The sequence below is a fragment of the Mastigoproctus giganteus genome, chromosome 11 (genome assembly GCF_048544385.1).
Source record: "Mastigoproctus giganteus isolate SK-2022 chromosome 11, ASM4854438v1, whole genome shotgun sequence".
In the NCBI taxonomy this organism is placed as follows: domain Eukaryota; kingdom Metazoa; phylum Arthropoda; class Arachnida; order Uropygi; family Thelyphonidae; genus Mastigoproctus; species Mastigoproctus giganteus.
The window spans coordinates 103220538-103699022 of record NC_143585.1 but is presented as its reverse complement, the minus strand read 5'-3'; the positions used below and the strand labels follow the sequence as shown (position 1 = coordinate 103699022).

General features: G+C 38.2%; 2 protein-coding genes across 2 annotated transcripts; one reads left to right on the top strand and one right to left on the bottom strand.

The window, feature by feature from the left end:
- The first annotated feature begins 38052 nt into the window (after window positions 1–38052).
- On the top strand, window positions 38053–333732 carry LOC150078317 (protein SERAC1-like). The gene is made up of 13 exons (XM_090384527.1): window positions 38053–38472; window positions 63611–63720; window positions 82861–83022; window positions 104730–104860; window positions 125609–125743; window positions 174083–174365; window positions 204661–204814; window positions 213043–213292; window positions 223933–224033; window positions 248264–248361; window positions 274979–275167; window positions 324060–324203; window positions 333530–333732. Exons 1-13 carry the CDS (start codon window positions 38372–38374, stop codon window positions 333730–333732), a joined length of 2061 nt encoding a protein of 686 aa, XP_090240653.1. The 5' UTR covers window positions 38053–38371.
- A 9584-nt stretch (window positions 333733–343316) lies between these two features.
- Window positions 343317–440669, bottom strand: Dhpr (dihydropteridine reductase). Its single transcript, XM_090385367.1, has 5 exons — window positions 440370–440669; window positions 422513–422702; window positions 386484–386624; window positions 360745–360937; window positions 343317–343591 (listed from the first exon to the last, which is right to left on the bottom strand). Exons 1-5 carry the CDS (start codon window positions 440457–440459, stop codon window positions 343492–343494), a joined length of 714 nt encoding a protein of 237 aa, XP_090241493.1. The 5' UTR covers window positions 440460–440669; the 3' UTR covers window positions 343317–343491.
- Window positions 440670–478485: the final 37816 nt, after the last annotated feature.

The following is a 478485-nucleotide window of genomic DNA, read 5'->3' as shown; positions in this document are numbered from 1 at the left end:
AGTCTCTCCTCTTAACAAGTACAGTCCAGACTGAAAAAAATTCTACCCCTTGAGCCTTGCACATTCTTTCCAGGGCCGAATTGATCGACAAGGCTCTCATCATATGTACTCCCTTCTATCGTGTCTGGGCAGAATTGCAGACACTTTCAAATTCAACCCTAATTCTCGGCTTTTGTTCAACAGTGACCTGTACTTGTTAGGTATGTGATTAGAAGAGATGTAATTAAAAGCAAACCCTCCTTCTCCCGTTCTTCAGTGATATCTGTCCCTCCTGTACACCCTTTGATCCTCCTTTGTCAATTGGAGTCACATTTGCACATCTCCAGTCCATGGGTACCTCCCTGAGTCCAAGGTAGCTCTCATAATTATGGCTAAGGGTTTGCTTACTTCATTTGCTGCCTCCTTTAATATAATTGGATGGATCCCATCCACTCCAGGTGCCCGTTTTATGTTTATTTTCAACAATTTCTCCTCCACTTTCCTCTCAGTTATTACAAAATCATCTAGCTCACTGCCAAAGTTTAATTCAACTCTGGTATTCCCCCTCCCAGGATAACTCCTTATGTGTGAATATAGATGCAAAATACTCATTTAGTTTGTTAGCCACCTGAGCAGGATCATCAACAGTTGAACCATCAATATACAATGGACCAATTTGATTCATCCCTTTTCTTATAGAGTTTACATAAGTAAAGAACTCTTTGCTGTTTTTCTTTGCATCCTTTACGAAAAGATTTCTCATAATCTGCCTTTGCCTGCCTAATCTTCTTTGTGAATGAGAAATCCAGTTACAGACCAGCTTATATCTATCATAGGCTTCCATGTCACTCATTAATTTATATGTATCCCATGCATTTTTCTTCTCTTCCACATGTCTCATTAGTTCATCTGACATCAATTTAGGCCTAAACCTTGAACAGTATTTCTTAGTTGGTATGTAAAACCTAGTAGTTTCCAAGATTAATTCTTTGAATGCCTCCTATTTTGAATTTGCTGTTGGTAACATCATCAGTTGGTCCCACCATATGGAATTTAAATACTGTCTCAGACCACCGTAGTCATCTTTACGAAAGCAAAAACCCTTCCCTTTACCCCTGATGGTAGTTACCACTTTGAGTAAATCCCACTTCAGCACACTGTGATCACTGCCACCTAATGGTTCCTTTATCTGCAGATTCATCTTTCAGACTTTAAATCAAAACAGTCTGAATTCAAGAGAAATGTAGATAATTGCCTACCTTGTGACATGGGATTATTTTGTGTATGACTATTTTGTCTAATCCTGAATAACTTATTATCCATTGTAATATTTCTTCTGTTAGTTGTTATTCGTACATATTTATGTGTATCCCATTATCTCTAATGTTGCTTGTTTAAATTACTTAGTTAACCTGAAAATAGTGCTTTAGTAGTTTACTTTTTCTCCACTGTATTTGAAACACAACATATGAAGTGACTTCAGTTATTAGGGTTAGGATGTAAAATGAGAGATATGAAAGGAATGATAGAGATAGAGTTTTTGAAACAAAAGGAAGAGAGAGAGAGAGAGAGAGAGAGCTTTACAAAAGGACTTATAAAACACACACACACACACACACACACATGCAATATACTTCGAATGCTGACAGCGGGCATCACTTTGTGGATCATGTTTGCAACAATAGTGGATTAAAAGAAAACTACTAAAACTGTTAAAATAACTAGTCATTTTCATCTTTGAAGTTAACTAGTTATTTTATGTGAGCAAAGTTAGTGGAGCTAACAGAATTGCATAAGCTACTATTTGCTACTACTATTATAAGCTACTACTACTATAAGCTACTACTAACAGTATTGCATAAGCTACTATTTACAAACTTGTACAAATAGCTTATGCAAGAATTATTAAAATAGATAGTGACAGTTATTTGTGATAGGTAAGTTATTTTCACAATTCTCTTGAATTTTTGAAAGGTCTGAATTCATGATGTTTCAAAATAATATATTTCCTTTAACTCACAAGTTGAGTCCAAAAATTATTAAATTAATGGTAAAACAGTACATTCAAAAAATACAAGCTTTAAGAGTTTTGTATTTAAAATTTCACTTAACGTAATTTCACTTTGTCAAAAAAAAAAATAATGGTCCTGCTTTTTTCCCCACAATACAAAGTATGTGAATATCAGTGGAAACTAATTCCAAAGCTTTTTTTTTTTTTTAAATAGATTTGTATGAACTCTGTGAGTAGTTGTGACAATATCTAAACATTCAAATTTTTCACATACTTCCCATCAGTTGTCTAAATCAGTGGATGCCATAATTTACAAATCCAGTTTTTCTAATTAGCTGGCAGAAGAGTGGAGTATACATGATCTTTAACACTTTCAGGAGTCAGTTTGTCAAATATGAGGACATGGAAAATGATCTCATATTTAACAGCCTGTGCACTTGGAACTGATGCCATCAACCTTATTTCTGGTAGTCATGGCATCATTGGCCAAGCAGTACTATAAAGTATAGCTATTGTTTCTTTCTCTGTAACAGAGCTGTTATTGTTTACTCACTTAGTGTTTTAATTTAATATAGAAAAAATCAGTTTGAAATTTAGGGAATAAAGCTAATCTGCACTTAGAATAGCAGCAATTAGGGAAAATTATACTGTATTACTATTGTCTAATACAATAAAACTTCATTACAAAGAATGAGAAATCCAATTTACAGACATTATTTAACATATGAGGTGTGACAATAAACTTCCCAGACTGTTGCAATAAAAAAGCACAAAGTGAGAAAAGCTCAACATTGGTTTTATTTTAATTCAAAGTAATCACCACCTGATTGAATGCACAATTAAAGTTTCTGAAAAGAGTCAGCAAGGTATCCAAAGAGATGATGTTCAGTTCAGCAGTTACGTTTTTCTTTTATAGCCTCAACATCCTAAAATCTCTTTCATTTGAGTTCAATTTCTTTGGGAAAGAGCATGAAGCCCGCTGATGCTAGATCAGGAGATTAGAGTCCATGGTTGATCTATACAATGCAAGTTTCATCAGAAATGAACTCACAACAAGTGCAAAGTGTGCAGGACATTGTCATGCAACAAGGATCAGCTGCCTTTCTCTCAAAATTTCAGCCTCAATTGAAGCATCTGTACATAGAATACAGCATTGACTCTCTCTACCCTTCATATACAAATTCCTTGTGAATCACATGTTTGTTGAAAAATGTGATCAGCTTATCTTGATCCTGGACTTCTGTAAACAAAACCTTTTGGACTTGATATTTAAGTCCACTGAATGCTATGATGCTTCATCTGTGGAGTGTACTGAAACACCCAACACTCATCTCCAGTAGTAGTAGAGGCATGCAATGCTAGAAAGTGTATGAACTTTTGTAGCATCAGCAAAAAAAAAAAAAAAATTCCCATTTCATTCATCCATTCCCTCTAAGCATTGGTCCATTTCCTCCTTGAATTTATTTAAGTTATCAACTTCCAAACAACAGATGGAAGTTTGTTCCACAAATCAACTACCTGCTAGCGAAAGCAAATTTCCATGCATCTATTTCACAACTGTCAAATTTCACGTCATAATTTCTATATACACAGGTTTTCATGTTTATCCATAGTGTTTATAACCAATTACAATTTAGAGAAGTAGATATGACACTGATCTGTTATATTACCTTCAAATAATGTTTGCATGAGCTCATAGATAGTAATAATGTTGGATAGAATTAACAAGTTCAACCATGTCTGTTTGCCTCCTACCTCTCTCTTTCAATAATTGAAAGACACTTGTAGTGGGAGCATGTGTACAAATTATCTGCATATCTATTGCATATCGTTTCTTACTTCTGTGTTCTCTAAGCTTTGTATTGTTAAAATCTTCAGCAGAAGTAAAGGAAGTATCTGAATTACCCTGATGATTTCTGTTACATGAGTGGATCATTTAAACAAAATCAGAAGAAGAAAATCTATAGTATTACTAAACATGCACATTCTTTGTACTTTGGTTTCAAGATTGATAATCAGGAAAAAACTTGGGTTTAATGCATATGTGCTGTATTTTCTACCCCACAAACTGGGAAAATTAAAAATATGTATATGTTTTAATTTTCCCATTTAAGTAAGAATTTTTATTTTTTTAAATATGCCAAGCATAGCATCATATATCCTAACATATCTGCAATCAGGCTTTCCACATAAATGAAGAACTGGTGATATTTAATCCTCCAAATTCATGAGATAAAGGAAGCCCAGGGGTCCTGACCTGGATATCATCATTTCATCATTCTTCTCTTTCTTGTTGATTCCCTTCTACTTCTGGCTCTTCTTTTCTCTCTCTCTCTCTCTCTCTCTCTCTCAGAATAATTTGCTATTTTTTTTTTTTTTTGGCTGTTGTGGCATAAGCCTCAGGTTTCCTTGCACCATATGTGTAATAATAATAGTGATGAATATGGTGAGGGTTCTTGTGATGCAGCCTTTTCTCGACTCCACATTAACAGATTTGGATTACCAAATAGAAAATTGACATTCTGCCCTTAATTAAGCAAGGGGTGATGAATAAACTTACATAAATTTATCTGAAGAGAAAGCAGAACTTACTCTTCAGATAAATTTTCAGATAGGGGATTAAAGGGTGACATGAGTAATTAAAGACCTGTTAGTTTAACTTCTGTTCCAGGGAAATTAATGGAGGCACTGGTTAAGGAAGCAATGCAGGATCATCTAGACAAGACTGCAGTTATAGTTCAGACACAGCATGGGTTTGTTAAGGGGAAGTCTTGTCTGACTAATTTGATTGGATACTATGATGTGGTCACAAAGGAACTGGATGCAAAAAATAATTTTGATATTATATATTTGGATCTTAGAAAAGCTTTCGATACTGTTGCAAATGGAAGACTGCTGCACAAATTGGAGCAGGTTGGCATTAAGAGCAAGTTGCTACAATGGATAAAAGGATGGTGGAGTGGAAGAAGATAGAGTGGTAATCAGTGGACACTGCTCTTTGTGAACTAATGTTATTAGTGGAGTCCCCCAAGTTTCAGTGTTGGGCCCATTGTTGTTTTCTGTATTTATGAATGATATTAATAAAGGTATATAAGGGTTAATGTCTAAGTTTGCAGATGATACAAGGTTGGCAGGATTGTTAATGGCATTAAAGATAGTATACTACTGCAACAGGATCTAAAAAATTTTAGCAGATGGGCTGAGAGGTGGCAACTGAGGTTTAACATTGACAAATGTAAAGTACTGCATATGGGTAGCAGTAACCCCAGAATAATGTATCAACTGTGTGATATTACACTCAGGGTAGTGGAGAATGAAAGGGACCTGGGGTAATTGTGCAGTCAGATATGAAGTGTTCTGAGCTGTGCAGATAGGCTGCAAGAGTAGCTTGTGGTGTCTTGTCAATGATATACAGGAATTTTTCTAGCAGGGATATGGATGTGATTGTCCCCTTGTATAAGGCAATGGTCAGGCACAACTTGAGTACTCTGTCCTGGTCTGGAGGCCGCATTTTAGGAAAGATGAAGAGCTGATGGAATGAGTACAGAGAAGGGCAATGAGATTGATGAGTGGAACAAAGGTTTGGTGTTACCAAGAAAGGCTTAAATGCTGCAAATTGCAGCTTCCGGACACTAGGCACTTGCGTGGTGATCTAATTGATGTGTATAAAACCTTGAATGGTTTGAGCAAGCTCTTGCTCAGATTACTCACCTGAGGGGACATAAATTCAAATTAAAGAAAGACAATTGAAAGAATAGATGTGCTGAAATTTGCCTTTAGCGAGCGGGTGGTTGATAGTTGGAACAAACTTCCATCTGTTGTAGTGGAGGTCTTAAATAAGTTTAAGGCAGAACTAGACAAAAATTTGGATTGAATGGATGGGCGAAATGGGAAGGGTTTTTTTGGCTGATGCTTTCTTGTTTACAACAGTAGTGGAAGTTACTTAAAGTAGAAACAAAAATTGCAGTTAATCGAAAAGTCACAAAGTATTTTCAAAATAATTTGTTATGGAAGACAGTATACTTTTGCTCTGCTTTAGTGGAATAGTATGACAACTGGTATGCACCGTCTTCCATACTATAAAGTTGGTGGACAAAACCTTATAACCACATAGGTAATAGCGAATATGTTCTCCTCTTTCAGCCAGTACCACCACTACTCACCGAGATATGGACACTACAAGGCCTCTGAACGTTGCAGGAGGTATATTATGTCATGTGGCTAAATTGCATCCTGTAGAGCCACTGTAATCCGTGGCAGAGGATCTAAACACTGAACCTGTCAATCCATGTAATGCTAGGGGTGTTATATTCGATTGATATCCTGAGAAATTGGTTGGCAATGTAGACTTTGAAAATGTAGACTTGTGTTCAGTGAACCATTTTCGAGAAATACTGGGCAAGTAGTAGTAGTAGAGGCATGTGATGCAAGAAAGCAAGCGTATGAGCTTATGTAGCATCAGCCAAAAAAAAAAAAACAATCACATATCCATTCCCTCTAAAAGTTTGTCCAGTTACTCCTTGAATTTTATTTAAGCTATCAACTTCCACAACGACAGATAGAAGTTTGTTCCAGCAATTAACCACCCGATGGCTAAAGGCAAATTTCCGCACATCTATTCTACAACTGTCTTTCCTCAATTTGAATTTATGCCCACTAAGGCTCGTAATGTGAGCAAGCATAACAATCCCATCAGAATTCAGCGTGCTTAACCCATTCAGCTTTATACATCTCAGTCAGATCACCTCGCAGGCGCCTAGTCTCCAGCTGCTGCAATTTGCAGAACATAAGCCTTTCTTGATAAGAGAACCCATTCATTCCCCTCACCAATCATGTTGCCCTTCTCTGTACACGATTAAGCAACTCTGTCCTTCCTAAAATGAGGCCTCCAGACCTGTGCACAGTACTCAAGGCATGGCCTGATCATTGCCTTATACAAAGGGGTAATCACCTCCTTTTCCCTATTAGCAAAATTCCTGTATACCATTGACAATACCCCATGATCTGCTTTGGCAGCTGGTCTGCATTGCTCAGAAAACTTCATATCTGACTGCACAATTACTCGTTTTCATTTTCTACCGACCTAAGTGTAGTACCACACAGTTGGTATGTTTCTCTGGGGTTACTTCTGCCCATATGCAGCACTTTGCATTTGTAAATGTTAAAATTAATTTGCTTCTCAGCCCATCGGCCCAACTTTTCTAGATCCTGTTGCAGTAGCACACTGCCATTTCTGTCATTAACAGCCCTGCAAACCTTTGTATCATCTGCGTACTTGTACATTAAGCCTGATATACCTTCAGCAATATCATTGATAAATATACAAAACAACAGCTGGCCCAACAATGAACCCTGGGGGACTCCACTGATAACATAAGTCCACGAAGAGCAGCGTCCATTGATTACCACTCTCTGTTGTCTCCCACTGAATCACCCTTTTATCCATTGTAGCAACTTGCCCTTAATACCATACTGCTCCAATTTGTACAGTAGTCTTCCATGCACAACAGTATCAAATGCTTTCCTGAAATCCAAGTATATGGTATGAAAATTATTTTTTGCATCCAATTCCTTTGTAACCACATTACTGTATCCACTCACATTTGTCAGGCAAGACTTTCCCTTAACATATCTTTGCTGTATCTGAATTATTTCTGCAGTCTTATCTAGATGATCCTGCTCTTTAACCAGTGACTCCATTATTATTTTCCCCAGAACAGAAGTTATAAACTAACAGGTCTGTAATTATTCCTATCTCCTTTTAATCACCTTTGTGGCGATACATTTGCACATCTCCAGTTCGTGGAGTACTTCTGAGTCCAAGGATGCTCTCATAATTATGGCTAAGGGTTTACTTACTTCCTTTGCCACCTCCTTTAATATAACTGGATAGATCCCATCCATCCCAGGTGCCTTTGCTCTGTTTAACTTCAGCAATTTTTCCTCCACTTTGCTCTCAGTTATTACAAAACCAGTATGCCCATTGTTAGAGTTTAATAATCTTCTGTACTTCACTTCCCTAAAGAATTCCTCATGTGTGAATGTAGATGTAAAATACTCATTCAGTTTGTCAGCTATCTGAGCTGAATCATCAACAGTCAAACCGTCTATATCAAGTGGACAAATCTGATTCATCCTCTTGCTTCTAGAGTCTATATAATTAAAGAAGTCCTTGCTGTTTTTCTTAGCATGCTTTGCTAAAGATTTCTCATAATTTGCCTTCGCTTGCCTAATCTCCTTTTTGACTTGATTATGGACTAGTTTATATCTGCCATAGGCTTCTGTGTCACCTGATAAAGTTTATGCATCCCATGCATTTCTCTTCTCTGCCACGAGCTCATTAATTCACCTGACATCCATTTAGGCCTAAACCTTGAACAGTATTTCTTTGTTGGTATGAAAAGCCTAGTACCCTCCAAGATTAAGTCCCTTAAGGCTTCCCATTTAGAATTCACTTTTGGTATCGTCATCAGTTGATCCCACTGTATAGAACAAAACTCCCTGAGATCACTGTAGTCACCTTTACGAATGCAAAAACTCTTCCCTTTACTCCTGATGGTAATTATATCTTTAAGTAAATCCCACATCAGTACACTGTGATCAATGCCAACGTGGTTCCTTTATGTAAAAATTCTCTAGTAACAGTACAGTTGAGGTAATTAGGGTTATCTTTACAAGTATGGATGAAGTCTTTGCATGATGACATTCTTTGTGCTTCTCATCCATGAGGTTGTGCAGCACAAATTTTGCACAACCTTCCTTTTCTGTAAATCTGCTTGCAGAATTTGACTAATGATGGCTGTATATGAATAAGGATGAGTTGGTTTCATGTCCAACTCATCCTTATTCACATCTAGCCATCATTCTTAGAGTCAAACAATGACCTCTTCCTCAATTTCCTGAACTTTTGTAACTTCTTCCTCATATTAAGAGCTTGATGAACACTCACTTCTTGGTCCATCGTGAATATCCTCAATTCTATCTTTGAACTGCTTATGCCATTCAGACGCACTGGTATGACTTCAAGATTTCTTCACCATAAATAGTTTTTAATATTTAATGTTTCTGTTGCAGATTTTCCCAGTTTAAAGCAAAATTTTATATTCATTCATTAACCCTTTGCAAAATCATGGTACTGAACATTAATGCTACTAACAAAGCTGGTTATTACTTGCAACCTGTCAGCCAATTGGGCAATGTCTGTATCATCACCTGTTGGAGGAACTTTGAACTACAACATACCACTCCATTTATTTTTAAACTCATTAAACATGACTGCACCAGTCTGTGAACTTTATTGGCATACAGCATATTGTCCGTAAAGGCATGTTATTTCGAATGTATGTTATATACATATTCAAAACAAGCAAACTATTCTTGCTAAAAGTCGACAAATGCTCTCGTAAAATGTGTGTATTAGATATGTTTTCAATCTCCAAGTTGCCAGTTGATATTTTTTATTTAATATCCTCCTCAGTTCTGACATGGATGTTAACTAATTCTCTTGTTTTCAGCTTGCCTTCCCAAGCACTTATCTCTATCATGCCACTTGATGCAAAATTACTTGATTATTATATATTTTCCTGAGCTTCCAAGTGTGTTTTCTTGTGGCCAGGGTTCTGTTTTGAGCTTCAAATAAAACCACATTCATTCGTTGCAAAAAGCACTTTGTTACTGATGATGCAAAACATTTTTTTTTTCTTAATGAAAACCCAAAAAATAGGTTCTGACATAAAAAATATATGTCCTAAAAAGAGAGAAAAAAAAAAAGAGGTTCTAATACAAAATGTATATAACCTATAGTATCTTGCATGGGTTTTGAAGGATGAGAAAACAAAAGATACTTGTGGACATTAGACTTGAATTTCTGTAGATTTTAATTTTTTTGGGATATATATGTGAAGAGAAGTAGGAGGGTTAAATTAGTAGATGTTGGTTCTGTTAATTTGGAGTTGGATAGTGAATGGCTGCTCACTGGTTGAGGCATCTACAGATTGCAATTCAGAAGAACGTTGCCCATGGAAGTATCTATTAAAAAGGCATTTAGCAAACAGAAACTGAAAATCTATGAGACAGTGGAGAGACTTTGAAAGATACATGTCTGATTAACTTGACTGCCCTCTTTGGAATAGAGGCTAGAAGCTTAAGAGAAGTTTAGGGGAAGTCATCCTAGATGTGGAAACAATATTCTATAGTTGGGAAAATTTGTGCAGAGTGAGTATCAATTTAGAACACTGAGACCAAAAGTAACACTCAGACCAAAAAACAAAACCTCATTTTTTTTATATATAAAGTAAGAAATATTTGTGATGTGCTTATGCAAAGAGAGATTGGAAGTCGGGGTAATTCCTAATAGACATGTGATCTTGTCAATAAATCTGAGTATCGTTGAAGATGAGCACTAGACTTTTTTTTGCAGGAAATAAGGACTGAGTTTTAGAATGATTGAATCTAAGTTTTTTTCAGTCGATTGGAGAATTACCAAGAGTTGGCAATTTAAGGAATTTGTGACAGATATTTGACTAGTTGAAGCTGTTTGTGCTTTTCAAGCAAAGGCAAAATGTAGTGTATTATCATCAGCAAAACTGTGGATAATATTTCCAGTCAGTGGATGGTCTCTAATATACAAGAGGAAAAGAGTAGGGGAAAGAACTGAACCCCTTGTGGAATACTTTCTCCACTACCACCAGTAGTGGAGAAGTTACAAGACGGAAAGTCATCTACCATCATTCACAGTGAATAAATTTTGTTTATACTCAGAGACGACCACATGGTCAGAGGAGTTAACAAGGTACATAAAATATGAAAAACAGCACTGTATTTAGCAATCACAGACTTGAACCCTGGTCAATCAAAGCACGTGTACTTATGCTCCATCGCACCTGACCACCTTGCTAAGGTGCCAAGTAGTCAGAGAGTAAACTGGATACCCAATTGCAAAAAAAGTTGCAATCTGTAAGGTGAGAACTTGTTTAGGAGACCTTTATGCCATAGATAAACAAGTCTTAACATCAAGAGCAACTGCCTAAGTTTCACCAGACTTTTCCATTCAATTGCCCACAAACAACATTTGTGAATAACATGAGCTAGTATATCATCAATAGAGTGACACTGTCAGAATCCATATTGATAATTAATAATCAAATGGAAGATTTCGAGGTAGTTTAAGAGTTGGTGGATTTCTCTACAGGAGGCATTGGATGTGGTAGGTGGTAATTTACCAAGATTATCAATACAAGGGTTAGAAAAAAAGTAGGATTCTAGCAAGTCTGCTCTTTATTGTTATCTGAATATGCAGTAGAACCATCAGGTTGTAATAGAGGTGAAAGTATAATTGGATAAAAGTTGTAGCAAATAGTATTGGTAAGAAACCAAAATGTGCAACTGTCATTTTGACAAGAAGCAAGTTTTCTGCTTTTGACTTATTTAGATTGATTAAAATCTCTTACAATTGTTGAACGCTTTAGAGCTGGAGATTTGTATAAAAGCCAATTTTGATGTGCTGCATTATTTTCTTGAACAGCATTAGTACACTTTATTTAAAAACCAATGATTTTAAATAATGGGTGAGATTTTCAGAATGCAGAATAAAGGATTTCAACCCTACAAGAATAATTTCACTGACGAGATGCTGAGAAAAACATTGGGATCAGGATTGAAACAGTAATCCAAGAAAAAGAATAGAAATCATGTGAATCACTCCATTTCACATTCTTACTATGCCAAATGACAGAAGGCCGACAATGACAGGTGTCTTTGGAGAAGTGTGACCACCATGAAACTAATCTGAAATGCTAAGAGGATCGTGTACCTTGAATGCTTGTTGATGATCCAGAGTGCTACGTTTATGGGCACTCTGGATCATCAACAAAAGCCTCAGCACCTTGATCAAGAAAACAAATCAGCTGGAATTATTAATGTTAAAGTCACTGAGGAAAATTACCCAACTCTTAGGAAAGTTAAAGTGGAGAAAGAGTTTCAAAGAAGAGAAGCCGAAGAGTCCTGAGCAGTTAGTAGAGTTGGGAGTATAATAAAGACAGCAGATGAATTTGAAATATGGGGAGAGATTTTAATCCACAGGCAATCAATTCTCTAATAAAGGAATATCACTGTGGGCATACCGCCTTTCAAGCAGAAGGAATTAGAGCAAATAATTAGGGCAGTTGGGATGAGTAGTGGTGGAGGCAACCAATAATTGAGATTCTGTCAGAAATTTTGTCTGGGACTTGGCAGATCAAAGATAGAATTGTATATTAAGTTCAGAACTGAGACCACATGTTTGCAAAACAAATGATGAGAATCATGTATGTTTCAAAAATGAATGAGGAACCACATGTTTGTGAATTGAATGAAGAAGTTTTTGGGAGGATTTGCTCTTTACAGATAAGTTTGTTCTGTTAGTTTGACTATTCATGATGCATTCAGCAGGTCGAAGTAGAGGGAAGAACATGTAAGAATTAATGAAATAAAGGAATGTAGCCTACGTACAGCAAGGATATACTCACTCCTCGACCTAATGTAGCATCAACACTGCTTCCTGCATGCTTGCTACTTAGACTTCCTCCAATCACATCACATCACATCACTATCTGACAGAACAGAGGCAGCAAGGTTATACACTAAATCCAGGTGCCTCCTGGAGCAGGGGGGTAGCAAAACCTTTTTAAGGACGTGTGCCAAAATTTTCTAAATCTTTTTAAAAAAAACTACTCTTGTGTGCCCGGAACACAAAATTGGCTAAATCGCTTGTCCAGAACACAAAATTGGCTTGGCTAAATCGCTTGTCCAGGATGCAAAATTGGCTCAATTGTGTACCAGAATTGTCTAAATATTTTAAAAAACTAACATCTCTTTTCAGAACACAATGCTTTATTATCCTTCTTAATCAAACCAAATCTTTTGCTCCAATATCCTTGAAATTCTCTTCTATTCCCCTCTTCATTTAAACATTTTTATTTCTTTGCTGGTTGAACTGACATTCTGAACAATCTGTAAAGTAAATAGCAATTAAAATATGAGAATTTATTGGAATTGATGAAGAATAATCTCCAATCTCCATGTCACATACAAACTGCCATTGACAATGAAGTAGGCTACGCTACTGAATGTGGATGACATATCTCACATAACTTCAATAACCTATGTGCTGAATAAATGTGTGAAATTTTTTCTTAATTTCATTTCACAATTTCATCAGTACATCTCACCACTCCGACTTCAAACAAATCACTGCAGGAAGTTTGAAATTTTTTTGGGATGCTCTGAAAAAATAGGGCTTGGTCTAGGCTGTCTTGCAGCCTGCTAGGGAAAACCATTTTAGAGTTGTAGCTTTATAATATTGAATCTTGCCATAATGACCTTAAAGGAAATCATTCGTTGATGGAAGAGATGAATGCTGCCAGAGCTTTTCTCTAGAGACTAAACGTGACTTTTGCCACTTCAAGCCTCCAAGAAAAAAACAAATAGGACGGACGAGAAATGAGAATCATCTGCCATTTAGTATTGCCTGGTGACATGGAATGGCATTGCTCTCAGTGATGTGGATGCCATACTCCAATCCCTGCTACCTCTGGTATACCAGGTGCAGTGATTCCGACCTTGTATATGGAGAATATATCCAGGGTTACCTAAGAGTCCCATAATTGTGAAGATGCAAGCAGCAAATTTTGTTACTGCAAATTTACTGGATGTTAAATTTCAGTCCAATTAATTCATAAGTGAGATATCAGTCCCTTGATGTTTAGGTACCCAGATAGCAAGCATTAGCTGTCATACCAAGAAGGATGGCTGCATAAAGCCTCATCTATATACAAATATGCAAGTTATTGAAAAAAAAAACTGCATATTCAAGTAGATATCAGCGTTACCATTAGTAGTGGCAAATGATGCAAGAAAGCAAGCTTATACAGCATCAGGCAAAAAAAAAAAAAAAAAAAAAATACACCTCCCTTATCCACTATTTTGTTTAGTTCTTCCTTGAATCCCTCACACTAGTATGTTTAGTTCTTCCTTGAATTTATTTAAGCTATCAACCTCTACAGCAGCAGCAGCAACAACAGACAGAAGCTTGTTCCAGCAATCAACCTCCCACTAGCTAAAGTCAATCTTTTGCATATCTATTCTGCATCCGTCCTTCCTCAATTTGAATTTGTGCCCCCGTATGTGTGTGTGTGTAGTCTGAGCAAGATGAAGAAATCTATCAGCATTGAGCTTGCTCCATCCATTCAAAGCCTTAAAATGCCTCGCAAGTGATCTGTTGGGATGTATTCATCTCACATTGCATCCACAGGTCTCTTCCTCTTCCCAATGTTATGAATACATAGTGCCCTTGCACATTCCTTGCATGATGCAGTGAGGTGTTCACGAATCTGGGTTTGAAATATTGCCACATCCTGCTTATTCCCTTGACTTGCCTTCGTGGGTAGCACGGTAGAATTTCTGTCCTCCACTGACCAGGTGGAAAATACCCGAGTTCCAGTGGTGTCAATGGTGTGAGGAATTTTTATGGGCATTTTTCACAACTTGGCTGAGTTAGTCAGTCTCGTGTGAGAGCAGCACGTTTTTCTCAAAGATACTCATCCAGAAAACAGAAATATCAACATTAGGACATGCTCAATTTACAGACAATGTACATTGAGCAATATGGTCTTAGTTGCTGATGCTCCTAAAACCCCAGGCTACTGCAACTGCTACCTGGTGAACTGAAAATACTGTATTACCAAGAGTAAGTTCTTCCAATAACACCGACCAACATGATTTTTATCTGCATTAATATATCAACTTCGCAGTCAATTTTCATACATAGATTTCGAAAATTAATGCTTAAAATTTCACATCACAATTTCTCTATACACAGGTTATCATGTTTATCTATAGTGCATATATCCAACTACAATTTAGAGATGTAGATATGACACTGATATGTTATATTGCCTTCAAATAATAATGTTTACATGAGATCATAGATGGTAATAATGTTGGATAGGATTAACAAGTTCAACCATGTCTGTTTGCCTCCTACCTCTCTTTCAATAATTGCAGGACACTTGTAGTATGAGCATGTGTACAAATTATCTGCATATCTATTGCATATCGTTGCTTTCTTCTGTGTTTTCTAAGCTTTGTATTGTTAAAATGTTCAGCAGAAGCAAAGGAAGTATCTGAATTACCCCGATGATTTCTGTTACATGAGTTGATGGTTTAAACGAAATCAGAAGAAAATCTATAGTATTAAAAGTGCACATTCTTTGTACTTTGGTTGCAAGATTGATAATTAAGAGAAAACTTGGATTTTGTGCATATGTGCTGTATTTCCTGCACCACAAACTGGGAAAATTAAAAATATGTATGCATTTTAATTTATCAAGTTTTTTTTTTTTTTTGTTTTTTTTTTTAATATGCCAAGTGCAGCATCATATAACCTAACATATCATATCCAATCAGGCTGTACCACATAACAAAGAACTGGCGATATTTTATCCTCCAAATTCATGAGATAAAAGGAAACCCAGGGTCATGAGCTGGATATTATCTTGTTGATTCTTTCTTGTTGATTCTTCTCTCTCAGGGTAATTCAGATTTTTTTTTGGTTAGTGCTCACATCTGGTGAGTATGGGCTTAGGACACCCAGGGTCTTGAGCTCAATATCATCATTCTTCTCCTCAGTGATTTTCTTCTACTTCTCTGTCTCTCAGGGTAACTCAGAAACTTTTTTTTTTTTTTTTTTTTTGGCTGGTGCAGCATAAGCCTCAGGCTTCCTTGCATCACATGTCTAATAATATTAATGACAGTGATGAATATGGTGACGATTCTTGTGATGCAGCTTTAGAGCGCCACCAAAAAGTCAAAGACCACCGAGAAAAACTCAAGAGACCCCATTGGATCCTACAAAACACACAAATGTACTGTCCTTGACCAGTCTCTTCCCCTCGGGACTGCCCTAGAGAGCAGGTTCAAGGAACTGAACAACAGAATTACATCTCTACGAGCAGAGATTGTCTCAATCTGGAATAAGATGGAGACTGTCCTACTCCAAACAAACATGGAAAAATAAATTGCAAGTGGAAAATTGGTGGTCTTGCAAACCAGTGGGACAAACCCAAATGCCACAACGCATTCTCACTTACAGGCACTGGGGACCAATGAGAAACAACCAAACAAAACATCTACTACAACCCAGACAGAGCCAACCCAAAAGAAAACCTTACTACTCAGGCCACATCTAGTGGTACTGTACTTAAACCCGCATCACCCAAGGGACTCAAAAGCAGCGAAGAGGTGAAGCAGACAGTAACGGACCAACTCAAAGAAGACTTAAAACACACAAGAATCATGTCAGTAAGGAAAACACTGAACGCAGGGATAATTATACAAACTGAAACCGAGAAAGACAGCGTATCATGAAAAATCCCAACCCTAGGACTAAGAGCAGAACCACTCAGAAGAAAAGGACCAAGCATAGTTATCTATGATGTAGGGAAAGAAACCACTGCAGAAGTCTTCAGAAGAAACCTATAAAGACAACTTTCAAATGAAAAACCAGGAAGCCATATCCTTTCCAAGTTCAAAACTAAACCCAGAACAGGCAATGCAACTAACTGGGCCATTGAACTATCTACAGCTGCATGCAAAACCCTCAACAATCAGATCAGAATATATATTAACTGGGGCAGCCACTGGTTCAATTAGCATGTGGCTGTTCCCAAGTGCTTCAGGTGCTGTCGTTTTGGCCATACACCACATACCTGCAAGTTGAGAGAACCTGTCTGCGGCCACTGTGCCGGCACAGGGCATGAATTTAACTCCTGCCCAAACAAGGAAAAGCCTCCAACCTGCGCAAACTGCAAGGTGATGAAGATGCCATCTGACCACTCTGTCCAGGACAAAAAATGTCCAATATATGTAAAAGCTAGGAGCACACGACAAATGAGGACCGATTATGGAGAATAGACAAAACAGATACAATTTAATTAGAGTCAAAATTTCACAGCATAATGTGCAAAGATCAATAGCAGTTGCTGTGCAAATGGTAAAGAAAATACAAGAAGAAAACCTGGACATACTGATAATTCAAGAGCCCTACACCCACAGCAAAAAGTTAAGAGGATACCCCTTCCAGTTCAAGATATTCCAGACCGAGTACGATACTCCCTAGGCTTAATCATCGTTCGGAATCCGTATCTCACTGTAACAAAGATAACTGACCTATGCACCAACTGGGCAGTCTGTGCCCACATAGCATCCTCCCTTGGAGCCCTTTACATAGTTTACATCTATGCACGGCTGGGGGAAGACATCATGAACGCAATCAGATATATGCATAACCTGCAACTACACCTCCAGAATGCTAAGTTGATCATTAGCATGGATACCAACTGCAGATCACCTGCCTAGCACAGTGATACAGCTGATTGCCGGGGTACCAGGAATGGACAGTGCCTAGAGGTCTTTATTTCCACCAGCAACTTAACTATCTTAAATAGACCAAAGCAGCCCTGCCAGTCGCTCCATAGCTGGCCATCTCACACCCTGGGTGGTACAGGAAAACTGGACCACCTCAGACCACTGAGTACTAACCTTCAACCTGTATCGATCACTCCCTGGTCCACGGTAACCAGGCAACAACTCCAACCCAAAGATACATTAAATCTAAAGCAACCTGTTCCAAAGGGTGCTGTTGGACTCTACAAGCAACTTCAATCCACATGGGCTCAACCCAGACCAACATCAACAGAAGATAGTGCAACTCATTACAGATGCAGCTAATATAGCTATACAAAGAAAACCAGTACCCAGAGCTGTGCCTTGGTGGTCAAACGAACTGCAAGATATAAGACAAAGAGAAAACAGCTAGGAAGAGAGTCCAACCCGCCCGACGATCCTGGCCCCAAGAAGAGGTGGACGTTCACCGACAACGCTACCACGAGGTCAGGAACGAGTACAGTGACAAAATTAAGCTCAGAAAGAAATGCTCCTGGGAGGCATTGGTCTCCACTGTGGGGAACACTGACCCCTAGTGCGTAGTATACAGAGTAACACAAACAAAGTTCCCAGGGGATAGGTGGTAGCAGCGAATAGAACACCACAAGGCACCTACACCAGGACTTGGGAATCCTCGACTGAGAACATCCTGGACCACATACTCCTGCCATACAAGGAGTCGCCGACAACGGAACAAGAAATGCTATGTTTAAACAACGACATATACTGGACAGCAACGGAAGAACCTCCGTTTACTTTAACAGATCTCAATTTAGCTGCTGCAAGAATGAAAAACAGAAAAACTCTGGGAGAAGACTATATTCAATCTGAAATAGCCAAGAAAACAGTGGAATACATACCTCACAGAATACTGGACCTGTACAATCACTGCTTCTCTGAGGGCGTCTTCCCCGACGTTTGGAAATCTTCCAGGGTTCGGCTCGGTCTTAAGAGTCCTACCAAACCACAAGACCAACCGGTTCATATAGACCTATTGCCCTGCTGTCAGTGCTAAGTAAGCTCTTCGAAAAATTACTACATGACAGGATAGAAGCACGTTACCACCAAGCAGGACAAATGTCACAGAACCAATTCGGGTTCAGAAAAATCCGATCAACCGTAGACGCAATAGAAAGAATTGCGGAGGCCGCCAAACACTGTAATAGAAAATATTTTCTCCTTATCTCAGTGGATTTTGCTGGTGCCTTCGATTCTTTATGGCGGCCCAGCGTGCTGGAAACACTCCGACAGGCAAAAATCCCGAACAACCTGTATCGATGCTTACAATCTTACCTCCAAAATAGAAGAGTATCCATCATCATCATCAGCTATTTTCAATCCACTGCAGGATGAATGCCTCTCAGGCAACTTTCCAATTCCTTCTGTTTTGCGCACTGGCCATCTATTTACTACCAACAAACTCATGAATTTCATCTATCCATCTCCGCCTTTGTCTTCCAGGTTTTCTTCTAGCTCCTCTTGTATACCATTCTGTCATTTTCTTAGTCCATCTGTCATCATGTCTTCGAGCTATGTGTCCTGCCCAAGACCATTTTAGTTCTTTAGTTTTGATAAGAATGTCCTTTACTTGCGTTTGCTGCCTAATCCATGTGTTTCTCTTCTTATCTAATAGTCTGATTCCCAATATAATTCGTTCCATTCTTCGCTATGTAATTCTCAGCTTCTCTTCCATTCTTTTGGTTAGTGCCCAAGTTTCACTTCCATAAGTCATGGTGAGGAGTATCCACTGGTTCATTATTTTACGTTTCAGACAAACTCGGATATTGCTCTTCAGTATGTGACTATTTCCTGAATGCTATCCATCCAAAATTTATTATTCTCTTGACTTCCAGCCATTTATCATTATTAATAACTTGTCCCAGATAAGTATATGACTCCACCTTTTCAATTACTGCTCCTTCAATCATTATTTCCCTTTCCGTGGCTTACTTGTTCATCATTACTTTTGTTTTAGCCATATTCATCTTTAGTCCAAAATCCTTACTAACTGTGCATAACTGATTAAAATTTTCCTCTAATTTTTTTGGGATCGTGGCTTATGACCACAATGTCATCTGCAAATCGTAAATGGTTTAGGTACTCTCCGTTCACACTGACTCCTTTCTGCAACCAGTCTAGTCTTCTGAAAGCTTCTTCAAGGGCAGCAGTAAACAGCTTCGGAGATATTGTGTCTCCTTGTCGAACTCTTTTCTCAATTTTAAATTTCCTACTGTCTTTGTCTAGTCTAATAAAGGAGGTAGCACTCTCATATATTTTCTTCAAAATCATAATATATGGGGTATCTATGCCTTGTCTTTCCAGTGACCGAAACATTTCCTTATGCTGTATGGAGTCAAATGTCTTTTCATGATCCACAAATGCCAGGCATAATGGTGTTTTATATTCATTTGCTTTCTCCATTAGCTGTGACATTACGTGAATGTAATCCATAGTTGAGAATCCTGTCCTAAAACCAGCTTGCTCTTTCGGTTAATTCTCATCAAGTATTCTTTATAATCTGTTAGTAATGACCCTTGTGAACAACTTGTAGATGTGGTATAACAAGCTAATTGCTCTATAATTTCCAATTTCTGATTTATCTCCTTTCTTATGCAGCAAAACTGTGATTGAATTATTCCACTGCTTAGGCGTCACACCTTTTCTAATGCACTTTGTGAAGAGCCTTGCCAGTTTTTGTGTTATGTCTCTTCCTCCCAATTTTAACAACTCTACAGTAACTTCATCTTCCCCCGGGGCCTTCTGATTCTTCATTTTTTTCAATGCATGTTCTACCTCATCAGGAAGAATATCGGGTATGTCGTATGTGTTGCTACTTTGCAATCCATCTTCCCCACTTCTGGCATCATTCACCTGTTCTTTGTATAATTCTCTATAGTAGTCTTCTGCTATTTGAATTATGCCTTCTCTGCTGTTTATAAGTACACCATCGCTATTCTTCAGTTTCAGTATCATTTGTAATTCTGTATTACTGCTAATGGGTGCTGATTTAAATCCTTTGTTTTCCCGTAATGCTTGTTCTACTTTTCTTGTGTTAAATCTTCTTATGTCCTCTCTGAGTCTCTTTCTAATGGCTTTGCATAACTCAGTATACTCAATTTTCTCCCTGTCAGTGTTTTTCTTGCTTTTCATTTTTCGCCTTCGGTTCATCTTAACAAGTGTTTCTTGGCTAATTTTTTTCTTCTTTGGATTACTTTTTCCCTATAGGTTTCTTGTTCTTTATTACTCTCAGAAAGTTGTAATATTCCTCGTCGATATCTTGGTATTCAGCAATCTGCAGAAGCTCAAACTTGTTCTTAAGTTCCAGTACATACTGCTTTTTCTCCTCTTCTGTCATCTCAAAGACCTTTGTATTATTTACTCGAGTCAGTTTTTCCTTTCCTTTCCTACATCTATATCAAGTGTACATCTTACCATTCTGTGATCACTTCCAACATTTACCTTATTCAGGACTGTAACATCATTCACAATATATCTTCTGTTAGTGAGGATGAAGTCGATTTCATTAGTAGTTAATCCATTTGGACTCTTCCATGTCCACTTTCTGTTCACCCTTTTTTTGAAAAAAGTGTTCATTACCGACAGTACTTGAGATTCTGCAAATTCCACAAGTCTTTCACCTCTTTCATTTCTTTCACCAATTCCAAAATTTCCTATAGTTCCCCTTTCTGCGCTGTTTTGTCTTTTTCCAACCTTAGCATTGTATCCATTACCACTCCTTACTGTCATGTTACCAGACCAGTTCACAGGGGTTGCCCCCAAGGTTCTATCCTGGGGCCGCTCCTGTGGAACATGGTTCTGGATGGATTCCTCAATCTGGATCTTCCCCTTGTTTCCTCCCAGTCTTACGCCGATGATTTGGTGCTGCTGATTGAGGCTGAGAGCAGGGCACAGCTGGAACTAAATGCAAATCTCACAATTAATATAATCCAGGAATGGACCAAACTGCACCATCTAACTATCTCAACAGCCAAGACAAGTTCAGTCCTACTAAAAGGAACCCTTGATACTCGACGGCGACCTAAAATCAAAGTCAATGGAGCGACTATCGAATTGCACACACAACTGAAGTACTTGGGGATTGTACTAGATAAAAACCTATGCTACACCCCACACCTGGAGCAGCTTAGAACAAAAATTAGAAAACTAGCAGCACTTATAGCCAGAATAACTCGCAGAGACTAGGGCCTAAAAAAGAGGTCCCTCACCTTCTTATATAAGTCAGTCTTCATCCCAGCCGTGACTTATGCTGCGGAGGTGTGGTACACCAAGGCAAATACGGCAGCGAACAAAAGAAAGCTTGAATCCATTCAACACTCCATATTACTTACAACTACCAGAGCTTGCTGCATTGTCAGCACCCACGCGCTACAGGTCCTGGCTGGATCCCTTCCCCTGGACCTGGAGGTTTTGCGCTGTGGGCGGCTGTACCAACACTCGAAAGGAAGAGCGGTAACCCACATGGATTTCACTGTTGATCCAGTAATCAGCAAAACCTTACAACACAAAAGGCTTAAGACCTGCAGAACCGATGGAATTTATCCACCAAAGGAATCATTACCAAGATGTTCCTCCCAGATATCAGCAGGTTGTATCCACTCTCCCCAGCATGGCTATCTCCCGGACTATACACCACATTTTTACTGACTGGGCACGACTCCTTTAGAAGAAAGCTACACGAATTTGGTCTCACAGACACCCCGTTTTGTGTAGACAACAAGAATCCGGGGAGCACCTCCTTCGAAGACCCGCGTGGACAACTATACACGACTATCCACGACAACTTAGGGATGAAGAGTACGTCATTTTACAGGAGCAGGACAACTACAGGGCCTTGACCCACTTTACCCAGCTGCTGTTTACAAGATGAAGAACCATTTTACCTCCCTAAAGAAAATGACACAACATAATAGGAGTAGGGCCCATCGTTTGAACCCAAATGCTGGAATGACACTATCAAGCTAACACCATCTTGCGACGTATAGAAGACCAATAGGCGCTCTCTACCCCACACTAGCGAGGTATCTTTTAACTTTTTTCCCCCCGCGGGGGGAGAGGAACTTGTTCCCCATCCCTCTGCCTCTCCCATTTTCCTTCTAGTGAGGTATGGGCATGGGCATGCTCCACTGCTAGCAGGGACCATCTACTCTATTGATCCCTTACTTCCTTTTCCTCCCCCCAGGGTTCAGTCCCCTACCCTTCTTTCACTTCACATCGCGTCTGTCCCACACGTCCAAATTTAATTAACATCAAAATTCTTGCCCGACCTATTAGGCCTCAAATCTTGATATTTCCAGCGCATAATCCCATCTAGAGAAATTTCTAAAGTTATTGGCAGAATAGACTCCGTTCATCTTTTACTTCTTAGGACCTAGCCACTGAAATCTCAGGAAAGTAGGTGGCAGAACTTGCCAGAGTAGATTTCTCCTAATGGTACACCTGGTCGGCCTCCCTGTGGCTGGGTATGGTAACGTCGGGTCCCATCCGAAGTTAGATGGTGTTAGCCCGGCGGCTAACTGACCGGATGAACAATGGGCACAACATACTACATATCACATGATCCATACACTTTTAAAATCTCTGGCATTGAGCGGGTACTGTCACTCGTTACATAGAACATACGCGTAGATGGGAGATATCCCAGGAGCTGTTAGACCGTCAACATTCCTATACATATAGCTATGTTCTCCTCCTCTTTCAACCAGTACCAGGCCACTCGCTATGACATGATCGCTACAACGCCTCTGAATGTTGCAGGAGGTAGTAGTGTCGTGTAATGCAAGAAAGCAAGTGTATGAGCTTATGCAGCATCAGCCAAAAAAAATTACACCATTCCCTCCAAATGCCTGTCCAGTTCCTCCTTAAATTTATTCAAACTATCAACTTCCACAACGACAGGTATATTGTGTCAAGTGGCTAGAGCTGCGGTAGTCCTTCGTGAAGGATCCATACGCTGGACCTGACTATCCACATAATGTCAGGGGTGTAATGTTAAATTGATAACCCGAGAATTCGGTCGGCTTTGAAAATCACTTTTGTCTTGAGCGAACCATTTTCGAATGATATCGGGATTGTTGTAGTAGTTGTAGTAGAGGCATGTGATGCAAAATAGCAAGCATATGATCTTATGTAGCATTAGCACAAAAATTCACACATCCATTTCCTCTATATGTTTGTCCAGTTTTGCCTTCAATTTATTTAAGCTATCAACTTCCACAATGATAGATGGAAGTTTGTTCCAGCAATTAACCATCCTCTGACTAAAGGAAACTTTCTGCATATCTATTCTACAACTGTCTTTCCTCAATTTGAATTTATGTTCACTGAGGGTCCATTCTATTTCTCTGTTGAATTGCTTATCATAGTTAAGCAGAAGAATCCCATCAGAATTCAGCGTGCTCAACCCATTCACGGCCTTAAACACCTCAATCAGATCATCTCGCAGGTGCCTAGTTTCCAGAGCTCCAGTTTGCAGAACATAAGCCTTTCTTGGTAAGAGGACCCCTTCGTTCCCCTCACCAATAATGTTGTTCTTTTCTGAACATGCTCAAGCAACCCTACTTCCTTCCTAAAATGAGGCCTCCAGACTTATACGCAGTACTCAAGGCGTGGCCTGATCATTGTCTTATAAAAATGGATAATCACATCCTTACCCCCTACTATCAAAATTCCTGTATATCATTCACAATATCCCGTGACCAGCTCTGGCAGCCTGTCTGCATTGCACAGAAAATCTCATATCTGACTGCATAATTACTTCCACGTCGTTTTCATTTTCTACAAACCGAAGCGTAGTACCACGCAGTTGGTACGTTTCTCTGGGGTTACTTCTACCCATATGCAGTACTTTGCATTTGTAAATGTTAAAATTAATTTGTCACTTCTCAGCCCATCGGCCCGACTTTTCTAGATCCTGTTGCAGTAGCACTGCCCTTTCTGTCATTAACGACCCTACAAACCTTTTTATCATGTGCATATTTGGACATTAAGCCTGATATACCTTCATCAATATCATTGATAAATAAAGAAAACAACAATGGATCCAACACTGAACCCTGGGGGACTCAACTAATAACATTAGTCCACGAAGACCGTTGTCTCTTGATTACCACTCTGTCTTTCCCACTCAACCATCCCTTTATCCTTAGTAGCATTTTGTGCTTAATGCCATACTGCTCCAATTTGTACAGTAGTCTTCCATGCACAACCGTGAAAAAAGCTTTCCTGAAATCCGAGTATATGATATGAAAATTATTTTTTGCATCCAGTTCCTTTGTAACCATATAATAGTGATCAATGAAATTTGTCAGACAAGTCTTTCCTTTAATAAAGCTTTGCTGTGTCTGAATTATTACTGCAGTATTGTCTAGATGATCCTGTATTGCATCTTTAACCAGTGACTCATTATTTTCCCCAGAACATAAGTAAAATCAACAGGTCTGTAAATACTGCTGCCACCTTTTAATCGCCTTTGTGAATTGGGGATACATTTGCACATCTCCAGTCCGTGGGGACTTTTCCTAAGTCCAAATATGCTCTCATAATTATGGCTAATTGTTTTCTTTGTTTCTTTGTACCTTCTTTAATGTAACTGGATATCCCATCCAGCCCAGGTGCCTTTCCTCTTTTTAGCTTCAACGGTTCCGCTTCCATTTTGCGCTCAGTTATTATAAAATCAGTAAGCCCCCTGTTAGAATGTAATACTCTTCTGTACTTCACTTCCCTAAACAATTCCTCGTGTGTGAATGTAGATACATAATACTCATTCAGTTTGTCAGCTCTCTGAGCTGGATAATCAACAATCGAACCATATATATATAACCAGTGGAACAATCTGATTCATCCCTTTCCTTTTGGAGTCTATATAACTAAAGAAGTCCTTGCTTTTTTTCATAGCATCCTTTCCCAAAGAATACTCATAATCTGCCTTCGGTTGCCTGACCTCCTCTGTGACTTGATTACAGATTAGCTTATATCTGCCATAGGCTTCTGTTCGTGACAATTTATATGCATCACATGCATTTTTCTTCTCTACCACGAGTCTCATTAGTTCATTTGACATCCATTTAGGCCTAAAGCTCGTACGCTACAATCGGTACGAAAAGCCTAGTAGCTTAGACGATTAATTCCATGATTGCATCCCATTTAGAATTTGCTGTTGGTAACATCATTAGTTGGTCCCACCGTATGGAATTTAAATACTGTCTCAGACCACCGTAGTCACCTTTACGAAAGCAAAAACCCTTCCCTTAACCCCTGATGGTAGTTGCCTCTTTGAGTAAATCCCACTTCAGCACACTGTGATCATTGCCACCAAGTGGTTCTTTCTTCTGCAAATTCTTAATGCATGAACAATCATTGCTGATAACCAGATCAAGACTATTACCCTCTCCCGTTGCCTCTCGAGGATACTGCTGCAGAAAACAATCATCCAATAAATCCACAAAACCTTAGTGTGCGAGAGGCCATCCCACAGTTCTAGTCAATATCTGGGAATTTAAATTCCCCCATTATCATACAATCTGATTTACTCGTCCATTCTATTTCTCTGTTGAATTGCTTATCATACTCATTAGAGTCATTATGCCTATAACACACTCCTACTCTCATTTTTTTGCTTTCCCAGTGCTTGTCACAGAAAATAGACTCAACATTGCAGTGTTCATCTATGTTAACTGGATGGAGTTCCTTAGATTTTATTTATTTTGTTAACTAACAGCATAAACCCTCTTTCCTTCTTATCCCCTCTATCCTTTCTGTACACATTGCACTTCCCTAATTCCGATTCTGCATTCCTTATATCTCTCTGACACCTGGTCTCAGTGGTCAGAACAATATCCGCCTTTTATATCTTGACCAGCACTTTAGATTCGTCAAATTTATTTACTATACTTGTAGCACTGGTGTAAACGCAAGTTGAAGCTCATTTATTTATTTTTTATGATTACACCCATGAGTCCCTGAAACCTTAGCATCCCAATGTCCGCCGACCGGGCAGCCGGGTGGGTAAAGTGCCTGCCTGGCAACCCAAAGGTCGCGGGTTGGATTCCCGCCTCGGGCTTGGATCAAAGTACTGCAAAAACCTTGGGAGGTGCATTATGGCCACAGAAGCCTGTGCGCCAACAACTACCAAAAAAAAAAAAAAAAAAAATCCCACCCTCCAGGCGGCTGCTCATTCTAATAGAAGCAGTGAAGAAAACTACTTTCACCTCTGCCTATAGCTACGTTGAAACTTTTAGTCTGTGAACCCCCCCCACCCAAGCTAGCAGTTTTTCGACCCATCTAACGCTGCCTCGATAGCATCAGCAAACACTCTTCCACCCCTTCTATTTAAGTGTGCCCCGTCCTTTGTAGAAGCAGTCGCTCCTATTTACAAACACAAATGTCAAGGCGCATTAACCTGCTGGAACACACCTGTGACATTTTTGAAGATAGTTACCATGAAGGCAGTGTACCTATTCAGCCACAACGAATAGGTAGTTTTTAACATTCAGAGTGCTGTCCAATGTTATGAGGATTTGAAGAGATTCCCAGGAAAACATTCACCTTCCCAAAACACTGTCTCCACCTTCCTGTTTCTGTTGGACCATCACTTTGGAGTGATTGCTCTTCGCAGTTTTTTGCCATAACCTCTAATTTTATCACTCCTGCGACAAAGCATGATACTAGATTCATCGAAAAGACAACTTTTCTCCAGTCGTCAATTACCCAATGATGCTGTTCAGATGCATATTTTAGGCAGTGTTGACGATTGGGGACGAGGGCCATATTCATTGGTTCTTTGACGGGACGGCTACTGCCATAACCCACACAGGGATTTCGTTTGCTCCTGGTCTTGGAAACACCGTTCGTGGTTCGCTGGTTAACGTCAATTATAGAAAAAATCTGTCGTAGTAGGGCCATTCAAGAATTTACTTATGTCCATGTGTATTTTATCCAAAAATATTATACGCGCTACTCGATTTGTCTGTTTTGAATTATTAAAACTGAGTATAGTGGCATGTGATGCAAGAAAGCAAGGGTATGAGCTTATGCAGCATCAGCAAAAAAAAACCCAATTCCCTGCAAATATTTATCCAACTCCTCCTTAAATTTTTTTAGCCTATCAACTTCCACTGCGACAGATGGAAGTTTGTTCCAGCAATTAACCACCCGCTAGCTAAAGGCGAATTTCCACACATCTATTCTACATCTCTCTTTCCTCAATTTGAATTCATGCCCCCTTAGGTTCTTAGTCTGAACAAGTGAAAGAATCCAATCAGAATTCAGCGTGCTCAACCCATTGAAGGCCTTATACACCTCAATCATATCACCTGGCAGCTGTTTACTCTCCAGCCGCTGCAATTTGCAGAAAATAAGCCTCTCTTGGAAAGAGGATCAATTCATTCCCCTCAGCAATCTTGTTGCCCTTCTCTGTACACGCTCAAGCAAATCTACATCATTCCTAAAATGAGCCCTCCACACCTGTACGCAGTACTCGACGCGTGGCCTCATCATTGCCCTATACAATCACCTGTATAAGACAATCATCTCGTTTTCCCTGCTAGCAAAATTCCTGTATATCATTGACAAAACCACATTACCTGCCATGGCAGCCTGTCTGCATTCCTCAGATACTTCATACCTGACTGCAGAATTACTCCCAGTTCTTTTTCATTTTCTACCACCTTAAGTGTAGTACAACACAGTTGGTACGTTTCTCTGGGGCTACTTCTACCCATATGCAGTACTTTGCATTTGTTAATGTTAAACTTCAGTTGCCGCTTCTCAGCCCATCTGCCCAAATTTTCTAGATACTATTGCAGTAGCATACTGCCATTAGTGCCACTAACAACCCTGCCAACCTTTGTATCAACTGCAAACTTTCACACTTAGCCTGATATACCTTAATCAATATCATTGATAAATATACAAAACAACAGTGGACACAACACCGAACCCAGTGGGACTCCACTAATAATATTAGTCCACGAAGAGCAGCACCCATTAATTACCACCCTCTGTCTTCTCCCACCCAACCATCCTTTTGTCCATTGTAGCAACTTACCCTTAATACCGTTCTGCTCCAATTTGTACCATAGTCTTCCTTGCGCAACAGTGTCAAAAGTTTTCCTAAAATCCAAGTATATGATATCAAAATTATTTTTTGCATCCAGTTCCTTTGTAACCACATCATAATGTCCTATCAAATTTATCAGACAAGACTTTCCCTTAACAAACCCATGCTGTGTCTGAATTTTTGCTGCAGTGTTGTCTAGATGATCCTACAATGCATTTTAACCAGTGACTCCATTATTTTACCCGGAACAGAGGTTAAACTAACTGGTCTGTAATTACTCGTGTCACCTCTCGATCCGCCTTTGTGAATTGGGGATACATTTGCACATCTCCAGTCCGTGAGGACCTCTCTTGAGTAGAAGGATGCTCTCATAATTATGGCTAAGGGTTTTCTTATTTCCTTTGTCGCCTCCTTTAATATAACTGGATAGATCCCATCCACCGCAGGTGCCTTTCTTATGTTTAACTTCAACAATTTTTTCTCCACTTTGCTCTCAGTTATTACAAAATCATTAAGCACCCTGCTACAATTTGATAATCTTCTAGCATTTTCAAACCTTAATAACTCCTCATGTGTGAATGTAAATGCAAAATGCTTATTCAGTTTGTTTTCTATCTGAGCAGGATCATCAAAAGTCGAACCATTGATATAAATTGTACCAATCAGATTCACTCCCTTCATTTTAGAGTTTATATAAGTAAAGAAATCCTTGCTGTTTTTCTTAGTAACCTTTGCCAAAGATTTCTCGTAATCTGCCTTCGCCTGCCTAACTTCCTTTGTGACTTGATTACAGACTATCTTATATCTGACATAGGCTTCTGTGTCGCCTGAAAATTTATATGCATCCCATGCATTTTTCTTCTCTGCCACGAGTCTCATTAGTTCATTTGCCAACCATTTAGGCCCAAACCTTGAAAAATATTTCTTAATCAGTATGAAAAGCATAGTAGCTTCCACAATTAATTCCTTGAATGTTTCCCCCTTAGAATTTGTTGTTAGTAACATCATCAGTTGATCCCACTGTCAGAATTTAAAAACTGTCTGAGACCACTGTAGTCACGTTTAGAGAAGCAAAAACGCTTTCCTTTACGCTTGATGGTAATTATATCTTTAAATAAATCCCACATCAATACGCTCTGATCACTGCCACCTAGTGGTTCCTTTATCTACAAATTCTTAATACACGAATGTTCACTGCTGATAGCTAGATCAAGACTATTACCCTCTGTAGTTGCCTCTCGAACATGCTGCTGCAGAAAACAATCATTCAATAAATCCACAAAAGTCTTAGCATTAGCATTAGCATTAGAAGAGGCATTTGATGCAAGAAAGCAAGCTTATGCAGCATCAGCCAAAAAAAAAAAAAAAATCCACTTCCACTTCACCCCTCTGTTCGTTCAAAATACCTGTCCAGCTGAGCCTTAAACTTATTTAGGCTATCGACCTCCACCACAAGGGATGGAAGTCCGTTCCACCAACCAACCACCCGCTGGCTAAAGGCAAATTTCCGCACGTCTATCCTACGTCAGTCTTTCCTGAATTTGAATGTATGCCCTCTCAAGTGATTCCTCTGAGCTAGAGGAAGAATCCCATCAGCATTGAGCATGCTTAAACCATTCAAGTCTTTATACACCTCTATCAGATCACGTCGCTGGTGCCTAGTCTCCAGACACTGTAATTTGCAAAACTTAAGCCTCTCTTCGTAAGAGCACCCCTTTGGTCCATTCACTAATCTTGTTGCCCTTCTCTGTACTCGTTCCAGCAGTTCTACATCCTTCTTGAAATGAGGCCTCCAGACCTGTAAACAGTACTCTAGGTGTGGCCTGACCATTGCCTTATACAATGGAATAATCACCGCCTTATCCCTGCTGGAAAAATTCCTGTATATCATTGACAATACTCCATGAGCTACTCTTGCAGCCCGTTTGCACTGCGCAGAGAACTTCATATCTGCCTGCACAACCACCCCCAAGTCCCTTTCATTCTCTACCACTGTCAGTGTAGTACCACAGAGTTGATACGTTGCTCTGGGGTTGCTGTTTCCCATATGTAGTACTTTACATTTGTCAATGTTAAACTTAATTTGCCACCTCTCAGCCCATCTGTTCAACCTTTCCAGATCCTGTTGCAGCAGCATAGTGCCAGTAGTGTCCTTGACAACCCTGCCAACCTTTGTACCGTCTGCAAACTTAGACATTAAGCTTGATATACCCTCATCAATATCATTTATAAATACAGAAAACAATAATGGACACTGAGCCCTGAGGGACTGCACTAATAACATTAGTCCACGATGAGCAGTGTCCATTGATTACCACTCTCTGTTTTCTCCCCTTCAACCACCCCTTTATCCATAGCAGCAATTTGCCTCCAATGTCACACTGCTCCAATTTGTGTAGCAGTCTTCCATGTGTAACAGTATCAAAAGCCTTTCTGAGATCCAAGTATATAATATCAAAGTTATTCTCTGCATCCAGTTCTTTTGTGACTGCATCATAGTATCCAATCAAGTTGGTCAGGCAAGACTTCCCCTTAACAAAACCACGCTGTGTCTGAGCTATAACTGAAGTCTTGTCTAAATGATCCTGCAGTGCTTCTTTAACCAGTGCCTCCATTAATTTTCCTGGAACAGAAGTTAAGCTCACAGGTCTATAATTACTTGTGTCAGCCTTTGATCCTCCTTTGTGAATTGGGGTCACATTTGCACATTTCCAGTCTATGGTTACCTCCCCTGAGTCCAAGGAAGCTCTCATAATTATGGCTAAGGGTTTGCTTACTTCCTTTGCTGCCTGCTTTAATATAACTGGATAGATCCCATCCACCCCGGGTGCCTTTCTTGTGTTTATCTTCAACAGTTTCTCCTCCACTTTACTCGCAGTTATTTCAAGATTCTGTAGTTACTGCTAGAATTGAATACACCTCTGGCATTCCTCTTGCTGAATAACTCCTCATGTGTGAACGTCGATGCAAAATATTCATTTAGTTCGTTATCTACCTGAGCAGGATCATCAACAGTTGACCCATCAATATCAAGTGGACCAATCTGATTCATCCCCTTCGTTCTAGAGTTTACTTAAATAAAGAACTCTTTGCTGTTTTTCTTTGCATCCCTTGCCCAGGATTTCTCGTAATCTGCCTTCGCCTGCCTAACCTGCCTAACCTCCTTTGTAACTTGGTTGCATATCAACTTGTATCTATCATAGGCTTCTGTGTCATGTGTTAATTTGTAAGTATCCCATGCATTTTTCTTCTCTGCCATATGCCTCATTAGTTCATCTGACATCCATTTTGGCCTAAACCTTGAACAATATTTCTTAGTTGGTATGTGAAGCCTAGTAACTTCCAAGATAAGTTCTTTGAATGCTACCCATTTTGAATTTGCTGTTGGTAACATCACCAGTTGGTCCCACTGTATAGAATTTAAATACTGTCTCAGTCCATCGTAGTCGCCTTTACGGAAGCAATAACCCTTCCCTTTACCCCTAATGGTAGTTACCTCTTTGAGTAAATCCCACTTCAGCACACTGTGATCACTACCACCTAGTGGTTCATTTATCTGCAGATTCTTAATGCATGAAGAATCACTGCTGATAATCAAATCAAGAGTATTACTCCCTCTAGTTGCCTCCCGAACATGCTGATGTAGAAAACAATCATCCAATAAATCCACAAAAGCCCTGCTAGTGTGTGAGTAACCAGCCCACAAATTCCAGTCAATATCTGGGAAATTAAAATCTCCCATTATAAGACTCTCTGATTTACTGGCCCACTCTATTTCCCTGTACAGTTCCTTATCATACTCATCAGAGTCATTAGGCCTATAGCACACTCCTACTCTCAATTTTGATCTCCCAATGCTTATGTCACACCAAACTGACTCAACACTGCACAGTCCAGCGATGTCGACTGGCTTCACTTCCTTGGTTTTTATGTGTTTCTTAACTAATAGCATAACCCTCCCCCCTTCCTATCCTGTCTATCCTTTCTGTAGACGTTGTACTCCCCAAATTGCAGTTCTGCATCCCTTATATGTGTTTGACACCACGCCTCTGATATCCCAACAATATCTGCCTTTGATGTTTTGAGTAATACCTCAAATTCATCAAATTTATTTACTAAACTCCTAGCATTGGTGTACACGCAAGTATACCTGCACCTGTTTCTATTCTTAGCTACCCTAACACAACCCATGTGTTTATTTGTACCGCAATGGCTCACAGCAGTCTCTGAAATACCATGCATCTTGTTTTTCAGGCTTCTGCTCATTCTAATAGAAGCAGTGCAAGAATCTCTTTCACCTCTGCCAGTGGCTACTGTCAATCTATTGGTCTTTGTCTCCCCCAAAGCTAGCAGTTTTCCGACCCACCTAACACTGCCTCGATAGCATCAGCAAATATTCTTGCACCCTTTCTATTTAAGTGTATCCCATCCCTGTAGAAGCAATCTCTCCTGTTAACAAGTACAGTCCAGGCTGAAAAAAATTCTACCCTTTAGCCTTGCACAATCTTTCCAGGGCCGAATTGATCGACAAGGCTCTCATCATATACTCCCTCCTATCGTGTCTGTGCAGAATTGCAGACACTTTCAAATTCAACCCTAAATCTCGGCTTTTGTTCAACTGTGACCTGTACTTGTTAAGTAATTCTGCCGGTCTCCTACTCTTAATATTATTAGTGCCAACGTGTACAACTATATCACCTTTTGTGTCCTTAAAAGATGATATTCGCTCTACAACGTCATCAACCTTTGCCCCTGGCAGACATACCCTGGTCCTGTTCCACCTATCTATTCCCCGTTTCCCTGGCAATAGAGTCACCAACAACTACTTGTTCCTTCGGGACCAGCGCATTCTGCCTTGGGGGTTGTCTCTGTGTCACGCGATGCCCAAGTGCAAGCTCTGGCGTTGATGTGGGCAGCTGAGAGCTTGATGGGCCCCTCAATTTAGTTTCTTCGAGGGTATCCACCCTGACCTTCAAGCTCTCATTTAGGCGCACAAGAACGCCGAGTTGTTGCCTGATATCGATACACTCCTTGCATCGCGCACACACAAAGGCATCCCCCTTGGCAGTGTCATGTCCCATACCCGATTGCTCTGCAAACATCAAGGAAACAGTGCATTTTATAAGGCTGTGAGTCAGAGGACAACTGCCCCCCTCAGTTCTGCTCTGAGCCACAGCACTTCCATTAGCTTGAGCCTTTTGCTTTGCTGCTCTGGTCTGAGTCATGATTCTATTAATTTATTAATGAATTATAATTCATTATGTTATGTTATTAATTATGTTAAATATAATTTAACATAATTAATAACAGTCTTACTAGTGTGCGTGTGACCAACCCACAAGTTTCAATTAAAATCCCCCCATTATACGACATTCTGATTTACTAGCCCGCTCTGTTTCTCTGTACAGTTGTTCATTGTATTCTTTCGAGTCATTAAGCCTATAACACACTTCTACTCTTATTGTCTATTCCTCAGACCGACTAAACGTAGGCGTGTGGTCAGGATCGAGTATGCATAGCACGCGTTCCTTGAATGGACCGGGGTTCAAGCCAGTCAATACTAAATACGATAAAAATTAGTATGGACGATTTATTGTAAACTTTACTTACTTTGTTGTCGTGCCGGAGTATAAAAAGAAAAAATTATTTATATTAAATCAGCCACGAAATGAAAGAAGCTATAATTTTCAAGTTTGATTGACGGGATTTGAACTCGGGCCTTTTCCACTCCATGTTAAGAGAACAGTAATTGAAACTACTCTGCTCCCAGCGAGTACATCCATGGTATATTATAGATTTTGCCAACTTTTTTTGGCTGCTGATGCTATCATTATTGCTGGCAACTGTCTTGTGGACAGCACATTTGATGTAACGCAATCCGCTCCACACTGGCTGGAAAAGACCTGAGTTCGAATCCGGTCGATGAAGGTAGGAATTGTTATGGGCCCTTTTCGCAAGTTAGCTGGGGTAGGATGATTTTTCCCCACGTAAAATCGGGATTTTATTCAAGCAAACAACACATCGACCTCAGAATACACGCAATTTATAGATATATTTTCCATGGCGGAATATGATTTAAGTCGCTGATGCGCTTATAACACTGCAGTAAACGATGAACCACTAAACTGCAAGCAGCCAAAATAACACAATCTAGCCACCAGTATGGCATAACTGATATAGGAATATAAAATTATTCCAACCCCGGGACTCTTTACGGATAGCAGTGACTAGATTTCCCGTTTTTCATTACGGTGTCTAGTTTCAGGACAAAAATGAAATAGTAAGCCAAACAGTCGTGTACTTTCCAAGAGCCTATTATTTCCTTTAACTTCTAAATAAAATGGCTGAGTGGTTAAAATCACCACCCTCCCATGGAAAGTGTCTTAGACTGAAGCCTGTGAACGATGGGCATCTTTTTTTCCCCACAGCGTGTAGAGCCCACTAAATTTTGCGCGAGAATGGCTTGTTAATAATTTTTGCCGTTTATCCGAGTCCCTTGTAAAAAAAAAAAAAAAATCGTTTGAATGATAAAAAGTTTAATACAATAATTTTAACCGGGGATGAACCTGGCTTACCGGAAATTCTTCTCGAACGAGTTCATTAATAAATTGCCAGAGCATTCCTGAGTTAGCATTAGCATTAGTAGAGGCATTTGATACAAGAAAGCAAGCTTAGGCAGCACCAGCCAAAAAAAAAAAAAAAAAACACTTCCACTTCACCCCTCTGTTCGCTCCAAATACCTGTCCAGCTGAGCCTTAAACTTATTTAGGCTATCAACTTCCACGACAAGGGATGGAAGTCTGTTCCACCAACCAACTACCTGCTGGCTAAAGGCAAATTTCGGCACGTCTATCCTGCATCTGTCTTTCCTCAATTTGAATTTATGCCCTCTCAGATGATTATTCTGAGCAAGAGGAAGAATTCCATCAGCATTGAGCTTGCTCAAATCATTCAAGGCTTTATACACCTCTATCAGATCACCTCACCGGTGCCTAGTCTCCAGACACTGTAATTTGCAAAACTTAAGCCTTTCTTCGTAAGAGCACCCCTTTGTTCCCAACTAATCTTGTTGCCCTTCTCTATACTCGTTCCAGCAGCTCTATATCCTTCTTGAAATGAGGCCTCCAGATCTGTATACAGTACTCTAGGTGTGGCCTGACTATTGCCTTATACAAGGGAATAATCACCTCCTTATCCCTGCTAGAAAAATTCCTATATATCATTGACAATACATAATGAGCTACTCTTGCCGCCCGTCTGCACTGCTCAGAGAACTTCCTATCTGCCTGCACAACCACCCCCAGGTCACTTTCATTCTCTACCACTGTCAGTGTAGTACCACAGTGGTGTCCTTGACAACCCTGCCAACCTTCGTATCGTCTGCAAACTTGGACAAGCTTGATATACCAACATCAATATCATTTATAAATACAGAAAACAATAATGGACCCAACACTGAACCCTGAGGGACTCCACTGATAACATTAATCCACTATGAGCAGTGTCTATTGATTACCACTCTCTGTCTTCTCTCCCTCAACCACCCCTTTATCCATAGCAGCAATTTGCCTCCACTGCTGCTATGAAGACTGCTGCCCAAATTGCCTCCAATTTGTGCAGCAGTCTTCCATGTGCAACAGTATTAAAAGTCGTTCTAAGATCCAAGTATATAATATCAAAGTTATTCCCTGCATCATAGTATCCAATAAAATTGGTCAGGCAAGACTTCCCCTTAACAAAACCATGCTGTTTTCGAGCTATAACTGAAGTCTTGTCTAGATGAATCTGCAGTGCTTCTTTAACCAGTGCCTCCATTAATTTTCCTGGAACAGAAGTTAAGCTCACAGGTCTATAATTACTTGTGTCAGCCTTTGATCCTCCTTTGTGAGTTGAGGTCACATTTGCCCATCTCCAGTCTGTGAGTGCCTCCCCTGAGTCCAAGGAACAGTGGCGGATTTAACGGCTGGCGCACCGTGCGTGCGCCCTGGGCCCCGACTTCTGAAGGGCCCACGCAAAACCCCAACAAATTAGTTGAGCTAATATGTTCAATTATTAATTCAAAACTTTGTGATTATTATTATGCTATTATTAATTTATATTATACATATATTATATTCAAATTTTATTGGAAATAAAACATTAATAGTACGTAATATTTTTTATTTAAAAAAAAAATGGTTGACATGTATTTTTATTTTCCCTGTCTCTCTCTTTTTTTTAAGGGACCCAATATTTTCTTCAGCACTCGGGGCCTCAACCGATCTTAATCCGCTACTGCCAAGGAAGCTCTCATAATTATGGCTAAAGGTTTGCTTACTTCCTTTGCTGCCTCCTTTAATATAACTGGATTGATCCCATCCACCCTTGGTGCCTTTCTTGTGTTTATCTTCAACAATTTCTCCTCCACTTTACTCTCAGTTATTACAAGATTCTCTAGCTTACTGCCAGCCAGAGTTAAATTACCTCTGGCATTCCCCTCGCTGAATAACTCTTGATGTGTGAATGTCGATGCAAAATATTAATTTAGTTTGTTAGCTACCTGAGCAGGATCATCAACAGTTGACCCATCGATATCAAGTGGAGCAATCTGATTCATCCCCTTCCTTCTAGAGTTTACATAAGGAAAGAACTCTTTGCTGTTTTTCTTTGCATCCCTTGCCAAAGATTTCTGGTAATCTGCCTTCGCCTGCCTAACCTCCTTTTTTAACTTGGTTACAGATCAACTTGTATCTATCATAGGCTTCTGTGTCACGTGTTAATTTGCAAGTATCCCATGCATTTTCTGCTCTGCCATATGTTTCATTAGTTCTTCTGACATTCATTTAGGCCTAAACCTTACGCAACATTTTTTAGTTGGTATGTAAAGCCTAACTAATAGAGAGTTAAACACTCTGTTTTTAAAATTCGATAAATAGCAGTTGTTAAAGCGAGACTTCACTATATTCTTTTCTGTGGTATTTTTGATTGATTAATTTATTTATTATTAGTTTTCTTAATTACCAAACAAACCTTATGTAAGGCATAGTTAAAACTTTAGCTACCCCCGAAAATTAATTAACTTCGCACGGATCGTCATGTCTGCCATGTGGTGTGGTGTGGTAGTACAAATCACACTTGACGTTACTTTTCTTGATGTTTCACGCGGTTTCTTAGTGTTTCGCTTTACAAGAATTGAAAACATCATAACTGTCTTGGGACTGGTGGACGATGTTGATTTTGGTTAATGTTTATAAGCGTTAATGGTTACAAGGGAAGAAGAAGAAAAGAGGGCAAACCGATTCATTGAGATGGGGAGATCAGAAATTAGTAAAAAGAAAAAAGGTTAACGTTTACTAATTATTATTATAATAATAATACTGATCTGCCCATTTCTTTATTGCCCTCCCAAATGCCATAATGGATAGAAAATTAGGGTAAAGATTACCCATGGCGCACCCTCCAAAATGGCGGTGAGTATAAGGGGAGGAGAAGTAATTAACGGATGGTACATACTGCTTTCCTCTTCTCTCCGACTGCACAGGCGGATGTCACGTGACATAACTATATGTCAGAGCTGAGATGAAGGAAAAAACGCAAATCTTTAAAAAGGATACAAAAATGCACATTTTTTTGGATCGCACTTTGTCACGTGACATTACAATTTAGATTAGATTTTCATTCCATTGGCATATAATTTTCAATAAGTTCTTGCCATCCAACTTTATTTTGCTTTTGTAGTGAGTAAAATATCAAGAACCATATTTTAAGTTTTATAATGTAATAAATTGTATGATTAACATTATTCATACTTTATTCTTTTAGAGCTTGTAGAAGTCAGATAAATCATGACATTGTTTTCCAAACAAGTAAAGTTTCTGAGACCAGTTGCCTGGCAAGGCATTAGCCGGAAAGGAGTTTTAGCAGGCATTCTTTCTGTCTTTATTGGGTTAGTTTAAATTATCATTAAATTTTAATTAAAAGTAAACCAAATTACTAAAGAGCTATTGTTTCTTGTATTCAGTTTTCTTGATATTTAACAGAGCCTCTTAGCATATCATTGGTTTACCACAGTTCTCATTATATTCTCATTTTCAAAAAAAATGCCTTTCAGAAATCTCTGTTCTCTTACCAACATAACAGTTTCTTACAGTATCATAAAATCACATCTCCTAATGGAAGATGAAATTAATCCCATTTCTTTCTTGTCTTCCTTTATGTTTGTGCCTCTGTGGGTTTGTTTCTCACTCTTCCACCTCCTATTTTGAATTCTGTGAATGACAAGACAAACCTGCTGAAGCCTTTTCAAGTGAGACTGAGTTGGTCATAGATACAGTTATTGGGTAAGAGGTCCCAAGTTTTTATCACTTGAATTCTGTTGTTCAACATGTAAGACTGCTGTGCAGATTGAAGCAGTATTAAGAGCAAGTTACTTTTATGGATAAAGGGGTGTTTATTAATGGGCACTACTCTTGATTTAATGTTATTAATGGCATTCTCAAGGTTCTCTGCTGGCTCCCTTACTGTTTTTGATATTTATTTATCAATGTTGTTGATGGCATATTAAATTTATTTTCTATGTTTGCAAGTGAGAATGTTATCAGGAAACGAGGTGTACTTTCTGAAATAAGGCCTAGAAAAATTAGGCGGATGGGTTGAGAAATAACATTGATAAGTCATATGGGCAATCCCAGAAAAATCCAATTGGGTGGTACCATACTGGAGGTAATGTAGAACAAATGAAATCTGGGCATAATTATTCACTCCAACATGAAGTTCTCTGAGCAGTGCACACAGGCAGCTAAAAGAGCTCATGGGATTCTGTCAATGATATACAGAAATTTTGTCAGCAGAGATGTGGTGATTATCCAATTGAAAAGCAATGGTCAAGCTGCATCTTGAGTATTGGATACAGTCTGGAAGCATTGTTTTAAGAAGGATTTCGAACTGTTCCAAACAAGTGCAGAGAAGAGTATCAAAATTAGTCAAGGACACAGAGTGTATTCCTACAAGACTAGTTCTTCAAGTTGCAGCACTAGAAAACCAGGTAATTCTGCATCCTGCTTGGAATGTTTAAGGTTTTAAATGAGTAAGATTAAGTAAACTAAATGTTTGTCTCTTTATGTGTTGTCTTTGAAAGAGCAAGGCCCTTTCAAAGACAACACACATAAGGAGACACAAACTTAAAAAAATGAGGTTGCATGATAGATGTGTGAAAATTTACTTTTGTACAGAGAGAGTAATTGATTGTTGGATCCAGAAAAAAAAAATGACTGTAGAGACAACATTATGTGCCTTGTTTGTGCACAAACAAGGCACAAAATAATGCACAGAACAAAACAGACACAACACTCAAACATAATGTAACTGGTGGACACAGGCACTCAAATAAATTTTGAATTACATTGAAGTAAACATTATGCATGACCAAACTGCATGACACCTCGAACTAGAATGGCGTCATTAGCATCAGTGTTGCCAATTGTAGTCATTTGAAAATAGCTGAGCCACAATGCTAAATAGATAAAATCTGTGTTAACAATGAAAAAATAATTTTTTTTTTGTAGCTGAAGGTAATTTAAACAATTGGTGTATATGCTACGAAAAACGTCAGGTGGGGGGGTGCACATACCCTTACCCTGAATCTGCCAATGATTGTTGGGACAAATTTCCATCTAGTGTTGTAGAAGTGAGCTGCTTCTTCACCTGACACTCCAGGAGAGACCGCTTCTACAGGGATGGGATACACTTAAATAGAAAGTGTTCAAGAATATTTGCTGATGCTATCGAGGCAGTGTTAGGTGTGTCGGAAAACTGCTAGCTTGGAGGGATACTCGGACTAATAGATTAACAGTAGCTGCTGGCAGAGGTGAAAGTGATTCTTGCACTGCTTCTATTGGAATGAGCAGCAGCCTGGAAAGCAAGATGCAGAGTATTTCAGAGACTGCTGGGAGTCAATCCGGTACAAGTAAACACATGGGATGTGTTAGGGTAGCTAAAAATAGGAACAGGTACATGTATGCTTATGTATACACCAATGCTAGGAGTTTGGTAAATACATTTGATGAATTTGAGGTGTTGGCAAAAACATCAAAGGCAGATAATGTTGGGATATCAGAGACGTGGTGTCACACAGATATGAGGAATGCAGAACTGGAATTTGGGGAGTACAATGTGTACAGAAACAATAGACAGGATAGGAAGGGAAGAGGGGTTATGCTATTAGTTACGAAACACAAAATCCAAGGAAGTGCAGCTAGTCAACATCGCTAGACAGTGCAGTGTTGAGTCAGTTTGGTGTGACGTAAGCACTGGGAAATCAAAATTGAGAGTAGGAGTGTGTTGAGTTTATTATACTCTCATGAGTATAATAAAAACCTGTACAGGGAAATAGAGTGGACCAGCAAATCAGAGAGTCTTATAATGGGGGTTTTAATTTACCGGTTATTGACTAGAATTTGTGGGATGGTCATTCACACGCTAGCAAGACTTTTGTGGATTTATTTGATGATTGTTTTCTACATCAGCATGTTCGGGAGGCAACCATAGGGAGTAATACTCTTGATCTGATTATCAGTAGTTATTCTTCATGCATAAAGAAACTGCAGATAAAGAAACCACTAGGTGGCAGTGATCACAGTGTGCTGAAGTGATATTTACTCAAAGAGGTGACTAACATCACAGGTAAAGGGAAGGGTTTTTGCTTTCGTAAAGGCGACTATGATGGTCTGAGACAGTATTTAAATTCTATATGGTGGGACCAACTGTTGATGTTACCAACAACAAATTCAAAATGGGAAGCATTCAAAGAATTTATCTTGGAAGCTACTAGATTTTACATACCAACTAAAAAATATTATTCAAGGTTTAGGCCTAAATGGATGTCAGATGAACTAATGAGACTTATGGCAGAGAATAAAATTTCATGGGATACATATAAATTGATGGGTGACATGGAAGCCTACGGTAGATATAAGCTGGTCTGCAACCAAGTCACAAAGGAGATTAGGCAAAGAAATCCTTGGCAAAGAATGCAAAGAAAATAACAAAGAGTTCTTTACCTATGTGAACTCTACAAGGAAAGGAATGAATCAGATTGGTCCACTGGATATTAATGGTTCAACTGTTGATGATCCTGCTCAGGTGGCTAACAAGCTAAATGAGTAGTAGTAGTAGTGGCATGTGATGCAAGAAAGCAAGTGTATGAGTTTATGCAGCATCAGCCGAAAAAAAAAAAAAAAAAATCACACCATTCCCTCCAAATGCCTGTCCAGTTCCTCCTTAAATTTATTTAACCTGTCAACTTCCACAACGACAGATGGAAGTTTGTTCCAGCAATTAACCACCCGCTGGCTAAAGGCAAATTTCCGCACATGTATTCTACATCTGTCTTTTCTTAATTTGAATTTGTACCCCCGTAGGTTCGTAATCTGAACAAGTGGAAGGATCCCATCAGAATTCAGCGTGCTCAACCCATTCAAGGCCTTATACACCTCAATCAGATCACCATGCAGGTGCCTAATCTCCAGCCACTGCAATTTCAGAACTTAAGCCTCTCTTGGTAAGAGGATCCCTTCATTCCCCTCACCAGTCTTGTTGCCCTTCTCTGTACACGCTCAAGTAAATCTACATCCTTCCTAAAATGAGGCCTCCAGACCTGTACGCAGTACTCAAGGTGTGGCCTGACCATTGCCTTATACAGAGGGACAATCACCACCTCCTCCCTGCTAGCAAAATTCCTATATATCATTGACAAAACCCCATGACCTGCCCTGGCAGCCTGTCTGCATTGCTCAGAAAACTTCATATCTGACTGCACAATTACTCCCAGGTCTTTTTCATTTTCTACCACCCATTGATTACCACCCTGTGTCTTCTCCCACTTAACCATCCTTTTATCCATTGCAGCAACTTACCCTTAATACCATTCTGCTCCAATTTGTACAATAGTCTTCCATGCGCAACAGTGTCAAAAGCTTTCCTGAAATCCAAGTATAAGAGATCAAAATTATTTTTTGCATCCAGTTCCTTTGTAACCACATCATAATGTCCTATCAAATTTATCAGACAAGACTTTCCCTTAACAAACCGATGCTGTGTCTTAATTATTGCTGCAGTCTTGTCTAGATGATCCTGAAATGTATCTTTAACCAGTGACTCCATTATTTTACCCGGAACAGAAGTTAAACTAACTGGTTTGTAATTACTCGTGTCACCCTTCGATCCCCATTTGTGAATTGGGGATACATTTGCACATATCCAGACCGTGGGAAACTCCCCTGAGTCCAAGGATGCTCTCATAATTATTGCTAAGGGTTTGCTTAGTTGCTTTGCCGCCTCCTTTAATATAACTGAATAGATCCCATCCACCCCAGGTGCTTTTCTTATGTTTAACTTCAACAATTTCTCCTCCACTTTGCTTTCAGTTATTACAAAATCATTAAGTATCCTGCTACAATTTGATAACCTTCTGCCATTTTCAAACCTTAATAATTCCTCATGTGTGAATGTAGATGCAAAATACTCATTCAGTTTATTTGCTATCTGAGCACGATCATCAACAGTCGATCCATCAATATCAAGTGGACCAATCAGATTCATCCCCTTCCTTTTAGAGTTTATATAAGTAAAGAAATCCTTGCAGTTTTTCTTAGCATCTTTTGCAACGATTTCTCGTAATCTGCCTTCGCCTGCCTAGCCTCCTTTGTGACCTGATTACAGACTAGCTTATATCTGCCATAGGCTTCTGAGACGCTTTATAATTTATATGCATCCCATGCATTTTTCTTCTCGGTTACGAGTCTCATTAGTTCATTTGATAACCATTTAGGCCTATACTTTGAAAAATATTTCTTAATAGGTATGAAACTTTTAGTAAAATCCACGATTAATTCCTTGAATGCTTCCCACTTAGAATTTACTGTTGGTAACATCGTCAGTTGATCCCACTGTACAGAATTTAAAAACTGTCGGAGACCACTGTACTCACCTTTACGGAAGCAAAAACCCTTTCCTTTACCCCTGATGGTAATTAAATCTTTAAGTAAATCCCACATCAGTACACTGTGATCACTGCCATGTAGTGGTTCCTTTATCTGCAAATTCTTAATACAAGAATGATCACTGCTGATAACCAGATCAAGAGTATTACTTTCTCTGGTTGCCTCTCGAACATGCTGCTGCAGAAAACAATCGTCCAATAAATCCACAAAAGTCTGACTAGTGTGTGAGTGACCAACCCACAAGTTCCAGTCAATATCTGGGAAGTTAAAATCCCCCATTATAAGACATTCCGATTTACTAGCCCACTCTATTTCTCTGTACAATTGTTCACTGTACTCATTCGAGTTATTAGGCCTATAACACACTCCTACTCTTATTTTTGCTTTCACAGTGCTTAAGTCACACCAAACTGACTCAACAGTGCACTGTTCATCTATATCAACTGGATGCACTTCTTTTGATTTTATGTTTTTCTTAATTAACAGCATAACACCTCCTCCCTTTCTATCCTGTCTGTCCTTTCTGTACACATTGTACTCCCCAAATTCCAGTTCAGCATTCCTTATATCTGTGTGACACCACGTCTCTGGTATCCCAACAATATCCGCCTTTGATGTCTTGACCAACACTTCAAATTCATCAAATTTATTTTCTATACTTCTAGCATTGGTATACATGCAAGCATACATACTCCTATTCCTAGTTACCCTAACACATCCCATATACCCACCTATTTCAGGATGACTGCCATCCGTCCCTGAAACCCCCAACACCCCATGCTCCAGGTTGCTACTTATTCTAATAGAAGTTGTGGAAGAATCACCTTCACCTCTGCTTGTGGCTACTGTTAAACTATTAGGCCTTGTATCCACCCAAGCTATCAGTTTTCTGACCCACATAACACTGCCTCAATAGCATCAAATATTCTTGCACCCTTTCTATTTAAGTGTATCCCATTCCTGTAGAAGCAGTCTCTCCTGTTAAAAAGTACAGACCAGGCTGAAAAAAATTCTATCCCTTAAGCCTTGCACAATCTTTCCAGGGCCAAATTGCTCAAAAAGGCTCTCATCATATACGCCCTCCTATCGTGTCTGGGCAGAATTGCAGACACTTTCAAATTCAACCCTAATTCTCGGCTTTTGTTCAACAATGACCTGTACTTGTTAAGTAATTCTGCCGATCTCCTACTCTTAATATCATTAGTTTACAACTATAATACCTTTTGTGCCCTTAAAAGATGATATCCGCTCTGCAACGTCATCAACCTTTGCCCCTGGCAGACATACGCTGGTCCTGTTCCACCTATCCTTTTTACAAAGCATGTTCCCTGTTTCCCTGACAATAGAGTTACTAACAACTACTAGTTCCTGTGGGACCAGCGCATTCTGCCTTGGGTGTTGCCTCTGTGTTTCATGATGACCAAGTGCAAGCTCTGGCGTTGATGTGGGCAGCTGAGAGCTTGATGGGCCCTCAGTTTATATCCTTCGAGGGCATCCACCCTGTCCTTCACGCTCTCATATAGGCCCATAACAACACTGAGTTGTCGCCCGATTTTCTTAGACTCCTTACATTGCGCACACACACACAAAGACATCCCCCATGGCAATATCATATTCCATTCCAGAGAGTTCGGCAAACATTTCACAAGTTGCACATTTTTTTAGGCTGTGATGCATTGGAGAAATGCCCCCCTCAGTTCTCCCACGAGTTACAGCACTCCTGCCACTTTGTGCCCGTTGCTTTGCTGCTCTAGTTTGGGGCATGCTATTTTAAATTAATATGATCAATAAATTAAATTAATTAAATGTCAATACTACGCTATCTAATAGAAACAGTGAAGCGTATTACTCTATGTAATTATATGTTAGGGCTACTTAGTTACCTCAATTAAAAATTTGAATTCCCTCCCACTATATACAAAAACAATGGCTGCAAGTTTCGAACGAAATAACGGTTTTACATATATTAAGTAGTACAGTAATCCACAAAAACTCTTTATCTAAATGATAATAAAAATAATCAGCGTAACTATAACTATAAGACTACATATTAAGTACAATATAAAATAACAATTAAGTAAATAAAAAGGCAAACACTTAACACTTTTTTGGAGCCTATAACTCACAGCTATAATTTTTAAAGAGTCAGCGCATTCTGTCAATAGGACCCTGAGGGACTCTACTAATAACATTAGTAGAGTCCCTCAGGATTCAGTGTTGGGTCCATTGTTTTCTGTATTTATAAATGATATTGATGATGGTATATCAGGTTTAATGTCCGATTTTGCAGACAATACGAAGGTTGGCAGGGTTGTTAAGGACACTAATGTCAGTACGCTGCTGCACCATTTTCTGTGATCTAGAAAAGTTGAGCAGAGGGGGCTGAGAAGTGGAAAATGAAGTTTAGCATTGACAAATGGAAAGTACTACATATGGGAAGCATGGAGCAATATGGCCTTAGTTGCTAATGCTCCTATAAACCAAACAACAACAAACATATGGGAAGCAGTAACTCCAGAATAACGTATCAACTCTGTGGTACTACACTGACAGTGGTAGAGAATGAAAAGCACCTTGCGATAATTGTGCAGGTAGATATGATGTTTTCTGAGCAGTGCAGACGGTCTGCAAGAGTAGCTCGTAGCAATGATATATACAGGAATTTTTCTAGCAGGGATAAGGAGGTGATTATCCCCTTGTATAAGGCAATGGTCAGGCCACACCTTGAGTACTGTATACAGGTCTCGAGGCTTCATTTTTAGAAGGATGTAGAGCTGCTGGAACGAGTATAGAGAAGGGCAACAAGATTAGTCAATGGAACAAAGGGTTGCTTTTATGAAGAAAGGCTTAAGTTTTGCAAATTACAGTGTCTGGAGACTAGACACCTGCGAGGTGATCTGATTGAGGTGTATAAAGCCTTGAATGGTTTGAGCTTACTCAATGTTGATGGGATTTTTCCTCTTGCTCAGAATAATCACCTGACAGGGCATAAATTCAAATTGAGGAAAGACTGATGTAGGATAGATGTGTGGAAGTTTGCCTTTAGCCACGGAAGTTTATAGCCTAAATAAATTTAAGGCTGAGCTTGGACAGGTATTTGGAAAGAACAGAGGGGTGAAATGGGAGTGTTTTTTTTTTTTTTTGGCTGATGCTGCATAAGCTTGCTTTCTTGCATCATATGCCTCTATTAATGCTAATGCGAATTAAGAAGATGCTTTATCAAATGCAGAAATGTTTGGGTGATTTTTCAAGGTTCAAAGGCAATTCATATCTTACTATCTGTTTATAAGTTGCTGCCTAAGAATCAGATACTTAAGGTTTCACGTACTGTGCAGAGTTTGCTCCTTGTGACTTCTTGTTTCCAAAGATAAGTTTGTTTCCAATTAGCAGAAAAGAATGAACAGTATACTTGATAGTGCAGTAAACTCCTGATTTTCCTCTGTGGTGTGGAAAGAAATGTTTCTGGATAAGCTAAATCCTGATTAGTCTGAAAAATGCAAGGGAAAACTTATAAATATGACAGAAACATATGTTTTTTTGGCAAGGAAAACAAGGTGGTTTGCTTTTTTGCTTACTTTGCCTGCAAATGGCACTGTTTCAAGTTTCAAACACCTTGTCAGCAAGAGTGCAATCTCGTTGTTCCATGCTGTTAGAGACTCATTCATGTTGAAACTTTAGCATCTTTTTTATATTTATTAATGAGCTTAAGTTTTTTTCAGACACCCCTCTTTTGTTTTAACATGATGGACATGGATGCAAATAAAAAAAAAAAAAATTTAAAACTAATGTTAAGATTGACCATACAATATAGTAAAACTAAAAGATTATTGAAATATGACTAAGGTGAACTATTAGACAGAAAGTAAATGTGTGGGATGAGTAGTAGATGCATGTGATGAAAAAAGCAAGCATATGTAGCATCAGCCAAAAAAAAATACAATATCACACATCCATTCCCTCTAAACGTTTGTCCAGTTCCTCGGGCGCCTCCGTAGCCAGGTGGGAAGGAGCAGCAGTGCATAACACATGCTTCTTGATTAGACCGGGGTTTGAGCCTGTCACCACCAAATATGGAGGATGCGGAAAGGTGAGGGAATGACCACCGCATATTCCCAGAGCAATATGGCCTTAGTTGCTAATGCTCCTAAAAACCAAATAACAAACAATCCAGTTCCTCCTTGAATTTATTTAAGCTATCAACTTCCAAAACGACAGATGGAGGTTTGTTCCAGCATCAACTACCTGCTGGTTAAAGGCAAATTGCCTTTCCTCAATTTGAATTTATGCCCCCTCAGGTTTGTAATCTGAGTAAGTGGAAGAATTCCATCAGAATTGAATATGCTCAACCCATTCAAGGCCTTATACATCTCAATCAGATCACCACGCAGGTGCCTAGTCTCCAGCTGCTGCAATTTGCAGAACTTAAGCCTTCCTTGGTAAGAGGATCCCTTCATTCCCCTCACCAATCTGTTACTCTACTTGCTCAAGCATCTCTACATCCAGACTAAAATGAGGTCTCCGGACCTGTATGGAGTACTCAAGGTGTTGGCGTGACGATCGCTTTATACAAAGGGATAATCATCTCCTTTTCCCTACTACCAAAATTTCTGTATATCTCACCAGTGCCTAGTCTCCAGACACTGTAATTTGCAAAACTTAAGCTCTTCTTCGTAAGGGCAACCCTTTGTTCCATTGACTAATCTTGTTGCCCTTCTCTGTAGTTGTTCCAACAGCTCTACATCCTTCTAAAAATGAGGCCTCCAGACCTATATACAGTACTCAAGATGTGGCCTGACCATTGCCTTATACAAGGGAATAAGGTCTTTTTCATTTTCTACCACCCTAAGTGTAGTACCACACAACTGGTACGTTTCTCTGGGGTTACTTCTACCGATATGCAGTATGGGTAGAAGGTTTTGCATTTGTAAATGTTAAACTTCATTTGCCACTTCTCAGCTCATCTGCCCAACTTTTCTAGAACCTTTTGCAGTAGCACACTGCTATTACTGTCATTAACAACCATGCCAACCTTTGTATCATCTGCATACTTGAACATTAAGTCTGATATAACTTCATCAATATCATTTTATAGATATAGAAAACAACAAAGATCCCAACACTGTACCCTGGGTAACTCCGATAATAATGTTAGTCCACAAGAGCGGTGTCCATTGATTAGCACTCCTCTGTCTTCTCCCACTCAACCATCCTTTTATCTGTAACAGCAGCTTTCCCTTAATGCCATACTGCTCCAATTTACGTAGCAATCTTTTATGTGCAACAGTATTAAATTTTTTGCATCCAGTTCCTTTGTGACCACATCGTACTATCCAGTCAGATTGGTCAGGCAAGGTTTCCCCTTAATAAATACATGCTCTGTTTGAATTATTATTATTAGGCATATGGTGCAAGGAAGCCTGAGGCTTATGAAATTGATTTACCCTAGAACCCAGAGCGAGAGAGAGAGAGAGAGAGAGAAGTAGCATTAGCATTAATAGAGGCATATGATGCAAGAAAGCAAGCTTATGCAGCATCAGCCAAAATAAAAATAAAAAAAAAAAAAACCTTCCACTTCACCCCTCCGTTCGTTCAAAATACCTGACCAGTTGAGCCTTAAATTTATTTAGGCTATCAACTTCAACAACAAGGGATGGAAGTCTGTTCCACCAACCAACTACCTGCTGGCTAAAGGCAAATTTCCGCACATCTATCCTACATCTGTCTTTCCTCAATTTGAATTTCTGTCCTCTCTGTTGATTATTCTGAGCAAGAGGCAGAATCCCATCAGCATTGAGCATGCTCAAACCATTCAAGGCTTTATACACCTCTATCAGATCACCTCGCCGGTGCCTAGTCTCTAGACACTGCAATTTGCAAAACTTAAGCCCTTCTTCGTAAGGGCAACCCTTTGTTCCATTCACTAATCTTGTTGCCCTTCTCTGTAGTTGTTTCAACAGCTCTACATCCTTCTGAAAATGAGGCCTCCAGACCTAAATACAGTACTCAAGGTGTGGTACTTTGCCTGACCATTGCCTTATACAAGGGAATAATCACCACCTTATCTCTGCTAGAAAAATTCCTGTATATCATTGATAAGACACCATGAGCTACTCTTGCAGCCCTTATGCACTGCTCAGAGAACTTCATATCTGCCTGCACAATTACCTCCAGGTCCTTTTCATTCTCTACCACTGTCAGTGTAGTACCACAGAGTTGAGACATTGCTCTGGGGTTGCTGTTTCCCATAAGTAGTACTTTACATTTATCAATGTTAAACTTCATTTGCCACCTCTCAGCCCATCTGCTCAACCTTTCCAGATCCTGTTGCAGCAGCGTAGCATCAGTAGTGTCCTTAACAACCCTGCCAACCTTTGTATCGTCTGCAAACTTGGACATTAAGCTAGATATAACATCATCAATATCATTTATAAATACAGAAAACAATAATGGACCCAACACTGAACCCTGAGGGACTCCACTAACAACATTAGTCCACGATGAGCAGTGTCCATTGATTACCACTCTGTCTTCTCCCCCTCAACCATCCCTTTATCCATAGCAGCAATTTGCCCCCAATGCCACACTGCTCCAATTTGTGCAGCAGTCTTCCATGTGTATCAAAAGCCTTTCTAAGATCCAAGTATATAATTTCAAAGTTATTCCCTGCATCCAGTTCTTTTGTGACTGCATAATAGTATCCAATCAAATTGGTCAGGCAAGACTTCCCCTTAAGAAAACCATTCTGTGTCCGAGCTATAACTGAAGTCGTGTCTAGATGATCTTGCAGTGCTTCTTTAACCAGTGCCTCCATTAATTTTCCTGGAACAGAAGTTAAACTCACAGGTCTATAATTACTTGTGTCAGCCTTTAGCATTAGCATTAGCAGAGGCATATGATGCAAGAAAGCAAGCTTATTCAGCATCAGCCAAAAAAAAAAAAAAAACACACCACTCCCATTTCACCCCTCCGTTCGTTCGAAATACCTGTCCAGTTGAGCCATAAATTTGTTTAGGCCATCAACTTCAACAACAAATGGTGGAAGTTGGTTCCACCAACCAACAACCCGCTGGCCAAAGGGAAATTTCCGCACATCTATCCGACATCCGTCCTTCCTCAATTGAAATTTATGCCCTCTGAGGTGATTATTCTGAGCAAGAGGAAGAATCCCATTGGCATTGAGCATGCTCAAACCATTCAAAGCCTTATACACCTCTATCAGATCACCTTGCCGGTGCCTAGTCTCCAGACTCTGTAATTTGCACAACTTAAGCCTTTCTTCGTAAGAGCAACCCTTTGTTCCATTCACTAATCTTGTTGCCCTTCTCTATACCCGTTCCAGCAGCTCTACATCCTTCTTGAAATGAGGTCTCCAGGCCTGTATACAGTACTCTATGTGTGGCCTGACCATTGCCTGATACAAGGGAATAATCACCTCCTTATCCCTGCTAGAAAAATTCCTGTATATCATTGACAAGACACCATGAGCTACTCTTGCAGCTTGTCTGCACTGCTCAGAGAACTTCATATCTGCCTGCACAATAACCCCCAGGTCCTTTTCATTCTCCAGTACTGTCAGTGTAGTACCGCAGAGTTGATACGTTGCTCTGGGGTTGCTGTTTCCCATGTGTAGTACTTTACATTTGTCAATGTTAAACTTCATTTGCCACCTCTCAGCCCATCTGTTCAACCTTTCCAGATCCTGTTGCAGCAGCATAGCGTCAGTAGTGTCCTTAACAACCCTGCCAACCTTTGTATCATCTGCAAACTTGGACATTAAACTTGATATACCATCATCAATATCATTCATAAACACCAAAAACAACAACGGACCCAACACTGAACCCTGAGGAACTCCACTAATAACATTAGTCCACATTGAGCAGTGTCCATTGATTACCACTCTCTGTCTTCTGCCACTCAACCATCCCCTTATCCATAGCAGCAATTTGCCTCAAATGCCACACTGCTCCAATTTGTGCAGCAGTCTTCCATGTGCAACAGTATCAAAAGCCTTTCTAAGATCCAAATATATAATATCAAAGTTATTCCCTGCATCCAGTTCTTTTGTGACTACATCATAGTATCCAATCAAATTTGTCAGGCAAGACCTGCCCTTAACAAAACCATGCTGCATCTGAGCTATAACTGAATTCTTGTCTAAATGATCCTGCAGTGCTTCTTTAACCTTTGATCCTCCTTTGTGAATTGGGATCACATTTGCACATCTCCAGTCTATGGGTTCCTCCCCTGAGTCCAAGGATGCTCTCATAATTATGGCTAAGGGTTTGCTTTCTTCCTTTTCTGCCTCCTTTAATATAATTGGATAGATTCCATCCACCCAAGGTGTCTTTCTTGTGTTTATCTTCACCAATTTCTCCTCTACTTTACTCTCAGTTATTACAAGATTATCTAGCTTACTGCCAGAGTTGAATACACCTTTGGCATTCCCCTCACTGAATAACTCCTCATGTGTGAATGTCGATGCAAAATATTCATTTAGTTTGTTAGCTACCTGAGCAGGATTATCAACAGTTGAACCATCGATATCAAGTGGACCAATCTGATTCATCCCCTTCCTTCTAGAGTTTACATAAGTAAAGAACTCTTTGCTGTTTTTCTTTGCATCCCTTGCCAAGGATTTCTCGTAATCTGCCATCAGTTGATCCCACTGTATACAATTTAAATACTGTCTCAGACCACCGTAGTCGTCTTTTACGAAAGCAATAACCCTTCCCTTTACCCTTGATGGTAGTTACCTCTTTGAGTAAATCCCACTGCAGCACACTTTGATCACTGTCACCTTGTGGTTCCTCTATCTGCAGATTCTTAATGCATGAAGAATAACTACTGATAATCAAATCAAGAGTATTATTCCCTCTAGTTGCCTCCCGAACATTCTGATGTAGAAAACAATCATCCAATAAATCCACAAAAGCCTTGCTAGTGTGATAGTGACCAAACCACAAATTCCAGTCAATATCTGAGAAATTAAAATCCCCCATTATAAGACTCTCTGATTTACTGGCCCACTCTCTTTCTCTGTACCGTTTCTTATTATACTCATCAGAGTCATTAGGCCTATAGCACACTCCTACTGTCAATTTTGATCTCCCAATGCTTATGTCACACCAAACTGACTCGACACTGCACTGTCCAGTGATGTCAATTGGCTTCACTTCCTTGGATTTTATGTGTTTCTTAACTAATAGCATAACCCTTCCTATCCTGTCTATCCTTTCTGTAGACGTTGTGCTCCCCAAATTCCAGTTCCGCATTCCTTATATCTGTGTGACACCACGTCTCTGATATCCCAACATTATCCACCTTTGATTCTTTGAGCAATACCTCAAATTTATTTACCAAACTCCTAGCATTGGTGTACATGCAAGTATACATGCACCTTTTCCTATTCTTAGCTACCATAATAGAACCCATGTGTTTACTTGTACCGCAGTGACTCCCAGCAATCTCTGAAATATTCTTCATCTTGTTTTCCAGGCTTCTGCTCATTCCAATAGAAGCAGTGCAAGAATTACTTTCACTTCTGCCAGTGGCTACTGTTAATCTATTAGTCCTTGTATTCCCCCAAGCGGCGCCTCCGTAGCCAGTTGGGAACGAGCAGCAGTGCGTAGCACACGCTTCTTGATTAGGCCGGGGTTCGAGCCTGTTCCCACCAAATACGGCGGGTGCGGAAAGGTCAGGGAATGACCACCATATGTTCCCGGAGCAATATTGCCTTAGTTGCTAATGCTCCAAATAACAAACAGTCAGTTCCCCCAAGCTAGCAGTTTTCTGACCCACCTAACACTGCCTCGATAGCATCAGCAAATATTCTTGCACCCTTTCTATTTAAGTGTATCCCATCCCTGTAGAAGCAGTCCCTTCAAATTCTACCCCTTGAGCCTTGCACAATTTTTCCAGGGCTGAATTGATCGACAAGGCTCTCATCATATACTCCCTCCTATCGTGTCTGGACAGAATTGCAGATACTTTCTAATTCAACCCTAATTCACAGCTTTTTTTCAACAGTGACCTGTACTTGTTAAGTAAATCTGCGGTTCTCCTACTCTTAATATCATTAGTGCCAACATGTACAATTATATCATCTTTTGTGCCCTTAAAAGATGATATGCGCTCTACAACGTCATCAACCTTTGCCCCTGGCAGACATACCCTGGTCCTGTTCCACCTATCCTTTTTAGAAAGCATGTTCCCCGTTTCCCCTGACAATAGAGTCACCAACAACTACTAGTTCCTTTGGGACCAGTGCATTTTTCCTTGGGAGGTTGCCTTTGTGTTGCGTGATGACCAAGTGCAAGCTCTGGCATTGGTGTGGGCAGCTGAGAGCTTGATGGGCCCCTCACTTTAGATCCTTAAAGGGCATCCACCCTGTCCTTCAAGCTCTCATATAGGCCCACAACAATGCTGAGTTGTTCGCCTGATTTCGTTACACTTCTTGCATCATGTACACACACAAAGACATCCCTCATGGCAATATCATGTCCTGTACCTGATTGCTCCACAAACATCATGCAACCCTTTATTTAAGTGTACCCATCCCTGTAGAAGTAGTCCCTTCAAATTCTTCCCCTTGAGCCTTGCACAATTTTTCCAGGGCTGAATTGATCGACAAGGCTCTCATCATATACTCCCTCCTATCGTGTCTGGGCAGAATTACAGATACTTTCAAATTCAACCCTAATTCACGGCTTTTTTTCAACAGTGACCTGTACTTGTTAAGTAAATCTGCCGTTCTCCTACTCTTAATATTATTATTGCCAACATGTACAATTATATCATCTTTTGTGCCCTTAAAAGATGATATCCGCTCTACAACGTCATCAACCTTTGCCCCTGGCAGACATACCCTGGTCCTGTTCCACCTATCCTTTTTATAAAGCATGTTCCCCGTTTCCCCTGACAATAGAGTCACCAACAACTACTAGTTCCTTTGGGACCAGTGCATTTTTCCTTGGGGGGTTGCCTTTGTGTTGCTTGATGACCAAGTGCAAGCTCTGGCATTGATGTGGGCAGCTGAGAGCTTGATGGGCCCCTCACTTTAGATCCTTAAAGGGCATCCACCCTGTTCTTCAAGCTCTCATATAGGCCCTTAACAATGCTGAGTTGTCGCCTGATTTCGTTACACTTCTTGCATCGTGCACACACAAAGACATCCCTCATGGCAATATCATGTCCTGTACCCGATTGCTCCACAAACATCATGCAAGCAGTGCATTTTAAAAGGCTGTGATTCAGAGGGCAACTGCCCCCCTCAGTTCTCATCCGAACCACAGCACTCCCATTAGCTTGAGCCTTTTGCTTTGCTGCTCTGGTCTGAGTCATGATTTCGATTTAATTTCAATAAAATTTCAATTTCAGTATAAAATTATAACCCTAAACTTGTATCCCAACACAGTTATAATGCTCTATATATTTTTCAGTATCAGATATTATCTATGAGTTCCGTTTATATAACTTCCGTATCAAGTTATGTATTAATTAATTATGTTACGTTTGTAATCTAAGTCGTTATATGTATTTAGTTAAAAGTACAATTTAATTGACAACGAAGTTTAACAAAATTAATAGATTTTGCTGATTAATTGACAATATTATATTATATACTATACTACGTACACTATACTATACTAAAGTAGAAGGAAATCACCAAGAAATAGAAGAATGATGATATTCAGCTCGGGACCCTGGGTGTGCCAAGCCCATACTCACCAGATGTGAGCCCCTAGGGTATAACTGCAGTCTTGTCTAGATGATTCCGCATTGCTTCTTTAACCTGTGACTCTATTATTTTCCCTGGAACAGAAGTTAAACTAATAGGTCTGTAATTACTCGTGTCACCCTTTGTGAATTTGGGATATATTTGCAATTTTCCAGTCTGTGAGGATCTCCCTCGAATCCAAGGATGTGCTCATAAGTATGACTAAGGGTTTGCTTACTTCCTTTGCTGCCTCCTTTAATATAACAGGATAGATTCCATCCACCCCAGGTGCCTTTATGTGTAACTTCAACAATTTCTTCTCCACTCTCCTCTCGATTATTACAAGGTCATTTAGCTCCCTATTAGAGTTTGACAAACTTGTGACATTCCCCTCCCTGAATAACTTTCTTTCATTGACCAGAAATTCTAACCATAGTTTTGCTGATGCTGGCACATTACATTCCACCTTCCAGTTTGAGAAACCTTGCCCTACACAAACTGCTTCAGCTTCTCGAATATCCACTAGCAATTCCTTAAATTCTGATCTTCAGGTAATTCTGCAGTGTGGTAAAGATAACTTAGTTGATTACAATCCTTCTAAAACTCAGTTATATCTGATATCTTGCAAAAAGAATTCTGCTGCTATGCTTATCTTTGGTGACACTCAATTACTCTTGGCACAAGCACATTACAAATATTGCTTTCTGTGCATCTTAAAAACTAGGTTTTCTCTTTCACTTTCACCGTTACTTTTCTTCCAAACAGCTGTTCATGCTGTACAAATTGCAAATCTGCCCTACCATGGAATATTGTTCCCACATTTGGGGCAGTGCCCCTAAAACCTCTCTCACGCTTGTAGATTCCATTCAAAAGAGAGCAGTTAGGTTAATTAATGACTCATCTCTAACAGAGTCTCTCCACTCTCTATCTCATAGATATTCTGTTTTTGCTCCTTGCCTTTTCTATACACACTTCAATGGGCAATGTTCATCTGAATTGGCTTCCAAAGCCAATTCAGAGGAACAAAGCAATATGGCCTTAGTTGCTAATGCTCCTAAAAAACCAAATAACAACATAACAACAACCTCAACTGATTGATATTATTTTTCAGGGATACCTAACGAGATTGACGGATCACCCTTCCAAATATCCTGTAATCATGTGGCGTGCGTTGCTGGACATTGGTGGCAAGTTCAGAAAGGTTGTTGTAATATGATTTTAGGAGCATCAGCAAAAGCCCAATATGGTGCCTCAGTAGCCAGGTGGGCGGGAGCAGCAGTGCGTAGCACATGCTTCTTGATTAGACTGGGTTTCGAGCCCGTGACTACCAAATACAGAGGATGTGGAAAGGTCAGGGAATGACCACTGCATATTCCCGGAGCAATATGGCCTTAATTGCTAATGCTCCTAAAAACCAAATAACAAAAAAATAACAAGCCCAATATTATGGTCACTAATGTGGAACAGCATTTGGAATGGTAGTGTTGTTTGTGACTTTCTACCACAGTTCTAGAACTGTGGCAGAAAGCATCTATCATTACCATGAAGTTTGGTGGAGATGGGTTGATGTTATGAAACTATTTCAGGTTTTGGACTTGGTACATTGGTGGTAGTGCCTGAAACTATAAAATTCATGACCTACTAGGATGTTTGGATAATTATTCACTACCTACATTGTTGCAGTATTACACTCTGTAATTACAACAATCCATGTCATTCTGATACTGACATATCATAATTAGTTTGCGGACAGTGATGTCAAAAATTTGTGCCAGCTGTCTCAAGACCCCAGACTTCTGTCCCATTGTACACTTGTATGACAAACTGGTTGGGCTGCAGCCAAAAAGATTCTTCTTCCAAACTGGTTCAACAGCTTCTTTGCAGAAGGAATTGAGTTGAATTCCAGCTGACACATACCAGAAGTAGAAACTATACCCAGGAGAGCTGAGGCTGGCTATAGGCTAAAGTTGGCTTGTTCTCCTACTGTGTACTGCAGTAGTGGCAAGAAGTCCTTTTTGCAGCTACCTTGTGTGACCTTTGATCATGTATTGTATTTCAAAAAAATAAAAGCCTTTCAGTGATATTATATTTGCTTAAAAGTAGTGCATTTTGAAGAAACCTGTGGAAAAGTTGTTCATGACTATTTCCAAGTTGTTCATGACTATTTCCAAGTTGTTCATATATTTCCAAGATCATATAGCTTAATGATGTAGCTTTATAGAGTATAGCTTTTTCTCTATTGAATAGTGTAGATCAGCAGTTTCCAACTTTTTTTGTCTCGCGAACCCCATTCAACGTATTTTTTATTACGAACCCTTTTCAACATAAATTTTTTAGTGAATCCCTTTTAACATAATATTTTTTTAATTGTGAAATCCTTTTCAACGTAAAATTTTTTTTTAGCGAACCCCTTTCATAACAATATTTTTAAAGCGAACCACTAAGCCTATATTCTCTGAAATCGTATAATATTTCTGAATTTTTATTATAAAATATTTCCAGTACTACACTAGTGTACAAAACTTAAGGACCAACACTATTTCTAAAGGTTACAAGCACAAAATCTTTACTTAAGGTACTCTTTACTGATGAGAGTAGATTCAGTCTCAACAGCGATTCTGGACATCAGCTAATCTGGCAAGAGGTTGGCACACAGTATCACCTCTCAAACATCACTGAAAGGGATCGATATGGCGGTCGAGATGTTCTTGTCTCGGGAGGTTGTTACCTTGGATGGACGTACACAACTCCAGATACTGGAAGGCGGTACTGTAACCGGGGCCTGATACTGTACTGAGGTAATCCTTCCCCATGTGCATCTGTTCCAAGGTGCCATTGGCCCTGAGTTCATGTTTATGGATGATAATGTCACACCCCATTGCACTGCAGCTGTTGATATGCTTTTGGAAAGTGAGGACACTGTTCGTATGGATTGGCCTGCCCATTCCATCAATCCGGGGGCTCACATCTGGTGAGTATGGGCTTGGCACACCCAGGGTCCTGAGCTGGATATCATCATTCTTCTCTTTCTTGGTGATTCCCTTCTAATTTTGACACACACACCTCTCTCTCTCTCTCTCTCTCTCTCTCTCTCTCTCTCTCTCTCTCTCTCTCTCTCTCTCTCTCTCTCTCAGGGTTACTCGGGAACTGTTTTTTTTTTTTTTTTTTTCCCCCTGGTGCAGCATAAGCCTCAGGCTTCCTTGCATCATATGGATATTAATAATAATAATAATAATAATCTAAATCCCATCGAACACATATTGGACGTTCTGAGGAGATGCCTAGCAGCACGTCCACACCCACCAGAAAATGTTCACCGGCTGAAGATGGCACTGACAGAGGAATGGACGATGTTGCCGCAAGAACTTATCAACAACATTGTTCTAAGTATGGACAGGCGGTGCAAAGCCTGCATCGACATTAGGGGGTGGCCATATCTCCTACTGAGGACCACCTCTTCCCTTTATTCCATCTTTAGCAGTGATGCATCTGTATCATTGCAGCCAGTGTTATGTTGCCTTTTTTGAATAAAGTCCCTTTGTACTGTTTTGTTTCCGTTATTGTGTCAGTGTTGTTTCCTTCAACATTTCTGCTCGTGAGGTTCCTTTGGTATGCTTTTCCCATATCCAGGCCACTCCTATGAGAAGTTACAGGCGAAAACCTGACTGGCCTTTAAATTTTGCACACCAGTGTATGTTTTTATAAGCGACATAACATAATAATAATTTTTATTATTAAGCATCATTTATACTTTGTAAAGCAGTTATTAATCAGTCCAAACTAGATTTCGAACAGGCTAAGAGCAGAAAACTTGCTTCTTGTCCAGTGGTAGCCAACCATTTTGGTCTCTTGCCAAAACTATTGGCTACAAGTTTTGCCCATCTCTGTTCCCACTTCTGTCAAAAACCAGATGGTTCTGTTGCCACATCAGCCAAAAATAAAGCTGACCTGCTGGCATCCTATTTTTCTTCCAACTCATGTATTGATGATCTTGGTAATCACCTCAAACCATTCCCAGCACACTCCATTCATTGCCTCTTGTGGTCTTCCGTCAAAAGGATGTCAGAAGGGTTTTTATGAATCTGATGCTGAGAAAGCTCCATGTCCTGATGGTATTTCTCCACTTGTTCTCAAAACCTGAACTCCTGAACTTATTTCTCTTCTTTGCCGCTTATTTCACTTCCTTATTCCAAAGGTGTTTTTCCTTCTGCTTGGAAATTTGCTCATATCCAGACAGTTCCTAAAAAGGCTGACAAATCCCTCCCATCCAATTATCGTCCCATTGCAATTACTTCTACTTTTTCTAAAGTAATGGAGAAATAAATTAACTACCAACTCTTAAACTATCTAGAAACATTTCATCTGATCAACGATCGCCAGTATGTGTTCCGTCATTGTTGATCCACTGGTGATATTCTGGCTTATGTTACCCATCTATGGACAAATTCAATGGAAAGATTGGGTGAAACATAAACAGTTGCTCTTGACATCTCAAAGGCTTTCGTTCGTGTTTGGCATAAAGATCTTCTAAATAAGCTTCCATCTTATGGTTTGCCAACTGTTTTTTTGTAATTGGTTATCCAGTTTTCTCTCTGACTGCTCACTGGTTAATGGTAGACGGCTCTCTGTTTTCTAACTTCTCCACTAATGCTGGTGTTCCCCAAGATTCAGTTCTTTCTCCTACTATTTTCCTCTTGTATATTAATGACCTTCTTCCTTTGACTGGAAATCCTATCCATTGTTTTGCTCACAATAGCACATTGCATTTCACCTTCCAGTTTGGGAAACCTTTCCCTGCTCAAACAGCTAAAACTTCTCGAATATCCACTAACATTTCTTTAAATGCTGATCTCCAGTGGGGCAAAGATAACTTAATTTCAATCCTTCTAAAACTCAGTTCTGTCTTATATCTTGAAAAAAGGATTCTTCTGCTCCTATGTTTATCTTCAATGACGCTGTGAATTCTAGGCAAAATCTTGGGGATTAACGTGACTTCTAATCTCTCTTGGAATCAAGCACATTAAAAATATTGCTTCCTCTGCATCTAAAAAAATTGGTTTTCTCTTGACATTACTTTTCTTCCAAACTGTTGTTGACTCAGTAGAAATCACAAATCTGGCCTACCACGGAATATTGTTCCCACATCTGGGGCAGTGCCCCCAAAATCTCTCTTAGACTTCTAGATTCCGTTCAAAAGAGAGCAGTTAGGTTAATTTATGTCTCATCTCTAACAAAAAAAAAAAAAAAAAAAAAAAAATTATGATATTATGGTCACCCTTAAATGATTACATCTACCCATATATTTATTGTGTCCGAGACTGACTAACTCAGCCACAGAGTGAAAAAAACCAATTAAAATTCCTCGCAACATCGACGGGATTCGAACCCGGGCCTTTTCCATCAGGTGTGGGAAAGATGGCGATGATACCACTGTGCTACCCGTGCAACATTTTCATCTCTAACAGTCTCCCCACTCTCTGTTTCATAGACCTTTCTATAGATACTTCCACGGGCACTGTTCTTCTGAATTGGCTTCTATAATTCCCGTTCTCTCTTTCAAAGCAATCCGAACACATGCTGCAACCAGTCAACATCCTTTTACTGTCCAAGTTCAAACTCACAGAACCAACTTTTCTTCTTCCTCATTTATTCATTCAATTTCTGTTTTCTGGAACAACTCCCCTTCTTATGTATTTCCTGAAAATTATAATTAACAGAAGTTCAAGTCTAATGTCAACAAGTATCTTCTTTCATCTTTTCAACCTTCAACCCATGCAAGATACTAAATACTATAGGTTCTAAAAAAAAGTGTCCTGTACATAACAATGGTCCTTGAGAATCAAAAAAAAAATTTAGTATGTAAAACATATTTATTTAACATGATATACTTGTAAGATAGTAAACTAATTATATGGAATTGAGGGAGATGTGATTTCTTTCTTTGATAATTCTTTACTTTTTATTTAATTTAATTTTACTTTACTGTTTATTATTAGTTATATTTTGTAGTTTACAATAATAAACCTATGTAAATCTAAGCAGACGCCATTATAGAATTTTTTAGTGCGAACCCCCTGGAGCACTTTCGCAAACCACCGGTTGGGAACCACTGGTATAGATAATACTATATACAGGGTGTTTCAGTTAAACGTTTCAGAACTTCTAAGAGGGGTAGGGTACATCCTGACAACTCGAAATCATATAGCAATGTGGGGTCGGAAATGCTTTCCTGAAGCGGTGTTGTACACAGAAGCACCATAAAGAAAAGAGACCGTAAGTGAGAAATCGTTTTAATAATACATGAAAAGAAGCAAAAGGTACATGGATTAAAGTAAGTGTTCGAAGTTTCTTCCACGGGCTACAATGCACGCCTCACATCTCCGACGCATGGACATCCGAACATTCTGGAATACTCCAGGCGAATTTCGAATTTCTTCGTCAGCTACTGCGATTCTTGCAACCAGCTCCTCAGCATTGTCAACAGGGGTGTCATAAACTAGCGATTTCATATGACCTCAGAAATAAAAATCAAGACATGATAGGTCGGGTGACCGAGCAGGCCAACGCACGGGACCACCACGTCCGATCCACTGTTGACCAAATGTGACATCCAGGTAGTTACGAACATCTCCGCTATAATGGGCAGGGGCTCCATCGTGTTGGAACCACATTGTCTGTTGTGTCGATGCAGAAATCTGTTCATCTCTCAAAAGTTGTGGCAATACTTGCTGCAGAAAGATCAAGTAGATAGGTCCGGTTAGACGACACGGTAACAGGTAAGGGCCGATGAGGTGATCTCCCATAATACCGGCCCATACATTGACCGAAAATCGAATCTGTGCTGCACGACGTCGTATTGCACGCGGGTTCTCGACCGCCCAGATATGGTTGTTATGCGTGTTGAAAATTCCTTCCCTTGTGAAGGATGCCTCATCGGAAAACAACACTTCAGCAGGAAAAAGGGGATTTGTAGCACATTTTCCAAGGTACCACTGTGCGAAAGCAATACGAGGTGCATAATCCTCCGGTTGCTGTGTCTGGACACGCTGCACGTGAAACGGATGCATGTCTTGTCCTCGGAGAATCCTCCAGACGCTGCAATGGGAAACCCCGACTGCGTTTGCTAGCCTTCGTGTACTCGTTCTTGGATTCCCCTGTACATGCTGCAGCACATTCTGTTCGATGGCTGGAGTCCGTGCTGTTCTTACCCTGTCCCTGTCAGCTCTTTCAAATGAACCTCTCTCAGCTAACCTCTGGCGCAGTCTTGCAAAGAAATTATGACTGGGAATACGCCTCGTCGGATATCGTTCCGCGTACAAACACTGTGCGGCTGGCCCACTACAATTTGCAGCCCCGTACGCCAAATGCATATCGGCTAACTCTGCGTTCGTGTAATCATCCATCCTACTAACTTGGCATTCTTGTTCAAGAAATTCGAAATTCGCCTGGAGTATTCCAGAATGTTCGGATGCCCATGCGTCGGAGATGTGAGGCATGCATTATAGCCCGTGGAAGAGACTTCGAACACTTACTTTAATCCACGTACCTTTTGCTTCTTTTCATGTATTATTAAAACGATTTCTCACTTACGGTCTCTTTTCTTTATGGTGCTTCTGTGTACAACACCGCTTCAGGAAAGCATTTCCGACCCCACATTGGTATATGATTTCGAGTTGTCAGGATGTACCCTACCCCTCTTAGAAGTTCTGAAACGTTTAACTGAAACACCCTGTATATATATACTGCTGAACTACAGTTTTGTGTTAGCTGTGACATCCTGTTTAATTATGAAAGGAATATCGCATGTTAACCATTTAAAGTTTCACTTCTGTGCTTCATTGCTTTATTTGTTTAAAACAGTGATTAAGAATTCATTTTACCACCAAATTTTTGGAATACGTGTGAAGGTACTTGTAACATTTTTCATTTGCAGTCTCTGTAGAAGACATATATACATTTTTTAGCAGCTGTTTTAATGGGTATCTTACTAAAAAATATTTTTTCCTATGTTTTTTGTTTTCTGAAATGTAATTATTAAATTTATAATTATCCTATTAATTTATATCTGATTTATATGCTTCTGTATTTCTTTATTATTTTGATAACTTTTCATTTTGCCAACCTGTTTCAACCTTAACATTTTGTCAGCATTGTCGATTTTGCTACTCTGATCAGCCTTATTTATTTTGTACACTAATAACTATTTAGTTGTACACTAACATTATGCTATGCTATAGGCTCTGATTGACAAATAAATATTTATAATGTAATATAATAACTTTTATCATCAGATTGAACAGTACCCCTACAAAAACCTATTGTATTTTAAAGAAATTAAGTTTATTTTGTTTGTTTTTTTTTAACAGGAGCAGTTATTTTATTTATTACTATGATGGAGTAGCATGTCCTTTCCACTTTGATCAGAAGCTTTCCATTCAAGAAGACTCATATATATATTTACCTCATAGTCACCATGGTAATTGTACTCATATTTTTTAAATATTATTATTTTTGCTGTCTTTTTCATGCCAGTCATATATAAGAGACAACAACACACGATGTGTTGGCACTTTTCGTTTGGTGAAAACAGAAGTGTGAATTTCAGCCATACAGTGAACACTGATTAATTTTAAGTTTCTCAGGATCAATGCATGTTTCTGTTTTTGTTTACATTTTTGTTTTCAGACTTATAACTCAACTTATCATGGACAGTGGTGAACAGATATACTTTAGGTATACTACAGTGGTGAACAGATATACTTTAGAACCAGAAGCTGTTTAATGTGAAAAAGAGACCCCAACTTTGAATTTTTCGAACTCCAGCACATCAAATTCAACCAATAAGAATCCAGTTCTGTTCATGATGAAAAATGCACTTTAGAGCATTTTTCATCAGGCTATTGCTGAAGTTCAGGGTGCTTTGCTACAGAGTCCTTAAAAGTTATTGTGAGAAACAGAAATGTTGCAATAAATCTGGAACACCTCTGATCTTTTTCAAAATTTCAGCACTTATTTACTGTTTATGTAACAGTAATAGCAGCATGCTCTAGACCTCTGTATGAGATATTATAGTTCATCATCATCAGCCATTTTCAGTCCACTGCAGGATAAAGGCCTCTCCAGCAACTTTCCAGTTCGTTCTGTTTTGTGCAATGACCATCCATTTACTACCCACAAACTCATGAATTTCATCTGTCCATCTCCATTGTTGTCTTCCAGGTTTTCTTCTAGCTCCTCTTGGGTACCATTCTGTTATTTTCTTAGTCCATCTGTCATCATGTCTTCGAGCTATGTGTCCTGACCAAGACCATTTTAGTTCTTTAGTTTTGATAAGAATGTCCTTTACTTGAGTTTGCTGCCTAATCCATGTGTTTCTCTTCTTATCTAACAGTCTGATTCCCAATATAATTCGTTCCATTCTTCGCTGTGTAGTTCTCAGCTTCTCTTCCATTCTTTTGGTGAGTGCCCAAGTTTCACTTCCATAAGTCATGGTGGGGAGTATACATTGGTTCATTGTTTTACATTTCAGACAAATTGGGATATGCTCCTCAGTATGGACTATATTTCCTGAATGCTATCCATCCAAAATCTATTCTTCTCTTGACTTCCAGCCATTTATCATAATTACAGCTAATGACTTGTCCCAGATAAGAATATGACTCCACCTTTTCAATTACTGCTCCTTCAATGATTATATCCCTTTCTGTGGCATACTTGTTCATCATTACTTTTGTTTTAGCCATATTCATCTTTAGCCCAAAATCTTACTAACTCTGCATAACTGATTTAGATTTTCCTCTAATTCTTTGGGATCTTGGCTTATGACCACAATGTCATCTGCAAATCGTAAATGGTTTAGGTACTCTCCATTCACACCGACTCCTTTCTGCAACCAGTGTAATCTTTTGAAAGCTTCCTCAAGGGCAGCAGTAAGCAACTTTGGAGATATTGTCTCCCCTTGTAAAACTCCTTTCTCAATTTTAAATTTACTACTGTCTTTGTCTAGTCTAATAAAGGAGGTACATTCTCATATATTTTGTTCAAAATCATAATATATGGGGTTTCTATGCCTTGTCTTTCCAGTGATCGAAACATTGCCTTATGCTGTATGGAGTCAAATGCCTTTTCATGATCCACAAATGCCAGGCATAATGGTGTTTTATATTCATTTGCTTTCTCCATTAGCTGTGACATTACGTGAATGTAATCCATAGTTGAGAATCCTGTTCTAAAGCCAGCTTGCTCTTTCGGTTAATTCTCATCAAGTATTCTTTATAATCTGTTAGTAATGACCCTTGTGAACAACTTGTAGATGTGGGATAACAAGCTAATTGGTCTATAATTTCTAATTTCTGATTTATATCCTTTCTTATGCAGCAAAACTATGATTGCATTATTCCACTTCTGTCTCCTTGCAATATTCCACTCCACTGATATTATGGTTAATCTATGTCAGCTGTGCACTCCTCTCCCACTCAAAAAAAAAAAAAAAAAAAAAAAAAATGCTACTTCAATCTCAACTCTTAGCTCCTTATCATGTAAAAGTCATGAGGGTTTTGGTTTTGTAATTCAATAACTCCAGTCTGCATTTTAAGAAAAGTTTACCTTAAATGGAGACTGGTTACCAAAAAAAAAAAAAAAAAAATGGTGGTGACGGTGCTTCTGCTTCTTTATTTTGTATTTTTACAGATCTTAGAAATAGGTTACTTTTATATAAAAATATGTAAAAACAGAGATATTAAAAAGTACATCCTCCTGTCAAGCATAGATAGCCACAAACTTTGTTTCTTAGATAATAGACTGGGTTAAACTTGCACCTTTTTGACTTCCTTAGGCAGCTAGTTTTTATGGCTGTTTCCTTTTTGTAGCATACAGCAGTAGTTGGTCATCATAGTCATCATATTGACATTCCACCCCCCCCCCCTTTGTATCCTTTTTTTTTTTTTTTTCTATTGCATTTATATTTTGATAGAATATTTCCTCTGCTCTTCACTTAAACTACCTAAATATTCTAGAAAATATTTCAGCTGAGAATGAAAGAAGTGTACCATAGCACTCATATTGCAGCCTAGTTTTTTAAAATTTTTTTTTATTAATCACATAAAACAGCAAAAAGCCTTACATTTGTGAAAAACAGTTTGAAATATAATAAATATAATAATAACATATAAATATAAAGGTAATATAAATAAACTTCAGTAAAGTAAAATATAAAGAATTAATACAAAACATGAATGGACTAAAACAGCAGTTTGTAATATTCATTTTTAACACTAATTTTATTAATAAAAATATCAATTTTATTTTCTTTTATCAATGCAGCTATTCTGTTGAAAAATTCAAATTAAAGATGATTTGTCCTAAATTTGGAGATGTGAAATAATTATGTTCCTTCAAAGTTAATACATTGAAGTTAATACATGACGTAGCAATGGAGCATCTATTTTGCCTTGAATAATCGAATGTAGAAGGAAGCAGTCAAACATATTCCTTCTATCCTTTAATGTGGGAAGGTTAAAAATTTTACACCGTTCTTTATATTTATACATTAAATAGTCTAAATCTGATTTATAAACGAAGAATCTGATGAGAGATTTTTGAACCTTTTCAAGTGTATTAATATTATTTATACCAAGAGGGGTCCACACTTGTGTTGCGTACTCCAGAATTGGACGAACATATGATGAATAAGCAAGTTTTGGATATCAGGGCCAACAAAGTCAAAGCCAAATAATTTAGAGGCTCTGGCAGTTACTTTATTAATATGAGTTGTGTAAGAGCCATTACTAGTTCTTAAAATTCCTAAATCTTTTATTTCATGAGTTCTATTAATATGCAAAGATTCTAACGTGTAACTGTAACAGATGACAATTTGTTTATGAGGATCTGAAATGGTAATGACATGACATTTATCAATATTAACATCTAGTCCATGACTTTTAATCCATTGGTATATTAAATGAATACCTTTTTGCAGCTCCTCACAATCCAAAAGCTAATTAATTTCTCTGTACAATTTCATGTCATCAGCATAGGTAAGAATAATAAATTTGGCTTTCTGTAGCCAAGCAGATATATCATTAAGAAAAATACCAAAAAAGTAAAGGACCAAGAGAGGAATCCTGTGGAACACCCCTCTGAATATGAGCTTTACACCGTTCTTTATATTTATACATTAAATAGTCTAAATCTGATTTATAAACGAAGAATCTGATGAGAGATTTTTGAACCTTTTCAAGTGTATTAATATTATTTATACCAAAAGGGGTCCACACTTGTGTTGCGTACTCCAGAATTGGACGAACATATGATGAATAAGCAAGTTTTGGATATCAGGGCCAACAAAGTCAAAGCCAAATAATTTAGAGGCTCTGGCAGTTACTTTATTAATATGAGTTGTGTAAGAGCCATTACTAGTTCTTAAAATTCCTAAATCTTTTATTTCATGAGTTCTATTAATATGCAAAGATTCTAACGTGTAACTGTAACAGATGACAATTTGTTTATGAGGATCTGAAATGGTAATGACATGACATTTATCAATATTAACATCTAGTCCATGACTTTTAATCCATTGGTATATTAAATGAATACCTTTTTGCAGCTCCTCACAATCCAAAAGCTAATTAATTTCTCTGTACAATTTCATGTCATCAGCATAGGTATGAATATTAAATTTGGCTTTCTGTAGACAAGCAGATATATCATTAAGAAAAATACCAAAAAAGTAAAGGACCAAGAGAGGAATCCTGTGGAACACCCCTCTGAATATGAGCTCCGAGTGAATGTCATTATAACAAATAACACTTTTCCGATTATGAAAATAGTCCTGAAACCAAGTAAGAGCAAGTCCTATTACACCCAGATCAGCAAGTTTATTACATAAACTTCTTCTAAACTTTTCTGGAAGTTTTCTAAACTTCTTCAACATGTCACTCACAATCAACTCATAATCTGGGTGTTTATTGTTTCCCAATTACATGCCACATTTTTAAAGCCAGCCCAAGCATTTCTTTTGGGTCATGGATTCTTCTAATATGGAGTCTAGCAGCAGCTTGCAGATTTGCAGTTGGACAAAAATTCCTGCTTTGATTTTTTTTTTTCATATGTAAATGATGAGAATTTAGTGCAGACAGACTAGAAATAATTATCTTTATTTAGGGCTTGGACAAACTGTATCATTAAACTTGGCTTTATATGCAGAGGAGGTAATAACAGTACTTTGTTTCAAGCTACCAGTGACTTGTCTTAAATGGAAAACTCCTTTGAACCTAGTGTCAAATCATCTTGGTGACCACAACTTCCTTTCCCAATGTTCACATCTTGCTCAACTATCCCACTCATGCAAGGCATTTTCATAACCAAGTTGTTGGCTGAGTAACAGACCATTAACTTTAAAATCTCCGTACACTAGCCAACTATAATGTAATAATTTTTTTTCTAAAATAAACTTAATATTTTCATAGTTTTCTTTTAAATGTGCTGAATGCACCACAGGAATGGATGCATACTTGTTTCTATTTCAAAGGAGAAAAGTCTCTTATTGACTACTTATTGGAAGAGGCTACTTATTGATTCATCGAAGCAAATCCTCAAAGGGGTTTTGCTTTGATGAGTCAATAAGTAGAGTAGCCTCCATTCTGATGGTTGCAAGCTGTTTATTGACAATTAAAAATTCTAAAAAAGTGCATAACTGCATGAATGTTGTTGCAATATATCACTGAGCCTTCTTTGGTAATACAGGGAACCAATTCTCTTTCATATAATCTATATCTGTATCATGAAAAGACTCTTCCTGGGGCCTGCAAGTTCTTGGATCTTAATCTTGACCCAGAAAGCTCTTTAGACCCTTTGAGTAGATTTAAGTCTCTCAAGAGATTGTTGAGTTAACTTTTTTGTAAACATTTGTGGTGTAGAGTTGTGAATCTCTTCATCATGATCCTTTGGATCACGAATGTGGGATTTGGGATCTGATATAGCATACGTTCGAGAAAAACTGATGGAGGTGGTACCAGTAGTTCAGGTTTGGGGTTGCTGGCCTTACAGCTGTAGTAATGTTGGGGGTATGCAATGCTCTCTTTGTTCTTTGTGTTTATAACCTGCTACATTTACAGAACAAAAGTAGCAGTCATTAATATGATCCCAAGGTTCCCTCCACACCACCGGATTGACAAATGTTATGACTTTCTTTTTACCACATTTCCACAATCATAATCCCTCTACCCATGTATGGCACACTTTATGGGAGTGGCCCAACTTTTATCTTGGTCACCTAATTCAATTCAGAAATATGTGGCACATACATTTTTCCCAAATAACGTTATATCCTGCCTTTGTTTTTCCACAATATGATTACTACAAATGTAACAAAATATATTTGGATTGTCCATGCAACCATGACAAGTTGCTATTGTCAAAGACACAGAATATGAAAATAATGTTAGAAGCAGATACTAATTAGCATGACTGCACCAGAAAACAACTGAATGCAGAAGAAACATTTTGCAAATTTATAGCTATCTGACTTGCATGTCTTGACATGTCTAAACATATATAGTATGCATTTTGCCTATATGTGGAATGCATATCTAAGTTTTTACTGTTTATAAAAAGCTGTATGTGATAGGTAAAAATGTTTTGGATTTTGAGAATTAGCAAAAAAAAAATTGTGCTGGTATTAAAGTCAATACGTTTTTCTTACTGAGCAGAAGCAAACTTTAAGATCCATTCTGTTTTGTACAAAATATTATAAATATTGACTAATTCTAAATTATACCCAGAAACACCACAAATTTTGGAAACTTCAAAATTTGTGCCGACCTGTGTAACCAAATATAACTGAAATGTAATATAATGTGTATGTTACCTAACTTTTTGAAACCTATTTTGGATTATTAATAATTTTCCATAACTTGTGTGGGTAAAAAGGGTTACCACAAATTTTGGTATACCAACTGATTCTGATACTTTACCCTAATTGCTGACATCATTAACACATCTGTTATATAATTGCATTTTTAAATAAAAGATCTGAGTTAAAAGTGCCATGAAAAAGTTTCCATTTTTTTAGAGAATGACTTTAGCAGTGCAGTTACAGAAACTGGTAGAATCAAGAAATTTAAAGCTTAGGCAAAATCAAGAAAAGAGGAATGGAAGTTGCAGAGATAATTCCACTTACATTCTTGTAATATGAAATGAGAACAAACTGAGAATGGTTGGAGGAAATAGCTATTTGGAAAACACCTTTTTCATATTTTCTAAATGAATAACATACTGTTTAAGGTACGATAAGCCAACAATGAGCAGTATACTTTGAATCGTTATTGATTAGGAAAATAGTGAAAGTTTTTAGAATTATGTTTTAAATAAATAAATTAGTTTTAATTTTTATTCTATATAGGTGGTTTCAAAGAGACAGCAATTTAATTTCTGCAAAAATGAAGCTGCCAACTCTTTGGCACTACCAATTTTTATTGCAACAAAACATAACATTGGATTGTGCATCTTTTGTGATAGTATATGTTGACACATGTATTGATGATCATTGATGTTTTGTATTAGCTCATCATCCATTATCAATACCTCACTGACTCAATTATCTCAATTAAGCAGAACTGAATTATCTCAATCAACAAATTAAATGTTGAATTTGACAACATTTAATTTGTCATTGAGGTGGACATTAAAAGATTTTAATAGCAAACCAATCAAAGACAGGGAATTTCAAGTTAGACACATTCTGATATGGAACAATAGAGCAAATTTATGTGTGGATACTCCCTTCAAAATAATTGAACTAAAGTATGAGTAATAAGTGCAGATATCTTTGTGAGAAACTTTACAAACTTTAAAATTTTATATGCATTCATTTTAAATTTATTCAATCAAATTAAATAGCATTCTATGCTAAAAGGTTTACAAACTACAAAATTTACAATTTTCTCCCATAATGTCCGCAATGCTGCTTTTATTTCAAATATTAAAAATTACTGTAACTTATGTTCAGGTACATGGGGTAACTCTACATTGCAGAGTTTAGTATAATCTCTAAAAAGATTTCATATATATACATTTTCACATAAAGTTGAAACTTTGTTAAGTTTGTTTATTTCCTAATGTAATTAGGTATGCACATTAGAGAAGAGGCTTTGGCTGTCGGGATTAAACATATTAATAATATACTGTTTCCACTGACTTGACAGTTTATTAAAACAGCAGACTAATTACATGGATCTTAAAATGGTAAACTATTTACAATTAAAGCTGAAAATATCTACAATTAAAGACTATAAACATAAAATAGTAGACTACGATTAAAATGCACAATGAAACATACCTTAAAAACAGAAAAAAAGAAAATATATACAATTAAAAGTGAAGTTAAGATATACACTTAAAAGTGAAGTTAAAATATATGCAATTTAAAGCTTTTAATTGCATATATTTTCAGTTTTTAAAGTATATTTTACTGTGCATTTAATAATTAGTCTACTATTTTATGTTTATTGTCTTTAATTTTACATATTTTTAGTTTTAATTATAGATAATTTACCATTTTAACATCCGTGTAATTAGTCTATCTACTGTTTTAATAAACTGTCAGTTCAGTGGAAACAGTATATTATTAATATAAGTACACACAGTTTATATGTCTAACCAAAATAAGAAGCACAAATTTATTATTATTATTTTTAAGCATTAATTATACTTTCCTGTGTGTATGTTTGCAGACCATAAGATCCACCTTTCTTCCCCCAGAAAATGTTGCCTAAAATCCCCTGCATCTGACGGTATGCTAGATGCACATGATGATGTCTTGGACCATTTTGGCTAAAGACAGTATGTCAAAACATCCAGGTGCCTTCTAAAAAAAAAAGCTGAATCTTTTATTGTGTAACCAGTTCAGATCACATGTAACAGAAACAAAAAAATATTAAAAATAAAAGCTGCATTAAACATGGAATTAGTTATAATTCCAGGAGGCCTTAGCCAAGTGCAGCTGTTGAACAATGCAGTTAACAAACTCTTTATATTACATAAATCAATAAGTATTTAAGAGAATATATAAGAGAAGAACGTCAGTGTCTCGCTACTGAAAAAGGAACAAAGTTTTGGTGATATTCTTTACAGTAAATAGTCTGCTCTGTTATTGCCATGATTTTAGTATATATTTTTATTATATATATTTTATTGTTTTTATTTCCACAAGGTATTTTATTTTTATTTATATATTTTTATTGTCCTGATTGGTGTCTTTAAGAACTCTTTGTGCATCTCATTCCCATTCTACATGTGTGGTTCTTGCTTCTGATTTTTTCTCTGCTTAACACAAATTAACATTGGGGATTGATTAGTTATAGATGTACCTTCAGAATTTGGTCATATTAACTCTGATACTCTGCTCTCTGAAAACTTATATTGCATTTATGGTGATATAGTAGTATTCCTTAGTAACTTATTCTGTAATAAAACAATTTGCCTTACCCATAAAAAAAAAACCAACTTATCGCTAGGAATCATGGTGCAGAAGCAATAAAAAACTTCTATCCTATAACTTCTAAGATGGAACATTTTCTATTTTTCTGTTGCTTTATTTCTTAAGACTATCTTCAAAAAAATACAAAAAAAAAAAAACAAAAACTGTAAATATAACAATATATATATATATATGTGGTGTTTTAGTGCTTTTCCAGTTCTCTAAAACAAGTTGAAAAAGGGGAGGGGGAAAAAAAAATCCGGAAAAACAGTCTGAGGCTAGAGAATTTTGATGCATATTCTGAAATTCTGCAAAAACGCTATACATCATTATGGTTAAGGATTTGCTTACTTCCCACGCTGCCTCCTTCAATATAATTGGATAGATTCCGTCTGCCCCAGGTTCCTTTTTATGTTTAACTTCAATAATAAAATGAGTAGTTTTTTATCTCTGTAATAGAAGAATTAATTCCTTCATTCAGCAAATTCTTTACTTTAAATTAATTTGCAATTGCTTGTAATGTTTCTAAACTCACTTGGGATTCTGTTTTCAGGTCTACAAAATACATAATGAAAAAAAAAAACAGTTTTTAAAATTTTGCAGTTCTTAAATGAAATTAAATTCATTTGCAGTCTGTGTAAAGAACATGATGTACTGGTCAATTCAAATAAAATGTTGCATGAAAGAATTTATATATTTAACGTAAATTAATTGTATTGAAGATATCTTGCTAAAGATATTTAGCAAGATTAATGCTAAATTACTGTTAATGATAGTAAAGACAGTATTTATCAATATCATTAATAAACACACAAAACAACAATGAGCCCAGCAATGAACCCTGAGAAACTCTACTAATAACATTAGTCCACATAGAGAAGTGTCCATTTATTACCACTCTCTGCTGTCTCCCATTCAACCATCCCTTTTATCCATTGCAAAAACTTGCCCTTAATGCCATACCACTCCAATTTATACAGTAGTCTTCCATGTGCACCAGTATCCAAAGCTTTCCTGAAATCCAAGTATATGACATCAAAATTATTTTTTGCATCCAGTTACTTTGTGACCACATCGTAGTATCCAATCAAATTGGTTAGACAAGACTTCCCCTTAACAAACCCATGCTCTGTCTGAATTATTACTGCAGTCTTGTCTAGGTGATCCTGCATCACTTCTTTAACCAGGGACTCCATCATTTTCCCCAGAACACAAGTTAAACTAACAGGTCTATAATTATTTGTGTCACCCTTTGAACCCCTTTCGAGAATTAGGGATACATTTGCACATCTCCAGTCCATGGGGACATCACCTGAATCTAAGGATGCTCTCATAATTATGGCTAAGGGTTTGCTTACTTCCCACTCTGCCTCCTTCAATATAATTGGATAAATTCCATCTGCCCCAGGTTCCTTTTTATGTTTAACTTCAATAATTTCTCGTCCACTTTACTCTCCGTTATTACAGAATCATTTCTGTAATAACGGAGAGTAAAAACTCCCTGTTAGGGTTTAGTAAACTTCTGTCCTCCCCTTTCTTAGAGAATTCCTGATGTGTGAATGTAGATGAAAAATACTCGTTCAGTTTGTCAGCTGTCTGAGCAGGATCGTCAACTGTCGAACCACCAACATCAAGTGGACCAATCTGATTCACCCCTTCCTTCTAGAGTTTATATAAGTAAAAGAAGTCTTTGTTGTTTTTCTTTGCATCCTTTGCCAAAGATTTCTCATAATCAGCCTTCACTTGCATAACCTCCTTTTGGACTTGATTACAGACTAGCTTATATCTGCCATAGGCTTCTGTGTCACCTGATAATTTATATGCATCCCAAGCATTTTTCTTCTCTGCCCTGAGTTCTGACATCCATTTAGGCCTAAATCTTGAACAGTATTCTTATTTGGTATGAAAAGCCTAGTAGTTTCCAAGATTAATTCCTTGATTAATTCATTTAGAATTCACTGTTTTTAACATCATCAGTTGATCCCATGTATAGAATTTAAAAACTGCCTGAGACCACTGTAGTCACCTTCACGAAAACAAAAACCTTCCCTTTACCCATGATGTTAGTTACATCTTTAAGTAAATCTCACATCAGTACACTGTGATCACTGTCACCTAGTGGTTCATTTATCTGCAAATTCTTAATACATGAATAATCACTGCTAATAATCAGATCAAGAGTATTGTCCCCATTGGTTGCCCTTCAAACATGTTGCCATAGAAAACAATCCTCCAATAAATCCATAAAAGTCTTGCTAGTGTGCGAGTGCTAACAATCCAAAAGTTCCAGTCAATATCTGGAAAGTTAAAATCCCCCATTACAAAACATTCTGATTTACTGGCCCACTCTATATCTCGGCGCAATTGTTTATTGTACTCATCAGAGTCATTAGGCCTATGACACACTCCTACTCTCATTTTCCCTTTCCCAGTGTTTATGTCACACCAAACAGACTCAACATTGCACTGTCCACTGGATGCACTTACTTAAATTTTATATGTCTCTTAACTAACAGGATAACTCCTCCTCCTCTGTCTATCCGTTCTCTACACATTGTACTCCAAAAATTCCAATTCTGCTCTGCTTATATCTGTGTGACACCATGTCTGTTATATCCGAACAATATCTGCCTTTGATGTCTTGATCAGCACTTAAAATTCATCAAATTTATTTACTATACTTCTAGCATTGGTGTACATGCATGCACCTGTTCTTACTCTTGGTTACCCTAACACACCTGGGGTGGATGGGATCTACCCCAGGGTAGTTGCTACAATGGATAAAAGGATGGTTAAGTGCGAGAAGACAGAGGGTGGTAATCAATGGGTGCTGCTCTTCTTGGACTAATGTTATTAGTGGAGTCCCACAGGGTTCGTTGTTGGGTCCACTGTTGTTTTGTATATTTATCAATGATATTGATGAAGGTATATCAGGCTTAGTGTCGAAGTTTGCAGATGATACAAAGGTTGGCAGGGTTGTTAATGACAGTAATGGCAGTGTGCTACTGCAACAGGATCTAGATAATTTGGGCAGATGGGCTAAGAAGTGGCAACTGAAGTTTAACCTTGACAAATGCAAAGTACTGCATATGGGTAGAAGTAACCCCAGAGAAACGTACCAACTGTGTGGTACTACACTTAAGGTGGTAGAAAATGAAAAAGACCTGGGAGTAATTGTGCAGTCAGATATGAAGTTTTCTGAGCAATGCAGACAGGCTGCCAGGGCAGGTCATGGGGTTTTGTCAATGATATATAGGAATTTTGCTAGCAGGGAAAAGGAGGTGATTATCCCTCTGTATAAGGCAATGGTCAGGCCACGCCTTGAGTACTGTGTACAGGTCTGGAGGCCTCATTTTGGGAAGGATGTAGATTTACTTGAGCGTGTACAGAGAAGGGCAACAAGATTGGTGAGGGGAATGAAGGGATCCTCTTATCAAAAGAGGCTTAAGTTCTGCAAATTGCAGTGGCTGGAGACTAGGCACCTGCACGGTGATCTGATTGAGGTGTATAAGGCCTCGAATGGGTTCAGCACGCTGAATTCTGATGGGATCCTTCCACTTGTTCAGATTATGAACCTAAGGGGGCATAAATTCAAATTAAGAAAGGACAGATGTAGAATAGATGTGCGGAAATTTGCCTTTAGCCAGTGGGTGGTTAATTGCTGGAACAAACTTCCATCTGTCGTTGTGGAAGTTGATAGGTTGAATAAATTTAAGGAGGAACTGGACAGGCATTTGGATGGAATGGTGTGTTTTTTTTTTTTTTTTTGGCTGATGCTACATAAGCTCATACATTTGCTTTCTTGCATCACATGCCACTTCTACTACTACTACTACTCCCCATGTATTTACTTGTTCCATGATGGCTCCTAGCAGCTCTTGGAATCCCCAGCAACTTACTCTCTAGGCTGCTGCTCATTACAATAGAAGTAGTACAAAAATCGCTTTCGCCTCTGCCTGTGGCTACTGTTAATCTTTTAGTCTGTGAATCCCCCCAGGCTAGCAGTTTTTTGACCCACTTAACACTGCCTCGATAGCACTGCAAATATTCTTGCACCATTTCTATTTAAGTTTATCCCATCCCTGCAGTAGCAGTCTCTCCTGTTAGCAAGCACAGACCATGCTGAAAAAATTATACTCCATGAGCCTTGCACAATCTCTCCAGGGCTGAATTGATTGAGAAGGCTCTCATCATATACTTCCTCCTATCGTGTGTGGGCAGACACTTACAAATTTTTAGGTTCCTCTGTAGCCAGGTGGGAAGGAGCAGCAGTGTGTATCACATGCTTCTTGATTAGACCGGGGTTCGAGCCCATCACCACCAAATATGGAGGATGCGGAAAGGTCAAGGAATGACCACCGTATATTCCCAGAGCAATATGGCCTTAGTTGCTAATGCTCCTAAAAACCAAATAACCAAATAACAAACAAACAAACTTACAAATTTAACCTGAACTTGCGACTTTTCTTTAACATTTACTTGTACTTGTTAAGTAAATCTGCAGATCTCTTACTTTTGTCATTAGTGCCAATGCGTACAATAATATCACTTTTATGCCTTTAAAAGATGATATCTGCTCTACAACATCATCACCTTTTGCCCCTTGCAGACATACCCTGGTCCTCTTCCACCTATCTTTTTTCCTAAATATATTCCTCATCTTCCTGACAGTAGAGTCACCAACAATAACTAGTTCCTGTGGGACCAGCACATTTTGCTTTGGAGATTACCACTGTGTTGCCTGATGCACAGGAGTGAGCTCTGTCATTAAGTTGAACAGCTAAAAGCTTCATGGGCCCCTCTTATTCTTCATAAGACCTCATAAAACCACATCTGGTGAGTATGGGCTTGGCACACCCAGGGTCCTAAGCTGGATATTATCATTCTTCTCTTCCTTGGTGATTCCCTTCTACTTCTGACACACTCTCTCTCTCTCACTCAGGGTAACTCAGAAAGAATTTTTTTTTGGCTGGAGCACCATTAGCCTCAGGCTTCGTTGCATCATATGGCTAATAATAATAATAATAAGGTCAAGACCATCCATCGCCACCAATTGGAAGTGCTTCCTGCGCTAGTGATCACCCAGGAAGGGAGAAAATGCCAACACATGAAGTGGAGCATTGAAATGAATACATTCTTCATGCAAGCATACGACAAAATAACGAAGCTGGAGACTGATATGACAACTTACAGGGCGCAACTACATACCAAGTGGCTGGAATGATTCCCAGATATTCAGGTCACCGAACAGCAAATAGCGGACCAGAGAAGGACCATCGTCACGAAGAACTTGATAGCTCCTGCAATCTTGGAAAAAATCAAGCAGGACGTGAGCGATCAACTACAAAGGTTAAAGAATGCGAAACGACAGGAGGAACATACCATCACCGAACCAGAGGAGGGACAGCAAGAAGAAATACTACCCACAGCAGCTGAAGTTGAAAGAGATGAAGTCATGATATCCAGAATAGAGGACGGCTGGAAGAAGACCCTAACAGAATTTGAAGGAATGGACTCCACAAAGACTCACGTGATACCAAAGCAGAGGCCAAATAGAACCTTATGGAGAGTCACAGACCACCTGAATCGGCACATAATACCGCATTACCTTGACAGCAATGGTGCAACACTGGAGGCCATCCACACAGACGTGTATTGTGCTGTGGTATCAGCCACAAGGATTAATGGGAGAAGCAAGAGACCAGCAGCAGAAGAACAGAAAACAGAAGGAACCACCAGCTTGGGAAAGAAGACTTCAGCTGAAGATAGAAGAACTAAGAGTCAAGATAGGCCAATTTACCCATACCAACAGGGCAATAAGAGTAAGAATTTAATTGGAAAAGTGAAGAGCATCCTCAAGAGAGAGAGAGACAGCGTCCACAGCACATAAAAGAGACAAAAAATCAGAGAATAGGAGAGTACTTGGACACATTGAAGCAGAACCTCCTTGCACTCAGCAAGAGACTATGCCAATACAAAGAGAGCTCCCTGAGGAAAATAAACAACCGAATCTTTGATGAGGACAAAAGAGGCTTCTACAGGAATTTCGGAGAAGGCGGGAAAGAAGGGAATGGATCACCCGAGAAGAAGATAATTGAGTAGTTCTGGGGAAACATATGGAGCAGGGAAGTAAGACAACAACCGGGCCACCTGGATAGAACAAGAACACAAGAAAGCCAAGGACGTTCAAGAAATCAGAGAGGGGAGATTCGGGAAGAAGTAAAACAGACGATTAAGAACACTCACAACTGGCGAACTCCAGGAATAGATAACGTCCACAACTACTAGTACAAGAAGCTCACTTGCACACACAAGCACCTGGCAGAGCATTTCCCCTGAATGATAAGGCACCCAGAGACAATCCCAAAGTTTCTCATTTAAGGAATCACATATCTGAAGCCTAAAGACAAAGATACAAGAAATCCGGCAAAATATAAGCCAATACCTGCCTCCCAACAATGTACAAGATCGTGACCAGTGTATAACCAGGAAGATATCAGACCACTTGGAGAGCCAGAACATAATGGCCGAACAGCAGAAAGGATGCAAGGAGCAATTAACCATAGATGCCGCGGTTATGGATCAAGCCTACAAGAAGTGCCGCAACATGTACATAGCCTACATCGATTACCGCAAGGCCATCGACTCCGTGCCTCATAGCTGGATAATAGAGGCGCCAAGCATCTAAAAGTCAATCCGATAGTGACAAACTTCCTAGGAGAAATGATGGCGAAATAGAGTACCACCATTAAGGTCGAAAACATCACAACCAGGCCAATCCCCATCACGGAGATGCCCTGAGTCCATTGTGGTTCTGTCTAGCACTTAACTTGCTATCATCCATGCTCAACAGTAGCAAGTACGGATATAATCTCAAAGAAGGAAGTACATCCTCACCCACCTGATGTACATGGATGACATCAAGCTCTATGCAGGAACCGAGAAGCACCTCCAGCAACTACTCCAGATCACCGAAGAATTCAGCAATGATATTAGGATGGAATTTGGTCTAAACAAATGCAAGACCCATGGATTGCACCAGAGAAAATTAGTCAACCGAAACTACCAGCTACAGACTGGTAAAGAGATCGAAGCCATGGCAGAGGGAGAGGCCTACAAATAATTGGGGATGATGCAGGCCCAGCAGTTACAGCACAAGGAAATTAAGGTCTGCCTGACCAAAAAATACCATTAGGGACTCAGATGCCTGCTGAATGGAGGGAACACAGTTAAAGCCATAAACACCTATTTAGTCCCAGTGCTAACATACTCCTTCGGGGTCATAGATTGGACTAACACTGAGCTGGAGGATATCATGAGAAAGACAAGGACAATGATGATCAAGAGCCGAAAACCACACGAAATCTGCTGTGGAGAGACTGACAATTGCCCGAGAGGAAGGGGCTTGATAGACCTCATTCAGCAACACAAGACAGCGATAGTTAACCTGAAGGATTACTTCCAGAAACACACAGCAGCACCCCACCAGGCCATAAGGAAGATAGACAAGTGGTATACCACACTCAACCTCAGCGAAGAGCCCCCCCAACCAGGAGGTACAAATGAAGCTAGAAAGATGGGCAGAGAGACGCTACAATGATCTCTATCAAGATCACATAGATAAAATTGCTTCCAATATATGGCTCACAAGCAGGACGCTCTTCCCCGAGACTGAAGGATTCATGCTCGCTATCCAAGACCAGGTAATCAACACCAGGAACTACAGAAAATACATCACCAAGGAGCCTGGAGTGTTCGATGACACATTTCAATGATGCCACCTGGGCTCAGAAACGATCCAGCACATCACTGCGGGATGCAAGGTGATTACCCAGACTGAGTAAACTCATAGACATGACCAGATAACCAGGATAATACATCAGAAGCTAGCAAGGAAATGCCAGTTGATCGAAGAAAGTGTACTGTACTACAAGTATGAACTCCAGGCAGTACTAGAGACCCCAACCCACAAGTTGTACTGAGACCGTGCCATAATAATCGATAGGACAATCCCGCACAACAGACCACACATAACCCTTGTGGACAAGAAGGAAAAGGCTACCTATCTGATTGACATAGCAGTACCGAACACTGGCAACCTGCAGAAAACCCATGGGGAAAAAATCAGGAAGTACACGGACCTAAGACAGGAGATCAAAGAGATGTGGTATATGCAACAAGTAACGACCATCCCGATCATCGTGTCAACCACAGGTATGGTGCCAAAGATCCTACATAACAGCCTAGCAGCAATAGGTCTCCCAGCGAACACCTACAAGGAACTCCAGAAAGTCGCAATCCTGAACATCTGTAGGATAGTCAGTTCCTCGACCAACAGTAACAGCAGACATAACAACAGCCACCCTGTGTACTTGATAGCAATACCCGTCACGAGGTGGAACCCCCAATCAAGGAGAAATAATATAAGAGTAATAATAATAATAAGTGTCTTCACATAAGACTTCAATAAACCTCTGAATGTTGCAGGAGATATATTATATCATGTGGCCAGGATTGTAACCTGTAGATCTGTTGATCCATGTTATGCCAAAAATGTTCTATGGGATTGATATCCTGAGAATTCTGCTGGCAATTTAGCCCTTGTAAATCACTTTCATGTTCAGCAAACCACTTTGAATGAAATCGGCAAAGTAATAAGCTGCATTATCCTGCTTGTACACACCACAAAGGGGGTGTACATATTCAGCCACATATTGTTTGGGGAGGGTCCCACCAATGGTTTCCCACAACTGCACCATACTATTTTCTTACTATGTAGTGTGAAGTGTACATTACTCTGTAATAGCCAGAGAAAAGTATTGTGTGTGTGTGGTATGTGCAAAGTATTTTGTTGGGTTCTGTTGTGGTCTGGCTCTTGGCTGCAGGACCCCTAATGGGACCCCAAAAATGTAGATAATATTGCTCACTTGTAATCTGTTAAATGACAAATAAAACATTGATTAATTGTAATGCATTGTATATTAAAATGCAGACAGAAAATGCTGTATAATTTAGAGAATATTGGTAGGGAATGGTACACAGAAGAATGTGAGTATTTCCAGATTTCAAAAATAACAGAAAATTTTTTAAAAATGGCATCTGTCATAAACCGTGAAAATTTATGTAATAAACCAAAGTATGCTATGGAATAGATAAATTCTCTCATAAATGACATTATAAATAGTTTAAATAGCATGATATATGTTTTTGGAGGAGTGCCGTTTATATTTATCACAGCACAGACTATATTTAGCAATCACTTTGCAGAAGTGAGAGATTAGTGTCAAATAAGGCTAATCTTTCATTAAATACTTTGGTTTGCTAATCTATTTTTTTTTTTTCATAAAAAGTGCACAATGAGGTAGTAGTAGTAGTAGTGGCACATGATGCAAGAAAGCAAGTGTAGCAGCTTATGCAGCATCAGCCAAAAAAAAAAAAAAAAAAAAAAATCACACCATTCCCTCCAAATGCCTGTCCAGTTCCTCCTTAAATTTATTTAACCTATCAACTTCCACAACGACAGATGGAAGTTTGTTCCAGCAATTAACCACCCGCTGGCTAAAGGCAAATTTCCGCACATCTATTCTACATCTGTCCTTTCTTAATTTGAACTTATGTCCCCGTAGGTTCGTAATCTGAACAAGTGGAAGGATCCCATCAGAATTCAGCGTGCTCAACCCATTCAAGGCCTTATAGACTACAATCAGATCACTGTGCAGGTGCCTAGTCTCCAGCCACTGCAGTTTGCAGAATTTAAGCCTCTCTTGGTAAGAGTATCCCTTCATTCCCCTCACCAATCGTGTTGCTCTTCTCTGTACACGCTCAAGCAAATCTACATCCTTCCTAAAATGAGGCCTCCAGACCTGTACGCAGTACTTAAGGCGTGGCCTGACCATTGCCTTATACAGAGGGACAATCACCTCCTTTTCCCTGCTAGCAAAATTCCTATATATCATTGACAAAACCCCATGACCTGCCCTAGCAGCCTGTCTGCTAGGGCAGGTCATGGGGTTTATAACTAGATTGTGTTCTAAAGTTTATAACTAGATTGTGTCAGGTTTATAACTAGATTGTGTTCTAAAGTTTTTTGAGCTCAAATGTGAAATTTTATTTCTAATAATGTTATTTTGAACTTTTTAGCCGACATCACCATTGATGGTAATCATAATCACATGATTAGGTTTCCATGGAAAAGACCAGATAGGTGCCTTCATTGGAGACTTTTAAAGCTCGCACAGTCAAAAGATAGAATAATACGGCATTTAGCTATTAAGACTCTTTCTGAATTGCCTAATTTGAATGGTAAGTCCTTTACACAGTATCAATAGTACATATTTCGATTGGAATATTCAACCTAGTTTGGTATAATATTGAATAGAAAGAGACAGTACTTTTCTACTAAATATATTAAATTGAGTGACAGGGATAGAATGCAGAGCTGCTTTATTATGTATGAAGTTGTTTGATTTGAATATTAGTTCCATAAGGACAACAATTTCTTGATTCAGTTTGATATTAATATTTTTATAAGTGCATGTGACATCATATATTGGATAAGTACATGTGATATCAAAATTTAAATTACAAATGTGGGTCATAACCTAAAAACAAAATGGGAATTGATGCTCTAGGTGAAAAAGGGTGAATGAGTACCATAGCCATAGGTTTTTTCTTACTATGTAGTTTCAAGTTTTTCATACAGTGCAGAAGTGACAGATAAAGGTTGACTGGTTGGCATCATTCTAAGCAGTATTTGAGATGGTAAAATTAGCATTAGTCAAGGCATACAATGCAAGAAAGCAAGAGCTTATACAGCATCAGCCAAAAAAAAAAAACCCTTAACATTTCATCATCCCATCCATTCACTCCAAAGGTTTGTCCAGTTCTTCCTTGAATTTATTTAAGCTATCAACTTCCACAACAACAGATTTAAGTTTGCTCCAGCAATCAACCACCCGCTGCTAAAGGTAAATTTCTGTGCATCTGTTCTACAACTGTCTTTTTTCAATTTGAATTTATGCCCCCTCAAGTGTGTAATCTGAGCAAGAGGAAGAATTCCATCAGCAGTGAGCTTGCTCAAACCATTCAAGGCCTTATAAACCTCACTCAGATCACCTTGCAGGTGCCTAGTCTCCAGACACTGCAATTTGCAGAACTTAAGCATTTCTTGGTAAGAGCAACCCTTTGTTCTGCTCACCAATCTCATTGCCCTTCTCTGTACTCATTTCAGCAGCTCTACATACTTCCTAAAATGATGCCTCCAGAATTATATGCCATACTCAAGGTGAGGTTTGACCATTGCCACCTCCTTATCCCTGCTAGCAAAATTCCTGTATATCAAAATTCCAGTAACCTGCATATTCAAAAGACCCAATGAGCTGCTCTGGCAGCCTGTCAGCAATGCTCAGAAAATTTCATATCTGACTGCACAATTGCCCCAATGTCTTCTTCATTCTCCACTATCCTGAGTGTAGTACAGCACAGTTGTTCTGTTACTCTGGAGTTTCTAATGCCCATATGCAGTACTTCGCATTTGTCAATGTTAAACTTCAATGCCACCTGTCAGCCCATCTGCCAAACTTTTTTAAATCCTGTAGCAGTAGTGTTTAGATCCTGAGCAGTAGTGTTGGTAGGGTTGTTATTAACAACCCTACCAGCCTTTGCATTATCTTTGGACACTAAGCCTGATATACCTTCATCAATATCGTTGATAAATATAAAAAACAACAATGGGCCCAACACCCTGAGGGACTCCACTAATAACATTAGCCCACAATGAGCAGTGTCCCTTGATTACCACTCTGTCTTCTCACACTCAACCATCCCTTTATCCATAATAGTAGTTTCCCTTTAATGCCATACTGCTCCAATTTCAGTCTTTCAACAGTATCAAAAGCTTACCTGAAATCCATGTATATGATATCAAAAATTATTTTTTGCATTCAGTTCCTTTGTGACCACATCATTGTATCCAATCAAATTGCTCAGACAGTATATAATTACAGTCTTGTCTAGATAATCCTGTAAATTACAGACCTGTAAGTTTAACAGAAGTTAAACTTACAGGTCTGTAATTACCCGCATGACCCTTTGATCTCCCTTTGTGAATTGGAGATACATTTGCACATCTTCGGTCCACGGGGAGCTCCACTGAGTCCAAGGATGCTCTCATAATTATGACTAAGGGTTTGCTTACTTCCTTTGCCACCTCCTTTAATATGACTGGATAGATCTCATCCACCCCAGGTGCTTTTCTTATATTTAACTTCAACAATTTCTCCTCCACTTTGTTCTCAGTTATTACAAAGCCACTTAGCTCCCTGTCAGAGTTTAATAAACTTCTGGCCTCTACTTCTCCACAAAATTCCTTATGTATGAATATAGATGCAAAATACTCATCGAGTTTGTCAGCTACTTGAGCAGGATCAACAACAGTCGAAACTTCGATAACAAGTGGACCAATCTGATTCATCCCTGTCCTTTTAGAGTTTACATAAGTAAAGAAGTCTTTGCTGTTTTTCTTTGCATCCTTTGCCAAGGATTTCTTGTAATCTCCAGTCGCTTGACTAACCTCCTTTATTTCTTTATTGCGGACTAGTTATTTCTGCCTGCCATAAGCTTCTGTGTTGGCTGATAATTTATATGAATCCATGCATTTTTCTTCTATGCAACAAGTCTCATTAGCTCATCTGATGTCCATTTAGGCATAAACCTTGAACAGTATTTCTTAGTTTAGCATTAGCATTAGTAGAGGCATTTGATGCAAGAAAGCAAGCTTATGCAGCATCAGCCAAAAAAATTAAAGTAAAATAAATAAATAAAAAATAACCACTTCCACTTCACCCCTCTGTTCGTTCGAAATACCTGTCCAGCCGAGCTTTAAACTTATTTAGGCTATCAATTTCCACGACAAGTGATGGAAGTCTGTTCCACCTACCAACCACCCGCTGGCTAAAGGCAAATTTCCGCACATCTATCCTACATCTGTCTTTCCTCAATTTGAATTTATGCCCTCTCAGGTGATTATTCTGAGCAAGAGGAAGAATCCCATCAGCATTGAGCATGCTCAAACCATTCAAGGCTTTGTACACCTCTATCAGATCACCTCGCTGCTGCCTAGTCTCCAGACACTGTAATTCGCAAAACTTAAGCCTTTCTTCGTAAGAGCACCCCTTTGTTCCATTCACTAATCTTGTTGCCCTTCTCTGTACTCGTTCCAGCAGCTCTACATCCTTCTTGAAATGAGGTCTCCAGGCCTGTATACAGTACTCTAGGTGTGGCCTGACCATTGCCTTATACAAGGGAATAATCACCTCCTTATCCCTGCTAGAAAAATTCCTATATATCATTGACAATACACCATGAGCTACTCTTGCAGCCCGTCTGCACTGCGCAGAGAACTTCATATCTGCCTGCACAACCACCCCCAGGTCCCTTTCATTCTCTACCACTGCCAGTGTAGTACCACAGAGTTGATACGTTGCTCTGGGGTTGCTGTTTCCCATATGTAGTACTTTACATTTCTCAATGTTAAACTTCATTTGCCACCTCTCAGCCCATCTGCTCAACCTTTCCAGATCCTGTTGCAGCAGCATAGTGTCAGTAGTGTCCTTGACAACCCTGCCAACCTTCGTATCGTCTGCAAACTTGGACATTATGCTTGATATACCATCATCAATATCATTTATAAATACAGAAAACAATAAAGGACCCAATACTGAACCCTGAGGGACTTCACTGATAACATTAATCCACTATGAGCAGTGTCTATTGATTACCACTCTCTGTCTTCTCTCCCTCAACCACCCCTTTATCCATAGCAGCAATTTGCCTCCACTGCAGCACAAATTGCCTCCAATTTGTGCAGCAGTCTTCCATGTGCAACAGTATTAAAAGTCTTTCTAAGATCCAAGTATATATATCAAAGTTATTCCCTGCATCATAGTATCCAATCAAATTGGTCAGGCAAGACTTCCCCTTAACAAAACCATGCTGTGTCTGAGCTATAACTGAAGTCTTGTCTTGATGATCCTGCAGTGCTTCTTTAACCAGTGCCTCCATTAATTTTCCGGGAACAGAAGTTAAACTCGCAGGTCTATAATTACTTGTGTCAGCCTTTGATCCTCCTTTGTGAATTGGGGTCACATTTGCACATCTCCAGTCCATGGGTACCTCCCCTGAGTCCAAGGAAGCTCTCATAATTATGGCTAAGGGTTTGCTTACTTCCATTGCTGCCTCCTTTAATATAACTGGATAGATTCCATCCACCCCAGGTGCCGTTCTTGTGTTTATCTTCAACAATTTCTCCTCCACTTTACTCTCAGTTATTACAAGATTCTCTAGCTTACTGCCAGAGTTGAATAGACCTCTGTCATTCCCCTCACTGAATAACTCCTTATGTGTGAATGTCGATGCAAAATATTTATTTAGTTTGTTAGCTACCTGAGCAGGATCATCAACAGTTGACCCATCGATATCAAGTGGACCAATCTGATTCATCCCCTTCCTTCTAGAGTTTACATAAGTAAAGAACTCTTTGCTGTTTTTCTTCGCATCCTTTGCCAAGGATTTCTCGTAATCTGCCTTCGCCTGCCTAACCTCCTATGTAACTTGGTTACAGATCAACTTGTATCTATCATAGGCTTCTGTGTCACGTGTTAATTTGTATGTATCCCATGCATTTTTCTTCTCTGCCATATGCCTCATTAGTTCATCTGACATCCATTTTGGCCTAAACCTTAACAATATTTCTTAGTTGGTATGTGAAACCTAGTGGCTTCCAAGATAAGTTCTTTGAATGCTTCCAATTTTGAATTTGCTGTTGGTAACATCATCAGTTGATCCCACTGTATAGAATTTAAATACTGTCTCAGTCCACTGTAGTCGCCTTTACGAAAGCAATACCCCTTCCCTTTATCCCTAATGGTAGTTACCTCTTTGAGTAAATCCCACTTCAGAACACTGTGATCACTGCCACCTAGTGGTTCATTTATCTGCAGATTCTTAATGCATGAAGAATCACTACTGATAATCAAATCAAGAGTATTACTCCCTCTAGTTGCCTCCCGAACATGCTGATGTAGAAAACAATCATCCAATAAATCCACAAAAGCCTTGCTAGTGTGTGAGTGACCAGCCCCCAAATTCCAGTCAATATCTGGGAAATTAAAATCCCCCATAATAAGACTCTCTGATTTACTGGCCCACTCTATTTCTCTGTACAGTTTCTTATTATACTCATCAGAGTCATTAGGCCTATAACACACTCCTACTCTCAATTTTGATCTCCCAATGCTTATGTCACACCAAACTGACTCGACAGTGCACTGTCCAGCGATGTCGACTGGCTTCACTTCCTTGGATTTTATGTGTTTCTTAACTAATAGCATAACCCCTCCTCCCTTCCTCTCCTGTCTATCCTTTCTGTAGACATTGTACTCCCCAAATTCCAGTTCTGCATTCCTTATATCTGTGTGACACCACGTCTCTGAAATCCCAACAATATCTGCCTTTGATGTTTTGAGCAATACCTCAAATTCATCAAATTTATTTACTAGACTCCTAGCATTGGTGTACACGCAAGTATACATGCACCTGCTCTTCCTCTTAGCCACCCTAACACAACCCATGTGTTTACTTGTACCCCAATGATTCCCAGCAGTCTCTGAAATATCCTGCATTTTATTTTCCAGGCTGCTGCTCATTCCAATAGAAGCAGTGCAAGAATCACTTTCTCCTGTGCCAGTGGCTACTGTTAATCTATTAGTCCTTGTATCCCCCCAATCTAGCAGTTTTCCAACCCTCCTAACACTGCCTCGATAGCATCAGCAAACATTCTTGCACTCTTTCTATTTAAGTGTATCCCATTCCTGTAGAAGCAGTCTCTCCTGTTAACAAGTACAGACCAGGCTGAAAAAAATTCTACCCCTTGAGCCCTGCACAATCTTTCCAGGGCCGAATTGATCGACAGGGCTCTCATCATATACTCCCTCCTATCGTGTCTGGGCAGAATTGCAGACACTTTCAAATTCAACTCTAATTCACGACTTTTTTTCATCAGTGACCTGTACTTGTTAAGTAATTCCGCCGGACTCCTACTCTAAATATCATTTGTGCCAACGTGTACAACTATATCACCTTTTGTGCCCTTAAAAGATGATATCCACTCTACAACGTCATCAACCTTTGCCCCTGGCAGACATACCCTGGTCCTGTTCCACCTATCCTTTTTACAAAGCATGTTTCCCATTTCCCTGACAATAGTCACCAACAACTATTAGTTCCTTTGGGACCAGCGTATTCTGCCTTGGGGGCTGCCGCTGTGTTGCGCGATGACCAGTGCAAGCTCTGGCATTGGTGTGGGCAGCTGAGAGCTTGATGTGCCCCTCACTTGTAATCCTTCGAGGGCATCCACCGTCCTTCAAGCTCTCATATAGGCCCATAACAATGCTGAGTTGACACCTGATTTCCTTACACTCCTTGCATCGCGCACATACAAAGACATCCCCCATGGCAGTATCATGTCCCATACCTGACTGCTCCGCAAACATCAAGCAAATAGTGCATCTTAAAAGGCTGTGATTCAGAGGGCAACTGCCCCCCCTCAGTTCTCCTCTGAGCCCCAGCATTCCCATTAGCTTGAGCCTTTTGCTTTGCTGCTCTGGTTTGAGTTATGATTTCGATTTACTTTCAATAAAAATTTCAATTTCAGTACAAAATTAAATCCTAAACTTGTATCCCAACACAGTTATAACGCTATATTTATGTTTCAGTAACGAGTGTTATCTACGAAATCTACAAGTGTTATCTACGAAATATTTATGTTTCAGTAACGAGTGTTATCTACGAAATCTACGAGTGTTATCTACGAAATATTTGTTTCAGTAACGAGTGTTATCTACGAAATCCCCTTATATAACTTCCGTATCAAGTTATGTATTAATTATTTATTTTTACTAATTATTTATATTACGTAACCTAAGTGGTTATATGTATAGTTAAAAGTACAATTTAATTGCCAATGAAGTTCGACAAGATGGACTGAGACAGTATTTAAATTCTATACAGTGGGACCAACTGATGATGTTACCAACAGCAAATTCAAAATGGGAAGCATTCAAAGAACATATCTTGGAAGCTACTAGGCTTTACATACCAACTAAGAAATATTGTTCAAGGTTTAGGCCAAAATGGATGTCAGATGAACTAATGAGGCATATGGCAGAGAAGAAAAATGCATGGGATACTTACAAATTAACACATGACACAGAAGCCTATGATAGATACAAGTTGATATGCAACCAAGTTACAAAGGAGGTTAGGCAGGCGAAGGCGGATTACGAGAAATCCTTGGCAAGGGATGCAAAGAAAAACAGCAAAGAGTTCTTTACTTATGTAAACTCTAGAAGGAAGGGGATGAATCAGATTGGTCCACTTGATATTGATGGGTCAACTGTTGATGATCCTGCTCAGGTAGCTAACAAACTAAATGAATATTTTGCATCGACATTCACACATGAGGAGTTATTCAGCAAGGGGAATGCCAGAGGTGTATTCAACTCTAGCAGTAAGCTAGAGAATCTTGAAATAACTGGGAGTAAAGTGGAGGAGAAACTGTTGAAGATAAACACAAGAAAGGCACCCGGGGTGGATGGGATCTATCCAGTTATATTAAAGGAGGCAGCAAAGGAAGTCAGCAAACCCTTAGCCATAATTATGAGAGCTTCCTTGGACTCAGGGGAGGTACCCATAGACTGGAAATGTGCAAATGTGACCCCAATTCACAAAGGAGGATCAAAGGCTGACACAAGTAACTATAGACCTGTGAGCTTAACTTCTGTTCCAGGAAAATTAATGGAGGCACTGGTTAAAGAAGCACTGCAGGATCATTTAGACAAGACTTCAGTTATAGCTCAGACACAGCATGGTTTTGTTAAGGGGAAGTCTTGCCTGACCAACTTGATTGGATACTATGATGCAGTCACAAAAGAACTGGATGCAGGGAATAACTTTGATATTATATACTTGGATCTTAGAAAGGCTTTTGATACTGTTGCACATGGAAGACTGCTACACAAATTGGAGCAGTGTGACATTGGAGGCAAATTGCTGCTATGGATAAAGGGGTGGTTGAGTGAGAGAAGACAGAGAGTGGTAATCAATGGACACTGCTCATCATGGACTAATGTTATTAGTGGAGTCCCTCAGGGCTCAGTGTTGGGTCCATTATTGTTTTCTGTATTTATAAATGATATTGATGATGGTATATCAAGCTTAATGTCCAAGTTTGCAGATGATACAAAGGTTGGCAGGGTTGTCAAGGACACTACTGACACTACACTGCTGCAACAGGATCTGGAAAGGTTGAGCAGATGGGCTGAGAGGTGGCAAATGAAGTTTAACATTGACAAATGTAAAGTACTACACATGGGAAACAGCAACCCCAGGGCAACGTATCAACTCTGTGGTACTACACTGACAGTGGTAGAGAATGAAAGGGACTTGGGGGTGATTGTGCAGGCAGATATGAAGTTCTCTGAGCAGTGCAGACGGGCTGCAAGAGTAGCTCATGGAGTATTGTCAATGATATACAGGAATTTTTCCAGCAGGGATAAGGAGGTGATTATTCCATTGTATAAGGCAATGGTCAGGCCACACCTAGAGTACTGTATACAGGTCTGGAGGCCTCATTTCAAGAAGGATGTAGAGCTGCTGGAACGAGTACAGAGAAGGGCAACAAGATTAGTGAATGGAACAAAGGGGTGCTCTTACGAGGAAAGGCTTAAGTTTTGCAAATTACAGTGTCTGGAGACTAGGCACCAGCGAGGTGATCTGATAGAGGTGTATAAAGCCTTGAATGGTTTAAGCATGCTCAATGCTGATGGGATTCTTCCTATAGCTCAGAAAAATCACCTGAGAGGGCATAAATTCAAATTGAGGAAAGACAGATGTAGGATAGACGTGCGGAAATTTGCCTTTAGCCAGCGGGTGGTTGGTTGGTGGAACAGACTGCCATCCCTTGTGGTGGAGGTTGATAGCCTAAATAAGTTTAAGGCTCAGCTGGACAGGTATTTTGAATGAACAGAGGGGTGAAGTGGAAGTGGGGTTTTTTTTTTTTTTTTTTGGCTGATGCTGCATAAGCTTGCTTTCTTGCATCAAATGCCTCTACTAATGCTAATGCTAATGCTAAGATTAATAGATTTTACTGATTAATTTTCGTGTAGCAATGGTGGCTATTTACGATCGGTAAACTCGTGGATTTGATACCCTTTCCGATACTAAGTAATACCTACAAAATCTCTATCTAAGTTACTTTAAACTTAAGTACCGTAAATAGGAATATAAAGCTATTCTAGAAAATAAGTTAATGTCAATTTAAACTAATAATGCAGAAAATAAATCAGAAAAAACTTCTCTGTTCCAAGAGCGGCAGAAAGGCACGTCCGCACAGGCAACCCTCATCCTCAGACTCCCTCAGTTGGTATGAAAAGCCAAGATTAATTCCTTGAATGCTCCCATTTAGAATTTCTTTTAGAGTTGGTCCCACTATATAGAATTTAAAATCTCTCTGAGACCACTGTAGTCACCTTTAGGAAAGTAAAAACCCTTTCCTTTATCCCTGATGATAGTTACATCTTTAAGTAAAACCCACATCAGTACACTGCGATGACTGCCATCTGGTGATTTCTTCACCTGATTCTTAATGCATGAATTATCATGGCTGATAATCATATCAAGAGTATTACTCCCTCTGGTTGCCTCTTGAACATGCTGCTATAGAAAACAATCATTCAGAAAATCCACAAAAGTTTTGTTAGTGTGTGAGTGACCAACTACAAGTTCCGTTCAATATCTGGGAAGTTAAAATCCCCCATTATAAGACATTCTGATTTCCTGGCCCACTCTATTTCTCTGTACAGTTGTTCATTGTATTCATCATAGCCATTAGGTCTATAACACACTCCTACTCTCATTTATTTCTTTCCTTGTGCTTATGCCACACCAAACTGATTCAGCATTGCACTGTCCACCCATGTCAAACTGGATGCACTGCCTTAGATTTTATGTGTTCCTTAACTAAGAGCATAGCCCCTCTTCCCTTGCTATCCTGTCTATCCTTTCTGTGCACATTGTAGTACCCAAATTCCAATTCTGCATTCCTGTTATCTGTGTGAGACCATGTCTCTGATATCCTAACAGTATCTACCTCTAATGTCTTGACCAGCACTTCAAATTCATCAAATTTATTTACTATACTCCTGGAATTGGTGTTTTTGAAAGTATATATGCACGTGTTCTTATTATTAGTTACCCTAACACAGCCCATGTATTTACTTGTTCCATAATGACTCCCAGCAGTTCTTGAAATCTCCAGCATCTTGCTTTCCAGGCTGCTGTTCATTCAATAGAAGCAGTGCAAGAATCACTTTCACCTCTGCCTGTGACTACTGTTAATCTATTAGTCTGCTAATCCCTCACCAAGCTAGCAGTTTTCTGACCCAAACCAAAGATCACAAACCACTTGCCTTTATTATGAATATGAATAATAAAAATCACAGAATACTGAAATGGTTTCTGAAGATTCAGGAATTTAATGTGTAATTTAGCTACATCCAGAGAAAGGAAATAAATTTGCTGATCATCTGTTGAGGGATTGTATTGTTAGTTATTCAGAAAATGATTCTGAAGATGATGAGTTATGCAACAATCTTAACCACTTTGAATTTGCTTCCAGCAGTTAATTGAATAATGCATATTATTCAATTAACTATTTAATAGTTAATAAGATAGTTAATAAGAATTGTTCTGAGCATCATCCTCAGCCATTAACAGAGCCTACTTCTAAGTATAACTTAGAAGTTTCTAAATCTACAGAGAAATTGCAGACTGAAGAACTTTCTACTTCTGTTCCTGTAAAGAGCTCATCTTCGTATGCTCAAGAAGGAAAACATTCTTTTCTTTTCTTAAGTTATGATAGCTTCATCCCAAAGAAGTTAGAGCGTTATAAAGGAAGTCCTGCAGTTGAGACAGTCCATGTAGATTATTTTCAAGAGAGTTATCTCTGATCATAATGAGAAAAGGATAAATGTATCCATTTCTCATTATTAGCTTTAGCATTAGTAGTGGCATATGAAGCAGGAAAGCAAGCTTATACAATATCAGCCAAAAAAAAAATCCACTTCTCATTCACCTCTCCATCTGCTCCAGAAGTTTGTCTAGTTCTTCCTTGAATTTATTTAAGCCATCAACTTCCAGAATGACAGATGGAAGTTTCTTCCAGCAATCAACTACTCACTGGCTAAATTCAAATTTCCTCACATCTATTCTGCAACTGTCTTTCCTTAGTTTAAATTTATGCCTGCTCAAGTGCATAATCTGAGCAAGAGGAAGAATCCCATCAGCATTGAGCTTGCTGAAACCATTTAAAGCATTAAACACCTCAATCACACCACCTCACAAGTGCCTAGTCTCCAGATGTTGCAGTTTGCAGAACTTAAGCCTTTCTTGGTAAGAGTAACCCTTCGTTCCCCTCACCAATCATGTTGCCCTTCTCTATACATGCTCAAGCAACGTTTCCTAAAATGAGGCCTCCACACCTGTATGCAGTATTCAAGGAGTGTCCTGACCATTGCTTTATACAAAGGGATAATCATTTCCTTATCCCTGCTAGCAAAGCTCCTGTATGTCATTGACAAGACCCCATGAGCTGCTCTGGCAGCCTGTCTCCACCGGTCAGAAAACTTCATATCTGACAGCACCATTACCCCCAAGTCTTTTTCATTCTCCACTACCCTGAGTGTAGTACCACAAATTTGGCACATTACTCTGGGATTACTGTTACCCATATGCAGTGCTTTGCATTTGTCAATGTTAAACTTCAGTTGCTACCTCTGAACCCATCTGCCCAACATGTTTTAATCCTCTTGCAGCCGCATACCGTCATTGCTGTCATTAGCAACCCTGCCAACTGTTGTATCATCTTCAAACTTGGACAATAAGCACCTGTTATACCATCATCAGTATTACACTGTAGTGATAAATATAGAAAACAACAATTGTCCCAACACCAAACTCTGGGGGGCTCCACTAATAACATTAGTCCATGATGAGCAGCATCCATTGATTATCACTCTCTGTCTTCTTCCACTCAACTATCCTTTTATCCATAGAAGCAGTATTCTCTTAATGCCATACTGCTCCAATTTGTACAGCAGCCATAATTGTGCAACAGTATCAAAAGCTTTCCTGAAATCCAAGTATATAATATCAAAATTATTTTTTTCATCCAGTTCCTTTGTGACCACATCGTACTATCCAATCAGATTCGTCAGGCAAGATTTCCCTTAAACCCATGCTGTGTCTGAACTATAGCTGCAGTCTTGTCTAGATGATCCTGCATTGCTTCTTTAAAGTGACTCCGTTGCTTTCCCCAGAACAGAAGTTAAACTAACATGTCTATAATTATTTGTGTCACCCTTTGAACCCCCTTTGAGAATTAGGTATACATTTGCACATCTCCAGTCCATGGGGACCACCCCTGAATCTAAGGATGCTCTCATAATTATGTCTAAGTGTTTGCTTACTTCCCTTGCTGCCTCCTTCAATATAACTGGATAGATTCCATTTGCCCCAGGTTCCTTTTTTATGTTTAACTTCAATAATTTCTCCTCTACTTTGCTCTCCATTATTTCAGAATCATTTAGCTCCCTGTTAGGGTCTGGTAAACTTCTGTCCTCCCCTTTCTTAGAGAATTCCTGATGTGTGAATTTAGATGAAATATTCATTCAGTTTGTCAACTATCTGAGCAGGATCATCAACTGTCAAACCACCAGCATAAGTGGACTAATCTGATTCATCCCCTTCCTTCTAGCGTTTACATAAATAAAGAAGTCTTTGTTGTTTTTCTTTGAATCCTTTGCCAAGGATTTCTCATAATCAGCCTTCACTTGCCTTAACCCCCTTTGTGACTTGATTACAGACCAGCTTATATCTGCCATAGGCTTCTGTGTCACCTGCTAATTTATATGCATCCCACGCATTTTTCTTCTCTGCGACGAGCCTCATTAATTCATCTGACATTTATTTATTATCTTGAACAGTATTTCTTAGTTGATATGAAAAGCCTAGGCTTCCAAGGTTGTCTTTTGTGATCCAGTACAGAAAAAGCAGAATTGCTGTGGTCTGAAGTAAAATGGCCTTTTTCTGGTCATTAACCACCCTTCCTATCGTTTATGTTATTAGCAAACTTTGACAACTTCACTTGTACTCCCCCATCAACTTCATTAAAGAAGGTGGCAGTTGTAGACTCAGTGAGGTCCACTGTTTTAGGCAGTGATGTTTCCTTGGTTATTGTTGTTTCTAAAGATGATTACCTGGACCTACAGCTAATGTAACATGCTATTGCATTGCTTACTGCCATCAACTTGAATGCTCTGTTGGGATTTGTTTTGTGGATCCATTTTCTTGAGGATAAAAACTTTACTGCAGGCATCTTTTGTGGGTGTTCTTGACTTGCTGTTGTCTCTTTCCTCCTTCTTGTGCTGTTTCAAGTCCTCATTGGGTTATTCTGTCAGATCGGAACAACTCGCCCAGTTTCCAGTTCAGCCTCACTGGCTACCATCAATCTCTTGAATGGCCACAAGCATATCATTAACGTTGACCTGAAAAAACAAGCATCTTGGACACATTCTGTCCATACCTTGCGGCCTGCCAAACCTGGTGCAACTGTTTTTCAGGGTCGCCTACCTGCCTTTACCTTACTCTAATTAATGCTACTCATTCATTTATTAATACTATTTAGAATTTAATATTCGAAGTCTGGGTAGTAGTGCCCACCGAGAATGAGTAACAATAGTCTTCTCTATTAGTGAAGTGTTATTTATTCGAGGTAGTGCAATACATGGTAACTCATTGTGAAGGATGAGCACAATATGAGATACAGATGAAATTATGCCCTTTACGCTACTGTTGTAGCTTTTTCTTTAAGAGTTGTCTATGGTGTGTTGGTCATGCCAATCATTTAAAATTATTTATATTATTTCCTATGGATAAATCCCTCACTTAATACAAATTCAGATACTCCCAGTTAAGAGCACTTAGTTAGGGACACCTATTCAGCCACGACATGACCATGAGATGGATTGATCAATATGAACAGTGATAAACCCTGAAGGAAATTCAGAGTTAGTATGAATATCACAGCCCATCATGATGAGGTTTTTTTTTTATCTGCCCAGTAGCACAGTTTTACTCAATATATAATGCCTGTAGCCCTTTGAAAGGCAGTAGTCCTCTAGGCTACTTAACTTTCTTTCAGGTGACATTTGGACAATTAAAAATGGATAAAAATTGATGTTTCCATGTTGTCTGCAACATTCACTAAAGAGTAAACATGTTTAGTAAATCATTACCTCAGTCAAATTCTTCATATATGAATCGGGAAATTTAGAAACTAGATAATCTGTCATTTATTGTCACTTGCCAAGCTTGTTCACAAATAATAATTAGACAATTCCATCCATAGTCCTTAAAAATTTTTGATGTTTGGCATCATGCATTGCCTGTGCTAGGTTTTCAAAGTCAAACTTCTTCTCTTGGTGTGGTTCTTCCTCAACCTTGTCCTCATCCTCAGAATTCTTCTGCCAGGATCATTGCATCTAGTGGTATGGCACCAAAAACAGCGATTGTGATTTTTAATAATTATTTAGCGATTACCTCTGTCACAGGTTTATGTTTTGCCTGCATAACATGTGTGTTGGTTTCATCTAGATACTTTTTGTTCAATTTAGTTGTACTTTATTGTCCTCCTGCTGAGGAAACTCAACTTATTTTGCATCAGTTGGAGGAAGTTTGAGATTTGCCTTGCAAAGATTGTTACTGATCTGAATGCTAAATCGCATTGCTGGTATAATGCATTTACTGATGCAAGGGGAAGATGTATTGAGGAGTTAATTCTTTCTTATGGCCTTTGTGTACAGAATCTTCCTGATAGACCTGATACCCTTTCTATAGTGAATGGAGAGTCAAATATAGATGTAACATTGACATTGGCGGATAGAGTGCATGACTGGGATGTTAGCTTAGACATGATCCATAGTGGCCGTCGGGCAACTAATGATGCGAGGGAAGAGGTCTGTGTTCGGGATCTTACAAGATATTGTATGGACAGAGTTCATTGGTCTAGATTTAATGAGTATTGGCAATCTAGTTTTAGTGAGGAGCATATTGAGGGCCTTGCCTCAATGTCTGTGACTGAGTGTGTTGATTATATCAAGTACTTGATAACTCAAGCTACTGTAATGTCTACTCAGAAGAAACAATCTAGAAGACCATCGGTTCCTTGGTGGAGTTCCACGTTGGCTGATTTGAGGTCTGCAATGAATAGGGCTAAAAAAAAATTATTGGCGAAATAGACACCTCTCTGAGGACTCTGAGGACGATGTGCAGCTGTTGAGGGAAGGTTATTAAGAAGCTCATAGAAATTTTCATAGAGCTGTAACTGCAAATAAAATTGAATGCTGGTAGAATTTGGTTAAAGAAGCTGGAAATGCGGACCCTTGGGGACTGATTTACAAAATCTCTCGTAATAGGCTGCTTTGTGGGGATGTATATAATATGGTTATTAGCAATCAGGAAATTCTAGATTGGTTGACAGCTGTTGAGGCAGTAATTGCATATCTGTTTCCATGTGATATTCCTCATGATGATACTCAAGAGCAGGCAGAGATTCGTAGAGGAAATATAGAATATGTTGGATCAACTGATGCAGTATTATTCAACTTAGTGGAATTGATTGCAGTGATCTCAAAACTTAACGTTAAAAAATGCCCAGGAATGGACTTGATTGAAAATCAGGTCATTATAAAATTCTTTGACTTCTTCCCTCAAGTTTTGTTGAACTTATTTAATAAATGTTTTCTGGAAGGGGTTTTTCCTAGACCCTGGAAGCAGGCTTTGTTGAAGATTTTGCACAAACCAGGGAAATCCAAAACTGACCCTAGAGCTTATAGGCCAATTTCTCTTCTTGCTAATTTGGGGAAGTTGTATGAAAGGATGCTTGCACCCAGAATTTCTAATTTGTTGGAAAGTAGTCATCTTTGTTTGGAGTGCCAGCATGGATTTAAAAAGGGTCATTTGACTGAAGATGCAATAACTTCATTACTAAATTATGCTACAATTTCATACATTGATTAGGAATCATGAGGGATGCTAAAATAGGTTATGTGGATGATTTGGTTATTGGAATGCCTGGAAGTTCCAGGGCTGATTTGGAAAATAAAGTGCAGCTTATATTGGAGGACTTTTTGTTGTGGGCAAATATGAATAAATTAAAAATTTCACCTAGCAAAACTTGTTTCATGGTGTTTAGAAAGCATTTTGATTATCGTAAGCCACCTCATGTCCTTTTGAATGGGATCCAGGTTCTTTACGTTTCCCAAACAAAATACTTGGGACTGATAATTGATGATAGCTTTTCATTTTTGTCACATGTTACTAAAATGAATGAGAAGGTAAGAAAATTTGCAGCTTCAATTGCTTGAATTTCCTAGAAAAGAGTGGGGATTAAGTAAAAATATTTTATCCCTTTATTACAAGACAGTATTCCTGCTGATGGTATCTTATGCAGCTGAATGTTGGTTCTTTAAGGTGAATATAGTTAAGATTGCACCGAAGCTGTTAACATTACAGCGTACAATGCTAATGCTGTTGAAAATAACTTCTGTACCTTGAACAGTATTGAATAATGCCTTACAGGTCCTTGCAGTTTTTTTACCACTGGACATATATTGCTTACCGAGGCTTGCTGTATAAATTGAGAAAGGACATACATCTCTGTGAATATGTTAGATATTATCATGGATCTTGCTAATAATATCAAAGAAGAGAAATCACATATTTGGAACCACTAAACAGGAATTTTGCAGCATAGATGGGACACTAATAAACATGGTAACATTACCAAAAGATATATTAGAGCAATGAAATATGTGTCGCAGCAGTTTTGGTTTTCTCCTTTAATGCCTACGTCCTTTTTGTTAATGGGTCATCGATCTCTTTGGGCTAAATTATTTGAGAGGCGATTGGATTCAGACCCCTTCTGCTCCTGTGGGGCTCATGAAACATGGACTCGTAATATTCTCTTGTGTCAGAGGATCGTCGACTTCTCTTGACCGACATTCCAAATTTAAATGAAGATAATGTGTCTGTCCTTCTTGAGGACATTCATAAGTTCAGTATGTTCCAGGAGTTTTCAATTGCAGCCTTCAAAAGCTGAACTGTAGTGTGATTTACTATGCATTGAACCCAGCTCATTGTGCTGGGCTTGGTTTGGGTGTACTTTGAACTTTGATATTGATTGTGATCACTGAATTTTTATCTTGAACCTGGTTCTTGGTGATCTTCTGTCAACTGGATTCTGGCAGACTAAACTTGAATTTTGTTGTCATGTCTGGCCTCAGTTTATTTATCACTTTTTTTTGCTCTCAGGTTTGGGCGATCTGAGAGCGGGATTGCAGGTGCCTACTGGTATTGCACTACTTCCTGTAGGCGTGTTATTTGTGCTATATGCACATACAGCAGGGGCTGGCAACCTGCAGCTCGTGAGCCACATGCTGCTCTTTGAATGTGTAACTGCGGCTCTAAATTCTAGCCCACACAAAACACAATTTGAAATGGAGTTAGAGGATTTAAAAATCCAAGGACATGTGGAGTGCAAGATTAAAATGCCTTAAAACTGAAATTGAGGATTTGGAAAGGCCCTTGCAATTCTACACAAATGGATGGCAAGAAATGAGTTGAAAAAGCAAGACCAAATTGCCAAATTGTGTTCAATGCATGGAGAGTAGCTTACCAGACAAGTATATAAATTTGAAAATGTTTGCATTTGGACTTCCCTCAGTTTTTGGTTCCACATATTTCTGCGTGCAAATATTTTTGAACATGAACTATATTAAAAATAAACCAAGAAACTGTCTGAGCAATGCAAGTTTCCCAGCATGTTTAAAGATAAATTACTGCATACTCGTCTGATGTTGAGAGACTCGCTCAAGAAGTTTAACAGCAAAAGTCACATTAATTCGTATCTAATTGGACGTTTGTTATGCTTTTTCAGTATTAATAAATAATATTTCAAAAAATATATATTTTTAATAAAACACTTCCACTCTTTTTCATTTCTTTACCCCCCCCCTTGAGCTGAGCTGAGGTGCAGCTCTTTGGATTCTCTGTTTTTTTTTTAATTAGATCAAAAATGGCTTTTCACTTAAAAAAGGTTGCCGACCCTGACATACAGTGATAGTAAACCAGGGCCCAGCTCACACTTTTATTCTAAATAATCCTCAGGCTGGCTATGTAGTTTCTACAACGGCACAGGGGCTTATGCCTGGGAGCCACCCTGACACACACACACACACACACGCGCGCGCGCAAACTAAGATTCTGTACAGAGATCATATTAATATATGTATATAAACCTTGTATAATATCGATAAAAATAAGATATAATGAAATTACTGAAAGTGTTAGCAAACAAGAAAAGGTATTAAAATTTTTAATTAGTTTTTTTTTTTTAAATTAAAATTTAGCTTTTTAGCTTAGCTTTATTTATTTATTTTTATTTTTATATATTTTATACATTCTTTAATTTTAATTCTTCCTTTTGGTCTCTGTCGGGTCGGCTACGATGTATATGTACTCACTTTTTAACGTGTACATCATAACAGAAACAGAGACCCAGCTTGTTGCGGTGGCTCCTACGATTTTCGCTGCCGACCCTATTGACGAAGTAGTTAAAGTCCTAGGACCCACAGCTTTAGGTACAGCTTTAGCATATGGCCTGCTGCATTGCTGAAAACTAACAGTGTAACCCGATCTCGTGCGACCTTGAATCCTGCGGCCTTTTTCTCTTCAACAGCTATATAGGTGCGCTGAGGGATCTTCTTCCAGAATAATGCTGTCTCATCAGCATTGAAAACCTGTTCAGATTTATATCCCTTCCCTTCAATGAGGCGCCTCCGTAGCCAGGTGGGAAGGAGCAGCAGTGCGTAGCACACGCTTCTTGATTAGACCGGGGTTCGAGCCCGTCACCACCAAATACGGAGGATGCGGAAAGGTTAAGGAATGACCACCGCATATCCTGGAGCAATATGGCCTTAGTTGCTAATGCTCCTAAAAACCAAACAAACAACAAATCCCTTCAATGAGCTTTTTGAGTTGCGCAGGGTAGGCTTTAGCAGCCTCGTGATCAGCTTCAGCACACTTTCCTGTAATCTTTACATTATAGAGTGAATAACACCTCTTGAATTTCTGGAACCTGCCTTTGCTGGCAATGAAAGTGGTTTACATGGTGCTGCTGATACTGATTAGACCGGGGTTCGAGCCCATCACCACCAAATACGGAGGATGCGGAAAGGTCAGGGAATGACAACCGCATATCCCGGAGCAATATGGTTTTAGTTGCTAATGCTCCTAAAAACCAAATAACAAACAGCTGCTGATACAGGGGGTTTGCTGCTTAGATTTGTTTTAAAGAATGAGGGCCTTAGCAGAAATCATACCAATGTTCACAGGCAAGCTTTTCTTGTGCTGATCTTCGATCCAAATGAAAGTGCTTTCTCCATTTTTAACATCATGTTATCACGTACATAAGCTGCATATTTAGCAGTAAGAATTCCACCAGTTTACACTGCCTGTCTGATCTCAGTTTCTTATATCCTTATCGTATTACTTTTATTGACACCAAACATGCAGCCCACAGCCTTGTATATGAGCCCTTCTCGACATTTATCTAGAATCTGCACTTTCTCGTTCAAAGTCATCACTTTCTTGGTCCTTTTAGGCTTTTGTCTGTCACTAGATGCGCTTTGCTTAGAACCCATGGGTATTCACATAAGCACAGTAATATTTTAAGCACAAGTAACCTAATGCAGACACACTACACACAAAGGTCACAAGCCATCCTACTTGAATGGCACTCACTGCGAGACTGAAGACACATGTGCCCCACCACCACACAGGGTGAATGCAGCAAGCAGCAGCCAAATTTTTAGTATGTTCAGTTTCTTTGGACACTAATTGTACTATAATAACTTTAATTTCAGTAGTTATTATGGGTAAGAATGTCTGTTCATTTGGTCTTTCTGTTTTGCCTGTCTCTTTGCTGATCAGAATCTAATAAGTTTCAAAATTGCTGTATGAAGAGTGACAGTTGGTTTCTGTGTCTTAGCTCAGTAATCAACAATTCATAACCTTGTCAGTTTGTGTCCCTGATTTAGTGGGTCTTGATCTCTAGGTTTGCTCAACATATAGTTAATAATTATGGGCTAACAGAACTTACTTTCCATATATGCATTTCAGAATGTAAGCCATTTGCACTCTGTAATGCAGCAATCTTGGCAAAACTGCCATCTAGTTATATTATGTGAGATAGAATCCATAATTTTAAAAATGTATTAGCAACTGACTTATTAAATGCTCATATGACGTTATCTCAAGATGATATCTATCACAAATTATTGTTTCTGGTAGCTAACAGCATGTGACCTGTCCTATGTAAATTGGCATATGAATTCTTTTTATAGATTTATTTTTTATTCTTTTATGTCTGGACATAAAATTGATGGATATTGATGGGGACACCTCTTATACAATAGACTTTCAGAATAATGGCACTTAATTGTTTCCATTATCTAGAAAGTTTTATTTTTAATATTTAATGCAGAAATAATGAGGCTAAATAAGAAATAGAGATTAATAATGCAATTTTATTAACTGCACATAAAAAGCCAAACATATTGATGATACAATGTTATATTCTGCCATAATACACTTCTGATTACACCCCGTTCTATTTTCTTTATTATATCAAGTTTATTCTGTGCAGTTAGCAAGCCGACCGGGCTAGCCGAGTGGGTAAAGTACCTGCCCGGCAACCCAAAGGTCGCGGGTTCGATTCCCGCCTCGGGCTTGGATCGAAGTACTGCAAAAACCTTGGGAGGTGCAATATGGCCACAGAAGCCGATGCGCCAACAACTACCAAATCAAAGCAGTTAGCAAAGCGGTATCGTCACCGTCCTCCTCCTCACACTGGCTAGATAAGGCCCGGGTTCAAATCCTGTTGCCAATGCGAGGAACTTTTATGGACTTTTTTTTTCATTCCATGGCTGCATTAGTTTGTTTCAGGAATAGATAGCAAGGTTTTCCCCGCAGAAACTGGGGTTTTTCATTCAGCAAAACAGGCATGCAATTTACAGACAATACACATGGGTATATGAATTAACTTTTCGGGTGACCTTAATGTAATAGTTTGGATTATATCAAGTTTGTCACTAAGGTTTAATGTTGTTCTTCTTTTCTTCTCTGTATGAGATTTATTAACTTTAGGAGCCATAGCGAGGAATTTTTAATTTAAAATAAATGTAAAACAGTGGCGTAATCCGTGATATCAGTACAGAATTCACTTTCAAAATGGTGAATGTAAACAAATACAGTAATCACATGACTTGCTGTTTTCTTTTTTTTTTTTTTTTTTGGTACTGCAAGACATCTGCGCTGTATGTAAACATCCGATCTCAGTGTGCTATTAGCTCGAATGTTTCGTTATTTGGGGTGCCATTATTTCGACAGTCTATTGTATATAGATATTAATTTTACTTTCATCAAGTTTTCATTTTATTCCATTGTAGTAGTGAAGGTAAACTGTGTGTATGTGTAATTAATATTCAATTGCAAAACATCTATTATGTTTTACTATTGAATATTAATTGAATTATGTCAAACATGCTGATTGATTAATCATTGCTTTTGAAAGTTATATGATTTTATGTTTTTAGAAAATAGTAATTAAGATAATTTTTAGTGCTGCTCTGGAATTAAGATTAATTAGAATATATAAACGGTGACTAAACGTTTGACCTGCCTCAGATGCCTTCAGTTTTTTCTGAAAATTTAAGTAACAAATTCAATGTTTGTATTTTGCTATATTTAAGTAAAATGTCTGTATGGTTTTTCAGATGCAGAATATCTGGAAGTTGCTCAGGCTTGCGATTTAAGAACTGCTGTTGGTTTAGCAAGATCTCGTACTGCAGATTCCCGCTTCTTTCTTCCATCTCCTCTTTCTTCTCTCTGTGGCCAACAAACACAAGTTAGTTTTCATTAACTTGAAAATATGTGTTGTAAAAGTTAATGTTAATGAACAGATTAATTTGAGAATACTAAATTTTTTCTATTTGTTTTAATAGATTTATTTTCAAGTTTATTTATTTAATTCAAATTGATGATGAATAATAATTTATACTATTGAATATCATTAATTTAAAATTAAAGGTAAACCCTGTTATTTTAATTTTGGAATACTTGCTTTTAAGTTTAAAATATATCTATTTTTAAAATTTCAGAAATTATCATTTCATTTCAAATTGATTGTCAGATATCACTTATGAAAGATTTATAGCTGCTGTTTGCTGCTCTAAATCTTTCATAACCAACTGTAGTAAGTGTAGTGAGAATATAACAGTGTGTGACACAACATTCAAGAAATTATCTGGTAATCAAAAACACACAAAGATTTAGCAATTCCTGAAGAGGATGATTATATTTTTAGCTCATATTTCAATAGTCACTCTTACAAACTGATTTTAGTGATCTGGATAACAGCAGAACTAGTCATGTTTTAATTCTCCCAAGGGATTTGCAAAGCCTTGAATTCCATGGTAAAGCTGCAACTCACAAACCTGATATAATACGATGGACTGAGACAATATTTAAATTCTATACAGTGGGACCAACTGATGATGTTACCAACAGCAAATGCAAAATGTGAAGTATTCAAATAACTTATCTTGGAAGCTACTAGGCTATACATACCAACTAAGAAATATTGTTCAAGGTTTAGGCCTAAATGGATGTCAGATGAACTGATGAGGCATATGGCAGAGAAGAAACATGCATGGGATACATACAAATTAACACATGACACAGAAGCCTATGATAGATACAAGTTGATCTGTAACCAAGTTACAAAGGATGTTAGGCAGGCGAAGGCAGATTACGAGAAATCTTTGGCAAGGGATGCAAAGAAAAACAGCAAAGAGTTCTTTACTTATGTAAACTCTAGAAGGAAGGGGATGAATCAGATTGGTCCACTTGATATCGATGGGTCAACGGTTGATGATCCTGCTCAAGTAGCTAACAAACTAAATGAATATTTTGCATCGACATTCACACATGAGGAGTTATTTAGCGAGGGGAAAGCCAGAGGTGTATTCAACTCTAGCAGTAAGCTAGAGAATCTTGTAATAACTGAGAGTAAAGTGGAGGAGAAATTGTTGAAGATAAACACAAGAAAGGCACCCGGGGTGGATGGGATCTATCCAGTTATATTAAAGGAAGTAAGCAAACCCTTAGCCATAATTATGAGAGCTTCCTTGGACTCAGGGGAGGTACCCACAGACTGGAGATGTGCAAATGTCACCCCAATTCACAAAGGAGGATCAAAGGCTGACACAAGTAATTATAGACCTGTGAGTTTAACTTCTGTTCCAGGAAAATTAATGGAGGCACTAGTTAAAGAAGCACTGCAGGATCATCTAGACAAGACTTCAGCTATAGCTCGGACACAGCATGGTTTTGTTAAGGGGAAGTCTTGCCTGACCAATTTGATTGGATACTATGATGCAGTCACAAAGGAACTGGATGCAGGGAATAACTTTGATATTATATACTTGGACTTAGAAAGGCTTTTGATACTGTTGCACATGGAAGATTGCTGCACAAATTGGAGCAGTGTGGCATTGGAGGCAAATTGCTGCTGTGGATAAAGGGGTGGCTGAGGGGGAGAAGACAGAAAGTGGTAATCAATGGACACTGCTCATCGTGGACTAATGTTATTAGTGGAGTCCCTCAGGGCTCAGTGTTGGGTCCATTATTGTTTTCTGTATTCATAAATGATATTGATGAGGGTATATCAAGCTTAATGTCGAAGTTTGTAGACGATACAAAGGTAGGCAGGGTTGTCAAGGACACTACTGACACTATGCTGCTGCAACAGGATCTGGAAAGGTTGAGCAGATGGGCTGAGAGGTGGCAAATGAAGTTTAACATTGACAAATGTAAAGTACTACACATGGGAAACAGCAACCCCAGAGCAACGTATCAACTCTGTGGTACTACACTGACAGTGGTAGAGAATGAAAGGGACCTGGGGGTGGTTGTGCAGGCAAATATGAAGCTCTCTGAGCAGTGCAGATGGGCTGCAAGAGTAGCTCATGGTGTATTGTCAATGATATATAGGAATTTTTCTAGCAGAGATAAGGAGGTGATTATTCCAATGGTCAGGCCACACCTAGAGTACTGTATACAGGTTTGGAGGCCTCATTTCAAGAAGGATGTAGAGCTGCTGGAACGAGTACAGAGAAGGGCAACAAGATTAGTGAATGGAACAAAGGGGTGCTCTTATGAAGAAAGGCTTAAGTTTTGCAAATTACAGTGTCTGGAGACTAGGCACCAGCGAGGTGATCTGATAGAGGTGTATAAAGCCTTGAATGGTTTGAGCATGCTCAATGCTGATGGGATTCTTCCTCTAGCTCAGAATAATCAGCTGAGAGGGCATAAATTCAAATTGAGGAAAGACAGATGCAGGATAGACATGCGGAAATTTGCCTTTAGCCAGAGGGTGGTTGGTTGGTGGAACAGACTTCCATCCCTTGTCATGGAAGTTGATAGCCTAAATAAGTTTAAGGCTCGGCTGGACAGATATTTTGAACGAACAGAGGGGTGAAGTGAAAGTGGGTTTTTTTTGGCTGATGCTGCATAAGCTTGCTTTCTTGCATCAAATGCCTCTACTAATGCTAATGCTAATATAAACAAATGCCATAAGTCACTTTCCCAGGTTCATTTCCAATTTTCTTTGATATGGGATTTTTTTTTATTTATTTATTTATTTTTTTGGCTGATGCTTTATAAGCTTGCTTTGTTGCATTATTTGCCACTGCTAATACTAATAGCAGCATTGTGACAATTAGGATAATGGTATGACAATATGCAAGGGTGAAAAATAGTGTTCAGAAAATCCATATGTGGCATAGTAATGTTGTGCATAAATCACTGGGTGTCCTTGGTATGCTGAGTTGCCTTGAGCTTTAGTAGAAAGGCATTCTGAAGCATATGCAGGTATTGCTGCATGTTAACAATTTTTGAAGAAGGGCCAATTAAATCATGACTTGACAGACTGCCTGCACAATCACTTTCCCTCTATTGCTGTTTTTCTTGTGATACACTCACTCTCCCTCTCTTACCACTTTTCTGTTTCCAAATGGAACTAGTGGGAAAGTTTTGTTTCCAAAAACTGTATGTCCTGTTTGTTCACAATCTCATCCAGTGAAAACAAGCTTCATTTGAAAACCAAGTGTTGATTTGTATGGATGAATCTATGTAGTGTGTAAAACCATTCACCAAAATCCTATATAAAATTTAATTATACATGCAATCATAAAGACTCCTTAATGTCAGACAAAATCCTACTATGCCATGCCACTTTTGACTGACTTCTAAGAAAAGGTATTTGTTTAAAACATTGTCTTTGGCCAGTATGAGTATCCAACTTTTAATTAACACAGATTCTATCACCTGAATGAGCTGTTGTGAAACTAAGTAAGAATAAATAAGCAGTCTTGTTTAAAAAACAACAAAAGTTTTAAATATATTTGATTTTCATGTAATTTGTACAGAATTTTAAAATACAGCCATCTCCTGATTTGCTTGGGGATTACGTTCTGGGAAAACATTGCACAGTCCAAATGCACGCAATGCGAAAAGTAGTTTATATGACATAATGAGGATTCCATACCTGTACACACAAAAAAAATGTGCAAAAAAATTGTCTTTATTCGGTAAGAAAAAAAGAAAAAAAATTACAAACATGTTTATAAAATTAATCTTGCTAATACTCAGCTCCAAATTTTTAATCTAAATTCATTGCTTCTTCGTCGCTGCTTTACTGTAATAAACTTGCAACGGTATCTGGCACTTTTTAAAAAAAATTAGTTAAAATTGTTTGCTTAGAAGCATTCCAGTTCTTCAAATCCCTCTCCTCTAATCATTTTGCCAATTCTCACAATTTCAACTACTTCCAGAATTTAGACCGTGGCTTCTTTAGTGCAGCTTTGTGGCCACAGCTTTTTCCACAGTACATTCATTGTTGAGTTCTTAACTTAACCCTGCACGAATTCAATATTTTTTACAGCATCAAGAATGTTATAATTCTGCCAATAATCTCAAATTGAAAGATTGCCTATTCCATTAGTAGCTTCTACTAATTGTAAAAAAGATCTTCTTAGTTAATAAAGCTTAAAAGAAGCTATAACACCTTGGTCCATCGGCTGAATTAACGAACTTGTATTCGCTGGAAGAAAGGTAACTTTCACATTTGGGTGCAGATCAGATAAATTTGCAGGATGACTGGGCGCATTGTCGAGAATGAGCAAGATTTTGAATGCTATGTTCTTCTTTAGGCAATATTTTTTTGTTTTGACACAAAAGCAATTTAAAAACCAGTCCTTGATGATTTTAGCTTTTTTGATCCAGGCTTTTTTTCTCAATTTGCAATGAACTGGTAAGGAACTTTTTGATATTTCTTTAAAAGCACGAGGATTTTCTGATGTATAAATTAGAAGCAGTTTACACTTAAAGTCACCTTCTGCATTGCCACATGACAAAAGTGTTAACCTATCTTTTGCAGCTTTGAAACCTGGAGCAGTTTTCTCTTCTTTTGAAATGAATGATCGGCTTGGCATACACTTCCAAAATAAGTCTGTCTCATCAGCATTAAACACTTGACTTGCTAGATAGCCTTCAGTCGCAATAACATCCTTTAAAGTTTTCTGATACAAAGAAGCAGCTTCCATATCTGCACTGGCTGCTTCACCCATTAATTTTAAATTGTGAAGACTGACACTTTTTAAAAGTTTCAAACCAACCTTCACTAGCCTGAAAGATGTCTGCATTGGATGGACCGGCTTCTTCATGTAAGCAATTAAAAATTTGCAGAGCTTTGGTGCAAATAATATCTGAACTAAGAGGCATTCTCTTTTGATTAAGATCTATCCAGAAAGAAAGTAATTTTTCAGTTTTCTCTATTAACAGATTTCTCACTTTTGTAGTGCCTTTTGCAGCCGATAATGTGGAACAGATAACTGAACTTTTAATTTTCTCAGCATTTTCCTTGATTTGTCGAATGCTAGATTCATTTATGCTGTATTTCTTGGCCAATGTCACAACCTTTTCACTATTTTCTAACTCCTTAATGATTTTCAATTTTATCTCTAAATTTAAAAATTTTTTTTTTTTGTAGCTTTCTTCATTTTAGGCACTAATTAAACATACACTTTACACAGATAAAAAATATTAAATCAGCAAAAGCAATTCTTAGTGATTAAAACACTTTATGTTGTGCAAACCAGAAAAAGATTCTGTCTGAACAGCTAACATAGGATAACTGATGAAGGGGGTCCCAAATGAGGACCCCCTTTATTGCTTGGTTTGGTTATAAGAATCAGTTTTGAATGCCTTTATGATATTTTTATAAAAAACAATTTGCACTTTCTTGTTTATTGGGCTTTTCTGTTAGTGGAATCTAATTATAAACAGGTAGTAAACTCGATCTTATTGGATTTGCAATAATACTTAGAGCTGGAATTCTGTGGGATTTTATGTTATTATGGTGAAATGTGCTTCTCCTTCAATGAAATCTTCAATCATCTAAAAAAAACAAATTTTCAAATTCTGCTCTTCATTCGTATTTTTGAAGCTTCATAAACAAAAATTGTACAGATAGCGAAACTTGCCATGCAATCTAAAATTTTGGTAGTAAATATCTGCCTGCACAATAAAAAAACTGTGCAGATCGGGGGATGACTGTATTTTTTTTTTTTTAAATGTAAACCCCAAACACGAGAAGTATTAGAACCTATAGTACTTAGTACCGTGCTTGGGTTGAAGGTTGAAAAGACGAAAGAAGATATTTGTTGACATTCGACTTGAACTTCTGTAGACTGTAATTTTCAGGAAATACATACGAAGGAAGGTTGTTCCAGAAAACAGCAGTTGAATGAATAAACGAGTAAGATGAAAAGTTTCTGTGAGTTTGAAGTTTGTTTTGGACTGTTTTGAAAGAGAGCGTGGAAATTATAGAAGCCAATTCAGAAGAACAGTGCCCATGGAAGTATCTGTAGAAAAGGCATGCAGCAGAAACAGTACATCTATGAGACAGTGAGTTGAGAGACTCTGTTACAGATGAGTCATTAATTAACCTAACTGCCCTCTTCTGAATGGAATCTAGAAGCCTGAGAGAGGTTTTGGGGACACCGCCCCAGATGTGGGAACAATATTCCCTGATAGGGCAGATTTGCGATTTGTACAGAATGAACAGCTGTTTGGAAGAAAAGTAATGCCGACAGCGAAAGAGAAAACCAAGTTTTTTAAATTCAGAGGAAGCAATATTTGTAATGTGCTTGTGCCAAGAGAGATTAGAAGTCAGGGTAATCCTCAAAAGAGATATATCATTTTTCCTAGAACTTAGTGTCATCAAAGATAAGCATAGGAGCAGAAGAATCCTTTTTGTGAGATATAAGACAAGACTGAGTTTTAGGATTGAAATCAACTAAGTTCTTTTCCCCACTGGCGAATTACCTGGAGATCGGAATTTAAGGAATTGGTAGCGGATATTCGAGAAGTTGAAGTTGATTGAGCAGGGCAAGGTTTCTCAAACTGGAAAGTGGAATGCAAAGTGCTATCATCGGCAAAACTATGGATAAGATTTCGAGTCAATGGAAGAAGGTCATTAATATACAAGAGGAAAATAGTGGGGGAAAGAACTGAACCTTGGGGACACCAGCATTAGTGGAAAAGTTAGAAGACAGAGAGCCATCTACCATCACCCTCAGTGAGCGATCAGAGAGAAAACTGGATAACCAATTGCAAAAAACAGTTGGCAAACCATAAGATGGAAGCTTGTTTAGGAGACCTTTATGCCAAACACGATCAAAAGCCTTTGAGATGTCAGAGCAACTGCTTGTGTTTCCCCGAACTTTTTCATTGAATTTGTCAATAAATGGATAACATAGGCCAAACGATTACCAGTGGATCAACACTGCACTGATGGAATCCATACTGATGTTCATTGATCAGACGTAAGGTTTCTAATTAGTTTGAGTTGGCGGTTAATTGATTTTTCCATTACTTTAGAAGGAGTAGAAGTAATTGCAATGGGACGATAAGTTGATGGGAGGGATTTGTCACCCTTTTTAGGAACTAGCTGGATATGATCAAATTTCCAAACAGAAGGAAAAACACCTTTGGAATAAGAAAGTGAAAAAAGGAGGCAAAGAACAGGAGTAAGTTCAGGAGCACAGGTTTTGACAACAAGTGGAGAAATACCATCAGGACCTAGAGCTTTCTTAGCATCAAGATTCGTCAAACTCCTTCTGACATCCTTTTGACGGAAGACCACAGGCGGCATTGAATGGAGCATGTTGGGAATGGTGGGAGGTGTTTTATCAAGATCATTGATACAGGAGTTGTAAGAAAAATAGTATGCTAGCAGGTCAGCTTTATTCTTGGCTGAAATGACAACAGATCCTCCTAGTTTTGACAGAGGTGGGAGCAGAGAAGGGCAAAAGTTGCGGCCAATAGCTTTGGCAAGAGACCAGAATTCTTGGCTATCATTAGGGCAAGAAGCAAGTTTTCTACTCTTAGCCTGTTCAAAATCTAGTTTGGACTGATTAATAACTGCTTTAAAATTGTTGCGAGCTTTAGCATAGGCAGAAAATGAAAGTGAAGAATTGGACACAAGCCAATTATGATATGCAACGTTCTTCTCTTGAACAGCCTTAGCACATTTATTGGAAAACCAAGGTTTAGATAAAGGACGAGATTTTAAAGTGGAGTGTGGAATAAAAGATTCCATTCCTACAAGAATAATTTCACTGACACAATCCGAGCAAATGTTAACATCAGAAGTTTTGAAAAGTAATCCGACCAAGGAAAAGAAGAAAAGAAATCTCACAGGTCATCCCATTTTTCATTCTTGTATTGCCAAACAATACGAGGTTGGGAATAGCCATGAGGTAAAGGCTCCATTGGAGAAGAGACATTCACCAAGTTGTGATCTGAGGTGCCTAAAGGACCACTAACTTCAACCGTGTACTTAGAAGGATTGTTTGTGAGAAAAAGATCAAGCGTGTTGGCTGCGTGGTTCTTCATCTTCTTTGGTCCTTAGCTGGCAGCTGGGGGAGGCGGTTGGCCACGCAACCAGTATGCTGCTGTAGGTGCTGCAGGGTTTCGGACTTGCTCTGTAATGTTCTTCCATACCTTACGATCCATGGCGTCAGTCCTGGCCTGGTTAAGGTCGAGACGTCGGCTCTTCAAGTCATTTTCCACTTGCTTGGCCCACGTTTTCCTAGGCGCGGTCCGTTGGATGCTCCATTGGGTGGGTCGTTGTCTCCAAAGGAGTGTGGATGGTATTCTGTTCGTACCCATTCTACATACGTGGCCAAACCATCTAAGCCTTCGCTTCTGGATTTGGTCGGCAATGGTTGGTTGCTGTTGGCATCTGGCGTGGATGGTATCATTAGTGATGCGGTCGCGAAGAGAGATGCCCAAGATCTGCCAGGCATCGCATTTGGAATACCTCAAGTTTGTTCAAATCTAACTTGAGACAAATCCATGTTTCCGATCCGTAAAGAAGAATGGGCAGAATCAAAGTCCGGAAGAGTCGGATTTTAGACTTTGTGGAAATGTTGGTCCTCTTCCACAGACACCATTTGAGCGAGGCGAATGCAGTGGCCGCCTGTCCAATTCTGCTGTGGATTTCCATGGTGGATGCAACTTTCTTCTCCTGGACCAGCGACCCAAGGTATTTAAAGTCCTGCACTTGCTCGATCTTGGACGCCTTCGAGATAGATGGTGGCTTGCGACCCATCTGTTGTCAGGGCCTTTGTCTTACCAGCATTGATCTTCAAACCGTATGGCCGGGCAATGCGGGCAATGTCGTAGAGGATGTCTGTGGCTTCAGCGTCGTTACCGGCAAGGATAGCACTATCATCAGCAAACATCAGGTCAGTCACATAGTGATCCTTGTCATATTGTATGCCCTGTCTGTTTCTGAATGCTTGCCTCATAATGGCGTCGACCACGATGTTGAAAAGCAACGGGGAGGCTACATCCCCTTGGCAGACTCCAGTTTGGATGGTAAATTCCTCAGATAAATCGTTCTGGATGCGCACCTGGCGTTAAACCGTTGTATGCAGTTTGGAGGAGTGTGATGACTTTTCGAGGTACATGTTCAACCTCTAGTAGTTTCCATAAGGCAGGCCGGTGGACACAGTCGAAAGCAGACTTAAAGTCAATGAAAACAATGACGGTTCGCTGTTCACACCGGATCCTCTCCTCCATCAGCTGACGAATGGCAAAGATTTGATCACAGCATCCTCGACCGGGTCTAAATCCTGCCTGTTCTTCTCGACTGGTTTGCTCGCGATGTTTTTGCAGTCTTGACTGGATGATCTTCATAAAGACCTTTCCTATGATGGAAAGGAGGCTGATGCCACGGTAGTTCTTGCAGTCCTGGTTATCACCTTTCTTGTGGATCGGTACAATAATGGCTTTCCTCCATGTTAGCGGAATTTGTTCAGTGCACCAGATGGTTTTGAGGAGCGAGTGTAGTCAGCGAAGCAGTACATCTCCCCCGGCTTTGATCGCTTCTGTGGTGACTTGGTCCACTCCTGGTGCCCTGCCATTCTTCAGGGATTGTATGGCTGCTTTCACTTCTTCTACTGTAGGCTCAACATCGACCATGGAGACCTCAGGGGGGTCGATCGAGAGTGCTGTTGCTGGCGGTCCCTTAGGTGGGTCGCGATTATACAAAGCTTTGAAGAATTCACTCCACCGTTGCAGGCGTTCGGATGGTGATCGCACAAAGGTCCCATCAGCATTCTTGATGTTGTCACTAGTCAATTTGGTCTTTCCACTCAGACATCTGAGGGTGCGGTACTCGTTCTTGGATGCCGCCACTTCAAGATCGTCTGCCACTTGGTTCCAGTATGCTTCTCTTTCTGCTGTCATTCTTTGTTGGACTTCTCGGTTTAGCTGCTGGTACCGTTCAAAGTCGACCAACTTTGCCTGTTTCCGTTTGTCCACGAGGTCGAGGCACTCGTCTGATATCCATGGTTGCGTTCAACGTCGGGCAGGTGGACATAGGGACTTGGCACATTCCAGGATGGCATCAGAGATCTGCTTTTCTTCTTCATTTATATCCTCGGGCACGGCCAGCATCTCGAAGCGGTTGGATAGGGCGATCTGATATGCCTGTTTGTTGGCAGCATTCATTAGCTGCCTCCAGTCCAGCTTGGCTGACCGAGATGATCTTTTTGCATGCCGTAATTTGAGCTGCACCTTAGCCCGGATGAGGTAGTAATCAGATCCGCAATCAGGTCCCCCATGGCACGAACGCCCATGAGTAATGAGCGAAATTTGGCATTGATCAAAATGTAGTCCAGGATTGCTGAGTCCTTGCCAGATGGATTTCGCCATGTAAGTTGATGTTTTTGAGGGTGCTGGAAATGGCTGTTTCCAATGATCAGGTTGTTGGCTGCGTGGTTAGGATTGTTCGGTATTCTTGTAGGTAAATGAACAATCTGTGCAAGGTTATTAGTAATCCTTTGCAAAAGTCTCAGCATCTCGAGCAGCTGGGTTGGTGTGACTAGAATGCAGAAGCCAGGTGGAGTTGTGAACATTAAAATCACCAAGGAAAATTACCTCACTGTTAGGAACGTTGGACTGGAGAAAGTCAAGTTGGAAAGAGAGGAAGTTAAAGAGCTCCAAGTGATTAGTGGAGTTGGGAGAAGTAGAGACAGCAGATGAATTTGACACAATGAGGTAGAGAGATTTTAAGCCAGAGAAGATCGACACGAGGAGATTCCAAATTACCAATTCTCTGACAGGGAATATTGGAACGGTCGTATGCAAAAGTACCACCTTTGAGGTGAAAGGAATCATACAGCGAATAATGTGGGCAACTGAGATGAGAAGTGTTCGAATCAACCGATAACTGAGATTCTGTCAGAAAAAGTACATGGGTTTGGCAGACTGCAAGTGGAAATGGACATCGTTGAGATTAGAATTGAGACCACATATATTTGTGAAATGAACTAGAAAGTGTTTGGGAGGTTTAGATCTTTTCCCAGATAAGCTTACTCTAGTAGTTTGGCAATTTGTGGTGTATTCGATAGTAAGAAAAAAGTGTGTGTGGGGGGGGACATGCTGTATGAAGGAATGAAATTTTTGGATATGGCGTGTGCATGGTAAGAATATACCCAGATCCTTGACATAATGTGGCCTCGACAATGCCCCCCCCCCCTTCCCCGCATACACACTACTCGGACTCCCTCCAGTCACTATCTGGCAGAGTAGAGGTAGCAAGATTACACACTAGGTGATCCAGAAGACTCCTAGGGAGTTACCAATAGGTTCGGTCCGGTGTACTAACTAGTGGCCAACCTGCAAACACCGTTTTAGAGCTGTACCCTCAAAATGTAAGAAATATTGGATCTCGCCACAATGTTCATCATAACCTCAAAAGTCATCAATCATACTGCATGATGATGGAAGAGATGGGGAAGGGTTGACCGGAACTTAGCTCTAGAGACTAAACATGGGTTCCACCCCTTCAAGCCTCCAATAAGCAAAGTGGTGGTATTTCACCGGTTGATGAGAGTCATCTACCACCTAGTTGTGAACATTAAAATCACCAAGGAAAATTACCTCACTGTTAGGAAAGTACTGCCTGGTAACATAGAGGGGTGGCATTCCTCCATGTGGTCTGGGTGCCACACCTCGACCCCTGCTTACGTTGGTTCACACCTGGGTGGTCACCCACCATGTACTTATGCATGGAGGTTATTTCCAGGATTACTAACAGTCCACCATCGTGAAGGTGCAAGTAGAGAATTTGGCTGTCACAGACCGTCCGGACTTTGCCAAAATTTAGTCCACTTTACTTGAGTATCACCCGAATATCAGTTCTATCAGTGTTTTAGATTGCCAGATTGCAAGTACAGCTTGTCTGGCATATCTGAGAGAATGTCTGTGACAACCCTCAAGGACCAAAATTTTAGACAATATCATTTAAGAAATTTTTTAACTTTCATTGTTATGAACTTAAGCTTAATGATTGTTTGGCAGTCACCTCTTTATGTCTAAAGATTAAATAGGTTTTTAAATGCATTAGTTTTACCAAATAGGATATTTTTAAATGTGCAGTAGTATCTTTTGAATGTATAAACAAATATGCAAAGTTCGTATTAATACTTCAATAAGCATGCAGCAATCTCTTTTCATTTTGAACTGATGCTGATAGAAAGTTCTCTATTGGCTGCCTTTACTGATATCATGTCTTAATTGCCTCAGATTCTAGAGTTTAAAATTTTCAGTAAAGAACAAAAAGACAAAACTTTTCTTTCCTTGTTTCCTTTAAAGCTTGACCAAACCATTCCATTGTAAAATATGTATTTTCAGTAAAATACATATTTTATTGAAAGTGGGAACTCCAGAATATAATTGTTCCTTTTTTTGTAATGTGAACATAGCTTCATTTAAGCATTTTCTTTTCTCATGGAATTCTTGCTTACTCTTGGCCAATCTTTGGTAAATCTTTAAAACTTTTGTTTAATACAAAAGTTTAATATTTTAAAAGTTTAATACAAAAGTTTAGCTTTGAATAAAAATTTGTTTTTGACCTTTCCTGCTAATCTTGCTTAATCAGTTTTTAATGTTAATATTTAACGTTTGCTCTAAGTTCCTTTTTTAAACATATATTTTTTGTTCTCTATCTTTCTTTCTCTCCCATCCTCTCTCGACATGGGCATCTGTATGCGGTGAGGAGACCTCCCATAATGCTACTGGTCCTCCGGGTTATTGTCACTGGGATCCAACACCCATAGCCTAGGTTCCAGGCTGACATCATAGGAATCTGGCATGTTTGCTGTGTGATACATCCTGTGCAAACTTGGAAAGGAGGATCCTGGTGGTTGAGGGGCCCAGCTTCAACACACCACTTTGGCCCTTGCTTCAACAAGACTGATGGTCCTGGATGGCTCAGCTAGGCTCAATTGGCTAATGGGTTTGCCTGTAAGGGTCAACTATGTCAATGTCATTGTCCAAAGTACAGGGCTCAGACTGGTGGTGGTGGTGGTGCGGCTATGGTGTCTGGGTAGTTCTAGCCCAGGAACTGAATCAAACTAAAACACTCGTGAATCCTAATAGGGATCACATTGGAGTCCCAGTGCGATCCCTACCAGAAGCTAATGACACAAAAACAGAGACCACCACTTCAGCAAAGAGGCTCAGAATGGAAACGATATCAGGTCCAACACCTAGATACTTGCTACTCCATTCCACCAGAGAGAAACCTTTAGGGAAAATGTCACCCTTCTTTATTCAGAAGGGTTAGCAAGCTCCCCCAAATCTGTAAAACAGCTATGTTCTGGGGTTATCCTCATTGAAGATAATTGCACGTGGAGCAGCTCTTCTGAGCCACCTCTATTGGAAATGCCAATTATGGTACACCCTAGAAGACACTGAACTCATTCCGAGGCATGATCTCTGAATGGAATCTTCTTGAATCCTCTGATGAAGAAATATGTTCAGAACTAAAATCACAAGGAGTGACAGCTGCAAAGTGAATGTTCGTGTGTAAGGATGGAAATCTAGTCCCAGCTAGAAACCTAATCATTGCTTTTAATATGTCAGTATCTCTTAATGAGATTTAAGCTGGTTATCTGAACTGCATAGTATATCCATATGTTTAAAACCCATTAAGGTGTTGAATTGCCAGAAATATGGACATTCAAAAATGCCTGCAAATGACATCTTTGCCTGTGCTTGATGTGGTGCAAAGTACCATGAAATTACATCCACCTCCATTTATTGCCAATGGGAGCCATGCATACTCTCGAGCATGCCAGTGGCAAAAGGAATAAAAAAAATGTGACTTAAGGCACAGCTGAACATCTCATACCAGGAGGCCAGAAAAACAGTTAAGCCAGTAAGTAGCAATAAGGCAATATATGCTGAAAAAGGTTCTGTTGGGGCTCAAACCAAAATGACTGTACCACCAAAAGAGTCATTTACACCCATAGCCATTCAGCATTTACTGAACTCAGAGAAACCAGCACAGAAAATGCAGTCAGCTACCACTCCAATACTGATATACCACCCTGTGCTTCAGCATTACAAAAATTGAGCAGTAAAGTAACAGCAGAACACCCATCTGCCAATGGCAGTACAAGAATAAATGGATGTTGAAACAAAGGAGGTACCTGACAAAACAGTCTTGGAACTCTTTAGCGTCCTTACTTCCTCAAAAAAGATAAATTCAAGATTGAGAAAATAAGCCCTGAGCACTTCAGAAGCTAACCAACGAAACACCAATCCCAAATAAGGGCTAAATTTCTACAGTGGAATTGTCATGGATACTAGCAAAATACAGAAGACATAAAGGCACTCCATTCTGCAAAAGCATGAACCAGTCTGTTTTTGCATATAAAAGACGTATCTAAAGGCAAATAATGACCCCACCATGCATAATATCATGATTATTCATAAGGGTAGATTATTCATAAGGTTGCTATTCTTGTAATCAACCAGACCCCATTTCAGTCTTTTCTACTTACAACCAGCATAGAGGCTGTAACAAATTGCCTTACAGTGGGATTTTTATTAACAGTCTGCTCCATTTATTTACCAGATGGGACTGAAATCCCCCAAAAAGACCTTGATGATCTTATAATGCAGTCGCTTTCCCTTTATAAAATGGACATAATGGACATACTACCCTGTGGTATAGTGCTGATGTCAGTGGAAGGGGAAAGAGTCATTGAGCATATGCTAACTGACAATGACCTCTCCCTTCTAAATGTGGGAACAACTAGTAGTGCAATAGAATAGTAGGGTTCAGTTGTGATAAATAAGTAGCTCGAAGGTTTTGATCACTTGTTAGGCTTTTTTTTTTTTTTTGTTTTTAGCTAAGAAATTTTACTTTTTAGTAAGGATATAACTAATTTAAAACTGTGATTGTTAATGGTATACATTTGAATTTGATAGCACAAGGTATAATGTAAAACTTATTATATCCTATATTATAATATAGGATATAATAATCCTAATACTACCTTATAATATAGGATATAAGGTAGTATTAGGATATTATATCCTAATACTGCATTTAGAAATCTATTAGCTTAATATGGAATATCAATTAATCAACTAAATTGCTTTAATTGATCATTATTGATCAATTAAATTGTATTTAAATAGAAATAATGCCCCAGACTACAGCAGCAAAGCAACATGCACAAAGTGGCGGCAGTACTGTGGCTCAGGGTAGAACCGAAGGGGGGGGCTATCCTCCTATGATCGCTGCCTAGCAAAATATGCAACTTATGCAATGTTTGCTGATCATTCTGGAACAGGATGTGATACAGCCAAGGGGGATGTCTTTGTGTGTGGTTGGTGCAGACAATGTGAAGAAATTAGGTGCCAACTCAGAGTTCTGATGGGCATTTATAAGAGTTTGAAGAGTAGGGCAGATGCCCTCGAAGGAATTAAAATGGGGGCCCATCAAGCCCTCAGCTGCCCAGCTCAATGCCAGGGCTCTCACTTGTGCATCTGGCAACATAGCGGGAATCTCCAAGGCAGAATGTGCTGGTCCTACAGGAGATGGTTATTGACTCTATTGTGGGAAACAGGAAATATGTTGGACAAGAAGGATGGCTACCTATCCTTAGGACCAGGATATGTCTGCCAGTGGCAAAAGTAGATGATATTGTAGAACAGATATCATCTTTTGGGAGCACAAAAGGTGATATTGTTATACACCAGGGGTATCAAAGTCATTTGGGTTGCATGCCATTTCCTGTATTAGTGTACCTCACGCAGGCCGCACATGACCTACAAAACTTGCCATTGCTGAGCCTAAAGATGTTTTTTTAATTGCTCAGTTGTTGCTGATTGATACTCGCAGCTGAGAATGCACTAATAATTATTGAAAGGAAATAAAAGTCTGAATAAACAACAGAACGAATAATGAAAAGCAAGTTTTTTCTAGATAATACAATATTTCAATGAGGGAATGAATATACATGAAATTAGGCAATCTAGGCTTTTTTTGCCAGACACTTGACTTTGTTTGCTTGTAACTAGCTTTGCGAGATTTGGAGTCAAAGATTGAGAAGACACAACCTTCATTATGGAAGAAAGATTGGTGTCGGTTAGCCTTGATCTGTGGGCTGTTTTGTTAGCTTTCATATGTGAAAACGGCTGTTCACATAAATATATGCTCCCAAAGTAACATAGAATTTGTTCAGCAAACTTTCTTATCTCTGGGTATTTTTGCCCTAAATACGAGTAAATTTTTGGGATCTCAACTTCTCAGTATTTCTCTTTTAAAATTGAGTTATTCTGCAGATCAATTAGTTCCATTTGTATGGAAATGGGAACTCTCTCTCGAGATTAAAAGAAAAAGGACCCACGAATAGATAAAAATCTTCTTGGTGCTCCTTGAAATCTTTAAAATGCCTTTCAAATTCATCTTTAATCTTTTCTATTCTGTCACAATATTTTGAAAAGGTATAACTTTGACTCTGATTTTTCAACTGTTCACACATAGAAAAGTAAGTCAGAATACCCTCAGAGAACCATCACGTCAGAATCACATGTATATAAGAGTCACAACAGAAAATTGTTTGCTTACTGACTTTATTAAATAGAAATGGCAACACAAATATTAGCTCACTCGCATTACAATGTAACTGACTCAAACAGTGTGAAAGCCACAGTAAAACTAACTGTCAACACGCAAAACAATCGCTTGAATAGGCAATAGAAAATTCTGGAAATTACGCGATCACAGAAAGCAGTAGACAGCACTGGAAAGTGGTAGAAATGCATTTTAGAAATGTCATTATTTTCCATGAAGGTGGTGCAGACCACAAATAAAAACGTCACGGGTCGCCAGTTTGACACCCCTGTTATACACGTTGGCACTAATGATATTAAGAGTAGGAAATTTGACGACTTACTCAACAAGTACAGGGCAATGTTGCAAAAAAATTGCAAGTTAGGATTGATTTTGAAAGGGTCTGAAACTCTGCTCAGGCACAATAGGAGGAAATACATGTTGAGAGTCTTGTCAATCAATTTGACCCTGGAGAGAATGTGCAAGGCTCATGGGATAGAATTTTTGTCATCATGAGCTGTGCTTGTTAATGGGAGAGACTGTTTTTACAGTGATGGGATACACTTAAATTGAAAGGATGCAAGAATATATTTTCTGATGCTGTCAAGGCACTGGTGAGTGAGTCACAAAACTACTAGCTTAAGGGGAGACACAGGCTGATAGATTAACCAGAGCCACAGGCAGAGGTGAAGGTGATTCTTGCACTGCTTCTCTTAGAATATGTAGCAGCCTAGAAAGCAAGGTGTTGGAGATTTCAGGCCCTGTTGTGTTTCATCATGAAATAAGTGAATACATGGGCTGTGTAAAGGTAACTAAGAGTAAGATGTTGTGCATGTATGCTTACAGGTACACTAATGCCAGGAGCATTGTAAATAAACTTAATAAATTTAGAGTACTAACAAATGTGAATATTGTAGAGAGAGCAGAGACATGGTGTCAAAAAGACATAAGTGATGCTGAATTTGAATATGGGGAATGCAACGTATACAGGAAGGACAGACAGGATAGGAGGGGTGGAGGGGTTATGCTCTTAGTTAAGAAGCATATTAAATCTAAGGCAGTGCAATGCAGTCAACATGGGTGACCAGTGCAATGTTGACTCGGTGGGAAAACAAAATTGAGACTAGGAGTGTGTTATAGGCCTAATGACTGTGATGAGTATACCAAACCCCTATACAGAGAAACAGAGTGGGCCAGTAAAACAGATTGTGTTATAATGGGGGATTTTAATTTTCCAGATGCTGACTGAAATTTGTGGGTTGGTCACTTGCATGCTAGCAAGGCTTTTGTAGAGTTCTGGGATGACTATTTTCTACAGCAGAATGTTAGAGAGGCAACAAGAGGAAGCAATACTCTTGATCTGGTTATCAGCAGTGATTCTTCATGCATGAAGAATCTGCAGGTAAAACCCACTAGATGGGTGGCAACGATTACAGTGTACTGATGCAGAATTTAATTAAAGACATAACTACTGTCAAGGATAAAGTGAAAGGCTTTCGTAAGGGTGACTACAGTGATCCCAGGCAGTTTTTAACTGATAATATTACCAATGGCAAATTCTAAATGGGAAGCATTCAGGGAAGAAGTAATCATAGAAGCTACTAGGCTTTTCATACCAGTGAAGAAATATTGTTCCAGGCTTAGACCTTATTGCAAACCAAATGAACTATTAAGACATGTGGCAGAGAAGAAAGGTGCATGGAATGGATATAAATAATTATCAGGTGATACTGAAGCCTTTTTTATATATATAAATTAGTGTGTAATCAGGTCACAAAGAGGTTAGGCAAGCTGAGGCAGATTATGAGAGATCCCTGGCAGACAATGCAAAGAAAAGCAGCAAAGATTTCTATGCTTAAATTTACATTAGAAGAAAGGAGTCGAATCCCATTGGGCTACTTGATGTCATTGAGTTAATTGTTGATGACCCTGCTTGGGTTTCTGACAAATTGAATAGGTATTTTGCATCTACATTCACATATGAAGAATTCTTTAGAGGTGGGGATGCCAGAAGTGTTTTAAAACTCCTCTGGTGAGCTAAATGACTTTGTGATAACTGAGAGGAATGCGGAAGAGGAATTAAAGCTGAACAGAAAAAAAAAAGGCACCTCGGCTGCGGGATCTGTCCAATCATATTAAGAGAGGCAACAAAGGGGAAAGCTAGCCTTTAGCCGTAATTATGAAAGCATACTTGGATGCAAGGGAGGAGGATTCTATGGACTGTAGATGTCTAAATGTATCCCCAATTCATATAGTGGAATCAAAAGGTGACATGAGTAATTACTGACCTGTTAGCTTAACATCTGTTCATTGGAAAATAATTAATAGATAACAGAGTTGCAAAGGCTCAATACATTCTATGCTATATATCAATTAGTTAAGAAAAGGAGGGATTATCTCTATGATGTCTTGTAGAACACTTCAGTGCTGATACTCTCTGTTGTTGAGTCAACATGTAAAATACAGTTGGTTTACATGTATTCCACATCCTCGTAAGACAAAAATCAATGATCCAATGCGCCATGGAATCGGAGGTCCACAGACCCCAGACCCAACCCCAAAATACATTGAATCACCAACCCTAATGTTTGAGTGAGAGAATACAATATATCCATATGTTAAAAACAATTTAAATGCTTTGAAACCAAATAAATAATGAATCCGTACTGTCAACAATTTTATGTTTTGGAAATATTAAAACATAAAAAAACATTAAGAATCCTCTGAAACATTAAGAAACTAAAGAATTTTGTTACTTCCCTGGAGTGGACGGGACTTTTCAATCAGGGTCATGATTACAGGAAAGTGGTTTTGTCAATGATCTACAGAAACTTTGCTAGCAGGATTAGGAGGTGATTATACCTTTGTAAAAGGCCATGGTTAGGATGCATCTTAAGTATTGTATAGATGTCAGGAGGCCTCATTTTAGGAAGGACGTAGATCTGCTGGAATTGGTGGAGAAGAGCAGCCAATTTGTTGAAGGGAACAAAATGGTGCTCTTACCTCGAAAAACTTCAGTTCTGCAAATTGCAGCACCTGGAGACTAGGCACCTGTGGGGAGATTGAGGTGTTTATAGCCTTGAATGGATTGAGTAAGCTGAATGTTAATGGCATTCTTCCTCTTGCTGATACTACACACACACATGAGAGGGCGTAAATGCAAGTTGAGGAAGGATGGTTGCAGGATAAATATTCTGAAGTTTGCCTTCAGCCAGCATGTGGTTGATTGTTGGAACAGGCTTCCATCTGTTGTAGAAATGGATGGTTAGAATAAATTCAAGGAAGAACTAGAAAAATTCTTGGAGGGTATGGATGGGTGAAGTTTGTAGAGTTTTTTGCCAATGCTATAGCCGAGTGGGTAAAGTACCTGCCCGGCAACCCAAAGGTCGTGACTTCGATTCCCGCCTCGGGCTTGGATCAAAGTACTGCAAAAACCTTGGGAGGTGCAATATGGCCACAGAAGCCGATGTGCCAACAACTACCAAATCAAAAAAAAAAAAAAAAAAGCCAATGCTATATAAGCTTGCTTTCTTACGTCATTTGTCACTACTACTACTAGACAATTCATATTTATTAAGAAGTTATACTTATTGTATAAGCTGGTTTATGATATAATGGTCTTAAATTTTGGTGCAAGTTAACTGACATAATATAGTACAAAAACTTGTTAAAAAATGAAATGAGATAAATTTAGTTTTTAATTTTTTTTAACTTTGCTCCTCTTCTCAATCTGGACATAATTTCCTAACAGGGCTTTGTTTAGCACTATAGTGGAGCTCAGTAAGTTGACATCATAAGTGCAGGCAACGTATGTATATGAGACTTATATTAGTACTTCCTGCTTGTATTGTAAAATTCATTTTATATGAAAATGTCATGGAAGCCAAGAACGTAACTCTTGTTTTCCCATGGGTACTTAACCATAAGTCATTGAACATAATTAAAAATAACTCCTGTGATTGGCAAGGATCTGCTGTATATTTCTATGTAATTTTGGAATTTTTTATGCAAATTATTTTTAAATATCTTTTTTTCTTTTGATTAAAATTTTACTAATTTCATTACCTGAGATGGTTGATAAATTATAAAATTTGTTTTAAACAGAATTCTGTGGAGGCTGAATTTAGATGTCTTCTTTCTTCATTACCTCAGAGTGATATTAATCCTTGTGTTGAGTATTTTACACAGAATGCTATGAAGAGTGGGTTCTACTTTTTTAATGATGAAATTAATGAGAGTGTAAGTATTATTTATTTTCACTTTTTTAAGTTCTTACATCCAGAGTTAATTTATAATGTGAATTAGCTTTGGATACAAGATAAGTTATAAGTATAAGGAATGTATTTTTCCAGTGTTTCTGAAAATGTAAAAATTTCAAAGAGTGAGAAAATTCCTTTATGTATTCCTATCAGTATGCATATGTTAGTGATGTATATATACTTGGTAGCCACTTTAATAGGTACACTGACCTAATAGTGAGCAGGCTCCCCATTAGCCCTCAAAACAGCCTGAATTTGGCATGACATATTCAAGGTGTTGAAAAGAAAATATGCCAGAACAAAGCTGGTCCACGTTGGCTCAGTTGCTTCTCACAGTTACTGCAAATGGAATGGCTGCAGATGTACCGGGGTTCGAGCCCGTGACTACCAAATACGGAGGATGCGGAAAGGTCATTGAATGACCACCGCATATCCCGGAGCAATATGGCTTTAGTTGCTAATGCTCCTAAAAACCAAATAACAAACAAACAAACAAACAAGCTGTAGATGTGTAATACTAGGTGCTCATTTCATTTCATCCAACAAGAGCCCAGTTGGATTGAAATCTGGTGAATGGAGAAGCCACAGCAGCAGCAGGCTTAATTCAGAACCAGTTATATTCAATTCTGGCCATGTGATGGAAGAACCCATTTTCAAAAGGGGCATACTGCAGCCATGAATTAATGCCCTTGGTGAGAAACAATTTTATGATAACCTGAGGCATTCAAGTGTTGCTCTGTGGGTATCAAGGGGCCTAATGTGCCCCACAGCAACACCAATCTGGCAGGATGGGTCCATGGACTCATGCTGGTTTCTTCATATTCTGACCCTACAATAATCCTGAAATAGCAGGAAGTGAGATTTTTTGGACCAGGTGACATTTTTCTAGTCCTCCACTTGTTCCTGAGCTCATTGTAACTGTACCTTTTTTTTTTTTTTAACTGGAAGGATATCGGAACTTGGTTCGATCAACTGCCATATCAACTGTGGCAAGGTGTGACAAGTTGTGCATTCTGAAATGTCTCTTTGGTTACAAGTTGTACCTTGCACAAGTTTTGTCTGCCTCCACTGTCCTCTCTTATCAATAAGCTGTTTCTGACTGAAAGTTTGCTGTTGGCTGGATATTATTTGATTATTAGACCAATCTCGATGCACCCAAGACACAGTCATACGTGAAAACTCCAGCAGGTCTGCAGGTTCTCATCTAATACCAGCACGTTGAGCACCAACTATCATGCCACATTCCAAGTCACTTAAACCTTTTGTATTGTAGTAGTAGTAGTAGTGGCATGTGATGCAAGAAAGCAAGTGTATGAGCTTATGCAGCACCAGCCAAAAAAAAAAATCACACCATTGCCTCCAAATGCCTGTCCAGTTCCTCCTTAAATTTATTCAACCTATCAACTTCCACAACGACAGATGGAAGTTTGTTCCAGCAATTAACCACCTGCTGGCTAAAGGCAAATTTCCGCACATCTATTCTACATCTGTCTTTTCTTAATTTGAATTTATGCCCCATTCATGCACTAAATTGCCACCTGCTTTATATTTCATAGTATGAACATATGATGTTTTTCATATGCCATCACAAACGAGCACTCCATTTTGTGAAAAGGTAGGTTAAGTGGCCACTCAGTAGGTGCATTATAGCACACTGTTTGTTTGTTATTTGGTTTTTTGGAGCATTAGCAACTAAGACCATATTGCTCCGAGGATATGCGGTGGTCATTCCCTGACCTTTCCACATTCTCCGTATTTGGTGGTTACGGGCTCGAACTCCAGTCTAATCAAGCAGCGTGTGCTACGCACTGCTGTTCCTGCCCACCTGGCTGCGGAGGCACCATTATAGCATGCAAAGAGAGTTGAGGTTCATGTAAAAAACAGTACAGTAGACTGTGCATATAATGAACTTGTCCAAATCAGTGCGACACACATTATAATGCATTTTCTTACTAGAAAAGGAATACTTTCAGATGAAATTTTTCATTGTAGAAAAGTTATGAAAAACACTAAATAAAGCAATGATTTACAAATAGTGAAAACATGTAGTAACTTGCCCTTAATGCCATACTGGTCCAATTTGTACTGCAGTCTTTTATGTGCAACAGTATCAAAAGTCTTCCCGAAATCCAAGTATATGATATCAAAGTTATTTTTTGCATTCAGTTCCTTTGTTACTGCATCATAGTATCCAGTTAGATTGGTCAGGCAAAATTGTCCCTTAACAAATCCATGCTGTGACTGCATTCCTGCCTAGATTGTCCTGCATTACATCTTTATCCAGTAATTCCATTATTTTCCCTGAAATGTTATTTAAGCTAATAGGTCTGTAATTACTCATGTCACCTTTTTATCCCCTTTGTGAATTAAGGATACATTCACAGATCTCCAGTCCATAGGAACAATCTGTAAAACCAGAGGTGATCTCATAATTATAACCAAACATTTGCTGCCTCCCTTAATATAATTGAATATATTACCATCCTCCCTTAGCCGAGTGGTCATGAGCGGGAGTACAGTAGCACACGCTCCTGGTGTAGACTGGGGTTCAAGCCCCTGACTGCTGAGTACGGTTGATCTGCCAACCCACACTGGACCAGCATGGCAGATTATGGTCCATTTCCCTCAGCATGAATTGTTGAGGAGGCTTCCATCCTGCAGTGGGTTGATAATGGCTGCACTTTACCTTTACCTACCATCCTCCCCAAGTGCCTTTTTTATGTTGAGATTCAATTTCTCTTACACTTTCCTCTCAGTTATCACAAATTGTTGTTTTCTATATTTATCAATTATATTGATAAAGGTATATCAGGCTTAATGTCCAAGTTCATATGATACAAAAGTTGACATTGTTGTTAATGACAGTATACTACTGCTACAGGATCTAGAAAAGTTGGGTAGATGGGCTGAGAGGTGGCAACTGAAGTTTAACATTAACAAATGCAAAGTACTGAATATGGGTTGCAGTAACTCCAGAGTAAAGTACCAACTGTGCTGTACTACTACACTCAGGATAGTGGAGAATGCAAAAAGACCTGGGGTAATTGTGCAGTCATATATAAAGTTTTCTGAGCAGTGCAGCAGGCTGCAAGAGCAGCTCATAGTGTCTCGTCAGTGATATTAAGGAATTTTGCTATCAGGGATAAGGTGATTATCCCCTTGTATAAGGCAATGGTTAGGCCTCACCTTGAGTACTGCATACAGGTTTGGAGGCCTCATTTTAGGAATGATGTAGATTGAGTACCGAGAAGGGCAACATTATTGATGAATGGAACAAAGAGCTGCTCTTACAAAGAAAGGCTTAAGTTCTGCAAATTGTAGTGTCTGGAGACTAGGCACCCACCTGCGAGGTAATCTGATTGAGGAGTTTAAGGCCTCAAATGGCTTGAGCAAGCTCAATGCTAATGGAATTCTTTCACTTGCTCAGATTACACATCTGAGGGGACATAAATTCAAATTGAGAAAGACATTTGTAGAATAGATGTGTGGAAATTTGCCTTTAGCCAGCGGGTGGTTGATTGCTGGAACAAACTTCTATCTGTCGTGGAAGTTAATGGCTTAAATAATTTCAAGGCAGTACTAGACAGACTTTTGTTTCGAATGGATATGTGAAATGGGAGGTTTTTTTTTTTTGTTTTTTTTTTTTTTTTTTTTTTGTTAGTGATGAAATTCTGGCATACCCTACCTAAAGAACTCCTCATGGGTGAATGTAAATGAAAAATACCTATTTAGTTTAACAGCAAATTGAGAAGGATCAACAGTTAAATCATCAATATCAAGTGGACTAATGTGATTCAACCCCCTCCTTTTACTGTTAATATAAGTAAAGAAGTCTTTGCTGATTTTCTTGGGATTCTTTGCCAGAGACTTCTCATAATCTGCCTTAGCTTGCCTAAACTCCTTTGTGACTTGATTGCAAACTATTTTATATCTACCATTGACTTCTGCATCCCATGTATTTGGTGCCTCCGTAGCCAGGTGGGCAGGAGCAGCAGTGCATAGCACACGCTTCTTGATTAGACTGGGGTTCGAGCCCATGACCACCAAATACGGAGGATGCAGAAAGGTCAGGGAATGACCACCGCATATCCCTGGAGCAATATGGCCTTAGTTGTTAATGCTCCTAAAAACCAAATAAACAAACAAACCCATGTATTTTTTTCTCTGCCACAAGTCTCATCAGTTCATCTGACATCCATTTAGGTCTAAGCCTGGAATGGTGTTTTTAGTTGGTATGAAAAGCCTAGTGGCTTCTACAATTACTTCCCTGAATGTTTCCCATTTAGAATTTGTTGTTGGTAACATCATCAGATGGTCCTACTATATAGAATTTAAAAACTGCCTGAGACCACTGTAGTTGCCCTTATGAAAGCAAAAGCCCTCCCCAGTAGTTATATCTTTTAAGTAAATCTGCAACAGTACACTGCAAACTCTGCCAACCGGAGACCTACAGATTCTTACTGGGAAGAATGAAGAATTACTGCCAATAATCAGATCTAGTATTGCTTCCTCTTGCTGTCTCTCTAACATGTTGCTGTAGAAACCACTCATCCTTTAAATCCACAAAGCCTTATCTATAATCCTATTACCAGCATTAATTTTCTCTCACTATTTTTTGGTTTGTGTTTCCTAATTTCAATTTCAATAGCTTTAGTGTTATAATCATGTCTCCTCCCCCCCCCATCCATTTCATCCACAGTAAAAGTTACTGGGGTGTCCAAGCCTGTATGTAACATTCAGGTTGTGGCCTAACCATTGCTTGATATAATTGAATAATCAGCTCTTTATCTCTTAAAGTTCCTATGTTGGAAGGGCACTTGAAAAGTTCATGGCCTGAGTATGAATGTTTTATTTGAGGAGTCTGGTAACATTTGGAGTCTGGAACTCCTGGCTTTTAGCCGTGAAGGGTATTGTGTACAGCATGTGCGTTTTGTATGCAATAAAGAGTTCTTCTATTTTACTTTCAACATAGTCTCCTTTGGAGTCAATACACTTTTTGTCACCAATACTGCAATACGTTGATTTCAGCTGTGAAGAAAATTTTTCTCTTGGGCTTCCAGGAGTGCATCCAGTGCTGCGACAGCATCACTGTTGGCGATAAATTAATACCATCCAGGTATTTTTTCAAATTAGGAAGTAGATATGAAAGTCTGATGGTGCTAGATCTAATAAGTATGGGAATGGTCCAAGATCTCAAGGCTGTATCCATGTAGTATAGCCCCCCTGATAGTGACATTGTGAGCAGGCACATTGTCCTAGTGGAAAAAGACTTATTTTCTGAGTTCCGTGTTTTTCTTTGATGTTTTCATGCAAATACCCTACAAGATCTGCATAATATTCATAATATTCCTCTGGGACTGTCTGGCCTTTCTGAAGGTGATCACTAGCGACACTTCATCAGCATTCGAAAAAACTGATGCCATCACCTTTCCAGCAGAAGCAATCAACTTGGCTTTCTTTGGAGGGGGGAAGAAGAGCTATGTTTCTATTGTTTGGACTGCTCCTTGTCTCTGGCTGGATGTGGTCCACCACTTTCAGCTAGAGACAAAGATTTATTTTTTAAATAATAAGGTGTCAGCATGATCCTTCTCAAAGTTGTTGATAGCAGATCAAAAATGCAGAGTTGTTAAGCAATGTTTGACTATAGATAAGATATTGCTTGACAACTCTGCATTTTTGATCTGCTTTCAACAACTTTGTGAAGGATTATGCTGACACGTTATTAATAGTGAGAACCTCTGTTATTATGAGGTTCACATATTCAGGTGAGACGCCCAAGATGCTGGCATGATGCTACTGAACTGTCACTTGTTGATTACTCATCACAAGGTCATGCACACTGTCAAAAACTTCTGTAGTGATGGATGTTGCAGGTCTTCCACAGTGTGGGTCATCTTCCAGGCTCTCCCTCCCTCTCTTGTTTAAATCCTGCTGCCCACTTCTTAACCATTGAATAGGAAGGGTTATCCTCTTCTAATGTAGTAATCATATCCTCATGAATTGCCTTTGGCATTAGTCCCTTTTTTCCCAACTATTTAATGACTTTCCCATTGGCTGATTTTGTCCAATTTAACTCATTCATTCACTCAATTTTGTTGGCTTCAGGACCTGTAATTAAAAAAGACATTAAAACTGCTTGAAACTTGGTAGATTGCTATTTGATGTGGTATTCATTATGTATACAAATTTATAACACTATACCACTACCCTTTCACTCAGGCCATTAACTTTTCAAACACCCCTCATATAATTGACAGAACCCCCCATGATCTGTTCTAGCAGTTTGTCTTCTCTGTTGAGTAAACCTCATATCAGATTGCATACTTCTAGCTCCTTCCAAGTCCATTTCATTATCTACAATCTTGAATTTGGTGGTATCCAAGTGATACATTACTCTAGGACTACTGCTACCTGGATGTATGACCTTGCATTTTCCCATTTTAAATCTTAGCTACCATTTCTCAACCAAATTACCATTAGCTACCAAATAATTTATCTAAGTCCTGTTGAAGTAGCATATTCTGATTATTGTCATTACATATTCTCTCCCATCTTTGCATCATCAGCAAACTTAGACATTAAATTTGATATGCTTACATCAATATTGTTAAGAATATTAAAACAGTAATGAATATTAGAACCATGGGTTCTAATATTCATGGATTAATGTTATGGGTGGAACCACCCATAACATTAATACATGAAGTGCAGTAGCCATTTATAAAACTCACTGTCTCCTTCCACATAACCATCCTTTATCCATAGTAGTAATTTGCCCTTAATTTGACATTGTTTGTTTGTTTGTTTTGTTGGTTTTTAGGAGCATTAGCAACTAAGGCCATATTGCTCCGGGATATGCGGTGGTCATTCCTTGACCTTTCCGCATCCTCCGTATTTGGTGGTGACGGGCTCGAACCCCGGTCTAATCAAGAAGCGTGTGCTGCGCACTGCTGCTCCTTCCCACCTGGCTACGGAGGCGCCCCTAATTTGACATTGCTCCAGTTTATATAGCAATTGTTCATGTGGAACTGTATCAAAAGCTTTACTGATAAATTCACAGTAGTTGCTTAGTTAGTCAGACATATCTGTCCTTATCCGAACGATGCTGTGGTTCCCTTAGAATTCCATACTTGCCCAGATGATCTTGTATAGCATCTTTAACTATTTACTCCATACCTTTTCTTGGCACAGAAGTCAAACTGATAGGTCTATAGTTTCTCATTTCACTCTTTCAGTCACCTTTGTGACTAAGAGACATGTTTGCACCTGTAGTCTGTAGGGATTTTGCCTGAATTCAAGAATTCTCTCATCATAAGAGGTAAAGGTTTGCTAACGTCTTTTGCTGCTTCCTTAAGTGTTATTGGATAGATTCCATCATATCCTGGTGCATTGTCCAATTTTAATTGTAATACCTTCTTCAGTTATAACAAAATTATTGAACCTACCAATTAGTATTAGCTAGACCACTGATATCCCTTGTGTAATTTTGGACACAAAATATTTAATATTTATTTCTTTTTACTGCTAACATAAGCAAAGAATCCTTTACTGCTATTCTATTTGCTCTTAACTAAGGACTTCTTATAGACTATTTATAATCATCCCACATATTTTTCTTCTCTACATCTTCCTTAAACATTTACCATTTAGCATTTTCATTAGTAGTATAGTGTATTAGTAGTAACTCTCTTTAAATAAAAAGAAAATAACTACAAATTTGGTGTTTCAGGCTTCGTCATTTAAAAATATCCCTTCCTCCAGGTTCCCACTGTAGGAGTTTTTTGCATGTGAATATTTTGTGTAGGACCTCATCACAGGCAGAGTTCCTGATAGCTTTTATTTATTTATTTTTTTTACATTAATTTGTTTAGCTGACTACTTTCATTATATTTATATCCTATTTGAGTAAACTGATCCTAATTTACACCCACTCAACTTTACTAATTAATTTACTTTGCTAAATAGGAAATAAATGTAAAACAAAACAGCATGATTGATTTACACAGTAGTAATCCTTAAATTTATTGCTCCAAAATACAGGAAAGTAAACACGAGATGATGCAATTATTCACAGCTTTGTCAAAAGGTGTTACAGCATTGAGTTTCATTCTACAAACATGTTCACATGTTCTTGGTGCACAGGGGTCTTAAGTTGCCACTGCACTCTAAAAACCTCCAACAACATAGTGATAGTTCATTGAAATGCTCTTTATAGCTGATTAAAATAGCAAGTTGGTTCAATCATTTTTTTTATTATTATTATTGTTTTTTATTTTATTATTATTTTATTATATATTTTATTATTGTATTATTTTTTATTTTATTATTATTTTATTATATATTTTATTATTGTATTATTTTTTATTTTATTATTATTTTATTATATATTTTATTATGGTATTATTTTTTATTTTATTATTACTACCCTGGAGAGCAGTAAGCTGGGGGGGTTATTACATGTGGCTGGGGTTACACGGAGCCACATGTGTGCTTAACCTGAAAGGAACAGTATTTACAGAATTCTTTAATTACATACATGAAAATTGTGGAATGTCATAGTATCCCAAACTAAGCAATATTTGATCAAAAGTGCTGGATAAAATGTGAAGTATACATACAATCAGATATTTCCTTAGCTGAGACAGTCCATATTTTCCTTCTGTGAGTTATAATGGTAGATTTCTGTTGCTTCTTGCATTGTGGACTGTAAGTCTCTAGTCTTTTTAACTTGCTGAAACTTCATTCTGCTGAAAAAGTAGCAAATGTAATGTAAAACAGCCTTACAACTTCAGTTATTCTATTAATACTTCAGAATACTCATTCTCAATGAGCATGTTTTCAACATCACTCTTTTGTTGTAAATGCCAACAAACATCATCAGGTGTAACTTCAATCTTTGAATACTGACTGTACATACCCCAACAGTGTTTTCAAATCAAGACCCTAGATCATTTTGTCATATTGCTCATGCTAAACATTTAGCCACTTCTTTTCTGGTTTTCTTGGGCATTAAAATTGCCAGTGACACTTTTTACTGCTCTCAAGGTAGTAGTAGTAGCAGTAATAGAGGCATGTGATGCAAGAAAGCGAGCTTATGTAGCATCAGCCAAAAAAAAATCTCAATTTCACACATCCATTCTCTCTGAAATTTTGTCCAGTTCCTCCTTGAATTTATTTAAGGTATCAACTTCCACAATGCAGACAGAAGTTAGTTCCAGCAATTAATCACCTGCTGGCTAAATGCAAATTTCCACACATCTGCTACAATTGTCTTTCCTCAATTTGAATTTATGCCCCCTCAGGTTCATAATCTGAGCAAGCAGAAGAATCCCATCAAAATTCAGCATGCTCAACCCATTCAAGACCTTATATACAGATCACCTTGCAATTGTCTAGTCTCCAACCACTACAATTTGCAGAACTTAAGCCTTTCGTGGTAAGAGGACCCCTTCGTTCCCCTCACCAATCTTGTTGCCCTTCTCTGTAGACGCTCAAACAACTCTGCATCCTTCCTAAAATTGAGGTTTCCAGACCTGTATGCAGTACTCAAGGCGTGGCCTGACTGTTGCCTTATACAGGTACCAGACCATTTATCCGACTTCCAGAAACCTGGAATTACCAGAAAACCTGCTATTTTTGAAACTGGCTAGTTTTGAATCTGGCAGGCTTTTTTTTGACAATGTGAAGGTGTGGAATATAGCAAGCATGAATCATAGCAATCAATCACACGTCAGTTTCTGTATGACAGCTGCTGTGTACACTTACCCCTCTACATTTATGTGATTATTTGTCCCAATTTATTATAATTTTCATTTAATACCATGTGTAAAAGGAAACATTTTGCACTCAGTATATCAAAGAAAATAGTTACTTATGAGACTCGATAAAGTTGCTTCAGTGCGGCATTTGAGTGTTAATACCGGTATTCCAAAAAAAACATTTTTCGCAATAAATTTTGATGACAATTAGGTGCAATAAAGTAAGGAAAAACAAATAAGTACAGTCAATCCTCGTATAGCACAATAGTTGTGTTCCTAGAAACCCTCGTGCAATGCAAAATCGTGCAATATAAACAACAGGCCTATGGGAAAAATAGGGTTAGGTGCTGACCACCCAAGATTGAACACACATTTGTAACCAAAATATTACTAAACACAATAAATAATTGTAATAAAATACTTATGTATTTTATTATGACTATTACGTAATAAAATATTGCTACTGCTTTTGCTTCTATCGTAAGCAAACTTGTTTTTTGTTTGATTTTCTATCCAAACAGTTGACAGCCGTTGCATCTCTTCCAATTCTTTGTGTCTTAATCTAATGGATTTTAATTACACTTTGAATTGTTCCTGCTATGAAAGTTATTTTTATTTTCTCTGCATTCTTTGTAATTATACTAATGCAGGAAAAACATCTCTGATAAAGGCATTGACAAAAGATCCTCATCTTGAACCTAAAAATGAACTCTTTGCAACATTAGATGTTACTGTTCATGAGGGAATACTGCCATCATACCAAAAAGTACTTTTTGTAGATACAGTGGGTTTCATATCAGATATTCCTGTCACTTTAATACAGTCATTTGCTACTACTCTTGAAGATGCACTCCAGGCTGTATGTTAACATTTTTTTTTTGTTGTTATTGTTGTTTTGTTTTTTCTTTAATCAATTCAGTTTTGCATGATTGATAATTTTGTCTGAGTAATCCCCCAGGGGCTGAAATCTGGTGAGTATGGGCTTGGCACACCCAGGGTCTTGATCCGGAAATCATCATTCTTCTCTTTCTTGGTGATTACTTTCTACTTTTTTTCTCTCTCTCTCAGGGTAATAGGGAAATTTTTTTTTGGCCAGTGCAGCATAAGCCTCAGACTTCCTTGCACCATATGGCTATTAATAATAATAATAATAATTCTCGGCGTTGCCTCATTTAGGTCTGTAGCACATGCAATATCACATGGTCTTTCATTTCGCTCAAAGCGTTTCACAGTTTCATATTTTTTCGCTATCGACAGTGGCGGACTGGCCATAAGCCTTACCGGGGAAACCCCGGTGGGCCGGAGGCCGGTGTGATTTTGGCCATAAACCATGGTATGAGGCCACTATAAATTTTCCCCGGGTAAGAATTTTTGACCCAGTCCACCTCTGTTTATCGATATTGCTTTTTTTTTTTTTTTTCTCTCTGAATCTGCAGTGTCTTCACCAGGATGCTTCCTTTTCACACCTTTTAAGAATTTTACTCATTTTTAGGGAATAAAGCACAATTACATAACGAGGAGGCACGCTCGATACACATAAACAAAGCTGCGCGCGCGTGTAGCAACTGAATAAACAACACCGTAAAGGCAGAGATACACTATTAACACTCCACATTTTACTAAAGCACATGGGCGCCTCCGTAGCCAGGTGGGAAGGAGCAGCAGTGCGTAGCACACGCTTCTTGATTAGACCGGGGTTCGAGCCTGTCACCACCAAATACGGAGGATGCGGAAAGGTCAAGGGAATGACCACCGCATATTCCCGGAGCAATATGGCCTTAGTTGCTAATGCTCCTAAAAACCAAATAACAAAAATAACTAAAGCACATTTCTAGGGGTTACTACTACTATAAAACAATAAAAACAATTTCCAGTTGCGTTTCTGCTAGTGGAATCTGCTATAAACTGGTAGTAAACTTGATCTAATGGTGAAATGTGTTTCCCCTTCACTGATATAAAACACATAAATACATTTTCAGAATCTTCTCATCATCATTCCTATCGTGTTGCGTTCAGTTGGGGTGATTCCGCGTTCGACTGCCATTTCTTGTAAACACAAAGGCGAATCGTGCATAAACGAATTCGGTTCGTGTTATATAAGATATCGTTGCCCTGTTTATAAATCGTGTATGATCGAATTTGTGTAATGTAAACCTGTGTTATACGAGGACTGACTGTACTTGAATTCACATTTTAAATCAAACTTTTATTTCAATAATAAATATTCTAGCAAAAATTATTAAACATACAGTTATTCTAAAAACAAAAAAATAAACATCCACACTACCTGTCCAAATAAAGTGAGCTCTTAAGACACTCAATAGTTTTATCTTGTAAACTGCATCTTATTTTGGTACATATTTAATTAGCAGCAGAAAATGCCCTTTTGGATTCTGTGCTTGTTGGTGCTTTGTACTGAGATGGTCGTAGACGAGTTGCAGTTTATTCCCCCATCTTCAAAAAATCTTATTTCCTTTTTGACTTTTTATGGCAATATATCCATATTAATGAAAGAAAGGGACTGACGGTTAAGCTTAGGAAACCAAATCTAAACTGTGTGTGGGGGGGGGTTATTTATTTATTTATTAATTTTTATTTTCCTGTACCTTAGTATCACCGTCAGTGGCCATTGTTATGATATTCGTACAGCAGAGCTCCCCTCAAGCACTAAGCCCCACAAGCTATCTGACTGCGTTAAAAAATGAGAATTTCCTGGTGCTGAGGGATATCCTCCCCCCACACACATGCACAAGTATATATATTATATGTGAGCTGTCAGTTTCTCAAGAGCAATGACACACATATAAAACAAAAGTCATTTATCATAAAAATATTTCTCTTAATTAAAAATAATCTCAACTCTCTCTACAGCTTCAAACACTAAACTAATTCAATCTTAATGACTTCCTCATATTTCTCTTAATCACCAATATCAATTCTCTTCACAATAGCAATACATAAGTCGCTAACTTAATGTTAACAATTCCATGTAATCTCTCTTAATTTAGCAATATCAATTTTCTTTACAACTTCAACCAATAAACCAACTCAATACTAAACATTTCCTTATTTCTCATGTTTCTTCAACTTCAACCTTACTCTAAAATAATCTTCCACTTTATTTAAGTACCATTTCCAAAATAACAGTTCAGAGTACTTGCCATCATTCTCTTTCACGGTGGGATTCCTTTGTGCGGATTCCTTCTCTGGAGTGCAGTGATCTCTCTCTCTCTCTCTCTCTCTCTCTCTCTCTCTCTCTCTTCCCCCCCCCTTAGTTGAACTCTGCTTCTCTGCTGTATAGCTCTTCCAGTTATGTCATATTTTGAGACAGTTCTCTGTTAATACTGAAGGAGATTACCACAGTAGTAGTAGAAGTCAGGGCACTATCTGACTGGCTTGTTATTCAACTTCCAGATTAACTTCTAGCACAGAAACATGCCCAGCGGAGCCCTTCACTATATAGCTGACACTCCCAGAACTACCACTGGAAGTCTGCAATCCCTCCGAACAACAACCACAAACCCCTCTTTTGGTGTGTGCACCTTATTTATTTCTTTCTCATTTATTTATTTATTGAATTGATTGCAAGTTACAATCGCCCCATTGTACTACTTTTTTATATGCAAGCTTATGTGCAAACCTCTCTTGGGTTTGCACGCATTTATGTATTTCCTCCCTGTCTAATTTAAACATGACCCAATCATGGTGTTTTTCTTTAAAGTCACTTTTCTTCCTTTGGCGGGAAAAATAGAATATTTTTCCCACCAAAGGAAGAAAAGTTGTGTGGGAAAAATATTCTATTTTTCCCACACAATGAAACACTTTCATCTTTTACCTCAAGATCACCTGTTCACAATACCTTTGAACTGCTCTATACCGACACCCTTTCCCAAAATGCAGTAAGTGGTGACTAGGCACCTGCAAGGTGATCTGAATGGTTTGAGCATGCTCAATGCTGATGGGATTCTTCCTCTTGCTCAGAATAATCACCTGAGAGAGCATAAATTCAAATTGAGGAAAGACGGCTGTAGGATAGATGTGTGGAAGGTTGCCTTTAGCCAGCAGGTGGTTGATTGGTGGATCAAACTTTCATCTGTCGTTGTAGAAGTTGATAACTTAAATCGATTCAAGGCAGAACTTGACAAACATTTGGAGCGAGGGGATATGTGAAATAAGGGGTGTTTTTTTTTTTTTTTTTTTTGGCTGATGCTATATAAGCTTGCTTTCTTGCATCATGTGCCCTTGCTAATGCTAAGTGTCACATCCTCAAGTAGCAGTGTAATAGAGGGATTAAACTATTGTTCAGAAGCTTTTAATTTTAACCCTTCTGCACCTGCCATACCATTGTTTACCATATTCTTAATTGTACTACCAGGCCTACTGCCACTAATGGAAATATTTCCATGATGATGTTTTCATTATTCCTTAAGTGCTTGACTTCCACATGCACTATACTTATTAAGAAAAATATATTTGTAACACTTTGTCTTATGGTTTCATGATGTTTTCAGGTTTCTGTTACATTTGTATTGTGTATAACAATCCCTCAGTTACAAATTCAGTAATATGTATTAATGATTTGTTGTTGTCGTTTTTATAAACCTTATGTGAATAAATCATGGATATTATTTTTTAAATTAGTACCGAAAAACCGGTATTTTTGTATCAATACCAGGATTTGAATACTGGAAAAAAATTACCGGGATCTCGGAATCTCAGTATTGTAAGCCCTAGTATCTATGCCTTGTCTTTTCAGTGCCCGAAACATTGCCTTATGCTGTATGGAGTCAAATGCCTTTTCATTATCCACAAATGCCAGGCATAATGGTGTTTTATATTCATTTTCTTTCTCCATTTGCTGTGATATTACATGAAGGTGATCCATAGTTGAGAATCCTGTCCTAAAGCCAGCTTGCTCTTTCTGTTGATTCTCATCAAGTATTCTTTCTAATCTGTAAGTAATGACCCTTGTGAACAACTTGTAGATATGGGATAACAAGCTAATTGGTCTATAATTTCCAATTTTTGATTTATCTCCTTTTTATTATGCAGCAAAACTATGATTCCATTATTTCACTCCTTAGGCGTCTCACCTTTTCTAATGCATTTTGTGAAGGGTCTTGCCAGTTTTTGTATCATGTCTCTTCCTCCCAATTTTAACAACTCTGTAGTAACTTCATCTTTCCCCCCGGACTTTCTGATTCTTCATTTTCTTCAACACATGTTCAATATGTTCAAGTTAAGAAACACATAAAGTGTTGAGTCAGTTTGGTGTGACATAAGCATTGGGAGATCAAAATTGAGAGTAGGAGTGTGCTATAGGCCTAATGACTCTGATGAGTATAATAAGGAACTGTACAGGGAAATAGAGTGGGCCAGTAAATCAGAGAGTCTTATAATGGGAGATTTTAATTTCCCAGATATTGACTGGAATTTGGGGGCTGGTTACTCACACACTAGCAGGGGTTTTGTGGATTTATTGGATGATTGTTTTCTACATCAGCATGTTCGGGAGGCAACTAAAGGGAGTAATACTCTTGATTTGATTATCAGCAGTGATTCTTCATGCATTAAGAATCTGCAGATAAATGAACCACTAGGTGGCAGTGATCACAGTGTGCTGAAGTGGGATTTACTCAAAGATGTAACTACCATTAGGGGTAAAGGGAAGGGTTATTGCTTCCGTAAAGGCGACTACGATGGACTGAGACAGTATTTAAATTCTATACAGTGGGACCAACTGATGATGTTACCAACAGCAAATTCAAAATGGGAAGCATTCAAAGAACTTATCTTGGAAGCTACTAGGCTTTACATACCAACTAAGAAATATTGTTCAAGGTTTAGGCCAAAATGGATGTCAGATGAACTAATGAGGCATATGGCAGAGAAGAAAAATGCATGGGATACTTACAAATTAACACATGACACAGAAGCCTATGATAGATACAAGTTGATATGCAACCAAGTTACAAAGGAGGTTAGGCAGGCGAAGGCAGATTACGAGAAATCCTTGGCAAGGGATGCAAAGAAAAACAGCAAAGAGTTCTTTACTTATGTAAACTCTAGAAGGAAGGGGATGAATCAGATTGGTCCACTTGATATTGATGGGTCAACTGTTGATGATCCTGCTCAGGTAGCTAACAAACTAAATGAATATTTTGCATCGACATTCACACATGAGGAGTTATTCAGCAAGGGGAATGCCAGAGGTGTATTCAACTCTAGCAGTAAGCTAGAGAATCTTGAAATAACTGGGAGTAAAGTGGAGGAGAAACTGTTGAAGATAAACACAAGAAAGGCACCCGGGGTGGATGGGATCTATCCAGTTATATTAAAGGAGGCAGCAAAGGAAGTAAGCAAACCCTTAGCCATAATTATGAGGGCTTCCTTGGATTCATGGGTGGTACCCATAGACTGGAAACGTGCAAATGTGACCCCAATTCACAAAGGAGGATCAAAGGCTGACACAAGTAATTATAGACCTGTGAGCTTAACTTCTGTGCCAGGAAAATTAATGGAGGCACTGGTTAAAGAAGCACTGCAGGATCATTTAGACAAGACTTCAGTTATAGCTCAGACACAGCATGGTTTTGTTAAGGGCAAGTCTTGCCTGACCAACTTGATTGGATACTATGATGCAGTCACAAAAGAACTGGATGCAGGGAATAACTTTGATATTATATACTTGGATCTTAGAAAGGCTTTTGATACTGTTGCACATGGAAGACTGCTACACAAATTGGAGCAGTGTGACATTGGAGGCAAATTGCTGCTATGGATAAAAGGGTGGTTGAGGGGGAGAAGACAGAGAGTGGTAATCAATGGACACTGCTCATCGTGGACTAATGTTATTAGTGGAGTCCCTCAGGGCTCAGTGTTGGGTCCATTATTGTTTTCTGTATTTATAAATGATATTGATGTTGGTATATCAAGCTTAATGTCCAAGTTTGCAGACGATACAAAGGTTGGCAGGGTTGTTAAGGACATTACTGATGCTATGCTGCTGCAACAGGATCTGGAAAGGTTGAGCAGATGGGCTGAGAGGTGGGAAATGAAGTTTAACATTGACAAATGTAAAGTACTACACATGGGAAACAGCAACCCCAGAGCAACGTATCAACTCTGTGGTACTACACTGACAGTGGTAGAGAATGAAAGGGACTTGGGGGTGGTTGGTAGGCAGATATGAAGTTCTCTGAGCAGTGCAGACGGGCTGCAAGAGTAGCTCATGGAGTATTGTCAATGATATATACAGGAATGTTTCCAGCAGGGATAAGGAGGTGATTATTCCATTGTATAAGGCAATGGTCAGGCCACACCTAGAGTACTGTATACAGGTCTGGAGGCCTCATTTCAAGAAGGATGTAGAGCTGCTGGAACGAGTACAGAGAAGGGCAACAAGATTAGTGAATGGAACAAAGGGGTGCTCTTACGAAGAAAGGCTTAAGTTTTGCAAATTACAGTGTCTGGAGACTAGGCACCAGCGAGGTGATCTGATAGAGGTGTATAAAGCCTTGAATGGTTTAAGCATGCTCAATGCTGATGGGATTCTTCCTCTAGCTCAGAAAAATCACCTGAGAGGGCATAAATTCAAATTGAGGAAAGACAGATGTAGGATAGAAGTGCGGAAATTTGCCTTTAGCCAGCGGGTGGTCGGTTGGTGGAACAGACTTCCATCCCTAGTGGTGGAGGTTGATAGCCTAAATAAGTTTAAGGCTCAGCTGGACAGGTATTTTGAACTAACAGAGGGGTGAAGTGGAAGTGGGTTTTTTTTTTTTTTTTTTTTATTTGGCTGATGCTGCATAAGCTTGCTTTCTTGCCTCAAATGCCTCTACTAATGCTAATGCTAATATCATCATGAAGGATATAAAAAAATGATGTCATCTGCTGGCATCATTCTTTTGCCCCTTACATAATTCTCTATAGTAGTCTTCTGCTATTTGAATTATGCCTTCTCTGCTATTTATAAGTACACCATCACTATTCTTCAGTTTCAGTATCATTTGTTTTTCTGTATTACTGCTCATGGCTGCTGATTTAAGTCCTTTGTTTTTCCCTCAATGCTTGTTCTACTTTTCTTGTGTTAAATCTTCTTATGTCCTCTCTGAGTCTCTTTCTAATGACTTTGCATAACTCAGTATACTCAGTTTTCTCCTTGTCAGTGTTTATCTTGCTCTACATTTATCATCTTCAGTTCATCATGACAAGTGTTCCTTGACTAATATTTTCTTCTTTGGATTTCTTTTTACCTATAGGTTTCGTGGGCTTTATCATTTTCAGAAAGTTATAATATTCTTCATCGATATCTTGGTCCTGAGCAGTCTGCAGAAGCTCAAACTTGTTCTTAAGTTCCAGTACATACTGCTTTTTCTCCTCTTCTGTTATCTCAAACACCTTTGTATTATTTACTCGAGTCAGTTTTTTCCTTTCTTTTCTTACATCTACATCAAGTGTGCATCTTACATTCTGTGATCACTTCCAACATTTACCTTGTTCAGGATGGTAACATCATTCACGATATATTTTCTGTTAGTGAGGATGAAGTCAATTTCATTAGTTGTTAATCTAATGAAATTGAAGTTGTTAATCTAATGAATGGGTGAACAGAAAGTGGAACATGGAAGAGCCCAAATGGATTTGGGCTCTTCCATGTCCACTTTCTGTTCACCCTTTTCTTAAAAAAATTGTTCATTACTGACAATCCTCGAGATTCTGCAAATTCCACAAGTCCTTCACCTCTTTCACATCTTTCACCAATTCCAAAATTTCCTACAGTTCCCCTTTCTGCACTGTTTTGTCTCTTTACAACCTTAGCATTGAAGCCCCCCATAATGATAGTGTAGTGCATTTTCTGCTCATCTAGAAGACTCTGTTTCGATGTACATTTCTTCAACCTCTTCATCATCATGGCTTGATGTTGGTGCATAAATCATTATAACCTTTAGCTTGTACCTCTTAGAAATCCTGAGTAGTAGTCTTGACACCCTTGGCGATGTACTTTTGAATTCCAAAATGTTGTTTTTTATATCTTTATGGACCAGAAAGCAAACTCAACTCCCCCTTCGCTCCTTGCACTGTTTCCATTGGTGTACAGCAGATTTCCACTTTATAAACTTATAAATGATTCAATTCTTCTTCTTGTTTCAGTCAAACCGATGCTATTTCAATTCACATTTTCTAATTCCTTTTCCAGCTCTAATATCCTATCTTCACCGATGAGTGATCTTAAGTTGTAACAGGCCAAGTTCAGTTTCCGTGCATGGCAGCCTGGTTGTACCCAGAGATTCTTAGCACCCTCTGCTTCCACTCTGATCCTCTCGCTGCCGTAAGAGTGGGAGTGAAAGCTGCTGGGGACTGGGGTCCATTTGTTTTGTTGTGCTGTCATGTGCTGGAGAGTTTGGTCTTTTCCTCTTCACGCTGACCAGGTGTCTTGAAGAGAACCACTCTACGTGTTTGTTGCCACTTACGTGACGCAACAGGGCTTACCATTGGGAAGGTATGCTTGAGTGGATTTTAGGGAGGCAGGTCAACCAGACTTCTAAATCTTCTGAAATAGAAAGATGTTGAATCCATCAGCGTTTTATACTGAGTGTCTGATAACACACAGAATGCCTATTCCCCACTAAGTTCACCGACTTGTTTTGTTTGTGATCAAAGAAAAATATTTGTTCTGTTAACATTAACAACAACTTTTATTAACGTTTATCAACATTAACTCAATACCCTGTGTGCTATTAACTCTAATATTTTAGCTGATAACCTGAAATATGAAATTTTATAGTCAGTATTCTAACACTTTGTAATTTAGATAACCACTCAAAAACGTTTCAGTGAGTTTGACAGTGGCTGTGGTTCTCGGAAATGAGTCCCTTAGAATAGCAATGGCAATTGCACCAAAATCAACATTATCTACAAAATCATTTTGTAGTGAATGTTTTTGTAATTAACCAAGAGAAAGTCATTTAATATTTTCTTAGTTTACTGGAAATGTACTTACAGCCCAAGCTAACTTGTAAAGGACTGGAGGGATACAGTTCTGTGACATGATATGCATTTATTTTTTTAAAGTAAAACTTAACTAAGTTATCTAAAAAAAAATGCAATTTTTAGTTAATGTTGTTTGACCCTAAACCCTCGAAATGTTGACACTTGGCTCATGGCCTATTGCATCCTACTTCAGTGTAATGCAATAAATATAGGAAAGATTGAAAATAATAATAATTTTAGATAAAAATAAAGGTTTTACTTGCATGCCAAGATAACTTCTTTTTTTTTTGTTAGTTAGTTGTTGCCGCCTCGGCTCCTGTGGCCATAATGCAACCACCGTCCAAGATTTTTGCATTTTGTACTCTGATCCAAGCCCAAGGCGGGATTCGAACCCGCAACCTTTGGGTTGCCTGGCAGGCACTTTACCCACCCGGCTTGCCAAGATAACTGGTTGCACATGAGTGTAGAGATGTTGGAAAGGGTGATAGATTAGTAATCTGAGTATTAAGACCATTGCATTATCTGAGCAGTTTAAATCTTGCTCGCCACTAAAACAGATGAAAGGGCAAGATAGCCCGGAAAACTTTATATGATAAGTACACGGTACATTATCATACATCCTTCATTGCAAGAAATTATGTGACTCTGAAATATACAAATACACTGCCCCATAACAATAATCATGGGACACACTTCTGATAGCAGAAAATTGAGTGTGAGTGCAAAATATACTGAGTTATATCTTTTATAGCCAAATATTTTGACTATAAAGATATAAGCAGTTGGCCCAGAATTCATTTTAAATGTGTAACTGAAAAATGAGCACATGGAATGAGCTAACAAAATTTTTTATTAGTAGGAGGTGGAATGATGGTTTGGTGTCATGCAGGGAAAATGCCTATGTGCCGTTGCTCAGGAATTAAACATTTCTTACACAACAATTAGCAACATGCTGAAGAAATGAAATCCCAGAGGTGATGCTGAGTCCAAAAAACAACCGGATAGGCAGAAAATACTGACTGACAAAAGCCAACATACCTTGAGTGGCTGGTTATGCTATCTCACCATTGGACTCTTAGGTGCTGAGTTTGGAGCTGCTAGTGGCCACAGGCAAGCCTGTACGTGTTTCCACAACATGCAGAAGAGATCACTGCATGCTATAAATTTTGATGGCAGAGCTCCAGCCCCACTGCCTTTGACAGTAAAAATAAATGCTTACTGTTCAGTGGCATGTTGCAAAACACACTGAACTTGAACTGTGGATTGCTGGAAATCAGTCTCATGAAGCATTATCGCGTTATGTTCTTCCGGTCTGATGGATGTGTCTAGGTATATGTAATGCTTACCACTTGAGTGTATTGTCCAGACTGTGAGAGTGAGAAAAGGTGGTGTTGTAGTCTGGGGTATTGCTTGTTTAATGGACCAAGTCCACTGGTCATCCAACCTTCAATTCTGCAACCTATGTTGATGTGCTGGACAATTTTTTATGCCTTAAGTTGTGCCAGTTTTATAGATTTACCTCCTATATCATCAAATGCTAGTTTTATAGCTTTACCCCTTATATCTTCCAACACCACTGTACTCAATTTCACAAAGTAAGAACTGTAAATGGGTAATTTGAAGAGAATAATGTCCAAACATTGTAGTGGCCAGCACAGAATCCCAACCTCAATCCAATTGAACATCTTTGGGATGAACTGCAATACAGAATTAGAGCAATGCCAAGATGGCTCTCTGATTAGTGGAGCTCACAAATGCTTTAAAGGAGGAGTGGGACACAGTACTACCACTAGCTTTCTACCAGTAATTAGTAGAAAGTCTTCCACAACACATTGAAGCAGTCATTAATTTCTTTGAATAAATACATGTTTTGTCCATAACTACAAATGTCCCATAACTTTTGATAAGATAGTGTATGTAGTATGCAGTAAATGAATAAATTTGTAATAAATTTTTAAACATATTTGTTGGTATCTAGTTGTTATAAATTTACTTTTTAAAATTAAATGCAAAATTTTCTGTTCTAAAAATTTCATATATGTATGTTGATGTGCATTATCAGTTACAAGTTTGAACACATTAATGGTTAACAAGGCATCCAGATGTCAGAACCAGTAAGAGCTGGCATATAATTTTTGTGTGTGTGTGTGTGTGTGTGTGTGTGTGTGTGTGTGTGTGTGTGTGTGTGTGTGTGTGTGTGTGTGTGTGTTGAATAACTTTTGAAATACTTTTGAATACCTCTTGTAAAGGTTCAAAGGTAGGCTGCACACCTTGTGGGATTAGTAAAGGTTACCTATACAAGGAGAATTTAAATATGTGGATTACAGAGCTTTGAAAAAGGCTTCTTCATAAAAAATGTTTGGAACCTCAGCAATCAATAGAAAACAGGGAGTCGAATTCAACCGGCAATATTTCCATCTTTTTGATAAGAAAATGGAAGAAGAAATGAAAAACCAGGAAAAGAAAATAGGCCAGATTGTCTGGGGGAATAGCCCACATTCATCCCCCCCCCCTCCAGACCACCAGAATCAGCATGCACACCACCCTGATGTCAAGAGTATGAAATCAAAGGTCACTTAGACTTCCACTACACAAGAACCCCGGATCCAGGATAGAAAACTTGGCACAATTCTATTGGTTATTGGATTTAATCCGTCACCTATAAATTAACTGCTGGCAGCACCTCTTACCCATATGCACATCAGGTTTCTGGGAGCATCGGCAAGAGGAGTCTGTCAGCAGGTAAGAATTTAACCTCTTTGTATTAATTTAATATCTAACTTAATTTAATATCTGGTTTCTATGGTAACAGTAATTCAAACTTAATACTTTGTAATTGTAACATTAATTGTAATATATTCATATTTGTAACCCATTCTATTTTCTGTTCCCCCCAACAGCATGGTCTGTAGCCTTTGTTGCACATTGTTCCCCGCCCCCAGCGAAGTGGAGGATAACCCATACGCAAGCGATCACTTCCCTGTGATAACCTCGTTACACAGTGGGAGACCATGTCTTCCTTTCAGTTTACCACGGTGGAAGATTGATCAGGCTGACTGGACTGCCTTCCAACATCAGGCAAATTTTGACCTCAGTACCGTCAGTCAGGAGCCTATCAATGATGCAGTAATGTACATCACAGAAATTATCGTCTAAGCAGCTGTGAATGCTGTTCCAAAAACATCTGCCCGGTTTCCACCATTTCCCAAACCTTGGTGGAATTCAGAATGCACAGCAGCAAAAAAGGCTCAAAACAAAGCGTGGGGGATATTCCGCCGATATCCTACCACGACCAACCTTATAGCCTTTAAACGTGCACGAGCCAAAGCACGCTATATCCGCTGTTAGAGTCAAAAGGAATCGTGGATCTGTTTTACATCATCTGTTAACCAGTCTACCAACTCTAAGGTAGTCTGGGATAAAATCCGGAAAATGAAGGGAAAATATACATCCCACCCTTCTTCAATCCTAGATTATAATGGATGCACTATTGCAGATCCAACTGCAATAGCCAATTCTCTTGGGGAAACATTCTCTAACATCTCTGCAACATCTTCGTATTCCCCAGAGTTCCTGGTCCTGAAACATAAACTCGAAAAACAGGCACTTAGTTTTAAGTCTAAGAGCGTCTATCCCTACAATGGGGCATTCACTATGCAGGAACTGAAAACAGCCCTCACTCTTTCCAAAGCAAATGCCGTTGGACCAGATGGAATCTATTATGAAATGATTAAACATCTTTCACCAAAATCTATGGATTATCTGCTCTTTCTATATAACAGAATCTTTATTGAAGGGCAGTTTCCGGATTCCTGGCGCAAGGCAATCGTTCTTGCCTTTGCCAAGCCAGGAAAGGATCCAGAAGTTACTACCAATTATCGTCCTATTGCTCTGACTAGCTGTCTCTGCAAAATCCTGGAGAGAATGGGTAATTCTTGTTTAATATGGTACTTAGAATCAAATGACCTTCTCTCCAACATCCAGTGCGGCTTCCGAAGGAACTGGTCCACTTTGGACCATCTTATTAGACTGGAAACATCTATCCGGGATGCTTTCCTAAAACGTGAACACTTGGTGTCAGTGGCCGACCGGGCTAGCCGGGTGGCTAAAGTGCCTGCCTGGCAACCCAAAGGTCGCAGGTTCGATTCCCGCCTCGGGCTTGGATCAAAGTACTGCAAAAACCTTGGGAGGTGCATTATGGCCATAGAAGCCTATGTGCCAACAACTACCAAAAAAAAAAAAAAAAAACTTGTGTCAGTGTTCTTTGACATGGAGAAAGCGTATGGCACAACTTGGAGATTTGGCATCTTAAAAAAGATTTGCATAGCCTAGGCCTTAGAGGGCATCTCCCCTTTTTTATTCAAAACTTTTTAGCCAATCGATCTTTCCAAGTTCGTGTGGGATCCTCACTCTCTCGTTCCTTCAGCCAAGAGGAGGGAGTACCACAAGGATCAGTATTAAGTGTCACGCTTTTCGGCATCAAAATAAATTCCATCACAGAACAACTTCCTCCAACTGTAAACAGTGCCCTCTATGTTGATGACTTCAGCATATTTTGTCAGTCATGCAACATGAGGGTTATTGAAAGACAATTGCAGAAAGCCATTGTTCACCTTAATTCCTGGGCACTTGCTAATGGCTTCAGGTTCTCGCCGGAGAAGACCGTTTGCATATACTTTTGTCGTAAGTGTAATCTTCATCCTGAACCTGAACTAAGGCTCGGACAAAATACTATTCCAGTAGTGGCGAACACAAAATTTTTGGGACTCGTATTTGATAAAAAGTTGACCATTCTGGATCATATCCGTCAACTCCGCACAAAGTGCACAACTTAATATTCTCCGCTCGCTCTCCTCTACATCTTGGGGTGCAGACCGATGCACCCTTCTACGGCTTTACCGTGCACTTGTGCAATCCAAATTAGATTATGGGTCCCAGGTATATTCTTCAGCCAGAGACAGTGCCCTTCGATGGCTGGACCCTGTCCATCATCAGGCTCTCCGTATCGCTACTGGAGCATTTCGAACATCTCCTGTCCAGAGTTTATACGTCGAAGCAAACGAACCACTGTTATTGCTTCGACGTAAGCAGTTGTCTCTAAAGTACGCTCTAAAACTGAAATCCCTGCCAGACCATCCTACGTGGCCATTCGTTTTTGAGCCACGATGGGAAAATTTGTACAACGCCCGTAAGACTGCCAATCGTCCTTTTGGTATTCGTCTCCAAGAGCTACTCATAGAACTTAATATCAAGGTAGACAAGGTTGCCCAAACACCGAAGCAACCCCTTCCACCCTGGCATGTGACTTGTCCCTTAGAAATTGGAGAAAGTCGGACACTCCATCGTCTGTCTACCTGCAGCTTTATTCAGCACACCGAGCTGAACATTCTGACTTCGCGCCAGTTTACACAGACGGTTCGAAGTCTGAATCATATGTGGGATCTGCTGCTGTCTTTACAGACACCACTACATCGGAGCAGATTCCCTCTGAATGCAGCATATTTACTGCAGAGCTGCATGCTATAGAGTTAGCCTTGGATCAAATTAGTAAATGCCAATACAAACGGTTCATTTTATATTCCGACTCCCTCAGAGTGTTACAGGCTTTAATATCTGTGAGATATAATCCTCATCCGGTTCTGTCTTGTATTCAGCAGAAGATTCACTTTCTCCATGAACGTGAATATGATCCCGTGAATATTTCCCCTAATCCCAATGTGGCTTAGGGGAAATGGGATTAGGGGAAATGATTTGGCTGACACCGCAGCCAAATCAGCAATTCCCAGTAATAATCGCTGCCTGTCAGTCCCCCATACAGACTACAGGCAAGTAATACACATGAAGATACATTCCCAATGGCAGGATTCGTGGAATAGACAGACTGCGAATAAATTATATCGTATAAAGCCTGTAATTGAACCGTGGCAGTCTAGTCTGCGCAGGAATCGTAAGGAGGAAGTTGTTCTTGCCCGGACCCGCATAGGACATAGTCATTTGACTCATTCTCCTCAAATAGGCCTCTGAGGTTGGGTATATTCATATTACGTTCTTAGCGTTTTTTCACCAACCTTTCATGGAGTAAAATAAAATTAAAATAAAATAAAACAAAACAAATCTTGATAACTATATTTACAATAACCTGTATTTACAAAATTAATATGCGTATTACAATATTAAAAGTATTAAAACACAAGATTAAAATGCATTAAAATATACTAAGTTAAAAGCGATAAAATCCCGTAGCTTTCAAAGGCTCCAGCCTTCTTCTTCAGCAGTACTCTCTATTATTCAGTACACCTTTAAATATCAGCAGGGTAATGGTAGGCATCACATGTTTCCATTCTCACGTGTTCCGCTCTCTTGCATTGTGGAACCGGAAGTGGCTCGAACGGAAGTCGTACGAAACCGTTCATCCTTTTTTAGGATAATAGTCTCTAAAAGGGGGTGAATCTGTACACCCCTATCCCTATTAATGTTGGTTGTAGAGCTGATCCGTAAACTCTCGAGCCACTTACGGTCCCAGAACCTATGCGCCCGATCGGTGATAGTGGCATCGTCTGGGGAGATCTGGTGCTGCTTCTCCCAAAAACGTTCGGCCACGGCGGACTTGTCATATTCCGCATTTCTTATTGCTTTTTTGTGTTCCCCCAGACGATCTTTGAGACGACGTTTTGTCTCCCCTACATAACATTCCCCACAATCCGTGACACAATCCCTTAACTTGAGACACAGTTGGGTCTCAAGTTAAGGACCCCATTCAAAAAGAGGATGCTAGTGGGGTCGTATATAATATTAGATGCCCGGATTGTGGGGAATGTTATGTAGGGGAGACAAAGTCGTCTCAAAGATCGTCTGGGGGAACACAAAAAAGCAATAAGAAATGCGGAATATGACAAGTCCGCCGTGGCCGAACGTTTTTGGGAGAAGCAGCACCAGATCTCCCCAGACGATGCCACTATCACCGATCGGGCGCATAGGTTCTGGGACCGTAAGTGGCTCGAGAGTTTACGGATCAGCTCTACAACCAACATTAATAGGGATAGGGGTGTAAAGATTCACCCCCTTTTAGAGACTATTATCCTAAAAAAGGATGAACGGTTCCGTACGACTTCCGTTCGAGCCACTTCCGGTTCCACAATGCAAGAGAGCGGAACACGTGAGAATGGAAACATGTGATGCCTACCATTACCCTGCTGATATTTAAAGGTGTACTGAATAATAGAGAGTACTGCTGAAGAAGAAGGCTGGAGCCTTTGAAAGCTACGGGATTTTATCGCTTTTAACTTAGTATATTTTAATGCATTTTAATCTTGTGTTTTAATACTTTTAATATTGTAATACGTATATTAATTTTGTAAATACAGGTTATTGTAAATATAGTTATCAAGATTTGTTTTGTTTTATTTTATTTTAATTTTATTTTACTCCATGAAAGGTTGGTGAAAAAACGCTAAGAACGTAATATTTGACTCATTCATTTTTGCTGAGGGCTGATGACCCTCCTATGTGTGAGTTCTGTGGCACAATTTTATCAATTAGGCACATTTCAGTTGACTGTCCAGATTTTAGCAATATCCGTTTTACCACTTTTAATCATCTGACTGAGCCATATACACTCAGTCAGATTTTATCTGACAATGACCATGTGTCTGCTATTTTTAGCTTTTATAAATCAGTAAAAGTTTTTACTTGTATTTAATATTTACTTGTTATTGTTATTTCTTTATTGATTTATCCTTTTGCATTTTATACCTTTGTTATTTTGACATGGTGACCTAAGTAATTAGGTCAGTGAAACAAAAATTTTTATATATCACCTGGTTGTGGCACATTATAGCCTTAGTCGCTAATGCGCCAATAAAACCCAAGCAACAACAACATCCCCGCCCCCAGCAATATTTTTTTTTTTTTTTTTTGCTTCATCATATTCTTATTTCAGTATAAGAGATTTTATAGTGTGGAGTATAAAACAGAACTCCCATTTTCTGTTTTATATTCCAACACAACTAGTAGTTAGTTGATCATTTCAACAAAGGTTTTACTTTCAACCAGAATGCACTCAGATACTTTGCATTTTGATAAATTGCTCTTGCAGATTACTGATATATACAAAATCATCATGCAAATCATTCACATCAAAATTAAATGGGATTTTCTCCAATTGTTTTCGTGATATCTTTTTCTAGGAGGTAGCAGTTTAATTCCATTATCAGTTTTCTTAAATGCTCCACGATAATGTTCTATGTGTCAATGAGTAGATTCAGAATAGGAAACAAAACAAGTCTCCTTTCTTTCACTTTCTTTGTCCACAAATTTAGCTTTTCTTTGAACTCAGTTATTTTCTCACTTAATTCAATAATTATCGGTTCATAGTCTTCATGGAGATATTTAGGTTGTTGATTTCAGAAAATATATCTGAAAGATAGGCTACTTGTAGCATCCACTTTGAATTAAGGAATCTAGAAACCAGAGGGTGATATTTCTCTTTTAAAAACCTGTCTGCCTCATTGCGTAATGTTACAATTCAATATAAGAATTTTCCACTAAATCGTCACCTGACTTCAGAATAAAACAGTAAGTGGTCGTATTCAGAGCCAAAATCAAAGCACATCCAGCTAAAAATTCTACTATTGAGAGAGCTCTTTTTTTTTATAAAATTATCTGAATTATGTCATTCATTATTTCCAATTCTGGCAACAACCTCTTTGAAACTAGATTGTCTCTGTGCAGCAAGCAATGAAAAATTTTAATTTGTGGATAATTTCCTTTACTCTGTCACAAAATCCATTTTGAGCTCCAAACATTGCCAGTGCACCATCACAACCTACACTGAAACATTGGTCCTGCTTCAATTCCTCTTCATTAAAAAATGAATCTACTATTTTAAAAATATCTTCTCAAGTTGTGGTGGAAAATGGTCTACAAAATAGCCTTCTTCCATATCTTTTATACCAGGAATCATACATAAGCCATGGATTGGACATTGTTTCCTTCATCAGTCAATTCAGCCAGCTGCAAGATAAAAATCTCACTTGTTTTTAATAGCTGCAATTAGTTGTTGTTTAATGTCATATGAAATCTGTATCATTTGACAATGGAGTTTGTTGCAGTTTCTTACCAACTTCATCTCCATAGATTATATGCACCATGTCAATAGCTTTAACAAGGTTTTCCGTAGTGGAATGTGGTTTCTTCTGCTTTGCAGTCTGCCAAGGAACATAATATGAAACCAGTGTAGCTTATTGCACAGAAAAGACAAGACCGTTGTTTGGAGTATCCAGCAGCTGTTGTTTAATCTGTGTTCTTTCTTAAATAAAATTGTTTTTATTTTCCTATATAAGTATGGTGTTTCATTTCAGATTGTCATCTAAGTTTATTTTCTTTCAGTGACTTATTACTAAGCACCTCACAACGTATCACACACTATGATTTGACTACTATAGATTCAAATTGAGGAAAGACAGTTGTAGAATAGACGTGCGGAAGTTTGCATTTAGCCAGCCGGTAGTTGATTGCTGGAACAGACTTCCATCTGTTGTTGTGAAAGTTGATAGCTTAAATAAATTTAAGGCTGAACTAGACAAACATTTGAAGTAACCAGAAACGGAAAGGTTTTTTTTTTTTTTTTTTTTTGATTGATGCTGTATAAGCTTGCTTTCTTGCATCATATGCCTCAACTAATGCTAATGCTATTCTACATCTAGTATATGAAGAATATGTCAAAAAACTGTTCTTTGTATATGTTTTACCATTGAGGGGGGGGGGGGGGTCACTTTTAAGTTTTGTTATGAGATCACAGGCTAAAATGCTTTACAACACTCTATTAAATGTAAATTGAGCACCATTACAGTTCTAGACTACTTCACTAGTGCGACTTAGCACCAAGTCACAGTCCCACAATCACTGTTCTAGCACAATTGCTTATGTCGCCAAAACAACTGGCCACTTTTAGTCACCACCATCACCAATCCTTCTCACTGCTGTCTGCTCCCTTAAAGACTATATTACAGAAGTATAATGCTGTTATTCAAAACAAATATTACCGAAAATCCGAAACGTGCATACTAGACCTGCTGCAAAATCAAAGGACAGTGATACTGAAATTCTCTGAAGATTAAAGCCTAATAAATTCTTTTAAAATTTGTTATTTCACACCTCTTATTTTCATTACCATTGTTTGGAGGTGTTAATGGTTGTTTCCTTGTAGTTTATTTGGTAGTTGTTTCTTTATTATAAGAGGTTGACAGAGTTTCTTCTCGGCCAAATGCACATGCCTTAACAAATCTCATTAATAAAATGAACTACCATGATTTTCAGTTGAGTTAATTTGTAATTCTGTCAATTTTCAGTAGTCGAGTGAAAAATGTTTCATAACCCACTCAAAGACAGCTGATGACCGAAATTTGGGTCATGAGCCATAGGTTTGACGTATGTTTAAATGAATTTAAAGATTTGGAAAGATTCATTTTTTTTTTTTTTTTTTTTTTTTTTTTTTTTACCTGATGCTGTATTAGCTTTGCTCCCTTACATGATGTTATTGGTACTGGTCCTAATACTAAGATAATCCTATATGACTTCTTTAACAATAATCGACTCTTTCCCCAGCCGAAAAATCACTCTTACTTACAGGCCTGTAATTACTCATTTCATCCTTTGAACTTCCTTTGTATATAGGAAGTGGGGAGGAAAGAAATTTGAACATCTCTAGTCTCTAGAGAATGAATTCACGGATGCTCTCATAATTATGGCTAATTATTTACTTATCTCTTTTTCTGCTTAGCTTAATTAAACTAGATAGATTTGATCAGTCCCCAGGTGCCTTTTAGCTTCAACAATTTCTCTTTTAGTTCCTTTACTTTCTTTTCCATATAGGAAGGCAACTTTTCAAACATTTTTTTTTGTTATTCAAATGACATTTCACTTATGATCAAATGGTAATATAAAAATTATATAATGTGTTTATGAAAGTTAGTTTCAAGGCGAGTGTTTTTTAGTAAAACAGATCATCACTCATATGAGCTCATTCAATTTCACAAAATTATCACAGTTGTTGAAGTAATAATGACTTTTAATTATTACTGACAGATACCAAAATTGGAGAGCAATGGGAAGATGGATTCTGCAAAGATAAGAAGTCATTAGGTAAATTTATGTTAATATATTTTTGTATAACGAAATAGCATAATATCTTAATACTGGATTCACATTGGACCGATGTCATGGGCAATAGTTGATCTCAAGCAAAGTACCACTTGGCTGCAAGCTCTTAGTCCCCATGAGAAAGCTTAAATTACCTGGAGTGTTAGCAATTACTAGAAAATAGGTTATCAGCTCAGGTTTCAGTAGATATAACCTTTTGGGTGCATTTCTTGATTTTAAAGTCAGAAACTTAACTTCAAAAGCCTTAAATGGTTAATACAAAAAAGATGAATGAAGACACAATGGACATGGTTAACATGCAATGTTCAATCTGGGGTATAAAAAATGCTGTTATTGAAAAGTATAGCACCTATTTAAAGTATTTTTGTAGTTTGCACTCTGAGTTTGATTTAAAACACTTAGGAATTAAACTTAATAACACTAATATAAATTAATCCTGAAAGTGAAGAACAAAGAAAGTGGTTAAGAATTATAACTGAAAAAAGACTGTGACACAGAAGCAAAACAGAAATCAAAGCTGTGAAGTCCTAAAAACAGAATGCACTGTTGAGTGCAGTCATCAGAATCAAACCTATAAAGTGAGTTAGACCAGTTGGAAAATAAAGTAAGTAGAAGAAATGAACTAAATGTTGTATGTTCTGCATGATTTTTAGAAGACTAAATGCACAAGGCATAATATGTTATGGGTTGAAATTAACTATATAATATTGATGTAAACACACCATAGTATACCCATAAGTTTAACTACATAAGTAGTGTTAAGGCATCGTTTGATTTCATCTTATATTGTAGCTACCTTCACAATGAGATACCAGGTATTGCACTACTTCAAATAAACAATACTTCTCTAATAGAGGAAACTGCTGTTATTTATTCTCAGTGGGCACCACCCCCAGATGGCATCATTTCGGAGCTTGTTGGCTCACTCATCTTGGTGCCCACTGAGAATAAATAACAGTAGTTTCCTCTATTAGAGAAGCATTGTTTATTCGAAGTGGTGCAATACCTGGTATCTCATTGTTGAAGGTAGCCACAATATGAGATAAAATCAAACAATGCCTTAACACTAACTTATGGATATATTATGGTGTATTTACACCAATATTATATAGTTCTGCATGATTATAATGCAAACTTCTGAAGAATATTATAAAAAGACTTAGAAAAAAAGAAAACACTAAACCATGTAACAACTAAAGCAGATAACTGCTACAGTTAAGGTTGGACTTCAAAAAAGTATGATTCTTCTAATGTACTAAGCCTCCAAATACAGTGATATCTCGAGTCACGAACAAATCGGCCCACAAACACAATTTCCGAACAAATTTTGACTCGACCTGCGAACAATGCCTCGGCGCATAAACGCACAAACATGGCTTTGGCGCCATGTTTTCGGCTCACGAACAGCATCAGTTGTACTCAGGTTTGCACGCTGTGAACATTGTTTGTCGTTGCGTTGGTCTTGATACAATTTTTTTTTGCTTTTTGCATTAAATTAACTCTCATTATTATGGCTCCCAAGAAAGTGAAAAGTGTTAATGACAGTGGTGTAAAGAAGCCTAAGCATATTACAGTTGAAACGAAGAAGGAAATAATAACTAAACATGAGAATGGTGTTCATGTTTCTGATCTCGCCAAGCAGTACAACATGGCTAAATCTACGATCTGTACTATCTTAATATGCAAGAAGGCTTTACTTTTGCACAGTCATTTAGTGGCAAAAACACCGAATACAAATGATGCTAGCGTTGACGAATATAAAGCAAGTAGAGGCTGGTTCGAGAGGTTTCGTTGACGAACTGGAATTCATAGTGTTGTTAGGCTTGGAGAGGCAGCTAGTTCAGACAAAAAAGCAGTAGATGCCTATGTGGAGGAATTTGCAAACTTTATCAACTCTGAAGGTTACGTACCGCATCAAGTTTTTAATTGCGATGAAACGGGACTTTTTTGGGGAAAAAATGCCAAGAAGGAAAAGTCACTGCCTGGCCACAAATCAATGAAGGACAGGCTTACACTTATATTGTGCACTAATGCAAGTGGGGATTGTAAGATTAAGCCTCTTTTAGTTTACCACTCTGAAAATCCGCACACTTTTAAATGCAATAAAGTGCTAAAGGGTAAACTTCCGGTATTGTGGAGAGCGAATAGCAAGGCTTGGGTAATAAGATTACTTTTTATGGAGTGGTTGACTGAAGTTTTTCTGCCAACTGTCAAGAAATACCTTGAGGAAAATAATTTGCCCCTTAAGTGTCTGTTGGTTATGGACAACGCTCCTGCCCATCCTCCAAGTATGGAAGAAGACCTTGATGTTGAATATGACTTCATAAAAGTCAGATTTCTGCCTCCTAACACCACTCCTCTCATCCAGCCCATGGACAGCAAGTAATTTCCAACTTCAAGAAGTTATATACAAAGGCTCTTTTTTCCAGGTGTTTCCAGGTGACCAACGACACGGATTTGACCCTGCATGATTTTTGGAAGGATCACTTCCATATCCTCCACTGCATAAACCTCATTGACAAGGCATGGAACAATGTCTCTAACCACACATTTAAATCTGCCTGGAGGAGACTTTGGCCAGGTTGTGTGCCTGATAGAGACTTCGAGGAGACAGATGTAACTCTAGTAAACGAGATTGTGACCATTGGCAAGAGTTTGGGCTTGGAGGTCAACGATGAGGATGTGGTGGAGGACCACAGACAAGAACTCAACACAGAAGAACGTGTTGAGTTGCAACATGAACAGATGAAAGTTATGCAGGAGGTGCACTCAGGAGAGGAGGAGGAGGAAGTGGTGGTGCTGAGATCAAAGAAAAGATGTTTCAAGTGCTGAGATCAAAGAAACTTGTAGCAAGTGGAGTGAAGTGCAGGTTTTCATTGAGAAGCATCACCCTAACAAAACTGTGACCAGCAGAGCAGTGGACATTTTAAATGACAATGTGATGTTCCATTTTCGGAAAATTATCCAGCAAAGAAAAAGACAAATGTCTCTGGATTGTTATCTTGTGAAAACACCAGCAATTGAACCACTTCCTAGGATACAAACAAGAGAAAAAACACCAGAAATGCCCAAAGTTATTATGGAATGGGACTCTCCTTCAAAGGAGTAGTCTTCCTCCTCCTTTATCATCTACCTGTGCCAGCAACTATCAACCACAAAGGTAAAGTTATACTGTATATTTTATATTATATATTTTTGCCACACATAAATCCATAAAAAAGTCAAAAAAACAATATGTTTCTGGGGCGGGCAAACTGATTAATTGGATTTGCATTAATTTCAATGGAAAAAATTGTTTCAGTTCGTGACCTGAGGTACTACTGTATTCAAAATAAAATGCAAAAACATGAAAATATAAATTAGAAAAGATAAAGTGGTACTGGCCTTCAGCAGTCCACATGCATGGCCCTTGCCCAAGAAGACATGCTCATTGCCAACAAAAAATCAGTGTTGAACAAGGAACTCAAAAATACTACCCCTTCAAAGAGAAATCAGCACTTGAGAACTCCAAAAGTGCAAGCTTATATGGCATTAGCCAAAATAAAAAAATAAAAAAAAAACTATCCATTACTTCCAATAGTCTGTCTGGTTCTTCATAGAATTTATTCAAGCTATTCACTTCAACAATATCAGATGGAAATTTCTTCAGATGGAAGATAGATCAACCACCTGCTGACTAAAGGCAAACTTCTGTACATTCTATCCTTCGATTATGCTTCCTCAATTTGAATCATGTGTAGACTGAGCAAGAGGAAGAATCCCATCAGCATTGAGTTTGCTCAATCCATTCAAAGCCTTTAACACCTCAATCAGATCACCTTGCAGGCACCTATTCTCTAGATGCTTCAATTTGCAGAACTGAAGTGTTTCTTGATAAGAGCACCCTTTGTACCCTTTGTCAATCTCATTGCTCTTCTCTGTACCCACTTCAGCAGCTCTACATCCTTCTTAAAATGAGGACTCAAAAATGCTACCCCTTCAAAGAGAAATTAGTACTTGAGAACTCCAAAAGAGCAAGCTTGTATGGCATTAGCCAAAAAAAAAAAAAAAAAAAAACCCTATCCATTACCTTCAATAGTCTGTCTGGTTCTTCTTAGAATTTATTCAAGCTATTCACTTCAACAATATCAGATGGAAATTTCTTCAGGTGGAAGACAGAAATCAACCACCTGCTGACTAAAGGCAAACTTCTGTACATTCTATCCTGCAACTATCCTTCCTCAATTTGAATTATGCCCCCTCATGTGTAGACTGAGCAAGAGGAAGAATCCCATCAGCATTGAGTTTGCTTAATTCAAAGCCTTTAACACCTCAATCAGATCACCTTGCAGGTGCCTGTATACAGTACTCAAGATGCAGTCTGACCATTGCCCTGTACAATGGAATAATCACCTCCTTATCCCTGCTAGCAAATTCCTGTATATCATTAACAAAACCCCACGTGCTGTGGCAGCATGTCTACTAACTGCGTGATTGCCCCCAGGTCTTTTTCATTTTCTGCTACCTTCAGTATGGTACCACATGGGTGTTATGTTAATCTGGGATTACTGCTACCCATATGCAGCACTTTGCATTTATCAATGTTAAACGTCACTTGCCATTTCTCAGCCCAACTGCCTAACTAGAACTAGATTTTATTGCAGTAGCATACTGTCATTAACCACCCTGTCAACCTTTTGTATCATCTGAAAACTTAGAGATCAAGCCTGATATGCCTTCATCAATATCATTGATAAATATAGAAAATAACAATTGGGCCCAGTGCTAAACCCTGGGAAACTCCACTGATAATATTAGTCCACAAAGAGCAATGTAGATTGATAACAACTCTGTCTTCTCCCACTGAACCATCCCTTTATCCATAGCAGTAGCTTTCCCTTAAAGCCACACTGCCTCAATTTGTACAGCAATCTATTATGTACAATAGTATCAAAAGCTTTCCTGAAATCCAAGTATATGATATCTGAATTATTTTTTGTATCCAGTTCCTTTGTTACTGCATCACAGTATCCAGTCAAATTGATCAGACAAGGTCACCCCTTGATAAATGCATGCTGTGATTGAAGTATAACTGTACTCCTGTCTACGTGGTCCTTCAGTACTTCTTGAACTAGCGACTCCATTATTTTCCCGGGAATAGAAGTTAAGCTAACGGGTCTGTAATTACTCCTGTCACACTTTGATGATCCTTTGTGAATTGGGGATACATTTGCACATTTCCAGTCCATGGGGACTTCCCCAAATCCAAGGAGACTCTCATAATTATGCCTAAGGGTTTAATTACCTCCTTTGCTGCCTCACGTAATATAATTGGATAGATCCGATCCATCCCAGGTGCCTTCCTTAAGTGTAACTTCAACAATTTCACTTCCAATTTCCTCTCAGTTATTACAAAAATATTTAGCTCTCTGTTAGAGTTTGATAAACTTCTGGCATCCTTCTCCCTTCCTTAAAAAATTCCTTATGTGTGAATATAGATGCATTATACTTATTGAGCTTATCAGCAACCTGAGCAGGATCATCAACAGTTGAACCAGCAATTTTGAGTGGACCTATGTGATTCATCCCCTTCCTTCTGGTGTTTATATAAAGTAAAGAGGTCTTTGCTATTTTCTATTTTTCTTGCTATTTTTGGCAAAGGATTGCATCCTTTGACAAAGCTTTCTCATAATCTGGCTTAGCTTGTCTAACATCTTTAGTGACTTGATTGCAGTTGTTGTTGTTTTGGTTTTTATGAGCATTAGCAACTAAGGCCATATTGCTCCGGGGATATGCGATGGTCATTCCCTGACCTTTCCGCATCCTCCGTATTTGGTGGTCACGGGCTCGAACCCCGGTCTAATCAAGAAGCGTGTGCTATGCACTGCTGCTCCTGCCCACCTGGCTACGGAGGCACCACTTGATTGCAGACTAGTTTATAACTACTGTAGGCTTCTGTGCTGCCTGATAATTTATATGCATCCCATGCATTTTTCTTCTCACAGTTAGTCTCATTAGTTTATCTGACATCCATTTAGGTCTAAGTGTTGAAGACTATTTTTTAGTTTGTATAAAAAGCCTAGTAGCTTCTGTGATTAATTCCATGATTGCTTCCCATTAGGCACCTCTGTAGCCAGGTGGGAAGGAGCAGCAGTGCGTAGCACACGCCTCTTGATTAGACGGGGGTTCGAGCCCATCACCACCAAATATGGAGGATGCGGAAAGGTCAAGAGCATATTCCCGGAGCAATATGGCCTTAGTTGCTAATGCTCCTAAAAACCAAATAACAAACAAACAAGCTTCCCATTTAGAATTTGCTGATGGTAATATCATCAGTTGATCCCACTGTATAGAATTTAAAAACTGTTTGAGACCACTGTAGTCACCTTTACGAAAGCAAAACCTCTCTCTTTACTCTTGATGGTAGTTACATCTTTAAGTAAATCCCAAATAAATAAACTGTGATCATGTCACATAGCGGTTCTTTTATTTGCAGATTCTTAATGCATGAATAATCACTGCTGGTAATCAGATCGAGAGTATTTCTCCCTCTTGTTGCCTCTCTAGCTTGCTGCTGTAGAAAACAGTCATCCAATAAATCCAAAAAAGTCTAGCTAGTTTCTGAGTGACCAATCCACAAGTTCTAATCAGTATCTGGAAAGTTAAAATCCTCCATTATAAGACATTCCGATTTACTGGCCCACTGTCTTTCTCTGTACAGCTGTGTACCCATCAAAGTCATTAAGCCCATAAATTACTCCTATTCTCATTTTTGCTTTCCCAATGCTTATGTCACACCAAACTGACTCAACATTGTGCTGAGTGCACTGCATTGGATTTTATGTGCTTCTTAACTAAGAGAATAACCCCCTCCTATTCTGTCTGTCCTTTCTGTATACAAGGAGTTGGGGGAGGTGAACCGCCCTCCAGTGCTCTTTGGTAATCAACACTATGTCCTTTCTGTATTCATTATACTTCCCATATTCAAATTCTGCATTCCTTATATCTGAGTGACACTGCTTCTCTGAAATCTCAACAATGTCTGCATTTGATGTCTACCAGCACTTCAAATTCATCAAATTTATTTAATATACTCGATTAAGACCACTTCATTTTAGTTACCCTAACATAGTCCATGAGTTGATGAAAATCAACTGCCCTTTTGTGTTACCAGTGTTGCCTGGTAACACAGAAGGGCAGCATTCCTCTGTGTGGGATGGATGCTTCTTCACCTTGACTCCTGCTGACATTGGTTTACATCTGAGTGGTCACCTCCAGTATACTAGGTGCCATATTTCAGAACTTTCCCACTAGGGATTATACCTAGGGTTACTAACAGTTCCACTGTTATGAAGGTGCAAGCAGAGGATTTGGTTGTTGCAGAATGACTGGAGTTAATCAAAAGTTGGTCCAGTTGACTGAAATGTCACCTGAATATCAATTCCATCCTGGTAACCCAAAGGGGCAGTATTCCTCTGTGTGGTATGGATGCTTCTTCGCCTTGACCCCTGCTTACATTGGTTTACATCTGAATGGTCACCTCCAGTATACTATGTGCCATATTTCAGGACTTGCTCACTGGGGATTATACCCAGGGTTACTAACAGTCCCACCATCATGAAGGTGCAAGCAGATGACTTGGTTGTTGCACAGTGACCGGAGTTAACCAAAATTTGGTCCAGTTGACCAAAATGTCACCTGAATATCAGTTCTATCAGCATTTTAGACTGCCGCATAGCAAGGCCCAGCTTATCATACCTGAGAGAATGTCTACAACAGCCTCAAGGACAAAATTCTTAATTGGACTGGATCTGCACACAGTCACCTTAATGCACAACATTGGCAGAACTACACTAACACTACTTTCACTTATGCTACAGTGAAAGAAGGTTTATCTAACTTAAATTATTTATCTAATTTCCCGAATATTGATTGTTTTTGAAAATAATTTTCAAATCTATGGAAAATTCAGTATAGTCAATAAATCAATGCCTATTGACCATTCTTCTGATCATCACTATGGATGCAGACCTGATGGAGCACAAGGAGCATAGTCACAAGGACTGAAACCCTCAGATGTTGAAGTGCAGAGCAAATGGGCATAGGGGATAGTGTGAGTAGCTGTACTGTGCTCTACATAAATGCCTTTCAGAAAACAAAACATACTTTAAAGGTGGTTGTTGACTTTAGCAGAACCCCAAAGTGATGAGTCTCTGATGACAGGTGTGCTGTTTTTATTCTTTAGCTGACCATGTAATACTTTGTGGTAATTATGGGGTGCAGTCAGTGAAATTTTTCTGATGACAATTAAGTTACTGTTTTCAGTAGTCCAGGCTGTAGTTTACATTCTATTTATTTGTTTTTTGATAAATTACATATGAATATGTAATTGATTGCTAACTGAACTATATTATAACTATACTGTATGTATAAACACTTACAGTTAAGTTTGTTGTGAATCAGTTTTATAAACCTGTATGAGTTCATGATGTGTCTTTGTTTATGGATCTCATTGGTCTGTAATAATTGTGATTAATGGGAAAGATAGCCTTTACTAATTTTAATTATACATTTGTCACACAGCTGGCTTTGCATTAGCAACATCTCCTTGTATAGGAATGGGCTGGTCTGTGTTGGTGGTGAATACTCAAATTCAGAAACAGCTGATATAAGTTAGATTGAAGGAAGAATAGTCGAGATCTTGTTGATGATTGTTAGAGAAAGATGTTTAAGTGCTAGTACCACAACATGGTTAAGTGCTCCCGTTTTGTGGATGTAGGAATAGAAAGACCAATAGCCACATCCACTATGTGCTAGACATTGGCTCATATAAGCTATGGCTGTTGATGGCAGTCATGGATACCCATGCTCACTGCAAGACACAAGAAACTGGCCTTGCATGGAAACATCATTCACACCAACATTGGATCACCGACATGTAAAAATCTGTCACCTGGTCTGATGAATCCCATTTCCAACTCTGTCGTGCTGATAGAGTTGGAAATGCTGGGTGTATCTGCATTTGGAGATAGCAGTGAGGCTATGGCACCTGGATGCAATGGAGGTAGTGGTGCTATAGTTCGAGAACTTGGCTGTTTTCGTGGCATGGTCTGGGTCCTCTGAGAATTGTTAATCAGTGGCTTGATGGGAATGCCTACCTTTCTGTCATTACCAACCAAGTATGCCCCTTCATGATAACAGAGTATCCAGCTAACTCAAGTATCACTCAACAAGACAGGAACTCCTTTTGAATTTGAATTCTCCTTTCTCCCAAGGCTGCCCAACCTCATCCAATCTCAACCCAGTTGAGCAAGTTTGGGACCTAATGGAAAAGGATAGTCAATGCTACCGCCATCCATCTGACAATGTGCAAATGTTACTGGATGCCTTGTACAATGTATTTCTAGCACTACCACAGGACACCCTGCAACACATTGCAAAGTCCATGCCAAGACGTGAATGGGCTGTATTACGAGCAGAAGGCAGCCCACAAAATATTAAGTAGGTATTGATAATGCAAAGCCAACTCAGTATATATAAATATTATTATAATTTAATAATTAACAAGGGCAGGCAATGTTTTTGCTCTTATTTTCAGATTTCTGACTAGACAACACAGAAACTCTGAAATGGCCACAGAAGGTTAGAGAAGCTTCCATCCTATACGTTTATTTTTTTTGAAAATAAATTTTTATTGTTTTCTAAATTGAGGGAAGGTATCTAGACTAAAGCTTTCGATTTGCATAAATCTTAAAATTGTACTCAACACAAACTTGACAATCTTGGCTTGAGAGGGAAAATTAACCTTCTCCTTGAAGATTACCTTACTGATCAGCTATTTGCCATAAAAACAAATCAGTCTTATTCAGACACTTGTTTCTCCATGGGAGTACCTCAGGGCTCACTTCTCAGACCTATCCTATTTGTTCTTTACATCGTTGAATTTCTCTCTCTTCTTCCATCTTTCCACCTAGTAGTGTATGATGATATTTCCATTCTGATCACAGATAAATACCCTAACCAGCTTCAACTCAAAATCTCTGCCCTGCTCTCTGTAATGCATAGTTGGCTTCAAAAGAATTAGCTTACACCAAATCCAAGAAAATCCAAATATATGGTGTTTAGAACAAAAAATAAACCACTAAATATTGATTTCGAAATAACGTTTTGTTGTTGTTATTTGGTTTTTAGGAGCATTAGCAACTAAGGCCATATTGCTCTGGGGATATGCGATGGTCATTCCCCGACCTTTCCGCATCCTCTGTATTTGGTGGTCACGGGCTCGAACTCCGGTCTAATCAAGAAGCATGTGCTACGCACTGCCATTCCTGCCCACCTGGCTACAGATGCGCCTCGAAATAACGTACAAAGGAAAACAACTTGAAAGGATGAATGAAACCAAGTTTCTGGGAATCTGGCTTGGTGGTAAGCTGAGTTGGGATAAACACCTTATGAAATGATCACCTTCCGAAAGAAGACTTTGTCACTAGCGGGAATACTTGCCCAAGCCTCTTCCTGGGTGTCTCCTTCCCTTCTCAGATTAGTATTCCTTCCTTTAATTCAGCCTCACCTCACCTATGGAATCTTGTGGAGTACCTACCACCTGTCGAGAAAACCTTGCAAGCAAATTAACTCCATTCTCAATCAATGTATTTTTTCAATTATAGGCCTTCCCTGGAATGCATCAGTTAGTTCGAGATACGAGGAAGCGAGACTCCTAAGCATCTACCAACTGCTACAGAAAGTTGAGGTGGTCTTTGTTTACAATGCTTTGAAAACACCAAACTTTCCTCCCCTTTTCAGATCCTTTTTCATAACAATAGAAGAAGAAGAAATATCATACAATTTAAGAAGTGAAGTAAGCCTGAAGGTTCCACTTTTCAGAAAAGCCATAGGATAGAAGAATATAAAATACAAAGGCACTAAATCCTGGAATAATCTTCCTAAAAATATCAAAAATGCCATTTCACTAAACCGGTTCAAGAAACTACCAACTGAATACATCACCAGGGATGTCTGATTCAAATTACCTTCCACTCAATTCCTGAACTTTAAAAACATACAGGAAATGCATTAAAGTAAAAAAAAGTAAAGTGCAGCCATTATCAACCCACTGCAGGATGGAAGCCTCCTCAACAATTCATGCTGAGGGAAATGGACCATAATCTGCCACGCTGGTCCAGTGCGGGTTGGCAGATCGACCGGATTCAGCAGTCAGGGGGCTTGAACCCCGTCTCTACTCAAAGAGCGTGTGCTACTGCACTCCCGCTCCTGCCCACTCGGCTACGGGAGCCTTTCGCTTGTTGTCAAAAAAGTTGTAATACTCTATACAGACATTTCATCATTTTTTCTTTCATAATTCTAATTGTAAAAGTGTTCACAGTGTAATTATAAGTACTGTTGTAACCCACATAACACATATGGTTAGATTTCCCCTCCCCTCTTACTCCTCCAATCTGGGAGGAGGTGGTTTTTTTATGTCTCTATAATGAAATATACAAATATGTCCGATTTGTTTATGATTTATCTGTTGAACAATTTCAGAAATGTTTTTATTTATATCTTTTTTTCTAAGGGAGCACCCCCTGGCGTATGTGTTCTCCCTCCATTTTTTTCTGTTATCTCCCAACAAGTGTAATATAAAATAGGGATAAATAAATTATTATTATTATTATCATCTCTGTGCTGTGTCATTTATGTGGCACTTTTTGATGGTATGATTGTAATACTGTAATACTCTATTAATAATAAACAGATTCTAAACCCTACACAGGTTAAGTGCTTTTATGTCAAGTAATGTGATCAAGTTAACCTGTGAAACATGCTGCTTAAAATTTATATTAAAACAAAGTTTACCTGAGGGCTAACTGAACAATCATGGCAAAGTTTTTCCAGAGTCTATTTTTGCTAGCTTTTGGAATGTAACCCTCCTTTTTGTACTGGTTCTTAGTCCTGTATAACACCGTTTCGCATTACATGAGATTTTGTAGGAACCAAACTACTGTCTTATACGAAAGTTACCTGTACTGCATATGTTTAACCTATACTGTACTTGCAGTTAAATATAGCCCACTTATTTAAATCATATTTTTAATGAAGTGTACTATCAAGTGTAAACATATTATATTATATTATTATTATTATTATTAGCTATATGGTGCAAGGAAGCCTGAGGCTTGTGGTGCACCAGGCAAAAAAAAATTCCCAAGTAACCCTAAGAGAGAGAGAGAGAGAGAGAGAGAGAGAGAGAGAGAGAGAGAGAGAGAGATGTAAAAGGAATCATCAAGAAAGAGAAGAATGATGATATCCAGCTCAGGACCCTGGGTGTGCCAAGCACATACTCACCAGATGTGAGCCCCTAGGGAAGTTTGTGCTTGACAGTACACGTCGGTTTGTTCTTTCATCATATGTACTATGAAGTTATCTCTAGGTGGTAGATGACTCTTGTCAACCGGCGAAATACCACCACTTTGCTTATTGGAGGCTTGAAGTGGTGGAACCCATGTTTAGTCTCCAGAGCTAAGTTCCGGTTAACCCTTCCCCATCTCTTCCATCATGCAGTATGATTGATGTCTTTTGGGGTTATGATGGACATCAGAGCAAGATCCAATCTTCCTTTCATTTCAAGGGTACAGCTCAAAAACGGTATTCGCAGGCCGGCCGCTAGTTAGAACACTGGACCGAACCTACTGGTAACGCTTTATGAGGCTTCCGGATCAGCAAGTGTATAATCTTGCTACCTCTACCAGATAGTGACTGGTGGGAGCTTGAGTAGTGTATATGCGGGGACACATTGTTGAGGCCACGTTATGTCAAGGATCTGGGTATATTCTTACCATGTGTACGGCATATCCAAAAATTTCATTATTTCATACAGCATTCCCCCTCCCCCCCCCCACACACTTTTTCTTACTATTGAATACACCATGAATTGTCAAACTAATAGAGTAAGCTTATCTGTAAAATGAACTATACCTCCCAAACACTTCCTAGTTCATTTCACAAATATACGTGGTTACGTGGTTATACGTCACTGAGTTCTAATCTCAGTGATGTCCATTTCCACTTGCAGGCTGCCAAACCCCATGTACTTTTCTGACAGAATCTCAGTTATCGGTTGATTCAACTACTGCTCATTCAACTATTGTATCATTCTTTTTGCCTCAAAGGTGGTACTTGTGCATGTGTCCATTCTGATATTCCCTGTCAGAGACTTGGTAATTTGGAATCTCCTCTTTTCAATCTTCTCTGGATTAAAATCTCTCTACCTCATTCTGTCAAATTCATCTGTTGTCTCTACAGTTCTCCCAACTACACTAATCACTTGGAGCTCTTTGACTTCCTCTTTGCAACTTGACTTTCTCCAGTCAAACTTTCCTAATGAGGTCATTTTTCTTGGTGATTTTAATGTTCAAAACTCCAGCTGGCTTCTGTTTTCTAGTCACACAGACCCAGCCGGTCGAGATGCTGAGACTTTTGCAATTACTAATGACTTTGCAGAGATAGTTTCTGTTTTCATTTACCTACCAGAATACCGGACAATCCTAACCATACAGCCAACATGCTTGATCTTTTTCTCACAAACAACACTTCTAAGTACACGGTCAAAGTGAGTGGTTCTTTAGGCACCTCAGATCACAACTTGATGATTGTCTCTTCTCCAATGGGGCCTTTATCTCATGGTTATTCCCAACTTCGTGTTGTTCGGCATTAACAAGAATGCAAAATGGGATGTGCTGCGAGATTGCTTTTCTTCTTTTCCTTGGTCGGATTACCGTTTCAAAACTTCTGATGTCAACGTTTGCTCAGATCACGTCAGTGAAATTATCCTTGTAGGAATGGAATCCTTTATTCCACACTCTACTTTCAAATCTCATCCTTTATCTAAACCTTGGTTTTCCAATTAATTACAATATTTCCTGAAAATTGCAGTCTAGAGAAGTTCAAGTCTAATGTCAACATATATCTTCTTTCATCTTCTTAACCTCCAACCCAAGCATTGTACTAAGTACTATAGGTTCTAATACCTCTCGTGTTTGGAGTTTTCATAAAAAAAAAAAAAAAGCACACATGATGAAAGTACAAATTATCAGCAGTATTTTGTTAGGTAAAAGTGATTCCTGTTTAGAACAGTTGCTGTTTTTTATGAAGTCATTTCATGATCCCAGTGACAAAAGCACATTTTTTCATAATTTTATTGTAACTATATAATGTGCAGAGGGTTTCCAATAGGTTAGTCACATTGCAGTTTGACTCAGCTGGGGACTGGGAGGATTAGTCAGTTGTAAACATGAGCTAGAAGAGTGTCTTCTGCAAGTAATACTTCAGTTTATTTCCATTTAAATTATACAGTAATAACTGCTTTCCATACTTAACTCCATGCATTTGTGTCACTAGAGTACTGTAATTCAGTATTACAGTACTCTAGTGATTGCTCCTAAGCAAACATGTTCTTGTGCATTCTTGTATACTTAATCACAAGTGTGGCTCTTCAAATGCACCTTGCAATAAAGATATTACTATTTTAAAATCTTATTATTAAAAAGCTTTAGATATTATTGTAAGCACATATCATACATAAATCTTATGGCTATCCCAGTTTTCACGCATTTCTGTGTGTGTGAACATTTTATTTTTTCAAACATATCTATTGCCTTTTATACCATTATAAGGGTTGCAAGACCCCAAAATAATCATGCTCTAATGACAGTCCCCCTTTTGCTATTCGGCTGATCAGGTGGTGCTATGTGGTGATTCGATGTGGGGCACAGTCAACGAAATTGCACATGAATATGCCATAAGTGTGCTATATGTAGAGTTATGTTCATAAATCAGAAGTGGTTTTGCTTCCAATTTATGAACTTCATTTTACAAACTACTTTTCTGGACTGCATGCAATTTGTAAATCGTGGAATTAGTGTATTTATTTTATTTATTTTTTTAAATGGAATGTTATCAAATTATCTTGGGAATGGTGACTTCCTGTTTCACATTTGTCCAACTTTCACATTTCCAAGTGTGACCAGCACTCCAAGGGTATAAAGAATAAATTAGAATAAGTAATATAGGTAATAAAGTTTAAAAAAAATAATAAGTTAATCACATAGAGAAATTGAAAAAAAAACTATGTAGTTGACCTGAAAATGCATTCTTCATTTATCTTTGTGTGTGAATTTTGATACTTATTTTGACAATTAGATTTATCTTCCAAAACTAGTAATTTCTCTGTTTCAAGGATGCCAGTTTCAAATGTTGCACAGTATTATTTCATATCTGTGATCTGGATAAATTAAAATCTAACATTTCAAGGAATGTTCAGATTTAATTTATGTAGTCTAATTTTAAAAAAAAATTAAATCTGGAATAAGTAATTTAAAGTAACTAGCTTGTTTCATCAAAGTGCCATTTTGTAGTGAGCAATATTTTTCATTATGATTTGAGTTATTTGTGCACAATTTACAAGTAGAAAATGCAGTTTTGTACAGGTGTAAGTTATTGACATATATACTATAGTTACAACTACGATGCTTTTACCACATTAGTTCTACAGTTTTCTAAAAAATAGTACCATTAGCGTGTTTTAAGCATTTTCTGAATGAATATATTTGTAAAAAACATAGCGTATTTCCCCATGTATAAGACGCACCTTAATTTTGGGGCCCGAAATTTGAAAAAAAAATGTATTACATAAGGTTATTGAACTCTAGTTTTATTCATCATAAAATTCATATAACTCCTCATCACTGTCAAAACTCCCATCTATTAGCTTGTCCTCATCTGTGTCTGATGATGAATCACTGTCTTCATATATTGCCTCGTCCTCAGTTCCATCTATGGCATTTGAAATGCCACACTTCTTAAATGACTTGACAATGATCTCAATCTTGATGTTATCCCAGGATCTTTTCACCCAGGTACAAACTTCTCGTATAGTTGCTTTCTTCACTCTTCCATTGGTTCCATTCGTCTCTCATGGCAGCTTTGAAGGGTTTGTTAATGCTGACATCAAGTGGTTGGAGCTGGGTTGTTGTTGTTTTTTTGGTTTTTAGGAGCATTAGCAACTAAGGCCATATTGCTCTGGGGATATGCGGTGGTCATTCCCTGACCTTTCCGCATCCTCCATATTTGGTGGGCACGGGCTCGAACCCCGGTGTAATCAAGAAGTGTGTGCTATGCACTACTGCTCCTGCCCACCTGGCTACGGAGGCGCCCTTGGAGCTGGGATGTCAAGCCTCCAGGTATGACGGCAAGTTTTGTTTTTTGCTCTGCAGCAATCTTCTTTGTGTTTTTTGTTATGTGTGCCCTGAACTGATCAAGCACCAATAGGGCAGGTTTGCATAAAAGCCCACTTGGTCTCCTGCTCCAAACTTTCTCAAACCAGATCTTTATCCTATCCTGATCCATCCAACCCTTGTCATGAACATGGACAATCACTCCTCGAGGAATGTCTTCTTTTGGCATTGTTTTGCATTTGAAAATCAGCATAGGAGGCAGCTTGGTTCCGTCAGCACAACAAGCTAGAACAGCTGTATAATGGCTCTTTTCATGTCCACTTGTCTTCACAGTTACAGTTTTCACCCCCTTCTTATCAACAGTTCTGTTACTTGGGACATCAAATTGAAGGGGGACTTCATCCATATTTGCAATCTGTCCCAACTCAAACTGATGTCTTCCGACATTGAATGACAAAATGGTGAAATTCAAGGACCTTCTGCTCATAGCTTTCAGGCATCTTTTGGGCAAGTCTGGTGCGTGTACCCATGCTTAGTCCATTCCGTTTCATGAACCTGAAGTACCAATTGTGACCTCCTTTGAAATCAGTAACTTCTTTTTCATCAGCAATTCTTCTTCTTGCCTCATGCTGAACCATCTTTGTGGACACAGGAATTCCAATTGCCCTTTGCTCTTCAATCCATATCTTGAATTCCCTCTCTAAATCAGTCCATTTTGCTGACTTGCCTCTCATGGCCTTCTTCTGCCGTGGCGTTTTCAGTAGGGTTTCTTCTTCCCGTAGCCAGTCTCGGATTGTTTTCTCAGTTGGAGGAGGACCAAACTTAGGTTCAGCAGCATGATTTCCATTCACTTTTGCAAACTGGATCACTTTTAACTTGAATTCAGCACTGTACGAAAATCTTTTCTTAGCCATTTCTGGGAAGAATGTGGCAAAACTTAACCTGATATACCGGTAACAAGTCCGAAACAATGAGCACAAAGACAAACGTGAAAAAGTGGGAAATGCAAGTAAAAAAATCTACAACCACTGTATAAGACACACCCAGTTTTTAGACCCCAAATTTTTCGAAAAAGGGTGCGTCTTATACATGGGGAAATACGGTATATGACAGCATAAAACATATGTGAATAGCTGTTATGTAACATATCAATGTCACTCAGTTGTGATAACTATAACAGGAGTAAAAACTTATTTTCAGGGATTTTGGTATTTTGTTGGAGAAAGTTTAGAAGCTATGGAAAGCAATTATCATCCTAGAAGATTAAGCCCAGAAATGGTAGAACAGTTGTGCCTACAAGCACTCCTTAGTCATTCAGCTATCCGTAGTCATCGAACAATAATGGTTGAAAAAGGAGTCCTTCAGTTATTGCACAAAGTTCATAAGAAGAATAGAAATAATATGGAGCTTCAGACACTTATAGCACAAATAATTGGAAATATTGCCATTGAAGAAGCTCTTCACAAGTATTTATATATGTCAGGTATACTTATTATATATATATTTTTTTAAATTAATCAAGATAAAAAGGAAGAAATATCCTTTTTTTTTTTTTTTTTTTTTTCTTTTTTTTTAACACTTTCAAGTAGTGAAATTTTGAATATCACATTGCTGTAGGTTTTTTTCAGCTGTTTCAATATAATGAAATAGGGTTATTAAAATAGTCAACAAGTGAATAAAAACATTGGGTAGGGCTTGCTGTACAAACGTTTGGAATTTTATGCAGATGTTGAATGGAAGGAGTTTATTCCAATCAACTCTAACCTGAAAAGACTGTGCAAGGCTGTTCTACCCTGCAAGCTTGCCTTGCATTCATTGGCAGAAGAGATCACTTTTGTAGAGATGGGATTGAATACAAGTGATGCAAGAATATTTAAGAATTATTATGGTAAAAGCAATCCTAAACAGGCCAAGAGAGCTGGTAATTATGGGCATGTTATCCCGACTCATGCAGGATATCTTCTGTTCATGTTTCTTTATTCTGGCTTGAATAAAGCAATTTGCTGTGTTCTCTAAATGTTGTGCCAGTGTTTGAAAATCTTAGCATAAATCTTCAGTCCAACATAGTTCAAATTAGTTATGTATTGAGGTCATTACTCCTAGATATGTTGCAAATTTATTTTATCAACAGTTTTTATACCTTCCACTTCTGTTTTGGAAATTGATTACCATAGCAGACTAAACCAGAAGGGTGACTTGAAGCTTGAGAAGCTTTGACTTATTCATAGGTATTTGTACTGCCAAGTCCATGGAGAATATAAAACAAAAGGAGAAGGTTCTGTTCTTTTGTGCCCTGAGGAAATACTGTATGGCTACATGTAACTACATGCTGCTCAGTTCCCATTGAAAAATGTTCTTATAATTACTGATGCAACACATATTTAATCAATTAAAATCCATCACTTCCAATTTTGAAAATTTTCCAGTACTTTTTGGTGTCATTAAAGGTAAAAAAGATGTTTTGCAGCATCAGTTTGTCAGTTTCGTTATGAGAACTGAACTGATGATACTATAAAATAAGAAATTAATTGATGTACAGCGATCCTTGGTTGGGGAACTGAGAAGTGCACAAGGAAACCTGAAGTATAAAAAATTATCCCAAATCATGTATGGTAATTTTAACAGTTCCTCATAGCAATGTTCTGTTAGAAAAACAAGTTAGGTAATGTATGCAGTGCATTACATTTCAGGTGTGTTCAGTTTTTTGTTAAATTAATTGAATTTTTTTACATTTTCTGTGATTAATAGAAGTGAAAAGTAAATATAGTTAACTTCTTATCAGTTAAAATTAAGTTTAGACTAGAATTGTGCCTCAGACTAAAGCAGCAAAGCAAAAGGCTCAAAACACTAGTTAGTTATGAATTTATGAAGAACAATAGGTTTATGATGTCTTAGAAGTCTAGATGGACACCCTATATTGACCATTTATTGAGTAAAGCAGCCCCTAGCCAAAAAAAAATCTGGCAAATCCACTATATATATAGACGTGGTACAATATACAAATATTAACAATATTCTTATATATGTGAAACATTGTACAGATCAAAACATTGTCCATTAGCACAAGACGAACCAACTATACTGCGCAATGGTCATCCCCAATTCAACTACAGCACAATGAGCTGGACAAGCAGGCTACAACAGAAACTAATGAAAAGACACTGTCCACAGATGAGCATCACATCCTAGAGACCAATCATGTTGGTAATTTCCAAAAGATAAACAGTTCAAGGAACAGCAGTCAGAGAGATCAACAGAAGTTACTCAAATTAACCAGCAAAACCAAGTTGGAAGAAGGTATTATTGCAATATGAAACCCAAGAAAACCAACAACTAAGACTTCTTGTCAACTGCGTTGGCAGGAGTAGCAATGGACCAGAGATAACAGTTCAGGGGAATCCAATTTACAGGAGTTTAATAAATGCTGACACGTACAATCTTCAACAATTTTTCTTTGATATAGAGGAAATAAGCCAAAACATTTATGCCATTCATCATGGGATTTCATTTCAAATTTTAATTTAGATTTATATATAAGAAACCTGATCATGATCAGGTGTCCCAAACCTGTTTTTATTAGTTGGATATTGTTGAAATTAAAAAAAATTCCTGTATATCATTGACAAGACATGATGAGCTACTCTTGCAGACCGTCTGAACTGCTCATAAAACTTCATATCTGCCTGCACAATTACCCCCCAGATCCTTTTCACTCTCTACCATTGTCAGTGTAGTGTTTATCCCCCCTCACCCCCCCCCCCCTTTTATATAGGTCCTAGCCACTTAAATCTCAGGAAATTAGGTGGCAGGACCTGCCAGAGTACTTATCTAAAAATACTGGTGTACCTGGTCTGCCTCTACGGGGCTAAGTTTGGGCAACGTTGGGCCTCAGTAGGGGTCCAGCGGCTAAACGGCCAGTTGAACAACAGAACACAACACTACACATGTACAATATCCATACACTTTTAAATCTCTGGCCTTTGCGGAGATGGGGGAAACCCCTGGTGCCATTAGACACTAAATACACTTTACACTTTTGTCAGTGTGGTACCACAGAGTTGATACGTTACACTGGGGTTACTGGTTCCCATATGCCGTCAATGTTAAACTTCAGTTGCCACCTCTCAGCCCATCTGCTCAACTTTTCTAGATCCTGTTGCAGCAGCGTACTGTCATTAGTATCATTAACAACCCTGCCGACCTTCATATCATCTGCAAACTTGGACATTAAGCCTGGAATACCATCATCAATATCGTTAATGAATACAGAAAACAACAATGGATCCAACACTGAACCCTGGGGGACTCCACGAAGAGCAGTGTCCATTGATTACCACTCTCTGTCTTCTCCCACTCAACCATCCCTTTATTCATAGCAGCAATTTGTCTCCAATGTGACACTGCTCCAATTTGTGCAGCAGTCTTCCATGTGCAACAGTATCAAAAGTATTTCTAAGATCCAACTATATGATATCAAAATTATTCTTTGCATCCAGTTCCTTTGTGACCACATCATAGTATCCAATCAAATTGGTCAGACAAGACTTCCCCTTAACAAGCCCATGCAGTGGCCGAGCGCTATTACTGAAGGCTTGTCTAGATGATCCTGCAATACTTCTTTAACCAGTACCTCTATTATTTTCCCTGGAACAGAAGTTAAACTAACAGGTCTGTAATTACCTCTGTCTCCCTTTGATCCTCCTTTGTGGATTGGGGTCACATTTGCACATTTTCAGTCCATAGGTACCTCTCTTGAGTCCAAGAAGCTCTCATACAGTAACAAGGGAACTCGATGAAAACAATAATTTTGGCATCTTATACTTAAATTTTAGAAAAGATTTTAATGCTGTACCACATTTGATCCTTGAGAGAATGTCACAGATATTCTCTCAAGTATGCTAAGCCTGGCCTGCTATTTGGGAGTCTAAAACGCTGATGAAAATGATATTCGGGTGATACTCAAGTCAAGGAACAGCAATCCACCAGTAGTCTTATAGCCATATCCTCTGCTTGCACCTTCAATATGGTGGGACTATTAGTAACCCCCATGTGTAAGTCCTGAAATATGACACCTAGCATACTGGAGGTGACCTTCCAGGTGCAAACCAATGTAAGCAGGAGTCGAGGTATGGCATTCACACCACTTAGTGGAATGCCACCCCTTTTTCTTACCAGGCAATGCTAGGTGGCAGATGATTCTCATCAATTGGTGCAGTACTACCACTTTGCAAACTGGAGGCTTCAAGTGGTGGAGCCCATGTTTAGGCTCCAGAGCAAACTCTGGCAATCCCTCCCCCCATCTCTTTCATCATGCAGTACGATTGAAGTCCTTGGAGCTTATGATGAATGTCTTGGCGAGATTCAATCTTCCTTACATTTCAAGGGTACAGCTCTTAAACGGTATTTTCAGTTGGCCACTAGATCTCCACTGGACTGAACCTGTTGGTAACTCTCTAGGAGGCTCCAGATCAGCTAGTGTATGATCTTGCTGCTTCTACTCTGCCAGATAGTGAGAAGAGGGATTCTGATAGTGTGTATGCGGGGAGCATTGTCGATGCCACGTTATGTCCAGGAGCTGGGTATATTCTTACTGTGTGTAAGCCATATCCAAAAATTCCATTACTTCATACAGCATGTCCTTGCCACCTTTTCTGACTTTCGAATACAGCACAACTGTCAAACTAATAGAACAAACATCTGCGAAAAGATCTAAACCTCCGACAAACCTCATTCATATCACAAAATATACATGGTCGGTTCTAATCTCAGTAATGTCTGTTTCCACTTACAGTCTGCCACACTCCATGTACTTTTTCTAACAGAATCTCAGTTATTGGTTGATTCAACCACTGCTCGTGTCAATTATCCGAAATATTCGAAATACAGAATCTCAGTTATCGGTTGATTCAACCACTGCTCGTGTCAGTTATCCGAAATATTTGCTGCATGATTCCTTTCACTTCAAAGGTGGTTACTGGTGCATATCCATTCTGCTATTCTCTGTCAGAGACTTAGTAATTTGTAATCTCCTCTTTTTGATCTTCTCTGCCTTAAAATCTCTCTACCACATTCTGTCAAATTCATCTTCTGCTTCTATCATTCTTGAAACTTTGACTTCCTCTCTTTGAAACTTGAATTTCTCCAGTCCAACTTTCCTAACGGTGAGATAATTTTCCTTGGTGACTTTAATGTTCACAACTCCAGCTGGCTTCCATTTTCTAGTCACATGGACCCAGCTGGTCGATATGCTGGACCTTTTGCTGCTAGTGACTTTGCACAGATTGTTCATTTATCTACAAGAATACTAGGCAGTCCTAATTACTCAGCCAACATGCTCAATTTTTTTCTCACAAACAACCTTTCTAAGTTCATGGCCGAGGTGAGCAATCCTCTAGGAACCTCAGATCACAACTTGGTGATCTCCAATGCAGCCTTTCTCTTGTAATCATTCCCAACTTTGTGTTGTTTGGCCCTACAAGAATGCAAAACTGGATGATCTGCGAGATTTCTTTTCCTTGAATGGATTACTGTTTCAAATTTTTTGATGTCAACGTTTGCTTTTATTGTGTCAGTAAAATTGTTCTTGTAGGGATGAAATTCTTTATTTCACACCCCACCTTAAAATCTCGTCCTTTATTTAAATCTTGGTTTTCCAATAAATATACTAAGGCCGTTCAAAATAAGAATGTTGCACATCGCAATTGGCTAGTATCCAAATCTACAGGTTAATTTGCTGTTTATGCCAAAGCTCGGAACAATTGTAAAGCAGTTATTAATTACTCCAAACTAGATTTTAATGGTAGTTCAGTATCTTCACAAAGTAAAGCAGTTATTAATTACTCCAAACTAGATTTTAATGGTAGTTCAGTATCTTCACAAAGTAAAGCAGTTATTAATTACTCCAAACTAGATTTTAATGATAGTTCAGTCTCTTCACAAAGCTATTTGTCGCAACTTTTGCCCATTTCCATTCCCACCTCTGTCAAAACTAGATGGTTCTATTGCCACTTCAGCCAAAGATAAAGTTGACCTGCTAGCATCTCATTTTTCTTCCAACTCATGTATTGACGATCTTGGTAAACCACTATCTACCATTCCCTGTACACTCCATTCAATGCCTCTTATGGTCTTCTGTCAAAATGATATCAGAAGAATTTTGAACAACTTTGATGGTAAGAAAGCTCCAGGTCCTGATGGTATTTCCACACTCATTCTGAAAACCTATCCTTCTGAACTTACCCCTGTTTTGTGTCTCCTGTTTTCACTTTCTTATTCCAAAGGTGTTTTCCCTTCTGCTTGGAAATTTGCTCATATCCAGAAGTTCCTAAAAAGGATGACAAATCCCTCCCATCCAATTATCCTCCCATTTCACTTACTTCTAGTCTTTCTAAAGTAATGGAGAAATCAATTAACTGCCAACTCCTAAACTATCTAGAAATCTTCCATCTGATCAACAATCACCAGTATGGATTCCATCAGTGTTGATCCACAGGTGGTACTGTAGCTTATGTTACTCATCAATGGACAAATTCAACAGAAAGGTTTGGTGAAACTCAAGCAGTTGCTCTTGACATTTCAAAGGCTTTCGGCTGTATTTGGCATAAAGGTCTTCTAAATAAGCTTCCATCTTATGGTTTGCCAACTGTGTTTTGTAATTTGGTATACAGTTTTCTATCTGACTGCTCACTAAAGGTGATGGTAGATGGCTCTCTGTCTTCTGACTTCTCCACTAATGCTGGTATCCCCCAAGGTTTCAGTTCTTTCTCCCATTCTTTTCCTCTTGTATATTAATGACCTTCTTCCATTGTCTAGAAATTCTAACCATAGTTTTTCTGATGCTAGCACATTACATTCCACCTTCCAGTTTGAGAAACCTTGCTCTGCACAAACTGCTTCAACTCCTTGAATATCCATTAGCAATTCTTTAAATGCTGATTTCCAGATAATTCTGCAGTGGGGTAAAGATAACTTACTTGATTACAATCCTTCTAAAACTCAGGCATGTCTGATATCTCATGAAAAGGATTCTTCTTCTGCTTCTATGCTTATCTTCGATAACACGCTGGTCAACAGCCTGTATATTGAGGCAAATGAACCCATACTGCACCTCAGAAGAAAATCCTTACTGTGTAACTATGCAACAAAAATTAAAAGTATTGCATCTCATCTCAGCTGGGAATACCTGTTTAACCCTCAATATGCCATGCTATACTTCAATAAACCTATGAAAACTGCCCTGTGGGTCTTCAGTTGTAAGAGCTTATGCTCAGTTGGGACATTAACTTCCAGCATATCCTCAAAGGCATTACTACTCCTGAACTATCATGGACTCAATTCTCACTTCTTTGTGACGATATCCATTTGAGATGAAGAAAAAAGACTCCCTGCCAAATAACATTCAGCAGTTATATGAAGCACACACCTTGGGAAAACTCAGAGAAACCACGTATTTATACTGATGTTCCAAAACAGGTGAAGCTGTAGGTGCTGCAGCAATTTCTTCCACCTTCTCAATAGCTATATCTCTTCCTACTGAAGAATTGTATATAATAAAACTAATTGTATATAACATAAAAAAATCATTTTTTTCGAGCAAGCTCTGATATATACAGATTCCTTAAGTGTGGTCACTGCCATTCAGTCCAGTTTTTCTCTCTCTCATCCTATTCTGATGCAGTTCTGATAGTTCTTATCAAATATCTAACCAGATGGTCACCTTCTGCCAGATCCCTGGTCATGTTGGCATTCCAGGTAATGAATGTACTGATCGTGCTGCAAAACGTCCTGACAGTGGATCATTCCATCATCCAAAAGTGCCCTACACTGACTACAAATCCATTATTAAAACAGCATGTAAAAAACTCTGGTCTCAACTGTGGCAAACTCAAATTAATAACAAACTCCTGCAGATAAATAAAGAACCACAGCAACGGGTATCTAGTTTCACGAGAAGTAGGCAAGAAGAAGTGATTCTGGCAAGATTCTACATTGGCCGCTGCCATCTAACTCATCTGTGTTTGCTTATGGGAGAGAGAGCTCTCCTCAATGATATTTCCGCCAATCCCGGCTAACAATCAAGCGTATTCTCATTGAATGTCCACAACAATCAAGTATCCATAAATCCAGCTTCACCTCTTTATTCAGCTTGTATGAATAATACAAATTTTGAAGAATGGTTCAACTACTTGAAATGTAGAAATATATATAACTAGTTGTACCTGGCGTGATGTACACCATCTTTCTCATTATGGACTGAATAGTTTAATCTAGATCCTTCAGTCTTCACCATTCTTGTTTAGCTTAGATATAATATTACAGCAGTCACCTGTGAGATATATGCATGTCTCTATTTGCAGGGATTCCAAGTCTTCTCCAACAAATATTGCAGCAGCCTCCGTTTTGGATGTAGGTGCATTATATCATCTCTTATATAAATCTGGGTCTTCTATAAATGCCATGCCCACATTCACTGTTGAATTGGCTTGGCTTGGTTTGGTTTATTTGATGCATTTGTTTATATGACTCAGCAAATGGGTTGACTTGTTAACCCATTTGCTGGGTTGACAAGTTAACCCAGCATCTCATCCAGTTGTTGCATTAATTTGGCCATACAACCTTGGTTTGATTGTTTTTCAAGCCATTTTGTTGTTGCTTCAGCAGAATCGAAAATATTAAATTGTCCATATCCTCACTTATTTGTCTCATTTGGATATAGCAGTGAAACCAAATGGTAAATCTGGCTGTGTATTCTTAGACAGTATGGACCATTTACAGGTGGTGATTTAATCTGCACCCATCGATGCAAACGCCATTCCTGAGTTGTACTCTCAAATATATGTTCTCTGTAGTTATTTGCTTCATGTATCCCATGTAGTAGTAGTAGTAGTAGTAGTGGCACATGATGCAAGAAAGCAAGTGTAGGAGCTTATGCAGCATCAGCCAAAAAAAAAAAAAAAAAATCATCACACCATTCCCTCCAAATGCCTGTCCAGTTCCTCCTTAAATTTATTTAACCTATCAACTTCCACAACGACAGATGGAAGTTTGTTCCAGCAATTAACCACCCGCTGGCTAAAGGCAAATTTCCGCACATCTATTCTACATCTGTCCTTTCTTAATTTGAACTTATGTCCCCGTAGGTTCGTAATCTGAACAAGTGGAAGGATCCCATCAGAATTCAGCGTGCTCAACCCATTCAAGGCCTTATAGACCTCAATCAGATCACCGCGCAGGTGCCTAGTCTCCAGCCACTGCAATTTGCAGAACTTAAGCCTCTCTTGGTAAGAGAATCCCTTCATTCCCCTCACCAATCGTGTTGCTCTTCTCTGTACACGCTCAAGCAAATCTACATCCTTCCTAAAATGAGGCCTCCAGACCTGTACGCAGTACTCAAGGCGTGGCCTGACCATTGCCTTATACAGAGGGACAATCACCTCCTTTTCCCTGCTAGCAAAATTCCTATATATCATTGACAAAACCCCATGACCTGCCCTAGCAGCCTGTCTGCATTGCTCAGAAAACTTCATATCTGACTGCACAATTACTCCCAGGTCTTTTTCATTTTCTACCACCTTAAGTGTAGTACCACACAGTTGGTACGTTTCTCTGGGGTTACTTCTACCCATATGCAGTACTTTTCATTTGTCAAGGTTGAACTTCAGTTGCCACTTCTTAGCCCATCTGCCCAAATTATCTAGATCCTGTTGCAGTAGCACACTGCCATTACTGTCATTAACAACCCTGCCAACCTTTGTGTCATCTGCAAACTTCGACATTAAGCCTGATATACCTTCATCAATATCATTGATAAATACACAAAACAACAGTGGACCCAACACCGAACCCTGTGGGACTCCACTAATAACATTAGTCCATGAAGAGCAGCACCCATTGATTACCACCCTCTGTCTTCTCCCACTTAACCATCCTTTTATCCATTGTAGCAACTTACCCTTAATACCATTCTGCTCCAATTTGTACAGTAGTCTTCCATGCGCAACAGTGTCAAAAGCTTTCCTGAAATCCAAGTATATGATATCAAAATTATTTTTCGCATCCAGTTCCTTTGTGACCACATCATAATAACCAATCAAATTTGTCAGACAAGACTTTCCCTTAACAAACCCATGCTGTGTTTGAATTATTGCTGCAGTCTTGTCTAGATGATCCTGCAATGCATCTTTAACCAGTGACTCCATTATTTTACCCGGAACAGAAGTTAAACTAACTGGTCTGTAATTACTCGTGTCACCCTTCGATCCACCTTTGTGAATTGGGGACACATTCGCACATCTCCAGTCCGTGGGAACCTCCCCTGAGTCCAAGGATGCTCTCATAATTATGGCTAAGGGTTTGCTTAGTTGCTTTGCCGCCTCCTTTAAAATAACTGGATAGATCCCATCCACCCCAGGTGCCTTTCTTATGTTTAACTTCAACAATTTCTCCTCCACTTTGCTCTCAGTTATTACAAAATCATTAAGCATACTGCTACAATTTGATAACCTTCTTCCATTTTCAAACTGTAATAATTCCTCACGTGTGAATGTAGATGCAAAATACTCATTCAGTTTGTTTGCTATCTGAGCAGGATCATCAACAGTCGAACCATCGATGTCAAGTGGACCAATCATATTCATCCCCTTCCTTTTAGAGTTTATATAAGTAAAGAAATCCTTGCTGTTTTTCTTAGCATCTTTTGCCAAAGATTTCTCGTAATCCGCCTTCGCCTGCCGAACCTCCTTTGTGACCTGATTACAGACTAGCTTATATCTGCCACAGGCTTCTGCGTCACCTGATAATTTATATGCATCCCATGCATTTTTCTTCTCTGTCACGAGTCTCATTAGTTCATTTGATAACCATTTAGGCCTAAACCTTGAACGATATTTCTTAATCGGTATATAAAGTCTTGTAGCTTCCACGATTAATTCCTTGAATGCTTCCCACTTAGAATTTACTGTTGGTAACATCGTTAGTTGATCCCACTGTACAGAATTTAAAAACTGTCTGAGACCACTGTACTCCCCTTTACGGAAGCAAAAACCCTTTCCTTTACCCCTGACGGTAGTTACCTCTTTGAGTAAATCCCACTTCAGCACACTGTGATCACTGCCACCTAGTGGTTCCTTTATCTGCAAATTCTTAATACACGAATGATCACTGCTGATAACCAGATCAAGAGTATTACTTTCTCTGGTTGCCTCTCGAACATGCTGCTGCAGAAAACAATCATCCAATAAATCCACAAAAGTCTGACTGGTGTGTGAGTGACCAACCCACAAGTTCCAGTCAATATCTGGGAAGTTAAAATCCCCCATTATAAGACATTCAGATTTACTGGCCCACTCTATTTCTCTGTACAATTGTTCATTGTACTCATTCAAGTCATTAGGCCTATAACACACTCCTACCCTTATTTTTCCTTTCGCAGTGCTTATCTCGCACCAAATTGACTCAACAGAGCACTGTTCATCTATATTAACTGGGTGCACTTCCTTTGATTTTATGTTTTTCTTAATTAACAGCATAACACCCCCTCCCTTTCTGTCCTGTCTATCCTTTCTGTACACATTGTACTCCCCAAATTCCAGTTCTGCATTCCTTATATCTTTGTGACACCACGTCTCTGCTATCCCAACAATATCCGCCTTTGATGTCTTGACCAACACTTCAAATTCATCAAATTTATTTACTATACTTCTAGCATTGGTATACATGCAAGCATACATGCTCCTATGCCTATTCCTTGTTACCCTAACACATCCCATATACCCAACTATTCCATGATGACTGCCATCCGTCCCTGAAACCCCCAACACCCCTCGCTCCAGGTCGCTTCTTATTCTAATAGAAGTTGTGCAAGAATCACCTTCACCTCTGCCTGCGGTTACTGTTAAACTATTAGTCTTTGTATCCCCCCAAACTAGCAGTTTTCCGACCCACCTAACACTGCCTCGATAGCATCAGCAAATATTCTTGCACCCTTTCTATTTAAGTGTATCCCATCCCTGTAGAAGCAATCTCTCCTGTTAACAAGTACAGTCCAGGCTGAAAAAAATTCTACCCCTTGAGCCTTGCACAATCCTTCCAGGGCCGAATTGATCGACAAGGCTCTCATCATGTACTCCCTCCTATCGTGTCTGGGCAGAATTGCAGACACTTTCAAATTCAACCCTATTTCACGGCTTTTTTTCAACAGTGACCTGTACTTGTTGAGTAATTCTGCCGGTCTCCTACTCTTAATATCATTAGTGCCAACGTGTACAACTATATCACCTTTTGTGCCCTTGAAAGATGATATCCGCTCTACATCATCATCAACCTTTGCCCCTGGCAGACATACCCTGGTCCTGTTCCACCTATCCTTTTTACATAGCATGTTCCCCGTTTCCCTGACAATAGAGTCACCAACAACAACTAGTTCCTGTGGGACCAGCGCATTCTGCCTTAGGGGTTGCCGCTGTGTTGCGTGATGACCAAGTGCAAGCTCTGGCGTTGATGTGGGCAGCTGAGAGCTTGATGGGCCCCTCAATTTAGTTCCTTCCTGTCCTTCAAGCTCTCATATAGGCCCATAAGAACGCTGAGTTGTTGCCTGATTTCGATACACTCCTTGCATCGCGCACACACAAAGACATCCCCCATGGCAATATCATGTTCCGTTCCAGAGAGTTCGGCAAACATTTCACAAGTTGCACATTTCTTTAGGCTGTGATGCGTTGGAGAATTGCCCCCCTCAGTTCTCCCCCGAGTCACAGCACTCCTGCCACTTTGTGCCCGTTGCTTTGCTGCTCTAGTTTGGGGCATGATAGTTTAAATTAATAAAATCAATAAATTAAATGTCAGTAGTATTTGAATAGAAACTATTAAATAGAAACAGTGAAGCGTATTACTATATAATTATGCGTTAGAGCTACCTAGCTACCTCAATTAAAAAATTTGAATTCCCTACCACTATATCCAAAAACAATGGCTACAAAAATGGAACGAAATAACGGTTTTACCTATCGTAAGTAAAATCCACAAAAACTCTTTATCTAAATTAAAAATAAAAAATAACCAGCGTAACTATAACTATATGACTACGTATTAAGTACAATATAAAATAATAATCATGTAAATAACAGGTAAACACTTATCGTTTTTGCAGAGCCTGTAACTGATAGCTGTAACTTTTAAAGAGATTCAGCGCCCTCATGTAAGCAACTCTTGTAATAGAGTAGGTTTCTCAGATAGTGGGTCAAGTGAAACCTTCCCATCATGACAGAATTTAATGTATTTATTCAATGTGATTAACTCATGTCCCAGTATCTTGCATTGCAATACTCACAGTTGTAACACGTATTTCCTATGTCATGGACTTCCACATTAATTACAGCTTGTTGATTATTCGCATCCAGTACTTATATTTGATTAGTCCTACGGAATTTTGCCTGTTTTCTCATTTCCAATCTTGCTTCTCTTCTATCAATGTTTTCTGTCCATCTTCATTGTCATAGAGTCTCTTTCAGTCTATTAGATCTCTCCTCCAATGTTTCTTTAGCATTTCTTCTACATTTTCTCAAAGTTCTTAAACACTATTCAGCCATTTTTACACTTCTTAAAACTTAGAACGGTTTATTAGAGAGGGTAATACTCTTGATCTGGTTATCAGCACTCATTATTCGTGCATTAAGAATTTGCAGAAAAAGGAACTATTAGGTGGCAGTGATCACAGTTTACTCATATGGGATTTACTTAAAGATATACTATCTTGGGCAGATATTGTTGGGAAATCGGAGACATGGTGTCACACAGATATAAGCAGTGCAGAATTAGAATTTGGGGAGTACAAAGGATAGACAGGGTATGAAGGGAGTAGGGGTTATGCTATTAGTTAAGAAACACATAAAATCTAAGGAAGTGCACATCTAGTGGACAGTGCAATGTTGAGTCTGTTTGGTGTGACATAAACACTGAGAAAGGGAAAAAGAGAGTAGGGGTGTGTTATAGGCCTAATGACTCTGATGAGTACAACAAACAATTGTGCAAAGAAATAGAGTGAGCCAGTAAATCAAAATGTCTTGTAATGGGGGATTTTAACTTTCCAGATATTGACTGGAACTTGTGGATTGGTCACTCCCACACTAGCAAGAATTTTGTGGATTTATTGGAGGATTGTTTTCTACAGCAACATATTTGATAGGCAACCAGAGAGAGTAATAATCTTGATAAACTTGAATCACTGCTTCTATTAGAATGAGCAGAAGCCTGAAAAACAAGATGCATGGTATTTCAGAGACTGCTGGGAGCCATTGCGGTACAAGTAAACACATGGGTTGTGTTAGGGCAGCTAAGAATAGAAACAGGTGCAGGTATACTTGCGTGTACACCAATGCTAGGAGTTTAGTAAATAAATTTGATGAATTTGAGGTATTGCTCAAAACATCAAAGGCAGATATTGTTGGGATATCAGAGACGTGGTGTCACACAGATATAAGGGATGCAGAACTGCAATTTGGGGAGTACAACATCTACAGAAAGGATAGACAGGATAGGAAGTGGGGAGGGGTTATGCTATTAGTTAAGAAACACAAGGAAGTGAAGCCAGTTGACATCACCGGACAGTGCAGTGCAGTGTTGAGTCAGTTTGGTGTGACATAAGCATTGGGAGATCAAAATTGAGAGTAGGAGTGTGCTATAGGCCTAATGACTCTGATGAGTATAATAAGAAACTGTACAGGGAAATAGAGTGGGCCAGTAAATCAGAGAGTCTTATAATGGGAGATTTTATATTGTAGTTTTAAATGTTTTTCACCAACCTTATGTAGAAATAAAACACAAAGAAAATGAAAACTGGAATCTTGATAACTATGTATTTATAATAAGTTATATTTGTCTGTATTTACAATAAATTATATTTAACTTTACAACTAAAATATATGACATATACATATAAAATATACTGGGTTAAGAACAATAAAATACATTAAAATATACTAAATTAAAATCGATAAAACCAAAGCTTTCGAAGGCTCCTGCCTTCTTCTTCAGCGGTATTTTCTTTGTTCTGCGGTGCGTCTTTAAATACCAGCAGGTTCACGGTACTCATCACGTGTTTCATTCCCACGTGTACCGTTCTCTTGTGTTACGGAATCGGAAGCGGCTCGAGAGTGGGTCATGTGGAACCGTTCATCCCTTCTGAGGATAGTAGCCTCAAAGAGGGGATGGATCCGCATTCCTCTATCTCTATTAATGTTCACTGTGGAACAGATCCGCAAACTCTCAAGCCACTTCCGGTCCCAGAACTTATTCGCCCGATCGGTGATGATAGCCTCATCCGGGGAGATGTGGTGCTGCTTCTCTAATATCTTCTCTAATAATTTTGTCTGACAAATTTGATTGGATACTATGATGTGGTTATAAAGGAACTAGATGCAAAAAATAATATTGTATACTTGGATTTCAGGAAAGCTTTTGACACTCTCGCACATGGAAGAATACTGTACAAATTGGAGCACTATGATATTAAGGGTAAGTTGCTACAATGGATAAAAAGGTGGTTGAGTGTGAGAAGACAGAGAGTGGTAATCAATGGACACTGCTTTTCGTGGACTAATGTTATTAGTTGAGTTCCCTGATGTTCGGTGTTGGGCCCACTGTTGTTTTGTATATTTATCAGCAATATTGATTAAGGTATATCAGGCTTAGTGTTGAAGTTTGCAGATGATACAAATGTTGGCTGGGTTGACAGTAACGGCAGTGTGCTTTTGATCTAGAATATTTGGGCAGATGGTGATCAGGATCTTGAATATTTGGGCATATGGAGTGAGCAGTGGCAACTGAAGTTTAACATTGACAAATGCAAATTACTGCATATGGGTAAAAGTAACCCCAGAGGAACATACCAACCATGTGGTACTACAGTTAGGGTGGTAGAAAATGGAAAAGACCTGGAGTGATTGTGCAGTAAGATATGAAGTTTTCTGAGCAATGCAGACAGGCTGCCAGAGCAGGTCATGGGGTATCATCAATAATATACAAGAATATTGCTAGCTGGGAAAAGGAGGTGATTATCCCTTTTTATAAGGCAATGGTCAGGCCATGCCTTGAATACTGCATACAAGTCTGGAGGCCTCATTTGAGGAAGGATATAAAGTTGCTTGAACTAGTACAGAGAAGGGCAAGAAGATTGGTGAGGGGGGGGAACAAAGGGGTGGTCTTACTGAGAAAGGCAAAGTTCTGCAAAATCTAGTGGCTGGAGACTAGGCACCTGTGAGTTGATCTGATTGAGGTGTATAAGGCCTTGAATGGGTTGAACATTCTGAATTCTGATGGGCTGCTTCCGCTTGCCTACAGAGAGAGCATAAATTCAACAGAGAGAGCATAAATTCAAATTGCGGAAAGGCAATTGTAGAATAGATGTGCAGAAATTTGCCTTTAGCCAGCGTGTACTTGCGGGTTCCAGCGGGTTAATTGCTGGAACAAACTTCCATCTGTCGTTGTGGAAGTTGATAGCTTAAATAAATTCAAGGAGGAACTGGACATAATTTTAGAGGGATTGGATGTGTGAAATTGGGTTGCGTTTTTTTTTTTTTTTGGCTGATTGTACATAATCTCATATGCTTGCTTTTTTGCATCACAGGCTCTATTACTACTACAGTGGATTCCGGTTATTTGGGCTACCGATTAATCAGGGCACCATTTATTTGGGACAAATCTTAAAGAACAGAACCCAATTGAGAAAATAGCCAGGGTTTACTTTGTTTAATTGGGACAACATGCTGTTTAATCGGAGCAGGAGACCGCAGCACTGGAGATTACCCTATGATTGTTTCCGACTGTACCTCGTGGTTCGGTCAGATTTCTGGAGGTCACAACCATAAAACAATAAAAACAATTAGCAGTCATCTGTTTATTGGGCTTTTCTGTTAGTGCAATCTATCATAAATGGATAATAAACTCGATCTTATTGAATTTGCAATCATACCAACAGCTGGAATTCTGTAGTTATTATGGCGAAATGTGTTTACACTTCTATGGAATCTTCAATCATGGAAAAAAATTTATTTTCAGAATCTTCTCTTCATTCCTATTTTTAAAGCTTCATAACTTGTTACTCCATTCTCCCTTGTGCATATCGTGTTACTTTCAATTTGTTTGTGTCATGTTCTTTGTTATTGAATGCTTATCTTTTTACTGTTTTAAATTTTGACCCCACCCACAAATGTCAGTGAACAGAAATGTCAACTAGTTGGTATGTACATATTACAGTACGCATTAATTATTCCGATTATTATGTATATTCTTCCGATTTTCCTATATCATTTAATTTTTTAATTGATAAGCTAATAAAGGGTAAATTTGTGCTTAATATATCTTTACTTTTATAGCCTGTGGATAATATTCCTCCTGTTTTCGCTAACTAGAATCGCTGTTTAATAGAATTAAAATTCAATTCACCTATGTGATCACAATTGACCGGCACTTACTACACATTGTTTAGTTAATGGTACTTTACTATGGTGAGTCCATTGTAAACAAACTCAATTGTAAAGCAAGTGTCCACTGTATTTTTAACTATTTACATGCTGCTTAATTGGGCCAAAATGCACTAAATCAACTGTACTGCTACTGTTAAAATTGAAGATAGATCAAATAAACAGTTAAAATAAACATACATCGATAGCTTTCAGGCATAGGTTGCCTTTATTCAGTCGAAAAAGTTAATGCAAAAATTAATAAAGAATGCCCACTATGGTGGTCATACAAGGTTAACTGCATGAATGGGTGCTGACAACAATTAGTAGTTGGAAAAATTGGGCAGAATACCGAAGCGTTTTATTTATATATAGATAGTCTGTGATAATCATGATGTGGAAGATTTAGTCCTAACTAAATCGTGAACAGGCACAATAAGGCCTAGGAGGCCCTTGTGCCAAAAATCCCCACTTACAACAACAACAACCAGAATTTTGCTTGCAGGGGTACAAGGCAGTGGTTGGATTAGGCCACATCTTGAGTACTGCATATGGGTCTGGTGACCTCATTTTAGGAAGGATGTGGATCTGTTGGCTGGTTGCAGAGAAGAGCAGTGAGATTGGTGAGGGGGAAAAAAGTGCTCTTACCAGTTTTGCAGATTTGCAGCATCTGGAGACTAAGCACCTGTGGGTAGATTTGATTGAGGTGTTTAAGACTTTAAATAGATTGAGTAAGCTCTGTGCTGATGGCATCTTTCCTTTTGCTCAGACTACGCACTTGGGAGGGGGGCATATATTCGAATTGAGGAATAATTGTTGCTGCATGTGGAAATTTGCCTTGAGCCAGTGGGTAGTTGATTGTTAGAACATACTTCCATCTGTTGCTGCAGAAGTGGGTATTTTGAATGAATTCAGAAACTAGCCAGACTGTTATAAGGCATGGACAGGTGATGTGGGAAGCATTTGTTTTTGGCTGATACTGTATAAGTTTGCTTTTTTGCATCATTTGCCGATGTATACTTTTTTGTATCATTTGCTGATACTACCTTTAAGTACTCTTACCCGTATTTTGTTTTTCCAGTGCTGTCATACCATACTGACTCATTACATTGGCAACCTGTATTAACTGGGTGTGCTGCCTTAAATTCTGCTTCTTAACCAAGAGTATAACTCCCCCCCCCCATCCTGCTGCCCTGTTTTGTCTGTACATGTCGTGCTCACCATATTTGAATTCTGATCCCCTGTGTCTGATTGCCACCAGTTTTCTAATTTCCATATATATGTCCACATTTCATATCAATCAATACTTCAAATTAATTAGTTATTTACTCTGCTTCTGTCATTAGTGTGCAAGTATATGTGTGCTTGTTTTTACTCTTTGTTACCTAACACCGCCCATATATTTGCTTGTCGCATGAGTTACTCTGGAAAGCCTGTAATATCCTCTTTCCCACACTCTGCTTGCCATGTCCTAATAGAAGCACAACAGTGACTAGTTTTGTCTGCTTGTGACTGCTGCTAAATTATTTGTATGTTTATCTCCCCCCCCCAGACTATCAGTTTTCCAACCCTCCTAACGGTGCCATGCTGTCATCAGCAAACATTTTGACACTCCCCTTCTATTTAATTAGACCGGGGTTCGAGCCCATGGCCACCAAATACGGAGGATGCGGAAAGGTCAGGGAATGACCACCGCATATGCCCGGAGCAATATGGCCTTAGTTGCGAATGCTCCTAAAAACCAAATAACAACAACAACCTTCTATTTAACTTTATCTTAAGATTGTATAAACAGTCTCTCCTGATCAAAAGTGCTGACCATACTGAGAAAATTCTACTTGATGAGACTTGCACAATCTCTACATGGCCAGACCTCTGTTAAGGAAACCCTCAGATCTCCTATTCTTAATATCATTAGTGCTAGTTTGTATAGAAGAATAGCATCATCAGATTTGCCCTGCCCAATGATGCTGTTCTTCCGACCTATTCCATCTAGCCTTCTTGTACAGTATACAGGGAACCTCGATATAACACTGGTGTCATGACAAATTTAATACCTGCATTATAAGCGAAAACATTATAGCCAAAAAAATTTTTACCATTTTTCCCCCCATTTTTTTGACATAAATTATTTATTAATGTATTTATTTACTAATGTTTTTTTAATATACAGATTAAAAGACAGTATTAATTCATTCCCTTTACATTCTACTAATATTGTTACCTTTATATTTTACTAATACACAATGCTGTTATGGACTTAAATTTCACGCATCTATTCTGAAATTGTCATATAATTTAGTTTGTTACAACTAATAAATGTTTTGTCAGTACATAGTTCTTAATAGTGGGCAATTGCAATAAATGAAGAGGTACACTATCACTCTGACATTCTAACCACATGATCTCTCATTAATGTTTTCAACCACTTTATTGTTATGTGGGGATTTTTCCTTACATAAGTCATCCACATTATCTTCTGAGTCAATCCCTGCCCTGTGTCACTGGCCTTCTGTTTGTCGATTGCCTTCCCACTATTCACAGAGGCTGCAATTTCTTCCTCGCTCAGGTAATGTGCAACTTCCACATCCACCTCAATCCAAGTAGCCAGGTCATTTTTCCAAGAATGTGTCACTAAGTACATTACAAGCAGCCTTTGCTTCTTGTTCTGAAAATGCTGCTAATTCAAGGTTATTATTAGTGATCTCATCTTTACCAATACATTTTTTTCCATCAGTTTTCAATGGCTATTGAGCTTACTTTCTCCCACATTATCCAATATTGTATATGCAGAGTCTTACACTGTTAATGTTTTCAGAAATTCTAGAACTTGAATTTCTGAGTTCATAACACCAAGTAGCCCACCACGATAGTAGTCTTTGAAGGATCGTATAATGATGGTACAAACTCACTTTCAAACCATAAAGCAAAAATATCACTTGTATAAGCGTAGGAGCTATTTTTATAAATCACAGGTAGAGATTTCATATTGATGTGCTTAAAACACCAGGGACTTCAACTTTTACCATTGCACAATGGCTTTAGCTTGTAATTTGCAGTCTTGGTTTGTGCACAGTAATACAGTAATTCTCTTTGTTAGTTTTCATGCTGCTTTGTTTCATGCTGCTGGGTGTCTTTTTGATATCCACTGACTTGCTGGGGAGAAGTTTATAGTACAGCACTGTTTAATCGCAGTTGTGCAACTTCTCATCTGTGAGTTAGTTAAATCACATTAGCATTAGTAGAGGCATATGATGCAAGAAAGCAAGCTTATTCAGCATGAGCCAAAAAAAAAAAAAAACACACACCACTCCATTTCACCCCTCCGTTCGTTCGAAATACCTGTCCAGTTCAGCCTTAAATTTGTTTAGGCTATCAACTTCAACAACAAGTGATGGAAGTCGGTTCCACCAACCAACCACCCGCTGGCCAAAGGCAAATTTCCGCACATCTATCCGACGTCCATCCTTCCTCAATTTGAATTTATGCCCTCTGAGGTGATTATTCTGAGCAAGATGAAGAATCCCATTGGCATCGAGCATGCTCAAACCATTCAAAGCCTTATACACCTCTATCAGATCACCTCGCCGGTGCCTAGTCTCCAGACTCTGTAATTTGCAAAACTTAAGCCTTTCTTCGTAAGAGCAACCCTTTATTCCATTCACTAATCTTGTTGCCCTTCTCTGTACCCGTTCCAGCAGCTCTACATCCTTCTTGAAATGAGGCCTCCAGACCTGTATACAGTACTCAAGATGTGGCCTAAACATTGCCTTATACAAGGGAATAATCACCTCCTTATCCCTGCTAGAAAAATTCCTGTATATCATTGACAAGACACCATGAGCTACTCTTGCACTTGTCTGCACTGCTCAGAGAACTTCATATCTGTCTGCACAATTACCCCCAAGTCCTTTTCATTCTCCACCACTGTCAGTGTAGTACCGCAGAGTTGATACGTTGATCTGGGGTTACTGTTTCCCATATGTAGTACTTTACATTTCTCAATGTTAAACTTCATTTGCCACCTCTCAGCCCATCTGTTCAACCTTTCCAGATCCTGTTGCAGCAGCATAGCGTCAGTAGTGTCCTTAACAACCCTGCCAACCTTTGTATCATCTGCAAACTTGGACATTAAACTTGATATACCATCATCAATATCATTCATAAACACCGAAAACAACAACGGACCCAACACTGAACCCTGAGGAACTCCACTAATAACATTAGTCCACGTTGAGCAGTGTCCATTGATTACCACTCTCTGTCTTCTGCCACTCAACCATCCCCTTATCCATAGCAGCAATTTGCCTCCAATGCCACACTGCTCCAATTTGTGCAGCAGTCTTCCATGTGCAACAGTATCAAAAGCCTTTCTAAGATCCAAATATATAATATCAAAGTTATTCCCTGCATCCAGTTCTTTTGTTACTACATCATAGTATCCAATCAGATTTGTCAGGCAAGACCTGCCCTTAACAAAACCATGCTGCGTCTGAGCTATAACTGAATTCTTGTCTAGATGATCCTGCAGTGCTTCTTTAACCAGTGCCTCTTAATTTACCTGGAACAGAAGTTAAACTAACAGGTCTATAATTACTTGTGTCAGCCTTTGATCCTCCTTTGTGAATTGGGGTTACATTTGCACATCTCCAGTCTATGGGTACCTCCCCTGAGTCCAAAGAAGCTCTCATAATTATGGCTAGGGATTTGCTTACTTCCTTTGCTGCCTCCTTTAATATAACTGGATAGATCCCATCCACCCCAGGCGCCTTTTTTATGTTTATCCTCAACAATCTCTCCTCCACTTTCCTCTCAGTTATTACAAAATCATCTAGCTCACTGCCAATGTTTACTTTACCTACGTCATTCTCCTTCCTGAATAACTCCTCATGCGTGAATGTAGATGCAAAATACTCGTTTAGATTGTTAGCCACCTGAGCAGGATCCTCAACTGTTGAACCATCAATATCCAGTGGACCAATCTGATTCATCCCTTTCCTTCTTGAGTTTAAATAGGTAAAGAACTCTTTTCTGTTTTTCTTTGCATCCTCTGCCAAGGATTTTTCGTAGTCTGCCTTTGCCTGCCTAATCTCCTTTGTGACTTGGTTACAGACCAACTTATATCTATCATAGGCTTCCATGTCACCCATTAATTTGTATGTATTCCATGCATTTTCATATTCCATGCAATGTATTCCATACATTGTGCAGAAATTCAGGAAACACTTCTGCTATTGTAATGTCACCATATTTTTTTTATTTTTTTTAAATTATCCCCTGTATTAGGTCATCCTGGCCAACTTTTGGCAACCTCACTATGGATTTACGTCATAGAGATAAAAGCCATTAAAAAAAAGAAGGTAGTTTCTGTGATGTCTACATGCAGATCAGGAATCTAATACTCAAAGATGAGATATCACTGATTTGAATTCTAGAGTTTGTAAAGGTTAATAAATGACTGTAGTTAGTCCAATTATTAACCTCCAGTACTGAGTTTAAATTCTGAGAACCTTCTTGTTAACTATGTCTGCTTCAGGAGTGCAGTACTCAGAGATAAGATATCACATTCTAGACTTTGTTGTCAGAATAGGGGTGACTAGTTACTCCTTCAATTTTTGATTTAAATACCAAGAAGCTGTCAAATTCATATTGAACTGAACAGTTTACGAAGTCGTGAATATGCCAAGTTTCAACAATTCCAGATATCTTAATCTTATTAAACATGACGAACCACAGAAAGGCTGCCAAAGATTCATGTATGTGTTGTAATTATAATAGATGGAGCCATATAGCAGATCAGTGTGGTGCCAAGAACTGCATACCTCTTGTCATACTGTGTCCATCCTCAGTACAAGTTTGGTCCTTGAGGCTGTTTGGTCCTTGAGTTTGGTCCTTGAGGCTGTCACAGACATTCTCTCAGATATGCCAGACAAGCTGTTCTTGCTACCTGTGAGTCTAAAACGCTGATGGAACTGATATTCGGGTGACACTCAAGTCAAAGTGGACCCAATTTCGGCGAAGTCCGGACGGTCTATGACAGCCAAATCCTCTGCTTGCACCTTCACGATGGTGGGACTGTTAGTAATCCTGGGTATAACCTTCATGCACAAGTACATGGTGGGTGACCACCCAGGTGTGAACCAACGTAAGCAGGGGTCGAGGTGTGGCGCCCACACCACATGGAGGAACGCCGCCCCTCTATGTTACCAGGCAGTACTAGGTGGTAGATGACTCATCAACCGGTGAAATACCACCACTTTGCTTATTGGAGGCTTGAAGTGGTGGAACCCATGTTTAGTCTCTAGAGCTAAGTTCCGGCCAACCCCTCCCTATCTCTTCCATCATGCAGTATGATTGATGATTTTTGAGGTTATGATGAATGTCGTGGCGAGATCCAATATTCCTTACATTTCGAGGGTACAGCTCTAAAACGGTGTTCGCAGGCCGGCCGCTAGTTAGTACACCGGACTGAACCTATTGGTAACTCTCTAGGAAGCTTCCGGATCAGCTAGTGTATAATCTTGCTACCTCTACTCTGCCAGATAGTGACTGGAGGGAGTCCGAGTAGTGTGTATGCGGGGAGCATTGTCGAGGCCACGTTATGTCAAGGATCTGGGTATATTCTTACCACATGTACGCCATATCCAAAAATTTCATTACTTCATACAGCATGTCCCACCCACTTTTTCTTACTATTGAATACACCATGAATTGTCAAAATAATAGAGCAAGCTTATCTGCGAAAAGATCTAAACCTCCCAAGGACTTCCTAATTCATTTCACAAATATACGTGGTCTCAATTCTAATCTCAACGATGTCCATTTCCACTTGCAGTCTTCCAAACCCCATGTACTTTTTCTGACTGAATCTCAGTTATCAGTTGATTCAACTACTGCTCATCTCAGATGTCCAAATTATTTGCTGTATGATTCCTTTCGCCTCAAAGGTGGTACTTGTGCATATGTCCGTTCTGATATTCCCTGTCAGAGACTTGGCAATTTGGAATCTCCTCTCTTTGATCTTCTCTGGCTTAAAATCTCTCTACCTCATTGTGTAAAATTCATCTGTTGTCTCTACCGTTCTCCCAACTCCACTAATCACTTGGAGCTCTTTGACTTCCTCTCTTTGCAACTTGACTTTCTCCAGTCCAACTTTCCTAACAGTGAGGTAATTTTCCTTGGTGATTTTAACGTTCACAACTCCAGCTGGCTTCCGTTTTCTAGTCACACCGACCCAGCAGGTCGAGATGCTGAGGCTTTTGCAATTACTAATGACCTAGCACAGATTGTTCATTTACCTACAAGAATACCGGACAATCCTAATCATACAGCCAATACGCTTGATCTTTTTCTCACAAACAACCCTTCTAAGTACAAGGTTGAAGTGAGAGGTCCTTTAGGCACTTCAGATCACAACTTGGTGATTGCCTCTTCTCCAATGGAACCTTTATCTCATGGCTATTCCCAACCTCGTATTGTTTGGCATTACAAGAATGCAAAATGGGATGACCTGCGAGACTTCTTTTCTTCTTTTCCTTGGTCTGATTACTGTTTCAAAACTTCTGATGTCAACGTTTGCTCAGATCGTGTCAGTGAAATTATTCTTGCAGGAATGGAATCCTTTATCCCACACTCCACTTTAAAATCTCGTCCTTTATCTAAACCTTGGTTTTCCAATAAATGTGCTAAGGCTGTCCAAGAGAAGAACGTTGCATATCGTAATTGGCTTGTTTCTAATTCTTCAGTTTCATTTTCTGCCTACACCAAAGCTCGCAACAATTGTAAAGCAGTTATTAATCAGTCCAAACTAGAGTTTGAACAGGCTAAGAGTAGAAAACTTGCTTCTTGCCCTAATGGTAGCCGAGCATTCTGGTCTCTTGCCAAAGCTATTGGCCGCAACTTTTGCCCATCTCTGCTCCCACCTCTGTCCAAACCAGATGGTTCTGTTGTCACTTCAGCCAAGGATAAAGCTGACCTGCTAGCATCCCATTTTTCTTTGAGCTCATGTATTAATGATCTTGGTAAAACACCTCCCACCATTCCTAACACGCTCCATTCAATGCCTCCTGTGGTCTTCCGTCAAAAGGATATCAGAAGGATTTTGATGAATCTTGATGCTAAGAAAGCTCCAGGTCCTGATGGTATTTCTCCACTTGTTCTCAAAACCTGTGCTCCTGAACTTACTCCTATTCTTTGCCGCCTTTTTTCACTTTCTTATTCCAAAGGTGTTTTTCCTTCTGCTTGGAAATTTGCTCATATCCAGCCAGTTCCTAAAAAGGGTGACAAATCCCTCCCATCCAATTATCGTCCCATTGCAATTACTTCTACTCTTTCTAAAGTAATGGAGAAATCAATTAACCGCCAACTCTTAAACTACCTAGAAACTTTCCGTCTGATCAACGATCGCCAGTATGGATTCCGTCAGTGTCGATCCACTGGTGATATTCTGGCTTATGTTACCCATTTATGGACTAATTCAATGGAAAGGTTCGGTGAAACACAAGTAGTTGCTCTTGACATTTCAAAGGCTTTTGATCGTGTTTGGCATAAAGGTCTTCTAAACAAGCTTCCATCTTATGGTTTGCCAACTGTTTTTAGTAATTGGTTATCCAGTTTTCTCTCTGATCGCTCACTGAGGGTGATGGTAGATGGCTCTCTGTCTTCTAACTTCTCCACTAATGCCGGTGTCCCCCAAGGTTCAGTTCTTTCCCCCACTCTTTTCCTCTTGTATATCAATGACCTTCTTCCATTGACTGGAAATCCTATCCATAGTTTTGCCGATGATAGCACATTGCATTCAACTTTCCATTTTGAGAAACCTTGTCCAGCTCAATCAGCTTTAAGTTCTCGAAAATCTGCTGCCAATTCCTTAAATGCCGATCTTCAGGTAATTCTCCAGTGGGGCAAAGACAACTTAGTTGATTTCAACCCTTCTAAAACTCAATCTTGTCTTATATCTCGCAAAAAGGATTCTTCTGCTCCTATGCTTATCTTTAGTGACACTCCGATTTCTAGGCAAAATGATATATCTCTTTTGGGGATTACCCTGACTTCTAATCTCTCTTGGCACAAGCACATTACAAATATTGCTTCCTCTGCATCTAAAAAACTTGGTTTTCTCTTTCGCTCTCGGCGTTACTTTTCTCCCAAACAGCTGCTCACTCTGTATAAATCGCAAATCCGCCCTGCCATGGAATATTGTTCCCACATCTGGGGTGGTGCCCCCAAAACCTCTCTCAGGCTTCTTGATTCCATTCAGAAGAGGGCAGTTAGGTTAATTAATGATTCATCTCTAACAGAGTCTCTCCACTCGCTGTCTCATAGACGCACTGTTTCTGCTGCATGCCTCTTCTACAGATACTTCCATGGGCACTGTTCTTCTGAATTGGCTTCTATAATTCCCGCTCTCTCTTTCAAAACAGTCCGAACACGTGCCGCCACCAGCCAACATCCATTTACTGTCCAACTTCAAACCCACAGAACCAACTTTTCATCTTCCTCATTTATTCATTCAACTGCCGTTTTCTGGAACAACCTTCCTTCATATGTATTTCCTGAAAATTACAATCTACAGAAGTTCAAGTCCAATATCAACAAATATCTTCAACAAATATCTTCTTCTTCTCGTGTTTGGGGTTCTCATAAAAAAAAAAAAAAAAAAACAAGGCACTGCTCAGGGCCATATAATCCAAATTTGAACTTTGAACACATATCTCAGTCAGTGCTAGTGTACCCATACACTAATGCCGCCAGTAGAAGTAGACACCCTCTGAAAAGGGGAACAGTCCACCTCATTAGGCTTTTCTCAAGAAATATTTTTAAGTTATTATAATGCTACAAATGACTTTTAAGGTGGTTTCAGGTGATTGTAAGGTAATTTTATAATTTACCCTTGACAGTTTTTTAGTTACTTTAAAAGGTCCCCTTGCCAGGGAATGTGAATTTACTATTGGCTTTCTTCTGTGGTGGAGTACAAATATACCATGTTTCCAACCTTTATTAGTTTATGTATATATATATATTATATATATATACTTCCGATTTTTTCTTCAGCTTCCTTTCTATATTTTTTATCAGTTGTTATTAACCTTTAAAAATCTTCAGTGAGTGTTCCTCCAGTTTGCTATCAATGTCTTGAAATCCAGTACAGTCAGTCCTCATATAGCACGATAGTTGCGTTCCTAGAAATCCTCGTGCAATGCAAAATCGTGCAATATAAACAACAGGCCCTATGGGAAAAATGGGGTTAGGTGCCGACCACCCAAGATTGAACACACATTTGTAACCGAAACATTACCAAACACAATAAATAATCGTAATAAAATACGTAAGTATTTTATTACGACTATTACGTAATAAAATATTCCTAATGTTTTACTTGTATCGTAAGCAAACTTGTTTTTTGTTTGATTTTCTATCCAAACAGATGACAGCCGTTCCATCTCTTCCAATTATTTGTCTTAATTTAATGGATTTTAATTACACTTTGAGTTGTTCTGCTATGAAAGTTGTTTTTATTTTCTCTGCATTCTTTCTAATTCTCGGTGTTGCATTCATTCAGGTCTGGAGCAAGTGCAATATCACATGGTCTTTCATTTCACTCAAAGCGTTTCACAATTTCATATTTTTTCTCTATCGACTGAAGCGGACTGGCCATAAGCCTTACCGGTGAAACCCCGGTGGGCCGGAGGCCGGTGTGATTTTGGCCATAAACCATAGTATGAGGCCACTACAAATTTTCCGGGGTAAGAATTTTTGACTCAGTCTGCCTCTGTTTATCGATATCGCTTTTGTTTTTCTCTCTGAATCTGTAGTGTCTTCACCAGGATGCTTCCTTTTCACACCTTTTAAGTATTTTACTCATTTTTAGGGAATAAAGCAAAATTACAAAACGAGGAGGCACGCTTGATACACATAAACAAAGCTGCGCGCGTGTAGCATCTGAATAAACAACACCGTAAAGGCAGAGATACACTATTAACACCTCACATTTTACTAAAGCACATTTCTAGGGGTTACTACCATAAAACAATAAAAACAATTTCCAGTTGCATTTCTGCAAGTGGAATCTGTTGTAAACTGGTAGTAAACTCGATCTAATTGCATTTGCGATAATACCGATAGCTGGAATTTTACGTTATTATGGTGAAATGTGTTTCCCCTTCACTGATATAAGAAACATAAATACATTTTCAGAATCTTCTCTTCATTCCTATCGTGTTGCGTTGGGTTGGGGTGATTCTGCATTCGACTGCCATTTCTTGTAAACACAAAGGCGAATCGTGCATAAGCGAATTCTGTTCGTGTTATATAAGATATCGTTCCCCTATTTATAAATCGTGTATGATCGAATTCGTGTAGTGTAAACACGTGTTATACGAGGACTGACTGTATAATAGTTTATTATTAAAATAACTGTTGACACACTGGATCAAACCCATACAAAATATATAAAGTTTTTACATCACACTGGAGTGACAAGAATTTTACTCAATAAGTGCCAATGTGATATTCCTGATCTTAATATTTGATTTAACCAATTGGAGAGGATTTCTTTTGAGTGTTTTATTCACTCTTTCCACCATTCCATTGGGGGTGGAACAGAGTTGTGAAGAATTTTTTATATTCGGAACTTTGCATAATTGTAAAAGGAATTCTGAGGTCCAATTGTTGCTTCTGTCTGTTATAATAGTCTGGCAATATTGGCAGATAATTTCATCTAATAAGATTCTATCTATGATTTCAGCCTTCTGATGGTGGTTCTTTCTGAAATTGCTTTCAGAACTCAGGATCACAAAGCTGTGTAAAATTTAACCAACAGTTAGTTGCAATGTAAAGTTTTAACTTTAAATTAATTACGTACACTTTCTTGTGCCATTACAGAAAAAAAATTTTTCTCCTCTAACAGTGTAACAGTGTATTAATAGTGTAACCCGTAAGCTACACTATTAATGCATTCCTAGAAATTATCATGTAGGCAAAGGCCAACATTTCAGAAATCACTTTCCATAGAAAATACTATAATACAGCTGAGTTACATTCAGAATCAGACTATGGGACTTTTTTTTTTTTGTTTCAAGTGTGTGTGTGCTTGGGCTATAAACAGCAGAAGTGAATTTTACACTGCTGTAGTTGTTAATGAGGAGAACACTAACTGCAGCAGTAGAAAAACTATAAAATATGCAAATTGTTCACAATCTGCTTATCCTAAACAACACAATTGATGCTATTTGGCATCTTCCGTACAGTAATTTTATATTGTGTTTTGGAAATTTCACACTGATTTCATTCCTTCCAGTTTTGTATCTCATGTCAGTTTTTGCTATCCTAAATTTGCTTTTGTAGCCTTGAAAAAGATGTCACTTGCTGTTGTTTACAAAAATTTATAACTGAATTGCAACTGATAAATGTGGTAACTGGTTCACCTATTCCTTTTCAGAGAAAAGGGTTTACTTTTATGAGTTCCTCATGTGCAATTAATGTTTCAATTGTGTATTTTTTTTGTTGCATTCCTAATTGAGACATGATAAAGGAAAAACTGAACATAAACAGTGATTACTCTAGGATAAGTCTTGTTTATAAAAATTTAATTATTCTCTCAATTGTCTAATTGAGAGAATAAACCACAGAAGATAATACAGTAACTCATTGGTTCATGCTCTGGAAAGCACTGTAGTAGATGGTTCTCCTCTTTTGTATAAATTTTCTCTTTGAAATCCCTCTTGAGAGAACGTGATTACACTCAGGTATATCCAAACCATAGTATAATAAGCCATAGTATATCAAATAGCAGTGTATTTATACTTTTTATTGGCATAAAGGTTTTTGAAGCCTTTTTATTTTAAAATCTTTAAAATCACATCTATTGATTGTATCAGTATAGTGGCTGTACCTTGCCATATGGTTGAAAAGATCTGGGCTTAATTTACATTACCAAATTGGAATAGTTTATTCCTGTTTACAGAAACAATACATTGATGACTTTAGTTGCTTTTCTGTCTGTCCTGAACAACACAACTCATGCTATTTGGCATCTTCTATACAGTAATTTTATATCATTGATGTTTTGGAAAGTTCACACCAATTTGGTTCCTTCCACTTTGGTATCTCGTAAGACAGCAGTAATAAGAAGATGTATATTTGGCAATTATAAATGTAATTATGCATTTCTTAGTCACAAATCTTTAAAACAGCTTTATTTTAAAGTTTGTATAATGTAAGGTGGTTAGTAAATTATGTTTTACTAAATCACTTCCTTCATTGGGCTGTTTGGTAGAATCACATCTTATGGATTCTTATAGATGGCATAATTCAAAATTTCAGGTTGGATTGGTGTTTTGTCATGTTGGTTTCATTCTGATCATCCTCAGCTGTGTCTGTCAGCTGGTCGAGCTTTATCTAATCTAGACAAGGACCAAGAGACCTCTGCTGTCTTTGAGGATGGCATTTTTCTCTTCCATCCTCAGCACCGAACCAGGTACAATCTGTTTGTTATTTATTATTATGTTAGTTAATAACTTTAATAAAATGTTACTAGATTATTCTTATTGAATTGTATCAGGTGCTACTTAGTTATGTATTTTTTTTCAGTGAGTATATATACAGTGTGGCTAAATATTTTCAAGACTGGTCATGGACTGAACTTGTTGTTACAGTGGCCATAATTTATTATGTACCTCACAATATTAAATCAAATTGAAGTGATGTTTGCTTCAAAAATGTTTGAAAAATTTATGGAATAGCATATGATTCTGAAGTTTTTGATTAAATTGAGAAAAACTATAAAGTTCTGACTCTTCATCAAAAGTCATAAACTAATACAAGAATTTTATGGAGAGTCTTCAGTGTCAGAAGGAGAAGTTTCTAAGTTTTCCTCAAGGTAGATAAAACATCCATGCTCACTCAGTATGGCTCTCTGACAGTGGCAAAAACTATTGAAACATTAAAAAAGTGTGGGAACTTGTTTGCTTTCAGTGAAAGGTGGCTATCAGAATGATAGCAAAATAATTTTGGATGGATAAAGAGAGTGGCCATCACATTTTAACTGTGAACTGAAATGAAGGTCCGTTCAAAGATGATGCCAAAAAACTTGATTCCGACTGATGACTGGACTGGGGGGAGAGCAGGTTTGCATCAACCTCTAGGACAGAATTCATTTGAAACCAAACTTTTTGGATAGGGATGAAGCAGAGATTTCAGTATGATCCTGAAACATTTTGGATCAAATAATGAAAAGATAGAAAAAATAGTGAATGACCATTGCTTCTACTCTTTTCTCTCTACCTTTTAATCATGGATCATACTGTAATATCCATAGTGAAATAGTGAATTCTCAAAGATTGAAATTTGAGAATTCACTCAAAAAGGCACCGATTAACAAATCAAAATTCAAGACTATGCTCACTTTAGTCACATGATAAAAAAAAGATATTTCTACTCAGAATTTGTTTCTGAAAGACAAATTGTCAGAGTTTTACCATAAAGTTCTGAACCATTTGAGGAAAGGGTTGCAGAAAATATGTGAATTGTGGCTGGGAAAGTAGGCATTACATTGACAGGGCACCAGCTTATATTGTATTATTGGTGAAGAAATTTCTGATGTTAAGATGGATCTCTCAGATGGAACAGTCTCTCTACTATCTAGTTATATCTACTACCAAAAAGTAAATAGCCTATAAAAAAAATTGACCATACCTTTTCTTTGTTTGATAAAAACTGTAATAAAGATCCCTTTTTCAATAAATTTACATGTAGCAAGAGCAAGTGTAGACACATAGAGGCAGAGTCATATCATGTCAAAGAGCAAGTGTATCATAGGGGCAGAGTCATATCATATCAATCCTTTTTTTTCCCATAAAGTGAAAGAAATTAACACTTGAGATAAACGTTACAAGATTTTTTCATTGTAAAATCAACAAGGTCATCAGCAAAGGCGATCTTGTCCACTTGGCCTGTGTCAGTCCCCAGGAACTCATCCAGCACTAGTTCCAAAAAACAGGGGCCCAACACTGAACCCGAGGGCATCCATGGGTAACATTTTGCTGCAGGCACTGCTATTTTCCTGTTATGAAGATAGACCTTAATACAGTTATACAGATTCTGTGGAATACCAGCTTGGTGTATTCTCCTGAAAATGCTGGGCCACCATAAGGTATCAAAGGCACCGGCAAAATCAGTTGAAATAGCCAGCATGTAGTCAGCAGGTTTCCTGAGTGGACTGAGCTGCAGCAATTAGTATGTTTATTGCATCCTCAGTTGCCGACCGGGCTAGCCGAGTGGGTAAAGTACCTGCCCGGCAACCCAAAGGTCGCGGGTTCGATTCCCGCCTCGGGCTTGGATCAAAGCACTGCAAAAACCTTGGGAGGTGCAATATGGCCACAGAAGCCGATGCGCCAACAACTACCAAATCAATCAAATCAATCATCCTCAGTTTTGAAGCCAAACTGTTGTCCAGCTAAAGGTTTGAATTCAAGTGGGTTTCTAAGTGGAACAAGATAAGCCTTTCCAATAACTTTCCCGAAACCGGTAACAAGGCTATTGGTCTGTGTGATTTTGGGTCATACGAGGTTTCTCTGGATTCTTTAGGATTGATTTCAGGTTTATCAGTTTCCAGGTGGTTGTAAATATTCCTTTGCTTAGACAGTTATTTATACAGATTGAGCAGGTGCGAAGACTGTTTTTTAGCAAAAATTTTTATCATTTCTGCTTCAATTAAGTCACAATCAGGGCATTTCTTTACCTTGGCTCTGCTGAGTGCAGAGCCTAAAAATTAATCCAAGTGGATTAATGATTGAGGATAATGAAGATACTGCATGTATTATTAAAAATCTTAAGGAATTACACCATCAAATTTGTGTAAAGTTTTTACCCACGGTGTTGAAGTGGATAAAGGTATGTAGGGTTTTGGCATTTTTTTTCCATATAGCTTTAATAGTATACTCGCTATTATTAGTAGAGGTAAATTATGCAAGGGGGAAAAAAAAAAATCAGCTAAAAAAAACCCAACCTACCTCACCTCATCTTTTACTCTATGCTAATAATTTTTTTTTTTTTTAAAAACACCACACATCAGGGGTATTAGAACCTATAGAACTTAGAACTTAAACAATCCTTCTAAGTGCATGGTCGAAGTGAGTGGTCCTTTAGGCATCTCAGATCACTTGATTATCTCTTCTCCAATGGAGCCTTTATCTCATGGCTATTCCCAACCTCGTATTGTTTGGCATTACAAGAATGCAAAATGGGATGACCTGCAAGATTTCTTTTCTTCTTTTCCTTGGTCGGATTACTGTTTCAAAACTTCTGATGTTAACGTTTGCTCAGATCGTGCCAGTGAAATTATTCTTGTAGGAATGGAATTCTTTATTCCACACTCCACTTTAAAATCTCATCCTTTATATAAACTTTGGTTTTCTAATAAATGTGCTAAGGCTGTTCAAGAGAAGAACGTTGCATATCGTAATTGGCTTGTTTCCAAATCTTCAGTTTCATTTTCTGCTACACCAAAGCTTCCAACAATTGTAAAGCAGTTATTAATCAGTCCAAACTAGATTTTGAACAGGATAAGAGTAGAAAACTTGCTTCTTGCCCTAATGGTAGCCGAGCATTCTGGTCTCTTGCCAAAGGTATTGGCTGCAACTTTTGTCCATCTCTGCTCTCACCTCTGTCAAAACCAGATGGTTCTGTTTTCATTTCATCAAAGGATAAAGCTGACCCGCTGGCATCCCATTTTTCTTCCAACTCACGTATTAATGATCTTGGTAAAACACCTCCCACAATTCCTAGCACGCTCCATTCAATGCCTCCTGTGGTTTTCCATCAAAAGGATTTTGAAGAATCTTGTTGCTAAGAAAGCTCCAGGTCCTGATGGTATTTCTCCACTTGTTCTCAAAACCTGTGCTCCTGAACTTGCTCCTCTCGTTACTGCCTTTTTTCACTTTCTTATTCCAAAGGTGTTTTTCCTTCTGCTTGGAAATTTGCTAATATCCAGCCAATTCCTAAAAAGGGTGACAAATCCCTTCCATCCAATTATTGTCCCATTGCAATTACATCTACTCTTTCTAAAGTAATGGAGAAATCAATTAACTGCCAACTTTTAACCTACCTAGAAACTTTCTTTCTGATCAACGATCGCCAGTATGAATTCCGTCACTGTTGATCCACTGGTGATATTCTGGCTTATGTTACTCATTTATGGACCAATTCAATGGAAAAGTTTGGTGAAACACAAGTAGTTGTTCTTGACATCTTAAGGCTTTAGATCCTGTTTGGCCTAAAGGTCTTCTTAACAACCTTCCATCTTATGGTTTGCCAACTGTTTTTTGCAATTGGTTATCCAGTTTTCTCTCTGATCGCTCACTGAGGGTGATGGTAGATGGCTCTCTGTCTTTTAATTTCTCCACTAATGCTGGTGTCTCTGGCGTACTATGACCATAGATGCCCATGAGGGTAAAAAATTCTCAAACAAATAAACAAACAAGCTGGTGCCCTCCAAGCTGGTGCCCACTCTTTCCCTCTTGTATATTAATGACCTTCTTCCATTGACTGGAAATCCTATCCATAGTTTTGCCGATGATAGCACGTTGCATTCCAATTTCCATTTTGAGAAACCTTGCCTTGCTCAATCAGCTTGAACTTCTCGAATATCCGCTACCAATTCCTTAAATGCCGATCTCCAGGTAATTCTCTAGTGGGGCAAAGACAACTTAGTTGATTTCAATCCTTCTAAAACTCAGTCTTATCTTATATCTCGCAAAAAGGATTCTTCTGCTCCTATGCGTTGGCGACTCCTTAGCCAGGTGGGCAGGAGCAGCAGTGCATAGCACATGCTTCTTGATTAGACCGGGGATTTCGGGGTTCAAACCTCTGACCACCAAATACGGATGATGTAGAAAGGTCAGGGAATGACTACTGCATATCCCGGAGCAATATGGCCTTAGTTGCTAATGCTCCTAAAACCAAAAAACAACAACAACAACAGCTCCTATGCTTATCTTTGGTGACACTCCGATTTCTAGGCAAAATGATATATCTATTTTGGGGATTACCCTGACTTCTAATCTCTCTTTATTTGAAGAAGCAATATTTGTAACGAGCACAAGCTCGTTACAAATATTGCTTTTGCAACTAAAATACTTGGTTTCCTCTTTTGCTCTCGCCGTTACTTTTCTTCCAAACAGCTGTTCACTCTGTGCAAATCGCAAATCAGCCCTACCATAGAATATTGTTCCCACATCTGAGGCGCTGCTCCCAAAACCTCTCTCAGGCTTCTAGATTCCATTCAGAAGAGGGCAGTTAGGTTAATTAATGACTCCTCTCTAACAGAGTCTCTCCACTCGCTCTCCCATAGACGTATTGTTTCTGCTGCATGCCTATTTTACAGATACTTCCATGGGCACTGTTCTTCTGAATTGGCTTCTATAATTCCTGCTCTCTCTTTCAAAACCATCTAAACACGTGCCGCCACCAGCCAACATCCATTTACTGTCCAACTTCAAACTCACAGAACCAATTTTTAATCTTCCTCGTTTATTCATTCATCTGCCGGTTTCTGGAACAACCTTCCTTCATACGTATTTCCTGAAAATTACAGTCTACAGAAGTTCAAGTCCAGTGTCAACAAATATCTTCTTTCCTCTTCTGAACCTCCAACCCAAGCACGGTACTAAGTACTCTAGGTTCTAATACCTCTCGTGTTTGGGGTTTTCATAAAAAAAAAAACAGCACTGGTGATATGGGCACACACTATCACTGTGGAGATCAGAGGTGACCCACCTTTGTGACTGTAAGGTCAGTATTTTTAACTACTATTGCTATAGTAATTTTCTACTATTATTGTAGTAGAAAGGACACCTGAGTCGTATTCTATTATTTTATTGTCCCTTGGGTATCCTTGAACCCTACCCATATGTGTGTAGGATTTCTGGAGTACCAAGGTATCTATATTATTTTCTTCCAATTTAAGTTTGATCTGATATAACAGCTCTTGCTTTTTGAGCATTCAAGAGGACGAGATTTTAGGTTTTTTTTTTCTAGTCACAATTCTAGTCACATTTTAGGTTTTAAATCTGGCCTATAGTTGGTCCTAGATTGTATAAGTTTTTTACCATTTTTTTATAACAGGGGCATTTATCATTCCTGGTACTGTGTGCATAGTCAGTCAGCCATGCTGCTTTATATGTAGCACATTTTGGCTAGTCTTGTAATCGTGGCCAGTGACTGCGCAGGGGGAATTCTGACTGCAGTCCCGTCTCTGGCAGTGCGACCATATTTATGACAGTTAAAGCACTTCTGTACAGGAAAGAATTCCCTGAATTTATGGTTGGTCCAGTCAGCGTAGACTCTTTGCTGTTCTTGTAGGTTTTTCCAAATTTTGGGTGACACTTCCACAATGATATTGAATTGCCTATTTCTTTTGTTTTATATCCCTCTTTTTAGGAGAAATTCTTTGGTAAACTCGTCCAGTTCCATGATATTGATAAAGTTTTTGTTGTAGAAATCCAACATAAGATCTCTTTCCAGAATTGTCTCAGAGATGTCAAATATAATGATGTTGAGGTTCCTGCCCCTTGGCTTTTCTGTTTGCAATCCCAATTTTACTATCTCTGGGTTGGTTTCAATCTTTTTAACATCCTCTTTATTTGTTACTTCAGTTAAAACTCCACTATCTTTTATTTTTCTCATGTTGTTCACTTTTATTTCTTTCAAATGAGGTTTTAATTTTGTCATATCAGTGTCCCCGACTGCCTCACTGGTTTTGTATGTAGAGTCAGGCTTAGCCTTTATAATTATTATGTTTGTTTCTTCTGCTTTTTTGTATCTCCTTAGTCTTATTGATGGTTTGTTTAGTTTGTGATGAATCTGCTTTGGTGGCCCTTGCTACTTGGGCGTAAGTCAAGGTATTTATTTCTTTATAATTATTCTTCTCTTCAGTCATTGGTTCTACTTTTGATTTCAATACCTTGTTTTCAACCACTATGTTCCAAAACAAACCAGCAGTTCACTATCTGCAATCTTGTTGCAGATGTAATCCTATTTGTCTGTTTATAAAGAAACTCTTCTAGGAACAGTTTAATTTCTTTAATTTGTCTTATGGAATCCTCTATTTGATTTATAAGCTGAAATTTCCTGTCCTCCTCTGTTTTTTGTTACCTGTGGCTCCAAACTATCATTCTCCTCTTGATCTGTATTTTCTATCTGATTTTTCCTTTTCTAGCCCTTTTTACACTAAGGTGGCAAGATTCTACGTCTCCGTTTGTAATTTCTTCATTGTTTAGAACCTCTATTCCAGGGGCTCACATCTGGTGAGTATGGGCATGGCACACCCAGGGTCCTGAGCTGGATATCATCATTCTTCTCTTTCTTGCTGATTCCCTTTTGTCTCTCTCTCTCTCTCTCTCTCTCTCTCTCTCTCTCTCACACACACACACACACACTGGATGGCTCAGGATTTTTTTTTTTTTTTTGGCTGGTGCAGCATGAGCCTTTGGCTTCCTTGCGCCATATAGCTAATAATAATAATAACTCTTAGTAACTTTAGCATAGCTTATAAAATTTCTGTCATACAGTTGAAAAGAATGAACTAAATTTGATGAAATGAAATAGTCATTTATTTATTATCGGCCATTTTCAATTGTTTGAATACGAGAACACTTAGATAAACAGAACAGGGGTGTCTATTCCTAGTCAGAATCATGAAAATAAGGTGTGACATCTAAAAGTTTATATTTTGATTAATTGACTATCAGAGTAATATATCTTATTTAATTACAATTTTTAAATAATTTTCATAATTTCATGTGAAACTTAATTCTCCTTTTTTATATTAAATTGATTAATTCTGTTACAGTAGACTTTCGAAATAACAGCACCTTCTGGGATTCAAGGTGCCATTATTTAGATTTTTCCATTAGTAGAAAGTTTTATTTTTAATATATTTAATGCAGAAATAGTGAGATTAAGAATTCAATTTTATTAACTGCACATAAAAAAGTATAAACACGTTGATGATCCAGTGTTATATTCTGCCATTAATACACTTCTGCTTATGCCCTGTTCTATTTTCTTTATTATATCAAGTTTAGTCTGCGTGGGTAGCAAAGTGGTATCATTACCGTCCTCCCCACACTGGGTGGAAAAGGCACTGGGTTCGAATCCTGTCGATGATGGGTGGAACGTTTATAGAGTTAGTGGGTCTCGGGCATAGATAAAGGTTTTTCACCCAGAAACTGGGGGTTTTCATCTGGCAAAACAGGCAAATTCACAGACCCAATACACATGGGTATATGAATTAACATTCTGGATGACCCTAATGTAATAGTTTTGGATTATATCAAGTTTGTCACTAAGCTGTAATGTTCTTCTTTTCTTCTCCATATGAGGTTTATTAACTTTAGGAGCCATAGTGAGAGGGATTTTTTAATTTCAAATAAATGTAAAACAGTGGTATAATCTGCAATATCAGTACAGAATTCACTTTGAAAATGGCGAACATAAACAAATACAGTAATCACGTGACTTGCTTTCGTTTTTTTTTTTATTTTTTCAGTACTGCAAGACATCTGCACTGTATGTATACATCCAATCTCAATGTGCCATTATTTCAAATGTGCTGTTATTTTGGGTGCTGTTATTTCGACAGTCTACTGTATTTATTAATTGAATTAGTAAATAACAGTTATTTTCTATATATTTTCATTAAATCAGGGAGAAAAATATCCATGCCGATATTATATTTATTCATGGGCTACTTGGAGGTGCATTAAAAACATGGCGTCAAAATGATAAAAGAAGGAATGAAACTCAAATAAAATTAAATAAAGAACATTTTATTCCTAAAAAGCAGTCTTCACATAATGAACCCGAATGCAAACAAACTGAAAATCCACTTCAATCAGGATCAAAATATATGGATGAAACTTGTTCTACAGGAGATTATACACAATGCTGGCCTAAGGTTTGTCTTATTTTTTTATTATTTTTTAAATTCTTATTAAGGCATATTTTAACTTAAACAACCTTAATTTAAAATATCTTTATTTTAAAAAATTAATTATAAAATATTGTGTTAATTTAAAAATATTATGTTGTGTAGAAGAAGGAGCAAAGGCAATTAACAACCATTTTACATAAGGGAGAGGAAATGAAACAAAAATGTTTTGAAATACAGAAGAAAAAAAGACTGTAATTTTTTTTTTTAAGTTCTATTTGTAAAATGTCCTTTTCCCACCACTTTATTGAATGCTGATTTCATAGAAAAAATTTCCAAATAATTCCATAGAATTATTTGGCACTAGGAAGGTGACATGTGATAACAGAAACAGCAGACCTAATCTGTCATACACTGTATTGAATTAGGCAGTTTTTCAAAGAAAGTGCATAAACACACTGGAAAGTCTTGAAATGTGCGCTGTTGCACCATCTTGCTGAAACCTGTAATAATGCTCGTATGGCTGTAATAGTAAAATAAACTGTTCAGTATGCCATTCGGTATTCATTGTTTCCATAAAAAATTGTGGATCATATATTCTATGCTGTGAAGTATACATCATACACCAGTCTTCAGCAAGTGTATAGGTTTCTCTTTAAATTAGTTCGGATTCTCTCTGGTCAGAATTTTAGCACTCTGAATGTTTTCATAGCTAAGTAAATAAAATCAGGCTTCTTTCAAAAATTAAGTGTGATTTAATATCCCATATTTAGAGTGAACAAAATGTTGAGACCATTTATAAAAAGTTCAATCCTGTAGCTTTATTTAGTTCCTTCAGTTTGCACACAAAGCTTACTCTATATATTCTTTATTGTACTTTATTTATACAAGAAAATGTATAACCAGAGTTATATATATTTTACCACTCACCACCACAACATTTGAGACTTTTTAACCTTTATATGCACAGAAGTAAGATATGAGAGAAAAATACAAGTCTCTGCATTAGCTTAGTGGTGCACAGTCCCTGGTCCACAGACCATTCTGTCCATTTAAGTACTGCCTGCTCTATGACTTAAAAAAAAAGAAAAATTTAAAGAGTCTTCAATTGAACACAACTGGTGTAAATTTCATGATTATAATTTCTTTTAAGCAGTAATGCACATGGTGTTTTATTCAGCCACAAGGTGATGTTATATTTCCTTGAACATTTTTAAAACATTTTAAGTCTTAAATTTTTCTTGAAAATTTGTGTTATTTAAAATTTTTTATTTTGTGTTATATTTGTTTAAAATTAATAGTACACTTATTACTTGTTTGTCTGATAAATTTGTTATCAACTTGATTTTCAAAATTGCTTATAAAATGAAAGTTGTGTCTGCTGCCATTGTACTATATCAGTATAACAACAATGTAACTGCCATTATTATAGTATTAGTAATAGTAGTGGCAAATAATGGAAGAAAGCAAACTTAGAGTATCAGACAAAAAAATAATAAATAAATAAATTACCCACCTTACATTTCCACCCCTTTCAAGAATTTGTCTAGTTCTTCTTTGAATTTATTCAAACAACCCACTTTCACACAAAGGATGGAAGTATTAGTATTACTAACGGCCATATTGTGCAAGGAAACCTAAAGCTTATGCTGCTCCAGCCAAAAAAAAGAAAAAAAAGAGTAAAATAATAATAATAAAAAAATTAAATATAATTAATAAAAGAAAAGGAAATAGACAACCTATGCATTTCTTTCCTTTGGTAGGTACCTATCTAGCTGATCTTTGAATTTCTCCAAAACTGTCACTCTCTACCATATGTAGGTAACTTATTTGCTGGCTAAAATAAAACTTCCTGCAATCCAGTCTAAACATCTTCCCTGTAACTTGAATTTATGGCCCCTGGTTCTAGAATCATTTATAATCTTGAAAATTTCATCCTCATTCATTTTACTTTTGCCTCTCAGAGCCTTAAACACCTCAACCAAGTCTCCTTTGAGGTGCCTAGTTTCCAAGCTGAGCAACTCACATATTCAAAGTCTTTCCTCATATGGACGCCCTTTTGCCAATCTCACCAGGTGAGTTACCTGTCTTTGGACCTTTTCAAGAAGCTCAATGTCTTTTTTTTTTTTAGGTACAGTCTCCATACTTGAACACAGTATTCCAAGTGTGGCCTAACAATAGCCTTATGTAATGAAATTATGATGTCCTTGTCTCTACTAGCAAATGTTTGATAAATCATCGATAGGACACCATGGGCCTTCCTTGCAACCTATCTACAATACTCAGAGAACTTAGTGTCTGACCGTATCATAACTCCCAAGTCCCTTTATTCCACTACTGACTTTATTCCACTAGTTCAGCTTCACGAAGTGTAATAAGTTATTTTGGGGTTACTGCTCCCCAGGTGTAAGAACTTACACTTTGTTGAATTAAAACAAATCTGCCACTTTTCTGACCATCCCTGAAGTCTGTCTAGGTCACTCTGAAGAAGCTCTGCTTGGTAGTGATCATTAACTACTCTACCAATCTTAACATCATCTCCAAATTTAGACCTCATGCCTCTATCCCTTCATCAATATCAATTAAGAAAATCAAAAACAACAGTGGTCCCAATACTGATCCCGTGGAACCCTACTTCTTACATCCAATCTGAGGAATAACCATTTATCACAACCCTCTGCCTCCTGCCCTGAAGCCATCCTGCTATCCATCTAAGGATTTTCTCCTTGATTTCAACCTGTTCCAGCTTATAAAGTAACCACACAAAAGTGAGTCAATTCTTTGCAGAAATCGAAATAAACAATGTCGAAATTATTCCCTAAATCCAGCTCATGAGTGACCCAGTCAAAATAACCAACCAGATTTGTTAAAAATCATTTTCCCTTTACAAAACTATGCTGCATATCCTTCAGAATTCCATTTATATATAAATGATCCTGAATTCCACTCTTGATCATTGCCTCCATTATTTTGCCTCCTACTACTTGAATTTGAAAGTGTCTGCAATTCTGCCCAGACACGATAGGAGGGAGTATATGATGAGAGCCTTGTCGATCAATTCGACCCTGGAAAGATTGTGCAAGGCTCAAGGGGTAGAATTTTTTTCAGCCTGGACTGTACTTGTTAACAGGAGAGATTGCTTCTACAGGGATGGGATACACTTAAATAGAAAGGGTGCAAGAATATTTGCTGATGCTATCGAGGCAGTGTTAGGTGGGTCGGAAAACTGCTAGCTTGGGGGGAAGAGACAAAGACTAATAGATTAACAGTAGCCACTGGCAGAGGTGAAAGAGATTCTTGCACTGCTTCTATTGGAATGAGCAGAAGCCTGAAAAACAAGATGCACGATATTTCAGAGACTGCTGGAAGTCATTGCGGTACAAGAAAACACATGGGTTGTGTTAGGGTAGCTAAGAATAGAAACAGGTGCATGTATACTTGCGTGTACACAATTGCTAGGAGTTTAGTAAATAAATTTGATGAATTTGAGGTATTGCTCAAAACATCAAAGGCAGATATTGTTGGGATATCAGAGACGTGGTGTCACACAGATATAAGGAATGCAGAACTGGAATTTGGGGAGTACAAAGTCTACAGAAATGATAGACAGGATAGGAAGGGAGGAGGGGTTATGCTATTAGTTAAGAAACACATAAAATCCAAGGAAGTGAAGCCAGTCGATATCGATGGACAGGGCAGTGTCGAGTCAGTTTGGTGTGACATAAGCATAGGAAAATCAAAATTGAGAGTAGGAGTGTGCTTTAGGCCTAATGACTCTGATGAGTATAATAAGATACTGTACAGGGAAATAGAATGGGCCAGTAAATCAGAGAGTCTTATAATGGGGTATTTTAATTTCCCAGATATTGACTGGAATTTGTGGGTTGGTCACTCACACACTAGCAAGGCTTTTGTGGATTTATTGGATGATTGTTTTCTACACCAGCATGTTCGGGAGGCAACTAGAGAGAGTAATACTCTTGATCTGATTATCAGTAGTGATTCTTCATGCATTAAGAATCTGCAGATAAAGGAATCACTAGGTGGCAGTGATCACAGTGTGCTGATGTTGGATTTACTCAAGGAGGTAACTACCATCAGAGGTGAAGGGAAGGGTTTTTGCTTTCGTAAAGGCGACTATGATGGTCTGAGACAATATTTAAATTCTATACAGTGGGAAAAACTGATGATGTTACCAACAGCAAATTCAAAATGGGAAGCATTCAAGGAACTAATCTTGGAAGCTACCAGGCTTTACATACCAACCAAGAAATATTGTTCAAGGTTCAGGCCTAAATGGTTGTCAGGTGAACTAATGAGGCATATGGCAGAGAAGAAAAATGCCTGGGATACATACAAATTAATGGGTGACATGGAAGCCTATGATAGATATAAGTTGGTCTGTAACCAAGTCACAAAGGAGATTAGGCAGGCAAAGACAGATTATGAGAAATCCTTGGCAAAGGATACAAAGAAAAACAGAAAAAGAGTTCTTTACCTATTTAAACTCAAGATGGAAAGGGATAAATCAGATTGGTCCACCGGATGTTGATGGTTCAACAGTTGAGAATCCTGCTCAGGTGGCTAACAAACTAAATGAGTATTCTGCATCTACATTCACACATGAGGAGTTATTCAGGAAGGGGAATGTCGTAGGTGAAGTAAACATTGGCAGTGAGCTAGATGATTTTGTAATAACTGAGAGGAAAGTGGAGGAGAAATTGTTGAAGATAAACATAAAAAAGGCACCCGGGGTGGATGGGATCTATCCAGTTATATTAAAGGAGGCAGCAAAAGAAGTAAGGAAACCCCTAGCCATAATTATGAGAGCTTCTTTGGACTCAGGGGAGGTACCCATAGACTGGAGATGTGCAAATGTAACCCCAATTCACAAAGGAGGATCAAAGGCTGACACAAGTAATTATAGACCTGTTAGTTTAACTTCGGTTCCAGGAAAATTAATGGAGGCACTGGTTAAAGAAGCACTGCAGGATCATCTAGACAAGAATTCAGTTATAGCTCAGACACAGCATGGTTTTGTTAAGGGCAGGTCTTGTCTGACCAGTTTGATTGTATACTATGATGTAGTCACAAAAGAACTGGATGCAGGGAATAACTTTGATATTATATATTTGGATCTTAGAAAGGCTTTTGATACTGTTGCGCATGGCAGTCTGCTGCAAAATTGGAGCAGTGTAGCATTGGAGGCAAATTGCTGCTATGGATAAAGGGATGGTTGAGTGGCAGAAGACAGAGAGTGGTAATCAATGGACACTGCTCAACGTGGACTAATGTTATTAGTGGAGTTCCTCAGGGTTCAGTGTTGGGTCCATTGTTGTTTTCTGTATTTATAAATGATATTGATGATGGTATATCAAGCTTAATGTCCAAGTTTGCAGACGATACAGAGGTTGGCAGGGTTGTTAAGGACATTACTGATGCTATGCTGCTGCAACAGGATCTGGAAAGGTTGAGCAGATGGGCTGAGAGGTGGCAAGTGAAGTTTAACATCGACAAATGTAAAGTACTACATATGGGAAACAGTAACCGCAGATCAACGTATCAACTCTGTGGTACTACGCTGACAGTGGTAGAGAATGAAAAGGACCTGGGGGTAATTGTGCAGGCAGATATGAAGTTCTCTGAGCAGTGCAGACGAACTGCAAGAGTAGCTCATGTTGTCTTGTCAATGATATACAGGAATTTTTCTAGCAGGAATAGGGATGTGATTATTCTCTTGTATAAGGCATTGGTCAGGCCACACCTTGAGTACTGTATACAGGTCTGGAGGCCTCATTTCAAGAAGGATGTAGAGCTGCTGGAACGAGTACAGAGAAGGGCAACAAGATTAGTGAATGGAACAAAGGGTTGCTCTTATGAAGAAAGGCTTAAGTTTTGCAAATTACAGAGTCTGGAGACTAGGCATCGGCGAGGTGATCTGATAGAGGTGTATAAGACTTTGATTGGCTTGAGCATGCTCAATGCCGATGGGATTCTTCCTCTTGCCCAGAATAATCACCTGAGAGGGTATAAATTCAAATTGAGGAAGGACGGATGTCGGATAGATGTGCGGAAATTTGCCTTTAGCCAGCGGGCAGTTGGTTTGTGGAATAGACTTCCATCACTTGTTGTTGAAGTTGATAGCCTAAACAAATTTATGGCTCATCTGGACAGGTATTTCGTACGAACGGAGGGGTGAAATGGGAGTAGTGGTTGTGTTTTTTTTTTTTTTTTGGCTGATGCTGAATAAGCTTGCTTTCTTGCATCATATGCCTCTACTAATGCTAATGTTAGACTGACCAGTCAGTAATTTCCCACTACACTCTTATATAGGTGGATAGGACCAGGGTATGTCTGCCAGGCAAAAGTTAATGATGTAGGACAGCTGTCATATTTTAAGGGCACAGAAGGTATTATTGGTGCACACGTTAGTAATAATGCTATTTAGAATAGATCCGAAGAATCTTTTACTCAATAAAAGGTACAGAGTAATGCTGAGAAAAAGTTGAGTTAGGAATAAATTTGGAAGTACAGATGAGAGAATTGTCAGTAAATATAATGTGTCTTGGGACAACTTTAAAACCTGTGTTATAAGCAAAGCACATAATTGCCAAAACATTTTTACAATTTTTTTCCAGTTTTTTTAACATGAATGCACTTTATTTAGTAAATAAATATTTTATTTATTAATTTTTTATGAGTATAAAGAATAAAAGGCATAAAGTATTAAAGGTTATATCATTCCACTTACATTCTACTGATACACAATGCTGTTATGAACTTACATTTTACACATCCTTTCTGAAATAGTCATATAATCTATTTTGCTGGAACTGATGACAGCATTTTTTTTCAGTACATAATTCTTATTAGTGGCCAGATGCTATAAATAAAAATATTCACTATCACATTGAAATTCTAACCATGCCATCACCTCTTTAATGTTTAAGCACTTTGTTAATTTCTGGTGCTTTTTCCTTACACGAGTCATCCACATTGTCTTCTGAGTCACTCCCTCTATCACTGGCCTTCTGTTTGTTGGTTGTCTTCCCACTGTTCACAGAGGCAGCGGAGATGGGGGAAACCCCTGGTGCCGTTTGACCCCAAACACACTTTACACTGTTCACAGAGGCTGCGATTTCTTCCTCACTTAGATAATGCACCACTGGAACTTCCGCATACACCTCAATCCAAGCAGCCAGCTCATTTGCTCCAAGACTGCCACCAAGTACATTACAAGCAGCCTTTGCTTCTTGTTCTGAAAATGCTGCTAATTCAAGGTTATCATTAGTGAACTCATCTTTTCCAATACATTTTTTAGAGCAGTTTTCAGTTGCTGTTTAGCATACTTTCTCCCAAGCTAATCTGATATTGTATGCAATGTCTTTCGGTGTTTGTTTTCAGAAATTCTAGAACTTGACTCTCTGAGTTCACAACACCAGCAAGTAGCTTACCATGATAGTAGACTTTGAAGGCTCAAATAATGCCCTGATCCATTGGCCAAATTAGTGCAGTTGTGTTCCTTGGTAGAAACCTGACTCTAAACTTGCGATCTTTTGATTTCAGGACATCAGCCAAAGGATGAGCTGGGCAGTGATCCAACAGTAACAGAGCCTTTTCTTCAGTTTTTTTTTGGAAAGCAAGTGACATTTCACCAATGATACACACTCAGTCTCAAACCACAAAGTAAAATATCACTTGTTATCCAAGTGTTGGAGCTATTTTTATAAATCACATGTAGAGATTTCATGTTGATGTGCTTAAAACACCAGTGACTTTGACTTTTACCTATGCACAATGGCTTTAACTTCTGATTTCTAGTGTTGTTTGCATACAGTGACACAGTAATTCTCTCTGTTAGTTTTCATACTTACTTTGTTGGGTGCCTTTTTAATATCTAATGACTTGTCTGGGAGAAGTTTATAGTACAAAACTGTTTCATCACAGTTGTACAACTGTTCTCCTTAGAATTCACTACATTGAATCACATTATACAGACATTCAGGAGATGCTTCTGGTGCTGTTATGTCACCAAATGCGGATTCACCTACATGACTAACCTGGGATATCCTGTGAAAAACTTTCCATCTCCAGAGTCACCCTTCAGAAGCTTTAAATATATCATCATCTCCACCAAGTAGCTAATGAAATTTAAGTGTCCTGTACTTTTAAAGTTACCCCATTTGTTGCTACTCCAGTATACCTCTGTAGAAATCACTTGTATAAGCATTGGTCCACATAACTGTTTTCACAAAGTCTAGTTTTCTTTCTTTGAAAGTACCTACTTCATTTTCTATGGAGTCGAATAAATGCAATTTTTCTTCCTCTTTCATCCAACCATGGATCGTTCCTTCTGAAATTCCACACTCATGAAATATATTGCATTTTGTTTCGCCACTCTTAGTTCTTTCAATAATCTTCGACTTTTCTTCAGCTGTATAATTTTTACCTTTGGTGGCCATTACTTCAATCCTATGTTTTCACTAATTTTGCTGTATATTTATTTGTGATGCAGAAATAAATTCATGGCAAATACCCTAGAATACAAATGAATTTACAATGTTTTGAGGCACCTCTGTAGCCAGGTGGGAAGGAGCAGCAGTGTGTAGCACACGCTTCTTGATTAGACCAGGGTTCGAGCCCATCACCACCAAATACGGAGGATGCAGAAAGGTCAGGGATTGACCACCGCATATTCCCGGAGCAGTATGGCCTTAGTTGCTAATGCTCATAAAAAAACCAAAATAACAAACAATGTTTTGAGAAAACTAAATCAAAACCACACTGTCTGACATATCATAGTGCAGAAGTGAAGTCACATGATTTCTCCATAAATCACATCAATTCATTTATATTTTTGTCTGGTTTGGTTCTTAGCAATGTTTGCTATCCTAAAAGTAACTTCTAATCAAAGAATGGACATCATTTGTTGTTGCTTACACAAATTTACTTTGTAACTAATGTATCACTTGACAACTAGTAGCTGTATTCCTTTCCAGAGGTAGCTCTTTGCAATTATCATTCCACTGATATGCTCTTTTATTTCATGTCTAGCTGAGGGGAAAACCTGGGTGTCTATAGTTATTAGTCTCTGATGAGTCCTATTGTTTACACAAATTACTCTGCAATGAATATTGAATATATTGAAGTGAATATACAGCCAATTTTTAGCTAATTATCCCTCTTTGAAATACCATTGGAGGATGTGCAGTAGGTAAAGAGTATATACAGTATTTGATTCCAATATGAAATTTCTAGTTTTTTTGACACTTTTTTTTTTTTTTTTTTTTAATAATTAGTTTTGTGAATATGACATACCCATAGCACATCCGAAAAATTTGGCCAGAAGAGGCGCATTATATCGAAATTGCACTTTATTCTGCCCAGACACAATAGGAGGGAGTACATGATTAGAGCATTTATCAGTCAATTTGGCACTGGAGCAACTTTGCAAGGCTTGAGAAAAAAAATTTTCTCTGCATGGTCTGTGCTTGTTAACAGAGAGACTGCTTTTAGAGAACTGGGATAAATGGGAGGGTTGCAAATAATATTTACTGTTGCTATTGAGGCATTTTTTGTGGGTCAAAACTTCTAGCCTTGGGGGGGAGGTATACACAAACCGATAGATTAACAGCAGCCACAGGGAAAAGTAAAAGTAATTCTTACTGCTATTTTGTGGTAAAATTAATACTATATATATACTTATATTTAAGTATGTAAGAATTGATAAGTCTGATAAAGTTTGCACAGATGGAAGTGAAAAATACACAAAGCCAAGTACTAGAAGGGTCAGGATGTCAGAAAAAGGAAGTATTGTAGGTTTCTAAAAGGAGAAAGAATGTGAATATCTTATAAGTTATGATGAATTAAGAGAATTATAGGCTGAAATGCAAAGCCAATTAGAGGTGAAGAAACTGCAAAGTAAAATGATTAATACCAAATGATTAAACAAATAAAGTAAAATATAAAATATATCCCTGTATTCGACTTAACTTGCCCATCCATATCTGATGACTGCTATCCCACCTTTTATTTTATTTGTTTAATCATTTGGTATTAATTATTTTACTTTGCAGTTCTCTCACCTCTAATTGGCTTTGCAATGCAGCTTATAGGATATTTACATTCTTTCTGCTTTTACAAACCTACAATACTTCCATTTTCTGCTATCCTCACCCTCTAGTACTTGGCACTTTGTGTATTTTTCACTTCGATCTGTGCAAACTTTATCAGACTTATCAATTCTTATATACTTATATAAACTTTTGCATCCTTTACTGCTGCTTTGCACATTTTGGTGCATCTGTCATACCTTGCCTATTTACATTTTTATTTTATCCATCAATTGAAACTACATGTTTAATACTCATGATTTTATATTACATTTAATATATATATATATATATATATACATATATATAATAAATTTATACTGTATATATTAATATATATAGTATTGTACTATGTGAATAGAAACTATGTAACATCCTTACCCAATATGTAGTTTTTGAGAAGTGGAATTAAAGTTAATAAAATTTTATATAATTTTGATATAATACGAAAATATAGTGACACCAAGAGCTAGTTTTGACATAGGTAAATTTTTATTTTCCCCATGAAAATTATAACACATTCCAGTATTATTATGCTGTTGGTTTTGTCTATAGGACTGGCTGGCTAATGACTGTCCTCATCTTAGAATTCTAGCTTTTGACTATGATACTCATTTGAGTGACTGGAGGGCCAAATGCCCAGTAGGTAATGAAAAGTAAGTATTCTTTCTTAAATTCATGAAATTTTTCTCTGGAAAGTCTCAAGAATAGCTGAAATGTGGCTATCCAAAAACCAGAATTGTTCAAAATCTGGACATTTTTAAGATTCGATATATATATATATATATATATATATATATATATATATAATCAAATTAATCCAAAAATTAAATAGAAAAATAAAAATCACTGAAATATATATTAAAAAAAATAATAGAAAAGCTAACATCAGTGGCAGCAGAAAAGCACAATCCACTACATGTTGCATATAATAAGCTAAATAAAAACAGAATATTGCCAGTAGCATAGCAAACCAGTAGAGTGAAATTGAACTGAACCAAATAAAATAACAATAACAGAAAAATATAGGGGGGAGGGTAAAGAAGAAAAGGGTAGCATTCCTAAAATTTTAGGAACGTTGCTTCAACGTTCAAATAACAATAATATATGTTATTTGAGAGGTTTCTGCATAATTGCTTTCAAAATTTCCATGCAACTACTCACCCATCTTGTGCCTGACTGCATAGATAGAGCTGGTAAGTATATATATATATATATTTTTTTTTTAATATTTTGTATACACATTGAGTATTATAGTTATAAGTCACTGTCTGGCTGTTTAGCTAATGGGAGGCAAAATTAGGAAAGTACTTAGGATAGAAATAGACACTCCTGCCCTCATATTACATTAATAGCCCACAGTGTGGAAAATTTTAGTTGTAGGAAAGTAAACAGTATATGATTGAAGAATTAGTAAATTAATAAGAGGAGTTTACCTCAATATAGTACGTGGAACACTTCCGTATGATACCCTCCAGAAATTAAAACGAAAAAATCGACAACTTACCGGTACATTAAAGTAAAATATAAATAATTAAAGTAAATTATAAATAATTAAATAATCAATTTAACACAATTCAAAATCAATTCAAAACAATTAAAATTCAAATTAACGCAATTAAAAGAATCTAACGAAAATATTCAAAACGATTTTCCTTCCTGAAGCTGACAATGCTTTTCGACCGACTGTCGTGATCACAGGAATGAAAATTATCGAATCAGGCTAAACCTGCAACTTAAATAGTGATTATGTGTCTTCGCGCATGCACGTAAAGGTCCACGCATCGGAGATCAAATATGGCCGCCGAACATTAACAGAATTCTCGTGTAATTTAATTTCAACGGTTTCTGCAATTAATAGTCGCGTATAATTACGTTGAACGTTAAGTATTTTGGCCTCGTTAAATAAAAAAGTATGTTTTTCGTTAATGGCATGAAAGGCTAATTCTGACGCTGCTGAACGAGAAGCACGAACAGAGGCTTCATGTTGATTTACACGGATATTAAGAGAAAACCGCGTGGAACCCTGATAAGACGAGTCGCAATCACCGCAAGAAATGTTGTATACTAGATCATTAATTTGTGTTGCGAACGCCGAAAGAACCGAGCGATTGTTCAGTATAGTGTGTAACTTCCGTATAGGCCTAGCTATAATTTTAAATTCGGTATCTTTAAAGAATCTGTTAAGCTGTTTGTGCCACTGTTCAACATATGGGACAGAAATAAAGTATTTTTTGATATTACTATTGTTGATTGGTGCAGTATTTTGTATCCTATCCTTAGCTTGTACCCTAATTCGATTTATTGTGTTAATGGGATAACCCCTGTTCAAGAATCTGCTAGTTAATATTTGTATTTCTGAGTCTAAAGCAGAATCCGTCGTTGCATATTTATAGGCATTTAGAAATTGATTAAAGATAATCGATCTTTTGTAGGTGAACGGGTGGTAACACCTACAAAAACCCACAAACACCCACAAACCGGTGTTTGTGGGTTTTCGATAGATGCTAAATTGTATTTTGTTCGAGTCCCGGGTAAGCGTGAAATTTAGAAAGTTTAATGACTTAGTATCCGTATCTTCCCTTTCCAATGTAAATTTGAGTCTAGAATGAATATTGTTAAACGAATGTAAAATATCTTGGATAGTACTACTATCGGTAATAACTAGAACATCGTCTAAATACCTCCCATAGTATGTGATACGGGGACGAAAAGGTGTCAAATGTATCTGCTCAATCGTTGAGAGATAGATCTCTGACATTAAGCCACTCAGGCTCAAACCCATTGGTAATCCAAAAATTTGTTTGTACACCTTGTCTCGAAAGGTGATGTAGTTAGCCTCAACTAATAGTTTAATTAAGTGAAAAATCTCCTTTATAGGCAGCTTCGTATAATTAATCGGTGTCGAGTTTTTATTTAACATATCCCAAATAATATCTAATGTGTATTCAACGTTTACATTCGTATATAATGATGTAACATCTAATGAGAATAAATTGTCATTGTCGCCGAGTCTACAGTCTTTAAGATTATTAAATAATGTATCGTAATTCTTAATCCCAAATTGTATAACCTGTCTAAAAGGTTTTATAATGTTATATACATGTGTGGCTAAGGCTGAAAATGCCGAGTTCCTGTAGGAAACAATAGGTCGAATCGGAAATCCAGGCTTGTGTAATTTTACCTGACCAAAAAGTGCAGGAATATTGTATGTTCTGGACTTCAATTCCTTCAACTGAACCATAGTAATGTAGTCGTTTTTACGATATGTGGTTAACGTTTTATTGTATTGATTTACCAAATTGGTAAACAGTGTCGGGTCCACTTCGCAATAAGTGGAGCTATCAGATACAACTGAATCTAACTTATTAATATAATCATGTTTATCTAGTATTACCACTGTATCTCCTTTATCTGCCCTCTGTTGAAGACCTCCATAGTTATTACCGATAGTAGTACTATCCAAGATATTTTACATTCGTTTAACAATATTCATTCTAGACTCAAATTTACATTGGAAAGGGAAGATACGGATACTAAGTCATTAAACTTTCTAAATTTCACGCTTACCCGGGACTCGAACAAAATACAATTTAGCATCTATCGAAAACCCACAAACACCGGTTTGTGGGTGTTTGTGGGTTTTTGTAGGTGTTACCACCCGTTCACCTACAAAAGATCGATTATCTTTAATCAATTTCTAAATGCCTATAAATATGCAACGACGGATTCTGCTTTAGACTCAGAAATACAAATATTAACTAGCAGATTCTTGAACAGGGGTTATCCCATTAACACAATAAATCGAATTAGGGTACAAGCTAAGGATAGGATACAAAATACTGCACCAATCAACAATAGTAATATCAAAAAATACTTTATTTCTGTCCCATATGTTGAACAGTGGCACAAACAGCTTAACAGATTCTTTAAAGATACCGAATTTAAAATTATAGCTAGGCCTATACGGAAGTTACACACTATACTGAACAATCGCTCGGTTCTTTCGGCGTTCGCAACACAAATTAATGATCTAGTATACAACATTTCTTGCGGTGATTGCGACTCGTCTTATCAGGGTTCCACGCGGTTTTCTCTTAATATCCGTGTAAATCAACACGAAGCCTCTGTTCGTGCTTCTCGTTCAGCAGCGTCAGAATTAGCCTTTCATGCCATTAACGAAAAACATACTTTTTTATTTAACGAGGCCAAAATACTTAACGTTCAACGTAATTATACGCGACTATTAATTGCAGAAACCGTTGAAATTAAATTACACGAGAATTCTGTTAATGTTCGGCGGCCATATTTGATCTCCGATGCATGGACCTTTACGCGCATGCGCGAAGACACATAATCACTATTTAAGTTGCAGGTTTAGCCTGATTCGATAATTTTCATTCCTGTGATCACGACAGTCGGTCGAAAAGCATTGTCAGCTTCAGGAAGGAAAATCGTTTTGAATATTTTCGTTAGATTCTTTTAATTGCGTTAATTTGAATTTTAATTGTTTTGAATTGATTTTGAATTGTGTTAAATTGATTATTTAATTATTTATAATTTACTTTAATTATTTATATTTTACTTTAATGTACCGGTAAGTTGTCGATTTTTTCGTTTTTTCCGTTTTAATTTCTGGAGGGTATCATACGGAAGTGTTCCACGTACTATATTGAGGTAAACTCCTCTTATTAATTTACTAATATCATTATCAACGTAGAACATATTGAGTATTATTAAGTGAAAAATTAAGTGAATTAATTAGATAGTATTCATACTATCTAATTAATTTTCATACTCTTATTGACTATTTCATTCACTTCCTGTCTCTCCAGTAGTATACAATCGATACACACAATTATGGGAGATTTTTTGAATGGCTTGGTACAAAATTACATTAAATCTACACTAAGGTACTCGGCCCAAAGTTACCATATTTCTTTCCTAAAATATTGCCTTCAAAACAACATCGTTCCGAAGTTTGCCAGGGTGAATTTAAATCAAAAAATTTCAGGCATAAAACAACTATCACTGGCGACATCACGTAATATTGTTAAGCTTGCCTTAAAATCTCGATATTCGGATAAACAAAAATACCTTTCCCAGGTTAGGAAGCTTCGCGATAAATTAAAAAATTATCTACATCCGAACGATTGGTTTGTATTGAAGACCTCCATAGATTTGCGACGGGAAGCACAAGCCTCAGAAATAAAAAACAGACACGTTAATAAGTTGCAAACATTATCGAATAGTTCAAGACACGTTCATACGAATTCTAACACATTGTCGCGAGCTTGCGACCAAGTTCACACGAGTTGGGTGACATCCCCCCCACAGACACATAACGCACTACCACAGAATATGTCGGCTAGTTCACGAACAACCCCTCACCCAGTATCCAACGAACCGACACATCAACAGGTTACAAATCTTTCCTCGTGTACACTATCGCAGGACCAGATTTCACTTTTATCCAAAGGATTAAATTATAATTTACCACCTCGAAAGCTGCCAAAAAAACAATGCGTAATTGATTTTGAATTTGGACTTCGTAGTGTTCCACAAAAAGATGTATTTATTCAACAAGTTAACCAAGTAGTGAATAACATAAAAGAAACACGACTTCCTAAATTGAATACACATGACAGTTCAGCTTTACGAGAACTTCGAGAAAATAAGGACATTATTATACAGAGGGCAGATAAAGGAGATACAGTGGTAATACTAGATAAACATGATTATATTAATAAGTTAGATTCAGTTGTATCTGATAGCTCCACTTATTGTGAAGTGGACCCGACACTGTTTACCAATTTGGTAAATCAATACAATAAAACGTTAACCACATATTGTAAAAACGACTACATTACTATGGTTCAGTTGAAGGAATTGAAGTCCAGAACATACAATATTCCTGCACTTTTTGGTCAGGTAAAATTACACAAGCCTGGATTTCCGATTCGACCTATTGTTTCCTACAGGAACTCGGCATTTTCAGCCTTAGCCACACATGTATATAACATTATAAAACCTTTTAGACAGGTTATACAATTTGGGATTAAGAATTACGATACATTATTTAATAATCTTAAAGACTGTAGACTCGGCGACAATGACAATTTATTCTCATTAGATGTTACATCATTATATACGAATGTAAACGTTGAATACACATTAGATATTATTTGGGATATGTTAAATAAAAACTCGACACCGATTAATTATACGAAGCTGCCTATAAAGGAGATTTTTCACTTAATTAAACTATTAGTTGAGGCTAACTACATCACCTTTCGAGACAAGGTGTACAAACAAATTTTTGGATTACCAATGGGTTTGAGCCTGAGTGGCTTAATGTCAGAGATCTATCTCTCAACGATTGAGCAGATACATTTGACACCTTTTCGTCCCCGTATCACATACTATGGGAGGTATTTAGACGATGTTCTAGTTATTACCGATAGTAGTACTATCCAAGATATTTTACATTCGTTTAACAATATTCATTCTAGACTCAAATTTACATTGGAAAGGGAAGATACGGATACTAAGTCATTAAACTTTCTAAATTTCACGCTTACCCGGGACTCGAACAAAATACAATTTAGCATCTATCGAAAACCCACAAACACCGGTTTGTGGGTGTTTGTGGGTTTTTGTAGGTGTTACCACCCGTTCACCTACAAAAGATCGATTATCTTTAATCAATTTCTAAATGCCTATAAATATGCAACGACGGATTCTGCTTTAGACTCAGAAATACAAATATTAACTAGCAGATTCTTGAACAGGGGTTATCCCATTAACACAATAAATCGAATTAGGGTACAAGCTAAGGATAGGATACAAAATACTGCACCAATCAACAATAGTAATATCAAAAAATACTTTATTTCTGTCCCATATGTTGAACAGTGGCACAAACAGCTTAACAGATTCTTTAAAGATACCGAATTTAAAATTATAGCTAGGCCTATACGGAAGTTACACACTATACTGAACAATCGCTCGGTTCTTTCGGCGTTCGCAACACAAATTAATGATCTAGTATACAACATTTCTTGCGGTGATTGCGACTCGTCTTATCAGGGTTCCACGCGGTTTTCTCTTAATATCCGTGTAAATCAACACGAAGCCTCTGTTCGTGCTTCTCGTTCAGCAGCGTCAGAATTAGCCTTTCATGCCATTAACGAAAAACATACTTTTTTATTTAACGAGGCCAAAATACTTAACGTTCAACGTAATTATACGCGACTATTAATTGCAGAAACCGTTGAAATTAAATTACACGAGAATTCTGTTAATGTTCGGCGGCCATATTTGATCTCCGATGCGTGGACCTTTACGCGCATGCGCGAAGACACATAATCACTATTTAAGTTGCAGGTTTAGCCTGATTCGATAATTTTCATTCCTGTGATCACGACAGTCGGTCGAAAAGCATTGTCAGCTTCAGGAAGGAAAATCGTTTTGAATATTTTCGTTAGATTCTTTTAATTGCGTTAATTTGAATTTTAATTGTTTTGAATTGATTTTGAATTGTGTTAAATTGATTATTTAATTATTTATAATTTACTTTAATTATTTATATTTTACTTTAATGTACCGGTAAGTTGTCGATTTTTTCGTTTTTTCCGTTTTAATTTCTGGAGGGTATCATACGGAAGTGTTCCACGTACTATATTGAGGTAAACTCCTCTTATTAATTTACTAATATCATTATCAACGTAGAACATATTGAGTATTACAGCTCTGATTCATACTATCTAAATGATTGAAGAATATAAAGTTGGTGCTCGGGTTATCTGGGAGCACAATTTCTTGACCGTGTTAGTAACAGCCCTGGATATGTCCAAGGCTGTTATTGGTTTTAACTTACGATTGCCAGCAGCATATGATTCCAACAAAAGAGTGAATCAATCTTTAGACACTCTGAAACTGGAGCATATTTTCCTTCAATGGAAACAAATCTTCAGCTTTGCATGTGTTCCCAAAATAGACTAGTCTCATTTAAGTTAAACACTTTCCTGGGTTAATAGTTTTGGTCATCAATTACATTCTGTATGCTTGTGAAATTTTTTGACAGCTTCTTTGTTAGCAGGAGCAACTTCCCCTGTAAGTTTTAAATTATGGAAACCATGATGGTCTTTGAATTTCTGGAATCATCTAGCACTAGCCTAAATGACTTAACCTTCATTTCGTAACTTTTTAAAGACTCATTTGTGTAGAAAGAGGAAAAATTTCTTGATTTTTACATTCAGTCCATGAACCTGAATTCTGCTGTAGGCAGTCAAAGAGAGTAGATGTGTTTTAATTTCACTCCAGCGGCCTAATTGAAGGAGATTAACATCAGATGCCTGGTAGCCGAAATTTTTGCTTAAAATTTGTTTAAATTTAATTTCTATAATTTTGAAATCTTATTTCAGTAATTTTGTATATTTTATTGTATTAATTTTGTGAAATTAATTTCACAATGTTTTTTAAATTTAATCCTTAATTTTTCTAAAGTATTTCTGCTAAGTTAATTCTTTCTGGTAATTTCAGTAGCTTAATTTTAACTTCACTAGTGATAAAGTTTTGTTAACAGTTTAATTTCTGTAATACTTTGTTAATTTAACTTCTGTAATACACAGATATCCCTTGACTTACAACTATGAAGTACATGTTTAGAAAAAATATCAAGATTTTTGAACAATGCTTGGGAGCTGATGATGCAGCTAATCACGTGAGAAATATCCCATCATACAATCAATTGTTGGTATTGGTTAGTCACTGAGCAAACAGCAGCATTCTTGTGTGGTTGTCTCTCTTCATTTTTCATCAGTTTACATGGAGGCGCCTCCGTAGCCAGGTGGGCAGGAGCAGCAGGGCGTAGCCATGCTTCTTGATTAGACCGGGGTTCGAGCCCGTGACCACGAAATACAGAGGATGTGGAAAGGTCAGGGAATGACCACCGCATATCCCCGGAGCAATATGGCCTTAGTTGCTAATGCTCCTAAAAACCAAATAACAAACAAACAAGTTTACTTGCAGTTTGTATTTTGGTTTTTAATTTGTGTTTATATCAAATGCTTATGGCCAGTAAAGGAAAAGTGATAAAATAAAGAGAAATACAGTAGACTTAGAGATGAAAATAAAATTAATAAAACAACATGAGAGTGGTAAAACAGTCTCATACTTAGTACATGACTTAAAGTTAACCTATTCAACAATTTCTACCATTTTAAAGAACAAAGAGCAAATTTATGAGGTAGTCAGAGAATCAGCATCGATAAAATCTACAATAAGTATGAGTTTCCTGATTTTGAAATGGAAAAATTGTTAACAATTTGGATGGAAGATCTAATTCAAAAATATATTCCAATAAGTTTCATGACTATTCAAACTAAAGCATACAGTCTTTTCTAAGATTTAAAAAGAAGAGTAAGTGACTGGTATGACCAGAGTTTTAATGCAAGCCATGGCTGATTTGAAAGATTAAAAAATCATGGAAACTTTCATAATATAAAGATAAATGGGGAAGTAGCAATTGCAGATTGGAAAGCTGCTGATATCTTCAAGAATGATTCTGGTGTGTTGTTTAAAGAAGGAAATTATTTCAAAGAACAAATTTTTAATGTGGACAAAACTAGTCTCTACTGGAAAATGATGCCTGACTGTATATGCATGCAAAAAGAAGTGAAATGTATGCCAGGTTTAAAAGTGTATAAGGATCACATTACTCTTTTATTGGGTGGAAATGTTGCTAGCTATAAGTTATCATTTATCACTCACAAAACCTAGAGCATTCAAAGAAATTAGTAAAACCAAATTACCAGTACATTATTGTTCAAATAAGATGGTGTAGATGATGCAATTCCTCTTTGAAGCCTGGTTTACCAATTGTTTTATTTCAGAAGTAAAACAATATTGTCACGAAAAATATATATTCCTTTCAAACTCCTGTTGATTCTTGATAATGCTGCAGGCCACCCTCCACACTTAGGAGAGGTACACTCAAACGTAAAAGTAATTTTTTTTTACTATCTAACACCACAAGTTTAATACAGCCTATGGACCAGGGAGCTATTTGCTACCTTAGAGCTCATTATTTAAAAATTACTTATGTGCAGGCAGTTACAGCAACAGAGAAAGAACAGACATTAGGGTAGTATTACCAGATTTATAAAACAAAAAAATGGGATGCTCATGGGGAGTTGACATGATTTAACTGTCATACTAGTTAAAACAATCCTCTTGTACTCATTTCATGCCATCTAGCCATAACTGTTTCTTCCAAAAGGTTTGGCTGTTCTTTTATGAAATTGTAAAAGTCCATACAAGAAATGTCTTTAAAATGTGTTTTTGTTATTAATATTTCCTGTACAGTTTCAACAGACAACTGGTTCCTTTCACCAGTCTGAAATGCATTTATTAAAGCTTGTTTAAAATTAACATAGATTACTTACATATTTATCCATGTCTTAGTCTCACATTAACATTGTCAAATTACACAAATCTTTATTGAGCAGATAGTCCAAGACATACACTACTAATATCTTTGTCATATTTTTTAGATGACTGAATTTCTTCCAAAAGGTGTGGCTGTTCCTTTATGAAATTGTAAAAGTCCATACAAGAAATGTCTTTAAAATGTGTTTTTGTTATTAATATTTCCTGTACAGTTTCAACGGACAACTGGTTCCTTTCACCAGTCCAAAATGCATTCATTAAAGAAAACACCCTCTCTAATGATGCTTTTGAGCCCAGTATTCCTAACACAAAACTCACAATGTGTATTATGTTCCCAAAACTGATGTCTTCATTTTTCATTGTCTGAATTGTCTCAGTTCACCTCTTGCTAGTTGTCACACCACATTTCTTCCAATGATCAATCTTAGATTGGCACCTCCATAGCCAGGTGGGCAGGAGCAGCAGTGCATAGCACACGCTTCTTGATTAGACCGGGGTTCGAGCCCATGAGGCGCCTCCGCAGCCGTGGGAAGGAGCAGCAGTGTGTAGCACACGCTTCTTGATTGGACCAGGGTTCGAGCCCGTCACCACCAAATACGGAGGATGCGAAAAGGTCAGGGAATGACCACCGCATATCCCGGAGCAATATGGCCTTAGTTGCTAATGCTCCTAAAAACCAAATAACAAACAAACAACAATCAAACCCATGACCACCAAATACGGAGGATGCGAAAAGGTCAGGAAATGACCACCGCATATCCCTGGAGCAATATGGCCTTTAATGCTACTGAAAACCAAATAACAATAACAACAACAATCTTAGATTCACATATATCCTTCACATGATTAACTTCATTGAATAGTTCATCTTCATCTATTACTTTTAGTATATTGGTGTCAATTTTGAATATGTTTTGAACACCTAACCTTAACCTCAGGGGATCACATCTGGTTAGTATGGGCTTGGCACACCCAGGGTCCTGAGCTGGATATCATCGTTCTTCTTTTTCTTGGTGATTCCCTTCTACTTCTCTCGCTCCTTTCAATTGAGCATTTGTTCTGCCAGGGCAGTCAGTTCTTGTGCCACTTCACTGCCACAAATGTCCTCTCGTTCAATCTTTTTGATAGTGTTATTACACATTTTAAGTTTGCTGTGAATGAACTTAAATCAGAGAAGGGACTGTGGATTATTAAAAAAATTCTCTCAAGAGTTTGGGACTTTTATCTTGTGATAGAAAATATGGCTTGAGACCATCAAACATTTTGATCATTCTTTTAACTGCAGATAGCAAGGAAAGCCATCTCATCTTCACATTTCCTAAAAATTGCATGTATTCCATTTAAACAAAATTGCAGAAGGATTTCATTGCCTCAACTCTAATAGTGAAAACATGAAAGACTTTGTCAGTAATTGATTCCACATCAATTGGCAACATATCTGCACTTGTTTGCAAAGCATTATGCACAATATGTGCAACACAGCCTACTCCCAAAGCCGACCGGGCTAGCCGAGTAGTAAAGTACCTGCCCGGCAACCCAAAGGTCGCGGGTTCGATTCCTGCCTCAGGCTTGGTTCAAAGTACTGCAAAAACCTTGGGAGGTGCAATATGGCCGCAGAAGTCGATGCGCCAACAACTACCAAATCAAAAAAAAAAAAAAAAACCCTACTCCCAAGATGTTCATTTTCATGTTCTTGCTTAACTTATGAAATACGTAATTCTTGCCTCTTCTTGTAATGCCACCAAAGTTGGTGTTGCAGTTGTCACCACAAAATGCTGTTATCTTGTTGGTTAATTTATATTTCTCCACTATGGACAGAATGTGATCCACTAATATCTCAGATGCTTCTCCTGCAAAATTTTGGAATTCCAACAATTTCAATTGTATTCCTTTCATAGGTATAAAATGCCTCGCTAGAACTGGGACCTACTTTGCGCTTGAGTGATTTTGATGAATCTACCATAATAGATGCATATTTTGCCTCATGTAAGTCACTTATCACTTCACAAAATGCAAAAGGAGCCAGTACATTCACAACTATACTATCACATTTTCTTCTTGCACATGTGAATCTTTTTGAGAATAAGTTTCATATAATGGTAGATGTGCAATCTACTGATCTAAATGAATGGTTGTGCTTGATACTATAGAAAGCTAGCAATCTTTGTGCAGCAAGGTGTTTCCATTCACCATTTACATCTTATTGTTTTGTCATGAAAGAGGTAAGTTTACATCTTACACTTTTTGCTGCAACTGCTTCTTTCTGCTTATTTTTAGCAGTGTGTTGTGTAGTATCTGAATGACCATGTTCAATAGAAAATTCAGCTGTACAAACAGTGCATAAAACATTACCATTAACATTATGACTTTCAGTTAGAAAAGGGAATTCTTGTTTCAACATGTCTATGAAACTACACTTTCGCTTGGGCATCTCACAACCTGTTGTCGACAAATTGAATTTATAATTAATTTTTAGACCCTTCAAATAATGTTAGAGTTTACATCACCACCAACTACATCAATACTTTGAAAAACACCAAAGAAAATACTAGAATTCATTTGCACCTATCTATCGCGTCGGCCATTCAATGCACAAAAGTCAGCCCTTGTATTCTCAATTCTTGTGTGCAGAAGAAAGAAAAGAAAAATGGACACATTTTTTAAAAAAAACAGGACATTTGGCATCCCGTTTACATTTTCTCGGAAAAGTGGGATCATTGGCTGAAAAAGGGGACAAAACCCATTAAAAATGGGATATCTGGTCATGCTGCATTAAGAGAATTCTGGAAGAACTATAACATTCTTCACAGAATAAAGAACATTGCAGGAGTATTGGCTGAATTGACTACTAAATGCATGATTAGTATATGGAAAAATCTCTTTAAAAGTTATGATAACAATTTAATAACCTTCGATAAAACAAATGAAATTGGAAAGATTACTATTAATGTTGTAAAATTTGCTCAACAACTTGATCTTGACATTGAAAATGAATATATCAGCCAACTTATTGAAAATTATGTGAAGCTCACCAATGAGGACATGATGGAGCTTGGGGCACAGCAAGTTACACAAGGTGAGGGAGAGCTAGAAAAATGAAAAGAAGAACCTCCTAAAAAGTTTCTGCTCAAAGCAATGGCTGCAGCTTCTAGCCAAATAAATGATGGAATACAAAAATTTGAAAGTATGGACTCAAAAACTGAAAGATTCTCAAAGGTGAACTGTTTAATTCAAGAAGCTCTTGCATATTACAGAGAAATTTAAAATGAAAATAAAAAGCAAATTGTTCAGATAAAATTGGACGTGTTCTTAAAAAAAAAAAAACCTAGCTCCCTCGCTGATGAACCAATGTCTTTTTAAAGTGAAAACATGGAGAACAAACACGATTAAGAAGATGATTGCCTTTTTGCAGTCATTTTAATTTATTATGTGCGCATACATTTGTATATAAAACTTTAAAAGAAATAAAGTCCATTAACATTTTAGATAATTTATGTTTAATATTTTTCATTATGTATTTATATGCCCTTAATATTTTTGTATGAAATTCGACTTACAACCATAGTGGTGGAATGGAACCCTGTTGTAAGTTGTGGGATACCTGTATTGTAAATTTAAATTCTGTAATTTTTCTGAAGTTAAAATTTTACCTAAATAATGATTGTTACAAGATCCATTTTCAATACAAAGTTCAAAGATATCATGACCCAGATGGAAATGCCTGCAGAGGCATTTCCATTGTGAGTCATGAGTTCATCGCTTGTATAGCCTGTTGCATGTATTCAAAGGTCAATCTAGTAGACAAACCAAACTCAGCTGACAGTTCTTTTCTTTGCACCTGATGTAAGGAGTGTACCAATCTCAAAGTAAAACTTGGTACATTACTAGAAGAATTTGAATCACTGAAGAAACAGGGGATTGCACTGGAAAAAATGTAACTGAGAGCTTATCAGGGACTCAAGTATCTTGTGACCTGCCAAGTGATGTACCCCTGATTTGGGTCCCACAACAGTCAAGTGTATACTGCTCTGGTTGAAGGAAATTTAGTTTTATCGAGAGATTCTACTGTCAGAGAAATGGGTAACATTTTTTGTAAATAAAGATATGTGGATGAAAACCAGGGTGTTTGCCCAGAGCAAAAATTGATTTTACCAACAGATTGTCAGATTTTAAGTGGGTTAAAGAGAGCATTACTGTTCATGTGGAGTTTAAATAATATTAAACAAACACAACCTGACAATTTGATGGATAAATATAGGACCATGCTGAAAAAATTCCACAAGCTAGGTCAGAATGTGTATCTGCAGTTCTGCCCAGACACGATAGGAGGAATTATATGCTAAAAGCCGTGAGGATTAACTCTAGACATGAGGAAGTCTGCAAGGCTCTGGGGAGGGGAGAATTTTTATCAGCGTGGCCTGCCCTTGTAAGTAGATGGAATTTATTTTGAAGAAACAGTATTCATTTGAATAAAGTGGTGCAAGGGTTTTTGCCAGTAAGAATTCAGGAAAACTGCTAGTTAGGAGGGAGAATGGCAGTATAGACATGTATTTATCTGATGATATGGGTCAAAGGAATGCTTGTACACATTTCAAGAATTCTTGTTTGTTGCCACAACCAGCCAATGCTAGCAAGATTTTCTGAGAGTGGCAATGTTTCAAATGATTGGGAAGGTAAAGCTAGGGAAACAAGCCTAAATAACTTCAAGGGGTGTTTCAGGGTAGTAAACTATAGAAGAATACTTAGTCTTAACTGTATCTACTGTAATATCAGGAGTGTTGTCAACAAAATGGATGAATTCGAATTCCTTGTTAAGACAACTAATGCTGACATAGGGCTATCAGAAACATGGTGCCACCCTGAAATTGAGGATGATGACTTTCCATTATGTTATGTATAATGTGTTTAGGGAAGATAGAAGGGATGACAGGGTCATGCTTCTTATCAAAAGCAGCCCAAACATGAAAAGAGCTTTTGCTGAGTCAAAAGTTACTTATGAGCATAGAATCTGTGTGGAGTTAAGTAATTGGAAGCAAATGTATAATGAGAGTGAGAACGATCTGTAGACCAGACGATTGTGAAGTGATGCAGACGGAATGAGCAGGCAAGTGTGAATGTCTTATTATGGGTGAATTCAGTCTGCTCTTAATTGATTGCAATAAGTGGGAGGGAAACTTGCCATAGGGAACAAAAATTTTAAATAAACTAGATTATTATTTGCCCCAGCATGTTACAGAAAATACTAGGGGGTAAGAATATCCTTGACCTCATCATTACTCACAAATCAGATGATATCATGTGGCTTAAAGTACAGAAACCATTGGCAGGTAGTGATAATGCAGTCATTAGATGGAAGATGAAGAAAGATGTTGCAACAGTTAAAGGAAAAGGCTTCAGAAAAGAGGACCATGACAGTTTAAGGTACTGCACAGCATCTATTAATGGGGCAGATTGCAGAGGGAGGGAGGGAGAATACATTAGAATCAAGTTTTACCCTGAAAGCAATAATCACAGAAGCCATGAATGCATATGGGGAGGACGCTGGAATGGATGAATATGGAACTAGCCAGTCTAATAGAGCAGAAAAAAACAGCATATAGAAATATACAGAGTGATGTCCTGCAACAGCTGCAAGTTGATCTGTAATATTACCTCAGATAAGGTTAAGGAGACCAAGGCTGAATATGAGAAAACACTGGCTAAGAGAACAAAGAATGGGAAGAGGGAATTTGTTATGTATGTGAATGCAAAGAAGAAGAAGAAAAATCAGATTGTACCTTTGTATACTGAGCATGGGATGGTCTTAGATAACCCAGCTGACATTGCTGATGAACTGAATAGGTACTTTACATTGGTCTCTACTGATGAAAGACCCTTTATGCTGAGGAAAGGCTGTGCGAGTGAAGCTGAGCCATCTGAAATTAGTGATTTCAAAATTACAGATGACTGCTTATTAGATAAAATATCAAGCCTAAAGGAAAGTAAGTCTCCTGGAGTTGATGGCACATACCAAGTAATTTTGAGAAAGATGACCACGAATGCATTGTACCATTCAGGTTAATTATAAGGAGAATATGGATTGGAGACATGCCAACGTATCACCAATACATAAAGGCAGTTCCAAGAGCAAAGTCTGCAACTACAAACTGGTTAGTCAGACTTCAGTGGTAGGGAAAATCTTAAAAGGCAATGATTAAGACTACAATCCAGGGGCATTTTGATAGAAATGGCATTCTGAAGGACACACAACACAATTTTGTTAAGGGAAAATCATGTTTAACTAACTTGCTAAGCTATTTTTACACAGTTACTCATGAGCAGGATGTAGTAGTAGTAGTAGTAGTAGTGGCATGTGATGCAAGAAAGCATGTATATGAGCTTATGCAGCATCAGCCAAAAAAAAAAAAAAAAAAAAATCACACCATTCCCTCCAAATGCCTGTCCAGTTCCTACTTAAATTTATTCAACCTAGCAACTTCCACAACAGATGGAAGTTTGTTCCAGCAATTAACCACCCGCTGGCTAAAGGCAAATTTTCGCACATCTATTCCACATCTGTCTTTTCTTAATTTGAATTTATGCCCCCTTAGGTTCGTAATCTGAACAAGTGGAAGGATCCCATCAGAATTAAGCATGCTCAACCCATTCAAGGCCTTATACACCTCAATCAGATCACCACGCAGGTGCCTAGTCTCCAGCCACTGCAATTTGCAGAACTTAAGCCTCTCTTGGTAAGAGGATCCTTTCATTCCCCTCACCTCACCTTCTCTGTACACGCTCAAGTAAATCTACATCCTTCCTAAAATGAGGCCTCCAGACCTGTACGCAGTACTCAAGCTGTGGCCTGACCATTGCCTTATACAGAGGGATAATTACCTCCTTTTCCCTGCTAGCAAAATTCCTATATATATCATTGACAAAACCCCATGACCTGCCCTGGCAGTCTGCCTGCATTGCTCAGAAAACTTCATATCTGCCTGCACAATTACTCCCAGGTCTTTTTCATTTTCTACGACCTTAAGTGTAGTACCACACAGTTGGTACATTTCTCTGGGGTTACTTCTACAAATATGCAGTACTTTGCATTTGTCAAGGTTAAACTTCAGTTGCTACTTCTTAGCCCACCTGCCCAAATTATCTAGATCCTGTTGCAGTAGCACACTGCCATTACTGTCATTAACAACCCTCCCAACCTTTGTATCATCTACAAACTTCGACATTAAGCCTGATATACCTTCATCAATATCATTGATAAATATACAAAACAACAATGGACCCAACACCGAACCCTGTGGGATTCCACTAATAACATTAGTCCACGAAGAGCAGCACCCATGAATTACCACCCTCTGTCTTCTCCTACTTAACCATCCTTTTATCCATTGTAGCAACTTACCCTTAATACCATTCTGCTCCAATTTGTACAATAGTCTTTCATGTGCAACAGTGTCAAAAGCTTTCCTGAAATCCAAATATACAATATCAAAATTATTTTTTGCATCCAGTTCCTTTGTAACCACATCATAATATCCTATCAAATTTGTCAGACAAGACTTTCCCCTAACAAACCCATGCTGTGTCTGAATTATTGCTGCAGTCTTGTCTAGATGATCCTGCAATGCATCTTTAACCAGTGACTCCATTATTTTACCCGGAATAGAAGTTAAACTAACTGGTCTGTAATTACTCGTGTCACCCTTCGATCCCCCCCTTTGTGAATTGGGGATACATTTACACATCTGCAGTCTGTGGGAACCTCCCCTGAGTCCAAGGATGCTCTCATAATTATGGCTAAGGGTTTGCTTAGTTGCTTTCCCACCTCCTTTAATATAACTGGATAGATCCCATCCACCCCAGGTGCTTTCCTTATGTTTAACTTCAACAATTTCTCCTAAACTTTGCTCTCAGTTATTACAAAATCATTAAGTATCCTGCTACAATTTGATAACCTTCTGCCATTTTCAAACCTTAATAATTCCTCATGTGTGAATGTAGATGCAAAATACTCATTCAGTTTGTTTGCTATCTGAGCAGGATCATCAACAGTCGAACCATCGATGTCAAGTGGACCAATCAGATTCATCCCCTTCCTTTTAGAGTTTATATAAGTAAAGAAATCCTTGCTGTTTTTCTTAGCATCTTTTGCCAAGGATTTCTCGTAATCTGCCTTCGCCTGCCTAACCTCCTTTGTGACCTGATTACAGACTAGCCTATATCTGCCATAGGCTTCTGAATCGCTTGATAATTTATATGCATCCCATACATTTTTCTTCCCTGTTACGAGTCTCATTAGTTCATTAGATAACCATTTAGGCCTAAACCTTGAACAATATTTCTTAATAGGTATGAAACGTTTAGTAGCATCCACGATTAATTCCTTGAATGCTTCCCACTTAGAATTTACTGTTGGTAACATCATCAGTGTATTGCACTGTACAGAATTTAAAAACTTTCTGAGACCACTGTACTCTCCTTTACGGAAGCAAAAATCCTTTCCTTTACCCCTGATGGTAATTATACCTTTAAGTAAATCCCACATCAGTACACTGTGATCACTGCCACCTAGTGGTTCCTTTATCTGTAAATTTTTAATACACGAATGATCACTGCTGATAACCAGATTAAGAGTATTACTCTCTCTGGTTGCCTCTCGAACATGCTGCTGCAGAAAACAATCTTCCAATAAATCCGCAAAAATCTGACTAGTGTGTGACTGACCAACCCACAAGTTCCAGTCAATATCTGGGAAGTTAAAATCCCCCATTATAAGACATTCTGATTTACTGGCCCACTCTATTTCTCTGTATAATTGTTCATTGTACTCATTCCAGTCATTAGGCCTATAACACACTCCTACTCTTATTTTTGCTTTCGCTGTGCTTATGTCACACCAAACTGACTCAACAGTGCACTGTTCATCTATATCAACTGGATGCACTTCTTTTGATTTTTTTTTTTTTTTTTTTTTGGTAGTTGTTGGCGCATTGGCTTCAGTGGCCATAATGCACCTCCCAAGATTTTTGCAGTACTTTGATCCAAGCCCGAGGCAGGATTCGAACCTGCAACCTTTGGGATGCCAGGCAGGCACTTTACCCACCCAGCTAGTCCGGACGGCAATGTTTTTCTTAATTACCAGCATAACACCTCCCTTTCTATCCTGTCTATCCTTTCTGTACACATTGTACTCCCCAAATTCCAGTTCTGCATTTCTTATATCTGTGTGACACCACGTCTCTGCTCTCCCAACAATATCTGCCTTTGATGTCTTGACCAACACTTCAAATTCATCAAAGTTATTTACTATACTTCTAGCATTGGTATACACGCTCCTATTCCTATTCACCCTAACACATCCCATATACCCACCTATTTCAGGATGACTGCCATCCATCCCTGAAACCCCCAACACCCCCTCGCTCCAGGGAACAGTTTTGAAATTGTTTGTTTAGATTTTAGCAAGTCATTGGAATCAGTCCTCATGAGAGGGACTGAGTCAAATGTATAAGCTGGAACAGGTTTGAATTACTGGAAAGTAATTCAAAATTCAAAAAGGTGATATAGTTGTACACGTTGGCACTAACGATATTAAGAGTAGGAGACTGGCAGAATTACTTAACAAGTACAGGTCACTGTTGAAAAAAAGCCATGAATTAGGGTTGAATTTGAAAGTGTCTGCAATTCTGCCCAGACACGATAAAAGAGAGTATATGATAAGAGCCTGGTCGATCAGTTCAGCCCTGGAAAGATTGTGCAAGGCTCAAGGGGTAGACTTTTTTTCAGCCTGGTCTGTACTTGTTAACAGGAGAGACTGCTTCTACAGGGATGGGATACACTTAAATAGAAAGGATGCTAGAATATTTCCTGATGCTATCGAAGCAGTGTTAGGTGGGTCGGAAAACTGCTAGCTTGGGGGGATTCAAGGACTAATAGATTAACAGTAGCCACTGGCAGAGGTGAAAGTGATTCTTGCACTGCTTCTATTGGAATGAGCAGTAGTCTGGAAAACAAGATGCAGGATATTTCAGAGACTGCTGGGAGTCATTGCGGTACAAGTAAACACATGGGTTGTGTTAGGGTAGCTAAGAATAGGAACAGGTGCACGTATACTTGCGTGTACACCAATGCTAGGAGTTTGGTAAATAAATTTGATGAATTTGAGGTATTGCTCAAAACATCAAAGGCAGATATTGTTGGGATATCAGCGACATGGTGTCACACAAATATAAGGAATGCAGAACTGAAATTTGGGGAGTACAATGTGTACAGAAAGGATAGACAGGATGGGAAGAAGGGAAGAGGGGTTATGCTATTAGTTAAGAAACACATAAAATCCAAGGAAGTGAAGCCAGTCGACATCGCTGGACAGTGCAGTGTCGAGTCAGTTTGGTGTAACATAAGCATTGGGAGATCACAATTGAGAGTAGGAGTGTACTATAGGCCTAATGACTCTGATGAGTATAATAAGAAACTGTACAGGGAAATAGAATGGGCCAGTAAATCAGAGAGTCTTATAATGGGGGATTTTAATTTCCCGGATATTGACTGGAATTTGTGGTTGGTCACTCACACACTAGCAAGGCTTTTGTGGATTTATTGGATGCTTGTTTTCTACATCAGCATGTTCAGGAGGAAACTAGAGGGAGTAATACTCTTGATCTGATTATCAGTAGTGATTCTTCATGCATTAAGAATCTGCAGATAAAGGAACCACTAGGTGGCAGTGATCACAGTGTGCTGAAGTGGGATTTACTCAAAGAGGTAACTACCATCAGGGGTAAAGGCAAGGGTTTTTGCTTTTGTAAAGGCGACTACGGTGGTCTGAGACAGTATTTAAATTCTATACAGTGGGACGAACTGATGATGTTACCAACAGCAAATTCAAAATGGTAAGCATTCAAAGATTTAATTTTGGAAGCTACTAGGCTTTACATACCAACTAAGAAATATTGTTCAAGGTTTAGGCCAAAATGGATGTCAGATGAACTAATGAGGCATATGGCAGAGAAGAAAAATGCATGGGATACTTACAAATTAACACATGACACAGAAGCCTATGATAGATATGTTGGTCTGTAACCAAGTCACAAAGGAGATTAGGCAGGCAAAGGCAGACTACGAAAAATCCTTGGCAAAGGATGCAAAGAAAAACAGAAAAGAGTTCTTTACATATTTAAACTCAAGAAGGAAAGGGATGAATCAGATTGGTCCACTGGATATTGATGGTTCAACAGTTGAGGATCCTGCTCAGGTGGCTAACAATCTAAACGAGTATTTTGTATCTACATTCACGCATGAGGAGTTATTCAGGAAGGAGAATGATGTAGGTAAAGTAAACATTGGCAGTGAGCTGGATGATTTTAGTAATAACTGAGAAGAAAGTGGAGGAGAGATTGTTGAGGATAAACATAAAAAAGGCACCTGGGGTGGATGGGATCTATCCAGTTATATTAAAGGAGGCAGCAAAGGAAGTAAGCAAACCCCTAGCCATAATTATGAGAGCTTCTTTGGACTCAGGGGAGGTACCCATAGACTGGAGATGTGCAAATGTAACCCCAATTCACAAAGGAGGATCAAAGGCTGACACAAGTAATTATAGACCTGTTAGTTTAACTTCTGTTCCAGGTAAATTAATGGAGGCACTGGTTAAAGAAGCACTGCAGGATCATCTAGACAAGAATTCAGTTATAGCTCAGACGCAGCATGGTTTTGTTAAGGGCAGGTCTTGCCTGACCAATTTGATTGGATACTATGATGTAGTCACAAAAGAACTGGATGCAGGGAATAACTTTGATATTATATATTTGGATCTTAGAAAGGCTTTTGATACTGTTGCACATGGAAGACTGCTGCACAAATTGGAGCAGTGTGGCATTGGAGGCAAATTGCTGCTATGGATAAAGGGATGGTTGAGTGGCAGAAGACAGAGAGTGGTAATCAATGGACACTGTTCAACGTGGACTAATGTTATTAGTGGAGTTCCTCAGGTTTCAGTGTTGGGTCCGTTGTTGTTCTCAGTGTTTATGAATGATATTGATGATTGGATATCAAGTTTAATGTCCAAGTTTGCAGATGATACAAAGGTTGGCAGGGTTGTTAAGGACACTACTGACGCTATGCTGCTGCAACAGGATCTGGAAAGGTTGAACAGATGGGCTGAGAGGTGGCAAATGAAGTTTAACATTGACAAATGTAAAGTACTACATATGGGAAACAGTAACCCCAGAGCAACGTATCAACTCTGCGGTACTACACTGACAGTGGTGGAGAATGAAAAGGACCTGGGGGTAATTGTGCAGGCAGATATGAAGTTCTCTGAGCAGTGCAGACGAGCTGCAAGAGTAGCTCATGGAGTATTGTCAATGATATACAGGAATTTTTCTAGCAGGGATAAGGAGGTGATTATTCCCTTGTATAAGGCAATGGTTAGGCCACATCTTGAGTACTGTATACAGGTCTGGAGGCCTCATTTCAAGAAGGATGTAGAGCTGCTGGAACGGGTACAGAGAAGGGCAACAAGATTAGTGAATGGAACAAAGGGTTGCTCTTACGAAGGAAGGCTTAAGTTTTGCAAATTACAGAGTCTGGAGACTAGGCACCGGCGAGGTGATCTGATAGAGGTGTATAAGGCTTTGAATGGTTTGAGCATGCTCAATGACAATGGGATTCTTCCTCTTGCTCAGAATAATCACCTCAGAGGGCATAAATTCAAATTGAGGAAGGACGGATGTCGGATAGATGTGCGGAAATTTGCCTTTGGCCAGCGGGTGGTTGGTTGGTGGAACCGACTTCCATCACTTGTTGTTGAAGTTGAAAGCCTAAACAAATTTAAAGCTCTACTGGACAGGTATTTCGAACGAACGGAGGGGTGAAATGGGAGTGGTGTTTTTTTTTTTTTTTTTTTTGGCTGATGCTGAATAAGCTTGCTTTCTTGCATCATATGCCTCTACTAATGCTAATGCTAAAAGACAGGCAACTTATATGGTAAAATTGGCAAAAAAGCAACCGTTACAGGGAAAGCCTACGATTATGTGAGCTACAGAGCTTGGCAACTAGTCACCGTAGAGAGGACTTGATTGAGGTTTATAAGACTCTGAGAGGGGTTAGTAAAATGAATGAAGGCGAAATTTTCACTGTTATAAATTCCTGAACTAGGTGCCATAAATTCAAATTACAGGGGAAGAGGTTTAGATTAGATTGTAGGAAGTTTTCTTTTAGCCAGCAAGTTGTTGATTAATGGAACAAGTTGAACTGGATAGTTGCCTACATGAAGAGGGAAGTCCATAATTTGTATTTTCTTATCTTATACTAATATTAAACTAAAATCCTTTTAATTTTTTCAATAATCATTGGTTGAATGATAGAAACTTGTATTTGATATGAAAATAGCTTGTTTTCATATCAAATAAATAAGTGATTTGATGAGTTGATATTTATACATTACAGTTTTGGAATTTGGATAGTAATATTCACTAATAAAAAGAGCCGAACAATTTGATGATTGCTAACCATTGGGTTTTAACTGGTTTTACACTTCTTTTGCGGGCGCCTCCGTAGCCAGGTGGGAAGGAGCAGTAGTGCGTATCACATGCTTCTTGATTAGACCGTTGTTCGAGCCCGTCACCACCAAATATGGAAGATGCGGGAAGGTCAGGGAATGACCACCGCATATCCCGGAGCAATATGACCTTAGTTGCTAATGCCCCTAAAAACCAAAACAACAACAACAACAACACTTCTTTTGCAAAAGGCTTAAAAAAAAAAAAAATTCTTCAGTGAATTCCCTTCTATATTTGGAGCAGACCCTGAGTGTGTTCTTCTTGGTGATTGAATGAAATTCATTTGTCATTATTGCAGTTAGAACAGTGGCTCTTAATCAGTTATTTATGAATTTCTGTCAGTCCTCAAAAATTTAGAATAAATTTTAAGGAATTATTAAATTTCAAAATAGATTTCAACTTATGGGACAGTCCCCAAAATTTGGAAACCACTATTCTACACATCGAAGCTTACATAGCATGAGTGGTCAGGAGCAGGAGTGCAGTAACACATGCTCTTTGAGTAGACTGGGGTTCGAGCCCCTGACTGCTAATTACAGTCGATCTGCTAACCTGCACTGGACCAGTGTGGCAGATTATGGTTCTTTCTTTCAACATGAATCATTGAGGAGGCTTCCATCCTGCAGTAGATTGATAATGGCTGCATTTACCTTTTTTTTTTTTTTTTTTACATATTATGCATTAATATAATATAATATACTGCACTAATATTGCCAAAATAGGTGAGCATTAGAAAATTGAACTATATGCACTATAACAAGAATAGCAGAAATACATAAAATAGTCATGACTCCTGTATCACTGTCATCAATAAAAAGAATCAATTTTTGTATAATGGTTAAATTGCTCATATAATTAACATTCTGTTTTAATTTCAGGCATTCATTAAGTAAAAGAAGTGATGAACTTTTAAAAAAGCTGATGCTTGCAGGGGTTGGAAGTAAGCCAGTTATTTGGGTAACCCATTCTATGGGAGGTGAGCACAATAACTTTTAATCCAATTTTAATTTTAATAAATTTTAATTTTTATAATAATTTCCCATTATCTAAGTGGGAGAAATATAAGCATTTGTCACTTTCTGCTAAAATTTATTCATTGTTCCTGTATTAAAGACCCTCCTTTTCTGCAATTACCTAAGACTGCAGCAATAATTCAGACACAGCATGGGTTTGTTAAGGGAAAGTCTTGTCTGACAAATTTGATAGGATATTATGATGTGGTTACAAAGGAACTGGATGCAAAAAATAATTTTGATATCATATATTTGGATTTCAGGAAAACTTTTGACACTGTTGCGCATGGAAGACTATTGTACAAATTGGAGCAGAATGGTATTAAGGGTAAGTTGCTACAATGGATAAAAGGATGGTTAAGTAGGAGAAGACAGAGGGTGGTAATCAATGGGTACTGCTCTTCTTGGACTAATGTTATTAGTGGAGTCCCACAGGGTTCGGTGTTGGGTCCACTGTTGTTTTGTATATTTATCAATGATATTGATGAAGGTATATCAGGCTTAGTGTCGAAGTTTGCAGATGATACAAAGGTTGGCAGGGTTGTTAATGACAGTAATGGCAGTGTGCTACTGCAACAGGATCTAGATAATTTAGGCAGATGGGCTAAGAAGTGGCAACTGAAGTTTAACCTTGACAAATGCAAAGTACTGCATATGGGTAGAAGTAACCCCAGAGAAACGTACCAACTGTGTGGTACTACACTTAAGGTCGTAGAAAATGAAAAAGACCTTGGAGTAATTGTGCAGTCAGATATGAAGTTTTCTGAGCAATGCAGACAGGCTGCCAGGGCAGGTCATGGGGTTTTGTCAATGATATATAGGAATTTTGCTAGCAGGGAAAAGGAGGTAATTATCCCTCTGTATAAGGCAATAGTCAGGCCACGCCTTGAGTACTGCGTACAGGTCTGGAGGCCTCATTTTAGGAAGGATGTAGATTTACTTGAGCGTGTACAGAGAAGGGCAACAAGATTGGTGAGGGGAATGAAGGGATCCTCTTATCAAGAGAGGCTTAAGTTCTGCAAATTGCAGTGGCTGGAGACTAGGCACCTGCACGGTGATCTGATTGAGGTGTATAAGGCCTTGAATGGGTTCAGCACGCTGAATTCTGATGGGATCCTTCCACTTGTTCAGATTATGAACCTAAGGGGGCATAAATTCAAATTAAGAAAAAAACAGATGTAGAATAGATGTGCAGAAATTTGCCTTTAGCCAGCGGGTGGTTAATTGCTGGAACAAACTTCCATCTGTCGTTGTGGAAATTGATAGGTTGAATAAATTTAAGGAGGAACTGGACAGGCATTTGGAGGGAATGGTGTGATTTTTTTTTTTTTTTTTTTTTGGCTGATGCTGCATAAGCTCATACATTTGCTTTCTTGCATCACATGCCACTACTACTACTACTACATTTCTATAAGTGTTTTGTATGATTCTTGTTGATAACCTAGGAGTCTCTGAAGGGAACATGAAAGGTTTGGGTGATAGCCTATTTCTGGAGTCCCAGTTGAGTTGTTGAATTATGTATAATGATAATTACTATATATTCCTGCCTGGGTTTCTTAAGTGATTTACATAACTTCAACCCTCTTGAATCTCCTGGTAGGATAATGAGTGCATTCCTCGATTTACATATTCAGTTTGATGTCCTTTAAATTCTGCATCAAACCTAAGTGAAAGTCATGCCAAAGTTGAAACTAGGCTTGGATCATCTCCACTTCCACCCTATTGCTATCCTCTCAGGCCTGCACATTCTCTCCCCAGCGTTGCCACTTCAACCAGGAGTAGGATTACTAGATATCTGAGGAATTGAAGGAGTACATTGAAGGGGAAAATGCAAGACAAAGCCAGACAAATACCAGGGGTCATATATACATTTTTAAAAATTCTCTTTTATCTTGTGTTTAATATATAACATAGCGTTTTGCAATAATTTAAACAGGTTATTAAGAGTAATGACATTACTCTTATGTTAATAGCCTGTTTAAATAAGAGTAGTGCATTTGCATCATTACTACTGTTGAATTTTTTTAGACAAACTAAAATTAGCACATAATCTATCAAACTTATGATAGCATAACTTTCACTTTAATTTCTCTCTTTGTCATTTTATGTAATGGCTGCTTACATTAAAATGTTACATTTGAGATCATGGAAGATCATATTTAATCCCATTTGAAGGCTTCCAGGTTTCCCATATTGTATTATGATTATAATGTATTTTAAGATACTAATAATTTAGTGCAGAAAATCTCCAAGTATGTAAAATTCAAACTGATAGTAGTTAGTGCATTTGCATCATTACTACATAGTTGAATTTTTAGACAAACCGACGTTTGTACATTGGCATCATTATTGTAACATCTCATATTGCAAAATCCTTCACGAGTTGCCCTCCTTATACATCAAATAATAATGCTTCCCCATTAAAGAAGACTACTGTTACTTATTTTCAGTTGAGTACCACCACTCAGATAGCACTGTTTGTAAATGTGTAAGGATAAACACTCTTATCCACATATTTGTCCCTATTAGATTTGGAAAAGTGAAAACACAGAGGAAAGTGATAGTAGGAGAGGAAGAAGAAATGCCACTGAAAAAGGAAAGGGACAGTTAACTCCTCAAACTCACACTCACTCAAGTAGTTCACTCATAAATCCCTCGAATAGGCAACACATCCCCAGTAGGGAAGACTGCTGTTACCTATTCTCAGTAATGAAGGCTACTATCAATCTCCGAGGCAGCACCATTTTGAAGTTTGTTGGCCTCTCATCAGTGGGTGGGTAAGTACCCAGAGGTATAAGGGTTGACAACCCATTTGTGACTTATTTACACAACATGAAATATGCCAAAAGGTGTGCTTCTTAGACCAGTGGTGTGCAAACTATGGGGCACGACCCCCAGAGGGGGCGTGGAAATTTTTAAATAAAATTAGTTATTGTGTACACAAAAGCTAAGAAACCTGTTGTTAAAATTACTTTTTAAATACTATAGGTGTAGAGACCTTACTACTCGAACCCTATTGCCACTCTTTATTTTTTAGGGTGGTTTCACGTGTGATGAAGATGGCTTTCTTACTTATTGTCCTTGTGGGTAATACACCTTAATTTGCTCACTGGCTATGGACACACAGAAAGCAGCTGACTAGTGTGACTTCTCAGTACTATTCAATTGCTGAACTGTAATCCCTTTAGATCTTAATTCATGCTTCCTACAACAAAAATTTCTGAAATTGCCTAAAGGCCAGAGGTGCAAATATACGGTGACAATAAAAAGCAAGTCTGTTGCAAGCACACTTTATTCTGCTTCGTAATTTGATGCTTTCATGTCAACTTGGATGTGTTTTTCATTCTTCTACTACTTTTTACATTATCGTTGTTTTTAAGAAGAAAAAAAAATATATATATTTTACCATGGACAATTGGGTAATCAGAACAAAACAGTTGAGGAGTGATGACAAATAATGTTATTACAGATACTTCAGAAGTTGAAAGGGTAAGAAATGTATCATGTGAAAATTTGGACACTAACATTATTTCAAGTATAGTGAAACCACCAATTTCTGGTAGAGAGCCATCATATTCCAAATCAAAAAGAATGAAAAAGAATAGAAAATATTAAGAATTTATGTATTGTTGATGATGAACATCGTTCCTTGTGCATAATATGCACAAGGAACGTTGTGCATAATATGTTACAAAAAAACGGGCTAACGAAAGCATGAAACCTATTAAATGGAAAAGACACTTACATGCGAAGCATCCAGAGCTAATAGAAAATACTGAATCTTTTCAAAAGATGCGCTTATCCCATACAAGGTCTAAAATCTTTCATGAAAAAACGTAGGCAGTTCTTTACAAAGCTTTAAGAGCATTGTTGGAAGTTTCATATTTAATAGGAAAAAATTTCAATTTCATATACTATTGCTGAACCTCTTGTTCTCCCTACTGCTGTAAAAATTATTTCAACTATGCATGTAGAAAAGTATAGCAATGATTTAAATATCATTCCTTTTCTATCCAGAGACACCACAGTCTTGCAGCATATTACAGTTATCGCGGACAACATAAAATTCAGTTTATTAAATCGATTGAGAGAAAGTCCAAATTTTGCAATACAGTTAGATGAATTCATAGATATTTAAAACCTTGCTCAACTTATTGTACATATGAGATACTGCTATGAATGAGATATTTTAGAGAATTTTCTATTTTGCAAAGCTTTGGAAAGAAGAATGATGGGCGAGAAGATTTTTGATGTTATAAATATTTTCTTTCAAAGAAATAATCTAATGCGAAACAACTGCTTTGTGATTTGTACTGATGGTGTGGGTGCATTAACAGGATAAAATAAAGGTTTAAAAGGCGGAGGAAATTGTTCTAAATATAGTTTTGAATCATTGCATAAAAATAAAAGGAAATAGTTCCAAATATAGTTTTGAATCATTGCATTATACATAGGGAAGCATTAGGAACAAAGGAAATGCAAACTGATTTGCACAAAGTTTTGAAAGATGCAATAAGTGTGATCAACTTTATTAAAAAGTAGAAGCTTAAATAGCAAACTTTTCATAATTTTTTGTAATAAAATGGGATGAAATGCTTCTTTTATATACAAAAGTGAGGTTGTAGTAGTAGTAGTAGTGGCATGTGATGCAAGAAAGCAAGTGTATGAGCTTATGCAGCATCAGCCAAAAAAAAAAAAAATCACACCATTCCCTCCAAATGCCTGTCCAGTTCCTCCTTAAATTTATTCAACCTATCAACTTCCACAATGACAGATGGAAGTTTGTTCCAGCAATTAACCACCCGCTGGCTAAAGGCAAATTTCCGCACATCTATTCTACATCTGTCTTTTCTTAATTTGAATTTATGCCCCCTTAGGTTCGTAATCTGAACAAGTGGAAGGATCCCATCAGAATTCAGCATGCTCAACCCATTCAAGTCCAGTGAAGTTGTCCAGTGGTAAAGTGTTGTTTATCGGATAAAAATGAGAACTTTGCTCAATTGTTTACAAATCGAAAATTTGGAAACTTAGTTTGAAAACTTGATGATTTAAATGTAAGTCTTCAAGGACAGGGAATAGATAGTGATAAATTGAAACTTTCAAAGGGAAGCTTAGCATTAGTAGAGGCATATGATGCAAGAAAGCAAGCTTATACAGCATCAGCCAAAAAAAAATTCCCATTAAACCCATCCATTCATTCTAAAACTTTGTCTAGTTCTTCCTTGAATTTATTTAAGCTATCAACTTCCACAACGACAGATGAAAATTTGTTCCAGCAATCAACTACCCACTGGCTAAAAGCAAATTCCTGCACATCTATTCCATAACTGTCTTTCCTCAGTTTGAATTCATGCTCCCTCAGGTTCGTAATCTGAACAGGAGGAAGAATCCCATCAGCATTGAAGAAAGACAGTTGTAAAATAGATGTGCAGTTGCCTAGTCTCCAGATGCTGTTATTATCAAAACTTAAGCCATTTTTGGTAAGAGGACCCCTTCGTTCCTCTCACAAATCTTATTGCCCTTCTCTGTACTCATTCTAGCAACTCTACATCCTTCCTAAAATGAGGCCTCCAGACCTGTACGCAGTACTCAGTGTGGCATGACCAATGCCTTATACAAAGGGATAATCACCTCCTTTTCCCTACTACCAAAATTTCTATATATCATTGATAAAACCCCATGACCTGCTCTGGCACCTGTCTGCACTGCTCAGAAAACTTCATATCTGACTGCACAATTACCTCCAGGTCTTTTTCATTCTCCACTACCCTGAGTGTAGTACCGCACAGTTGGTATGTTACTCTGGGGTTACTGTTACCCATATGCAGTACTTTTCATTTGTCAATGTTAAACTTCAGTTGTCACTTTTCAACTCATTTGCCCAACCTTTCTAAATCCTGTTGCAGTAGCATAATGTCGTTATTATCATTAACAACCCCACCAACCTTTGTATCATCTGGAAACTTGGACATTAAGCCTGATATACCTTTTAATATCATTGATAAATATACAAACAACAATGGGCCCAACTCTGAACCCTGGGGTACTCCACCAATAACATTAGTCCACGAAGAGCAGTGTCCATTGATTACCACTCTGTCTTCTGCTACTGAACCATCCTTTTATCCATTGTAGCAACTTGCCCTTAATGCCATACTGCTCCAGTTTGTACAGTAGTCTTCCATGTGCAACAGTAACAAAAGCTTTCCTGAAATCCAAGTCCATAATATCAAAATTATTTTTTGCATCTGATGAAATCGGTCAGACAAGACTTTCCCTTAAAAAACCAATGATGAAGACCATATTACATGGTCTTCATCATTTACTCTCACTGATGGTGAACAACAATAATTCATTGATTAGAGCAGTGCTGCAAAGAAAATTTATATGTCAAACATCAAATTTATTTAAAATGCTTGATTGATAAAGATCATGGTGGGAAAAAGGTTAGAAAGGGATGACTTTCCCTCATTTTGCCAGAGGTCTGCTAACTCTACACAGAAGCACTTAAAACTGTATGCAATCACTATAACTGCCAACTATTCCATTATTTTCTTGTAGATCATTTATTTACAATATTTTTATTAATATTATTTATTAGAATATATATAAATATTTTAAAAAGGTCCTGTGGCATTAAACTATGTAAGTGATTTATAGTTATGATTCTTGATATTTGTACATGTTAATCTGTAGAAAAAATATAGCTTTATAAAAAAAAAAGGGTGTGTGCATAGCAACCTTTACTTTTTAGTTAGCTATACCTTGCTATGCAGTATTGCTATAGCAAACTATAGCAAGGTATAGCTAACTCCTCAACATACATTCAGTACTGGCAGTTCTCCCACATACACTCTTTTAAATCACATTTTGCAGGGTAGAGGCAGTTAGATTATTTATTGGCTGATCTGGGTGCTTCTTAAAACAGTTTGAACAGGTCTAGCCCAGTAGATTATCAAATCCAAGGCTGCAAAAATAACTTTAACATTGTACCCTCAAAATCGAAATCCTCAGAAATTAGGTGGCAGGGCCTGCCACAGAACTTAAATAATCTACTGGGTGCCTGACCTCCCTCCTCGTGGCAAAGTGTGAGCAACAGTGGGTCCCAATAGCTAAATGGTCAGAGAAACAACAGAACATAAAACTACACAACAAACCACTCCCCACACACTTTTTTAAATCTCTGCCCTCAAGTTTTTGCGGCTCCGGCAAATGCTAAGGTTTTATTTATATTTAGCGATTTTATTGATTTAATTGTTATATAAAATTATTTTCAATAAGTAGCTTATAGACCTAGTCAAGCTCCTTGGTTTATTTTGGCATTAGCGTTAGTTGAGGCATACGATGCAAGAAAAACTTATGCAGCATTAGCCAAAAAAAAAAAAAAAATCCCTCCTGTTTTACCCCTTTATTCGTTCCATATGCCTGTCCAGCTCAGCCTTAAATTTATTTATGGCTTCAAACTTCCACAGAAAAAGAATGAACCTCCAATCAACTACCCACTGGCTAAAGGCAAATTTCCACATATCTATTCTACAAGTGTCTTACCTACAAATTTGAAACTGTGCCCTCTCAGGTTCTTAATCTGAGCAAGAGGAAGAATCCCATCAGCATTCAGCTTGCTCAACCCATTCAAGGCCTTATAAGCCTCAATCAGATCACCTCACAGGTGCATACTCTCCAGGCATTGCAGTTTGCAGAACTTAAGATTTTCTTGGTAAGAGCACCCCTTTGTTCCCCTCACAAATCTTGTTGCCATTCTTTGTACTCATTCTAGCAACTCTATGTCCTTCATAAATTGAGGCCTTCAGACCTGTACACAGTACTCCAGGTTTGGCCTGACCATTGCCTTGTATAACAGTATAATCACCTCCCTGTCCCTGCTAGCAAAATTCCTTTATATCATTGGCAAGACTCCATGACCTGCCCTGGCAGCCTGCATGCACTGCTCAGCAAGCTACACATTTGACTGCACATTACCCCCAGGTCTTTTTCACTTTCCACTTCCCTGAGTATAGTACCACACAGTTGGTATGTTTCTCTTTGTTATTGCCACCCATATGCAGTACTTTGCATTTGTCAATGTTAAACTTCAGTTGCCACTTCTCAGCCCATTTTCCCAACTTATCTAGATCCAGTTGGAGTAGCATACTGTCATTAACAACTCTGCCAACCTTTGTATCATCTGCAAACTTAGACATTAAACCCGATATACCTTCAACAATATCATTGATAAATATACAAAACAACAATGGGCCCAACACCGAACCCGGGGGAACTCCACTAATAACATTTGTCCATGAAGAGCAGTGTCCATTGATTACCACTCTCTGTCGTCTCCCACTCAACCATCCCTTTATCCATTGTAGCAACTTACCCTTAATGCCATACCTCTCCAATTTTTACAGCAGTCTTCCATGTGCAACAATATCAGAAGCTTTCCTGAAATCAAGTATATGATATCAAAATTATTTTTGGCATTCAGTTCCTTTGTGACCACATCATAGTACCCAATCAGATTGGTCAGACAAGACCTCCCTTTAACAAACCCATGCTCTTTCTTAACTATCACTGCAGTCTTGTCTAGATAATCTTGCAATGCTGCTTTAACCAGTGATTCCATTATTTTCCCCACAATACAAGTTAAACTAACAGGTCTGTAGTTACTTGTATCATCTTTTGAACCTCCTTTGTGAATTGGTGATACATTTGCACACCTCCAGTCCCTGAGTCCAAGGAAGCTCTCATAATTATGGCTAAGGGTTTGCTTACTTCCTTTGCCGCTTCCTTTAATATAACTGGATAGATCCTGTCCACCCCAGGTGCCTTCCTCATGTTTAACTTCAACAATTTCTCCTCCACTTTGCTCTCAGTTATTACAAAATCATTTAGCTCCCTATTAGCATTTGATAAACCTCTGGCACTCCCCTCATATGTGAATGTAGAGGCAAAATACTCACTCAGTTTATCAGCTACCTGAGCATGATCATCAATAGTCAACCCATCTATGTTAAGTGGTCCAATCTAGAGTTTACATAAGTAAAGAATTCTTTTTTCTGTTTTCTTTGCATCCTTTGCCAAAGATTTCTTGTAATCTGCCTTCGCCTGCCCAACCTCTTTTATGACTTTTTTACAAACTAGTTTATACCTGCCATAGGCTTCTGTGTCACTTGATACTTTATATGCATTCCATAAATTTTTCTTCTCTGCCACGAGCCTCATTAATTCATCTGACATCCATTTAGGCCTAAACCTTGAACAGTATTTCTTAGTCAGAAGGAAAAGCCCAGTAGCATCCAAAATTAAGTTCCTGAAGGCTTTCCAATTAGAATTCAATGTTGGTAACGTCATCAGTTGATCCCACTGTATGGAATTTAAAAACTGTCTGAGATCCCTGTAGTCACCTTTACGAAAGCAAAAGCTCTTCTCTTTAGCCTTGATGGTAGTTACATCTTTAAGTAATTCCCACATCAGTACATTGTGATCACTGTCACCCAGTGTTTCTTTTATCTGCAAATTCTAAATGCATGAATAATCACTGCTGATAATCAGATCAAGAGTATTACTCCTTCTGGTTGCCTCTCGAACATGTTGATGTAGAATACAATCATCCAGTAAATCCATAGAAGTCTTGCTAGTGTGTGAGCGACCAACCCACAAGCTCCAGTCAATATCTGGAAAGTTAAAATCCCCCATTATAAGGTAATCTGACTTACTGGCCCACTCTATTTCTCTGCACAACTGCTCATTATACTCATCAGATTCATTAGGCTTATAACACCAAACCATTAGGCTTATTTCCCACCAAACAGACTCAACACTGCATTGTCCACAAACATCAATTGGATGCACTTCCTTAGATTTTGTGTTTCTCAACTAACAGCACCACTCCTCCTCCCTTCCTGTCCTGCTTATCCTTCCCGTACACATTGTACTCCCCAAATTCCAATTCTGCACTGCTTATATCTGTGTGTCCACATCACTGATATCCCAACAATATCTGCCTCTGATGTCTTGACTAGCACTTCAAGCTCATCAAATTTATTAACTATACTCCTAGCATTGGTGTACATGCAAGTATACATGTACCTGTTCCTATTCTTGATTACCCTAACACAGCCCATGTATTTACTTGTTCCACTATGACTCTCAACAGTCCTGGAAATCTCCATCACTTGCTTTCCAGGCTGCTGCTCATTCTAATCAAAGCAGTGCAAGCATCACTTTTGCCCCTGCCGGCGGCCACTGTTAACCTTTTAGTCTGTGTATTCCCCCCAAGCTAGTAGTTTTCCGACCCACCTAACACTACCTCGATAGCATCAGCAAATATTCTTGCATCCTTTCTATTTAAGTGTACCCCATCCCTGTAGAAGCAGTCTCTCCTGTCAACAAGCACAGACCAGGATGAAAAAATTTCTACCCCTTGAGTCTTGCACAATATTTCCAGGGCTGAATTGATCGACAAGGCTCTCATCATATACTCCCTCCTATCGTGTCTGGGCAGAATTGCAGACACTCTCACATTCAACCCTAACGCAACTTTTTTTCTACATTGACCTGTACTCGCTGAGTAAATCTGCAGATACCTTACTCTTAATGTCATTATTTTCAGCATGTACAACAACCACCTTTTGTGCCCTTAAAAGATGATATCTGCTCTACAATGTCATCAACTTTTGCCCCTGGCAGACATACCTCAGTCCTGTTCCACATTTCCGTCTTGCATAGTATATTCCCCGTCTCCCTGACAATAGAGTCGCCAACAATAACTAGTTCCTTTGGGACCAGTGCATTCTGCCTTGGAGATTGCCTCTGTTTTGCCTGATGCACAGGAGTGAGCTCTGTCATTGTGAGCTTGATGGGCCCTCATTAATTTCTTCAAGGGCCTACACCTGATGGGTGTCTATGAGAGCTTGAGGTGTAGGGCATTTACCCTACACTTCAAGTTCTCATAGACTCCCATCAGAACGCTGAGTTGGCACCTAATTTCTTGACACTGTAGACACAAAGGCATCATCCTTGGCTAGATCATGTTCTATTTTAGAAAAGTCGGCAAACATTTCACATTTCGCACATTTTTTGAGACTGTGATGCGTTGGAGAATCGCCCCCTTCGTTTCTTCCCCGAGTCACAGCACTCTCGCTAGTCTGTGATCTTTGTTTCGCAGCTCTAGTCTCGATCATGATTTCCATTTAAATATAATTTAATTAGCAATGAATTTTAATAAGATTAATATTATTATTGATTAATTGATAATACTATAATAAGCAAACAAGATTCCTAATACAGTGCTTCGTATTATGCTATCTAGTTTTACTTTATACCTTACGCTATCAGTTCGAGATATATGTTTTTCGCTATTTCTTATCGACTACAATATGGCAGCTAGTTCAACAATATTGGCACCAACACCGAGAGTCGTAGCTTTCAAAAATTGCTGGTTAAATTCAAAATAAGAAGCTAACGAACGCTTCTAAACCTATTTAATATCTCTGTAAAACACAGTGTACTATGTTAATTAATGAAGAATACGGTAAAAATTCAAAATACTTATCCCTTTACAGCAGCCAAAAATCCACTGACTTTTCTCTTCCGCGACCCTAGCGCACTCTCAACTTAATCTTTTGAAAACTGAATTTGAGCATAATAATACTGAAATGTTCCCATGCTTTTCTGATTTTGTTATAATACTGACATTTTACAATTTAGGGATATCATTACCACCCACCTAACAATGCCAATTAAGAATTTTTCCAAGTGATTTAATGTATCTCTAGAAAAAAAGTTGTATTGGATTCGTGACCCCTTTGCTTTTGATATTTCTTCATGACCTGAAATTACCATTCAGCAAAAGGAAGATCTTATTGATCTGTCATCTGACAAAGCATTATGTGCTCTTTTTAAGACTACCTGTGAAAAAGTTTGGCTTTCTCTCTGAGACAAGTGCTACAATTATCGAAAATGGTGATACAAACATTGCTACTTTTTGGGTCTGCATATTTATGTGAGGTTGGCTTCTCAAAATTGACAGCTATAAAAACAAAAAAAGTGATCCAGAAGATGACATGAGATTAGTAATTTCAAACAGACACTTGTTGACATTAGACTTGAATTTCTATAGGTTATAATTTTCAGTAAATATGTGTGAGTGGAAGTTGATCCAGAAAATGGAAGCTGAAGGAATAAATGAGGAATAGGAAAAGTTGAACAATAAAAGAATGCCAACTGATTGTGACACATGTTTGGATTGTTTTGGAAGAGAGAGGGTAAATTATAGAAAACCAATTAAGAACAGTACTCATGAAGTATCTATAGAAAAGGCATGTAGCAGAAACAAAATATGTATGAGACAGAGAGTGAGAGAGACTTTGTAAGAGATGAGTCATTAATTAATCTAACTACCCTCTTTTGAATGGAGTCTAGAAACCTGAGAGATGAAGTCTAGAAGCCTGTTATGGGGGGGGGGAACCACCCCAGATGGTTTGAACAATATTCCATGGTAGGGTGGATTTAAAATTAGTACAGAGGGAGTAGCTGTAACTAAGTTATCTTTGCCCCACTTGAGAATCACCTGGAAATCAGCATGTAAGGAATTGGTAGTTGATATTCGAGAAGTTGAAGCTGTTTCTGCAGGACAGGTTTCTCAAACTGGAAGGTGGAATGCAATGTGCCATCATCGGCAAAACTATGGATAGGATTTCCAGTCAGTGGAAAAAGGTTATTAATATACAAGAGGAAAACACAATGTACTATGTTAATTAAAAGGGTGAGAGAGAGAGAGCTGAACCTTGGGGAGCAATTAGTCCAGCATTAGTGGAGAAGTTAGAAACACAAAGAGCATTCTACCATCACAAGTAGTGAGTAGTCAGAGAGAAAACTGGATACCAACTAGAAAAAACCACTTAAAAAACCATAAGATTGAAGCTTATTTAGAAGACCTTTATGCCAAACATGATCAAAAGCCTTTGAAATGTCAAGAGCAACTGCTTGAGTTTCACCAAACTTTTCCATTGAATATGTCCCTAGGTGGGTAACATAAGCCAGTGTATCACCAGTGGGTCGACACTGATGGAATCCGTACTGGTGATCATTGATCAGATGGAATAGCAGTTAATAGATTTCTCCATTACTTTAGAAAGAGTAGAAGTACAATGGGATGATAATTATATGGGAGGGAGTTGTCACTCTTTTTAGAACTGGCTGTATATGAGCAAATTTCCAAGCAGAAGGAAAAGCACTAGTGGAATAAGAAAGAGTAAAAAAAGCTATACAAATAGGAGTAAGCACAGGTTTTGAGAACAAGTGGAGAAAATACCATCAGGACCTGGCACTTTCTTGTTATCAAGATTGTTCAAAATTCTTCTGACATCCTTTTGATGGAAGACCACAGGAAGCATTGTATGGCAGGTACTGGCAGTACTGGTGGTTTACCAAGATCATCAATACAAGAGTTGGAAGAAAGGTAGGATGTTAGCAAGTCAGCTTTATCTTTAGCTGAGGTGGCAGTAGAACCATTGGGTTTTAACAGAGGTTGGAGGTTATAGATGGGAAAGTTGCAGCTAATAGCTTTGGCAAGAGACCAGAATGCTTGACTACCATTTGGTCAAGAAGCAAGTTTTCTACTCTTAGCCTGTTCAAAATCTAGTCTGGACTGATTAATAACTGCTTTACAATTGTTGTGAGCTTTGATGTGGGTAGAAAATAAACCTGGAGATTTGGATGCAAGCTAATTGTGATATGCAACATTCTTATGTTGAACAAACAGCCTTAGCACATTTTATTGGAAAACCAAGGTTTAGATAGAGGACAAGATTTTAAGGTAGGATTTCATCCCTACAAGAATAATTTCACTGACATGATCTGACCAAACTTTGACATCAGAAGATTTAAAACAGTAATGCAACCAGGGGAAAGAAGAATAGAAACCTTGCAGATCATCCCATTTTTCATTCTTCTAATGCCAAACAACATGAAGTTGAGAATGGCCAAAGAGAAAGAGAGAAAGGCTCCACTGGAGAAAAGGCAATGGCATATTGCATTTGGTATATCTTAACTTTCAGAAACTAATTTACTTTATTCTAGAAGTAAGATACCCTGCAAGGAAACAGTTCATTCATTATTTAACAACGGCTTTGGGGGAGGGGGGAAAAACTTGCTTGGTTTAATCCAGGTATTTATCCAACCTTTCCTTAAATTTACATATGCTCTCTAGTTCTATAAATTAGGTGCTGATTTATTCCCAGCAGTTGATAACCCTTTGACTAAAAGAGAATTTTTTTACATCCACTTATTCTTTCTTACATCCAGGTATTCTTTCTTAATTTAAATGCATGTCCTTTAGTTTCTGCTACCTTTGAAATAAATAAATAAAAAAATAATGTCCTCACTATTTATCTTGACATTTTTGAAGAATTGATTTTATATTGCCTTCTAGTTGTATAAAAATATATATTAGCTTTCTTTCTCATATTTAAGTTTAATTTTGCTATAATAACGGATGCTAATTATGGTTCAATAAAATACAGAGATACTCAGTGTAAATTAATCTTTTGACAAGTGCACCAAATCACTATAAATCATGACCCTAGTGTAGGGTCATGATTTACAGTATCAAGTTCAATCTGTTTTAAGTGGGGCAAGGTTTACAGTTGATCAGGCCTCTACATATGTCTCATAGCTTATGGGGAATTATTATTATTTATTTTGATATGAAGAACTGTTGTTTAGTACATTTGGGCTTTTTGGACAGTAGTGAGTCTTCAGTTTCATATATCTTTCAATCAGTATCTTTTGTCTTTATTTATACTTATTTTTCCATTGGATCTAGAAATCCAACCTTATTAGTATGCTTTCCTGAGTATGCTATGAAGTAGACACCTGGGGAAGATCGCCACATGCAGTAGATTTGCTTTCGTCATAAAAATTCATTTTAGTCTATAGTCTTCCATATACACTTATAAAAGGATATGGCTATGTTGTCTCTTGACACTATTTAATGATACAAGCTTTGCATTTAAATTTTAATGTAGCATGAAATATAATTAATAAAATGGCCCGTTTCAAAAAAATAATTTTTTTTTTCATAAAATACAGTACTAAAATGAGAGAAAAGTATTACTTGTATGTACAGAGGTCTGTCTGGGAAATGTTCTCAGGTGCAAATAGATGGAACAGTAGGGCTCCTCTGAACAGATAGTTAAGAGAACCCTACTGTGAGATGAATTACTACTGCATCTATTTAGTTGTAAGTGACATAAGTTAGAGGGGCAGTGGCAGACTGGTCAGCTTGCCCAGTGGCAAGTGGGCCCCCTTGCAATAACATTAGATAATATGTTAAAAATGTTAATGACCTTTTAGTAGCTTGAAAATATAATAGAAGTTCTAATATTATTACTGTATGCAACTAAAATTTATGTTGTATTACTATTTTAATAAAAAAAAATTTAATAAAATCATTTTTATTAAAGGGTGGGCCCCCTTTGTCTCCTGGCAACCAATATTTTTAGACCCAGTCTGCCACTGCTGAGGGGTATAGTTACCCACAAGGATGGCGACTCCTCCGTGAGCAGAGCCATTCCCAATTCTCTCCTTCCAGATAAGTGTAACATTTGTGATTGATACATTTATGAAATGAAGGGTCCTCATTTGAATTTAAATATGTCTCCTGTAATCAAAAGCAAGTTGGCTTGTGCTTATGTTGCATTTTGCTTACTTAGGTGGGCCACTATTTCTACGGAATCCATGGCATTTCCACTGTAAGATTTTGAATGTGGCCATTATTTAAATTTGCTGGATCCATTTGTGGTCTTCTGAAGGGCCAACGGCATTGTTTTCTCAGACTTGGGTTTATCCTTTTTTGGGAAAGGATGGACATTGTCCAGTATCCATTTCTTCCTCAGCAAAAAGTTCCAAGACTCAGTCTTCTGTCACCTCCTTCATTTCTACATCCCTACATTTTTCCTACATTTTTGATTGTTTTTCCTTGCCAATCACTCTTGGTTGAGCTGTTATAGCAGAAGGCATTAATATATGTGTGGGCAGCTTCTTGACTCTTTTGAGTTGGTTTTGATGAAATCAATAAATGTCAGAGAAGAGGAGTGAATGATTAGTAGTATGGACATCTCTGTTTGTCCCATTTTCTGGTGCTTGATAGGAAATGTTCAGTTATGTTTTTAGTTTTTGAATTTCTTTCTCTTCTTTCCACTGCTGGCATGCTCGAGAGTATGCAGGATGCCCCCCCCCCCCTTGGCAATTTGTACAAATTGGCTTTGAAGCTGAACATTCTTTGCTCTTGTGGTCTTTAGCACCACAACATTCACAGCCAGGATTGCCATGACAGGCTGTTTGCAAATGGCTGTATTTTTGGCACTTAAAATGGTTTAGTGGATTTAGAATGTAAATTCTTATTGCTACCTCATTGTGAGCAGTTCAAGTAGCCTGCCATGATGAAACTTTGAGGCTGTAGCATGTTAAATATAAGGATTAGAACCCGACTGGAAATGAGATTCCCATCCTTGTGCATCGATATTTCCTTTACCTTGCAATTCAGAGCAGATCTCTTCTTCAGAGACATGAAGGAGATCCCACTCTGATATGATACCACTTAAAGAGCAGAGTTTTATGAGGGATTATAATGATAGTATTCTGCTCATTAATGTGGCTTCCAGAATTTGTTGAGCATATTTGGAACATGAGGCTTCAACTAAAAGGTCCCAAGATTGTAGCCTTTCACAGATTTTAGAGATCTGCAAACCCTTCTAATCCTTTCTGTATAAAGGGTGACATTTTCCCAATTACTTGCTCTCTGATAGAATGAAGAACAAGAAAAAGTGGTGTAACCAATGGCATATCAATTCTTGTCTAATCAGTATTCTGTCCCAGGACCAAAGGAAAGGAGATCTATTGGAACCAGACAGCAACTAGCAGAAAAAAAAAAAGATAAATCCCTGACTGGGATTGATCTTTTTTTGCTACATTGCTACATGCACCAGATTCCAATGATGCAACCCTAGAACCAAGGTATGTGCATTGGATCCCAGATGTTAATCTTGAAGGATGGCAGCATCCTTCAAGATTAACATCCTTCAAGATTCTAGGTGATAGATGACTCTCACTAGGTGGTAGATGACTTTCATCAACCGGTGAAATACCACCACTTTGCTTATTGGAGGCTTGAAGTGGTGGAACCCATGTTTAGTCTCTAGAGCTAAGTTCCGGCCAACCCTTCCCTATCTCTTCCATCATGCAGTATGATTGATGATTTTTGAGGTTATGATGAATGTTGTGGCGAGATCCAATATTCCTTACATTTCGAGGGTACAGCTCTAAAACGGTGTTCGCAGGCCGGCCGCTAGTTAGTACACCGGACTGAACCTATTGGTAACTCTCTAGGAAGCTTCCGGATCAGCTAGTGTACAATCTTGCTACCTCTACTCTGCCAGATAGTGACTGGAGGGAGTCCGAGTAGTGTGTATGCGGGGAGCATTGTCGAGGCCACGTTATGTCAAGGATCTGGGTATATTCTTACCACATGTACGCCATATCCAAAAATTTCATTAATTCATACAGCATGTCCCACCCACTTTTTCTTACTATTGAATACACCATGAATTGTCAAAATAATAGAGCAAGCTTATCTGCGAAAAGATCTAAACCTCCCAAGGACTTCCTAATTCATTTCACAAATATACGTGGTCTCAATTCTAATCTCAACGATGTCCATTTCCACTTGCAGTCTTCCAAACCCCATGTACTTTTTCTGACTGAATCTCAGTTATCAGTTGATTCAACTACTGCTCATCTCAGATGTCCAAATTATTTGCTGTATGATTCCTTTTGCCTCAAAGGTGGTACTTGTGCATATGTCCGTTCTGATATTCCCTGTCAGAGACTTGACAATTTGGAATCTCCTCTCTTTGATCTTCTCTGGCTTAAAATCTCTCTACCTCATTGTGTAAAATTCATCTGTTGTCTCTACCGTTCTCCCAACTCCACTAATCACTTGGAGCTCTTTGACTTCCTCTCTTTGCAACTTGACTTTCTCCAGTCCAACTTTTCTAACAGTGAGGTAATTTTCCTTGGTGATTTTAACGTTCACAACTCCAGCTGGCTTCCGTTTTCTAGTCACACCGACCCAGCAGGTCGAGATGCTGAGGCTTTTGCAATTACTAATGACCTAGCACAGATTGTTCATTTACCTACAAGAATACCGGACAATCTTAATCATACAGCCAATACGCTTGATCTTTTTCTCACAAACAACCCTTCTAAGTACAAGGTTGAAGTGAGAGGTCCTTTAGGCACTTCAGATCACAACTTGGTGATTGTCTCTTCTCCAATGGAACCTTTATCTCATGCCTATTTCCGACCTCGTATTGTTTGGCATTACAAGAATGCAAAATGGGATGACCTGCGAGACTTCTTTTCTTCTTTTCCTTGGTCTGATTACTGTTTCAAAACTTCTGATGTCAACGTTTGCTCAGATCGTGTCAGTGAAATTATTCTTGCAGGAATGGAATCCTTTATCCCACACTCCACTTTAAAATCTCGTCCTTTATCTAAACCTTGGTTTTCCAATAAATGTGCTAAGGCTGTCCAAGAGAAGAACGTTGCATATCGTAATTGGCTTGTTTGTAATTCTTCAGTTTCATTTTCTGCCTACACCAAAGCTCGCAACAATTGTAAAGCAGTTATTAATCAGTCCAAACTAGAGTTTGAACAGGCTAAGAGTAGAAAACTTGCTTCTTGCCCTAATGGTAGCCGAGCATTCTGGTCTCTTGCCAAAGCTATTGGCCGCAACTTTTGCCCATCTCTGCTCCCACCTCTGTCCAAATCAGATGGTTCTGTTGTCACTTCAGCCAAGGATAAAGCTGACCTGCTAGCATCCCATTTTTCTTCGAGCTCATGTATTAATGATCTTAGTAAAACACCTCCCACCATTCCTAACACGCTCCATTCAATGCCTCCTGTGATCTTCCGTCAAAAGGATATCAGAAGGATTTTGATGAATCTTGATGCTAAGAAAGCTCCAGGTCCTGATGGTATTTCTCCACTTGTTCTCAAAACCTGTGCTCCTGAACTTACTCCTATTCTTTGCCGCCTTTTTTCACTTTCTTATTCCAAAGGTGTTTTTCCTTCTGCTTGGAAATTTGCTCATATCCAGCCAGTTCCTAAAAAGGGTGACAAATCCCTCCCATCCAATTATCGTCCCATTGCAATTACTTCTACTCTTTCTAAAGTAATGGAGAAATCAATTAACCGCCAACTCTTAAACTACCTAGAAACCTTCCGTCTGATCAACGATCGCCAGTATGGATTCCGTCAGTGTCGATCCACTGGTGATATTCTGGCTTATGTTACCCATTTATGGACTAATTCAATGGAAAGGTTCGGTGAAACACAAGTAGTTGCTCTTGACATCTCAAAGGCTTTTGATCGTGTTTGGCATAAAGGTCTTCTAAACAAGCTTCCATCTTATGGTTTGCCAACTGTTTTTAGTAATTGGTTATCCAGTTTTCTCTCTGATCGCTCACTGAGGGTGATGGTAGATGGCTCTCTGTCTTCTAACTTCTCCACTAATGCCAGTGTCCCCCAAGGTTCAGTTCTTTCTCCCACTCTTTTCCTCTTGTATATCAATGACCTTCTTCCATTGACTGGAAATCCTATCCATAGTTTTGCCAATGATAGCACATTGCATTCAACTTTCCATTTTGAGAAACCTTGTCCGGCTCAATCAGCTTCAAGTTCTCGAAAATCTGCTGCCAATTCCTTAAATGCCGATCTTCAGGTAATTCTCCAGTGGGGGAAAGACAACTTAGTTGATTTCAACCCTTCTAAAACTCAATCTTGTCTTATATCTCGCAAAAAGGATTCTTCTGCTCCTATGCTTATCTTTAGTGACACTCCGATTTCTAGGCAAAATGATATACCTCTTTTGGGGATTACCCTGACTTCTAATCTCTCTTGCCACAAGCACATTACAAATATTGCTTCCTCTACATCTAAAAAACTTGGTTTTCTCTTTCGCTCTCAGCGTTACTTTTCTCCCAAACAGCTGCTCACTCTGTATAAATCGCAAATCCGCCCTGCCATGGAATATTAATTTATTGTTCCCACATCTGGGGTGGTGCCCCCAAAACCTCTCTCAGGCTTCTTGATTCCATTCAGAAGAGGGCAGTTAGGTTAATTAATGATTCATCTCTAACAGAGTCTCTCCACTCGCTTTCTCATAGACGCACTGTTTCTGCTGCATGCCTCTTCTACAGATACTTCCATGGGCACTGTTCTTCTGAATTGGCTTCTATAATTCCCGCTCTCTCTTTCAAAACAGTCCGAACACGTGCCGCCACCAGCCAACATCCGTTTACTGTCCAACTTCAAACCCACAGAACCAACTTTTCATCTTCCTCATTTATTCATTCAACTGCCATTTTCTGGAACAACCTTCCTTCATACGTATTTCCTGAAAATTACAATCTACAGAAGTTCAAGTCCAATATCAACAAATATCTTCTTTCGTCTTCTCAACCTCCAACCCAAACACGGTACTAAGTACTATAGGTTATAATACCTCTCGTGTTTGGGGTTCTCATAAAAAAAAAAAAAAAAAAAAAAAAAAAAAGCATCACTGGGGAGGGCCTCCTCGCCACATACAGCTGCCTGTATTGAGGGATGTTGATGGTTAGGCCTGATTTGGAATATTGTATTCAAGTCTGGTGATAGCACATAAAAAAGACAATTTTTGGAGAGGGTTCAGAGAAGGGCAACCAGATTAGTGATGAGGACAAAACAATGGATATATGAAGAATGGCATAGAAGGTGTGGACTGCAAAGTTTGACAAGATGCCTAAGGGGGAGATCTAGTTGAGGTTTATCTGAGGGTATTGAGTAAAATGAATAAGGAAGAGCTGTTCTCCCTCGGTGGATGAGATCACAAATATTATAATCAGAGAACACAAATATAAAATCCAAGGGAATAACAGACAGTCGGATCTTATGAAGTTCACTTATGGGCAGCAGATTGTTGAATTGGATAATTTGATTCCAACATGTTGGAGACAGTGAGTCTGAATTGGATAATTACCTTGCGAGAATGGAAAATTGTATAAATATTCTGTTTTATTTGAATTTTTATTATTATTATTATTACACAGAAGTTTACTTCCTTACATCATTTTACCTTAGTAATACGAACTCTTCCCCTACTGACTAAACAATGGCTAAATTGTGCCATGATGAAATTGACTTGGATGCTTTTGTTGGTAATAATAAAAAGAAAGTAATTTATTAAAAAAAAAAAAACATTTTAATTGTTTCATAGATTATAACCTTGTATTCGAACAATTTGGTAGACCTTTGTGTAATTTGAATATTGTGAAAAAGTAGTTTTCTAACAAAAAATGTATATATATTTTGACATTGAATTGGTACTTTTTGACATTTGAATTGGTTAATAAAATGACTGACCTCTATGTTAAGTCACTTTATTGATCACCTTTACATAAACATATATACGATTATATAATATAGACAACTTGTTTTTACCACTATACTGATTATTATTTTGATATAGATATATAACTTTTCAACAAGGTTACCAAAATCTTGACCTTTTTAAACTTTGTGACATGCCATATTATAACCATAGTCTTTTTTGCACCATAAAAAAACCAAACCAAACATCTTTACATAAAGCTGCATGTACTTTCTTTGTACATTAAAAAGCAGAAAATAAAAGTTATGACAAAAATTGTGCAAAATACCTTTTATTTGATTCTTTAGCCTTGAAATTCTTTTATGTCTTTTAAGTACTATTTAAGTTGGATTTAATTCTTTTACTCTGTTAATTAGTTTAGTTTCATTGTATGATTTAAAAATAAAAGAAGTTAAGTTTCACACTGATGAGGATGAATATTAATTTAAATGGAGGACTTCATTCCTGTTTTATAAAGAACTAAGAAAATCAAGCTTAAAAAATATTCTGAGATGGCATTGCTCACACTATTTCACATTGGTAAGCATACATTAGATTGCTTATGCTTGCTTTTTAGCAGGTTAAGTCCCACCATTTTAATTAGTGTTATCTTTTATGAACAGGAGGCTTCTTCTCAGAAGCACTTTTACTTATTCATTACCTAACAGTTGACATCTCGTGCTGTAGATTTATTTGTCAGTCTTGCCATGTACTGGTTGGTTGTTTGTAATGGCTTCATGACACAAGGGCAACTATGGCCAAGGTGTGTCATTCTTTGTTATATGAGTGCAGCATGCAAGCATTTAACTCAACATTATATTTGATCATACAGTGAAATTTTCTTTATGTAATTGAAAAGATCATTTATATTTGCTTTATACCCAAGTAGTAGAGACAAAGTTAATGGGGATTGAGTCACTGATTGATTGATTGATTGGAAAGATATATTTCAGGTGGAACCAAGATGTGGGCAGTCTATTAGGATATGTCATACAATTTTCTAATAAATACCCCATATCTATAGCAAACAAGTGCTGAGCAAACTGTGCTGTAGTTGAGAAAAACTGCATCTTTATGTACAATGCTTGAATCTTAGCTTACTTAACTAAAATACAAGCATTGTACAATAAAGTTCATAGTGTTGTTCATTTAGGAGCCACGTAAAAAGTGGCATGTAAAGGATCTTTAGTCATACCACTTCATTCTTGCCCTGATCAACTAAGAAATGTGCTGCATATGTATTGAATTACTGTTTTCTGACAATGCACAGAACTGGTATTTGTCAAGATATTTACCAAATTACCCAACACTGACTTTAAAAACTTTACTTCTCTAATTCCATCCATCCCCACATAGTTTGCATTCTATTTTCAGATTGCAGTTGCAATTTGTGATTTGCTGATTTCACACTTTGCAGATTACTTATTTTAATTTAAGTAAATGAAAAATTTCAATTAAATATATAAGTATAAACATAAATAACACATATTTGTAAATTAATTATTCAGGTTAGCCAACCGGGCTAGCCAGGTGGGTCAAGTGTCTGCCTGGTAACCCAATGGTCACAGGTTTGAATCCCGCCTCGGACCACAGTAAAATGCAAAAACTTTGGGAGGTGCATTATGGCCACAGAAGCCGATGTGCCAACAACTAACAAAAAAAAAAAAAAAAAAAAAAAAATATATATATATATATATATATTCATATTATTTGATAATATTTATGCATATCTTTAATTTGGCAATAAAAGCAATGGATATTTTCAAAAGTCATTAGGAAACTATATTTTGTGACATGCTAGTTTTAAACTCAGGTGATGCATAACAAGCTTAGGTAGGGATTTTAGGTCTTATAGTGAATGGTGATTTATTTAATAATAAATGTTTTTGAAATGTCAACTGTATTCAAAGATATTTGAGAATGTTTGCAATAAATATTAAGTGTTAGTAATATGATTGCACATTTAGTATACAGCAGACTCTTGATTTACCGGGATCAAATTAACCAGGACACTTCAAGACTCCAAATTAAAAAAAAACATGTTTAGTTTGTTTTAGTGCGTTGTGTCGATTGCTGTGTTCCGTAGCACCGCAAAAAGACAAATTTTGTTTCGTTATTTATGTCAGGAATGCTGAAATTTTTTTTATAGTAAATATTTTTACTATAAAAAAATATGATATTAATTTTATTAATAATAATAAAAATATTAAAATAATACTAATAATATTTTTTTAGTAAATATAAAATATATTTTATAGTAAATTTTTTTTTTTGTTTAGAAATCGCAAAAATGATGGATAAATGCAAAAGAGTTGTGCTTTCAGTTAAACAAAGACTTGAAATTATTCAAAAGTTTGAAAACTGTGCATCCGTTAAATCTCTAATGAGCCATTATAATGTTGGTGACCAAACCATACGTGACATTGTAAAAAATAAAGGAAAGCTATTAGATTTAAAATCGACATCGCAAAAAATAAAGGGACGCATTGTATTGGACACACGATTAGTATGTGGTAAGTTTTTTTTATCTATCGCCATATTTTTTACGTACATTGCTGAACATTTTTCAATACAGTAAGTCCCCGACTTACGCAACTACGGATTTACGTTAATTTTTTTTTCACTCAATTTTTTTTTTTTTAGGATTGTAAAATTTAAAACAAAAAAAAAATAATAATAAGTACAGTAATCAATAATGATGATCATGGCATGCACAAATTTCACAAGTGAGATACGGAATAACAAGCAAAAAAATAGGAAAGAAGAGAAGATTCTTACAATTTATTTATGTTTTTTTTTTATATGACTGAAGATTTCTTGTGAAGGGGACGCGCACTTCAACATAATAACGTAAAAACCCACACAATTGAAGCTATAGGTATTACGCAGATACAATAAGATAGAGTTTAATACCCGTTTATAATTAGATGCTTGAACAAATAAAAAAAAACCCGGTAAGTGCAAATTGTTTTTGTTTTATGGCAGTGACCTCCAGAAATGTGCTTTAGTAAAATGTGAGTTTTTGCCTTAACCCTGTGAAGTTTTTTACAGAAAATTTCATTTTGACCGTTATCATGGTGCCAACTAAGGGAATAATTACAGCGGTACTAATAAATCTACCAAGAAAAGGAAAGCGATCGATTTGGATCAGAAAATTAAACTAATAAGAATGTAAGAAAATGGTCAAACATTAACAAGTATCGCACTGAATTCAGATTTGTCAAAAATAATATAGTAGCAATAAGTTATTAGTCATTCCCGAGTTACGTAAAACTCGACAAAGTAAGAAATTACGTCTTACGTTACTACCGATATTATGTATGTCAAGGGCTTCCATATTTTTGGATTAACCATAAAATTGATTATCCGGGATTTGTTTTTTACCATCCGTCCTGGAAAATCGAGAGTCTATTGTATTTCTAAAACACATATGTAATTTAAAATGTTCAATGGCTAGTTTATTTAATCAGTAAATTCCCTTCCCAGTGACATTTATTTATATCACTTTGTTAAATCAAAAGAATCAAGAAATAATTTGGAGAAAAAAAAAATGCCTACCTCTGGTTTTGATCACCTGAAGTAATAAAAACACAATTCTTTTATCAGTTACACTATCCTGACTTAATGTCATTTGCACAAATGCATCAATAACTTAATTTTATATTTAAAAATTTACCTATCAAATTGTGCTTAATATTATCTAGTTAAGAATTATATATAATTTTTATTTGTAGATGCAAAACTCAAGTCCAATATCATGAACATACATAATTCAAGGATGGTTTTGATAATGCATAATACATTAATGCCTTTACCAGGGGGAAAAAAAAATTTAGAAAAAAAAAAATACATATATATATATAAATATAAATAAATAGCAGTTTCATTAACCCACAATAAAATGACAGAATATCTGCTGTTTTAATTTTCATTGTACTGTCCATGATTAATTTTAGCAACTGAATAAATTAATTTATTCAGTGTACAAATTCAGTATTCATTTTGTGCTGTCGTTGTATTGTATGGCAGCATACAATACAATGGCACAACATCTCACAGGTACCCCTTGAAAAGAATGTTTCCAAATTAACTGTCTCAGTGATTAAATTTTCTTACCATTTTCATATAGAAATAGTAATAGTATTTACCATATAGTGCAATGAAGCCACTGGCAAAAAAAAAAAAATCCTCAACCAAGTAGATAAGAAAACAACAAAATGGCATGGTACCAGACAAGCGCTGACACTGTTCTTGTTTAAAGTTTCAGGTTACTTGTTTTTCCTCTCCCACTAGGTCAATAAACATCTACCATCTTACCCAAGTTGTTTTTGAAGAGTTATTGTTGTTTTCACAACATAAGGACACTAATGTGAAACCCAGTATTCTCTCAAAATGGTCACTACTCTGTGGGAAGCCACATAATTACTTTGAAATTTTGTGCACTGCAAAGAGTGCCAAACTTGAAATAAATTTTTAAATAAGCCTGAAAACCAAAGTAACTAATAATATCAAATATGCATAATGTTTTTTTTATATATTTTAATAATATTTATATGCATAATAAGCAGAAATATATGCACAATTTGAAATTTCATGAATTTAACAGTCTTTTAAATTTCAAAACAGATTGAGAGTAAGAGACTGTTTCTACTTTATCTTAATACTTTTTTTTGTAATTTTTAGCAAAATTAATTTTTTTTTTTTTGATTGTTTGTTTGAAAAATATAGATGTAAAACACATTGCATGTTTTAAAAATTTTAATTTTTTTTAAAACTCAGAAGTGACACAGTAAATATTGCAGTCCATTACAAAATATGAAACATTGGCATTGTTCAAGAAGAATAATTCAAAAAATACCAAAATGTTTTCTAAAAATATTTTTAAAATATTCTGCCATCATTTTTTAAAATTTTGCGGATGCCCTGCCATCATTTTTGTTACAAATGGAGGTGCCACTGTTGCCTGGTTAAAATAAAAAATTATCAAAGTATGTAATATCCATATATAAAACTATATCAAAATATGTGATATTCATATATAAAAATATATCAAAATATATGATATTCATATATAAAAATGTAATAATGCTAACTTCCCACATTGTTAGGATTACTAGTAAAGGAAATGCTTGTGAAAGCTGCTGAAAGTAAGGACCAGCAAGTTAAAGCAGTAGCAGAAAATACTGCAGGAATTGTGTTTTATAGTGTTCCTCATAAGGGATCATCCATAGTAACAATGAAGCCTGCTACAAAACTTATTTTTTGGCCATCAACAGAAATAAAAGAACTTAAAAAAGGTTAGTTGGTTTTTCTAAGAACTAAGCCATTGGTGATATTTGCATATAGGAGTAATTCTGTTTTCTATTTTTATATAATAAAAAAAACTATATACTTGCTATTAAAATAGCAGAATGATTTCTGCTATTTTAGGTTTAAGGCTATTTCGTTTTTCTTCCAGAATAATTTTTTTAATAGTTTTATTTATTTTGTCAATTGTATGTTCATTATACAGTGCACTTTTAGTTTGTTGGGAAACAAAGAAAGATTTATGTTATTTGTTCATTTGTAAAGAGTTAATTTATATAATTTCTTCAAAACTATTTTTTGGAAATGTACTGTTTTTTTTGTTGAAGTGCATTGGCAACTTTGGCCACATTGTGCCACTGTATATTATATCTGTACAAGTGAGTTCATGGGCTGATTTGCATGTTGTGTGGACTTAATCCCCATCCCACATTAGCTTGGCTGGTTAAGCCCTGGTTGAAAAAGCACTTAGAAATTCTTCTAGTGCAATGGTTCCCAACCGGTGATTCGCGAACCCCTGGGAGTCCGCAAAAGTGTTCCAGGGAGTTCACACTAATGAAGTCTGTTTAACTTACATAGGTATATTTACATAACTTACATAGGTATAGGTGTAATGAAGTCTACTTAACTTACATAGGTATATTTTTGTAAACTACAAAATGTAACTAACAATAAACAATAAAGTAAAATAAAATTAAATATAAAGTAAAGAATTGCCAATGAAAGAAACCAAATCTCCCACAATTCTTTATAATTAGTTTATTATCTTACAGTATATAGTTTTTTTAATTCTCAAAGACCATTGTTATGTATAGGTACTTAATAATAATTTTTATTATTACGCAATATTGCTTATAAAAATGTAATACTGGAAATATTTTATAATAAAAATTCAGAACTATTATATGATTTCAGAGAATATAGGCTTAGTGGCTTGCGATAAAAATATAGTGTTGAAAGGGTTCGCAATAAAAATATTGTGTTGAAAAGAGTTCGCAATAAAAAAATATCATGTCGAAAGGGGTTAGTGAGTCAAAAAAGGTTGGGAACTGCTGCCTTAGTGTATGTTGGGACACCCCCCCCTTCCCAGACAAGTAGCAAGACTGAAGTTTTTCTTTTCTGTAATATTTGCCTTCTCTTAATGTCTCAAATACTCTTGTGGGAAAACATATCCTTCCATTTTATAGATGAAGAATGTATTATATAAGAAAGTACTTGTTTTGTGCTTTTGAAAAGTTACATCAAATATAAGTAGCAAATCCAGGTAATGAAAAAAGTTATTTTCAAGAGCCAAAGGACACATACAGCTATGTTCCTCTGTTTATCTGAGTTATTAGTAGTAGTGGTACATAATGCAAAAAAGCAAGCTCATATAGCATCAGCAAAAAAAAAAAAAAAAACACATTACACATTCATCTCCTCCAGTAATTTGTCTGGTTCTTCCTTGAATTTATTGAAACTCTACTTCTACAACAACAGATGGTCCAACTGTCAACCACTTGATGGCCGAAGGCAAACCTTTTCACATCTATCCTGCAACCATCCTTCCTCAGTTTGAATTTGTCTCCTCATGCGTGTCATCTGAGCAAGCTCAATAAATGGACTGAGCTTGCTCAGTCCGTTGAAAGCCTTAAACTGCTTAATCAGATCACCCCCGCAAGTGCCTAGTCTCCAGATGCTGCAATTTGCATAACTGAAGCCTGTCTTCATAAAACCACCCTTTCATTCCCTTCACTAAAATCATTGCCCTTTCCTGTACCTGTTCTAGCAGATCTATATCCTTTGTAAAATGAGGCCTCGACACCTGTATGCAGTACTCAAAATGTGGCCTAACTATTGCATTATATAGTGAGATAATCGCCTCCTTATCCCTGCTAGCAAAGTTCCTGTATATCATAGACAAAATCCCATGTCCTGCAGCTTGTTTACATTGTTCGGAAAACTTCATATCTGGCTGTGCATTACCCTCAAGTCTTCTTCATTTTCCACTACTCTAAGTTTTGTACCACACAGTTAGTACGTTAATCTAGGTTTACTGCTACCCATATGCAGTATCTTTAAGTTTAACATTTGTCGATATTAAACTTTAACTGCAATTTCATAGCTCATCTGCCTAATTTGTTTAGGTATTTTTTGCAGTAGCTTACCCCGATAACTGTCATTAACCACCCTGCCAACCTTTGTACATCTGAAAATATAGATATTAAGCCTGATATATTTTTATCAATATCATTAATAAATATAGAAAACAACAGTAGGCCCAGTAATGAACCCTGAGGGACCCCCACAAATAGCATTAGTCCATGAAGAGAAGTGTCCATTAAAAACCACTCTCTATGGTCTCTCACTCAACCTATCCTCTTTATCCAGAGCAGTAACCTGCCCTTAAGGCCATTGTTCCAGTTTGTACAGCAGTCTTTTATGTGCAACAGTATCAAAAGCTTTTGTGAAATCCAAGTATATGATATTGATATTATTTTTTGCATCCAGTTCCTTTGCTATTGCATGATAATCTAATCAGATTGGTCAGACAAGATAGCCCCTTAACAAATCCATTTTGTGACTGCAGCATGGATTTGTTAAGGGTCAATCTTGCATTCCTGTCTAGATGGTCCTGCACATTCCTTTTTTTTTAACCAGACACATCATTATTTTCTATAATGCATGAAGTTAAGCTAACAGGTCTGTAATTACTCATAATTACTCATGTCACTTTTGATCCTCCTTTGTGAATTAGGGATACATTTGCACACCTCCAGCCCACGTGCGCCTCTCCTGAATCAAAGATGCTCTCATAATTGTGGCTAAGGGTTGGCTTACTTCTTTTTCTACTTCCCATAATATAATTGGATAGATCGCATCCACCCTGGGTGCCTTTTTTATGTTAAACTTCAACAATTTCTCTTCTACTTTCCTCTCAGTTATCATAAAATTATTTAGCTGCCTATTAGATTTTGATGAGCATCTGGAGTTCCTTCCTCCCAAAGGACTTTTCATGCAATGATATAAATACAAAATAACTATTCAGTTTGTCAGCATCATCAACAGTTAAACCGTCGACATCAAGGACCAAAGTGATTCAATCCCTCCTTCTACCCAGGGACTCACATCTAGTGAGTATGGGCTTGGCACACCCAGGGTCCTGAGCTGGATATCATCATTCTTCTCTTTCTTGGTGATTCCCTTCTACTTCTGACTCTCTCCCTCTCTCTCTCTCTCTTTCCGGAGTTAATTCAAAATTTTTTTTTTGGTTGGTGTAGCCTCGGGCTCCCTTGCACCATATGGCTAATAATAATAATAAGTAAAGAAGTCTTTGTTGCTTTTCTTTGCATTCTTTCAGACTTCTTGTAATCAGCCTTAGCTGATTTGTGATCAGCCTAACCTTCTTTGTGGCTTTATTACAGATTAGTTTATATTTACCTAGGCTTCTGTGTTACCTGATAATTTATATACTGTATATGCCATGAATTTTTCTTCTCTGCTAGAAGTGTGTGATTTACGTCTAAGCCTGGAACAGTATTTCTTAGTTGGTATGAAAAGCTTAGTAGCTTCTACGATTATTTACTTGAATGTTTCCCATTTAGAATTTACTGTTATTAACATTAATGGTCTCACCATCTAAAATTTAAAATTTATCTGAGACCACTGTAGTCACCCTTATGAAAGCAAAAGCCCTTCCCTTTACCCTTGTGAGTAGTTATGTCTTTAAGTAAATCCCATATCAGCACACTGTGATCACTGCCATCCAGAGGGTCTTTTACCTGCAGATTCATAATGCATGAAGAATCACTGCTGATAATCAGATCAAGAGTATTGCTTCCTCTTGTTAGTTCTTCAACATGGTGCGGAAGAAAATAGTGATCCAAAAAATCTACAAACGTATTGCTAGTGATGTGATTGACCAACCCATAAGTTCCAGTCAGTATCTGAAAAGTTAAAATCCCACATTATAAGACATTCTGATTTACTGGCCTACTCTGTTTTTCATTATACCCAATGCAGTCATTAGGCCTATAACACACTCATACTGTCATTTGTTTTCCGAGCGCTCATTTCACATGAAACGGACAACCTTGAACTGGCCATTCACTTCAGCTGGATGCACTCACTGCCTTAGATTTAATATGCTTCTTAACTAAGAGCATAATCCCCCCTCCTATCCTATCTGTCCTACAGAGTTGGAAAGAACCCAGGTGTTACATGACAATCAACACTATGTCATTTCTGCATACTTTGTATTCCCCCTTTCAAATTCTGCATCCATCTTGTCTGAGTGATGCCATGTCTTTGAAATCCCCTCATCGGCATTTGATTACTTAATCAGTACTTCAAATGTATCAAATTTATTTACTATCCTCCTAGAATTAGTGTACATGCACCTGTTCTTACTCTTAGTTGCGCTAACACAGCCCATGTATTATTTATTTCACGATGGCCTACCACAGGGTTTGAAATCCTTGAAACCTTGCTTTCCAGGCTGCCATATGTTCCAATAGAAGTGCAAGAATCACTTTCACCTTTGCCTGAGGTTCTAATTAAGTTTAAATCTGTGTATCACCCCCCCCAAGTTTATTAGTTTTCTGACCCACATAACACTGTATTCCCCCTTTCAAATTCTGCATCCATCTTGTCTGAATGATCAGAAAATCACTCAGATTTTCTGAGTGATTAGCAACAGAAAATATTCTTGCACCCCTTCTATTTAAATGTATCCCATCCCTGCATAAAGAATCTCCTGTTAACAAGCAAAGACTACACAGAAAAATTCTGCCCTGTGAGCTTTGCACAGTCTCTCCAAGGCCAAATTAATTGACAAGGCTCTTAACATTTACTCCAGGTGCCTCCGTAGCCAGGTGGGAAGGAGCAGCAGTGCATAGCACACGCTCCTTGATTAGACTGGGGTTCGAGCCCGTCACCACCAAATACAGAGGATGCGGAAAGGTTATGGAATGACCACCGCATATTCCCGGAGCAATATGGCCTTAGTTTCTAATATTCCTAAAAACCAAAGAACAACAACAACGTGTACTCCCTCCTATTGTGTCTGGGTAGGGTTGAAGACACTTTCAAATTTAATCCTAACTTGTGACTTTTTCACAACATTGCCCTGTCCTCAGTAAGTCCTCAGATCTCGTATTCTTAATATCATTAGTGCTCACACGTACAACAATATCACCTTTTTTGCCCTTAAAAGATGATATCTGCTCTACAACATCCTTACTTTTTCCCCTGGAAACATACCTTGGTGCTATTCCACCTATCCTTTTTGCACAACATATTTTCCATGTCTCTGACAATAGAATCACTGACAGTAACTACCTCCTGTGGGACCAATGCATTCTGCCTTGAGATTGCATTCGGAATTAGTACGGGGTGTCCTAGGAAACACCTGGACAACTTCATAAATTCATTACAAAAAGAAAAACAAGTTTATTAAAAAAAAAAACAATTTACTGCCATTGTTAGAACAACTCAGTTTTTTTTTTTTTTTTTTTGCCATATTAAGAAATTTCCACATTAGACTCCATTGTAAATAATAATAAGAAAATTTAAAAATAATAATAATAAGAGAAAAGGAAATGGACAACCTATGCATTTCCCTCTCCCCTTAGGTAATTATCCACTTAAACCATCCTCAATCAAGGACGATTGAGGATGGTTTAAGGGTTCAGAGAAACTACTAGTTAGGAGGGAGAAGGATAATATAGACACACATTTATCTGATGATATGGGTCAAATTAATGCTTGCACACAAAACTCAGGAATACTTGTTTGCTGTCACAACAGCAGATGTTGGCAAGATGTTCTGTGCAAAGATAAAGCTAGGGAAACAAACTTAAATAAGTCAAGGGGGTGCATCTTGGTGGTTAAACTACAGAAAAACACTTAGTCTTAACTGTGTACAGTAAAGCCAGGAATGTTGTCAATAAAATGGGTGAATGTGAACTTAGGACAACTAATGCTAATAATAGGGCTAATGGAAATGTAGCACAAACCTGTGGCTTTCTTGAACTATATATTAATACTAAATACTTTTATTTCTCTTTTTTTTTAAACTAAATTAAATAAAACTTTATTAAAAAGAACATTTATTTGGTAGTTGGAAATTAATTTTCACCTGACTGGCAAACTTGCAGCAGCAGCATAATGAATTAAATAACAAAGATAACCTGAAATAAGTCCGTTTTACTTTTCTTTTAACACTGCTGAAACTGCATTTCTTTCTCATTCCATATCAGCATCACTCATCAGCAGTGTTCAATCAGTATCTTTGCTTTTCTTTTAATACTGCCGAAGCTGGATTCCTTTTGGCCTACCATAACAGCATCACTCTCTACAGAATCCTGCAGTGTTCAATCAGTGTCTTATGGTATTCAAATTCTGAAAGCACCAAATTATTGTCTTCATTTGAAACAGAAAATGGTCCATTTTTCAAGTACTGCATAACTCCAGAAGTTATATCAAATGCTGTTTCATTCAAAATACCTGTTGCCTTTGTTCTGCCAGAACCACTTTGCAATAATTTAATAATATTGTTCTAAAAAATTTAAGCAAAAAAATGCTTTGCTTATACAGGGTGATTGTTTGTTATAGGGCTTTAGATGCATCAGCAACTTTGCTTGTACGGTTGATTGGTTGGTTGGTCAGTTATTGTAAGACTTTAAGTGCATCAGCAACTTAGACCATACTGAACAGTATACAATATGTCTAAATTGCTGTGTCCTTTGGTCAATTTGCTGTTTTCTGGATAAAAAGTCAGAGTTTTTGGGGGAAAAAAAACCATGCCACCAATGCCCAAAACTGACTAACTCAGCTGCATTGTGAAAAAGGCCCATAAAATTCCTCACATCAATGATGGGATTTGGATTCAGTTCTTTTCCACCTAGTGTGGGGAAGATGGTGATTATACCAACTATAGGGCGAATCAAAAGACTTGAAAACCATAGTATATTTTCTTATTTATTTTGTTATTACTATAAATATAATTATAATGGAGACTGCAATAAAAATTGAAAATATCCTCCTTATCAAATGTAAACACAAACCTTTTGGATTGAGTCTCATGCAGTTATTGTTGAAATTCCTGATTCAGTATTGACTTTTAATTCTTCCAATATGTGAAAGTTGCTAATGTATATGTAGTCTGAAAGATAAAAATCTGGGTATCATGGATGTTCAGTTATGAGTTATGTGCTATGCCTAGGAAAATGTGTGCTGCCTTTGCTGTAAACTGAACACTATTGGTTAATGACCGAAAACTAATATATAACAATTTTGATTATCACAAACAATAACAACAATTGTTATTAATTCGGAGTGGGAGGGAGATTTGATTCTAACTGCTACAGTAGCACACTGTAGCAATTGAAACTAAATTCCATCAAGTTGTCCATGGTAAAATTAGCACTTACAACTTGGATTGCATGGATTTTGAATCACCTATGTTACAATCAAATCAACATGTCCACTTTCAACCAAAAAACTTTATCTTTTTGTTTTCTTCTTGACATTGGCATTGCCAAGTAGTTTTGTACACTTGAAGTAGTGTTCATCTGGTTTTCATTAATATCAGATTTTCAAGTGTCAATAATATCAGATTTTCTGCCATGAAATATACAGGGTGTCCCAAAAAGATTTGGACAACTTCATAAATTCATTATAAAAAAAAGTTTTTTAAAAACAACTTACAGCAACTAAATTTTTTTTACTGTATGATAGGTGGCACTTGTGTGTTGCAAAAGCAGCAAAATTGAACATAGTCTCAACAGAAGGCTCAATGTGGGGCATAGTACAAAGAGACGAAATCTGACGTTCAAACTCAAAAGAAATTATCGAACAAAGTAACAACAACGACTATTTCCTATCAGCATTTGTGAGTGGCATCGAAAATTTATGGAAATAGGAACTGTCGATCACAAAAAAAAGAGTATGGACGTCCTAGTACAAGTGCCAAAGATGTAGATCAAGTACAGGAAACGTTTGCTAGGAGCACTTCCAAATCAATCAGAAACTGCCTCCAAGGAGCTCCAGTACCAAGATCAACTGTGCACAGTCCTGAAAAAATATTTAAAGCTCTATGCACACAAATTAATTGCAGAGTAAAAGATCTGCAGATTTAATTAACAAGTAGAGCCCAACATTGAAAAAAAGTCACAAGCTAGGGTTGAATTTGTAAGAGTCTGCAATTCTGAATAGACACAATAGGAGGGAGTATATGATAAGAGCCATGTCAATCAATTCAGCCATGGAGAGATTCTGCAAGGCTCATAAAGTAGATTTTTTTTTTCAGCGTCGTCTGTGATTGCTAACAGGAGAGACTGCTTCTACAGGGATGGAATATACTTAAATAGAAAGGGTGCAAGAATATTTGCTGATGCTATTGAAGCAGTGTTAGCTGGGTCGGAAAACTGCTAGCTTGAGGGCACAGACTAAAAGTTAACAGTAGCCGCAACCAGAGATGAAAGTGATTCTTCAACTGCTTCTATTGTAATGAGCAGCAGCCTAGGGAGCAAGTTGCTGGGGATCTCAAGAGCTGCTGGGAGTCATCTTGGAACAAATAAATCCATGGGCTGTGTTAGGGTAACTAAGAGTAAGAACAAGTGCATGTACACCAATGCTCGAAGCATAGTAAATAAATTTTATGAATTTGAGGTGCTGATCAAGGCATAAAAGGCAGATATTGTTGGGACATCAGAGACATGGTGTCACACAGATATAAGCAGTGCAGAATTGGAATTTGGGGAGTAAAATGTGTACAGAAAGGATAGACAGGTAGGAAGTGAGGAGGGGTTATGCTGTTAGTTAAGAAACACACAAAATCTAAGGAAGTGCATCCAGCTGACACGGGTGGACAATGCAATGTTGAGTCAGTTTGTTGTAACATAAACACTAGGAAAGGGAAAATGAGAGTAGGAGTGTGTTATAGGCTTAATGACTTTAATGAGTACAATGAACAATTGTGCAGAGAAACAGAGAGTGGGCCAGTAAATCAGAATGTCTTGTCGGGGGGGGGGATTTAACTTTCCAGATATTGACTGGAACTTGCGGTTTGGTCACTCACACAAAAGCAAGAACTTTGTGGATTTATTGGAGGATTTATTTGTGGATTTATTTATTGTTTACTTAAGCAACATGTTCAAGGGGCAAGCAGAGGCGGTAATACACTTGATCTGATTATCAGCAGTGATGATTCATGCACTAGGAATTTGCAGATAAAGGAACCACTAGGTGACAATTATCACAATCTACTGATGTGGGATTTACTTAAAGATGCAACTTCCATCAAGGGTAAAGGGAAGGGTTTTGTTTTTTGTAAAGGTGACTACAGTGGTCTCAGGCAGTTTCTAAATTCTATACAGTGGGATCAACTGATGATGTTAAAAACAGTGATTTCTAAATGGGAAGCCTTCAAGGAATTAATCTTGGAAGCTACTAGGCTTTTCATACCAATAAGAAACACTGTTCAAGATTTAGGCCTAAATGAATGTCAGATGAACTAATGAGGTTCATGGCAGAGAACAAAAATGCGTGGGATGCATATAAATTAGCAGGTGACAAAGGAGCCTATGGCAAATATAAGCTAGTCTGTAATCAAGTCACAAAGGGGGTTAGGCAAGCAAAGGCTGATTACAAGAAATCTTTGGCAAAGGATGCAAAGAAAAACAACCAAGACTTCTTTACTTATGTAAACTCTAGAAGGAAGGGGATGAATCAGATTGTTCCACTTGATGTTGTTGGTTTGACTGTTGCTGAACCTGCTGAGATAGCTGACAAACTGAGTGAGTATTTTGCATCTACATTCACACATGAGGAATTCTGTAAGGAAGGGAAGGACAGAAGTTTAGTAAATTCTAACAAGGAGATATATGGTTTTGTAATAACAGAAAGCCAAGTGGAGGAGAAATTGTTGAAGTTAAACATAAAAAAGTCACCTGGGGCAGATGAATCTAAACAGTTACATTGAAGGAGGCAACAAGGGAAGGAAGCAAAACTTTTGCCATAGTTATGAGAGCATCCTTAGATTCAGGGGAGATCCCCATGGACTGGAAATGTGCAAGTGTATCCCAAATTCACAAAGGAGGTTCAAAGGGTGAAGCAAATAATTATAGACCTGTTAGTTTAACTTCTGTTCTGGGGAAAATAATGGACTCACTGGTTAAAGAAGTGATGCAGGTTCACCCAGACAAGGCTGCAGTAATAGTTCAGGCATAGCATAGGTTTGTTAAGGGAATGTCTTGTTTGACCAATTTGATTGGATACTATGATGTGGTCACAAAGGAACTGGATGCAAAAAATAATTTTGATATCATATACTTGGATTTCAGGAAAGATTTTTGACACTGTTGCACATGGAAGACTGCTGTACAAATTGGAGCGGTATGCCCTTAATGCCATACTGCTGTAAAAATTGGAGCGGTATGGCATTAAGGGCAAGTTGCTGCAATAGATAAAGGGATCGTTGAGTGGAAGACAACAGAGAGTGGTAATAAATGAGGGAATTAAATTTTAGGAAGAATGTAAAGTTTCTAGAATGAGAACAGAGAAGGGTAACAAGATTGGTGAGTGGATCAAAGGGTTCTCTTACCAGAAGAGGCTTAAATTCTGTAAGTTGCAGCATTTGGAGATTAGCCACCTGCGAGGTGATCTGATTGAGGTGCACAAGGCTTTAAATGGTTTGAGCAGAATAAATTCTGATGGAATACTTCCACTTGCTCAGATTAAGAACCTGAGTGGGCATAGTTTCAAATTGAGGAAAGACAGTTGTAGAATAGATGTGTGGAAGTTTGCCTTTAGCCAGCGGGTAATTGATTGCTGGAACAGATTTCCATATGTCATTGTGGAAGTTGATAGTTTCAACTTCCACAATGTGTCTAGTTCAGCCTTAAATAAATTTAAGGCTGAACTAGACCACATTTGGAGTGACAGGATGGCTGATGCTCTATAATCTTTCTTTCTTGCATCATATGCCTCAATTGCTAATGCTAAAGTGCAGTTTATGCAGGCTTTTGAATCCAAAGAGAAACTAAGGCATTTTGAATTTACATTGAATATGCTTGACCATATGGATAGCGACAAAATTTTTTTCTAAATAGGTTGTTTTCCTGATGGGTTCACATTCCATGTTTCAGGAATAGTGAATAATGTTCGAATTTTTGGGCTCAGAAAACTCTCATGTTTACGGGAATTGTAACAGAGCAGCGAAAAGGTGATTCTTTGGTGTGCACTTCTTCATGATTATGTAATTAACCCTTTCTTTTTTAATGAATAGACCCTGAATGTTAACACTTACTTGGATAGGCTTGAGATTTATGCTTTCCCATAACTAGAAAAACTTCACTCTAATGTCTTTTTTCAGAAAGATAGTGTGCCTCCACATTCGGCATTGACAGTGTGCAAATGAATGAATCAGATTGGTCCACTGGATATTGATGGTTCAACTGTTGATGATCAAGCTCAGGTGGGTAACAAACTAAATGAGTATTTTGCATCTACATTCACACATGAGGAGTTATTCAGGGAGGGGAATGCCAGATGTGAGCTAGATGATTTTGCAATAACTGAGAGAAAAGTGGAGGAGAAATTGTTGAAGATAAATATAAAAAAAGGACCCGGGATGGATGGGATCTATCCAGTTATATTAAAGGAGGCAGCAAAGGAAGTAAGTAAACCCTTAGCCATAATTATGAGAGCTTCTTTGGACTCGGGAGGTACCCATGGACTGGAGATGTGCAAATGTGACACCAATTCAAAAAGGAGGATCACAGGTTGACACAAGTAATTATAGACCTGTTAGTTTAACTTCTGTTCTAGGAAAATTAATGTAGGCACTGGTTAAAGAAGCACTGCAGGATAATCTAGATAAGACTTCAGTTATAGCTGGGACACAGCATGGTTTTGTTAAGGGAAAGTCTTGCCTGACCAATTTGATTGGATACTATAATGTGGTCACAAAGGAACTGGATGAAGGAAATAACTTTGATATCATATATTTGGATCTTAGAAAGGCTTTTGATACTGTTGCACATGGAAGACTGCTGCACAATTTGGAGCAGTGTGGCATTGTAGGCAAATTGCTACTATGGATAAAGGGATGGTTGAGTTGGAGAAGACAGAGAGTGGTAATCAATGGACACTACTCTTCGTGGACTAGGGTTATTAGTGGAGTCCCTCGGGTTCAGTGTTGGGTCCATTGTTGTTTTCTGTATTTATAAATGCTTTGATGACGGTATATTCAGCTTAATGTCCAAGTTTGCATTCGATACGCAGGGTTGTTAATGACACTAATGACCTGCTGCAACAGGATCTAGAAAAGTAGAGCATATGGGCTGAGAGTGGCAAATGAAGATTAACACTGACAAATGTAAAGTATGGGAAGCAGTAACCCCAGAGTAACATATCAACTCTGTGGTACTACACTGACAGTGGTAGAGAATGAAAAGGACCTGGGGGTAATTGTGCAGACAGATATGAAGTTTTCTGAGCAGTGCACACAGTCTGCAAGAGCAGCTCATGGTGTGTTGTCAATGATATACAGGACTTTTTCTAGCAGGGATAAGGAGGTGATTATCCCCTTGTATAAGGCAATGGTCAAGCCACACCTTGAGAGTACTGTATACAGGTCTGGTGGCCTAATTTTAAGAAGGATGTAGAGCTGTTGGAATGAGTACAGAGAAGTGCAACAAGATTAGTGAATGGAACAAAGGGTTGCTCTTACGAAGAAAGGCTTAAGTTTTGCAAATTACAATGTCTGGAGACTAGGCACCTACGAGGTGATCTGATTGAGGTGTATAAAGCCTTAAATGGTTCGAGCATGCTCAATGCTGATGGGATTCTTCCTCTTGCTCAGAATAATCACCTGAAAGGGCATAAATTCAAATTGAGGAAAGACAGATGTAGGATAGATGTGTGGAAGTTTGCCTTTAGGCAGCAGGTAGTTGGTTGGTTGATGGAACAGACTTCCATCCTTTGTTGTGGAAGTAGATAGCCTAAATAAATTTAAGGCTGAGCTGGAAAGGTATTTGGAATAAACGGAGGGGTGAAATGGGAGCATTTTTTTTTTTTTTTTTTTTTTTCTGGCTGATGCTACATAAGCTTGCATCATATGCCTCTACTAATGCTATCAAAGTACAGTCAATTCCGGTTATTTGGGACACATCGGGACTAGTGCATTTTGGCCCGATTATCTGAAGTTTCGTGTAAATAGTGAAAAATACCATGGACCCCCCCCCCCCCCTTTACAATTAGTTCACTGTACAATCAAATCACGTTACAATGGAGTCACCATTGTAAAGTACTGTTCACTATACAATGTGTAATAAGCGCCGGTCATTGTGATTACTTTTGTGAATTGAATTTTAATTCAATTAAACAACAATTCTAATTAGCGAAAATAGGAGGAATATTATCCACAGGCTATAAAAGTAAAGATATATTAAGTACAAATTTACCTTTTATTATCTAACCAATTAAAAAAATTAAATGATACGTGAAATTCGTAAGAATATACATGATAATCGGAATAATTAATACGTACTGTAATATGTACATATTAACTAAACTAGTTGACATTTCTGTTCACTGTCATTTGTGGGTGGTTGGTTAAAATTTAAAACAGTAAAAAGATAAGCAATCAATAACAAAGAACATGGCACACACAAATTGCAAGTAACACGATACGTGAACGTGAGAATGGAGTAACAAATTACGAAGCTTTAAAAATAGAAATAAAGACAAGATTCTGAAAATTATTTTTTTTTTATATGATTGAAGATTCTATAGAAGAGTAAACACATTTTACCATAATAACCCACAGAATTCCAGCTGTCGGTATTATCGCAAATTCAATAATATCGAGTTTACTATCAGTTTATGATAGATTTCACTAACACAAAAGCGCGGGCGCCTCCGTAGCCAAGTGGGAAGGAGCAACAGTGCGTAGCACACGCTTCTTGATTAGACTGAGGTTCTAGCCCATCACCACCAAATACGAGGATGCGGAAAGGTCAGGGAATGACCACCGCATATTCCCGGAGCAATATGGCCTTAGTCGCTAATGCTCCTAAAAACCAAATAACATCAACAACTAAAACAAAAGCCCAATAAACAGGTGACTGCTAATTGTTTTTATTGTTTTATGGTTGTGACCTCCAGAAATCCGACCGAACTACGTGGTATGGTCAGAGACAATCATAGGGTAATCTTCAGTGCTGCTGTCTCCTGCCCTGATTAAACGACATTTTGTCCCAATTAAGCAAAGTAAACCCTGGCTATTTTCTCGATTGGGTTCTGTTTTTTAAGATTTGCCCCGATTAACCGGTGGCCCAAATAACCGGAATCCACTGTACACTGTAGTAGAATACGCGAATTTATTTCCCATTGTAGGGTTGTTGTAGAGTTTTAGGTGCATCAGCAACTTTAAACAAATTGCGCCGCATATAAGATGTCGGTAAATTGCGTGTGTTCTGCTGTAGATTTGCTGTTTTCTGGACGAAAAACCCAAGTTTGTCCAGAGAAAAACCATGCTACCCTCGCCTGAAACCAATGAACTCAGGCATGGGCTTGGCACACCCATGGTCCTCAGCTGGATATCATCATTCTTCTATTTCTTGATGATTCCTCTCTCTCTCTCTCTCTCTCTCTCTCTCTCTCTCTCTCTCTCTCTCTCTCTCTCGGGGTAACTTGGAATTTTTTTTTTTTTTTTTTTGGCTGGTGCAGCATAAGCCTCAGGCTTCCTTGCACTATATGGCTAATAATAATAATAATAATAATAAATCAATTGACAGGCATTTTTAGGCTGTTGGATTGGCTGTGATGGTCCCATACTATGGTAAGAACATTCACAAAACATTACCCGGTTAGACCTTTTCCTGTGGGGCTATGTGAAGGATTTGGTGTACAGAATGAAGGTACGCTGAAAAGGTTAGGCTGGCAAAGGAGATTATGAGAAATTGCTGGCAAAAAGAGCAAAGAGGGGGGGAAACGAATTCTTCACATATATAAATGCAAAGAAGAAATGCTACCAGATCGGACCCTTATGTAATGGATGTGCGATAGTATTAGATACCCCAGCTGATGTTCCAGATGAACTCAACAGTTACTCTGCATTGATATTTACAGAAGACAAACCCTTTACATGAATGAGAAATTATGGGAGTGAAGTTGAAAAAACTGTAATTAATGATGTTGAATTTTCACATGTTTATTTAATGAAAAAACCTTCGAGTCTACAGGCCAGTAAGGCTCCTGGGGTTGATGGCATTTACCCTTTAATCTTAAGGGAGGGGCAAGTGAGCGCATTGAACCATTGAGGCTAATTATGGCAAAACTCCTTGCACCACCTTTGTTAAAATGAAACCATCTCTATAAAAAAAGATTCCTTCTACTTATAGGTGTTGGCAATGCTGATTAAAAAATTTCTCCGTAAAATCTTGCAAGGTCTGTTAGAAAACAGGCCTTGGGCATGGGGTGGCATATCACTATAATTTCTTGTCACAACCGACAAACTGGTTAAGTCAGACTTTATTGGTTATTTGTTTTTTTTTTTTAGGAGCATTAGCAACTAAGGCCATATTGCTCCCACAGACTTTATTAAAATAAAATAAATAAAATACAATATTAAATATACATAAATAAAGCTTTAAAACAGATATAAAACCTTTAGGGGCAAGGTGGATAGTGTACAGTTCACTGTGTGTGTGTGTCTGTTAAATGTTATTTTAAAATACATTTTAAAATACAACAAAATGTGGTCCTTGAGGTTGTCACAGACATTCTCTCAGATAAGCCAGACAAGCTGTACTTGCTACCTGTGAGTCTAAAACGCTGACGGAACTGATAATCGGGTAACACTCAAGTCAAGTGGACCCAATTTTGGCGAAGTCCAGACGGTCTGTGACAGCCAAATCCTCTGCTTGTACCTTCACGATGGCGGGATTGTTAGTAATCCTGGGTATAACCTCCATGCACAATTACATGGTGGGTGACCACCCAGGTGTTAACCAACGTAAGCAGGGGTCTAGGTGTGGTGCCCACACCACATGGAGGAATGCCACCCCTCTATGTTACCAGGCAGTAGTAGGTGGTAGATGACTCTCATCAACCGGTGCAATACCACCACTTTGCTTATTGGAGGCTTGAAGTGGTGAACCCATGTTTAGTCTCTAGAGCTAAGTTCCGGTCAGCCCTTCCCTATCTCTTCCATCATGCAGACTTTTGAGGTTATGATGAACATCGTGGCGAGATCCAATATTCCTTACATTTCGAGGGTACAGCTCTTAAACGGTGTTCGCAGGCCGGACACTAGTTAGTACACAGGACTGAACCTATTGCTAACTCTCTATGAGACTTTCGGATCAGCTAGTGTATAATCTTGCTGCCCCTACTCTGCCAGATAGTGACTGGAGGGAGTCTGAGTAGTGTGTATGTGGGGAGCATTGTTGAGGCCACGTTATGTCAAGGATCTGGGTATATTCTTACCATGTGTATGCCATATCCAAAAATTTCATTACTTCATACAGCATGTCCCACCCACTTTTTCTTACTATTGAATACACCATGAATTGTCAAACTAATAGAGCAAGCTTATCTGCGAAAAGATCTACACCTCCCAAGCACTTCCTAATTCATTCCACAAATATATGTGGTCTCAATTCTAATCTCAATGATGTCCATTTCCACTTGCAATCTGCCAAACCCCCATGTACTTTTTCTGACAGAATCTCAGTTATCGGTTGATTTGAACACTGCTCATCTCAGTTGCCCAAATTATTCTCTGTATGATTCCTTTCACCTCAAAAGTGGTATTTGTGCATATGTCCGTTCTGATATTCCCTGTGAGAGACTTGGCAATTTGGAATCTCCTCTCTTTGATCTTCTCTGGCTTAAAATCTCTCTACCTCATTGTGTCAAATCACTTCACTAATCACTTGGAGCTCTTTGACTTCCTCTCTCTTTCCAACTTGACTTTCTCCAGTCCAACTTTCCTAACAGTGAGGTAATTTTTCTTGGTGATTTTAATGTTCGCAACTCCAGCTGGCTTCCATTTTCTAGTCACACCGACCCAGCTGGTTGAGATGCTTTGGTTTTGATTTGGTAGTTGTTGGCGCATCGGCTTCTGTGGCAATATTGCACCTCCCAAGGTTTTTGCAGTACTTTGATCCAAACCCGAGGCGGGAATCGAACCTGCGACCTTTGGGTTGCCGGGCAGGTACTTTACCCACTCGGCTAGCCCGGTCGGCTAGGTTGAGATGCTGAGGCTTTTGCAATTACTAATAATCTTGCATAGATTGTTCATTTACCTACAAGAATACCAGACAATGTGGCGCCTCGGTGGGCAGGAGCAGGAGCAGCAGAGCATAGCACACATTTCTTGGTTATAGGGTTCGAGCCCATGATGACCAAATACGGAGGATGCGTAAAGGGAATGACCACCGCATATCCCCGGAGCAATATGGCCTTAGTTGGTAATGCTCCTAAAAACCAAATAACAAACAAAAAAACAACCGGACAATGTGGATGCAAAATACTCATTCAGTTTGCTTGCTCAGATAACAAACAAACTGAATGAGTATTTTGCATCTACATTCACACATGAGGAGTTATTAAGGTTTGAAAATGAATGGCAGAAGGTTATCAAATTGTAGCACGGTGCTTAATGATTTTGTAATAACTGAGAGCAAAGTGGAGGAGAAATTGTTGAAGTTAAACATAAGAAAGGCACCTGTGGTGGATGGGATCTATCCAGTTATATTAAAGGAGGCGGCAAAGCAACTAAGCAAACCCTTAGCCATAATTATGAGAGCCTCCTTTGGACTCAGGGGAGGTCCCCACGGACTGAAGATGTGTAAATGTATCCCCATTTCACAAAGGGGGGGATCGAAGGGTGACACGAGTAATTACAGATCAGTTAGTTTAACTTCTGTTCCGGGTAAAATAATGGAGTCACTTGTTAAAGATGCATTGCAGGAAATCTAGAGAAGACTGCAGCAATAATTCAGACACAGCATGGGTTTGTTAAGGGAAAGTCTTGTCTGAAAAATTTGATAGGATATTATGATGTGGTTACAAAGGAACTGGATGCAAAAAATAATTTTGATATCATGTATTTGGATTTCAGGAAAGCTTTTGAGACTGTTGCGCATGGAAGACTATTGTACAAATTGGAGCAGAATGGTATTAATGGTAAGTTGCTACAATAGATAAAAGGATGGTTGAGTGGGAGAAGACAGAGGGTGGTAATTCATGGGTGCTGCTCTTCGTGGACTAATGTTATTAGTGGAGTCCCACAGGGTTCGGTGTTGGGTCCTCTGTTGTTTTGTATATTTATCAATGATATTGATAAAGGTATATCAGGCTTAGTGTCGAAATTTGCAGATGATACAAATGTTGGCAGGGTTGTTAATGACAGTAATGGCAGTGTGCTACTGCAACAGGATTTGTAATTTGGGCAGATGGGCTAAGAAGTGGCAACTGAAGTTTAACCTTGATAAATGCAAAGTACAGTCAATCCTCGTATAGCACGATAGTTGTCTTCCTAGAAACCCTCGTGCAATGCAAAATTGTGCAATATAAACAACAGGCCCTGTGAGAAAAATAGGATTAGGTGCCGACCACCCAAGATTGAACACACATTTGTAACCAAAACATTACCAAACACAATAAATAATCGTAATAAAATACATAAGTATTTTATTACGACTATTACATAATAAAATGTTGCTAATGCTTTTGCTTCTATTGTAAGCAAACTTGTTTACTGTTTGATTTTCTATCCAAACAGATGACAGCCGTTCCATCTCTTCCAATTCTTTGTGTCTTAATCTAATGGATTTTAATTACACTTTGAGTTGTTCCTGCTATGAAAGTTCTTTTTTTTTTCTCTGCATTCTTTGTAATTCTAGCCGTTGCCTCATTTAGGTCTGTTGCACGTGCAATATCACATGGTCTTTCATTTAGCTCAAAGCGTTTCACAATTTCATATTTTTTCTCTATCGACAGAGGCGGACTGGCCATAAGCCTTACCGGAGAAACCCTGGTGGGCCGGAGGCCAGTGTGATTTTTGGCCATAAACGCTAGTATGAGGCCACTATAAATTTTCCCGGGTAAGACGTTTTGACCCAGTACGCCTCTGTTTATCGATATTGCTTTTCTGTTTTTTTCTGAATCTGCAGTGTCTTCACCAGGACACTTCCTTTTCACACCTTTTAAGTATTTTACTCATTTTTAGGGATGGTTGAACCCCAGCCTTACTATATTTAATATTGCTTTATTTAGGGAATAAAGCACAATTACAAAACGAGGAGGCACGCTTGATGCACATAAACAAAGCTGGACACGTGTAGCAACTGAATAAACAACACCGTAATGGCAGGGATACACTATTAACACCTCACATTTTACTAAAGCACAGTTCTAGGGGTTACTACCATAAAACAATAAAAACAATTTCCAGTTGCGTTTCTGCTAGTGGAATCTGTTACTAACTGGTAGTAAACTCGATCTAATTGCATTTGCGATTATACCAATAGCTGGAATTGTGTTGGATTTTACGTTATTATGGTGAAATGTGTTTCCCCTTCACTGATATAAAAAACATGAATACATTTTCAGAATCTTCTCTTCATTCCTATCGTGTTGCGTTCAGTTGGGGTGATTCTGCGTTTGACTGCCATTTCTTGTAAACACAAAGGCGAATCATGCATAAGCAAATTCGGTTCGTGTTATGTAAGATATCGGTCCCCTATTTATAAATTGTGTATGAACGAATTCGTGTAGTGTAAACACGTGTTATACGAGGACTGACTGTACTGCATATGGGTAGAAGTAACCCCTAGAGAAACATACCAACTGTGTGGTACTACACTTAAGGTGGTAGAAAATGAAAAAGACCTGGGAGTAATTGTGCAGTCAGATATGAAGTTTTCTGAGCAATGCAGACAGGCTGCCAGGGCAAGTCATGGGGTTTTGTCAATGATATATAGGAATTTTGCTAGCAGGGAAAAGGAGGTGATTGTCCCACTGTATAAGGCAATGGTCAGGCCACGCCTTGAGTACTGCATACAGGTCTGGGGGCCTGATTTTAGGAAGGATGTAGATTTGCTTGAGCATGTACAGAGAAGGGCAACAAGATTGGTGAGGGGAATGAAGGGGGATCCTCTTACCAAGAGAGGCTTAAGTTCTGCAAATTGCAGTTGCTGGAGACTAGGCACCTGCGCGATGATCTGATTGAGGTGTATAAGGTCTTGAATGGGTTGAGCATGCTGAATTCTGATGGGATCCTTCCACTTCTACTATCTTCTCAACCTCCAACCCAAGCACGGTACTAAGTACTATAGGTTCTAATACCTCTCGTGTTTGGGGTTTACATAACAAAAAAAGATAAAAATAAATAATTTGGAATAAGCACATGGCATAGGGTGAGGTATTAAATTGCAGATAGGGAAGAAAAAAAGGAGTAGTTAAGTAAATAAAGACAAAAATACCGATAGAAGGAGGATAGTAGGAACATTCGTATCATCCTCATATACACTAATAGTTTTATAAACAGGAAGAAAGGTAGAAATAGATAGTAGATAGATAAAATGCAAAGAAAAAGTTATTAAATCACACTGAGCTAGCTGGGGTTGTGAACCCCAGCCTTATAGTAAGGGCTCTGGCTTTGTAAGCCAGAGCCCTTACTTTATCTAATATTGCTTTTATAAAGGGGTGCTAATACCAAATGCATGTTTTGCAACTTTTATCTAAATATGTCCCCCCCCATATCTGATGACAGCTTTACCATTTTTTTATATTATTTTATTTTATCTTTTTTTATTTTATTTGTATTGTATTTTACCTTATTATTAATAATTTTACTTTACAGTTCACTCACCTCCTATTGGCTTTGTAATTAAGCCCATAATTTTCTTAATTCATCATAACTTTTAGGATATTAACATTCTTTCATGTTTTACATATCTACTATACTTCTTTTTCTACTATCCTTACCCTTCTAGTCATTGGCACTTTGTGTAATTTTGATTCCATCTGTGCATACTTTATCTAATATATCTACTCATACATACTTGTGTGTGTGTGTGTGTGTGTGTGTGTGTGTGTGTGTGTGTGTGTGTGTGTGTGTGTGTGTGTGTGTGTGTGTTAAATGTTACAATGGATGAAAAAAAAGTTTTCAGTTGATGAAATAGTTTCAATTAATGAAAGGTTAATAAGTCAGGTATGACAGATGCACTTAAAAGTGCAAAGCAGCATTAAAGGATGCAAGAGTATATATAAGTTTGTATTAATATATTGAATAAAGTATGCATAAATGGATGTGAAAATTATGCAGGGTGCCAGAAACTAGAGGGGGTGAGAATAGTAGAAAAGGAAGTGTAGTTAGATATGTTAAAGGATATATGTTATGTTTTAGTATATTAACATTCTTTCACCTTTAACATATCTACTACGCTTCCTCTTCTACTATCTTCACCCTTCTAGTTTCTGGCACTCTGTTTAATTTTCACATCCATTTATGCATACTTTATTCAATATATTAATACAACTTACAAACACACACACACACACACACACACACTAGGTAATATAACAGAAGACTGAATGGGCATGATCATATGATCATGCCCAGTCTTCTTCTGTTATCTTAACTATTGCACACACACACACACATACACGCACACACACACACTAGACCCTGATTAAGAAATTCTCACATAAGAAGTTTTCCTCTGTACTAGGTTTGGTTTCTTAAGTCCCTATTTAAACTATATATTGTAATGTATTATTTTCCCGCATAAGAAGTTTTCTGGGTAAAAAGTTTTCTCGCATAAAAAGTTTGTGATAAAGAATACAGTGTATTATTATAATGACGTTTTCCCACTCAATACATTTTTTTAATATAGAATTTCTATATTTATTTCTTCATGCATTGACCACTTGAAGCACAGTGAAGCATTTGCCATTAAGTTCTCATTGTTCTGAATTACTTAGTGGACTGTTGCTGTGTCTTATAGTAATTGTTACCTTTTAAGGTATGTTGAAAGCTGAACTTATAATACAGTAATACCCCAAAGTTACACGATAGGTGGGTCCGACGAAAATCACTTAAGTCGAATTCGCATAAGTCGGGGTACAACTTTGCATATAAATTTTGTTTAATTGGGACCAAGGACTAACAAAAACACTAGTTTAGAAGAAAAACATTTAATAAAATTGCAGTTCTTTATACATATTAATACAAAATATGTATTAAAAAAATAAATGAGTTACGTAAAAAAGTTATTTCGATGTCGATGGCTTCAAAATCTAACAAATTCGTCTGACGACACAGCGCCTTCTTTTTTTCACGCAGAATTTCTTCGTAGCAAGCTAATAATTTTTTTATTCCTTGCTTTGTAGCTATAACGCGTTCTTTGTTGGAGTCTATGTGTTCTAAAATTTTTAAGCCCTTTTCAATTGAGCTGAGACCTTCTGTCAAGCTTGCAATTGTCTTGTGCTTTTCTGGGGAAACTGGGTCTGAAGTGTCGCATACTTCAGTGACGTTTTGCTCACGCTTCTCTATGAGCTTATTCATTGTCAGCTCCTGACTATGTGAATCCAACAGCTCGTTGACATCATCACCATTGACTTCCAAATCTAATTGCCTGGCAAGATTAACATCTTCTTCTATCACATGAGCGATATGATCAGTTTCTGGCATTGTTTTCCTCTCGTTTTTGAAAAAAAATGGACAAAGTTTCTTCCAGACACCATTCAATGTTTTTTTGTGATTTTCATCCCAAGATTCTTCAGTGATTCTTACGGCATCTAAAACATTGAATTGTTTCCAAAAATCTTTAACAGATATCTCACCATTTTGTCTCATAGCTTCATTCAGACGTGCAAACGAACGCCTCGTGTAGTAAGCCTTGAATGTTTTGATGACTCCCTGGTCCATCGGTTGAAGCAGGCTGGTTGTGTTTGGAGGCAAAAATACAACTTTCACAAGTGGGTCGAAATTAATTAGGGTGGCAGGAGGGCGACCGGGTGCATTGTCAATAAGAAGCATCACTTTAAATGGAATCTGTTTAGACTTGCAATAACGTTCGACTTCGGGTATGAAGTGGTGACCAAACCATTCCACAAAAATCGAAGCTGTCACCCAAGCTTTATGATTTGACTTCCAAATCACTGGTAAGCTAATTTTAGATATACACCAAACGAAAAAATCAAGAACCGCGTAACTCCGAGTTCACGTAAGTCGGGGTATTACTGTACTGTACTTTATTTATTTCTGTAGATTGCCATTACTAATTTTAGTAATTCTTTAAAGAATAACTGTATTTTTGTGTATCTACTGTATTGGCCCTAATTATTCGTCCCTCCTTGGCAGTTTTATTTTAACACCACAAATATTAATTATACTATATTATAATTTTCTAATTTGGAAGGATAAACTCCAAAAGAATAAAAAGAAAAGTTTTGACATTAAAAGAAAAACTTAATGTCATAAAAATGGCAGAATCAAATCCCTCTTGCATACAAGTTGAGGTGGCAAAAAAACTTAATATGGCAGTTTCTACAGTAAATAAAATTGTCACGAAAAGAAGTGTTGAACTTAAATGCCTTTAATGTTTCTTGTAAAGTTAAAAGGAGACAAACTGAAAAATATGGAGATGTGGAGAAGGCATTAGTGGTTTGGTTCAAGCAGTTATCTGCTGCAAATGTTCCAGTTAATGGCAATTTGTTGAGAGAGAGAGAGAGAAGGGCATTGAAACTTCTGATAGGTTGGAGTAAATTTCATTCCCTCCAATGGGTGGATTGATAGATTTAAGAAGTTTGGTTTAGTGTACAAAATAATTTGCAGAGAATCTTCTAGTGTGAATATGTTACAAGTTGATAAGTGGAGAAAAAGGACACTACATGTTTTGATCAAACAGTATAGAAAGTGTGATATTTTTTATGTTGACGAATTAGAACTCTTTTATAATCTACTTCCTAATAAGACATACATTCAAAGGACAGAATTTCCATGGTGGTAAACTGAGTAAGGAGAGAATTGCAGTACTAGTAGGGGCTAATATGGATTGCTCAGAGAAACTGCCATTGCTTGTGATAGGAAAACCCAAGAAACCACGCTGTTTCAAGAATGTGAAACCCTTCCATGTAAATACAGGAACAATAAAACAGCATAGATGACCCGTGCTCTTTTTGATGAGTATTTAAGAGCTCTAGATTCAATGATGGCAGGAGAGAATAGAAAAATTCTTTTATTTGTCGATAATGCCCTAGCAAATGAGCACTTAATGTCCATGTGGAGTTTTCCTCTGGGGATTCCACGTCATTTGTGCAACTAATGGACCAGAGAGTGATCAAAGTTTTAAAGATGCATTTTCGTAAGTAGCTTGTACGTAAATTGCTTTCCCTTGTAAAACTGAATGGAAAAACTGAAAGGTTCAAAATTTCTTTGTTAGATGCACTGCATTATTTAGAAGCATCATGGGATACACTGGGCCCTACTGTTATAATTAATTCCTTTAAAAAGGCTGGTTTCTATAATGATATAGAAGAAAATGTCAATAGCGTTGAAAGTGATGAACAGGAAGGGGTTCCTTTTGACGAATAGGATTTCCTACAGAGTAGTTTGGGATTTACAGTAAATTTTTATGATTATGTTGATATAGATAATAATCACTTGTGAATTGCAAAGTATTGAAGATATTTGCAATGATTAAAACATGACTGATAGTGAGTCTGAACAAGATGAGCCTGCTGTACCAACATTCCAAGATGCAATGATTAGATTCTCTTTACCTGCAGCAATTCATTCATAGTGTGCCCGATGGAGTCGGTGTTGAAATGTGTCAGAGAAATTAATTTATTCTGTAGGATCTCTCCCCAAAATATTTGAAGCAGTCTTCACTAAATAGCTACTTGAAAAAATTATAAACATTTTTTAGTTATTTTTTTTTGTAAGGTTAGTTATTAAATAATTACTACTTGTAATTATTGTAATTTTTTTAATTTTATTATTTATTATTTTTTTTTTTATGAAAACCCCAAACACGAGAGGTATTAGAACCTATAGTACCATGCTTCAGTTGGAGGTTGAGAAGATAAAAGAAAATATTTGTTGACGTTAGACTTGAACTTCTGTACACTTTAATTTTCAGGAAATACATATGAAAGAAGGTTGTTTCAGAAAACGGCAGTTGAATGAATAAACGTGGAAGATGAAAAGTTGGTTCTGTGAGTTTGAAGTTGGACAGTAAATGGATGTTGGCTGGTGGCGATTCAGAAGAACAGTGCTCATGGAAGTATCTGTAGAAAAGACATGCAGCAGAAACAGTACGTCTCTCAGACAGAGAGTGGAGAGACTCTGTTAGAGATGAGTCATTAATTAACCTAACTGCCCTCTTCTGAATGGAAGCTAGAAGCCTGAGAGACAGGTTTTGGGGGCACCACCCCAGGTGTGGGAACAATATTCCATGTTAGGGTGGATTTGCGATATGTACAGAGTGAACACCTGTTTGGAAGAAAACTAACACCGAGAGCGAAAGAGAAAACCAAGTTTTTTAGATGCAGAGGAAGCAATATTTGTAATGTGCTTGTGCCAAGAGAGATTATATGTCAGAGTAATCCCCAAAAGAGATATATCGTCTTGCCTAGAAATCAGAGTGTCACCAAAGATGTGCATGGGAGCAGAAGAATCCTTTTCGTGAAATATAAGACAAGAGTGAGTTTTATAAGGATTGAAATCAACTAAGTTGTCTTGCCCCACTGGAGAATTACCCGAAGATTGGCATTTAAGGAATTGGTAGCAGATTTTTGAGAAGTTGAAGCTGATTGAACAGGACAAGGTTTCTCAAAATGGAAAGTGGAATGCAATGTGCTATCATCAGCAAAACTATGGATAGGATTTCCAGTCAATTGAAGAAGGTCATTAATATACAAGAGGAAAAGAGTGGGGGAAAGAACTGAACCTTGGAGGACATCAGCATAAGTGGAGAAACTAGAAGACAGCGAGCCATCTACCATCACCCTCAGTGAGTGGTCAGAGAGAAAACTGGATAACCAATCACAAAAAACAGTTGGGAAACCATAAGATGGAAGCTTGTTAAGAAAACCTTTGTGCCAAACACGATTGAAAGCCTTGGAGATGTCAAGAGCAACTGCTTGTTTCACTGAATTTTTTCCATTGAATTTGTCCATATATGGATGGGATCATCAGTGGATCGAAACTGACGGAATCCATACTGGCAATCCTTAATCAGATGGAAGGTTTCTATGTAGTTTAAGAGTTAGTGGTTAATTGATTTCTTCATTACAGCCACTCCCCGACTTACATAAGGGTTGCATTCCGTGGGACTCTACGTAAGTCCGAATTTCAACAAACATGCAAACAGAATTATTTATTCAATTTTTTTATCTCATGTGAAGGAAAAATTACAAAAGTGTACAAAATTATGAAAATTTCAAAATTATAAAATTAAAAAACAGAGAGGAGACAGGCATAACGTCAGAAAGTTTTAACTTTCCAGCTGACAAGCATGCCGCTGTGGAAGTTGAAGGAGATTTAGAAGGGGGTTTTTCCCCCATACATCACAAAATTTCTCTGCAACTGCAGAATCGGCACTGGTGACTTCACCTATACTTTAATGTTATGGAAACTAGCACAATGCTTGAACCTATTAAACCATCCATTGCTTGCCATGAACTTGGCTTGGGGTTTGCCATACTTATCCTTAATATCTTCATAAATACTTCTTGCTGTTGCTTGAATGGCATTTGGACTCACAGGCACTTGCTTCAGAATCTGATTTTCCTTTCATATCATTAATAGCTTTTTCATCTTTGATATAGCACCTGAATGCTGTTTTGTGATCACTGTTGATCTTAAATGCTTTGATCCATTAACATGCTCTTTTATATGCACCAGTCCCTTAAAATAGTATTTACTGTTGAAGCAGCAAGACCTAATTCCATGCAATAGATGACAAACTCTGTCCTTCTTAATTAATCATCTTCATTTCTAAATAAATTTTGTTTCATTTCCTTAATGGAAATGAAACAAACTTTTGATCACTTCCATTAAGGAAATGATGCCACATTTCCTTAATGGAAGTGATCTGCCAATACTTGCACTTTCCCTTCACCATTGTAATAAGTTAATAGGAATGAAGAGAAGTTTCTGAAAATTTATTTATGTTTTTTATATTAGCATTAAAAAACTCCCATTTCACCTCTCTATTCGTATTTATGTTTTTTTATATTAGCATTAGCATTAAAAAAATCCCATTTCACCCCTCTATTCATTCCAAAATGCCTGTCCAGCTCAGCCTTAAATTTTTTTAGGCCATCAACTTCCACAACAAAAGATGGAAGTCTGTTCCACCAATCAACCGCCTGCTAGCTAAAGGCAAATTTCTGTACATCTATTCTACAACTCTCTTTCTTCAATTTGAATCTATGCTCCCCCTCAGGTTCTTAATCTGAGCAAGAGGAAGAATCCCATCAGCATTCAGCTTGCTCAACTCATTCAAGGCCTTATACACCTCAATCAGATCACCTTGCAGATGCCTACTCTCCAGGTGCTGCAATTTGCAGAACTTAAGCCTTTCTTGGTAAGAGCACTCCTTTGTTCCCCTCACCAGTCGTGTTGCCCTTCTTTGTACTCATTCTAGCAACTCTACATCCTTTCTAAAATGACCTCCAGACCTATATACAGTACTCTAGGTGTTGCCTGACCATTGCCTTATACAATGGGATAATCACCTCCCTGTCCCTGCTAGAAAAATTCATATATATCATTGACAAGACTCCATGACCTGCCCTGGCAGCCCATCTGCACTGCTCAGCGAACTTCATATTTGACTGCACAACTGCCCCCAGGTCTTTTTCACTTTCCACTTCCCTGAGTGGAAAGTGAAACGTACCAATTGTGTGTAGTACCACACAGTTGGTACGTTTCTCTTGGGTTATTGCTACCCATATGCAGTACTTTGCATTTGTCAATGTTAAACTTGTTGCCACTTCTCAACCCATTTGCCCAACTTATCCAGATTCAGTTGGAGCAGAATACTGTCTTTACTGTGATTAACAACCCTGCCAACCTTTGTATCATCTGAAAACTTGGACACTAATCCTGAAATACCTTCATCAATATCATTGATGAATACACAAAACAACAATGGGCCCAGCACTGAACCCTGGGGAACTCCACTAATAACATTTGTCGAAGAAGAAGTGTTTCCATTGATTACCACTCTCTGTTGTCTCCCACTCAACCATCCCTTTATCCATTGTAGCAACTTAATCTTAATGCTATACCTCTCCAATTTGTACAGCAGTCTTCCATGTGCAACAGTATCAAATGCTTTCCTGAAATAGTAGTAGTATTAGTGATGCAAGAAAGCAAGTGTATGAGCTTACGCAGCATCAGCCAAAAAAAAAAAAATAACACCATTCCCTCCAAATGCATGTCCAGTTCCTCCTTAAATTTATTCAACCTATCAACTTCCACAACGACAGATGAAAGTTTGTTCCAGCAATTAACCATCCGCTGGCTAAAGGCAAATTTCCGCACATCTATTCTACATCTGTCTTTTCTTAATTTGAATTTATGCCCCCTTAGGTTCGTAATCTGAACAAGTGGAAGGATCCCATGAGAATTCAGCGTGCTCAACCCATTCAAGGCCTTATACACCTCAATCAGATCACTGCAATTTGCAAAACTTAAGCCTCTCTTGGTAAGAGGATCCCTTCATTCCCCTCACCAATCTTGTTGCCCTTCTCTGTACACGCTCAAGTAAATCTACATCCTTCCTAAAATGAGGCCTCCAGACCTGTATGCAGTACTCAAGGCATGGACTGACCATTGCCTTATACAGAGGGATAATTACCTCCTTTTCCCTGCTAGCAAAATTCCTATATATCATTGACAAAACCCCATGACCTGCCCTGGCAGCCTGTCTTTATTGCTCAGAAAACTTCATAACCGACTGCACAATTACTCCCAGGTCTTTTTCATTTTCTACCACCTTAAGTACCACACAGTTGGTACGTTTCTCTGAGGTTACTTCTACCTATATGCAGTACTTTGCATTTGCCAAGGTTAAACTTCAGTTGCCACTTCTTAGCCCATCTTCTCAAATTATCTAGATCCTGTTGCAGTAGCACACTGCCATTACTGTCATTAACAACCCTGCCAACCTTTGTATCATCTGCAAACTTCGACACTAAGCCTGATATACCTTCATCAATATCATTGATAAATATTCAAAACAACAGTGGACCCAACACCGAACCCTGTGGGACTCCACTAATAACATTAGTCCAAGAAGAGCAGCACCCATTGATTACCACCCTCTGTCTTCTCCTACTTAACCATCCTTTTATCCATTGTAGCAACTTACCCTTAATACCATTCTGCTGCAATTTGTGCAATAGTCTTCCATGCGCAACAGTGTCAAAAGCTTTCCTGAAATCCGATATATGATATCAAAATTATTTTTTGCATCCAGTTCCTTTGTAACCACATCATAATATCCTATCAAATTTGTCAGACAAGACTTTCCCTTAACAAACACATACTGTGTCTGAATTATTGCTGCAGTCTTGGCTAGATGGTCCTGCAATGCATCTTTAACAGTGACTCCATTATTTTACCCGGAACAGAAGTTAAACTAACTGTTCTGTAATTACTCGTGTCACCCTTCGATCCCCATTTGTGAATTGGGGATACATTTGCACATTTCCAGTCCGTGGGAACCTCTCCTGAGTCCAAGGACGCTCTCATAATTATGGCTAAGGGTTTGCTTAATTGCTTTGATAAGCAATTAGATAGATCCCATCCACCCCAGGTGCTTTTCTTATGTTTAACTTCAACAATTTCTCCTCCACTTTCCTTTCAGTTATTCCAAAATCATTAAGTATCCTGCTAGAATTTGATAATCTTCTGCCATTTTCAAACCTTAATAATTCCTCATGTGTGAATGTAGATGGAAAATACTCATTCAGTTTGTTTGCTATCTGAGCAGGATCATCAACAGTCGAACCATCGATGTCAAGTGGACCAATCAGATTCATCCCCTTCCTTTTAGAGTTTATATAAGTAAAGAAATCCTTGCTGTTTTTCTTAGCATCTGTTGCCAAGGATTTCTCGTAATCTGCCTTCGCCTGCCTAACCGCCTTTGTGACCTGATTACAGACTAGCTTATATCTGCCATAGGCTTCTGAGTCGCTTGATAATTTATATGCATCCCATGCATTTTTCTTCTCTGTTTCGAGTCTCATTAGTTCATTAGATAACCATTTAGGCCTAAATCTTGAACAATATTTCTTAATAGGTATGAAACTTTTAGTAGCTTCCATGATTAATTCCTTGAATGCTTCCCACTTAGAATTTACTGTTGGTAGCATCGTCAGTTGATCCCACTGTACAGAATTTAAAAACTGTCGGAGACCACTGTAAAATCCAAGTATATGACCTCAAAATTATTTTTGACATTCAGTTCCTTTGTGACCACACCATAGTATCCAAACAAATTGGTCAGACAAGGCCTCCATTTAACAAACCCATGCTGTTTCTTAACTATTACTGCACTTTTGTCTAGATGATCCTGCAATGCTTCTTTAACCAGTGATTCCATTATTTTCCATGGAACACAAGTTAAACTAACAGGTCTATAGTTACTTGTGTAACCTTTTGAACCCCTTTATGAATTGTTGATAAATTTGCACATCTCCAGTCCATACCTCCCCTGAGTCCAAGGAAGCTCTCATAATTATGCATTTGATTACTTCCTTTGCTGACTGCTTTAATATAACTGGATAGTCCCATACATTCCAGGTGCTTTTCTTATGTTTATCTTCAACAGTTTCTGCTCCACTTTGCTCTGAGTTATTACAAAATCATTTAGCTCACTCCCAGAGTTTAATACACCTCTGACATTCCCTTCTTGAATAACTCCTCATGTGTAAATGTAGATGCAAAATACTTCTTCAGTTTGCATGCTACCTGAGTAGGATCATCAGTAGTCAACCCATCTATGTTAAGTGGTACAATCTGATTTATCCCTTTCTTTCTAGAGTTTACATAAGTAAAGAAACTCTTGGCTCTTTTTCTTTGCATCCTTTGTCAGAGATTTCTCATAATCTGCCTTCACCTGCCTAACCTCCTTTGTGACTTGATTACAGACAAGCTTATATCTGCCATAGGCTTCTGTGCTGCCTGATAATTTATATGCATCCCATACATTTTTCTTCTCTGCCTCTAGCCTCATTAATTCATCTGACATCCGTTTAAGCCTGAACCTTGAACAGTATTTCTTAGTTGGAATGAAAAATCTAGTAGCCTCCAAGATTAAGTCTCTGAAGTCCATTTAGAATCCAATGTTGATAACATCATCAGTTGATCACACTGTACAGAATTTAAAAACTGTCTGAGACAGCTGTAGTCACCTTTACGACAGCAAAAGCCCTTCCCTTTAGCCTTGATGGTAGTTACATCTTTAAGTAATTCCCATATCATACATTGTGATCACTGTCACCCAGTGTTTCCTTTATTTTCAAATTCTAAAGTTCCAGTCAGTATCTGGAAAGTTAAAATCCCCCATTATAAGACATTCTGATTTACTGCCCCACTATTTCTCTGCACAATTGTTCATTGTACTCATGTACAGAGTCATTAGGCCTATAACACACACACCTACTCTCATTTTTTCTTTCGAGGTGCTTATGTCACACCAAACAGACTCAACATTGCATTGTCCACCAACAATCAATTGGATGCACTTCCTTAGATTTTATGTGTTTCTTAACTAACAGCATAACCCCTCCTCCCTTCCTATCCTGTCTATCCTTTCTGTACACATTGTACTCCCCAAATTCCAATTCTGCAGTTTATATCTGTGTGACACTACATCTCCGATATCCCAACAATATCTGCGTTTTATGTCATGACTAGCACTTCAAGCTCATCAAATTTATTAACTATACCCCTAGAATTGGTGTACATGCAAGTATACAAGCACTTGTTTCTACTCTTAGTTACCCTAACACAGCCCAAGTATTTATTTCTTCCACTATGACTCCCAACAGTCCTGGAAATTTCCATTGCCTTTCTTTCCATGCTGCTGCTCATTCTAATGGAAGCAGTGCAAGAATCACTTTTGCCTCTGCCTGCAGTCACTGTTAACCTTTTAGTCTTTGTATCCCCCCCCAAGCTAGCAGTTTTCCGACCCACTTAACTCTGCCTCGACAGCATCAGCAAATATTCTTGCACCCTTTCTATTTAAGTGTGCCCCATCCCTGTAGAAACAGCAGTCTCTCCTGTTAACAAGCACAGACCAGGCTGAAAAAAATTCTACCTCTAAATGATTGAAGATATTAATGAAGGGAAACTCATTTCACCTTAATATCATAATGTAAACACCCACAGAATTCCAGTTATTGGTATATCGCAAATGCAGTAAGATTGAGTTTACTACCCGTTTATAAATAATAGATTGCGCTAACAAAAAAGTCCCAATAAATCGGAAAGTGCAAATTGTTTTTACTGTTTTATGGTAGTGACCTCCATAAATGTGCTTTAGAAAAATATCACAAAGGCGTTCAAAATTCTTTTATGGAACATATGATAACGATGAAAGTGTAGTACAATTTCCATTATAAAAATGACTGTTTAGAGAGATAAATAGCTAAATTGTATAGCGAAAATTCTGAAAACTTCAGAGGTCTTGGAACGAATTACCAAAAAAAAAAAAAAAGTGTTATTGGGGTCACATTACGATATTTTCATGATACCTCCATTTATTCCTTCGGGATGCAAAATACGTTTCCATGATTTTTTTAAGTTTCCATCGGCCAGCAGAAACTTACAAAAAGTCGAATTTCCGTAAGTTGAGTATTACATAAGCCGAGGAATGGCTGTACTTTAGAAAGAGTAGAAGTAATTGCAATGGGACGATAATTGGATGGGAAGGATTTGTCATCCTTTTTAGGAACTGGCTGGATATGAGCAAATTTCCAAGCAGAAGGAAAAACACCTTTGGAATAAGAAAGTGAAAAAAGGTGGCAAAGAACAGGAGTAGGTTCAGGAGCATAGGTTTTGAGAACAATTGGAGAAATACCATCAGGACCTGGAGCTTTCTTAGCATCAAGATTTATCAAAATCCTTCTGACATCCTTTTGACGGATGATCGCAGGGGGGCCATCGAATAGACCATGGTGGGAGGTCTTTTACCAAGATCATTAATACATGAGTTGGAAGAAAAATGGGATGCTAGCAGGTCAGCTTTATCCTTGGCTTAAGTGACAATAGAACCATCTGGTTTTGACAGAGGTGGGAGCAGAGATGGGCAAAAGTTGCGACCATTAGCTTTGGAAAGAGACCAGAATGCTCAGCTACCATTAGGGCAAGAAGCAAGTTTTCTGCACTTAGCTGGTTCAGAATCTTGTTTGGACTGATTAATAACTGGTTACATTTGTTGCGAGCTTTAGCATAGGCAGAAAATGAAACTGAAGAATTGGAAACAAGCCAATTGCGATATGCAACATTCTTATCTTCAACAGCCTTAGCACATTTATTGGAAAACCAAGGTTTAGATAAAGGATGAGATTTCATTCCTGCAAGAATAATTTCACTGATACAATCAGAGCAAATGTTGACATCAGAAGTTTTGAAACAATAATCCGACCAAGGAAAAGAAATCTCGCAGGTCATTCCATTTTGCATTCTTGTAATGCCAAACAACATGAGGTTGGGATAAAGCCATGAGATAAAGGCTGCATTGGAGAAGACACAATCACCAAGTTGTGATCTGAGGTGCCTAAAGGACCTCTCACTTCAACTGTGTACTTAGTAGGGCTGTTTATGAGAAAAGATCACGCATGTTGGCTGTATGGTTAGGATTGTTCAATATTCCGGTAGGTAAATTAACAATCTGTGCGAGGTTATTAGTAATTGCAAAAGCCTCACCATCTTGACCAGCTGGGTCTGTATGACTAGAGAACAGAAGCCAGATGGAGTTGTGAACATTAAAATCACCAAGGAAACTACTTCACTGTTAGGAAAGTTGGACTGGAGAAAGTCTAGTTGCAAAGAGAGGAAGTCAAAGAGCTCCAAGTGATTACTGGAGTTGGGAGAATGGTAGACAACAGATGAATTTGACAGAATGAGGTTGAGAGAGATTTTAAGCCATGGAAGATTGAAAAGAGGAGATTCCAAATTACCTAGTCTCTGATAGGAATATTGGAACGGACATATGCACGCCGTTGAGGCAAAAGGAATCATACAGCAAATAATTTGGGCAACTGAGATGAGCAGGGTTGAATCAACCAATAACCGAGATTCTGTCAGAAAAAGTACACAGGCTTTGGCAGACTGTAAGTGGAAATGGACATCGTTGAGATTAGAATTGAGACCACGTATATTTGTGAAATGAACTAGGAAGTGTTTGGGTGGGTTAGATCTTTTCGCAGATAAGCTTGCTCTATTAGTTTGACAATTCGTGGTGTTTTCGTAAGAAAAAGTGGGGGGGGGGACATGCTGTATAAAGTAATGAAATATTTGGATATGGGGTACACATGGTAAGAATATACCCAGATCCTTGATATAACGTGGCCTCGACAATTCCCCTGCCCCCACATACACACTACTCGGACTCCCTTCAGTCACTATCTGGCAGAGTAGAGGTAACAAGATTATACACTAGCTGATCCGGAAGCCTCCTTAAGAGTTACCAATAGGTTTGGTCCAGTGTATACTAACTAGCAGCCAGCCTGTGAACACCATTTTAGAGCTGTAACCTCGAAATGTAAGGAAGTTTGGATCTTGCCATGGTGTTCGTCATAACCTCAAAAGTCGTCATTCATACTGCATGATGGAAGGGATGGGGAAAGTTCCGGTTGACCGGAACTTAGCTCTGGAGAGTAAACATGGGTTCCACAACTTCAAGCCTCCAATAAGCAAAGTGATGGTATTGCACCGGTTGATAAGAGTCATCTACCACCTAGCATTGCCTGGCAACACAGAGGGGCGGAATTCCTCCGTGTGGTGTATGCACCACACCTCGACTCCTGCTTATGTTGGTTCACACATGATTACTAACAGTCCCGCCATCATGAAGTTGCAACAGAGGATTTGACTGTCACAGACCATCCGGACTTCACCGAAATTGGTTCCACTTGACTTAAGTGTCACCTGAATATCAGTTACATCAACGTTTTAGACTCCCAGGTAGCAAGCACAGCTTGTCTGGCATATCTGAGAGAATGTCTACGACAACCTCAAGGATCATTTGATTTTTATCATTCTCATTACCTTTCTTCTCATTGCATCCTTGTTATAATTTAGAAATCTTATTCAGTCGTGACTAATAAATATTGTTTTGCATTAAATGACAATTTTTATTCTTGATAGTTTTCCTGATTCACATGATCATTCACATGTATGTGTATCTTTTCATTTTTATTTGTGTAGTTAATATTTCATACCCTTATGTCATTTTCCCTTCTAAGTTTTCCTTCATGAGAAGTTCTAAACCTCCAGTCCCTTGGAAATTTTCTTATCTGGGTTTTGCTGTATGTATATACTCAGTGAACTGTACATTGTGACAAAGGGACATCTTGCCCCGAAAGCTACTATTTTATTCCTTTATTTTAAAGCTTTTATCTTGTTTTGTATCTGTTTTAATGCTTTATTTATTTATATTTCATATTGTATTTATTTTATTTTATTTTCTTTTAATAAAGTCTGACTTGACCAGTTTGTCAATTGTGACAAGAAATTATAGTGAGTGGCTTGCAGAGTCCATTGAGTCTCAAGTTAATCCACAAGCCTTTCGGCATATAATACCTCCTGTTGTCTGGGCAGAATTGCAGACATGAACACATTGTGATCTTACTCATGGCATTTTTTCTGCATGGTACTACAAATCATCAGGTGTCATGCTCGTTTAATATGCTCGTTCTGTCATGCTCGTTCATTAGGCCCCGCATGCATCATAGTAGTCTTTATCCCCACTCCTTATTTATTCTTGCATTTATTGTGAAATCAAGTGTATTTCTATTTAAAGGTTACAGAACTAAATTTATTCACTTAAAAAGAAATTTCATGGAATATTACTTGTTTGCTTTCTCTGTTTTGTCCTGAAGTAGCCAAATTTCTTTATTTTAATTCAGAAGTCATGCATAATATTTTTCTTTAAATTTCTAACTTCTGAAGTCAAAAATTTAAAATTAAATTCTATACTAGATTAGGTTAGTTGAAGAATAGTTTGGAAGAATTTTGATGTGAGATTTAATCTCACCACAGACTTTAATATTCTGAGGACAACTTTGAATTCTTCTAGAGTATATGTAAATAAAGAGTTGCAATAATTAAATTATCAGTTTTAAGTTTGTAGATTTTCTCTACTGAAGATAGCTATTAAGTAAATTTATTTGTTCATTAATTTAAGCAATATATTACAGTTATTTTATTTTGTATAGGGATACTGAAAGGTCTGAGGCTAATCAGGAAGAGACCTTTCAGTAACCCTATACAAAATAAAATCTCATTTGATTAATAGCCCATTCTCATTTGTTTAACAGCCATATAGCCTAAGCTGACCAAATCGTATAAATTATAGGCTAAAAGCCTGATCACTATGGTAAAACTAAGTAACTGAGTGTCATACTAGAAAAATATTTTGTGAGTAAGATACATTGTAAGGAAGGTGGGTGTAGCAGTAGCTTTTAGAACTAGTTTGAAAGAAACTGTAATTAGCTAGGAATCATTATCCAAAAAAATTTATTTGGGCAGAATTTAAGATGGAAAGTTGGGTGATAATTTGTCCACATACACAGACCAGATAAAAGCACAAAAAAGGTTAAAAAAAAATTTTTTTTTTTTAAATATTTTAGATATGGCAGTAGAAACTAGACAAATAAAGAAGTACTGGTTGGAAATGATAATTACATCTCTAAAGATATTTTAGGAAAATTTGGAATGTTAAGTTTAATAATAATGACAAAAGGCTAAAGAAATTTGTACAGCTCGTGAACTCTTAATTACAGAGGATTTCAGTTAGTATGAATCAGAGCTGTAATACTCAATATGTTCTATGTTGATAATAATATTAGTAAATTAATAAGAGGAGTTTACCTCAATATAGTACGTGGAACACTTCCGTATGATACCCTCCAGAAATTAAAACGGAAAAAACGAAAAAATCGACAACTTACCGGTACATTAAAGTAAAATATAAATAATTAAATAATCAATTTAACACAATTCAAAATCAATTCAAAACAATTAAAATTCAAATTAACGCAATTAAAAGAATCTAACGAAAATATTCAAAACGATTTTCCTTCCTGAAGCTGACAATGCTTTTCGACCGACTGTCGTGATCACAGGAATGAAAATTACCGAATCAGGCTAAACCTGCAACTTAAATAGTGATTGTGTCTTCGCGCATGCGCGTAAAGGTCCACGCATCGGAGATCAAATATGGCCGCCGAACATTAACAGAATTCTCGTGTAATTTAATTTCAACGGTTTCTGCAATTAATAGTCGCGTATAATTACGTTGAACGTTAAGTATTTTGGCCTCGTTAAATAAAAAAGTATGTTTTTCGTTAATGGCATGAAAGGCTAATTCTGACGCTGCTGAACGAGAAGCACGAACTGAGGCTTCGTGTTGATTTACACGGATATTAAGAGAAAACCGCGTCGAACCCTGATAAGACGAGTCGCAATCACCGCAAGAAATGTTGTATACTAGATCATTAATTTGTGTTGCGAACGCCGAAAGAACCGAGCGATTGTTCAGTATAGTGTGTAACTTCCGTATAGGCCTAGCTATAATTTTAAATTCGGTATCTTTAAAGAATCTGTTAAGCTGTTTGTGCCACTGTTCAACATATGGGACAGAAATAAAGTATTTTTTGATATTACTATTGTTGATTGGTGCAGTATTTTGTATCCTATCCTTAGCTTGTACCCTAATTCGATTTATTGTGTTAATGGGATAACCCCTGTTCAAGAATCTGCTAGTTAATATTTGTATTTCTGAGTCTAAAGCAGAATCCGTCGTTGAATATTTATAGGCATTTAGAAATTGATTAAAGATAATCGATCTTTTGTAGGTGAACGGGTGGTTGCTATTATAATGTAGAAGCATACCGGTGTTTGTGGGTTTTCGATAGATGCTAAATTGTATTCGAGTCCCGGGTAAGCGTGAAATTTAGAAAGTTTAATGACTTAGTATCCGTATCTTCCCTTTCCAATGTAAATTTGAGTCTAGAATGAATATTATTAAACGAATGTAAAATGTCTTGGATAGTACTACTATCGGTAATAACTAGAACATCGTCTAAATACCTCCCATAGTATGTGATACGGGGACGAAAAGGTGTCAAATGTATCTGCTCAAACGTTGAGAGATAGATCTCTGACATTAAGCCACTCAGGCTCAAACCCAACTTTAATGTACCGGTAAGTTGTCGATTTTTTCGTTTTTTCCGTTTTAATTTCTGGAGGGTATCATACGGAAGTGTTCCACGTACTATATTGAGGTAAACTCCTCTTATTAATTTACTAATATTAATTTACTAAGAGGATTTCAGTATAAAAATGGCCACAAGTTTACATGGAGAGAGAGCATAACAAAAAAGAAAAGTGTGATTGACTATATTATTATAGGAAGGAATCTTAACCACTTCCCTGATTTTCCCCGTGTGCTGATCAAAAATTTATTTGCCTGTATGTGGTGCTTATATGTGCACTGCATGTTCCAATGTCTGTTTTGTTTTGGGTACAAATATTTGGTAAACTATCATCATGTTAAGTGAAAAACATCATTTTTTACATAATCATATTTTAGCTACTACAGAAAAACCTACTTTAAGTGGTTCCCTATTAGGCATAGTCTTCTGTTAAGCAGTGGATTTTTATCAGTCCTTTTCTAAATCCCTCATATGAAAATGTCTCTTAATCACCAACCTGTCTAACATAAACAGCAAGCAGGCATTCATCCCCACCCTCAAATCTAATCTCATCTGTAGCATTTTTTTGGGAGCCAAAAAGTAATTCTGTATGTTTTTGAAAGCTTTCAGTTTTTAAAATCTATTTAGTTGACTGGCTATTTTCACTCTGATCAAAATACAATTGTTATAATTTTGTCCTTTTTTATCAACAAATAATACCATACCATACCACAAAAATATAAAAAAAAAAAAACACAACATATTGTATACACTCTTAAAACTGAATTTCTTTGGTGAGTGTGCAGTGTTTCCAATTGGGACATTGTCTGCATAAAAACAAATTTACAATCCTATTACAGTAACTGTCAACAAGGAGTGTGTGCATGTGCAATCCACTATTAATTAAGAGTGATGTCTTGTGGTTTGGCTTTAACCATATCTTTAAATGAGATATTTTCTTCAATGCTATTATCCATCAAGAAATAATTTGAATAAAGGAGCATCACCTTCAGACTCTTTACCAGGTCCTTGTTTACGTGCATAATGAGTCAGAATTTGCCTTACTCTGATATGTTGTAAGAGTCATTTCCAGTCCAGTGTGGAAATTTCAATATCATTCCCTGGAAACCCTCCCCTGATATGCTCCTTTATCTCTACTTTTCAGCAATAAAGTAGGAATTAATGGAGCATGGCAAGGGGTCCTGGGGAACAAGAGGCTATGAGAATGCTAGACACTGGATTGGAGACACCTCTTACGACATGTCATAAGACAAAAAAAAAGCAAATTTGTAATCCTTGTTCTGACTTATTATGCCTATGAACAAGGACATGACAAAGGGTTTGTAACACAATGCTCATTTATTAAAATTATTTATAGTGGTGTAAAAAATTTTTGAATAGTTCCGTGGTTTCTTTGCAAGGTTTTGATGTGTTTTATAAAGGAGAAAAGTAACTACAACATGCATACCCCTTTGCAGTTACGCATGTTGTTAAAAAAAAAAAAAAAAGGTTGCACCATAAAGTTTTAAGTTAATATATTTTTTTAATCTTAAAAGAACACTTTGTTTGAAGATTATAATAATAATTTGTCTGAGAATGGAAAAATAAAATGCAGATCAATGGGTAATGGTGAAATTAATGAATTCTGTTAAATTTTTTATAAATTGCTATGCAAGAAATATACCTATGACTGGGACCACTAATCCAAGAAAAAAGCTTTAAGATATGCTAAAAACTTAAATAAAAATGAATTTAAAGCTTCCAGACATTGGCTTCAGTTATTTCAAAATGACAATAACATTGTTTATGACTATGATAGTGGCTAAATCATTTGGCAACTGTTGATGAATGGAAAAGAAAATTGGCATCTGTGCTGGATATCATTCTAAAGATTAATATTATTTAGATGAAACAGGGTCTTGTAAAATTTAAATCTGTGCCTAAAAAATCTTTTAAATTAAAGAAAGGGAAATCAAATGGTATAAAATAATGTAAAGAAAGAATCACTGTGGAGATTAACTTTTTTTTTTTTGGTTGAACTTTGTTGTTTAAACCAGTTATCTTAGTGAAAGGGAATATTAGTTATTGGAATTATTTTGGTTAAACTTTGTGTTTAAACCAATTTTCACAATAACAGATGGAAACCTGTTCCAACAATCAATTACCCACTGGCTGAAGGCAAACTTTTGCACATCAATCCTGCAATCATATGTCCTCGGTATGAATTAATTACCCCCCCCCCGTGTGTGTGTGTGTGTGTGTGTGTGTGTGTGTGCGTGTGTGTGCGTGTGTGTGTGCGCAAGAGAAGAGTAACAATGAGCTTCCTTAATCCATTCAAAGCGTTAAACACCTCAATCAGATCTTCTCACAGGTGCCCAGTATCCAGACTCTGGAGAGGGCGCTGTTGTCTGCCTACTTGGTTAGTCGCACATGTTTACTGCTCCAGATTTTTGCTTTTAAAAATTAATGTTAACAATGAGTTTTGTTTTAAAACATGTACCAACGGATTCCTCGTCGTGTGGACTATCGTGGGAGTAAGTTTATTTTTGATTTTTGGATTCTCCGCTGGGATATTTTCGTTATTTATCCGGCGCTATTGTCTGTGGGCCGGGTCACCACGCCGCCATAGACATAGCATTGGAGAGTGCGGTCACTCTATCTTGGCCGCCACGAAAGTATCTAGGCGACCTTGACTGGGGGTGGGTTTCCCCCTTGTGTGCTGACAGTGGATAGATTTGCTTGTGACTTAAGTGCGCTTGAACATTCCGGCAGCTCTGCTGACCTTGAAATTCTCACCACGTTTTCTCTTACTGACCTTGCTGACCGACGGCAAAAAGAAGATCTTTATTGTCTTCCTCGGAGCGTCTACTGTGCTACAACTGATTCTATCATGTTTTCTGTATTCCCTCCCTCCCCACTTATTCAAATTTTCCGCGACTGACTTTCAACTCCTCCCGTTTCTTGCCCCAAATTGACGCACGAACTCGTGCTTCATCGCATGCATCCTGCAGCTGTTGTGGAGAACTTTACACAGTATAGCTTGCATCCCGCTAAACCAGAGAGCCCCGCAAATCCGAAATCGTAGGGAAATGGAGAATGGAATGGAAGAGACAGAGCTTGGTGCTCCAAGCACAATTGAGGTCACGCCACCAATACAGGGGACACAACCAAACTCAACCGAAAGAACAGAGGAGACCAAGGATCCAAAATCGGTCACGAAGAGGAAAAATACAAAATCGACGTTACCGAAATTTGATCGGGAAACGCGGAGTACAAGTGAGGCCAAGCAACCAAGCGATCAGGTGGGAGGACTTGAAGAACAGCATAAAATGGCAGAGGGAACCATCCTAGACCCGACACTCCCACAGGGAACTGTGCCAGAGCAGACACTCCTACTGCGTATGGCCCTCGAAAATATAATGAAGGAGAGTAGTAGGATCTCTTCATCCATCCGTGCAGAAATAATCCTGCAATGGAATAAGCTGGAGACCATACTAATGAACACACATACAAATTACCAGAGAACAATGGCAACCCTGGAAGCCCTACGTGCAGATGGCGGCAATCAAATGCCACAGCGCGCCCCATCATATGCTCAAGCGCTGAGGAACACACCCACAGAAACACTGAGAATGGGCAAGGCCATAGAAGCTAAAAAGAAAACACTTCTGCCAACGCCCAATATAGTCATTTTAAGACCAACAGGGGAAGAAACCAGTACAAGTGAGGAAATCAAGAAAAAAGTAATCCAAAACCTCAGAGAAGAATTCGGAGCAACCAGAATAAAAGCCATAAGAAAGACCAGAAATCCAGGGATAGTAATAGAAACGGAGAGTAAGGAAGAAGCAGAAGGAATTATAACAAACCCCAAGATCCCTACACTGGGCCTCATAGCGGAGGCCCCGAAGAGAAAAAGGCCCTCAGTGGTTATCTTCAACATGGACCAGGATTTGACCCCTGAACTTCTGGCTGAGGAGATCTACAGGAAGAATCTAAAAAGTGCACTCCCAGACCGGGATGGGAAAGTGCTGGTTTTCCCAAAATACAAAACCAGAGTAAATAACAGTGGCAACTGTAATTGGGTCATAGAACTTGCCCCTGAGGCTTGGCGAATTCTACGAACACAGTACCATCTATGTGGAATGGAGCAGTCATAAGTATAGGGAGCATGTGGCAGTAATAAAGTGCTATAGGTGCTGCAAGTATGGCCACACCTCCCATACCTGCAACCAGAAAGAAGCTACGTGCAGCCATTGCTCAGAGAAAGGGCATGAATTTAAAAACTGCCCAAACAAGGAGAAAGATCCCATATGCGTCAATTGCAAATCCCTGAGGCTGGACCACACACACTCCATACGGGATGCAAAATGCCCAACTTACCAAAAAGTAAAGAGTGTATTCCAACAACGAATTGATTATGGGGACACACCATAAGAAATATAACTACGGAGTTCTGAAGATACACCAGATCAATGGGCAGCGTGCCAGGGCAGTGGTTGACCAGGTGCGCCACAAAGCCGATGAAGAAAATGCCGACATCATCCTTATCCAGGAGCCCTATACACACACAAAGCAGGTCAGGGGATTCCCAATGAGTTATAAAATTATCCAGAGTGACGAGGATACCCCATGGGCAGCAGTAGTAGTGAGGAATCCGGAAATAGCAGCAACAAAATTACCACAGCTCTGTACGCCCTGGGCTGCCTGTGCTCATATAATCAGCTCAATTGGGAGCTTCTACGCAATTTCATTGTACTGCAGACCTGGTGTGGAAATCGACTTTGCTATCACATATCTCCAATCCGTCCAGACAACCCTAGCAGGACAAAGAATAATTGTAGGAGCAGATGTAAACTGCCGCTCCCCTGTTTGGCACAGTGCCACACCGGACCGCCGCGGAACCAGAAATGGACAAAGACTGGACGAATTCCTGGCAAATTCAATCCTCACAGTCAAAAACCAACCCTTTAACCTGCCAACATTCTGCAATACCTTGTGGGAAGCCACGATTGATATCACCCTGACCACGAGGAATATTGAAGCCCACGTGACCGATTGGACAGTGCAAAATGCCTGGACCACATCGGATCACCGTACAATAACCTACCAAATCAGAAGATCAATGACAAAAATAACTACAAACAGACAATTGGCAAACAGATTCGCAATCCAAAAGGCAGACTGGGAACTCTTCAGAGTACAACTGACCAGCAAGGCGCAAAAAACGCTGGAGGAACTGGATAGACAGGCGGTGGACAGTGAGATTAAAAACCCAGATACACTCCAAGAGAAAATCACCAGTATCATAACTGAAGCAGCAGAGACAGCGATGAAGAGGAAAAACCCCCTCAGTCGGGGACATGCCCTGGTGGACTCCAGAATTGCAAAGATTGAGAAAACAGGTCCAGACAAAACGGAAAGAATTCCAAAGAGCACGGAGAACATGGCCACCAACAGAGGTAGCAGTACTGCGGCAACAATACAAAGAGGTGCGAAACACCTATACAGAAAAAATTAAAAAGAACAAGCGAGCCTCTTGGGAAAACCTGGTCTCCAAGACAGGGAACGAGAACCCCTGGGGCGTAGTGTATAAAATCACCACAAACAAGCTCCCCAGGGGAGAAGCATCCACTGTAACGAGGATGCCCAATGGAAGCCTGACCAAAACGTGGGAGGAATCGATTACCAATATCCTTAGTACTATCATCCATGAACCACCAGATATCCTTAATGAACAACAAAAGGTAATATGCCAGGCAAACCAAACGTATAGAACCCAAGAAATAGAACCGCCCTTCACAGTCGATGAATTACAGGGCGCAGCCTTGCAAATGCGCAACAGGAAATGTCCCGGCCCTGATATCATAGAACCAGAGATGGTCAAAAAAGCTGTGGAATATATACCGAACCTGATACTTAATCTCCTCAACCGATGCCTGGAAACTGGGAACTTCCCGACAAGTTGGAAGACTGCACACCTAAAACTTATCTTAAAAAACCCAACAAAACCTCCGGACCAACCAGCCTCATATCGCCCCATAGCCCTACTCTCTACCCTAAGCAAACTCTATGAAAGGCTGCTCCACAAAAGGATCATGAACCATTACAAAACCGCCAACCTAGAATCACCCAGGCAATATGGATTCAAACCGGGCTTCTCGACCATTGAAGCAGTCCAAAATCTCATAACCAAGGCAACCCAAAATAACAAGAAATATTTTCTGGTAATAGCAGTGGATTTTGCTGGGGCCTTCAACACCATCTGGTGGCCCAGTGTCCTTGGCAGACTCCGGAAAGCAGCAATCCCAGAAAACTTGTATAACAGTGTCCGTGCATATCTGTCGGATAGGAAAATTGAGGTCGTCACAACTTTCCGAAGAGTTGTTAAAAGCGTCCGAAGGGGCTGCCCACAGGGATCTGTCCTGGGGCCACTAATGTGGAACATGGTTTTTGATGACTTCTTGGCCCTGGACCTGGGAAATGTGGCCAGTCAGGCCTTTGCTGATGATCTCATTTTAATGGTGGAAGCGGACTCCAGAACAGGACTTGAAACACAGGCAAACCAAGCACTACAAACCTTACAGAATTGGGCAAAAACACATATGTTAATGATTTCACCAACCAAGACAAACTCAGTACTACTAAAAGGCTCTCTAAACATCAGACGACCACCGCAAATAAAGATAGCGGGATCCACCATTAAACTAGCAAAGCAAATAAAGTATCTAGGTATTATCCTGGATGGAAACCTGTCCTTTACACCTCACCTCACTTACTTGAGAGAGAAACTAAGGAACTATGCAGCACTTGTAGCAAGAGTATCTCGCAGGGACTGGGGACTCAACAGGAAGACCCTGTCCCTGTATTATAAAACAATATTCATCCCAGCGATCACCTACGGATCACCAATCTGGTTCAGGAAGGCCGGAACCGCGGTCAACAGAAGACTGCTGGACACTATCCAAAGAAACATACTTCTAACTATAACTAGGGCATGCAAAACGATGAGCACCCACGCTCTGCAGGTCCTGGCAGGAGCTCTTCCACTGGACCTCGAGGTGACTAGATGTGGACTCATGTATTTACTATCCAAGGATATACCTGCCTCCATCTATGACTTTACCTTGGACCCAACCAACAGCCGGACGGTAGAGAAACAACGAATAGTGGCTCACATGTTGAAGATTTGGCAGCACAGATGGGAGATGTCGCCAAAGGGTCAAGTTACAAGAAGCTTCATACCGATAGTCGCAAAAATGTACCCAAAAGCCCCCTCGTGGTTCTATCCTGGGCTAAATACAACCTTCCTCCTGACGGGCCATGGCCCATTTAAAGCAAAACTGAACGCACTCGGAATAATAGAAGAGTCCACATGCACCTGTGGAGAACCTGAAACCTGGCAGCATATTATGCACGACTGTGAATGCTACGAAGAACACAGAAGTAGACTTATAACTGAGATTCAATACTTGCCGAAAAATCAAGAGTACCATCTACTGGATTCAGAAGATGAATACAAAGCCCTCAGCCGATTTGCACTTGACGTCTTCAATAGACGACGAACAGAAATAGCCATCCACAACGATTAGATGACCACAAATAATAAATAAAGACAAACTGATAAAACATCAACACAGAGGAAAGGATCGCAAAATACTAAGGACAAACGGCGTAATATGCAGCAGAATAAATGAAACAGCATCGACCTAGGAACCAATGGGAGTGGCTCCAGCCAGAATGTCGTTGCTCCCAGGATGAAACCACACACCTAGAAAAGGACCAAACCCCACCAACGAGTCATCAACAGACTGCACTTGCTGGAGGGCACTGCAAATTGCCGCTATGGCGAACTGGGCAGGGCTCCCTTGCCCAGCCCACTTTCTCTCCCTATCCCTGGTGGGGTGAGGGGAAGGACTTTCTGCCCCCTCCCCACCCCACCACCCCCTCATTTCCCTCTGGTGGGGCAAGGGCATGCCCCACTGATATACCTGGGGTCGCCTTCCCTATTGACCCATACTTCTGTCTTTTCCCCCCAGCCTTCCGTCTCTCCCCCCTACTCTATCTATATCGCCAGCGAAAAGCGAATGCCCCACACAACGTAAAAATTTTAAATGCCAAACTCGACACACTTGCAACCTCTTTCGGCCTAATTAAATTCAAGCGTTTATTTCCCCCCCCCCCCTTTTTTTTTTATATAGGTCCTAGCCACTGAAATCTCAGGAAATTAGGTGGCAGGACCTGCCAGAGTACTTATCTAAAAATACTGGTGTACCTGGTCTGCCTCCACGGGGCTAAGTGTGGGCAACGTTGGGCCTCAGTAGGGGTCCAGCAGCTAAATGGCCAGATGAACAACAGAACACAACACTACACATGTACAATATCCATACACTTTTAAATCTCTGGCCTTCCCAGTGAACTGGTACATCCACAATGAAAGCAACGCGGAGATGGGGGAAACCCCTGGTGCCGTTAGACACTAAATACACTTTACACTTTTATCCAGACTCTGCAAAGAGTATCTTTTTGTTCCCCTTACTAATCTCATTGCCCTTCTCTGCATCTGCCTGCTCCAACAGAGTCACATCCTTCCTAATATGAGGCTTCCAGTATCAGGTGTAGCCTATTTATTGCCTTATACAATGATTAAGCCAAAATCCCTTGAGCTGTCCTGGCAGCCCATCTGCACTGCTAAGAGAACTTCATGCCTGACTGCACAATGCCCCAAAGTACTACCCTGAGTGTGGTATCACACAGTTGGTGTGTTATGCTGGAATTACTGCTATCCATATGCAGTACCTTACATTCTCATTTGGTATTTGTTTTAAAAATATATAAATGATATAAGAAAAAATCATAGTCAAACTAAAATCAAATACAAATTTTTTGCAAAAATAATAATTTAATTTTATTATATAAAGTTACATTTTTACTGAAACCCCTTTGTTAATTTAGTAAAACAGCTGAGTTAAAGAAAAATATGGTTTGCACCCTCTATTAAGCATCAATCTTTTTTAAGCATCTCATTTTTGCACTCTGGTGAGATGATACTTAAGGCAAGCATACTGTGTATGCTAGATTACTCCACTTTTTGCAGTTTACTTTTCACAGTTCAATATCAATGTGCAGTTTACTTTTCACACAAATGTATTGAAGTTTTCTTTTACTAGCATCAGGGTATTTGCATTTTTCATTTTATTATTGTCAGATATCACAAGAAAAACATGTTGTAGCCCTCTATTTAAGAATTAACAGAGGGGCTAAAAATTCTGTTCTGTTTATATTATGTTCATTTTCACTGTATTATGAAGCTACACTAGTATTTATTGTTTTGATTGATACAGGTGATGGACAGAATAATGGAAATATTTGGGTATAAAAGTCCCTATAACATGCATGCATGCAAAGAAGGGAACCACTGATACATGACTAACTGGTGCCAATTGCACATCACTCTGAAAAGTCCTCTGATTTTGGATATAAAAAGAAACTATATCACAAGACCAGTATTACAAACAAGCATGGTTGCACTAGCAGACATCATTGACTTCAAATGGAGATGTAATTGTTGGATGCCAGTTGGGAGGAGCAACTGTGATAAAAATGGCAAATTTCACAAACTTTTCATGAGGAACTGTTGCAAAGATGATGAATTACAGTGAATTGTAAGAGCAGTTGACAATGCACCCTCAGCAACAGGCATCTTCAGTCAGTTATCTGGATTGCAAAGCATAACAGATAAGCAACAGTGTACCAACGTACACTGTTGCTTATCTGCAAATGTACAAAGTATGCAAAATTCAATGTGGATCATGAGCAAACTGTCCCCATGAAAACAATTAAAAAGGAACCTCACAAAGCTCCATACCATGACAGATTATTGTGTATGGATCACTCATAAAAGCCTCCAGTTCCATCAACATATAGAGTGATATCAGGAGCATGGACAATTGAGCAGTGATATGGCCTGACAAACCATCCTTCATCCTTTTTGCAGCAAATGGATGTGTACACATCTGGTGACAGCTGAAGAAATTATACCTTCAAGAGGTATAATTGCTGCATCAACAACTATGAGTATCAGCACAGGGCCCATATTGTCAAGTGGAAGCTCAAAGATCATAAGGATGAAATTACCCATCTGCCATGGGCCCCCAATTACCTGATATTAATGTCATGGAGCTCAGTGGTAATTTCTAGATGAGACCTACAACATAGATTTTTGATCCAATCAAGAAACTTTCCTTAAATCAGTTACAGAGTCTTGGAAATTCTGTGCCACACTGTATCCATCCTGGATTTACACACTGGCTTTACATCAGCTGACCTTTTATAGATATTTCCATTATTTTGTCTGCCACCTGTAAAATCAGTGCTTGAATGATCTTCTTCACATGAATAAATTTGTGTGTTTTTTCCCTCCCCTTTCTATCCCCTCTGAAGATTCACCCCAGCTCTTAGAATTACATAAAAAATTCAGAGAATTTATTGATAACCATCATATTCCATGCCTAAGTTTTGGAGAAACAGAGAAAAGTAAACTAGGTCTTAAGTTGTCTGCTGTATTAGTTTCATCAGATTCATCAGGTAAGCAAATAAAGTAACATTTGCTTAAGATATTTACATCTGAATATTTTTCTGTGCATAATATTTAAATATTTGGTGCTGTCAAAATTGCCATAAGATAAATTATTTTCTCATTTAAAAGGTTCCCATATATAGGATTTCTCATGTAGGGCTGTCTTTAGCCTAGTAGTGGTCTCTTGGCTTCAATACATATTGACTCTAACTATTTCCATTGTCATTTCATTCCTCTATCAGTCTTGGGGATCCAAACAATCTCCCCCTCTCCCCCCCTCCCTCCCCCCTGGGAAAAATAAATAAAAGCCAAAATCTGCTACTGAACTGCAAACCTTGCAAGTGGAAATAAAATATGTTAGTTGCACTCTGCTTGTTGATCTCATTTGACATCAAGTTAAGAACTTTCATCTGTGAACATTATTTTTTTTTTTAACTTATAAGTTTTATAGCAGGTATAGAAATTTCTTTGAGAGGTTGGTTAGCATTGGCAAACAGTTGGGTATGGCTCACTCTATGAAGATTATTTCAATAGTTTCTGGTCTATTGAAAAGGATTAAATAATAAAAAGAATTAAACAATCTGGGTAAGTAAACAACTTTTCAATATAACTATGTTTATACTTGATGCAATATCCACTCATGTTTTCTATATCTCTAACATAGAACCCATTGTCTTGGTCCTTACACTACTCCTCACTTGTATGAATAATGTGATTTGTCCCATAGCGTTGTTGTCATTTCAAAAGGGTGATTCAGTATCTCATTGTTTCCATACCTGAGCCCTGTGACTGGGAGTGCCATCATACAGGAGGAGGTCCCTCTGAAAACTGCACCAGAGGGATCTCTTCCTCTATGATGGTGCCAAATGCCCATGAAATTTAAGTAATAGGGAAGAATAATGTTCACCCAGTTGCCCTTTAGAAAATAAATGGGTATTACACCTTTGTGCCAAAAAGTGATACCAATACTTTAGTAGCAGATAGCATTCTTTGAAATCTCCTTCATGATGCCACTCAATGGACTATTATTGTATTTAGTTTCTGATCACAGTAATGATGATTGAGGTTTCACCTTGATTGCCATTTGGCCGACAAACTTGTTTGAATCCTGGGAAGATTTTCCAGAATTGTTTGAACAATTTTGCAAGGATAGTTCACCTGCTCTGTCTTCTGGTCTGCATTCATTTTATATGGAATCCATTTTACTGAAATTTTTTTAATGTTCAGTTCTTTGGGAACAATATGATGGACTCATTCACAGGATGGATACATTTAATGTCTCTGCTATATGTTGTAACCTAGTCTTTCAAAATCAGGTTATGAGACAGTATCAACATTTTCTGTGGTTGACTCAGTCATGATTTGGCTAGACTGAGTTCATCTTTGGTGACTTTGACCCCTTTTGAATTCAGCATTCCATTTTTTGATTGTACTATATGTGGAGTTTAACTGGAAAACTCATAATGAATTTGAAAATTATTAAAGTTTGGGGAAATTTTTAAGTATGCATTCTGTTTTCAGTTATTTCTCTAGTAATTGTCATAAAAGTCTTCTCAGGCTCTTAATTGCGTTTTCAACTATTGGAAAAAGTTAATATTGGTTAACACAAAAAGTAATAACAGTTAGAATTGTTGTAACAACACAGCAGTTGACTGAGCACCGAAGTTAGCATAATTTTGTCTTTTGTAACTTGGTAACACACCAGATTATTAAATCCCTAGCTTTCTGCAGTTAGTGTATGAAAGCATTAGCCCAGGAACTAGAGGAGAGAAAAATTATTAAGGCTCTTTTTGCAGAAAATTCTATTCACCAGTTGAAGGCACTATTCAATATTATAGACTCTGACAAGAAACTGAGAGAAATATTTCAGAACTTTTCCACCCAGAAGTGGTGGCAGACCACTATAGATATGAGGTGTGGCTATAAAGTTCCTGGATGGGTGCAATAAAAAGAACACATAGTAAAGGAGCTCAAAAATTGTTTTATTTTTATTCTAAGTAATCACCACCTGATTGAATGCACTTATTATACTGTTCTAAAAGTTTCTGTAAAGAGTCAATGAAGGCATCCAAAGAGATAGTTAGTTCAGCGGTTATGTTTTTCTTTATGTCCTCAACATCTTTTCACAAGAGAAAGAAAAGAGGTCCACGGGCTAGATTGGGAGAGTAGGGTGAATTGATTCAATGCCATGTTTTGTGTGAAATGGAAATGTCTTCACAAGTGTGGAATGGGCAAGGGCATTGTCATGCAACAAGAACCAGTTGCCTTTCTCTCAAAATTGCGGCCCCATCTAGAAAATGCACTTCAATAGTCTTTCAATCACCTGTATATAGAACACAGAATTGACTCCCCTTCAGGAACAAATTCCTTGTGAATCACAATTTTTGTCAAAAAAACATAACCAGCATCACCTTGATCCTGGACTTCTGTAAATGAAATATTTGAACTTTAGTGATGATTTTGCAGTCCACTGCATGTTCTGACACTGTCTCTGTGTTGTACTGAAGCACTCATCTCCATTGACAATACAGTTGAGGAAACTAGGAATTATCTTGACAAGTATGGCTGAAGTTTTCGTGCATGATGACGCTCTTTGTTGCTTCTACTCATCTGTGAGGCTGTGTGGCACAAATTTTTCACAAGCCATCCTTTTCTGTAAATCTTCATGCAGTATCCAACTCTGTCCTCATTTTGAGAGGTTGACAGATACTCTCAGTCATCGCAAACGTCCTTACATCTGCTTTTATTTTTTATACAATTCAAACACACTGGTAAGACTTCACATTTTACACCATAAACAATTTTTAATATTTTGTACATTTCTGTTGCAGATTTTCCCAATTAAAGCAAAATTTATATTTGTTCATTGCTCCATTGCAAAATTGTGACACGGAACATTAACACTACTAACGAAACTGGTTGTTACTTTGCAACCTGTTAGCCTACTGGATGATCTCTGTACTACCATCTGTTGGAAGTTGTTTGAAGTGCAACATACCACTTCTGTTTATTTTCACTCACTGAACATGATCGCAATAACACCAGTTTGGGCATGTTATTGCCACACCTCTTATATGTCTCTTCACAAACCAAGGGTTTAGTGTCAAACAACATTAACTACAAAATTGCATTTTTTGAGATAACTTTAGTTTTATTTTACAAATAACAATGATTATTTATTTTACATATAATAGAGCTGTATCTCTCATTAGTACTTTACAAGTTAGCTTGTACTGCGAGTACATTTCTGGTAAATCAAGGAAATGTCAAATGACTGTTTCTTGGTTAACTAAAAAATGATTTTGTAGTTAACGTTTTTTTTTTAACACTAAACCCTTGAAACGACACCACATTTACAAGTCTTACATAACAATACACACAAAGTATGCACAGACTGTCTAAAGCTAACAATAGTGCATTAAAACTACATTTAATCAGTGAATTTCTTTTTTACATACAAATTGTATGAAAGAAATAATAATTCTGGATTTTTTTCTGTTTGTCCAATTTTAATGAAATCTGTATGTTTTTGGTGACCTAAGGGTGTAGTGCACTGCACAGGATTAAAGGCAGGTCACTGTGCGACAGTTGAATCGCAATACAATATGAAGAATGCAAGAACAATATCCCAAATGACAATGTGCCACACACTCAGACATATGGGGATTCCACAACAGCCAACCCAAGAGACACCCTCTCCTCACTGCTGATCATCATTGATGACGGTGTCAACATGCGGGTTGGACACCAGAGGACTGGAAAAGAGTGTGCTGGTTGGATGAGTCCAAATACCTAGTGAAAATCACCAGTGGATGCTTTTATGTGTGACACAAGCAACATGAGTCCATGGACCCATCGTGCATGGTGCCCACTATCCAAGCAAGTGGTCATGGTTGCTTAATATGGGGCATGTTTTTGCTGGCAAAAACTAGAACCTCTGGCATGTAAGGACCAATGTTTCACTGGTGAGGTCTCCAGCAGCTCTTAGGAGATTGTGTGCACCCTGTCACAATGCATTTTTTTCCTGGACAGAAATTAAATCTTCCAAGACGATAATGCACAGAGTCATTGGGCCTGCAGCACAAGTGGTTCAAGGAACACATTGAAAATATCACCCATCTTGATTGGCCTCTAAATTTGCCTGCCTGACCTCAATGCAGTTGAGCACCTGTGGGATGTTTTGGAATGGGAAACAAGGTACATGGACATACAACCATCATCTATTCCGACACTGACGAAAGCCTTGCAGGTAGCTTGGCTGCTCATCCCTACGGACATCTTCAGACATCTAGTGGAGTCGGTGCCTAGGCAAATAGTGGCTGTTATCCATGGAAATGGTGGCCCAACACAACATTAAGTAGGTGGTCATAATTCAGTGATCACTCAGAGTATATACACACACAAACATGTAAAAGACCATGTGGAGCTCGACAGTTGCCCAACGTGGAATTTTAACTTTTTTTTTATAAAAATTCAGGAATGTAAAAATGTTTTTAACACATTATTTTCTATGAAAAAATCTTATTAATTCTTCTTGAAGAAAACCATTATAAACAGGAACGCATTAGTCACTTAATGGGTTTATAAACCCATTAAGCATGTGAAATTACATGATTACTCATGATGCACTGGTGAAGATGAGCTAAAGGTTTGGGGGCATATTATAGGAATTTTTATATTACATAATTTAGAAAGTAAAAAACATAATACAGAAAATTAACACATCCTGGTTTCACTCAGCTTTTTTTTTTTCTCTCTAATGTAATGAACAGAAAATTCATTTTGGGGTATATAAAGGTCCTTGAGACTAATCACATTCTCTCAGGTATGACAAGCTAGGGCTTGCTACCTGGAGGTCTAAAATGCCAATGGAACTAATATTCAGGCAAGAAACTTGAGTCGAGTCGAGTGAATTTCAATAGAGTCTGTTCATTCTGAGACAGCTGAATCCTCTGCTTGCACCTTCATGATAATTAAACAGTTAATAACCCTGCAAGTCCTAAAATGTTGCACCTATATTGGAGGTCACTACCCAGTTGCAAACCACTGTAAACGGGTCGAGGTGTGGTGCCTGCACCATACATAGAAATACTGCTCCTTTGAGTTATCAGGAAATACTAGGTGGCTCAAATGGGCAGTATTTCTATGTATGATGCAGGCACCCACACTTCAAACCCTGCTTACAGCAGTTTACAACTGGGTAGCAACCTCCAACATTTTAGGACTTGCAAGGTTAAACCAAGGGTTACTAACAGTTTCATTATCATGAAAATGCAAGCAGAGGATTCAGCCTGAATGGATCTTGCCACGATCTACCCTGAAATTTTTAGGGTACAGCCTTAAAACATTGTTCACATGCTGGCTGCTAAATGGTCCACTGCACCAAACCTATTGGTAAGTAACTCTGTAAGAAGCATCTGGATCTAAACTAGTTTATAATCTTGCTACCTCTACTCTGCCAGTGACTGGAAGTAGTCTACATTGTATGCTGGAAACATCATTGAGGCTGTTATGTCAAGGAGTTCAGTATATTCTTGCTGTGTGTGTGCATGTGCCATATCCATAAATTTCATTATTTCATACATGTCCCCTCCCCCTGACTTTTAATTTACTACTGAATACATCATGAATAGTCAAACTAATAGAACAAAAATCTGAAAAAATATTTAAATCTTCCAAACACTTCATTGTTCATTTCACATATATATATATATGGGTGGTCTCAGTTCCAAACTCAACAATGTTCATTTCCACTTGGCAGATAGTATGGGAAGCCCCACTTTTCTTACAGAATCTCCATTATCAGTTGTCCCCACCACCAATCATCTCGCCATTGGCACATGTGTCGCTTGGTTATCTGCAGCTGTTTTTATAGCAGAAAACGAATTCCCTATTTAAAAAACAGCAGTAACGGATATTTTAATCAAATGCACATCTGTTCTCGTATTCCATTTCAGAGATTTAGTAATTTGGAATCTCCTGTTTTCAGTTTTCTCTGGCTTAAAATCTCTCTACCCCATTGTCAAATTCATATGCTGCTTCTCTCAAACTCCCAACTCCGCTGATCACTTGGAACTCTTGACTTTCTCCAGTTCAACTTTCCTAGCAGTGAGATAATTTTTCTTGGCAATTTTAATGTTTGCAACTCCAGCTGGCTTCAATTTCCTAGTGACATGGACCCTGCTGGTTGAGGTGCTGAGGCTTTTGCAGTTACTCAAAAGCAGATTGTTCATATATCTACCAGAATACCAGACAGTCCTAACCACCAACCCAACACTCTTGATCTTTTTCTCACAAATAAACCACGACCATTCAAAATACATGTTCGAGATGAGTGGTCTTTTAGGCACCTCGTATAGCAACTTGGTGGTTCTTTCACATTACAATAAATAGGATGATCTGCAAGATTTATATTTTTATTTTCCTTGGTTGGATTACCAAATTATATCTTGTGATGTCAGCGAAATTATTCTTGTACAGATGAAATCCTTTATTCCACTCCACTTTGGTTTTCCTATAAGTGTTCTAAGGCTATTCAAGTTGCATACTGCAGTTGGCTTGCATCCAAATCTCCAGATTCAATCCTGCCTACACTAAAGCTTGCAACAATTGTAAGGCAGTTATTAATCAGTCCAGACCAGATTTTGAACAGGCTAAGAGTAGAAAACTTACTTTTTGTCCAAATAGCAGTCAAGCATTCTGGTCTCTTTCCAAAACACAACTCTTGCCCATCTCTGCTCCCACCTCTGTTAAAACCTGATAGTTCTATTGCCTCCTCAGCTAAAGATAAAGTGATTTATTAGCATTCTACTTTTTTTACTAACTCTTGAATTAATGATCTTGATAAGCCATCTTCTACCATTCTTAGTACACTCTACTCATTGCCTCCTGTGGTCTTCCATCAAAAGGGTATCAGAAGAATATTGAACAATCTTGATGCCCGAAAAGCTAGAGATCCTGACAGTATTTCTCCACTTGTTCTCAAAACCTGTGCTCCAGAGCTTACTCCTCTTGTGTTGCCTCTTAACACTTTCTTAATCCATTGCTGTTTTTCCTTCTGCTTGGAAATTTCCTCATATCCACCAGTTCATAAAAAAGGGTGACAAATCCCTCCCATACAATTATCGTTCCACTGCACTTACCTATCTTTCTAAAGTACTAGAGAAATCATTAACCGGCAACTCTTAAACTATCTAGAAACTTCCATCTGATCAATGATCGCCACTATGGATTCCGTCAGGTTTGATCCACTGATGAAATTCGTGCTTATATTACCCATCTATGGACAAATTCAATGGAAAAGTTTGGTAAAACTCAGGCAGTTACTCTTGACATTTCAAAGGGGTTTGATCGCATAAAGCTTCTAAATAAGCTTCCATCTTATGGTTTGCTAACTGTTTTTTTGTAATTGGATATCTAGTTTTCTCTCTGCTCACTTCAAGTGATGGTAGATGGCTCACTGTCTTTAACTTTTTCACTGATGCTAGTGTTCTCCAAGGTTCAATTATTTCCCCCCACCCTTTTCCTCTTGTATATTAATTACCTTCTTCCATTGACCAGAAATCCTATCCACAGTTTTGCTGATGATGAGCACATTGCATTCCACCTTCCAGTTTGAGAAACCTTGCCTTTCACAAATATCCAATTCCTTGAGTGCTGATCTCTAAGTAATTCTCCAGTGGGCAAAGATAACTTAGTTGATTTTAATCCTTCTAAAATTCATTCCTGTCTTATACTCGCAAAAAGGATTCTTCTCCTGTGCTTATCTTCGATGACATTGATTTCTAGGCAGAATCATATATCTTTATTGGGGATTACACAGACTTCTAACCTCTCTTGGCATAAGCACATCAAAATATTGCTTCCTCTTCATCTAAAAAATTGGGTTTTCCCTTTTGCTGTCAGTATTACTTTTCTTCTAAAAACTCTGTACAAATCTCAAATCTGCCCTACCATGGTATATTTTTCTTGCATCTGGAGTGCACCCAAAACCTCTCAGGCTTCTAGATTCCATTCAAAAGAGAGTAGTCAGGTTATTTAATGATCCATTGCTTACAAAGTCTCTCCCTGCAGTCTGTCTCATAGGTATACTGTTTCATGTCTTTTCTATAGATACTTCCATGGGCACTGTTCTGAATTGGCTTCTGTCAGGGAATTGACTACCGCATATCCCCGGAGCAATATGGCCTTAGTTGCTAATGCTCCTAAAAACCAAATAACAACAACAAGCATTCAACATCCATTTAATGCCCAGCTTCAAACTCACAGAACCAACTTCTCTTCTTCCTCATTTATCCCTTCAGATTTCTGGAACAACCTTTCTTCAAATGTATTTTCTGAAAATTAGTCTTCTCATTCAAGTGTTATATCATGAGCATCTTCTTCTGTCTTCTCAACCTTCATCCCATGCACAGTACTAAGTGCTATAGGTTCTATTATCTTTCCTGCTTGGGGTTTCCTTAAAAACAAAAACATAAAAAAAAAAAAAAAAAAAACAGACTTTTTTTATTTGAGATATGCATAGGATGAATGCCCTCACCCACACATAATATTGATCTAGCACCAGCTCTGCAATTATAGGTACTGGATACTCATTTCAAGAATTGAGTTATTGGTTATATTGAAATTTCTTTCCTACCCAATGCAGGGAAGGTGGTGTAAACATTCTTTTTGTTCAACAGAGACCACTGCTGATAACTTGCTTATCCCCATGGTGCCACAATGTGAAACTTCTCAACTTGTAATACCCACGTTTGGCTGTAATGCTATAAGTGGGATGTGGTGTTAACGCCGACCGGGCTAGCCGAGTGGGTAAAGTACCTGCCCGGCAACCCAAAGGTCGCGGGTTCGATTCCCGCCTCGGGCTTGGATCAAAGTACTGCAAAAACCTTGGGAGGTGCAATATGGCCACAGAAGCCGATGCGCCAACAACTACCAAATCAAAAAAAAAAAAAAAAAAAAAAAAAATGTGGTGTTAACCATCTTACAGTCCTGAAGCACCATATCATCAGCCCTCCAGAAAAAAGAGAAGCTCAAACGTCATCACGTTCATCTGGATGATGAAGAAAGGGGAGATCATACATTGGTTTCACAAGCAGAGTTCTATGTTGAGGGTGTACCTCAGCTGGCTGACATCATGGGACCAGCATCTCAGTGCTATAGGTGCTTATCTGTAACCAGGCATATCTTTAAACTGTTTATTCCAAATGTTTCTTTCACTTTAACATTCTTATTATTTCAGTCTTTTATGACTGTATAGATTATTTCAATTTTACAAAATTTTTTATTAACAAATGTAATTTATGTAATACAGTAAATTTTACACATACTTTAGATCCTGGCTTTGGCAAATTCCATGAAATTGCAGTAGATCACCTGAATATTTGTAAACCTTATAATCAGGATTCACCTGTATACCAGCTGCTAGTTGACTTCATTCATACAAATATTCCTCATCATGCTTTAAAAAATCGTATTCATAACGTGCCTACTATTGATGATGCAGAAACATCTTTTGTTATAGGACTGTTAGAGTAAGTTATAAGATGCATGAAAAAAAAAGTGTATATATATATATAAAACATACAAACACTTGTACATCATTCTCTAATATGAAACTGTAATGAAAGCTTATACTGAAACACTAATTTTAGTTTCACATTTCATTTGTAATATCTTGAAAATAAAAACAAATGTTTGAAAATATGGATCGCCCTTTTTTATACCTGCTGTTCAGCAGCCTAAACAGAAAAATAAAAGTTCTTATACCTCCAATTATATATGTTATTATAATAGAGCATCATAATTCCAGCATCCTTGGGGACATAGCACATTCCAGATTTTTGAATGTTATGTATATAGCTGAGTAATGAGAGATAATTCATTGTTTTTGTTAGATAATAAGTGGCAGAATAATAGATACCAGAATTAAACAAATGATAACTGGCACTTCTGGATTGATCCAGAGAGTAATGTATTTGCCTAAGAAATAAAGAACACCAGTTTGAATATTGCTTCTAGTATGGATGACATAAGCAGATGCACATTATGATATTAAGCCTGTACATTGCTACAAAATGTATTGCTGATTGTTATCTATTGTGCTGGTATATAAACTGCAATAAAACAGTTAAAATAACATTAAAAAGTTCTCTACCACATTGGCCATACAGCTATTTGTTTATAATAGGTAAATCTCATCATAATTAAAATAAATGAGATGGAAATAACCATAGCTTTGCATAATCTTTAAAACTATATTAGATGAACATTTTTTAAATCTTGGCCACTTTGGAACAGGTGAATATTTTTCACACACGAAAAATAATAATTTTAAAAATAAATAAAATAAAAATTACTTTTTTTTATTAAATTTTTACTTATAATTATGCAAAAATATTTTTTAGTAGACAATATGTAGCACATTGAACCAAGAAACATGAGTTCTGCAGGCAAGCAGAAAGAAATTGTTGAAGTAGGATTGTGATCTAATAAAATAATAGTTATCAGTTAATTTGGAGATTATCTGCTGAGTTTGAGCAATTTGGTTAAAGAGACAATTGTGTAGTTCAGACCAAGAGTTTCCAACCTTTTTCCTTCTGCTGCACACCAAGTATAATATGGTCTTCAGGCAGCATACCTACAACCCCCCCCCACCCCCATCCATAATTCTGTAACCCCTGCCTCTCTATCATATTTTATAAAGTTGTTTTGACTTTTGGTTTTGTATCATAGTGTAAAATATAGGTATATAAATACACTGCCTTACAATTAATATCTAAACACATGTCCATTAATTGGTGATCACATCCTATCTAAGCAATACATGAAACAATTATAAATATGCTAGTAGGCCTTTGAAGTGATAGTAGCACAACTGTAATACAAGATGCTGTGATCAATGGATTCAAATTGGACTGATGCTGAAACCATCATGAAATGATCCAGAGCTGATGGAATGTGACAGATGAGCCCTACAAAGTCATCAGCTTGGAACGCAGGCCAATTGCCAGAGCATGCACAGGCCCTCAGTGAGACAATTGGGACACATGTCAGCACTAGTACAGTACACTGCATGATATAGGTTACTATGGTCACGCAGCTGTCTACAAGTCACTAATTGCATTGCACCACCAGATTCCATCTAGCTTGGTGTAAGGTAGGTCTGCCATTCTTGAACTATAGGCCAATGGAAAGCTGTGAATGACTTGCTCTTCATTGAAAAGGTTTATGTTGTGGTATGTACATATCTTAATTTTCCAAAAATGTAATTAATATGGTACAGAAATCCTTTGCCAACTGCATGGGATAGGTTACTGAAAAGTACTACATTTGGGAAAACTGAGGTCCCATAGAAAAAACAGTAAATTAGGGGAAAGAGGAAAAAACGCTTCACTTTATTTTATTTATGCAAACATAAAACAATGAAATCAATTTTTCTTCTGTTCCACACATTACTTTCCTTACTCTTCTCACACATTCACTTTCAGCACTTATTGAACATTTAAATGCCATATAAAGTGTAAAATAAATGCTAGTTTATAAGCAAACATGAAAATGTTATAGTAGTAATAGAGGCATGTGATGCAAGAAAGCAAGCATATTACCCCAAAAAAAAAAAAAAAAATTTTTCACATATCCATTCCCTCTAAAAGTTTGTCCAGTTCCTCCTTGAATTTATTTAAGCTATCAACTTCCACGACAGATGAAAGTTTTTTCCAGCAATTAACTACCCGCTGGCTAAAGGCAAATTTCTGCACATCGATTCTACAATTGTCTTTCCTCAATTTGAATTTATGTCATCTCAGGTTCGTAATCTGAGCAAGCAGAAGAATCCCATCAGAATTCAGCATGCTCAACCCATTCAAGGCCTTATACACCTCAATCAGATCACCTTGTGCAGGGGCCTAGTCTCCAGCTGCTACAATTTGCAGAATTTAAGCCTTTATTCCCCTCATAAATCTTGTTGCCCTTCTCTGTACATGCTCAAGCAACTCTACATCCTTCCTAAAATGAGGCCTCCAGACCTGTACACAGGACTCAGGGTGTGACCTGACCATTGCCTTATACAAAGGGATAATCACCTCCTTTTCCCTGCTAGCAAAATTCCTGTATATCATTGAGAATACCCCATGACCTGCTCTGGAAGCCTGTCCACATTGCTCAGAAAACTTCATATCTGACAATCACTCCCAGGTCTTTTTCATTTTCTACCACTTTAAGTGTAGTACCCCACAGTTGGTATGTTTCTCTAGGGTTACTTCTACCCATTGCAGTACTTTGCATTTGTCAATGTTAAACTTCAGTTGCCACTTCTCAGACCATCTGCCCAAATTTTCTAGATCATGTTGCAGTAGCACACTGTCATTAACAACCCTGCCAACCTTTGTATCATCTGCAAACTTTGACAGTAAGCCTGATATACCTTCATCAACATCATTGATAAATATACAAAACAACAGTGGGCCCAACACCAAACCCTGTGGGACTCCACTAATAACATTAGTCCATTTTTACTTATAAAAAATAAGTCAAAAATATATCCAAGAAAAATAAATGTTAGTCAAAAATGGAAATGTCCACACACACCGTTGATATGTGATACTCGCAAGTGCATTGTTAAGGAGGTAGGGTGTCTAGTAGGTATTGCACCCTCTGCAATACCTACTAGACACCCCTCCCGAAATCCCACGATCTTTGGGAGGCAGTACCAAACACTGATTGCAAAATTTTATTCAAGGAGACTAGATTAAACCATGAATCACATAAAAAAAAAAAAAAAAACTGACTGCAAAATTTTAGTATGCAAAACCACATTATCTAAAATCCTGGTTGGCAAGGGATTTCTGTATTTGTACTCTATAATAATATACCTCTATTAAACAAGGAAACTCCTTCCCTTTCCATTGAATCCATATTTCTATATGGATTCAATGGAAAGGGAAGGAATATTTTAACCATCCATATGGTTAAAATATGCAAAGAAATAAAAAGTTAGCTGCATTAAATTAATGAAGTTCATGTTTTCCCTCTGAATTTAAAATTTGGAATAAGAATTAATTTTAATAATGATACTTAATTTTTAAATAAAAAAGCAACAAACTCAATGCTGACATTTATTTATTAACTAAATATCAACGACAGCTAATAATTTTCTCTACTACAATATATACCTTAGTTTTATAATAGGAAGACAAACTTTTTTACTGAGTTACATAAAATATACATCCACAATTATAAAAAATATTCAGAAATATTGGATTTGTTTATTGTTAGAACTTGTCTTTTGTTGCTTATCTGATATGTATACAAAGCAACCTATCTTCATACTTGCATAAAAAATGGAATGAATAAACCAAGTAGAATAGCCCCATAAATCAAAAAAATTACAAATTGCCACTGTAAATCAATTACACAAAACAAATTCTAAAAATTAAAATACAGAAGTGTTGTTGATGGGAGGGGATTATGATATTAGGCACACATTATACTTATTATACTTTAAAAAGAGTTCTAATTTCAAAACATCTGGTAAGAAGTTTAATTTTTAGATTACAAGTAAATTTTATACTTATTACTATCAGTATATAAATATGCTTTGTTTCAAAAAAGGTAAGTGTTTATATCATTTTCAATGTATCAGTACAAACTGTGGTAGGGTGGCTTCATATTAAAAATACTGCCTTTCACACAAATCCTTGTGGTGCTAGCAGCATTAAAGTACAGTAAACGTTTGATTCTCCAGCTCACATAGGACCTTGAATGATCATAGATAATCATCTAAATAAGAGTCAAATATAGGAACCTATTATCAGTATAGAAAACTTTCCCATATCAACTATGATTAGTTGATAGTTTGACATTTGCACATTGTATGACAGTCACAATATGCAGCTCTCAAGTTGCATGTTGTGACTCAGACAAGCTAGCTCAGTCATTTCAAACATTTGACTGCTTAGGGATTTCCTAACCATATTAACTTTCTTATAAATATTAGAGGGAAAAAATCTGTGGGAGGTTTTTTTTTTTTTCATCTCCAAGAAAGCATGTAGTGTTATCTAACACAAGAGACCCTGCTGAGTAGCAATTATGAGAAAGAGGGAGAGAACTTTTAAAAGCTTCAAGATTGTAATAATTATATGACAAAGTTTAAACAGAACGTTCTTTACAATGAATTTTCAGTGATAATTTTATTTTCATTATCTATGGTGGCAAGCCAGATATTTTGAATTTTAAATGTGGCTCAAAGTTGACAAAAGGTTGGAAACCTCTGCTTAGTCTCTCTCTCTCTCTCTCTCTCATTGCTTTCTACTAATCATGTTATTGCTACCGTCAATCAAACTCTGTCCTTCCCACCCAATTTTACGCAGTATGATCTTATTGGGGGGGGTGATTGACAACACACAAGATACTCAACCAAATCTCCCTTATATTTAAATATAATATATATTAAAATTAATGTCACTTTAATGTACTCTGTAATCTTTTCAATTTTAATCATCTGATAAGAATGCAAATTTTAATCTTCATCACTAATTATTTTTTAATTGGAAAGTGCCTGCCCATGATTTTGCCATAGTAGGGTTAATTATATAAAGATTCACAAATGTTTAAATTAACAGGTAACCATTAATTATCTAAGTTTATTATATAAAGTTAGTTTTCCTTAAAGACAGGTCATGGCAATTTTCACAAAAAAGTTTAAAAGCCTTTTTATTTTACAAGGTATTAAAATATATACAAAGTATTCTCATGAGCTACTGGTTAAATCTAATTGTTTTATCAAACAAGAGTCACATGCAGAATAAGCTGCAAAAGCAATTATTGGGCATAAATTTATTCATTTTACATTAAATGATATGTAATTTGACTACATGATTATCTAGAGCCAATGAGAGATATATCATATGTCTCTCATTGGCCAGTTACTCAGAAGCTATCAGTTTCCCACAGTGATAAAAGGTACCTTTGACTCTTACCAAAAAAATCTAGTTCATCAGTGAGCTGTTGTTTTGGCTTTTATAAAATATATAAAACTACTGGAAACTTTACCACATTACCTGAAGTGGTGCATTTCATGTGAATGAAACTCATGACCTGTTAAAAATGTCTCTCATTAGACTTAGAACCTACCTGTGCAACTGAGCACATTGGGCAGCTAGTGTTCTCCAATGGGCGTGATCAGCTGAAATGGCTCCTGCTTCTTCCCATGTGATACCAGTGCTTTGGTTGCTCTTAATTGACTGACAATTACTGCTATTCAAACTGTGCATCATATAAATTTGGAAACAATTTTTTTTTTCTTTAATTTAATTTAATGTTTAGGATGTGATAATTTCTTTGTCATCTTAACTGTACACATGCATTCCTTGATTGTGGGTTTGACAATTATATAGTATTGTTTACCCCTTAAAATTTTCCCCTAGGAAAGTTTTCTGAGCATAAAATCCTAAATTGAGGTAGGGGATTTATATGATATGCAGTTTGAAAAGCAGTAATTATTAGTTGTAATAAAGAACAACCAGTGGGAGGATCTGATTACCAATTAACCATTCAATTATATCACAGCAAAAGTCAACTGATATTGGGAAAGATACTGCTTTGGAAGGCTACAGCAAAGCAACCCACAGTTTAATTTAATTACACATTGTCACTGTAGGTTTTTTTTTTTTAACTTTAGAGAATGTGGTCATTCATAAAGTTTTCTCAAAGTCAAGTACTGTGATATAATTACCATATCATTTTTATTGTGTCATATCATTCTCACATTATAATACAAATTTAAAATTATAAGTTCTATTCTGGGCAATGAAATAAAAACTGTTCTCCATAAGTGGTTTTCATATCAAAATTACCAAGTACTTCTATATTTTCTACAATGATTTGATTATAGTTTGTCATTATATACAAGGGAAAACAGTCAAAACTGCTACAGTCCAATATCTCAAAATTGTTTTTGACCACATATATAGAACAAGGAGTCGGTAAGGAAATTTGCATGTGCAGAGTCGTAAATTTACATAATCATGCAAAAAGTTCATTGTTTCTCATATTTTTACTATTTTTAAGATAATACTGGATAGCCTTGGCTGGGATCAGAAAATTTATCAAAAAATAAATTGGTTGAATTCAGTTCACCAGATAATTTTGTATTTCATCACTTATAAACTAGAAATAAATAATAAATTATCTTTATTTTATATTTATGTTCCAACCAACAGTTTGCAACCACCACCTTAGTTAAGTCATAGTTAACATGTTTGCTGCTGCTTATATTTGCAAGGGTCCTTTATGTGTGGCTTAAGGTGTACGCCTTAAGGCTCTGGAACAAGTAGACATTACTTTTTAGTAAACGGATTTCATCTGTGAAAAATCATCACTCCAAGTGATGCAGGCATCTGTTGTTCATAGCATTATAACATCAACAGCTGCATTTGAACAAGATTCAGAATCTGCATCACTGAATAGAATTCTATTTAGAATTATAATCAAATGACATATAAAGAGTTGATTTATTGTCATCAGCTTCAACATACTGTCTGTTCCTTTTCAGTCCTGATGTCCCAGGCTGTGGATCCATTATAACAACCCTTTAGTAACATTTTGCGGGAAAATACCTTTTACACAAAATTTTATCAGTAGACACACACACAAAGGATGATGTTTTTGTTTCACAGACTAAAGAATTCGAATTCAACAAGCATAATCTTCAAAAAAATTTTACCATTTTTTCTTGGGTAAAATAGATAAAATAACTTCAACACATGAACAAGAATAAGAACATGAAACTGTGAATGCAGTATACAGCTTTTATTGTGCTCTCTAGACAGTGCGATTGACGCTAAGAAAAATCCCAGCTGTAATGCAATAGCCCATGGTTCACATATTGACCACAATTGAATTTATGCAAGTTTGCGTGCCCACATCGAACATGTTAATTTGAGATGTCACTTCTTTCACATGCTTTCATTACCCTACGGGCTCATATCTGGTGAGTATGGGCTTGGCACACCCAGGGTCCTGAGCTAGATATCATCATTCTTCCCTTTCTTGGTGATTCCCTTCTCTCTCTCTCTCACACACACACACAGGGGTAACTCAGAATTTTTTTTTTTCCCTTGCACCACCATATGGCTAATTATAATAATAATCTCAAACTCACAATTTCGGTACTCATTTATCATCTGTTGCCAGTCAAGTAAATCTGTATCCTTCTCAGTTCAAAATATTTTTTTTGTGTTTAACTTCAAATTGAATTCTTCTTTTACCTTCTGCCCTTTTATCCTCGACTCAACTGGATTAAACCTGTAAGTGAACACCACCAAATTTTGTAAGTATAGAAAAGGGCAAGTGAAACTTGCTCCTTCATATTACAAAAGCAAACAGGTATAGAAAACAGCATAACCAAGATGTGAAAAATATCAAAATAAAGTTCAGAGTAAAAAAAAGCAACAAAGGACTACAGCATTTTTAGAGTAAGAATGGCTACAATTATGCAGGAGATGCCTTGCACATAGAAGCAGAAAAAATATAATTTCCCTTCATCCCCCCCCCCCCCATACAAACTGGAATGGTATAGAAAATGGAAATAAAAATAAATTATAGCACTTCTTTGCTTACCTTTTTGAAGATGGCATGCTAAAAACCAGTAATCTCACTTTTGGTCAGCTTTATCCGCTAACAATTGAATCATTTAATTAGGATGGCCTTATTGGATATAGGAGTGCAAAGGTTTAGAAATTGGTTTGTTAATCTATATAATCTTTAATCTATATAAATGGAAGTTTTATGGGTCTTTGTTTTCTTTAGGGATGGATTTCAATTATATTGATATAGTTTTGGGTATGTCTTTCTTAATTACGTTCAATTTAATTATTCAATTTATTTATGGATTTATTTAGCCATTATTTCCTTAAGTTTTTATAAAGTTTATTTTATTATTATTTATTTTTTTTTTTTTTCAAAGTTAATTTTATGGTTTAATTCATTCAGATGCATCATGGTTTGGTAGTTATGTAATGAGGTCTATAGCTCAAGAAGGTTAATGGAGAAAGTATTTGCTCGTCGTCACAATTAGAAATTTCTGTTATTATTTTCTCAAGTCTGGAAGCAGAAACAAAAATGCTATCTATGAAATATCACAAGATGCTTATATTGTAACCTATATTCTTTATGAATTAGTTGGCATTAGTTAAGCAGCTGCAGCAAAACTTTTCAATGATATGAACACAAAATAAACAATAAGAAAAGTACACAATAGAAAATTTTCTGCCAGTTTTTAATTGTAATTTGATGACTGCAGAGGACAAGAGAAACAAAATAGGAAATGTGATGTTCTTGTATATAATTCTGTGCCTCCATACAACTAGATTACAATATTTTCTACTCAGAGAAAATTGCACTTTCTTCACTATTCTGGAAATGAAAGCCAGTAATTCAGTGCTTCGATAAATGCACATAAAAAGTTAGCACCTGCTAAAAAACATTGAAAATTCAATGGCAAATTTAGTTAGTAGCAAGTTTCCTCTCCCCTTTCCTTGCAAACCATTGTGGGTTTTTTGTTTCCCTCCATTTACTGGAATACTAAAAAAAAAAAAAAAAAAAAAAATTATTTACAGCTTATGCTTACTGCTGTGGCTTTTGTTTCAGAATGAATGACAAGTACTTTTGAACTGTTAAGTAAAACAACTTTTCAATAAACTGAATTCAACCAGTTGATTTTTAGTAAATTCAGCATAGAAATTCCTTGGCTATTCCATTTTTTCACTTATAAGAAGTTTAATTTGAATGTTTCCATGAATGATATCTCAATGTGAATAACATTTTCTTAATGAACACAGATTTAAAATTTTAAAAAAATTATTTTCATTCTTATCATAATAAGAATGAAATAAGACGGTCGTTCCTGCTTATTTGCCCATTTGTATAACAACCTAAAAAAAAAAATAGTTATTAACTAATTTACTGTTACTGGCAATGCCAACAATTATGTGAATTTATCATAACATAAAATTGTGTAATACAAACAAGTGAAAGCCAATTAACTACAAAAATAAATTTTTATATTTAAAATGACACAGTGTATATAATTAGCAAATAGCATAAAAATATTACATTTAAATCAGGTGTACAATAATGCATAATAAAAATATAACCCAACACTGCCCTTAAGGAAAGATAAATGATATTCAAATTTTTGCTTTCTGTAACTAAATAAAAATTAAATCACAACTGAAAGTGGTAACATCTTGCAAACATACTGTGAACAATATAATTAACATGTCATTTTAACAACAACTAGGCAGTAACAAGATCAGTTTTTCCACCTGATGTGATCAGCTGAATTAGACTGCCAGAAGACGGTCGTTCCTGCTTATTTGCCCATTTGTATAACAACCTAAAATGCATAAAAACAAAATATAGATGTTTCTGGAAAAAACAATCAGTAGAATATCTTTATCTCAATTTTTAAATGCTAATCTTCATAGTGCACAGCTTGTTAGAATTAAAGAAAAATATGTACACAATACACAGTATTAGTATTTATCACATGGGCGGAAGCTGTAGGCTTTTGCTGTGCTGGCTAAAACCATTGTATTAAACTGCTGATACAGGTGCTGATAATGCTTAGTTTAGCTGATTCAGCTAAACTTTGAATTTACCCACCCTATGGGCCTCAAATATCTATACATATAACTGTTTTCAGTAATTTATAACTTGCTGGCTAAAAGAAAACTTCCAAAAATCAAGGCTATTTATCTTTCTTCATAATTTTAATTTATGTCCTCTAGTTGTATTATCATTTATAACCATGAAAATTTCATCCTTATTCAATTTACTGGCCCCTTTCAGAACTTTATAGACTTCAATCAGGTCCCCCTTCTGTGGTGCCTAACAAGTGCTGTAGCCTGCACATTCAAAATCATTTCTTGTATGGGCTTTTTTTTGTTTTTTTTTTTAAAAGAAACCCACTCCAAATACAAAAATTATTAGAACCTATAGTACTTAGTACCATGTGTGGGAAGACAGAAGAAAAAAGATACTCCCCTCCCCCTTTTTTACGAGAACCTCAAACATGAGGTATTAGAATCTATAGTGCATAGGAACGTATAGAACCTGTAGTGCATGGGTAGAAGGTTGAGAAGATGAAAGAAGATACTTGTTGATATTAGACTTGAATTTTTGTAGATAATAATTTTCAAGAACTACATATAAACTACATATTAATTTAATTTCCGTTTTTCCAGAAAATGGAAATTAAATTAATAAATGAGGAGGAATAAATAAGTTCTGTGAGTTTGAAGTTGGACAGTAAAAGGATGCCAACTGGTTGCAGCATGTGTTCAGACTTGTTTAGAAGAGGGGAATTACAGAAGCCAATTCAGAAGAACAGTACACATCAGAATGGAGAAACTTCATAAGATATCGGTCATTAATTAACCTAATTGTCCTCTTTTGAATGGGCACACTGCGTACAATATTCCATAGGGCAGATTTAAGATTTGTACAGAGTGAGTAGTGGTTTATAAGAAAAGTGACACTGAGAGCAAAAGAGAAAACCCAGCGTTTTAGATGCAGAGGAAACTATTTGTGATGTGCTTATGCCATGAGAGATTAGAAGTCAGGGTAATCCCTAATACAGATATGTGGTGTCATCTAGAAATCTGAGCGTCTTCGAAGGTAAGCATAGGAGCAGAAAAATCTGTTTTGTGAGATATACGACAGAACTCAGTTTTTGTAATGAAATCAATGAAGTTATCTTTCTCTGTGGATACCACCACCGAGAATTACTTTAATACCTGGGTGGTGAATCCACTAGTGAAGTGTTGCCTATTCGAGAATCAACTGTTGAAGGTAGTTTAATATCATAGCAACTCGTGAAGGCATTCACAAAAAAAAGCTATGCCATTTCACCTACTTCAGTAGTTTACTACAAACTAAAATGATACTATGCACTAACTTGTTCAATTATAAAAATGTTTATATTGTTTTGTATTTTTTTAATATAAAAATAAAGAATTTCTATATTTAAAAAATGTATTAAGTGGGAAAATGTCCTTATAATAAAACACTGTGTATTCTTTATCACATACTTTTTATGTGGGCAAGCTTTTTACCAGGGAAACTTCTTATGTGGAAAGATAATACATTACAACATATAGAGTTGAAACTGGAAATTAAGAAACCAAATCTAGTAGAGGGGAAAACTTATGCAGGAATTTCTTATCAGGGTTCTTCTGTAGTTCTTTGCTCTTCAGGAAAAACACCTTCACTGGTCATAAATTGATTACAACTGCCCAAAATACATTTCCATATTGTTAACCAAACTGACAGTTTGCTCATTTCAAAGTGGTTGCAAAGTGCTAAGTAATGGCTCCCAGATGAAATCTTTACCCTGCCAACAAATAAAGAATAAAATGGCTTTTTTTTTTTTGTTTCATTATATGATGCAGTGAGTAAGTTGAAATAACCATAAAATATAAAGTTATACAAAAAAGTGTGAAGAGAAAAAAGAAGGCTGCTGTTTTGCCATGAGTTTCAGTTGATTATCTCAGCAGCCCATACATTTTTGGATAACAGAAAAAGATTGAACTTGCTGAGAGGATATGATACCAATGACAGATCAGATTTTTTAAACGAATAATTACTGTGAGTTGGAGTTTTTTTATTAATTTAATTTTATAACTGTTTATATTTATTGTATGCACTTCTAAATTACAAAAATGTTTTTTCTGTTTCTATGGGAAAATGCATCCCAAGTTTTGAACAGCTCACTTCAACAAACATCTGAACGGTTCTTTGTAAAATGTGAACTTGGTACAGGTACCGGACCATTTATCCGGCTTCCAGAAAACTGGCGAGCTTTTTTTTGACAGTGTGGCAGGTGCGGAATATAGCAATCAATCGCATGTCAGTTTCAGTATGACAGCTGCTGTGTACACTTGCCCCTCTACATTTATGTGATTATTTGTCCCAATTTATTATAGTTTCATTTAATATCATGTCTAAAAGGAAACATTTTGCGCTCAGCATATCAAAGAAAGTAGAGTTACTTATGAGGCTCAATAAAGGTGCATCAGTGCAGCATTTGAGTGAGGAATATGGTGTTGGTACATCTACTATCTATGATATCAAGGAGCAGAATGAACAGATAATTAAATTCTATGGTGACAGTGATGTGCCTAAATTAATGGACAAGCGAAAAACTTTACACCAGCCGAAGAGTGTTGACATGGACAGTGTTGCTTGAATGGATTAGGCAGCATCAGAGTGAAAAGTTTCTACTTGATCATTCCATTATAATGGCCCAAGCTAAACTTTTTCACAAGGAATTAAATTTGACAGCTCCATGTGAATATTCATCTGGGTGGTTCAACAGATTTAAACAAAGGCACGGCATTCACAAAAGCTTCTGCAGACCATGATGCTGCAGAGGTGTATTTAAATGAATTTGCCAAGTTGGTTTCTGATGAGGGCCTGTCAGCTGAACAGGTGTAAATGCAGATGAAATGTCTTTATTCTGGCATTACATACCAAGGAAATCATATGTAACACCAGATGAGTCACCTCAATGACTTATGATTCTTGCATGTTCCAACGCAGCCCACACCCACAAGTGCAAATTACTCACTGTTGGGAAAATTCAAATCCTAGGGCATTTAAGGGAGTCAGGGTGTTTCCTGTGATTTATAAGACAAATAAGGGAGCTTGGATTACAACACAGATTTTCACCGATTGGTCTCTAAAGAACTTTGTGCCTGACGCCAGGGCTCATTGTAAATCTGTAGAACTACCTGATGACTACAAAATTATTTTAGTGCTTGATAATTGTTCTGCACACCCTCCTGCTGAAGTTCTAGTCAAGGACAATGTATGTGATGTTTACTTGCATCCCAATTGTACTTTGCTAATTCAGCAAAGGCATTCTTCATGCATGTAGATACAGGGATGTATTTCTGAGGAAACTGATAGACACTTCAGCATTAGTAGAGGCATATGATGCAAGAAAACAAGCTTATGCAGCATCAGCCAAAAAAAAAAAAAACTACTCCCATTCCACCCCTCCGCTCGTTCAAAATACCTGTCCAGCTGAGCCTTTAAATTTATTTAGGCTATCAACTTCCACAACAAGGGAGGGAAGTCTGTTCCACCAACCAACTACCCACTGCCTAAAGGCAAACTATCCTACATCTGTCTTTCCTCAATTTGAATGTATGCCCTCTCAGGTGATTATTCTGAGCAAGAGGAAGAATCCCATCAGCATTGAGCATGCTCAAACCATTCAAGGCTTTATACACATCTATCAGATCACCTTGCCGGTGCCTAGTCTCCAGACACTGTAATTTGCAAAACTAAACCTTTCTTCATAAGAGCAACCCTTTGTTCCATTCACTAATCACGTTGCCCTTCTCTGTACTCGTTCCAGCAGCTCTACATCCTTCTTGAAATGAGACCTCCAGACCTGTATGCAGTACTCAAGGTGTGGCCTGACCATCGCCTTATACAAGGGGATAATCACCTCCTTATCCCTGCTAGAAATTCCTGTATATCATTGAAAAAGACACCATGAGCTACTCTTGCAGACCATCTGCACTGCTCAGAAAACTTCATATCTGCCTGCACAATTACCTCCAGGTAATTGTGTGGTTTTCGTATGTCTGGTGAGAAAGAAATAGTGAAGAATTTATTGAAGTAGCCAAGTCACTTGATGAAGGAGCTATACAAGAGTGTACAAACATTGATTTGTATAAACAAATCTATACAAAGCTATACAAGAGTGTACAAACATTGATTTGTATAAACATTGATGGTGATGCTCCAGTTGTGCTCCAACTCACTGATAGTGAAATTGTAAATATGGTGATGAATTCTGATAAGAACAAATCAGATGATGATGATGATGACAGTGCACTGAAAGAAGAAGAGAAAGTGTCTATAGATAGGTGACTGAGGAACTGATTCGAGGATTGGAGCAAAAGAGCTTCATCAGTGAGCAGCATATAATGTGGATGTATAAAATACAAGAGGTTTTCATTAAAGAAAAACCAAAGTACAGTGGATTCCGGTTATTTGGGCCACCGGTTAATCGGGGCAGCCGTTTATTTGGGACAAATCTTAAAAAACAGAAACAAATCAAGAAAATAGCCAGGGTTTACTTTGCTTAATTGGGACAGCATGCCGTTTAATCGGGGCAGGAGACCGCAGCACTGGAGATTACCCTATGATTGTCTCCGACGGTACCACGTAGTTCGGTCGAAATTCTGGAGGTCATAACCATAAAACAAAAACAATTATCAGTTGCCTGTTTATTGGGCTTTTCTGTTAGTGAACTCTATCATAAATGGACGGTAAACTCAATCTTACTGAATTTGCAATAACACCGACAGCTGGAATTCTGTGAGTTATTATGGTAAATGTGTTTACACTTCCATGAAATTTTCAATCATATAAAAAAATTAATTTTTAGATCTTCTCTTCATTCCTATTTTTAAAGCTTTGTAACTCGTTACTCCATTCTCACTTGTGCGTATCATGTTACTTGCAATTTGTGTGTGCTGTGTTCTTTGTTATTGATTGCTTATCTTTTTACTGTTTTAAATTTTAACCCCCACCCACAAATGTCAGTGAACAGAAATGTCAACTAGTTCGTATGTACATATTACAGTACATATTAATTATTCCGATTATCAGTGAAAATCTTCAGATTTTCATGTATCATTTAATTTTTTAATTGGTAAGGTAATAATGGGTAAATTTGTGCTTAATATATCTTTGCTTTTATAGCCCGTGGATAATATTCCTCCTATTTTCGCTAATTAGAATCTGTTTAATAGAATTAAAATTCAATTCACAAACATGATTACAATGACCGGCGCTTACTGCTCATCGTATAGTGAATGGTACTTTACTGTGGTGACTCCATCGTAACGTGATTTGATTGTACAGTGAACCAATTGTAAAGGGGGAGGTACATTTTATTTTTACGTGAAACTTCGGATAATTGGGGCAGCCGCTTAATCGGGCCAAAATGCACTAGTCCCGATGTGTCCCAAATAACCGGAAACGATTATATATGAAACAACAGAATCTGCAGGATATATTTCTAAAGATCAACCAGAAACTTTCAATTGAAGTTCACCTTGAGCCTCAACCTTTAATACCTGTCACCCCAGATGTTGAATTGTCTTCAGATGAAGATTAGTGGATTAATATTGATTAAATAGATGCTGCTTTAGAAATGTATTAATTTGTATCTATTAAATACAATTTCTTTCTTTACTTTTCATTGTTTATTTTAAGTATATATTAAGCCTCGATCCAGAAAACTGGAAAATCCAGGCACCTCCAGTCCCAAGCTTGCCAGATAAATGGTCCGGTACCTGTATATATTTTATTTACTGTATATAGCAGAGTTTTACTTAATAAATTTTCACATTTACACAGTGGAAAAATCAGGAAACCAATGGAAACCCCCATAGCATGTTTCACATTTACAAAATTTTTGGAAAAGTCAAATTTTTGCAAATCACATACATGATTCTCATTTTCTACATAGTCACCCAATTTATTTTTTTTATAAAAAATTAATGCCGATATACTTTTCAAAATCATGTTTAATTAAAATAAAATTACAGTGTGACAGGATACCAGATCTATATATAATATAAAGAGTATATCCTGTCAATTTGCCAACAAGGGGCTCACTCAAGAAGAATTGCAGATCAATCATCCCAGGATCTTCATGTTATAGTATATTTCCTTAAGATGAACTGAGTGGGAAATGGGAATGGATGCCTTAGGTTCCCGTTATGCAAGAGAACAGCTTTCAAACCTCAGTGTGAAGACAGTGAAGAGGTACTAGTCTGATGTAATGTGTACTTGTCATAATTCACTAAAAACTCCATTGGTATCATGGTAGTTTCAGAGCAGACCATTTTATTGTAAAAAAAAGTCGTGTAAATTGTTGAAGATAAACATAAGAAAGGCACCTGGGGTGGATGGAATCTATTTAGTTATATTAAAGGAGGCAGCAAAGGAAGTAAGCAAACCCTTAGCCATAATTATGAGAGCTTCCCTGGACTCGGGGGAGGTACCAATGGACTGGGGATGTGCAAATGTGACCCCAATCCACAAAGGAGAATCAAAGGGAGACACAGGTAATTATAGACCTGTTTAACTTCTGTTCCAGGGAAATTAATGGAGGCAGGAGTTATAGCTCTGACACAGTTTGTTAAGGGGAAGTCTTGTCTGACCAATTTGATTGGATACTATGATGTGGTCACAAAGCAACTGGATGCAGGGAATAATTTTGATATCATTGATTTAGATCTTAGAAAGGCCTTTGATACTGTTACACATGGAAGACTGCTGCACAAATTGGAGCAGTGTGGCATTGGAGGCAAATTGCTGCTATGGATAAAGGGATGATTGAGTGGGAGAAGACAGAGTGGTAATCAATGGACACTGCACTTCGTGGACTAATGTTATTATTGGATTCCCTCAGGGTTCAGTGTTGGGTCCATTGTTGTTTTCTGTATTTATAAATGATATTGATGATGGTATATCAGGCTTAATGTCCAAATTTACAAACGATATGAAGGTTGGCAAGGTTGTTAATGACAGTACACTGCTGCAACAGGATCTAGAAAAGTTGAGCAGATGGGCAGAGAGGTGGCAAATGAAGTTTAACATTGACAAATGTAAAGTACTACAAATGGGAAGCAGAAACCCCAGAGTAACATATCAATCTGTGGTACTACACTGAGAGTGGTAGAGAATGAAAAGGACCTGGAGGTAATTGTGCAGGCAGATATGAAGTTTTCTGAGCAGTGCAGACGGTCTGCAAGAGTAGCTCATGATGTCTTGTCAATGATATACAGGAATTTTTCTAGCAGGGATAAGGAGGTGATCATCCCCTTGTATAAGGCAATGGTCAGGCCACACCTTGAGAACTGTATACAGGTCTGGAGGCCTCATTTTAAGAAGGATGTAGAGTTGTAGGAACGAGTACAGAGAAGGACAACAAAATTAGTGAATGGAACAAAGGGTTGCTCTTACGAAGAAAGGCTTAAATTTGGCAGATTAGTGTCTGGAGACCAGGCACCTGCGAGGCGATCTGATTGAGGTGTATAAAGCCTTGACTCGTTTCAGCATGCTCAATGCTGATGGGATTCTTCCTCTTGCTCAGAATAATCACCTGAGAGCGCCTAAATTCAAATTGAGGAAAGACAGTTGTAGGATAGATGTGTGGAAGTTTACCTTTAGCCAGCGGGAAGTTGATTGGTGGAACAGACTTCCATCTGTTGCTGTGGAAGTTAATAGCCTAAATAAATTTAAGGGTGAGCTGGACAGGTATTTGGAATGAAAGGAGGGATGAAATTGGAGCGTTTTTTTTTTTTTTTGGCTGATACTGCATAAGCTTGCTTTCTTACATCGTATGCCTCTACTACTGCTAAGCTATTGACCGCAACTTTTGCTCATGTCTGCTCCCACCTCTGTCAAAACTAGATGGTTCTGTTGTCACTTCAGCCAAGAATAAAGCTGACCTGCTAGCTTCCCATTTTTCTTCCAACTCATGTATTAATGATCTTGGTAAAACACCTCCCACAATTCCCAACACGCTCCATTCAATGCCTCCTGTGGTCTTTCGTCAAAAGGATTTTGATGAATCTTGATGTTAAGAAAGCTCCAGGTCCTGATAGTATTTCTCCACTTGTTATCAAAACCTGCGCTCCTGAACTTACTCCTGTTCTTTGCCACCTTTTTTCACTTTCTTATTCCAAAGGTGTTTTTCCTTCTGCTTGTAAATTTGCTCACATCCAGCCAGTTCCTAAAAAGGGTGACAAATCCTTCCCATCCAATTACCGTCCCATTGCAATTACTTCTACTCTTTCTAAAGTAATGGAGAAGTCAATTAACCGCCAACTCTTAAACTACCTAGAAACCTTACATTTGATCAATGATCGCCAGTATGGATTCCATCAGTGTCGATCCACTGGTGATATTCTGGCTTATGTTACCCATTTATGGACAAATTCAATGGAAAAGTTCAGTGAAACACAAGCAGTTGCTCTTGACATCTCAAAGGCTTTTGATTGTGTTTGGCATAAAGGTCTTCTAAACAAGCTTCCATCTTATGGTTTGCCAACTGTTTTTGAAATTGGTTATCCAGCTTTCTCTCTGATCGCTCACTGAGGGTGATGGTAGATGACTCTCTGTCTTCTAACTGCTCCACTAATGATGGTGTCTCCCAAGGTTCAGTTCTTTCCCCCACTCTTTTCCTCTTGTATATTAATGACCTTCTTCCATTGACTGGAAATCCTATCCATACTTTTGCCGATGATAGCACATTACATTCCACTTTCCAGTTTGAGAAACCTTGCCCTGCTCAATCAGCTTCAACTTCTTGAATATCTCTACCAATTCCTTAAATGCCGATCTCCAGGTAATTCTCCAGTGGGACAAAGACAACTTATTTTATTTCATTCCTTCTAAAACTCAGTCTTGTCTTATATCTCGCAAAAAGGTTTCTTCTGCTCCCATGCTTATCTTTGGTGATACTCCGATTTCTAGGCAAGACAATATATCTCTTTTGGGGATTATTCTGACTTCTAATCTCTCTTGGCACAAGCACATTAAAAATATTGCTTCCTTTGCTTCCAAAAAACTTGGTTTTCTCTTTCTCTCTCAGTGTTACTTTTCTTCCAAAAAGCTGTTCACTCTGTACAAATCGCAAATCTGTCCTACAATGGAATATTGTTCACACATCTGGGGCAGTGCCTCCAAAACCTCTCTCAGGCTTCTAGATTCCATTCAGAAGAGGGCAGTTAGGTTAATTAATGACTCGTCTCTAACAGAGTCTCTCCACTCGCTTTCTCATAGACGTAGTTTCTGCTGCATGCCTTTTCTACAGATACTTCCATGGGCACTGTTCTGAATTGGCTTCTATAATTCCTGCTCTCTCTCTTTCAAAACAGTCCAAACATGTGCCGCCACCAGCCAACATCCATTTACTGTCTGACTTCAAACTCACATAACTAACTTTTCATCTTCCTTGTTTATTCATTCAACCACCGTTCTCTGGAACAACCTTCCTTCATATGTATTTCCTGAAAATTACAGTATACAGCAGTTCAAGTCTAATGTCAACAAATATCTTCTCTCGTCTTCTCAACTTACCACCCAATCATGGTACTAAGTACTTTAGGGTCTAATAACCTCTGGTGTTTGGGGTTTTCGCAAAAAAAAAAAAAAAAAAGAAGGAATCTGATTAGGATCCATAAGTCTCTAAGAGAGGGGACAGCAATGAATGGATGAGGACAAAATTTTCATTGTTATAAAGGACTCCAGAATTAGTGGCCATAAATTTAAATTAATGGGCGAATAGGTTTAGATTTTTGTTTTAACCAGCAAATTGTTAATTACTAAAACAAGTTGTTTCCGTGGGTAGTTGAGGCTGACAATTTGGAGAAATTCAAAGGGCAACCCATGTGAGAAGGAAAGAACACAGTCTATTCTCTTATCTTCTTTTTTAATATATTTTCTTTTATATTTTTATTATTATTTATTTATTTTATGTTTTATTTTTGCTTTGGCTGGGGCAGCAAAAGTCTGGATTCCTTGCACTATATGGCTAATACTAATGACTAGCCTCTCAGTAATCCACCAGCAAAAGTCAACTAGAATCTGCTGGATGACTCCTGTCATTGCCACAGGGAGGTGGGCCATCTTCAGTACAAAATAAAAACATGGTGTTTGGACCACTAGCCACAACTTTCAGTAGCGGGCTCAGTAGAGGAAAAGAAGGAGTGATTGATAGTAGGAATGGGAAGAGGTACATTTTACCAAAACTTTTTAATGAACTGAATGAAATGGATTCAACATCTGGAATCATCTGATGGTGATAAGTGAGCACAGATGACCTTTACATTCTTAAGACAGATCTTATTTACATTAAGTATGTTCCTCCATAGAGATTTGAAAGCAGAGCAATTTTCAAGCCATAATTTTTAGAATATTGAAAAAAAAAAAAAAATTCAACATTCTGAAATCCCCAGCATTCTAAAAATTTGTACATAATGATTGAGAATTAAAAGTTTGGAATTCCGTGCTTAAAGCAAACACTTAATTATGTGCTGACCTGTAAATCAAAACAGATCTTAAAATTTTATAAAAAGTTTATTCCTCTACATAAACTAACATCAACACAAACAGAGAACAAATAAAACCAAGTGCCAAGTCCAAAAGCCAAGCATTACCGCAAAGCATTCCATTAATGTGTATTTAATTTATGGCACTCATTGGTTGGTCAACTGCTTAAGAATGACTGCTCATATGCATTACAGCACAGTGCTTGGATGCATTTTGAATAATCCCGATATGTGTTGCGGCACATCACTCCCAGTGCCATTTTATACTTATATGCATAAAGGAAGTGAACGTATTAAAGGCTAATTCAAAAATTCATAATTTCCTTTTGTTAAAAGTTAGTTTTTGATGTGAAATCTATTAAAATATCCAATAGTTGCTTGTTTTCTTTTAATGTTAATTCAGATATATGTTCAGACTTCATGAAAGGATTCTGAAGACAATGTATTTCTGCCAGAGATGTAAAAAATTCTCCATCTGTTGTACACAAGGCTAGTGTTGAATAACTGTTTTTTTTTGGAATTTCATTGAGGAGAAACATTTTGTCAATACAAAATTGCCACTATTCAGAAAAACATTTAGAACTTCCCCCCAAAGTTTGAATTATAAATGACATGGTTTTGTTTTAGTATTAACTTTGAATATGCAAAACTTGCAGTGAAATATTAAGTTCATATAGATGTGTAACAGCCATAAATATGTTATCATCAGTGTACCAATTCAAGTGGATTTGCAGATATAAAAGGCCTTTTAATTCATAAAAATCAAGTCAACACTTTCTATGTGATAGTTACTGCACTTCTGTATGAAGTAATGTTTTACCTAAACTTCCCATTTATTTGTACAATAAAGAAAATATCCAAAAATTGAATATTTATTATTTACTTAATTCATAATTCTGACTATACTGTTTAGTATAACTTTTAACTCTTGTGTCATGAACTTAATTGCGGGTGCATGATGAGCACAGCAGTACAGGTGACCCCCGCTTAACACTGATAATTCGTTCCGGAAAAACAGAGCGCTAAGCGAGTGGCGCATTCCCATAAGGTAACATATGTATTTGTAAGTTGCGGTCGGTGCCATAGGATATTTCCTAATCAATAATAAAAAGATGCACAAATGTTGGTAAAAATATTTAATATTCAAATATTTGTACATATAAAATATTCTGCATTACAAACGTATATAATTATGTGGTAACTACTTACGTATCAAAATTAAACTTAAAATTATAATTAAAATCATGAATTTAATTTATCTAAATTGATTTTAATTGATTTAATTTAATTGATGAATTTAATCATGAAAAATGTGTCAATTTTGGGTTGAACTTTGGCCCTCTTCTATATAAACTAAAAGGGGTATTAATTTTGAATCCCCTGCAGCGTTACCACCCAACAATGAAGTCACCCGATCCTTCGCCACTTTGAAACCTGGCAAGTTTTTTCCTTCTTTCAACATGTTTCCACAAAAGTCCTGCTTCATCTATGTTATAAACTTGTTGAGAAGTATAACACACAATACCCCTCTTAAATAATTTTAACAAGTTCTTTTTTGAAAGTTTTGGCTCCTTGATCTGCACTTGCGGCTTCTCCCTAGATTTTAAATCTATTCAACCAGTCCTTACCAGTTTTAAATTGTTCCACGTTTTTTTTTCAGGTGAGTTTTCTTCAGATCATCATATTGGCTAATCTCTCTCTCTCTCTTTTTTTTTTTTTTTTTTTTTTTTTAATAATACAGTCAGTCCTCGTATAGCTCGATAGTTGTGTTCCTAGAAACCCTCGTGCAATGCAAACAACAGGCCCTATGGGAAAAATAGGGTTAGGTGCCGACCACCAAATTTTGAACACACATTTAACCAAAACATTACCAAACATAATAAATAAAATCGTAATAAAATACGTAAGTATTTTATTACGACTATTACGTAATAAAATATTGCTAATGCTTTTGCTTCTATCGTAAGCAAACTTGTTTTTTGTTTGGTTTTCTATCCAAACAGATGACAGCCCTTCCATCTCTTCCAATTCTTTGTGTCTTAATCTAATGGATTTTAATTACACTTTGAGTTGTTCCTGCTATGAAAGTTGTTTTTATTTTCTCTGCATACTTTGTAATTCTCGGCATTGCCTCATTTAGGTCTGTAGCACGTGCAATATCACATGGTCTTTTATTTCGTTCAAAGCGTTTCACAATTTCATATTTTTTCTCTCTCGACAGAGGCGGACTGGCCATAAGCCTTACCAGGGGAAACCCCAGTGGGCCAGAGGCCGCTGTGATTTTGGCCATAAACCATAGTATGAGGCCACTATAAATTTTCCCGGGTAAGAATTTTTGACCCAGTCCGCCTCTGTTTATCGATATTGCTTTTCTTTTTCTCTCTGAATCTGCAGTGTCTTCACCAGGATGCTTCCTTTTCACACCTTTTAAGTATTTTGCTCATTTTTAGGGAATAAAGCACAATTACAAAACGAGGAGGCACGCTTGATACACATAAACAAAGCTGTGCACGTGTAGAAACTGAATAAAGAACACCGTAAAGGCAGAGATATGCTATTAACACCTCACATTTTACTAAAGCACATTTCTAGGGGTTACTACCATAAAACAATAAAAACAATTTCCAGTTGTGTTTCTGCTAGTGGAATCTGTTATAAACTGGTAGCAAACTCGATCTAATTGCATTTCTGATTATACCGATAGCTGGAATTGTATTGGTTTTTACGTTATTATGGTGAAATGTGTTTCCCCTTCACTGATAAAAAAAAAAAAAAAACATTAATACATTTTCAGAATCTTCTCTTCATTCCTATCGTGTTGCGTTCGGTTGGGGTGATTCTGCGTTCAACTGCCATTTCTTGTAAACACAAAGGCGAATCGTGCATAAGCGAATTCGGTTTGTGTTATATAAGATATTGTTCCCCTATTTATAAATCGTGTATGATTGAATTCGTGTAGTGTAAACACGTGTTATACGAGGACTGACTGTATTTAACTTAACTGAATTCTACATTGGATATTATCTTCAATAAAATTAGTTAACGTCTTTCCATTACAATCCTAATAGCCGGCCTAGCCCTAGTTGCTTGCAGTGGAATAGCTATCTTTCCCACTGCTAAAATCAATTCTTTATTTTTTTATAATTGTTCTTACAGTTAAATTAGTGTGCGAGAAAATTTCACTGAGCGTGGGAAATGTTTTAATGCTATTTTTCTATTCATTTTCAAGCTATCGACTCCATCAAATGAAACAATTTCGTTAAATATGCCAAAAATGCAATCTGTAAAAGAGCGTTATAGCGATCTGTGACAGCGTTATAGTCAGATACGGGTTATAATATAAGAACAGCGTTATAGCGAATCAGCATAAAGCGAACCGCGTTATAACGGGAGCCTGCTGTACTTGGATTTAATATGTTAGTTATGTATTTTTTATGCATGCAATATCACATACACAATTTTTAGAACCACAGCCTTAGCTCAATCAGTGAAATTCTGGAACAAATCCTAGGAAATTTCATGTGTCTTCAAATGAGAAACTAGTTTAAATATGTATTAATCTGCTCTGTTGGTCAGAAGAAGCTTGCAAATACAGTCTATATACATCCTTCTTCAACAGGAGAATAATGTATATAGCATACAAACAAGCAAGAGTAATAAACTTGCAGTTTAAAATGGAGTCATCTATTTAAAATGAGAAATCCGATATACTCTGTTTTAATCATGCTTAGCAATAAGATAACATATCCTTGATCCTGAAATTACAAATTGCCAAAATCACATTTTCAACCTTTGCTGTCATCACAGTGACTATCAACATGGGTGCAATCCAACCACCAGTTAATTCTTCTTGCTTTGAATATTTAATTTCACTTACTGTTCATATTTTAAAAAAAAGTTGCTTGAAAATGGCAAAATGCATTTGATTCAGGCATCTGTGATGAGCTTATTGGATGGATTAACTAAATAATGAATGTGTCCTCATCCTTTCTCAGATGACACACACGCACGAGTAAATTGAAAAAGGATGGTTGCAGGATAGGTGCATGTAAAACTTTGCTTTCAGGTGGAGAATAACTGATCGTTGGAACACACACCTGTTGTTGTGGAAACAGGTAGTTTGAAAAAATTTAAGGAAGCATTAAGCATGTTATTAGAAGGGATGGACAAATGATGGTTTTGATGTTAAAAATGCTTTTATTGGCGTTATTCCAAAAATTTTGTTAACGAAAAACCTTCATGCAAAAAGCATTACAAAACTTTATTCCAGTTTAATTTATCTTCTACTGGACCAAATTTAATGAAATTTTTCATGGAGCTTCATCTTAGCTGGCACCTCCGTAGCAGGTGGGCAGAAGCAGCAGTGCGTAGCACACACACTTCTTGATTAGACCGGGTTTCGAGCCAGTGACCACCAAATACGGAAAGGTCAGGGAATGACCACTGCATATCCCCGGAGCAATATGGCCTTAGTTGCTACTGCTCAAAAAAAAAAAAAAAAAAAATCAAATAAATAATCATCTTAGCTCTATACTAGAGGAAAAACTTTCAAACCTCTGAAAATTGCAGTAGTTTTTCCAGGATAGTGAAAAATATTAACATGTGATCAAGGAAATTTTCTCACGTAATAAACAGGATAATGTGAACGTATAGCACATCACCGGAAAGCTAAGGAATTTAGAAACAGAAATATTAAGGTTTTAAGAGACAAAAAAAAAAAAAAAAAAAAAAAAAAAAAAAAACCTTTCAGAAACTGGGAAATGTTTTAATTCGAAAACGCATCTGGTTTCAAGTCACCAGATTGAATGTAATTTTTTTTCTTTACAATTAAACTCAGTCTGGAAAAGAGTTCTGCACACTTATGAAAACATTCTTCAACTTGGACATGTCATCAAATATTTTGATAAATACTACATGTAATGGAACAATTATAGATGGTGTATTTAGTCGTGAACTCTTCAATGTAAAAATTATATATCCTACTTTAGTCATCACAGACCAATACTTTCAGTAACCGATATGTAATTATTAATAATAAAATAAAAACATTATTATATTATTATCCATGAATTTTATTAATATCTGAAAATTAAAACTTTTTAACGACTGCCAATGATTCTCAAATGTAAAAACGTTAAATATGCTAGCAGCAGGACCTGGTACAGAATTTTTTTAATTTTATTTATTTATTTTATTTTTGTACTAATGCTAATATAAACCTGGTCCTGACAAGGCACTTTATTCAAAAAGTACAGGTAAAATCTTTAAAATCCAGCAACCTCAAAGATTAATTAAGAGGTGCTAGATTTTAGAGAGTATACCTAATGTTTGAGCAGTTTCAGAGGAGCATATTTCAATAAATATTAAGCACAAACATTTACAACTATAAAAATTTCATCTGCTTTTGCAGAAAACAGGAATTTTAGCAGCATAGGTAATACAATAATTTTAAAATAGATAATGCAAGTTTTCTCACGACAGAACAAACTTGATTTCGTACAGAGTTCTAGTGCACTACTTGCAACAGATAACTTTAGCTAGATTACAACTTGAAAACTGATTTTGTATATCACATGACAACTCATGTTGAAAAACTTATTTACAACTGTTTTGTCTGCATGTTGTCACTAGAGACTTCTTGCTATCTAATAAGAGACAGACTGTCATAGCAGTCTTCATTTATTAACCAAACAGCCAATTAACTCTTTTGAGAGGTCACTTGCTTGAACTCATTGCAAAAGCAAGTTTGTTCTACTGTGAAAATTAAGACCATTACATCACTTACGCAATTAAAATCCTGCTGGCTGCAAAAACAGAATTTTGCAGAAACAGAAAGGACAAGATAATCCTGCAAGCATGTTATAAAGAAAGAAATATCACTCCTTTTTGCATAAATTCTTAAAGATAAAATGTGATCATTGATAAGAATGCTGGGTTACTTTCTTAATATTTCTGGGTTTTTTTGTTTTTTTTTGTTTTTTTTTTTACAAAAAATTAACATTTTGAAGAATTCCAGACTGCAAAGGGTTGTATTTTACAGAATTTACTGTATATTTCTCACCTCTACCAAAAGAAAATATCCCAAGGTTCTGACTACATTACATTACATGTCACTCAACATCCTAGGACAAGACATGGAACAACATACTCAATATTAGGAATATTCTCCCTTCTCAACCTTACTCAAAGCCTCTCCAGAATTCAAGGTTCCATGGAACACATTTTGGAACTCCCTGACTAAGAATATCATTTACTCCAAGTACCTCTTTCATTAGCAATAGTCATAAAATTATTATCTAATTTCATAAAAGTATATAAAAAAGACATATATAAAAGTTGAGAATTTATGACTAACAGGTGCATAAAAGAAAAATAATAACAAAAAAAAAAAAATACATACTCTGCCACAAACTCTAGAGGAGTCCAAGTAGAAAAATCTGCCTTAGTCATAAACTTTCTATTCATAGGAGTGTCTAGAGTGATTGGCAAAATAGCTATAGCAAGAGAATTATCTGGAAGGCCACTATTAGGAGCTGCTAAACTTTGCACTAACTGATGTACTGCAGCTTTAGCTAACCCATAACCAATCATACCTGGGGGAGAAAAAGAAAATTATTCTCTGATGTGAAGACTGCAGGGCATATACAAAGGGAACTAGGAAAGTTTTGCAATACAGCTTTGTTTATTTAATTTTTTCAAAGTAATTTCCTCTACATTCAATACACCTCTCCATCCTCCGAAACCAATCTTTAAACCAGTTCTGCCAAGTTTCACTAGGGAGTAAAGCACACTCGTTGTCCCAAGCCCGTAGAAGGTCCTCATCACTGGAAAACCGCCTCCCTTTTAGCTTATTTTCACATGCAGGAACAGTGCAAAGTCGCAGGGAGCAAGGTCTGGACTGTAGGGAGGGTGCTCGAGAAGTTTCAGTCCTGTCGTGGTCAAATATTCGGTGCAGGCTTTGGCGCGGTGAGCTGGAGCATTTTCGTGATGGAGGTACCAGGTGTCCATTCTTGACTTTGGCCACAGGTTCTTCATAGATCCAATGACTTTAGGCAGGCATTGTTCAGTATATCACTTAGCTGTGACTGTCTTCTGCGTGTCCAAAACGTCACGTTCCACAATTCTACTCAATTTGAAAAATACAGCTATCATTTTCTTCTTTACAGATCGGGATTTTCTGACAATTACGGGTGTGTCGTCATCATCAAAAACCCAAACTTTGTCTTGAGCCTTGGTCGGCAGATCGTAATAGTACAGCCAAGTCTTGTCACCTGTCACGATGTTGTTCACATACTGAGATTGTCCCTTATCAAACTTTTTTAACATCTCCTGGCACCAAGTCACACGTCGTGTCATCTGCTCTTCAGTCAGTTGATGCGGCACCCAGAGAGAACAAAGTTTCTTCACGTGCAAATGATCTTGCAGAATCGAACGAATTGCTGGTGCATTTAGACCCAAAGTATCCTCTATCTGTTGGTAGGTCACTCGCCTGTTTTCGTCAAGCATTTTCCTCACAGCAGTAACGTTTTCCTCCGTAACTGACGTTCGTGGCCTTCCCGGCCTCTCAGAATCCTCCAGAGTGAAATTTCCCCTTTGGAATACTCTATACCACCTGAATATCGTTGTACGATGTGGACAATCATCATCTACTGCAAGAGTCATTTCTTCTAAGCACTGGTCTATGGTTAAACCACGCACGAAATTATACTGCAAAACTGTCCTTATCTCATTTCGTGACCACGATGCCATCGCAAGCACTTTACACTCTCACTACTAATGAATAACTGAGCCCATCGACTTGGCGCGGCGGCTACTATGCACGTATGAACATGTCTCAACATGCAGCAACAAGCAGCTTCCTGTGATTCATTGTTGCGTCATATTGCAAAATTTTCCTTTGTATATACACACATACAAAGGGTACTAGGAAAGTTTTGCAATATGACGCAACAATGAATCACAGGAAGCTGCTTGTTGCTGCATGTTGAGACATGTTCATACGTGCATAGTAGCCGCCGCGCCAAGTCGATGGGCTCAGTTATTCATTAGTAGTGAGAGTGTAAAGTGCTTGCGATGGCATCGTGGTCACGAAATGAGATAAGGACAGTTTTGCGGTATAATTTCGTGCGTGGTTTAACCATAGACCAGTGCTTAGAAGAAATGACTCTTGCACTAGATGATGATTGTCCACATCGTACAATGATATTCAAGTGGTATAGAGAATTCCAAAGGAGAAATTTCACTCTGGAGGATTCTGAGAGGCCGGGAAGGCCACGAACGTCAGTTACGGAGGAAAACGTTACTGCTGTGAGGAAAATGCTTGACGAAAACAGGCGAGTGACCTACCAACAGATAGAGGATACTTTGGGCCTAAATGCACCAGCAATTCGTTCGATTCTGCAAGATCATTTGCACGTGAAGAAACTTTGTTCTCTCTGGGTGCCGCATCAACTGACTGAAGAGCAGATGACACGACGTGTGACTTGGTGCCGGGAGATGTTAAAAACGTTTGATAAGGGACAATCTCGGTATGTGAACAACATCGTGACAGGTGAAGAGACTTGGCTGTACTATTACGATATGCCGACCAAGGCTCAAAACAAAGTTTGGGTCTTTGATGATGACGACACACCCGTAATTGTCAGAAAATCCCGATCTGTAAAGAAGAAAATGATAGCTGTATTTTTCAAATTGAGTAGAATTGTGGAACGTGTCGTTTTGGACACGCAGAAGACAGTCACAGCTAAGTGGTATACTGAACAATGCCTGCCTAAAGTCATTGGATCTATGAAGAACCTGCGGCCAAAGTCAAGCATGGACACCTGGTACCTCCATCACGATAATGCTGCAGCTCACCGCGCCAAAGCCTGCACCGAATATTTGACCACGACAGGACTGAAACTTCTCGAGCACCCTCCCTACAGTTCAGACCTTGCTCCCTGCGACTTTGCACTGTTCCCGCATGTGAAAATGAAGCTAAAAGGGAGGCGGTTTTCCAGTGATGAGGACCTTCTACGGGCTTGGGACGAGTGTGCTTTACTCCCTACTGAAACTTGGCAGAACTGGTTTAAAGATTGGTTTCGGAGGATGGAGAGGTGTATTGAATGTAGAGGAAATTACTTTGAAAAAATTAAATAAACAAAGCTGTATTGCAAAACTTTCCTAGTATACCCTTTGTATATTTGAATAATGAACAATAGTTGAAAACGGTAGTGAGAGAAAGCTATTGGCATCAGTTTTTATTTTAAATTTATTTCTTATTTTAAGTTTGTATTTTTTTTTTTTTTTTTTTTTTTTTTATGAGAACCCCAAACACGAGAGGTATTAAACCTATAGTACTTAGTACCGTGCTTGGGTTGGAGGTTGAGAAGACGAAAGAAGATATTTGTTGATATTGGACTTGAACTTCTGTAGATTGTAATTTTCAGGAAATACATATGAAGGAAGGTTGTTCCAGAAAACGGCAGTTGAATGAATAAATGAGGAAGATGAAAAGTTGGTTCTGTGGGTTTGAAGTTGGACAGTAAATGGATGTTGGCTGGTGGCGGCACGTGTTCGGACTGTTTTGAAAGAGAGAGCGGGAATTATAGAAGCCAATTCAGAAGAACAGTGCCCATGGAAGTATCTGTAGAAGAGGCATGCAGCAGAAACAGTGCGTCTATGAGACAGCGAGTGGAGAGACTCTGTTAGAGATGAATCATTAATTAACCTAACTGCCCTCTTCTGAATGGAATCAAGAAGCCTGAGAGAGGTTTTGGGGGCACCACCCCAGATGTGGGAACAATATTCCATGGCAGGGCGGATTTGCGATTTATACAGAGTGAGCAGCTGTTTGGGAGAAAAGTAACGCCGAGAGCGAAAGAGAAAACCAAGTTTTTTAGATGCAGAGGAAGCAATATTTGTAATGTGCTTGTGCCAAGAGAGATTAGAAGTCAGGGTAATCCCCAAAAGAGATATATCATTTTGCCTAGAAATCGGAGTGTCACTAAAGATAAGCATAGGAGCAGAAGAATCCTTTTTGCGAGATATAAGACAAGATTGAGTTTTAGAAGGGTTGAAATCAACTAAGTTGTCTTTGCCCCACTGGAGAATTACCTGAAGATCGGCATTTAAGGAATTGGCAGCAGATTTTCGAGAACTTAAAGCTGATTGAGCTGGACAAGGTTTCTCAAAATGGAAAGTTGAATGCAATGTGCTATCATCGGCAAAACTATGGATAGGATTTCCAGTCAATGGAAGAAGGTCATTGATATACAAGAGGAAAAGAGTGGGGGAAAGAACTGAACCTTGGGGGACACCGGCATTAGTGGAGAAGTTAGAAGACAGAGAGCCATCTACCATCACCCTCAGTGAGCGATCAGAGAGAAAACTGGATAACCAATTACTAAAAACAGTTGGCAAACCATAAGATGGAAGCTTGTTTAGAAGACCTTTATGCCAAACACGATCAAAAGCCTTTGAGATGTCAAGAGCAACTACTTGTGTTTCACCGAACCTTTCCATTGAATTAGTCCATAAATGGGTAACATAAGCCAGAATATCACCAGTGGATCGACACTGACGGAATCCATACTGGCGATCGTTGATCAGACGGAAAGTTTCTAGGTAGTTTAAGAGTTGGCGGTTAATTGATTTCTCCATTACTTTAGAAAGAGTAGAAGTAATTGCAATGGGACGATAATTGGATGGGAGGGATTTGTCACCCTTTTTAGGAACTGGCTGGATATGAGCAAATTTCCAAGCAGAAGGAAAAACACCTTTGGAATAAGAAAGTGAAAAAAGGCGGCAAAGAATAGGAGTAAGTTCAGGAGCACAGGTTTTGAGAACAAGTGGAGAAATACCATCAGGACCTGGAGCTTTCTTAGCATCAAGATTCATCAAAATCCTTCTGATATCCTTTTGACGGAAGACCACAGGAGGCATTGAATGGAGCGTGTTAGGAATGGTGGGAGGTGTTTTACCAAGATCATTAATACATGAGCTCAAAGAAAAATGGGATGCTAGCAGGTCAGCTTTATCCTTGGCTGAAGTGACAACAGAACCATCTGGTTTGGACAGAGGTGGGAGCAGAGATGGGCAAAAGTTGCGGCCAATAGCTTTGGCAAGAGACCAGAATGCTCGGCTACCATTAGGGCAAGAAGCAAGTTTTCTACTCTTAGCCTGTTCAAACTCTAGTTTGGACTGATTAATAACTGCTTTACAATTGTTGCGAGCTTTGGTGTAGGCAGAAAATGAAACTGAAGAATTAGAAACAAGCCAATTACGATATGCAACGTTCTTCTCTTGGACAGCCTTAGCACATTTATTGGAAAACCAAGGTTTAGATAAAGGACGAGATTTTAAAGTGGAGTGTGGGATAAAGGATTCCATTCCTGCAAGAATAATTTCACTGACACGATCTGAGCAAACGTTGACATCAGAAGTTTTGAAACAGTAATCAGACCAAGGAAAAGAAGAAAAGAAGTCTCGCAGGTCATCCCATTTTGCATTCTTGTAATGCCAAACAATACGAGGTTGGGAATAGCCATGAGATAAAGGTTCCATTGGAGAAGAGGCAATCACCAAGTTGTGATCTGAAGTGCCTAAAGGACCTCTCACTTCAACCTTGTACTTAGAAGGGTTGTTTGTGAGAAAAAGATCAAGCGTATTGGCTGTATGATTAGGATTGTCCGGTATTCTTGTAGGTAAATGAACAATCTGTGCTAGGTCATTAGTAATTGCAAAAGCCTCAGCATCTCGACCTGCTGGGTCGGTGTGACTAGAAAACGGAAGCCAGCTGGAGTTGTGAACGTTAAAATCACCAAGGAAAATTACCTCACTGTTAGGAAAGTTGGACTGGAGAAAGTCAAGTTGCAAAGAGAGGAAGTCAAAGAGCTCCAAGTGATTAGTGGAGTTGGGAGAACGGTAGAGACAACAGATGAATTTTACACAATGAGGTAGAGAGATTTTAAGCCAGAGAAGATCAAAGAGAGGAGATTCCAAATTGCCAAGTCTCTGACAGGGAATATCAGAACGGACATATGCACAAGTACCACCTTTGAGGCGAAAGGAATCATACAGCAAATAATTTGGACATCTGAGATGAGCAGTAGTTGAATCAACTGATAACTGAGATTCAGTCAGAAAAAGTACATGGGGTTTGGAAGACTGCAAGTGGAAATGGACATCGTTGAGATTAGAATTGAGACCACGTATATTTGTGAAATGAATTAGGAAGTCCTTGGGAGGTTTAGATCTTTTCGCAGATAAGCTTGCTCTATTATTTTGACAATTCATGGTGTATTCAATAGTAAGAAAAAGTGGGTGGGACATGCTGTATGAAGTAATGAAATTTTTGGATATGGCGTACATGTGGTAAGAATATACCCAGATCCTTGACATAACGTGGCCTCGACAATGCTCCCCGCATACACACTACTCGGACTCCCTCCAGTCACTATCTGGCAGAGTAGAGGTAGCAAGATTATACACTAGCTGATCCGGAAGCTTCCTAGAGAGTTACCAATAGGTTCAGTCCGGTGTACTAACTAGCGGCCGGCCTGCGAACACCGTTTTAGAGCTGTACCCTCGAAATGTAAGGAATATTGGATCTCGCCACGACATTCATCATAACCTCAAAAATCATCAATCATACTGCATGATGGAAGAGATAGGGAAGGGTTGGCCGGAACTTAGCTCTAGAGACTAAACATGGGTTCCACCACTTCAAGCCTCCAATAAGCAAAGTGGTGGTATTTCACCGGTTGATGAGTCATCTACCACCTAGTACTGCCTGGTAACATAGAGGGGCGGCGTTCCTCCATGTGGTGTGGGCGCCACACCTCGACCCCTGCTTACGTTGGTTCACACCTGGGTGGTCACCCACCATGTACTTGTGCATGAAGGTTATACCCAGGATTACTAACAGTCCCACCATCGTGAAGGTGCAAGCAGAGGATTTGGCTGTCATAGACCGTCCGGACTTCGCCGAAATTGGGTCCACTTTGACTTGAGTGTCACCCGAATATCAGTTCCATCAGCGTTTTAGACTCACAGGTAGCAAGAACAGCTTGTCTGGCATATCTGAGAGAATGTCTGTGACAGCCTATTATTATATATATAGGGTAATTCCATGTCAAGTGACCTAATTTTGAAGATGGTCCTTGCTCGACCATCTTCAAATTTTGTTTAAACTTGGTGCAGATGTTTAAACAGGTTTCCAAAGAAGCTGTGCAAAAATTCAGTTCAAAATATAGTATGTTTAAGGCACAAGCACCTTTTTTGTGGAGGTCACTTGTGTTATGCAGAGCAAATCACAAAAAAATTTCAAAGTTTTAAGTGTTACTGTTGCAACAATATTCAGAGGTAGTGCTCGGAAACTTGGCATACCTAGTTAACTTTTGGTGTAGTAGTAGTAGTGGCATGTAATGCAAGAAAGCATGTGTATGAGCTTATGCAGCATCAACCAAAAAACAAAAACAAAAACAAAAAAAAAAAAAAAAAAAATATCACACCATTCCCTCCAAATGCATGTCCAGTTCCTCCTTAAATTTATTCAACCTATCAACCTCCACAATGACAGATGGAAGATTATTCCAGCAATTAACCACCCACTGGTTAAAGGCAAATTTCCGCACATCTATTCTACATCTGTCCTTTCTTAATTTGAATTTATGCCCCCTTAGGTTCTTAACCTGAACAAGCGGAAGGATCCCATCAGAATTCAGCGTGCTCAACCCATTCAAGGCCTTATACACCTCAATCAGATCACCACGCAGGTGCCTAGTCTCCAGCCACTGCAATTTGCAGAACTTAAGCCTCTCTTGGTAAGAGGATCCCTTCATTCCCCTCACCAATCTTGTTACCCTTCTCTGTAGACACTCAAGTAAATCTACATCCTTCCTAAAATGAGGCCTCCAGACCTGTATGCAGTACTCAAGGCGTGGCCTGACCATTGCCTTATACAGAGGGATACCTCTTTCACCTCCTTTTCCCTGCTAGCAAAATTCCTATATATCATTGACAAAACCCCATGACCTGCCCTGGCAGCCTGTCTGCATTGCTCAGAAATCATATCTGACTGCACATATCTGACTGCACAATTACTCCCAGGTCTTTTTAATTTTCTACCACCTTAAGTGTAGTTGGTACGTTTCTCTGGGGGTTACTTCTATCCATATGCAGTACTTTGCATTTGTAAAGGTTAAACTTCAGTTGCCACTTCTTAGCCCATCTGCCCAAATTATCCAGATCCTGTTGCAGTAGCACACTGCCATTACTGCCATTAACAACCCTGCCAACCTTTGTATCATCTGCAAACGTCGACATTAAGCCTGATACACCTTCATCAATATCATTGATAAATATACAAAACAACAGTGGACCCAACACCGAATCCTGTGGAACTCCACTAATAACATTAGTCCACAAAGAGCAGCACCCATTGATTACCACCCTCTGTCTTCTCCCACTTAACCATCCTTTTATCCATTGTAGCAACTTACCCTTAATACCATTCTGCCCCAATTTGTACAATAGTCTTTCATGCGCAACAGTGTCAAAAGCTTTCCTGAAATCCAAATATATGATATCTAAATTATTTTTTGCATCTGGTTCCTTTGTAACCACATCATAATATCCTATCAAATTTGTCAGATAAGACTTTCCCTTAACAAACCCATGCTGTGTCTGAATTACTGTTGCAGTCTTGTGTAGATGATCCTGCAACGCATCTTTAACCAGTGACTCCATTATTTTACCTGGAACAGAAGTTAAATTAACTGGTCTGTAATTACTCTTGTCACCCTTCGATCCCCCTTTTGTGAATTGGGGGTACATTTGCACATCTCCAGTCCGTGGGAACCTCCCCTGAGCCCAAGGATGCTCTCATAATTATGGCTAAGGGTTTGCTTAGTTGCTTTGCCACCTCCTTTAATATAACTGGATAGATCCCATCCACCCCAGGTGCTTTTCTTATGTTTAACTTCAACAATTTCTCCTCCACTTTGCTCTCAGTTATTACAAAATCATTAAATATCCTGCTACAATTTGATAACCTTCTGCCATTTTCAAACCTTAATAATTCCTCATGTGTGAATGTAGATGCAAAATACTCATTCAGTTTGTTTGCTCTCTGAGCAGGATCATCAACAGTCAAACCATCGATGTCAAGTGGACCAATCAGATTCATCCCCTTCCTTTTAGAGTTTATATAAGTTGTTAATTGCTTTGTGTTCAGTGTATCTCTGTCAGTGTGTATCCATTGTTTGATTTCAATAATACCTTCTGGTTCATTGTTTTCAAAATATTCTCTAGAAACTTTTTAAATTCATCTATTCCTGGACATTTTTCACACCGATGAAGCATGCAATCTTTTGACTCCAAATCACAGACTGTTTTACCAATGAGAACCTTGTAATCACATTCAACAGGATTTGCTGCTAGCATTAACTTGACATTTTGATGAATTGTGCATACACATACAGAATGTATTCCTGGTGCATCAACTGTGACATACCACTTGGGTCAAAGTTCACAAAATTTAGAAAATCCAATGTCAGATCCATTTCTATCTCGATAAGTTATAAACATTTCCTTCAAGTTGCTGAGTAGTAGTCGCTTTCGCATTTTTATTCCATCTGCATTTCTAATGGAAATGAAATCATTCTTTCCAGGGCATATTCGACTAAATTCATCATCTTCAAAAAATTCCATTACCATTCCATGCTTTACTTACTCAGAAAGCTTTTTTCCAGGTATGATTCCTTCTGCTTTAAGTTTTCTAGCTTTCTTGACCATTCTTTCTGAGACACTAAACTCTTCCATCGTTTTCTTTATGGACAAACTAACTGGAGCTAGTGTTAATATTTGAAGTATTTTTGAATAACTTGATACCATCAACTTTTCTTTCAATTCTTTCAGCAGCTCATTGTAATCTAAGCAGTTTCTACATGGGTAACTTGCACTTGGCTCCATGATGTCATTTGGATCCAAGCCACCAACAGATGCAATTTTACTGGCAATTACATCTTGTACTTGACTTGCCTTCTTTTTGGCATAGCCTTGTGAGTCTCTCTCTTAGCCATTTGCTGAAATTTCGGAGGAGAAATACCAATAGCCATCAAACTTGTGTTCAAGCTTTCAGTCACATGCATTTTGTCATCATGGTCTGATCCAGATGAAGTTGACGTTCCTGTTGCTGCTTTTCGGCTGTTAGACTCTTTTCGGCATGATGGCACAGCTTCTGGCCTGGTTTTATGTCTACCTTTGCATTAGCATTAGTAGAGGCATTTGATGCAAGAAAGCAAGCTTATGCAGCATCAGCCAAAAAAAAAAAAAAAAAAAAACCCACTTCCACTTCACCCCTCTGTTCGTTCAAAATACCTGTCCAGCTGAGCCTTAAACTTATTTAGGCTATCAACCTCACTACAAGGGATGGAAGTCTGTTCCACCAACCAACCACCCACTGGCTAAAGGCAAATTTCCGCACGTCTATCCTACATCTGTCTTTCCTCAATTTGAATTTATGCCCTCTCAGGTGATTATTCTGAGCTAGAGGAAGAATCCCATCAGCATTGAGCATGCTCAAACCATTCAAGGCTTTATACACCTCTATCAGATCACCTCGCTGGTGCCTAGTCTCCAGACACTGTAATTTGCAAAACTTAAGCCTTTCTTAGTAAGAGCACCCCTTTGTTCCATTCACTAATCTTGTTGCCCTTCTCTGTACTCGTTCCAGCAGCTCTACATCCTTCTTGAAATGAGGCCTCCAGACCTGTATACAGTACTCTAGGTGTGGCCTGACCATTGCCTTATACAAGGGAATAATCACCTCCTTATCCCTGCTGGAAAAATTCCTGTATATCATTGACAATACTCCATGAGCTACTCTTGCAGCCCGTCTGCACTGCTCAGAGAACTTTCATATCTGCCTGCACAACCACCCCCAAGTCCCTTTCATTCTCTACCACTGTCAGTGTAGTACCACAGAATTGATACGTTGCTCTGGGGTTGCTGTTTCCCATGTGTAGTACTTTACATTTGTCAATGTTAAACTTCATTTGCCACCTCTCAGCCCATCTGCTCAACCTTTCTAGATCCTGTTGCAGCAGCATAGTGTCAGTAGTGTCCTTAACAACCCTGCCAACCTTTGTATCGTCTGCAAACTTGGACATTAAGCTTGTTATACCATCATCAATATCATTTATAAATACAGAGTGTCCATTGATTGCCACTCTCTGTCTTCTCCCCCTCAACCACCCTTTTATCCATAGCAGCAATTTGCCTCCAATGTCACACTGCTCCAATTTGTGTAGCAGTCTTCCATGTGCAACAGTATCAAAAGCCTTTCTAAGATCCAAGTATATAATATCAAAGCTATTCCCTGCATCCAGTTCTTTTGCGACTGCATCATAATATTCAATCAAATTGGTCAGGCAAGACTTTCCCTTAACAAAACCATGCTGTGTCCGAGCTATAACTGAAGTCTTGTCTAAATGATCCTGCAGTGCTTCTTTAACCAGTGCCTCCATTAATTTTCCTGGAACAGAAGTTAAGCTCACAGGTCTATAATTACTTGTGTCAGCCTTTGATCCTCCTTTGTGAATTGGGGTCACATTTGCACATTTCCAGTCTATGGGTACCTCCCCTGAGTCCAAGGAAGCCCTCATAATTATGGCTAAGGGTTTGCTTACTTCCTTTGCTGCCTCCTTTAATATAACTGGATAGATCCCATCCACCCCAGGTGCCTTTCTTGTGTTTATCTTCAACAGTTTCTCCTCCACTTTACTCCCAGTTATTTCAAGATTCTGTAGGTTACTGCTAGAGTTGAATACACCTCTGGCATTCCCCTCGCTGAATAACTCCTCATGTGTGAATGTCGATGCAAAATATTCATTTAGTTTGTTAGCTACCTGAGCAGGGTCATCAACAGTTGACCCATCAATATCAAGTGGACCAATCTGATTCATCCCCTTCCTTCCAGAGTTTACATAAGTAAAGAACTCTTTGCTGTTTTTCTTTGCATCCTTGCCAAGGATTTCTCGTAATCTGCCTTCGCCTGCCTAACCTCCTTTGTAACTTGGTTGCATATCAACTTGTATCTATCATAGGCTTCTGTGTCATGTGTTAATTTGTAAGTATCCCATGCATTTTTCTTCTCTGCCATATGCCTCATTAGTTCAGCTGACAACCATTTTGGCCTAAACCTTGAACAATATTTCTTAGTTGGTATTTCTTAGTAAAGCCTCGTAGCTTCCAAGATTAATTCTTTGAATGCTTCCCATTTTGAATTTGCTGTTGGTAACATCATCAGTTGGTCCCACTGTATAGAATTTAAATACTGTCTCAGTCCATCGTAGTCGCCTTTACGGAAGCAATAACCCTTCCCTTTACCCCTAATGGTAGTTACCTCTTTGAGTAAATCCCACTTCAGCACACTGTGATCGCTGCCACCTAGTGGTTCATTTATCTGCAGATTCTTAATGCATGAAGAATCACTGCTGATAATCGAATCAAGAGTATTACTCCCTCTAGTTGCCTCCTGAACATGCTGATGTAGAAAAGAATCATCCAATAAATCCACAAAAGCCCTGCTAGTGTGTGAGTGACCAGCCCCCAAATTCCAGTCAATATCTGGGAAATTAAAATCTCCCATTATAAGACTCTCTGATTTACTGGCCCACTCCATTTCCCTGTACAGTTTCTTATTATACTCATCAGAGTCATTAGGCCTATAGCACACTCCTACTCTCAATTTTGATCTCCCAATGCTTATGTCACACCAAACTGACTCAACACTGCACTGTCCAGCGATGTCGACTGGCTTCACTTCCTTGGTTTTTATGCGTTTCTTAACTAATAGCATAACCCCTCCCCCCCCTTCCTATCCTGTCTATCCTTTCTGTAGACGTTGTACTCCCCAAAGTCCAGTTCTGCATCCCTTATATCTGTGTGACACCACGTCTCTGATATCCCAACAATATCTGCCTTTGATATTTTGAGCAATACCTCAAATTCATCAAATTTATTTACTAAACTCCTAGCATTGGTGTACACGCAAGTATACCTGCTCCTGTTTCTATTCTTAGCTACCCTAACACAACCCATGTGTTTACTTGTACCGCAATGGCTCCCAGCAGTCTCTGAAATATCATGCATCTTGTTTTTCAGGCTTCTGCTCATTCTAATAGAAGCAGTGCAAGAATCTCTTTCACCTCTGCCAGTGGCTATTGTCAATCTATTGGTCTTTGTCTCCCCCCAAAGACCTTTGTTAGGTCTTTCAGGTAGTCTGCCATTTCAAATCAATTGGCTGTTAACTTTTTTTCACCATATGATTTTTCTTCTGAAAAGGATCGCAACATGAATGCTGCAAAAATTCAAATGTTGTCAAAAGCAAAGCTTCATGATGTAGACAAATTGTGTCTTCTTCACCCAATTTTAATCCACGTCGACCTATCGGCTGTTGTTCTTCAAATTCAAATTCTTTAAATAATGTAAATAATTTTAACCCAGTTTTGCTTGTATAGGATAGCACATAACATTTAGAATTATCCATATGACTGATGGTGCATGAGTCCAGCTTATCTCCAGCAAAATCTTCTGATTCCATGGCTTTCATGCTGACTAATAAGGAAATGTTTCTGAAAGCAATGTTTATGTTGTGTCATTCCTCTGGCCTTTTAGCCATTGGGCCCCTAGTGAGGACCCCCCCATTGCCCAGAGGAGGCATAGAGGGATCGCATTAGAAGTAAGTACTCTGGCAGGCCCTGCCACCTAATTTCCTAAGATTTCAGTGGCAAGGGCCTATATATATATATATATATAAAATGAAGAAAGTGTAAAGAAGGTTTTGTTTAATCATATTGAATCTACGGTATACACCAGAAGTGAATTCTACGAAATGGATAAGGCATGTAGTAATATATGGTAGGATAACCAGGTAAGAGACAAAAAAGGAACAGATAGTTGGTAAGAAATGAAAAGGCAACCAGAAAGGTTACATTGCAGTGTTTTTCACAATTTCAGTGTCTTCGTCAGAGGCCATCCACCGAAATTATGAGAAAGACGGCAATGCTCTTGCTTCTGTTTCCGACATGTTCTGTATGCTATGGAGCTGTGTGCAGTATACACGTGTTAAGAAAGAAATTTGAAATTTTGCAGTAAGAATAAGGCCAAATAAAGTCTAGTAAATGTAATACATACAGATCATGGATGACCTTACAGAAGCAAGTAAAAAGAATTGTAAAAATGAAGAAATGAAGTCTGAGGTACAAAGAAAGGAACTTACCATTACTATGTAAGGTTACAACTGAACAAAAGAACGAGGTGGCAGCGTGCCGGTGTATTTATGTATGGGTATGCTAGTGGTACCTAGCATACCCATACATAAAATTCACGGTATGGTGTCTGTAAGCTTGTTGGATGTATAAATTGAAATGAACTCTATTAAATACATGGTGCCCAAACTGCCCAGGATAGTAGAGAGATATATAATAGCTTGCAAAGTAGCAGTGAAAAGCAGCTAAACTTTAAGTTGAAAAATAGATTGGGTAAAGTTAGAAGGTAGTATCCCACATATTGCATTCGATAAACTAATGGCTCACAGGACATAAAAAGTAGGGACAAGTAAAGCAGAAAGATGAATGAAATAGAGTAAGTAGTTGGGCTCGGGTAGTTCAGGACTGCAAACCCGTTTCTATAGATAGGACCCTGAATGAAGGTCTGGGAGTGAGTACATCATGTATTTAAAGTCAGTTGTGTGATAGACAAATAATGAAATGAAAATGAAAATCTTAATTAAATTAAATTAAATTATATACATAGTTAATACACTGTATTAGGCCAATTGGTGGGTACAAGTTTTCTAAGCCGTAAGACACCACAGAGGCCTAGTGTATTGTATATACACTATTTACAAACTTGAGGTATATGGGTTTTTTGGTCATCAATTATTGTTGATTATGTTATCTATATTGGGATCTATTGCCTTAAATACAATATCTGTAAAATTTTTTGTAAAATAATAAGAGGAGTTTACCTCAATATAGTACGCAGAACACTTCCTTATGATACTCTCCAGAAATTAAAACGAAAAAAATCGAAAACTTACATTAGAGTAAAAAATAAATAATTAAAAACCAATTTAACACAATTCAAATAATTCAACACAATTAAAAATCAAATTAACGCAATTAAAAATTAAAAAGAATCTAACAAAAATATTCAAAACCATTTTCCTTCCTGAAGCTGACAACGCTTTTCAATCATTCCTGTGATCATTTGTGATCACAGGAATGAAAATTAGCGAATAGGGTTGAACCTGAAACTTAAATAGTGATTATTTTTCTTCACGCATGCGCGTAAATGCCCACGCATCGGAGATCAAATATGGCCGCCGAACATTAAGAGAATTCTCGTGTAATTTAATTTCTACGGTTTCTGCAATTAATAGTCACGTATAATTACGTTGAACATTAAGTATTTTGGCCTCGTTAAATAAAAAAGTATGTTTTTCGTTAATGGCATGAAAGGCTAATTCTGACGCTGCTGAATGAGAAGCACAAACTGAGGCTTCATGTTGATTTACACGAATATTCAGAGAAAATCGCGTCGAACCTTGGTAAGACGAATCGTAATCAGCGCGAGAAATGTTGTATACCAGATCATTAATTTGTGTTGCGAACGCAGAATTCATACTATCTAATAGCTCTGATTCATACTATGTAATATCTGTAAAAATAAACTATGTTTAACATGCCCTTGCATGCACCTGCAACATATAACAAATAACGCTACAGATCCTACCTTTTGTAAATCCAGTAATGTTATATATCTAATTCAGAAGGTGTAATATAAAATATGTTGGAAAAATGAGTAATAAAACTACATCTGAGATTAAATCTGCACAGATCAGACATCAGCAACTACAAATATAGACACAGTAATAATATGGAACAAGAAATAGAACATATGCACTTTCAAACACACAGCTTCACCAATATATACATATCCATATTAGCACACATTAATAACACCAACATTAGAACTAAGCAAGAAGAATTATTTCTGTTGAAATTAAAAAACCTTATACCCATATGGTCTGAATAATAAATTCAACCATAAAATTATTACTAATAACATAGCAGACTGCTGTATATATGACAAATTCAATATAATTAAATTCTACAGCAAACCTCATAAATTTTCTAAAAAAAATCTAAGAAAACTAACAGTAAAAATAAGCCAAATTTAGGCAATTTTGATGCAACCCTTAAAGACTGGGACAAAAATAACATAGATGTACAATATATACATAACTTACTTTTCAACACCAAACACAGTGTACTGAGAGCACTACACAGGTTTATACACACATTCAACACAGAGTCCAAACAACTCTTTCATGTATTAAACGATATCTGTAAATTTAACCTTAAAAACCCACATAATAAAATTGGTACAGAAGAATCTATCATAATCTTAAATTTCCAAAATAAAATAATGGATAACATTAATAAATATATCAATCATCATAATGATTTGCTTCCTAACAATAGCCATAACATCAACATAAAAGTTAGATATAAATATAAGAAACCATTTGGGATACTAGCCTGCAACTACAAATCCATGGCAACAAATTTAATATCCTATAACCGAGACATTAATGACTGCATCTGCAAACAAAGCAATATGCAACAATATATTGATCCGTACCATGGACACATCATCACAGGAAATTTTAGTATCATTGCAGACCCAATACTCAGATACATACTAGCACAAGGATTTAAATTTAGGCCATGTAACAAAATAAATCTAACTACTTTCAAGAAACAGCTATATCAAGACCTATTAAACTACTGCTTTTGCCTAGCACATAAGCATAACACACCAAGAGAGGCATACCATATGTGGATCAGCAATACATTTAATCTATTAAAACATAAACTAGCATCTCCAAGTTCATATGGATATAGCCAGTACAAATTCAGTTACTATAACCTAGCTAAGCTAAAACAAAAACTGCTAGAGATACATAAATACTATCATTACACAGGTAGACAAAGCATCACTTTGAGAACGGAACTTAACTCCAGCAACACATACAAACCTATATCCAGTACCTGTAATATCATTACAAAGGAGCTTATAGCCTTTAACAAAAAATTAAAACTAAACATCAACAATTACAGTCTGCCCTATATATACCTCATACCTAAATTCCATAAAAAACCCATAGGATTCAGATTTATAACATCATGCAAGAATAGTTATGTACACAAACCAGGAAAAATCCTTGAACATTTACTACAACCCTTGTTGAACATTATATCAAATAGAATTATAGGCAACAACCTACCAGTATTAAAATCCTTACAGAATAACAATATTTCCAGTATACAAACTTCCACAGTTTATTTACAAATATTAACCAAACCAAGCTAAAAACAGTACTCAAAGATATATACACAAAATATAAAGAAAATATAACCTGCAATACCAACTACTGGAAGAACCTAGTGAACCTATGTATCTCCAATATATTTTGTATACAATGGCAAAACAGTATATCTACAAACTAATGGAACACCGATGGGAAGTCCGTCTTCATGCATAATAGCAAACCTATATCTATATTGGTCCGAAAACTCATTTCCACAGGAGCTTAACTTCTACAGATATATAGATGATATCATAGTTATTAACTGCCCAAACTTCATCAAGGAATATGGACACTTATACTCCAATGAACTCAAAACTGAAAAAACAAACAACATGGATGCTACAGCCTATTTCCTGGATCTTTATATTACAGTAATAAACAACAAAGCTACCATAAACCTGTACAATAAACGGGATGCATTTAATTTTAATGTAGTCAACCTCACACAATGGCATTCCAATATATCTAGAGGAGTGCATGCCAATGTTATACTAGCAAAAAGCATCAGGATAGCAACCATCTGCAGCAATAAGGAAATAACCATCAATAACATCAAGATGCTATACAATAAACTGGCAAACAACCTTTTTCCTGCAGCATATTTTCGATACCACTTTTGTAAAGCCCTCAACATTATCAAACATAAAAAACTATGTGACATCAATATAGATAACATAATCAACAATAATTAATGACAAAAAAACCCACATACACCAAGTTTGTAAATAGTGTATATACAATACACTAGGCCTCTGTGGTGTCTTACGGCTTAGAAAACTTGCACCTACCAATTGGCCTAATACAGTGTATTAACTATGTATATAATTTAATTTAATTTTAAATCTATCACACAACTGACCTTAAATACATGATGTACTCACTCCCAAACCTTCTTTCAGGGTCCTATCTATAGGAATGGGTTTGCAACCCCGAACTAACTGAGTCCAACTACTTACCTCTACTTCATTCATCTTTCTGCTTAACTTGTCCCTACTTTTTATGTCCTGTGAGCCATTAGTTCATCAAACGCAATATGCAGGATACTGCCTTCTAATTTTACCCAGTCTTTTTTTAACTTAAAAAGTTTAGCTGCTTTTCACTGCTACTTTGCAAGCTATTATATATCTCTCTACTATCCTGGGCAGGTTGGACACCATGTATTTAATAGAGTTCATTTCAATTTATACATCCAACAAGCTTACAGACACCATACCATGAATTTATTTTTTTTCTTCTCTCACACCATTTTCTAATGCTAGGTACCGCTAGCATACCCATACACAAATATACCGGCACGCCACCACCTCGTTCTTTTGTTCAGTTGCAACCTTACATAGTAATGGTAAGTTCCTTTCTTTGTACCTATTCAGACTTCATTTCTTCATTTTTACAATTCTTTTTACTTGCTTCTGTAAGGTCATCCATGATCTGTATGTATTACATTTATTAGACTTTATTTGGCCTTATTCTTACTGCAAAATTTCAAATTTCTTTCTTAACATGTGTATACTGCACACACAGCTCCGTAGCATACAGAACATGTCGGAAACAGAAGCAAGAGCAGTGCAGTCTTTCTCATAATTTCGGTGGATGGCCTCTGACGAAGACACTGAAATTGTGAAAAACACTGCAATGTAACCTTTCTGGTTGCCTTTTCATTTCTTACCAACTATCTGTTCCTTTTTCATCTCTTACCTGGTTATCCTACCATATATTACTACACACCTTATCCATTTCGTAGAATTCACTTCTGGTGTATACCGTAAATTCAATATGATTAAACAAAACCTTCTTTACACTTTCTTCATAATATATATATATATATATATTATGAAGCTTGTTTTACTTTGGTAAAACAAGTTTCTCTTTAAGGTGGTCATGCATTATGTTTATCTAACGCGACCGCGCGGTACCATTCTTGATTTCCTTATGTAACATATTTATTTAAATAAACTAAATGCAACAAAGCATAATATTTTAAGATTCTATATCTATATAATATCGGTGTAGATACACCATAGACAACTCAAAGAGGCGCTTCCGCAGCCAGGTGGGAAGGAGCAGCAGTGCGTAGCACACGCTTCTTGATTAGACCGGGGTTCGAGCCTGTCACCACCAAATACGGAGGATGCGGAAAGGTCAGGGAATTACAACAGCATATCCCGGAGCAATATGGCCTTAGTTGCTAATGCTCCTATAAACCAAATATAACATATAACATAACAACTCAAAGAAAAACTACGACCATAGTGTGAAAGGCGCTCACCAATGAAAAGCCAACTAACTTTGAAATGGTCGGTCCATCTGGGTGGTGGCAGCCACCAAGAATAAATAACAACAGTCATTTCTATTAGTGAAGCTTTACTTATTTTGGGTAGTGCAATACTTGGCAACTCGTTGTGAAGGATGAGCACAATATGAGATACAGATGAAATGATGCCTTTCACACTACAATCGTAGTTTTTCTTTAAGAGTTGTCTATGGTGTCTATACCGATTATATAGATATCGTAACACATTTATGTATTCATAGCTGAGGAAGAGACACACAGTGTCAAAAGCTTCTGCAAGTATTTTATTTTATCAAAAGAAGCGAGCGCAGCGAGTAGGGGCGAAGCCACCTAGTATATATTAAAAAAAAAAAAACTGCATATATTCAGTTAGAGTAGGGGTAAAGACTGAAGAAGGGGGAACAGATAGAAGTATGGGATGACAGGGAAGGCAACCCCAGAAAGGTCAGTGGGGACAGGCCCACCAGGAGAAAAGGGGGTGGCAGGGGGGAGACAGAAACCTGTGCCCTCCCCTCCCTACCAGGGGAGGGTGGTTTAAAGTGAACTGAATTAGGTTTAGAATGCCAGGTAGCCAAGAATGGCAGTTGACATCTAGTGGCAAGCTGACGGCAATTTCAGTCCGTGTGGTTGAAGTCTTCATTTATGAAATTGTGTTATTGGTCACATCTGTGAAGAGTCAAATCCAGTAGCATATGAACCTTTTATCTTTCGTAGGTTGTCTTAATTTGTGGTTGTCTATTCATAGGTTTTGGAACATTTTGGTGGTGATTCCTGGGCAAGTTGTTCTTCACTTGGTAGCTGTCTTTGGTAGGTATCATCTTTAGAGCATGGATGGTGGTTTACATCAATGATGGTAATGTTGGTCAAGTTTTCCTGCCTTATTCCAGTACCATCAGGGCCCCACGGTTCAATTAGTTGAGAGGGTTATCGCATTGCTGCGATTAATTGTTTTCTCCTCGAGAAAAGCTGCTGTGCATAGTTGGTGAGAGCTTGATACCCTTCCTTACATAGGTTGGCAGGGTTGTTAATGATAGTAATGGCAGTGTGCTACTGCAACAGGATCTAGATAATTTGGGCAGATGGGCTAAGAAGTGGAAACTGAAGTTTAACCTTGACAAATGCAAAGTACTGCATATTAAGGTGGTAGAAAATGAAAAAGACCTGGGAGTAATTGTGCAGTCAGATATGAAGTTTTCTGAGCAATGCAGACAGGCTGCCAGGGCAGGTCATGGGGTTTTGTCAATGATATATAGGAATTTTGCTAGCAGGGAGAAGGAGGTGATTGTCCCTCTGTATAAGGCAATGGTCAGGTCACGCCTTGAGTACTGCGTACAGGTTTGGAGGCCTCATTTTAGGAAGGATGTAGATTTACTTGAGCGTGTACAGAGAAGGGCAACAAGATTGGTGAGGGGAATGAAGGGATCCTCTTACCAAGAGAGGCTTAAGTTCTGCAAATTGCAGTGGCTGGAGACTAGGCACCTGCGCAGTGATCTGATTGAGGTGTATAAGATCTGATTAAGGCCTTGAATGGGTTGAGCACGCTGAATTCTGATGGGATCCTTCCACTTGTTCAGATTACGAACCTAAGGGGGCATAAATTCAAATTAAGAAAAGACAGACGTAGAATAGATGTGCAGAAATTTGCCTTTAGCCAGCAGGTGGTTAATTGCTGGAACAAACTTCCATCTGTTGTTGTGGAAGTTGACAGGTTAAATAAATTTAAGGAGGAACTGGACAGGCATTTGGAGGGAATGGTGTGATTTTTTTTTTTTTTGGCTGATGCTGCATAAGCTCATACACATGCTTTCTTGCATCACATGCCACTACTACTGCTACTTAGTATCCAGTAGGTGGTTTTCTTTGCCTTTTGGTATATAAGTCATCTCTGTGATGAGCTGGCAGCAGAGGTCATCGTGGAGGGGGCACTCATGCACAAGGTGATTCCAGTTCTCAGTTCCTCCACAGGAGCACGCTGGGTCCTCTTCTAGGCCAAAGGTTGTTTAGTTTCGCCTTTACTGTACCATGGCCAGTAAGCAAATATGTGGAGTACAGGCTTGGAGAAAACCATGTTGGATAGACTCTGCTGATATCTGGGATGAATCTCCTGGTGATCTCCCTCTTGGTTGAATTTGTTGGTTGTTTGGTTTTTAGGAGCATTAGCAACTAAGGCCATATTGCTCCGAGGATATGCGGTGGTCATTCCCTGACCTTCCGCATCCTCCGTATTTGGTGGTCATGGGCTCGAACCCTGGTTTAATCAAGAAGTGTGTGCTACGCACTGCTGCTCCTGCCCACCTGGCTAAGGAGACGCCTATTGAATTTGTCCAGCAGTCCTGCCACACCCGCTGCATGTGTGCTTGATCTCTCCTCTTCTCCATTTTTTGGTTGTTGGTTAGATTCAGCTCAAGCAGGTCTGAGACACACCCTGAGAAAGATGATAGATCATTCCTGTTCTCACCACCTCCAGGTCAAGGGGGAGGGCCACCAACCAGGATCTTGAGGGTATGAGTACTCACAGTGCAGCAGCAGGCACAAGAAATGGAGAGCAGGACTGTGCGTTGAGTGCAATCCAGGATTCGCCTGTTTACTGCAATCGTAGCCTTGTTAAACCAAACTCCAGCTGAATACGTAATCACAGGAATGAAGATTGCCTTGTAATACAGCAAGAGGGTTCGCTGTTGAGACCCCAGCTCCAACGGGAGAACCCGGAAACCATGACAGTATAATTTCTTACTTTGGTTGTGATGTATTTGAGATGAGCTTGGAAAGAGAGGTTTCTGTCTAGTACTATGCCAAGATATTTGAGTTGCTCCAACAACTTTACAGTCTTGTTTCCAAATTTAATCTGTGGTAGTCTTGTAATACAGATAGTTACTTTAAGAAGCAGAGAGTTTGTTTTTGATGGTGATATGGTCAGGCAGCATGTTATTGCCTAGTCCTGGAGGATTTGGAGCACATGGTTTGCAAAGGTCTCTAGCTGGGCCCTGCAATTTGCAGCCACCGTCAGAATGAGGGCATTAGCAAAGGCTTGTGGTCGTACTTCCCCGAGGTCAAGGTGTAAAAATTTGTCCATAAAAAAGTTCCATAAGGTCGGCCACAGGACCGAGCCCTGAAGGCAGCCAAGGTGTATCTGTCTTGTGAGTTTCTGATAAGGAACGTTTACAGTGATCACCCTATTTGAGCGGTAGCTTTTCACGATATTGAACAGACTGTCCAGTATATTTGAGCCTGCGGAGGACACTCGGCAACCATAGAGTGTCGAACGCCCCCGCAAAATCTATTGCAATCATCAGGAAGTATTTCCTGTCTGCTTGGCAGGCTTGGGTGAGCAGTGCCTGTAGTGCATCAACCGTGGAGTGCCCTGGTCTGAAGCCATAGTGGGTTGGTGATACCAGGTTTTTTTTTTGCTTTTTCTTAGTGGCTTTGAATCCATACATGGAGGAGACGCTCTAGGAACTTGCTGCACATGGACAGTAGGGCTATGGGCCTGTATAAACTTGGTAGGTGTGGTGGTTTTTTGGTTTTTCGGATTTTCAAGGATCAGCTTCACATTTGCAACCTTGCAGTCATCCAGGAAGGTGCCAGTGTGCAGGCATAGATTGAACAGATGCAGCAACAGCTCCAGGGCATAAAATTAGTAAATATTGGGTATTTTCTTTTTCGTAACATTTTACGTGTTGACCAGTGAATTATCAAGGATAATCATACAACCTGTTAAGGCATGCAATCTCCTCTGCTGAATGTGTTTTTCGGAATGCATGAGCTAATTTATATATTTCTGAAATGACATTCTTTATCAATAAATTCACACAGTACTATGCAGCATAACACAGTATACTTCCAATACTGAATTATGTTTAAGTAACAATTATTTTGCAAACTATCGCATGTTTGTTATTTATAACTTAACCATTTTTCACCATTCGGAGTTGCATTTATAATGTAGGTCCTATATGAAACATTTGTATGCGAGCCCTTACAAAGGAGACTTAGGGGGAAATTTTTAAAATAATAATTTGAAAATTTTTATGGTCTTCTATGATCTAAAAATATAATCAAATTAATGCTACAGAACTTTAGATGAGAGCTGTCCCTGCCTGGTCATATTATGGGTTCTAGACAGCTGTCTGATTTGTCTAGACATAAATGTTGCCCTCCCACCATATGGTAGAGCTGTATTTTTCATCTCTTGTGATGTCTGTCTTGTGACAATTGCAATATTCATCATCATCATCTGTCATCGTTCTGCTATTCCACAGATCAACGTATAAAGCCTCACCACCATGCCCTGTCCGTATACTTCTCTCCGTCGTTGATTTCACTCCAGTTTCCTCCTCTCTTAATGATATCAGTCTTTATAAAGACTTGTCTTGCCATTTCATTCTTGGTCTTCCCCTTGGTCTTTTGTCCCTTAATTGTAAATCAAACATTCTTCTTGGCGAACGCCTCTTGTTCATCATCTTGACATGTCCAAACCATTTCAAACTGGACCTTTCAATCCTATTCTGGAGTTTTTCAACCTGAATTCTCTCCCTAATCACATCATTCCTGATTTTGTTGGATCTTGTCTTTCTGACTATGCTCCTCACAAATCTCATTTCTGCCCCCTGAATTCTGCTTTCATTCTTTTTCCTCATAGTCCAAGTTTCAGATGCATACATCAAAACTGGTACGTAATAGGCCTGATATATAGCCTTCTTACACTTCAGTGGTATGTTCCTGTTCCAGATCAGATCTCTTGTCTGACTACAGAAATTGCTGTCCGCTTGTATGCGTCTACTTATTTCTTCATCTATCGCTCCAGTCTTTGTAATGGTGCTTCCTAGATACTTGAAGTTGTTAACCATTTTTAGCTCTTTCCCTTCCATTGTAATGTATCCGTCAAGCTCGCCACTCCTCTTTAGAACCAATACTTCACTATTCTCCTGACTGAAAACCAGTCCAAATTCATTGGCCATACTAGCTCAGCCCATATATCAACTTGCCATTGCACTTGTTTCCTGCTCTCTCCCCATATGCAGAGATCATCTGCAAAGAGCATGACTTTCATCTGGTCCTGTCCAAGTTGTTCCACCACTCTACGCTGCACATCATTCATGACAGCTATGAATAGTAATGGTGACACGACGCCTCCTTGTCTCAAACCTGATGTTATTTTGTAGCTCTCCGTCAACCCCATCACTGTTCTTACATTGAGTCTCTGAGCAGTGTAGACAAGAAGCAAGCAAAGCCCATGGAATCCTATTGATGATTTATAGAACATTCACTTGTAAAGAAAGGGAAGTCATAATCCCACTGTATAAGATAGTTCTAAGATCAGGCTTGAAATACTACATTCAAGTATGGAGACCACACTGAAAAAGACAGACATTAAGCTTCTTAAAAGGGTCCCAAGATGGACAATGCATCTGGTGAATTCAGCAAAAGGGCATCCATATGAAAGACTTTGAATATATGGGCAACAGAGCTTGATAACCAGGCACATTTGAGGAGATTTAACTGAGGTGTATAAGACTCTGAAGGGAGACAGTGAAATGAATGAGGATGAAATTTTCACTGTTATAAATGATTTCAGAACTAGAAGCCATAAATTCAAATTACAGGGGAAGAGGTTCAACCTGGAAAGTTGTTAATTACTGAAAAAAAAAATTGTCCATGAAAGGTTTTTCAAAGGCATTTTATTTTATTATTATTTTTTGATAATGCAGCAAAAGCCTAGGCTTCTTTGCACCATATGCCTAATACTAATATTATTATATACAGATCAGTACATAAGGAACTGGTGGTACACATTCAAGACTTGGAGCTGTTTATGAAGCGCAAAGTTCCTTGAACTGGAAGGTGGAATGTAGTGTACTATTATCAGCAAAACTATCAATAGGATTTTCAGTCAGTAGAAGATTGTTAATATCAATTTGTGATGTTTGTTATTTGGTTTTTAGGAGCATCAGCAACTAAGGCCATATTGCTCCGGGAATATGGTGGTCATTCCCTGACCTTTCCGCATCCTCCGTATTTGGTGGGCACGGGCTCGAACCCCGGTCTAATCAAGAAGCAAGTGCTATGCACTGCTGCTCCTACCCATCAATTTGTGAAATATGAAATAATATAATTTATGAAATGATCTTATGTATAACCAGGAAAAGAGAGTTATCTTCCTGCAATCAGCTATTATAAAAATGAATCATGGTTCCATCAATACAAGCCAGAAATTAATATGGTCTTAAAAAAATACAATTTCACTGCTGCTTGAAAAGGCTTATGCTGTGCCCCAGTACTTGCGTTACTCACGAAGCATTTTCTAAACGTTTTTTATTTGTTTATTATTAATTTAAAACTGATTTTACATACCTTACATAGAACTTCTATTTTTAACTTAATTTTTTCCTGTGAATTAATTGCAATTTAAGAATGAATAACTTACCTGGTGTTCCCTCTAAAGCAGCTTTGGCACCAGTTAGGCATACAACCCCTCCATCTTTTAAATATTTGGCTGCAAGATTAGCTGTAATCACTGATGTCCAAACACTCTGCTTCCACATCAAATCTGAATTCTTTACTAGATCTTTTTATTTTTCAAATAAGAGAGAGAGAAAAAAAAAAAAAAAAAAAATTTTTTTTATTCCATATCATGATGATTAAAAACTATGCTTTTAAAACTCAGTTTATTACATATACCCACATTCATAACCTCAAATCTCTCTCTCTCTCTCTCTCACATATATCAAAAGCTTATCGATTAAAAAAGCACGCACAAAAATTTGTGAAGAGAACAGATATGTGTAAAGAACTTAAGAGCTAATAATTAGCTGGATTTATTGAAAAAAAAATAATTAAATAAATTAAAGCCTATGCTTTTTTCTGCCCCCGAAAGCAGGAAACTTCAAAAAAAAAAAAAAAAAAAAAAGGTTTTAAATATGTTAATACTGTCAATGCTAATTACAAGGTCAAGCACGTTTGTATTTAATCACAAAATATGATTTATGATATTTACATCTGAAAGTTATCTGCAAGATAAACTGTTTACAAAAAATATATTTAATCTTGGTTTTATTAGCAAATATTAGCATTCCAGTTCTTATCATTTTTCATAGTTCAAGCACTGGGTGTGAAGAGTCAACTGCACACTTTGCCCATATAACACATTTTTTAAGCATCCATTCAATCAATTTTGCCTTAAAAAAGAAAAACTCTTTCAAGGGGGTTTTTTTTTTTTTTCCTTTAAGAAACATGATAGGAAACAACTTCAATAAAGCTTATTAATATGTTCACTGCCCCATATATTTGCAAAGATACTTTATGCCTTGGGGCACTTCTGTGGGGTGATTCTCTTGGGGTACTGGAACAAGTAGGCACTGCTTTTTAGTAAATGGATTTCATCTGTGAAGAATCATCTCTCAATAACACCAGCCTCTGTTGTTTGTAGGTTCTAACCTCAACAGATGCATCTGAACAAGATTCAGAATCAGATGGCATATTATAAAGAGCTGATTCAATGTCATTAGCTTCAACATTGTCCATCCCTTTCCTTTTCAGCCTGATATCCCAAGCTATGAATTCATTATAACAACCCTTTACGGTTGTTAAAATGAATAACAACTCTAAAGGGTTGTTAATAATAATTGTTTCACAGAAAATTTAATAGGAAACACTTTATCAGTAGACCCACACTAAGGATGCTTTTGTTTTTCACAAACTAAATTTCACAAACTTCATAACTCAGACCAGAGCAGCAAAGCAAGAGGCTCAAGCTAATGGGAGTGCTGTGGCTCAGGGGAGAACTGAGGGGGGCAGTTACCCTCTGAATCACAGCCTTTTAAAATGCACTGTATGCTTGATGTTTGCAGAGCAATCGGGTACGGGACATGATACTGCCATGGGGGATGTCTTTGTGTGTGCTTGACGTAAGGAGTGTAAGGAAATCAGGCGACAACTCAGCGTTGTTATGGGCCTATATGAGTGCTTGAAGGACAGGGTGGATGCCCTCGAAGGATATAAATTGAGGGCCCATCAAGCTCTCAGCTGCCCACATCAACGCCAGAGCTTGCACTTGGTCATCATGCAACACAGAGGCAACCCCCTAGGCAGAATGCACTGGTTCCACAGGAACTAGTAGTTGTTGGTGACTATTGTCAGGGAAACGGAAACATGCTTTGTAAAAAGGATAGAAGAATAGGTGGAACAGGACCAGGGTATGTCTGCCAGGGGCAAAGGTTGATGACGTTGTAGAGCGGATATCATCTTTTAAGGGCACAAAAGGTGATATAGTTGTACACATTGGCACTAATGATATTAAGAGTAGGAGACCGGCAGAATTACTTAACAAGTACAGGTTACTGTTGAAAAAAAGCCGTGAAGTAGGGTTGAATTTGAAAGTGTCTGCAATTCTGCCCAGACACGATAGGAGGGAGTATATGATGAGAGCCTTGTCGATCAATTCGGCCCTGGAAAATTTGTGCAAGGCTCAAGGGGTAGAATTTTTTTCAGCCTGGTCTGTACTTGTTAAAAGGAGAGACTGCATCTACAGGGATGGGATACACTTAAATAGAAAGGTTGCAAGAATATTTGCTGATGCTACGAGGAAAACTGCTAGTTTGGGGGGATACAAGGACTAAAAGATTAACAGTAGCCACTGGCAGAGGTGAAATTGATTCTTGCACTGCTTCTATTGAAATGAGCAGCAGCCTGGAAAACAAGATACAGGTTTATTCAGAGATTGCCAGGAATCATTGCGGTACAAGTAAACACATGGGTTGTGTTAGGGTAGCTAAGAATAGAAATAGGTGCATGTATACTTGCGTGTACACCAATGCTAGGAGTTTAGTAAATAAATTTGATGAATTTGAGGTATTGCTCAAAACATCAAAGGCAGATATTGTTGGGATATCAGAGATATGGTGTCACACAGATATAAGGAATGCAGAACTGGAATTTGGGGTACAATGTGTATAGAATGGATAGACAGGACAGGAGAGGAGGAGGGGTTATGCTATTAGTTAAGAAACATAAAATCCAAGGAAATGAAGCCAGTCGACATTGATGGACAGGGCATATCGAGTCAGTTTGGTGTGACATAAGCATAGGAAAATCAAAATTGAGAGTAGGCGTGTGCTATAGGCCTAATGACTCTGATGAGTATAATAAGATACTGGGAAATAGAGTGGGCCAGTAAATCAGAGAGTCTTATAATGGGGGATTTTAATTTCCCAGATATTGACTGGAATTTGTGGGTTGGTCACTCACACACTAGCAAGGCTTTTGTGGATTTATTGGATGATTGTTTTCTACATCAGCATGTTCGGGAGGCAACTAGAGGGAGCAATACTCTTGATCTGATTATCAGTAGTGATTCTTCATGCATTAAAAATCTGCAGATACAGGAACCACTAGGTGGCAGTGATCACAGTGTGCTGAAGTTGGATTTACTCAAGGAGGTAACTACCATCAGAGGCAAAGGAAAGGGTTTTTGCTTTCGTAAAGGCGATATGAAGGGCTGAGACAGTATTTAAATTCTATACAGTGGGAACAACTGATGATGTTACCAACAGCAAATTCAAAATGGGAAGCATTCAAAGAACTAATCTTGGAAGCTACCAGGCTTTACATACCAACTAAGAAATATTGTTCAAGGTTCAGGCCTAAATGGATGTCAGATGAACTAATCAGACATATGGCAGAGAAGAAAAATGCATGGGATACATACAAATTAATGGGTGACATGGAAGCCTATGATAGATATAAGTTGGTCTGTAACCAAGTCACAAAGGAGATTAGGCAGGCAGATTGGTCAGATTAGATGGTCGGATATTGATGGTTCAACAGTTGAGGATCCTGCTCAGGTGGCTAACAAACTAAATGAGTATTCTGCATCTACATTCACACATGAGGAGTTATTCAGGAAGGGGAATGTCGTAGGTGAAGTAAACATTGGCAGTGAGCTAGATGATTTTGTAATAACTGAGAGGAAAGTGGAGGAGAAATTGTTGAGGATAAACATAAAAAAGGCACCTCGGGTGGATGGGATCTATCCAGTTATATTAAAGGAGGCAGCAAAAGAAGTAAGGAAACCCCTAGCCATAATTATGAGAGCTTCTTTGGACTCAGGGGAGGTACCCATAGACTGGAGATGTGCAAATGTAACCCCAATTCACAAAGGAGGATCAAAGGCTGACACAAGTAATTATAGACATGTTAGTTTAACTTCTGTTCCAGGAAAATTAATGGAGGCACTGGTTAAAGAAGCATGCAGGATCATCTAGACAAGAATTCAGTTATAGCTCAGACACAGCATGATTTTGTTAAGGGAAGGTATTGCCTGACCAATTTGATTAGATACTATGATGTAGTCACAAAAGAATTGGATGCAGGGAATAACTTTGATATTATATATTTGGATCTTAGAAAGGCTTTTGATACTGTTGCACATGGAAGACTGCTGCACAAATTGGAGCAGTGTGGCATTGGAGGCAAATTGCTGCTATGGATAAAGGGATAGTTGATTGGCAGAAGACAGAGTGGTAATCAATGGACACTTCTCAACGTGGATTAATGTTATTAGTGGAGTTCCTCAGGGTTCAGTGTTGGGTCCGTTGTTGTTTTCTGTATTTATAAATGATATTGATGATGGTATATCAAGCTTAATGTCCAAGTTTGCAGATGATACAAATGTTAGCAGGGTTGTTAAGGGCACTACTGATGCTATGCTGCTGCAACAGGATCTGGAAAGGTTGAGCAGATGGGCTGAGAGGTGGCAAATGAAGTTGAACATTGAGAAATGTAAAGTACTACATATGGGAAACAGTAACCCCAGAGCAACATATCAACTCTGCAGTACTACACTGAGAGTGGTAGAGAATGAAAAGGACCTGGGGGTAATTGTGCAGGCAGATATGAAGTTCTCTGAGCAATGCAGACGAGCTGCAAGAGTAGCTCATGGTATCTTGTCAATGATATACAGGAATTTTGAAATTTTCTAGCAGGGATAGGGAGGTGATTATTCCCTTGTATAAGGCAATGGTCAGGCCACACCTTGAGTACTGTATACAGGTCTGGAGGCCTCATTTCAAGAAGGATGTAGAGCTGCTGGAACGAGTACAGAGAAGGGCAACAAGATTAGTGAATGGAACAACTGGTTGCTCTTACGAAGAAAGGCTTAAGTTTTGCAAATTACACAGTCTGGAGACTAGGCACCGGCGAGGTGATCTGATAGAGGTGAATAAGGCCTTGAATGGTTTGAGCATGCTCAATGCCGATGGGATTCTTCTTCTTGCTCAGAATAATCACCTGAGAGGGCATAAATTCAAATTGAGGAAAGACAAATGTAGGATAGATGTGCAGAAATTTGCCTTTAGCCAGCGAGTAGTTGGTTGGTGGAACAGACTTCCATCACTTGTGGTTGAAGTTGATAGCCTGAACAAATTTAAGGCTCAGCTGGACAGGTATTTCGAACGAATGGAGGGGTGAAATGGGAGTGGTGTTTTTTTTTTTTTTTTTTTTTCCGGCTGAAGCTGCATAAGCTTGCTTTCTTGCATCATATGCCTCTACTAATGCTAATGAATTAAAATTCAGCAAACATAAACTTCAAAAAAATTTTTACCTTTTCTTCTTGTGGAAAATACCAAACTATTAAATGGATTTCATCTGTGAAGAATCATTACTCCAAGTAACACCAGCCTCTGTTGTTACTTTGAGTGATAAAATAACTTTGTAATATAACAAAGAACATATGAAACTGTGAACCAAGTACACAGCTTTTATAGCACTCTCTAGACAATGCAATTGACGCTAAGCAAAATCCCAGCTATAATGCAATAGTCCATGGTTCAATCAGTTTGCTGATAGCTTAGTTGATCATTTAATGTGCTTTTCCTTTCATAGCGCTCATTTATTGGCTGTAACTGAATGGATACATATTCAATTGCAGTCAATAAATGAGTGCACTGAGGCACAAAATTGCCTCAATACTGATAATACCAAATAAAAAAAGAGAAATAGAGAAGAATAGCAAGAAAAGAAAGAGAAAACATAATAGAAGAAAGAAGTAGGAGAGGGAAAACAAACAGTACAGAGCTTGAAGCAATGGCAATCAATGCATCCTGAAGCATAAACTACAAAGTCTCTGTCCTGCACCTGACCAACTGTAGTGCATTCTGGAACAATGAACACAATGTTTTGAACAGGATGTAATAAAGGACAATTCATAGCTGAGCAATTTGCATGAGTAGGTTTCATGTTCTTATATGAACATTCCTAATAAGAGTATCTGCTCCTTGCATAATGAGAACAAACTATTTCCTTTATGTAACAATGTACCACAAGGTGTCCATAGTGAAGACACGTGTAGCATGTTGTAGTTAAATAATACCTCTTGAACTTGCAACTTTTTAAACCCAAGTAAATATGCTGAGAACGATCTAGGAACTCCCTACCTCTAAAACTGACAGTCAATATCCAATTTATATTATTATATCTACTAACTCCTGAAAAACAAAGTCTACATTCTTTAGAAAACTTCTCCTCTTCAGGGCCATACCCAAGTGAATTTTTCTCATAAAACTCCTTCATTAAGTTGTGCTCTTCAATATCTTGATTCACAATAAAAATAATACATGGTGGTGACCTCAAAGGCTTAGTCACAGATGGGCCTAAATTTTTTAAGCGTACATTGGATTCAGGCAATTGAACATCCTTACAAGTATCAACCTCCATGATTACCCCTACACTCCTTAATCCCCCTGACTTTCAATGTACATAGCGATGATCCAGATTCCTCCAACAGAATACACTTAATTTTCAGCACTATAGACAGGTTTCACAGTATTTTCAACTTTCACAACTGTAGCGAAAGTGCATTTCAAAAATCATTATTGTGACTAGGTAAAGTATCACTGAACAATGAGCTTATGTCCTTTTAACAGTGTACTCACCTGATCTATATCAGTAGATGGCTCTACAGTTGTCTTGCACTCTTTTAACAGATTCATTGTTCTCTTCATAGAGTCAATAAGAATCTCATTATAATGTTCCAAATGCTCTATATGTGATTTAATGGAATCTTAAGACTCAACTGTTGCAAAAACCTATCCACCAGCCATTGGAGAGAATGGAGAAGAAGCAACCACAATTAAGCAGTCTTTTTAACCAAGGATTGTTGTCCATCTTGAGCTGCAAGCTCACTTTGAATAGTCAGACTACATTTCACCATCTCTAAGCTCTTTTTTTTTTACATCCAATTTGCATATAGAATCTCCTCTTTAACGATCAGAACAGAGAATTACATTACCATTCACATTTTGCATGTTGATTGTCTGTGTGCTGTCCAAATCAGTATGATTCCTCTCAAACTGGAACAACTGTGAGGCAAAAGCCATCAATAAGTTCCATCTGCTCAACAAACCATTATAAGTGTAACAGCTCAGCTCCGATTCAGCACAATTCAAGAAAACCATCACACTATCTTGCAATGTACTCAATACACTATTCAACAGAAGATCATTTAAATCCTTAAAGAGTCCATTGCATTATCATTCCATAGAGCACTGCAGTCATGCATCTTCTTTCCTCGTCTAAAATATGTCCATGGGTCAATGTATACAGAATACAGTGAACGTAAAACTGTAACAAGATCCAGCTTAATACTATCAGGTTGCCGCCTCCGTAGCCAGGTGGGAAGGAGCAGCAGTGCGTAGCACACGCTTCTTGATTAGACCGGGGTTCGAGCCTGTCACCACCAAATATGGAGGATGCGGAAAGGTCAGAGAATGACCACCGCATAACCCGGAGCAATATGGCCCTAGTTGCTAATGCTCCTAAAAACCAAATAACAACAACTATCAGGTCTAAGATGTTCCATTTTAACCCTATTGTCCATTTCCTTCAACCTTAATTCTTCTTCCATATCCAAAAATCACCACAGTGAGGAGAAGGCTCAGCTGGAGATACCCCCCCTGCCCAGACAGAGGAACACCTGTCAGGAAATACATCAATCTGCTTGGATAAATCCATAATAGACTTCAGTACATTAGATCCAGTCACAACACTGTAAAACCAAGTCATGAAACCGTAATTCCAATTCGGTGATATCTGATGCAATTTGTTCAGATTCTGTTAGTTCCGATTTAGCAAACACTATCATTCATTGAGAACTTGTTCGTACTCTCCACAATACTAACTTAAAACATACTTTTAAGAAAATGCAATCTGTAAACAAGGTATCCTCATTATCATTCTGTCCACTTGAATCCATATTGAATCACTTGAATCCTTTACTCCATATTGACATAATACACCTAAATCTAATTTCTTCTGCTCCCAAAGACCAACAGATTCATGGGGAAGTAGAAACTGAGGAGACACCAAGTACAAATGAAGAGTCAAGAAATCCTTAAATTTGTGTTTATCACCTTCACTATCCAAAATATACTTGATACCAGTTCCTTAATGCTTCTCAATCAAAGCCTGATCAGGAATGAAAACTTTCCCTGAAGCACCAATAAGGTTTTGAGAGTCCATTTACTTTGCCTATGTGTGTTTGTCGTGACAGACTATTCCCATGGTGATTCCCATGAGATTTCACATATGAATCAGCCTTAACTATGTGCTGCCCTGGATCTGACTTTCCACCTTTTTTTTTTACCAATGTGTTGTTCTTATTCATTTTGTATACATTATAAAGGTTCATTAATAGTTCCTGCAAATGACCTAAGCTCCAATAGTTGTTTTTCATCACTTTCAAATCAGTATTTTTCATAGTATTATGGTGTTGTACTGATGGGTTGAGTTCTTGAACTGAACTGTTGTTATGTATTAATAAAATATTTTTTATTTAAATGTTATTTTCGATTTTATGATAGAAGAATTTCCAGGAGGCAGCACCATAAACCTCGACATACAAAAGGCAATATGGCTAACACAATATGGACGACCCATGGGAAACTACAACCAGATACAGAGCAATAACCCCTTAACCAAATTTATCTTCAAAAGATATCCCAAGAAAGCTAGTTGATCCTTCTGTTCTAATGTACACCTAACTGAACTCTTCCAGTTATATTTCTTGAGATATAATACTTCTTCTCAAATCCAAATAGCCCTTCAACTTTATTCTGTGTGCATCACGAATAGGGGTAGCACCTATATACAGTACAGACTGTATTAATAAAATTTTCTATTTAATTTTTCATGTATTTAAAAGCATGCTCAAAATGTAGGCAGGTGGCAGTACTATAGCTCTGTTTGACTGATGAGGGAGAAGGAAAAAAATGGTTGATTCAGTGGAACCTTCCTTACCTTGAAAATTGTAATAAATTGATAAATCTACAACAAAGCAAAGTCCATGAAAAATAATGATATGTATGCATAGCTGTAAATCAGGCCTATCAAAGGGCACTATTCTACAAATATTTAATCCAGTCAAATGTTCTTATTCTCACTAAAAATCATTAACCTTGAATTTTCCAATATATCTCTACATGCTATGACCATAAATATGGCAGCCATTACAGTTTTATCATTGGAGAAAACCAAGTATTAAAATACAATCCCCAAAATTAATTTATCCAATCAACTTCTTTTCAAGCAATAATATCTTTTACAAGTTTTATTAGACAAAATTGGTGGAACACAAAACCCTTCCTGTCCTGTCTGTCCTTTCTGCATCCATCCAATAACTTAATAACAGCATTAAACCTTCTACCAGCTGGCAAAATACTAGTGACAAAGGATGCAAACTGTAGATCTCCCATATCATATGGCATAGCCATGCATCTGACAGAGAAGGGACCAATAATGGGCAGCAATGGAGGACTTCTTTGCCTTCATGATTTTAAACACAATGCCAATCTACAGTAGTACGTTGAATGAGATTGTGATTGTCATAACTATGGAAACATGGCCCATAGCTCATCACTGAACAGAGTGCAGGAGGCCTGGACTATGTCTGAACACCATGCAATCACATTCAAATTAGCACGCCAACTGGATCAGCCTCCCCCCCCCCAGTGTATGATATCACTCATTACAATATTAAAAAAATTGAGATTGGAACAAATATGCAGACACTCTTGGTTCTGTCTTTACTGGATTATTACCAGAATCTAATAATCACCTCCACCCTGGTTGAACAGGTTGAGAAATTATCATTAAAGCTGTAAATACCTCTACAAGCAAAAAGCAACCAAGACCAAATGCAGTTCCCTGATGATACACCCTGAACTGGAAAATCTCTGGCAAAGGGTCAACCGAGCCATAAAACACTTCCAGAGATCCAGATCAAACTGGCCTCTGCTGAAGTCAACACCCAAAGAGAGTCATACAAAAATCTCAGAAACCTATACACCAGCCTTATTAGGCAGGGGGGGAAAGAATCCTGGTGATCTCTTGTTGGTAACAGTGGAAATGCCAACCCCTGGGGTATGGTATACTACACTGTTAACAACAAGCTGACAAAGAGAGATGTGGTCAACATAACAAATACTGTAGCTGGACACACTACGCATACCTGGTAGGAAACAGCCAGACACATTTTAGGTGCACTGTTTCCAAATAATGACAAGCCCCTCGATGAAATAAAAATAAATATTTGTGCTGAAAACAATGACCATCAAAATTATGGAAATTGAGGAACTGACTACTGCCTTAAATAGAACTAAGAACAACAAATGCCCAGATAATGATCTGATCTCATTGAATTGATAAAAAAAAAAAAAAAAAAAAAAAAAAAAAAAAATCAGTCAAAAACTTTTCAGATCGCCTGTTACAACTACAAAACAATTGCTTACAGAAAAGAATTTTTCCCACCACCTGGAAACAGACAAATATCAGGTTAATACTAAAAAATCCAGAGAAATCGCCTATGGATCCTAAATCTTACAGACCCATTGTTTTGTTACCTGTCTTGGGCAAGATGATGGAAAGAATGATTCTTCTCTGTCTGGACACATTACCTGGGTGCAAACCTACAATCTGATAAACAGTTCAGCTTTAAGTCAGGAAGCTCCACAAAGAATGCCATGAACTATATAATGAACACTGTCGGTACTACACAGGAAACCTACCTGCTTGCCATATGCATTGATTTTGCTAATGCATTTGATGCATTATGGTGGCCTAGCATACTCTGCCATACTGGAATACCTCAGAACTTATACAGATGCATACAGGACTACCTCAGTGACAGGCAAGTTTCAGTTAAGACAAGATATCAATGTATTACCAGAAGTGTGACACAAGGATGCCCCCCCCCAGGGTTCGGTGCTTGGTCCCTGCTTCTGGAATCTGGTGCTGAATGATTTTCTGGGGACAGATACTGGCCCAGTTGACAAGTCAGCTTTTCTGAGGACCTTATTCTTAAGGCAACTCTAGAGCTGTTTTGGAGCAACATGCAAACTCTGCATTAAATACCCTATAGGAATAGGCAAACATCCATAAACTACAAATATCTAACACCAAAACCAAATTAATACTACTCAAAGGTAAACTGAATAATGCCCACAAATCAAAATCTCAGGAAAAAACAGTAGCCTTAGTATCAGAATTAAAATACCTAAAAATAATGTTTGACTGGAAACTAACACCTTTCACCCCAATCTTATGTATGTTGCCAGAAAAGTGCAAAACTATGTTGATATTATTGTAAGGATTAGCTGTGCTGAATGGAGACTTAAAAGGAACACCATTGCACTTATTAGACAGTCTTCCTCCCAGTAATCATCTATAGTGCAGGAGGCACCTGGTTTACTAGAACAACTCTAACCAGGAACAGAGCTAAACGATTCAATCCAGCGGATCATTTTATTAATGGTCACAAGGGCTTCCCATGCACATCTGCACTCCAGATGCTAGCTCATACACTCCCTCTTGACCTAGAAGTTATAAGAAGAGGCCTTAACTATAGGCTCAAAAGATAATACCAACAGACTTTTTGGATATAACCCTAAACTTGGAGTGTGACACAAAGAGCAAAAGAAAGAGAATCCTAGATACTCTCTACCAATTATGACAGACCAGATGGAATGAGACTAAGGAGAAGTCACTAGGAAGTTCTTTCCTCAGGAAATTATAGTTCCTCTCCCTGGTATGCCCCTGATCTCTATGCAACCTTCTTGCTTACAGGGCATGGACCTTAAATGCAAAACTATGCCAGCTGGGACTCATCCAGGACCCTAAATGTACCTGTGGAGCTGATGAGGATTGGGCACATGTTCTACATGAATGGCCCAATTACCTTCCCCACAGATGTATATGAAAGATGTATGAATGTTTAAATACAAGACCTGAATGACTGCCTATGTCTAGTTGGAGCTCTATCACAGCCATGGTGGGGACAAGTACACATGTGAATGTGAGGATGAGTAACTGACTACATCTACCCAGAGCACTCTATGACAGCCATCATGGTGGACATAACCTAGTGAGTAAATGTAAGGTTTGAGAAAATCTCTCTCTCTCGCTCTCTTGCTGTAGTGAGAGTGAGTATGTGAGCTAATAAGGGTTGAATGAATGACTACGTTAGGCCAAAACTATCTCTTACATCCACCACAGCTAACTTGCTTGAGAGAAATCACAGAAGTGAATGGATGCATGTGTACTCCTTATTGAATGAATGAATACAATACATATTATTAGGATCTCTCTCTCTCTCTCTCTCTCTCTCTCTCTCTGTTATATGTGAGTGACTACATTCAGAGTGGGAACATGTATACTTAACCTGAACAAAAAAAAAAAAAAAAAAAAAACTGTGTCCAGTGAATAGGAATAAATGTACGTGACTGTTGGGTGAATGAGAATGTCAACTAATTGTCTAAATGTGCACACTGAAAATATAATGAAAAAAAAATAATAATAATAAATAAATAATATATATTATTATAACCTCAATCCAGCAGGTTAAGAGGTTTCGAAATGCTATGGTCAAGTATGTAAACTATGCAAAAACCAAATGAATGATTATGAACTGTATTATATATATATATATATATGGAAAAAAGAAAAAAAAAACCTTTATTTTTTAAATATAATACCAACTGGATAAATTCTATTCCTCATATTCTTCTGCATAAGTTTATATACAAATATATAAAAATTAGAATAATGAAGCAGTTAAGAAAAATAGTAAAAAAAATATAATACAAAAATTAAGAAAATAAATATAAATATCTATAAATATTAATGTCTATATGTCTGTTATATATATATATATATATATATATATATATATATATATATATAAAAAAAAGAGTGTGTGCATGGGTATCAAATACTGTAGTATTGTTTATATTTAAGGGAAACTGTCCTGCCTGGACATATATGAAAGAAACAATTAACTTAAGCATTTAGGGCATAAGCCTCAATCTATGGAGGAGTCTAGACTATGTATATACATCATTGCATCACTCTGGTACCTACCCACCCACCGAAGAAGGGCCAAATAGCCCTGAAACAGTGCCGTCTGGGTGGTGCCATCCATCTGAAAATAAGTAATATTAGTCTTCTCCTTAGGTGAAGCGTTACTTATTCGAAGTAGCGCAATATCATGGCAACTCGTTGTGAAGGTATTCACAATATGAGATATAATTAAAACTATGCCATTTTACTAATATTCTGATTTATTCAGATATAGCTATGTATTTCTGATGCGCTTGCACTATATTTAAACAATTAACTTGTTTCACTGTATGAAAAGTTATTGTTAATGTCAAATCACTGTTCTTCCTAAATATATGCACAGAAAAAAGTTTTCTATGTATATATTTGCATGACAGGCAAGTATATGGTGCTTGCATATACACGTAGCGTGTATGTTTTTTCTGACAGCTATCCCCAACTTGACTATTGCAGAGGGAAATCAACTTAGGAAACTTCCTCCTCCCCCCCATTGCTGATGTCATGCTATACCTCTTAGTAGCTTGCAGCATGGTGTGGGATTTGCTGACACAGGCTGCAGCTGGTCTGGCCAGCGTGAGATTTAAATAATGTACTGATAACCATAGTGGTCATCTACCCCCCCCCCTCACCCGCAACAAGGCTCCCCTGGCCCAATGACAAGAAAAATTAACATCTCTGGGTATCACAGATGATCCATGCTGCCACTGTGGCACTAACAAATCTTGGCACCATATAATGTATGACTGTCCTGACTATGAAGACTTGAGATCTATTCTGATCACAAAGATTATTAATTTGCCAAAGGACCAAGAACATATACTAATTCATACCCGTGACAATTATAAATACTTCACTTTTGCACAGGATGTCTTCAACAAACAAAGAACATTAAGGAGCCTAAACCACCAAGACCAATAACTTAAGACAGATTCTGGGCACCCGTCTCCAGTAGCATCAACCGCCAACCTCATTGAAGCTCAACTGAACTGAAATTCACTTCCTTCATCCAAGTTCCATCTGGCTGATATCTGCAACTGAATCTGCAGGCAAGATCAATCGGTACCTGATCCCACTCAAGACTCCAAACTAGACACTGGAGACACCAGCAGCTTTTCTGCCACAAGCCACATTGGCACAATCAAACCTAGCACAATAGCCTGGTTTTCTTTTACTTTCCTCCCTGGCCGGGGGGGGGGGGGAATTGGTTCCTGTCTCCTCCCCTTCTCCTGCCTGTTGAGCCATGGCCTGCCTCACTGAATTTCTAAGGTCACCTTCTCTATCGTTCCCCATACCTCTATCTTTCCCCCCACCTTCAGTCCCCCCTACTCTGTCTAACTCAGTGTACACCCCACACAACTTATCAATTAATAACGTCCAAATTTAAACCATGCTTACATAAACCACTCTTGGCCTTTTATATTCTAGCATTAACCCTCTTTTTATTTATTTTATTTATTTATTTTTTTTTTCACATAGGCCCTTGCCACTGAAATCTTTGGAAACTAGGTGGCAGGGCTTGCCAGAGTACAAAAAATCTACTGGGTACCTGACCTGCCTCCCCGGGGCCAAGTGCGGTAACGGTGGGTCCCAACAGGGGCCCAATGGCTAAATGGTCAGAAGAACAATGGTACTACACATTCGTCCACTCCCCACACACTTTTTAAATATCTGGCCTTCACAGAGTTAGGCGCCTCCGTAGCCAGGTGGGAAGGAGCAGCAGTGCGTAGCACACGCTTCTTGATTAGACCGGGGTTTGAGCCCGTCACCACCAAATATGGATGATGTGGAAAGGTCAGGGAATGACCACCGCATATCCCGGAGTCATATGGCCTAAGCTGCTAATGCTCCTAAAAACCAAAAAACAACAAACAACAACTTCACAGAGTTCTGTGATACACAAACAGAGTACACAATGGGGGAACCCCTGGTGCTGTCAGACAACTAACACACTTTGCACTTGGCCCTATGACTCTAGGGGGGGGGGTGTTCAATACTCTGTGGTGGGAGTTCTATATCGCCTTCTGAAAGACTGTATCTGTATTGCTTTCTGAAAGACTATTTTCATGGAAGGCAGGTAATGGTTAGAACTCCATTTGTTGAATGTGAGAAAGCAATCTATCGAGGTTGTCCTCAAGGTTCAGTCCTGGGGCCTACACTTTGGAATTGGGTGCTCGATGATTACCTAACAATGCATCATGTGGATGGCACGTACATCATAACTTATGTGGACAATGTTGTCATCCTGTAAAGTGGTGATTCACGCCGGATGTTGGAGGAGCAGACAGGGGCTTCTATGACCCAATTGTTAGATTGGGCAAGTCTGCATAAGCTGCAAGTTTCTGAGGAAAAATCTGTTGCCATTCTTCTGAGAGGATGCCTCAGTTGGACCAGACCACCAGTTTGCTGCTCTGGAGATTTTTCTCTTAGAGTGGTGAGGAAAAACAATGTACCTGGGTGTTTGTCTGGGAGAGCTTATGACCTTTGTAGCACATGCTACGTATATAAGAGACAAAGTGAAATGGTTGTATACCAAGCTTCAGAAAGTGACTCGCGTAGATTGGGGCATAAAGGGGGGGAGTGCCCTCCACCTCCTTTATGATAATATCTTTATCCCGATCTTGACTTACGCAGCTGGGGAGAGTCAACTGGACATTCACATATCCGAAAGATTTTGTCTTCTGCTCAAAGGTTTTCTCTGCTAAGAATCACCAGAGCCTGCAGTACTGTGGCTACAGATGTGTTGTGCATCCTCACAAGGAAGATGCTGGCTGAGCTGGTGGTGGCACAGTATTCCTTGCAGTTTGCCCTTAAGAGAGGCATCTCTAGACAGATTTTTGACATCAGGTTGTGCCCAGTGGGGCAGCTGCAATGCTTGATTTACCATCTGAACGAAGGCAGATCAATGATGAACTGGAGGCCATCTGGAAATTGCAGTGGACCAATTCTGAGAAGGGTCGGCATTTGTACGCCTTTATGCCTTCAGTTCGTGTTGTGAGCTGAGAACGACGTTCTTGTCTCCAATTTGGGCTTGCAGCTCTCACTGGACATGGCCTGAAACCAAGGTTGTTTTGGTTGGGGTTGTCCCCAACAGAGCTATGTGCTTGTGGGGAGCCAGAGACTGGCCTCCACATGGTGCTGGAGTGTCCATTTTATGAGGACATTAAAGCCAGACTGGAGTGAGGGATGCTAGCTGTTACTGATTATAATTTAAAGAAATTGTTTAATGATCGTAACAGTTTTAGTTACTTTCTCGATTTTATTAAAGTCACTTATGCAAGAAGTAGGGTGATGCCCAGCTAGTAGTAGCAATCTACCTCCTCGTGGTGGGAACGATAACTCGTGGTGTGGGGGTGTAATAGGCCTGTTCCCGCCACAAGACCAAATGGTTGAAATTGTTGATTAACTTATTGTTTTTTGTTTTTTTTGAGTTGACCAGTTGGTCTTGTGTTTTTTCTTGAAATAACCTACTAGACTGGTAGAAGAAGAAATACGAATGAGAACCAAGTCACATATGAGTGAAAACCCGTTTGGCAACTTGGGATGGAAGCTCACTCAAATGACAAATGGTCCTATGACATTGCTTCTCGGCCTTTTGGCTAAGGTCAAAGTGCAGTTGGCCCTATGACTTTGTCTCCCCTATACCCATGGTGTTGGCCAAGCCTCTTCCCCCCCACCTTCCAACCCAAACCTTTTGCCTGGTGAACCCTACCTACAAACCTTTCTCTACTCCCCACCCACAGAGAATGGGCTCCTCTGTAGGGGTGCCCTCTCTCCCTTTAACTTCCTATTTCCTAGTGGACATCTTATCATCATCCACCATCTTTATCTTCACATTTTCTCAAAACTCAAACTATCATCACCCCTGCACTCCTCTTCCAATAAAAACTTATTTATTTATTTTTTTTTTTTTTTTACTAGGGGGCCCTCCCTAGAAAGCTCAGGCAACATCCAGGATTCACCCCTGCCAGAGAACTTTCAGCCCTTATTGGCCCACCTCCCCATTGTGCTGGTTGAAAATTAGGGGACTGTGGTGTTCCAAAGGCCCCTGAGCCAAGTGTCTGGAGAAACAGCAGACCAGCATAACCCAACACTACATGATGTAGTAGACTACACAATAAACATACACTCTTTGGTCTTTACAGAGTTTGCATTGCTTCACAAAATTTACAAATGCAGAGTTGGAGGGAGAACCCCTGAGCCGCTTGAAAAGAAACACTATACACTATGTCCTTTCTGTACACATTATACTCCCATATTCAAATCGGCATCACTATGTCTGAGTGATACCAAATCTCCAATATTCTTACAGCGTCCACATTTGATGACACAACCATTACTTCAAATTTATTTACTATTCTCCTAGCATCAGTGTACGCACAAGCATACATGCAGCTGTTTTTACGATTAGTAATCCTAACATGGCTCATGTATTTGCTTGTTTTACGAAGACCTCCCAGCAGGCCTTGAAATCCTTAACACTTTGCTTTCCAGACTACTGCAAATTGCAATAAAGGAAGCAGCACAAAAAAAAAAAAAAAAAATATCATACGTTTGCCTCTGGCTGCTGTTAATTTATTAGTCTGTATTCCCCACACCATCAGTATACAAGACGGTGCAAGCCAAAAGTTTCCACAGTGGCCACATAATATAGCATTGTGCTTCATATTGATTGTGATACACAAAGTGCAAAGTGTGTTAAGTGTCTAACAGCACCAGGGGTTCCCCCCATCTCCGCGTTGCTTTCATTGTGAGTATACCAGTTCACTGGGAAGGCCAGAGATTTAAAAGTGTATGGACCATGTGAGTGTGTTGTGTTATGTACCGTTGTTCTTCTGGCCATTTAGCCGCTGGACCCCAGCTGAGGCCCAACGTTGCCCGCACTTCGCCCCGTGGAGGCAGACCAGGTAACCACTAGTTTAAATTTGCACTCTGGCAGGTCCTGCCACCTAGTTTCCTGGGATTTCAGTGGCTAGGGTTGTGATACACAGTGAGGTTCACACAAAATTGCATTGTGCTTTTATGCAATTGGTGTTTAAGTGTGCTTGTGTTGAGTCTGTCTTGCAATTTCTCTAGCTAAGTAAGATGGCAAATGTTAAGGAACAGCAAATTTGCTTCAAATTTCATCATAAATTTCAGAAAATAATTGGAGACATGAAATTCTTAAGCAGGCATTTGGTGATAATGCTATGGATAAGAACAGAAACCTTTTTCAATGGCATTCTTGTTTCCAAGACAACCAAATTTTGGTTGAAAATTCTGTGCGCCCAGGTCATCCATCATCAAGTCAAGACGGTTGAAAATGTTGAAAAAGTGCAAGTCATCAATAAGGATAAATAGCATATGCTTAATGATATTTTAAACATTATAGGCCTATTGACAGTACATGCCAATGCATTTTAACCAAAAATTTAAACACTAGGCAGATTGCTAAAAAATCTGTGCCCCATGTGCTGAATGACAAACAGAAATAGAACTTTCTTTCTGTGTGCAGGGACCTACAAGCACAGGTCATAACAGGGTATGAAAGCTGGGTATATGGTTATGACTAGGGCTTGCAAACTGGTTTTATAACACCGGTTTTCATATTGAGTTGTTAAAACCGAAACCGAGCTTCTAAAACCGGATTCGAATATTTTCTTAGTTAGCCCTCGAATATAGTTTTTTGTTACGCACATTTTTTGTTTGTTCGTTTGTCTGGATCGTTCAACTGCTTTATGTTTTAAACATGTTTATTATTTTATTTTAAGGTACGAATCTCATAGGCAAATGGCCCAAATCTAGGAGGGGTACCTTTTATCTTCCCACCTGTATCATGGCACGATGCAGGTGTACTCATTTACGACTGAGTGAGTCTGAGCGATAGCGTAAAAGAAAATGCTCAACATTTCTCCATTTCATCTATCTTGTATGCCAGACAAGTTATGAAACGCGCCTTATTGATGGTTACCCACTAGAAACAGATTCGCTGAATATTGCATCAAATTTCAATCGTAGAAAGTTTTTTGCTTCTTTATTCCTATTAAATTTGTGATAAAAATGTTCTCCAAAAAGCAGCTTCACCAAATTTAGCTTTTATGTAATTTTGAAAATACAATAGATTTAATTGTAGAAAAAAAAAAAATTGCAAGTAAATAAATAAAAAAACTTTCTTTCGTGAAAATTTTGAAACTTGCCTCGTTTAGACTCTTCATTCAATGCTTGCGGGAGTGACGCATAGTATTGTGCCTTTGTTATCTTCAATATTTTTATTTAAAATTGTCGATGATATAAATTCCTACTAATTAATATTTATTATTCTTAATATGTCTAAGATTAAATCAAATGTATGGAATTATTTTGCTCGAAAAAGCAAAGATGAAGCACAATGTTCAAAATGTCAAAAGATAATGAAGTCGTCTGGAGGATCTACATCATCTTGGATGTTGCATTTAAAGAAAATGCATCAGATTGACATTAAACAAGATAACAGTGAACCTCCCATAAAAATGGTAAGAACATTAGAAAACTTTTATCGTTAAAAAATCTATGGAAGAAGAGATTTCAAAATTAGCTGCTTTAGATGGATTTTCTTTTAGTTCAATTGCCAAGAGTGAGTTTATACAACCAAGCCTTCACCCTTCAGAGAAATAAATACAATAAATTACCACCAGCCTCAGTGAATGGAATTAAAAATATCGTTCTGAATTATTATAAAACTAAGAAAGACGAACTCATTCAGCATTTCAAAAATTCACTGGTTTTGGGTGCATGGTATTCATGACTCTAGACGAATATACGTCTATACAAAATAAAAAGGTATATGAATATAAATGTGCATTCAAAAGACAATCATTGATCGTTAGGTCATATTGAGATTAATGGTTCACTTGATAGCAGAAGAAGTGAGCAAATTGTGAATGGACACTTGAAGGAATTTGGTTTGAACTTGGATGAGGATATTGTTGCCTGCACCACCGATGGAGCAGCAATGATGATTAAGTTTGGCAAGCAAATTATGCCTAATCATCAACAATGTATAGCCCATTGTATACATCTGTCAGTTATAGATATACTTTTTGAAAAAGCAATCAATTATCGTGCCACAGTCTCCGAGTCTCCCAAAGACAATGAAGAAAATGAAGAAAGTAGTGATGATGAAGAAGTTGAAGAAAGACAGCAAGGCATGCTTTATCAAACCGACTTTACCGATGAGCTCATTTATTTCTTCAATTCAATGGCCAATATTGCACAAACTATTAAAGTCAGAAAAATTTGCAAGTTTTTTCAAAAATCGCCTACCAAAAATGACATATTACAAAATTTTGTTAAAGCAAAATTTAATGGGAAAGAATATAAACTTATATTAGATTGCAAGACTAGATGGGATAGCACATTCTATATGATTGAGAGATTTTTGAAATTGAAAAATTGCATTCCAAATGCTCTATGTGCAGTACTGTCAACTGAAGCTGTGTCTGACAATGACTGGAAAACACTTGAATTGCTATGTGAAACTTTGCGACCAGTTAAAATGATTCTGAAGGCTATAACCTCAGAAGATACAGACTTACTTAAAGCAGAGTCTTCAAAAGAATTTCTGCTTGCTAAGATTGATACAGCAGAAAACCCATTTGCTTTAAAGTTTCACCAAAGCCTTTTGCAGAATTACAATGCAAGACGAAATTACCAAACTGTGGCTTTGCTGAGCTATCTACACAACCCCAAAAAGTTTAGGAAAGAAGATTCAGGTTCAAGAACTTTTGATTTTCCAAGTAAGCAAGTTTTGAAAAAGCATGCTGAAGAGATTTATCAGAGATTTTGCAAAACATTCCGAAAGAGTCTTAGCATTGAATGAAGAAACTGAAAATAAATGAACTGTTCTTTTAGAAGAAAACAAAGACTAGTCTAGTTCCGATGTTGGAGATACACTCATGCGAGAGTATGATAGTGTAATAAAGAGATTAACTGTAGAGCCTTCAAAATATCCGAGTGAATTGGAAATCAGCAAAGAATTTAAAATTTTGGAGGCAACTAGCAGTAGAAGTGAAAAGCTGGAGAAAGTTTATAGAGCACTGCTGACCATTAAACCAACAAGTGTCCAATCTGAGAGAGTGTTTTCGATCACTGGTCTCTTTAACACAAAAATAAGGTAAAGTCTATTAGGAAAAATGCTTAATATACTGTGTTTTTTAAAGGATCATTTTCAGAAAAAAGCTGAGCAATAAATAGTAAAGTAATTTCCCCAAGCTGTTTTTTTTTTCACATTTTTATTTATTTATAATTATTATTATAGGGCTTATTATTTTTTTGTTTATTATACGAGAAGATAGTTTTTATTCAAAGGATTTGAATACAATTTGTAATTTTGTATAATCTCAAGATGGTTACTTTTTTGGAGCATTTTAATTTTTTTTTATTTTTTTTTACTATAAGAGGTTTAAAAGATTTGATTATGATTTGTACAATCTACCCAAGATAAAATAAATACCTGTGTTATAAGCTTTTAATTATTTTCCCTAAGTCTGAGAAAATCGGTTTAAAAACCGATTTTAAGAGTAAACTTCGGTTAAACTCGGTTTTGAAATTTCTCGGTTTTATGCAAGCCCTAGTTATGACTCAGAAACAAAGCAGCAGTCCTCCGAGTGGAAAAGTCCATCTCTATTTCCAAAAAAGGCAAGGCAGGTCAGATAAAATGTCAAGAATATGCCGACTGTTTACTTTGACGATAGGGAGTTAGTTCTTCATCAGGAGTTTCTTCTGGCAGGCCAAACTGTAAATCACCAATTCTATATCAAGTCCTAAAGATTTTGGGAGGATGTCGGGAAAAAATTTACAGACAAAAGCTGCTCTCAGGATCAGCTTCTGCATCACGACATTGCACCAGTCCACACTGGCCTTTGTTAGTTCAACAGTTTTTAGCCAAGAACAAAATGGCGATGGTCCCATACCCTCCTGACCTGGCTCACTGTTCTTCCCATTTCATAAAATGAAAATCCAATTAAAAGAACTAAGATATCATGGAGATTTAAGTTGGATCACAGAAAGTATTGGATGACACAAGTTAAACTAACCGGTCTGTAATTACTCGTGTCACAAAGGGGGATCGAAGGATGACACGAGTAATTACAGACCAGTTAGTTTAACTTGTGTTCCAGGTAAAATAATGGAGTCACTGGTTACAGATGCATTGCAGGATCATCTAGACAAGACTGCGGCAATAATTCAGACATAGCATGGGTTTGTTAAGGGAAAGTCTTGTCTGACAAATTTGATAGGATATTATAATGTGGTTACAAAGGAACTGGATGCAAAAAATAATTTTGATATCATATATTTGGATTTCAGGAAAGCTTTTGACACTGTTGCGCATGGAAGACTATTGTACAAATTGGAGCAGAATGGTATTAAGGGTAAGTTGCTACAATCGATAAAAGGATAGTTGAGTGGGAGAAGACAACGGTGGTAATTAATTGGTGCTGCGCTTCGTGGACTAATGTTATTAGTGGAGTCCCATAGGGTTCGGTGTTGGGCCCTCTGTTTTGTATATTTATCAATGATATTGATGAAGGTATATCAGGCTTAGTGTCGAAGTTTGAAGATGATACAAAGGTTGGCAGGGTTGTTAATGACAGTTATGGCAGTGTGCTACTGCAATAGGATCTAGATAATTTTGGCAGATGGGCTAAGAAGTGGCAACTGAAGTTGAACCTTGACAAATGCAAAGTACTGCATATGGGTAGAAGTAACCCCAGAGAAATGTACCAACTGTGTGGTACTACACTTAAGGTGGTAGAAAATGAAAAAGATCTGGGAGTAATTGTGCAGTCAAATATTAAGTTTTCTGAGCAATACAGACAGGCTGCCAGGGCAGGTCATGGGGTTTTGTCAATGATATATAGGAATGAATTTTGCTAGCAGGGTAAAGGAGGTGATTGTCCCTCTGTATAAAGGAATGGTCAGACCACGCCTTGAGTACTGCGTACAGGTCTGGAGGCTTCATTTTACGAACGATGTACATTTGCTTGAGCTTGTACAGAGAAGGGCAACAAGATTAGTGAGGGGAATGAAGGAATCCTCTTACCAAGAGAGGCTTAAGTTCTGCAAATTGCAGTGGCTGGAGACTAGGCACCTGTGCGGTGATCTGATTGAGGTGTATAAGGCCTTGAATGGGTTGAGCATGCTGAATTCTGATGGGATCCTTCCACTTGTTCAGATTTCGAACCTAAGGGGGCATAAATTCAAATTAAGAAAAGACAGATGTAGAATAGATGTGTGGAAATTTGCCTTTAGCCAGCGGGTGGTTAATTGCTGGAACAAACTTCCATCTGTCGTTGTGGAAGTTGATAGGTTAAATAAATTTAAGCAGGAACTGGACAGGCATTGGAGGGAATGGTGTGATTTTTTTTTTTTTTTTTTTGGCTGATGCTGCATAAGCTCATACACTTGCTTTCTTGCATCACATGCCACTACTACTACTACTACTACTACAACAACATCAGAAAACAAGAGTTCCAAGATGCTTCAAACAAAGAAGCACTAGAATTGACAGGAGGGGAAAAATGCCAACACATAACTAATGTAAGTCTAAATTAATTTATTTTCCCAGTGTGAATATTTTTGGCTCAACCCTCATATGTAGCCATAACGAACAGTGACGATACCACTGCAATTGCATTAGTAGATGGTGCACTGAAAGTACAGCATCGTGAATGAAGTTACCGTCCTGAACAAGGTAAATGTTGCAAGTGATTACAGAATGGCAAGATGCACACTTGATATAGATGTAAGAAAAGAAAGGAAAAAACTTACTCGAGTAAATAATACGAAGGTCTTTGAGATAACAGAAGAGGAGAAAAGGCAGTATGTACTGGAACTTAAGAACAAGTTTGAGCTTCTGCAGACTGCTCAGGACCAAGATATCAACGAGGAATATTACAACTTTCTGAAAGTGATAAAGCCCAAGAAACCTATACGTAAAAAGAAATCCAAAGAAGGAAAAATTAGAGAAACACTTGTCATGATGAACCGAAGTTGACCAATGAAGAGCAAGATAAACACTGACAAGGAGGAAATTGAGCATACTGAGTTATGCAAAGCAATTATAAAGAGACTCAGAGAGGACAAGATTTAACAAAAGAAAAGTAGAACAAGCATTAAGGGAAAACAAAGGACTTAATTCAGCAGCCATGAGCAGTAATACAGAAAGAAAAATGAAACTGAATAATAGCGATGGCATACTTATAAATAGCAGAGAAAGCATAATTCAAATATGCAGAAGACTACTATAGGGAAATACACAAGGAGCAAGAGGATGACGCCAGCAGTGGGGAAGATGGATCGCAAATTATAAAAACATGTGACATACCCAATATCCTTCCTGATGAGGTAGAACACACATTGAATAAAATGAAGAATCAGAAATCCCCAAGGGAAGATGAAGTTACTGTAGAGTTTTTAAAATTGGGAGGAAGAGACATGACAAAAACTGGCAAGACTCTTCACAAAATGCATTAGAAAAGGTCTGATGCCTAAAGAGTGGAATAATGCAATCACAGTTTTTCTGCATAAGAAAGGAAATAATTAAATCAGAAATTGAAAATTATAGACCAATTAGCTTGTTATCCCATATCTACAAGTTGTTCACAAGGGTTATTACTAACACAGATTAGAAAGAATACTTGATGAGAATCAACCGAAAGAGCAAGCTGGCTTTAGGACAGGATTCTCAACTATAGATCACCTTCACGTAATATCACAGCTAATGGAGAAAGCAATTGAATAAAACACCATTATGTCATGCATTTGTGGATTATGAAAAGGCATTTGACTCCATACAACATAAGGCAATGTTTCATTCACTGGAAAGACAAGGCATAGATACCCCATATATTATGATTTTGAAAAAAAAATATGGGAACGCTACCTCCGTCCTAAAGACAGTAGCAAATTTAAAATTGGGAAAGGAGTTCGACAAGGAGACAATATCTCTGAAGTTGTTTACTGCTGCCTTTGATTAAGCTTTCAAAAGCTTAGACTGGCGGCAGAAAGGAGTCAATGTGAATGGAGAGTACCTATACCATTTACAGTGACATTGTGGTGATAAACCACGATCCCAAAGAATTAGAGGAAAATTTTAATCAGTTATGTAGAGTTAGTAAGGATTTTGGACTAAAGATGAATATGGCTAAAACAAAAGTAATGATGAACAAGTATGCCACAAAAAAGGGATATAATCATTGAAGGAACAGTAATTGAAAAGGTGGAGTCATATACTTATCTGGGACAAGTCATTGGCTGTAATAACGATAAATGGCTGGAAGTCAAGAGAAGAATAAATTTTGGATGGATAGCATTCAGTAAATATAGTCACATACTGAGGAGCAACATCCCAATTTGTCTGAAACATAAAATAATGAACCAATGTATACTCCCCAACATGACTTTTGGAAGTGAAACTTGGGCACTCACCAAAAGAATGGAAGAGAAGCTGAGAACTGTACAGCGAAGACTGGAACGAATTATATTGGTAACCAGACTGTTAGATAAGAAGAGAAACACATGGATTAGGCAGCAAACTCGAGTAAAGGGCATTCTTATCAAAACTAAAGAACTAAAATGGTCTTGGGCAGGACACATAACGCAAAGACAAGATGACAGATGGACTAAGAAATAACTGAATGGTACCCAAGAGGAGCTAGAAGAAAACCTGGAAGAAAAAAGGCAGAGATGGATAGATGAAATTCATGAGTTTGTGGGTAGTAATTGGATGGCCAGTGCTCAAAACAGAAGGAACTGTAAAGTTGCTGGAGAGGCCTTCATCCTGCAGTGGATTGAAAATGGCCGATTATGATGATGTACTGAAAGTAAGGAAAAATAAGTTTCTAGTGGGGATTAGATTCCATTCCCTATGTATAGATATTCATTTTGTAGCTGTCACTCCACGAGTTTTCAGTTCAGAACAGATTTGCACTTCAGCCACTTCAAGGAGATCCCATTCAGAGATAATACATTAGGATGAGATGTGTCTTGTAAGGATGTTGTTGTGTTTGCCATCCCGCCTATCCAATAGAGATGACTCAGAGGAGCTGTCCTGAGTCCTTTTCAGATGTTGTTGCTACAGAATGTGGCTGTCTCCAGAATGCGGCTGTTTTACAGATTTAGGGCTCCCTGCTGAATAAAGGGTGACATTTCCCCATATGTACAAATTGTTTGGCTGCAAATTGATGTTGTCCCATTTGGCAAGAAGTGCTCTGTGTCCATATTTCCGGAGGGCCTGGCAGTATGTCAAAGTCAGGATGGATTGCATGTAGCCCATCAAAGAGATGTAATAGGACTTCAAAGTCAGGATGGATGGCATGTAGTCTTAATGCAGACTACTGCATTAACTAGACAGTTTAAATATTATCAACTGCAAAAACACATGAAAGGCAGAAAAAGAGTCCTCACAACTACATACAAGATTAAAAACAATTTTCAAACATTTCAGTCTGTCCTTGTTAACTTCTCTGAAGTGAATAAGTTTATTAATGGTTCTGCTCATTTTTCTGTGCTTACAGTACACATCTTAAGTGTAAAAATTCAAAATATAACAGTAGCAATTTTAAGCTAGAATATATCAGAGTTGAAAACCTCTTACCTCAGCTGTCTCAGGATCCAAACATTCTTGTCATGAACTTTATATATTTAATCTTGTAATTACTGATATTTGGATATAAAGTATTATTATTATTCTCCCTGATTGGGGGTTCCACCTCGTGATGGGTATTGCTACCAAGAAGTACACAGGGTGGTTATTGTTATGTCTGGTGTTACTGTTGATCGAGGAACTCTCTGACTATCCTACATATGTTCAGGATTGCTACTTTCTGGAGTTCCTTGTAGGTGTTTACTGGGAGACCTATTGCTGCTTGTCTGTTATGTAGGGTCTTTGGCACCATACCTGTGGTTGACACAATGATCGGGATGGTCATTACTTGTTGCATATGCCACATCTCTCTGATCTCCTGTCTTAGGTTCGCGTACTTCCTGATTTTTTCCACATGGGTTTTCTGCAGGTTGTCAGTGTTGGGTACCGCTATGTCAATCAGATAGGTATTCTTTTCTTTCTTGTCCACAAGGGTTATGTCCAGTCTGTTGTGGGGGATTCTCCTATCCGTTATTATGGCGCAGTCCCAGTACAGTTTGTGGGTTGGAGTCTTTAGTACTGCCTGTGGTTCATACTTGTAGTACGGTACACTTTCTTCAACCAACTGGTATTTCCTGACTACCTGGTCATGTCTATGAGTGTACTCAGTCTGGGTGATCACCTTGCATCCTGCGGTGTTGTGTTGAATCGATTCTGAGGACAGGTGGCATCATCGACATGTGTCATCGAATACTCTAGGCTCCTTGGCGATGTATTTTCTATAGATCCTGGTGTTGATTACCTGGTCTTGGATGGCAAGCATGAATTCTTCAGACTCGGGGAGGAGCGTCTTGCTCGTGAGCCATGCATTGGAAGCAATTTTATCTATGTGATCTTCGTGGAAATCATTGTAGTGTCTGCCATGGAGTGTCTTCTCTGCCCATCTGTCTATCATCGTTTTTAGCTGTCACCTCTTGGTTGGCGGGGATTCCTCACTTAGATTCAGTGGGGTATACTGCTTGTCTATCTCCCTTATGGCCTGGTGGAGTGCTGCTGTCTGATGGAGTTGAAAGTAATCCTTGAGGTTAACTATCGCTGTTTTCTGTTGCTCTATCAGGCCTCTTGCTCCTCCTCCTTCTCGGGCAATTGTCAGTCTCTCCACAGCAGATTTCAGGTGGTGTTGGCGGCTCTTGGTCATCATTGTCCTTGCTCCTCCAGATATCCTCCAGCTCGGTGTTAGTTCAATCTATGACCCCGAAGGAGCATGTTAGCACTGGGACTGCATAGGTGTTTATGGCTTTAACTGTGTTCCCACCGTTCAGCTTTGCTTTCGGCAGGCTTTTGAGTCTCTGATGGTATTTTTTGGTCTGGCTGGTCTTAATTTCCTTGTGCTGTAACTGCTGAGCCTGCATCATCCCCAAGTATTTGTAGGCCTCTCCCTCTGCCATGGCTTCTATCTCTTTACCAGTCTGCAGCTGGCAGTTTCAGTTGACTAATTTTTCCTGACACAATCCGTAGGTCTTGCACTTGTCTAGACCAAATTCCATCCTAATATCATTGCTGAATTCTTCGGTGATCTGGAGTAGTTGCTGAAGGTGTTTCTCAGTTCCTGCATAGAGCCTGATGTCATCCATGTACATCAGGTGGGTGAGGATGTACAGGTTCTTCCTTCCTTCCTTCTTTGAGGTTATAGCGGGTTAAGTGCTAGACAGAACCACAATGGGCTCAGGGCATCTCCCTGAAAGATTCCTTAATAGTGGTACACCATTTTGCCATCATTTCACCCAGGAAGTTTGTGACTATCAGATTGACTTTGTAGGTGTTCAGCACCTCTATCAGCCAGCTATGAGGTATGGAGTCGAAGGCCTTGTGATAATCGATGTAGGCTGCGTACATGTTGCGGCGCTTCTTGTAGGCTTGCTCCATAACCGTGGCATCTATGGCTAATTGCTCCTTGCATCCTTTCATCATAATGTTCAGCCATTATGTTTTGGCTCTCCAAGTGGTCTGATATCTTCCTGGTTATGTATCTGGTCAGGATCTTGTACATTGTTGGTAGGCAGGTGATTGGCCTATATTTCGCTGGTTTTCTTGTATCTTCGTCTTTAGGCTTCAGATATGCGATTCCTTGAGCGAGAAACTTTGGAACTGTCTCTGGGTGCCTTTATCATTCGGGTGAACTGCTCTGCCAGGTGCTTGTGTGTGCAAGCGAGCTTCTTGTACCAGTAGTTGTGGATGTTATCTATTCCTGGAGTTCACCAGTTGTGAAAGTTCTTGATCGTCTGTTTTACTTCTTCCCGAATCTCCAATCCTCTCATTTCTTGTAGATCCTTGGTTTTCTTGCGTTCTAGTTCTATTCAGGTTGCTCGGCTGTTATGTCTTACTTCCCTGCTCCATATGTTTCCCCAGAATTCCTCAATTGTCTTCTTCTTGGGTGGTCCGTCCCCTTCTTTCCAGTCTTCTCCGAGATTCCTGTAGAAGCCTCTTTGATCCTCATCAAAGATTCAGTTGTTTATTTTCCTCTGGGAGCTCTCTTTGTATAGGCGTAGTCTCTTGCTGAGTGCAAAGAGGTTCTGCTTCAATGTGTCCAAGCACTCCCCTATTCTCTCATTTTGTATCATGTTTGCTGTGGATGCCATCTCTCTTGAGGATGCTCTTCATATTTCCAATCAATTTCTTACTTCTATTACCCCATTGGTACTGGGTCGATTGGCCTATCTTGACTCTTAATTCTTCTGTTGAAGTCTTCTTTCCCGAGCTGGTGGTTCCTTCTGTTTTCGATTCTTCTGCTGCTGGTCTCTCTCTCTCGCTTCTCTTCCATTAATCCTCGTGGCTGCTACCGCTGCACAATACATGGCTGTGTGGATGGCCTCCAGTGTTGCACCATTGCTGTCGAGGTAATGCGGTATTATGTGCTGGCACAGTTGATCTGTGACTCTCCACAAGGTTCTATTTGGGCCCCTGCTTCGGTATCATGTGAGTCTTTGTGAGGTCCATTCCTTCGAGTTCTGTTAGGGGTTTCATCCACTCTTACTCTATTCTGGATATCATGATCTCGTCTGTTTCCACTTCAGCTGCTGTGGGTTGTATTTCTTCTTGCTCTTTCTCCTCTGGGTCGGTGGTGGCATGTTCTTCCTCCTCTGGTTCCCTATTCTTTATCCTTTGCAGTTGATCGCTCATATCCTGCTTGATTTTTTCCAAGATTGCAGGAGCTATCAGGTTCTTTGTGATGATGGTCCTTCTCTGGTCTGCTATACACTGTTCGGTGTCATGAATATCCGGGAATCGTTCCAGCCACTTGGTATGCAGCCTCGCCCTGTAATTTGTCACATCGGTCTTCAGCTTTGTTATTTCGTAGTATGCTTGCATGATGTACGTATTCATTTCAATGCTCCACTTCATGCCCTGGCATTATCTTCTTTCCTGGGTGGTCACTAGTGCAGTTGCGCAGGAAGCACATCCAGTTGGTGGGGCTGGATGGTCTTGCCTTTCTCTTGTGGTAGCCATACAGGGGGCAGCACCACTTGCTCCACTGTCTTCCTCGGGAGACAGTCTCCAACTCCTCTCGAACCGACCCCTCTGCCTAAGGCCCAAATGCGAGTGACTTTATCCTGTGCCACACTCAATGCAGTATGATTAATTTTTCTCTGATTAATTATTATTACTATTATTATTGTGTATTTCAATAAAATCTAATCAGCATTATCTACTTTATAATTTTAATCACCAACTCTGTATAGTTAATTTAAAAATGTGAAGGAACTGTACCTTATAGTTTCAAGATAAAGGAACCACTAGGTGACAGTGATCACAGTGTACTGATGTGGGATTTACTTAAAGATATAATTACCATAAGGGGTAAAGGAAAGGGTTTTTGCTTCCATAAAGGTGAGTACAGTGGTCTCAGACAGGTTTTAAATTCTGTACAGTGCGATCAACTGACGATGTTACCAACAGTAAATTCTAAGTGGGAAGCATTCAAGGAATTAATCGTGGATGCTACTAAAAGTTTCATACCTATTAAGAAATATTGTTCAAGGTTTAGGCCTAAATGTTTATCAAATGAACTAATGAGACTCATGAAAGAGAAGAAAAATGCATGGGATGCATATAAATTATCAAGAAACTCAGAAGCCTATGGCAGATATAAGCTAGTCTGTAATCAGGTCACAAAGGAGGTTAGGCAGGCAAAGGCAGATTACGAGAAATCCTTGGCAAAAGATGCTAAGAAAAACAGCAAGGATTTCTTTACTTATATAAACTTTAAAAGGAGGGGGATGAATCTGATTGGTCCACTTGAAATCGATGGTTCGACTGTTGATGATCCTGCTCAGATAGCAAACAAACTGAATGAGTATTTTGCATCTACATTCACACATGAGGAGTTATTAAAGTTTGAAAATGGCAGAGAGTGATCATATTGTAGCAGGGTACTTAATGTTCCACCAACTAACTACCCAGCAGGTAGTTGGTTGGTGGAACAGACTTCCTTCCCTTGTTGTGGAGGTTGATAGCTTAAATAAATTTAAGGCTCAGCTGGACAGGTATTTCGAACGAACAGAGGGGTGAAGTGGAATTTTTTTTTTTTTTGGCTGATGCTGCATAAGCTTGATTTCTTGCATCATATGCTTCTACTAATGCTAATGCTAATGATTTTGTAATAACTGAGAGCAAAGTGGAGGAGAAACTGTTTAAGTTAAACATAAGAAAGGCACCTGGGGTGGATGGGATCTATCCAGTTATATTAAAGTAGGCGGCAAAGCAACTAAGCAAACCTTTAGTCATAATTATGAGAGCATCCTTGGACTCATGGGAGGTCTCCAACTTCTGGAGATGTGCAAATGTATCCTCAGTTCAAAGGGGATCGAAGGGTGACACGAGTAATTACAGACCAGTTAGTTTAACTTGTGTTCCGGGTAAAATAATGGAGTCACTGGTTAAAGATGCGTTACGGGATCATCTAGACAAGACTGCAGCAATAATTCATACACAGCATGGGTTTGTTAAGGGAAAGTCTTGTCTGACAAGTTTGATAGGATATTATGATGCAGTAACAAAGGAACTGGATGCAAAAAATAATTTTGATATCATATATTTGGATTTCAGGAAAGCTTTTGACACTGTTGCGCATGGAAGACTATTGTACAAATTCGAGCAGAATGGTATTAGGGGTAAGTTGCTACAATGGATAAAAGGATGGTTGAGTGGTAAAAGACAGAAGGTGGTAATCAATGGGTCCTGCTCTTCGTGTACTAATGTTATTAGTTGAGTCCCACAGGGTTCGGTGTTCGGTCCTCTGTTGTTTTGTATATTTATCAATGATACCCCAGGGACTCAAATCTGGTGAGTATGGGCTTGGCACACCCAGGGTCCTCAGCTGGATATCATCATTCTTCTCTTTCTTGGTGATTCCTTTCTACTTTGTCTGTCTCTCACTCTCACTCTCTCTCTCTCTCTCTCTCTTAGGGTAACTCGGGAATTTTTTTTTGGTGGGTGCAGCATTAGCCTCAGGCTTCCTTGCACTGTATAGATAATAATAATAATATTGACGAAGGTATATCAGGCTTAGTGTCTTAGTTTGCAGATGATACAAAGGTTGGTAGGGTTGTCAATAACAGTAATGGCAGTGTGTTACTGCAACAGGATCTAGATAATTTGGGCAGATGGGCTAAGAAGTGGCAACTGAAGTTGAACCTTGACAAATGCAAAGTACTGCATATGGGTAGAAGTAACCCGAGAGAAACGTACCAACTGTGTGGTACTACAATTAAGGTGGTAGAAAATGAAAAAGACCTGGGAGTAATTGTGCAGTCAGATATGAAGTTTTCTGAGCAACGCAGACAGGCCATGGGGTTTTGTCAATGATATATAGGTTGTTGTTATTTGGTTTTTAGGAACATTAGCAACTAAGGCCATATTGCTCCGGGAACATGCGGTGGTCATTCCCTGACCTTTCCGCATCCTACGTTTTTAGTGGTGACGGACTCGAACCCAGTCTAATCAAGAAACGTGTGCTATGCACTGCTGCTCCTTCCCACCTGGCTATGGAGGCGCCTCAATGATATATAGGAATTTTGCTAGCAGGGAAAAGGAGGTGATTGTCCCTCTGCATAAGGTAATGGTCAGGCCACACCTTGAGTACTGCGAACAGGTCTGGAGGCCTGTACGCAGTACTCAAGGATGTAGATTTACTTGAGCGTGTACAGAGAAGGGCAACAAGATTGGTGACGGGAATGAAGGGATCCTCTTACCAAGAGAGGCTTAAGTTCTGCAAATTGCAGTGGCTGGAGACTAGGCACCTGTGCGGTGATCTGATTGAGGTGTATAAGGCCTTGAATGGGTTGAGCACGCTGAATTCTGATGGGATCCTTCCACTTGTTCAGATTACGAACCTAAGGGGGCATAAATTCAAATTAAGAAAAGACAGATGTAGAATCGATGTGTGGAAATTTGCCTTTAGCCAGCGGGTGGTTAATTGCTGGAACAAACTTCCATCTGTCGTTGTGGAAGTTGATAGGTTAAATAAATTTAAGCAGGAACTGGACAGGCATTGGCGGGAATGGTGTGATTTTTTTTTTTTGGCTGATGCTGCATAAGCTCATACACTTGCTTTCTTGCATCACATGCCACTACTACTAAGTGTGAATATTAAAACAAGTATTTTTATTATTGTACTGCAAAAAATAGTAATTACATGAACTATAAAAGTAAGTAGCATACAGATGACCAGACAATTTTTTTTTTTTTTTTTTTGTCTTTGTGTTGCTAGTTCATCTATTTGTATTTTTTTATAAAGTATGTATTAAACTGCCCATTAATTAAGCATATTAAGCTTAGAGGTCAAGATTCAGCCTAACATTCATTAAAACTAACATAACATTTACTGTCACTAGTCAGTTCATTATTTGCTGTTTCTGTGTTGCTCTTCATAGCATTTGTAATACTGCCCTATCTCAATTTCCTCTCCTTTTGCTGGTCATGAGCAGTAAAAATTTACCTATTAACAAACAATAAGTGTACTGATTGCCATCGGTTAGTATGAATTTTGTTCATTTCAGGTCCAGTGCAGTGGCAGTTATCGTAATGCTGGCACTTTTGACACTGCTCCACGTGAACAAAAAACTGGAACACAGTAGTATTAGAGGCAAATTACTCTTACGGATAAAGTTATAGTTATTGGCAGAGAATGGCATTAATGGGCACTGCTCTTCTTGGACTAATGTTGTTAATGGAGTCTCTCAAAGTTCAGTGCTGGGTCCTTTTTTTTTTTAATATTTATTAATAACATTGATGAAAACAAAGTTTAAAGATCACACAAAGGTGGCAGGGATCATATAAAGCTGACAGAAATCAGGGTATGATGCTGCAACAAGGCCTACAAAAATTAGCCAGATGGGCTGAGAAGTGGTAATCGAGTTTAACATTGAAAAATGCAAGATACTACATATGGGAAGCAGTAACCCCAGAATAACACACCAATTGGGTGGGAAGTACTATTACCCCCCCCCCCCAGGTCTTTTTTCTTTCTCCACTCAAGATAGAAAAAGACCTTGGGTAATAGCACAGTCTGACATGAAGTTTTCTGAGCTCTGTAGGAGCTGCTAGGAGAAAGGATTCATCCATTGTGTAAGGCAGTGTTTCTCAAACTGTGTTCCACGGAACACTAGTGTTCCGTGAGATGTGAACAAGTGTTCAACGAAAAATCGTAATTATTAATTCAAAAAAATAAAATAAATTTTGCATATTTGTAGCGTACATTATTTTTGTATCATTATAATATTTAACATAATTTTTTTTTTTAGTTATCAATATACTGGCATAGACTAATAATGAAGCAGACCGCTGAACACTTTATTTTGGCAGGCTTTGCATAGAGAAGTATGCGTAGTGGTAATGACACCTACAAAAACGTAGCAATGTGGTGATCTAGTATGTCATTCATATGCGATTTTGCCTGGAGTACACGGGTTGAAGGAGCGGTGGAAGCGAACTGATATCATAACTAAACTCACTACTTCAATGTATAAATTTTTTTTTGACAATTATTAGTATTTCAAAATATTATTATTAAAAATGTGACCATGGATTTGTGGTTATAAAAAGGAACTTTATAATGAGAAGCAAAGTACTTCTTGTAGTGCAACTGTGGTCGATTAAAACGAAGACAATATTGTCACACTTCAAAGTGAGGATGAACAATCGCAGCCTTTTGTTCCCAAAAAATCTGAAGTGAAAAAACAGGAACCAACTAATAAAAGACCAAAATGAAAGTATGATGACAGTTATTTGAATTTCAGCTTTACCTCCGTTGGAAATAAGGATGCTCCTGATGCACAGTGCATCATATGTAATAAAATATTAGCAACAGTTCTTTGGCTCCCACTAAACTTGTGTTTCGTAAGTGTTCCGTGAATATGTTGCAAGATGAAAAGTGTTCCATGACTAAAAAAGTCTGGGAAACACTGGTGTGAGGTAATGGTTAGGCCACACATTGAGTACTGCATACAAGTCTAGAAGTCTAATTTTAGAAGGATGTAGATCTGTTGGAATAGATGCAAAGAAGAGCAACATGATTCAGTAAAGGACACAAAAGGGTACTCTTATCATAAAAGACATATACATCACCATTATAAGTTCTGCAAATTACAGCATCTAGAAACCAGGCACCAGAATGAAGTCTTTATGAATTTAAATGAATGGAGTAAAATTAGATCTGGATGGCATCCTAACTCTTGCTTGGAAAACAAACAAAGAAACAAATTTAAATGAGTCATTGATTATTTGAAACAATCTTCCATCTCTACAACTGGTGTTGTGGAAGGGTAATTTGAATAAATTAAAGTATAAGAATTAGACAAATTATTAGAGGAGATGGCCAGATGAAGTGGGTAGCGTAATCCCCCCTCCTTTTTGGATGATGCTATATAAGGTTGCTTCCTTGCATCATTATTCCACTACTAATACTAATGTGGATAGTCAATGAGAGCCATAGTGTAAAACGCACCTGGTCTCCAAATCCAAACAAAGGGAGGAGTCTCAATTCTGGCAAGCAAGACAGTAATTCTTGTACGCAGGCTCTCTGAACTATAAGAGATCCTGTATCCAATAAGTGTCACCCATCCAAAAGAATACTAACATGTTATGCTGCTTACAGAAAGAAAATAAGTAACAACTCGACCTTTAAAACTGGCTATAGAGCAATTTTTTTTGTTGTGTTTTATTTCAACAAATACATTCCTCAACACCAAATGAGCCTTGTAATTTGGATCTAAATTTATTTCACATTATTCTTATACAATATTAATATTTTCAGAACAATCTTTTTTTCCTTCAAATATTACAGAAATCACTCTGTCACATTAAGTAATATTTTATTTTCCAGTTGCAACAATATAAAAAATAATAATAATAATCAATATATACAGTATATAATAAAAATTAGATAAAGTATTATATATCTTAATCACCTTTTGATGAAGCATTACCACCAGCCCATCCTCCAGCAACACAAATTATAGCATCAATTTTCTCCCCTTTTAATAAACTGTCTACTTCAGATTCTACTTGAGATGCCTGATCTGTCCAGGAATCCGAAGATTTGATAATTATATTTCCATTAGCTTCTTCATTTTCTCCAAGATCAAGGGAACCAACCCACTATATATATACAGTGAATATAAAAAAATATTTTTTCACTATGTAAAATAGCAAAACAAATTTAAATAAAAGTTTTAACTATATTGTAACTAATATTCTGACTACTACTTCATGACTGCAAAAATTTTATTAGTCAAAATTACTTAAATATTGTCAGTATTAATAAATAGTAATTAACTGTACAGCTTTAAGTTTTGACAATGCTAATTTAATCAAGATTCAGTTATTTCTGAATCAACTTTTATTGAATTTGGTGTTAGGCAACTGATTTGGTACCATAAACTATCCTTCAACAACATAATGGGACACTAAATGAAGAACACCTGCTTAGAAAAATGAATTTTTAATATCGAGCCATACCCTCATATTAGTTATTGATGTTATTAATAAATGGGTATTAATAACATCAATAACTCTCTGTGTAGGGGACACTTCCTACAATGTTTTGGTGTGTGAGCTACTCTGCTCACACACCAAATTTCTTTCTAGTTTAAATTTGTTACATGGAGAATAATAATTCGGGGAGGAAAGAATAAAAGTAGTAGATCAACATGAATGAATTCAGTATTAGTATTAATGGGGGCAAAAGATGCAAGAAAGCAAGCTTATAACAGCACCGGCAAAAGAATCCCATTTCACCTATCCATCCCCTCCAAAAGTTTGTCAAATTCTTCCTTGAATTTACTCAAACTGTCCACTTCCACAAGAACGGATAAGCTGGTTCCAGCAATCAACAACCCCTTGGCTTAAGGCAAACTTCTGCATATCTATTTTGCAATCATCCTTCCTCAATTTGAAATTATGCCACCCATCCCCGTGTGCATAAGAATAGGAACAGGTGCATGTATACTTGTGTGCACACCAATGCTAGGAATTTGGTAAATAAATTTGATGAATTTGAGGTGTTGGTCAAAACGTCAAAGGCAGATACTGTTCGGATATCAGAGACATGGTGTCACACAGATATAAGGCATTCAGAATTGAAATTTGGGGAGTACAGTGTGTACAGAAAGGATAGGAAGGGAGGAGATATTATGCTATTAGTTAAGAAACACATAAAATCTAAGGAAGTGTAGCCAGTTGATAGTGGACAGTGCAGTGTTGAGTCAGTTTGGTGTGACAAACACTGGCAAAGAAAAATTGAGAGCAGGAGTGTGTTATAGGCCTAATGACTCGGAAAGTATAATGAACAACCTTACAAATTATTAAATTATGATATTAAGGTTGCCTGTAAATGATTACTTCTACCCAAATATTTATTTTGTCTGTAAAATGTGTGTGTTCTCTGGTCGATTTTCCTGTTTGCTGGATGAAAAAACTCCAGTTTCTGGGAGAAAAACCTTCCTATCTACGCCTGAGACTGACTAACTCGGCCACAGAGTGAAAAAAGCCCACTAAAGTTCCTCACGTTAGTAGCCCACTATTTCCCTGAACAACTGTACAGAGAAATAGTGGGCAAGTAAATCAGACTGTCTTATAATGGGGGATTTAATTTTTCAGATATTGAGTGGAACTTGTGGGTTGATCACTCACACACTAGCAAGGATTTGGTGGATTTATTGTATTGTTTTTTACAGCAGCATATTCGTGAGGCAACTAGAGGAAATAATATTCTTGATCTGATTATCATAGTGATTCTTCATGCATTAAGAATCTGCAGATAAAGGAACCAATGAGTGGCAGTGATCACAATGTGCTGATGGGAAATTTACTCAAAGAGGTAACTACCATCAGGGGTAAAGGGAAGAGTTTTTGCTTTCGTAAAGGTTTCTACAGTGGTCTGAGACCGTTTTTAAATTCTATACGGTGAGACCAACTGCTGATGTTACAAACAGCAAATTCTAAATGGGAAGCATTCACAGAATTAATCTTGGAAGCTACTAGGCTTTTCATACCAACTAAGAAATATCATTCAAGGTTTAGGCCTAAATGGATGACAGATGAACTAATGAGAAATGTGGCAGAGAAAAAAATGCATGGTATACATATAAATTAACAGGTGATACAGAAGTCTACAGTAGATATAAGATTGTCTGTAATCAAGTCACAAATGAAGTTAGGCACAAAAGGGCAGATTACGAGAAATAGTTGGCAAAGGATGCAAACAAAAACAGCAAATACTTCTTTACCTATGTCAACTCCAGAAAGAAGGGCATCAACAGATTGGTCCACTTTATATCGATGGTTCAACTGTTGATGATCCTACTCAGGTAGCTAGCAAACTGAAGTATTTTGCATCTACATTTATACAGGAGGAGTTATTCAAGAAGAGGAATGCCAGAGGTGTATTAAACTCCGGGAGTGAGCCAAATGATTTTGTAATAACTTAGAGCAAAGTGGAGCAGAAACCGTGGAAGATAAACATAAGAAAGGCACCTAGGGTGTATGGGATCTATCCAGTTATATTAAAGCAGGCAGCAAAGGAAGTAAGCAAACCCATAACATAATTACAAGAGCTCCCTTGGACCAGGAGAGGTATGGACTGGAGATGTACAAATTAGCATAGGCATATGATGCAAAAAAGCAAGCTTATGCAGCATCAGCCATAAAAAAAAAAAAAAAAAGGAAAATAAAAAAAACCACTCCCATTTCACCCCTCCATTCGTTCCAAATACCTGTCCAGCTCAGCCTTAAATTTATTTAGGCTATCAATTCCACAACAAAGGATGAAGTCGTTCTACAACTGTCTTTCCTCAATTTGAATTTATGTCCTCTGGGATTCTTCCTCTTGCTAAGAATAATCACCTGAGAGGTGATTATTCTGAGCAAGAGGAAGAATCCCATCAGCATTGAGCATGCTCAAACCATTCAAGGCTTTATACACATCAATCAGACCACCTCGCAGGTGCCTAGTCTCCAGACACTGTAATTTGCAAAATTTAAGCCTTTCTTCGTAAGAGCAAACCTTTGTTCCATTCACTAATCTTGTTGCCCTTCTCTGTACTCATTCCAACAGCTCTACATTCTTCTTAAAATGAGGCCCCCAGACCTGTATACAGTACTCAAGATGTGGCCTGACCATGCCTTATACAAGTGGATAATCACCTCCTTATCCCTGCTAGAAAAATTCCTGTATATCATTGACAAGACACTATGAGCTACTCTTGCAGACCGTCTGCACTGCTCAGAAAACTTCATATTTGCCTGCGCAATTATCCCCAGGTCCTTTTCATTCTCTACCACTGTCAGTGTAGTACACCATCCCCAGGCAGGGAAGGGAGAAGACAGATCTCTGTCTCCTCTCCTCCCTGCCTACCCCCCATACTTCGCCTGGTGGGGCTCATCTCCACTGACCTCTTTGGGGATGCCTACTCTATCGTCCCTATTCTTCTATCTGTTTTTCCTCCGGTCTTAGTCTCCCCCCTCTCACTAAATCGACCAAGTACACCATTAACAATGCCGCCAAATTCTAATCAATGTCTAAATTCTACTGGCTTCGTGTAAATCGCTAAGACAACTAACACTATTAGCTTTTATCTAGCGTACAGCCACACACGTCTAAATTTAATAACATCAAAATTTTACCCGACCTATTAGGCCTTTAACACATCTGTTTAGCGTTCAATACCAAACAGCGATTTCCTAAGAGCAATCCCATTAAGCATTAATGTCAAAGGCATAATTTTTTTTTATAGGTCCTAGCCACTGAAATCCCAGGAAACTAGGTGGCAGGACCTGACAGAGCAATTTGTTGTGATACTGGATACACCCATCTAGCCTCCACGTGGCAAGGATGGGCAATGTCAGGCCCCACTAGGGGCCTGGCAGCCAATAAGCCGGACAAACAATGGGCACAACATATCACACACTGCACAGACACTGCCCACACACTTTCAAGTCTCTGGCTTGGCAGTACTGTCCTCAATACAGCGAAACACACATGGAGATGGGAGAAATCCCAGGTGCTGTCTGACACAAACATACTTTATACCTTATCAGTGTAGTACCACAGAGTTGATACATCACTCTGGGGTTACTGCTTCCCATATGTAGTACTTTACATTTGTCAATGTTAAACTCCATTTGCCACCTCTCAGCCCATCTGCTCAACTTTTCTAGATCCTGTTGCAGCAGCATAATGTCATTAATGTCCTTAACAACCCTGCCAACCTTCGTATCGTCTGCAAACTTGGACATTAAGCTTGATATACCATCATCAATATCATTTATAAATACAGAAAACAACAATAGACCCAACACTGAACCCTGAGGGACTCCACTAATAACATTAGTCCACGATGAGCAGTGTCTATTGATTACCATTCTCTGTCTTCTCTCACACAACCATCCCTTTATCCATAGCAGCAATTTCCCTCCAATGCCACACTGCTCAGATTTGTGCACCAGTCTTCCATGTGCAACAGTATCAAAAGCCTTTCTAAGATCCAAATATATTATATCAAAGTTATTCCCTGCATCCAGTTCCTTTGTGACTACATCATAGTATCCAATCAAATTGGTCAGACAAGACTTTCCCTTAACAAAACCATGCTGTGTCCAAGCTATAACTGAAGTCTTGTCTAGATGATCCTGCACTGCTTCTTTAACCAGTACCTCCTTTAATTTTCCTGGAACAGAAGTTAAACTAACATGTCTATAATTACTTGTGTCGCCCTTTGATCCTCCTTTGTGAATTGGGGTCACATTTGCACATCTCCAGTCCATGGGTACCTCCCTTGAGTCCAAAGAAGATCTAATAATTATGGCTAAGGGCTGGCTTACTTCCTTTGCTGCCTCCTTTAATATAACTGGATAGATCCCGTCCACCCCGGTTATCTTTTTTATGTTTAACTTCAACAATTTCTCTTCCACTTTCTTCTCAGTTATTACAAAATCATCTAGCTCACTGCCAGAGTTTAACTCACCTCTGGCATTCCCCTCCCTGAATAACTCCTCATGGGTGAATGTAGATGCAAAATACTCCTTTAGTTTGTTAGCCACCTGAGCGGGATCATCAACAGTTGAACCATCAATATCCAGTGGACCAATCTGATTCATCTCTTTCCTTCTAGAGTTTACATAGGTAAAGAACTCTGTGTTGTTTTTCTTTGGATCCTTTGCCAATGATTCCTCATAATCTGCCTTTGCCTGCCTAATCTCCTTTGTGACTTAGTTACAGACCAGCGAATATCTATCGTAGGCTTCCATGTCACCCATTAATTTGTATGTATCCCATGCTGCAATAATTAAAGACAAACACCAGCCAAGGAATAAAAATTTTTATTATAAAAATAATGTGATACACTATCGGAAATATTACGATAAAATAAATTACGATAAAACGTTAAAAATATAGTTAAAAATATACCGAAGCAATAAAATTATCTAAAATAAACTGGATTAAAATCGATAAAACCTGAAGCTTTCGGAGGCTGCTGTCTCCTTCTTCAACAGTATACTATTACTGCAATGACACATCCTTAAGTAGCAGACCCATGGCACTCATGCACGTGGTCCATCAGCCACATGGTTGGCATTCCCCACGCGTGCATCGGAAACGGAAGTGGCTCGGGAGCGTGTCAAACAGAACCGGTCATCCCGTCTGAGGACAACCACCTCAAACAGGGGGTGTAAAGGTGTCTCCCTGTCCCTGTTAATAGTATTACGACTGGATGAACCGATTCGCAAGCTCTCGAGCCACTTGCGTTCCCGAAATCCATGGGCACGGTCCGTAATGACCGCATCTTCAGGGGAGGTCCGATGCTGCTTCTCCAGAAAGGCTCTGCCACAGCAGATCTCGCATAATTAGCAGTCTTAATAGCGGTCATGTGCTCCCCCAGACGGTCCTTTAAACGTCGTCCCGTCTCCCCCACATAACATTCCTCACAATCCGGGCACTTAATCTCATAGACCACACTACTAGTATAGTCCTGGGCTACGGGATCTTTAACTTGAGACACCACTGTGTGCAACCTCCGTCCCTGAAGCTGCACACAGCGGGTCTGACACTCCCGCAGTGCCCGTACAATGCGTTCTGAAAGGCCCGGATAGTAAGGAATGTATGCGGTAGCCACAGGGGCAGGAGACTCCCTACGATTGGACTCTCCCTATAAATATATTTGTCCAAGACCCTCTGGGGGTACCCACACTTACTGAGGTCTGCCGTGATTCTACAAATTTCCATTTCCTTATCCTCGGGGGTACTACAGTGGGTCCCCACCCTATTCAACAACGCCCTGGCTACACTATTCTTATGATGATAAGCCTGTGCCAAGCTGTAATGAACATACTGGCCACGGCACATAGGCTTTCTATAAATCGTTGTCCTAATTCTAGACCCATCTCTGCTAACCAGGACATCCAGAAACGGGAGGGACCCAGCTTTTTCCACCTCAGAGGTGAATTGTATAAATGGGGAGAAGCTGTTAAGTAAACTGAGCACCTCATCTTCCTTCCCCTTTTTTAAAATGGTGAACGTATCGTCCACATATCTCCTCCACTCGTGCATGGGGAAATCCAACTGATGAAAAATCCTAGTTTCCAGTTCCTCCATTGCCAAATTAGCCACAATGGCACTAATGGGGGAACCCATGGCCGTGCCATGGACCTGCTTGTACATAACTTTTTGAAAGATCATGGTAGTGCTAGTGAAGCAAAACTCAACACCTTTACAAATATCATCAATACTTAGTAAACATCTAGCACTTAAGTTATCATCCTGCTCCAAGGCCAACCTTACACAATGCACCCCATGTCCAATGGGGATACATGTGAACAGAGATACAACGTCAAACGAGATCATAAGTTCATCTTCACCTATAGACTGGCTTCTTATAAAGTTCACAAATTCCTTACTATCCTTAACTACTAAACTGGAACGTCCCACTATAGGAGCAATAACTCTAGCTAAAAATCCAGATAAGGCATAGGTGGGACTACCCACAAATGATACTATTGGCCTCAATGGAATGCCCACCTTGTGCGTCTTTGGGAGGTCATAGAATCGGGGTAATCGACATCCTGAGGCATGAAGAGTCCAATAAACTTCTTTAGTTATTTTACCAGCCTTATGCCAGCCCTGTATGATGTTGTTAACTTGTCTCTCCAAATCAGCTAACGGATTTTGATGGGTAACTTTATATATGTTGGTATCCTGTAAAAGATCCAGAGCTTTTGCACAATAATCTTCTTTGTTCAGTATAACTTGGATCTGCCTTTATCGGCAGGTAATACCTTCATCCTTTCTAAGTTGTCTTAATACTCTTTCATGCCTCGAGACAAAACTCAAGGCATTGAGTTTTGCCTCGCTAGCACTACCATGATCTTTCAAAAAGTTATGTACAAGCAGGTCCATGGCACGGCCATGGGTTCCCCCATTAGTGCCATTGTGGCCAATTTGGCAATGGAGGAACTGGAAACTAGGATTTTTCATCAGTTGGATTTCCCCATGCGTGAGTGGAGGAGATATGTGGACGATACGTTCACCATTTTAAAAAAGGGGAAGGAAGATGAGGTGCTCAGTTTACTTAACAGCTTCTCCCCATTTATACAATTCACCTCGGAGGTGGAAAAAGCTGGGTCCCTCCCGTTTCTGGATATCCTGGTTAGCAGAGATGGGTCTAGAATTAAGACGATTTATAGAAAGCCTATGTGCCGTGGCCAGTATGTTCATTACAGCTTGGCACAAGCTTATCATCATAAGAATAGTGTAGAAAGGGCGTTGTTGAATAGGGTGGGGACCCACTGTAGTACCCCCGAGGATAAGGAAATGGAAATTTGTAGAATCACGGCAGACCTCAGTAAGTGTGGGTACCCCCAGAGGGTCTTGGACAAATATATTTATAGGGTAGAGTCCAATCGTAGGGAGTCTCCTGCCCCTGTGGCTACCGCATACATTCCTTACTATCCGGGCCTTTCAGAACGCATTGTACGGGCACTGCGGGAGTGTCAGACCCGCTGTGTGCAGCTTCCGGGACGGAGGTTGCACACAGTGGTGTCTCAAGTTAAAGATCCCGTAGCCCAGGACTATACTAGTAGTGTGGTCTATGAGATTAAGTGCCCGGATTGTGAGGAACGTTATGTGGGGGAGACGGAGCGACATTTAAAGGACCGTCTGGGGGAGCACATGACCGCTATTAAGACTGCTAATTATGCGAGGTCTGCTGTGGCAGAGCATTTCTGGGAGAAGCAGCATCGGATCTCCCCTGAAGACGCGGTCATTACGGACCGTGCCCATGGATTTTGGGAACGCAAGTGGCTCGAGAGCTTGCGAATCGGTTCATCCAGTCGTAATACTATTAACAGGGACAGGGGGACACGTTTACACCCCCTGTTTGAGGCGGTTGTCCTCAGACGGGATGAACAGTTCTGTTTGACACGTTACCGAGCCACTTCCGTTTCCGATGCACGCGCTTGGGGAATGCCGACAATGTGTCTGATGGACCACGTGCATGAGTGCCATGGGTCTGCTACTTAAGAATGTGTCATTGCAGTAATAGTATACTGTTGAAGAAGGAGACAGCAGCCTCCGAAAGCTTCAGGTTTTATCGCTTTTAATCCAGTTTATTTTAGATAATTTTATTGCTTCGGTATATTTTTAACGTTTTATCGTAATATTTCCGATAGTGTATCAGATTATTTTTATAGTAAAAATTTTTATTCCTTGGCTGGAGTTTGTCTTTAATTATTGCAGTATGGAATTTCCCAGCCCCATAGGCCTGTTTGAAGATGTATCCCATGCATTTTTCTTCTCTGCCATATGTGTCATTACTTCATCTGACATCCATTTAGGCCTAAACCTTGAACAATATTTCTTAGTTAACAGAAGTTAAACTAACAGGTCTATAATTACTTGTGTCGCCCTTTGATCCTCCTTTGTGAACTGGGTCACATTTGCACATCTCCAGTATTACATACCTATTTACATACCAACAACCTTAGTTGGTATGTAAAGCCTAGTAGCTTCCAAGATAAATTCTTTGAATGCTTCCCATTTTCAATTTGCTGTTAGTAACATCATCAGTTGGTCCCTCCGTATAGAATTTAAATTCTGTCTCAGAGCACCGTAGTCGCCTTTACGAAAGCATTAACTCTTCCCTTTACCCCTGATGGTAGTTACCTCTGAGTAAATCCCACTCAGCACACTGATCCCTGCCACCTAGTGGTTCCTTTATCTGCAGATTTTTAATGCATCAAGAATCACTACTGATAATACATGGTTTGTAAAAAAGATAAGTGGAACAGGACCAGGGTATGTCTGCCAGGGGCAAAGGTTGATGACGTAGAGCGAATATCATCTTTTAAGGGCACAAAAGGTGATATAGTTGTACACGTTGGCACTAATAATATTAAGAGTAGGAGACCGGCAGAATTACTTAACAAGTACAGGTCACTGCTGAACAAAAGCCGAGAATTAGGGTTGAATTTGAAAGTGTCTGCAATTCTGCCCAGACACGATAGGAGGGAATACATGATGAGAGCCTTGTCGATCAATTCGGCCCTGGAAAGATTGTGCAAGGCTCAAGAGGTAGAATTTTTTTCAGCCTGGACTGTACTTGTTAACAGGAGAGATTGCTTCTACAGGGATGGGATACACTTAAATAGAAAGGGTGCAAGAATATTTGCTGATGCTATCGGGGCAGTGTTAGGTGGGTCGGAAAACTGCTAGCTTGGGGGGAGACAAAGACCAATAGATTGACAGTAGCCACTGGCAGAGGTGAAAGAGATTCTTGCACTGCTTCTATTAGAATGAGCAGAAGCCTGAAAAACAAGATGCATGGTATTTCAGAGACTGCTGGGAGCCATTGCGGTACAAGTAAACACATGGGTTGTGTTAGGGTAGCTAAGAATAGAAACAGGTGCAGGTATACTTGTGTGTACACCAGTGCTAGGAGTTTAGTAAATAAATTTGATGAATTTGAGGTATTGCTCAAAACATCAAAGGCAGATATTGTTGGGATATCAGAGACGTGGTGTCACACAGATATAAGGGATGCAGAACTGCAATTTGGGGAGTACAACGTCTACAGAAAGGATAGACAGGATAGGAGGGGGGGAGGGGTTATGCTATTAGTTAAGAAACACATAAAAACTAAGGAAGTGAAGCCAGTCGACATCGCTGGACAGTGCAGTGTTGAGTCAGTTTGGTGTGACATAAGCATTGGGAGATCAAAATTGAGAGTAGGAGTGTGCTATAGGCCTAATGACTCTGATGAGTATAATAAGGAACTGTACAGGGAAATAGAGTGGGCCAGTAAATCAGAGAGTCTTATAATGGGAGATTTTAATTTCCCAGATATTGACTGGAATTTGGGGGCTGGTTACTCACGCACTAGCAGGGCTTTTGTGGATTTATTGGATGATTGTTTTCTACATCAGCATGTTCGGGAGGCAACTAGAGGGAGTAATACTCTTGATTTGATTATCAGCAGTGATTCTTCATGCATTAAGAATCTGCAGATAAATGAACCACTAGGTGGCAGTGATCACTGTGTGCTGAAGTGGGATTTACTCAAAGAGGTAACTACCATTAGGGGTAAAGGGAAGGGTTATTGCTTCCGTAAAGGCGACTACGATGGACTGAGACAGTATTTAAATTCTATACAGTGGGACCAACTGATGATGTTACCAACAGCAAATTCAAAATGGGAAGCATTCAAAGAACTTATCTTGGAAGCTACTAGGCTTTACATACCAACTAAGAAATATTGTTCAAGGTTTAGGCCAAAATGGATGTCAGATGAACTAATGAGGCATATGGCAGAGAAGAAAAATGCATGGGATACTTACAAATTAACACATGACACAGAAGCCTATGATAGATACAAGTTGATATGCAACCAAGTTACAAAGGAGGTTAGGCAGGCGAAGGCAGATTACGAGAAATCCTTGGCAAGGGATGCAAAGAAAAACAGCAAAGAGTTCTTTACTTATGTAAACTCTAGAAGGAAGGGGATAAATCAGATTGGTCCACTTGATATTGATGGGTCAACTGTTGATGATCCTGCTCAGGTAGGTAACAAACTAAATGAATATTTTGCATCGACATTCACACATGAGGAGTTATTCAGCAAGGGGAATGCCAGAGGTGTATTCAACTCTAGCAGTAAGCTACAGAATCTTGAAATAACTGGGAGTAAAGTGGAGGAGAAACTGTTGAAGATAAACATAAGAAAGGCACCCAGGGTGGATGGGATCTATCCAGTTATATTAAAGGAGGCAGCAAAGGAAGTAAGCAAACCCTTAGCCATAATTATGAGAGGTTCCTTGGACTCAGGGGAGGTACCCGTAGACTGGAAATGTGCAAATGTGACCCCAATTCACAAAGGAGGATCAAAGGCTGACACAAGTAATTATAGACCTGTGAGCTTAACTTCTGTTCCAGGAAAATTAATGGAGGTACTGGTTAAAGAAGCACTGCAGGATCATTTAGACAAGACTTCAGTTATAGCTCAGACACAGCATGGTTTTGTTAAGGGGAAGTCTTGCCTGACCAACTTGATTGGATACTATGATGCAGTCACAAAAGAACTGGATGCAGGGAATAACTTTGATATTATATACTTGGATCTTAGAAAGGCTTTTGATACTGTTGCACATGGAAGACTGCTACACAAATTGGAGCAGTGTGACATTGGAGGCAAATTGCTGCTATGGATAAAGGGGTGGTTGAGGCGGAGAAGACAGAGAGTGGTAATCAATGGACACTGCTCATCGTGCCTAATATTATTAGTGGAGTCCCTCAGGGCTCAGTGTTGGGTCCATTATTGTTTTCTGTATTTATAAATGATATTGATGATGGTATATCAAGCTTAATGTCCAAGACTGCAGACGATACAAAGGTTGGCAGGGTTGTCAAGGTCACTACTGACACTATGCTGCTGCAACAGGATCTGCAAAGGTTGAGCAGATGGGCTGAGAGGTGGCAAATGAAGTTTAACATTGACAAATGTAAAGTACTACACATGGGAAACAGCAACCCCAGAGCAACGTATCAACTCTGTGGTACTACACTGACAGTGGTAGAGAATGAAAGGGACTTGGGGGTGGTTGTGCAGGCAGATATGAAGTTCTCTGAGCAGTGCAGATGGGCTGCAAGAGTAGCTCATGGAGTATTGTCAATGATATACAGGAATTTTTCCAGCAGGATTAAAGGAGGTGATTATTCCATTGTATAAGGCGATGGTCAGGCCACACCTAGAGTACTGTATACAGGTCTGGAGGCCTCATTTCAAGAAGGATGTAGAGCTGCTGGAACGAGTACAGAGAAGGGCAACATGATTAGTGAATGGAACAAAGGGGTGCTCTTACAAAGAAAGGCTTAAGTTTTGCAAATTACAGTGTCTGGAGACTAGGCACCAGCGAGGCGATCTGATAGAGGTGTATAAAGCCTTGAATGGTTTAAGCATGCTCAATGCTGATGGGATTCTTCCTCTAGCTCAGAAAAATCACCTGAGAGGGCATAAATTCAAATTGAGGAAAGACAGATGTAGGATAGAAGTGCGGAAATTTGCCTTTAGCCAGCGGGTGGTCGGTTGGTGGAACAGACTTCCATCCCTTGTGGTGGAGGTTGATAGCCTAAATAAGTTTAAGTCTGAGCTGGACAGGTATTTTGAACGAACAGAGGAGTGAAGTGGAAGTGGGTTTTTTTTTTTTTTGGCTGATGCTGCATAAGCTTGCTTTCTTGCATCAAATGCCTCTGCTAATGCTAATGCTAATCAGATCAAGAGTATTACTCCCTCTAGTTGCCTCCCGAACATGCTAATGTAGAAAACAATCATCCAATAAATCCCCAAAAGCCTTGCTAGTGTATGTGTGACCAACCCACAATTTCCAGTCAATATCTGGGAAATTAAAATCCCCCATTATAAGACTCTGTGATTCACTGGCCCACTATTTCCCTGTAGAGTTTCTTATTATACTCATCAGAATCATTATTATTAATATCCATATGATGGAAGGAAGCCTGAGGCTTATGCTGCACCAGGAAAAAAAAAAAAAAGTTCCCGAGTAACCCTGAGAGAGAGAGTTAAAAGTAGAAGGGAATCACCAAGAAAGAGAAGAACAATGATATCCAGCACAGGACCCTCGGTATGCCAAGTCCATACACACCAGATGTGAGTCCCCGGGGTTGATTAGGCCTATTACACACTCCTACTCTCAATTTTGATCTCCCAATGCTCATGTCACACCGAACTGACTCGACACTGCACTGTCCAGCGATGTCGACTGGCTTCACTTCCTTGGATTTTATGTTTCTTAACTAATAGCATAACCCCTTCTCCCTTCCTATCCTTTCTGTACACATTGTACTCCCCAAATTCCTGTTCTGCATTCCTTATATCTATCTGTGCGACACCACGTCTCTGATATCCCAACAATATCTGCCTTTGACGTTTTGAGCAATACCTCAAATTCATCAAATTTATTTACCAAACTCCTAGCATTGGTGTATATGCAAGTATACATGCACCTGTTCCTATTCTTAGCTACCCTGAGACAACACATGTGTTTACTTGTACCACAATGACTCCCAGCAGTATCTGAAATACCCTGCATCTTGTTTTCCAGGCTGCTGCTCATTCCAATAGAAGCAATGCAAGAATCACTTTCACTTCTGCCAGTGGCTACTGTTACTCCAAGATGAGCAGTGTCCATTAATTGCCACTCTCTGTCTTCTCCCACTCAACTAACCCTTTATCCATAACTGTTAATCTATTAGTCCTTGTATTCCACCAAGCTAACAGTTTTCCACCCACCAGCACTGCCTCGATAACATCAGCAAATAGTGTAAATAATGATTCAATGAAGCAAATTTATACAAAAAAAAAAAAACCCGCCCTCTCATCTGCCCTATCCATCCCTCTAATAGTCCATCCTTATCTTTAGCCAAACTATCCACATCCATAATACCAGAAGGAGTCTACTCCAACCAGAGGCAGGCCGTCCCAAGAGTGCAAGAGGTGCACTGCACCCAGGAGGAAATGTTCAAGGGGTGCCTGAAAACCTGAAACTTACACGTATGAAGAAAATTTTAAAGGGGGGTGCCAAATTTCAACTGCCGTTTGGGCACAACATACCCTATGAACTGCCCTGACTCCAACAATTTCTTTCAAGCTGAAAGCAAATTTACACATTTTTATCCAATTTAGGTTTGTGTTCCCTTAGTGGTTTATCTGCTTAAAAGTAAAGAAGCCATCAGCATTTAGTTTAGCCATTTGGTCTCCTTGCAGGTGCCTAGTTTCTGAGCATTGCAATTTACAGAACTGAAGTTACAGTATGAGTACCCTTTTGTGTCCTTGTCTAATCTGGTTGCTCTTCTCTTCACCCATTACAAAAGATCCACATCGTTATAAAAATGAGGCTTCCAGAACCATATGAAGTACTCAAGACGTGATCGAGGCCATTATAGTACTTTATACAATGGGATAATCACCTACTTGCCTCTACTAGCAATATTCCTGAATATCATTCCGAGAACATAATCAGCTGTCTTAGAAGCCCATCTGCACTTCTCAGAGAACTACATGTTAGCCTGTGCAGTTACCATTAGGTGTCTTTCATTCTTCACCAAGTATAGTACCACCTAACTGATATCTGGAATTACTGCTGCACACATGCAATACCTTGCTTTTGTCAATGTTAAACTTCAACTGGCACTTAGCCCCTCTGCCTTATGTTCAGCAGTATCGTTGATTTCTGTCATTAGCCACCTTTCCAACCTTTGTATCAGCTGCAAATTTGGACATTGAAACATATCAAGTTTATCAATATCATTAATTAATATTGAAAACAGTAAGCAGTGCAGCACTAAACCTCAAGGGATCCACTAGTAACATTTAATCAAAAAAGAGCAATGCCCATTGATAACCACCTACTGTCTTCTGACACTCAAACATCCTTGAATTCATAGATGTAAATTGCCCCTAATGCCATAGTACTCCAATTTGTTCAGCAATCCTTCACGTCGAATGGTATCAAAAGCTCTACAGAAATCTAGTTGTATCAAAATAATTTTTTTGCATCCAGTTCCTTTATTACCATGTCATAGTATCCAATCAGATTGGTCAGGCAAGACTGCTCCTTAACAAATCCAGGCTGTGATTGTTGTATAACTGCATTCTTATCTGGATGGCCCTGCATAACTTATCTTATCTGGATGGCCCTTGGAACAGAAGTCAAACTTCCAGGTCTTTAATTACTCACTTCACTCTTTAACCCCTCCCTTTGTGAGACTCCAATTGTAGGACCCCCCCCCCCAAATCCAACTATGCTCTCATAATTATAGCTATGGATTTTTCTACCCCTTTTGTTGCTTTTAATATAATTGGATAAATTCCATCAGCCCTAAGTGCCTTTTAGCTTCCGCAATTTCTCTTTCACCTCCCTCTCAGTTATCACAAAATCCCTTAGCACTGTCATAACTTGGTATACTGCAGGTAAATGGAAAACATATATTCATGTAAAATTTCTATGTAATCAGTTTTATTTTAGTAACTGTGCACAATTGTTTTTATTAATCAGTTGATTGATCAAGTACACTGACAGGTGACAACTAAAGCCCTCCAAATGCAAGAACAAAAATTTATTAAAAAAAAAAAAAGTTCCATCCTGTAACCACAGCTTTCAAATGCTCAACTTCCATCCTTTACATGCCACTCCACCTGAGGTACACAGAAAACAGTGAGTCCAAACAGGTCAAACTGGCAGGATCCTGTGTGTTGTTAACTTTCAAATGTTAACAGTACTAAACCTATATGAAAATAATGTAAATGGATTACTTAAATTAAATCTGATATGAAATTTAGATAAAATTCATAAATTATACAAATCTTCATAAATGTTGATGTTCTGTGTATTTTTCCCCAAGGAGTATGTTGGCCCTAGTATGTTACACACATATCATACTATTGCCGTTACTGGGAGACATTTAAGATTTTCACATATTTATGTGAAGAGTCAGTGCAAGCGGTGGCATTGTTTCCCATTCTACTTCTGATGGAATGGCATGAATGGCACCTAGCTCACTGTGTGAAAGGGCTGCCAGTATAAATAAGTCAAACCAAACCTACCCAGTGTATATATATATTAGTCAATTTTATTTAATGGTATCTATCTCTAGGGAATTAGGTGTATAAGGACCAAACTAACAAGTTAGTAAAAGTAAACTAGCTTTAGCCATTTTTATAGTATATATATATATATATATATATATATATATATATTATTAGTAGTAGTGATATGATGAAAAAAAAAAGCAAGCTTATAAAACATTAGCAAAAAAAAAACTCCCACATCACCTGTCCATTGTACATCTACTCAAATAATTTGTCTAGTTCTTCCTTGAATTTATTCAAACTGCCCACTTCCACAACAGACAGAAGTTTGTTCCAACAATCAACAAACCACTGGCTGAAGGCAAACCTCCACACTTCCTCCAACTATCCTTCCTAAATCTGAATTCATGTCCCCTTTCCTAAATTTGAATTCATATCACATTCTTCCTCTTAGCAAGGGGAAGAATGCCATCAGCATTGAGCTTGCTCAATTCATCAAAGCCTTAAACATATCAATCAGGTCATTTCACATGTGCCTAGCCTCCAGATGCTGCAATTTGCAAAACTGAAGCCTGAATTGGTAAGACCACCCTTTCGTTCCCTTCATCAATCTTGGTGACCTTCTCTACAATCATTGCAGCAGTTCTACAGCCTTCCTAAAATGAAGCCTCCAGACCTGCATGCAGTACTCAAGATGTAGCCTAACAATTGCCTTATACAATGGGATAATCGCCTCCTTATCCCTACATGAAAAATTCCTGTATATCATAGACAGAACACCAAGAGCAGTCCTGGAAGTGTGTCTGCATTGCTCAGGAAACTTCATATCTGACTGCACAATTACCCCCAAGTCTCTTTCATTTTCCACTGCCTTGAGTGGAAAGTGAAAAATTAATATACCACACAGATGGTATATTAATTTAAGATACTGCTACTCACATTGCATTTGTCAATGTTACTTCATCAACATAAACTGGTCAGAAGTTAGGTTAGCTTACTTGTAACTTACAAGTGGAGGGGGAAAATGATAAACAAGTATTCAGATGACCTTTTTTTTTTTTAACATAAACACGAAAAATAAAAATAGTTGACATAAATACATCATGGCATTCATTTTTAAAAAAAATGATAGCAATTACAACTTTTTTTGTGTGTGCTCTCTGAAGTACGTTTACGTCTTTGGCACACTGGTGAGTTGGCTGCCTTATTTTGGACCCCACCACCACCCAAGCCCAAAAAATAAATTTTCTATCCAAGGCTTCCCGAATTTTTCTGTTGACACAAGACCGCAAAAAAATCACGGTGGATAGAATGTTTTACGCAATGCGGTCAGTGTCTGATACCATGTCGTTTGAAGATTATATTTGAAACTGGTCACAACAGCCATTCTCAATATCAATCAGTAACAGTTTGATGTAGAGTCTAGAATAATAATCTTATTTTTTCCGTACTTCAATTTCGAAGAACGTTGTAGCAAATATCATATGGAACAATCATAACGCATGCGCAAAGTGATACATACGAAAACAAGCATTTTGCGGCAGAAATTTTACAATTAATGACACTGTTGGAATGAATACGAGTTTTACAAAAAAAATTACGGCACTCGAATTTTCGAGACATTATGAAAGTATAAGTGACAAAAATAAAACACCAATTTCAAATTCCATACCCAGGCCCGTGATTTGAAAAATGACACGCATGTTCTTCCTAGTGCGCCTCTGCCACCGTATACCAAAACTCGGCCAACTGGATCAGCCATCGAGGACGTCAAAAGGTCAGATCTACAGACGCTCCGTTTATCAACTGTTACGTTTTATAGGTTCCCGCACCGCGACATAAGCCGCTACGACGTCAAAACCATGACTTATGATCAATGACCAGCCACTCACCGGTGTTACCTTATAGATAGCGTCTAAGAGGCTAAATACCGTACATTCAGGTTTTCAACAGACAACTTCAAAAACTTAAGCAAATGCAATTGAGCTTACAAACGCAACACCTGGGGAATCACTTCGTTGCTATTTCTCCCCGATACACGCGAAATGTTTTTTACTGTTGCTTAATGCGTTAATTATTTTTAATGTATTTTATTCTCTTTTATTCAAAAGACTAGATCCAATATAGCAACTAATGATAATGAAAATATCCGTCGTTCATTCTAGTTTTATCAGAAAATGACAGTTATGTTTTCCTAATTAATAAAGACAAGAAACATCTTTTTTTATGTAAATCTAAGACAAATGATATTATTAGCCTTAAGTGCAAGGAAGCCTGAGGCTTTTGCTGCACCAGCCACAAAAAAAATATATATATAATAAATAAATTCTGAATTACCCTGAGAGAGAGAGAACAAGAGTCAGAAGTAAAAGGGAATCACCAAGAAAGAGAAGATTGATGACATCCAGCTCAGGACCCTGGGTTTGCCAAGCCCATACTCGCAAGATGTGAGCCCTTTAGGGTAAATATAGACAGAAAATAATTTGTGTGTTGTTTCCGGGGTTTCAGAAACCAAGGCCATTTATTATAAAACATAAAACAAGAATGAAGTTCTGTTATTAAAAATAATGGTTGCATAGCGAAGCTCTTATTTTTTAAAAAAGTAACATTGCGATTGAAAACAACTTCAATTAAAAAGCTTCAAAAACGAGAGTTAAAAATAAGGATTGGGTTAAATTCAGTAAGAGCCTCTTGCCTGTGGATTTTTATGACACGTAACAATCGATAAGCTTAGCTCCTCCTACCGCTTCGCGGTGATTGAATGATCTATTCTTTTGACTATGTATAAATATAGTGCAAATGCATCAAAAATACATAGCTATATCTGAATAAATCAGAATATTGGTAAAACGGCATCGTTTTAAGTTATATCTCATATTGTGAATACCTTCACAACGAGTTGCCATGATATTGCACTACTTCGAATAAGTAACGCTTCACCTAAGGAGAAGACTAATGTTACTTATTCTCAGATGGATACCACCACCCAGACGGCACCGTTTCAGAGCTATTTGGCTCTTCTTCGGTGGGTGGGTAGGTACCCGAGTGATGCAACGATGGCAAAACAGTTATGAAGTATAACTCCACAATATGAGAGATGCCTGATGGTGTATCATGTATTTAGACTCAAGCGTTTAGGGCATGATACACCATCAGGCATCTCTCATATTGTGGAGTTATACTTCATAACTGTTTTGCCATCGTTGCATCACTCGGGTACCTACCCACCCACCGAAGAAGAGCCAAATAGCTCTGAAACGGTGCCGTCTGGGTGGTGGTATCCATCTGAGAATAAGTAACATTAGTCTTCTCCTTAGGTGAAGCGTTACTTATTCGAAGTAGTGCAATATCATGGCAACTCGTTGTGAAGGTATTCACAATATGAGATATAACTTAAAACGATGCCGTTTTACCAATATTCTGATTTATTCAGATATAGCTATGTATTTTTGATGCATTTGCACTATATTTATACATAGTCTAGACTCCTTCATAGCTTGAGGCTTATGCCCTAAACGCTTGAGTCTATTCTTTTGAGTAATTTTGTTTCCCGTTTTATTACCAGTGGTGAGGGGAACCCCTAAATCGGTTAAAGATCCCCTCCCTTTTACCACTGGTTTTAAATCGGAAAACAAAATTACAGGAAAGAATTGATCGTCCAATCAGTGCGGAGCAGGGGACGGAGCTAGGTCTGGCTATCATTTGCTGTCGAAAAGTTCCATGAGGGCTTGATCCCCTCATTTTTGATGTCATGAAACTGGCTTCATGAACTTAGTTGTGCTAATGCAAGCTCCCGTGTACAAACAACTATATAAGAAGCTGTGTATAGGAGTAAACTCTATACCAGAGATTCCCAAAATTTTATACCTTGAACCCCTTTAAAATTTTTCATAAAGTTCACGCGTCTCAAGTGCAAATAAACAGATTTTACATAAAATATAGCTATAAATATACATACTTTTATAAATTAATATATAATTCAATACATTCAGAGATATAAAAAAAAATAATAGAAATAAATAAGAAAGCGCTTCGTAACTGATTTAGTGGGATGGCTTGTTCATATAAGTACTTTATGCAAACAAGCATCCCCCTTCCCAAAAATAATTCCAAATGTACCGCCAAGGCGGCACCCCACACTTTAAGAATCTCTTCCCTGTACTAATTATAGTTTCACAGCATTTTCTATCATTAATCTTATAACTTTAATATTATAAGGTAATGTTTATCTTCTTTTCTTTATTTATTCATCAGAAAAATAAAAATTTATAGCATAGAATGTGTACCGGATATTCCTGGTTAAAAACAAACTGTAAAGTTAACATTTTCATCAGTTTCGCCGTTCGATGAATGTGGAAAAAATGCGGAACTTGTACGTACCGATAAAATATCTCATCTGTCGATTACAAGGATAAAAATAAAAATCATACTAGGGCCACCCGAGAATTAACTTATATACCGATGAAAAACCGGCATTTCCGGGAGAAAAAGCCTTGCTATCCTCGCCTGCGACTCACTAACTCAACCACGGAATGAAAAAAAAAAAAAGCCCATAAAAGTTTCGAACCCGGAAATTTTTCCCCCGTGTGGGAAGGATGGCGATTATAATCACTATGCCTCCAGCGAAAACATACCAGAATGATAGCAGAGAATTGCAGATTAAATTTTAACAATCTTAAAATTAAATTGTGCGTGAAGAGTAATTCGATAACCGATTTGACAGAACCGACTCAAAAGGGTGTGAGGCAACTTTGGTTTGGAGGCCTGGGCTCCATCCCATTCATAAGCCGAAAATAGGCTGTCCACATTCCCTTGAAGCCAAAACGGTACGGGGAACTATGAAAACGGAAAGATGAACGAGGTAATGCTATCAACCGAATTCCAAGTTTTCTCAGCATCCTTGTGTTTCTGACTAGGTAAATGTTGATTAATGTCACTCCTACCTAGATGAGAAACAGAAAAATAAACATTACAAAGTTGACAAACTACTTTTGTTTTATCACAATACAAAATGTCCAGTTTAATAAATTTGAATTTTTTTAAGGTCTTCGTTAAATGTGAAAATTCTCCTTTTTGACATTTACAATTTTGAGGCTTAAAACTTTTAAAATAAAAAAACTTTCAACGGTATGTATGCGAAAACCGACAAGCACACAGAACAAATGCTGACTATATAGACTGCTGAACAATTACTGACACGCAACATTGTTGAACTGATGTTATAGGCCTATGACAAAAATTGTTGGTCTCTTTCAGTAGTAACCACTGGCAGATGGAATTCTCGGCATTCGATCGACGCGCCTCTCCTATGGTTACAGGAATGACCTACGATGGCAGCCATCCTACGATATAATCACGATTATAGGTTATGTTGCACGAATTTTCCTTGGTGATTTTAATATTCACAACACCAGCTGGCTTCCGTTTTCTAGTCACATCGACGCAGCAGGTCGAGATGCTGAGGCTTTTGCAATTACTAATGACCTTGCACAGATTGCTCATTTACCTACAAGAATACCGGATAATCCTACACCAGAGCCAACACCAGAGCAATTGTAAAGTCCGAGTTGTGCATTAGTGTCTCGAGTGACTAAACGAGCACGCGACCGTAGTATCGAAATGGAGCTTTCTGATTGGCTGACAGTTCAGATCAGTCTCATCTATAAGGGGTAGCGATGTAAAGTTTTTAAATATTTTTATTTTTTCTTGCCCATTAACAAAAATACGATTTATGTTGTTTGTTTTTGCCCATAACCATGCACGGATATCAGCTTGTGGTAAATAACCAGCCTGCCACGGAATTCTGTGAATGTGATTCTGTAACCCCATACAGTATTCTGTTTTCGGATTTTAAAAGACAAACGCCACCATGAACAAACCGGGTGGATCACTGAAAAATGCGTACCAGATAGGGTAAGTTATTTTATTGTTTATTTTCCCTGTTCATCTAAACTCATTTGAATATCGCCGGCGACAGAGGCGGATTTAATGGCGGGCGCACCGGGCGCGCGCCCTGGGCCCCGACTTCTGAAGGGCCCCTCAAAACCCCAACTTTACACTTTTTTTCTAATGACACCAAGTTTGGTTTCATATGTGCAATTTTAATTACGTACAAGTTTACAATCGGCGGTAAAACCTGATAGTATTTTTATATTCGCTTATTTTCGTTATTTCATTACTACGCTTCATACTATACACATACTACGCTCTATACACATACTATACACACAAATGCTACAGGTGCTGCCGCTTTGGTCACACGCCCCACACCTGCAAGCAAACAAAGCCTACCCGTGGCCATTTTTAAAAACCTCCATTTTAGTTAAGTGGATTACTATTAACCACAATCACCTCTCCATCCCCTTTTCTTCAAATGTATCATATAAACTTATCACTTCAAGTGTGCCAGATGGAAGGGCATTCATCTACAAAGAAATTTTCCAGTAACCTGATCACAGAAGCAGTTGTTTTTGGGTTTCACCAACGTAACAACCGAGGATCGAGACCACCTCGGGTAAAATTAAAAATAAATTGAATAATAAATTGTGAAAAATACTTTGAACAGCTAAGGTTATGAGGCGTCACCATATTGTGCCTCTCAATTAAGTGATTCAATGAATGGTGGATTTCTCTGCTTTGCTGGATAGAAATTATTTAAAAATACTAAATCCGGGAACAGTCAATTTCGAGTCAGTTATTAATCAATGTATTCTACTTTTAAAAATAAGTTTCACAAGCTCGAGATGAAGGCACACTCGTCCGTATGGTTCTTCCACCATCTAAAGGTCTATCCGAGCAATTATTTGTAGGACAATTCGATATAAATTTGATCAGCACAAACACCCCATAATAAGGATTTTGTGCAAAAGTACGAGGTTAGGAATAACTTCATAGTAACTCCATAATCATATGTGTTCTCCTCCAATCTCTTACTTAAAATTAGACACCATCCTTTCAAGGATTTAGACCAGATGGCCTGTTCCGATATTCCAATAATTAAATTTTAATTTCGTTCTCCGTTCAGTTCCATTTTACAGGCAAAGTCATAATCCGTGTTGACCAGTTTGTTTTTTCTTGAGACTTTTGAGTAGTTATTATTTCAGCTGGGTTGGTTACCAGCCATAAAATTAGACACAATCCTCTTAAAACAGTAATTCTATCAAATTACCAAACCATAGGGGTTCCCTCCAACCGTCCCCATGCTCCTCCAGCTGCCGACAGCTTCCAACTTCCGGATAATCCTCTTAGAACAGCCATTTACTTCTATCAAGTTCCTTAACCATGGGGCCGTTTACTTCTATCAAGTTCCCTAACCTTATTGACCCCATGTCCCTCCATCTGAGGACTGCTTCAAAATTAGCAGTCCCCTTCGGAGAAACCAATTGCTTCTATCAAGATCCCTAACCGATAAGCCTTGCCCGCCTCCTACCCCATGCTCCTCCAGCTGCGGACTACTTAAGAAGTTGCAAACAGTCGTTGGCCATTTCTGTAAAGCTTCCTAAACTCGGCCATTAAAAAGGATTTCGACTAAGCTGAGTTCTGGTTGAAAAAAAAAGGACAGTCTACTACCTCTTTCCAGATCAACCATCCGCTCATACAGTCTTTCTTCCATTCGAATGGTCCTTCAAGCTAGAATACTCCACAGCTGGTACCAAACTGGAACAAGTCGTTTCAATTTGGAACAAGCTTTTTAGTTCGTTAGTCCTTTATATAGCAGTTCAACAATCCAAATTGTTCAATTCGTAATATTAGGTTACCGGAAATAAGTTTGCAACAGTTAAGCATTATTGCGTTTATTGTGAATCTGTTGCGATGCCCAGTTCATTATTGGTTCATTAGATCTGACTCCTCTTCATGCTAGGACCTGCAGTTCAAAGAAGGTAATTGTTTTTTTTTCATTAGAGAAAAGATTCCTCGTTCCTGTTAATTACTAGCTAATAATTATTATTACTAACATACTAATAATAATACTTTAATATTAAAAGGATATCTCTTCGCCATTTGGTACAGTCCCTCCTTTCAAAAACTAAAGCGTTATTCTGCGAATGGGACACGCGGTAAAACTTGCAACCACACCCGTGTGATAAAGGTCCCACCTGTAATCCAATCCTCCCATATTCAGCAAAACATATCCCTGTCAACGAGTCTAAATGCCTCACAAATCCCAGTTTCACGAATCATCAGATAGTAAAATCTAAAAGAGCCATATCAATGGGTCCTGTTGACCGCACAGTTGGTCCTGCTCTTCTAGTAAGATCTTCGCTGTAGTAAGATGGTGGAGCTCAGTCTTTTTTGGAAAATCATCAACTCCCCTTCAATTAGGACATTAAGATGATACCCTCTATCACCTGGAAGTGTGTTAAGTTTCATATCGTGTATCTTATTCGCGGAATAACGGTTTAGTTTTGTAAAGGAGTTTGTCTTTTTTAAACTGAAACATATTTATCTTTTCGTCGTATGAAAGATTATTTAAATGATATGCGTGCGCGAAGCAAGAAGCAAAAGCATCTTTAGCATTGTCACATGCTCCTTGAAAGGGCTGCCATTAGTTTATACAACATGCAGGTATTTTGAAGTAAGACAAACACGAAAATTTCATTTAACACTTTTATTTTAAAAAGTAACACTTTTATTTAAGAATATTCTTTAACAAAACTTCTGTACGGTATTTTGGAAAGACTCGTAAATATACATGAAGACGAGCAAAGTAAATGGAAAACATTTACATAAACTTAAAAATCATGTTCATAAAAACAGTAAAAACGTAACATTCTTCATAAACAGAACACATAAACATGAAATTAGTATGATAATCCCAAAATAAAATTAAACGTACATATATAAGGTAAGATGGTGTAAAACTGCATTCGACAAACCATATGTTCTTGCACAATTAGATGAAATACCGTATTTTTCCGATTATAGGCACACTTTTATAGAAACGTTACCTCTAATATTATTCTGTTTCGCAATTCACAGCCAATCTTGTGATAGTAAGGAATTGGCATAGACATTGGAGACTTGGTTGAGCAACCTGAACTCATTCATAGTGCAGCAGGGTCCAAAAGAAGGATCTTCGCTTCCCATCGCCTATTTACAGCGCATTTTCCATGCCGGTGTTATCGCTTACCCACTTCAGGTAGCAGGTGACTCTAGTATACACTCCGGGAAACGTGGGCCCTCCACATCTGTAACCAAAGGACACGATTCCGACCAAAGTCCATCCAGAGCCACGGCGATTAATGAACAGCGGTCCACTGGAATCTCCCTGTGAACAGAAATATGTAAACATTTTTATTTATTATAATTAAAAAGTAATTTAAATTAAATTAATTATTTTTAATTATAATTAAAATAAGTTCCAATACGAAACAACTTTTTAAATATTTTACTAATTATCAAATGAAATTTTAATTTAATTATTTTTAATAATTTAAAAGTTAGTTAAAATAAAATTAGTTTAGAATACAATTTACGAAAAAAAAAATCTTTTTACTGAATCGGGGGCTCTCAACAGCCCTCGAAGTGTGTCAACTCCAAGGAAACTTCCCTCCATCAACTCCGAATTTTCATGCTTCACTGAAAATCTACTTTCATCATTCTTAGTTAGTTTTCTTACCTGACAAGCGTCTCTATCTCCCTCCTTCAGCCCCGCACATAAAAGTCCTCTATCAGTCCACGTGGGAGAGGCGGATTTAACGCCGGGCGCCCTGGACCGCGACTTCTGAAGGGCCCCACAAAACCCCACACTTTACACTTTTTTCTAATGACACCAAGTTTGGTTTCATATGTGCAATTTTAATTACGTACAAGTTTACAATCGGCGGTAAAACCTGATAGTATGTTTATATTCGCTTATTTTCATTATTTCATTGCTACGCTGCATACTATACACATACAACGCTGCATAGGCCCCCCCCTGCATAGGCTCATCGGAGCAATAGAATCGTATTTGCTCCTTTGTACTTACAAAGGTTCTCCTGCAGTGCAGACTTTATCGTATATTGTTGAAATTATATTAAGATAAAATTAATTCCTGTTGTTACATCAGCGCCTGGATTTTCGTAGTTTATGAATAATTTTTGAATTTTAATTAATCATTAATTTATTGCGCTATAACGAAAAATCTCTTTTCTAGTATTCTAATCATTCAGACTATTAAATTTTATATTTTTCTTTTCATTGGTAGACTACCAATGGTAGCTAGAAATATGAAACGACATCTATCAGGGGTTGAAAAAAGACAAATTAAAAAAAGACGCGAATATAATATAATACATATATTACGTTCAAATTTTATTGGAAATAAAACATTAATAGTACATAATATTTTTTATTTATTTAAAAAAATGGTTAACATGTATTTTTATTTTCCCTGTCTCTCTCTTTTTTTTTAAGGGGCCCAATATTTTCTTCTGCGCCCGGGGCCTCAACCGACCTTAATCCGCTTCTGGCCGGCGATCATTTTAAGATTTTCACAAAACAAGCTCGTACATGCCACTCTTCCAGTTAATGCTCACACTACAGCTGAATCATTTCCGCTCGAAAGAACAATCCTGAGGTTGATATCGCTTTGGGTACAGAGCACAGAGAGTACTGCATGTTTGTATGATATGAACATCACGCATTTTTATAACGAAGATATGTGAAAACGCTTTCTGATTGGCCGAAAATGTGGAATGACACAGATTTCCATAGTTATTTTGAATAAAACTGATATTTTTTCATCGAAAAACACTATGGGGAAAATTTTACATTTACTTTTATTAATCTTATTGTTTATTCGGAACATTTGAAAATCTAAATTCGCTTGGATGTGTGAGTTTAAAGTAGTAGTAGTAGTAGTAGCAGTGGCATTTGATGCAAGAGAGCACGTGTATGAGCTTATGCAGCATCAGCAAAAAAAAAAAAAAAAAAATCACACCATTCCCTCCAAATGCCTGTCCAGTTCCTCCTTAAATTTATTCAACCTATCAACTTCCACAACGACAGATGGAAGTTTGTTCCAGCAATTAAACACCCGCTGGCTAAAGGCAAATTTCCGCACATCTAATCTACATCTGTCTTTTCTTAATTTGAATTTATGCCCCCTTAGGTTCGTAATCTGAACAAGTGGAAGATTCAGAGGGCATAAATTCAAATTGAGGAAGGACGGATGTCGGATAGATGTGCGGAAATTTGCCTTTGGCCAGCGGGTGGTTGGTTGGTGGAACCGACTTCCATCACTTGTTGTAGAAGTTGATAGCCTAAACAAATTTAAAGCTCAACTGGACAGGTATTTCGAACGAACAGAGGGGTGAAATGGGAGTGGGTTTTTTTTTTTTTTTTTGGCTGATGCTGAATAAGCTTGCTTTCTTGCATCATATGCCTCTACTAATGCTAATGCTAAATTCCCATCAGAATTCAGCGTGCTCAACCCATTCAAGGCCTTATACACCTCAATCAGATCACCGCGCAGGTGCCTAGTCTCCAGCCACTACAATTTGCAGAACTTAAGCCTCTCTTGGTAAGAGGATCCCTTCATTCCACTCACCAATCTTGTTGCCCTTCTCTGTACACACTCAAGTAAATCTACATCCTTCCTAAAATGAGGCCTCCAGACCTGAACGCAGTACTCAAGGCGTGGCCTGACCATTGCCTTATACAGAAGGATAATCACCTCCTTTTCCCCTGCTAGCAAAATTCCTATATATCATTGACAAAACCCCACGACCTGCCCTCGCAGTCTGTCTGCATTGCTCAGAAAACTTCATATCTGACTGCACAATTACTCCCAGTTCTTTCTCATTTTCTACCACCTTAAGTGTAGTACCACACAGTTGGTACGTTTCTCTGGGGTTACTTCTACCCATATGCAGTACTTTGCATTTGTCAAGGTTAAACTTCAGTTGCCACTTCTTAGCCCATCTGCCCAAATTATCTAGATCCTGTTGCAGTAGCACACTGCCATTACTGTCATTAACAACCCTGCCAACCTTTGTATCATCTGCAAACTTCGACATTAAGCCTGATATACCTTCATCAATATCATTGATAAATATACAAAACAACAGTGGACCTAACACCGAATCCTGTGGGACTCCACTAATAACATTAGTCCAAGAAGAGCAGCACCCATTGATTACCACCCTCTGTCTTCTCCCACTTAACCATCCTTTTATCCATTGTAGCAACTTACCCTTAATACCATTCTGCTCCAATTTGTACAATAGTCTTCCATGCGCAACAGTGTCAAAAGCTTTCCTAAAATCCAAATATATGATATCAAAATTATTTTTTGCATCCAGTTCCTTTGTAACCACATCATAATATCCTATCAAATTTGTCAGACAAGACTTTCCCTTAACAAACCCATGCTGTGTCTGAATTATTGCTGCAGTCTTGTCTAGATGATCCTGAAATGCATCTTTAACCAGTGACTCCATTATTTTCCCCGGAACAGAAGTTAAACTAACTGGTCTGTAATTACTCGTGTCACCCTTCGATCCCCCTTTGTGAATTGGGAATACATTTGCACATCTCCAATCCGTGGGAACCTCTCCTGAGTCCAAGAATGCTCTCATAATTATGGTTAAGGGTTTGCTTAGTTGCTTTGCCACCTCCTTTAATATAACTGGATAGATCCCATCCACCCCAGGTGCTTTTCTTATGTTTAACTTAAACAATTTCTCCTCCACTTTGCTTTCAGTTATTACAAAATCATTAAGTATCTTGCTACAATTTGATAACCTTCTGCCATTTTCAAACCTTAATAATTCCTCATGTGTGAATGTAGATGCAAAATACTCATTCAGTTTGTTTGCTATTTGAGCAGGATCATCAACAGTCGAACCATCGATGTCAAGTGTACCAATCGGATTCATCCCCTACCTTTTAGAGTTTATATAAGTAAAGAAATCCTTGCTGTTTTATTTAGCATCTTTTGCCAAGGATTTCTCGTAATCTGCCTTCGCCTGCCTAACCTCCTTTGTTACCTGATTACAGACTAGCTTATATCTGCCATAGGCTTCTGAGTCGCTTGATGATTTATATGCATCCCATGCATTTTTCTTCTCTATTACGAGTCTCATTAGTTCATTAGATAACCATTTAGGCCTAAACCTTGAACAATATTTCTTAATGGGTAGGAAACTTTTAGTAGCTTCCACTATTAATTCCTTGAATGCTTCCCACTTAGAATTTACTGTTGGTAACATCATCAGTTACCAACCGATGAAAAGTCAGAAACTTCGTTCGTTTAATGCGTGAAGTTCTCACAGAAATAGACGGGCCCGTGAGCTTATTAAAAATATATATATGTACGATAAACCCTCGCTAATACGGATTAATTTGCGGAGAGGTCATTCGAATTAGTGAAGCAAAAGATTGCCTTAAAAGAACAAAAACTTAGAACACAAATAAATGAAATATTTAATAATATATATATATACACCAGAGTGCTGATGAAAATAAATAAAAAAATATCACTATAAAGCCTTTACTTAAAAACTATAAAAAGCCAATACCATTACTAGATGGATAAATGTATGGTCTTTTTATTCATTTCCAGGTGGCGTTGGCATCGCAATCCAACGCCACTTGATGCACAGAGTAATAACAAATACCTTACTACTCTGTGACTTGATCGTTGCTCCGAATACCGTTTAAATACAGCTTCTGTCAGCAACGCTTTTTTAATGTCTGTCTATTTGGTACACTGCTTTTACCAATCCCCACATCGAATTTTAAAGCAAAAATCTTTATAGATTCTTTTTGTTTTTTAATTACCCCCAGGGATTCACATCTGGTGAATATAGGCTTGGCACACCCAGGGTCCTAAGCTGGATATCATCATTCTTCTCCTTTTTGGTGATTCCCTTCTACTTCTGACTCTCTCTCTCTCTCTCTCTCTCTCTCTCTCTCTCTCTCTCTCTCTCTCTCTCTCTCTCTCTCTCTCTCTCTTAGGGTAACCCTGCTGAAAGCAAAATTGAACGGAGGGAACACAGTTAAAGCCATAAACACCTATGCAGCTCCAGTACCAACATACACACTATGATTTTTTAGTGTTTCTCACCAACCATTGAAGTAAAAACGAAAGACGAAAAACCAAATTCTTAAAAATTTAATATTTACAATAAATTTATTTATAAACAAAACAAAATACCATATTACTGATGATAGCAATTTTAAAATAAGACAACTGTGATATACAGTAAATATACAAGGTTATAATACAAATACCGAATTTAAAATACAATAAAATATACTAGGTTAAAAGCGCTAAAATACTGGTATTTTAAATAGTATTTAAAGTATTTAAATACTTTAAATAGTATTTAAAGTAAATTAACTAGTATTTAAAATACAATAAAATATACTAGGTTAAAAGCGCTAAAATACTAGTATTTTAGCGCTTTTAACCTAGTATATTTTATTGTATTTTAAATTCGGTATTTGTATTATCACCTTGTATATTTACTGTATATCACAGTTGTCTTATTTTAAAATTGCTATCATCAGTAATATGGTATTTTGTTTTGTTTGTAAATAAATTTATTGTAAATATTAAAATTTTAAGAATTTGGTTTTTCGTCTTTCGTTTTTACTTCAATGGTTGGTGAGAAACACTAAAAAATCATAGTATGAATATACCCAAACCCAGAGGCCTATTTGAAGAACTAACATACACATTCGGGGTCATAGATTGGACTAACACCGAGCTAGAAGATATCATGCGAAAGACAAGGATAATGATGACCAAGAGTCCCCAACACCACCCGAAGTCAGCAGTGGAGAGAATAACAATACCTCGGAAAGACGGAGGAAGGTGCCTGATAGACTTGATAGAACAACAGCAAACAGCGATAGTTAACCCGAAGGATTACTTCGAGAACAACACAGCACCACACCACCAAGCCATAAGGAAGATAGATAAGTGGTATACCCCACTCAACCTAAGCGAGGGAAACCCCTCCCGCCCAGACGGTAAAGAAACGAAGTTAGAAAGATGGGCAAAGAAGACACTCCATGGCAGACATTACAATGACCTCCATCAAGATCACATCGATAACATTGCTTTCAATGCATGGCTCACAAGCGGGACGCTCTTCCCAGAAAAGCGTCCCGCTTGTCTTTTCTTCCCAAAAACAAATCTGAACGTTTCTTGTGTCCGTTCAATCGAAACGGTTACTTTTTACAGCATACAATTCAATTTTGAAAGTTTTTACTTTCAGTTCATAATATGCATATCTGCACCAGAGTAACGGTTAAGAAACCATTACTTAACGGTTGTCAGGGTTAAGAAAGAGTTACTTCCTCAAGAATCAAGAAAGTTCGCTCCCGACGTAAAAAGGGCAGCAAACTTTGTATACGCACTGTTATTGGTCAATAACAATGCGCATCTCAAGCCAAACGGTGAATTTGAGTGGAGTTTTCAACGTTGATTTTTTCCTGTGATTAATCGTCTACATTCAGGATGGAGCCTAGCAAGATTTTGAAGTTTAACCTTGACAAATGCAAAGTACTGCATATGGGTAGAAGTAACCCCAGAGAAACGTACCAACTGTGTGGTACTACACTTAAGGTGGTAGAAAATGAAAAAGACCCGGGAGTAATTGTGCAGTAAGATATAAAGTTTTCTGAGCAATGCAGACAGGCTGCCAGGGCAGGTCATGGGGTTTTGCCAATGATATATAGGAATTTTGCTATCAGGCAGAAGGAGATAATTGTCCCTCTGTATAAGGCAATGGTCAGGCCGCGCTTTGAGTACTGCGTACAGGTCTGGAGGCCTCATTTTAGGAAGGATATAGATTTACTTGAGCGTGTATAGAGAAGGGCAACAAGATTGGTGAGAGGAATGAAGGGATCCTCTTACCAAGAGAGGCTAAAGTTCTGCAAATTGCAGTGGCTGGAGACTAGGCACCTGCGCGGTGATCTGATTGAGGTGTATAAGGCCTTGAATGGGTTGAGCACGCTGAATTCTGATGGGAACTTCCACTCGTTCAGATTACGAACCTAAGGGAGCATAAATTCAAATTAAGAAAAGACAGACGTAGAATAGATGTGCTGAAATTTGCCTTTAGCCAGCGGGTGGTTAATTGCTGGAACAAACTTCCATCTGTCGTTGTGGAAGTTGATAGGTTAAATAAATTTGAGCAGGAACTGGACAGGCATTTGGAGCGAATGGCGTGATTTTTTTTTTTTTTTTTTTTTTTTTGGCTGATGCTGCATAAGCTCATACACTTGCTTTCTTGTGGCACATGCCACTACTACTACTATTTCTGGTTCGAGCACTTATGCCGATCACAAACTTGATGACCTGGTGTTTTCTTTGACTTATCATGGAGACAATACAGTACAAGACGAATTTGCCGAGAGACTCAAGGCCAAATTCGAATTAGCGAAGCAGATCGACACCGAGAAGCTTTCCTGCCGGGGTCCGACTTCTACTAGTGTAAGTATTACTTTTTTTTTTCCTGGTAATTATAACCGTGTTACTTACATGATTTTTTTTTTTAACGTGTGTTTCTTACTGATTATATTCTGTCGTCACGAAGTGACAGCCTGGGATGAGCACGGGGGAACACACCGACGGGGTGTGCTTTGGAGTTTCAATCAAAGCTGCTTCTAGGGATGAAAACCAGTAATTTTGAAACTATGTTTAATGAGGAACTGTAATAGGGAAAAGCATACAGGATGAAAAATCAGAAACTTCAAAAATTGTACTGCTGTATTTGAAAGTAGAAACTGTCATGGGCAAATTCCATATGAAAAGCATATGGAAACTTTTAAAATTGGGATTGAAAAATCGGAAACTTTCAATCTGTAATCTTTTTAATCAGGAACTACCATGGGAGAAGCATAGCAAAGCTTTTAAATTGTGTCTTATTGGATTTAAAACTCAGAAAATTGGAAACAGATTTTTTTTTCCGAAGACGCCACCTTCTGTCTTTTGTTGCTAGCCCACTCGCATTTGCATGATTACCGGGTACAAACTCACGCGCGTCCACAAATATTCAAGCACCCGTTTACTTCCATCCTGTCTGGAACTGCTCAATCAGGGAAAAACCACTTTTGTTTTCTCGCTGCTTGAGCATATTCAAACTTTAATTTTCCCACATTCTCAAATAACCGTTTACTGCTTTTCGGAGCATCAAGAAATGTTTCTCCAGTACCCAGAATTCGAATTCGTGGAAGGCCTCAATGTACCCGAATACGACCCACATGTAAATATTCTACTGGTTTTAAAGGATCTAATCAACCAGGCAAAAGATAGCACACTAGTGGCCGAAATTTTCATAAAAGGCACACACCCATGGGCGCCAGCAGAATGGTGCAAGGTGGTGCAAGTGCGGATTTCGAGGTATTACACAATTTTTAATATTTTCATTAATTTATTGAAACATAAGATATTGCACGTATTCGAAAATTTGGTGAACGAAAAATTCAGAGAGAGAGAGAGAGAGAGAGAGAGAAAATCTTTATTGCAACTAAATGAATACAATGTACATAGATGTAAGTGAAGTTGCAATTGCCCCGTCACAGCCAAAGGCCAGGGATTCACATCAGAAAATATTTATTCCCACATGCACCACCTTGCAAACTATCCTGCTGGGGCCCATGCTCGCACCATAGAAATCTGAGTGTTATTTTACTAACTCAAAACTTGTTCTGTCAAGGTTCACAATTTAGAACCATCAGTTTGAATTCTCACTACTTGGAAGTGTTTGAAAATCAGCGAGACTCGCGTCAAATCCGCATTTGGCCACACAAATGTTTGCAGGGCGATCACGTGACTTGGTATGTATATGTATATTCATGTCGACGGTGGCTCCAAGACTTCCGCCCTTCTCCACCTGTGTACTCGTAATTGATGTAAAACTTCTACAAGGGGCTTGAAAAGTGTGAAATGCAAGTATGTTAGTCAAGTGTAATATATTGTACTTGTAAGTCAGGCCTCTTCATCACCAGGGAGCAGTCACCATATAGGCAAGTGCTCGCTGGTTCTCGACTTTGTCACGAAGAGCCGGTCTTGAATCTAAAATCCTGTCTGTGTGACTAGCAGGCGCCTCCGTAGCCAGGTGGGAAGGAGCAGCAGTGCGTAGCACACGCTTCTTGATTAGACCGGGGTTCGAGCCCGTCACCACCAAATACGGAGGATGCGGAAAGGTCAGGGAATGACCACCGCATATCCCAGAGCAATATGGCCTTAGTTGCTAATGCTCCAAAAAAACCCCCAAAAACCTGTGTGACTAGCACACTATACCGCACTCCAAGAAGAAGTGCAAGCTTGGTGGATGCCAGACTTCCGGCTCCCAGGTGACCTAACCAGGAAGCCAGCAAAAAATTAAATAAAAATATATAATAATAATTTAATCCCGCACTCAGGTGAGAGAACAAAACAAACAAACAAAAAAAAAAAAAAAAAAAAAACCAACCAGATGCCAGAAAAAAAAAAAAATAGTAATAATAAAAAATAGATAAAATAAAATTAAAAAATAAAATAAATAGATAAATAAAAATAATAAAATAAAATGAATAGATAAATAATAAAATAAAAAATATATATTATAATAATAATGAAAATAAATATAAATAATCCGGCACTCAGGAAAGAGGTATAATAATAAAAAATAAAAAAAACCATGCTCCGAGTGCCTACTAAAAAAAACAACGCGTGTCCTGGTAGAAAGTCGCCACACTCATATTTTTTTAACCCCAAGGGCTCACATCTGGTGAGTATGGGCTTGGCACAGCCAGGGTCCTGAGCTGGATATCGTCATTCTTCTCTTTCTGGTGATTCCCTTTTACTTCTGACTCTCTCTCTCTCTCTCTCAGGGTAATTCAGAAAAATTTTTTTGAATAGCCTCAGGTTTCATTGTACCATATAGCTAACATTAATAATAAGGCAGATTGTGGCGGTTAAGGCAGACTGTGGCTCCACCTGTCGTCACTCGCCAGAACTACCACTGGACATAAGCCGAAGCTAACCAGGTCGACCTCCATAGATCGATGATGACACAGAGAAATATTAATCACACTGAATCGAGTGTGGCGCAGGATAAAGTCACTCATGTTCAGGCCTCAGGCACAGGGGTTGGTTCGAAAAATCAGAGAGGGTTCCCGAGGAAGACAGTGGCGCTGTCCCCCGTATGGCTACCACAAGAGATAGGCAAGACTATCCAGCCCCACCAACTGGAAGTGCTTCCTGCACAAATGTATTGTGACCACCCAGAGAGTAAGATAACGCCAACGCATGAATTGGAGCATCGAAATAAATACGTATATCATGCAAGCATACTACGAAATAACGAAGCTGGAGACCGATATGACAACTTACAGGGCGCAACTACATACCAAGTGGCTGGAACGATTCCTGGATATTCAGGTCACCGAACAGAGAATAGCGGACCAGAGAAGGATCATCATCACGAAGAAACCTGAGAGCTCCTGCAATCTTGGAAAAAATCAAGCAGGATGTGAGCGATCAATTACAAAGGATAAAGAATATGGAACTTGAGGAGGAAGAGCAAGAAGAAATACAACCCACAGCAGCTGAAATGGAAACAGATGAGGTCATGATATCCAGAATAGAGGACGAGTGGAAGAAGGCCCTAACAGAATTCAAAGGAATGGACCCCACAAAGACTCAAGGGATACCGAAGCAGTGGCCGAATAGAACCTTGTGGAGAGTCACAGACCACCTCAATCGACACATAATACCACATTACCTCGACAGCAATGGTGCAACACTGGAGGCCATCCACACAGCCGTATATTGTGCTGCACTAGCAGCCACGATGATAATGGAAGTGAAGCGAGAGACCAGCAGCAGAAGTTCCAAAAACAGAAGGAACCACCAGATTGGGAAAGAAGACTTCAGCAGAAGATAGAAGAATTAAGAGTCAAGATAGGCCAATTTACCCAGTACCAAAGGAGCAATAGCAGTAAGAAATAAATTGGAAAAGTGAAGTGCATCCTCAAGAGAGACAGCATCCACAGCAAATATGATACAAAATGAGAGAATAGGGAAGTACTTGGACACATTGCAGCAGAACCTCCTTGCACTCAGCAAGAGACTACGCCTATACAAAGAGAGCTCCCAGAGGAAAATAAACAACCGAATCTTCGATGAACAAAGAGGCTTCTACAGAAATACCGGGGAAGACGGGAAAGAATGGAACGAGTCACCAGAGAAGAAGACGATTGAGGAGTTCTGGGGAAACATATGAAGCAAGGAAGTAAGACATAACAGCCGAGCCACCTGGATAGAACTAGAGCGCAAAAAAACCAAGGACGTCCAAGAAATGAGTGGATGGGAGATTCGGGAAGAAGAAGTAAAACAGACGATCAAGAACTCTTACAACTGGCGAACTCCAGGAATAGATAACATCTACAACTACTGGTACAAGAAGCTCACTTGCACACACAAGCACTTGGGAGAGCAGTTCACTGAATGATAAGGCACCCAGAAACAATCCCGAAGTTTTTCTCTCAAGGAATCACATATCTGAAGCCTAAAGACAAAAATTACAAGAAATCCGGTGAAATATAGGCCAATCACCTGCCTCCCAACAATGTAAAAGATGCTGACCAGATACATAACCAGGAAGATATCAGACTACTTGGAGAGCCAGAACATAATGGCCGAACATCAAAAAGAATGCAAGCGGCTGAGCAAACGATGTAAGGAGCAATTAACCATAGATACCACGGTTATGGAGCAAGCTTGTAAAAAGCGCCGCAATATGTACACAGCCTACATCGATTACCGCAAGGCCTTTGACTCCGTGCCTTATAGCTGGCTAATAGAGGCGATGAACATCTACAAAGTCAATCCGATAGTGACAAACTTCATAACAGAAACGATGGCGAAATGGAGTCCCACTATTAAGGTCGAAAACATCAACACCAGGCAAATACCCATCAGGAGAGCAATCTTTCAGGGAGATGCCCTCAGCACATTGTGGATCTCTCTAGCACTTAATCCGCTATCTACGATGCTCAACAGTAGCAAGTATGGATATAACCTCAAAAAAGGAAGGAAGAAGCTGTACACACTCACCCACCTGATGTACATGGATGACATCAAGCTCTATGCGGGAACCAATAAGCACCTTCAGTAACTACTCCAGATCACTGAAGAATTCACCAATGATATTAGGATGGAATTTCGTCTAGACAAGTGCAAGGCCCACGAATTGCGTCAGGGAAAATTAATGAACCGAAACCACCAGCTGCAGAGTGGTAAAGAGATGGAAGCCATAGCATAGGGAGAGGCTAGAAATACTTGGGGATGATGCAGGCTCAGCAGTTACAGCACAAGGAAATTAAGGCCTGACTGACCGAAAAAGACCATCAGAGACTCAGAAACCTGCTGAAAGCAAAGCTGAACGGAGAAAAAACAGTTAAAGTTATAAACATCTATGCAGTCCCAGTGCTACCATAGTCCTTGGGGTCATTGATTGGACTAACACCGAGCTGATAGTGGGGACTAATCAAAAGAAAGTGAGGATAATGATGACCAAGAGCCGCCAGCACCACCCGAAATCTGCCGTGGAGAGACTGTCAATTGCCCGGGAAGAAGGAGGAAGAGGCCTGATAGACCTAATTAAAAACAAAGCACAGCGATAGTTAACCAGAAGGATTACGTCCAGAAATACACAGCAGCACTCCACCAGGCCATGAGGAAGATAGACAAGCGGTATACCCCACTCAACCTAAGCGAGGAGTCCCCCCAACAAGGAGGTACAAACGAAGCTAGAAAAATGGGCAGAGAAGACATTCCATGACACACACTACAATCATTTGCATGAAGATCACATAGATAAAATTGCTCCCAATGTATGGCTCGCGAGCAGGATGTTCTTCCCCAAGACTAAAGGATTCATGCTTGCCATCCAAAACCAGGTAATGAACACCAGGAACTACAGAAAATACATCGCCAAGGAGCTTGAAGTGTTCGATGACACATGTCAACGATGCCACCTGTTTTCAGAAACGATCGAACACATCACCGCGTGATGCAAGGTGATCACCCAGACTGAGTACACTCATAGACACGACGAGATAGCCAGGATAACACATCAGAAGCCAGAAAGGAAATAGCAGTTGATCGAAGAAAGTGTACCGTACTACAAATACGAACCCCAGGCAGTACTAGAGACCTCAACCCACAAGCTGTACTGGAACCGTGCCATAATAATGGATAGGACAATCCCGCACAACACACCGGACATAACCGTTGTGGCCAAGAAGGAAAAGGCTACCTATGTGATTGACATAACCGTATCTAATACTGCCAAACTGCAGGAAACCCACGGGGAAAAATCAGGAAGTACATGGACCTAAGACAGGAGATCAAAGAGATGTGGCGTATGTAACATGTTACAACCATCCCGACCATTGTGTCATCCACATGTTTCGTGCCAAAGACCCTACATAAAAGCTTAGCAATATGTCTCACAACGAACATCTACATGGAACTCCAGAAAGTCGCAATTTTGAACACCACTAGACATAACAACAACCACCCTGTTTACTTCATAGCAATACCCGTTACGAGATGGAACCCCCAATTCAGGAAAAATAATATATTAATATGGTGCATGTATACTTGCGTGTACACCAATGCTAGGAGTTTGGTAAATAAATTTAATGAATTTGAGGTATTGCTCAAATCATCAAAGGCGGATATTATTGGGAAAACAGAGACGTGGTGTCACACAGATATGAGGAATGCAGAACTGGAATTTGGGGAGTATAATGTCTAAAGAAAGGATAGACAGGATAGAAAGGGAGGAGGGGTTATGCTATTAGTTAAGAAACACATAAAATCAAAGGAAGTGAAGCCAGTCGACATCGACGGACAGTGCAGTGTCGAGTCAATTTGGTATGACATAAGCATTGGGAGATCAAAATTGAGAGTAGGAGTGTGCTATAGGCCTAATGACTCTGATAAGTATAATAAGAAACTGTACAGGGAAATAGAGTGGGCCAGTAAATCAGAGAGTCCTATAATGGGGCATTTTAATTTCCCAGATATTGACTGGAATTTTTGGGTTGGTCACTTTTGGGTCACACACACTAGCAAGGCTTTCGTGGATTTATTGAATGATTCTTTTCTATATCAGCATGCTCGGGAGGCAACTAAAAGGAGAAATACTCTTGATTTGGTTATCAGTAGAGATTCTTCATGCATTAAGAATCTGCAGGTAAATGAACCACTAGGTGGCAGTGATCACAGTGTGCTGAAGTGGGATTTACTCAAAGAAGTAACTACCATTAGGGGTAAAGGGAAGGGTTATTGCTTTCGTAAAGGCGACTACGATGGTCTCAGACAGTATTTAAATTCTTAGTGGGACCAACTGATGATGTTACCAACAGCAAATTCAAAATGGGAACCATTCAAAAAACTTATCTTGGAAGCTACTGGGCTTTACATACCAACTAAGAAATATTGTTCAAGGTTTAGGCCTAAATGGATGTCAGATGAACTAATGAGACATATGGCACAGCAGAAAAATGCATAGGATACATATAAATTAACATGTGACACAGAAGCCTATGATATAAGTTGATCTGTAACCAGTTACCAAGGAGGGTAGGCAGGCGAAAGCAATTTCAAGAAATATTTGGCAAGGGATGCAAAGAAAAACAGCAAAGAGTTCTTTACTTATGTAAACTCTAGAAGGAAGGAGATGAATCCGATGGGTCCACTTGATATCGATGGTTCAACTGTTGATGATCCTGCTCAGGTAGCTAACAAACTAAATGAATATTTTGTATCGACATTCATACATGAGGAGTTATTCAGCGAGGGGAATGCAAGAGGTGCATTTAACTCTATCAGTAAGCTAGATAATCTTGTAATAACTGAGAGTAAAGTGGAGGAGAAATTGTTCAAGATAAACACAAGAAAGGCACCTGGGGTGGATGGGATCTATCCAGTTATATTAAAGGAGACAGCAAAGGAAGTAAGCAAACCCTTAGCCATAATTATGAGAGCTTCCTTGGACTCAGGGGAGGTACCCATAGACTGGAGATGTGCAAATGTGACCCCAATTCACAAAGAAGGATCAAAGGCTAACACAAATAATTATAGACCTGTGAGTTTAACTGCTCTTCCAGAAAAATTAATGGAGGCACTGGTTAAAGAAGCACTGCAGGATCATCTAGACAAGACTTTAGGTATAGCTGGGACACAGAATGGTTTTGTTAACGGAAAGTCTTGCGTGACGAATTTGATTGAATACTATGATGCAGTCACAAAAGAACTGGATGCAGGGAACAACTTTGATATTAAATACTTGGATCTTAGAAAGGCTTTTGATACTGTTGACCATGGAAGACTGGTGCACAATTGGAGCAGTGTGGCATTGTAGGCAAATTGCTGCTATGGATAATGGGGTGGTTGAGGGGGAGAAGACAGGGAGTGGTAAACAATGGACACTGTTCATCGTGGACTAATGTTATTAGTGGAGTTCCTCGGGGTTCAGTATTGGGTCCATTATTGTTTTCTGTATTTATAAATAATATTGATGATGGTTCAAGTTTGCAGACGATACAAAGGTTGGCAGGGTTGATAAGAACACTACTGACGCTATGCTGCTGCTGCCGCAACGCGATCTGGAAAGGTTGAGAAGATGGGCTGAGAGGTGTCAAATGAAGTTTAACATTGACAAATGTAAAATACTACATATGGGAAACAGCAACCCCAGAGCAACGTATCAACTCTGTGGTACTACACTGACAGTGGTAGAGAATGAACAGGACCTGGGGGTTATTGTGCAGGCAGATATGAAGTTCTCTGAGCATTCCAGACGGGCTGCAAGTGTAGCTCATGCTGTCTTATCAATGATATACAGGAATTTTTCTAGTAGGGATAAGGATGTGATTATTCCTTTGATAAAGCAATGGTCAGGGCACACCTTCAATACTGTATGCAGGTCTGGAGGCCTCATTTCAAGAAGGATGTATAGCTGCTGGAACGAGTACAGAGAAGGGAAACAAGATCAGTGAATGGAACAAAGGGTTGCTTTTACGAAGAAAGGCTTAATTTTTGCAAATTACAGTGTCTGGAGACTAGGCACCGGCAAGGTGATCTGATAGAGGTGCATAAAGCCTTGAATGGTTTGAGCATGCTCAATGCTGATGGGATTCTTCCTCTTGCTCAGAATAATCACCTGAGAGGGCATAAATTCAAATTGAGGAAAGACAGATGTAGGATAGATGTGTGGAAATTTGGCTTTAGCTTGCGGGTAGTTGGTTGGTGGAACAGACTTCCATTCCTTGTTTTGGAAGTTGATAGCCTAAATAAATTTAAGGCTGAGCTGGACAGGTATTTCGAATGAACGGAAAGGATAAGTGGACGTTTTTTTTTTTGGCTGATGCTGCATAAGCTTGCTGTCTTGCATCATATGCCTCTACTAATGCTAAATGCTAATGGTAATATCTGCTTTTTGACTTCATTCAGGACAAGCGAACGATTACGCCTCCACACACGTGTTACCAAGCGAAGGGAACACAATCGTATACAAATGTATGTACCTTCGTGGCTAGGAGATTAGAGCGTCAATAATTTTATCAAGTATCTTTCATAAGCTTATCCCAAACAGGCCATACCACTTTTGATTTTTTAACTCCAGCGCAAATTACTTCGCTTTGTGAAATTTGTAAGAACCTGATTCGTGGAAACATACCCCTGATGCCTCAAGAAAAGCGGAAGCCGGAGCATAAAAGAAGCTAATGTGAACTCTAGCAGATAAAAAGTTGCATTTAAAACCCGACAGAAATTAATACATCAGCAAAGCGGTGAGTTGTTTCCTCTTCTGGGAAGTCTAATTGTATTACTGATGTTCTGCTAATGAAATGAATGATTCTTTTCGCAAATTTCTACTTGTCACGGAATGATGCCTTAAGTTTTCTGCCACATGCAGGGTATCTGAAAGAGGTGTGAAAGTCTTTCTTATCCAGATTGAGACAGGTAACCAGGGTGGAATGGGGCCTAAGAGGTCATTCACTCAGGTTATACTATAATTGTGTTTTTTTAGCTATCATTGCTTATGCAGCTGGAGTGTGGGGGACATAGGGCCAACAAGTCTGCAATTATGCAGGGCCAGCGTGCTGCCCTCCTGATGATGTCATGGGCGTGTAAAACCACTTCTACTATGGCTTTGCAGGTGTTATTGGGAAAATTACCTCTACGCTATGAAATACAATACAGATATATGATGAATCACCTGAATAAATCAATACCTGTTTCTTTGGATGATGTGCAACTTGACCTATATTCTTCTTTAACAACTGAGAAAAGAAGGCTTCGTTCCATTTATGTAGATAAATGGCAAAGAGACTGTTCAGCTTCTGAACTTGGCGCCGTAACTAGAGAGTTTTTACCATCGGTGAAGGAGTTCAGGAAGTGAGAATCTTTGTGGTCTGCACCTGGCTTGCATGTACATTTTTATTCACCGGCCACCGGAGTATTAACTGCAAATTATTCAAATTAGGATTGTCTCCTACCTTCCTTTGTCTCTGTGGACAGGAAGAGAGTATGGACCACATTATTTTCGATTTGCAATATTATCAAGACTCCAGGCGAGAACTGCAGCTTGTTTCAGATACCTTCACAATGGGAAATAATCCTGCGCTTATCCAATCTCAAGCAGCATTAATAGCGCTGAACACCTTTGCCTCATATGCTTTCAGAAGAGAACAGCTTAGACTTGCTAATTTGGGATAATTTTATCAGGAGTTGATGGTGATAGGATATTCATTGCAACCAAATATACCCTGCAGGGCATTGAACTTGTTCCTGTATATAGTGTAAATTCTTGGAGTTCTTCTGAGGACATGGAAACTGTTTATAGCGCGATTGGGGTAAAAAAAAAAATAATAAATAAATACTTTATATCAAAACTTGTTTCTCCGAGGAAATGTCTAGTCTACATGAAACTAGACATAAATATATATCAAGAAATCTTGCCCTAGCTTCTAGGATGGGAGCCCCCATGGGACTATTTCCCGTAGCATGAGAAGTCAGGCCACTTCACCAACTCTATTTCCTTTAGTCTTGCTTTATTTCTTCCACCTTCTAACAGAGGAGGGTTCCTCTGTTTGATCCTCCTCCTCTCTTCTATTCTTTCCTACCTCTCCAGCTCCCAAACTTCTCCTTCTGTAGCCTTTTAATTTCATCCTAATCTGGGCTCTCTCGGGTATTTTGCCCTAGGTTTGTCGAGCAGGTGATATTAGATCATGGCCGCTTCCATGTGGCGGGGATGGGGGGGGGACATGGTGACTAGTACACCTAGTTACCACCTTCTTTAGTGACATTTGCCACTAAAGAAGATTTAGGCTGTCCCCACTTCCAGCTGTCGGTAGGTGGCATGGACACGGTTAAGAGGTTGTCTTAAGTGCTCCTGATTGTCACTCGATTTTTCTAGTATAAGTGAATGTTTAAAGGTTCTCACATGTTACAGTGCAACGGCCAAATGGTTTTACCTCTCCCAACGTGAGTATCTCCCGGATCCGTTTATTCTAACGCTTTCAAATTGTGTGTAAGTGAAATCGAACCAGGCACGTTCTGCAGTGGAAGATCATCATTTTCAGCAGTTCGGATTTCTGCCTACTGGATTGCAGCCCTAGTCAAGGTCAGAGAGGAGTGATAATTCCCCCCCTCAGGTGAAGTCTCTTAAAGTGACATCCCGCCGTAGAGTGAAGCGACATACAGCGTTAGTCCCAAAGGCCTTGCACGGTGCCTAATGGAAAAGGCAGCTTCGTGTTCCTGGAAAGCTTTGACGATCCTCCCCCATGTATATTTTTGTTGTCCAAAATGGCGGATTATAGTGCTTCAATAGCCGTGTTGTCTGGTGAATTGACTTTCTCTGAAGTTCCAGACACCAGTTTCAAGGAACTTCTAGCTATGATGGAAAAAACACTGGAAGACAAATTTCCCCCTATTCAAGGACTCATACAAATGCTCATACTTTTAATGATTCTCAAGATTGTGAACAAACTGGTAGTGCAGCTATTCTTGACCATCTTTTTGGATTAAAAGCAAATATGCTTGATGTATTTATAGAGGGCTCTACTGTGACTTCTCTTATGTTTGTTGAGATGTCCAAAAATTGGAGCAATATAGAAAGGTTAGTGATAGATCTAACTATAGAGAATGAAAAGTTGAGAACAAAATTAAATAATCTTAATGTTGAGAGGAAACAACAAAATGTCTTGCCAACCGTTTCGGCTCCCACCTATGCGGGTGTGGTTGCCTTAGGCGCTGGCAAACAATCTCAGAGTGATGTTAACTTGCCGGATGTTCAAACAAAATACGTACTCATAGTTAAAGCAAATGCAGATAGTAATTGTAAAACTAGTGAGGAAGTTAAAGCTGAAACTTCTAAAAGTCTTAAACCTGAATTTAAAAAATTAAAGATTAAACCAATAAGAAAATTAAGAGAAAAGGGAGTTCTAATCGAATCTGACAACAGCAAGGTTCTAAATAAACCTAAATCCTGCGCTAAGTTGAAGGATTTAAAATTTTCTGTGGATTCCCCTAAAAAATTAAATCCCACTGTCATAATATATGACATACCTAAAGATGTCAATGACTCTGATTTTCTGGAGGACTTATTCAATAAAAACCTTGTGAATCATGGGATTTCCCAGGAAGATTTCGAATATGTTAAGGTTCGTTTTAAAATCAGGTCTCGGAACACAAACAATCCACATTGGGTTCTTGAGATCCCAAATAAAAATAGGAAAGTGTTTTCGGCTTCAAATTGCAAGGTTTTTGTTGGATGGTCTGTCCATGGTATGAAGGATTTTTTTCACAGCATCACGCTGTTTTAAATGTCTTAACTACTACACTCGGCTAAAAACTGCCACCAGTCCGAGTTTACCTGCGGACATTGCGGTGATCTGGGTCATAAAATTCAAGACTGTCCTAAAATGGAGAAACCTGCTGTTTGCCCAAATTGTCGGCTTAAGAAGAGGAATGCGGAGCATTCCTTTAAGGACATTAAGTGCCCTGAATTTGTGAAAGCCCAAGAAGTAACAAAAATTCCGACCAACTTTACCTAACTCTGGAATGTCTTGGGTATATACTTTACAGTTAAATTGTGAACGATCTTTATCGGTTTTAAGTGATCTTTCTTAGTTAATGGTCCAACACAAATTTCGTCTTTTAGGGTTACAAGAACTATATTCTTATAAGGGTGTATTCAAGGGCCTCCCTCTCAGCTGTCGCATTATTTCTTCAAACCCTGTTACGGTCGGTGACCGGGATAACGCCATTACCAGGGTTTGGGCCGCCCTGGTGGTTGCTGATCCCGTCAATACTGTAACAAAAATTTCTAGTCTTTGCATCACACATGCCGCATGTGCATGCTTGGAAGGCTGTTTTGGAAAAATTTATGTGGTTTCTTTGTATGCTCAATGTAGTCAGGCCGGGTAGTGCATAGAGCCATTTCTAAATTACATGGAAGGCGTTTTGATCCGTTTATCTGGTTTTCCCGTCATTTTTATGATGGATGCTAATGCTCACTCCCAGTTTTGGAATAGCCCTACTACAGACTCTAAAGGTGAGCTTTTGAAGGAGCTTATTCAGTCCAATAACCTCACTCTGTGGAATACCCCAGGCCATCCGCCTACTTTTGTTTCTTCTCTGGGTCAATCTTATATTGATATTACCCTTTGAAACTCTACTCTTGGTTATGGCATTTCCAACTGGCTTAGCTATACTTCGTGGTGCTCGAGCGACCACAATGTCGTCACTTTTATGATCAGTCTAAGCAACAATCCTAGGGTTATCAAGTGCTGTTTTGACTTCCCGCGGTTTAAGACAAAACACATTGATTGAAATATCTTTGATGTAAAGGTTCGTGAGCTTATTTCAGAAGAAAAAATAATCGTCCAACTTGGCTCGCTTCCTGCTGATATGCAGGTTTCTAGGATTCAAGAGATTCTAATCACCGTCTGTGAGTCCACTCTAAAAAAGAAAAAAAACGAAAAATGAACAGTGTTTCATGGTGAACCCCAAATCTCACAATTCTCAAAAGAAACTTACGAAATACTCGTCGTAATTTTCAGAGAGCAAAGAGAGCTAACAGGCTCAGAGATGAGATTGACAGACTTGGTGAGTTGTATAACTCTAATAGAAGGAGTTATTTCAATACCATTTTCCAAGAGAAAAAACTTGTCTGGGCAAGGTTTGTTCAGCATAACATAAATAAAGATCCGTGGGGATTACCTTACAAACTTATTACTAACAAGGTTCATCCCGGTGATGTTCTTTCTTCTATTATTGTTAATGGTTATGAAACCCTGGACTGGAGTTTGTCCATAAATGCTATCTTGGACGGCTTGCTCAATACGGACACTGCCCCCTGTGAAAACACCATCCAAACTACAATGAGATTAGATCATTTATCTTGCAAAGTGCCCCGACCCGAAGCTCCTTTTAAGGATACTGAGTTGGAATCTGCTATCTCAACCTTAAGGGACGGTAAATGTCCTGGACAGGATCTCCTTGAGGTTTCTGTACTTAAAATATTTTGGAAAAATTGCCCATTAATTATATTAAATCTTTTGAATGCTTGTCTGTCTTCGGGATTATTCCCGCTGGCTTGGAAACAGGCTAGACTTAAACTTCTTCTTAAGTCCTTTGGCAAACCCTCCAATGATCCGGCCTCTTACAGGCCCATTGCACTGCTGCCCATCCTTGGTAAAGTCTTGGAAAAATTAATTGTTTCTCGTTTTCTAAATTACTATTTAGACAGAAACCTAAGTTCCCCACTTCAATTTGGCTTTACACGTGGAAGGCCTTCTGTTGATGCTATTTGTCAGGTTTTGAGTTCTGTTCAAAATTCCAATTCTAAATATGTCCTCGGTCTCTTTGTTGATTTCCAAGGGGCATTCGACACTGTTTGGTGGCTGAGTGTCCTGGCAAGGTCCAGAGAGGCCGGGGTCTCTGCTCCTATTTACTGTCGCCTTTCGAATTACTTTGATTCTGGGAGCATCACAGTTTCCTCAGGATTCTGCTCTGTCTCCAGATTTGTTTCTAGGGGCTGCCCTCAGGGTTCTGTTATTGGTTCTGTGTGCTGGAACATGGTCCTTGATGGGTGGCCCTCGGTTGATCGAGACAACATCCTTCAGATAGCTTACGCAGACGACCTTGCATTAGCATTAGCATTAGCATTAGTAGAGGCATTTGATGCAAGAAAGCAAGCTTATGCAGCATCAGCCAAAAAAAAAAAAAAAAAACCTCTTCCACTTCACCCCTCCGTTCGTTCAAAATACCTGTCCAGCTGAGCCTTAAACGTATTTAGGCTATCAACCTCCACCACAAGGGATGGAAGTCTGTTCCACCAACCAACCACCCGCTGGCTAAAGGCAAATTTCCGCACGTCCATCCTACATCTGTCTTTCCTCAATTTGAATTTATGCCCTCTCAGGTGATTATTCTGAGCTAGAGGAAGAATCCCATCAGCATTGAGCATGCTTAAACCATTCAAGGCTTTATACACCTCTATCAGATCACCTCGCTGGGGCCTAGTCTCCAGACACTGTAATTTGCAAAACTTAAGCCGTTCTTCGTAAGAGCACCCCTTTGTTCCATTCACTAATCTTGTTGCCCTTCTCTGTACTCGTTCCAGCAGCTCTACATCCTTCTTGAAATGAGGCCTCCAGACCTGTATACAGTACTCTAGGTGTGGCCTGACCATCGCCTTATACAATGGAATAATCACCTCCTTATCCCTGCTGGAAAAATTCCTGTATATCATTGACAATACTCCATGAGCTACTCTTGCAGCCCGTCTGCACTGCTCAGTGAACTTCATATCTGCCTGCACAACCACCCCCAAGTCCCTTTCATTCTCTACCACTGTCAGTGTTGTACCACAGAGTTGATACGTTGCTCTGGGGTTGCTGTTTCCCATGTGTAGTACTTTACATTTGTCAATGTTAAACTTCATTTGCCACCTCTCAGCCCATCTGCTCAACCTTTCCAGATCCTGTTGCAGCAGCATAGTGTCAGTAGTGTCCTTGACAACCCTGCCAACCTTTGTATCGTCTGCAAACTTGGACATTAATCCCGATATACCATCATCAATATCATTTATAAATACAGAAAACAATAATGGACCCAACACTGAGCCCTGAGGGACTCCACTAATAACATCAGTCCACGATGAGCAGTGTCCATTGATTACCACTCTCTGTCTTCTCCCCCTCAACCACCCCTTTATCCATAGCAGCAATTTGCCTCCAATGTCACACTGCTCCAATTTGTGTAGCAGTCTTCCATGTGCAACAGTATCAAAAGCCTTTCTAAGATCCAAGTATATAATATCAAAGTTATTCCCTGCATCCAGTTCTTTTGTGACTGCATCATAGTATCCAATCAAGTTGGTCAGGCAAGACTTCCCCTTAACAAAACCATGCTGTGTCCGAGCTATAACTGAAGTCTTGTCTAAATGATCCTGCAGTGCTTCTTTAACCAGTGCCTCCATTAATTTTCCTGGAACAGAAGTTAAGCTCACAGGTCTATAATTACTTGTGTCAGCCTTTGATCCTCCTTTGTGAATTGGGGTCACATTTGCACATTTCCAGTCTATGGGTACCTCCCCTGAGTCCAAGGAAGCTCTCATAATTATGGCTAAGGGTTTGCTTACTTCCTTTGCTGCCTCCTTTAATATAACTGGATAGATCCCATCCACTCCGGGTGCCTTTCTTGTGTTTATCTTCAACAGTTTCTCCTCCACTTTACTCCCAGTTATTTCAAGATTCTGTAACTTACTGCTAGAGTTGAATACACCTCTGGCATTCCCCTCGCTGAATAACTCCTCATGTGTGAATGTCGATGCAAAATATTCATTTAGTTTGTTAGCTACCTGAGCAGGATCATCAACACTTGACCCATCAATATCAAGTGGACCGATCTGATTCATCCCCTTCCTTCTAGAGTTTACATAAGTAAAGAACTCTTTGCTGTTTTTCTTTGCATCCCTTGCCAAGGATTTCTCGTAATCTGCCTTCGCCTGCCTAACCTCCTTTGTAACTTGGTTGCATATCAACTTGTATCTATCATAGGCTTCTGTGTCATGTGTTAATTTGTAAGTATCCCATGCATTTTTCTTCTCTGCCATATGCCTCATTAGTTCATCTGACATCCATTTTGGCCTAAACCTTGAACAATATTTCTTAGTTGGCATGTAAAGCCTAGTAGCTTCCAAGATAAGTTCTTTGAATGCTTCCCATTTTGAATTTGCTGTTGGTAACATCATCAGTTGGTCCCACTGTATAGAATTTAAATTCTGTCTCAGTCCATCGTAGTCGCCTTTACGGAAGCAATAACCCTTCCCTTTACCCCTAATGGTAGTTACCTCTTTGAGTAAATCCCACTTCAGCACACTGTGATCACTGCCACCTAGTGGTTCATTTATCTGCAGATTCTTAATGCATGAAGTATCACTGCTGATAATCAAATCAAGAGTATTACTCCCTCTAGTTGCCTCCCAAACATGCTGATGTAGAAAACAATCATCCAATAAATCCACAAAAGCCCTGCTAGTGTGTGAGTATCCAGCCCCCAAATTCCAGTCAATATCTGGGAAATTAAAATCTCCCATTATAAGACACTCTGATTTACTGGCCCATTCTATTTCCCTGTACAGTTCTTTATTATACTCATCAGAGTCATTAGGCCTATAGCACACTCCTACTCTCAATTTTGATCTCCCAATGTTTATGTCACACCAAACTGACTCCACACTGCACTGTCCAGCGATGTCGACTGGCTTCACTTCCTTGGTTTTTATGTGTTTCTTAACTAATAGCATAACACCTCCCCCCTTCCTATCCTGTCTATCCTTTCTGTAGACGTTGTACTCCCCAAATTGCAGTTCCGCATCCCTTATATCTGTGTGACACCACGTCTCTGATATCCCAACAATATCTGCCTTCGATGTTTTGAGCAATACCTCAAATTCATCAAATTTATTTACTAAACTCCTAGCATTGGTGTACACGCAAGTATACCTGCACCTGTTTCTATTCTTAGCTACCCTAACACAACCCATGTGTTTACTTGTACCACAATGGCTCCCAGCAGTCTCTGAAATACCATGCATCTTGTTTTTCAGGCTTCTGCTCATTCTAATAGAAGCAGTGCAAGAATCTCTTTCACCTCTGCCAGTGGCTACTGTCAATCTATTGGTCTTTGTCTCCCCCCAAGCTAGCAGTTTTGCGACGCACCTAACACTGCCTCGATAGCATCAGCAAATATTCTTGCACCCTTTCTATTTAAGTGTATCCCATCCCTGTAGAAGCAATCTCTCCTGTTAACAAGTACAGTCCAGGCTGAAAAAAATTCTACCCCTTGAGCCTTGCACAATCTTTCCAGGGCCGAATTGATCGACAAGGCTCTCATCATATACTCCCTCCTATCGTGTCTGGGCAGAATTGCAGACACTTTCAAATTCAACCCTAATTCTCGGCTTTTGTTCAACAGTGACCTGTACTTGTTAAGTAATTCTGCCGGTCTCCTACTCTTAATATTATTAGTGCCAACGTGTACAACTATATCACCTTTTGTGCCCTTAAAAGATGATATTCGCTCTACAACGTCAAAATTCTGATTCTTGATAATTCCCGCCAGGAGCTATAGTGCAGAGCAAATGACGTTCTAGAGGACTTGAATATCTGGTGTCAAACACATAAACTTCAAATCTCGACTAATAAAACAAAACAAATGTTGCTAACGGGCTCTCTTGATGTGAATAGACCATCTGTTATTAAGCTGAATGGAGAAAGGATTAGGAGTACTAGGCAGCATAAATACTTAGGAATTTATTTTGATGACCGTCTTAATTTTAATTAGCATGCAAAATATGTACTTCAGAAAATAAAAGCTATGACCTATAAAATTATTAAGATGACCAGGAGTACTTTTGGTGTAAATAAATCTTCCATTAAATTATACTACTCTTGTATATTTATACAAATTGTGTGTTATGCGGCTGGGGCCTGGGGATACAATATCGGTAACTCCCATGTTCAAAAATATCTTACTCAAGAACAAAAATTCTTTCTTCTCGCTGTAAGTAGAGCTTGTCGAACTGTCTCTACAGCTGTTCTTCAGGTTCTACAATCATCGACTGCCAATCCAATATGAGGTAATGTTACACTATCTTTTATATTGTAGAAGAAAAAACGTTCCTGCGATTTTAAATGGTATAACATATAATACTGAGTTGCAATAAAATGTAGACATTAAAAGAATGAGAAATGAATGTTGTAGAGTGGCAAAATACCTGGTCTACCTCTACTTTGGGTAGGGAGACCTTTAAGTTTTTTCCAGAAGTTGTTGATTACGACAAGAAAATGGACTAGTTCAATCCTGGTTTATACGTTACGTTTTTATATACCGGTCATGGCAGTCTTAACTTTAAATTGTTCTAACTAGGATTAAGTAACACTCCTCTCTGTAGTTGTGGTGCTCAAGAAACTGTTGAGCACCTCGTCTTTCACTGTCCCTGTACGATGATATAAGACTGGACTTTCAACTTCTCACAAATGTATTTGACTGCTCCGAACTGCCAAGATTGGTTAACTGTTCTGAATATTATACTGCCTTCTCCACTTATGCAGAGAAATTGTTTAAATGGAGGAAAAGAATTCTTGCTCCTGAGGTTCAGTAAAATGCTAGACTGTTTCTGTTTCTTTGGATTACTCTTACCTGATGTATTGATCAGTCCACTGGACTCCGAAGCCCAGTATTTATTTATGTATCATCATAGTATATAGTCTTTTTATGCACCATAATTGTATATAGTCTTTTATGTGTACAGTACCATCATTGTATATAGTCTTTTTATGTATAAATCAAAAAATCAAATTACTATATTAGGGTTACCCGTAAATGATTACATTAACACGTATTCGTGTCTGTAAATTGCGTGTGTTCTATGGTCGATTTGCCTGTTTTGCTGGACGAAAAAACCGCAGTTTCTGAGGGAAAAAACCTTGCTATCTACGCCTGAGACCGACTAACTCAGCCACGGAGTGAAAAAAGCCCACTAAAGTTCCTCGCGTCATCGACGGGATTCGAACCCGGGCCTTTTCCACGCGGTGTAGGGGAGGAGGTGACGATACCACTGTACTACCCACGCAGACAGTCTTTTTATGTATATGTACATGTGTTTATGTAAGGGGCGGCTCCTAGAACGTCAGTTTCACTCCGCCTTGTATCTCTGTGAAGAACAGTATCACTACAAATGGGCCAGATGTGTGTGTGACGTCGGTTTGTGTGTATTATGTGTGTGTTCTGTTGTTATTAGTATTAGTATTAGTATTAGTATTAGTAACGGCCGCATGGTGCAAGAAAGCCTATGGCTTATGCTGCACCAGCCAAAAAAAAAAAAAAAAAAAAAAAAAATCCTAACAAAACAATGATAAAAACAACAAAAAAAATAATAAATAAAATAAATAACTAAATAATAATAATTAATAAATAAAAAAAAAATAAAATAAAAAATAAATAAAAAGGAAATTAAACCTATCATCCTATGCGCTTCCCTGACCCGAAAGTACTATCCAGACGACCTTTGAATTTCCCCAAACTGTCGGCCTCTACCACCCATGAAGGCAACTTATTCCAGTAATTTATAACTCGCTGGCTAAAATAAAACTTCCTGCAGTCCAATCTAAACATTTTCCCCCCGTAACTTGAATTTATGTCCCCTAGTTCTAGCATCATTTATAATCTTGAAAATTTTGTCCTCATTCATTTTACTGATGCCTCTCAGAGCCTTAAACACCTCAATCAAATCTCCTCTAAGGTGTCTAGTTTCCAAACTCTGCAACCCACATATTCGAAGTCTTTCTTCATAAGGGCGCCCTTTTGCCGATCTCACCAGGCGAGTTACCCGTCTTTGCACCCTTTCAAGAAGCTCGATGTCTTTTTTTTTTTTTTTTTAGGTGCGGTCTCCATACTTGAATACAGTATTCCAAGTGTGGTCTCACCAAAGCCTTATATAATAGGATTATCATGCCCTTATCTCTACTTGCAAAAGTTCGATAGATCATCGATAGGACACCATGGGCCTTCCTTGCAACCTGTTTACAATGCTCAGAGAATTTCATGTCTGACCGTATCATAACACCCAAGTCCCTTTCCTCCAGTACTGGGTTTAGCTGAACTCCACCAAGTGAATAAGTTATTTTGGGATTACTGTTTCCCAGGTGTAATACTTTACACTTTGTTGGATTAAAGCACAGCTGCCATTTTTCTGACCATTCTGAAGTCTATCTAGGTCTCTCTGAAGAAGCTCAGCTTGACAGTGATCATTAACTACTCTACCAATTTTAACATCATCTGCAAATTTAGACATCACGCCCTGTATCCCTTCATCAATGTCGTTTATGAAAATTAAAAACAACAGTGGTCCTAATACTGATCTTTGGGGAACCACACTGCTTACATCAATCCAATCTGAGGTATAGCCATTTATCACAACCCTCTGCCTCCTGCCCTGAAGCCATCCTTCTATCCATCTAAGGATTTTCCCAGTGATTCCAACCTGTTCCAGCTTATAAAGCAACGGCTCATGTGGGACTGAGTCAAAAGCTTTGCTGAAATCTAAATAAACAGTGTCGAAATTATTCCCTAAATCCAGCTCGTGAGTGACCCTTTCGAAATAGCGAACCAGATTTGTTAAACGTGTGATTTTCCTTTTACAAAACCATGCTGAGTATCCTTGAGAATTTCAATTCGATCCAAATGATCCTGAATTCCACCCTTGATCATTGCCTCCATGATTTTCCCTACTACTGAAGTCAGACTGACAGGTCGATAATTTCCAACTTCACTTTTAGAGCCACCCTTATGTATGGGAGATACATTTGCACTTTTCCAATCCAAGGGAATCTCCCCAGAGTCTAGTGATGCTCGCATAATTAGCCTCAATGGTTCAATGCACTCGCTTGCCGCCTCTCTTAAGATTATAGGGTATATTCCATCAACTCCAGGAGCCTTACTGGTCTGTAGGCTCGAAAGTTTTTTCATTAAATAATCTTGCGAAATTTCAATATCATTAATTACATATTTTTTAACTTCGCTCCCACAATTTCCCATTGCCAAAAAAGGCTTTTCATTTGTAAATATCGATGAAAAATAACTGTTGAGTTCATCTGCAACGGCAGCTGGTGTATTTATTACTATCCCCTTTCCCTTACGTAAAGGTCCGATCTGGTTTGTCCTGCTCTTCTTGGCATTTATATATGTGAAGAATTCTTTATCCCCCCTCTTTGCTCTGTTTGCTAGTGATTTCTCATAAACTGCCTTTGCCTGTCGAACCTTTTCTGTGGCTCTATTACACATCACCTTGTAGCTGTTATAGGCTTCAGTACTTTTTATTGCTCTGTAACCTTTCCATGCCACCTTTTTCTGCTCAAGTAATGTGGCAACTTCACTATTCATCCAACTTGGAACCCTTCTCGTGGAGTATTTTTTTAATGGTATATACGCATTCAAGGCATATGTGATTAATGTTTTAAAAGCGTACCACAGTTCAATTGTATTCAATTACAGTTATGTTCTGACCGCTTGGCTACCCAGAAGCATCAGTCACCTGGACAGATGATTCTGGGTACTCGTCCACACCACGGGAAGGTGGGCCAGTTCCAGTAGATGGGACACCTATGGTCTCAGAGTATGAGACAAAAAAAAATAATAATAAATAAATAAAATTTTTTTTCCTTCCCTGGGGCCCACTCCAGAGGGGAAAAAAAAAAAAAAAACCAGAAAGGAAGAGAAAGAAAATGAATAAAAATAATTAACTAAGATAACAAAAAAATAATAATAATAAAAAAAAAGAGTAAATAAATAAATAAATAAATAGAAAAAAAATATATATATACTAAGTATATATATATATTGGTTTTTAGATATATACACAAACATACATACATACATATACATATATATATATCAAAAAGTGAAAAACCAAGGGGGGGGGGAACAGAGAGATCAAGAAAAGAGTAGATCTTCCAGTTGTGCAGCCAGTAAGAAAAGCAGCATAAAACACTTCGGTGCCTCCAGCCAGATGGATTTGATCAACCTCGTATCACTGGAATCATACTTTTCCTTTGTTCAAATACTTCTTTAGCAAATACCTGGAGCATCTGAAACTTACTACAGTCTCTTAAAAATATAGCTTCTTCTCCTGCAGCTATACTCTCAAGAATTTCACGTATCGCTGTCCTGGCAGTCATATACAGTGAAACTTCTCCTAACTGACACCTCTCGTTAACGGACATCTCTCTACAACGGACATTTTCAAATTCCCCAACTCACCTCCATTAGTTTTAACGTGTTTGCAGCTTCTGTCTAGCGGACATTCTCTTTAACGGACGCGGACAGGCAATCTGCACTGTTTCGTTTAGATTAGCACTTAATTTGATCTCCCCATAACGGACAGCGGGCAAGCTCACGGCCCTTTTCTAGGAACTTTTCTTCCACGTATTGCCTCAATCGTGTGTTTTTCTATTTCCGATTCTCTGAATTTTATCAAGGTTTACGTCGCGGTTCTAAACCCTTTTTCAAGAATTTTAAGGCACGTGTAAAACTTCTGATGAATTCGGTGTGTGCAGGGGGGGGGGGAATTATGATCGGCCTTTCGTCTTTTCAGTTTCAGTTTTGTTCAGTGTCGTGTGAAGTGCACAATGTCTTCTCGTAAACATTTAACTTTAAAAGATAAAGTCGAACTCATTAATGCGCATGATCGGCAAAAAAATAGTGTTCCCAATCT

Bases quoted from the DNA above. Each gene is read 5' to 3' on its own strand.
- LOC150078317 (XM_090384527.1), top strand. From the start codon at position 38,372: ATGACATTGTTTTCCAAACAAGTAAAGTTTCTGAGACCAGTTGCCTGG. The intron at 104,861-125,608 runs GTTAGTTTTCAT...TGTTTTAAACAG, and splicing joins TCTGTGGCCAACAAACACAA to AATTCTGTGGAGGCTGAATT. The intron at 275,168-324,059 runs GTTAGTTGGTTT...TCCCCTCTGAAG, and splicing joins AATAAAAGAACTTAAAAAAG to ATTCACCCCAGCTCTTAGAA.
- Dhpr (XM_090385367.1), bottom strand. From the start codon at position 440,459: ATGGCTGATCCAGTTGGCCGAGTTTTGGTATACGGTGGCAGAGGCGCA. The intron at 422,703-440,369 runs GTATGGAATTTG...GTATATATATAG, and splicing joins TTTTCAAATCACGGGCCTGG to TGGGTTGGTTCCCTTGATCT. The intron at 343,592-360,744 runs GTATGTATTTTT...TATGCATTTTAG, and splicing joins CCTCTAGAGTTTGTGGCAGA to GTTGTTATACAAATGGGCAA.